This window comes from Oncorhynchus gorbuscha, linkage group LG01 (genome assembly GCF_021184085.1).
Source record: "Oncorhynchus gorbuscha isolate QuinsamMale2020 ecotype Even-year linkage group LG01, OgorEven_v1.0, whole genome shotgun sequence".
NCBI lineage: Eukaryota > Metazoa > Chordata > Actinopteri > Salmoniformes > Salmonidae > Oncorhynchus > Oncorhynchus gorbuscha.
In genome coordinates, this window is record NC_060173.1 from 98,683,449 (window position 1) to 99,260,164 (window position 576,716).

The window sequence follows — 576,716 nt, forward strand, 5'->3', positions numbered from 1 at the left end:
TGAACAAATGCAAATACAGCTACTTTGCTGTTATTCTAGCTTCCCTGTTTGCCATAGTTGGCTAGCTAGCAAGTCAGGGATAATAGCATTGCCAATCAGTGTGGCAACATAACTTTTAGAACGAACAACTGCGTCACGTCCACAGATATAGAACAAAAATATTATCTGGCAACAAAACATCAACCACCATGTGTCAGGACTAGGCCTATATTTATGTTGAGGGATGAAATAGTAGCCTATGAATACATTTATTAAAATAATGTTTTTTATTTCATTGGTAACCTATTGTAGAAAAGCAATTGTACACACGAGGTTGTGCTGATTCACGGTACTTGAATCTGCCTCAAACTTATCACCGCAGCACAGCCGTGCTAAAAAAGTAGTTTAGCACTCCCTCTGGTGTACAATTGCTTCGATCGAATCTTAAATATTCATTTGTATCCTAACTGTTATTTCTAAATGCCTTGACAGATACACTGTATCCACTGAGGAATTCCTGCACCGTCTAATGATCCAGTCCGTCTGCATGTCTGATGCCGGAGGGTACTCTGTAATCGCTGGTGCAAGCATGTCAAAGGCTCATCTCACCGTGGAGGGCAAAGATGTCTGCATTACAGAACCTGCTGAGAAGAAAATGACGGTGAATATAAATATCACACATTTTTATATATAGAAAGAAAAAAAAATTCTTATCAATTTAAACATTATTGATATGATTATTAATTTCTAGGTTGTTGAGAAACAAAGAACAACGTTCGAGTTTGAAGTCAATAAGGATGACATTGAAGGTCGCTGGCTGAGGAACGGCATTGAGCTCCAGTGTGCCGTTGAGCAGAGGTTCAGCTATATATGCATTAGAAAGCTTCATCGTCTGACCATCACTGAGACCTGTAGAAGTGATGCAGGAGAATACACCTTCATCGCTGGCAGGAACAAGAGGGTGGTGACACTTCATGTCAATAGTAAGTCAAACTTCATGATATACCTTTACCGTAGTAACTGTGCAGTTACATGTCATTGCCTGTAGAGGGCATAGCAGTGCCCTCCTACCAGAGAAGAAGCATAGCAAGTATAGACTTGATAGATACAGCATGATATTTTTTAACAGCTGGAATCAAAGTGATGATGACCAAGGATTATTCCTCAGTCTTCCATCTTTCTTCATACAATTTATTTGTAATAATTGTTTTCATTTGAATTTAGTCCCCGAGCCACCTCAGATCATTAACCACATGCAGCCCCTGTCTGTGGAGTCCGGCAAACCTGCTCGCTTCTCTGTGGAAGTGACTGGCGTCCCCCAGCCCCAGGTGTTCTGGTACAAGAACTCCCAGGCTCTCTCCCCTGGTTTCAAGTGCAAGTTCCTGCGTGATGGGAATGAACACTGTCTGCTGCTCATTGAAGTGTTCCCAGAGGACGCGGGGGTCTACAATTGTGAGGTCAAGAATGAAGGTGGTGTTGCCACCAGTTCAGCTGCACTGAATGTCGAAGGTAACCATTACATTTTTGTGTGATAATAACGGCAAGTCAAGGGAAATTATGACATAACAGAAGACCATTTGTTGTCAGCTAGTTGTAAAGGTACACCATTCATACAAATGTAATGCATTCCTTATATGATTATGTTATCGTATCAACATTTTGTAGAGGGCTAAGATTCCCATGATGTGTTTGTTTAGTCGCAGAGGATATTACCCCACAAATTAAGAACTAAAATGGTTTGCTAATTCATTTTTATTTCAGTCTCAGAAGTAGTTTCTCCTGATATTGGAGCTCCTCTGTCCCCACCTACCATGGTCTCACCAATCAGCAACACCTCAACCCCTGAGGGAGAGTCAGCCAGATTCCAGTGCAAAGTTACTGGAGAAGGTATTTTGCACATTAAATTGTTGGAATAAAATATAATTTAGTGAATTTCTGGAATTTAATTCATAATTGTAATAGTTGTAATTATAAGTATACCTTTTATTGTGTGTTCTTGTCCTTGTTGCATTAGAAGGTGAGGCACTTTATTATAAATCCATAGTTAGAGACATACCTTGATGTTTTAGTCATAGACATTCATCAGACAGAGCAAATTTGTCAGTCAGAAATTTTCAAGAATAATGTACTTTAATTCGTTTTGTATGTATATATTCACATTTGCTCACAATTATTATGAATGATTATTATTTAATCCTCTCTTCTACATTCGTAGCTCTGAAGATATCCTGGTTCTGTGGTGAGAAAGAAATGAAGCAGTCAAACTTGTTTAAGATGTCTACGTTTGATAACACCTGCCAGCTGGAGATCACCAGAGTGTACTCTGAGGTTGAGGGGGAATACACCTGTGTTGCCAGAAACCCAGCAGGAATGGTCACATGCTCTGCACATTTGAAACTTGATGGTGAGTTTGCATAACTTTCTGTAGCCACATGGTTTCCTATTATTTTGATGAAGATTCGATGTAAGCCTAGAATGTGTAGGTTGGGCACAAGTAGTCAAACGACACGTATTATCACTAGAAATACAGTGTATATTAAATATATAACATGATTATTCAGTATCCTCTTGAATTAAGATACTTGTTTTCTTTCACTAGGAATATACAACTGGGATATGTGTATCTGTGTTCATTCCATAAAAATGCTCAATTCATTGAACATGCTTCCTTTCAGGGCAAAAACAAATTATGGATATTACATCCGATTCTCAAAGGCATGTCTCAACCAGTATTTCAACACGCTTGTCAAGTGTAAAGAAGGAGCAAATTGCCCAAAGGCCTATTTTTATTCACCCAATAGAAAGCTGCGTGGTTCAGCATGGTGAAGTGGCCAGGTTTCATGCTTGTGTATCCAGCATGCCAAATCCAGAGATTAGCTGGTATCATAACCAGCAGCCAATTAAGCCTACTAAAGATATTGTTTTTCATTCTGATGAGATGACCAACACCACCACACTAATTATAGTTGCTGCTTTCTCTGAGCATGCTGGACAATACACTTGCAAAGCAACAAATAATGCTGCTGGAGAGGCGGTGTGCACAACAGCCCTTGCAGTAACCAAAGAAGAAGTTAACTTGTTATTTACCACCACCAACCAACACCTCTTATTAAACTATCCAAACAACTTCCTTCTTCTTGAAAGAACCCTATTTTCTCCATATTTCTGTTTACTAACCTCACAATGTATAACTCACAATTTAAAATAGAATAGCATAAATGTGTTAGTCACTTCTTTAGTTCTAATACCTAGATGCTTCATTCTTCTGTCACTCCTTGCTCTCCTTGCAGCTTGAGTAGGTAGTACATTCTCCTTCTGTCATTCCTTTCTCACTCCTTTCTGTCCTTGGTTGTAAAATCCCTCTCAGCGATAGCTCTGTGGACTGTGCATGTTGTAGCCTATACTATCTGGAGTTGAATCCAACTGTCAAACTGCTTTTTTTGTCTGTACCATCAAAGTGGAAACATGGTCATATGATTGTAATCAGTGAAAGAGTTTGAGTTAAAATAGTTAGCATAACCTTTGTCCAGCAGGATGTCACTTCGAGGAAATTACTTCTGAGCTAAGCATTAAGTTCAATATTGCTCCTTGAAATGAGCATTCTCAAAATGTATAGATGGATCAGTACAGTATATTTTTCTTTAATTAAAAAAAACTACATGGCTCTCATATACAGAGGATGAAATGAAGCCAAAATGGAAGGGAATTGGTACCCATCATCATCTTAGATTATTGTCTTAGCTGACAGCAACTCTTCATTTCCTTGACAGTAACCAATATGACGGAAGAGATTGAAGCAACCATTGAGCACGAAGTCAAAGGTAAGACTCATTTACTCTTTATTACTGAAATGTACTTCATCTATCCCTTAGTTGAATGACATGAACCTGAGCATATTGATAAGTGATTTCTGAATGTTCACACTGCATGCAAACAGTCAAAATGTTTTTGATGGAAAATGTTAATCTTATGTATTCTTCAACGTCCACATAATGTTAGGTCCTTGTATTATATTATTTGTTATTGTATAGCAGGCACTGATGAAAACGGCTTGGTTTTAGAGAAAAAAAATGTGGGTATATCTATCAATCTTATCCTTTAAGCATGAGGGTTCATACTGTATTGTAATGGTTCCCCAAAAAGGTACAGGATGTGTATCTTTTAAAGTTTACAGACCAGAGGAAACTATCCTTTAAAAGATATGTAAATAGCTACATCTTTTAATTGCTTCTTAAAATGTCTTGCATCTGGAACTCTCCTTCCTCCTGCAAATATTTCTTAGACTGGCTTGCAGAAAGTGGTATGTGATTAATTGTTGTTTGCTTTTTAAATAACATGATTATACCTGTAAACTATATTAGTTCGAATAAACGCCTTCTCATACAATTGTAGAGCTGCTCTTACAAGTTGTACTTTTTTGTATAATTTGAGAGCCATGTTACTCATTAAATGTTTTTGAATAATTTACCCTCATTTAAAGGATTAGAAAGGGCGTTTATTCATCTTTCTGCAAGTCAGGTAAGGAATATTTAGCTAAATCACACACTAAGTTAAGCAAAAGCAAGCGTATTTAAAAAAAACAAATCAGTTTATTTTGCAATAATTATGCTTTTTAAGAAATTTATTTTCTGAAGAAATGTCCACAGAAGAAGGAACAAAACATCCAGCAATTTTCGTGTCAGAATCTTTAAAAAAGAATCCAGTCTTGCGTTTATTCGAACAAATATGGTGAGTGAAATAGTTTTTTATGGCTTTGTGACTTGCTGCATGTAATTTAATATTTTCTTTAATATTAATTTCAACAATTTGAAAATGTTCTCTTTTTTAAACCCATTTTATTGAAATATTTTTTATTTTCTCTTTCAGAGTTATTTTATAATAAAAGGGCTGTGTTTTGGGAGAACAGAGGGCAGATGCGCGGAGCCTTTTCAGACTTGGATCAAGCCAACAATTCTTCCATCAAGCCATCTTTTCAAAAAAAGCTGAAGTTCCAGAATGTTTTAGAGGGGGAACCTGCTGTGTTTAGATGCAGATTGGTAGCTTTCCCAACCCCAACCATAATATGGTTTCATAACAATAGACAAATTCATAAAGAACGCCGTCGGAGAATACGAACAGAGAGCACTTCACACATGCATGAAACTAGTTTAGTCATTGATAGTATAAAAGACAAAGACTCCGGCAGTTACAAAGTAATGGTTATTAACACAGAGGGGTCTGCAGAGTCCATATCATCACTTCTGGTATCAATGAGTGAAGAACAAGAAGGCAATGATCTAAGCCACATTAGGCGGTCAACTAGACTTCACGGAAGCCTAGACTCGTTGGTTGATCAAAAAAAGGAGAGCAAATTCAGGGTTAACTTGAGATGTGTTGGGTCTCCATTTGATCAAAAGTTCAAACCTAGCGGCAGATCTAGATCTAAGGATGCACCGGTTCACACCTTGTACTTCAGAAGTTCATCACCAGCAAGAGGGAAAGATAAAGAAACGAATCTGAATGAAACAGCATCTGAACGCGCCCTCTCTCCACCTTCTATATTTGGTGGAGAAAGAGTTAGTAGGTCTGAAAGGTTTAACGACAGATACAGTGATATCTACTGTGACAGACACACTGGCAGATTCAGCGACAATTTCAGTGACAGGTGCAGTGATAGATTCAGTGACACAGAAAGCCTCCACAAAGAAGTAAAAGCCAAGCTTGGCCTGTTACAAAGTGCAGTCAAACGAAAAAAGAGGCTCTCTATGTCTACGCTGTCATCAGAGTTTGATTTGGAGTCAAATGTGAGTGAAACCAGCTATGCAGATTATGTTGATCAATTAAGGGCCAAGAAGCCTGGAGACTTGCAGCATGCTCAACCTTTTGAAAGAAATGTTAGAAATGATAAAGTGTCTGCCGAATTCTATGGTAGATATGACAGAATTCCCACACATTGTGCTGAGTCAACACAGCCCCATGTGAGACATTCATTTGAACCTCAGTCTCAAACTAGGGCCATTCAAATGTTAAACAATGATCTAGAAGCGACAGGAAATGAAAAATACTTTGATGAAGGAGTCTCTGAAACACATATGGATAAAATGGTCCTTACTCAAGGGGAACCTCAACATGAGTTAGGATTCGAACATAAGATAGGTAAGGATTTAGAAAATCGAGGTGCACACTACATTGGAAATCAAGGTGAGGACTATTTAGGAAAGAAGTTGTCTGAAGACTTGAAGACAAAGATGGAGGGTCCGTTTGTCTTAGCTTGTTCTGAAACAAGGAGATCTCTAAACATTGCTGAAAAGGATGATTTTTCCAGAATCAGCTCAAACAAACCACTGACGGAAATATTTTCCAGTAAGACGACTAATACACAAGAGGATACTGTGAAGAGCACTGAAGAACAATTTGAAAAACCACCCAGCTTTGCAGAAAACCGGTATGAGAACATTGAGAGTGAATGTGAAGATAAACTTTTAGCCTTGCGGATTAGAAAATGGCAAAAAGGAATGCAGATGGACCAAGAGGAACAGTTTAAGCATGAAACCGACCATTCAAAGGCAAGGGATTTGTCATACACGCAATCTGAAATATTATATGGTGAGGAGGTAGAGAGAAAAACAGACACAAAAACTGAAGAGAAATCTTGTGAAGAGCATCATCCATCCCTGGTAAAGGTCTGCTTAACCCGGGAAAATGTGTATGGAGTAAAGAGTGGAACTGAACAGAATTTGTCCCTTTCCCAAACCAAAGAGGAGAGTGCCAGTGAGAAGAAAACAGGAGAAGAGAACATTGTATCACAAGAAAAAATGTATGAATTGAATTTGTCCCTTTCTCCAAAAGAGAGGCATGTCAATATGTATGGTGAGGAGGTAGATAGAAAGTCTGCAACAGAAACTGAGGCATTAAATTTTCAACATTTGCCCAGTTCTCAGAAAAGGAGTCCTGCAGAAAGTAGTGAGGTAACATGGGAAGAGCACCATTTATCCCTGAAAAAGGTCAGTTTATCCCTTGAAAATATTACCCCTTTCCAGAATGTTTCACTTTCCCAATCAAAAGAGATGAGTGCCAATGAGAGGAAAACAGAGGAAGAGCACCATTTATCCCAGGAAAATATTTATGGATTTAAGAGTGAACCTGTACAGAATTTGTCCCTTTCCCCAAGAGAAAGGCGTGCCAGTGAGAAGAAAACACAAGAAGAGCAGTGTCTTTTATCCCGGGAAAAGACCCACAAAAGTGAAATGTTTGAGAGTGAGGAAGAGGCTCTGGGACATCGAATCATTAAATGGCAGCAAGACGTCTTGACTGAGCAGGAGATAGCTGTTGACTTGGATTCTGATTGGGTTGGTGCAGAGTACTCCCCATATATCGCTAGGAAAGTGGAGGAGTCAAAAGTGTCTGCTGAAGGCATTACTCTTGGATCAACCGCTCACTCTGAGGCAGATTCAACGAGAAGAAGAAAGCCTTCCCCAGAAAAGACAGACTATGAAAAGTTCCCGACTGAGGATGTTCCTCATGGTTTCAGAGATGAGAGAAGGTCCTCACAAGAAAAGACTGTAAAGGAACATGTCCTCACTGAGAATGATATCCCTCCTGAATACAAATATGACAGGTCTTCACCAGAAAAAACAATGAATGAAAAGTTCCTTACTGAGGATACTCCTCATGAATACAGAGATGTAAGAAGAACGTCTCATCCAGAAAAGACAACAAAAGAAATGCTTCTCCGTGATGCTAGAGCCCATGAAGGTTCAAGAAGGCCTTCTCCAGAAAAGACAACAAAGGAAAGGTTTCTGAGTGAGCATGCCCCTCATGACTACAGAGATGAAAGAAGAAGATCTTCGCCAGAAAGGACGGCAAAGGAAAAGTCCCTGAGTAAGGATGTCCATCATGATTTCAGAGATGAAAGTTTCCAATGGCCCCCTCCTCCACAAACCGTTGTAGATGAAACAAGGCTGCAGACAACAGAAAGTGGGTATTTTGTGAGCGAAGAGGAAGCTTTGGCTCAGCGCATCTTAAAATGGCAAGAAGACGTTCTCACCGAACAAGAAGAAGCTGTTGAATTAGAGTCCAACTGGGCTTTGGCTGAACATTCACAACACTCAAAGAAAAGTGATATCAGTGGACCTCAGGAAGGTTCCTCTAATGAACCTGTGAAAGAATGCTCACCTGTGAAAGAACCCTCACTTATGAGACAACATCACATTGGTCAGTATGAAAGTTCCTCTTTTGAACCAGTCTCTCATCAGAATGAGAAGTCTCGTACAATGTCTCTTGGGTCCTCGCATGTGAAAGAGCACTCTCCTGTGAAAGAATCTTCACCTATGAGACAACATCAGATTGGTGAGCATGTCTCTCAAGAGGATTGGGCTATGGCTGAACTTTCACAACACCATCGTAGGATAACTGATGTTAGTGGAGATGATGCCAATGAAGGTCCTTCTTATGAACATGTTTCTCATCATATCGAGACGTTTCATCAAATGTCATTTGGGTCTCACTCACCTGTGAAAGGGTCCTCATCAGTTAGAGAAACCTCACCTAGTAGAGAGCCCTCCCCTGGCAGAGAACGCTCTCATGACAGAGGTCAATCACCTGTGAAAGAACCTAGTAGAGAAGCCTCACTTGGTAGATGCTGTTCACATTCGAGAGAACTTCACATTGGTCAGCATGGCTCTCAAGCTGAAGATGGTGCAGAAGGGCCTTCTAATTGTGAATCTGACTTGAGACACAATGAAAAAGTGGCTATGGGGACTGCAGAGAGGAAAGAAGGACACAGAGAAATGCTATCAAAAGATGGCAAACAATCCAGCTCAAAAGAAAACCTTCACCAAATGGACATGCCTGAGAGGACAAAAGAAGTTAAGACTTCACCAAAAACTTTTGTACCTATCTTTGTGAGAGAAATCTCATCCTTGAAAGTAAAGAGGGGAGAGATGACAGACTTTAAATGTCGTTTTCAGGGTGACCCTCAACCAATTGTCACTTGGCTCAAAGATGACCAACCAATCGGTGAAAACCCAGACTTTGATGTTCTCACCAAATTGAATGAAACCACGCTAACCATCTACTATCCCACTATATACCATGAAGGGACATTTAGTTGTGTTATAACTAATACATTCGGAAAGTCAACCTCCTCTGCTACACTAGAAGTTACTGAAAGTAAGCAATTAAGAAAATTGTCATCGCCAGTGTCTTCGTATAAAGTGAAAGTGACAACAGAGTATGAAATGAGTGAAGAAGATCTTGACCAAATGATTGACGATGAACTTGAATCGTACAATGGTGTTGAAATGGATGAGAAATCTTTACTACAGGTGCCACAGGCTGTCTTGCACAGACCTCGTGCTTCAGACACTTCAAAATATTATTGTTCTCCTGTCGAGATCAGGATCACTGCTCCAACACCAGTTCCATTCGAAATGATTGGAAAAGACGCAGAGATGTCTGAGGACGATGGCAGTTCCCATCCTATGAAACACACATTCTGCTATGATGCCGCGCAGGTAGTCAGTGAATCTGAGAAGATACGTTCTTCAGAAGGCCAAACCGGAAAGGTTGAAATCAGAAATGATGTGTCCTTCCAATCTGCTGTGGCTATTGCTAGATCTTCTGAGGTAGAAGCAACCATGGCTGGTGAATGGGAACAACATATACTATCTGGAAATTCTGAAGATTTGAGGCAGTCCCCTCTGAGTGATACTGGGCATATTTCTGACCCGACATTGATGCAGACTTTGGACAAATCTGTAGGTTCCCACAACCCTAAGGATAATGTTTCAAAATTATCTAGATCAGAAGCAGACATGGCAAGTGAGAGCAAACAGCATATACTATCCAGATTTTCTAAAGATTTGAGGCATTCCCCTCTTAGCCATACTAGTGATATTACTGATCAGGCATTAATGCATGAGCTGGACAACTCTATAGGTTCCCACAGCGCTGAAGAGAATGTTTCAAACGTATCTAAACCCAAACAAAGTGTTTCAAAAGAAGCACCTACTATTACTGGGTGTGGTCTGCAATCATCTGCTGCGCTAGTCAAAGTGTCACAAATTAAGCAGGCATTTGAGGCACCTGCATTGTCAGAGGCAGCTGAATTGTTAGATACCACTTCTGTCGATGAAGTGAAAAAGTCCACAGAGTCATATTACCCTGAGGAGGATATCCCAGAAGTTGTAAGCCAACTTGATCATGATGATAAGTCATTGGCAACTAATGTTGTGGAAGAAACTCCACTGCAGTCCAAACAAGACACTATGTTAGTTGAAGGTAGTGATACACAGAATCCGAGAGCAAAGCTAATTTCAGCCAAAAGTGGGCCAGAGGTTGTGTTACTCGGTGGTGCACAGATTTCTGCCAAAGTGAAATCAGTCTCCCCCAAATGTGCCCCAGAGGGTGTCCAGACCATGTCTCATACTCTGGAGGAAGACAATGAAATCTGTATGATTTCTGGAGAAACTGTGGCGGAAGCTGACATAATTGACACCCACAGTCACTTAAAACACTGTGTTCCCCTCTCAAGTACAAGAGAGGTGCAGGTGTCACCAAAGCCTGTCAGACCTGAGGCAGTAAAGACTAGCCATTCAACAGAAATTATGGGACCTCATGTAATAGATCAAAATATGATAGAGGGCAGTCTTTGTGAGAAAGTCCCAGTGTCGGTGACCCCAGATGATGTTTCAGCGTCAGTCTGTGATGAGTCTGTAAAGCTAAAAAGATTATCTGGCTCATTTGCAACTCCAGAAATTCATAGATTGGACACTCAGTCTTCTGTTGGCAATGACATGACTGATATTAATGAAAACTTGTCTCTATCTGAACTCTCAAAGGATAGCGCATTTGTCAGGGTTTCTTGGGCACATAGTGAAATTGTTAGTGAAGAAACAGCAGAGGAAAACGAGGAACATGCTGTTGCTGAGAGTGGTGAGCCTTCAGTGGTTTCAAAATCAGTTAGCGTCAAGCTCAAAGGAGATGGGTGTACAGATTATCTTGCTGCACAAGGTTCACAACATCAAGCAGAGGCTAAACCGGAAAGTGCTGATCTAAGTATGGCAGTCAGTGAAGGTGTTTCAGGTGTGACCTCACTTGAGGAGGAGGTAGTGACCTTCAGTACTGTTTATGACTACTACCACCCACCAACTGAATGGGGCAGACCCTTATCACCAGAGTCAGAAATGTCCATAGAGTGTGGTAGCACATTTAGTGAGGAATTAACAGAAATCGAGCAGTACTATACTCCAGATTCTTCAAATGAGATGTTGCAGCTCCCTAAAACTCCAGAATCTTTCCACACTCCTGAAACTGAAACCCCGGCAGGTTATATGACCCCTAATGAGTATGCCTTCTCTCCTCTTGAACGTAAAAGACCATCCAATGACTCCAGTGAGAGGTTATTTTCTCCTGCTAAGTTCTTGAGGTCACCCGATGATGAGGAAATTGAGACAACACCCCCTGCATTTAGATTAGATGAAGGACGTTTCCTCTCAGAGCGTGCCCTTGGCCTTGGAGGACTACAGGAAAAAGTCCAGGGAATCCCTCCGGCTTTCCTCAAACCTCTCACCAAAAGGAGAGTTTTTGAACATGATTCGTTATCGTTTTATGCTGAGGTATTTGGGTTGCCTTCACCTGAAGTGAAGTGGTTTATAAACAAATCCCAGCTTGTTGCAGATGAAAGGATTAGAATGGACAGAGATGGTGACAATATCTCGCTTGTTATTCAGAACATTACGAAAGCTGATCAAGGAGAATATATTTGCGAAGCTGTTAACTATGTAGGAGAAGCAAAAAGCGTTGCACTAGTTGTAGTTATATCCAACGAGGTCAGATATATGCTCCCACCACCGTCAGTCACCCATCAGCATGTGATGGAGTTTGATGTTGAGGAAGACGATGACTCATCGAGGTCTTGCTCCCCTCAGGAAATTCTATTGGAGGTGGAGTTGGATGAAAATGAGGTTAAAGAGTTTGAGAGACAGGTGAAGATAATTACCATCCCAGAATACACCGCTGACAATAAAAGTATGATAATATCACTCAATGTTCTTCCGAGTATGTACGAGGAGAGTGGAGTTGACTTTGTAACGCAGGAAAGGGATGATTTGAAAATAGCTTTTGAAGTCACAGAAATGCCGCCTCGCTTCATCAACCCAATTTGTGATATGGAAACCCCTGAGACTACAACAGTAATGTTTGAGTGTTCTCTGATGGGAATTCCATCACCCATAGTATCATGGTTTAAAGGTAACAAAAAGATCCCTCACAATAACAATACATACTTGCACTCATCTGATGGAGACAATCATGTCCTTAAGATTAGGAACGTCAGCGCTCATGATAGTGGAATATACACCTGCCGGGCCATCAATGTGGTTGGGGAAACTCTTTGCAGGGCATCTCTTCTTGTGTTGAATCCTAAAAGCTTTATAGGAAAAACAAGAGGGAGAGAATTGACAGCTGTTTCACTTGGTAGTGCTAAAGTTCAGCCTCAAAAGTTTGACTTGGTTGTTGGGAATCAGTTTGAGGGTGAACAAGCATCAGAAATAGAGCTGGAATTTGAATTTGAGCAGGAAGCTGATGAATCACAAAAGGCTGTTAGACTTGTAGCCATGACGAACAATGAGATGAGCGAGCAGGGACAGAAATATGTCAGTATAAACTTTGGCGTTTTCGCAGAGCCCGCCAAAGATGACAAAATAGATTTCAAAGGAAAGTCATCAGAATTGTGTAGTTTCCGGTTTCAAATGACTGAAACTCCACCAAAATGCATTATTCCTTTGACAAACGTTACCACAGCAGTAGGAACTCCAGTGGTCCTCCAGTGTTTAGTGAATGGTAAACCTCATCCCACCGCTGAATGGTACAAAGATGGCGATCCAGTGAAAGACACTCGGTACATGATCCAAGAGAAAGCATCTGGACATTTTAATTTGATCATCACAAATGTCACCCAAAAGGATGCTGGAGAGTACAAGTGTCTTATCCAAAACAAATCTGGATATACTGAAACTACTGCTTTGTTGAAAGTGTTCTAATCTCTTCATGTCATTTGTTTTTTGAACTCAATTAAAATCTTTTTACTGTATGTAAGAAAAGTAGCTTTTATTCATTATAATGTGGTACTTGTGAAAAATGTTCTGAAATGAAGTGTAGATCCTATTTATTGTGTATAGTGTGTACTCACTTCACACATCAGAATGATTATATACATGTTATAATCATTTTTGGTGAAGGGGAATGTTTGCTTTTCAAAACAGTAAAAAAAATATCAAGCAATGGGTTCATTTGGAAATGGGAGTAATTGAAATACATTATTTATTTGTACAGAAATCACTTTAGTTTGTCTCTAACAGTTTTTATTTATGTATAAATAAAGGAGGTATATGCTGATGTAAATGATTGTCTGGTGTTGTCTTGATTTCACCCTTTATGCTTATGCAACAGACACACAATTGACCAGCATAACCCTTTCTTTTATGGAAACTTTATCTCAATCTAACTCATTATTTTTTACGCTGAATATTCTAGCTCGACTGTGACAACAGTGGAAGAAGAACAAGATTTCTACACTACTGACCTTAAGTTACCTCACAAAACAAAACGCTATTCTAGTACTTCAGAGAATAAAAAAGAAAAGCCTATCTTTTTGACCCAACTCTCACCAGCAGCTGTCAATGTTGGAGAGGCAGCTAGATTTATTGTCACAGTATCTGGCCTTCCAAAGCCTACTGTTTTGTGGTTTTATAACGGGAAAGTCATTACTTCTTCATCAGTTTACAAATTGGTTCATGAAAAAGATAAGTACGCTTTAATAATATCTGAGGTAAAAACAGAGTATGAAGGTGAGTACTCTTGTACAGCTAACAATAGATTTGGCCAGACAACCTGTACTACTTACCTGGAGGTGAGAAAGAGAGCTTCAACTACAGCTGCGCAATGGGTTGAAACATTTTTCAAAGCCACTGGTCAACCACCTAATTTCACTAGCCAAATCAAACCTATAAAATGCCAAGAGGGAGGTGAGGCTTACTTTAAATATAAAGTAACTGGTGAACCAATGCCAGATGTGCAGTGGTTTAAAAGTGCTCATCAAATTCAGTGTGGTAAGTCTTGCATTATAGAGAACAACCCAGATGTCTCTGGCTTCATCAACATGAAGGGCATCCAACATTAGGACAGTGGTCTCTACACATGTAAGGCTTCCAACCCATCTGGGGAGGCCTCTTGTAGTGCTGACCTAATTGTGTTTAAAGAGTCTGTCTCTGTATCTCAGTATAAGGAACACATGGTTGTTCAAAAAGATTATAAAGTATCCATGTCAGCTGAACAAGCTACAGAGTCCTGCTTGTACGAGGTCAAACTTCCTGGAGAGGCCAGGGCCAGCATTCAGGCAGGACATCAGATGGTGTACACCATTGGCACAGAGGACAGCCACGTTGTAAAAACCCTTAGAGAGTTGGATGCCTCTTCTGAGGAGAAAACCACCTTGGCGAGTGTAAGCACAGAGATATCAGGTGACAGGAATGCAGATCAAGTAAAGCCAACCTCCGAGCCAAAACATCTTGTCAATAGACATCAAGTTGAATCCCAACTGTCAATTTTAAAAGAACGATCACAAGAAATTCTCAAGCCACAGGAGGAGAAAAGTAATAAAGTCAAAGAAGGCGTTGTATTCCGCTATGTCAACTGAAAAACAGATGATTCCTGAGGGACATACAACAGATGTGCCCTCTGCTGATTCTGCCCTTTGGTCTTCAGTGACAAAAGGATTGTTCACCGAATTCTCGCCTTAGTTCCGGAGACTAAACAAGCATTATCAAAAGAGACTAAATTCCCCATGCAGAGACCGGATGCAGAGAAGGCTCTCCTTCGTAAGGATTACGTTATGAAATCTGCGCTGACAGCTGAGGAGAAGCAGATGTTACAAGCGGAACACACAGAACAAGTGCAGAGTTTAGAAAGTGCTATCTCAATATATTCTCAGGCAGAAGGTGAACAGGTACTGCATTTGGAGATAATCAGAGATCAGGATATCCTACTCTCCGAGGAACCCTTTACTTGGGAGAAACCAGCTGTAGAACAAGCAGGTGCCAGGAAAAGCCCTACTCTTTTACAAAGAGTAACCCACAATGAACGGAGATCTGTATCTTGCGAAGATACCACTGAGTTTGAGGCCAAGAGAGACACAATGACCATTCAGCCCCAAAAACAAACCCCTACCCCATTACATCTTCAATCAGTTCATCCAGAAGGTGCCTTAACCAAAGAGGGAATTATTACCATTGAAAATCCAGGCCAACAGACAGCTGCACAGATGCAGGAGAAAGATAGAAAACATGCAGCAATCTCAGAGGAAAGAAGGGACCTTAGCGCAGATTATTCCAAAGCACAGATTATTCCAAAGATCTTGATGTGTCCATGACAGGAGTTCAGTCAGAGCTTAGATCAGAATCCAGACCACAGAACATTCTTCAGGTCACTTCACAGCCCATGCAGCTACCCAAAGAAACACCATTTACTAGTGATGTCAAACAGCACCGTGCATTAATCCAAAAAGAAGATTGTTGGAACATCATACAAGTTACAAGTGTGGCAGATAGTCAAGCATTAGAGGAAGGACATACTGTGAGTTTGACAGCTGTTGACAAATGTACATGCAAAACCAAAATAGAGCCTAAAGTACCTATTGAGCCCATACAAATAGTGAAGAATGCGATCGCAACTGAGAGTAGTGCCCTTCTGGAAGCTACAGATCAAGATTTTGCCATCCTTAGACAGGAAGGACAGTCTGTTAGTCAGTCAATAACGATGGATGGAAAGTGTATGTTGATCGATAAAATGTCCCAACAAAAAAACAAATCAGAGTCGACAACAGTTAGTGTTAAAATCAGCCCAAAAGGAATGTTTTCATCTCAGAGTCTGGAGAAAGTCAAACTCTTCCAAAGGAGCTCACATTTGTTATTCGGTTTCAAAAACCAACAAGTTTGGACATCAGACATCAGTTGAAAGATGCACTTCAGTCTGCTGTAGCTCTTGATCAGCCACTTATACTAGCAGATGTTTTTGGAAGTTTGGAGGCTACTAAGGTACAGGAAGTGAAGGTACGCAAGGAACCGAAACATGCAATTTTCACTTATCTTATCACAACACCAGGTGCCCCTATGGAAATAACAATTGTTTTTGAAGGTCAATACCCCCAGACTGCAGATCTAAGGACAACTCCAGGCAGCTTTCTACTCAATTGTCTATCGCGAGCAGCATGTTCTTACATCTGACCAACCCGGCACAATGCAAATCAACAAGCCCCAAAGACTACAGGTTAGCAGTGCAGCCTCCAAAGAAATGCTGTCATCGATAGTGGAGACTGTCAAAGTAGCAGAGAGTGTAGTTGATTTCGCATCACCTAAAGCTCAGGCTGCTACACGAAAGACCGAATCTCGGGCTACACTTGAGACTGCAACTACTGAGGAACTTAGTGTGGTGCAAGAGTCCAAAATAACTGACTCCAAATTGGTTGCTCCAGCAATGAAAGTTAATACAGAATTACATGCTGAGTTTGAACAGTCAGTACAGGTGGATAGAATGACTGACTGTAACTGTATGACTGTAAATGCTTATGAAAGAGACGTAGGTATGACTGATATCTCCACTGACATGCCCATGACATCCATTCCAACTGAACAGTCTTTAGATGTACTCATCCAAAAAGAACACAGGAAGGAATTTATTTCAGAAGAGATCAGAAAATATGATCCAGGACATTGCCACAGGGGAGCATTGTAAGGTTACATAGCTTACATAGTATGTTACAAAAGTTAATTGGATTTTCAACGGACAAATAATTTAATCAGGCAAAGAGTTCAAGTGTTCCAAAGAACATGACACGTACACACTTACAATCATGACAATTGTCAATGAGAAGCACGAAGGAAAGTATTTATTTGAGGCTGTGAATGAAGCTGGAAAGACCACAACATCATCAAGACTCACAATTGATTCAAAATGTTGGATAATTGAGGATAGTTTTATTTTTACTCATCACCATACACATAAACAAACAACATTTTTCTAATGTAACATTTAAAAAAATTCTCATCTTGGCAGCAAACTCATACTTTATTTCATATATTGAAATGTATATAATTGTCAGAATGCTTTTACCATACTTTCAATCCCCACCACTAATTCACCTTAGTATTGTTTTATATCATTATTCACATGCTTATTTCTTCTATATCATGCTCAGGTATTTTCACTTTTCATGCTTATAATTGTTTTTGCGTCACTCATTAACTATTACATTTCACTCTTGGTCTTTCTCCACTGGGCACTGAAAACTTTTTGCATGTTTTCAGGTGCAAATTTGTCATGGTTTCATAAATCATGATGTGATGAAGTCACTTTCCTTCTTCCTCCTCTAACCATTCCACCATTTCTTCACAGTCACTCCTGGAATGCATCCCACCATACCATTGCATTCCACCATCAATGTTCCAGCTCTGTGCACTTGTCTACATGTTCATTTTCACATCATTATCTACCTGTGTACTAATTTACTTTTATTTTTGTGCACATTATAGTGCCACCCGTTTTCAGGTACAAAATCATTCCCCTGGAGATCAATGTTGGCAGCGGAGCCAAGTTCGAATGTGAAATTGAAGATGCACCAAATGTGAACTTCAAATGGTTCAAGTCTGGCACTTCGATCACAGAGAGTTCCAATTGCTGCATCCTCAGTCGGCAACTGACATCTTCATTGGAGCTCCTGAGCCCAACCAAAGCTGACAGTGGTGAATATACCTGCAAGGCTACAAACCAGCATGGCAGTGACACCTGTGCCGCCAAACTGACAGTAATTGGTGAGTCCTCTGTTTCCTTTAACAATATTTATGCAACTCTATGTACAGTATATTGATGTTTTCTTCTCAGGTTGAATGTTAAACAAAGAATTGTAATGTGCACCTGTTGTCTCAACCTTTGTATAGTGTATATCCATATCCTATTACCTTTTCCCTATCTTTAATTACTTTTTATAGAGATGTACCCGCTAGTATTTAGTACAATGCCTGATCCTATGACTTTATACGTGGGCAAACAAGCATCATTCCAGTGTGTAGTTACTGGCTCTTCGCCAATGACTATTGTCTGGCACAAAGACAATATTGCTGTTTCTTCTTGGGGGAACTATCAGATAGCGTCTGACAAGACCAAATACTCCCTACAAATCAAACATCTTCAGCTGATCGATCAGGGTACTTAAATTTGCAAAGCATCGAACAGCGTTGGCACTGCTACATGCAGTTCAGAGTTGAGGGTTATCAACAAACCCAGTTTCGTAAAGACCTTCGATACCTCAGTGTCTTCAGCCATTGGTAATACACTGAGGCTCGAAGGTCAAGTGGACGAGGACACTGGAGTGTCCATCACCTGGATAAAGGATGGAAAAAAGCTCCATCAAACAATGGACTGTATACAATCTTTTGAAGAAAATGTTGTTGTTCTTGAAATTACTAAGGAAAAACTGAAAGATTCAGCGAAATATGTCCATACAGCTTCAAATGATTATGGGAGTTCAACTTGTTCTATGATGTTGATGGCACAAGGTAAGGTCTTTATGTTGATATCTTGTCGTATCGCAGTGTGTGTGTGACTACAGATGCTAGTTTAGAAAATGCAACTGTTTCAATAAAAAAGGCTGATCATTTAATTATATTTTAAGCCACTAATGCTATGCAGCTACAACATATTCTTATATTATTTTTTATGTCACAGTATTCTCTTTGGTGGTTACGTATTGGTTATTGTTTGCAACACATTTACTGTTTTGCAATGCAATACTTCTTTCAGAACCCCCAACCTTTGTTAAGAAACTGGAACCAAAGCTAATGTGGAAGCACGGCATAGCTGCTCGGATGCAGTGCATAGTCAAAGGATCAGCTGAACTCAAAACTTCCTGGTCTCTGAAGGACAACGATCTCAGTGATGGAGATAAACATACAATCACTTTCAAGGCTGGTCTTGCAAATTTGGAAATAATCAATGTAAATGTGTTAGATAGCGGAAACTACACTTGCGAGGTGTAGCATCACTGAGTTATCGGTAAAAGGTTTGCCACCATTACATATTTTACTTGCTTAAAATTATTTTTCCACAAATTGCAGATAGCTGTATTATTTAATTGAATCTGATCTTTACTCTGAGATACCCCTGTCCTTTAGAAAATATTTGCAAATGGTTGAGGCAGTGACGGAAACTCCTGCCGTACTCGAATGTGAAATGAAAGGAACAGCTCTGTTGGAAATCATCTGGTTGAAGAATAAGAAACCAGTCTTCGCCACAGATCAAAAGTATAAGATCACCTATCAGGAATCCATTGCTCGTTTGGAGTTCTGCTCATTTGAAAGTGCAGACATTGGTGATTACCAATGCTGCATAGCCAATTATGTGGATAAAATCACCACTAAGACACTGGCCAAACTTAAAGGTTGGTATAGCTGGTAAATAGAAAACTCATATTGATTTGTCTAAATATGTTTTTGAAATAACATGGTTCACCGTACCAGGATCTACTGTTGCCTTGAAGTCTGCTTTCACTGGATCAGCTCCTCTTACTGTTAAGTGGTTCAGAGAGGACAAGGATATATCAAGTGGAGGCACATTTTTTATCAAGAAGGAGACCTACTCAAATGATTTGGAACTTCACTCAGTAAAACCCACAGACTTGGCTAAATACACATGCCAAGTGGCCAATGACGCTGGAACGGTGGCATGCACGGCTGTCTTGTTTGGGAAAGGTGCCCTTTCTTCATATACATTCCCAGATCAATATGCATTTGTTGTCCTTGCATCAATGTTGGTTTACTTGTCTGATAGTATACTTTCAGTTAAAATGTTCTTTGCTTTTCCACCTATAGAACTGCCATCATTTGCACAAAAGATAGAGAATATGAATTCCCTAGTTGGCAGTGAGATTTCTATGCAGTGTATTCTGAAAGGATCAGTACCTATGACTGTGTCATGGCTGAAGGATGACCATGATGTCAACGATGGTGAATGTGCTCAGATGTCCTTTGAAAACAGGACATCACTGCTGCGTATTTCAAATATTCAGACAAAACATGCTGGGAAATATATTTGTCAGGCCAAAAATGAAGCTGGCAGCCAGAAATGCTCTGTGTTATTAGTAGTCAAAGGTTGGTTGACGTTTATGAGGATAAAATTGGATTTTATACTCTGATGTTGAAAACTCATTGTTTAATCTTATATTTATCACAGAATGAGCTAAATGGCTGAAGGATGGAAGAGAGCTGACATCAGGGCAAAGATACAAAGTGCAGAGCACTGATAATAGCTATGTACAAACTATTCTCGATATAGAGAAAAGCGATAGTGGAGATTTCACCTTTGATCTTTCCAATGACGTTGGAAGCAGTACTTGTGAAGCCACAGTTTCCGTCCTAGGTCAGCTAATTTACAAATATTGTAATCAATATTTTGAGCTTTTTGTACAGGTATACCTGATTGAACAGTAATCTCATGACTTTCTTTTTTATTTATGCTAGATAAATCATGAAACAATATTTCACAAGAAAACTGAAGGAAACAGAGAGTATCAAAGGATCATTTGCCCACTTGGAATGTCTTTGTTTGGCTCTCTGCCCATATCTGTAATCTGGTACAAAGATGAGAAAGAGATCAAGACTGCTGATATTGTGAAGAGCTCAAATTCGTCTTTCAATTGTAAAGTCATTGGCACAGGTCCGTTTGAGGACCTGTGGCACAAGGATTTAAATTAAATTAAATCCAGCACAAAGCACAGCCTCTCACAAGTACAGGACATTCTGAATCTTGAAAAACAGAAATGTTATGGTGTAGATGTTGGTGAATACCAGGGTACCGTCTCAAATTAGGTTGGAAGTTGTTCTTGTAGAACTACTCTTCGTATAAAAGGTTAGTTACTTAAAATATGTACTATTGTGATAGGTTACATAACTTCCATGATGACAACACAATTACTTTAAATAATTGATCACTGCCAATAATTGTTTATTGGTTTGATTGGTTTGATGTTAGAACCACCATTTGTGAAGAAAGTCGAAAATGTCACAACTGTTTTGGGAAAATCGGCTGAATTTCAGTGTGTTGTCACTGGGTATCCAAATCTGTCTGTGCAATGGCAAATATCTGAGAACTGGATCTTGGAAGACCCTAAAATTGAAAGGATCTTTGAAGATAATGTGGCAACTCTAAGGATTCCGGTCTGTGAAGCCTATCACAGCGGGAAATATACCTGCCAGGTGGCAAATTAGGCTGGACAAAACAAGTGCTTTGAAACCCTCATAGTGCAAGGTTTGTCTTTTAAATTAGTCTGCTAGCTAGATATATTTTTTTAATTGTGTCTTTCTGTCTTTAAAATGTATGAATTTGATTAGAAAATGTATATTTATATGCATTTTAGAACCACCTCAGATTACAGAGAAACCAGAAGTGATAAAATTAACTATTGAGGATCCAGTCAGTTTAGAGTGCAAAGTGGCAGGCACTCCTGAGCTCAAAGTGAAGTGGACCAAAGACAGCAAAGAGTTCAAGTCAAATCCACAATACAAACTTAGCTTTGAGAACAACCTTAGTAGCCTTAATATGCAGACTACACAAAAGGAGGATGCAGGTGACTATCAATTTGAGGTTTCAAACCACATTGAGACATGCAGTTGCAAAATTAAGTTGATTGTACTAGGTCAGTGCAAAATCTTATATTGAAACAAATTGGTATGATAGTATACCGCTTATGACATGATATGCAATGGACACGGGTTTGACTGTTTTGTTGATGCTCTTGTGAAAACAGAACAAACTATCCCTCCAAGCTTCACCAAACCTCTGAGTGAAATACAGGAAATATTGGGAATGCTTGTTCAAATGAATTGCAAAATATCTGGATCTCTTCCTATCAGTGTGGAATGGCAGAAAGATGGGAACAGAATTGACGTTGGTGGAAAATATAAACTTGTTGGTCAAGACATTTCTATGTATTTGGAAATCGAACAGCTAGAGAGAGCTGATGCCGGCACTTACTCTTGCAAACTGACAAATAAAGCAGGAAGTGTTGAATGCAGTGGGGCAGTGAAGGTGAAAGGTCAGAATTTATCAAAATGATATACATTTTATACATTTCTCTCTCGTGTTAGGGTCAGGCCAGCTGATTATGTTACGGTTTTCTTCCGTTGAAGGAGAGTCGGACCAAAATGCAGCGTGATTAGTTCAATACATCTTTAATGAAGAAAAAAACCACGAACAATACAAAAACAACAAACGGAATGTGAAAACCTATACAGCCTATCTGGTGACTACAAACACAGAGACAGGAACAATCACCCACGACATACTCAAAGAATATGGCTGCCTAAATATGGTTCCCAATCAGAGACGATAATCACCTGACTCTGATTGAGAACCGGCTCAGGCAGCCATAGACTATGCTAGACACCCCACAAAACCACAAGACAAAAACACACCACAAAAACCATGTCACACCCTGGCCTGACCAAATAAATGAAGACAAACATACTATACTTCGACCAGGGCGTGACAGATTAACTTGGTTGCTATTGTTTCTTTAGAGCCACCAAGCTTTGTTTTGTTGCCTGAGTCTCATACAGCCCTTCCTAACTCCAACATGCGATTTAAGAGCACGTTTGAAGGAACACTTCCCTTCACAGTGAAATGGTTTAAGGATGACACTGAATTGATCACTGGACCATCATGTTTTATTGGACTGGAAGGAAAATCTTGCTTCCTATATCTTTACTCAGTTGGAGTTTTGCAGAGTGGAATTTACTCTTGTCAATTTAAATTTAAAAATGATGCTGGCATTAAAAGATGTAGTGCTGCTTTAATGGTGAAAGGTTGCAACATGCTCTTATTTAAACTCATGCATTGGCTTCCATCTCCACATCTTTCCTCAACTGGCTTCGATTATTCCGTTTGTCCTCGATTGCTTTTATCTGTGCTCTATTGCTTTGCATTTTCACAACTCCTCCACCACCTCCTTTTCACAGCTCCCTGACCAGTTCACAGGTCCCTGACCAGTTCACAGCTCCCTGACCAGTTCACAGGTCCCTGACCAGTTCACAGCTCCCTGACCAGTTCACAGCTCCCTGATCAGTTCACAGCACCTTTACCTGCTTCTCCATCACACCAACAAATGTTGTGTCACTCTTCCCATTTCCCTTGACACATTCTTCTTGCCTTTAATCCTTAACAGATGCATCAAGTCATCAAATTACATCTTTTTGCAGTTCATTGCAAGCGTCATATTCTTTCATTGTGTCAAGGTGCATGTGCTTAAATAAGCTAATTTTGCAAAATGTTGGCTTTGCAGAACCTCCTGAATTTGCGCTAAAATTGCCAGTCACAAAGATTGTGAAGAAGTGCGAGCCACTCCGTCTTGAATGCAAAGTTAAGGGTTCCCCCTCTCTGCGAATGCAGTGGTACAAAAATGACACTAAGATCACAGATGGTGACAACTATAGACAATCATTTGTTGACTCAATGGCGGTCCTTGAGCTGCGCACCACAAGATTTGATGACAATGGAGTCTACACTTGTGAAGCAACCAATGACGCGGGAAGTATAAGCTGCAGCACAACTCTTAGAGTCAAAGGTTAGCCAGTAATAAATTACATTGGATTTTAATATTTACTTATTATATTGAATATTCCATGATAATCCATTATTAGTATAGTGTCTGTTGGAGGTATTACACCGTATGTATTTGAAGCTTTGCTGCGTGTAGCAAACAGCTGCTTCTTAACATTTCTCAATATTTTGTAGATGCACCATCTTTCCTCAAAGTACTTCGGCCAATTGAAGGAATGAAAGGAAAGGATGCTAGCCTACACTGTGAGATGTTTGGCACAGCACCCTTTGAGATTACCTGGGCCAAATACAAAACGCCATTAAAGGAAAGTAGGAAATATAAGATTGTGAATGAGGATACTGCTGCCACTCTTCATATCATTGGATTGGAAGCTTCAGATTTTGGAGAATATAAGTGCAAGGCATCAAACAGTATAGGATATGAAACATGCTGTACTACAGTTCAACTCAGAGGTTAGTAGAAATGCGTCATCGGTGGGTATTTTTTGATTTTTCGATCCTGCTTCATGATGATTTATTTTTAGCCTCTCCATTTTTGTCCTCTCTCAGAACCACCAACGTTTGTGGAGAAATTGTTGAATACGACATGCACATTGGGTGAAGAAGTCACCCGGAAAGCCACTGTCAAAGGCTCTCAGCCAATGACTGCATCTTGGTTACAGGATAAGGATCACATTCTCAGAGATGGTGACATCCAGAAAATTACATTTGAAAACAACCAGCTCCCTCTTAAAGTATTTAAAGCAGACTCACTGGCAATGGGCAAATACACGTGCCAACTCCGAAACGATGCCGGAGTTGTGGAATGTTTTTCTAACATAACTGTATTAGGTTTGTACATTTCCATTTTGTCTCTAATTCCATTTTCTCCCCTAATTTGCTTAGTTTTTTTCCCCAGTCATTGCTTTTTTAAAATTCAGTTTCTGTAAGCACACCTCTGCTCGTGTTCTTTATTTTCAGAACCCGCTAAAGTTGTGGAGAGACCAGAGTCTTTCAGCGTGACTGCAGGTGATATTGCAGCTCTAGAAGTCAAAGTGTCGGGGACACCAGAGCTGAAACCAAAGTGGTTTAAGAATGGAGTCGAGCTCTCCTCTGGCCAGAAGTACAACATCTCCTTCTCAAAGATGATCTCCAGCTTGAAAGTGTTGTCTGCAGAGAGGATTGATATGGGAGAATATACATTTGAGGTCAAAAATGAGGTTGGCAGTGATCTCACCAAATTAAACCTCACTGTCCTAGGTGGGTGGCCCCTTCCTATACACAGTATGATATGACATTTTTCTAATTGTCTAATTGCCTAGTGTTTTGCCTAATGCCTGGTTACTAACCCTGTCCTCCTATAACAGATAAAACCATACCTCCAACATTCACACAGAAACTGAAGGAATCTCATCTTATTGTTGGAAAAGCTGGTGAAATGGACTGCAAAGTCTCTGGTTCTGAACCTTTCACCATTACTTGGTACCATGATGAAGAGGAGATCAAAACTGGACCAAATTATGAGATTTTATTCAGTGACAACACCTGCACACTTAAAGTGCCCACTCTTAAGTGGTCTGACTCTGGAGTGTATAAATGCAAAGCCGTAAACAAGGCCGGAACCAATGAGACCAGTTCCTCTTTCATTGTGAAAGGTCGGTAAATACACATGACTTGTTTGGGCTTCGTAATTACTATTGCTTTGTGATGTAACTGATTTAATGTCAGATGTTTGCAAGCTAAAAAGTATGTATTTTTATTTTATTTGATTTATTTTTTATTTTTTAGAACCTCCTTCTTTTGTGATGCCACCTCAGCCACTGGAAGCAATGCCTGGAACAAATGTAACTTTCTCAGCAATTGTCAAAGGAAGTGCCCCACTGAAACTGAAGTGGTTCAGAGGCACGAAGGAAATTGTGTCTGGAAAAGGCTGTGAAATTGCTCTCCGGGACAGTACAGCTACTCTGGAGCTATCGAAAATTGACAAATTCCACGCCGGAGAGTATACATGCCAGATTATTAATGATGCTGGGAAGGAAAGTTGCCCAGTTAATCTGTCTGTGAAAGGTTGGTCAATAATAGAAAATATTTATTTTTATTATATAGTTTTATTAATAGAATTAAAACTACATTTACATTTTTTTTATCAGGATGTGGACTAACAAACTTCTGTATGATTTTACTCAGAACCTGCTAGCTTTGTTAAGAAGCTGAACGACCACTCTGTTGAAAAGGGAAAATCATTGATACTTGAGTGCACATACACTGGAACCCCAAAGATATTCGTCACCTGGTATAAGGACGGCCAACAGCTATATGCCTCTTATAAGCACAACGTCACTACCACAGAGACCTCCTGCATCTTGGAGTGTTTAAACAGTGACGATAAGGATGCAAGTGGGGAATACGCTTGTGAAGTTTCCAATGACGCCGGAAAAGATACCTGCAAAGCACAAGTGTTCATTTTAGGTTAGTTTGCCTAAATTGACCTGGTAATTTATTGGGATTGTCCTATGCTGTATATATCTGATGTACATGTGCATGTTTCTGATTTAACTGTTTATATCTGTCACTTTAGAACCACCTTATTTCATTGATCATTTGGAGCCAATGGAAGTTACTGCTGGTGATGCAGTTTGTTTGAAATGCCATGTTGGAGGAACCCCTGACATTAATGTGGCTTGGTATAAGGCCGACGGAAAAGTGAGGTCTTCCCCTGATTGCAAAATAGAGTATTCCAAAGGCATTGCTTGCTTGAAATTGAGCAAAGCAGCCGAGGCTGATATTGGTGAATACACATGCAAAGCTGAAAACAGAATAGGATCAGCCTCATCCAGCTGTCGTCTGTCTGTCCAAGGTGATGCCCTTTGTCTTTTTTTAGGAATGTTCTCTTTTTAATCAGAAAATATCCAGCTTTGACTCTGCATTGGTTATGAAGATAACAACTAGTATGAATAATTTTCATATTGTTTTGCAGCTAATGTCATATTTTTTGTTAAATTATCCTATTTTCAGAGGCAAAAACGCCACCAACCTTCCCCAAGAAAATAACCAGCATTCAACAGACTGAAGGAATGGAAGTCAAATTGGAGTGCCGTGTGTCAGGCTCCTCCCCCATTGAGGTCTCTTGGCTTAAAGACAGTGAAACTGTGAAATCCAACGACTATACCATGAGTTATGATGATAACACGGCTGTCCTACAAATATCCAGAGGTGAAATGAGACACTCTGGGGAATACACTTGTGTTGCTACCAATAGTGTTGGGACTGCATCCTGCAGAGCCAAACTCACTCTTAAAGGTCGGTCGTTTGTTCCTCAAAGAGGTTGTTTTTTTACCTGCTGACTGAGAGACAGTGCATGTTCTGTATTAGTACAGTATCATATTGTACAGTATCAAAGCTTTCATTTCAAAGTATGCTGTATGTTCCACCTCTTTCCCATCATTGAACTTTTAGAGCCAAGATATCCCCCTGTCTTTGATAAAAAGCTGTCACCCATGGTGGACATTTCAGTTGGTGATAGTGTGGAATTGGAATGCCACATGACTGGATCTTTGCCATTAAAAGTCACTTGGTCAAAAGATCACAAAGATATTCGATCAGGGGGAAATTACAAGATGGCCTGTGTGGATAACACCCCACACCTCACTATATTGAAAGCAGATAAATCAGACTCTGGCCGCTACATTTGCCATGCCATTAATGACATTGGAAAGGACTCTTGTTCCACTGAAATTACTGTCAAAGGTATTTGGCCCACTGCCTCACAATTTTAGTCCCTTTCATGTTTCTTGAGAGAAACTTTTGGTATAGTACTGTTTGCTTTAGCCTCCTCTGTCACATTAAGTGAACATTGCAATCTTGTTTCGTAAACCATTAATGCTTTAACATTTATTTTCAGAGCGTCAAATCCCACCTTCATTCACCAAAAAGCCCACAGAGACCCTAGAGGAAACGGAGGGCAAGATGGTGAAGATTGAGGCACGTTTGTCTGGATCTCAGCCCATGACCATTAATTGGTATAAAGATGACAGTGAGATTCACAGCTCTGATCACTATGACATGTCTTTCAAGAGCAATGTGGCTGTGTTGTGTATCAAGAGCTCCAAAGTCTCAGACTGTGGGAGGTATACCGGCACAGCAACCAATGAAGCAGGCACTGCCTCTTGCAAATTGACAGTTACCATAACTGGTAGGTCCATATTATTATTTGTCTACTATGTTGTGTTTCTCCATAGAAAGTTAGATATAAATAATGTGTGTCTGCATTACCATATGCCATGTATGTTTTTCCATGACTCTTCCTTATTAATCCAGAACACAAGGAGCCCCCTACATTTGACCCCACTCTCAAACCTGTCACGCTGACCGAGGGAGAGAACCTGCACCTTAGCTGCCATGTCCATGGATCACCTTCTATGAAGATTCAGTGGATGAAGGACAGGAAAGACTTGAAAAACAATTCCAGCAGTAAAATAAGTTTTGCCGATGGTGTTGCTTCTTTGGAGGTCATGCGCGTATCAAAGAATGATGCAGGGGACTATCTCTGCAAGGCAACCAATGAGGCTGGTAGTGAATTCTGCAAGGCCAAAGTAACTATCAAAGGTACATGTTCTGGACCATATTTTTATTCAAATCATATCCAAACATTTGTTGAATCAGCTGTCGTGAATGAATGGTTATGGTTTTTATAACAGACTTCTTGAATTATGCTTAATGGCAGAGAAATCCAAAGCAGCACCTGAACCCGCTGCAGAGGAACCAACTGCAGCACCAGTAAAGAAACTGGACAACGTGTTCTTCATCGAGGAGCCCAAGCCTTGCCATGTAGCCGAGAGTAAGTGTGATGAAAAGAGATTTAGAAGCATTTAATTAGTATTCCATTAACAGCCTACAGTTTTTATTAATAGTTGGATATCTAAAATGTCCATAGCAAGTGATGTCTTCAATATGTTGTGTTAAATTCACAGAGGGCACTGCAACTTTCATTGCCAAAGTTGGAGGTGATCCTATTCCTAACGTGAAATGGATGAAGGGCAAGTGGAGACAGATCACTCATGGTGGTCGCATCACTATTGAGCAGAAGGGACCGGAGGCCAAGTTGGAGATCAGAGAAATAACAAGGTCTGACACCGGACAGTACAGATGTGTCGCAACTAACAAAGCTGGAGAAATAGAATGCAACACCGACATGCATGTTGAGGAAAGGAAAGAGGATGCTGGAGTTGAGGGAAACTTCAGAGCAAAACTGAAGAAGTAAGTGAATCTCTCTTTGATGATTGTGTTGCTACCGTCCACATTTCACAAGAAACTACACAAATAATATTTTCCATGCATATCTCTTCTATGTTTTTTTCTCCACAGGACTCCATCTAAACAGAAGAGTCCTCAGGAAGAGAAAGACATTGACATTGTAGAGTTGCTCAGAAATGTGGACCCTAAGGAGTATGAGAAATACGCCCGTATGTATGGAATCACTGACTACCGTGGACTTCTTCAGGCCATTGAGCAGCTGAAGAGGGAGAAAGTAGAAGAAAGTGGAAGATCGGTAAATTCATTTAACATTAAGTTGTATTCAATTGAATTTAATGGCTTTTCATTTTTTTCAGAACACAATTAAATTCAATACTGAATTTCATTGCTTTTTTAAAGACATAATGGTGATGGTCTAACAAGTTCTACTATGTCTTTTGGTGTGATTTAGGAACCGGAGAGAGAGAGAGAGTTGGATGAGGATTTGGTCGCTCTTGTGGCTGATTTGCAAAAGAGAATGGAATGTACTAAGGTAGGTTCCTCATTAGCTGTCACAATGAAATGTCTGACAATAACAACAGCAGAAATTCATCATATATTGTATGCATATTCATTTACATTAACGTCTAAGCTTATATTTCTTATTTATCTGCTTGTAGCCGGTCACCGTGAATAAGGACATAACAGATCAGTCTACAGTTACCAACAAGGTCGCTACTTTTGAGTGTGACATCAAGATCAACTTCCCTGAGATCACCCTGTCCTGGTACAAGGGAACTCAGAAGCTTCACAACAACGACAAATATGAAGTCAGCATTGTCGGTGACCGTCACATCTTGAAGATCAAGCAGTGTCAAACCAAAGACCAGGGCAACTACCGTGTTGTATGTGGCCCACATATCTCCAGCGCCAAACTGACTGTTATCGGTGGGTATCCATGGATCTGAATTTGTTTATTTTATACTTACATTAATGTTATTGATTTAAGTCATTATACTGTATCAGTAAATACTAATAGAGATGTACTTTTGTTATTTGTTTCCAAACAGAGCCTGAGGTTGAGAAACATCTGGAGGAAGTTGCGGGACAGGAGGGGCAAACATGCACTCTTTCCTGTCAGTTTTCTATCCCTAATGTCAAAACCCAATGGTTTAAGAATGGAAAGATCTTAGAAATTAAACACAGATACTCGTACGAGGTGGTCAACAACATTCAGAGGCTCTCGATTAAAGATCTCAGACCAGAAGACCAAGGACGTTATACCTGCAAATATGAAAACCTCGAATCCACAGCAGATCTCTTGGTTGAAGGTTTGTATAGATTTAACCATATAATGGGTTGATGTTGCATCTACCTTCATGTTGTGGAGTGAAGGTCATCCCAACCTGACCTATTTTTTTTCCTTCATCACATATTTTGTCACTAATATTTCAGTATTTTCACTCGTTTTCAATTTTTTAAATTTTTTTATTTGACATTTTAATTTTAGTCCTGGAGCGCTCTGATAATACATGTACACTACTGTTCAAACATTTGGGGTCACTTAGAAATTTCCTTGTTTTTGAAAGAAAATCACATTTTTGGTCCATTAAAATAACATCAAATTGATCAGAAATACAGTGTAGACATTGTTAATGTTGTAAATTACTATTGTAGCTGGAAACGGCTGATTTTTTATGGAATAGCTACACAGGCGTACAGAGGCCCATTATCAGCAACCATCACTCCTGTGTTCCAATGGCACGTTGTGTTAGCTAATCCAAGTTTATCATTTTAAAAGGCTAATTGATTATTAGAAAACCCTTTTGCAATTATGTTAACACAGCTGAAAACTGTTGTTCTGATTAAAGAAGCAATAAAACTTTCTTTCATTAGACTAGTTGAGTATCTGGAGCATCAGCATTTGTGGGTTCGATTACAGGCTCAAAATGGACTGAAACAAAGAGCTTTCGTCATTCTATTGTTGTTCTGAGAAATGAAGGCTATTCCATGCGAGAAATTGCCAAGAAACTGAAGATCTCGTACGCTGTATACTACTCCGTTCACAGAACAGCGCAAACTGTCTCTAACCAGAAAAGAAATCAAATCAAATCAAATCAAATGTATTTATATAGCCCTTCGTACATCAGCTGATATCTCAAAGTGCTGTACAGAAACCCAGCCTAAAACCCCAAACAGCAAACAATGCAGGTGTAAAAGCACGGTGGCTAGGAAAAACTCCCTAGAAAGGCCAAAACCTAGGAAGAAACCTAGAGAGGAACCGGGCTATGTGGGGTGGCCAGTCCTCTTCTGGCTGTGCCGGGTAGAGATTATAACAGAACATGACCAAGATGTTCAAATGTTCATAAATGACCAGCATGGTCAAATAATAATAAGGCAGAACAGTTGAAACTGGAGCAGCAGCACAGTCAGGTGGACTGGGGACAGCAAGGAGCCATCATGTCAGGTAGTCCTGGGGCACGGTCCTAGGGCTCAGGTCCTCCGAGAGAGAGAAAGAAAGAGAGAATTAGAGAGAGCATATGTGGGGTGGCCAGTCCTCTTCTGGCTGTGCCGGGTGGAGATTATAACAGAACGTGGCCAAGATGTTCAAATGTTCATAAATGACCAGCATGGTTGAATAATAGTAAGGCAGAACAGTTGAAACTGGAGCAGGAGCATGGCCAGGTGGACTGGGGACAGCAAGGAGTCCTCATGTCAGGTAGTCCTGGGACATGGTCCTAGGGCCAAGGCCAGTTGAAACTGGAGCAGCAGCATGGCCAGGTGGACTGGGGACAGCAAGGAGTCATCATGTCAGGTAGTCCTGGGGCATGGTCCTAGGGCTCAGGTCCTCCGAGAGAGAGAAAGAAAGAGAGAAGGAGAGAATTAGAGAATGCACACTTAGATTTACACAGGACACCGAATAGGACAGGAGAAGTACTCCAGATAAACAAACTGACCCTAGCCCCCCGACACATAAACTACTGCAGCATAAATACTGGAGGCTGAGACAGGAGGGGTCAGGAGACACTGTGGCCCCATCCGAGGACACCCCCGGACAGGGCCAAACAGGAAGGATATAACCCCACCCACTTTGCCAAAGCACAGCCCCCACACCACTAGAGGGAAATCTTCGAACACCAACTTACCATCCTGAGACAAGGCCGAGGATAGCCCACAAAGATCTCCGACACGGTACAACCCAAGGGGGGAGGAAACCCAGACAGGCCGACCACAACAGTGAATCAACCCACCCAGGTGACGCACCCCCAGGGACGGCACGAGAGAGCCCCAGCAAGCCAGTGACTCAGCCCCGTAACAGGGTTAGAGGCAGAGAATCCCAGTGGAAAAAGGGGAACCGGCCAGGCAGAGACAGCAAGGGCGGTTCGTTGCTCCAGAGCCTTTCCGTTCACCTTCCCACTCCTGGGCCAGACTACACTCAATCATATGACCCACTGAAGAGATGAGTCTTCAGTAAAGACTTAAAGGTTGAGACCGAGTTTGCGTCTCTGACATGGGTAGGCAGACCGTTCCATAAAAATGGAGCTCTATAGGAGAAAGCCCTGCCTCCAGCTGTTTGCTTAGAAATTCTAGGGACAATTAGGAGGCCTGCGTCTTGTGACCGTAGCGTACGTGTAGGTATGTACGGCAGGACCAAATCAGAGAGGTAGGTAGGAGCAAGCCCATGTAATGCTTTGTAGGTTAGCAGTAAAACCTTGAAATCAGCCCTTGCTTTGACAGGAAGCCAGTGTAGAGAGGCTAGCACTGGAGTAATATGATCAAATTGTTTGGTTCTAGTCAGGATTCTAGCAGCCGTATTTAGCACTAACTGAAGTTTATTTAGTGCTTTATCCGGGTAGCCGGAAAATAGAGCATTGCAGTAGTCTAACCTAGAAGTGACAAAAGCATGGATTAATTTTTCTGCATCATTTTTGGACAGAAAGTTTCTGATTTTTGCAATGTTACGTAGATGGAAAAAAGCTGTCCTCGAAATGGTCTGGGAAAAATGGTCTGAGGAGTGGGAGGCCCCGATGCACAACTGAGCAAGAGGACAAGTACATTAAAGTGTCTAGTTTGAGAAACAGACGCCTCACAAGTCCTCAACTGGCAGCTTCATTAAATAGTACCCGCAAACACCAGTCTCAACATCAGTAATGAAGAGGCTGGCCTTCTAGGCAGAGTTGCAAAGAAAAAGCCAAATCTCAGACTGGACAATTAAAAGAAAAGATTAAGATTTGCAAAAGAACACAGACACTGGACAGAGGAACTCTGCAAAAGGGTTTTCTAATGATCGATTAGCCTTTTAAAAGGTTGGTATAGTCATTAGCATTTCTTTTGTTTTCCAGCTGTCTGAATCTCATAGTTGTTTTTATGAAGTTTAAGTTCATATTTAATTTTCCTTTTTCACAGAAATTGAATTAGCAAGGGTACCCCATGGTAAGTATTTGATTTCTAGCTACACAAACTTTCAATTGTATCACAATTATTAATCAAAATTCCAGTCAACTTATCTTATATGACTTATATTTTATATATCTTTAATATTTAAACCAAATTCAACATCCTTTAGATGTCCCTGATTCATCAATACGAGTCCCTGATATGCCATCTTCAGTCACTCTCAAAGGTAAGAATGGGACATAAGATAAGCCATTAATTATACATTCCAGGTGGCTACCTCATGAAGCTGGTTGAGAGAATTCCAAGAGTGTGCAAAGCTGTCATCAAGGCAAAGAGTGTCTACTTTGAAGAATCTCAAATATAAAATAACACTTTTTTGGTTACTACATGATTCCATATGTGTTATTTCATAGTTGTGATGTCTTCACTACTATTCTACAAGATAGAAAATTATAAATATAAAGAAAAACCCTTGAATGAGTAGATGTTACTTTAAATATAAACTAACCTTATGAATCATATTAATAGTAACCATTATCACTATCTACATGTTTTTACTTGTTTATTCACGTTTGTATGAATAACTTAGTAACATGACCTAACTACTGTTTCTGTCAGTGATCACCACCATCAATTTAACCAACTCCATTTGAACATGTTTGTACACGTTTGTACACCTTCTAAAAAGATTCTTCAGATTTGTAACACGACCTAACCAGTATTCCAGCATTTCCTCCTGATCTCCACGATCATCTACACAACTAAACACGTTTTTCATATTCCAAAATGTTTGTAGTACAGAAAATCTCTACAACCACAGGTATCCCTTAGAATAGATGTTACCATTGGAGTTTGTCTTCTAGCAGCTAACTCAAGCGGGCAAACAGTTCATCTTTAACGTTCCACCTTGAGACACATTATGCTACTACATTGGTATTAGCATGTTTGCTGCTTAAAATACATTGTTGTCTGTCTTTGTATGTTTGAGCCACTCTTTGAAAATATCTTGGCACAGAATATATGGGCTCCTACTCTTTGTATGTGTAATCTTGCCGTAGTGCACTAGCATGCGTTTGCAACTCAGACACACATCTCAGGTCTTTCTCTCTCCTTTGTTGTCTCACAGGAGTCATTTAATTTGTGTGTTTATATTTGTGTGTGTAAACCGTAAACCTCTCTCCTTAGCCTCGTTGAAACAAAGATACGAATATATTCTCATTGTCTTATCAGCCCCGAGAGAACCTGTTGAGGAGGTGTCTGTCCAGAGTAAGAAGGTTGGAATGAGGGAGGAAATGCCACAAAAAGGTATTGGAAGAATAGCTTTTGTTTGTCTTCGATTTACAGCAATGTTATGGCAAAGTTCATTATCTTGTTAATGTGTGGCAAACATGGTCATAATCTTGTTTGTTTCGATTGGTAAACTCTTTGAGAGCTTGTTTTTGATTTAACCTTAATGTAAGTTGTTGGCAAAGTTCATAATATTTGTTCATGTGTAATTAATTAAACTCCATGTTTACAACTTTATTTTCTTTTAACTGTGTCAAAGGTGTTCCCTGTAATGTCATGCTGAATTCTTTTGCATGTCTTAGTTTAGACTTGGTTTGTACTGTCAGTATTAATGATCTTTTACTCTTTGCTCTTAAATTGATCACGCATAGTGGCTTATATGTTTGTCTGTACGTCCTTCCCCAATATTATGTGCTTTTTGGATGTCCACATTAGATAGAGCTTTGCTACATTGGGCTAACAAAATGAGTGTCTTTAAAGTTTCTGAAGATCACAAGAAACCAGAGGAGAAGGCTAAACCAGCTGAGGCAGCAGAACCACATAAAGGTATCCAAATATCTTTATTTCTAAGTTGTTTATTTCGTGTTTAATCTGGTTGATGTGTGTACATGTTGATCATTTACCTACGTTTGTCCCTCCTGTCTACTTTTGCTTGACTGTTTGTCTGCGTAAAGTAACCAACTTCCACTACTTTAAATTACATTATTAGATACATTTTATTTGTCCCAACACATTAACTCCGTGATAAATTAGCATAATAGGGAAAATTAACTTACTGTGATGATATTTCCAAGTTCCTGAAGCCAAAAAGCCAGTGGAGGAGAAGATAGCTGCAAACGTTGTCCCAGAGAAACACCCCTCTCCAAAAGGTATAGTCTTACATCAGAATTGATGCGCTTGTCTGACCATCTTGTCATGCTTGCCACGTATTCATCATTTTCTATTAACTAAAGCAGTAACTTTGTTTTTGTTCATTGTTGGTGTGGATTTTTCTTTATTTTCATCAACTTATTAATTTCCTTTAACTGTAATTATTTTGTATTTATTTTAATGACTTCTGTAAATGTAATTCTACTCTTTTATTTTGGTGTATGTAATTGCTCCCTTTCAATATCTTAGAAGAACATGAAGAAGCAAAGAAGCCTGCCCATAAGCCAGCTGAGAAACCTGAACAGGTTCCACTAAAGAAAGGTATACTGAGTTTTCCTAAGTGCTTCAGAAATGCTCCTAATGCTGCTGTAGCTCTTGAATATTTTGTCTTCTTGTCAGTTGCATACCTGTCTACACAGTTTCTAAATCTTCTATGCAGTGCTTTCTAACATTGCATATTATTATCCCAAGGGTTTGTGTGAATAAGCCTGTGTGACTAAGTTTGTTCACGTTTGTCACTTTTTGAATTGCGTTTAGAGAAGTTGTCTCAATCTTACTCTTACCATTTTATGGCTTTCACTCGCTTTTTTTGCACCCGGCTTTTCTTGATAGCCCATAGCTTATATTGTTTTTAATGTTGATGTCTGTATTACCTGAAGATGTGCCTCATGCTGCACCCCATGTTGCTGAACCAAAACCAGAGCCTGAAGTTTCACCTGCGACTAAGGTTGAACCTGAACCGAACCGTGTGCCTATAAAGAAACCAGAGAGTCCACCAACCAAAGGTATTTATATCATGTGTTGTGTGGAAGATTTATTCTCCTCTCTAATGCACCTCTCCTTTGTTTGTGGAATCGTACGTGTTTCCGTATCTAATATGTTTAAATAGCTTCTAACATAGAAGCATATCTTTCTTATGTGTCATATGTGTATGTAACATGTAAGTATTACCTTGGTTAGTGAACTCTAAATCAAAGTGCATGTTACTTGAAGTTCCTGAGGAGGCTTCAAAGCCAGAACCAGGAAAGCCGACAGCAGCTAAAAGGCCAGAGACAGCCTCTACGCGTGATCCAAAGGACCCGGAGCCTACTGCTGCTGCTGCAAAGAAGGTCCCATCACCACAAGGTATCAGTATCTCTCAAAAGAGAGGCAGCTTTCTGAGTCTTTTAAAAACATGTCTGCTCTTTATACTCTTCTGTTTGTCAGTCCATCTTTACCTGTCTTTTTCTGACTATGGCATTACAACGTTTAAGACTAGTGTACTCCTCAATTGAGGACGTGTTGCAACCACATTTATGTTTGTCTCGTGTATGTACATTTATCTCTGCTATACAACATTCTTTATTCATATTTTGAATCTGTATTTGTTGTTTTCTGTTTGTCAGTAATACGTCTGTTTTCTGTACTTTCATCGCAGCACATAGTATATTACTGATCATTTGCATGTTCTTTTGAAGTGCCAGAAGAACTAAAAAGGCAGGAGTTAACTCTGCAGCAACCAGCTACCATCCTTCAAAAAGTGGACAGAGAGGACATAGAGCCTCAAATACACTCTGTGCCAGAACAAGGTATACTCACTATAGGCTGTCAATGCTTCTTCCATTCATGTTTAATGGCTTTCTTCTAATCAACCCAAGCGTTTGAACATCTCTGTCTTGTTTTTATCTAGCTTCTGTATTTTTTCTAACTTCTACATCACAATGTTATATGAACTGTTTGACTTTTTAGGTGTTTGTGCACAGCTGAAAAGTCTTTGCACCAGATGCTTTATATTGTCTCGTCATATTCATTTTCATACAGTCTTACCACTCGACAGAGTGTGATTTGTGGAATGTCTGTGTTTGAATCTACTGTCTTGAATATCTTCATGTACTGTATATGCAGGTTTTTAACAAAGTTAAATGTTTTTTTAAGTTCACGTGGAGGAAAGAAAACCAGAATCCCCAAAGTCTGTCAGAAAGCCTGAATCACTTATTGTGCCTCCAAAGGAGAATACACCGCAAAAAGGTAGGGATTTATATACTGACTTATGTACTGTACATACTGTGTACTGTGATGTCTTAAGGGTATTCTTGAGCTCTTCTTTGTCCTATGTTTACCGTCTTCCACTGCTCAGTTTTCTCTGTTTGATAGTCTATACACAAGGGTAACACTTTACTTGAACTATCATCATGATGCTGACTTCATGGTCTTACAATATAACATCCTATTAGACTTATAGTTTATCATAAGTTGTTAAGTCTCTTTCAGACATGGGTCATGATATGTTTGTGACCATGTTGACAGCATGTAAAGTGTTGACGATCTCTTTGTCGAATTTGATGTATCTTATGTGAGAACACTTCTGTAAATCTTCTGTGTTGCCAATGTCTTTTGTGTGTTGTTTGTGTGCACTTGAAGTGATCGAGCCCAAACAGAAACCTGTACCTGTTGAGAAGGTACCTGAGAAAGTACCTACTGAAAAGGTACCTGTTGAGAAGGTACCCGAGAAAATACCTACTGAAAAGGTACCTGTTGAGAAGGTACCTGAGAAAATACCTACTGAAAAGGTACCTGTTGAGAATGTACCTGAGAAAGTACCTAATGAAAAGGTACCTGTTGAGAAGGTACATGAGAAAGTACCTACTGAAAAGGTACCTGTTGAGAAGGTAACTGAAAAAGTACCTACTGAAAAGGTACCTGTTGAGAAGGTACCTGAGAACATACCTACTGAAAAGATACCTGTTGAGAAGATACCTGAGAAAAAACCTACTGAAAAGGTACCTGTTGAGAAGATACCTGAGAAAAAACCTACTGAAAAGGTACCTGTTGAGAAGATACCTGAGAAAAACCTACTGAAAAGGTACCTGTTGAGAAGATACCTGAGAAAATACCTACTGAAAAGGTACCTGTTGAGAAGGTACCTGAGAAAATACCTACTGAAAAGGTACCTGTTGAGAAGGTACATGAGAAAATACCTACTGAAAAGGTACCTGTTGAGAAGATACCTGAGAAAATACCTACTGAAAAGGTACCTGTTGAGAAGATACCTGAGAAAATACCTACTGAAAAGGTACCTGTTGAGAAGGTACCTGAGAAAATACCTACTGAAAAGGTACCTGTTGAGAAGGTACCTGAGAAAATACCTACTGAAAAGGTACCTGTTGAGAAGGTACCTGAGAAAAAACCTACTGAAAAGGTACCTGTTGAGAAGGTACCTGAGAAAAACCTACTGAAAAGGTACCTGTTGAGAAGGTACCTGAGAAAATACCTACTGAAAAGGTACCTGTTGAGAAGGTACCTGAGAAAATACCTACTGAAAAGGTACCTGTTGAGAAGGTACCTGAGAAAAAACCTACTGAAAAGGTACCTGTTACTAAACCTAAAAAGGAGATGAAAGAAGAAAAGAAAGTTCCAACTTCAGAAATAGAAGTTATGCTACAAAGAAAAGGAAGAGGTATTCTAAGTGTTCTGTGTATTTGTGTGTTGTTCAAAATTCTAAAATCTTACTTCACTTAGATATTTAGATATTTAGAATGGCCAGTGCAGCTCTCTTTTTTCATCTGTGTTTTTTTTTACGCAACGTTTGTCTGTTAAAATGTTAAATGTTAAAATGTTTTGTCAATAATCTCTTGCAACCACCATTTAGTGTGGAACTCCATACCTTTAGAACTTCAAATGACTTCCAGTCTGCAGATGGCTGAGAAAAGGAGATCTTTGAAAACTCACAAGTTGCGGGAGGTTTCTTACACGATGGAGAGAGCTCCTCCAATAGAAGAAGTCTTTCAGCATGAAGAAGTGTGGCATGCAAATGCAGAGGTATCATACAAAGACAAAGGGGATATATTGGACAAGAGCACTACATTGATGTCACGACAGGAGATTTCAGTAAAGACAGAAGATACCGTACCAGAAAAAGTATCTGTCCAAAAATATAAAAAGTCAGATATGAAACATGAACACTCTGTTAGCGAGCTTTCCAAAAGGAAACATAGAGCGACTAAGGTTCTTACTAGGTCTGATCTAGATGCATAATTACCAGTCAAAAATAATAGATCTCTTCAGAGGGAGTCTCCTGAGTTGTCTACAAAAGCAAAAGAAACACTGCTAAGTGTTTACCCTGCAAGTATAGTTTTCAGAGAGGAAGAGGAGACATGCATCAAAACTAAGGGAACTATTTATGTTGATGTAATTGAGTTAAAGACAGAAGAGGTTACTATTGAAGATGTACCTATCCATCAAGCAGTTCAATCTATAGAAGAACATGTTGTCCAAAAAGTTGACAAAGATGATACAAAGGACAGGTTACCTATACAGAAGGATACTGGAGCTTTGAAAGTATTATCTGACAAAAAACAGGACACTGGATTTATAAAAAAAATATGAAGAAGTTACTGAAATGAAACTAGGGAGTGCTGGTATAAGTGAAGAAATATCTATGAAAAAGTCTATCCATAGACCGTCGGTAGTTGAGAGTCAAAGCAAGGTAATAGAAACAGATAAGAAAGTGAAAAGAGAGAAAGCAGACATTGTCAAGAAAAAGGAAATTACCACCAGGGTATCAGAGAAGAAGGATAAGTCAGGCAGAAGACAGGAGATCTCTGTTATGACAGACAATAGTTCCCCAAGAGAAGCTTCTACCCAGGAACATGAAGAATACACTTTGAATCAAGAGGCATCTGTTATGCATGTTTCGCAGAAAAGAAAGAGAGCCACAGATCATATTTTCCCCAAACCAACAGATAAACATGCTTCTGAAAGTAGATCTAGCCAAGAAGGTTTTTCTCAACCAGTAGAATCCATAGAACCAGTAGAATCTTCTATCAGAGTAGAATCATTAAGGCAAAACATATCAAATCTTCAAGTTGATACAGGAAAGGACAAAATTCCTTTGTCAGAAGGTTTCTCTCCCAAAAACCTGGCGTTGCCCAAAGAGAAAGGACAGGGATTAGGTTGTACGGAAGAGATAACTCATACAGTTGAGGACTTCAAAATAAAGAGACAGGTAGTTGAGGAAGACAAAACTTCCAAAGTAATTCAATCCATAGAGGAAACTTTTCAGAAGACTCTTACTACGAGAGAGGAAATCACAGAAGAGATACCTCGTACAGTGGAGGACAAGCGAACTAAGAAACAAGTAGTTGAGAAAGGCAAATCTGCCAAAGTAACTACATCCAAGGAGCAAACATTAGACAAGAGACTTACTAAGAGAAAGGAAACTCCTGAAGAGATACCTAACTTTGAATCAAAGAAACAGATACTTGAAAAAGGAAAACCTGCCAAAGTAATTGAATCCAAGGAAGGCACTGACAAGATACCTTCTATGAGAGAGGAACCCCTCGAAGAGATACCTCTTATAATTGAGGACATCCAAACTAAGAAACGGGTCACTGACAAAGGAAAACCTGTTAAAGTTATTCTATCTGAGGAGGAAACACTTGTCTCACAGAAGGAGGACAATATATCTGTGCCACTCTTGCACCTGTTTTGTGATTCTGTGTTGTTTCTGTGTATTTTTTTGTGTATCCTTTGTGTTCTCCATTTGATCACTTCTTTCTTTGGTATTTTCTTGGTGCTGGACTGCTTACCCCAATCTGTAGTATATTGATTTTGACCATGGTATAATCTTTTTCCAAGAACCAGCAATGAAGAAGGAATCACCTCCACAGACTGTTGAACCACTTACAAAGAAAGCGTCTCAGCTAGAGAAGACTGTTGTTGCTGAAGGGGTGAAAGAATCTGAACCATTTGCAAAGAAAGTGGCTAAACCAGAGTCTAAACCAGAAATCAAGCTAGAGTCCAAGCCAGAGATGAGGGTTATTGCTGAAAAGCCTGCTGAGACACTTGTAAAGAAAGTGTCAATGCCAGAGTCTAAGCCAGAGCCTAAGCCAGAGGCTAAAACAGAGCCTAAACCTAAACCAGAGGTTAAACCAGATCCTATGCCAGAGTCTAAACCAGAGGTTAGGCTAGAGGTTAAGCCAGAGAAGAAGGCTGTTATTGAAGTAGGGGTGATAAATGTACCACAGTCCACTGAGCCACAAGTGTTAAAGCCAGAGCCTAAGCCTAAACTAAAGGCTAAGCCAGACCCTAAGCCAGAGCCTAAAGCAGAGGTTAAGCAAGAGCCTAAGCCTAAACCAGAGGCTAAATCAGAGTATAAGATAGATGCTAGGCAAAAGCTTACACCAGAGAGGAAGTCTGTTACTGTAAGGGTGAAAGAATCACCTCTAAAGCCTGCTGAGACACTTGTAAAGAAAGTGACTACGCCAGAGAAGACAGTTATTGCTGATGTGGTGGATGAATCACCCCCGGGGCCTGTTGAGCCACTTGCAAAGAAAGTAGCCAAACCAGAGTCTAAGCCAGAGACCAAGACAAAGAAGATGGCTATAGGTGAAGAGGTGTCTCTGTCAATTAAAGAAGATGTTTCTCCTCAAAAAGGTATAACCAGGGGAATTCTTGAAATACAAATCTTCACTCTTAAAATCTTGCTTTTTGGTCTGTTGTTTGTCTCTATGTTTTGTGTTTTTGTGTTTGGGATATTTTCTTATTTGTGTGTTTTCTATTTGATCACATCTTTCCTTGGTACTTTGTTGGTCCTCTACTGCTTACCCCAATCTGTATTGTCTTGGTTTTAATCATAAAATGACTTTATTTTAAGTACCAGCAAACAAGAAGGAAACACTCCCACAACCCACTGAGCCGCTTGTGAAGAAAGTGCCTAAGCTAGAGTCTAAACCAGAAAAAATGAATGCTGAGAAGGTGAAAGAATCACCTCTTAAGCCGTCTGAGCCAATTCCTAAAAAAGTGCCTAAGCCAGAGACAATGGTTATTGCTGAGCTGGAATCACCACCTAAGCCTACTAAGGCACTTGTAAAGAAAGTGGCTGAGCCAGAGACTAAGCCAGAGAAGAGAGCTATTCTTGAAGAAGATGTTGTTCCCAAAAAAGGTATAACAAGAAAACCTGAAATACAAATCTTTAAAAAATCTTTATATTTTGTGTGTTATGTCTGTGTCTGTGTTATGCATGTTTTATGCTTTTCTCTGTGTGGTGTGTGCTCTATTTGATAACATCTTTCTCTGATACTTTCTTCGTGGTCCAATGCTCTGTAGTATCTTGATTATGACCATATCATTTTATTTCAAGTTCTAGCAAAGGAGATGGAATCAGCTCCAAAGCCTGCTGAGCCTCTTGCAAAGAAGGTTCCTAAGCCAGAGAAAACAGCTATTGCTGAAGAGGTGAAGGAGTCACCTTCAAAGCCTGCTGAGATACTTCTTAAGAAATTGTCTTCGCCAGAGTCTAAACCTGAACCTAAGTCTGAGCCTAAGCCAGAGAAGAAGGCTGTTGCTGAGCCTCCAAAGCCAACAGAGCCACTTCTAAAGAAAATGTCTAAGCCAGAGTCTAAACCTGAGAAGAAGGCTGTTGCTGAAGTGGTGTCTCTTTCAAGTGAAGATGATGTTGCTCCCCAGAAAGGTATAACAAAGCCAATCCTTGCTATCCTGTTTGTTATGTTTGTTTGTGTGATGTATTTGGGATATTACATATGATATATTATGTGTCTCTGTGTGTTGAAATCATGTTTCTTCTCAGTGGTTTAATGGTTACCCCCAACATGCAATGTCTTGATTTTGATCATAGTATAATTGTATTTGAAGTACCAGAAAAGGAGAAGGAAACATTTCCAAATCCCACTGAGCAACTTGCAAAGAAAGTCAGCCCTCTTGAAGGTACACTTCTGTTAAATGTTTGTCATTTATTTTCTTAAAGTTCTTTCTATACATTCGTGAATGAATGCTTCTTGGGCAAATCTAAATCTTAAACACTATTTTGAAGCACCTCGAGAGAAAAAGGCTACAGAGGAGACCAAGCCTGTCATCCAAGAGCAAGAACAAGACCATTTAAAGCCAGGTATTCAGCGAAGAATGTTCCAAATAATATGGATATAAAATCACAAACTAATATCCTATTAATATTCTGAATACCATACCATCCAAATAAAACCAAGCATGCTTTCTTCAACCTTATTCTAGGCATAGAGGGTTGAGGCTAGTGTATTTGGCTTGGGTTTTTCCAAGTCACTGAACAACAGGTTTTAGTGTTCATTTCATTCAACAAGAATGTTACCTCTTCATTTCACAAAGCATTCCTGTTTTTTTGTCTGTCCGTTCTATAATATTGTATGTGCATGTTATACTATTTAAAACAGGTAGGTGCCACCTCTAATCTCCTTCTCAGCAATACTGGGGTTTTGTATGTCATGCCATTTTGTTTGTCTTAACTACTGTATGTTCTCATCCTGAAATGTATTAATTCCAAAAATGGGAGCATGTAATATTTTCCCTCATTTATATCATCACTTGATAATATTACTTCAATTGTCCTGATCTTTGATTGGTTATGGGAGGAATATCCCTTGAAATTCCAGGATTGGTTCCTCAAGACTAATGCCCAACACCATCCAAAGAGAAATGAATCAGTCTCTTATAGAAAGTGATTGCGTTGGTTTCCTCAATCATATCTCAATGTCATAACCGTACATGATACATTGAGGCTTGTATCCCATATATCTTCAAATGTATGTTCTTAAGTGAACAATTTTTAAAAAACGTTTCTATAATTTTCCTGCTAGGTGAAGGCAAGCAGGCACCAGGACCAGCTAAGAAAGGTATGATGAATACTTGTTTTCCTCTTCATTTATAATCCCATTTCCATATTCCTTGCATAAAAATAAATATCCAGCTCAAACTTTTAAATATCTGGTACTATTGTGTACCGTGGCATTGTTGTTCTCTGTGAATTTTGTTTGTTTCTTTGTTTGTTGTGTGTTGTGTGTCTATTGTTCAATGTGTAAAACCTCAGGGCTTGAATGTTTTCTGGTGTCATGTTTTCAAAGTCATTATCTTGTTAAGTGAGCCGTTATGTGCAATGTGAAACCTTTGCTGAAGTTCTCCGACAAAAAGCTCAAATTCACATTGAGGAAGAAGAAAAACTCGTCCCGCCAACGTTGAAGAAAACAGCCAGGATTTCCAAAGACTTGGAGCAAGAACAGGATATTATATCGCTGAAGAAAGTACCTTCAGTCCCCTTTGAAGATCTGCCAGCACCACTAAAGAAACCTCCAAAAATGACAAAGCGTACAATCCATGACTTTGAAGAGAGAGTGTATGATGAAGGTGAAATAACAATATCTGAAAGATATGAGGCAGAGAAAATAAGCAAGATACCTGATAGAGCTAAAGTAAAGACACCTAAAGAAAATGAACGAGCTGAAGACAAATGGTCTCGGCAGACCATTCCCAGAGTTGAAAAAGAAGGGGACAAAATGACTTTGAAGCAAATTCTCAAGGGGGGTGAAAGAAGAGGCACCAACAGACCCAAGTTTAGCCCAAAATAAACTGTCCAGATTACCATCAGATGAAAAAGAACAAGAAACGGTGAAGTTAAAACTGTTCCAAAAATCCTCTAAAGCTGTGATCGTTGAGCCAGAGAAGGACAAAGACAAAGAATCTGTGGTTTTCAAGAGAGGTGAGAAACAACCAAGCGATGAAGACATTAAAGAACCTGTTGATCGTAAGAAAGCTGATAGAGTTCCTAGTGCTAAAGAAGAGCCACAGGCAGTCAAATTAAAACCAGTGGCCAAAGTTCCTGAAGATGAACAAGTCCAGGATTCTGACAAACCACTGACAAAGGTGAAAAGGATTCCAACACAGGAGCAAGAGAAGGAAGATGTTAAATTGAATCCATTTTCAAAGTTACCTAAAGCCGACACTGAAGCTGTGAATCCTGAGAAGGAGCCTGAGACAAATGAAGCTGGGACAAAAACTCAACATGAGTCAAGTTCTCCAAAGACAGCACCCGCAAAGAAAATGGAAAAGAGTCCTCAAGTGGAAGAGTTAAAAAAGGTTGATCGCGTTCCAAGAGAACCAGAGGACAAAGAAGACAAACCTTTGAAGCATGAAGAGACACTTAAGAAAATGGTGGAACTGAAAAAGACTCCTTCACCTAAGGTTGAAAAACCACAAGAAATAGAAAAAATTACTATGGAGAGGAATCCCAGGGCAGAAAGGACCAAAAATCTGCCCAAAGAAGTTTCACCAGAAGATTCATTTGAATGTGTTACCCTAAAAAATGTTCAATCACCACAAGAGAAAACTGAAGGAGCACCACCGAAGAAGGTGCCAGGAATGAAAGAGCTTTCCCCCAAAGCGGTACAGTTACAAAATCTCTCCACTCAGCTAGAGGAGGAAGTCTTTGAGGAGGAGCCAGAGGTTGAGGAGGAATCTGACAATGAAGGTTGGGGATGGGAACTTGTCCCTCGAGATAGTTCTGGGTCCACAGAAGACTGGGGAGAGGAAGGTGATGCACTTGAGACCCCTGGAATGCCAAGACGAGGTGAGATGAAGGCTGCAGCGAATCAACATTAATGGCTCAGAAAAAGTCCTTCACCCCAAATAATCTCCATCCATTTTCCCAAAACAATTATGTTCTACATGTAAATGTTTGTCATCATTCCGTATTGTTTCTTCACGTCGATAATTTTCATCAGAAAAAGTATTTCATCCCAAACAATCTTCATCCATTTCCATCTTATTCTATGTGATGTTTGTCATCATTGTGTGTTGTTTCTCCATGTCAGTCTCCATGTTTGTGTTATTTGTCTGTCAACCCATGTAAAAAGCACATATTTAGCATGTTGTTATTCTACATGGTATTTGACATTGTGTATTATATACCCATTTCCCATCATCCATTGTCAATTTGTTTTCATCATCACCCTTCATCTTTATTTATCTCACCTTATGCGTGTACAGTTCTGAGAAAAATATTTACAAGGGATTTGAATGTGATCTGTCTTTACGTTGTAGTCATTCTAAATAACATGAACGGACGGGAGGGATTTTACAAGGGATTTGAATGTGATCTGTCTTTACGTCATAGTCGTTCTAAACATCTTAAACAGATGGAAAGGGATTTTACAAGGGATTTGAATGTGATCTGTCTTTACGTTGTAGTCATTCTAAATATCTTAAACAGATGGAAAGCCAGCAGAAGAAGCAGGTGCAGGTAGAGGTGCAGGCAGAGGCAGAGGCCTCAAAGGTAAGACATGTGCTGCGTTAGTACACTACTCTTTTCCTGCATAGTATTTTTCAAGCTTATTCTCTTTCTTCATAGTGTTGTCACTGTAACTAAATTTGAACGGTTTACATTTTTATGACTGTTCCAACTTTAAAAACGTGCAGAAAGGTTAAACTTACATTTCTTGTCAATAGCTTTTTAATATAATTTATTCTTCTTAAAATATTAAGATTTTTGTCCTTCCCAAAACCTTAAATATTCTAAGAATGTGTATTTACACCCCTTGACTTTTTCCACATTTATGTTGTGTTACAGACTGAGATTTTGTGTCTCACACACAATAACCCATAATGATTGTGTCACACACACAATAACCCATAATGATTGTGTCACACACACAATAACCCATAATGACTGTGTCACACACACAATAACCCATAATGATTGTGTCACACACACAATAACCCACAATGATTGTGTCACACACACAATAACCCATAATGACTGTGTCACACACACAATAACCCATAATGATTGTGTCACACACAAAATAACCCATAATGATTGTGTCACACACATAATAACCCATAATGACTGTCACACACACAATAACCCATAATGACTGTGTCACACACACAATAACCCATAATGACTGTGCCACACACACAATAACCCATAATGATTGTGTCACACACACAATAACCCATAATGATTGTGTCACACACACAATAACCCATAATGATTGTGTCACACACACAATAACCCATAATGATTGTGTCTCACACACAATAACCCATAATGACTGTCACACACACAATAACCCATAATGATTGTGTCTCACACACAATAACCCATAATGATTGTGTCTCACACACAATAACCCATAATGACTGTCACACACACAATAACCCATAATGATTGTGTCTCACACACAATAACCCATAATGATTGTGTCACACACACAATAACCCATAATGATTGTGTCACACACACAATAACCCATAATGATTGTGACACACACACAATAACCCATAATGATTGTGTCTCACACACAATAACCCATAATGACTGTCACACACACAATAACCCATAATGATTGTGTCTCACACACAATAACCCATAATGATTGTGTCTCACACACAATAACCCATAATGACTGTCACACACACAATAACCCATAATGATTGTGTCTCACACACAATAACCCATAATGACTGTGTCACACACACAATAACCCATAATGATTGTGTCTCACACAAAATAACCCATAATGATTGTGTCACACACACAATAACCCATAATGATTGTGTCACACACACAATAACCCATAATGATTGTGTCACACACACAATAACCCATAATGATTGTGTCACACACACAATAACCCATAATGATTGTGTCTCACACACAATAACCCATAATGACTGTGTCACACACACAATAACCCATAATGATTGTGTCTCACACACAATAACCCATAATGACTGTGTCACACACACAATAACCCATAATGACTGTGTCACACACACAATAACCCATAATGATTGTGTCTCACACACAATAACCCATAATGACTGTGTCTCACACACAATAACCCATAATGATTGTGTCTCACACACAATAACCCATAATGACTGTGTCACACACACAATAACCCATAATGATTGTGTCTCACACACAATAACCCATAATGACTGTGTCACACACACAATAACCCATAATGATTGTGTCACACACAAAATAACCCATAATGATTGTGTCACACACACAATAACCCATAATGATTGTGTCACACACACAATAACCCATAATGATTGTGTCACACACACAATAACCCATAATGATTGTGTCACACACACAATAACCCATAATGATTGTGTCACACACACAATAACCCATAATGATTGTGTCACACACACAATAACCCATAATGATTGTGTCACACACACAATAACCCATAATGATTGTGTCTCACACACATAATAACCCATAATGATTGTGTCACACACATAATAACCCATAATGATTGTGTCTCACACACACAATAACCCATAATGACTGTGTCTCACACACAATAACCCATAATGATTGTGTCTCACACACATAATAACCCATAATGATTGTGTCACACACATAATAACCCATAATGATTGTGTCTCACACACACAATAACCCATAATGATTGTGTCTCACACACATAATAACCCATAATGATTGTGTCACACACATAATAACCCATAATGATTGTGTCTCACACACACAATAACCCATAATGATTGTGTCACACACTGGTCAAGTTCAAGTCCAGGTCTGAGTCACCAATTGTTGTGTCCAGGTCACTGGGGGGCAGTGGATGCGCATTGATAATTCAAATGGAACTGGCATTTGCCATGGATTATTGTGAATAACAAACGCCTATCAACCAATCTGCATCCATGATCCAAACCTCCATTTTAGAAAGGCTACTATCCCACTACTATTTATGATATAGTCATTAGCCTGATTCTACTACACTAGCCTATATTTTTCAACACTAGCCAGCCTCTAACAATTTAAACTATCATAAAAATAATTTTGGACAGCTGACTCACATTTTCTATTAGGAAATATCATGGTAAGTGTAAAAAATATATATTCGTTTGAAAATGTTAACACTTTTAACTGCTGTAAACACAAAACATCTAATCTGTGTAATTGTGTCTAAATTGTAGCAGGCAAAACTCCATCCCCTGGTGAAGGCAGGGGTAGAGGACTGAAACCCGGTGGTGGGGGAGGAGACAAACCCCCAGATGCTAATCCTTTTGGATTCCAGCTCAAAGCAGTTCCCCTGAAGTTTACGAAACCACTCAAAGACATAGTGTTACAAGAAGGTGATGCTGTTGGTGCATCTGCTACGTTTGAGTGTGAAGTTTCACCTTCTACTGCTGTAACTACATGGATGAAAGATGGCAGCAACCTAAGAGAGAGTCCAAAACACAAATTCACCTCTGATGGCAAAGATCGCAGACTGGCCATTATTGACGTCCAACTGGTGGACACTGGTGAATATACTTGTGTTGCCAAGCTGGGCAACAAGGAAAAGACAACAACCGCCAAACTCATTGTTGAAGGTATTTCAGATCATTTTCTTAATTGAACGAATGTGAATTATTTCTATTATATAAGAAATTACTAACAATTAATTAATGATGTATTTATAAGAATCATATTTCTGTACAAAATCATGTGAACCACTGAAAAGCTGATAACAATTCATTTTCAGGTGTTGTAGCTTAAATAATGATTGTTTACTTAATGTCAAGTTTTATATTGTCATATAAAAATGTATACCATATAACTACACAATTTGATGGAGAGTACTCCCCTTTTTGATAAAGTATTCCTTAATCTATGTAGCTTTTGTCACATTTAAGTTGTGATGATAATTTTATGTATATATTATTGATATGGGTTGATGCATTGTACCTTTATATTTTGATGCAAATAATTTGTATGCACATTGTCATGTAAATAATGACCTAATACCTACCTGTTCAGAACTGCCCGTGAAGTGGGTGAAAGAGCTGGGTGAGGAGACGTCGGTCCTGAAGGGGCAGCCTATGTACCTGACCTGTGAGTTGAACAAGGAGAGAGAAGTGACCTGGATGAAGAGTGGTAAGATCCTCAAGGTCATCGCTGGAAAGGTGGCCATCAACGTCATTGGAATGCAACAAGCCGTTACGATCCAGAACATGGGAGATGACGACGCTGGAATCTACGCATGCGAGTGTGAACTCATCAGGACTAAAACAACTGTCAAAATCATTGGTATGTAGAGCATTCCCTAAATAAACCGTTGACACTTATCAACAATATAAATATACTGAATCTGTTAGTGTACATACGAAAACTGATTACAAATAAATGTTTACAGAAATTGTCAGAGACTGGTTGGTGAAACCATTGAAAGATCAGCATGTGAAACCCAAGGCCAATGCCACTTTCAAATGCGAGCTCTTCAAAGAAACCCCCAACTGGAAGTGGTTCAAAGGCAACAATGAGATTACAAATGATCCAACTGACAAGACTGAGGTCAAGAAAGAAGGCAAAGTCCTGACTCTCACAATAAAGAATGCACAGCCCGAAGATATTGCAGAATATGCTATGGAGGTTGAAGGCCACAGATACACAGCTAACCTGACTCTTGGAGGTTGGTTGCACAATCACTCATATCTTGTATGGTGTTGAATCCATTAAGGCTACCTAGTGAATGCTTACTCTATACTTTTGATATTTTTACAGAACGTGAAGCTGAGATCTTGAAGCCTCTCTCAAGTTGCGAGGTGGTCGAGAAAGAGGATGTTACATTTGAAACGGAGATATCTGAAGACGATGTGCCTGGAGAATGGAAACATAAAGGGCAGGTCTTAACAGGATCACCGGTATGACTTGTCTTGTGATTTGACTGTAATATTTGCACGAACACTAAGCTTAACCACAATTTTTAGAAATGTTTAACAGTCTTTGATATCTGTTTTCTTTTTATTGTGCATTTTCAGACATGTGAGATCAAAATGGAGGGCAATAAACGTTTCCTCACTCTGAAAAGTGTTCCACTGGACGCGTCTGGTGAAGTGTCTTATACAGCTCTGAATGCTGTCACTAGTGCTGTGCTCACAGTCAAGGGTAAGCAGTTGTTCCAAGAGCACAGTATGTATGTATGTATGGATGTATGTATGTATTTGCATTATATATTTTTTTTAAGTATGTGGACACCCCTTCAAATTAGTGGATTTGGCAATTTCATCATCAGCTGTTGCTGACAGGTATAAAATCAAGCACACGGCCATACAATCGCCATAGACAAACATTGGCAGTAGAATGGCCTTACTGAAGAGCTCAGTGACTTTCAACGTGGCACCGTCATAGGATGCAACCTTTCCAACAAGTCAGTCCATCAAATAGAGCTGCCCCGGTCAACTGTGCTGTTATTGTAAAGTGGAAACGTCTAGGAGCAACAACGACTCAGCCGCGAAGTGGTACGCCACACAAGCTCACAGAACGGGACCGGCGAGTGTGTAGCACTTAAAAATATTCTGTCCTCGGTTGCATCGCTCACTACCGCGTTCCAAACTGCCCCTGGAAGCAACGTCGGCACAATAACTGTTCGTTGGGAGCATCATAAAATGGGTTTCAATGGCCGAGCAGCCGCACACAAGTCTAAGATCACCATGCGCAATGCCAAGCGTTGGCTGGAGTGGTGTAAAGCTCGCTGCTATTGGACTCTGAAGTAGTTGAAATGCGTTCTCTGGAGTGATGAATCAAGCTTCACCATCTGGCAGTCCGATGGACAAATCTGGGTTTGGCAGATGCCAGGACAACGCTACCTGCCCGAATGCATTGTGCCAACTGTCAAGTTTTCCGGAGGAGGAATAATTTTCTCGGGCTGGTTTTCATGGTTCGAGCTAGGTCCCTTAGTTCCAGTGAAGGGAAATCTTAACACTACAGCATACAATGACATTCTAGACGATTCTGTGATTTCAACCTTGTGGCAGTTTGGGGAAGGCCCTTTCCTGTTTCAGGAAACAACGCCCCCTTCCACAAAGCGAGGTCCATACAGAAATGGTTTGTCGAAATCGGTGTGGAAGAACTTCACTGGCCTGCGCAGAGCCCTGACCTTAACCCCATCGAACACCTTTGGCATGAATTGGAATGCCAACTGCGAGCCAGAGGTAATCGCCCAATATCAGTGACCTCACTAATGCTCTTGTGGCTGAAAGGAAGCAATGTTCCAACATCTGGTGGAAATCCTTCCCAGAAGAGTGGAGGCTGTTGTAGCAGCAAAGGGGGGATCAACTCCATATTAATGCCCATGATTCTGGAATGAGATGGTTGAAAAGCAGGTGTCCACATACTTTTGCCCATGTAATGTATGTATCGATGATGTTATGCATGTATTGACAAAGAGAGCCTTATTCGTACCTCCCAGTAATGGAAATGGACTTCACAGTCCCCTTAAAGGACGTGTCTGTACCTGAAAAGAAACAGGCTATGTTTGAATGTACTATCACAAGGGATGTGCCTGAAGTCATGTGGTTGAAGGGGTCAGACACTATTGGTACATCAGACAAAAAATATGAAATAATCAATGATGGAATAAAACATATGTTGGTCATAAACATCGGTGAGTTTGATGATGAGGGAAATTACAGTATAGAAGCCGTGGGTAAGAATTCAACCTCTACACTCACTGTGGAGGGTAAGTATGGAACCATTGTTATTAGACTTGACACCCTTTGAGTGGTTTTTGTTTGATATCATCAAAAGTTTTGATTCATTCATTATTTTGCGAGTTGAAATAATTTTCTCTTAACTAAGTCCACTATGCAATCACCTAACATAATATAAACTCAGCAAAAAAAGAAATGCCCCTTTTTCAGGACCCTGTCTTTCAAAGATAATTCGTAAAAATCCAAATAACTTCACAGATCTTCATTGTAAAGGGTTTAAACACTGTTTCCCATGCTTGTTCAATGAAACATAAACAGTTCATGAACATGCACCTGTGGAACGGTCGTTATGACACTAACAGCTTACAGACAGTAGGCAATTAAGGTCACAGTTATGAAAACTTAGGACACTAAAGAGGCCTTTCTGAAAAACACCAAAAGAAAGATGTCCAGGGTCCCTGGTCATCTGCGTGAACGTGCCTTAGGCATGCTGCATGGAGGCATGAGGACTGCAGATGTGGCCAGGGCAATAAATTGCAATGTCTGTACTTTGAGACGCCTAAGACAGCGCTACAGGGAGACAGGAGGGACAGCTGATCGTCCTCGCAATGGCAGACCACATGTAACAACACATGCACGGGATCAGTACATCCCAACATCACACCTGCTGGACAGGTACAGGATGGCAACAACAACTGCCCGAGTTACCCCAGGAACACACAATCCCTCCATCAGTGCTCAGACAGTCCGCAATAGGCTGAGAGAGGCTGGATTGAGGGCTTGTAGGCCTGTTGTTAGGCAGGTCTTCACCAGACATCACCGGCAACAACGTCGCCTATGGGCACAAACCCACCTTTGCTGAACCAGACAGGGATGGCAAAAAGTGCTCTTCACTGACGAGTCAAACCCCAAACAGCAAGCCATGCAGATGTAGAGGCACTGTGGCTACGAAAAATTCCCTTGAAAGGGCAGAACCTAGGAATAAACCTAGAAAGGAACCAGGCTCTGAGGGGTGGCCAGTCCTCTTCTGGCAGTCCCGGGTGGAGATTATAACCGGAAATGGCCAAGATGTTCAAACCTTCATAGATGACCTGCAGGGTCAGATAATAATCATCACAGTGGTTGTAGAGTGTGCAACAGATCATCACTTGAGGGTAGAAATGAGTTAGAAATCTCTGAAGATGATGTCCATGGCCAGTGGAAACTGAACTGAGAAGTCCTTACTCAATCCCCTGTATCCCCTTACTCAATCCCCAAATCATTCTAACTGTTGTTTGACCATTCTACCATTCATACCATTACATGATCATCCATTCTCATCAAATTGTCATTGAAATATTACAATAAAACAGCCCATATAATTATCTTCCTTCCTCCTTTTCCCTTTCATCTTCATCTAATGTGGACTATTTTCTATACAGATTTTGCTATAATTTATAGGACATTGAAATGATAGAGGACGGTGCAAAGCACACATGAATATTATACAACCTCAAGGCCCCCTTGTCAGGGGAGATTCTATTTACAGCTGCTAATGCTAAATGTGTTGCTAATCTGAAAGTGAAAGGTGAGATTTTTATATTTGATCATGTAAATGTGAATATTTTCAGTGGTGGTTCTCTACGCATTGCCATGATGCCACATTATCTCTGTTTCCTTCTGAACAACAGAGAGTCCAATTACATTTGTCACACCTTCGAGTGATGTACAAGTGTATGAAAAATATGAGGTCAGATTTGAGTGTGAAGTGTCCAGAGTGCCTACGGGCTTCCGTTGGCTCAAGGGATCTCATGAGTTGACAGCTTATGATAAGTTTGATATTACCCATGAGGGAAAGATATACTCTGGTGGTCAAATCTGCCGCATATGAGGATGAAGCTGAGTACATATTTGAGGCAGAGGACAAGAGAAACTCTTTCGCCACTGGCGAACTAGTTATCCAATGTAATCTGAAGAAATGTTTCTGTGCTTTCTGTTTAAGTCCTGAGTCAATTCATGACAAATTACTGAAATTGATCTTCTCACGATGACAATGATTGAATTTCTTATGAATTGAATGTCTTATCAGGAATTCACCTTGAGTTTGTGAAGCCCATTAAAGATGTCACGGTCAAGGAGCGCTAGGCAGCAGAGTTCAGTATTGAGCGCTAGACAGCAGAGTTCAGTATCACATGACAACATCCAGGTCACCTGGTACAAGAACAATGTGCGTTTGCATCCCAGCCAAGTTGTGCACATGTCAGACGATGGCAAGATGCACAAATTGACCTTCAAGGGGTGTCCATTGATGACACATCCATGATCAAAGTAGAAGCCTTGGGCAAGAGCTCTGAGGCCATGCTCACTGTTCTTGGTTAGTATATCGTTAAAACCCTTGAAACGTTCAATCAAAATAAATCTATAGAATCTGTAGATGGAAATAAGCCGTTGTCGAAACTTAAATATCACGCAACTCATCAGGGTTTCTTTTTCATAAACAGAGGGAAAGCCTTACTTCACGACAAAACTGCACGACTGCTCAGTCACTGAGAAAGATGAACTGACGATGATTTGTGAACTGAGCAAGCCCAATGCAGAGGTGAAATGGTTCAAAGGTGACCAGCAAATCACTTCCTCCAAGAACGTGGTCATCAAAGCCGATGGAAAGAGGCGTATGCTGATCATTAAGAAGACAGAGAAAGCCGACATGGGAGAATACAGCTGTGATTGTGATGCGGACAGAACCACGGCCAAGCTCAACATTGAAGGTAGCCTTTAGTGTTTTTAGCTCAGCATTTGAGGATTGCAGTTTATATTTTATTTCATTTATACAAACACTTGAGTTGTCTTTGTGTGTCTTCTACAGATCGTGACATTAAGTTTGTCAGGCCCCTGTACAGCGTGGAAGTGACAGAAACTGAAATCGCCAAGTTTGAGACTGAGATCTCTGCCGATGATGTCCATGGTTACTGGAAACTCAATGGAGAGGCCCTTCATCAGTCGCCTGTAAGAAAAATATCCACTTCATTATGACTACATACAGTAATTGGACATTCCTAGCGGTTGAGGAGACAGAGAAGTAAAAAACAAAAAAAAGATGGTATGTATAATTTGACGAGGATCACTTAGTAACTGTTAGTGTATTCTCTTTCAAGGACTGTGAGATTAAGGAGGAGGGTACAAGGCATATCCTTATCCTGTACAACGTTCGCAAGGATCAGGCCGGAGAAGTTGACTTCCAAGCTGTCAATGCTAAATCCAATGCTCAGCTTAGAGTTAAAGGTGAGAATGATTTAACACATACTCACACTTTTATTTGACAATAAGATAAGCACTTTTTTGATAAAGTTATACTCTGTAAGATATGCAAGTAGGCCACCAACAAAACGTTTGATCAGTTCATTTGTTTTTTGGTGGGCTTCAATGATACATTTCCCAACTGTTGGTTGAAGTAAAGTAAACCGCAGAGCTGTCAGATGGGGATATAGTCAGGTATTTACAGCCCCTTTTAATTAGGTGTCAAAAGTTTTAAAAGGGAGGACTAAAGCTATCTAAATAAGTGTGTCATAAAAAGTGTTGAGGTTTGGATTTCAATTCTGGCACACTTTTTATATATCTAAATATCTACTTGCTTGCAAAACACTCAAGGCATTGCTATGCAATTGCAATACTTAGCCATGATGCAACCGTTTTTGGGGTAAAAGTTGGGTAACAGCGTACCCCCAAAATTCAGAGTGGTTGATTGACAGGGACAGATATCCTAGCCGGTGGTGTGGCAGGGGGTGGGTTAAAGGCCAATCAGATGTTGTGGCTATTTTAGAAACCACATGCCTTATCTAGAGTGGGCAGTTAGTGATTGGCAGAGCTACAACATGCCTGCCTCTCAAAGTTTTTTGCTGACCATATACATCTCAAGGAAACCGGGTATGCAAATGAGGAAGGCCCCTCAATGTCAAGTCCCTCTGCGCTAGTCCTATCAGTTATCCTGGTGGTTTACAGGACTCCAGAGCAGTGGCCAGCCGTCAGGGCATCCGCAAAATGAGGATTAGCAATTAGGTTTATCTTGGGATTTGGGAGTGACTAACAATGTCTTCTCCTCAATCTAAAGCGCGGGTGATCGGCCTGCTGCGGCCTCTCAAGGATGTTACTGTTACTGCTGGGGAGACCGCCACTTTCGACTGTGAACTGTCATATGAAGGAATTGCTGTGGAATGGTTCTTAGGGGGTACAAAGTTGGAGCCAAGTGACAGAGTAAGTGTTTATACTGTAACATCTGAAATATTTGTTACCACAACACTGACACTCCCTCAAGTAATTGATATGGAAACATGCCAAGACTTTGAATTGTACTTATGAACAACAGTTTTTCCAATATGGCAGACAAATACCTGTTGTCATGGAATTTACTACCTGGATTATAACATATTCTCATATCCCAAATAGTTTTAATGTTTTAACAAGATCGAAACATTGTCCTTGGTTTTACTTAATCTTATCCCAAATTGTCTTGAATTTAAACGGATCTTAGCCAGTTTGTCATGTTGCATTATTTACATTTAGGTTTTAATGTTCTCTTGTGCAACCTACATGCTTTCTGCATATAAGGACCTGTGAGGATCAGGATTCCAGTTGGGGATTTGATCCGGGTTTTGAGATAACGCGGGAGGGCTTTTCTGCCCTGCAAGCGTTCTTCTAGTTATTTTTAACTGCTTCAAGTGTGTGTGTCCAATGGCAGGTGGCTTGAGAGTTATTTGACAGTTATCATTTTAAAATATGAAACAGGTGTTGTAATTTAATGTAGAAATTGGCTTTGAATTGCTTTGAGTTATCTGTTAGGTCCTTATATACCTATGTATAGTGTCTAGCCTAGTTATTTAATTAATTCCAGTGTGTTTGAGGTGTGAAAATGTTATATGATAGGTTGATTTACGATGTTGCATAGCCTGGTTTGTCCTTCAGTTACATACAGTTATATGGGTCCTATTACCTATTTTAATGATGATTGAATTCACATCTTTGATAATTTGATGTGTTGCCATATACAATGTTAGTGAACATTTGATTTTTTTGAGGATAACTGTGATCACTTTTGTTCCACTAAAAATCTTACATTTAGAATAATATACTCTGAATATGTAGGCTATTATTGTATTGTGGCTATGGCTGAATAGTCCAAAACATGATGATTTATGCTGTCAAATGTTGTTTGTAAAATATGATTGCATGTGGTGTCATTTGCACTGTTATAATAACAATATAAGAGTATAGTCTACCTTGCAACAGAGACAGCTAAATAACTTGTATATACTGTAACCATTTGTCAAAAGTCTGTGAATGATCTGCCATGGTCTTCATGGTTTCACATAGATGTTATGTCATTTGGCAAATCATGACTATTTGAAATGGGGGGAAAATATAGAACCTATGTTGACTGCTGTACCACTGCACCATAAGAGGTAGGCCTATATTGTTTACATTCAAGAGGAACATTTTGACTTTATGGAACACCTACTGTAAAACACTGGGGAAATGTGGTCTTAGTTAACCACCTTACCAAACCTCTGGTAAAAGGGAATAGTGTAACTGGAGTTCAAATTGAGCCTAGGGTTCCCTCAGGGAGCCTTCGGTCCCTTGTCACCAGCTGCTGATGTTCATTCACGGGAAGAAGTAAATAGCTTGACCCCGCATAGCTATCACCGTCCATCTGATTTATCAAACTGCTTGATTTGCACAGGTGGTCACCCGAGCAGAAGACAAAACTCACACGCTGACTCTCAGAGATGTCAAGATTTCAGAAGATGGAGAAATGAAACTCACTGCAAAGGATTTCCAGATTGAGGCCAGACTACATGTGAATGGTAGGTTAATCTATGTGTGTTATGTGAATGATAGGTTGCTATTACTGTTTGTGGTGTTTGGTTGCTGTTGTTGGGATTCTTGCCCCCCATGGAGACTTGGTTTCTATTACCATTCCAAATGTATAATTGTCAAGCTTCGTTCCTAATTAGTTGATTTCTTCAAATTCATTGGTGGTACGATATTGTGCATATGATTTGGTTAAACAACAATATAGTTAAAATATTTACACTATACAGCATATTGGACTGATAAATCACTATGGAAGGTGCTTTATAGACCAGCTTCATGGTAACATACTTCGCCTGCCTATGTAAATGCAAGGTAAAAATGCAAAAGCCACATAAAGTGGGATCATTGTAAGTACATTGTGTCATGGATTTAGATTTTTTTGTTGTTGATAATAGTTGTCTTCTCTATGCAAAGCATAGACAACAAGGTAAGTGGGCCAGGTGTTAATGTTCTGGGAGCCTACCCAACCAGTCTGAATTCTATGGGAATTCCATCCACGGTTGATTGCCCATCAGCAAAGAAGTATGCATTAAATATGAGTTGAGAGCCTGCGAGACACAGTCATGTATGCTTTTGTAACAGTACAAGTGTTCCTAAGAAGCACTGAAGAAGTATAAAACAGTATATGCCATCCATAATTACGATATAGCGATATCCCTTGCAATATCACAATATAATGGTGTGATCCAATTATTTTAGAAGGAAAAAAGGTGTCCCCATGATGTTAAGTTTGTTTACAAATGTATGAAAAGTGTAAATGTATAATTGTACAAACAACACACAGGTTGAAGGAATTATGTAACATAATGTGTAGCATAAACTGTAACTGTAACTACAAAGTCAAAACATAGGTTTTAGGCCACTTCATCTTAAGAAGGACTGTAACAATAAAAGTAGTTGGTGACAGTGATAGAATTCGGTAAAATTATTTTGTTGGCTTCCTAAGCTGTTACGACATGTAAAGCACGAGTCAAGTGTAATTAATGTGTGACCTCACAGAACCACCAGTTGAGTTCACCAAACCTCTGGAGGACCAGACAGTTGAGGAAGAGGCCACTGCTACATTGGAGTGTGAAGTCTCCAGGGAAAACGCTGAGGTCAGTTGGTTCCAGGACGGACAGGAGATCCTCAAAACAAAGAAATATGACCTTGTTGCCGATGGCCGCGTGAGAAAACTCATCATTCATGGCTGCACTCTTGATGATTCAAAAACATTTACCTGCGACGCCTCAGAATTCAAAACCTCTTGCTTCCTTAACGTTGAACGTAAGTAAAGTATTGAGTAAAACTTTTCATATAGTTTGTTTGTTTGTAAAGACTTTGGTGTATTTGCATTACTGGTGTAGTAACACTATGACTGTGTCCTTACAGCTCCACATGTTGAGTTCTCTAAGCCACTCCATGATGTTGAGGTCAAAGAAAAGGAATCTGCCAGATTTGAATGCGAAGTATCGCGCGAAAATGCCAAGGTATTGATTCCTGACCCTTCACCTCTCACCTCCCCCCCCCTACCACTCTACCCACACCTCACACAATACATGCACATTCAAACACACCTTCAAACACACCTTATTTTATAATAATATAATATAGTTGCATGTGGAATTACAAAATATAATATTAATGGTCATGAATAGTCAAAATCATGTTTTTCATGAAATTGTTTGGTTTATATTTGAAGGAAACCAGATCAAAGTACGAGTTCAAGGGTTTTTCTTAATTTTGACTATTTTCTACATTGTAGAATAACATCAAAACTATGAAATTACACATAACACAAAAAGTACTTTTTCAGAATGACTGTTGAGGACCTTTAAGACTGAGAGTTAGTTGTCTTTCCTGTCTTACACTGTGTTTCATTCTAGTGTGCTGTTACATTTTACTCCCTTTGTTTCCATCATAGTCTTTATCAGTACATATTAAAGGTATTATACCGTCATTGTGGTCTTGGTTTTATGACTGTTTCTGGAAACAGGTCCGTTGGTTGAAGGACAGCAGTGAAATCAGAAAGGGAAAGAAATATGAAATAATTGCCAAAGGTCGCCAACACATCCTCATCATCCACAAATCAGTGTTCGATGATGAAGCAGAATATGAATGTGATGCGAAGGTCTCCAAATCCTCCGGCATGCTTACAGTCGTCGGTGAGTCTGGCAAACTTTCTCTGTCTCAAAAGGTACATCCAAAATAGCACCTTATTCTTTATATATAGTGCACTACTTTTGACTAGGGCCTATATAGGGCTCTTGTCAAAAGTACTGCACTTATATGCCATTTGGGACTCAGAAAAATAGATTAATTTTGATGTCATATACTATAATTGACTTATCATAATATATTGCCTTGACGGTTATATTGTATTTCCTTTGCAGAGGAAGAAGCTACGTTCACCAGGAACCTGTCTAATGTGGAGGGAACAGAAGCAGACAGTGTGAAGATGATTTGTGAAGTGTCGAAGGCAGACGCTGATGTCATGTGGTATAAGGAAGACCAGGAACTTCCCGAGGGAGGAAGATACGATCAGATCGTAGACGGCAGGAAGAGGATACTTATCATCCAGGATCTCAAAACAGATGATGCTGGAGAGTACTATTGCAAACTGTCCAGCTCAAAGACAACTGGAAACCTGAAAATAAATGGTAATGGAATCAGACATACGTTCTGTTTAATTTAGTCAGCTAAAGACTGTGAGGTGTAGAAAGTGAAGTATCCTGGGTAGTGGCTACACACCAGTACCGTTATGAAAATCAAATCATGGGATGCAGGTAAAGTATTTGTGTAAATAAGAGCATATACACTAACCTGTCTTTGTTCTTCTAGAATTGGCTGCTGAGTTTATCGCCATGCCTCAGAGTCAGGAGGTGTTTGAGGGAGAAAAGGCTGAGTTTGTCTGCTCAGTCTCTAAAGACACATTCATTGTCAAATGGATGAAGGGTGATAAGGAGCTAGAAAAGGGGGACAAGTATGACATTGTCTGTGATGGCAAGAGAAGAATACTTGTTATCAAGAACTCTGAACCCAAGGATGAGGGAGCCTATGTTGCCTTCATTGGCACCACCAGAGCTACAGCTGATCTGTTTGTTCTTGGTAGGTCATCAATGTTGGTTTTCTTTTCTATTACAACCTCACCTACCTGTATGTGTATTTGTGTCTTTTGGAGGGGTTGAGATAAAGTAGATTTTCTGTTTGACCTTTGTGTACAATTGGACAGTAAAGTAATCTTCTTGTGTGGCACTACCTGAGGCAGCCTTGGCAAAATATTTAATTCCGTCTACTAACTTCCTTCATTTTGATTTCCACAGAAAAGCTCAGGATCAATACACCAATCAAAGACACAGAAGCCAAAGAGGGACAAGAGATCATCTTCAACTGTGAGGTGAACACTGAGGGAGCTAAAGCTAAGTGGCTGAAGAACGAGGAGACCATGTTTGAGAGCAGCAAGTTTGTCATGATCCAGAAAGACAACGTGTTCTCTCTGAGGATCAAGGATGCTGATAAGTCAGATGAAGGAAACTATACTATTACATTGACAAACCAACGTGGTGAACATGCCAAGAGCTCTGGCAAACTTACAGTAAAAGGTGAGCATAGTTTTGTTATCGATTCTACCAATGGCTAATTTGATGCAGTAGTATGTCTTATTTTTGTTTGAAGTTAGCTACATGACTAACTGATTTTATACATTTGATCTACAGAGGAGAGTCTGAAGATCATTGTACCTCTTGAGGACTGCGACACACAGGAGAAGAAGACTGTTAGCTTTTCTTGCAAGGTCAACAGGCAGAAGGTTACTCTGAAATGGACAAAGGCTGGTCAGGAGATCACCTTCAGCAAACGCATAATCTACAGGTTGGACCAATATAAGCACACACTGACCATCAAGGACTGTACTCTTGCTGATGAAGGTGAATACACCGCCATGGCTGGTGATGACAAGTCTACAGCTGAGCTGATCATTAGTGAAGCCCCCACTGACTTCTCCGCACAACTCAAAGACCAGACCATCCCCGAGTTTGAGAATGCTGAGTTCACCTGCAAACTCACCAAGGAGAAGGCTGAGGTGAAGTGGTACAGGAATGGACGTGAGATCAGAGAGGGACCCAGGTAGGAACACGTTTAAACTGCTATGAGGCACGGTCACTGTTGCTTTACTGTCACTGTTAAATCTTAAAAGCTACTTTGCCCCTAAGGGCCAACCTAGGAATTGAATTCAATAATAAAAGGCGTAGTGTAACATTATCCATTTTTGTTTTTTACAAGGTACGTCTTTGAAAAAGAGGGCAAGACCTGCAGGCTGCGTATCAAGGAGTGCAGACCAGATGATGAGTGTGAATATTCCTGTGGCGTAGATGAAAAGAGATCACACGCCCATCTCTTCGTTGAAGGCAAGCCTCTTGAGTTCTGTTGATTCTGTTTGTGTGAGTCCATATTTCTAACTGTTCTGTATGAATTAATGCTTCACTAATTATATTTTTTATTTGTGTGTAACGTTTATTCCAGAGAGTGCAGTTGAGATCGTCAGACCACCAAAGGATGTGTTTGAGCCTCCAGGCTCAGATGTTGTATATGAAGTTGAACTGAACAAAGACAGAGTTGAGGTAAAATGGTTGAGGAACAACATGACCATCGTCCAGGGTGACAAGTACCAGATGATGAGCGAGGGCAAGGTCCACAGACTCCAGGTGTGTGAGATCAGGCCTCGGGACCAAGGAGAGTACAGAATCATCGCCAAAGACAAGGATGCCAGAGCCAAATTGGAACTGGCTGGTAAGTTGTCATAACTGTTATATCTATCCTCTCTGATTCCACAATACATCTATCCTTTTATTATTTGATCTTATAATTGTTTATCCCTCTACAGCTAAGCCAAATATCAAGACTATGGATCAGAGCTTAGTAACAGATGCTGGAAAGCCCATCGTCATGTTCGTGCCCTACAGCGCGTATCCTAAAGCTGAAGCTGAGTGGTTCTATGATAACGTCAGCCTGCCCAAGGACAACATCCACACTGTTGGAGACAGGACAGAGTACAGGCTGAAGGACCCTAAGAAGTCCGACCAAGGACGCTACAATGTTGTCATCAAGAACAAACATGGACAGGGAGAGGCATTCATTAATCTGGATGTCATTGGTAAATTGCCTTCAACCCATTCTTGTATTTGAATAGATTTTTCTTGGGAAGGATATTTTTCTTGGAATCTGTTCTTGTTCATAGATTCCATTTATTAATGTATTGTTGTCTTCCACAGATGTCCCTGGACCTGTTAAGAGTCTTCAAGTGCTTGACACCGCCGATGGTGAGGTCAGCCTGGCCTGGGAAGAGCCAGAGAGCGACGGTGGCAGCAAGATCATTACATACGTGGTGGAGAGGCGTGACGTCAAGCGCAAGACATGGACTCTTGCTACTGACCGCTCTGATGCTCCAGAATACACTGTGACCGGACTCCAGAGGGAATCCATGTACCTATTCCGTGTTTCTGCTCGCAACAGAGTGGGCAGTGGACCAAATGTTGAGACAGAGAAACCTGGTGTTTATGCCAAGAACAAGTTTGGTAAGCAAAATATTTCATATTGTATCACCTCATACAGTACAAGTTTGTTCAAAGTAACAGTTTTCCACAATGAACTAGAAAAGTGAATTACAACCTTGTGTTATATTTCAGATGTTCCTGATACTCCTCAGGATGTGAGTGTTGGAAACGTGAGTAAGTTTGGAGCCACAGTCTCCTGGGAAAAACCAGTGTCTGATGGAGGGGCTGAGATCACATCCTACATAATTGAGTCCCGTGACAGGACCTCTGTGAAGTGGGCCGTGGCTATGATCAGTAAAGCAACAGACCGCAGTGCAATCATCAACGACGTCATTGAGAACAAGGAATACATCTTCCGTGTCAAGGCTGAAAACAAGGCTGGCATTGGAAAGCCAAGCGCTGCCACCAATCCAGTGAAGATCATGGACCCCATTGGTGAGTTATTTCAGTTAGTTTAGTTTCTGAAATGTTATTACTGAAATGTATGCACTGTTTTAACATGTTGTTTTTGTTATTCAAGAGAGGCCAAGCCCACCACAGAACCTGGTGCCCTCAGAACAGAATAAGAACTCAGTCCAGCTGACATGGGAGACCCCATTGAAAAATGGAGGCAGCATGATCACTGGCTACATCATTGAGAGATGTGAGGACGAAACAAACCATTGGCTCAGATGCAACGCCAGGCTCTGCCAGGATCTCACCTACAAGGTATTTATCCTATAAGGTGAAAAGTAGCTAAATGGTTTCTTAGAGATTTCATATCATATTGGTAATGTAATTGTCAGAGGTTTTGAGTGGTATTCTGACTTCAAAGGAAGTCTCCCATTGACATTCATGGAAGTCTGAGTTGCTCACACGTATCTCTCTTCCTTCTTTTCCTCAGATATCTGGCCTTAAATATGGCAAGAAATACAACTACAGAGTGATGTCTGAGAATGCAGCTGGAGTGTCTGACCCATCCAACACACTGGGACCCATGCTGGCTGATGATACACATGGTACATTTGGTTAACTTTGAGCTAACCTTGACGTAGTTCATCACTTTAAATGTTTTGCATTTGTCATAACAATTATCATTATTTTCTATCTTCAGTTGGCCCCACAATGGACCTGAGTGGATTCAAGGATGGCCTGGAGGTCATTGTTCCCCATCCCCTTACTATCCGTGTCCCTATCTCTGGATATCCCACACCACACGCAAAGTGGAGCTTCGCTGATAAGGAGCTCACTGCTGGTGAACGTGTTTACATGATTACAAAGAGTACCTACGTGGAACTGACCGTCACTCCAAGTGTGCGTCCAGACAGAGGTGTATACGCTCTGACCCTGGAGAATGATATTACCAGTTGCTCAGGAGAGATTGAAGTCAATGTTATCGGTAAGTGACGTGATGAGTCTTGTGGTGAAACACAACATACTGTATCTTGATATTGTCATCTGCAAGACCCTACTTTTCCCTTCATATCTCTCTTTTTCTATTTGTTCAGCATCCCCAAGTGCACCCAAAGACTTTAAGGTTGCCGAGGTGACCAGACAGCATGTGCACCTGATGTGGGAGGCACCAGAGCATGATGGAGGAAGCCCTCTGACTGGGTACCAGATTGAGAAACGTGACGTATCCCGCAAGACCTGGGTCAAGGTATGGATGAACATATGTCTTCAAACCACCCAGCAATATACATGTAATAACTTACTTATTTAGTCCTCTTTGTCCCGGTTGGGACAAACAATCTTTTGTACTCCTTCTTTGGCCACAGCTTGTACCCTGTTATACATGAAATATTATTAAGATAAACATAATAACACGTACCACCGACTGTCTTTCCCCAGGTGATCACTGGTGTTCAAGACCAGGAGTTCACTGTCACTGATGTTGTTGAGGGCAAAGAATATCTGTTCAGGGTTACTGCCTGCAACAAGTGTGGCCCAGGAGAGCCTGCCTACATCGACGAGCCAGTCAATGTGTCCTCCCCTGCCAGTAAGTATTCACTAAGTACAGTAGCAGGGACAATGCCTATGCTGTGCACACAAGTGAAGGGAACTTAATCTATTGTTTCGATGTCTCAGTCATTGACATACCTGTCATTTGAATTGTAGCTGTGCCAGACTCACCTGAGAACCTGAAATGGAGGGACAAGACAGCATCTGGCATCTTTCTGACCTGGGAACCACCCAAGTGGGACGGCGGCACCGGAATCAGGGGCTACAACATAGAAAGATGCCGGCGTGGGACAGACAACTGGGAATCCTGCGGAGATCAGGTCCCTGAGTTGAAGTAAGTGGAACTACAGAAAAAAGGCTCCACGTTGGTTGTTAAAAATAATTTTGTTCAAGTAAGACTAACATCTTACTTTCTCTTAGATTGCAAGTGACTGGTCTGATTGAGGGACAGTGGTATGCCTACCGCGTGAAGGCCTTGAACAGACTGGGTGCCAGCAAACCCTGCAAGGCTACAGATGAGATATTGGCTGTTGATCCTAAAGGTATGTTTTGTATAAATGCTCCACGTTTGTATATGTGTTGTGAGTAATCCTGCATAGTGGCGGAAATATGTTTCTGTATAATCTGTATAACACATTTTCTGTATAGACCCCCCAGAGATTCTTCTGGATGTCAAGTGTCTTGCTGGACTGACCGTCAAAGCTGGATCTAAGATCGAGCTTCCAGCTGATGTTCTTGGAAAGCCCGTACCTAAAGTGAAATGGACCAAGGGTGATGTGGTCCTGAAGGGAGACGATAGGGTCTCTATTGACGACAAGCCTGGTCACTCCGTCGTTACGATCAGCAAGACAACGAGAGAGGATACAGCAACCTACATCATTGAAGCCCACAACAGCTGTGGTCGTGCTACTGCAACCATTGACGTCAACATTCTAGGTACCCTATATTGTTATCTTTTTTTGTGAGGAGTGTCTAACCTTTTTCTGAGGAAACACTCCTTTAAAAAAACATATTTTTATGTTCTAACATTGTTTTCTATTTGTCTTGAACAGATAAGCCTGGTCCTCCAGCTGCGTTTGATATCTCTGAGATCACCAACAAGTCCTGTTTCCTGGCCTGGAACCCTCCCAGAGATGATGGAGGTGCAAAGGTCACCAACTACATAGTGGAGAGTAGAGCCGCAGACAGCGAGATCTGGCACAAGCTCTCCTCCACTGTCAAAGAGACTAACTACAAGGCCCTCAACCTTACGGCCTTCAAGGAGTACATCTTCAGAGTGTTCGCTGAGAACCAGTTTGGTATTGGTGTGCCAGCGGAACATATGCCAATTATTGCCAGATACGCCTTCGGTATGTTAAGTTTATGTTCGTATTTAGTCCAGGGTATATAATGGTATTTTCTTTCTAGTATTATTTTGTGCAGTGGGTTGTTGCTAAAATTGTCTTTAACTGTTTTTCAGATTCTCCCGGTGCACCAACCAAGCTGGAGCCTTCTGATATTGTTAAAGATGGCCTGACTCTGAATTGGTATGAGCCTGAAGAGGATGGTGGTAGTCCTATCACTGGATACTGGGTTGAGAGGTTTGAACCAGATCAGAACAGATGGATCAGATGCAACAAGATCCCAATCATAGACACCACATACAGGTAAGACGCTAGAATACATTTAGGTAATGAACACCGTAATGTTTCAATTTTGGTAATTGAAGGCAGTGATGGCCACATTGATTTAATTTCTGGTTGATGTTTTGATTTGATGGTTGGGTTGGTGATTTGATTGTTTCTGATTTGCAGAGTCAAAGGACTACCCACAAGGAAGAAGTATAAGTTCAGAGTCATGGCTGAGAATCTCGCCGGACCTGGAAAATCAAGCAAGGAAACTGACCAGATATTGGTCAAGGATCCTATTGGTAATACTTCCAACATATTTTGTTAACAGACCATTGATCTTTTATGAAATGTGATGTCATTGACCAAAACAACATGTCGTCTATTCCTTCAGATCCTCCATGGGCTCCTGGTAAGCCAACCGTAAAAGACGTGGCAAAGACCTCTGCCTTCCTGCAGTGGACCAAGCCTGAGCATGATGGTGGCGCCAAGATCGAGGGCTACATCATTGAACTCCTGAAGAGTGGAACTGAGCAATGGGTCCGTGTTTCAGAGGGAATCAATATCCTGGAGCACTCCCTGAGAGGCCTGATGGACAGACAGGAGTACTCCTTCAGGATCCTTGCTGTCAACATCGCTGGGGAGAGTGAGTCCAGCGATCCTAGCGATCCAGTTCTGTGCAAGGAGAGACTCAGTAAGTAACTGACTGTGTCCCAAATCAATCAATCAAATGTATTTATAAAGCCCTTTTTACATCAACAGATGTGACAAAGTGCTTATACAGAAACCCAGCCTAAAACACCAAACAGCAAGCAATGCAGATGTAGAAGCATAGTGGCTAGGAAAAAAACCCTAGAAAGGAAGGAAAAGGCAAGAAACCTAGAGAGGAACCAGGCTCTGAGGGGTAGCCAGTCCTCTTCTGGCTATGCCGGGTTGAGATTATTAGAGTACATGGCCATTAAGGCCAGATTGTTCATCAAGATGTTCAAACGTTCATAGATGACCGGCAGGGTCAAATAATAATCACAGTGGTTGTAGAGGTTGCAACAGGTCAGCACCTCAGAAGTAAATGTCGGGTTGGCTTTGCATTGCCAAGCAAATGGCACCCTAATCCGTTTATAATGCTATGGTCAAAAGTAGTGCACTACAGATGTAGGATCTTAATTTGAGCCAGTTTGCTACAGGAGGAAAATTATTCGGCCACAACAGGAAATGTGAATTATTATGTGGATTATAATCAATTCACATTTTTGTAGGGGTTGTTATGTTTTTTGTAAGGGAAAATCAAGTCTGACATTTCAAAGTGGAAACTTCAGAAGCCCTTTTAAACCTCAAATACATTACATGTTTTAAATGTCCTGCATTGCAGGAAAGTTCTCCTGCAACAGGGTGATCAAATTAAGATCCTACATCTGTATATAGGTAATATGGTGTCCCATTGTGACACACAGACTGAGATAGTTTCCATCTGAAGCTGTTCAGTGTATCATGGTTGGTTAGCTGAGTTAATGGTTTCTGATGACTCATGCTTGTCAATTCATTTCCAGATCCTCCTACACCCCCACGCTGGATGAATGTCATCACCATCACCAGGAACAGTGCTGAGCTGAAGTGGACAGTACCAGAGAAGGATGGTGGTTCACCCATCACCAACTACATTGTTGAGAAGAGGGATGTCAGGCGTAAGGGCTGGCAGACAGTGGACACCACTGTGAAGGAGCTGAAGTACACTGTCACTCCACTTAACGAGGGCTCTCTCTATGTGTTCCGTGTGGCTGCTGAGAACGCTGTTGGACCCAGTGAATTCTGTGAACTGGAAGACTCCATTATGGCTAAAGATACTTATAGTAAGATCATAGTTTATGCGTATAGTATTCTGTAACTGTTGTTCACTTACAACATGCATAGGTTGCTAAGTACTGTTTCCTATTTTCAGCTACCCCTGGACCACCATATAATCTCTCTGTCAATGGTGTGTCAAAGAGACATGTTGACCTTCAATGGGATGCCCCCAAGAATGATGGTGGCAGACCAGTTCTGAGGTAAAGATTGATCAACTTTAGTTTTTAGGAGTGTCATAGAGTGTCATATTGTCATATAAGCGTGTTTATAACATTTGGGAATATTGTCGTGCGTCAGATACTCCATTGAGAAGAAGGAGAAACTTGGTACCCGCTGGGTAAAGTGTGGAAAGACCTCAGGTGATGACTGCAAGTACAGAGTGACAGACGTCATTGAAGGAACCGAGGTTCAGTTCCAGGTCCGCGCTGAGAATGAGGCCGGTGCTGGACATCCTAGTGAATCAACAGAAATCATTGCTATTGAAGATCCAACAGGTGGGGTTTTATCCGTTTTTAAAGTGAAAACTGTGTTTTATGGTTACATTTGTCTGACTTGCATGAGTAATCTATTAGGTATAGTCTAGTTCCCAATGAAGCAACCCACATCTCCAAGATGATTATCATTGTCTCTGCATTGCCTTTTATAGGTGTACCCTCTCCTCCAATTGAGCTTCATATCACTGAAGCCAGCAGAGACCATTTGTGTGTTGCTTGGAGACCACCAGAGAGAACTGGTGGCAGTGCTGTAACTGGCTACCATATTGAGCTGTGTGAGGCTGGTACTGAGAAGTGGATGAGAATCAACTCTCGCCCAATCAAGGAGCTCAAATACAAAACAGAGGAAGGCATCACCCCAGAGAAACAATATGTCCTGAGAGTCCGTGCCATCAACTCTGTTGGAGTTAGTGAGCCATCTGATATCTCTGAGAAGGTCTATGCCAAGGACCCTGACTGTAAGTAAACCTTCAATAATGTATATTTCCCATTCCATAATAATAGCCTTCCCAGAAATGCATGAAATACTGATATCTGATTATATTTTTCCCTCATGAAGGCATCCCAACCCTTGAGTTTCAAACAAAGGACATTGTGATTGTTGAGGGAGAGAAGTGGCATCTCCCCATCCCATTCAGAGCAGTACCCAAGCCCAAGATAACCTGGCACAAAGACGGAAAGGAGCTGAAGGATGATGAGAGAATGAGCTTCAGACAGGAGTACCTCTCCTGTCACCTGGAGATCGAGAGCTGTCTGCATTCAGACTCTGGCCAGTACAAGGTCACCCTGGAAAACTCCCTCGGATCTAGCAGCGGAACAATTAATGTTAAAGTTGTTGGTACGTTTCAGTGTCAAAATACTATTATATTACTATACTATGATATTCCAGTCCCTAATAGCGTAATCATTACATTTTACATATTTGATCCTGAAAATATTTGAAATTTTGGTTACTAGTACAGGCATACTACAACTATCAAGATCGACTCTTCATATCCATTTTATTTTGACAGGCCTGCCCGGTCCCTGCAAAGACATTGTTGCCAGTGAAATCACCAAGAGCTCTTGCAAGGTTTCCTGGGATCCTCCCAACTATGATGGTGGTAGCCCTGTTCTCCACTATGTGCTACAGCGCAGAGAGGCAGGCCGGAGGACCTACGTCAACATGATGTCTGGAGAGAACAAGGTCAGCTGGCCTGTCAAGGATCTGATCCCCAATGGAGAGTACTACTTCCAGGTCAAAGCTGTCAACAAGATTGGTGGCGGGGAGTATCTTGAGCTCCGCAACCCTGTGATTGCAGAGGATCAGAAGCGTGAGTGAAATATTTGTTTTTTGTCCAAGGAATACATTGATTGATAACAGGTGCAACTCTTGCTCACAATTAAAGTGAATTTTATTATCCAAGCACGCCTACATTTCAAAAGAGGTGTATTGAATTTATGAAATGTTCCTTGTTCAACATTTAAGAGAGCCCTGACCCTCCATTGGATGTTGAGACCCACAACCCTACTTCCAAGACTATCACCCTCACATGGAAACCTCCTATGTATGACGGGGGCTGCAAGATTATGGGCTACGTTCTGGAGATGATGATGAAGGGTGATGAGAACTTCACAAGATGCAACGACTTCCTTGTGCCTGTGCTGTCCTACACAGTGAGGAATCTCAGGGAGGGAAAACAATACCAGTTCCGTGTACGAGCTGAGAACGCTGCCGGAGTCAGCGACCCATCACGCAGCACACCAATGGTGAAGGCTTCTGATGCTGTCGGTAAGGAAGGATACATCTTGTTCAAACCATCCCAATGCTACGATTTTTCAGACCGGTAATTTGTCATTTCTAAATGTGTTTGTTTTCTTTTCAGAAACACCCAAGGTGTTCCTCAGTGGAAGCCTGCAGTCCGGTATGAGCATCAAGAGAGGTGCTCAGATCAGACTGGGCGCCAACATCTCTGGATCCCCATACCCTCAAATCACATGGTACAGGAACGACATCGTCATTAGACCAGAAGCCATGAAGAAGAGACCAGAAAAACCCATTGTTAAAAAGAAGAAGGAGGAAAAGAAGGAAGTGAAGGAAGGAGAAAAGAAGGAAGGAGAAGTAAAGGAGGGTGAAAAGAAGCAGGTGAAAGATGAAGAAAAGAAGGAAGTCAAGGAGGGAGAGGTTGAGGTCCCAGCTACTGAGGCCCCAGCTGCAGAGCCTGCCCCTGAGGAGCCTGAGGAGGAGGAACTCCCTGACTACCCAACCCTCCAGGAACGTCTCACCATCCACGACAAGAAGAGGGGAGAATCCTCTTGCATTGTCAGGGACACCATCAGGGGTGACCACGGAGTGTACACTATCAAGGTTGAGAACGACCATGGTATTGCCTCTGCAACTTGTGAAGTCAATGTGCTAGGTGAGATATCATCTTCTTTTAACATTTATACATTTTTTATTAATTTAGTAGGGTTGTTGCCATTCATAGTTATTTTTCAACCACATTTTGGAAACCTAATATAAAACCTCATATTTTACAACTTACAGATGCGCCTGGACCTGCAATCAACTTCCGGTTTGAGGAGATCAGGAAGACCTCTGTCATCTGCAAGTGGGATCCTCCCATGGATGATGGTGGCAGTGATATCCTGAACTACACCTTGGAAAAAAAGGACAACTCCAAGGTGGAGATCGGATGGATCACCGTAACCTCAACACTCAGGGGATGTAGATACCCCGTGACCAAACTGATAGAGAAGAAGGAGTACATCTTCCGGGTCACTGCTGAGAACAAGTTTGGTCCTGGACCACCATGCATTTCTAAGCCACTTATTGCCAAGAATCCATTCGGTAAAGCATTTATTTTTAAGAGTTTTATCATGACTGATGTCAGTTCAACCAGTTTTTCTAATCTGCCTTAGTTAGATTGTACTTTGTTCTTACAACTGTGATTTTAACTTCTTATTCTAGACCCACCAGAGGGTCCTGGGAAGCCTGAGATTGATGGCATCACAGCCAACTCCATGCTGGTTAGCTGGGAGGAGCCAAATGACATGGGCAGCCCCATTCTGGGTTACTGGGTAGAGCGACGTGAGATCAACAGCACCCACTGGACCAGAGTCAACCGGGTTATTTTGGAGGATACGGAACTTAACGTGGAAGGCCTACTGGAAGGTCTGACATACATCTTCAGGGTGGCTGCTGAGAACCAAGCTGGGCCTGGGAAGTTCAGCATCCCGTCTGATCCTATGACATGCCAGGATCCAATCTGTAAGTCAACAAGATTATGATACCATACCTTTTAATGTCCATTTGCATGGAAATTCATTTTGTGAGGTTAAGCATACAAAATAGACCAAATCAATACACTATAATATAATACAACACTGATTCATTATCTAGTAATGATCAAATACAATATGTCATCGTTGATGTGTTTTTCACATAGTGCCACCTGGGCCACCGTTCCCAAGAATCACTGATACCACTGAGTCTTCCATCGACGTGGAATGGGATCCTCCTGCCTCCAACGGAGGTGGAGACATCCTGGGATACCATGTTGACAAAACCGTAGCAGGCACCAAAGACTGGTCCCGCTCCACAGAGAGACCCTGGAAGACCCGGGTCTTCACTGTGTATGGAGTCAGAGAGGGAGCCAAGTACCTGGTCCGTGTGATCGCAGTCAATGGAGCCGGTGAAGGAACTCCTGGCTTGACTGAATCAGTCTTTGTCAGAGATCCTAAAGGTAACAGTAATCAGAAAGCTTACAATGTCAACAAATGTATGCTTAATACAATACAACCACGGAGGCTTGTGTAACATTGAATTGGAGGACGGGCTCATTGTAATGGCTGGAATGGAATGAATTGAATAGTATCGAATCCTGCTGTTCCATTCATTCCATACCAGACATTACTACTAGTCGACCTCCCTTCATTAGTCTCCATGAAAATATTCAAGCGTCTTTGGGTTTTTGAAAAGCTCTATATAAGTCCCATGTATTATTATTTTTACAACTTAGCTAACGTTGATGAACGTTGATTGTGTCTACAGAGGCTCCAGTGGTAGAGCTGGATCTCACTGTGAGGAATGGCGTAATGATCAGAGCTGGGGAGCCACTGATACTGCCTGCCCTGGTCACTGGTAGACCTCCTCCAGACATCAAATGGACCAAAGATGACGGTCCACCGGACAAAAACCACGTCGAGATAGAAAATGTTGGAAAGGAAAGCATTCTCAGTATCAAGGCTGCCACAAGAAAGGATCCTGGCAAATACCAGATCAGTGCCAGGAACAACAGTGGAATCAAGTCTACATGGACAAGGGTTGAAGTCATGGGTACGTGTTTTGGATTCTGTATTAGCTATATGACATCACTAGAACATTTTGAGCATATTTCACATTTGGATGTACTTTGATGACGTGAAGCTAGGATTAGAGTTAGAGGATAGTTGGTTGAATAGTTTTTAATAGTTACTGGAACATCTATAAACCAACATAAATAAAAAGTCCAATCAAAATAATAATAATGTGTCACCTTACATGTTGTAGACTAGCACCCTGTCCAGGGGTGTTCTTCAAGCTGCCTCAGGCTCCTGCACTATGGGCCATTCTGGCTCAGACAAAGCTACGTACCAACACACATGTTGTTTTACTTGGATGTAACACTTTGACTTATCCTCTGTCAGATGTTCCCGGGCCTGTGCTGGACCTGAAGCCTGTGGTGGTAACCAGGAAGCTGATGATTCTGAACTGGTCCGATCCTGATGACGATGGCGGCAGTGATCTGACCGGCTTCATCATTGAGAGAAGGGATCCCAAGATGCACACATGGAGACAGCCCATAGAGACACCCTCATCTAAGTGTGAGATTGTGGGTATTGTTGAAGGGCAGGAGTACATCTTCCGGGTCGTAGCGAAGAACAAGTTTGGCTGTGGCCCTCCCGTTGATTTGGGCCCTATTGCTGCAGTGGATCCCAAAGGTAATGTCTATATATTGTTGCGTCATGATAATGTTTTCTGTGCAGGTCAGATCATTAATAGTCAATCACTATATTTTCATTGAAGCTCCACCAACTTCACCTGAGAGATTCCACTACACTGAAAGGACAAAGACTTCCATCAGCCTTGCCTGGAGGCCTCCCCGCAATGAAGGAGGCAGTCCAATCTTGGGCTACTTTGTCGAGAAGAAGAAGCACGATGCCCCAGCATTTGAGCCTTGTAACACAGAGATGTGCAAGGACCTCTTCATGACCGTCGAGAACCTCGAGGAGCTGTTTATGTATGAGTTCCGTGTCAAGGCTGTCAATTTAATTGGATCAAGTGAACCTGGAATTCCACTCACCATTGTCATTCAAGATGATGAACGTAAGTCCTCCTAGTTCTATGTTCTTGTTTTTTCCCCCATATACTAAAATAGTAAACACATTGAATTTAATTGAATTTAATTGGACTGAATTGAATTGAATAAACTTGTCACTGAGTTGCTCCTTCTATTTCAGTTCCTCCTACTGTGAGGATGTTAAAGACCTTCAAGGGAGATGCCATCACTGTCAAGAAGGGAGAGCCTATTGAAATCCCTGCTGAGATGACTGGTCTTCCAATGCCCAAGGTTGAATGGTTGAAGGATGAGGTGATTATTGTAGAGCCCACTGAGACTCTGTTGATGGACACCAAGGAAATCAACAGAATGCAGTGCAATACCAAGCTCAGTATCCCTGCAGCAGCAAGACTGGACAAAGGCATCTTTACAGTGATCGCCTCCAACCGTCTTGGGTCGACTAGTCACACCATCAAGGTTAAGGTGTTAGGTAAGTGATCTGATATTATGTATATTTAGTGAATCAGTATAGACGAAGCAATTAGCTCACTTTTCTGCAAGAAAAATAACATAACAATTAGCAAAAGGAAGGTATTGTAGTTGACTGACTGTTTTCTGACCTCTTTTTCATCTAATTGTTGTTCACAGACCGTCCTCTGCCACCTAGGAATGTGAATATTGGTAACATCAAGGCTGAGTCCTGCCATCTAACCTGGGACGCACCAGAGGACGATGGAGGAAGTGAGCTCACTAACTACATTGTTGAGAAGCTGGACATTCTTCCTGAGGAGGAACCTGAAGAAGAATATGAGGATTCTGAGGATGAGGAGCCTAAACCTAAGCCTGAGCCTAGACCCGTTCCTGTATGGACGGTGATCACCAACAGCATCATTGAGAAACGATTCGGGGTCAGTATATGTTTGAAAACATGAAACAGATTGATATAACATTTGGTAACATTTTAGTTCAAACCTGCCAGTATAATGCTTAATAACAGGCCTTAAGCATGTATGGTAGAGGTCTTCACTGCTCCACCTTTTCTGCTGTTTCCCTCACGCGGATTGGACCGGGTCTGGACCCGACCAGGGTCAGTTCTGGTTAGGTCTGTTCGGACCAGGTCTCTATCTTTTAAAAATGTATTTATTTAGGTAGGATCCAGGTAGGAATGCCCCAGTTCATTTTCACATTTTTGGACATGTGAATACTTTATAATGTCTTAAATGGAGGCATGTAACATGTTGTCTCAAATCGCATTTTATTTGTCACATGCGCCAAATCCAGCTAGTATACCGTGAAACGCTTGCTTACGGGCCCTTCCCAACGATGCAGAGTAAAAAAATAAATATAGTAACACAAGAAGAATAAAATAAACAAGAATAGAGCTATATATAGGGAGTACCAGTACCAGATCAATGTGCAGAGGTACAAGGTATTTGAGGTAGATATGTACAGTACATGAACGCAGGATAAAGTGACTACTGTAGTAAAGTAACCTTTTACAGTAGTGGGCTAAATCAGAGTCACACAAATCTACTTTTTCTTTGTAGTCTTAAACAAATCTACTTGTCAGATATAGAGTTGAAATGTAATTCATTTTGTGTGCCTCCCCCACAGAAGACTAAAATATAAAACATACAAAACATACAAAACCGTTATAAACATATAAACACTCGATTTTCAGTGTTTTCTTTAAAATAATGTTTTTTAATTATGAAAAATATCAAAAGCATTACACCCATGGCATCCTGGGTGGCGCAGTGGTTAAGGGTACTGCAGCGCCAGCTATGCCACCAGAGACCCTGGGTTCGCGCCCAGGCACTGTTGTAACCGGCCACGACCGGGAGGTCTGTGGGGCGACGCACAATTGGCCTAGCGTCGTCCGGGTTAGGGAGGACTTGGCCGGTAGGGATATCCTTGTCTCATCGCGCACCAGCGACTCCTGTGGCGGGCCGGGCGCAGTGTACGGGAATTGTAGCGATGAGACAAGATAGTAGCTAACAGTTGGATACCATGAATTTGGGGAGAAAAAGGGGTAAATATTCAACAACAAAAATGTAATTAAAAAAACATTACACCCATTAGGCCACTAGAGGGGGCGATTTGGTCATTTGACTTCAGGAAAGAGCGACAGAATAGAGTAGCACCAGCAAATGACGTGTGTGTAATGTGTATGTATGAACAGTACCAGTCAAAAATTTGGACACACCATTCAAGGGTTTTTCTTTATTTTTACTATTTCTACATCGTAGAATAATTGTGAAGACATCAAAACTATGCAATAACACATATGGAATCAAGTAGTAACCAAAAAAAGTGTTAAACAAACAAAATGTATTGTTTATTTGGGATTCTTCAAAGTATCCACCCTTTGCCTTGATGACAGCTTCACTATTATTCTACAATGTAGAATGGTACTGGTACTGACTGGTACTGTATGTGTGGTTGTGTGTGTGTGTGTGTGTGTGTGTGTGTGTGTGTGTGTGTGTGTGTGTGTGTGTGTGTGTGTGTGTGTGTGTGTGTGTGTGTGTGTGTGTGTGTGTGTGTGTGTGTGTGTGTGTGTGTGTGTGTGTACACTGAGTGCACAAAACATTAGGAACACCTGCTCTTTCCATTACATAGACTGACCACATAGACTGACCAGGTGAATCCAGGTAAAAGTTATGATCCCTAATTGATGTAATTTGTTAGATAAGTGTAGATGAAAGGGGAGACAGGTTAAATAATGATTTTTAAGCCTTGAGACAATTGTGTGCCATTCAGAGGATGAATGGACAAGACAAAATATCTAAGTGTCTTTGAATGGGGTATGGTAGTAGGTGCCAGGCGCACCGGTTTGTGTCAAGAACTGCAATGCTGCTGGGTTTTTCACTCAACAGTTTCCTGTGTGTATCAAGAATGGTCCACCACCCAAAGGACATCCAGCCAACTTGACATAACTGGAGGAAGCATTGAACTCAACACCAGCATCCCTGTGGAACACTTTCGAGTCCATACCCCGACGAATTGAGGCTGTTCTGAGGGGAAAAGGGGGGCTGTACCTCAATATTAGCGAGGTGTTCTTAATGTTTTGTACACTCAGTATATGTAGTGTATGTGTGTGTGTCAATGAGTGTGTATATGGTATGTACTGTATATATAGTCTAGTGAGTGTACATAGGGTCAGTGCAGGATCTAGTCAATGCAGAGAGTTTGGGTACCATTAATTGACTATTTAGCAGTCTGGCTATTTAGCAGTCTTATGGCTTGGGAGTAGAAGCTGTCTCGGAGCCTGTTGGTCTGAGAGCCGATGCTGCGGTATCGTTTGTCGGACGATAGCAGAGTGAAAAGTCTATGGCTTCATTGTCCATTTTTCAGGTCCTTCCTCTGACACCACCTGATATAGAGGTCAGTGCAGTTGCTATACAAAGCAGTGATGCAGCCAGTCAAGATGCTCTCTATGGTGCAGCTGTATAAGTTTTTGAGGATCCTATGTCAAATATTTTCAGCCTCTCTATATACTGTATATCAAAGGAAACAACAGTGACATATATTGCAATAGGTTGAGACAGTTTCATGAATGCTAAGAGTGGACTTCGTTGAATCATTTAATGATTTACTAAATGTTTCCAAATGTCTTTTCAAAGGTTTGGAATCTGGAAACAGGTAGCCAGTGCCAGTTCAGAGTGAGAGCAGAGAACAGGTATGGACAGAGTGACGCCTGCGAGACAGAGGCCACCGTCATCAAGGATCTGTACGGACTCCCTGGTACTCCAGAGAAACCACAGATCGCAGAGCACACCAGGTCCTCCATGCTTGTGACATGGGACCCTCCACGAGACAACGGTGGATCTACTATCTCTGGCTACTGGCTAGAGAAGAGGGAGAAAGGTTCGTCTTATTGGGCTCGGGTTAACAAGGCCCCGGTGACGAAGCGTGCTCCTAAGCGCTGGGAGTTCCAGGTCGTTCGTATGATCGAGGGGTCTGCGTATGAGTTCCGTGTCATGGCTGTCAATATTGCCGGTATTGGACCCCCCAGTGGACCTTCCGATCCTGCATACGCAGTGGACCCTCTTAGTAAGTATCGTTCTCCCTTTTTCTACAGCTTACAAGAACACGACCATTCTTTTAGCTGCTTTGGAAATTGTTTAGAAGAATATGTCAGTATGTGCCCTATTGACAGACACAGGGTTGCCATGTAATAACCAGAGATGGTGACCTTGATATTTTCCCTCTGCCCCACAGTGAAACCCGGCATGCCAGCACCACCAGAGGTCGCAGACAAAACCAAGCACAGTGTCAGCCTCACATGGTCTCCACCTGAGAAAGACGGGGGAAGCCCCATCAAGGGTTACATCGTTGAGATCCAGGATGAAGCCTCTTCTGTTTGGAACAGAATCACTGATCTAGAGACTCTGCATGAGACCACTGAGATCACTGTCCCAAGTCTCAAAGAGCTGAAACACTACAAATTCAGAGTCACAGCCGTCAATGACATCGGCGAGTCTGACCCAAGTCCCAAGACAGAAGTCCTAATTGAGGACATACATGGTAATTAGACCTACTTATTCATCCATTTTGTAAAAAAATAGTTTTTTTCAAGTTAGCAGTCAAGTTTTAAAGATTAACCACTTTAACCACCACTTTCAGGAAAGCAAAAACCTTCATAGATGCATCATATGATACAGAACACATGCAAAACAAATTTGACTGATGGAGAAAATACTAAAATATCGTTTTGGAGTGAAGTTTTCCTTCAACCAGTATTCACAAGTTTATTGTTGTTTGTTTTAATGATGCCTTTTTATGTCACAGTGGAGCCGAAGATCCTTATCGATTGTGTTGTGGAAGATTTGCTGTGCGTCCGGGCTGGTCATTCCTTCAGAATCCCTGCCATTATCAAAGGGCGGCCCGTTCCTAAGGTGACCTGGGAATTCACTGGACCAGCAAAGACCCACAAGAAGAATCGCCTTCATGTCCTTCCAGTTGACTCAGAGGTAAGGCATAGTACAGATACTTCCTCTCTACTTAATGTATGGTAGTTGTAACACATAACCGTTGTTATAAGTAGTGAAATAATCATGTTGTCTGACCTTGATGTATAAATAGGCAGATTTGACCTTTCTTTACCAGGAGTAATGAGTTCATTTTCCTTTGTTTAGCTTGACTCTACTGATACTACCACAACCATCACTGTGCCTGTGTGCTTGAGGACCCACTCTGGACGATACACCGTCACAGCCAAGAACAAGGCGGGACAGAAACATGTCAACGTCAGAGTCAATGTTCTCGGTCAGTGATAAAAACGAGTGGTCGAAAAGATAGACACCCTTACACTGTCAAAAACCTGGGGGAAAAGATAGACACCCTTACACTGTCAAAAACCTGGGGGGAAAAGATAGACACCCTTACACTGTCAAAAACCTGGGGGAAAAGATAGACACCCTTACACTGTCAAAAACCTGGGGGAAAAGATAGACACCCTTACACTGTCAAAAACCTGGGGGAAAAGATAGACACCCTTACACTGTCAAAAACCTGGGGGAAAATATAGACACCCTTACACTGTCAAAAACCTGGGGGAAAAGATAGACACCCTTACACTGTCAAAAACCTGGGGGGAAAAATAGACAAAGGCTCATATCCAAATGTATATGATTTATTAGGACATAAAACATGAATGAGAAACACAACACGTATCCCATATAAGATGTATTAACGTCTGTTGGACTTCTGTTTTCAGACGTGCCTGGTGCTCCTAGAGGGCTCAAAGTAACCGACATCACCAGAGCTACTATGAGGCTGATCTGGAAACTGCCTGCTAACGACGGTGGCGAGAGGATCAAGAGTTACTTCATTGAGAAGAAGAATGTGACAGGAAAGGCCTGGACCATAGTAAACCAGTGCTGTTTCAGCCAGGCCTACGTTGTGGAGGGACTGCTGGAGGGACAGGAGTATGTGTTCCGTGTGCGGGCAGAGAACCGTCTGGGAATGGGACCTTTAACTGAGACCACTGAGCCTGCTAGGGCAAGAGACCCCATCTGTAAGTTTGAAATGAATGAATAACAAATTCAAATGTAGTAATCTTCATTTGGAACAAAAACATCTGCTAAATGATATACAGTGTGTATATATATATATATATATATATATATATATATACATACATATATACATACATTACCGTTCAAAAGTTTGAGGTAAATAAATAAATCAGCCCTTTCCAGCTACTATAGTCATTTACAACATTAACAATGACTGCACTGTATTTATGATCAATTTGATGTTATTTTAATGGACAATTTAAAAAAATGTTCTTTCAAAAACAAGGACATTTCTAAGTGACCCCAAACTTTTGAACAGTAGTGTATATATAGTAATAATACGTGATATGTACACATTAAGGTTTGTGAAACGTAGGTTACACAATGTAGACCTTACTAGTAAGTTCCCATTTATATTCCCATTTTCAGACATACCTGATCCCCCAACCCACGTCAAGATCAATCTGGTCACCAAGGATACAGTGACCCTGACATGGGTGCCACCTAAGAACAACGGTGGTTCTCCTGTGAAGCACTACATCATAGAGCGCTTGAGTTGGGACACCAGCGGCCCGGAGAAGGAGACATGGAAGCAGTGTAACAAGCGCAACGTTGAGGAAACCATTTTCATCATTGAAGATCTGAAAAATGGAGGAGAGTATGAGTTCCGTGTCAAGGCTGTGAACGAGGCTGGCCCAAGCAGATCGTCGGCCACCGCTGGACCAATCATCATCAAGGACCAGACATGTAAGTAAAAAGACCGGTTAAGAAAAAGAAAGTTAAAGACAGAAAGCACACTAAATTCGTTCTGAATGATTTTATGGGTAAGCCACCAGCATTTCAGCAGTAGTGCATTCTTCAGGATGACAGCACATGTATGCTGTTGTAAATACTTCTCAATAAGACCCATTTTGTTTACAAAAAAATTGCTATGAAAATAAAAACGTTGAATGACTTGTACTGACTCCATCCTCCATTGTTTAGGTGCTCCTACCATTGAACTGAAGGAAAAGATGGAAGGGGAAGAGGGACTAGACGTCCATATTGTGGCTAGGATCCATGGCTGTCCATTCCCCTCCCTCGTATGGCAGAAGGCTCCCATTGCCAAGCCTGAAGACAAGGCTGTAGTGCAATATGATCAGCATGTCAACAAACGGATAGTTGATAACAAATGTACCCTGCTGATCCAGCAGTCCAAGAGAGACGACAGCTCCCTTTACTCTATCACTGCTAGCAACAGTCTGGGAAAAGCTTCTAAGGACATCAAACTCACTGTCCTAGGTGAGGAACCTCTCTGAATGTATTTCTTTCTTTCTGTTTGGTTAGTCCTCTTGATTGTGTTGTAATATGACACCATTTCCTCCTTTTCTTCCTCAACTCAGGACGACCTGGCGTACCAGTCGGGCCGATTGAATTCAAAGAGGTGTTTGCCGAGAGGATAACACTTGCATGGAAACCACCTAGAGATGACGGTGGCTCCAAGGTGACAAACTATGTCATTGAGAAGCGTGAGGAAAACAGAAAGTCATGGGTGCACGTTTCCAATGATCCCAAAGAAGGCCTGTATACAGTTCAGAGGCTGACTGAGGGCCATGAGTATGAGTTCCGTGTCATGGCTCAGAACAAATATGGAGTTGGCCCACCGCTGTACAGCGAACATGAGAAAGCAAGGAATCTCTTCAGTAAGTTGAATCTACTATTGTATTATAAGTCAATGTCACAGTGGATATACAGTATTTCTTCTAACCAACTTCTAAATGGTTCCTCTCAACAGCTGTCCCTGGCCAAGTTGAGAAGCCCTTAGTGGAAGACGTGACTCTTGAGTCTATGGTGATCGTCTGGGGTGAGCCAAAATACGATGGTGGATCTCCAGTTAGTGGTTACTGGCTGGAGCGTAAAGAGACCACGGCTAAGCGCTGGATCAAAGTGAACCGCGCCCCTATCAGGGTCATGCCCCTGGGTCAGGAATATGAGATCACTGGTCTGCAGGAGGGAGCAATCTACCAGTTCCGTGTGACCACAATCAACGCAGCTGGAATGGGACTTCCCAGTGTCCCATCGGATCCTGTCCTTTCAAGAGACCCTATTAGTAAGTTAACGTATATAGGCTGCGTCCCAAATGGAATCCTATTCCTTATATAGTGCAGCATAAGGCCCTGGTCAAAAGTAGTGTACTAAATAGGGAATTATGGTTACTTTTGAGGGGCAGAAATATAGTTTTTCTTACATGGGAAAGGTGTATTTTTCTATTTTCAATGTACTATATAGCAATGTTGTTTCTATTGTTTGGCCTTCTGGCATTGTAAATGTCATGTTGTTTGTGTGTAGCTCTCCCCGGTACCCCAACTCCCAAAGTAACAGACTGGACCAAGTCAACAGTGGATCTGGAGTGGATTCCACCTTTGATTGATGGTGGATCTAAGGTCACTGGTTACTTTGTTGAATACATAGAAGAGGGAAAAGAAGCAGAAATAGAAAAGCAGAAGGCAGAGGAAGCAGACAAAGTAGGAGTAGTAAAACAGAAAAAAGTGAAGAAAATCATATTTGATGAAGACGGAAATGAAATATCAGAATCAGAAGAAGAAGAAGAGGTAGTAGGGATAAAAGACGGATGGGAAAAGGTAATTATCTAATACAATTATTTCTCAAACGTATTTTTTTACAAACTATTCTGATATTAAATGCAACAACCTGGTAAATTCAAGTCTAAATATATTCAAATAATATAACATTTAGTGTGTCAATGTTTGTAAAATCTTTTTTTTTTTTTTTTTCAGGCTAAAGACAAGGAGATTAGAGGCACTAAGTTTGTTGTGTCTGGACTGAAAGAGCTGGGAAGGTACAAGTTCAGAGTGAGGGCAGTGAATGCTGCTGGCGTCGGTGAGCCCGGTCAAGTGGCCGAAGTTATTGAATGCAAGGACAGAACAAGTAAGAGACAAGACCACTATGATATGATATACCGTTTGATTATCCATTTGTTAGTTCCATGAAAGGACCTCTGTCCCAAATGGCACTCTATTCCCTGTATAGTGCACTACATAGGGAATAGGGTGGCAGTTGGGTTGTAGACATAGTGTATGCCATCTTAAACCAACACACACATATTATTTTAGTTGCCCCTGAAGTGGACTTGGATGCCTCAGTGAAGGAGAAGATTGTAGTCCATGCCGGTGGTACCATCCGCCTCCTGGCCCACGTGTCAGGCAAGCCGGCACCAGAGATCACATGGAGCAGAGATGACCAGCCTCTACCAGCAGAGGCTAAGGTTGAAACCACTTCAATCAGCTCTGCTCTGGTTATCAAAAACTGCAGACGCCATCACCAGGGTATATACACCCTGAGTGCAAAGAATGAAGGAGGGGAAAGGAAGAAGGCTGTCATTGTGGAGGTGTTGGGTAAGAAACAACTTTACTTCTTCTTCTCATTCAGTATATCTCAGGAGATATCCTGAGATACACATGTATCAAGTTTATGGGAGTAGGAGAGCTGATCCAGGATCAGCACGCCTACTCTGAGACGCTTTGTGAATACAGGCCCAAGAGTTGAATGGTATTGAAAACTTGTTTCACATGTGTTTCTCAGATGTTCCCGGCCCAGTTGGTCAGCCGTTCTCTGGTGTGAACCTCACCATTGACTCTTGCAAGTTGAACTGGTACTCCCCTGAAGACGACGGTGGCTCAGCCATCACCAACTACATAATTGAGAAGAGAGAGTCTGACCGCATGGGCTGGACAGCAGTCTCTTACACGGTCACCAGGCATAATGCTGTGGTCCAGGGTCTCATCGACGGAAAAGGATATTTCTTTAGAATCGCAGCTGAGAATATCATCGGAATGGGTCCATTTATTGAATCAGAACGACCAGTTCTCATCAAAGATCCTATTTGTGAGTTCCTGCCTAATACCCGTATGACAGCTTTCTAATTTGCTTTCTAAAATGTAACGTAAGTGTAACAAATCCAGCAATTATTTATAATATTCCATTGGGCCTGATAGGATGTTTTTGTCCTTTTTCCATGCTAGCTGTTCCTGAGCGTCCTGAGGATCTAGAAATCACAGCCATCACCAAAGACTCCATCAGTTTGGCCTGGAGACCACCTAAGTACGATGGTGGTTCTGAGGTTACATGTTATGTGCTTGAAGCTCGTCTGATTGGAAAGGATAACTTCACTAAGATCGATACTGATGACACGCTGATGGATAGGAAGTTCACAAAGGGAGGTCTCAAAGAGAATTCCACCTATGAATTCCGTGTCATTGCTGTCAACGTGATTGGTCAGGGAAAGCACTCTTTCTGCACCAAGCCAATCCAGGTCAAGGAAGAACTTGGTAAGTGTTGAATAAGGGTTAGATAGTCATTCTAAATCTTTATAAATATATTGGTGACTGTTATTTCTTTTTTAAATAAAGTTGTAAAAAATAATGGAAAACATCCCTTCTTTGTTCTGCCATCCTCAGAGCCCCCAACGATCGACTTGGACTTCCGTGACAGACTAGTTGTGCGTGTGGGAGACGTGTGCACCCTCCAAGGCCGCTTCACTGGGAAGCCAGCACCTACAATAGCATGGACAAAGAACGAGGAAGAGCTGAAAGCAGATGAGGAGGTCACAATGACCAACACTAGTAAAACACTGTGCTTGGCTATGCCCAAGGCTAAACGAGAACACAGCGGCAGATACCAGGTGGTGGTGGAGAACATTGTTGGCTTACGTAAAGGAATTTGCAGTCTCAGTGTTGTTGGTAAGTTGGTGAGGGTGTTCTTTGTTGTTCTTAATTGACAAACCTAATGTCACTTTTATTTAACCCTTATAATCAAAATATGTTTAATCATTGACTATTGATTGATCCATATCTGATAGATGATTAATGATAAAATGCTACTATTTTCTCTCAGATCGCCCCCAGCCTCCAGAGGGCCCAGTGGTCTTCAATGAGGTCTACAGGAACTACATGGTGATTTCTTGGAACCCTCCTCTGGATGATGGTGGATGTGCCATCTCCAACTACACCATTGAGAAGAGAGACACAAACAGAGACCTCTGGATGCCGGTGACAACAGCTTGCACCAGGACAACATGCAAAGTACCTAAGCTGATTGAGGGCAGAGAGTACATCATCAGAATCTGTGCTGTGAACATCCACGGCATCAGCAACCCACTGCTGTCTGCCGAGACAAAGGCTAAGGATGTCTTCAGTAAGCTATTAGATGAATACTGAGTAGATATAAGTTACGTCCATAAAATGGAACCCTATTCCTTATATAGTGCACTACTTTTGACAAGTAAGGAATAGGGTGCCATATGGGATGCAACCATACTATCTTTTGTCATGAATGCATTTTGCTTCAACTGATAAATTCTCTGTCCCATTGCAGAGGTGCCAAATGCACCCAAACAGCCCATTGTGCAGGAGATCTATAAGGATCAAGCCCTTCTGACTTGGGAACCACCTGCTGATGGTGGGAAGCCCATCACTGGCTATGTCATTGAGAGGAAGGAGACCATGACTAATAGATGGACTCGCGCATCCGGAAAAGACCGCATCTTCCCCAAAGTGGAGTACTTTGTTCCAGACCTCCTCGAGGGCTGTGAATATGAGTTCCGTGTCATGGCTGAGAACGTTGTGGGTCTCGGTGACCCCAGCCCTCCATCAAAGCCCATATTTGCCAAAGATCCAATTGGTAAGTGACTATGCAAAAATAAATTAATACTTTACAAAATTTCTATCAAATTTAATCAACTGTTTCTTCCCTCAGTGCTTCCAAGCTCCCCCGTGCTGCCAGAAGCTGTAGATTGGACAAAAGAGTCTGTCTCACTGTCTTGGCAGCCACCAAAGGACTGTGGCAGGGGCAAGATCTTCGGCTATCTCGTTGAGTTCACTAAAGCTGGAGAGGAGTGGCAGAAGGTGAATCAGACTCCTGATTCCTGCCAAGAAACCAAGTTCAAGGTCATTAACCTGGAAGAGGGAGAATATTACAGATTCAGAGTAACTGCTGTGAACTTTGCTGGTGAATCTGAACCTGCATACACCACAGATCCAGTGAAGGCAGAAGACAGACTTGGTAATTTCACATATAAATATAATTTTCATAATTTAGGTAATTCATTATCATTGAAATAAAAAAACTTAATTATAACATATCATTTTTCTACCCCCAAAAGAACATCCTGAATTGGATGTTGAACTGGGTATGCCTCGTGAGTTGAAAGCCATGGCCGGAACCCATATCAATCTAATTGCTGGAATCAAGGGAATTCCATTCCCCAAAGTCACATGGAAGAAGAACGACGAAGACGTCCCCACAAGAGTTGACATTGAGATCAATCCACTAGGATCCAAATTGGAGATGCGCTACTGTGTCCGTTCTGACTGTGGTGACTACACTCTGAACATTGAAAACTCATCTGGTTCGAAGACTGCCACATGCACAGTCCTCGTCCTGGGTAAGGGATTTTTCAATTCTGTCGGTAATAAATGAAGACAGATGTAAAGTGTTTAGCATGCTGGGTTGCTATAATTATGTTATTCTTTACTCTTTACACTATTAGACAAACCTGGTCCAATCCAGCACCTGAGGGTTTCAGAGGTGAGAAGCGATTCAGCCTATCTCTCCTGGAAAGACCCCGAGGACAATGGAGGAGCACGTCTTACCAACTTTGTTGTGGAGAAGAAAGATGTGGCAGCCGCACAGTGGGTGCCAGTGTGCTCTTCGTCTAAGAAACGAAGCATGATGGCCAAGCACTTGATGGAAGGAACATCGTATTTGTTCCGCGTTGCTGCTGAGAATCAGTTCGGCAGAAGTGAATACATTGAAACAACCAAAGCCGTCAAAGCCATGAATCCACTGTGTGAGTATCAATCAAACCAAATACATCAAGACCTATGGGTGTATTGTTATGTACGTGGTATCTTGATAACTAACTTGACATCTGTAATCTAATCGCATCCCATGTGGTCTATTTTCAGTCCCACCTGGTCCACCAAAGGACTTGCACCATGTAGATGTCGACAAGACGGAGGTCTGGCTTGTGTGGAACTGGCCTGACCGCAACGGAGGTAGTGACATCACAGGTTTCCTGGTTGAGTACCAAGAGGAAGGAGAGAGAGAGTGGGATGAATGGAACACCGTCAGCATCCCTGAGAGCCACATCACTGGCCTCGAGGAAGGAAAGACATACAGATTCCGTGTGAGAGCGGAGAACGCTATCGGACTGAGTAGACCAGACACCACTGTCCCCGTCCTCTGCCAGGAGAAGCTTGGTGAGATTTGCTATATATTTACTTAATGGTTTGGTTTCTCCAACAGAGATCCTAGTTGTATACTGAAAAGCACGTTTAATAGCGATTCTCCATTGAAAATGATTCTTATTACAGGACTAAACTTAATCTGTGTCCAGGAAACCGCCCCTATCTGTATTGATTTGTAGACAACATAATTGCCATCATCAAACAAATTATAACAATTAACCTACATCTTCTTCTCCATCTTTTCACAGTGGCTCCAATCGTTGAAGTTGAGGCCAAGCTGATCGAAGGGATCATTGTGAAATGTGGAAGCACTATCAGACTCCCCGCGATCATGAGAGGCATCCCTGCGCCTACTGCCAAATGGTCCATTGACGGAGCAGAAATTGTACCCGAAGGCGCAGTTAAGATTGAGAGTGACAACTATTCAACAGTTCTCAGCATCAATGAGTGTATGAGAACCAACAGTGGAACCTATATTCTCACAGTTTCCAACCCTGCAGGAACCAAGACTCTGGCTTTGAATGTGACCGTTCTTGATGTGCCCGCTGCTCCCATTGGACCAGTCAATGTCCTTGAGGTTACTCCTGAGTACATGCTTATTGACTGGCGTACTCCAAAGGATGATGGTGGAAGCCCTGTAACAGGTTACATTGTTGAGAAGAGAGAGGCTAAGAAGGAAACCTGGGGAGGTGTGAGCTCTGGTAGCACAGCAACAAAGCTTAAGATCCCTCGTTTGCAGAGCGGTGTTGAATATGTTGTGCGTATCCGTGCAGAGAACAAAATGGGTATCGGCGCTCCTCTTGAAAGTGCACCAACTGTCGCCCAACACACGTTTGAACCCCCTGGCCATCCAGGCAAACCAAACACATGGGACATTGCAGAAGATGCTCTCACTGTTGGGTGGACCATGCCATTGTTTGATGGAGGCAGTCAAATCACTGGATATATAGTTGAGCGTAGACACAAAGGCGGTAAATGGATCCGTGTCAACACGACACCCTGTAAGGATCTCAGAATCAGAGTACTTGGTCTCTTTGAGGGAAATGAGTATGAGTTTAGAGTTTTTGCTGAAAATATTGCTGGTTTCAGTGGACCTTCTGCCATATCAGACCCAGCAAAACCATGTCGTCAAATTAAAGCTCCTGGACCTCCAGTTAACCCCAGAATCAAGGACTACAGTAAGGAAAATGCAGACCTAGTCTGGATTAAGCCCAACAAAGATGGAGGCAGTCCAATCATGGGCTACATTATTGAAATTCAGAAAGCTGGTGGAGAATGGGAGATCATCAACAAGGATGGTCACATTAAGCAGTGTGCTTACAGAGTTAAAGGCCTTGAAGAACACTCAGAGTACAGGTTCCGCATTAGTGCTGTAAATATGATTGGAGTTGGAGAGCCTAGAGAATGCCTTGGATCGGTGGTTGCCAAAGACATCATGATACCTCCAGAGATCGAGATGGATGCTACAAGCCGTGAGCGTTTGACTGTCCGAGTTGGACATAACATCAACATCATCGGTTACGTGAATGCCAGACCCGATCCAGAGATTATCTGGAAAAAGGGTGATAATGTTTTGGAAACCGCCAAGCACACAACACTAACTCAGAACTTGCCTGTTGTTCAACTGAGAATCAAAGAGGCAACCAGAGCAGACCATGGAATATATGTTTTGAAGGCTAACAACTACAGTGGTGAAGCCGAAGCTACAATAACTGTGAATGTGTTGGATAGACCTGGACACTGTCAGAATCTGAAGGCCACCTATGTGACCAAAGACTCTTGTATGGTGTCCTGGGAGAACCCTGTAGATAACGGAGGCTCTGAGATTACAAACTACATTGTTGAGTGCCGTGAACCCAGTGTGAGGCTTTGGTCAATGATCTCATCTGACTGCACTAACCGCATGGTTAAAGCCAAACTCATGGAGGGCCACGAGTATCTCTTCCGTGTTTGTGCTGTGAACAAATGCGGCCCTGGGCCCACAGTTGAGACAAAACAACCAACCCTTGCCATCGATCCCATTAACAAGCCTGGTGAGCCAGAGAACTTCCACGTAACCGACGTGGGTAAGAACTTTGTCTTCTTGAAATGGAGGAGGCCAGACTATGATGGTGGAAGCCCCAACATTGGTTACGCTTTGGAGAGCAAAGAAGCAGGAGCGGCAGAATGGGTGCCATTACACGAGGATCTGATTACAAGTACATACTTCATGGCTGACAAGTGTGTGGAAAAACAAACCTATCAGTTCAGAGTGCAGACATGCAATGAAGGTGGAGAAAGTGACTGGGTGAAGACTGGTGATGTACTTGTTAAAGAGGAGATCCAGAAACCAGTGCTTGATATAAAGTTAGCTGGAGCCCTTGTGGTTAAAGCTGGAGAGTCTATCAGAATTGAGGCTGGACTCAGAGGAAAGCCTCAACCAGAGGTGAAGTGGGTGAAGGACAGGGCCACAGGAGATAACCCCAGAGTTAGTGTTGAAACGGGCACAGATTACTCTAAATTTCTTTTGACCAAATCCAAGCGTACAGACACCGGAAAATATGTTGTTACTGCCACAAACTCTGCTGGAACCTTCACTGGATACGCAGTTGTTAATGTCTTGGATGTCCCAGGGCCTGTGAGAGACGTGAAGGTGTCTGGAATCGGAGTAGACAAATGTAGAGTTGCATGGGATCTCCCAGAAGATGAAGGTGGATGTGAAGTTGATAGCTATATCATTGAGAAATGTGAGACAAGAAGAATGGTCTGGTCCACATACTCTGCTTCACTTGTCACCAACTATTGCAATGTTACCCGACTAGTAGAAGGAAATGAGTACATCTTCCGCATCAGAGCAGAAAACAAGATGGGGACAGGTCCCGCAGTGGAGAGCAAACCTGTCACAGCTAGGACTCAGTTCAACAGACCTGGACCACCAGAATCACCAGAGATAACCAAGATCGGCAAGGAGGAAATGACAGTCGTATGGGCCCCACCAGAGAATGATGGTGGAAAGTCTATCACTGGTTATATCCTGGAAAGGAAAGAAAAGCGTGCTGTCAAATGGGTGCCATGCACAAAGAGTACCATCTCTGAGAGACGCATGAAAGTCAGCAACTTAATTCCCAACCACGACTATCAGTTCCGTGTCAAGGCTGAAAATGAAGTTGGACTGGGAGAGCCAAGCAAACCATGCAGACCAGTAGCAGCCAAAGATCCAATTGGTACAGCATTTATGTATTTTTGAGACATTGTATTATTATTATTATTGGTTATTAATTTTCCCTGTTGGCTGTACTAACATGCAAACGTTTTGTTTTCCTTGATTCCAGAGACTCCTGGTCCTCCAGGCAGTTTCAAGGTGATTGACAGCACCAAGACGTCCATTACTCTTGGGTGGGCCAAGCCTATCTATGATGGAGGTGCTCCTATCATTGGATACATGGTTGAAATGAGAGACAAACTTGAACCTAAACCGGAAGTGATTGAAGCTGAAGCTGTTCCTGAAGATAAACCTGCAGATGAAGCTAAGCCTGAAGGTGAAGCTAAGCCTGAAGCAGCAGCAGGAGAAGGTGAGGAAAAATATGAAGAGGAAGCTGAGGATAAAGCTACTGCAGTTGCAGCTAAAGCTAAAGCTGAAGCTAAACGTAAGGAGAAAGAAGAGGGCTGGAAGAAGTGTAACACCGGTGCTGGTGTGCTGGTGCACACAGAATTCACCATTCCAAACTTGAATGAGAAGCAGATGTATGAATTCAGAGTCTCTGCACAGAACCAGGTCGGCTGGGGTCGTCCTGCTACACTCAAAGAGGCTGTCAACCCCAAGGAGGTCCTCGGTAAATAAATACTTCTTGACATAGGCCTAGATGAAAACACATCCAGTTGTTATAGAACTGTAGCTTATAGCTAATATTGTATAATGATTTCTTTATGTCTGCTGTATGTTCTCCCCCTTCTCTCACCCACTAACAGAGGCACCAGAGATTGACTTGGATGCCAGTCTAAGGAAGGGCTTCATTGTTAGAGCAGGCTGCCCCATCAGGCTCTTCGCTACTATCAGAGGAAGACCATCCCCCAAAGTCACCTGGAAGAAGCTCGGTGTTGATAACGTCGCCAGGAGAGGGCACGTAGATCAGATTGATACTATGTCCTTCCTTGTGATCCCTGAGAGCACTCGGGACGACTCCGGCAGATACTCTCTCACACTCTCCAACTCCGCTGGGGAGAAAGCTATATTTGTCCGTGTTAAAGTATTGGGTAAGTCACTGAGGTCTATCCTTTCACTTTTTATGTCAGTCTGTGGAATGACAGATTACTATTCACTGTGAAATACTTTAAACAAGAAAAAATGTATGTACATTTAATTCTTTACAATGTCAAATTAATGTTATTAGTTTGATTAAAGTATAATTGTTTGTACTGTTTGATTACTGTATAATTGTTTGTACTGTTTGATTACAGTATAATTGTTTGTACTGTTTGATTACAGTATAATTGTTTGTACTGTTTGATTACTGTATAATTGTTTGTACTGTTTGATTACTGTATAATTGTTTGTACTGTTTGATTACAGTATAATTGTTTGTACTGTTTGATTACTGTATAATTGTTTGTACTGTTTGATTACAGTATAATTGTTTATACTGTTTGATTATTAATTGTTTGTACTGTTTGATTACATGTATAATTGTTTGTACTGTTTGATTACAGTATAAACTGTTTGATTACAGTATAATTGTTTGTACTGTTGATTACAGTATAATTGTTTGTACTGTTTGATTACAGTATAATTGTTTGTACTGTTTGATTACTGTATAATTGTTTGTACTGTTTGATTACAGTATAATTGTTTATACTGTTTGATTATAAATATGTTTGATTACAGTATAATTGTTTATGTTTGATTACAGTATAATTGTTTGATGTTACATTTGTTGAACAGATACTCCTGGACCTGTGGGAGGATTTGAGGTCTGTGATGTGACAAGCACCGGTTGTCAGCTGTCTTGGCTCCCTCCGGATAACGATGGTGGCTGTCAAATCCAGAACTACATCGTTGAGAAACGTGAACTCGAAAAGAAGACTTGGTCAAATTGTATCAACGACTTGAAGAAAACAAGCTTCAGAGTCACCGGCCTCACAGCTGGCTGTGACTACTACTTTAGAGTTATGGCAGTCAATAAATATGGCATTGGTGTTCCTAAAGACTCTCCAAAAGCCTACCTGACAACTGATCCTATAAGTAAGTGCACTGTTACAGTATGACTTATATTATAATTAAATAGTGGATAGTGTAAGTGGATTTTATTGTTTTGTGTTTTGATTCACATAAATATCACATTTCTTTAAATAGGTGAACCTGATCCACCCAAGAAGATGGATGTCTTGGAAGTGACAAAGAACAGTGCCACTCTGGGATGGCTGAAACCTTTGAGGGATGGTGGAGCTAAGATCAATGGCTACATGGTTGATTACAAAGAGGATGGCGAACCTGAAGACAAATGGACACCATATTCCGTTGTTAAAGACTTAACCATTGTAGTCGTTGGACTTAAAGAGGGCACAAAGTACAAGTTCAGAGTTGCAGCAAGAAACGTGGCTGGAACCAGTCTGGCAAGAGAAGCTGAGGGAGTATTTCAGGTCAAGGAGCAGCTGAGTAAGTCGCAAATATATTTTTTTAAATCCCAGAATTACCTTGTCTGGATTTAGTTTGGTATTCAAAAAAGTTCCTGTTGCACACACCTTTTTAAGTCCTCATTTTAAGAACATGTTTTCCTCTCTTTTTTAGTGGCACCAAAGATCATCATGCCTGATAGTGTCACAGTAAAGGCAGGAGAGAAAATGAGAGTTGACGCTATTGTGGCTGGAAAACCTGCACCATTCTGCAAATGGAGGCAAGGAGCCGATGATCTGTTGACATCTGATCGTCTCATGGTGCAAAAGTCTCCAAACTGCATTTCACTCATCATGAAAGACGTCTCGAGAAAGGACAGTGGTTATTTCAGTCTTTCTGCTGAGAACAGCACCGCCAAAATAAGCCAGATCCTTAGAGTCGTAGTACAGGGTAAGTTTTATTGAGGAAACTCAAAATAGTTGACTAACACACTGCCAGAATGCATAGCCTAAATGGATGCTGTTGGTACATGTCTTCATTCACAGATAAGCCTGGGCCTCCTGATGCTCCCCTGGAGATCGCTGAGCTTGATATTGATGCCTGCACACTTCAGTGGAACCAACCCAGTGAGGATGGTGGAAGCAACATCACTAACTACGTCATTGAGAAGTGTGATGTGAGCAGAGGAGACTGGGTCATAGCTTCTGGCTCATGCACCACAACCAGCTACAGAGTTGGCAAGCTTACCCCTGGAATGGAGTATGGTTTCCGTGTCCGAGCTGAGAACAGATTTGGCATCTCGGAGCCAATCTATTCAGAGAAAATTATCGCTAGATATCCCTTCGGTGAGTTAAACAAGACAAGGTATAAGCATGGCCCCCCCCACCACCCCAAAAAAGCTTATTGTACAATGAATTATGACATTCTAAGTAATCTAGGCCTCGATTCAATCAGATCCGCTTTAGCCAACATCCACATAGTGGTTATTTTGACGGTGTCGAAAGTGGAACTGTGTTATAGCTGTCAATTTCACAAGTGGCTCCTGGCATTATACCCAAACTGGACATTGCCATTGGCTGCATCAAACCCATGCAGCCTTGTTTACAAGTTCGAACACTGGTGAGTGAGATGTAATCTACACCTCGTTGATTGAAAACCTCATTATTTTGAAATTATTTCTATATAGCCTACACCTTCTTGTTCTGAACATCTAACGCGGGTGGGGCGGGTGTGGCTTTGTGACGATGATCGCAAGAGCAGCTTCTCATTGATTTGACGGCTCCTAGGCAGTTCCGCCATCGCCAGAACATTCGTTATGCGGGTGTCTACTGTCGCCGGTTAACGTTGATCGGATTGAATCTAGGCCATATTCTGTTTGTTAATCTTGCAAACTAACTCCACATTCTAATTCCAGATGTCCCAGGCGAGCCCAGAAATCTGTGTATCATGAAAGTTAAGAGTGAAGCAGTGTCTCTGTCCTATGAGACCCCATCAACTGACGGTGGCAGTCCACTTACCGGATACTGCATTGAGCGTAAAGAGAGGAACAGCCTTCTCTGGGTAAGAGCAAATGAGTCCGTTGTCCGCGGACTTGAATACAACTGCACAGGCTTAATGGAAGGTCTGGAATATGCATTCAGGGTGTCTGCCCTCAACAAGGCCGGCCAGGGTAAACCAAGCAAACAGACTGACTGGGTCACAGCAAGAACACCCATCGGTAAGTTATGAGCATGTGATGTGCGGCTTACCGTGTCCCTCACTGGCTTTGAAATCTGCAATCTGTCAATTAAAACTGTTGTCATTTTCTTATTCTAGATCCACCTGGGAAACCTGAGGTAATGGATGTGACAAAGAGCACTGTTTCACTTGTTTGGACTCGCCCCCAAAATGATGGAGGTAGCAAGCTCATTGGATACTATGTGGAGTACATGAAGATTGGTCAAGAAGTAGAGAAATGGGTTCGCTGCAATGCCAACTGCCAGAACGTCAAAACAGAAGACTATGTTGTAACTGGCCTGGAGGAGGGAGCCCAGTATCACTTCAGAGTTTTCGCCAAGTCAGCAATCAACATCAGCTTGCCTTCTCAGATCTCAGATGCCATTCCAGTGTTTGCAGAGAATGGTAAGGCACTGCGCCGTCAGAACATTGACAAAACAAAGTTTTTGTTTTTATCCATCTAATGACTAAATGCAATTTTTTAAATCACAAAATGATTCAAAATAAATGTGGATGCATGGTCAACACAGACCTTTTACTTGATGTTATGTGTCTCTTGTTTCTCCAGTTCCCCCCAGGGTCGAGCTGGGAGTGGACATGAAGAACATGATCATAGTGAAGGCTGGAGAAAATGTCTCCTTTGATGCAGTAGTGTTTGGAAAACCACTGCCCAAGGTTACATGGAAGAGAAATGGTGTTCCATTGAAACTGGTTGATGGGATGAAGATGACACAGAAGAGACACACACACATTCTGGAATTGTTCTCTGTAGCAAGGAAGGAGTCTGGAGAGTACACTATTTTAGCTGAAAACCCCAATGGCACTAAATGTGCCAATATTAAGCTCAAGGTTCTAGGTATGCGAAATTATAATAACAGTTAAACTAAATGTGTCTTTTTATTATTGTGCACAAATTCCAAACTGATGTTGTAGCTTCATGCTAATACATTTTATTTTTGTATTTGTATATACTCAAACTCTTTATAACGGCTCGAGATATGTTAGTGTGATGTATATGAATGTGTTTGTGATGGTCTGCAAGAGAATACAGAATACAATATTCATATATTCAGAATCAACTGTTGATGTGAAATATCATCTGTGTTCTCCTTAGACAAACCCGGCCCACCAGCCGGAGTGAAAGTCACCAAGGTGTTTGCGGACCATATTAAGATGAGGTGGGAGCCACCTGTTGCAGATGGAGGCTCTGAAATCATCAACTACATCATTGACAAACGTGAAACCAGCAGAGCGAACTGGGCTCTGGTCACCTCCAATATCAATGGTCAACTGACCGATTGCACAGTAGATAAACTCATGCAGGACCATGAATACCAGTTCAGGGTCAGTGCTGAGAACCAGTATGGTATTGGAGACCCCATCCTCACTGACCCTGTCATGGTCAAGAATCCATATGGTAATATTTTAAACATGTTTGAATACACATTTCTATATTTAAAAAAAAAAATAAAAATAATATATATATATATATATATATCATATTTTAGTTTGATTGCGTTGGAAACAGTGGGACTTCTTCTGCTTGTGAAATGAATGTTTAAGTGTTTTCTTCTTCTCCTTCTCTCTCTTTCTCTCTCATTTGCAGATGTTCCTGGTCCTAGTGAGCCACCAGTTATTACCAACATTACAGCCAATTCTATGACTGTCAGCTGGAAAGCGCCTGCTGATGATGGTAAAGCTACCATTCTGGGTTACATGGTTGAGAAACGTGAAGCGTCAGAGCTCAACTGGGCTAAAGTCAACCGTAAACCAGTGATTGACAGGAGCATCAAAGCTGCCCAGCTCTCAGAGGGATCTGAGTATGAGTTTAGAGTGATTGCCATGAACAAAGCTGGATTTGGCAAACCAAGTGATGCATCCAATGCTGCCCTTGCCGTGGATCCTGTGTGTATGTATAACAACAACATTTGCTTACTTAAATCATAAAGGATTACATGTCCCAACACTTCTCGCTGACATTCTCTTATGTTCTTCCAACTTCAGATCCACCTGCACCACCTGCTTTCCCTAAAGTTGTCGACTCAACACGCAGCACCATTAGCTTGTCTTGGACCAAGCCTGCTTACGATGGTGGTTGTGAAATCTTTGGCTACCTTGTCGAGTGCAAGAGAGCTGATGCAGCAGACTGGACGAAGTGCAATGTGCCCAAAAATCTGCACGAAACCAAGTTCCTGGTTACTGGTCTCATTGATAAAACAGAATATGTGTTCCGTGTCTTTGCTGTGAACAAGATCGGATACAGCGAGCCAAGTGAAGTTCCTGGGAAACACGAGGCCAAAGACATCCTGAGTACGTCAACATTATCAGAAAACTCTCAAGTCTGTACAGAACAATTACTAATATAAGTAACCCACACAATTGTAAATAAGCATGTAATGCACTACTATCTATTCAACTAAAATACATCCATGTCTTGTCTAACTCTCTACTACTTTCTATTTTAACTTGTAGTTGCCGCTGATGCTGAGCTGGATGCTGACCTTCGCAAGGCACTGGTCCTGAGAGCCGGAGTCACAATGAGACTCTATGTGCCACTGATAGGACGTCCCCCACCCAAGGTGGTGTGGACCAAGGTCAATGCCAACCTCAAAGAACGAGCAGGAATCATGATCAAAACGACCGAATGGGACACCCTTATGTACATTGAGGATATCAACAGATATGATGCTGGAAAATACGTTTTGTCTCTTGAAAACGAGAGCGGAAAGAAGTCTTACACAATCGTCGTGAAGGTCCTAGGTAGGCTATGATTCTTGTCTTAAGATAATATTATTTTGAGAAACAAAATTTGGTTTTACCTTCTACATAATGCCATAACATAATATAATGTATTCTTTTTTCTGTAGATACTCCTGGTCCACCACTGAATCTGATTGTGAAGGAAACATCTCTGAACCATGCATCCATCGGCTGGGATCCTCCTCTGATTGATGGAGGAAGCCCAGTGAAGAGCTACATTGTTGAGAAGCGTCTTGCAGAGAGAAAAGCATGGTCCTGTGTCATAGCCGAATGCCCCAAATCTACTTTCAGGATTCCTAACTTGGAAGCTGGACAAGCCTACTGTTTCAGAGTCTTGGCTGAAAATAACTATGGTATCGGAGAAGGTTGTGAGACTGCCGGAGTTGTAAGAGCTTCAGGTATGGTTTATTGGATGTGATCATGTGTTTTTTAACTATTAGATGTTAAATGCCATTTGTTAGTTAGATTTTTAATAATCAAATGACCTTGTTATCTGATTTCAGAACTACCTGGAGCAGTTATACATTTTAAGGCACTGTCGATCACTAAAGATTCCATTCATATTGGCTGGAAAAAGCCAATCAGTGATGGTGGAAGTCACATCAGTGCTTATCTTCTGGAGCTTCAGGAAGGTGAAGAGAAGTATACGGAACTAGTGAAAGGAAAGGTCATGTCACATATGATGGTTGAACTTAAAGAAGGAAAGGAGTACTCTTACAGGGTGAAAGCAATCAATGAGTCTGGAGAGGGACCACCTTCGGAGCTCACTGTGATCGCTAAAGATCAAACCAGTAAGTCCAGTAGTCCAGTGTTAATTAGCTAGGCTATTAATCCACTTGTAAAATACACCGGAGACAAAATGCATGGCCATTTTAGATATATATATATATCTATTGGTAATCTTCAAGTTTTTTTTCAACTGTTCCTAATATTTCTAGCATAAATGTGTTCTATTTTAGCATTATGTTACTGCACTTATAATTTTATCTGGTTCATAGATTAATAAGCATTGTGTTCCTAACTTGCAGTTGCACCTGATTGTGACTTGAGTGGCATCCCAGATCTGTGTTATGTTGCCAAGGAGGGAAGCACAGTCCGTATCAACGTCCCTATTGTTGGCAAACCAGCTCCTTCAGCCATCTGGAAGAAGGGAAATGTTTCTCTGGGAGACAGTGGAAGAATGTCAGTTGAATCTACACCTACTTTGACAACTTTGCTCATCCGTGATTGCCAGAGAGGTGATGCGGAAAATTATACAATCCTGCTAAGAAACACTGCAGGAGTCAAAGAAGCAAAGATGCAGATAAAGGTGGTTGGAAAACCAGGAATCCCAACAGGACCATTCAAGTTTGACGAAATCACTGCCGATGGAATCACTCTGGAGTGGGGTCCACCAAAGGATGATGGTGGGACTGAAATATCCAACTACATTCTGGAGAAGCGGCAATCAACGGCCAACAAGTGGGCTACTGTGGCCTCCGCTATTCAGAAGAATACTATGAGAGTTACCAGGCTCCATGATGGTACTGAATACATCTTCAGAGTGTTCGCAGAAAACAAATATGGAGTTGGAGAATGCCTCAAATCTGACCCAGTGGTGGCTCAGCATCCATTCAGTGAGTTCTTGTCATACATTGAAAATATAAAATAAAATGTTTGAAAGGAAGAGTTATTAGGACTTCAGAAATCTGTATTCATCAATAGTTTGAATATGTATATATATATATATATGTACTATATGGCAATAATTTCACGAAACTGAAAACATTCTTGCTTCACCAGATGTGCCTGATGCACCTGCACCACCAGAGATTGTGAGCATTCGCCATGAGTCGGCCATTTTAAATTGGACTGAACCTAAAGAAAATGGAGGCTCACCAATCACTGGTAATTATGCAAACAGTATTTTTAGCAATCCATTGAATTTCCATGGACTGTAAGGAAAATGGACATGGACAATGAACTATTCCAGATATTATTGTTGAAAGCATTTGCTGAATGGTAAATAATAATGTATTGTTGTTATTATTATTATTATATTTGCAGGCTATCATGTCGAATTCAAAGAAAGGAACAGCTTGATGTGGAAGAGAGCCACTAAGACCCCTATTAGGGTAAAGGACTGCAGAGTGACTGGACTGATTGAAGGCCTGGAGTATGAATTCAGAGTCATGGCAATGAATGCGGCCGGTTTAGGAAGGCCAAGCAGGGCAACAGAACCAGTCATCGCCCTTGATCCAATTGGTACATTTTTTCATTGTCTTTCTCTTTCTGTCCTATTGATATCATATGAAATCCTTCAACATGTTCTCTAATCTTGCTAATCTTGCTAATTTACTGGATTTTTTTGTTCCTCCACAGATCCTCCTGGTAAGCCTGATGTCATCAATGTAACCAGAAGCACTGTAACACTTATGTGGACTGCACCCAAGTACGATGGTGGACACAAACTGACTGGCTACCTGGTTGAGAAACTGGAATTGCCAGGAAAGACATGGATGAAAGCAAATCATATCAATGTCCAAGGCCTTGCTTTTACTGTGCAAGACCTGACAGAAGGCAGCAGCATGGAATTCAGAATCAGAGCTAAGAATGCAGCTGGCGCAATCAGTGTTCCTTCAGAGCAAACTGATACCCTTATCTGCAAAGATGAGTATGGTATGTTTTTTGTTTTTTCTACTTCAAAACAAAGCCAATAGAATAGGACATGGAAAGTAGCCTAATTTCTCTTCCTCATTTGTTCACAGAACCACCAAGCATCTCTATCGATCCAGACATGAAGGAAGGTGTCTCTGTCAGAGCTGGGGACACCATTGTGGTATCTGCTTCCAAGATCCTTGGCAAACCTCCACCTACAGCTGTGTGGTCCAAGGCAGGAAGAGAATTCAAGACCTCAGATATTGTCCAAATCACAAGCACTCCAACTACTTCAACGTTGTCTATTAAATATGCCAGCAGGAAGAACACTGGAGATTACACAATTACAGCCAGCAATCCTTTCGGTATCAGAGAAGAACATGTTAAGGTCAAGGTTCTTGATATCCCTGGACCTCCAGGCCCCATTGAAGCTAGCAGTGTGTCAGCTGAGAAGTGCACATTGACATGGTTGCCACCAGAAGAGGATGGTGGCTGCGCAATCAAATCCTACACACTGGAGAAGAGAGAAACAAGCCGTCTTCTCTGGACCAAACTTGCTGAAAATATCTTTGATTGCAGATTTGTTGCAAACAAGCTTATCAAGGGCAATGAGTACATCTTCCGTGTGTCTGCAGTGAACCAGTATGGCACTGGTGATGGAACACAATCCGGCCCAGTCAAAATGGTTGACAGCTTTGGTAAGTTGCATGAATATTCAGAATATTCTATTGACGGTACTGTAATTATTTCCACATCATTGTTAATATATTTTGCTCCTCCTTTTCTCCAGGCCCACCAGGCCCACCCGGAGTCCCAGAGATTGACAATGTCAGCAGGAACGCTGTCACCATTTTCTGGAAGAGGCCAATTAAAGATGGCGGAAGTGATATTAGAGGTTATCAGGTTGAGAGGAAAGAGAGAAGAGGAATGAGATGGGTGAGAGCATCGAAGAAAACGGTCTCTGACCTACGTTACAAAGTACAAGGACTCACGGAAGGTGTTCAATATGAATTCAGAGTAACTGCAGAGAACAAAGCTGGCTTTGGGGAACCAAGTGAACCATCTGCCCATGTAATGACAAAGGATATCGTATGTAAGTAAACACAAAGGGTCATTTTCAAAACAAATTATTTATTCCAGGCCGTCATTGTAAATTAGAATGTGTTCTTAATTGACCTACCTGGTAAATAATGAAGGTTAAATAAAATGTAAATAAATACACGTGAATTGTATATAATTTATAATGGCTTCGTGATGAATGTTATTATGAAGTGAAACCCAATAGATCTATATAATAATACCAGGTGATATGTCTTCTTTTTAGATCCACCAGGACCTCCTTCCAACCCAAGAATTACTGACACCACCAAGACAACAGCCACATTCAACTGGGGTAAACCCCACTATGATGGCGGTCTGGATGTAGCGGGATACATTGTTGAGCACAAAAAGGAAGGACATGACGATTGGGTCACAGACGTCTCAAGACTGAGAATTACAGAATATGTTGTCTCAGACCTGAAGGCAGGTGGGAACTACTATTTCAGAGTCACAGCCATGAATACAGAGGGAGTTGGTGAACCAGCAGAAGTTGAAGAAATTGTTGAACTTGGGGACCGTGAGACACTTCCTGACTATGAGCTTGACGCTGAGTATAGAAAAACCCTTGTTGTCAGGGTCCGTGGATCCATTCGTATCTTCGTACCAATTAAAGGACGTCCAGTTCCTGAAGTAACCTGGATGAAAGATGCCGCCATTCTTGGTAAAGGTGGCCGTGAACACATTGATATTACAGAGTCGTATACTCTCCTGGTTATCCCTGACTGCACAAGATATGATGCCGGAAAATACATGCTGTCATTAGAAAACGTTGCAGGTAAGAGAGACGGATTCGTTAATGTCAGAGTACTGGATTCACCAGGACCACCTGTGAACCTGATACCACGTGAAATCACCAAAACAAGCATAACTATGCAGTGGGAAATCCCCATCATTGATGGTGGATCAAAGATCATTAACTATGTCATTGAGAAGCGAGAAGCCACAAGAAAAGCTTACACAGTAATCAGTACAACCTGGCAGAAATGTTCCTTCAAGTATGACAACTTGGATGAAGGCTCTGAATATTACTTCCGGGTATCCGCTGAAAATGAACTGGGCGTCGGTGAGCCAGCAGAGACACCTGAGACAATCAGAGCATCTCAAGCACCCACTGCCCCTGAAAATCTGTATGTCACTGACGTATCAGTGGACACCGCAAGCCTTGCATGGACGAAGCCAAAACATGATGGCGGCAGTAGGATTACTGGATACGTTATTGAAGCACAGAAGAAGGACACAGAGACATGGACCCATGTGAGAACTGTAAAAGCTCTTGACTACACAGCCACAGATCTCATTGAAAATATGGAGTATGTGTTCCGCATCATGGCAGTAAACAGCTCTGGCAGAAGTAATCCACGTGAAAGCAGACCTGCTATCATTAGAGAACAAACAGCAGCACCTGTGTTTGACCTGCGTGGAGTCTACCAGTCCTTGGTCATTGCTAAAGCTGGTGATAACGTGAAGGTTGAAATTCCTGTTCTGGGTCGCCCCAGGCCATCAGTTTCATGGAAGAGAGGAGAGGACACACTTAAACAGACACAGAGAATCAACACTGATACTACTGCAACTTCAACTACTCTCCACATCAATGAGATCAAAAGGACCGATGGTGGTGCATTTTCGATGACCGGCAAGAATATACTTGGAACAACGACAGAGACAATTACTGTTGAAGTCCACGATATTCCAGGACCTCCTACTGGACCAATTAAGCTTGAAGAAGTTTCATGTGACTACATTCTCATGTCATGGGAAGGTCCGGAGAATGATGGTGGCGTACCCATTAACAATTACATTGTTGAAGCTAGAGAAACCACAGGCACATCATGGGTTGAATTAGCAGCAACAGTTATCCGTACGACATTCAAAGCTGCCCGTCTCACAACAGGAATCACATATCAGTTCCGTGTTAAAGCCCAGAACAGGTATGGCATTGGACCCTGTATAGTCTCAGAACAAGTGGTTGCTGCTTATCCATTCGATGTGCCAGGACAACCAGGCCTTCCTGAAATCGTCCACTTCAACAAGGATTCCATGACTATTAGCTGGGATGAACCAGCGTCCGATGGTGGAAGCCCCATTTTGGGATATCACATTGAAAGGAAAGAGAAGAACAGTATCCTCTGGCAGAAAATCAGCAAAGCACTTGTAGCGGGGAACATGTTCAAATCAACAGGCTTGGTGGATGGAATTGCCTATGAGTACCGTGTTATTGCTGAAAACATGGCTGGTTTGAGCAGGGCAAGCAAGCATTCTGAGACTACCTTTGCTCTGGATCCAGTGGACCCACCTGGCCAACCAGTGGCATTGAATGTAACCAGACATGAGGTGACTCTTCAGTGGACAAAACCTGAAGGTGATGGAGGATTCTCAATAACTGGGTACCAAGTGGAAAAGAGAGAACTCCCAGATGGACGCTGGCTTAAGGCCAACTATAGCAACGTCCTTGAGACAACATTCACTATTAGCGGGCTCACAGAGGATGCTACTTATGAGTTCCATGTTTTGGCAAGAAACTCAGCTGGCGCTCTCAGTAAGCCATCTCTACCATCAGAGGAAATCACTTGCAGAGATGACATTGAAGAGCCCAAACTTGAAGTTGATACAATATATAATAGTACTGTGGTTGTGAAAGCAGGTGATGTTTTCAAACTTGCTGCCAACGTAACAGGCAGACCAATCCCAACACTGCTATGGACCAAAGACGGGAAGGAACTTGAAGATACGGCAAAGTTGGAAATCAAACTCTATGACTTTTCTACAACATTAGTCAACAAAGATTCGCTAAGAAGGTGCGGCGGCACATTCACTTTAACTGCCAGCAATCCTGGTGGTTTTGCAAAGCATACCTTCAATGTTAAGGTTCTTGATAGACCTGGACCTCCAGATGGTCCACTTGCTGTAACAGATGTCACTGCTGAGAAATGTATCCTGTCATGGTTGCCACCATCACATGATGGTGGTGCAAAGATTCTACACTACATCATTGAGAAACGTGAAACAAGTAGACTTGCTTGGACAAATGTAGCGTCAGACTTACAAGTGAACAGGTTTAAGGTTACCAAGTTGTTGAAGGGTAATGAGTATATCTTCAGAGTTATGGCTGTCAACATATATGGAACTGGAGAGCCCCTTGAGTCCAATCCAATGGTTTCTACAAATCCATATGTGCCAGCTGATGCTCCAACATCACCGGAGGTGACGACCATCACAAAGAACACCATGGTTGTCTGCTGGGAACGCCCTGATCACGACGGTGGAAGCAGCATTTTCAACTATGTTGTTGAAAGGAGAGACAAAACTGGTCTTCGCTGGGTTAAATGCAACAAGAGGACTGTAACTGACCTGAGGTACAAAGTATCGGGGCTCACACCAGGGCATGAATACGAATTCAGAATCATTGCAGAAAACAATGCTGGTTTAGGTACACCAAGCCCTTCAAGTGAATTCTACAAAGCAGTAGACACAATCTTCCAACCTGGACCACCTGGAAATCAAAGAGTCTTGGACACAACCAAGTCATCCATTACAGTTGCATGGAACAAACCTGTGTACGATGGTGGTTCTGATATCATTGGCTACATTGTGGAGACCTGTCTACCTGAGGAAGATGAATGGACAATTCGAACCCCTAAGAAGGGATTAGTTGGTACGTCATTTACCATCACTAACCTGGTAGAAAACCAAGATTATAAAATCAACATTTGTGCAGTTAACTGTGAAGGGGTTGGAGAGCCAGCACAAGTGCCTGGCACACCAATTGCAGAGGATAGGCTGCTTCCTCCTGAAATTGACCTTGGTGCAGAGCTTCGTAAGGTTGTCTGCGTTAGAGCTTGTGGCACATTGAGACTCTTTGTACCTATTAAAGGAAGACCAGCTCCTGAGGCCAAGTGGTCCAGAGAAAATGGAGAGCCTATTACGAGAGCAACAATTGACACCACATCATCATTTACTGCTCTTATGGTGGAAAATGTTGACAGATTTGACAGTGGAAAGTACATGTTGACAGTGGAAAATGCCTCAGGAAGCAAAACAGCATATGTGAATGTCAGAGTGCTGGACACACCTGGAGCACCACAAAGCCTCATAATCAGAGAGGTCACCAGAGACTCAGTATCACTCATGTGGGACGCGCCCCTTATTGACGGTGGCTCCAGAATTAGAAACTACGTTGTGGAGAAACGTGAATCAACAAGAAAAGCTTACTCCACAGTTTGTGCTCAATGCGTTAAATCCAGCTGGAAAATTGGTGGCCTGGAGGAAGGAAACACATATTTCTTCAGAATTCTGGCTGAGAATGAATTTGGCATTGGCCTTCCAATAGAGACTCCTGAGGCAGTCAGAATATCTGAGAAGCCACTTCCACCAGGCAAAGTAACTCTTGTTGATGTTACAGGCACCAGTGTCTCTCTGTCTTGGGAAAAACCAGATCATGATGGAGGAAGCAGAATCTCAGGATATATTGTTGAAATGCAGGGCAAAGACAGTGAAACTTGGACCCAGTGTGCAGTTGCAAAAATCACACAGGCTATTGTTCTTGGACTGACACAGGGTGAAGAATATATGTTCCGTGTGTCAGCACATAATGAAAAAGGAACCAGTGATCCTCGTCTACTTAGTGTATCTGTGGTAGCCAAAGATCTTGTCATTGTGCCAGTATTCAAGCTGCTGTTTACCACATTCAGTGTATTGGCAGGAGACGATCTCAAGATAGATTTGCCATATTCTGCTCGTCCCAAAGCAGTTCCGACCTGGCTCAAGGATGGTGTTGCACTCAAAGAAACAACCAGAGTCAATGCTGATGCCACTGATACACATTTGTATCTTGTGGTCAAGGAAGCCAGTCGGGAAGATGTGGGCAAGTACACCATCAAACTTGTAAACACAGCTGGTGAAGCAACAGTGGACATTGGGGTTGTTGTTCTTGATAAACCTGGTCCTCCGACTGGCCCAATCACTCTTGATGAAGTCACTTCTGACAGTGTGGTACTGTCCTGGAACCCACCTACATATGTTGGTGGTTGTGCCATTAACAACTATGTAGTAGAAAAGAGGGAAACTACCTCCACAAATTGGCAGATTGTGTCTGCAACAGTTGCAAGAACCACCATTAAAGCAGCTCGGTTGAAGACTGGCTGTGAATATCAGTTCAGGATTGCTGCTGAGAACAGATATGGAAAGAGTCCAGTACTTATATCAGAAAATATTGTTGCTCAATATCCATTCAATCTCCCAAGCGCTCCAGGGACCCCAGTTATACAATCATCTACAAAGGACAGCATGGTTATTGTATGGGAGAAGCCTGGTAGTGATGGTGGGAGCAAGATTTTGGGATATCACCTTGAGAGTAAGGAGAGAAACAGCCTCCTCTGGGTGAAACAAAACAAACAGCTGATCCCAGACTCAAGGTTCAAGCTTGGTGGTCTTGATGAAGGTATCGAATATGAGTACAGAGTTTATGCTGAAAATATTGTTGGGGTTGGCAAAGCTAGCAAATTTTCAGATATTCGTGTAGCAAGAGATCCCTGTGACAGTCCAGGCAAGCCTGAAGCTGTCATTGTCACAAGAGGAGCTGTCACTCTCCAATGGACTAAGCCAGAGTTAGATGGAGGTAGCAAAATCACTGGCTACGTTGTGGAGAAGAAAGAGCTGCCTGAAGGGCGCTGGATGAAGTCCAGTTTCGCCAATGTCATTGAGACCCAATTTCTTGTGACTGGCTTAGTTGAAAACCAGTGCTATGAGTTCCGTGTCATTGCAAGAAATGCAGCAGGTGTTTTTAGTCTTCCATCAGAGAGCACTGGGTCTATTACAGCAAAGGATGAAGTTGATCCTCCCAAAATAGAGATTGACTCAAAGTACTCTTCAACAGTTGTTCTGATGGCTGGTGAATCGTTCAACCTTTGTGCAGATATTTTCGGCAAACCTGTGCCCTCAGTCCATTGGATGAAGAACAACATAGAAATAAAAGATGCTGCACGCCTTGAGATAAAGAACACCGCTTTTAAAGCATCTTTGAGTGTTAAGGAGGCAATCCGTGTCGATGGAGGCCAATATATCCTACTTTTGAAAAATGTAGGCGGAGAGAAGGCAGTGAACATCAATGTCAAAGTGTTGGACAGACCTGGTCCACCAGGAGGCCCAATTTCTATCTATGGAGTCACAAGTGAAAAGGCTTGTATTGCCTGGAGACCACCAGCACAAGACGGAGGTAGTGATGTTTCTCATTACATTGTTGAAAAGAGAGAGACAAGCAGATTGGTTTGGACTCTGGTTGAACCTAAAGTGCAGACTCTAAATCTGAAGATCATAAAACTTGTTCCTGGAAATGAATATGTCTTCCGAGTGATTCCTGTAAACAAATACGGAATTGGTGAGCCTCTTGAATCCGAGCCAATGATTTCCAGAAATCAATTTGTGACACCTGATCCACCAACGGATGTGGAAGTCTCTACCATCACAAAAGATTCAATGGTGGTAACGTGGGAAAGACCTGAAAACGATGGTGGCAATGCCATTTCTGGATTTGTCATTGAGAAGCGTGACAAAGAAGGTGTACGCTGGACCAGATGCAATAAGCGTACAGTGAGTGAGCTGCGCTTCAGAGTAGCAGGTCTGCTTGAAAACCGCAGCTATGAGTTCCGAGTTTCATCTGAGAATGCTGCTGGAGTTGGTAAACCAAGTGAACCCACTATTTACTATAAAGCATTGGACGCCATCTTCACATCAGGTCCACCAAATAATCCCAAAGTGACTGACACAACAAGAACATCTGTGTCCTTGTCATGGGGCAAACCTATCTATGATGGTGGCTGTGAGATTCAAGGATACTTAGTGGAGGCCTGTGAAGGAGCAACTGATGAATGGACAATGTGCACTCCATCTGCTGGAATCATAAACACTAAATTTACAGTTACAAAACTACTAGAGAAGCACGAGTATAAATTCAGAGTCTGTGCCATAAACAAGGTTGGTGTTGGTGAGCATGCAGATGTCCCTGGATCAGTTCTTCTAGAGGAGAAATTGGAAGCACCAGATCTTGAGCTTGACTCTGACATGAGGAAGATGATTAATGTCAGAGCTGGAAGCGCTCTTAGGTTGTTCGTTCCTGTTAGGGGACGGCCAGCTCCTGAACTGAAATGGGGAAAAGCTGATGGAGAACTCAAGGAGACAGCACAGATTGACAATACAAGCAGTTACGCCTCACTTCTGATTGAAAATGTTGACAGATTTGACACTGGCAAATACACTGTTACTGCAGAGAATTCCAGTGGAGTTAAATCTGTCTTCATCAGTGTCAGAGTACTTGATTCACCTAGTATGCCTGCAAATTTCGCTATTAAGGAGATAACAAAGAACTCAGTCACCCTTACTTGGGAGCCACCTATTTTGGATGGTGGGTCTAAAATTAAGCAATATCATGTTGAAAAACGAGAAAGCACTAGGAAAGTGTATTCCCCTGTCACAACCTGTCACAAGATGTCGTGGAAGATTGAACCACTTGTGGAGGGAAGTATCTATTTCTTCAGAGTTCTTGCTGAAAACGAGTGGGGCATTGGCTTACCCGCAGAGACCCCAGAACCCCTAAAGATTTCAGAGGTACCTCAACCTCCCGGTAAAGTAACAGTACTGGATGTGACCCGTAACAGTGTCTCTCTTAAGTGGGAGAAACCAGATCATGATGGAGGCAGCAGAATAAGCCATTATGAGATTGAAATGCAATCCAAGGATAGTGACAAATGGACATTATGTGCTCAATGTAAATACCTTGAAACTACTGTTAGTAGCTTAGCCCAAGGAGAGGAGTACCAATTCAGAGTAATTGCGGTCAATAGCAAAGGAAAGAGTGACTCTAGACTTCTGGCCAATCCAGTAGTAGTAAAGGACCTTGTCATTGAACCTGACATAAGACCTAAATTGACACAGTACAGTGTACAGGTCGGCTATGATCTGAAGATTGAAGTTCCCATTGCTGGACATCCTAAACCAGTCATTACATGGACAAAGGATGGTGCTGCCCTGAAACAGACCACAAGAGTTAATGTTGTCGACAGTGCACGCAATACACATCTAACCATCAAAGAAGCAACAAAAGACAATGGGGGATTGTATAGTATTAATATTACCAATATGCATGGCTCCAAAGATGCCACCATTGAAGTAATCACACTGGATAAACCTGGCCCACCAACAGGCCCAATCAAGATGGATGACATCAGTGCTGAAAGTATGACACTTACCTGGGAACCACCCTCATACACTGGTGGTTGCCCAATTTCAAATTACGTTGTCCAGAAAAGAGATACAACCACAACCAACTGGGTAGTAGTCTCGGCCACTGTGGCGAGAAATACCCTGAAAGTGACAAATCTAAAAACAGGTGCAGAATACCAATTTAGGATCTGTGCTGAAAACAGATATGGCAAAAGTTATGCCATTGATTCTGAACCTGTCCTTGCCCAGTATCCCTTCAAGGAGCCAGGACCACCAGGAACACCTTACGTATCTTCATACACTAAGGATTACATGGTTGTGGAATGGCACAAACCAATTTCAGATGGAGGCAGTGCCATTTTTGGCTATCACATTGAGAGAAAGGAAAAGAACAGTATCCTTTGGACAAAGATCAATAAATCCCTTATTCAAGACTGTAGATTTAAATCTACTCCTTTAGAGGAAGGTATTGAATATGAATTTAAAGTGTCTGCTGAGAATATTGTTGGCATTGGCGCATGCAGCAAACTCTCTGAGGGATATGTGGCACGTGATCCTTGCGATCCTCCTGGCACCCCAGAGGCTATCATTGTAACCAGGCACTCCATGAAACTGAAGTGGACAAGACCACAGTATGATGGTGGCAGTCTGATCACAGGCTATGTGGTGGAGAAACGCAATCTCCCAGAGGGAAGGTGGATGAAGGCAAGTTTCACAAATGTCATTGAAAACGTATTCACAGTCCTTGGTCTAACTGAAGACTGCAAATATGACTTCAGAATCATAGCTAGGAATGCCGCTGGGTCTATCAGCAAGCCCTCTACGAGCACAGGATCCATCACAGCAAAGGATGAAGTTGATCCTCCAAAATGTGAAGTTGAGTCAGTGTACAATCAGGTTGTTATCATCAATGCTGGGGAAACATTTACACTTGAGGCCGCTGTACAAGGAAAGCCAATTCCCACAGTTCAATGGTTCAAGAGTGAAGCATTAGTGGAGAATTCAGCCAGGGCTGAGATTATGAATTCAGATTTCCAAGCAAAGCTTGTTGTCAAAGATGCTATCAGAGTGGATGGAGGACAATATACTTTGCTTCTAACTAATGTTGCTGGAGCTAAAACTGTAACGTTCAATGTGAGAGTACTGGACAGACCTGGGCCCTCTCAGGGACCCCTCACTGTCAGCAATGTTGCATGCGAGAAATGCTCACTGTCCTGGCTTCCTCCAAGAGCTGACGGTGGCAGCAGCATCTCCCACTACGTCATTCAGAAGAGAGAGACTAGCCGTCTTGCATGGACTGTGGTTGCTAGCGATTGTGGAGCTACAATGTTCAAAGTCACAAAGCTTCTGATGGGAAATGAGTATATTTTCCGTGTTATGGCTGTCAACAAATTTGGTACTGGTGAACCTCTTGAATCAGCCCCAGTTATAATGAGAAATCAATTTGTTACTCCTGGACCACCTCAAGAATTGGAAATAGCCAATATCGCAAGGGATTCCATGACTGTGTGCTGGACTCGCCCAGAGGTTGATGGTGGAAGTGACATTGCTGGTTACATTATTGAGAAGAGAGATAGAGCTGGAATCAGATGGACAAAATGCAACAAACGCAGAGTCACAGACCTTCGCTTCAGAGTGACAGGCCTGACAGAGGATCATGAATATGAATTCAGATTATCTGCTGAGAATGCTGCAGGAGTCGGCCAACCAACTGAACCAACTTCTTACACCAAAGCCTGTGATCCAACCTTTGAGCCTGGCCCTCCCACTAATGCACATGTGGTTGATACTTCCAAGAACTCTATTACACTCGCATGGAGCAGACCCATTTACGATGGTGGAGTCGATATCCAGGGATATGCTGTGGAGATCTGCAAAGCTGATGAGGATGAATGGACCCTATGCACTCCACCAATGGGAGTGAATGCAACTACCTTCAAAATCACCAAACTTACTGAGCATCAAGAATATAAGGTGCAAGTATGTGCCATTAATAAATTGGGTATTGGTGAACCTGCTGAAATTCTAGGAACCGTAAAACCGGTAGATGCAATGTTTGCGCCAGAGATAGAGCTGGATTCAGAGCTAAGGAAAGGAGTCGTTGTGCGTGCTGGAGGATCCATGAGGATCAATATTCCATTCAAAGGACGTCCTACTCCAGAAATAAGCTGGTCCAAGGATGAGGGTGAATTGACTAACAAAGTTCAAATTGAGAAAGGTGCCAATTTTACTCAACTGTCAGTAGATATCTGTGACAGAAATGATGCTGGAAAGTACACTCTGACCCTGGAAAACAGCAGTGGTTCCAAGTCCGCATTTGTTTCTGTCAAAGTACTTGATACACCAGGAGCACCCGTAAACTTCACAGTGAAAGATATTAAGAAAAACTCTGTCAACCTTGTTTGGGAGCCTCCACTCATTGACGGAGGCGCGAGGGTCAAGCATTACTTTGTTGAGAAGCGTGAATCCACCAGGAAAGCTTATTCCAACATTTCGAACAAGTGTACAAGGAACAGTTTCCATGTGGGAGATCTCAATGAGGGGGTAATTTATTACTTCAGAATTATGGCTGAGAATGAATATGGTGTAGGCCTGGCAGCAGAAACAGCTGAGCCAGTGAAGACATCAGAAGTCCCTCTGCCTGTAGGAAAGGTCACGTTGACTGAGGTGACTAAGACAACCGCTTCGATGGCATGGGAAAAACCAGACCATGATGGTGGAAGTAGGATAATGGGATACTACATAGAAATGCTGCCTGCAGGATTAGAAGAATGGATCCTATCCACAACCACAAAGACATGTGAGGGAACTGTAGAAGGCCTAACCACAGGTCAAGAATACCAGTTCAGAGTTTCAGCCTTTAATGACAAAGGAAAGAGTGACACAAGGGTATTAGCTGTGCCTGTCATAGCTAAAGATGTGACTATTGAACCTAGTTTTGTAATGGCATTCAACACCTTTAGTGTCCAACATAGTGAAGATCTGAAAATGGAAATACCAGTGAGAGGATGCCCAGCACCAACGGTGGTATGGACAAAAGATGGACAGGCAATCAAAGAGACAACCAGGTTGAATGTTTCAAGAACAGCATCATCAACAATCCTTGCTATAAAAGAGGCAACTAGAGTGGATTCTGGCAAGTACAAAATCACAGCTGCCAACAGTGTAGGAGAAAAAGTTGCAGAAATCAGAGTGATCATCCTCAATAAACCTGGCCCAGTCACAGGGCCTATAAAGATTGAGGAAGTGAGTTCCAATTATGTAAACCTTGCATGGGACCCACCTGCGTACACAGGAGGATGTCAAATAAACAATTACATTGTGGAAAAACGTGACACAACAACCATAGCATGGCACTGTGTGTCTGCAACTGTTGCAAGAACAACTATCAAAGTTACCAAGCTGAAAACCGGTACTGAATACCAGTTTAGGGTGTTTGCAGAAAACAGATATGGAAAGAGTCCGTCATTGGACTCAGCAGCTGTTGTTGTGCAGTATCCTTTCAGTGAACCTCTTGCACCTGGTACTCCATTTGTGTCATCAGTAACTAAGGACAACATGGTTGTTGAATGGAAAGTACCAACCAGTGATGGAGGCAGTCCAATCCTTGGTTACCACCTTGAACGCAAAGAGAAGAACAGCATTCTCTGGACTAAGTTGAACAAACTGCTCATTCCTGACTGTCGATTCAAAACAAATGAACTTGAAGAGGGCATTGAATATGAATTCAAGGTCTTTGCTGAGAACATTGCTGGCATGAGTCCACCTAGCAAGATTTCTGATGTTTGTGTTGCCAGAGACCCATGTGATCCTCCTGGTACCCCTGAAGCTATTGATATTACCAGGAACCACGTTACACTGTCATGGACAAGGCCTCATTATGATGGTGGTAGCCTGATCACAGGCTATGTTGTTGAAAGGAAGAAGCTTCCTGATGGCCGTTGGATGAAGGCTAGCTTCACAAACGTAATTGAGACTCAATTTACAATCTCAGGTCTGACAGAAGAGTGTGAGTATGAATTTAGAGTAATTGCAAAGAATGCTTCTGGTATTTTCAGTACTCCATCTGAAAGCACTGGAGCAATTACTGCTAAAGATGAAATTGAAGCACCAACAGCATCAATGGATCCCAAGTTCAAGGATTCTATTGTCGTCCATGCTGGTGAAACATTTGTTATTGAAGCTGATATTTTGGGAAAACCACTCCCTGAAATCACATGGTTGAAAGATGGAAAAGAAATTGACCAAACTACCCCAAGAATGGAGATCAAAACCACCATTCAACGCACTATTCTAACAGTCAAGGAATGTATCAGAGTAGATGGTGGACACTTTGTCCTGAGTCTTAGCAACGTTGGTGGGACAAAATCTATTCCCGTCAACGTGAAGGTTCTTGATAGACCTGGTCCACCCGAAGGTCCAATGAAGATAACTGGCGTGACTGCAGAGAAAGCCTATCTTCACTGGAGTCATCCATTGCATGATGGCGGTGCCAGCTGTTCTCATTATATCATTGAAAAGAGGGAAACCAGCAGACTGTCATGGACTGTAGTTGAACCCAAAATCCAAGCTATCAGCTACAAAGTGACTAAACTCTTGCCTGGCAATGAGTACATCTTCAGAGTTACGGCAGTGAATAAGTTTGGCATTGGTGAACCTCTTGAATCAGACCCAGTTATTGCACGTAATCCTTTCGTGACACCCAGCGCTCCCTCAACACCTGAAGCAAGTGCTATTACAAGGGACTCAATGGTCCTTACATGGGAACGTCCAGAAGATAATGGTGGCTCAGACATTGATGGCTATGTCCTGGAGAAAAGAGATAAAGAGGGAGTTAGATGGACCAAATGCAACAAGAAAAGACTTAATGACATCAGGTTCAGATGCACCGGACTCACCGAGGGACATTCCTTTGAGTTCAGAGTATCTGCTGAAAATGCTGCTGGTGTGGGAGTACCAAGTGCACCAACAGAATACATAAAAGCCTGTGATGCCACATATCCACCTGGTCCTCCTAACAACCCTAAGGTGACAGACCACTCAAGCACAACTGTGTCCCTCTCATGGGCAAGACCCATCTATGACGGTGGAGCAGCCATCAAAGGATATGTTGTTGAGATGAGAGAAGAAGGGGGTGATGAATGGATAACCTGTACACCATCAACTGGTGTCCAAGCAACACACTTCACAGTGAAAAAACTGAGGGAAAATGCAGAATACTATTTCCGCATCTGTGCAATTAACATTGAAGGAGTTGGTGAGCATGCTGATGTTCAAGGGTCTGTAGTTGCATCTGAAAGAATTGAGGCCCCTGAGATTGAACTTGATTCAGACCTTAGGAAAATGGTCCAAGTACGAGCAAGTGCAACACTGCGTTTGTTTGTCACAATCAAAGGAAGACCTGAACCTGAAGTAAAGTGGTCCAAGATGGACGGCCCTCTTACTGAGCGTGCCCAAATTGAGGTCACAAGCTCCTACACAATGCTTGTCATCGACAATGTCAACAGATTTGACACTGGCAAGTATGTGTTGACTCTTGAGAACCTTAGCGGTCAAAAATCGGCATTCATTAATGTCAGAGTGTTGGACTCACCAAGTGCCCCTGAGAACTTTGAAGTCAAGGACATTAAGAGAGATTCTGTATCACTATCCTGGGAGCCTCCTATGATTGACGGTGGAGCTAAAGTCACACATTACATTGTGGAAAAGAGAGATACTACAAGACTGGCATTTACAAGTGTTTCAAATAACTGTGTAAGAAATTCCATGAAGATTGATGACCTTACCGAGGGTGGAATTTACTATTTCCGCGTCAAAGCTGTCAATGAGCTTGGTGTGGGTTTGCCAGCAGAAACAACAGAACCAATCAAGGTATCCCAAGCCCCCTTGCCTCCAGGCAAAGTTACAGTTGTAGATGTTTCTCGTGACAGTGTGTGTCTCGCATGGGAAAAGCCTGATCATGATGGTGGTAGTAAAATCACAAGCTACACAGTAGAAATGCAAACCAAGAGTGATGAGAAATGGACTATATGCACTGAGATTAAAGCATTGGAAGCAACTATTGGTGGACTCACAACTGGAGAGGAATATGCATTTAGGATTACTGCTGTCAATGATAAAGGCAAGAGTGAACCTAAGCCACTGGCAGATCCTGTCATAGTAAAGGACATTACAATCAAACCTATCATCGATCTGATGTTCAACACATACAGTGTCAAGGCAGGAGACGATCTAAAGATTGATGTTCCATTCAGAAGCAGACCTGAACCTCAGGTTGCATGGAAAAAAGATGGAGCTGTATTAAAGCAGACAACCAGGGTGAATGTTCTAGCAGCTAAGAATTCATCGAAAATTACAATCAAAGATGCAACCAGGGAGGATTTCGGGAAGTATGAGATCACTTTAACCAATGCAGTTGGCAAGAAATCAGCCACAATATCTGTTATCATCTTGGATAAACCTGGCACACCAAGTGCAATCAAAGTAGATGAAGTAAGTGCTGACAATATTTCACTGTCTTGGGACGCTCCACTCTATGATGGAGGATGTCAAATCAACAACTATGTTGTGGAGAAGAGAGATACCACCACTACAACATGGCAGATTGTTTCAGCCACAGTTGCCAGGACATCAATTAAAGTTCCCCGCTTGACACAAGGCACTGAATATCAGTTCCGTATTGCAGCTGAAAACCGCTACGGCAAGAGCCATGCCGTGGACTCTGCGCCGATTGTTGCACAGTACCCCTTTGAGACACCTGGCCTTCCCACTTCCCTCCATGTTGCCCATGCTACAAAGTCTGGCATATTGGTTGCATGGGGTAAACCAGCCAGTGACGGTGGAAGTCCAGTCATCGGTTATCACCTGGAAATGAAAGAGCATAGCAGTATTCTCTGGACAAAGATCAACAGAGGTCTCATTGCTGAAACAGAATTCAAAGTGATTGGCATTGAGGAAGGCTTGCTGTATGAGTTCCGTGTTTATGCTCAGAATGTTGCTGGAATTGGACCTTGCACCAAAGCATCTGAGCCTGTAGCTGCAAGAGATCCTTGTGATCCACCTGTTAACCTTGAGGTCATTGACATCACAAGAACTTCAGTTTCCATTACTTGGCAGGCGCCAGAAAATGACGGTGGAGCCAAGCTGACTGGCTACATTGTTGAACACAGGGAGCTTCCAGATGGGCGTTGGCTGAAATGCAATTTTGCCAATCTCCAGGACACATACTTTGACATTACAGGCCTTACGGAGGACGTACAATATGACTTCCATGTTATTGCAAAGAATGCAGCTGGATTACTCAGTGAGCCATCACTGGGCACAGGTGCCATCACAGTCAAGGATGAGGTGGATTCACCTCGCATTGAGTTGGAAGACAGGTTTAGGCAATTAGTAGTTGTCAAAGCTGGAGATATTTTGAGAATTGATGCAGATATTTCTGGGCGCCCACGTCCAGTCATTGCATGGACAAAGGATGGTAAAGAAATTGATGCCAAGGCAAGAGTGGAGATTACTTCAACACACAGCACCACCACATTGATAGTCAGAGACACTATTAGAAGGGACACTGGCCAGTACATTGTAACTCTACAGAACGTTGCTGGTACAAGGTCATTGGCTGTAAATTGTAAGGTCCTTGACCGTCCTGGACCATCCTCTGGACCATTGGCTGTCACTGGTCTAACAGCAGAGAAGTGCACTTTGACCTGGGGACCACCTCAAGAAAATGGTGGTGCAGAAATCATGCACTACATCGTTGAGAAACGTGAAACCAGCCGTCTCGCCTGGACTTTAGTATATGGAGATATGAAGGCTACAACATGTAAAGTCACTAAACTGCTTAAAGGAAATGAATACATCTTCAGAGTAAGGGGAGTGAACAAATATGGAGACGGTGAAGCCCTGGAGAGTGAGCCCACCAGAGCCAAGAATGCATACACTGTCCCTGCAGCACCAACATATGTTGAAATCACCAGTATCACAAGTGATGCAATGACAATCTGCTGGGAAAGACCTGAATCCGATGGAGGAAGCAGCATTTATGGCTATGTTATTGAGAAACGAGAGAAAATTGGATTGCGCTGGGTACGTGTGAACAAAAAGCCTGTGTATGACCTCAGAGTCAAGGCATCCAATCTCCGTGAGGGTGCTGAATATGAGTACAGAGTTTATGCAGAAAATGCTGCAGGTTTGAGTCTCCCAAGTATTCCTACCGAATTAACAAAGGCGGAGGATCCCCAATTCCTGCCATCTCCACCACCTAAACCGAAAGTTATTGACTCAACTAAGACGACTGTTACTCTTTCATGGAATAAGCCATTGTTCGATGGTGGTGCTCCTGTGACTGGATACTGTGTTGAATATAGGAGAACAGACGAATATGATGATGACTGGTGTGTCGGTGTTTCAAACACAAAAAACACTGAATTCACCGTCGTTGGATTAACTTCTGGAGCAGAATATCTGTTTGTGGTCAAATCTATCAACAAGATTGGTCTCAGTGAGCCAAGCCCCCCTACGGATCCACAGGTGGCTAAAGAGAGAGAAGAGGAACCAGTATTTGATATCAGCAATGAAATGCGAAAGACACTCATTGTAAAGGACGGTAGTTCATTCACCCTAACTGTGCCATTCAGAGGCAAGCCTGTCCCTAATGTTATGTGGACCAAGGCTGCTGTTGATCTGAGAGTGAGGGCCAGTATTGATACCACTGACACATTCACGTCTATCACAGTGGAACAAGCAACAAGAGATGACTCCGGAAAATATATTGTGACTCTCCAAAATATAGCTGGAAAAGTCGCATGCACATTAAATGTCAGGGTTCTTGACTCTCCTGGGCCACCATCTCATGTTGGGGTCAAGGATGTCACAAAGACATCTGCAACAGTTACATGGGATACCCCAGATAATGAAGGTGGCGCTGCGGTAAAGAACTACCTTGTTGATATTCGTGAGGCAAGCAAAAAGGGATGGACCAGACTCACAGATACCTGCCCTCGTCTGACCTACAAAGTGACAGACCTGGTGGAGGGAGGAGTGTACTACTTCAGAGTCTCTGGTGAAAATGAATATGGAGTTGGCGTATCAGCTGAGACCAAAGATGGAGCAAAGATTACAGGTATACTAAAATTGAAAATCTAAAACAAAATGTTAATTTTTTTATTTTTAAGATATTTTTTAAAAATCATATGGAGTTATTAAAATCTCCATGTTTGTTGATTTCAGAAAAACCCAGTCCTCCGGCATCACTTGGAGTCAGTGATATAACCAAGGAAAGTGTTTCACTTGCATGGGGCAAGCCTGAGCAAGACGGAGGTAGCAGAATCACCAGTTACCAAATTGATGCTCTTGAGAAGGGTCAGGATAAATGGGTGAAAGTTGGTGTCACCAAGTTCACCCACTTGGTGGTCTATGGCCTGACGCAAAATGCTGAATACTTCTTCAGAGTTCGTGCTGAAAACCATGCTGGATTCAGTGACGCTAAAGACATGATTCTGCCTGTAACAGTTAAAGACCAGCATGGTAAGTTTTTCCCCAGTCCTACATTTATATATTATATTTGGGGCAGCAGGTAGCCTAGTGGTTAGAGCATTGGGCCAGTATCTGAAAGGTTGCAAGATCAAATCCCCAAGCTGACAAGGTAAAAATCTGCTGTTCTGCCCCTGAACAAGGCAGTTAACCCACTGTTCCTAGGCCATCATTGTAAATAAGAATTTGTTCTTCAAGGACTTGCCTTGTTAAATAAATAAAAAATCACAAATTAATAAGGGTAGAGAATTGCTGAGCATAATCCAAGGTATTATGTGTGTAAAGTTGGTTTAAAAAAAAACATTTTCATACAGTATTGCATTTTGATTTGATATCTTCAATGAAATAATATTATTTCCTTTGTCTTAATAATTCTTCATATTCTTTCAACAGACCCTCCTGAGATCAACATGAAGAAGTTCCCTCACAATACAGTCTACATCAGAGCAGGATCAAACCTGAAATGTGAGATCCCACTTACTGGTAGACCAATGCCAAAGGTTTCTCTTTCAAAGGACGATGTTGCACTGAAGTCAACTACGAGATTCAACTCTGAAGTAACCCCTGAATACCTCATCATTACTCTCCGTGAGAGCATTGCTATTGATTCAGGAAGGTATGACATCTGTGCCTCCAACACAAGTGGAACCACCAAGTCTTTCGTTAACATTGTGGTCCTGGATAGACCAAGCGCCCCAGTTGGTCCTATTGAAATGACTGATGTGACAGAGGACAGTGTGAGTCTGAAGTGGTCTCCTCCTCGTTATGACGGTGGAAGCGTCATTTCAAATTACATAATCCTCAAACGTGAAACAACCAACGCCAACTGGACTGAGGTCTCCTCGGCTGTCGCAAGATGCACCATGAAAATCATGAAGCTTACAACAGGACTGGTGTACCAGTTCAGAATCAGGGCTGAGAATCGCTACGGCATCAGTGAGCACATCGACTCTCCAACCGTCAGAGTGGATCTGCCCTACAGTGAGATTTATACTACTCTATTATTGAATATTTTATGATTGTATTTCTTATATAGATGTGCATATGTAAAAAAAATACAGAATATACTAAATGTTATTTTCTTTCATTTTAGCCATCCCTGTAGCTCCATCAGCTCCTATGGTTACATCTGTAACCAGAGAGAGCATCACTGTAGCCTGGAAGGAGCCAGCCTCCAACGGAGGAAGCAATGTTTTTGGATACCACCTCGAGATAAAGGATAGAAACAGCATCTGTTGGCAGAAGGTTAACAAGACTGTTATCCGTGCCACACACTACAAGGTGCCAAACATTGCTGCCGGCCTCATCTATGAGTTCAGGATCGTTGCAGAAAACGCAGCTGGATGCAGTCCACTCAGCAAGATCTCAGACGCAGTACTTGCAATTGATGCTTGCGGTAAGTCGACTTGGTTACTCTCGTTTTGTGATTGCATACCATTGTGTGACCTCTAAACTTTACAAATCAACTACTGTATCTGAACCTCCACATCTATTTTTTTGCAGAGGCTCCAACCAATGTCAGGATCACTGACATCACAAAGACTTCCATCAGCATCGCATGGCAGAAGCCCAATTATGATGGTGGTAGCAAGATCACAGGATACCTGATTGAGAAGAAAGAGGGCGAGAAAGACCGATGGACGAAGGCCAACTTGACCAACGTTTCCGAAACACATTATACTGTGACAGGACTTACTCAGGATGAGACCTATGAATTCAGAGTCATGGCAAAGAATGCAGTTGGATCAGTTAGCAATCCATCCATCATTGCAGGCCCTGCAACTTGTGTGGATACATATGGTGGGTTATGTTCCAAATATGATACATGTAGGAATTTAAGATTGAATTGAACTATGAATTAATGTAATGTCTCTTATTTGTTATCTCATAGGTGCCCCTGAGATTGAAATTCCTGATGAATATCGCGAGGTTGTGAAACACAAAGCTGGAACCACTGTCGAGCTTAGATTTGGAATCATTGCCAAACCAGCGCCTACAATTGAGTGGTACAAGGACGGAAAGGAACTTGACCCCAGGGCCCAGGCTCAGCTGGTACAGAACAACGCTGCTGATAGTTCAACTCTTATCATCAGAGATACCACACGTCTCAACTCTGGAACATATGAGATGAGATTGAAGAACTCTTTGGGCTCAGCATATGCCTACGTCAGATTACAAATTCTGGGTGTGTATTGCTCCTTATCCTTTTTATTTTGGTACCTATATTTAATAATAATAATAATACATTGAATTTATAATGTGCAGTGAATGCATTCAAATAAATAAAAACAGCACACATCTAGACAGAAACTGAAGGAGCCAGGAGTCTGAATTGACTTCAGGTGGTCTGTGAGTGCATTCCAGAGGTGGTATTGACAACCATATGGAAAATTACTCAATACAAAGTATGTCTAACGTGCGATTGAGCAAAGTGAGAAAATAAATGTCTAATGTTCTGTCATTATTAGATAAACCTGGACCACCACCTGGCGAGATTCAGCTCAAGAAGGTCACTTCTAACAGTATCACCATCATGTGGGATCCTCCTGAGGATGAGGGTGGTGCTATGGTCACCCACTACATTGTGGAGAAACGGGAGGCCAGCAGAATTCAATGGTCCATTATCTCTGAGAATTGGGCGGAATGTATCGTGAATGTCCCAAGACTGATCAAAGGCAATGAGTACATCTTCCGTGTCCGGGGAGTTAACAAATATGGAGTCGGAGACCCACTGGAATCTGAACCCGTAGAGGCAAAGAATGCATTTGGTAAGGATAAAACATACGGCATCTGTCCAGCCACCTGAACATATTGTATTGTGGTCCTAACATGCTTATATTCTTTTGCAGTTCCTCCAAGTCAACCTTCCAAGCCTCAAGTCACCATGATCACACACTCTTCAATGACGGTGGTATGGGAAAGACCTGGAATTGATGGCGGAAGTGACATAAATGGATATTACCTGGAAAAACGAGAGAAGACAAGCTTGCGTTGGTTCAAGGTTATCAAAGACACCATTCGTGACACAAGACAGAAAGTCAGCAACCTGCTCACTGGAAAGGACTATCAGTATCGTGTATGTGCCGTTAACAAGGCTGGAGCTGGTCCGTACTCCAAAGAGTCTGACCTCTTCAAAGCTGCTGACGCAGTTGGTAAGTGATTCTCCTCATTGCAATACTTACATTTGCATTTTTGTTATTGCTCTTATCCTGAGCAACTTAAAGTCAGAACATAGGTTTCATGTTTCTTCTACTACTTGTTCATTTAGTTTCTCTTACATTTGACAATTTATTCCTAATTCTAGACATACCAGGTGAACCAACCAAACTCAGAGTAGTCGACTCCACCAAAACATCCATCACCCTGGGCTGGGTGGCGCCAGTGTATGATGGTGGCAGCGAGATTACCAGCTACATTGTTGAGCAGATGAACTCTGAAGAAAGGGAATGGGTTGTCATCAGCCACAATGGAGAAGTGAGGACAACAGAGTATGTTGTGAATCACCTAAAACCAGGAACCTATTACTTCTTCCGTGTATCTGCAGTCAACTGTCTGGGACCCAGTCAACCAATCGAGATGTACCAGCCTGTTCAATCCAAGGATATTCTTGGTTCGTAATAAAACATTCACAACATTGTATTACTTAACATTGTATTTACTTAACTTACTTAACAAATCTCTTACCTATTTTTCTATCTTTCCCTATCCGTCTAACAGAGGAAGCCGATCTCAATTTGGATGTTCCCATGACAACTCAATACACTGCCAAGGCAGGAAGGGATATTGAGGTGTTTATTCCACTGAAGGGCAGACCTGCACCAAACTGTACATGGCGAAGACATGACAAGAACATGGCCAGCGATGCAAGATACACTATCACCAGCACAGAACGTACAACAGTTCTTGTCATTCCAAAGGTCACCCGCGACGACTGCGGCAAATACTACCTGGAGATTGAGAACGGTGTTGGAGAGTCCAAGTTCATCACTGTGTCTGTCAAGGTTCTTGACACCCCATCCACTTGCCAGAAACTGATCATCAAGAATGTCACCAGAGGCAAGTTGACCCTGAGCTGGGATGCTCCTCTAATCGATGGTGGTTCCCCAATCACCAACTACATTGTGGAGAAGAAAGACGCTAACAACAGAGCGTATACAGTCGTGTCATCAGAATGCCCCAACACATCATACAAGATCGACGGTCTGTCGGATGAAATCGCCTACTTCTTTAGAGTGTCTGCTGAGAATGAGCATGGTACTGGTGATACATGTGAGACTGCAGAGCCAGTCAGGGCCACTGAGACCCCCGGACCAGTCAAAGAGCTGGTCGTGACAGACGCTACTAAGACATCAGTGACTCTTCACTGGAACAAGCCCGACCATGATGGTGGTAGCTACATTTCAGACTATGTCATTGAGACAAAAACTAAAGAGGAAGAAACCTGGACTGTTGCTACAACATGCAAACGTTGCACATGTGAAGTTAAAAACCTGAAGGAAAACTCTGTTGTAGACTTCAGAGTGTTTTCTAAGAATGAGAAGGGCCTCAGTGACTTCTCTCAGATTGGGCCCATAACAGTAAAGGAGTTCATTATTCCACCTGAGGCCAACATGATAGATTATCCAAATGGCGAACTCTTTGTTCGCGTCGGTCAAAACATCCATATTGAGTTGCCATTTAAGGGTAAACCAAAACCATCCGTTGGATGGATGAAGGAAAACATTCCCTTGAAAGAAAGTGAACAGATTCGCTTCCATGAAACAGACAACAAAGTGTCTATAACAGTCAGAAGTGCAAAGAAAGAGAATGCAGGCCTGTACACATTGATTCTGGACAACAAGCTTATCAAGAACTTCTTTGATATCAATGTGATCACTCTCGGACCCCCCTCTGTGCCAGTTGGACCGGTCCGATTTGATGAGATCAAAGCACAGGGCATCATTATATCTTGGGATGAACCACAGGACAATGGAGGTGGAGACATCACTTGCTACAGTGTGGAGAAACGAGAGACGGCCCAGGCTAACTGGAAAATGGTTTGCTCTAGTGTGGTGAGGACAACGTTCAAGATACCCAACCTTGTCAAGGGCACAGAGTACCAGTTTAGAGTGCGTGCAGAGAACAAATATGGAGTGAGCAATCCTTTGAATTCACCAGACGTGATCGCCCAACACCAGTACATGCCTCCAGGTGCACCAGGAAAACCAGTCACATACAACATTACCAGTGATGGCATGACTATCCAATGGGAAGCACCCAGCTTTGATGGTGGCTCACCAATCACTGGCTACCATGTTGAAAAGAAGGACAGAAACAGCCTTCTGTGGACCAAGGTCAATTCCAGCATAATATCTGCCCGTGACTACAGAATCATTCAGCTGATTGAAGGACTGGAGTATTCCTTCAGAGTCTATGCAGAGAATAATGCTGGCCTGAGTCCTGTCAGTGAACAGAGCAAACATGCCCTTGCAATCTCCCCAGTTGGTGAGTACACAATGTTTATGACTGTCTATGACAGATGTTATAATGTAGCTGTTATAAAGGCTTTATGAATGCATACATAATAGTGGCTATAGTAAAGGGTTACCTTGTTGTTTTTTCCACAATGAACAGTGTGCTATCATGCTATCATGAATGTGAACTTTATGAGTAAACACTTTACACATTTAGCAACCTGACCTTTCACTTCCTCTTAGATCCACCTGGTACTCCTAACGTCATTGATGTCACACGAGACACCGTCACACTTAAATGGGATACACCCAAGAAAGATGGAGGCTTTAAGATTGTGGCGTACAGTGTGGAGCGACGCCAAGGCAGAGGCAAATGGTTGAGATGCAACTTCACAGACATTAGTGATTTGCAATTCACCATCACCGGACTTTCTGCTGGTGATCGCTATGAATTCAGAGTGATTGCCAGAAATGCTGTCGGCACAGTCAGTCCACCCTCGCAGTCTTCTGGCTATGTCATGACTAAAGATGAAAGTGGTAATATACATTATATTAAATATATATTCAATATATTAAACATACATGCATACAGTGGTCATACAGTGGTCCCGTGTAGCTCAGTTGGTAGAGCATGGCGCTTGTAACGCCAGGGTAGTGGGTTCGATCCCCGGGACCACCCATACGTAGAATGTATGCACACATGACTGTAAGTCGCTTTGGATAAAAGCGTCTGCTAAATGGCATATATTATTATATATTATATATTATTATTATTATATTATCTAAATTATACAACCTAAGTGTGTCTCTATGTGATTAAATGTAGCATTAATTGTATGTTTTTGTGTCTTTCTCTGTTTAGTTTCTCCCGACATTGAGTTCAGTGCTGATACTGCTCTTGTGTACAAGGCTGGTGAAAACATCAAACTGAACTGCAGTATCACTGGACGACCAGTGCCTCAGGTCATATGGTACAAGAACGGTAAAGAGGTCGACAAGAAGATGTTGATTGATATTACCACTAACATCGGCTCCAGCAGCCTTTTCATCAGAGATGCTGATCGCGACCACCGCGGAGTGTACATGGTGGAAGCCAAGAACAGCTCTGGAACTAAGACAGAGAGTGTCAACATCAGAGTCTCAGGTTGGTTTATAGATACAGTGGATTGTTACATTCTTTATTGTCTCTAAAATTGTGATGAAAATTATTTAAGTGGATGGATTCATGCTTAACCATTAGCAATGTATGCTTTCTTCAGATACCCCTGGACCACCTGAGGGACCAGTGCGTTTCACTGGTATCACTACAGAAAAGGCAACTGTCTGGTGGAACCCGCCAGAGAACGATGGATGTGCTGCAATCCTCTATTATACGGTGGAGAAGAGAGAAACATCTAGGATCTCCTGGGCAATGGTGACAAGCAAGTGTGAAGCTTGTTCATTCAACGCCACCAAGCTGATCAAGGGAAACGAGTACCAGTTCCGTATCTCTGCTGTCAACAAGTTTGGAGTTGGACGTCCACTTGACTCTGATTCATTCATTGCACAGATGCAATTCAGTAAGTTCCAACAACTTCTAAAGTGATCACTGACATGTATACTTATGTGTTATTACCTTAAATTATTATGTTTAACACAAACTAATGTTGTTTTGTTTCACAGCCGTTCCAGAAGCCCCAGGAACACCAGACGCCACAAATGTGACTGGAGACACCATCACAATAGGCTGGACAAGACCCAGATCAGATGGTGGAAATGAGATCAAGCACTACATCCTGGAGAGACGTGAGAAGAAGAGCTTGCAATGGGTGAAGGTTTCATCCAAAAGACCAATCACTGAGCTCAGACACAGAGTGACACACCTGACCGAAGGTAATGAATATGAATTCCGTGTCATGGCTGAAAATGGTGCCGGAATCGGACCAGCAAGCAGCACATCAAGACTCTTCAAGTGCAAAGAGCCAACAAGCGCACCAAGTGCTCCTTCACTGGTGAAGGTTACCGACTCCACAAAGTCATCTGTCACCCTGGAATGGATCAAGCCTGTGTTCGACGGTGGAATGGAGATAATTGGCTATATCATTGAGATGTGCAAGGCAAGCCTTAATGAATGGCACCAAGTCAATAGAACAACTTGCATCAACACCACATACACCGCTAAAGGTTTAATGGCTGGTGAGGAATATAGGTTCCGTGTGCGTGCAGTGAATGGGTCTGGAAAAGGAGAAGCATGTGCAGTTCCTAATCCAGTGGAAGCTGTTGATAGACTGACGTCACCAGAAATCACCCTTGATGCAGACTTCAAACAGACACACGTCGTGAAGAACGGTGCCACCGTCACTCTTCATATTGCCTTCTGTGGTAAACCAGCTCCGCTGGCTACATGGACCAAGGCAAGTGGAGAACTTGGTGTTATGACAGATGTCAACACAACTGACACATACAGTACCTTGACCATTGAGAGCTGTACCAGATATGACTCTGGGAAATATACCTTATCTCTTGAGAACAACGGTGGCCGCAAATCAATCACATTTACCGTAAAGGTGCTTGATACACCTGGACCTCCAGGAGCTATCAGCTTCAAGGATGTGACCAGAGGAGCTCTGACAATGCTGTGGGACGCTCCAGCCAACGACGGTGGAGCCCGCATTCAGCACTACATCGTAGAAAAGCGTGAGGCTAGTCGTCTCAGCTGGAAGTCAGTCAGCGAAAAATCCTCACGTCAAATGATCAGAATGACCAACCTAGGCATAGGTGTGCCTTACCTGTTCAGAGTCATCGCTGAAAATATGTATGGCAGGGGAGAACCCTGTGAGATGACTGAACCAATTACTGCAACTGAGGTGCCTGCTCCACCCAAGAGTCTTGACGTCATTGACACTACTAATTCCACTGCTATCTTGGCCTGGCTGAAACCTGAACACGACGGTGGCAGCCGCATCACAGGTTACATTGCTGAAGCCAAAGCAAAGGACTCTGATCACTGGGTTGTTGGCGGTCAAACCAAACTTCTGAAGTTAGTCATTGAGGGCTTGATTGAGAACACAGAATATGACTTCCGCGTCAAGGCTATCAATGAGGCTGGTATCAGTGTCCCAAGAGATGCCTTAGCATCCGTTGTCATCAAGGAGCCTAAGATTGAGCCCACAGCAGATCTCAGTGGCATAACCAACCAGCTCATCACATGCAAGACTCACGATGCATTCACCATTGATATCCCCATCAGTGGCAGACCAGCTCCAAAGGCCACCTGGAAACTGGAGGAGATGAAGCTAAAAGAGACTGATAGAGTGATCATCAAGACTACCACAGAAAAGACCACCCTGGTGGTAAAGGACAGCAAGAGAGCAGACAGTGGAAAATACTACCTCACTCTGGACAATGCCGCCGGAGCAAAGACATTTGCTGTTACTGTCAACGTTGTTGGAAGACCCACTCCACCAGTAGGACCAATTGGAATCTCTGCAGTGTCATCAGACGGCTGTTCATTGGCTTGGACAGCACCAGAGGATGACGGTGGAACGGATATAGACAACTACATCATTGAGAAACGTGAATCTGGATCTACATCCTGGCAAGTGGTGAACTCAAGTTGTAAACGCACCACGATCAAAGTCAGCCATCTGACCAAATACATGGAGTACACCTTCCGTGTCTCTGCTGAGAGCAAGTATGGCGTGAGCAAGTCCATCGAGTCCTCAGCTGTTGTCATTGAGCATCCATTCGGTAAGTTCTATGTACCTACATGTGTTAAATCAATTTATATTTGCTGTAATAGTTTGAAAAAGACACTAACGATGAATTGTTTTTATCTTATTCTCAATATCAGTTCCACCAAGTCCACCAACCCGCCCAGATGTGGTGACAGTATCTGCTACTGCTATTGGGATCAAGTGGGATCTGCCATATGCTGATGGCGGCAGCAAGGTGACTGGATACTGGATAGAGAAGAAGGAGAGAAACACCATTCTTTGGGTCAGGGAGAACAAGCTCCCATGCCTGGATACCCAATTCAAAGTCTCCAGTCTCATTGAGGGCCTGGAGTACCAGTTCAGAGTTTATGCAATGAATATTTCTGGTCTCAGCAAAGCCAGTGAGGCCTCAAGACCAGTAGTGGCTTTGAACCCAGTCGGTAAGTGCAACATTCAAAGGACATTTTTCTAAATATTTTGAGTCTCTTTGATCCATGTTGACATTTGACCTTTCTGCTGATTGTACATTCTTATTCTGTTTCCATGTAGATCCTCCTGGTAAACCAGAGGTGACTGATGTCACAAGGTCCTCAGTTACTATTGCATGGGGTATACCATTCAATGATGGTGGCAGCAAGATTGTCGGATACGTCGTGGAGCGCAAGCCATGGAGTGATGATGAGTGGGATGATGCCCACTGGTTGAAGTGTAACTACACCACCATCACAGAGACTCACTTCACAGTCAGAGGACTGGGTGAAGCAGAAATCTTTGAATTCCGTGTCATTGCCAGAAATGGAGCCGGAGTTCACAGTGCACCATCTGAAACAACAGGACCGATCACCTGCAAGGATGAATACAGTAAGTTACTGTTAGATACTGTTAAGTGACTGTTACGTTTACTCATAGATAAATGTACATTTCACCACATTTCTTTTTTATGATTTATATTTTATTTTTGTCTGTAGCTCCTCCCAAAGCTGAACTTGACAGCTCTCTTGTTGGAGAGCACATCACTGTCCGGGCTGGGTCAGACCTGGTCCTTGATGGTGTAGTTGGTGGTAAACCCGAACCCATAGTATGGTGGGCCAAGGGTGACAAGGTGCTGGAGCTGGGAGAGAAATACTCCTTGACATACACCAGTTCAAGAGCCATGGCCATCATCAAGTCATGCAACAGAAATGACACTGGAAGATATGTTCTGACCGCGAAGAACGCCAGTGGAACCAAGACAGTGGCTGTCAATGTTAAAGTACTCGGTAAGAACATGGAAACAAATTGGAGCTCAACAAAATGTCTTCTTACACTGACTATTACCAGAATAACACATTTGTATGTTTCAATCTGTATTTCCAGATACACCAGGGCCTCCTGAGGACAAGATCACAATCACCAGGGTGACAGAGGAGAAGTGCACTGTGTCTTGGAAGATCCCTCTGGAGGACGGTGGAGATCTGGTCACTCATTACATTGTTGATAGGCGTGAGACCAGCAGACTCAACTGGGTGATCATGGAGACTGAGTGCAAGACTCTGTCTTGTGTCAGCTCCAAACTGATCAAGAACAACGAGTATGTCTTCCGTGTCAGAGGAGTCAACAAGTTCGGACCTGGTGTGCCCTTGGAGTCCGAGCCTGTCATCGCCAGAAACGCATACAGTAAGTGTGCATCCAGTGGCCATCTCATTTTAGTAGATTCTAAACAATTTTAGTCTGATTCTAAGGCAAACCCTTATTAAACATGATTTTTTCCCCCTACATCATTGCAGCTATCCCATCACAACCTGGAGCACCAGAGGTCACGGCTGTAGGAAAAGAGCACGTCATCATTGAATGGATGAAACCTGAGAGTGATGGTGGAAGTGAGATCAAGAATTACCTGGTGGACAAACGTGAAAAGAGCAGCTCCAGATGGACCAGGGTCAATAAGACCTTTACCATCTACGACATCCGCCTGAAGATCTCTGGTCTGCTGGAAGGCAGTGATTACCAGTTCCGTGTTACAGCCGTGAACACAGCTGGAAACAGCCAGCCCAGTGAAGCCTCTCAGTATGCCTACTGTAGAGAGCCAACATGTAAGTTTAAAAAAACAAATCTTTATTCTACTAGGCAAGTCAGTTTAAGAACAAGTTCTTATTTTCAATGGCAGCCTAGGAACAGTGGGTTAACTGCCTGTTCAGGGGCAGAACAACAGATTTGTACCTTGTCAGCTTGGGGATTTGAACTTGCTACCTTTCGGTTACTAGTCCAACACTCTAACCACTAGGCTACCCTCCCGCCCAGTGATCAAACAGTCATTGTCTTATAATCCATCTTTATAATATTACCATTTTTGTTTCTAAAAGTTGACTTATGGTTGACTTTTGAAACACTGAAAAACTACTGCTGTTGAATAACCCATACTGTATTTTGTCTTTACCGATTCCAGACACTCCAGCCCCTCCTTCAATTCCACGTGTGATAGATTCCACCAAGCATAGCATTAGCTTGCAATGGACCAGACCAATGTATGATGGTGGTGCTGATGTTGTTGGCTACGTGGTGGAGGTGCTTGAGGAAGGAACCGAGCAGTGGTACAGGGCCACTCAGAAGACTCTGAAGACCAATTTGTTTGTTGCCGCTGGACTTCAAAGCAACAAGAAGTACAGCTTCCGCGTCGCAGGAGTCAATAGTAATGGCACTGGGGAATTCAGCGAACCAAGTGTGGAAATTGAGCCGGTTGAGAAACTTTGTAAGTTTGTTTTTATGCTTTTACTGTCAATACTTCACAATGGCAGCATTAGTAATGTAAATGGTAACTTGGTACAACTGCCGTTTATAGCAATGTCTACATTGAAGCCCAGCCACACCTTTACACTTTTACAGTTTTTATACTTATGTTGTTAACATGCTGTCATTTTGGTCCCAACAGCAATCCCTGATCTTGATCTTCCTGATGATCTGAAGAAGACTGTGTGTCTGAGAGCTGGTAACACTCTGAGGCTGTTTGTCAATGTGACTGGAAGACCTGCACCAGTATTGACCTGGAGGAAACCTGGCATTGACCTGCAGAGCCGTGGGTTCATTGATACAACTGACAGTTACACTCAACTGATTGTTGAGAAGGTCCATCGTTACGATTCTGGCAAATACACCATTGAGGCTGAAAATCCATCTGGCAAGAAATCAGCAACCATTCTCGTCAAAGTTTATGGTATGTTATGCGGTTACGTTGTCATACTTAAGATGGTTAAATGATTAAGAACTATCTGTAAACCATATAATTATTTAAAGAATAGTGAATTATATGATCTCTGTGCTGTGAACAGTCAGTTAATCCTTTCTGTATTTTCCAGACACTCCTGGACCACCCGGTTCAGTTAGAGTCAAAGACTACACAAAGGAGTCTGTTGTCATCACATGGGATGTACCAAGTATTGATGGTGGAGCCCCTGTGAACAACTACATCATTGAGAAACGTGAAGCTTCAATGAAATCCTACAAGACCGTTACAACAGAATGCAGGAAGACCTTGTTCAGAATCTCTGGCCTGGAGGAATCAGTACACTACTTCTTCAGAGTGTTACCAGAGAACATATATGGTATTGGAGAACCATGTGAAATCCCTGAATCAGTGTTGATCTGTGAAGTTCCCAGCCTTCCTCAGGATCTGCACATTGTGGATATCGGCAAGACCTCAGCAATCCTGAACTGGGAAAGACCTCTTCACGATGGTGGAAGCAGACTGACGGGCTACGTCATTGAAGCTAACATCGTTGGATCAGACAGATGGAGTGCAGTGGCCACCGTTAAACAGTCCATGTCCCAGCACACCGTCACTGGTCTGACAGAGAAGGAGACGTATCTCTTCAGAATCAGAGCTACAAACAGCAGAGGAGTCAGCGAGCCTAGGGAGATTACAGGACCTGTGGTCATTCAGGAACAACTACGTATGTTATATTCTGAATAATATCTGATATACATGGCAGTTAATCTATTTCAAATATGGGGTTTGATACATCTTCGAGATGTTCTAATTTTCAAAAACCATCTTTCCTTTTACAGTGGCACCCTATATTGATCTGACCGGCATTCCACAGAAGATTGTCCATGTGCCAGCCGGTAAACCAATCAACATCAATATTCCTATAAAAGCCCAACCTGCTCCAGTTTGCAGCTGGTCCTTCAATGGTACAAAGATGAAGGATAGTCTTGACCGGGTTAAGATTGAGTCTAATGGAAAATACACCAAACTGACTGTGCGTGAGACAAGCATTGATGACACTGGTAGCTACACTCTTCAAGTGAAGAATTCAATAGGAACTGCAACAGAGATACTCAAAGTTATCATTCTTGGTAAGTGTGTGTGTTCTTGGAAAGCTTCCATACTTGTATTTGTGCGTTCTTATGTTTTTGTTACTGCAGTCATGTATTGGAAAATTCAAAGTACTAACCGTCTGCTTATTTCTATCTAGATAAACCTGGAATACCCATTGGACCAATCACAGTTGATGCTGTTGATGCCACATCGGTAACGGTCAGCTGGGAGCCACCAGAGAAGGATGGCGGTGCCAACGTCAGTGGCTATGTTGTTGAGCAGCGTGACGCTCACCGCCCCGGATGGCTACCAGTGTCTGAATCTGTCACAAGACCCACATTCAAGTTCACCAGATTGTCTGAGGGAACTGAGTACGTGTTCCGTGTGGCTGCAACCAACCGCTTCGGCATTGGAGGATTCTTGCAGTCTGAAGTTGTTGAATGCAAGAGTCTCAAGAGTAAGTCATCATAAATCATAAAACACATTAAATTCCACCTTTTGACAATATGTATTATACACTATGATTTAAACACCAAAACAGTGAGAAAAGTGCCCAAATTTGTGGACTTAGTTTTTACCCTTTTTTCGTGATATCCAATTGGTAGTTACAGTCTTGTCCCATCTCTGCAACTCCCGTACGGACTCGGGAGAGGCGAAGTTCGAGAGCCATGCATCAACCGAAACACAACCCATCCTACGAAACACGACCACATTGCTCGTTTAACCCGGAGGCCAGCCGCACCAATCTGTCAGAGGAAACACTGTACAACTGGCGACCGAAATCAGCATGCATGTGCCCGGCCCACCACAAGGAGTCACTTTAGCACGAGGGGCATAGCAGTCACTACAGACCCTGGTGCAACCCCAAGCTATGTCACAGCCGGCCAAACCTTCCCCTAACCCGGACAATTTTGCACTGCCTCTGTGGATTGAACCCGGGTCTGTAGTGATGCCTCTAGCACTGTGATGCAGTGCTTTAGACAGCTACACCACTCGGGAGGCCCAGTTTTGATGAAGTTAAAGAAACGAGATGATGGTGGGCGTAACTGATCTAATGTGAAATCTCTAATCTCTCCACAGCCGTACCCAGTGCACCAAACAGACCTGATGTACTGGATGTGACTCATGAAGGAATGACCATCACATGGCAGTCACCAGAAGAAGATGGAGGGTCCCAGGTGTCTGGATACATAATTGAGCGCAAAGAGGTCAGATCTGAAAGGTGGATGAGCATCGTTAAGAACCCAGTCACCATGACCAGATACAGATCATCTGGTCTGTGCGAAGGCAATGAGTATGAGTTCCGCGTGATCGCCCTGAACTCAAGAGGCTCAAGCAAACCCAGTATGGCATCTAAAGCAGCTATCGCCATGGATCCCATTGGTATGTATCTGTAATCCTCTACCTTGTTTGTCATGCCCAACATTGGAATAGGCAGTAAATTAAGTAATTATTATTTTTTACTATTTTGCAATGTGTCATTCAACTCAATGATCTATGGGTCCAATTCCGCTCGAACTTAGCACCCATTTTCAAAGATGTATGCATAACCACAACTATTCTATTTGTTGTCTTTATCTAAACAGAGCCTCCTAGCACACCACAGTTCCCCATGGTTACAGACACCACCAGAACCTCTGTGTCTCTGGCTTGGAGTCCTCCTGAGGAAGAGGGTGGTTCCGTCGTCACTGGTTACCTGATTGAGATGCAGAAGGTGGACCAGGTGGAATGGACCATGTGCAACACGACACCCATAAAAATCTGTGAATACACTCTGACACACATGCCTCAGGGAGCTGAGTACAAGTTCCGTGTGATGGCCTGCAACGCTGGTGGACCCGGAGAGCCAGTCGAGATCCCAGGAATCGTCAAGGTTATAGAAATGCTCGGTAAGAGATTAAATATGTGTTTAGAGTGCCATGAAGAGCTGTATTTTGTATTTTGCTTTTGAAGCTTGTGTCAAATGTGAACTAATCTAATGATGTTTGTATGATTCATTTCAGACTATCCTGACTACGAACTGGACCCCAAATACGAGGAAGGCTATGTGGTCAGACAAGGAGGAGTCATCAGGCTGTCTGTGCCAATCAAGGGTAAACCAGTCCCTATCTGCAAGTGGACAAAGGAAGGCCGAGATGTGTCTCACCGAGCTATGATCGCCACCAATGATGATATCACTGAACTTGTGATTAAAGAAGCTCACAGAGACGACACCGGAACATATGACCTGGTGCTAGAGAATAAATGTGGCAGAAAGGCTGTCTACATCAATGTTAAAGTGATTGGACGTCCAGACGCACCGGAAGGTCCCCTTGAGTTTGATGATATCCAGGCTCGCTCCGTACGAGTCAGCTGGAGACCTCCCTCTCAAGACGGTGGCTCTGATATCCTGGGTTACATCGTTGAACGGCGTGAGGTATCAAAGGTAGCATGGTACACTGTGGACTCAAGAGTGGTGGACACAGCTCTGGTGGTCAAGGGGCTGAAGGAGAATGTTGAATACCACTTCAAGATCACTGCTGAAAACCAATTTGGTGTGAGCAGATCTCTCAAATCAGATGAATGTGTCACTCCGAAGACACCCTTGTGTGAGTATTATTTTTATATTCATAATTATTTTTCTGCAAATGTGAAATGTGTTATTGTGTTAATTATCATTCCTCACTTCTTCTATTTACAATTATGCAAATATTTGTTTGTTTACAACAGCTCCTCCAGAACCTCCAATCAACCCACCAGAAGTTATGGATGTCACAAAGAGCACTGTTTCTCTCTCTTGGGGCAGACCAAAGGATGATGGTGGCGCCCGCATTTCAGGATATTACGTTGAGAGGAGAGAGGTGTCCACAGAGAAGTGGGTGCGTCACAACAAGACACACATCACCACTACAATGTACAGTCTCACTGGACTCATCCCTGATGCTGAATACCTGTTCCGTGTCGTGGCACAAAACGACATTGGTCAGAGTGAACCTGGACCAGTATCTGAAAATGTTATATGCAAAGATCCATTTGGTAAGTATATAATAGGTCTTTATATTATACATTTAATAATATATATAAATAATACAGTACTTTAAAGATGAATGATTGCAATTTCATTGTTAACTCTCTCTTTGGATAGACAAACCCGGTCAACCAGGTGAGATTGATATCATCTCCGTTGCCAAAGACTTTATCACTATTCACTGGCTGCGGCCAGAATGTGATGGTGGCAAAGAGATCCTGGGTTACTGGATTGAATTTAGACAGGCAGGAGAAAGTGCCTGGAAGAAATGCAACAAGGAGCGTTCCAAGGACAGACAGTTCACCATGGGTGGTCTGATGGAGGCTACAGAGTACGAGTTCAGAATCCTTGCAGAAAATGAAACTGGAATGAGTAGACCTCGCAGGACTGCCATGGGCATCAAGACTAAACTGAGCTGTACGTTGGTGTAATATTTTACTTGTCAATTATTATAAGATACTGTAAGTGCCTTACATTATGAACATCAGTACAATGCATCATTGTTTTTCACTTGAAATAATGTTAATTCTCTGATTATATTTCAACAGTGGGAGAGGCTCCTAGTCTCAAGGAAGACATGGCAGATGTCATTGCAAAACTTGGTGAATCAGGAACTCTGACATGCCAGATTATTGGACGTCCCCTTCCTGAAATCAGATGGTACAGATATGGCAAAGAGCTGATCCAGAGCCGCAAGTACAAGATGAGTTCTGATGGTCGCAACCATTCACTGACAGTAGCCACAGATGAACAGGAAGATGAGGGCATGTACACTTGCAGAGCTGTCAATGAAGCCGGTGAAACAGAGTCCAGCGGCAAGCTGCGCTTGCAGGCTACACCTGCTTTCCACCCTGGATTCCCATTGAAGGATAAATATACTGCAGGGTGTGGAACAAGTCTTCGTCTCCATGTTGTCTACATTGGCCGTCCAATTCCTCAAATCATGTGGTTCTATGCAAAGAAGCCTCTCAACGCTTCTGAAAATGTGATCATTGAAAATACTGAGAGTTACACTCATCTGGTTATAAGGAATGTACAGCGCAAGACAAACGCTGGAAAATACAAGGTGCAATTGACCAACAAATTTGGAACTGTTGAAACCATACTCAAGGTTGAAATTCAAGGTAACAGTTTGTTTCCACAACTATTATTGCGATAATATCATTGGTAATTTTTATAAACTGAACCAATTTTTTTGCTTTGTTTTCAGATAAACCTACCAAACCCGAGGGGCCTATTGTTGTTGATGCTGTGTTGAAGAGTGCAGTGATCATCAGCTGGAAACCACCGAAGGATGACGGTGGATCAATGATCACCAATTACATTGTGGAGAAACGAGAAGCAAAGGAAGGCGAGCAGTGGCAACTTGTGTCATCGTCAGTCTCAGGAAACACTTGCAGGATTCCAAATCTGATTGAAAATGCTGGATACTACTTCCGTGTTTCTGCTCAGAACCAATATGGAGTCAGTGAGGCACTTGAGGTTCCAAGTGTTCTCATTATCAAGAGTCCATTCGGTAAGTATTCTTGCTGACAGTGATAAATATAGCAAGTAGATCATGTTTACTGTAACGATTAAGAGAATAAGGCACTTCTATAAGATCGATCTCATTGTTTGTTCCTCAGAAAAACCTGGAATTCCCATGCAGCCTGTTGTCACAGAAGTGACCAAGGATTCTTGTCTTGTGTTCTGGAAACCACCAAAAGACGATGGAGGTGCAAAGATAAAGAACTATTTCCTGGATAAACGAGAGAAGAAACAGAACAAATGGATCGCTTGTACATCCAATGAAATCCACGAGACACATTTCTCTGTAAAAGGCCTTCTTGAGGGCTTTGAGTATGAGTTCCGTGTGAAATGTGAAAACATGGGTGGTGAGAGTGGTTGGAGTGAGGTGTCAGAGGCCATCATTCCCAAATCAGGTCTCACAATGAAACCTCCTGTCTTCAGAGAAGAAATGAGACCAGACATGATTGTGAAGTTTAAGTCCAATGCTACATTTGTCACCAAAATTGTTGGACATCCCATCCCTGCCGTGAAATGGTACAAGAATGGCAAAGAAATTGTTTCAGATGGAATCAAAATCAAATTGCAAGAATTCAAGGGAGGCTATTACCAACTTATTATTGCTAATGCTGAGGACAGTGACACAGGTGTCTATCAAGTCAGGGCAACAAACCAAGGAGGATCTATCTCTACAACAGTGAATCTGACTGTTGAAGGTAAAAAAAATTGATAGGCTTTTGAAAAGATGAAATGTTGTGTTAAACATACATATTTTTATTTTAAAAAGTTTGAAATCCCTTACATTTCAGAACAAATGTAGGTCAGTTTGCATTTTATTTGCATTTGTTAAGAATTGATATACTCAAATAATTTATATTCTTTATCTTCTGTCTACTCCAGTTCCTGCCAAGATCCACCTACCTCTAGAACTGCAAGGCATGGGGGCAGTCCATGCTGTCAAGGGTGAAGTGGTTACCGTTAAGATTCCAATCAGTGGCAAGCCCGACCCTCAAATCCAATGGCAGAAGGGACCAGAGATCATGGGATCATCTGCCCACACTCAAGTGATTGTCACAAGGTCATTTACTTCACTCGTCTTTCCTAAAGGAGTTCAGAAGAAGGATACAGGTTACTATGTAATCACTGCCAAGAACCGATTCGGAGCTGACAAACAGACCATTGAAGTTGCCGTGGCAGATGTACCAGATCCTCCTAAGGGCATTAAAGTCAGTGAAATCACTAGAGATTCCATCACTCTAACCTGGAGTCCTCCTGAAAAAGATGGCGGAAGCCCTATCGTCAACTACATTATCCAGAAGTGCCCCACATCGGGTGACAGGTGGATCCGCGCTGGTAAAACCAACGAGCCTAAATACACCATGATCGCTCTGTTTGGCAAGACAAAGTACCAGTTCCGTGTCATTGCGGAGAACCAGTTTGGTCTAAGCGATCATTCTGAACCAACTGAGCCTGTTACAACAATAGAGGATAAATCTGTTATCAGAAACTACGATGAAGAAGTTGATGAAGCTAGAGAAATCACCAAAGAAGAGGCTCCACATTCATCAAAAATCAAGATGGTGGCTGCCCAGTACACAATATCTGAAGAGCTGGCACGTGCCGGAACATTTGGCGTTGTTCATCGCTGTGTTGAAAACAAGTCCAAGAAGACATTCATGGCCAAGTTTATCAAGATTAAAGGTACTGATCAGGAGCTGGTTGCTAGGGAAATTGAGACACTCAATCTTGCTAAACACAAAAACTTCATGTACCTACACGAGTCCTTTGACAGTTTGGAAGAAATGGTCTTGATCTACGAGTTTATCTCAGGCGTGGACATCTTTGAACGACTTGGCACAGGCAACTTTGAGCTCTCAGAACTGGAGATTGTTAGGTACCTGAGACAGGTGTGCTCAGCTCTGAAGTTCTTGCACAAACTCAACTATGCTCATTTTGAAATCAAACCTGACAACATTGTCTACACCACAAGAAAGAGCACAAACATCAAAATTATTGAAACGGGCCAGGCTAGATTACTGACTCCTGGAGAAAATATCAGAATCAATTTCACTGCACCAGAGTACTGTGCACCTGAAGTCCACTGCCATGGTCTTGTCAGCACTGCAACTGACATGTGGTCAGTTGGTGTGCTAACCTATGTGCTCCTCAGTGGACTTAACCCCTTTGCAGCAGAATCAACCACAAAAATGATTGAAAATATCTCAAATGCAGAATACATCTTTGACAGTGAGGCCTTCAAAGAGACCAGCATCGAAGGTATGGACTTCTGTGACAGACTTCTGTGTAAAGACCTGAAGAAACGTATGACTGCTCATGAAGCTTTGGAACATCCTTGGCTTAGGTTGAAGCTGGAACACCTCAGCACAAAGACTATCAAAACATTGAGACACAGAAGATACTACCAGACATTGGTGAAGAAAGACAGAGAGACAATCGTCTCAGCAGCGCGTGTTGCTTTTGGTGGTGGATTCAGGAGTTACAGAGGTTATGCAGTTGGCAAAGTCAAGATTGCGTACCCTGTAGAAGGTCTGAGAGCCGGTCCAGTCATGCATGGATCTTCAGAGGAAGGTGGGCATGTCAGATTTGTTTGCAACATTGAAAACTACGACGAAACCACAAAAGCAATTTGGTACTTTGGCACCCGCCAGTTAACAGCAAGTCACAAATATGAAATCAGCTACTTCAATGGAGTTGCTAGCATTTACGTCAAGGAAATTGAAACATCTGATGATGGTGTCTACAGATGCAAAGTTGTCAGTCAGGATGGTGAAGATAGCACCTATGGAGAACTCTTCGTTGAAACTGTGAGATGCTATCGTGAACACTTTATTGGACGCTCACTTACAAAGAAGAGAAAGCTTGATAAGCAAAGACTTATGCAAAGACCACCAGAGTTCACTCTGCCTCTGTACAACCGCGCTGCTTACATCGGTGAAGATGTTCGTTTCGGTGTAACCATAACAGTGCATCCAGAGCCAACAGTAACATGGTTGAAGGCTGGACAGAAAATCAAACGAGATGATAAGAAGTACACTTTCATTAGTGACAAGGGTCTTTATCAATTGATGATCCACAATCTTGAACTTGATGACGATGCTGAATATACTGTTATGGCCCACAACAAGTTTGGTGAAGATAGTTGCACCGCACGTCTGACTGTGACACCTCACCCTGTTAGTGAAGACACCATGAGGCCAATGTTCAAACGGCTGTTGGCTAATGTGGAGTGTGTAGAGGGCCATAGTGTCCGTTTTGACTTGAGGGTCTCTGGAACACCTGCACCAACCCTGAAGTGGGAGAAGGATGGCAGGCCATTGGAATTCAACCAACAAATCGCAGTTGTCCAAGAGGATGTAGACTATCACGTTCTGCATGTCAGAGAATCTCTTATTGAGGATTCAGGTCTTTACAAAGTTACCGCAACAAACTGTGTTGGATCAGTGTGTTGCCAGGCCACACTGAAGGTGGACCGCATTACATATAAAAGAAGAGAATATAAGAGTGAGGTGGAACAACAGAAGTATGTTCAACAACAAATTGACAAGACACTGAAAATGGCACAAAGCCTTTCCACCACTGAAGTTACTGGATTCAACCAAGTGGCTCAAGACGCTTTGAAACACGCTGCAGACATATACAAGCCAGGAGTGAGCACCAAACACTGCGAGGGTGAATTTGATATCACAGAAGAAAAACCATTCGTAAAGATTGAGGAAAGGAAACTTTGCATGCCATATAAAATTCCTGAGCCACGTGTCCATGATGCAAGTGCTCTGGATGAAGACCTGTTGATAAAACACTTTGTACCTTTGTCTGACATGAAGTGGTACAAGAAACTCAGAGACCAGTACGAAATGCCTGAGCGGATGGAGAAGATTGTACAGAAGAGACAGAAACGCATTCGTCTCTCCAGGTGGGAGCAATTCTATGTTATGCCCCTTCCTAGAATCACTGACCAGTATAGGCCTAGATGGCGTATTCCAAAGCTCACACAAGATGACTTGGAAACAGTAAGACCAGCAAGACGGTCACCTTCTCCTGGATCAGAGGCATCCTTCAGATCAAGAAGACGCTCCCTGGGTGATATGAGTGATGAAGAGCTTCTGCAGCCCATTGACGATTACCTCTCAATTAAGAAAGCTGAGGAGGAAAGGCTCCAACTTGACGAGGAGCTTGAACTTGGCTTCTCTGCCTCCCCACAAAGCAGCCCTGTCCGGTTCGAGTTATCTGCTCTGCGTCATGAAGCAAAGAAGCATGTTGCAAGAAGAGGAGTATCACAAGTAACCGAGCACAAGGTCAAGAGAACAGAAGTTTCACAGTTCATGAGGAGGAGAAGATCACTGTCTCCTACATACATTGAGCTGATGCGCCCTGTTTCTGAGCTGATAAGAGCTCCTCGCCCATGTCCTCTAGGGCCAGAGGAGATTGTGGAAAGGAGATCACCCACCCCTGAGAGGACACGTCCACACTCTCCCAGCCCCCCAGCTTCAGCTGAGAGATCCTCCCACTCATCCTCAAGATTTGAGAGGTCAGCCAGATTCGACATCATGTCCAGATACGAGTCAAGAAAGGCTGCACTGAAATCTGAGCGCAAGTACCAGACAGTGACCCAAACACCCTTCAGCCTCGACCACGCCCCACGTGTGACCGTGAGAATGCGTTCTCATCGCGTCCCATGTGGTCAGAATACAAAGTTCACTCTGAATGTCCAAGCAAAGCCTGAGGCTGAGATCCAGTGGTTCCACAATGGACAACTGATTCAACAAAGTGAGAAGTTCCGCTTCACAAACATGAGTGGAGTGCTATCTATACAGATCTGTGATTGTCAGGCAGAGGACAGTGGCACGTACCGTGTTGTTTGCTCAAACTCAAAGGGAGAAGCGTCCGACTATGGTATCCTTGATGTTTCTGAAGATGAATTCTCCACATATACATCACGTCGTAAAGATGAGGAGGCTCCACAACCATTTGTTCCTGATATCACAAAGACAGATCATTACCACATATCATCCTTCAAGGCTGCTTCCTCCTCAGCAACACACATGGAGGTGAAGGAAAGTAAATCAAAGTTAACTGAAATACGTGAAACATATGAAAGATATGATACATCTGAACGATTTGTATCTGCATCTGAAAAATATGCTGCATCCGCTAAGTATGCATCAACTGAATACTTAACATCTGCAGCATCCTTATCATCAGCATCTTCTGGAAAGTTTGAATTGACTGAAAGATACTTGTCGGGTGAAAGACATGCATCGTCTGAAAGATACGCATCATCAGACACATATGCTTCATCTGAAACAAAAATTAGGGCTATGGAGGAGTCAGAAGTTGAGCAAGTGACTGTTCATAAAGTCAAGTCGACTCTGGCAGCCAGAATAATAACTAAACCACAGTCTGTAACAGTTAATGAGGGAGAGACTGCTCGATTCACTTGCGACATTGATGGCGAACCAGCACCAACTGTTACATGGATGCATGAAGGACAAGTCATTGTATCCTCTCATCATCGTATGGTGTCAACCACGCAGTACAAGTCTACCTTTGAAATTTCCTCTGTCCAATCTTCTGATGAAGGAAGCTACACACTGGTGGTTGAGAATACTGAGGGGAGACAAGAGACTCGGTTTAGCCTGACCATTTTTAGAGCAATTGTTGAAGAGGAGTTTGTTGTCTCAGTGAAGACACCAGACCCTGGATTCAAGTCTCCTGAACGAGTAGCTTCACCTCCCAGTGTTCCCCCAACCCCTACCTCATCAATCAAGTCTCCTGAACCAATCATGTCACCCGCTAGTGGGAAGTCGCCAACCCCATCAATCAAGTCTCCTGAACCAATTACTTCGCCTCCAAGGGTGAAGTCCCCTCCCCCAGTCAAGTCTCCTGAGCCAGTCATGTCACCAAAGGGAGTGAAATCACCTCCCAGGATCAAGTCTCCTGAACCAGTTGTATCGCCTCCAAGGGTGAAGTCCCCTCCCCAGGTCAAGTCTCCTGAACCAATTACTTCGCCTCCAAGGGTGAAGTCCCCTCCCCAAGTCAAGTCTCCTGAGCCAGTCATGTCACCAAAGGGAGTGAAATCACCTCCCAGGATCAAGTCTCCTGAACCAGTTGTCTCACCTCCAAGGATGAAGTCCCCTCCCCCAGCTAAGTCTCCAGAACCAAAAGGAGTGAGGTCACCTCCCCAAGTCAAGTCTCCTGAACCAAAAGGAGTGAAGTCACCTCCCCAAGTCAAGTCTCCTGAACCAAAAGGAGTGAAGTCACCTCCCCAAGTCAAGTCTCCTGAACCAAAAGGAGTGAAGTCACCTCCCCAAGTCAAGTCTCCTGAACCAATCACTTCACCTAAGAGAATCAAATCTCCACTAACTGTGAAATCCCCAACTCCTAAAGCTCCAAAGATTGTCCAACAACTCACAGCCGAAAACTCAAAAGACAAAGTGAGAATGTCCTGTGTATCTGAAAGCAGCGTGAGAGAAGTTGTGTGGTACAGGAATGGAGTGAAACTGACACAGAGCAGTCACTATGAGTTCCACATGTCTGTGGATGGGCATTGTTCCCTCATTATCAATGACCTCTCTGAGAAGGACCAGGGAGAATACTCTTGTGAGGTTATCTCAGAAGGAGGAGTCTCTGCTAAATCTTCATTCTCATTTGTCGGCCAAGTGTTCCAATCCATCTACACTAAAGTCACAGCTTATGTGCAGCAACACATGGCCATGAAAGGTAAGTTCTGCCATAAAAAGTATTTTGATTAAACTCAATTCTGTACCAATTCTATACACGTTTGTACATGCATGTTTCAAGTGGTTTCTTGTCTCTTCGTCTATTTCAGTGAAAACCAAACAAGTAACAATGAGTCAAAAAGAGGCATCTATGGCTATGGCTTCCCATACAAGTTCAGAACAGGTCGTTAAGAAAGAAATCCACGGAGGAGCTCAGATGATGATGATGGGGGAGAGTGCTGCTCTTAGTAGCATGCAGGAAAGCTTCTCTTCCCAATCAGCCCACATGGCTTCTTCTTCTATGCACCAGGAGACCTCTTTCAGCAGCTCCAGTATGTCTAGCATGGCTGCCATGGCTGCTGAAATGCAGATGGAAACCATGTCTCTATCTAGCATGTCTTCCATGACATCTTCCCATACCATGAGCTCCAGCAGTATGACCGAAATGATGAGTCACTCTCACCTGGAGGGGTCCTCTATGAGATCCATTGCACAGGGTATGCTAGGTGAGTATCTCATACATGCGTATGGCATACAAGTCTTACAATGCATTATAGCCGCATTATAGGGCATTATACCTTCAGGCTTTAAACAAATAATGCTGCAAAGCTGCTACATACAGTTTTGGACTTGTAAATTAATGATATGTACCAATTGAATTTTGAAGAATATAACTAATAAATGCCTCATGAGCTTAGTTCAACTGTCATACCTCATCAGAATCCAAAATATAAAACTTGTTTTACTCCAATGTTTTTAAACAATGTAAGTGTAATTAAACACTATATCACTATAAAATATTGTAGAAAATATCATTTTGATATCATGGATGGTCATTCCTTGCATCCATAGTCTATTCATTTGAGAGTGGTTACATTTCTCCATCCCTCAGCTTTTTACCGAAACAGGGGAACATTTGAATTGTTTCAACTTCGGATTGCCCATTTAAGTAAAATATTAGCCATATTTGTAGTGGTGTAGTTGTCTAAGTATTTTTTTTTGTTTTCTCTTAAAGGTGCAACAGGTGCACCAAGAATTGAAGCTCTCCCAGAGGATATAACCATTGAACTTGGGAAGGTTCTCACCGTAGCCTGTGCTTTCTCCGGAGAGCCCACACCTAACATCGAATGGTCCCGCAGTGGAAAAACCCTACCTGGTGAGAAGCATGGCGGTAGGTTCCATATCGAGACCTCTGAGGACCTCACTACACTCATCATCACCAGTGTGAAAGAGGAGGATGCTGGAGTGTACACCCTCAAACTGTACAATGACTTTGGATCTGACACTGCAACAGTAACTGTAAGCATTCGATCATAAAATTTTAAAAACAGTCCAAATATTTCTATCCTCCCCTTTCCCAACTTCAATGCTTTTTATTTATTCATTTAACAAAAAATAATCTTACTTGATAAAGACCTGGATTTCTGTTATTGTAAATATGAACTATTTTTATACCAAACATGACATTAATTTATGCCAAACTAGACTAAAGTCTAAAGTTGTTATAAAATGTGCCATATTGGATAATTATGACTTAGGATTTTTGATCCATTTTTCTGTGACATGTACATAATGTATATAGCCGAATTTAACGGTTATGGAAAATGTATGAATTGTTATTTATGACAATATTAACTGAAACAAAAGGAACTAAATGTTTAACAGGAGAAAGTTTCACATGAAACGAATACCCTGAAAAACCTGAAACTAAACTCCGTGCCTCAACAAAAAGTTGAAGTCTTAAGATTTCCTCAACAGGTAGAGAGGTTCCCTGTTGAAGTTTATACTAAATCAGAGAGACGAGATGTTAGACACTGTATGTTATTACCTGCAGTGTTATTATCATACTCCTATGAATTGTAACATGATCATAAGACCCTGAGTGCTGTTTGCATAAACCCTCATGTAAGTAGCACAACTAGGTCTTGTGTTCAGACTGACTATGTCATAACCACCATTTTAATGACATGCTCAAGGTGCGAGCGGCCTGCACTTGAGCTGAAATGTTTTTTTGGGTGCTCTGTTTCTGGCAAATGACTGCTTGATTGATTTTCTGAACAACATCAACCTGGCCATTAAAAATTGAAAGTCCATCAGGCACTTTTTTTGCAGAATCAGAGCCATCTCTTGGAGGTTTGCTTGAGTGCGTTACTTTTGTGTGTTAGCTTTAGAATTTCACCTTGTCAGGTGTTAGGGCAAACATCAAGCAAGTGTACCACAGCGACAATACCTGCTGTGTTAAAATTAAAAGAAAACCAAATGTATTAACTGTTCTGCCCTGCACTTTCGTTTGATTTAAATTAGAATTGTAGAATGAAATGCAACCTCCCTTTGATTTAATAAAGCATGATATCAGCACTAAAATGTTTTATGATTTGTGTTCTTTATTGGTATCCAAGCATGTATTAATGTATGTATGTACACTATGTACTGTATGTATGTATATATACACTGAACAAAAATATAAATGCAACGTGCAACAATTTCAAATATTTTCTCGAGGTAAAGTTCATATAAGGAAATCAGTCAATTGAAATAAGTTCATTAGGAAGACCTCCTCTTTCCATGGCAAAAACTAAACAGGTTAAATCTACTTCAATCAGTATAGATGAAGGGACGGCTTTGAGACAATTGAGACATGGATTGTGTATGTGTGCCATTCAGAGGGAGAATGGGCAGGACAAAAGCGAGTGCCACTTATTATTAGGAATGTGTTCTTAATGTTTTTTACACACACTACATGACCAAAAGTACGTGCACACCTGCTCATCAAACAGTTCATTCCAAAATCATGGACATTATTATGGAGTTGGTCCCTCTGTGCTGCTATAACAGCCTCCACTCTTCTGGGAAGGCTTTTCACTAGATGTTGAAACATTGCTTCCATTCAGCCACAAGAGCATTAGTGAGGTCGTGCATTGATGTTGGCCGATTAGGCTTGGTTCGCAGTCAGCGTTCCAATTCATCCCAAAGGTGTTTGATTGGGTTGAGGTCAGGGTTCTGTGCAGGTCAGTCAAGTTCTTCCACACCGATCTCGACAAACCATTTCTGTATGGACCTCGCATTGTGCATGCTGAAAAAGAAAAGGGCCTTCCCCAAACTGTTGCCACGAAGTTGGAAGCTCAGACTCGTCTAGAATGTCATTGAATGCTGTAGCGTTAAGATTTCCCTTCACTGGAACTAATGGGCCAAGCCCGAACCATGAAAAATAGCCCCAGACCATTATTCCTCCTCCACTATACGTTGTGCATTGGGGCTGTTAACATTCTCCTGGCATCCCCCAAACCAAGATTAGTCTGTTGGACTGCCAGATGGTGAAGCGTGATTCATCACTCCAGAGAACACGTTTCCACTACTCCAGAGTCCAATGGCACAGAGCTTTACACCACTCCAGCCAATGCTTGGCTTTGCAAAAGGTGATCTTAGGCTTGTATGCGGCTACTCTGCCATGGAAACCCAGTTTATGAAGCTCCAGACGAACAATTAATGTGCTGATGTTGCTTCCAGAGGCAGTTTGAACTCGGTAGTGAGTGATGCAACTGAGGACAGACGATTTTTAAGCACTACGTGCTTCAACACTTGGCTGTCCCTACCACAATGTGGCTGAGCCACTTACAGTTGACCGGGGCAGCTCTAGCAGGGCAGAAATTTGACAAACTGACTTGCTGGAAAGGTGGCATCCTATGATGGTGCCATGTTGAAAGTCACTGAGCTCTTCATTTTGGCCATTCTACTGCCAATGTTTTGTTATGGAGATTGCATGTCTGTGTGCTCCATTTTCTACACCTGTCAGCAACGGGTGTGGCTGAAATAGTGGAATCAACTAATTTGAAGGAGTGTCCACATACTTTTGTGTTTATATACACTACCGTTCAAAGGTTTGGGGTCAGGTAGACATGTCCATGCTTTTAAAAGTGAAGCAGAGTTCCCCTGTCCAGTGTCTGTGTTCTTTTGCCCATCTTAATCTTTTATTTTTATTGGCCAGTCTGAGATATGTCTTTTTCTTTGCAACTCTGCCTAGAAGGCCAGCATCCCGGAGTCGCCTCTTCACTGTTGACGTTGAGACTGGGGTTTTGTGGGTACAATTTAATGGAGCTGCCAGTTGAGGACTTGTGAGGCATCTGTTTCTCAAACTGGACACTCTAATGTACTTGTCCTCTTGCTCAGTTGTGCACCAGGGCCTCCCACTCCTCTTTCTATTCTGGTTAGTACCCGTTTGCGCTGTTCCGTGAAGAGAGTAGTACACAGCAATGTACCAGATCTTCAGTTTCTTGGCAATTTCTCACATGGAATAGCCTTAATTTCTCAGAACAAGAATAGACATGAGTTTCAGAAGAAAGTTATTTTGTTTCTGTCCATTTTGAGCCTGTAATTGGACCCACAAATGCTGATGCTCCAGATACTCAACTACAGTGCCTTGCAAAAGTATTCACCCCATTGGTATTTTTCCGATTTTGTTGCATTACAACCTGTAATTTAAATTTATATTTATTATGGATTTCATGTAATGGACATACACAAAATAGTCAAAATTGGTGAAGTGTAATGAAAAAAATACCTTGTAACAAATAATTCAAAAGAAATTCAAACGGAAAAGTGGTGCGTGCATATGTATTCACCCCCTTTGCTATGAAGCCCCTAAATAAGATGTGGTGCAACAAATTACCTTCAGAAGTCACATAATTAATTAAATAAAGTCCACCTGTGTGCAATCTAAGTGTCACATGATCTGTTCTGAAAGGCCCCAGAGTCAGCAACACCACTAAGCAAGGGGCACCACCATGCAAGCAGCACTATGAAGACCAAGGAGCTCTCCAAACAGGTCAGGGACAATGTTGTGTAGAAGTACAGATCAGGGTTGGGTTATAAAAAAAATATCCAACATTTTGAATGTCCCACGGAGCAGCATTAAATCCATTATAAAAAAAATGGAAAGGATATGGCACCACAGAAAACCTGCCAAGAGAGGGCCACGCACCAAAACTCATGGACCAGGCAAGGAGGGCATTAATCAGAGAGGCAACAAAAATACCAAAGATACCCTGAAGAAGCTGCAAAGCTCCACAGCAGAGATTGGAGTATCTGTCCATAGGACCACTTTAAGCCGTACACTCCACAGAGCTGGGCTTTACAGAAGAGTGGCCAGAACATGTTTGGTGTTTGCCAAAAGGCACATGGAAGACTCACCAAACATATGGAAGAAGGTACTCTGGTCAGATAAGACTAAAATTTAGCTTTTTGGCCATCAATGAAAACACTATGTCTGGCGCAAACCCAACACCTCTCATTACCCCGAGAACACCATGCCTGTGGATGGTCAGGGACTGGGAAATAGGTCAGAATTTAAGGAATGATGGATGGCGCTAAATACAGGGAAATTCTTGAGGGAAACCTATTTCAGTCTTCCAGAGATTTGAGACTGGGACGGAGGTTCACCTTCCAGCAGGACAACAACCCTAAGCGTACTGCTAAAGCAACACTCGAGTGGTTTAAGGGGAAACATTTAAATGTCTTGGAATGGCCTAGTCAAAGCCCTGACCTCAATCCAGTTGAGAATCTGTGGTACGACTTAAAGATTGCTGTACACCAGCGGAACCCATCCAACTTGAAGGAGCTGGAGCAGTTTTGCCTTGAAAATTGACAACAATCCCTGTGGCTAGATGTGCCAAGCTTATAGAGACATACCCAAAGAGACTTGCAGCTGTAACTGAAGGCTCTACAAAGTAGAAGGTGACTCTACAAAGTATTGACCTTGGAGGGTGAATAGTTATGCACGCTCAAGTTTTCCATTTTTGTATCTTATTTCTTGTTTGTTTCAAAATAAAAAATATTTTGCATCTTCAAAATGGTAGGCATGTTGTGTAAATCAAATGATACAAACCCCCAAGGGGGGTGAATACTTTCGCAAGCCACTGTAGTTGAAAGAAGGCCCGTTTTATTGCTTCTTTAATCAGTACAACAGTTTTCAGCTGTGCTAACATAATTGAAAAAGGGTTTCTAATGATCAATCAGCCTTTAATAAAATGATAAACTTGGATTAGTTAACACAACGTGCCTTTGGAACACAGGAGTGATGGTTGCTGATAATGGGCCTCTGTACGCTTATGTAGATATTCCATTTAAAAAATCTGCCGTTTCCAGCTACAATAGTCAGTTACAACATTAACAATGTCTACACTGTATTTCTGATTAATTTAATGTTATTTTAACGGACAACAAATGTGATTTTCGTTTAAAAACAAGGACATTTCTAAGTGACCCCACATTTTTGAACGGTAGTGTATATATATATATATAAAACACAATACCTCATCATGTAAAAACAAAAATGACAACATATGTATAACCCATTACCTAATAGCCATGTAGAACGATGGAACTGATAACAAACGCAGCGTCTACTCAGCAATTCTAAATGAAGCCCTTTTGGATTCTGGCTGAACACACACACACAGATAGGGCCCGTATAGGCTGGACGAATGTAGCACAACGTAATATGAAGCTAAGCATGATTGCTGAAGAGAATACCTTCATGAAGGTACAAAAGTTATATATTCAAAGTCGACTCCACGCTTGATAAACTCCTATGCCAAGAAGAACATAAGAAGGACAAAAGAAGATGCCACAGTAGACACCTTCGTTGAGAGTCTTGTGGTTTCATTTGTTGTGGTAAGTGTGCACACATCCAGCAGATGGCATAAGTCTCAGACGATTCAGAGGCGAGGGAAAATTGCTTCTAATATTATGGCTGTTCCTGAAGTTTCCATCAACAGCATTTCACCCATATGGGTCTTCATCTTTGTTGTCAGCCTCTATTGACATTTTCCAGAACAATCTGGCTGAGGGCAGCCTCCTTGCAACACCTCTGAGGGAGTGTTTGATATCTCTGAAAGTCTTTCACCACCTAGAGGGGGTATTCATTGTAGCCTGTTATACCATTCAGCCACATGCTAAATCTCACAAATACCAAACAAAGGGAAGTATATCAAATTATTAGACAGGTCAACTGGAAATTGGAACATTACATGCTACATATTACATATTATTTTCCATAAGTGAAAAAATTTAACTGCATTATTCTGAAACTATTGGAAAATGCTTCACAACTTCTCTACTAAAACTACAGTCATGGCTGAACGGCTATATTTCCGTTGTAGTTTTTGGACTGTGGGGCCACTGGGATTGCTAAAATTGTCCCAAGTCTGATGCTCCACCCCTCATCTGCAGCTTCCATATTTGTCCATGTATTTGTTTGCATAATGCTTACCTAAAATAGGGGGAAATATTATGCATAAAACCCCTGTTATAAAAGAGGTGTTATGCTCTTTTTTACTCATTTGTTGAATGAATTCCAAATTAAATCAAGATGTGTACCAGTCAATTGGATTTAGGTAAAAAATGTGGTTAAAAAAATACAACAATGCGCAGAGGGATGGGTATGTTTCTCCAGGAGATGGCACTTGTGCTTTCTTTTAGAATGAATCCCAACCCTGTGGTCCCAACTGTTACAGCAGGGTTCCCCAATTGGCGGCCCACTGGCTGAATGCTGCGCGCGGGTGGTTTTATTTGGCCCCCCCAAGTTCAGAAAAAAAAAAGGAGAAAAAAAAAAAATTGCTTTTGGAAATCTGTTCCAAAGTATTCCCACACATAATAGAGAGATGTGATTGTATACAAATGATACCAATTAATAATTGATTGGATTTATATAGCACTTTTCTACTAACTGAGTTACTCAAAGCACTTTGCTTAGTGTGGGGAAACACCATTTTTGTGTCAGAAAGCTCATCACACATCAGCTATCTGGTGGAGAGGTGAGGAGTGATATATGCCAAATAGGAATGAGGGGGATGATTACTGTAGGTGGCCTGGATGGAAGGTGGCCCGGTTGGGATTTTGAATGACCACAGAGAGTCAGTAAACCAGTTTTAACGCCTCATCCAAAAGACGGCACCGGACGCAGGGCAATGTCCCCAAATGTAATCAAGGTTTGAAATGATTATACTTCAGTCAAATATTAAATCTGTTTGGGCTTATTGCTGTCAATTTCCAGTCTAAAACACTTTTTTGTTATGTTTCAGCCACATGACCATCCAATCGAGAAAAATTGACCCGTGGCTGAATGTTGCTCTGTCATAGAGTGTGTATAGGAATGACACAAACCTTGTGAATAGGTGTCTGGACAAGTAATACATGACTGTCTCCCAGAAAGAGAAATACTGGACTATAAAAAAATGTGTTCAAACATCCTTGGCGCAGACAGTAAATAGCCTATTTAAAAATATATATATATTATATCAAATTATTGTTATACATAATTTGCAATTGTTATTTGTTCTTCATTTTGGTTGATATATTATATATTGTTATACAATATATTATAGTATGTATATATATATATATGTCTAAATGTGTTATATATTGTTAAATACTGTATAATACTGCTATACCATTTTATTTTATTGCAACTTAATTTAGTATGATTTCCATGCTCTGCTGCACTTTCATATTTCAAATAATCATCATGAAATATTTGAAATACAGTATTGCATTGAAGACATTTGTGAACACATTGCCACTTGCTCGGCTGTACAGTTCTTTTACCAACACAACCAAATGAATATGCATTAGTAAACATGCTGCTGACATTCTAGCAGATCCAGCTGCTCTTTCCTTCAGCTGATGACTGGCACTATTTGGATAAGAATTGGCATCATAGGAAACGTGAAGCACAAACAATGAATAACCAGTAACTGACTTGTCCAGTGATCTGTGGTGTTAATAGTTGGGAAATCCCATGTCTGTAGTGACCATGAAGGGACTATTTGGTAGTTGATACTACAGTATATAATTTAAGGTATCTGAAAATAATTTATTGGCTGTAAATAATTGTCTTTCTTAAATGGTGATTTTTTTTGCCTCTTCACAGTTACCTCTCCTTTATTTGAAAGAGTGGCCAACCTGGCAGGTCAGGGGGGCCTTTCTGGCTTCAGCAGCTGCCTTGCATTTTTACACCATAAGCATAATGTGATGTCTTGGCAGTGAGGCACAAAAAGCATAAACCTGAAAAGACCCACACCTCCATTTTGTCTTGGTCATTTCCACTTTCTATGTTTCCTTCCATGTATAGGATACTGTTCGTTGGTGTTTTCCTATCAAAAAAACTGCCCTGTCCTGTTAGTTTTCATTAGAACAAGTTGGTGTGAGAGTTTATAGCTCACCCTAACTTGGATTTAGCGACCTGCAGCTGTCCCCGGCTGACATGTGAGCCAGGCCAGTAGGACAGAAATGGCTTGCCTGTATAAATCACATCTCCATCCCCCTGTGTTCGTTGACCAAAATAACCCAGTGTATCAGTGCCGGGGGCTGAGCGAGGCTGGGAGGGCCAGGGGACATGGAAACCCACGCCTGCTTTCTACAAATAGGACAAACTCAGTCAGGTCCTAGTTCCTCAAACCTCAACCAAACATTTGGGGCCTGGGGGCCTTTCAATACAAATGGGCTGAATCTGGAACCTTTTGCTCGTTTACAAACATTTGTATATAGGCCCATTTCGCCAAAATCCATGTGGATAGAATGCAAACAAGTTTTCTCTTTTAGTAAAAATAAATATATCCAATGATAGCTAAGATACTGCCATACATAGTGAGTTCCGATGCTGCTGTAGTTACAAGCTAAAATAAATACATTGTGCATACAAACGCTACAAATAATGTTTGCAATATTCTCATATTTGGCTGTTTTTATTCATACCATCCTGTAATGTTTGATCGAAATGTTGTTTAAAAATAAACCCAGAAATTGTGAGGTGATGGATGGTATAAATATATTAGATTAAAGTATGTACTTCATTATTCCTATAAAATGCATGGAAGAAAGAACGGGTGGTTGAGAACAACTCACACAGCCAGTGATGAAAACTGTTTCTAAATGACAGAGACTCTGGCAAAATTATTTTGACAAGATACACCAAGATTATGTAAACTTTGTGCATTACTTTTGTAAAGTGAGTTTCATTTCCACTTCCTGCCTATGCCCATCCAAGCAGTCAAGTCAAGTGAGACAAATGTAGCTTATTGTATTTTAACAGCGCCTCATGCGTGGGAAGATAACGTGATTGACTGCGAAAACAAGCTCTTCAAAGAAACTGTTTGCAGTAAGAATACAGACTGGATGAAAGCCTTACTTTGCAACAAGAACAGTACATGATTAGTGAGTCCACTCTATGAGTCCACTCCTGGCAGTGTGGTGCCAGCACAACAACCTCTCCCTCAACGTGTTGAAGATCAATGAGCTGATCGTGGACTACAGGAAAAGGAGGGCCAGGCACGCACTCATTAACATCGACAGGGCAGTGGTGGAGCAGGTCGAGAGCTTCCTTGGTGTCCACATCACGCATCAACTATCATGGTCTTAACACACCAAGACAGTCATGAAGAGGGCATGACAATGCCTATTCCCCTTCAGGAGACTGAAAAGATCTGGCATGGGTCCTCAGAGCTTCAAAAAGTTATACAGCTGCACCATCGAGAGCAACCTGACTGGTTGCATCACCGCCTGGTATGGCAACTGCTCGGCCTCCGACCACAAGGCACTACAGAGGGTAGTGTGTACAACCCAGAACATCCCTGGGGCCAAACTTCCTGCCATCCAGGACCTCTATACCAGGCGGTGTCAGAGGAAGACTCTAAAAATTATCAAAGACTCCAGCCACCCTAGTCGTAGATTGTTCTCTCTGCTACCGCATGGCAAGTGGTACCGAACCACCAAGTCTAGGTCCAACATGTAACATGTACATATTACCGCAATTACCTCGACTAACTTGTACCCCCACACATTGACTCGGTACCGGTACCCCGTGTATATAGCCTCGTTATTGTTATTTTGTTGTGTTACGTTTTTTAAACTTTAGTTTATTTAGTAAATATATTCTTAATTCTTATTTTTCTTAAAACGTAATTGTTGTTTAAGGGCTTGTAAGTAAGCATTTCACAGTGAGGTCTACACCTGTTATATTCAACTCATGTGACAAATACAATTGGATTTGATTTCAGCCTTATTTATGATACACATTTGCTAACAACTACCATAGCAAACTAACAAGTTACTCAACTAGCTAGCTAAACAAATGTTAAACATTAGCCATGATATAGCCCCCCACAAATACATTAGCATCAGACATGATTCATTCATAAGACATTTGCTTTTATACGCTATACCTTCACAGCAACTATAGCTAGTTATGAGCATATTTTGTAGTCTCAGTGTACAGTTGAAGTTTACATACACCTTAGCCAAATACATTTTATAATAATAATAATAATAATAATAATTTTAAATCAGTTTTTCACAATTCCTAACATTTAAGTAACAATTCCCTGTCTTAGGTCAGTTAGGATCACCACTTAATTTTAAAAATATGAAATGTTAGAATAATAGTAGAGAAAATTATTTATTTCATCACATTCCCAGTGGGTCAGAAGATTACATACACTCAATTAGTATTTAGTAGCATTGCCTTTAAATTGCTTAACTTGGGTTAAACGTTTTGGGTAGCCTTCCACAAGCTTCCACAATAAATTGGGTGAATTTTGGCCAATTCCTCCTGACAGAGCTGGTGTAACTGAGTCAGGTTTGTAGGCCTCCTTGCTCACACATGCTTTTTCAGTTCTGCCCACAAATTTTCTATAGGATTGAGGTCAGGGCTTTGTGACAGCCACTCCAATACCTTGACTTTGTTGTCCTTAAGCCATTTTGCCACAACTTTGGAAGTATGCTTGGGGTCATTGTCCATTTGGAAGACCCATTTGCGACCAAGATTTAACTTCAGGAAACTGATGTCTTGAGATGTTTCTTCAATATATCCACGTAATTTTCTTTCCTCATGATGCCATCTATTTTTTGAAGTACACCAGTCCCTTCTACAGCAAAGCACCCCCACAACATGATGCTGCCACCCCCGTACTTCACGGTTGGGATGTGTTCTGCAAGCCTCTCCCTTTTTCCTCCAAACATAACAATTGTCATTATGGCCAAACAGGACAATCATTGTCCCCATGTGCAGTTGCAAAACATAGACTGGCTTTTTTTATGGCGGTGTTGGAGCAGTGGCTTCTTCCTTGCTGAGCGGCCTTTCAGGTTATGTCAATATAGGACTCGTTTTACTGTGGATAGATAATTTTGTACCTGTTTCCTACAGCATCATCACAATGTCCTTTGCTGTTGTTCTGAGATCGATTTGTACTTTTTGCACCATTGTACGTTCATTTCTTGGAGACAGAACGTGTCTCCTTCCTGAGCGGTATGAAGGCTGCGTGGTCCCATTGTGTTTACACTTGCATACTATTGTTTGTACAGATGAACGTTGTACCTTCAGGCATTTGGAAATTTCTCCCAAGGATGAACCAGACCTGTGAAAGTCTTGGCTGATTTATTTTGATTTTCCCATGATGTCAAGCAAAGAGGCACTGTGTTTGAAGATAGGCCTTGAAATACATCCACAGGTACTCCTCCAATTGACTCAAATTATGTCAATTAGCCTATCACAAGCTTCTAAAGCCATAACAACATTTTCTGTAATTTTCCAAGCTGTTTAAAGGCACAGTCAACATAGTGTATGTAAACTTCTGACCCACTGTAATTGTGATACAGTGAATTATACGAAATAATCTGTCTGAACAATTGTTGGAAAAATGACTTGTGTGATACACAAAGTAGATGTCCTAACTGACTTGCCAAAACTATAGTTTGTTCACAAGAAATTTGTGGAGTGGTTGAAAAACAAGTTTTAATGACTCCAGCCTAAGTGTATGTAAACTTCCAACTTCAACTGTATATCGGTTTTATGAAAAGAATATTGCAATTGTATGAATGTTCACTTTTGTGTTCACTTCCACGGCACTGTGAAGTCCTTACAACTGCTTTCTGATTTTCCATTAGGCCAGGTGTAAATGTTCTGGGAGCCTTTACCTACCTTACCTGTCTGAATTCAGTGGGAAGTCCATCAACCATTGATGGTCCATTTGTAGGAAATTCAGTTTGCTGAGTTGAAAGCTTGTGAGAAGTTTGTTAAGAGGGTTTTGTGCATGGAGGATCAGTCATGTAGCTTTTTTACATTATAGTGTAGAATAATATTACTATATGCTTTTTCATATCTATCAAACGATATCAATAGCATATCACATGATCTATATTGGTCCCCTCCACTAGCATATAGCCACTTTTTCATTTACCACTATATCGCTGGACATCACCTTCCTGTGCCCTGCACCCACACATATCTTGGCTTTTATTGACAGTGCTTTTTAGAGTATGCCTTTTCATATGGTTTTACAATCCCAGGTCAGTTGTGGCAGGGATGAACTGTGTCACAGTGGGGCAATTTACTATATCTACAGAGTTGATTCTGCCTTTACATTACTTAGTAACGTCTTAATAATCCGGGATCTTGAAGGGTCTTGGAATAGTTTAGCAGCGATTGTTCAACCACCTGCAACTTGGGAAACCTACATTAGCTAGCTACAGTGCCTTTCAAAAGTTTTCACCCACCTTGGTGTTTTTCCTATTTTGTTTCATTACAACCTGACTTTTAAATGGGTTTTATTTGTATTTCATGTAATGGACATGACTGGTGAATTGAAATGAAAAAAATATATATATATTGTTTTAAAAAATTCAACAACAAAAAAAAGTGAAAAAGTGGTGCGTGCCTATATATATATATACACCCCCTTCGCTATGAAGCTCCTAAATAAGATCTGATGCAACAAATTACCTTCAGAAGTCACATAATTACTTAAATAAAGTCCACCTGTGTGCAATCTAAGTGTCACATGATCTGTCACATGATCTCAGTATATATACACCTGTTCTGAAAGGCCTTAGAGTCTGCAACACCACTAGGGCATTAAATTAAATCCATTATTGAAAAATGGAAAGAATATGGCACCACAAGAAACCTGCCAAGAGAGGGCTTCCCACCAAAACTAATGGACTAGGCAAGGAGGACATTAATCAGAGAGGCAACAAAGAGACCAAAGAAAACCCTGAAGGGGCTGCAAAGCTCCACAGCGGAGATTGGAGTATCTGTCCATAGGACCACTTTAAGCCGTACACTCCACAGAGCTGGGCTTTTTAGAAGAGTGGCCAGAAAAAAAAGGAATTGCTTAAAGAAGAAAATAAGCAAACACATTTGGTGTTTGCCAAAAGGCATGTGGGAGACTCCCCAAACATATGGAAGAAGGTACTCTGGTCAGATGAGTCTAAAATTTAGCTTTTTGGCCAATGAACACTTCTCATCAGCCCGAGAACACCATCCAGGGACTGGGAAATTGGTCAGAATTGAAGAAATGATGGATGGCACTAAATACAGGGAAATTCTTGAGGGAAACCTGTTTCAGTCTTCCAGAGATTCGAGACTGGAATGGAGGTTCACCTTCTAGCAGGACAATGACCCTAAGCATACTGCTAAAACAACACTAGGGTGGTTTAAGGGGAAACATTTAAATGTCTTGGAATGAGCTAGTCAAAGCTCAGACCTCAATCCAGTTGAGAATCTGTGGTATGACTTAAAGATTGCTGTACACCAGCGGAACCCATCCAACTTGAAGGAACTGGAGCAGTTTTGCCATGAAGAATGGGCAAAAATCCCAGTGGTTAGATGTGCCAAGCTTATAGAAACATACCCAAAGAGACATGCAGCTGTAATTGCTGCAAAAGGTGTCTCTGCAAAGTATTGACTTTGTGGGGGTGAATAGTTACGCTCAAGTTCTGTGGTTTTTGTTGTCTTATTTCTAGTTTGTTTCACAATAAAAAATATTTTGCATCTTCAAAGTGGTAGGTATGTTGTGTAAATCAAATGATACAAACACCCCAAAAATATATTTTCATTCCAGGTTGTAAGGCAACAAAATAGGAAAAATGCCAAGGGGGGTGAGTACTTACGCAAGTCACTGTATCTATGCAAATCAGCTACTGAATATCCCTAATATCTAGGACCCAAATATAATGCTGTATAATTATTATAACAGAGTTGGTTGTGTTGCCAATTTAGTGCAACTTTGTCACTAGGTCTAGGGGTTTGTCAGACCACCCTAGTGACTTTTTCTATGAAAGTAACAAATTCAGCGACAAATTCAGTTACTGTACTTTTTACAATTGCCCCTGGGTTTTCCCTTTGAGTTTTGATAGGCCTAAATATAGAATTTCTTTTCAGTCAGCCGAGATGAGAGTGAAAGAGAGCAGCTGCCTGACTAGGACCAGACCAGACTGTAAGAGCAGCCAACAGTGCTCTGTGCTTCTGAGCGAAAACATGAGGGGAGGGGGAAAAAGGTCACTGATCACAAGCAATGGCAATTACATTTTGTGACATCATACATTTACATTACATTTAAGTCATTTAGCAGACGCTCTTATCCAGAGCGACTTACAAATTGAATACAGTATACAATATACAGTATCAAATATTGTAAACCATATCCCAAAATAAACTAATTATAAACATAACAAAGCATTAGGCTATACAACCTTTTCAGGTGTTTCCCAACATCCGCAAAATGGCGACGTCCTGATTGCAAAAAGTACCAAATCATTTTGTTCTTCTTTTAATAATGTAGCCAAGGTGGGGCATTGAACATAAGTTGTGGTTACTGAAGATACCACGGCATCTTACAGCAAGTGTATGGCTGTTAACCCTGTTCTGAACAAATACTCAACCTGGCCATACCATCATGGCAAGCTTATTGTTCCAAGCTTCAAAAGCTCATTCACCCCTCACTTCTCCATTGCATTAGCACCCAGATTATTGAATGTTCTCTATCAATTTGCTAGTCAAATAAACAATAAAAAAGTTTAAGTACATGGTTGGGTTTAACACCAAGTTAATTCAGGAATTGTCCATTTTTTTCCAATAGGATGCTTTCAATTTACAGTATATTGTGAATGATCCCATATATTAGTCATTTTACAGTCATTTCTCAATATACCAACATTTCTAAAAGAAATAGGATGTCCAGATGTATACGTGATGTAATATGCTTGATTCAGAGGGGTTGGGTTAAATGTGGAAGACACATTGAATGCATTCAGTTTCCTTTCCTTGTTGGTTACAATCCTTTTAGTTGTTACATTTTCAATAAATTATTTCGACAAAAATATTTCACAGCTAGATATGAACATGATTGGCATACTAAACCGGTCAAGGCATTTAACGTTTCCCAGAAGAAGGATATTGAACATCTTCAAGCAATGTTGTTACCAAAGCAGGTTATAAAACCTAGAGTTATCTAACACTCACGTCTTACTAACTAACTTGGCACTAATTATCAACACATATAATCTGCACTAAGTCTACTGTACATGTTGGTACAGTACACCAACATATTGCCAACAGTTTATATTAGAATTTGTTTAAATCTATGGGATGTAACTAGCATGGTGACTAATAGTGTAAATATTGCATTTGTTCCTCTTGTAAAGGGGTTCGTCTTTAGTTTGAGTGACAGGGACAGCCACTCTCTCCTTTTGGTCACCAGCTATTTAATGAGTCAGAGTTACTTTTTTTTAAACATTAATTACAATATTTGTTTCTGAAGTGTAAAGTTGATTTAAGTTAACTCCATATTAATTATCACCTTTTATGAAAGAGTAAATATTAGTACCCAAACAAAGAGCAATGAAACGCTGATCTCCCACCAGTGTGGAGTGAGTGACAGGTGTGAGCTTGCATAAATGGCTCCTTTTCCCATGATGCCTCTGACAGGGTGGCCAATGGGGAGTGGCAGTGAAGTGATGATGCTGTTTTGTCCCCAAGTATATAAAGTTAAACAACCATATTGGTACTTCTGAGCAGTTGGAGCATTCCCAGCCTTGCCTCAGGTGTAGGGATTTGCAAGGAGAAAAACAGAACTACACAGCTAAGAAACTGTGTGGTTTTGTTTTTGGGTGGTTATTTTGGAGGCTCAACCGTTCTCACCTTGGATTTTCTGGAAACATTTCTGGATAAAGAGATAGCTGCTGAGGCTATAGCCATCTGGGCACTGTCCCATCTGTTCAAGGCACCCTTGTGGATACAAGTAAGTCATTTTTACTTGGTAATCAATGATGCAACATTTCTTATTTCCTTAATCGTTCTTTACATTGTTTGTTGCTAAACAATAGTTTTAGCAAGAATGGTTCCACAGTATGAACATTGTTATATTTGATTGTAAATATTTATAATACTTTGTCACTTACTGTTAATTGAATATCTTTACATTAAAAACGCTGTTGCTGATAACTGCTGTTTTGGATCCCTCAAGGTTACTTTATGGTGCATTTGGATTGGTGCTATGATTCAGAAAGCCAAGAATAGCCCCTGATAGCATTAGAGTGGTGTCCCAGCTGCGGAGCAATGTCTTTTTAAGGGAATCAGCAGCAGGGCTATCAGTTGCACCTCCAGTTATGTGCCACATGGTGACTGTCAATCAAGCAAGCGGGGGACAGATTATTTTTGGAGACTGCCATATCTGTCGCTCAGATTCCAATCTTGAAATATCTGAAGTTAATTCAGTTTTGTACAGGTTTTTATTGAATGCTAACGTCTGATGACATTTGACATGATGGTCCAAGTTTTTTGATGTATTGGAAAAACATGTATTTATGGTGGTCATAAACCCCCTAAAACAGGGGATTTGAGCAGGCCCTCCCATAGGAATTCATAGGAGTCAAATAGTTTTGCATTATCACTTGGATTATCCTACGTTTAAATCCATGACATTATGATACTCTCAAAGCAATTCTTATAGACTATTGTGTAAATGTAAAATAAGGAAGATATTTGTTTTTGGATAATGTTTTGATATAGGTAAAGTTCCTCCCCAGTGACAGAGTTGATTGAGATTTTGACTGACAGGGACAGTCTGGTAGTGTCACTTCAGTTATAGCAAGGCCATGGTATCGAAGTGAGTTTACAGAAGGGCTGCCTGTGATAGAAGAAATACATTGCCCTCAATTTGATGTTTAAAGAGATATTCTGTTGGAGTTTTTTGATTCATTTTATTGATGTAGTATGCAACGTCATGATCAGAAATGTGTCAGATTAATGTGGACAGGGACATTTGTGTGCACCTGGCCTTTGTCATTTGCTTGACATAAAACGTTCATTTTTCTCCAGTATGTTTTAATCCCAGGCTGATAATAGCCCATCCATTGACATTCAATTGGGATGCTTTATTAGTATATTGATGTTGACAGTTCACTGTTGCATGGAAGTAGGCCTACACGTTTCTAAAGAGGAATATTACATTTCCATTCGGATATCTGACTGCTTCTGAATAAGAGCTGATGGAGAAAGTTGTTGAGCCAGGGCAGATTTGAACTTGAGTAACTTATAAAACATACGGACTGAATTTACTAAACGTTTTGTGAATTGTGACTACGGTGAAGTAAATTGGTTTAAATGTTATAAAATGTAGCCTATGTTCTCTGTGCCATTGTAGAATAACATGGTTGCATCCTAATTTATTGTCAAACAACATAGACCTACATAGGGAGGTTTAGGTCACTAGATTCCTGACAAATAATAGTATTTTGTTATTATAATGAAAAAATGAAAGTGACAACTGAACTTTGGTCTAATTGGTTAAGTTGGATATTGATGTCTTGTAAATTGTATAATGTAGGCAGAAACTTGGTACTTGTAATGTAAGCCCAGGCCTGATTCTTCTAGAATGTAGGACTGGTGCCTGTGAATGTCATGAAATAAGCCTAGCTATTTACGTCCAATCTTGCTCATATGGTTACATGCATGGTAATGCTTTTCTGAACCTGCCCATTGCAATTCTGAACTTTTTATGATCCATTTGAAACATTCTAGTGAAATATAAGACTTCATGGATTGCAGACTTGTGTTAGTGAGAGCTCTATAATATAGGTTAACTTCCAATTGTTTGTTAATATAATAATCAATGCAAAAAGTAGGCATACATTTCTCTTGGCCATTTCTGTTGTGTAATTACATAGATTTTTTACGTTTAGAGTGGCACTGTAAATTGTCTGTAGGCCTAAGCATTGTAGGCCACATGTTAACTGCCATTGAGTTCTGCTGATGGTCAGCCTCCAGTTGTTATTGTCTTGTCTTTGGGCTGACACTACTGTGTCCCAGGGTTTGGCCAGGGTTTGGCCAGGGTTTGGCCAGGGTTTGGCCAGGGTTTGGCCAGGGTTTGGCCAGGGTTTGGCCAGGGTTTGGCCAAAGGTTTGACCAGGGTTTGGCCAGGGTTTGGCCCTAACATCCAGACCCCATGGAGCCTCTGATTTCCGGAACTGACAGACAGACAGGCTGCTTTGGGCCAGGTGGAGGGAGCATTTCTGACGAGTCCCTCAGCCTCATTTCTCTGCTGCTAAAAATATCCTGTTGTGCTGCTCTCAGATTGTTTCGGACCCTTCATATACTGTATTAAGTAAAACCATTTCACTCAGCTAGATATCAAATGGGTATTGTTGTGAGGCCAACGTATAGACTGCAGATTAAAATGTGCTGTTTAGCTAAATCGGGCACTAATACACCTCAGTATTGTCTAAATTGTTGATTATTGTGTCGGCCTAATAATATAAATATATAATATGTCCCTGTTAAATAGCCTAAATGATATAAATAAACATGTAGTCCTATTGGATGTATGCTATTTTGAATTAGTAGTTTAACTCTGTGATTTCATGTTGTGTCTTTCTTCCAGGGTGCCGTCCACAATGTCAACACAGGCGCCAACATTTACACAGCCGCTGCAGAGCGTTGTGGCACTAGAGGGTAGTGCCGCAACGTTCGAGGCGCAAGTTAGTGGTAAGACATATTTTTTTTGTTCTTGTCATGAAGTTCCAGTTGTCTGCAATTCTATTCACATCACACATGTTGACCTATCCACCGACCTTGTTTCTAGAACTTTAGCTACCAATTGATAATCTGAGTCAATTGTTAATTGATTCAAGCAAGCAACATGAATCTTAACACACGTCAGATATTCTAGATGAATACATATTAACATTTGTCAACAGTATCATTAATAAAACAAATTACAAACTTTACCTCCAGGTAATCCAGTTCCCGAGGTGAGCTGGTTCCGTGATGGCCAGGTTCTTTCCGCTGCCGCTCTGCCCGGCGCACAGATCTCGTTCAGCGATGGCCGCGCTGTTCTGATGATCCCTGCTGTGACAGCCGCGCACAGTGGAAGATTTTCTGTCAGAGCCACCAATGGTGCTGGACAAGCCACTAGCACCGCTGAACTTCTTGTTACAGGTGACACCTTGTATTTATTTGACCTGAGACCTGTTTTAATTAGGTGGTTCAGTTATTGTGTGACTCTAACTAACATAAACGTTCTCTTACAGTGGAGACCGCACCACCCAACTTTATTCAGAGACTGCAGAGTATGACCGTGAGACAAGGAAGCCAAGTGAGACTGGATGTTCGTGTTGCAGGAATCCCTACACCTGTGGTAAAGTTCTACAGAGAGGGAGCTGAGATACAGAGCTCTGCTGACTTTCAGATTGTTCAAGAAGGAGACCTTTACAGTTTGTTGATTGCCGAAGCCTTCCCAGAGGATTCTGGAACTTACTCTGTAAATGCTTCAAACAGCAGTGGACGGGCTACCTCCACTGCTGAACTACTGGTTCAAGGTAAGACTGCATTACTCCTTTTCCTTGAATCATTAATGATGGGAAACAGGAATCATGTGGGTAGATGAGCAGAGAATGAGCCAAAGCTTACTCATATTTGTATTTATGGTTAGAACTAAAATACATTAGTAAAAAATATTTAAGAAAACATGTAAACTAATGTAATTTATTATTTCTGTATTTTGAATTCATGCTGTATCAATAGATTAAATGCTCATATATATAGGTCGCAATTGTAAATGAGAACTTGTTCTCAACTTGCCTACCTGGTTAAATAAATGTGAAATAAATCAATAAATATATATATAGAGTTATATATAGAGATATATATATATATATATATATATATATATATATATATATATATATATATATAGAGTTCTACATATAATTATTTTCCAATGTCCAGGTTAAAATAGTAGCAGTATATAAGAAGAAAAGACTATTATGTCAACATCTTGTCAGATTTATGTTAATTCTACATATAATTATTTTCCAATGACCAGTGAAGATTCTAGCAGTCCTTAGTCCAAAGAAGACAAAGACTATTATGTCAACATCTTCTCAGATGACCTCATTCTCATTGAAAAGACCATAATTTCAATAAGATTTCTCCATTGTCCAAAGTCATTTCAATCAGTTTCTTAAATGAAAAACATGAACTCAGTGAGTTTCTCCATTGAAAAGACATAATTTCAATCAGTTTCTCCATTGAAAAGACATAATTTCAATCAGTTTCTCCATTGAAAAGACATAATTTCAGTCAGTTTCTCCATTGAAAAGACATAATTTTAATCAGTTTCTCCATTGAAAAGACATAATTTCAATCAGTTTCTCCATTGAAAAGACATAATTTCAATCAGTTTCTCCATTGAAAAGACATCATTTCAGTCAGTTTCTCCATTGAAAAGACATAATTTCAATCAGTTTCTCCATTGAAAAGACATCATTTCAATCAGTTTCTCCATTGAAAAGACATCATTTCAATCAGTTTCTCCATTGAAATGACATCTTTTCAACCAGTGTTGCTCACTGGGAAGTATACCTTTAACAATAGAAAATGCTATAAAAGATATGAAACCTTGCTTACTCTAACTAATGTTCTTCTCTTTCATTTCAGAGAGTGGAGTCACATTTCCAGTCCAGCTCTATGATGGAAATGCGCGTTGAAGGTGGTGTAGTGACCCAGACATTGGCACATAAGACCCCACCACGTGTGCCTCCAAAGCCAACCTCAACCTCCAAGTCCCCAACACCACCATCTCTTGCAGCCAGGGTTGCAGGTGGACGTCATCAGTCACCATCACCTGTGAGACATGTCAAGGCGCCCACTCCGGCCCCTGTCAGGTAAGACATTTGATCTTCATCCTATTGGAAAACACAGGGCTTGTTTCCTGGACTCAGATTAAGTCTACTACTGATCTACAAAAAGCATGCTCAATGGGGACTCTCCGTTCAAAGATCTTTGTAGTCCTGGACTAGGCTTAGTCTAGGTCTGGGAAACCGACTCACATTGCAATTGTAGTAGACTTCAAACTCGTACATTTGTGTCTATTCTGAAATAACGTCTGTGTGCCTGTTTTCCATTTTCAGGTCTGCCTCTCCCACTTCTGCCTCAAGACTGTCTGTGTCACCAATCAGACCAGTCAAATCCCCACTGACCACACGCAAACAAGTATCCCATAGTCCAGATGTGCCTCCACCATGGAAGCAGGGAGAGGGATTTGTGGCGGAGTCCAGCTATAGCATGACCACTGCCTCTAGTGCCAGTCATGTCCAGTCTTCTGCCACCCATGCTCACATGGAGCAGCACTGGGAGGGCTCTTATGGATTGAAAACGACTGGTGCCGCTGTATCTGGTGTCGCTGTGAGAGAGGTAAGGAGATCACCATCTGGGCCGCTCACTCTGTGGGAGTGGATCCATCTAGTGGTCTACTGCAGGGTTTCCAAACTCCCTCCTGCCCCTCCGGCTTGATGATTAGTTGATTATTTGAATCAAATGATTTGTGTCGTGCTAGGGCTAGGGCAAGAAACAAAATGTGCAAGGGGGGAGAAAAGAGCCTCAATAGATGTGAATATGGCAAGTTGAATGGTTACACACAACAGAATGTTTCAATGAGCAAATAACTACACGGATATGTTGACTTTTTGTCATCAGTGTGATGTTTTCCTTGTTCAAAGTTATTACCGTGATCCACAACAGGAGGTTTCAATAGGAGCAAATTACTACACAGATATTACTGATAGTCATACATGTGATACGTTTTCCTTTTTCAATTTTCTTATATGATGTTCATGCATTTGATTGCTTCCTAATCACACTAACAAATGGAAGCACCAGCATCATGAAACGGATGATAAAGTGATTGCTGTAGTTGCCGTGGTAGCAGCGGTGGACCAGGCACGTAGCTGCAACTCCCAGTCTGTAGATGGATCCTGCACACAGACACGCTCTGCTGCTGTGTTTATTGCACCAATACAGGAGCAGGTAGTTTAGAAATAAAACACTCTCCCCTCCATATCCACCAGAGGAAGCTGGTGGAAGGAGCTACAGCAGTACAAACTCATTGTAATGCTGGAGTGGAACAGTCAAACATGTGGTTTCCATATGATTCATGTGTTTGATACCGTTCCATCCATTCCATTCCAGCCATTACAATAAGCCTGTCCTCCTAAAGCTCCAGCCTCCTCTGATATCCACCTAGTCAAGGTTTCCCCTTCATATTTTGAGTGTCCCTACTGACTTTCCCCATCAATCTCATACTGCATAAAACAATTGCAACTCTTTGCAATTTTCTACCTTCTGTCCTTGCACAACTCCTTGTCCATATCCATCCCAGATATGCACATTTCCCCCACGCAATATGAATGCTGACGAGGAAACAAACCGTTTCAACCTTTCATTGCTGTTTGGCAACATTTAGCTTACACCAGACATCGTGAAAATAACAACAGCAACCAAGGCAATAGTGGTGGCAGCAGTTGTCAAAATGGCTAGTGAAGCAGAGGGAGAAACTGTCAGCACTGAGATCCAACATGGAGATAATATGGGAAGCTTCACTGCTTCAAGTGTGATGGTGACTACTGAGGAGCGGGTGGCTGAGGTGTGATGGTGACTACTGAGGAGCAGGTAGCTGAGGTGTGATGATGACTACTGAGGAGCAGGTAGCTGAGGTGTGATGGTGACTACTGAGGAGCAGGTAGCTGAGGTGTGATGATGACTACTGAGGAGCAGGTAGCTGAGGTGCGATGATGACTACTGAGGAGCAGGTAGCTGAGGTGTGATGATGACTACTGAGGAGCAGGTAGCTGAGGTGCGATGATGACTACTGAGGAGCAGGTAGCTGAGGTGTGATGATGACTACTGAGGAGCAGGTAGCTGAGGTGTGATGATGACTACTGAGGAGCAGGTAGCTGAGGTATGATGATGACTACTGAGGAGCAGGTAGCTGAGGTATGATGTTGACTACTGAGGATCAGGTAGCTGAGGTATGATGTTGACTACTGAGGATCAGGTAGCTAAGGTGTGATGATGACTACTGAGGAGCAGGTAGCTGAGGTGTGATGATGACTACTGAGGAGCAGGTAGCTGAGGTGTGATGGTGACTGCTGAGGAGCAGGTTGCTGAGGTGTGATGGTGACTACTGAGGAGCAGGTAGCTGAGGTGTGATGATGACTACTGAGGAGCAGGTAGCTGAGGTGTGATGGTGACTACTGAGGAGCAGGTAGCTGAGGTGTGATGGTGACTACTGAGGAACAGGTTGCTGAGGTGTGATGGTGACTACTGAGGAGCAGGTAGCTGAGGTGTGATGTTGACTCCTGAGGAGCAGGTAGCTGAGGTGTGATGGTGATTACTGAGGAGCAGGTAGCTGAGGTGTGATGGTGACTACTGAGGAGCAGGTCGCTGAGGTGTGATGGTGACTACTGAGGAGCAGGTAGCTGAGGTGTGATGGTGACTACTGAGGAGCAGGTAGCTGAGGTGTGATGGTGATTACTGAGGAGCAGGTAGCTGAGGTGTGATGATGACACACCAGTGATCACTCCCCATTTCCGCCTTTGTTTTTATTCATTACACAAAATTATCAACAACTTACATCTCTACATCAAACATGTCTAACAAAACAAAACACAGGTATAAACAAGAAAATACTAAATACATACAATATATATATATAAATAAATAACATAAATATAAATATTTCTTTCATTTTACTCTCTCACTTTCCCCATTTCTTTTGTCACATCCCTTTCTGTTTATAGTAATTATGTGACTAACCCACTTCATAATATTGCTGTGAATGCACGGTATGATGCCATGATATGTTCAATTACACAAAATGTTCTTTGTAGATGTTTTGTTACATTCATTTGTATGTTATGTTTTGTTATGTTATGTCAACTTTTTGTTGTTACTACTGCCATGGATGATGTGTATGATCTATGTGCTGTATGTGTTACATTCACTGCTTGTTGTCTCAAAGGTTGAGGGTGGGAAAAAAGCGGAGGCAAAGGCTACAGTGGTTGCTGCTGTTGACCAAGCACGTGTTCGGAAGCCAATGCATGGAGAGAAGGGTCATGCTGAAGAGGAAACCATAGATTCTGATATAAAACAGCAGTCGATGCTGTCTACCACTGAGCAACAATTCTCAACGAGGACTGAGGCTGGGCAAATGCAAACAACAATTCAAACACTTGCTCCTGAACAGAGTATTCATGTCTCCCAGGTTAGACGTGACTTTTAAGTAGACAATAGAAGAAGAAAGAAAAACCTTTAAAAATGAGTCATTTGTTATATTTTTGGGGTTGTAATCACTCAATCTGAACTCCATTGGTTATTTTAGATGCAAAGAACTACCACTCAAGTGGATACTGGCCTTGCACCATCCCCAATTCCACATTTCACAGTTTCAAAAGTTATGGTTCCTAAACCTGACCATAGCTATGAGGTAAGCATAGGTCAAATCAGGCAAGCAGTGCAACATAACAGAAACAAGAAAATAAATCAATAATTGTCTATCTTATATAGAGGTAGATATTTATACATATGTAAACGTGGTTCCTGCTTGCCTGAGATGCAACTTTCTATCTTTGTAGCAATCATTCAGATGAGAACTTAATACAAAATGTAATCTAAACAATAATGATTTGATATATTTGATTTTGGTCTTAATCACTCCCGTCCTATTACCATTAATCAATAATTATACTAATAATGTCATATTCATTTGAATAATCCTCTAACATACTGTAGTTTTATACTTTATTCAAAACCCCTCCATTCATATAGGCTTTAATCAAACTAACTTAGATTCCCCATCTTGTGGCTAAACAAAACAAACCCAAGACGTTCATAATGCTTTGTTCTGATTCGTGATGATAATGGTATTCTCCTTGGGTTGATCAGGTTTCGATAGCAGGTTCTGCTATTGCCACACTGCAGAAAGAGTTATCCTCTACCTCTTCACATGCTGCTCAAAAGATCATCAAGACAGTGAAGCCTCCATCTCATAAGATTGTGGTGGCGACAAGAGTGACGCCAGAGCCGACCCCACCTCCGTTTAAAGATATCGCAGACAGATATCAGACACATTTCGACACTCAGTCACAGCAGAAACAGATAGGCACTTCGTTTTCAGGGGGCATGGAGCAAATTTATGAGGACTGGGAACAACAGGTTTGTAACCCAGGTGTTTTTCAGATACTAGTCCTCATGTATTAGAACCTCTCCTCTCCAGTGTCTTAACAGTTCTCCTTAGTTGCTACTAATCTTAACATCAGCCTTGTATACCTCCCCTCCTACGACAACCTCTAACTAAACCAGTCCATTTGTCTTTTGTCGTCCAAGTACATTTTTGTCCACTGCAAAAAAAATACACACACACACACACACACACACACACACACACACACACACACACACACACACACACACACACACACACACACACACACACACACACACACACACACACACACACACACACACACACACACACACACGGTGCTAGAAATAGTATGACATTAACAGAGATGTGTCTATTCCCTAGGTTATTGAAACAGCAGTTGTTCCATCACCAATAGAGGAGCCAACTGTGCCACCTACTCTTGTGGCTGTAAGTATTTTAATATTTTTCATTCCTCATTCTTTAAAAAAATATATACATTTTTCATTACTTTTACCTATAGATTAGCATTTTACTGAACATGTGTGTGTTGTTTTCAGGGCTTGAACAACGTGACTGTCACTGAGGGTGAATCTGTGACTCTGGAATGTCAGATCACTGGTCACCCTGCCCCTGGCATCATGTGGTTCAGAGAGGACTACAGAATTGAGAGCTCCATTGACTTCCAGATCACTTATGAGAGTAAATGTGCCCGTCTGGTCATCCGCGAGGCCTTCGCAGAAGACAGCGGTCGCTTCACTTGCACTGCTACTAGCGAGGCTGGAACCATCAGTACATCCTGCTACCTGCTTGTCAAAGGTAAAGAGCATAAAGACAATGTTATGTATGTCTACCTATACCTTATTGGAATGATTAAACCTGACTTTGATGAAACCTGACTTTATATTGCAGTGTCAGAGGAGATTGAGAGCAGAGAGGACACTACTGTGTCTGAATATGTTGAAACTTCTGCAGAGCATCAGTGAGTAGAAAACAGCATGAACTATTAACAAATGTGTTATTTACGAGTTTGCATTGAAAGCATACAACTGGATAGTTTCTCGCTTAAGACTGTAGACAATTTCTTGCTCAAGATATTAGATAGTTAAATCATTAAACCTTCCTTTTAGGATTAGCATTGGAGCCAAGGAGGAGACCATGTCGGAGGTGAGCGCTGTTGCAGAGACTGTGGAAGCAGCTCCCTTCTTTGTCAAGAAGCCAACTGTGCAGAAGTTGGTGGAGGGCGGAAGAGTTGTCTTTGAGTGCCAGATCGGAGGCAGCCACAAGCCCAACATTATCTGGAAGAAGACTGGAGTGCCCCTTACTACAGGATACAGGTAACACATTCCTAGTCAATCACAATATTGCATTTTTGTATTTTTTATTGTGCTTTCTACATTACATTATATTTCCATCCATTAGATATAAAGTGCACTACAATAAGGAGACTGGAGTGTGTAAATTGGAGATCTCCATGACGTTTGCTGATGATGCTGGAGAGTACTCCATCTTTGTCAAGAACCCTCTTGGAGAAGAGTCTGCCTCAGCCAGTCTGCTTGAGGAAGGTCAGTCGGTTGAATTTTTATTAGAAAATGTTTGCGGGGTTGAGTTATAGCCTTACACTAAATTGGTATTTCCTATTAAAGTTGGTATATCCCTTATTACAGAGGAATATGAAGAATACATGAAGAAACATGAAGTGACATATAAGACTGAAGTGACTACAATGGTGCAGGAGTCTAGAGTGGCAGAAGTACCAACTGTTGCTGTTAGTGGCTATGAGACAGAACAGAGGATGTACATGCAAAACAGAATGGCTCAGCAGGCCCAAGCGACACGCACCTTCATCTCCGAGCAGGTATAGTGATCAGCTGAGGCACCTCACACTAAACACTACATCAACTTCACACTAAACACTACATCAACTTCACACTAAACACTACATCAACTTCACACTAAACACCACATCAACCTCACACTAAACCCTACATCAACCTCACATTGAACACTACATCAACTTCACACTAAACACAACACCAACCTCACACTAAACACTACATCAACCTCACACTAAACACTACATCAACTTCACACTAAACACCACATCAACCTCACACTAAACCCTACATCATCCTCACACTAAACCCTACATCATCCTCACACTAAACACTACATCAACCTCACACTAAACACTAAATCATCCTGACACTAAACACTACAACAACCTCACACTAAACCCTACATCATCCTCACACTAAACCCTACATCATCCTCACACTAAACCCTACATCATCCTGACACTAAACACTACATCATCCTCACACTAAACCCTACATCATCCTCACACTAAACACTACAACAACCTCACACTAAACCCTACATCATCCTCACACTAAACACTACAACAACCTCACACTAAACCCTACATCATCCTCACACTAAACCCTACATCATCCTCACACTAAACACTACAACAACCTCACACTAAACACTACATCATCCTCACACTAAACCCTACATCATCCTCACACTAAACCCTACATCATCCTCACACTAAACCCTACATCATCCTCACACTAAACACTAAAACAACCTCACACTAAACCCTACATCATCCTCACACTAAACCCTACATCATCCTCACACTAAACACTACAACAACCTCACACTAAACACTACATCATCCTCACACTAAACCCTACATCATCCTCACACTAAACACGACAACAACCTCACACTAAACATTACATCATCCTCACACTAAACACTACATCATCCTCACACTAAACCCTACATCATCCTCACACTAAACACGACAACAACCTCACACTAAACACTACATCATCCTCACACTAAACACTACAACAACCTCACACTAAACACTACATCATCCTCACACTAAACCCTACATCATCCTCACACTAAACACTACAACAACCTCACACTAAACACTACATCATCCTCACACTAAACACTACATCATCCTCACACTAAACCCTACATCAACCTCACACTAAACCCTACATCATCCTCACACTAAACACTACATCATCCTCACACTAAACACTACATCATCCTCACACTAAACCCTACATCAACCTCACACTAAACACTACATCATCCCCACACTAAACCCTACATCAACCTCACATTAATCACTACATCATCCTCACACTAAACCCTACATCATCCTCACACTAAACCCTACATCATCCTCACACTAAACACTACATCATCCTCACACTAAACCCTACATCATCCTCACACTAAACCCTACATCAACCTCACACTAAACACTACATCATCCTCACACTAAACACTACATCATCCTCACACTAAACCCTACATCATCCTCACACTAAACACTACATCATCCTCACACTAAACCCTACATCATCCTCACACTAAAAATCAACCTACATCAATCATCCTCACACTAAACCCTACATCATCCTCACACTAAACCCTACATCAACCTCACAATAAACCCTACATCATCCTCACACTAAACCCTACATCATCCTCACACTAAACCCTACATCATCCTCACACTAATCACTACATCAACCTCACACTAAACCCTACATCATCCTCACACTAAACCCTACATCAACCTCACACTAAACCCTACATCATCCTCACACTAAACCCTACATCAACCTCACACTAAACCCTACATCAACCTCACACTAAACCCTACATCAACCTCACACTAAACCCTACATCATCCTCACACTAAACCCTACATCAACCTCACACTAAACCCTACATCAACCTCACACTAAACCCTACATCATCCTCACACTAAACCCTACATCATCCTCACACTAAACCCTACATCAACCTCACACTAAACCCTACATCAACCTCACACTAAACCCTACATCAACCTCACACTAAACCCTACATCATCCTCACACTAAACCCTACATCAACCTCACACTAAACCCTACATCATCCTCACACTAAACCCTACATCAACCTCACACTAAACCCTACATCATCCTCACACTAAACCCTACATCATCCTCACACTAAACCCTACATCATCCTCACACTAAACCCTACATCATCCTCACACTAAACACTACATCATCCTCACACTAATCACTACATCATCCTCACACTAAACCCTACATCAGATGTTATTTGACATATTTTTGTTTTTGTGGCTTTTTACACTACAATGGAAATCCAATAATTCACTCAATAGCTTTACTTTTAAAAAATGTTTACAGGAACTCAAGATTACTGTCGTTGAGGAGAGGATTATCCATGAGATTGAGGTCCGCATCATGCAGATTACATACCAACAAATTGTGACTGAGGATCGGGAAGAGATGGTGACTTGTGCAGACCGTGAGGCTGTACAGTCAGCCTTTGCCACTCCAGTTAAAAACTACAGAATCATAGAAGGAATGGGGGTCACTTTCCACTGCAAAATGGCAGGAACTCCATTGCCCAAGGTAGTCAGAAAACATGTATTTTTATATTTCGTGTCCATTCTCCTTCATATAAATGTTGAGATTAAACATTTATCCATAATTTCTTATCTCTCAAAAGATCGTATGGTACAAAGATGGCAAGCGTATCCATCATGGCGGCCGTTACCAGATGGAGAGTCTTCAGGATGGTAGAGCCAGCCTACGTCTTCCTGTGGTGCTGCCAGAAGATGAAGGTGTTTACACAGCATTAGCCAGCAACATGAAGGGCAACTCTGTAAGCTCTGGGAAACTGTACGTGGTGCCCACTGCAGGAGCAGAAGCTCCACAGATGCCTGAGTCACCGGCAATGCAGAGAATGAGGTGAGATGTTATGCTATGAATCCCACATGTAAGTGATGTAGCTGCTTAATAGCCTAATCATAAAGCCATCATAAGAACTTTTCATTTCTGTGTTCATTTCTCAGGTCCACATCCCCACGCTCTACAAGCCGCTCTCCCGGTCGTTCTCCCGGACGCTCTCCTGCTCGCAGACTTGATGACACTGATGAGAGTCAGCTGGAAAGACTATACAAGCCTGTGTTTGTCTTGAAGCCACAGTCATTCAAGTGTGCTGAAGGGCAGACTGCCAGATTTGACCTGAAAGTAGTTGGTAGACCCATGCCTGACACTTTCTGGTTCCACAATGGTAAGTGATGTGAAAACATGATACATCGTCTAAGATATGTTTTATTTAAAAAAAATATTTAAACTATTATTCCTTTCTTTGTTATTTTCAGGACAACAAGTTGTCAATGATTACACCCACAAGATAGTGGTGAAGGAAGATGGAACTACGTCACTGATTGTGGTTCCAGCCATGCCCCATGACTCTGGAGAGTGGACCGTGGTCGCTCAGAACAGAGCTGGAAGGACCTCTGTCTCCATGACACTTACAGTTGACGGTAAAGGCTCCATTTGAAATATGTGACTGACTCAGGAAAAAGGGAAACATTTTGATTTGTGCTCCAGTGGATATTTCAGGACATGAATCTATTGTTTATTTGTTATTTATTTTGTATTCCATTCATTTATATGTGCTTGATCTTTGTTACATTTACAGCCAAAGAAAACTTGATCAGACCCCAGTTCATTGAGAAGCTGAAGAACATCAGTGTTAAGCAAGGCACTCTGGTTGAGTTGGCGGTCAAAGCCATCGGAAACCCCCTGCCTGATATTGTTTGGCTGAAAAACAGTGACATCGTCTCCCCAATGAAGCACCCAAATATCAAGTGAGTGTCTTGTCCATATCATGAGTTAAAATACAGTTAGTATGTTGTCCTCACATGTTGAATATTCTGAGTCTATTCAGATACATTACAGTAGCCTAGCAGTTAAGAGCATTGGGCCAGAAACCAAAAGGTCACTGCTTCGAATCCCTGAGCCGACTAGGTGAAAACGCGGTTGATTTGCCCTTGAGCAAGGCACTTAACCCTATTTGCTCTGGATAAGAGTGTCTGCTAAATGACTAAAATGTAATAGAAATGTATATATTTCAGGATTGAAGGCACCAAAGGAGAGGCCAAATTCCAGATCCCCCAAACAGTTGGCACTGATAGTGCTTGGTACACAGCCACAGCCATTAACAAAGCTGGAAGAGATACCACTCGCTGCAGGGTCAACATTGAGGTGGAAACTGCTGAACCTGCACCAGAGAGGAGACTCATTATTCCCAAGGGAACCTACAAGGCCAAGGAAATTGCAGCTCCAGAGTTGGAATCCCTGCATCTACGTTATGGCCAAGAGCAATGGGAGGAGGCTGACCTATATGACAAGGACAAGCAGCAGAAACCACAGTTCAAGAAGAAGCTGACTTCCGTCAGGCTGAAGCATTCTGGTGCTGTCCACTTTGAATGCAGACTGACCCCTATTGGTGATCCCACTATGGTTGTTGAGTGGTTACTTGATGGCAAACCCCTTGCAGCTGCTAACAGATTGCGCATGGTTAATGAATTTGGCTACTGTAGTCTTGACTTTGAAGTTGCCTATGCCAGAGACAGTGGTGTCATCACCTGCAGAGCCACTAACACGTTTGGTGCCGATCAGACCTCGGCTACACTGATTGTAAAGGAGGAGAAGAGCATGGTGGAGGAAACTCAGTTACCTGAGGGCAGGAGGGGACTACACAGAATTGATGAGATGGAGCGCATGGCTCACGAAGGAGGTCCTTCTGGAGTCACTGCAGATGAAGGGGCTGAGAAGACAAAGCCTGAAATTGTGCTTCTTCCTGAGAATGCAAATGTGCAGGAAGGTGAAATTGCAAGGTTCCGTTGCAGAGTAACTGGTTATCCTACACCTAAGGTCAACTGGTACCTCAATGGGCAGCTCATTCGCAAGAGCAAGAGAATGAGACTTCGCTATGATGGCATTTACTATCTTGAGATTATCGATATCAAGTCATACGATGCAGGAGATGTCAAAGTGTTAGCAGAGAACCCTGAGGGCACAGCTGAGCATCTGGTGAAGCTGGAGATCACACAGAAAGAGGACTTCAGATCTATTCTTCGTCGTGCACCAGAGCATAAGGCCCCAGAGCCTAGCACCATGGCTGAACATGGCAGAGTTTCCTTTGATGTGGTTAAGGTTGAAAAACCAACTGCCATCAAAGAGACCAAAGAGGTAGTGCAACTAAAGAAGACCGAAAGAGTCATCCATTCAAAAGCCACAGAGGAGACAGACGAGTTGAAGGGCAAATTTAAGCGCAGGACAGAGGAAGGATATTATGAAGCCATCACTGCTGTGGAGCTCAAGTCTCGTAAGAAGGATGAGTCCTATGAGGACATGCTTAGGAAGAGGAAGGAAGAACTGCTTCACCATCAGAAAATGTTGTCTGAGGCTGATAAGAAAAAAGAGGAGGAACGCAAGGTTCATGTTCCCTCAATTAAACCAGAGAGAGTAAAGCTCTCTCCCAGCATGGAAGCTCCAAAGATCATTGAACGCATTGCTAGTCAGACCGTGTCTCAGATGGAAGAAGTTCGCTTCAGAGTCAGAGTTACCGGTAGACCAGACCCTGAGTGCCAGTGGTTCAAGAATGGAATTCTGCTGGAGAAAACAGATCGCATTTACTCGTTCTGGCCTGAAGACCACGTATGTGAATTAGTGATCAAGAAGGTCACAGCAGAAGACTCTGCTAGCATCATGGTCAAAGCCATGAACATTGCTGGAGAGACTTCAAGCCATGCATTCTTATTGGTGCAAGGTAAAGTAATAATTTCAGTAATTTTTCTACATTGTTCATAGCATTAGTAGCCTATTGTCTGAGGTTGTGACACAAGATGCACAGTAGTAATGTTTCAGGGCCGGTCCTTGTTAGTACCAGGTGCTGTAAGCAAAAAAATAAAATAAGCTGCCATTGATCATCATTCAGTGGAAACTATTAAATTATTTCAATTTGAAACTTAGATATTAAACCTTATTTAAATCTGTGTAATTGATATTCACGGCATCCCTGATACATTATACCATCTTCATCCTTTTAGCAAAGACAGTCATCACCTTCACACAAGAGCTAGAAGAAACCAACGTGAAAGAGAAGGACACGATGGCGACCTTTGAGTGTGAGACCAATGAGCCTTTTGTTAAAGTCAAATGGCTGATGAACAATGCGGAGATTTTCTCTGGAGACAAATACAGGATGCACTCAGACAGAAAGGTTCATTTCCTCTCTGTACTGACCATCAACATGAAGGACGATGCAGAATACAGTTGTGCTGTTATTGAAGATGACCACATCAGGACCACTGCCAGACTCAATGTGGAAGGTTGGTCGTTTTTCTTACCACTGGTGTACAAGTAAAACTTTAATGACTGGGTTCTCAGATACAGATGAAGCCTCTAGTCCTAGACTAAAAAGCAGGTTCATTGGAGAAGAACTCAGTTTAATCTGTGGGAAACCTGTCCTTTTTCATCAGTAAATGTACTCTTTGTTTTCTGGAATAGATATACTAACAGTGCTCTCATTATACAGGTGCCCCACTGTCAATTGTAAAGAGGCTGGAGAACATTGAGGTGCCTGAGACCTACTCTGGGGAGTTTGAGTGTGAAGTGTCTCGAGAGGATGCCGAAGGTGTATGGCATTTTGAGAACAAGGAGCTCACTCCCAGCAGCAAGCATGCCATCTCCTCCCGCCGAGGACGCCACAGTTTATCTGTGAAAGATGTAAAGAAAGAAGACCAGGGAAAATATACATTCACCACGGGTGAATTCAAGACTAGTGCCTCCCTGAAAATGAAACGTGAGTGTTCTAAGGATGAGGATTTCTATCTAGATGAAAGACAAAAAATATATCGTTTTTTTCATGACCTATTAACATGTGTAGTTGCATGAAAAAAAGTCTTACTTCAATCTCTTCTCCTTTAGTGCGCCCTGTGACCCTGTTGCACCCCCTCTCTGATATGACAATCTGTGAGGGTGACATAAGCCAGTTTGAGGTGCGATTCTCTCAAGAAGATGTTGAGGGCACTTGGATGAAGAATGGTGTTGTCATTGAAGCTTCAGATCGCATCCACATTGTTATTGACAAGCTCATCCATAAACTTCTCATAGAGGATACAGGCAGGCTTGATGGTGGAATGTACTCCTTTGTAGTTCCTGCTCAGGACATTTCCACCACTGCAAAGCTGACTGTTCAAAGTAAGTGATTTGATTTCATACTGTCCATACTAATTTGGAGTATTTCTTTATATACTAGGCCTTATCGTGTTGTCTTTTTCTGTGTGTATTATAGCGATTAGCATCTTGGCCCCACTCAAGGATATTACATCAGTTGAGGGCACCAAGGCTGTTATGGAGGCTAAAATCTCTGCTGCAGATATTAGCTCAATTAAGTGGTTCCACAATGACAAGCTTGTGATGCCCAGTGAGAGAATCCAGATTGTTCCAAAGGGATCCAAACAGCGTTTGGTGTTCAATCGGACATTCGCCTCTGATGAAGGAACCTACAAGCTATGTGTTGGCAAAGCTGACTCTAGCTGTAAACTGATAATCCAAAGTAAGCTTTTGCACAAGTGATTAAATGCAACATAACTTCATACAATACTTTTTTGTCAGTTACAGATATTATCCAACTAAAACATACTTAACTTTTTTTAACAGAAATTTCAATTGTGAAGCAAATGGAGGATCAAGTTTGTACAGAGACACAGCACGTCACATTTAATGTGGAGGTGTCCCACCCTGGCATTGATGGTATCTGGACCTTCAAGAAACAACATCTGAAAAATGATTCCAAGTACAAGATAGTGACCAAGGGCAAGAACCACAGCCTGACTGTCATTAACACCATGAAGGATGAAGAGGGGCAATACACATTCGCTGCTGGTGAACAGACATCCAGTGCAAAGCTTACTGTGTCAGGTAAGATAACTCTTGTCCAAAAAGTGCATTACACTGTAAACATATACACGTTATGGTGTAAAAGTTCAGTTGGATATTACAACAACCATTCACCTACCAAATCTAAAAACTTTTTAGGGCAGTTACCCAATTGGAGGAAATAAATCCAAATGTATTTGTGTTCCCAGGTGGCGCTATATCCAGACCGCTGCATGACATCATTGTGGCTGACTCTCAGACAGCTGAATTTGAGTGTGAGGTGGCCAACCCAACTGCTGAGGGCAAGTGGCTGAAGGATGGACAACCTTGTGACTTTGGTGAAAATGTCAGGAGTGAGAAAAATGGAGCTGTCAGACGTCTTGTTATTGTCATCACCAGACCCACTGACATCGGTGAATACACTTACCAGGTTGCAAACTCCAAGACAACAGCCAACCTGAGAGTTGAAGGTAGGTGTCACTTCCAGAGTAGAAATGTTAACTTATTTTCAACTGGTGTTAGCATTAATATATGACTATTATATTATTACTATATGCCTGCTGTTATGTCATGTTTGTGTTTGATTTCATAGCTGTGAAAGTCAAGAAAACCCTGAAGAACCATACTGTCACTGAGACACAAGAAGCAGCATTCATTCTGGAACTCACCCATGAGAATGTGAAGGGCTCACAATGGATTAAGAATGGTGTAGAGATCCAACCTAGTGAGAAATATGAAATCACCGTTGATGGCATGGTCCACACCTTGAAGATCAAGAACTGCACCATACACGATGAATCAGTTTATGGATTCAAACTTGGAAAACTATCTGCTAATGCCAGACTGAACGTAGAGGGTAAGTTAATATTTTTATGGTCACAAATTGCAACTGTTTGTTTACTTAAGATTTTGAAAGTTTTGACTCTCAATCTTTTTTTCAGCAATTACTATAACGAAGAAGCCTAAAGATGTGACATCACTATTGGATGCCACTGCCTCTTTTGAGCTGAGCCTGTCTCATGATGACATCCCTATCAAATGGATGTTCAATAACGTTGAGCTTAAACCAAGTGAAAACATCAAAATTCTGTCTGAGAGAAAATGTCACAAGCTGATCATCCAGAATGTGGATGACCACAAGGCAGGAGAGTACACTGCTATGGTCGGACATGTGCAGTGCAGTACTCATTTATATGTTGAATGTAAGTTTTGACACGTGAACAAATAGATGACTTAACCCACACATCAAATGTATCTTCAATATATTCATTATTGTTCGTTCTCTCCAGCTCTGCGTGTCACAAAACCCATCAAGAACATTGAAGTCCCAGAGACCCAGGTGGCCACTTTTGAATGTGAAGTGTCACATTTCAATGTCCCATCCACCTGGCTGAAGAATGGAGTGGAGATAGAAATGAGTGACAAGTTCAGGATTGTGGTGCAGGGCAAACTTCACCAGCTCAAGATCATGAACACTGGCAGTGAAGACTCTGCAGAATACACCTTTGTCTGTGGAAATGACAGAGTCTCTGCAACTCTGAAAGTTAGCCGTAAGTTTTCAACTAACCTGTACTTGAAATCATTTGTATCACATAGGTATTTTTCTCTAATGACATTGTTTTTCTCCTTAGCCATTTTGATCACCTCCATGCTGGAAGACCTCAATGCACAGGAGAAAGACACCATCACATTTGAAGTGAATGTCAACTATGAGGGCATCACCTACAAGTGGCTCAAGAATGGTGTTGAGATTCGCTCCACTGACAGATGCCAGAGCCGCACCAAACACCTAACTCACTCTCTCACCATCCGAAATGTTCATTTTGGTGATGGTGCAGAGTACAAGTTTGCTGCTGGCTCTGCTGCAACTACAGCCAGCCTATATGTTGATGGTATGTTTTTTTTAACATCCAGACCCTTTCTAAATATTCATCATGAAAGTAATTTTTCTGTTGTTCATTAATATATTCGCTCTCTCACAGCACGTGTTATTGAATTCACCAAGCACATCAAAGATATCAAGATCACAGAGAAGAAGAGGGCCACATTTGAATGTGAGATCTCTGAGCCTAATGCTCAGGTGACGTGGATGAAGGATGGACAGGAGCTGGAAATGTCTGAAAGGTACGTCTCATTCATTTATTTGTATATTATTCCTGTGAGATTCCTGTGAAATGCTACATTTGAATGATTCCTCTGTATCTTAAGAGTTATTTCTAAAATGCCTTGACAGATACAAGGTCTCCACTGAGAAATTCTTGCACCGTCTAATGATCCAGTCAGTCCGCCTGTCTGATGCTGCAGAGTATTCTGTGGTCGCTGGTGCAAGCATGTCAAAGGCTCATCTCACCGTGGAGGGGCGTGACATCCACATCACAGAACCCGAAGAGAAAGAATTCATGGTGAATACGGACAACATTGAAGGAGGACAGTTTAAAACTGAATAGTTAAAAAATTATCAGTGTTAATATGAACATTTATTATTTATTATTTATTTTCAGGTTGTTGAGAAACAAAAAGCGTCGTTTGAGTTTGAAGTCAGTGAGGACGACGTTGAAGGTCGCTGGCTGAGGAACGGTGCTGAGATGCAGTTCAACCTTGACGATAGGCTCCACTACATTGCCATTAGAAAGGTCCATCGCATGACCATCTCTGAAACTTATAGAAGTGATGCAGGGGAGTACACCTTCATCGCTGGCAAGAACAGGGTCGTGGTGACTCTGCATGTCAATAGTAAGTGTTTGCTCTCTTTTAACTCCCAATAACAAAAGTCACACTGAAATAATAATGCAATTTTCAAATAATGCAAACTACCCAGTTTTCCCTAAGCTTGGTGTTCCTTCCTTTCTTCTCATCAAATGTCTTTGTTTGTTCCCATAATTTAGTCCCTGAGCCACCTCAGATAATTCGCGGCATGCAAGCCCTGTCTGTGGAGGCTGGCAAACCTGCTAGATTTTCTGTGGAAGTGACTGGCGTCCCCCAGCCCCAGGTGTTATGGTACAAGAACTCCCAGGCTCTCTCCCCTGGCTTCAAGTGCAAGTTCCTGCGTGAAGGAAATGAGCACACTCTGCTTCTCATCGAAGTGTTCCCAGAGGACGCAGCCTTGTACAACTGCGAGGCCAAGAATGACGTTGGGCTTGCCACCAGCTCAGCACCACTCAATGTGGAAGGTAAAGTGGAAAAACAATCACATATAAAGTACTAAAATAACCTCTTAGTGAAAAAAGGGGGGGAAAAAATATGTATTTTATTTCAGTTTCAGAAGTCGTTTCTCCTGACACTGGATCTCCACTGTCCAAGCCTGTGATCATAACACCAATGAACAACACCTCAGTCAATGAGGGAGAGGCTGCTAGGTTCCAGTGCAGAATCTCTGGTGAAGGTATCTATCTCGACTTCCACCACTAGGCCTATCTCTTACTTTGTTCTCTAAACTGTTCAATTAAAATAATAATAGTATTGCATTATTCATAAAAAGCAGCACTAATAATCTTGCATTATTAATACTATTGATATTAACCAAATGTTTCTCTTGCTAGATCTAAAGATCTCTTGGTACGTCCATAAGAAAGAGATCGGCCAGTCCGATGCCTTCAGGATGTCTCAGTTCGATGACACCTGCCAGCTGGAGATCACCAGAGTGTACCCCGAGGATGAGGGGGAATACACCTGTGTTGCCAGAAACTCAGCAGGAATGGTCACTTGTGCAGGATATCTGGCACTTGAAGGTGAGTAAAAGTCTTAATGAACATAGTTTGTTCTGTATGTCCAATTTAAGTGTGCTTTTGTATTGTTAAAGGTTGAGAATAGATACCATTTGTCCTAGAACTTATTTTTTCTCTATGCGTGTACTTGTATGATTCAATTGATCTTTCTCCTTATCTTCATATTGCCCTGGGGGATAATCTGTTTTCAAAGTTATTCAACTTTTCTTTACTCGTAGTATAGGTTCATTTTTCATTTAGCAGTTGATTGTTGACCAAATTACACTCTTCTAATTCTCCCAGATCAAAATATGAAATCTGTAGCTAGGCAAAGTGTGTCAAGCACTGGGGGAACAATGATCAGTCATAAAATGGAAATGTATTCAGAAGGGTACCAGTCAGTGGATGTCAGTGGATCACACAGTGTACAGACCTATGAGACTGTGTCTGAGATGTCCACAATGAGGACGTCATCTTCATCAGTAAAGATGGCTGAAGTGACCACTGTTGAGAGTTCTGAAATGAGCATCGCTAGAAGCCCTAAGTTGCTCTTGAAAATGAATGACGTCAAAGTCAAAAGTGGTGAGATGGCTCAGTTCAACTGCTCGTTCCACGGGCAGCCCTTTACTGAAATAGTGTGGGATCATAATGGAAGGAACCTCACAGACACGGAGAGGGTGAAACGTACCCAAAATGGAGGTGTGCTGTTGCTTGTCATACTCAATGTTCAGCTTGGTGACCAAGGGACATACCTCTGTACCACAAAAAATCAACACGGAGAGAACAGAACTTCGGCACAACTCACAGTTGAAGGTGGATACAGTTTCTATTTAATATTTCCACTCTCTGGTTCATTTCACCTCCATTCCGCTTGATTCTTTTGTAAAACCTTTAAAACTTTTAATATTTCCTTTAGATTGTAACCGATTGGAATATAATGTAATAACATATTTATTTTGTAAGTATAGTTTTTTTTCCCCATTCAAAGCATGCCCCTAATACCATCTCGCCATCTTACTAACTCCCAGTGTTTAGATCTAAGATAACCTCTTACTGATGTCCTCTGACTGATGTTCTTAATACCTAATAAATCTCCCTTAACTTTATTCTCACCCAGCCAAAGAAGTGAATCCCAAAGCCGAAACACCCATCCCTTCCGATTCTGTCAATAAAGACTCTAAGACAGACAGGGAGTCGTCTAAAAAGCCCTCTGACCAAGACAAGCAGGAGTCCTTAAAGAGTCTTGGACCTCTACCTCCATTCTCACAAAGAACTCAAAGGCAGATAAGCCATGAGTATTACCCTGATGTTATACCCTATGGAGAATACGAATGTGATTACATTGGTGCCACCTACCCAGAGTTCCTTGTGACACTGCCCGCAGAAATCCTTGCCAAACCTAGAGACACCGTGTCTCTCTTTTGCGTTATAAAGGGAATTCCTACTCCGTTTGTTTTCTGGCTACACAATCGGTTGATTGTCGAAGAGTCCATTTCTTACTCTCTGAAACACAAGGGGCACTTGTGCTGCTTAAATGTTATGAACGTTGGTCCTAAGCAAGGGGGCGTTTACACTTGCAAAATTGTCAATTCAGCTGGAGACGCTGAATGCAGCACAGTGATGAAAGGTTGGCAACTGCATGCTTTGGTCCTTACCACCAATATGCACTCTTGGCCGTTATTGGCCGTTCTTGTCAATTCCACATTTCACACTGTTCCAAACTATTGGCCGTTCTTGTCAACTCCACATTTCAGACTGCTTTCAACTATTGGCCGTTCTTGTCAACTCCACATTTCACACAGCTCCCATACTGCCCTATACAACAAGAAAAATAGATTATAAAATGATAGCTCATGGACAAATGTGCTAAGAAACAGGTTGTCAAGTACACTGACTTAAATGTGAAAAGCGAGAGAGATGTGCTCAATTTACAACATGCTTTCCAAGAGACGGAATTCACTGTATGATCACATCAAAACCAAAGCATGTCAGATTGTTTTCATCATTGCAAAATAGATGTTGACAATATGGATGTAACCTATGTTACCTGGTTCTAGCAGTAAGTACTATATATATATATATATATTTGATAAATCACTAATTTATAAATGTTTGTCTATTGACAGTGGTTGAAAAGGAGGTGGAGAAAAAGGAAAAGGAAGTTAAAGGTAAATATATTTTCTTTATCATTAACATGTGATTGAATGTCAGATTCCTGGACTCAGATTAAGCCTATTCCTGGACTAAAAATCACTTTCAGAGTTGGAGGTGCTTTGCAGAGTCGGCTTGATCTGGAACTGGGAAACAGGCCCTTTATCTTTTTTTTTGCACAGGCCCATATCCTCCAGATTTTTTTTTTAATGTCTGGAGCAATATGATCGTGTATAATGTCCCTTTGTAAAACTATATGTTGGGCATGTGACTATCCTGAACGGTCATAATATTTGCCTTGAATTGTAATGCAATAGGTGAAACCTACATGGCTATTATGTGAAATTAAAATAATGCATGTTTTTTGTCTTGCTGATTTCAATTCAAGAGGTGCTATCGTTAAAATGTGTTCCTTTATTTATTGCTTTATTGTTTTTTAAATCTTAATATTTATACATTATTGTAAGTGATAACATTATGTAATTATTTTACTCAGCTTTCTCTAGCTTCACTGTCTCAGCTGAAGAGGAAAAACAGGAGTCTTACTTCACTGGTCTACAATTAGGCAAAAGCAAAACACTTGAACTCAAGCCAGAGTCCAAACTTTATTCTAGTACAACAGAGAAGAAAAAAGAAAAGCCAGTTTTTGTGACCCAACTCTCACCAGTAGCTGTCACTATTGGGGACATAGCTAGATTTACTGTCACAATATCTTGTCTTCCAAAGCCTAATGTCCAGTGGTTCCACAATGGTCGGGTTATAACAAGTTCATCAGTTTACACATTTGTTCAAGAGCGAGACGAATATACCCTCGTCATTAACAAAGTAGAGAAGGAATTTGAAGGAGAATACTCATGTACTGCAAGCAACAGGTTTGGCCAATCAACCTGTACCACTTTCTTGAACATCCAAATAAGTGACACAAAGAAACCAGAGAGGCAGGTTGAGAAAATGTTCAAACCCACTGGCCAACCACCTGAATTTATTAAAACTATTGAGCCTGTACAATGCTCTGAAGGTGGTCTAGCTCTCTTCAAGTATATTGTCACTGGGAATCCTCTTCCAGAGGTTCAGTGGCTTAAAGGTAGTTATCAAATTCAGCCCAGTAAGTATTGTATTGTGGTGAACAACCCAAATGGCTCTGGCTTCATCAACATGAAGGGCATCCAACAGCAGGACAGTGGCCTCTACACTTGTAGGGCTTCCAACCCATCTGGGGAGGCCTCTTGTAGTGCTGAGCTAATCGTGTTCAGAGAGTCTGTCTCTATATCTCAGCACCAGGAACAACATGTGGTTGTTCAGAAACAAAAAGGTTATAAAGTATCCATGACTGAACAGGCTACAGAGTCACGCTTGTACATGGTCAACCTTCCTGGAGAAGCCAGGGCCAGAGATCAGATGGTGTACACCATAGGTACTGAGGAGAGACAGGTTATTTCCAGCGAGCAAGTGGACACCCTTAGAGAGTTGGATATCTCTGCTGCTACCCTTCATAGAGAGCAAGTCACCCACCAGGCTGCAGTGCTGCAGTCACATGAGGTAGAAGAGAGAGTGTCTGTGACTCCCACCAGACCACCTCCAGCCTCAGCTGCGCCTATTAAACAACTGCATATGGCCGCTTTTACATCTGCTGTCCAAGAGAGCCAAAAGCTCATAGAGCAACATTCTGATCGTATCCAAAGTCCGGAAATCTTAGAGCTTGAGCCTGCAAGGGAGCATCATTCGAACATAATGTCTGCCACATCAGAAGAGGTTATTCCTCTAATCACAGTGAGAACTGAGGTTTTAGGAGACAGAAAACCAGAACAGATTAAGTCATCTAAGGAACCAAAACAGGTTGTCAGTAGTCATCTAGTTGAAACCAGGTTACCAATTCTGAAAGAGAAATTAGGTATAACCACTAGGCCTGTGGAAGAGAGAAGCTTCAGAGTTACAGAGGGTGTTAAGATTTTATATACCGCTACATTGACTGGGCAACTGCCACTATCAGAGCGCCATTGTGATACGCTATCAACATCGGATAAACCCACTCAGTCCCTGCTAGAGAAGGAACGTCCTAACCCAGTGGTCGCACCAGTCAGTGAGACTCAACATACTTTATCCAAAGAGCAGAGATTTGAAATACACAAACGTAAACAAGAGAGCGCTTTGGTAAGTAAAGATAGGTTATTGAAATCAGCCATGAGTGCTGAAGAAAAACATCTGCTCCAGACTGAACACTCAAAAGCTATTCCAGGTTTGGAAAGCGCGATGTCTTTGCAATTTGAAAAAGAAGAAGAACAGCTCTTACATCTACAGACGATTAGTAAGCCAGATATATTACAGTCTGAAGGTAGATTTACTTGCGAGAAGCCATTGCCAGAGAGTGCAGATGCAAGAAAAAGCCCTACTCTGTTGCACACAGTCACCCACAATGAATGGAAATCTGTCACTTGTGAGAAGATATCTGAGTTTTCAGCTCAGCTGGACACAATTTCAATTGAACCCAGAAAAGAGGCCAAAGCTCCTTTACATCTTCAGTCTATTCAGTCAGAAAGTGTATTACCTAAAGAAGGTATACTTAGTCCCGAGAAGCCAGATCAGCAGACTGCAGTACAGAAACAGGAAAGAGCCCGCAAACATGCAGCAACCTCAGAGGATAAAAGGGAGTTTAGTGCAGATTATTCCAAAGATCTTGATGTGTCCGTGACAGGAGTTCAGTCAGAGCTTAGAACAGAACCCAGACCTCAGAACATTCTTCAGGTCACATCAATGCCCATGCAGATATCCAAAGAAACACCATTTACTAGTGATGTCAAACAGCAGCGTGCATTAATCCAAAAGGAGGATCGCTGGAACATTATGCACTCAGTAACTGTGGTTGACACTCAAAGTATAGAAGAGGGGCATACCATAAATTTGAAAGCAAATGATGCATTCAAACCTGTAGTGAAAATTGAACCAAAGATCCCAACAAAGCCTGTCTATATTGAAGAGAAGGCAATAGCAACTGAAGGTTGTGCCATTTTACATGCAGCTGAACAGGATTTTGCTGTTCAGATCCACGAAGGTCAGTCGGTGAGACAATCAATATTATTGGAGGAGAAACACATCATTGTTGGTGAGCAATCAAGTGAAATTGGAAAATCTGCTGGATTGGTTGTCAGTGTAAAGACTCAGCCTAAAGGGGTATCATTTGTGCACGAGTCTCAGGAGAGCCAAGTTCTTCCAAAGGAACTTACCTTTGTGATCCCAATGCCAAAACCAACAAGTTTGGGCATCAGACATCAGTTGAAAACTGCGCTTCAGTCTGCTGTGGCTTGTGACCAGCCACTTATACTAGCAGACGTTGTTGAGAGATTGGAGGCTGTTGAGGTACAGGAAGTGAAGGTAGGCAGGGAAACTAAGGGTGCAATGTTCACCTACCTTATCACAACACCGGGTGCCTCCATGGAAATAACAATTGCTTTTGAAGGAGAATACCCTCAGACTGCTGATCTGAGGACAGAACTCCAAGCAGCTTTCCATGCTATAGTTTATAGAGAGCAAGAGACCCTCATTTTGGACCAACCTGGCACAATGCAAATAGTCAAGCCTCAGAAAACAAATGTTAGCAGTGCAAAATCCAAAGAAATGCTATCATCGGTGGTGGAAACTGTCAGAGTAACAGAGAGTGCAGAGGGTTTCGAATCCCCTGTAACACAGTCTGCTGCTCAGAAGACTGAAACGATGGCTTCGTTCCAAAGCATAACAGCTCAGGATCGCACTGTGGTGCATGAATCCAGGCAGACTACTAGGCAGGAGACCAGATCTGTGACAGTAAAAAGCCATGATGAGAGAGATGTAGGTGCTGCAGATTTAACCACAGCAGTACCCTTCGCCTCTGTCCCTGTCGAACAGTCTCATGTGTTTATACAGAGAGAAACGATGGAGGAGTTTCTGTCAGAGGCAGTTATGATTAGTAAACTTCCTGAGCAATTCACTAAAGCTTATCCCATTATTGTAACTCCCCTGGAGGATATTTGTTCAGAGAACAATAGCATGGTTACTTTTAGTGTGACCATAATGTGTGTCACAAAAGTTAACTGGCTTTTCAATGGAAAGTTGGTCAAATCTGGCAAAGAATTTAAGTGTTCAAAAGACCATGACACATACACACTAGTAATCTGCGAGATTGTCAAGGAGAAGCACGAAGGAGAATATGTCTGTGAGGCTGAGAATGAAGCTGGCAAGGCTACAACAACATCAAGACTCACTGTTGTCTCGAGAGGTTGGATAATGGGGATATTTTCATATTTTCATAAAAATAGTAACTAACGCGACATAAACTTCCATTAGTGATTCCTAGCATGCATTCACTTTACTTTAAAATCACTATAAATTAACAGTAATATTTTTTGTTGATACCACCCCCATATCCTCCTGCTTTCTTGTTCCAAGGTATCTTCTTTTTACCCATATCACTCTCTTAAAAATCCACCTCTGGTCCATTCCCCGTCATCCTCTTTGACTCCACATCACTCTCGTCTTCCCCATTGAGTCCTGAAACCCTCTTTTTGCATGCCTTCTTGGACATCTCATCTTGGTCCCATTTTCTTCATTGAAGTGTTTTGATCCAAACCTAACATCATTTCCCTCCACAGTCCCTCCTGGTCAGTCCTGTTTTGCAACCTTCCATCCTAGGTTCACCATTTCACCACTTTTAACTACATCAACTAGAATCATAGCCAGTGTGCTAATTGTAATATTTTCTTCCCTTTCCCTGCACATTATAGTGCCACCAGTTTTCCGGTACAAAATCCAGCCCCTGGAGGTCAATGTTGGCAGCGGAGCCAAGTTCGAATGTGAGATTGAAGATGCACCAAATGTGCAGTTCAAGTGGTTCAAGTCTGGCACTCCTATCAAAGAGAGTTCAAATTGCAGGATCCTCAGTCGGCAACTGACATCTTCATTGGAGCTTCTGAGCCCAACCAAAGCTGACAGTGGTGAATATACCTGCAAGGCTACAAACCAGAATGGCAGTGACACCTGTGCCGCCAAACTCAACGTAACTGGTGAGTGAACTGAACTTTTGCTTAATTTAATTCAACAGGTTGTTGTACCAAAGGTTATGGTTTTAGGAATATGATGTGCTTCTTCCCTCCACAAATCTAGTTATGGTCACATCTATACTCGCTAAAAAAGCTCAAACAAATCATCTTGTGATTTGTCAGGTTATTGGATTTTGTCAGGTTTTGAAATAAATCTTAATATGTTGTTAATTATTATGTTTTATTATGTATTTTTTCCCTTTCTTATTTTCAAATTTCATAGAACTTTTCCCACCTGCCTTTATTACTAAGCCTGATCCATTGACATTGTATGTTGGGAAAAAGGCAAACATTCAGTGTGTAGTCACTGGATCTTCACCGATGACTATTGTCTGGCATAAAGACAACAATGCCATTTCTTCGGGGGGAAACTACAAAATCTCCTCAGAAAATAATAAATATATTCTTGAAATATCAAAACTTGAACTTACGGATCAAGGTGTTTACCTGTGTAAAGCGTTCAACAGTGTTGGAACTGCTGTGTGCAGCATGGAGATGAAGGTCATCAACAAACCCTATTTTGTGAAAACACTTGAATCAGTGTCAGTCGCTGTTGGAAATCCACTGCACCTTGAGTGTCAGTTGGATGAGGATACCGGAGTGTCCATCACCTGGATAAAAGATGGCAAAAAGCTCCATCAAACAATGGATTGTAAACAGTCTTTTGAAGATAAGATGGTCACTCTTGATATTCCAAAAGGAAAACTTAAAGACACTGGAAACTATGTCTGTACAGCTGCCAATGATGCTGGAAGCACAAGTTGCTCCACTTCAATAAAGGTTCAAGGTAAGCCTAATCAGTTTATTTTCAAGTTTTCTGCAGTATTTGTGGCACAATATATATGCAGTTATGGAAATTAACATCTTTGGATTATGATCAGATAGATTTATAGATTTTGCAATATCTTCACCCATCTGTATCTTTTGGCTGCATCTTCAACTGCCTTTTGACAAAATCTCTTATTTCTAACTTGTATTTGCTCCTCTTTTTCTGAGTTTTGTTCATTAGCAATGACTTCTTAAAATATTGTTTTGAATTGTTCAATTGTTCAATGCATACATCCTGCAGAACCCCCAGTCTTTGTAAAGAGACTGGAACCCAACTTGGTTTGGAAGCAAGGCATAAGTGCACGTTTGCAGTGCACAATCAAAGGGTCACCTGAACTCCATGTCACCTGGTTTCTGAATGACAAAGAGCTCTCGGCTGGCGAGAAATACAAAATCACTTTCAAGGACGGTTTTGCTACTTTGGAGATCATTGAAATTGCTTTGTTAGACAGTGGAAATTACACATGTGAAGTCCTGAATGAAGCTGGCTGTGAGAGCTGTAGCACCAAGTTAACTATAAAAGGTTTGTTGTGTCAGTTATGTAGATAATTACGATCTTTGATATTGTCTTCTGAATATTATGTTATTGTGAAATTGTATCAAATATCTCTTCTCAGAACCACCATCCTTCAAAAAGGAATTGCAAATGGTTGAAGCAGTCAGGGGCACTGTTGCTCTCTTCCAATGTGAAGTTGCAGGCACTGCCCCATTTGAATTCAATTGGTTTAGGAGTAAGAAATCACTCACTTCCGATAGGAAATACAAGATTGTTTCTCAGGACTCGATTGCTTCTTTGGAGATCTGCTCATTTGAAAGTGCAGATGTTGGGGAATATCAATGTGTTGTGTCAAATGATGTTGGTTCAATCACTGCAAAGACAATTGCCAAACAGAAAGGTTAGTTAAAACCAAACACTTTCATGGAGGATATTCTTCTTCTTCTTATTCCTCTTACCTATGTATTCCTCTAAATTATAATGACTATTATTGCTATAATTGTAATTTTTTTTAGAACCACCATCATTCGCAAAGAAGATTGAGAACACTACAGCAGTTTTGGGCAGTGCTGTTAAACTGCAGGGTACTATAAAAGGCTCTGCCCCTATTACTGTCAAGTGGATGAAGGATGCTGAATGGCTTAGGGATGATGACCCTAATATCACCATGGCATTTCAGAATAATATCGCCATTTTGACAATAGCAGCTGTTGACATTTGCCATGGTGGAAAGTATACATGCCAAGCAGAGAATGAGGCTGGTCAACAAAAATGTGAAACCTCTTTAGCAGTTCAAGGTTAGATTCAGAATATTTCACACAAGTATATTATTTTGGGCCACTGTTGATGTTTCAAATCTAAAAATGTTTGTATAATTACATTTTAGAACCCGCTAGAATCTTAGAGAAAGTCGCATCCATCAACGTGACTTCAGGGGAATCAGCAACCTTGGAATGCACAATTGCAGGAAGCCCGGATCTTAAAGTGAAATGGCTCCAAGATGGAAAGGAGATTACAGGAGGCCGAAAATATAAAATCACTCTTAAAGACAATGTAGCCATCTTAAAGATTGTTGCGGCAGAGAAAGGAGGCACATGTGAATACACGATGGAAGTGTCCAACCGCGTCGGAAAAGACCAGTGCTCTTGTTCAGTCACAGTGCTAGGTTTGTTTTGTAGTTTATGCTTTTTCCATAATTACGACTTGAGGAACCACAAGAATGTTATAATGAAACAAGTTATATTCCCCTCAACAGATCGTGTTCTTCCACCATCTTTCACAAAAAATCTTAAGAAAGTTGATGGAAATATTGGTAACAACATTACTATGGAGAGCAAAGTATCTGGATCTCAGCCCATGTCCATCTCTTGGTACAAAGACGATAAAGAAATAACGTCGGGACAGAAATATCAACTTGAAATGAAAGAAACCACGGCTTCATTGGGAATAACCCAAATAGAAAAGTGTGATGAGGGAGTATATACATGTCGGGCAACAAATTCTGCTGGATTTAAAGAGAGCAGTGGAACCTTATGTGTTAAAGGTTAGAATAACTATACTTATTAGAGTAACATAGTTTAATAGTAGTATAATAGTGTTACATTCTTTTGGCCATAATGAAGCTAAACGAACACATTCACATTTTGTCTCTTCCAAACTGATTTTAGAACCTCCAATCTTCACATTAAAACCTGACAACCAAGATGTCGTACCAGGATCTACTGTTGTCTTGAAGTCTGCTTTCACTGGATCGGCTCCTTTTACGATTAAGTGGTTCAGAGAGGACAAGGAGATAACCACTAGAGGCGCAAGTTTTATCAAGAAAGACGCTTCTTCAAGTTTCTTGGAACTTCACTCAGTGAAGCCCAGTGACTCGGCTAACTACACTTGCCAAGTGGCCAATGATGCCGGGAAGGTGGCACACTCTGCAGTCTTGTTTGTGAAAGGTGCCTTTTCTTTGATCAATTATGTATATTTTTTTGTACAGCTTTTCTTAATGTTACTGTCTTCTGAAGTAATTGTTATCATCAATTATTTCCAGAACCTCCTCAGTTTTCAATGAGGCTTGAGCCATTAAAACTGGTGAAAAATGGACAACCACTTACATTGACGTGCAAAGTCACTGGCAGTCCTGTGATCACTGTTAAGTGGCTTAAGAATGAGACTGAAATCACTTCAAATGATAAATGCAGACTGTCCTTCACTGACTCAGTTGCTTCACTGGATATTGTGAACTGCTCTGTTGATGATAGTGGAGATTATGTTTGTGTGGCATCAAGTGATGCTGGTAGTGACCACTGCAGCAGCACAGTTACAGTCAAAGGTGTGTATTCAGTATTCACTTTTACAGTTTATCTGTACTATGTCATTGTCTGTGTAGAATAATAACTTTATTTTATCTTTGTTGTAGAACCTCCCATGTTTGTGACAGCTTTTGAGTCCAAAGAAGTTGTGAAAGGGTCTGATGTTATATTCGAAGGAGTTATTTCAGGCTCAGCTCCATTTGAAATATCTTGTTATCAGGACACCAAGCAGATCAGAAATGACAAAAGGCATAAGATAAATATACAAGATGGTGTAGTCACTCTTCAGATTCTTAAATGTGAGTCTGGGGATGCTGGAAAATACCAATGTAACATAGAAAATGAAGTTGGGAAGACAACATGTGATTGCCAAATTACATTAAAAGGTTGGTTAAAATTCTACATTACATAAATATACTGTAGCAATCTGTATTTGATAGACTGTGACCTGTTGTTATTGTTGAATTATATCTTGACATGTATGGTCTTCCTTCAATAGAACCACCCTCGTTTGTACAGAAAATAGAGAACATCAGTTCTTTAGTTGGCTCAGAGATTTCTATGCAGTGCACTTTAAAGGGATCACTGCCCATGACTGTATCATGGATAAAGGAGGATCATGAAGTTAAAGAAGGCGAACATATACAGATATCTTATGAGACCAGAACGGCAGTGTTAACTTTAAGAAACACTCAGATGAAACATGGTGGAAAATATATTTGTCAGGCACAGAATGAGGCTGGAAGTCAGAAATGTCTTGCCACGCTTACAGTCAAAGGTTGGTTGGATATTTAGGTCTTTAACTTTTGCAATTTATACTTTTTATCACAGTATTGTACTATTGAATAGTGGATTGTTCATTTAATATTTTGTTTATCACAGAACCTGCAAATATTACTGAGCGAACCAAGTCTATCAGTGTAACAACAGGAGATCCAGCTACTCTTGAATGCAGGTTCTCAGGATCTAAAGTCCTCAAAGCCATGTGGCTGAAGGATGGAAGAGAGCTGACATCAGGTCAAAGATACAAAGTACAGAGCAGAGATAAGAGCTCTGTACTGAAGATACTCTCTACAGTGAAAAGTGATAGTGGTGAATACACCTTTGAGGTTTCAAATGATGTTGGACGCAGCACTTGTGAGGCTTCAATCACTGTTCTAGGTTTGTTGATCAGTGGATAATTTTTATTTGAATCAATCTTAAATGTATGTATACCCCGCCGTCTTACAGTGTACAACTACTCACCATATACTATTTACTTTTATGATAGATCAAACTATTAAACCATCTTTCACAAGAAGACTGGAGAAAATGGAGAGTATCAAAGGATCTTTTGCCCACTTGGAGTGTCTTGTGTCTGGATCCCTGCCCATATCTGTACTCTGGTACAAAGATGAGAAGGAGATCAAGAGCGATGAGAAACACAAATGCACATTCTTTGAGAACTCGGCATTTCTAGAAATTAGTCGTCTTGATAGTGCTGACAGTGGCGGCTATACCTGCATTGCTAGTAATAAGGCAGGCAAAGACCAGTGTTCTGGTGCCTTGCTTGTGAAAGGTTTGTTAGCTTTGGATTGTCTTTTGATGTTAGCTACAGTGTATATCCAGTATATTGGAAGGTAACAGCAACTTTGACAATGCACATCTTCCCCTTTAATCAACAGAACCGCCATCTATTCTAGAAAAACCTGAATCAATGGATGTTTTGCCTGGTTCAAAGGTTCAGTTTAATGTCCTTTCGTCTGGCACGCCACCCTTGACCATGAAATGGTTTAAAGACAAGAAGGAGATCTTATCAAGCTCGGATTGCTCTGTGATTAAAGATTACAACTCTACTTCACTGGAGCTCTTCTTTGCCAAAACGTCAGACTGTGGAAACTATGTCTGTGAAATACATAATGACGTCGGCTCTGATGTTTGCCAGGCAACGCTCTTTGTCAAAGGTTGGCATTGACCTTCAACTTACCTTTGTTAATATAATTGGGCATTTTTATTGACGTTATAATATGTATTTACGAATAGTTCATCTTTTTTTGCAGAACCTCCCAGTTTCCTTGAAAAACCTGACAAATTATCAGTTGTGAAACTTAGAGAAAATAAACACTTTGAATGCCATATTGGTGGCACTCCAGAAATACAAGTGCACTGGTTCAGAGATGGGAAGGAGATAAGTCGTAGTGACAAATACAAAATGTTCTTCGTTAAGTCTGTGGCGAGCTTAGAGATAATTGGTGCTGATGCCAATGACAGTGGAGTATACTTCTGTGAGGCCCGTAATGAGGCAGGCAGTGAGAGCTGCAGCATGGAGTTAGCCGTGAAAGGTTGGTTTAGCCTACTTCCAGTCTTTTGAGCCAGTAATTCAACATTTTACTCAGATGTTTATTGACACAATCCCCCCACTCATTTAAACCTGCTTCCTTATTTCAGAGCCCCCAGCATTTATTGGAGAGTTAACGCCTGTTGAAGTCGTGAAGGGCTCTATGACTGTCTTTGAATGCCAAGTGGCAGGAACTGGTCCATTTGAGGTTACATGGCACAAAGATAAAAAGCAGATCAAAACCAATAAGAAGCATGCAATTTATAAATATGGTAATGTCATGAGCCTGAAAATACAGGAATGTGATGCTTTAGATGTTGGTGGTTATCAGTGCACAGTTTCAAATGAGGTGGGAAGCTGTTCGTGTAGCACCACAATGTCAATGAAAGGTTAGTCACTTATGATGATCATTATTTCTCTAAGTCAATTTTCACATTGAAAATGTCAGCATTTTCAATTTATTATTCTGATGAAATGTTTTCTTCACATTAGTGCGACCGTCTTTTGTAAAGAAGATGGAAAATGCTTCCTCTGTTTTGGGGAGTGTCGCTACATTTCAGTGTGTTGTGATGGGATCGCCATCTCTGTCTGTACAATGGAAAAAAGATGAGAACTGGATCTTGGTAGATCCTAAAACTGAAAGGATCTTTGAAAATAATGTGGCAACTCTAAGGATTCCGATCTGTGAGGCCTGTCACAGCGGAAAATATACCTGCCAGGTTGCAAATGAGGCTGGACAGGACAAGTGCTTTGCAACCCTGATGGTGCAAGGTGTGTCTTTGCTTGATTTAAATGATGATCAAGTTTAACATTTTGAAGTTGATCGTTACGTTTGTAGCTAATCCTCATGTCTGCTTGTATTTTAGAACCACCTAAGATTATAGAAAAACCAGAGGTGATAAATGTCACTCTAGGTGATGCAGTCAGTTTGGAGTGCAAGGTCTCTGGCACCCCTGAGATCAAAGTAAAGTGGACAAAAGATGGAATAGAACTCACACCCAGCAGGCAAAATAAACTTAACTTTGAGAATAACCTCAGTAGTTTGAAGATTCAGTCTACACAACTGGAAGATGCAGGGGATTACCTGTTTGAGGCGACAAACTCTGTTGATACCTGCAGCTGCAAGGTTAAATTGATTGTCGTAGGTCAGTGCAAAATTACTGTGAATTTCTCAGTTCTAAAAACCTTTGGAATACAAAAGTTGATTTTACTCTCCATTGCTAATGGATTTTTGTTGTTGTTTTGAAACAGAACAAGTCATTGCGCCTACATTCATCAAGAAATTAATGGAGACTCAGGAGGTTTTGGGCTCTGTAGTTTATATGGAATGCAAAGTCGCTGGTTCTTTGCCAATATCAGTGCAATGGACCAAAGACGGCAGTGTCCTTGCAAGTAAAACCAAGTATCAGTTAGAGCAGAAAGACAACACTGTGTCTTTGGAAATTAAGAGTTTTGAGGAAGAGGATACAGGGGAGTACTTGTGTAAAATCACAAACAAAGCTGGAAGTAGTGATTGCAGTGGTGCATTAAAAGCAAAAGGTCAGAGTCATACTTTTAGTTTTTACTTTTACTCTTAAATCTTACTCTTACATTTCTCTAGGCACCAGTTGATGAACTCGTCTCTCATGTAATCTTTCTTCCAATGGTTTTTAGTGCCACCGAGCTTTGTATCTGAACCTGAGTCCCAGGCTGTCATTCCCAAAGCCACTGTACACTTCCAGGGTGTATTTCAAGGAACACCTCCTTTTACAGTCAAATGGTTCAAGGATGACACTGAACTGATAACTGGACCATCATGTTCAGTTGGACTGGAAGGATTATCTTGCTTCTTAGATCTTTACTCAGTTGGATTTTTGCAAAGTGGAACGTACTCTTGCCAAGTTAGCAATGACGCGGGCACTGTGAAGTGTACAACCAATTTATTGGTGACAGGTTGGATTTGACTCTTTTTTGCCACCCTTCATTTATTTCATTCTCTTTTTTTCACTTTCATCGCTCCTTCATCACTCTGCCTATAACCCATGCGTAACTATTTTTTTCCAGGGTTGTCTTTCTGTGTAATATAACACATGTATTCTCCCATCTAGCGAACCATTGGCTTCCTCCCATCATCATCCCATTCTTTGTTGCTGATAATTTTTCAATCCTTGAAGTTTTCCAAATTCTAACTTCATATTCTTGGGCTTTGCAGAACCTCCTGAATTCGTACTGAAATTGCCACATACAACGTTCGTGAAGCAGGGCGAGCCACTCCATCTTGAATGCAAAGTTACAAGTGCGCCCTCTCTGCGAATGCAGTGGTACAAAAATGACAATAAGATAACAGATGGTGACAACTGTAGAACTTCATTTGTTGACTCAATGGCAGTCCTTGAGCTGTGCTCCACAAGATCTGCTGATGATGGAGTTTACACCTGTGAGGCACAGAATGATGCTGGGGCTGTAAACTGCAGCACCATCATCACAGTGCAAGGTCAGCCACTGTAAAGGGACATTGCCTTTTGCAGTTAATTCATTCTCTATAGCATGAACCTGAATGTATGATTCCTCCTCCCTTTCACTGACAGTGACTTATTTTTGACATTGCCTTTTGCAGTTTATTGTCTGTGTTATGATGTCAGGTTTTACTTTAAAATAGTTGCAGCATGAACCTCAATGTATAATTATTCATTGACTTTCCCACCCTTTTTAAATTCCATTGATTGTGTTTAATGGTCATTACTTACACCAATCACAGTTAGCATGGACTACAAAGCATGATCCTTTGAAGCCCTCTTTTCTCTTATGATTGCCAATGTCCACTTGCTTGGGTAGATGCAACTTGTTTGCCCTGGAATCTTGAAACCTGCTTGCCCTGGAATATTTAACTTTGATGAAACTGATCGGCCAATTGTGTTGTTTTTAGATCCACCAAGTTTCATGAAAGTACCGAAACCTGTAGAGGGGATCAAAGGAAAAGATGCTATGCTATACTGTGAACTGAATGGCACAGAACCCTTTAAGATAACCTGGTACAAAGACAAAAAGCCACTTAAGGAAAGCAGGAAATATAAGATGATGAATGAGAGTAGCTCTGCCACTCTCCATATTCTTGCAGTGGACCCCTCAGATGTTGGTGAATATGAGTGTGGGGTCACAAACAAAGTAGGATATGAAACATGCCATACAACAGTTACGCTCAGAGGTCAGTAAACTATATCTTCAATGGGTATTCAACATATCTTAGTTATATTCATACATACCACATTACCAATATGATTGCTTCACCTCACCACAATCAATCCTTTCTCACTATTCAGAAGCACCTGTTTTCGTGAAGAAACTGGTAAACCAGTCAGTCAAATTGGGTGAAGAAGTCACTCTGATGGCCACCGTCAAAGGCTCTCAGCCTATAACTGTTTCTTGGGTGCAAGATAAGGATCATGTTCTTAGGGATGGAGACAACCGGAAAATCACATTTGAGAACAGCGTGGTCACCCTGAAGGTCTTTAAGGCTGACCAAACCACAGGTGGCAAATATACCTGCCAACTCAAAAATGATTCTGGAGTTGTGGAATGTGTTTCCAACATCACTGTCTTAGGTTTGTAGGACTCCATGTCCCCACTCAATGAAGATTACATTGACATACATTTGGTAAGTTTCTGCTTTCTAAATATGAAGTGTGGTCCTACTTAATTTTCAGAACCGGCTACCATTGTGGATAGTCCAGAGTCATTCAATGTCAAGGCAGGTGATTCAGCAACTCTTGAAGTCACCGTAGCCGGAACACCAGAATTGAAATCTAAGTGGTTCAAGGACGGTGTCGAGCTCTCCTCTGGCACCAAGTATAAGATAACCTTCTCAAAGAATATCTCCAGCCTGAAAGTCCTGTCGACAGAGAGAGTTGATACAGGAGAATACAAATGTGAGGTCAAAAATGAGGTTGGCAGTGTTTCCTGCAAGACAACCCTCACTGTCCTAGGTTGGTACCACTAGTATCATACCTTCCGATTAATTCAATTTGATATTTATAATCCATTGCCATTTTATTACATGTACAATCCGTCATGACTTATTATTTTTTAAACAGATAAAAAGATTCCACCCACATTCATCAGGAAACTGAGAGACACCCGTACTATTGTTGGTAAACCTGGTGAAATGGAATGCAAAGTTGCAGGTTCTCCACCTTTCACTATCTCTTGGCACCACATTGGTCAGGAGATCAAGAGTGGACCAAATCACGAGATTATTTTCAGTGACAACACCTGCAAAGTTAAACTGCCAACTCTTAAGTTGTCAGACTCTGGAAAATACACATGCAAAGCTGTTAACACAGCAGGAGCCAGTGAAACAAGTGCTTCTATGATTGTACAAGGTCAGTAGATATGTAGATTTTGTCAGCATGGATTTTTATCCTATGGAGAAAAATAAATCCAACATGAGAAGTGATGTGTTTCCGAAAGAGAATACTTACGCTATACAACATTTCTTTTTTCTTATTAAGAACCTCCATCCTTTGTGGAAAAACCTCAGGCAAAGGAAGCTCTGCCTGGTGCAAATGTAACATTTTCAGCAACAGTCCATGGAAGTGCCCCACTGAAACTTAAATGGTTCAGGGGCACCAGGGAAATTGTGTCTGGAAAGGGCTGTGAAATTGCTCTCCAGGGGAATGCAGCTACTCTGGAGCTATACAAAGTGGCCAAATCAGATGCTGGAGAGTATACATGCCAGATTATTAATGATGCTGGGAAGGAAAGTTGCCCAGTTAATCTGTTCATAAAAGGTTAGTTAACATGGTAATGAATTCTGAAATTACACATTTTTTTCATGCATATTCTAACATACCGAAACTACAGCGATGTTACTGATTTGACTATTGCTCCTCCCAGAACCAGTACAGTTTGTGAAGAAGCTGAAGGACATGTCTTCTGAAAAGGGGAAACCTTTGAAACTTGAATGCACATACAATGGAACTCCCAAAATATTTGTTACTTGGTTGAAAGATGGGAAACAGCTCTATGCCTCTTATCAGTATAACGTGTTGACCACAGAGACTTCCTGCGTCTTGGAAGTACTCAATAGCGATAGCATGACTGCAAGTGGGAAATACTCTTGCGAAGTTACCAATGGAGTCGGAACTGATATCTGCCATGCTCAAGTGACCTTATTAGGTAAAAGCATCTCAATTCATTCATATGCATTCAATCATATCCATTTGATACTTTTTTTATTTAACCATTTTTATCTGTCACTTTAGAGCGACCATTCTTTGTTGAGGAACTGGAACCAATGGAAGTCACTTCTGGTGATCCAGTTTGCTTGAAATGCCGCATTGGAGGAACCCCTGATATTAGTGTGTCCTGGTTCAAAGCTGACGGAAAGCTTTGTGCTACCAATACTTGCCAAATGGCATTTTCAAATGGCATTGCGACTTTGATACTAAGCAAACCGTCAAGGGATGATACTGGTGAATACACATGCAAAGCTGAGAACAGAATTGGATCTGCCTCAAACAGCTGCCGCTTATCAGTGAAAGGTGATGCTCGTCTTAGTTTTCTTTGCTTGCTTCATTTTCACCTTCACAAATGTTATGCATGGTAACAGATGTAAACATGCCTTCTGTTTAATTGCTCCATTCTAGATGTCAAAACACCACCTTCCTTCCCCAAGAAACTTACTAGTCTTGAACAGGCTGTAGGACAGCCAGTCATATTTGAGTGTCGTGTTGTAGGATCCTCTCCTTTAGAAGTCTCCTGGCTAAAAGACAATGGATCTTTAAAAAATGATGGAGAATACTTAATGTCTTATGATGATAACACTGCTGCCCTAAAAATTGCACGAGGTGAAATGAAACACTCTGGGGAATACACTTGTATAGCTACGAATAGTGTTGGAACTGCATCTTGTAAAGCTAAACTCGAGCTTCAAATTCAAGGTTGGTTGATTCTTTTACAGATTTCCTGTTCTTGCTAAAGTCTTTCATCGTTAAAAGTATGGCTTCGATAAGCTACAGCAAATACTACCACTGTGTTTGTATTGAAATAGTCTTTTTTTTCATGCACAAACCATCCTAATAACAGTGATGTAACATAATTTCACTATTGCTCCTCTCAGAACCAGTACACTTCATCAAGAAGCTGGCAGACATTTCAGTTGTCAAGGGCAAACATTTGAAACTCGAATGCACATACTCGGGAACGCCCAGCATATTTGTCACCTGGCTGAAGGATGGGAAACAACTCTATGCCTCTTATCAGTATACTGTGACAACCACAGACACCTACTCTATGTTGGACGTCCTTAACAGTGACAGTTTTGAGGCAGCTGGGAAATACTCTTGCGAAGTTACCAATGGAGCCGGAACTGATATCTGTCATTGTCAAGTAAAAATAGGTAAAAATCTTTACAAAATCTTCTTACATGTATTTCTTATACATGTTTCAGGTACAGTATTTGATTACTAGTTGTGCAATGTACAGTAAACACTAGTAGGCTGTATGGTTACCATTACTCATTTTTGTAATTTGTTGTATATATGGTTACCATTACTCATTTTTGTAATTTGTTGTATATATGGTTACCATTACTCATTTTTGTAATTTGTTGTATATATGGTTACCATTACACATTTTTGTAATTTGTTGTATATATGGTTACCATTACTCATTTTTGTAATTTGTTGTATATATGGTTACCATTACCTTGCAATATTTTTGTATTTCCTGTTATTTCAGTACAGTTCCAGAAAAAATATACCTGAACGCTTACAAATAATATTTGTTATCTACATCTTGCTATAGTGCACCTTATATTTTGATTCAAGGACATCATTTTCATATTGATGTATAATTTATTTTGTCACTAGAGCGCAAAATCTCCCCCAACTTCACCAAGAAGCCTGCAGAGACAATGGAAGATACAGAGGGTCATTTGGTGACCATTGAGGGTCGTTTATCTGGATCTCAACCCATTGACATCGTTTGGTCCAAGAATCACAGTGAAATTCACGCCTCTGATAAGTACGAAATGGAATTCAAGAGCAACGTGGCCATGCTGCATATCAAGAGCTCCCAACTCTCAGACAGTGGTGCTTATACCTGCACAGCTACCAATGAAGCTGGTAGTGCCTCCTACCAAGTGTCACTTAACATTTCAGGTACGTATCTTTGTGTGTATTGTGATATTATATTTGTATGCATTATCTTACATCACTAGTCAACATTTTTGTACATGCTTCTATGAAAAAAATCTTTGTTGTTCACTAAACATCACCAGAACACAAGAAGGGCCCAGTATTCGACATCCCTCTCAAACCTGTGACTGTAAACGAGGGTGAGAACCTGAAGCTTAGCTGCCATGTCCATGGAGCCCCTCCTCTGAAGATTAATTGGTTGAAGGAAAGGAAGGAGATAAAATCCTCCACAAACTGTAGAGTTGTTTTTTCTGATGGCACTGCCTCTTTGGAGGTCCTCCGCACATCGAAGACAGATGCAGGGGACTATCTCTGCAAGGCTACCAACGATGTTGGAAGTGAATTTGCAAGGTCCAGAGTGACAATTAGAGGTAACAAGGGCATATTGTGCAAAAGTATTTACTTGACATTCCTATGTTGTATACTGTTGCTGCAATTTGACATGTCATTGTGATTTTCCCTCTGGGCAGCTGCATGACTGAAATTCTGTTTGATTTCAGAAAAAGAAGTCAAACCTGAGGCCACTGCTGCAGCCCCAGCTCCAGCTCCAGCAAAGACTCCAACAAAGAGATTTGACAACTTGTTCTTTGTAGATGAGCCCCAGAGTGTCAATGTAACAGAGAGTAAGTATGATTAACTTATTCTCAATTACATCTAAACATTTACCTCAACATCCTTAGAAAATACTTTACTGTGTTTGTGCATGATGCCAACTTTGTTGTTTCTGACTCACAGAGGGCACTGCAACTTTCATTGCCAAAGTTGGAGGTGATCCTATTCCTAACGTGAAATGGATGAAGGGCAAGTGGAGACAGATCACTCATGGTGGTCGCATCACTATTGAGCAGAAAGGCCCAGATGCCAAGTTGGAGATCACAGAAATAACCAAATCTGACTCCGGACAGTACAGATGTGTCGCTACTAACAAAGCTGGAGAAATAGAATGCAGCACCGACCTGAATGTTGACGAAAGGAAAGACACCGGGGGAGTAGATGGAGACTTCAGAGCAAAACTGAAGAAGTATGTGTAGTTGTAAAGAAATATGTAATGCCACCAATAACTTTAACATCTAATGAGAGACGCTTGAAATTATTTGAACTACTATATATATCCCTCTCTTCACACACAGGACACCATCCAAACAGAAAAGTCCAAAGAAGGAGGGAGAGATTGACCTCGTGGAGATTCTTAGGGGTGTGGACCCCAAAGACTATGAAAAAGTTGTTAGAGAATACGGAATTACTGACTACCGTTGTCTTCTTCAGGCCATTGAGCAGCTGAAGAGGGAGAAAGAAGCAGAAAGTGGAAAACCGGTAAGATAATAAATAATTGAAATGGCCCATCTAGGACTAAGCATGGATCGACATTGGCACTGGCCCAGGAAAGGTTTCACCCTACAGGGAAGTAAGTCATCCAGGATAACTTGCTGCCCACCACAGCTTTTTCATAAGCTGTTCTTGGGGCAGCAAAAACTACTCTGCTTTTATGGATTTATCATAATTTTGAGCCCTGCTGTAAATAACTCTTTATTGTGAGTATGATATATTATTATAACTATACATTTTTCTGATCCAGGAAACTGAGCATGGAGGAGAATCTAAGGATACGGCCAGGTTTATGGCTGAGTTGCAATCAAGAATGCAGGCTGAGGTACTAAATGTTCCTAAAATATTAAGTGTTGGAACTATCTGAATACGTCCACTAAAATGTGTTAGGTTAGACAGAATATCCACTGATAATAATACTTTTTATCTACAGCCTGTCACTCTGGTGAGCGACATTGAAGACCAAGATACCACTCCATTAAGCACAGCAACCTTTGAGTGTGACATCAAGATCAACTACCCTGAGATCACCCTGTCCTGGTACAAGGGAACTCAGAAGCTTGACAACAACGACAAATATGAAATCAGCATTGTTGGTGACCGTCACATCTTGAAGATCAAGCAGTGTCAAACCAAAGACCAGGGCAACTACCGTGTTGTATGTGGCCCACATATCTCCAACGCCAAATTGACCGTTGGGGGTAGGTACTCATTTATGTGTTTTGAGTCCTCATGAAAGAGATGTACGGAATTGTTTATATTGGGAATTGATCTATTTCTTATTCCCATACTAATTTACAGATGGAGATCAACAAGGTAAGGGACCATAGTTTGAACAAATAGTTTGGATTTAGGATATCATTTAGTTTGCCTCCAGGATATCACTTACTAACCTCTTTGCTGCTCGTATTGTACATGTCTTTGTTTGTTAGATTGTTCTTGTTCTTTATGTTTGACTTCTTTATGTTTTACTGCATTTAACATAGATTCACTTCGATATTTAAGATCTCACTTAAGAATCACAATTATATTTGTAATAAATGATTTTAAGAAAGGGTTTAACACTTAAGATAAAAAATGTTACTCATAGTTTTAAACAAAACCAAACTGCCAACGCTAAAGAGTGATTCCCATGATCTGCTTTTAGCTGGCATAATTAACTTCACCAAACGCATCCGGAGCATTGAAGTGAATGAGAACCAATCTGCTACCTTCGAATGCGAGTTGTCCTTCGACAATGCTATCGTTACATGGTACAAAGACACTTGGGGACTTAAAGAGAGCCCAAAGTATAACTTCAGAAGTGAAGGCCGACGACACTTTATGACCATCCGCAATATAACCTCTGATGATGAAGGTGTGTAGATTTGAGTCAAGCAAATGTACTTTATAGTCGTACAAATAAAAATATAATCATGAGAAACTCAGCCATCTTCATTACTAATCCTGTAGGCGTTTACTCGGTGATTGCGCGGTTGGAACCCAACGGTGAAGCTAAAAGCACAGCTGAACTTTACCTTTCAGGCAAAGGTCTGTACATTTACTAGCTAGATATGCCTATAGGCATTTATATACATTAATTATTATTCTCGTGTTATAATACCTTTACTTCCTCCTTTCACAGAAATTGAATTAGGGAGGGTTCCTTTTGGTGAGTATTATTTTCAAATTAACCAAATGCCAAATTAACAAATGTAGGACCAAATTTCAAAAATTCCCAAAGACCCTTTAAAGTACAGTAAAACCGCACGGCAACCTTGTTTGAACCAGAGTTTATAGGTTGGTCATTGCAATAGAAAACAACTGAAAATAATCACTGTGACAAAATATTTAGTAATTTTCTGAAACCCTTTATACTAAGAGTCTTTATGACATGAATATCAACATGAAATGTAAGGTATGTTATTGGACAGGCATTGTTGGATATGTGAGGTTTTACTGCCATAGCAAATAACCACCCCAATCTAATATTCTGTAAACATTAACCATGTGTATATTGTCAGATTATAATATGTATACTTATTTATTACAACACCCTTAGATGTCCCAGATTCATCAATACAAGCATACAAAGGTAAGATTGGCACATGTTAATTGTTAAGTTGAACATTTACATAAACTAAACTGGAATCTTTTATGGTACAATTAAGAATTTCTTCCGTTTTTAACCCAAAGAAGAATCAGCTGAATACTATTATGAAGAAAGGACAGAAATGAGAGGTACAATACCTTGTGATTTATCTTAATCCCACACGCGACTTCTAATACTTACTTAAATCCTTCATCCCTAATAAATACCTCATCCCTCATCAAGACCTCATCCCTCATCAATACCTCATCCCTAATATTAAATACTTATCATCCTTTAGTTGGGCCTGTTGTTTGGGCACTTAAACTCATCACAAAAAATCCATCATCACTTCCTTATTTACATTTACATTTAAGTCATTTAGCAGACGCTCTTATCCAGAGCGACTTATTCTTTATTTCATTGTTTTTGTTTATTCATTGTAGTTTAATTGTTTTTACTGTCACTAGTAAGTTGATGTGTTTATTCTCTCATTCCTACAATGTATTATTACCATTGATTATTATCATTTGATATACTAACTAGAATTTGAGCGAGAAATGCAAGAAAGTTGGGAAATGCAAGAAGAAAAGATAGAACTTCAGTTGTCTTCATACACAGGTATAATAATAGTATTCTGGAGATAACATGTATCAGTCGATAAAATAACAATAATTACTAAATATCTGCATATGTCAAGCATATGTCTCTCTGTTTGTCAACTGTAATAGGTTCAACGGTTGTGTGTGTGTGTGTGTGTGTGTGTGTGTGTGTGTGTGTGTGTGTGTGTGTGTGTGTGTGTGTGTGTGTGTGTGTGTGTGCGTGTGCGTGTGCGTGTACTTTATGTACTGTATGTCATGTCAATGTTCCCTTGTTTTCTTGTACTGACACTTTCATTTTATCCCTCTTTTTGTGTTTCTTCAGTTGTTGTACTGTAAATACAGGATCATTGATTAATCCCTAATATCACCATTACATCTATTTAAATGCTGTATGACATTGTTGTTTCTTCCATCCTATTTGATGATCATTTTTTTTAGGATATGTTGTGTCAGTCCTACATTTGTTAATTTTAACTTCTTTAAATTCCCTTAGCTAAGTTTGTTCCTTGTTTTTCATCAGGAGAAAGGATCCCCGTTGATGAAAGTGTTTCCAAAACTCAAGTGGGAACAAGAGAAGGAGTACCTAAAGGTATTGACACATAAGACAGCTTATGGCTGTGAATTAAACTTGTAAACATGCCAAAATCTATGTTACTTTGTAACTTCTCTTGAAAAATGGCCATTGGGTCTACATGTTGTCAAGGAAAAACACTCCTTTATGTGTTCGTCCAAACAAACTCTTTTGTCTGTCCAACTACTGTACATACCTGCTGTCGTCTGTGAGTCTGCCAATGTGCGGCAATATCTATTTGCATAAATATCAATTTAAATGTAAAGTGCTTCATTAACACAGTATTAATGTAACACCAAATTACTGCAGACAAAGCTTTGCAGTAGTATTAGCCTACTTACTAAGTTACTGTGTTTTTGTCTATTGGCATGTAAGGCAGTAGAGTTTTTGCAATAGTATTAGCCTACTTACTAACTTATCCCCTTTGTGTCTACTGGCGCAAATGGCAGTAGTATTTGTGCAGTAGTTAGTATTCTAATGAAGGAATTATCTTTGAAGTTCCTGAAGCTTACAAGAAACCTGAGGAAAGGCCATCAGCTCCAGCTCCGACCAAAGGTATTCACATGACCCTGTGCTTCTAAGGTCATTCTTTCCTTTCTCTTTAATTCTATGTTGTTTGTCAACCATTCTTAATGACTGTTCATTTGTGTAAACAATGTTTGGTTTATGTCAAGTATGTTTGATGTCATCAGTTATGTAGGATGTAAGATCTACAATGTACAGCGTACTGTATGTGCAGAGAAAGACATTTAAACAGAGTCACAATGTTTTCAAGTACCTGAAGCAAGGAGGCCTCATGAAGAAAAGATCACTCCACTGGTTGAACATGAAAAGCCCTGTCCCACTCCTACAGGTACAGTAATGTTGTGTGTTTGTGTTACTTTGTCTGTCCCTCGCTCTTTTCTCTGTCTGTCCTTTGTGTCTTTGTCTGTTGATCTCTTAATGCGAATAGCACGCTGATTTGATTCTTAGCATTTTAAATGTGTTTACTTTTATCAGATAAGTCTAGTACCTTTTTCATTTATCTTAGAAGAATATGTTGAACCAAAGCGGCCCATTTCACGACCAGAACCCAGCAAAGGTATTACACCTTTTTTTATGTCAGCCAATGCATTATATAAACTGTTTTTGATTCGTCTCATTTTCTGTGCGTGTTCAATGTGTCTTTTCTATATGATTTTATTCCATATTTTTGTATGTGTCTGTGGCTTGTCATTGTTTGTGGTTTGACAGTGGTGAAACATACTCACTGTTAGTATCATCAATGCCTGTGAAGTAATTCACTTGAGAGCATTGGATCATTTCTTATTGAACTGTTTACTGTCATGTGTGTATTCTTGCTTTCTCTTAGTCTTACATCTTTTATAAGTATATTCTTTACATTTGCTAATGGTAGTGTTTCTGTATTACCTGAAAGATGTGCCTACAACCATACCTCATATGGCTACTGAGCCCAAAGTGGCCCCTGAGACAAAAATGGCACCTGCAGCTAGGGTTGAAGCTCAACCAAAGCCAAAACCCATTCCCACAAAGACACCAGAAGCTCCTCACCCCAAAGGTACTGTTATATATTGTCTGTATTGCTCTTTCCTACTCCCGTCCTTTTATGACATGTATGCATTATTTTTGTCCAAGTCAAACACAATGTCTTTATGTCTACCTGTGTTTATTGATGTTTGTAATGAGATATGTATGCATCTGTTTGTTTTGTTTGCTTCACTCTGAATTCATTATTGAGCATTAAAACAAAACAAATGTTCTTTAAAGTTCCCGAGGAATACCCCAAAGCTGAGCCCATTAGAAAGCCAGAGTCACCTCCACAAGAGGAAATTTCAAAAAAAGGTAAAGCTTCCAGTTTAGCAAAAATGTTAACTCGTTGCAATATACTTTACATCTTAAGCTGTGTTGTATGTACATGTCTTCTAAGTGTTGTGAACAAGCTATCTCTTCATTCTTATTTATGCTAACCTCTTTAGCAGTGTTTTTTTGTTCCAAATTCTCCCAAATTACAATTCTTAAATTATCATATGGATAATTAGCAAGCAATATTTGAATCCGTAGAGTCAGCAATCCAAGATTTGTTTGGTTTCCTTAGCCACAGCTTAAACAAACCCAAATATTGGATTGCTGACTCAATAGGCCCATAGAATATGTGCTTGTAATTTGTGTTTTGGGTGAATCATCCATTTACTCACAATGTTCTTAAAAAGTGCCAGAAATAATCATCAAGAAAGAAGAACCCACACCTCAACCACCTGCAGCTAAGGTTGTTCCCATAAAAGTACCAGAGATCACAAAGAAAGAAGAATCTGTGATTCCACCACCTAAACCTAAAGATGTTCCCAAAAAGACAGACACTACTCCAACAAAAGGTACTTGAAAGTCATATATCCTTGAGGGTATATGTACTCTTCTTATGCAATCCACAAATCTGATTGTTTCTTGATTTAAATAATGTGTTGTTTGCCAGTATGTTGAAGGTTTGTTTGTCAGAACTTGTTTTCTGTAAATTGTTGTCTTTTTATGGTTATTTCTTGACTTAGCATGCTCTTTGTAAATGTGCAAAGCACTCGTTAGAGTGTGATTAGCACATACTGGTTTCTCTTCTTCATCCATCGATGATTTAAGTAGCAAAAAACAACTGACGAATGTCCTTTTAAGTTATCACGGATGTTAAAACAACGGAGAGGCCAAAGACAGATGCCGATAAGAAGCTGGAAACTAGCAAGCCTAGGCCCGTTGCAGCACCAACTGCACCAACACCAACAGATGCCGATAAAAAGCTCGAAACTAGCAAGCCTAGGCCAGTTGCAGCACCAACTGCACCAACACCAACAGAGGCAGCTAAAAAAACAGCAATGAGCAAATCAGAGCCAGTTGCAGCACCAAAGGAAGAGGCAGTTAAAAAGCCACAGCAAGCAACAAGCACGGCAGAGCCAGTTGCAGCACCAAAGGAAGAGGCAGTTAAAAAGCCACAGCAAGCAACAAGCACGGCAGAGCCAGTTGCACCAAAGGAAATCCACACAGATAAAGGTATATATTTCAACGTCATTGGATATTGAAAATGCTGATATGGTTAAAAAATGGTTTCCTTTCCATTTTGAACTCTTCTTTCATCTTCAAAACTCTTGGTAGTCTTTTGAACAGAATGAATTCCTTAAGATTCTGTTTATATTGTGTTTGTGCTGTCACGCTTCTACTGTATTGCGATTTGTTTGGTAATGTCATGTGTGTCTTCAAAAAGTGAAACGGAAGGATGAGCCGCCTGTGAGAACACCAGTAACTAAACCTAAAAAGGAGGATGACGTTGCTGTCACAAAAGGTATGCTAGAAACCATGACTTCTCCTAAAGCACATGTTGGTACATACATGATTCTCAGTAACTTTGAGCTCCTTTTAGTGATTGCTTTTATTATTAACTTGTTTGAATAGAAGTCCCCCAGAAACCAGAGAAAGTTATTCCGGCTGCAAAATTAGAAGTCACACCTAAGCCCAAAGAAACCCCTGAAGTAAAAGGTATTGTACTGCATTACATGTGTTCTACAATTCTACATTCTAAAATGCAGTCATTACAGATCATTTGAAAGTCACATTTTGATATACATTGCATTCGGAAAGTATTCAGACCTCTTGACCTTTTCCAAATTTTGCTAATCTACAGGTTTAAAATTGATCATTTGTTTTTATTTATTCATCAATCTACACACAATACCCCATAATGACAAAGCAAAATCAGGTTTAGAAATCTTTGCAAATTAAAAAATAATAATAATTCACATTCACATAAATATTCAGACCCTTTATTCAGTACTTTGTTGAAGTACCTTTGGCAGCGATTACAGTCTTGAGTCTTCTTGGGTATGATGCTACAGGCTTGGCACATCTGTTTTTGGGGAGTTTCTCCCATTCTTCTCTGCAGATCCTCTCAAGCTCTGTCAGGTTGGATGGGGAGCATCGGTGCACAGATATTTTCAGGTCTCTCCAGAGATGTTAGATCGGGTTCAAGTCCGGCTTCTGACTGGGCCACTCAAGGACATTGAATGGCCACTCCTGCATTGTCTTGGTTGTGTGCTTAGGGTCATTGTCCTGTTGGAAGATGAACTTTCACCCCAGTCTGAGGTCCTGAGCGCTCTGGAGCAGGTTTTCATGAATGATCTCACTGTACTTTGCGCCGTTCATCCCCACAGCATGATGCCGCCACCCCCATGCTTCACCGTAGGGATGGTCCCGGGTTTCCTCCAGACATGATGCTGCCACCACCATGCTTCACCGTAGAGATGGTGCCGGGTTTCCTCCAGACATGATGCTGCCACCACCATGTTTCACCGTAGAGATGGTGCTGGGTTTCCTCCAGACGTGACGCTTGGCATTCAGGCCAAAGAGTTCAACCTTGGTTTCATCAGACCAGAGCATCTTGTTTCTCATGGTCTGAGAGTCCTTTAGGTGCCTTTTGGCAAACTCATAGCGGGCTGTCATGTGCCTTTTACTGAGGAGTGGCTTCCATCTGGCCACTCTAATGGTTGTCCTTCTGGAAGGTTCTCCCAACTCCACAGAGGAACTCTAGAGCTCTGTTAAAGTGACCATCGGGATCTTGGTCACCACCCTGACCAAGGCCCTTCCCCTCCGATTGCTCAGTTTAGCCGGGCGGCCAGCTCTAGGAAGGGTCTTGGTGGTTCCAAACTTCTTCCATTTAAGAATGATGAAGGCCACTGTTTTCTTGGGGACCTTCAATGCTGCAGACATTTTTTGGTACCCTTCCCCAGATCTGTGCCTCGACACAATCCTATCTCGGAGTTCTATGGACAATTCCTTCGACCTCATTGCTTGGTTTTTGCTCTGACATGCACTGTCAATTGTGGGACCTTTTATAGACAGGTGTGTGCCTTTCCAAATAATTTCCAATCAATTGAATTTACCACAGGTGGACTCCGATCAAGTTGTAGAAACATCTCAAGGATGATCAATGGAAACAGGCTGCACCTGAGCTGAATTTCCAGTGTCATAGCACAATTCAAAAAACCTGTTTTCACTTTGTCATTATGGGGTATTGTGTGTAGATTGATTTGAGAGAAAAAATATTAAATCCATTTTAGAATAAGGCTGTAACGTAACAAAATGTTGAAAAAGTCAAGGGGTCTGAATACTTTCAGAATGTTATTCAAACACATTCACATCTTCCAGGCAACCTTTTATGTAAAAGTGTCTCTGTGTTTTACTGTCATCTTCTTAGTCACCGCTGTATGGTGCAAATCTTGAATTCATATATTCTTCTTGTGCAAATCTTGAATTTGTGTTGTCTTTAAAGCCATCGCAGTTCCTTCAACAACTGAGCTAACTGTAACAACAGAGACTGAAGCAAGGAAAGATGTTTCAGTGAAGAGGGATTCAGTGACTGAACAGCTGAAAGAAGTTTCACCAAACCTTAATTCAGCTTCTGAAGTGTGGCAAGAACTTTCAGTGAAGAAGACTTCAGTAACTGAAATGAGACAAGAAGTTTCAGTTAAGAGGGATTCCGTGACTGAAACTTGGCAACAAGTTCCAGTGCAGAGGGATTCTGTGACTGAAGTGCCACAAAAAGTTTCAGTGAAGGTGGATTCAGTGGCTGAAAAGAGGCCAGAAGTTTCAGTGAAGAGAGATTCAGTGACCGAAGCACGGCAAGTAGTTGCAGTGAAGAAGGCTTCAGTAACTGAAGTAAGGCAAGACGTTTCAGTGAAGAGGGATCCTGTGACTGAAGCAGGGCAAGTTTCACAGAGAACAGGTTTCATTGAGAAAATTTCCCTGGCAGAGGAAGTTAGTTTCAGAGAAGAGGTATCATATGGAGACAAAGCTATGATATATGAGAGAGAAAAGGAATTGACTCAGATAAACGTAAGGGATGATATTTCTTTAGAAGAGGAAGATATACAACAAACTGAGATAGTAAGGCAAGAAGTTCCAATAAAGAAAATAGATGATCAACCAATTCAAGCCATTGTTGCAAAGAAAGAGGAAGATGCAACCCAAAGAGATAGTGTTAGACACATTGACCCAGCGACAGTGGTTCCACCAAAGAAATCAGCTACTCCTACCACTAAGAAAGAAGCTATCTTAAGTATAAAGGTTATTCCTCAAAGGAAAGTTGTCTCGCCTAAGGTAGAAGCCATTCCTTCTAAGAAAGCTGTCTTATCTGAGGTAGAAGCCATTCCTTCTAAGAAAGCTGTCTTATCTGAGGTAGAAGCCATTCCTTCTAAGAAAGTTGTCTCACCTAAGGTAGAAGCCATTCCTTCTAAGAAAGTTGTCTCACCTAAGGTAGAAGCCATTCCTTCTAAGAAAGTTGTCTCACCTAAGGTAGAAGCCATTCCTTCTAAGAAAGTTGTCTCACCTGAGGTAGAAGCCATTCCTTCTAAGAAAGCTGTCTTATCTGAGGTAGAAGCCATTCCTTCTAAGAAAGCTGTCTTATCTGAGGTAGAAGCCATTCCTTCTAAGAAAGTTGTCTCACCTAAGGTAGAAGCCATTCCTTCTAAGAAAGTTGTCTCACCTAAGGTAGAAGCCATTCCTTCTAAGAAAGCTGTCTTATCTGAGGTAGAAGCCATTCCTTCTAAGAAAGCTGTCTTATCTGAGGTAGAAACCATTCCTTCTAAGAAAGCTGTCTTATCTGAGGAAGAAGCCAATGCATATAAGAAAGCTGTTTCACCTAATGAAGATGACATCCCGTATAAATCTAAAATATCACAGAAGTCAATCAAACAAAAGGAAAAAGAAGAAGAAGAGAGAGTTCAGCCTCCAACACCTCACAAAGGTATTTAATCTGAGGGCCTCATTCTTATATATTGTCTGTCTTTGTGTATTCTTCTTACGTCTTTCCTTGTTGGACTGTATATTGTCATGACTAAATCTTTGTGTTGTCTAAATATTGCATAATACTTTTTCTTGTCCAGACCAAAGGGTCGCCCCTGAAGTGGTCCCTGTTTCAATTACAGATGATACCACTCGTCCACAAGGTACTAAAGGGACTCTTACGACTTCATCAAAAACTAAACTAAACTCTTACATCTTCTTCTTCTTACATCTTCTTGTTGTATTGTGTTTTCCTAAGTGTTGTCCTTAATGTTTCATGTCGCAATCTTCTTCAATCTGTTTCATTGTGTCAGTGTTTGTTTACAAATCTTAAACAAACCAAAATAGTTTTTTCTTGAATGTGACATTGGTGTACTTGTATTTAAAGAACCACCAGAGGAGAAGAAAATCTCTCCTCCAACACCAAAGCCTTCACCTGCTCCCTATGTAGAAAAAGTATCATCCCCTGAAGGTAGTGTGTTTGTGTCATGCATGTTGTTTTCCTCAAATGATAGTCTGCTCTTTCAGTGTTTCTTTAATGAGTCTTTGGCCAAAGTGGTCAGTTCTTCATTGTGACCTTGGGGTACTTGTATTTAAAGCGACACCAGACAAGAAAATCTCTGCACCGAAGCCAAAGCCTTCAGATGCCCCCCATGTGGAGAAAGCTTCTCCCCCTGAAGGTAGTCTCTTATGTTTTTGTCATTCATGTTATGTTCTGTCAATGTTTGTGTTTGTTTATCAACTCTTAGCTCAAGCTGTCAGTTCTTGAATGTGACCTTAGAATACTTGTATTTAAAGTGAAACCAGTGCAGAAGAAAGCCTCCCCACCACCTCAGATACCAAAGCCTTCACCTGCTCCTCTTGTAGAAACAGTGTCTCCTACTGAAGGTAGTGTTTTTGATGTTTGTTTCAATTGAGTTTTTTCTTAATGTCTATCTGCTCTATTAAATGTTTGTAGTTGGTGAGCAAATTTTAGCTCAAACACTCTTGATTGTCCTGATGATGACCTTTGGCATATTTGTATTTAAAATGTCACCAGCTGAAAAGAGATCCTCCCCACCGATGAAAACGCCTTCACCTGTTTCACCTAGTGCTTCACCCCCTGAAGGTAGTCTTTCTTGTTTCTGTCATTCATGGTGTGTTCTTCAAATGTCTGTTTGCTCTTATTGACAGGTTCCTAAGAGCATGTGAGCCTCACACATGCTGCACTTAAGTAGTATGAGTGAACACACCTGTATGTATACAACATGTATACTTGCATTTTACACTGGCACTTAGAAACCAAATGTTATGTTGCTTCGTTTGTCTGTCTACTCTACAGCATACTTTTAAACCTTGTTAGAGGTTTATCTGTTTGTCTTTATCTCATGATACCTACTCACTTTAAGGGTGTACTTCTAACAAAATGTGCATGCTTAGAATAAAGACACTTCTACACTCTACTAGTGTAATAACTAACAGTAGTTACCCTGTACAGGCTAGTAAGTACATGCAGTACTCTTTTCTCAGAAAATATTGGCAATAGGGGTAAGTCGCATGCAACTGCCTGTACTTACACACCTGCTACAGAGTCATTACATTTCAAAAAGTCTTCATCAATGTGAAAAGGAATACATTGCTCAAATCATCAAAATTCATCATATTGCATGACACACTTCTTCCTCTAACCCAAATATTGATACCCCTGCTTCTTGTAGTGTATATATGTACATAGTACATGTTTGATGTATGTGGCTGTAAGAGATGTGTATAATAAATATGACATGGGTAATGTCCAATGTATGTATAGTGTATATGTTGAGTGTGTAATGTACAGTGTTAATTGTATACAGCTATACTGTGTCTCAAAGTACATTTTCCCCTCTTATAAGACAGTTTATCACATCCTATCCTAGTGTTTAGCCACAAACGTATGGGTGCTTTCCCAAATCCCTTACAATATATTTTCATCCTATACCTTAACTGGACTCTTACATTCCTACATTCCTACAGACAAGGGCCCTGTAACAGCACCTGGGGGAGTTGGCAAAGGTAAGATTGCAACAATACATCAAAGGGTAGAACACAATAACAATATATCAAAGGTAGAACACAATAACAATATATCAAAGGGTAGAACACAATAACAATATATCAAAGGGTAGAACACAATAACAATATATCAAAGGATAGAACACAATAACAATATATCAAAGGGTAGAACACAATAACAATATATCAAAGGGTAGAACACAATAACAATATATCAAAGGGTAGAACACAATAACAATATATCAAAGGGTAGAACACAATAACAATATATCAAAGGGTAGAACACAATAACAATATATAAAAGGGTAGAACACAATAACAATATATCAAAGGGTAGAACACAATAACAATATATCAAAGCATTATTTTTTACCTATTAATGCAAAACATAGATAGTAAACAGATTAAGGGATCAAACATTAAAAGATAGCTTCATCATTTGGTCAATGAATTACTCATTTAAATACATGATAGATACCAATTTACTTTATTTGGGAAAATGTCTGTTTAACTTGTCTGTTTGAAAATATGTCCCGTGAACTGTCCTAAATCTTTTGTTGCCGAGTGAATGTGGAGTGTACAGTATTGCTTTAAAATGTTTAATATTGGAGTCCTGTGTTGTTTTGTGATGCAAATGAATAATTGTTGGTCGTTGCTCTCTGTCTTAAACAAAATCTTACTACTTCAGCAAAAACAACTGCGGTGTCAACGATTATAAAGAAAAAGGGTAGAATTCCTGTTCTGAAGGAAGAAAAACTTGAAATGCCAACTTTGAAGAAAGTGACCAGAATTTCAAAGGACACTGAGGAAGAGCAGGATATCATTAAGCTGAAAAGGGTGACACAGATACCCTCAAAAGAAGAGACAGTTGAACCGGAGGTTCCGACCCAGGAAGCCTCAAGGACCATAGTTGTTGAAAGTTACGAGAGAGAGGCGTATATGTTTGAAACAAAAGAAATAGCTGAGAGAACCTCAGTATACGTTAAGAAGCCAATTGAACAGGTGGAGTTTCACAAACCTAAAGAAGTTGCATCAAAAGATTCTACTGAGGAATCTTTGGTTCACCTGAAAAAATCCCAAAAGGTTCTGAAAGATGTCCAAGTTGAGGAGAAAATGGGTTTGAAGAAAACACCAAAGTTGCTGAAAGAAGAATCACCTGGCCAACCTAGTTTATCTCTGAAGAAGGTATCGAAATTGCCATCAGACGAGAAAGAGCAAGAAACTGTCAAGCTTAAACCATTTGAAAAACCTGCTAAACCGGGATCTGTTGAGCCAGAGAAAGACAAAAAAGACACTGAATCCAGAGCTGCTTATGATAGAAGTGAGAGACCACAAAGAGATGAAGCAGTTAAAGAATCCGTTTCTGCTCCTATGAAGAAATCTGAAACCATCTCAAAGGATACGAAAGAGCCACAGGCAGCCAAATTTAAACCAGTGGCCAAAGCTCCTGAAGATGAACACGTCGAAGAGTTTGACAAACCACTGACAAAGGTGAAGACAATTCCTTCGCAGGAGCAAGAGAAGGAAGAAGTTAAATTGAAGCCATTTTCTAAGTCACCAAAAGCTGAAACTGTGAAGCCTGAGAAGGAGCCTGAGAAGAAGAAAGAGGCTGAAAAACCTCTTCATCAAAAGCCAAGTCCTCCAAAACCAGTACCTGTAAAGAAAATTGAAAAGAGTCCTCAAGAGGAAAAACCAACACAGTTAAAAAAGGTGGAGCTTGTGCCTAAAGAACCAGAAGAAAAAGAAAAAGACAAACCTTTGAAGCATGAAGAGACACTTAAGAAAAAGGTGGAACTGAAAAAGACTCCTTCACCTAAGGTTGAAAAACCAAAGCCAAAAGAAATTGAAAAAATTATTATGGAGAGGAAGCCCAGTGCAGAACGCACCAAAAAGCTCCCTAGACAGGTTTCACCTAAAGATTCATTTGAAGGTGTTACCCTAAAAAAGGTTCCAAAGAAAATATCACCAGAAGAGGAAGCATCACATAAAACTGTTAAAGAGAAGGTGCCAGCAATAAAGGAACTGTCCCCTGTACAGTTACGAAAGATTTCAACTCAGTTGGAGGAGGAAGTCTTTGAGGAGGAGCCAGAGAAGGAGCTGGAATCTGACAATGAAGGTTGGGGATGGGAACTTGTCCCTCGAGATAGTTCTGGATCCACAGAAGACTGGGGAGAGGAACCTTTGGAAGGTGATGCACGTGAGACCCCTGGAATGCCAGGTGCCAGCAGAGGTGAGATTATGGCTGCTGAAACTTACCACTGGTGGCTCAGGAAGTGTCTCACCTGATCCATCCTCCATTCATCCATTAATCTATCTGTCCAGTTATCGTCGAGCTAGACATCCATCTTTCATTACCTCCATCCATGTCCATCTTTTTGTCTCACATCTTGTCCTCATTCTATGTCGACCAACCATGTCCATGTCCACACTGTGTTTTCCAACCATGTCCATCTTTTTGTCTCACGTCTTGTCCTCATTCTATGTAGACCAACCATGTCCATGTCCACACTGTGTTTTCCAACCATGTCCATCTTAATGTTTTCATCTTCTCATCTTAATGTCTACATTTTGTGCAGTCCAAGTATCAACGTCAGTCATGTTTGTCCACTGTCCAGATGTACTAATATTTGTCTCCATTGTCTTGTACACATCAATTACAGCGTGTTCAAGCTCTCCATGTCAAGTTCTGGCATTTTTTCAATTCTCTATGTCCATGCCATCTTCTCATGTCCAATAATCTTGCCCTTGGTGCTTCATTTTGTATCCATTCATCTTTCCCATCTTTCACAGTTTTCTGTGTAATGTCCAACCATTTTGCCAGTTGTAGTCATATATTTGATTTCTTAATGAGAAAGTCATACAATTGTCTTTACTCAGATGGGAAACCAAAAGAGGATGCTGCCGGTAGAGGTAGAGGTAGAGGCATTCAAGGTGAGAATAAACAAAAACATGCATGTTGGTAATATGGGTGTGATAAAGATATGGAAACTTAAAGTGCTCAGAAATATCATGACTTTAACCTATATCCTTATATGGGTTTCCCTTATAGGTGTTTGTAATCATACCTATCTTGTCTTATTTACTATGATTTATTTTAATTTTAAATGTTAAATGTGTTTGAATGTTTGAGTCCGTATATTACTTCCTTATAGTCCGTATAGTAGCGTTTTATTGTGTTGTTAACTTGCTTAATACTCTTCATCCTCTTTGGGAAATACGGTAATGCCACTTGTTTGTTGCCCTTGGCGACATGTCCAAGAGAGGTTTCTCTCTGAGGTTTTATGTTGACGTTCATGTACTGAAAAAATACAGTTCTTAAAAATGAAATAAAACAAAACGTCTTAGCAAAGGTAGTGTTGTTGAACTTATCATGCATTTACATTTTTCCGATTTCAGCTAAGCAAACCCCCTCACCTGGTGGTGGTCGGGGTAGAGGACTGAAGCCCGGTGCTGGAGGAGACAAACCCCCAGATGCTAATCCTTTTGGATTCCAGCTCAAAGCAGTTCCCCTGAAGTTTACGAGACCACTCAAAGACATAGTGTTACAGGAGGCTGAGTCAGTCGGCGCTTCTGCTACGTTTGAGTGCGAGGTTTCGCCTTCTACTGCAATTACTACATGGATGAAAGATGACGCCAACATAAGAGAGAGCCCAAAACACAAGTTCTACTCGGATGGCAAAGATCGCAAACTGCTCATCATTGATGTGCAAGTTTCTGACACTGGTGAATATACTTGTGTTGCCAAGCTGGGCAACAAAGAAAAGACAACAACTGCCAAACTAATAGTAGAAGGTACTTATTCTAAATCCATACATATTTGTTCTGTGTTACAAACTTCTTTACGTCTTTTCAACCTCTCTGATTACTTAAAGATAAGTCATATTTGATGTATGCTTTGGAATATGACTTTCTTTCCTCATAGAATTGCCTGTGAAGTGGGTAAAGACTCTGGAAGAGGATGGTATGTCGGTCCTCAAGAGTCAGCCTATGTACCTGACCTGTGAGTTGAACAAAGAGAGAGATGTGGTCTGGAAGAAGAATGGTGTCCCTCTTAAAAACATCCCTGGAAAAGTGGCTATCAATGTCATTGGAATGCAGCATGCCATTACAATCCAGGACACAGGAGATGACGACGCTGGCATTTATGCTTGCGAGTGTGATGACATCAGGACTAAAACAGATGTCAAAATCATTGGTATGTATAGGAGAATATCTATATTTGTAACTAAACAAATGCACTAATCATTTTAGGAGCAATTCATTTAACCAATCTAAATAATGCATTACTAGCCTATTCATAAGCACGGGAAAAACATTGTGTAATTGCTACATAGCTTGACATACTTGACTTCATCCTTTGTCCCCTTTGGAAGCATACAGTGGCTTGCGAAAGTATTCACCCCCTTTGCATTTTATCTATTTTGTTGCCTTACAACCTGGAATTAAAATGGATTTTTTTTCGGGGTTTGTATCATTTAATTTACACAACATGCACTTTGAGGATGGAAAATATTTTTGTTGTGAAGCAAACAAGAAATAAGACAAAAAAAGAACTTGAGTGTGGATTACTATTCACCCTCCCCCAATGTCAATACTTTATAGATCCACCTTTTGCAGCAATTACAACTACAAGTCTCTTTGGGGTATGTCTCTATAAGCTTGGCACATCTAGCCACTGGGATCTTTGCCCATTCTTCAAGGCAAAACTGCTCCAGCTCCTTCAAGTTGGATGGGATCCGCTGGTGTACAGCATCTTTTAAGTCATACCACAGATTCTCAACTGGATTGAGGTCTGTGCCTTGACTAGGCCATTCCAAGACATTTAAATGTTTCCCCTTAAACCACTCGGGTGTTGCTTTATCAGTATTCTTAGGGTTATTATTCCGCTAGAAGGTGCCATCCATCATTCCTTCAATTCTGACTAGTTTCCCAGTCCCTGAGGATGAAAAACGTACCCACAGCATGATGGTGTGGTGTTGGGGATGTTCTCGGGGTGATGAGTGGTGTTGGGTTTGCGCCAGACATAGCATTTTCCTTGATGGCCAAAAAGCTACATTTTCATCTGACCAGTGCCACCTTCCATATGTTTGGGGAATCTCCCACATGCCTTTTGGTGAACACCAAACGGTTTGCTTATATTTTTCTTTAAGCAATGGCTTTTTTTCTGGACCCTCTTCCGTAAAGCCCAGTTCTGTGGAGTGTACGGCTTAAAAGTGGTTCTATGGACAGATACTCCAATCTCCACTGCAGAGCTTTGCAGCTCCTTCGGGGTTGTCTTTGGTCTCAATGTTGCCTCTCTGATTAATGCCCTCCTTGCCTGGTCCGTGAGTTCCGGTGGGCGAACCTCTCTTGGCAGGTTTGTTGTGGTGCCATATTCTTTCCATTTTTTAATAATGGATTTAATGGTACTCCGTGGGATGTTCAAAGTTTCAGATTTGTGTTTTAATCCGACCCTGATCTGTACTTCCCCACAACTTTGTCCCTGACCTGTTTGGAGAGATCCTTGGTCTTCATGGTGCCACTTGCTTGGTGATGCCCCTTGCTTAGTGGTGTTGCAGACTCCGGGGCCTTTTATATACATGTGTATATATACTGAGATCATGTGACAGATCATATGACACTTAGATTGCACACAGGTGGACTTTATTTAAGTAATTATGTGACTTCTAAAGGTAATGTGTTCATAGCAAAGGGGGTGAATACATATGCACGGACCACTTTTCAGTTTTTTTTTTTTTTAGAATTTTTTTAAACAAGTCTAGTCCAAGTCTTGGACTATTTTGTGTATGTCCATTACACGAAATCCAAATAAAAATCTCTTTAAATTACAGGTTGTAATGCAACATTCTGTGTGAGGGCTTCTGCCTCTTGCCAGGAGACCCCCATTATACTCAGTTCCTGTGGATCGTCTCTAGTTGGTCTTCGACTTTCCCTGCTATGTTTTTGTATGTGGATTGTAGTCCTGTGCCTGTCTTCTCATGTTTGTTGTGTCTTGGCTACATGAAAAGGAGCCATTTTTTCAATATTAATTTTTATTTTATTTTACAGAAATTATCAGAGACTGGTTGCAGAAACCATTGAGAGATCAGCATGTGAAACCCAAGGCCACTGCCACTTTCAAATGTGAGCTCTTCAAAGAAACCCCCAACTGGAAGTGGTTCCATGGCGACAAGGAGATTCCTAATGATCCCACTGACAAGACTGAGGTCAAGAAAGAAGGAAAACAACTGACTCTCATAGTTAAGAAAGTATCACCTGATGATATTGGGCAATATGCCATGGAGGTTGAAGGCCGCAGATACACAGCTAACCTGACTCTTGGAGGTTGGTTGCACATTCTATGTTATGTTACTTGTATGTTATGTTACGGTCTGCAATTGCATGTTATGTTGTCCACTAACGCTATCTACATGATAGCCTTTGCCAGCAGCACACCACCCTGCATCCCACTGCTGGTTTGCTTCTGAAGCTAAGCAGGGTTGGTCCTGGATGGGAGACCAGATGCTGCTGGAAGTGGTGTTGGAGGGCCAGCAGGAGGCACCCTTTCCTCTGGTGTAAAAAAATAAATAATAATAAATCCCCCAGGGCAGTGATTGGGGAAATTGCCCTGTGTAGGGTGCTGTCTTTTGGATGGGATGTTAAACAGGTGTCCTAACTCTCTGTGGTCACTAAAGATCCCATGGCACTTATCGTAAGACTAGGGGTGTTAACCCATGTGTCCTGGCTAAATTCCCAATCTGTCCCTCATACCATCTCGGTCACCTGACCATCCCCAGTTTACAATTGGCTCATTCATCTCCCCTCCTCTCCCCTGTAATTATACCCCAGGTCGTTGCTGTAAATGAGAATGTGTTCTCAGTCAACTTACCTGGTAAAATAAGGTTTTAAATCAAATAAACATGAAGTGAATCCTTTAAAATATTTTTGATACTTTTACAGAACGTGAAGCTCAGATCTTGAAGCCTATCTCCAGTATGGAGGTTGTTGAGAAAGAGGAGGTTACGTTTGAAACTGAAATATCTGAAGAGGATGTGGCTGGAGAATGGAAACTTAAAGGGCAAGTCCTGCAAAGATCACCGGTAAGACATATCATTTGACTTTAATATATTTCTGGATTCTAACCACAATGATTGGAAATATGTACCGTACATGTTGCTTAAATGTTGATGTATTTACACTTTTGTTCAAATTGTATTTACATTTTTAGATGGTTGAAATCAAATCTGAGGGCCAGAAACGTTTCCTCACTCTGAAAAATGCTCAGCTTGACCAGTGTGGTGAAGTGTCTTATCAAGCTCTGAATGCTATCACGAGTGGGGTGCTCACAGTCACAGGTAAGAAAGTGTCAAAAATGAACAATATATACTGTCATGTGCTGTATGTGTTTGTAAAGTCTCTGTGATCCAAAGGAAGGTGGATAATGCGTCAGTCATACTTAATCATTATTCATACCTCACAGAACTGGAAATGGACTTCACAGTCCCCTTGAAGGACGTGTCTGTACCTGAAAAGAAACAGGCTATGTTTGAATGTACTATCACAAAGGATGTGCCTAAAGTCATGTGGTTAAAGGGGTCAGACATCCTGTCGACAGGCGATAAATATGACATTATTGATGATGGAAAGAAACATATATTGGTCATAAACAACAGTGAATTTGATGATGAGGGACAATACACTATTGAAGTCTTGGGCAAAAAGTCAACAGCCCAGTTGACTGTGGAGGGTAAGTACTGGCTGAAACAATTCTCAGTTAACTCTTCTGTTTTACATGGCGCTGAATCTTTGATCTGGCTTTGTGTTAGATATGAGCTGCTTTTAGTATGTTGTCATCTTAATTCTTTATTGATTCATTATCTTACTGGGCAACAAGACTGTTTATTGGGCAAAGACAGTAACACTGTTATGCACTCAACTAATATATTGTAGGTATGAGGCTCAAATTCATAACACCATTAAAGGACCAAACTGCCAAGGAAGGTCAAACAGCTCGGTTTGAGGTTGAGCTCTCTCATGAGAAGGTACCCCTGACATGGTACAAAAATGAAATCAAACTCCATGTGAGCAGGACCGTGCTCATCCATTTTGAAGGAAAGAAACACACCTTAGAAATCAAGGAGTTGACTCTAGATGATACCTGCCAGATTAAGGCAGAGGCTAAAGGAATTCCCTCAACGGCAAACTTGACGGTGCTAGGTAACCCCTACTCTGTACCTCTTTCTTTCATTCTCTTTGTCCTCTTTATGGCTCTTTGTTCATCTCCTGTTTTCTACATTGTTCTTCTATGCTATGCAACATGGAGAGATGGCATCATTCGAGAGTGTTATTGTTATTTGATCTACAGCAATTGATAAAACATTTTCCTGTTCCAGAGGGTGACGCATACTTCACAGTGAAGTTGCAGGATTACACCGCAGTCGAGAAGGACGAGGTCACTCTGGACTGTGAACTCAGCAAAGATGTCCCTGTGAGGTGGTACCATAATGAGACTGAAATTAAGGCCTCTAAGATGGTAACCATAAGGGCTGAGGGCAACAAAAGAACGTTGTCTATCAAGAAAGTGGAAGGAAAAGATAAGGGACAATACCTATGTGATTGTGATACGGACAAGACCATGGCAACCATCAGCATTGAAGGTAAGTCAATTCATTTTTACAATCATAAAATCTAATAGTAAAGATTGTTTTTGTTTTCTTGGTTCAATTAATTGCCCTCTTTCCCCTGTTCAATTGCAGCTCGTGATATCAAGGTATCTCGCCCAATGTATGGTGTTGAGCTCTTCGATGGCGAGACCGCTCGTTTTGAAGTGGAAATCTCTGAAGATGATGTCCATGGCCAGTGGAAACTGAAGGGAGAAACCCTTTCACCTTCCCCAGATGTTGAAATCATTGAGGATGGTGCCAAGCACACTTTCACATTATACAACTGCAAGGTCTCCCAGACAGGAGAGGTTGGATTCACAGCTGCCAATGCTAAGTGTACAGCCAACCTGAAAGTGAAAGGTAAGATTTCTATTTCTGATCTATTTTCACATTTCTACTCTGTATTCACCTTTTTTTCACAATTGAAATAGTAGAACGACTGATATTCAATCTACTATAATATGTTGCCTATTGGTTTTATTCCAGAACTGCCACTGACCTTTATCACACCTTTGAGTGATGTGCAAGTGTATGAGAAAGATGAGGGAAGATTTGAGGTTGAGATTTCAAGACCAACCAAGACCTTCCGTTGGCTCAAGGGATCTCAGGAGTTGGAAAATGACGACAAGTTTGAGATTATCCATGAAGGAAAGATACACACTCTGGTGGTCAAAAAGGCTGCATATGAGGATGAAGCTAAATACACATTTGAGGCTGAGGACAAGAGGACCACAGGGAAACTAGTTATCCAAGGTAATTATTGAGATCGTGGATGTTTTTGAAATAATCAAATCATAAATAAAGAAAATATTTGAGATTGTATTAATAAAATGGTGATTTCTTTTTGTGATAAGGTATACGTCTTGAGTTTGTCAAGCCCATCAAGGATGTCACAGTGAAGGAGCGTGAAACAGCAGAGTTCAGCATTGAACTGTCACATGACAAAATCTCTGTCGTCTGGTACAAGAACGACGTCCGTCTGCACCCCAGCAAGGTTGTGCACATGTCAGACAATGGGAAAATGCACACCTTGACTTTCAAGCAGGTGTCCATTGATGACACATCCATGATCAAAGTAGAAGCCTTGGGCAAGAGCTCGGAGGCCATGCTCACTGTTCTTGGTAAGCTATTGATTGAACTGTGGCGTCATTTAGTTTGAGTCATTTAATTCACATAAAGCCTGCTGTTCAAATCAAATCAAATGTATTTATATAGCCCTTCGTACATCAGCTGATATCTCAAAGTGCTGTACAGAAACCCAGCCTAAAACCCCAAACAGCAAGCAATGCAGGTGTAGAAGCACGGTGGCTAGGAAAAACTCCCTAGAAAGGCCAAAACCTAGGAAGAAACCTAGAGAGGAACCAGGCTATGTGGGGTGGCCAGTCCTCTTCTGGCTGTGCCGGGTGGAGATTATAACAGAACATGGCCAAGATGTTCAAATGTTCATAAATGACCAGCATGGTCGAATAATAACAGGGCAGAACAGTTGAAACTGGAGCAGCAGCACAGTCAGGTGAACTGGGGACAGCAAGGAGTCATCATGTCAGGTCGTCCTGGGGCACGGTCCTTGGGCTCAGGTCCTCCGAGAGAGAGAAAAAGAAAGAGAGAATTAGAGAGAGCATATGTGGGGTGGCCAGTCCTCTTCTGGCTGTGCCGGGTGGAGATTATAACAGAACATGGCCAAGATGTTCAAATGTTCATAAATTACCAGCATGGTCAAATAATAGTAAGGCAGAACAGTTGAAACTGGAGCAGCAGCATGGCCAGGTGGACTGGGGACAGCAAGGAGTCATCATGTCAGGTAGTCCTGGGGCATGGTCCTAGGGCTCAGCTCAGTTGAAACTGGAGCAGCAGCATGGCCAGGTGGACTGGGGACAGCAAGGAGTCATCATGTCAGGTAGTCCTGGAGCATGGTCCTAGGGCTCAGGTCCTCCGAGAGAGAGAAAGAAAGAAGGAGAGAATTAGAGAACGCACACTTAGATTCACACAGGACACCGAATAGGACAGGAGAAGTACTCCAGATATAACAAACTGACCCTAGCCCCCCAACACATAAACTACTGCAGCATAAATACTGGAGGCTGAGACAGGAGGGGTCAGGAGACACTGTGGCCCCATCCGAGGACACCCCCGGACAGGGCCAAACAGGAAGGATATTAAACATAACTTTACATTTCCTCACATTTCCTCATAATTTCCTCTTTGTGCTTGACAGAGGGAGAACCTTACTTTGTCACAAAACTGCAAGACTACACTGCCGTTGAGAAGGACGAAGTGATGCTGGTTTGTGAACTTAGCAAGACCTCTGCTGAGGTGAAATGGTTCAAGGACGGCCAGGAAATCATGCCTAGCAAGAATCTGATCATTAAAACCGATGGAAAGAGGCGTTTGCTGACAGTGAAGAAAGCAGAGAAGGGCAACATTGGAGAGTACACTTGCGATTGTGGTTCTGATAAAACCACAGCCAGGCTGGACATTGAGGAGCGTGACATTAAGGTTGTTCGTCCACTGTACAGCGTGGAAGTGACAGAAACTGAAATTGCCAAGTTTGAGACCGAGATCTCTGCCGATGATGTCCACGGTCACTGGAAACTCAAAGGAGAGGCCCTTCATCAGTCTCCTGTAAGTGGTATTATTTGATTTATTTGAAATAGCCCTAGTGAACAAGACCATTTATTTGGTTGTATTATGTAGTGACTGATGTTTCTGTGATCTGTGTTTTCAGGACTGTGAGATTAAGGAGGAGGGTACAAAGCATGTCCTTATCCTATACAACGTTCGCATGGATCAGGCCGGAGGTGTCGACTTCCAGGCTGCCAATGCTAAATCCAATGCTCAGCTCAGAGTTAAAGGTGAGAATCCTATGACACAACATACATACACACATTTTAATTTTGACTAAATAATATGGCTTTCCTCTGACAAGTAACTTTTTGTACGGCAAGTAGTACATTTTGGTAGTGCAAGTTGTACTCCACCATTTTGCTAGTTGACTGACGGCAAAAGATACTAAAGCTCAGCAAGGGAGAGCTGTTGTCCAATCAGGTGTTGTGGCTATTTTAGAAGCCTCATGCCTTATCTGGAGTGGGTGGTCAGTGGTTATGATTGGTGGAGCTACAACATTCACAGTGAGAAGACACTCTAAATGCAAATAACTAGGACAGTCCATGATAACCCGATTTTCCCTCCAGCCCTTAGTTGTCCTGGTAGTTTAGGGACCAAGGAGAATATGCCTGTTAAGAATTGGGATACAAAGATGTCTGGTGAAAGAAGGACTTGTTTCTTATGAGTCAGTCAACTAACCATGTCTTCTCCTCGATCTGAAGCGCGGAGTATAGGGCTTATGCGGCCTCTCAAGGATGTTACTGTTACTGCCGGGGAGACCGCCACTTTCGACTGTGAACTTACTTATGAAGGAATCGTTGTAGAATGGTTCTTGGGAAGCACCAAGATGGAGCTAGGTGAAAGGGTAAGTACTGCAGAATTTACATTCACATAAACTGCTGTATAGCCATAAGCAGATATTCTTTATGAATTGATATATGCAAATTCAACTAATAGTTTATAATTGACTTAACAAATGTCAATATTATTCAGCTCTTTGTTGGCTTTACAAATAATTTATATGACTACCTCAGTCATTACAATAACTTTAAGTAAATGTTTTCCACGTCTTTAGAGCAAAGTGATAGGGTAAGTACAGTACAACTTGCATTCACATAAACTACAGTATAAGACTTTACAATACTTAATAATTGACTTTGTACCTGCACATGTCGTGGAGGCAGCTTCCATTTCTTCCTTTAAAATGCAACTAAATACCTACCAAGCTGAAGACCAAGATAGCTTTACATTTGTATTTGCTTAATCTGCTTAATGTCTATGTTTTGCATTAGTAGGTCATGTTTTTATGTATTGTGATTGTTTATCTATATTTTAATGTATTGTTGACAGTCTTTGTTTTGTTTCTACCTTAGGCGCATTGAGTGTGGAAAATATGCTCTTCAAATTATATGTTATTATAATATAAAACATATCTTCACCACCCACATACCCCACTTACCTCAGTCATAATAATCACAAGTGAAATAAAATACATATTTTTGTCACCAACATATTTTAAACATATAAGGACATCGACACTTCAGGTCATTGTGCAGCATTATCTGTGTTGAGATAACATTTGACTGTTCATTCCTGTGAGCGTAGCTTGAGTTATTTTTAAAAGCTTCAAGTGTTGGTGAGCCACCCAAGTGTTGGTGAGCCACCCAAGGGTTGGTGAGCCACCCAAGGGTTGGTGAGCCACCCAAGTGTTGGTGAGCCACCCAAGGGTTGGTGAGCCACCCAAGTGTTGGTGAGCCACCCAAGTGTTGGTGAGTCACCCAAGGGTTGGTGAGCCACCCAAGGGTTGGTGAGTCACCCAAGGGTTGGTGAGCCACCCAAGTGTTGGTGAGCCACCCAAGTGTTGGTGAGCCACCCAAGAGTTGGTGAGCCACTCAAGTGTTGGTGAGTCACCCAAGTGTTGGTGAGCCACCCAAGAGTTGGTGAGCCACTCAAGTGTTGGTGAGTCACCCAAGTGTTGGTGAGCCACCCAAGAGTTGGTGAGCCACTCAAGTGTTGGTGAGTCACCCAAGTGTTGGTGAGCCACCCAAGAGTTGGTGAGCCACTCAAGTGTTGGTGAGTCACCCAAGTGTTGGTGAGTCACCCAAGTGTTGGTGAGTCACCCAAGTGTTGGTGAGCCACTCAAGTGTTGGTGAGTCACCCAAGTGTTGGTGAGCCACCCAAGAGTTGGTGAGCCACTCAAGTGTTGGTGAGTCACCCAAGTGTTGGTGAGCCACCCAAGAGTTGGTGAGCCACCCAAGAGTTTGTGAGCCACTCAAGTGTTGGTGAGCCACCCAAGAGTTGGTGAGCCACCCAAGTGTTGGTGAGCCACCCAAGAGTTGGTGAGCCACTCAAGTGTTGGTGAGCCACTCAAGTGTTGGTGAGCCACTCAAGTGTTGGTGAGCCACCCAAGTGTTGCACTTTTGCTGTAATATTTCATAACTGTACATTTAAAATGTCATTAACAACGCGTTACATGTTTGTAATCAAAACAATTAATCAGGCTTTATCAATCTGTTTGACTGGCGCCCAGGTGGTGTACTTAAAGCTGCTTCACTCTACAGATACAGGAGAAAGACTGCTGCCCTATGGGCCGTTCTGGCTCAGACAAGGCTTACATACATATTAAACTGTTTCATTTCCTCAGGTGGTTACCAGAGCAGAAGGCAAAGTACACAGCCTAACTATCAGAAATGTCAAGCTGACAGAGGCTGGGGAAGTCAGGCTCACTGCAAAGGACTTCAAGACCCAGGCCAAACTCATTGTCAGGGGTAGGTTATATTTGTTAAATCATTATGGAGATGATCTGACATACCACTAGAGCTCCCTGAAACTGAGAGGTCCTTGTTATTAAACAAGTTAGCACACATTTGTTTGTCTAGTTAAGCATGGCATGCAGATATTTTCAAATGGAAGAAGATCAATTACATAAGTGTGGGTGCAGTTCATTTATCTACAGTGCCTTCAGAAAGTATTCACACCCCTTGATTCTTTCAGCATTTGTTCTGTTACTGTCACGTTGGCATGAAGGATCGGGAGACAGGCACAGGAATGCGTAATAGTTTTTTTATTAAGCCCAAATTACGAAGTGCCGTATAAAGGCACGGGGGCGGAGACCAAACAAACACAGGGTTGAAACCCAAACAAAAGAGCGAGGAGTACCTCGAATAAATACACATGCGCACATGATGATTAACACACGGGACTACACATGGAATCATCTGCGCAATCCACAAGGGCACGAAGGCCCAAAACACACAGCACAGATACTCAGACACACCAACGGACATTGTAACAATAATTGACAAGACCATGGAAACCAAAGGGCACATATATACAAATACTAATCAGTGGGAATAGGGGACAGGTGTGAGTGATGATAGTTCCGGAGGGATCCGTGACAGTTACAGACTGAATTTAAAATGTTTTAAATTGAGATGTTGTGTCACTGGCCTACACACAATACACCATAATGTCAAAGTGGAATTATATTTTTTCAAAATCATTACAAATTAATTCAAAATGAAAAGCTGAAATGTCTTAAGTTAATAAGTATTCAACCCCTTTGTTATGGCTAGCCTAAATAAGTTCAGGAGTAAAAATGTGCTTAACATGTCACATAATAAGTTTTATGAACTCACTCTGTGTGCAATAATAGTGTAACATTCTTTTTTAATGACTACCGCATCTCTGTACCCCACACATACAATTATCTGTAAGGTCCCTCACTTGAGCATTGAATTTCAAACACAGATTCAATCACAAAGACCAGGGAGGTTTTCCAATGTATCGCAAAGTATCAGGAATCAGAAAGTATCAGCAATCAGGTAGCACCCAAGTGCAGACCTTGTCGAAGTTACAATGTTAATTGCAGCAAACAGAGGCAAAGGTACAAGGCGGCAGGCAGGCTCAGGGTCAGGTCAGGGAGAGTTTGGAAATCCAGATATGGGCAGAGGTACCGGACGGCAGGCACGCTCAGGGTCAGGTCAGGGAGAGTTTGGAAATCCAGATATGGGCAGAGGTACCGGACGGCAGGCACGCTCAGGGTCAGGTCAGGGAGAGTTCAGAAATCCAGATAGGGGCAGAGGTACCGGACGGCAGGCAGGCTCAGGGGCAGGCAGAGTGGTCAGGCGAGTGGGTTCAGGGTCAGGACGGGCAAGGGTCACTAACCAGGAGGGCGAGAAATAGAGATGCTGGGAAAAGACAGGAACTGACAGGACAAAACGCTGGAATGCTTGACAAACAAGACGAACTGGCACTGACAGACAGAAAACACAGGTATAAATACACAGGGGATAATGGGGAAGATGGGCGACACCTGAAGGGGGTGGAGACAAGCACAAAGACAGGTGAACCAGATCAGGGCGTGATGCATGGAAGGATACCTATTGGTAAATGGGTCAAAATAAAAAATCTGACATTGAATTACACTTTGCATGGTGTATCAATATACCCAGTCACTACACAGATACAGGCGTCCTTTCTCACTCAGTTGCCGGAGAGGAAGGAAACCGCTTATGGATTTCACCATGAGGCCAATGGTGACTTTAAAACAGAGTTTAATGGCTGTGATAGGAGAAAATTGAAGATGGATCAACAACATTGTAGTTACTCCACAATACTAACCTAAATGTCAGAATGAAAAGAAGGAATCCTGTACAGAATATAAATATTCCAAAACATGCAACAAGGCACTAAAGTAAAACTGCAAAAAATGTGGCAAAGAAATACACTTTATGTCATGAATACAACACGTTATGTTTGGGGCCGATCCAACACAACACATAACTGAGTACCACTCTTCATATTTTCAAGCATGGTGGTGGCTGCATCATGGTATGGGTATGCTTGTCATCAGCAAGGACTAGGGAGCTTTTCAGGATAAAAAGGAATAGAGCTAAGCACAGGCAAAATCCTAGAGGAAAACCTGGCTCAGTCTGCTTTCCAACAGACACTGGGAGACAAATTCACCTTTCGGCATTACAATAGACTAAAACACAAGGCCAAATATACACGGGAGTTGCTTACCAAGATGACATTGAATGTTCCTGAGTGGCCTAGTTACAGTTCTGACTTAAATTGGCTTGAAAATCTATGGTAAGACTTGAAAATGGCTGTCTACCAATAATCAACAACCAACTTGACAGAGTTTGAGGAATTTAAAAAAATAATAATGTGCAAATAGTGTACAATCGAGGTGTGCAAAGCTCTTAGAGACTTTCCCAGAAAGAAAAGCTGTAATCACGGCCAAATGTGTGAATACTTATGTAAATGAGATATTTCTGTATTTTATTTTCAATACATTTGCAAAGAATTCTAAAAACATGTTTTCACTTTGTCATAATGGGGTATTGGGTGTAGATGGGTGAGAAAAACATATTTAATCCATTTTTGAATTCAGTTTATAACACAACAATAAGTAAAGGAGTATGAATACTTTCTGAGGGCACTGTATATCTATATTGCAACTAATATAATGGTCTCCTGCTTCACAGAGCCACCAGTTGAGTTTACCAAACCTCTGGAGGACCAGACAGTTGAGGAAGAGGCCACTGCTTCATTGGAGTGTGAAGTCTCCAGGGAAAACGCTGAGGTCAGGTGGTTCAGAGACACACAGGAGATCCGCAAAACGAAGAAATATGACCTTATTGTTGATGGCCGAAAGAGAAGACTCATCATTCATGGCTGTACTCTAGATGACTCAAAGACATATACATGTGATGCTAAAGAATTCAAAACCTCTGCTTTCCTGAATGTTGAACGTAAGTAAAATAATGATTCAACAAAAATAAATATTGCAAATGAACAGAATTCGCAAGCAGAGTTTTAGAGAGTATATAATATAGATTTTTGCTTACAGCTCCACATGTTGAGTTCTCTAAGCCACTCCATGATGTTGAGGTCAAAGAAAAGGAATCTGCCAGATTTGAGTGTGAGGTGTCTCGTGAGAATGCCAAGGTAAGTGATTATAAATGAAAATACTTTAAAATAATCAGCTCTACCTAAATGAAAACAGAGGAATCAATTATCATTGGTTTACACGCACAAGAATTCTGATGATATATTGTTGTCTGTTCAAACAGGTCAAATGGTACAAGGACGGCAGCGAGATCAGAAAGGGAAAGAAATACGAGATCATTGCCAATGGTGTCAAGCGTATCCTTGTGGTCACCAAGACAGTCTTCGATGATGAAGCAGAGTACGAATGTGACGCTAAGACCTCCAAGTCCTCTGGCATGCTGACAGTTATTGGTAAGGCTTTGTTTTCATTCTCAGTTACTACGAGATTCATATCTATACCATCAACCACATATTTGACTGATTACAATATCTTCTCCTTGCAGAGGAAGAGGCTAAGTTTACCAAGAACCTGTCTAATGTGGAGGGAACAGAAACAGACAGTGTGAAGATGATTTGTGAAGTGTCGAAGGCCAGCGCTGAGGTCACCTGGTGGAAGGGAGACCAGGAACTGCCAGAAGGAGGAAGATATGAACAGGTCACGGATGGAAGGAAGAGAATCTTCATTATTCAAGATCTCAAGATGGAGGACGCTGGAGAGTTTAACTGCAGACTGCATAACGCCAAGACATCTGCAACATTAACACTGAATGGTAAAGACATCAGATATGAGCTGTAAATTGAAAACATATACATTCTTAAAAATTATATAAATGATGTGCATATGTTTGAGTGCAGGTTAATCTGCTGATACAAATTATATGCATCTCCACTCATCTTGCTTTTTTGTTCTTCTAGAACTGGCTGCGGAGTTCATTGCCAGGCCTCAGAGTCTTGAGGTGGTTGAGGGAGAAAAGGCTGAATTTGTCTGCTCAGTCTCTAAAGACACCTATGAAGTCAAATGGCTCAAGGGTGACAATGAGATTGTATCCGGAGATAAGTATGACGTTGTCTGTGATGGCAAGAGAAGAGCACTGATAGTGAAGAATTGTACACCACATGATGAAGGAGGCTATGTCGCCTTCATTGGGACTACCAAAGCCTCAGCTGACTTGTTTGTCATTGGTGGGTACTTGTACAAATACTGCATAATTTGTTTATTGCTGTCTTCTGTGTCTAATAGAAAACTATAGTTATGCTGACACTGTTTTTTTTTCTCAACAGAGAAACTCAGAATCATCACACCCATCAAGGATATGCAAGTGAAGGAAGGACAGGAGATCATTTTCAACTGTGAGGTGAACACTGAGGGAGCTAAAGCTAAGTGGCTGAAGAACGAGGAGACCATGTTTGAGAGCAGCAAGTTTGTCATGATCCAGAAAGACAACGTGTTCTCTCTGAGGATCAAGGGTGCTCAGAAGGCAGATGAAGCCACGTATACTATTACATTGACAAATCATCGTGGTGAACATGCCAAGAGCGATGCCAATGCCAAAGTACAAGGTAAATACAGTAACTTATTTAATTTTGCTGGATACAAATACTGTAGGATGTTATTGAGGAACTAACTTGTCTATCATGTGAATTCACAGAGGAGAAGCTCAAGATTATTGAGCCTCTTGAGGACTGTGAGACACAAGAGAAGAAGACCATCAGCTTCACTTGCAAGGTGAACAGACCTGATATCACCATCAAATGGATGAAGGCTGGTCAGGAGATCACCATGAGCAAACGAATCCTGTACCGTGTGGAGAAAGATAAGCACACACTGACCATCAAGGACTGTGTCATGGATGATGAGGGTGAATACACCGCCATGGCTGGTGATGACAAGTGCACTGCTGAGCTGATCCTCAACGAAGCTCCCACTGACTTCTCCACACCACTCAAAGACCAGACCATCACTGAGTTTGAGGATGCTGAGTTTTCTTGCAAGCTGTCTAAAGAGAAGGCTGTTGTTAAATGGTACAGGAATGGTCGTGAGATCAGAGAGGGACCCAGGTACAAATTTCCCATTGATTGAATGGTTGTGTGTTGATAACGTTATGAGTATTGAATAGAAAGGTCTGAAAAAGTTGTCTTGCTTGTGTTTTGACAGATACTCATTTGAGAAAGATGGCAGGATTTGCAAACTCAAGATCAAGAAGTGCAGACCAGACGATGAGTGTGAATATGCCTGTGGCGTGGAAGACAGGCGATCCAGGGCCCGCCTCTTTGTTGAAGGTAAGTTGTTCATTTTCTAATGGTTTCTAATACACAATCACGCTTTGGGAGATTCGTTATCCTGATGTATTATGTTGTTCTTTCTCACAGAGACACCAGTTGAGATCGTCAGACCACCTCAGGATGTGTTTGAGCCTCCAGGCTCAGATATTGTGTTTGAGGTGGAGCTCAACAAAGACAGAGTTGAGGTCAAATGGATGAGGAACAACATGATCATCGTCCAGGGTGACAAGTACCAGATGATGAGCGAGGGCAAGGTCCACAGACTCCAGGTGTGTGAGGTCAGGCCTCGGGACCAAGGAGAGTACAGAGTCGTTGCCAAGGAGAAGGATGCCAGAGCCAAGCTGGAACTGGCAGGTATGTCAGAGTCACCATCCTGAACTCTTGAACACTTCTCAGTATAAACGGTTGTTTTGTATTCACACTTGTCATTTTCCATCACAGCTGTGCCAAAGATCAAGACAACTGATCAAAACCTGGTCACAGACGCTGGAAAGCCTTTTGTCATGGCGATCCCCTACGATGCCTATCCTCGTGCAGAGGCTGAGTGGTTCTTCGACATAGTTAGCCTGCCTGTGCAGAACATTGACACCTCCGCAGACAAGACAGAATACAGGCTGAAGAGCCCCAAAAAGACAGATCAGGGCAGGTACAAGATTGTCATCAAGAACAAACATGGACAGGGAGAGGCATTCATCAATCTGGATGTTATTGGTAAGTCTAGGACTGTCATGGTTCTACTCTTTTTGAAAATCATCTAATGGATTACAGTAGTAAGATAGTTCAGGATGCTTGAAAAGTTGGTCATTAATGTTTTTGTGATCTCCAGATGTCCCTGGACCTGTGAAGAACCTCAAAGTGGTTGACACCGCCGACGGCGAGGTCAGCCTGGCCTGGGAAGAGCCAGAGAGTGATGGTGGCAGCAAGATCATTGCATATGTGGTGGAGAGGCGTGATATCAAGCGCAAGACATGGACCCTTGCCACTGACCGTGCTGACGCTCCAGAATACTCTGTTAGCGGTCTCCAGAGGGACAACAAGTACCTCTTCAGAGTATGTGCTCGCAACAGAGTGGGCACTGGACCCACTGTGGAGACAGACGAAGCTGTCCAGGCCAAGAATAAGTTTGGTAAGCAATACTTGACTACTGTAGAACACAAATGCATGAATTTTCCCAATACTAAGTACAACTGTACTGTGATGTCCTATGACCATTATAGCATCAAAAGCTAAACAAATAGGGCCTCCCGGGTGGTGCAGTGGTCTAAGGCACGCATGGCTCTCAACCTTCATCTCTCCTGAGCCCGTATGGGAGTTGTAGCTATGAGACAAGACAGTAACAACTAACAATTGGATACCATGAAATTGGGGAGAAAAGGGGGGTGAAAGAAAAGCAAAACAAATAATAATCTTTAAAAATCTTTCTCTCTGTTTTTACTTCAGATGTGCCAGAGGCACCTGAGGACGTTGTGGTTGGCATCGTGAACAGGTTTGGAGCCACAGTCTCCTGGGAAAAACCAAAGTCTGATGGCGGATCTGAGATCACCTCCTACATCATTGAGTTCCGTGACAGAACCTCTGTGAGCTGGGAGGTAGCTATGATCGCCAAGGCTCTGGACCGCACAGCCACTCTCACTGATGTCGTTGAGAACAAGGAATACATCTTCCGTGTCAAAGCCGAAAACAAGGCTGGCATTGGCAAACCAAGTGCTGCCACCGATCCAGTTAAGATCATGGACCCCATTGGTGAGTCAAGATAATGTTGTTTTGACCAACTGACCCCAATGTTTATGTGGCATAGACAACAGTTGAACACTTTCAAATCTATTACAGAGAAACCAAGCCCACCATTGAACTTCAACTACACTGACCAGACAAAGAACTCTGTCCAGCTGACATGGGAGACCCCTGCCAGCAATGGAGGAAGCATGATCACTGGTTATATTATTCATAAGTGTGAGGATGGAACAGACAAGTGGCTCAGATGCAATGCCAGGCTCTGTCAGGACCTTAACTACAAGGTAATTGCCACTTTCTTTTTTCAAGCAGTGAAATATGCTTGTTGCCAGTTTGTTCAATTTGTACTGTCATTTGTATTGATTCCCCTCCCTCATTACATTGTACTGATTGACTTGTGTTGTTGTCCTAGGTATCTGGACTGAAGCAGGGGATGCAGTACCACTACAGAGTGTGTGCAGAGAACGCAGCCGGAGTTTCAGATCCAGCTGATAAGCTTGGACCTCTCTTGGCAGACGATTGTCATGGTGTGTTGTTATTCAACGTTAACTTAAAACAGAGAAAATAGATACTAGAACATTTTTTTAAATATAAATACAAAATGCAAATATTTAATTTGGTTGTAAACATAATGTTGTTTTTTTTTCATTTTAGTTGGACCTTCCATGGATCTCAGTGGATTTAAGGATGGCCTGGAGGTCATTGTTCCTCATCCACTTGTTATCCGCGTCCCTCTTCTTGGATATCCCACACCCACCGCCAAGTGGAGCTGTGGTGATAAAGAGCTCACTGCTGGTGACCGTGTGTCCATGGTTACAAGGAGCACCTACACAGAACTGACAGTGGCTCCAAGTGTGCGTCCAGACAAAGGCACATACACTCTGCACCTGGAGAATGATGTGACCAGTGCCTTTGGAGAGATTGAAGTCAATGTTATTGGTAAGTTATACCCTTGTGATGAAAAAACAACTAGTCTTCATGTTACCAACTTAATTAATATGTTACAGCCCTCTCACCGTGTAGTAGTACTGGCAGTATTTGCTCATTATTTGCAATTTGTGTTTAGCATCACCAAGTGCACCCAAAGACTTCAAGGTTTCTGAGGTGACAAGACACCATGTCCACCTGATGTGGGAGGCACCAGAGCATGATGGAGGAAGCCCAGTTATTGGCTACCAAATTGAAAAGAAGGAAGTGTCCCGCAAGACCTGGGTCAAGGTATATCTTATGAGTACACTTTGAATGACAAATTCATGTTCCTATAACCATAACCGCTAAGGAATAAATGTGTCTATATGTATATGCTCCCCATTCATCCTAATACTAATTTATATTGTGATTGCTTTTCAGGTTTGCATGGGTGTACAGGACCTGGAGTTCACTGTGGCAGATGTCATTGAAGGCAAAGAGTATTTGTTCAGTGTTACTGCAATCAACAAGTGTGGCCCAGGAGAGCCTGCCTACATTGACGAGCCAGTCAATGTGTCCTCGCCTGCCAGTGAGTACTTACCCTTCTCAGAAACTGATTACAGTAACATATTTATTTGTACACTTCAACTAAATCATACACAAGTTCTACCACGATCTGAAAATGTAAACCATGTGTTTATTCCAAGCTGTGCCGGATCCACCTGAGAACCTGAAATGGAGAGACAAGTCAGGAAAGGGCATCTTCCTGTACTGGGAGCCACCCAAGTACGACGGCGGAGCTTCAATCAAGAGCTACGTTGTAGACAAATGCCAGCGTGGCACAGACAAGTGGGAGCCATGTGGAGACCCACTGCCTGAGCTGAAGTAAGATCCTAATCTCTATCATTGTTACTCTAAATTAGTGTTGTACACCGCCTGAGGTTCAATCAGATTTACATTTTTGGATAGTGGTGCATTTCCTGATAGTTTAGCATTCTTTCAGAAGTAGTATTTAATTTGCAATTGATCAAACCCCATGCTGAAACTTTTCAGTGACTAAATAATACTAAAACTGACAGTTGATCATGTTCTATTCACAATGAAAGGGAGAATAATTATTTTCTAAGTTTAACCAGATTGTTGGTTCCCTTTAGATTCCAGGTGACAGGTCTGATTGAGGGACAGTGGTATGCCTACCGTGTGAGGGCCATCAACAGGCTGGGAGCAGGCAAACCCTGCAGGGCTACAGATGAGATCCTGGCTGTTGATCCTAAAGGTAATCAAATCAAATCAAATTGTATTAGTCACATGCGCCGAATACAACAGGTGTATAGTGAAATGCTTACTTATAGTGAAATGCTTACTTACGAGCCCCTAACCAACAATGCAGTTAAAACAAAATACAGATAAGAAATCAAAGTAACAAGTAATTAAAGAGCAGAAGTAAAATAACAATAGCGAGACTATATACAGGGGGAACCGGTACAGAGTCGATGTGCGGGGGCACCGGTTATTTGAGGTAATATGTACATGTGGGTAGAGTTACTAAAGTGACTATGCATAGATGATAACAACAGAGAGTAGCAGCGCTGTAAAAGAGGGGAGTGGGGAGGGGGGACAATGCAAATAGTCTGGGTAGCCATTTGATTAGGTGTTCAGAAGCCTTATGACTTGGGGGTAGAAACTGTTTAGAAGCCTCTTGGACCTAGACTTGGCGCTCCGATAGCAGAGAGAACAGTCTATGACTAGGGTGACAGGTGTCTTTGACAATTTTAGGGCCTTCCTCTGACACCGCCTGGTATAGAGGTCCTGGATGGCAGAGAACTTTGCCAGATGTACTGGGCCATTCACACTACCCTCTGTAGTGCCTTGCCATCGGAGGCCGAGCAGTTGCCATACCAGGCAGTGATGCAACCCGTCAGGATGCTCTTGATGGTGTAGCTATAGAACCTTTTGAGGATCTGAGGACCCATGCAAAAAAATGTCAGCCTCCTGAGGGGGAATAGGTTTTGTCGTGCCCTCTTCACGACTGTCTTGGTGTGCATGGACCTTGTTGGGTGATGCGGACACCAAGGAACTTGAAGCTCTCAACCTGCTCCCGTCGATGAGAATGGGGGCGTGCCCTGTCCTCTTTTCCCTGTAGTCCACAATCATCTCCTTTGTCTTGATTACGTTATTGGAGAGGTTGTTTTCCTGGTACCACACGGCCAGGTCTCTGACCTCCTCCCTATAGGCTGTCTCGTCGTTGTCAGTGTTGTGTCATCAACAAACTTAATGATGGTGTTGGAGTCGTGCCTGGCTGTGGGTTCAGGAGTGAACAGGGAGTACAGGAGGGGGCTGATCACGAACCCCTGAGGGGCCCCTGTGTTGAGGATCAGTGTGGCGGATGTGGTGTTACCTACCCTTACTACCTGGGGGCAGCCTGTCAGGAAGTCCAGGATCCAGTTACAGAGGGAGGTGTTTAGTCCCAGGGTCCTTAGCTTATTGATGAGCTTTGAGGGCACTATGGTGTTGAACGCTGAGCTGTAGTCTATGAATAGCATTCTCACATAGGTGTTCCTTTTGTCCAGGTGGGAAAGAGCAGTGTGGAGTGCAATACAGATAGCATCATCTGTGGATCTGTTGGGGCGGTATGCAAATTGGAGTGGGTCTAGGGTTTCTGGGATAATGGTGTTAATGTATAGGTAATGTATATAATCATGATAATAATACATAGGATTTACATAGCTCTTTTCTGAATCCTAAAGACACGTGCCCTGAGTTAAACTCTCATTGGTTTGTTGCAGAAATGTCACTGTTTCCAATTGATCCCAACAGAGCCTCCAGAAATTCAACTGGACGTGAAGTTGCTGGCTGGTTTGACCGCCAGAGCCGGAACCAAGATTGAGCTTCCAGCTGATATTGTCGGAAAGCCCGAACCCAAGGTAAAATGGACCAAGGCTGACCTGGTCCTGAAGGGAGATGATCGCATCACCATCGATACCAAGACGGGAAACTCCACTTTGTCTATCGCCAAAACTGTCAGAGAAGACACATCTACCTACATCATTGAGGCAGTCAACAGCAGTGGTCGTGCTACCGCAACTGTTGATGTCAACATTCTTGGTACAATATATTTCTTACCCCTAAATGTCAATGTCAATGTCAATAAATGTCCATTAAAAACTTTGGAACAACACATTTTTCATGTTTATAACAATATTTAAATGTCACCCTACAGATAAGCCTGGTCCTCCAGCTGCGTTTGATATTTCTGAGATCACCAACCACTCCTGCTACCTGGCCTGGAACCCTCCCAGAGACGATGGAGGTTCTGTCGTCACCAACTACATTGTGGAGCTTAGACCCTTCGACAAAGAGGAGTGGACTAAACTGTCATCCACTGTGAAACAAACCACTTTCAATGCCACCAAACTCACCCCTGAAAAGGAATACGTCTTCAGAGTACAGGCTGAGAACCAGTACGGCATCGGCGCCCCTAATGAGCATGTGCCAATCATCGCCAAATACTCCTTTGGTACGTTATTTACTATCTTATATTTATGTTGTCACTGTAATATACTTTATACACTGAAACTCATTAAACATAGTCCTCTGTTCTAGTATTGCATTATATATGTGTTGCTGTTGTCTTTTAGATCCTCCTGGTGCTCCATCCAGATTGCAGCCTTCTGATATTGCTAAGGACTCTCTGACTCTGACATGGTACGAGCCTGATGAGGATGGTGGCAGTCCTATCACTGGGTACTGGATCGAGAGGTTCGACCCAGAAAATGACAAATGGATCAGATGCAACAAGCTGCCCATCAAGGACATCACCTTTAGGTACAGTTGGCCTGTTTAGGTTCTATAATTACACTATACTATAGTTAACTATTATTTTACATTTTGTCATTTTGTATGTGTATATCCACAGTCGTATCAAATATGTCTATATATTAATTTCAGGGTGAAGGGCCTGCCTACCAAGAAGAAGTACAAGTTCCGTGTCTTGGCTGAGAATCTTGCAGGACCAGGAAAACCAAGCACTGAGACTGATCCAGTCTTGGTCAAGGATCCAATTGGTATGCTGTGTTATATTGATCATTTTGTTAAATTATTTTCAGATAGCTATATCATTTAAAGAAAACAAGTATCATCAGCAAAATAACACCTGTCATAAACCTGTCATGTTACTTGTTTTCCAGATCCTCCATGGGCTCCTGGCAAACCCTTCATCAGAGAAATAGCTAAGACATCTGCCTCCCTGCAATGGACCAGGCCAGAGCACGACGGCGGTGCCAAGATCGAGGGTTACATCATTGAGTTCCTGAAGACTGGTACCGAAGCATGGATCAGAGCAGCAGAGGACGTGCCCCAGACTGAGCACTTCCTGAAGGGTTTGATGGAGAAACAGGAGTACTCATTCAGAATCAAGGCTGTCAACTGCGCAGGAGAGAGTGAGCCCAGTGACCCAAGCGATCCTGTGGTCTGCAAGGAAAGACTCTGTAAGTCATTATGCTAACTCCGACAATTAGGCTGAGAGCAGGGATCCCCAACTGGCGGCTCGCTGGCCAAATTTGATTGTGGGTGATTTTATTTGGCCCCCCAAGCTTGATGAAAAAATAAAGTTTATAAATGTTTAATATTTTTATTGTTGTACATAATAGACTGTAAAAACACCAGCAAATCAGCTCCAAGTGATTTGAATCTTGGAAATCTGTTCCAAAGTATTCCCATGCATAATATAGAGGTATATGTGATCGTATACAAATGTAAGCAAGATTTGAAATTCTTATGTTTTTGTGAAATATTATATATGTTTGGTCTTCTTGCGGTCACATTGCAGTCTACAAATGATTTGTAATTATGTTCCGGCCCCTTGACCATCTGCTCAACAAAAAATTGTCCCTCAGCTGAATCCAGTTGATGATCCCTGGCTTTGAGAGACAATACCAGTTGGATGACTATTTGGAATTGGAAATTATATGAGCTTAATTTTGCCTTTTCTATTCAACAGATCCTCCATCACCTCCTCAATGGCTTGAGGTGGCCAACATCACAAAGATCAACGCTGAGCTGAAGTGGCAGGCTCCTGACAACGACGGTGGCTCTCCAATCACCAACTACGTTGTTGAGAAGAGGGATGTCAGGCGTAAGACCTGGACTGCGGTGGACACCACTGTGAAGGAGCTGAAGTACACTGTCACTCCACTGAATGAGGGCTCTCTCTATGTGTTCCGTGTGGCTGCTGAGAACGCAGTCGGACAGAGTGATTACTGTGAACTGGAAGACTCTGTTCTAGCTAAAGATACTTTCAGTACGTTTCTATCCGCTCCTGCTTCAGTCATTCTGTTGTTAATGGAGAGTTAAAGTCAGTGGAGTAGTTCTTACAACGTATGAACTTTGCTTTCATCTTTTTCTTTCCAGCCACTCCTGGGCCACCCTATGCCTTGACTATTGTGGAGGTGTCCAAGAGACATGTTGAACTGAAATGGGAAGCTCCAAAGAGTGATGGTGGGAGACCCATTACAAAGTAAGTGAATAACAAACTTGTAATTGTCTATATGTTTGTCATGACAGTATTTGTATTAAAGTCATTTTAAACCGTTTTAAAATAATACATACCATTTGCTTTTTAGGTATGTCATTGAGAAGAAAGAGAAACTTGGAACCCGCTGGGTGAAGTCTGGAAAGACCCCTGACGCTCTGTGCACCTACAAAGTCACAGACGTGGATGAGGGATCTGAGGTTCAGTTCCAGGTCCGTGCTGAGAATGAGGCTGGTGTTGGACACCCTAGTGAACCAACAGAAGTAGTCACCATTGAGGATGCTACAAGTGAGTTGTCTGTTACATTCTCAATGTATATTCATATTATACTGTAGTATGATTATTTAATATAACTTTGTCTTGGCATGGCAAAGGCAATCAATATTAGGAAGGAAAAGGTGCAACTCTCGCTCAAACCCCACGAGACACCTCTTCTTCCATTGGTAGAGTGCCTTCCACTACTTTTCAAAGGCAACCAATGTGAATAATGTGTTTTTTCTTCTTCCCAGGTCCACCATCTCCTCCTGTTGACTTGGTCATAGTTGATGCCAGTAGAGAGCATATCAACATTACCTGGAAGGTACCATTGAAGAATGGAGGTAGCCCCATCACAGGATACCATGTTGAGCTCCGAGAGGCTAAAGCTGAGAAGTGGATGAGAATCAACACTCGCCCAGTCAAGGAGCTCAAATACAAAGCAGAGGAAAGCATCAAGCCAGAGAAACAATATGTCCTGAGAGTCCGTGCCATCAACTCTGTTGGTGTCAGCGATCCTTCTGCCATTTCTGAGAAGGTCTTTGCCAAGGATCCAGACAGTAAGCATACTTACCATAACCCAAAGTGGCAAATGGAAATAAATCTTATGCCACTTATTGAAAATAAATGGGAAGTAACATATACATCTCTTTATCCACTCTCTCAGGTATTCCTACTATGGATATGGAGGCCCTAGACATTGTGGTGGTTGAGGGTGACAAGCTGCATATCAACATCCCATACAATGCCGTCCCCAAACCAGAGATGGTCTGGAGCAAAATCATCCACACAGATACTGCCTCTGACACAAAGTTACAGAATGACGACAGACGGTTGATGACTTGTGAGCTCAACAGTGTTCACCTGGAAGTGATGAAGTGTGTGCATGATGATGCTGGAGAATACTCCGTCACTCTGGAGAATGCGATTGGAACAGCCACCAGAATCGTCAACGTTAAAGTTATTGGTAAGATTCACGTATAGTATTCACTTGAATTCTTCAGTGTGAAAATATTTGGTGTTAAGTCAAGATATTTTTTACTTCAAATGCAGAAAACAGACTGTATAGCATATTCTGCGTTATATTCACAGGTCTGCCCGGCCAATGCAAGGACATCAATGCAGATGAGATCACTAAGAACTCCTGCAAGCTGACATGGGAGGCTCCAGAGAGTGATGGTGGTACTCCAATTCTCCACTACGTTCTGGAGCGTAGAGGGGCTTCTAATAAGACTTTCAGGCCTCTGATGTCAGGAGAAAACATCCTGACCTACCAGGTCAACGATCTCAAGCTGAACGAAGAATATCACTTCCGGGTCAAGGCTGTCAACAAGGTCGGCTCTGGGCCATTCCTGGAGCTCCGCAACCCTGTCATCACTATGGAAGTGAAACGTAAGTGTTCTGGAGCACTTTCCAACTTTTCACAGTTGGTTAGAATTGCTTGATAGTTTCTTCACCACCATTTTTGAAGGAGCAGGAACACATTATATAGGATAATGTGTTGGATGTATGAACCTTTCCCTGCTCCATGGATTATGGATTGCAGAGAAATTTATTGATGTTATTTTTCCTGCTTTGTTATTTACAGAGAAACCAGATCCACCCATTGATGTTGAGGCTCATGATCCAACCGCCAACTCTATCACACTGACCTGGAAACCACCAGTGTCTGACGGTGGTTGCGCCATCACTGGCTACATCCTGGAATGCATTGAGAAGGATGGTGATAGATTCCAGAGAATCAACCCATCCCTGGTGCCTGGTTTCACCTATGTGGTGAAAGATATGACAGAAGGCAAAGAGTATCAGTTCCGTGTTCGCGCTGAGAACGCTGCTGGAGTCAGCGAGCCGTCTCGCAGCACTCCACTGACCAGGATCGCTGCTCCCGTTGGTATGGCTACTTTTTTGACATTGTTTCATTTTTGTTTGTTACTTGTTCTGTATTGTAAAATGCCTTTGGGTCCTTGAAAAGCGCTCCAAATGGACTCTGATGGCGTCTGATGTACACCAATTCGGAAGATCAAGTGCTAGATTCTATCAGATCCGTGCTAGCCGACACGCGCATGTTTTGCCGGTGTCGGAGATACAACTGTGTTAGAGCTGTGAAATCCGCAAGCAGCTCCTTGTGCTACCTTGTCGTGAAAACTGCCATTGGATGCAACGAAACCACACGCAACTTTATTTCTCACAAATCCCATGCAGCCGAGTTAGAAGTTCATGCAGCCACGTTACAAGTTTAAACACTCGAATGCGTGATGTTTTCTTGTCTACACTATTGTCTACACTTTGATTAGACTGATAGGCTATAAATCCCTCCATCCAAATTAACATGAAAACATGCATTAGCCTGTCACTATTTCTATAATCGATAGAGCTTATACGATATTGCCGTTTTGAACTTCTAACACAGTATAAGGATAATAAGGAAGGGAGTGGTTCGTGACACACGAGCAGCCGCTCACCGATTGGTCAGCTCATACCACAGCTACACCTCCAACACACTATGTGGATGTCGGCCAATGCAGTTGACGCTATATCTGATTGAATCGAGGCCGAAGTGTATGTCTAATAATAACATGTAGTTTAACCCATACAAATAGAATGAATAGAACAGGCTTGGAAGCTTTAACCCTAGCAATGTTACTGGAAAATGTATTGTACACTCGCAATGGCTGCCTGGTCTTGTGATGCAATAACTTCCATGGTGATTTGAAATGTTCGATCAACTGATGCTTGATTGCCATGGTAATGTAGAATGTTCATTGAAATGATGCAGCTCATGCAATGGAATGTATTTTTTATGTCAGTTGAGTTGACTCAACAAATCAGATTGAAGGGTACACTTCCTGCTTTTACTTCCTGGCATGGATACACTCACAATGGCTACCAGTCTTTCCATTATGCCATTATTGACTTGAATGGGGACACCTGTTATATTCATTCTATTTCTATGGTTTATTCTTTGTGTTGTAAATTCTTTCAGAAAAACCCAAGGTATCCCTCCATGCTCGTCTGCAGCACGGCCTGTGCATCAGGAAGGGTGAAGAGATCCGCCTGGACGCCTACATCTCTGGCGCTCCATACCCAACTGTCACCTGGCTCAGGAACAACGAAAACGTCAATAATGTACCAGAGAAGAAGCCAGTACTGCCTATTCTGAAGAAGAAGGGGGGCAAGGTTGAACCTGAAGAACCTGAGGTGTTTGTAACCCCTCTTCATGAGCGTCTTTCTTATGCTGTAAAGAAGGGCGAGACCTCAATCATGGTGCGAGACTCCATCAGAGCTGACCACGGTCACTTCTGCATCCAGGCCGAGAACTCTCATGGTGTTGCAACTGCATACTGTGACGTCAACGTCCTTGGTAAGCCAATGATCCTCATCACAAACTATTTTTGGTCATTTTTCAGAACTTTACTTACTTACTTAGTCATTTTACTCCTCCTGGAGCATAACCCATCAACAATAGTTTCAACATTCTCTTTTCTATGATTTGTACAGACAAGCCTGGACCTCCAGTGAACTTTGTCTTTGAGGAGATCAGGGACACCTCTGTCATCTGCAAGTTCGACCCTCCTCTTGACGATGGTGGTAGTGAGATCCTGAACTACATCCTTGAAAAGAAAGACAACAAGAATGAAGATATTGGATGGATCACGGTAACTTCAACCCTCAAGGTTTGCAACTATCCTGTTACCAAACTGATTGAAGGAAAGGAGTACATCTTCCGTATTACCGCTGAGAACAAGTTTGGCTGCGGACCTTCATGTCTCTCTGAGCCAGTCGTTGCCAAGAACCAATTCGGTAAATATCTACAATGACATTTCTGTTTTTCCTTTACTATCAGTTATAAACGTTTGTTGAAATGTGTATTTTCCCTTTACTATCACTGGTATAAGTGTTTGTTTTTGTCAATAACTGCCAATTACAACATTCTACTTTTCCCCTTCTATTCTTTCAAGATCCACCCGATGCTCCAAACACACCCAGAATTGGAGAGGTGACTGCCAACAGTGTGTTCATCTCCTGGCATGAGCCCAAGGACAACGGTAGTCCCATCCTGGGCTACTGGATAGAGAGGAAGGAAATTAACAGCAAACACTGGACTAGGGTGAACCGATTGCTGCTCAATACCCTCTCTGTGAAGATTGAGGGTCTTATGGAAGGCCTGGTATACATATTCAGAGTCTGTGCAGAGAATCTGGCTGGCCCCGGACCCTTCAGTGTCCCAACTGATCCCCAGATTGCTATGGATCCAATCTGTAAGTTTATCTGAGAATAGATACCAACACTGTAATCTATGGTGTAATCCTGAGTTTTTTTTCTTTATTACTTAGTCAAACATTGATGTCAATGGGAGCTTATGTGAAAATTTGTTATAAGTGGAAGTTAGGATTCACCCCTATATGTCTTAGTTGACCCACTATCATCAATATTATAAGCATTGACTCAATATTATAAGCATTGACTCAAGTTATCTCTTTCTGCCTCTACAGTGCCACCTGGCCCACCCACTCCAAGAGTTATCGATACCTCTGCGACAACAGTTGATATCGCCTGGGTTCCCCCCCTGTACAATGGAGGAGGAGATATACTTGGCTACCATGTTGAGAGTGTTCTGGCTGGAGAGAAGGAATGGAAACGTAATACAGAGTTCAGATGCAAGGAGCTGAAGTATACAGTGACTGGGCTGACAGAGGGCACTGACTATTACATCCGGGTTATTGCTGTCAATGATGCCGGACCGGGAGCACCTGGCATGACTGAACCAGTCACTGTGAAGGAGCCTCAAGGTATCTATAAATCAATCAATCAATCAAACAATCAAATGTATTTATAAAGCCCTTTTTATATCAGCAGTTGTCTCATAGTGCTTTACAATAACCTGGCGTTGACTCCAGAGAACAAGCCAGTTAACTCATATCGTGAAATCATTCAGCTTCACCATTTAGCTCAACCAGTCAGCTCAGATAGCGCAAATATGTCACCGAGCTAATGATATCATACTACCATATAATATTTATATATTTTTTTATTGGCCTAAAGTGTACTCATTAAACAAACATTTTTATGTCTATGTCCCCAGAGCCCCCAGTGGTTGACTTTGATGCCTCTGTGAAGAACGGAGTCATCATCAAAGCCGGCGAGGCACTGAGACTGCCAGCGTTCGCTATCGGCAGACCACAACCGGAAGTGAAATGGATGAAGGATGAGGCTGAAACTGACAAAGAGCATGTTGTGATCGAAACAGAAGGAAAGAACAGCCTTCTGTTCATCAAGTACGCCAAGAGAACTGATCACGGAAAGTACCAGATCTCTGGAACCAACAGCAGTGGAACCAAATCTGCTGTCACTAGAGTTGACGTCATGGGTGAGTGCGCAAGCAATCAATTGCTCACATAGGCCCCATCTCAGAGCAGAAGTGCTGATCTAGGATCATGTCCCCACTCTCCATATAATCTTGTTCATTATAATCTAAAAGGCTAAACTGATCCTAGATCAGCACTACTATTCTGATAAGTTTTATGAATACAGGCCATAGTTCTCCTATCATGGGTTTTCTCATCCTCTTAATTTTGACCCTTTTGTGTGGTTGTAACTAGATGTCCCTGGGCCTGTGGTTAATCTGAAGACTACTCATGTCACTAAGAAGAACATCAGCTTGAGCTGGGCAGATCCTCTAGATAACGGTGGCAGCGATGTCATCGGCTACGTAGTGGAGAAAAAGGATGCAAAAATGAAGCTATTCAGACAACCTATCGAGATTGCTTCATGCAAGTGTGACATTCAGGGTTTGCTTTCAGAGGAAGAGTACGATTTCCGTGTTTTTGCAAGGAACAAGTACGGTGATGGCGCCCCAACGGACATTGGGCCTATTCTGGCTTCGGATCCCAAAGGTATGACGAGTGAAGAAAATGGCTTTATTGGAGAAAAAAAGCTAATTCAAAGATGTTAGAATTTTACCTGGTTCTAAGATCCATTACATTGTTTGTGGAGAATCTACAATCACAATGTGCTGGAGTGTCTTTCTTTTTATATACAGATTTTAATATCTAAAAATGATTCTGAAATTGAACTCCTCTCTTCCAGCTGTTCCATCTCCACCATTGAAACTGCACTACACCGAAAGGTGGACTACTGCTATTGCTCTTGCTTGGGAGCCACCTCGCAGCGATGGAGGTAGCCCAATCACGGGTTACTATGTTGAGAAGATGAGAGCAGATGGAACTGAGTTTGACGTGGCCAATCGCAAGCTCTGCAAAGACTTACACATCAAATTGGAAAACCTATCAGAGAACCACGTGTATCAGTTCCGTGTGTTTGCCGTGACTGAGGTGGGAGAGGGCGAACGCTCCAAACCAATCAGTGCTAACATACAGGATGATGAAAGTAAGTAATGTTACACTCTTCTATAAACCCTACCATAAACAATATATTTGTCTTGGATAATAAAGCAACCACAGTAAACTGTTTTTTTTGTATTCATCTTAACGAAATGCCTTGTGTGGTCTGTTATCATAGTTCCCCCCGAAATCTCAATCTTGGAGCATTTCAAGAGAGATACAATCATTGTGAGGAAGGGAGCAGCAATTGAGATCCCTGCTGAGGTGGTGGGTCTGCCAATGCCAGAGGTCCAGTGGTCTAAGGATGACGTCGTCATCCCCATGGCTACTGAGACACTGTTGATGGAGTTCGAGGAGGTGGCCCGCACCAAATGCACCACCAAGATCAGCATCCCTGAGACTATCAGAGGAGACAAGGGAGACTACAAACTGGCTGCCACCAACTGCCATGGCAAAGCACACCGCATCATCCATGTGGAGGTTCTAGGTAAACATTTTCAGCTATCATTAACATTTTCAGCAAACAGATCTGTGATAACCATACAATTATAATATTAGTATAATTGTACGTAGGTGTGTAAGCGCTACAAAATGTCTTAATGGGGAAATCAGCAGTTGCTACATCAATTTCTGGACTTACACTCAGTTCATTAGGTATGTCCATCTAGTGCCAGGTTGGATCCCCCTTCCGGAATAGCCTGGATTCTTTGGGGGATTGATTCTACAAGGTGTGACATTCAAATGTTGCTCACTTGGCATCAAGGGAGCTAATGTGTGCCAGGAAAACATTCCTCACGCCATTACACCACCGCCAACAGCCTGTACCATTGACACAAGGCAAGATGGGGCCATGGACTACTGCTGCTTATGTCAAATCCTGACTCTGCCATCAGTATGACACAACCGGACCATTGTCGGACCAGGCAATGTTTTTCCACGCCTCAATTGTCCAGTGTTGGTGATCTCGTGCCCACTGGAGCCGCTTCTTCTTGTTTTTAGCTGATAGTAGTGAAACCCGGTGTGGTCGTCAGCTGCAATAGCCCAAGACAAGGACTGATGAGTTGTGTCTTCCGAGATGCCGTTCTGCACACCACTGTTGTACTGCGCAATTATATGCCTGTTTGCGGCCCGTCTGTTCGATTGCACGATTCTTGCCATTCTCCTTCAACCTCTCTCAGCTTATCGCCCACAGGACTGCCGCTGACTGATGTTTTTGTTGTCACACCATTCTTTATAAACCCTAGACACTGTCATGTGTAAAAATGCTGTTTCTGAGATACTGGAACCTGAACGCCTGGCACCGGCAATAATACCACGCTCAATGTCGCAAAGGTCACTAGTTTTGCCCACAATCAAACAGTAACAGAAGGCCTCAATGCCTGTCTGCCTGCTTTATATAGCAAGCCATGGCCACATGACTCACTGTCTGTAGGAGTGAACCATTTTCGTGAATGTGGTGGTGTACCTAATAAACTAAATTAGTTATACACTAAGTGTACAAAACATAAAGAGCACCTGCTCTTTCTGCGATATAGATTGACCAGGTGAATCCAGGTGAAGGCTATGATCCCTTATTGATGTCACTTGTTAAATTCACTTCAATCACTGTAGATGAAGGTGAGGAGACAGGTTAAAGAAGGATTTTTAAGCCTTGAGACAATTAAGACATGGATTGTGTATGTGTGCCATTTAGAGGGTAAATGGGCAAGACAAAATATTTAAGTACCTTTGAACGGGGTATAGTAGTAGGTGCCAGAGATACTGGTTTGTGTCAAGAACTGCAAACTGCTGGGTTTTTCATGCTCAACAGTTTCCCGTGTGTATCAAGAATGGTCCACCACCTAAAGGACATCCAACTTGACACAACTGTGGGAAGCATTGGAGTCAATATGGGCAAGCATCCCTATGGAACCCTTTCGACACCTTGTAGAGTCCATGCCCTGACAAATTGAGGCTATTTTGAGGGCAAGGGGGAATGCCACTCAATATTAGGACGGTGTTCTTAATGTTTTGTGCACTCAGTGTATGATTTTTGAAGAATTTAACTTATAAATGCCTCATGACCTTAGTTCAACTATCCTATCTCATCATAACCCAAATATAAACATGGTTTACTCCAATGTTTGTCAACAAAGTAAATGTAAACACAACATAGCCTCAAAACGTGGTTAAAACTATAATTTGAATGTCATGGATCATCAGTCCTTGCATCCATAGCTCCGTATATGAATTTGAGAGTGGTTACACTTTCTAGCCCAATCCCTTAGTTTTTTACCAAAACAGGGGTGGGGAGTTCGCTTTGTTATTGTTTCTAATGTTGATTGCTAGTTTAAAGAAACCGTGGTACTTATCTATCTATTGTCATTATAGATACTTTCAAATAAGTATTTTGAGTCTTTCAAATAAGTATTTTGAGTCTTTCAAATAAGTCAAAATGATTATTATTATTATTATTATATCGAGTATTTTTTTTAAATAGCCGCAATATTCTCATAATGCTTTGTTTGCCTTCATAGACCGCCCTCTGCCACCACGTGACATTGTGGTGTCTGACATCCAGGCTGAGTCTTGCTATCTGACTTGGGCGGTCCCAGAGGACGACGGGGGAAGTGAGATCACCAACTACATCATCGAAAGGAGGGACGCCAGCAGGAAGAAGTCTGACTTTGAGCAGCTCACCTGCAATATCATTGATAGGAGATATGGGGTTAGTCCAAACTCCTGTTAAAGGTCAAAACTAGTCAAATACTGCTTTAATGTGGGGTCTGGGGTTAAGTTTCACCTTGGTACAGAGCAACATCCCCTCCCCCAATCCTAACCTTAACCATTAGCTAGTGGGGAAAAGTGCAAAACTGGCCCAAGATCAGTATCTAGGGTCAACTTAATTTTACACCTTCAATAGGATGGTTAGTTAACTTATAATAATATGATGGTGATGATTACTAATGCATTGATATCACTCCTTCTAGGTGTACAAAATGGACAGAATGGGCCAGTACCAATTCAAAATCAAAGCAGAGAACAAGTTCGGAATCAGTGACGGTTGTGAATCCGAGAAGGTCGTTCTCAAGGATCCATTCGGTCTTCCTGGTCCACCTCGCAAACCAAAGGTCATCGCAGCAACTTCCACTACTATGACGATCACCTGGGAGCCTCCACTGCAGAACGGTGGCTCCTCCATTCAGGGATACTGGCTGGAGAAAAGAGAGAGAGGAGCTGGGATCTGGGGTCGTGTGAACAGAGCTCCAGTCACCAAGCCTGCAGTGAAGGGTTTGGAATACACAGTCCTCCGCCTTAATGAAGGGGCTGAGTACCAGTTCAGAATTAGGGCTCAGAATGCTGCTGGAATCGGACCTCCCAGTGAAGCATCTCCATGTCAATTCGCTGTTGATCCACGCAGTAAGTACAGTACTCTTTCTTTGATGTTGTAGAATAGCTACAGTGCACTCGGAAAGTATTCAGACCCCTTCCCTTTTTCCACATTTTGTTACATTACAGCCTTGTTCGAAAATGGATTCAATAAAAACATTTCCTCATCAATCTACACACAATACCTCATAATGACAAAGCGAAAACGTGTTTTTAGAATTTCTTACACATTTATTCAAAATAAAAACCGAAACATTATTTACATAAGTATTCAGAACCTTTGCTATGAGACTCAAAATTGAGCCATTGATCATCCTTGAGATGTTTCTACAACTTGAAGTCCACCTGTGGTAAATTCAATTGAATGGACATGATTTGGAAAGACACACACCTGCCTATATAAAGTCCCACAGTTGACAGTACCAAGCCATGAGGTCGAAGGTAATTGTCCGTAGAGATCCTAGACAGGATTGTGTCGAGGCACAGATCTGGGGAAGGGTACCAACAAATCTCTGCAGCATTGAAGTTCCTCAAGAACACAGTGGCCCGGCCAAAGTGAGCAATCAGGGGAGAAGGGCCTTGGTCAGGACCAAGAACCCGATGGTCCCTCTGACAGAGCTCCAGAGTTCCTCTGTGGAGATGGGAGAACCTTCCAGGAGGACAATCATCTCTGCAGCACTCTAACAATTAGGCCTTTATGGTTGTGGCCAGACGGAAGCCACTCCTCAGTAAAAGGCACAAGACAGTCCGCATAGAGTTTGCCAAAAGGCACCTAAAGGACTCTCAGACTATGAGTAACAAGATTCTCTGGCCTGAATACCAAGCGTCACGTCAGGAGGAAACCTGGCACTATCCCTACGGTGAAGCGTGATGATGGCAGCATCACGCTGTGGGATATTTTTCAGTGGCAGGGACTGGGAGACTAGTCAGGATTGAGGGAAAGATGCACGGAGCAGTACAGAGAGATCCTTAATGAAAACCTGCTCTAGAGTGCTCATGATTGGGCCGAAGGTTCACCTTCCAACAGGACAACAACCCTAAGCACACAGACAAGACAATGCAGGAGTGGCTTCGGGAGAGGTGTCTGAATGTCCTTGAGTGGCCCAACCAGAGCCCGGACTTGATCCCGATCGAACATCTCTGGAGAGCCCTGAAAATATCTGCGCAGCGGCGCTCCCCATCCAACCTGACAGAGCTTGAGAGGATCTGCAGAGTGCCAAGCTTGTAGCGTCATACCCAAGAAGAATCGAGGCTGTAAATGCTGCCAAATGTGATATTTGTAAAATTTGCAAAGATTTTTAAACCTGTTTTTGCTGTGTCATTACAAGGTATTGTGTGTAGATTGAAGAAGGGAAAAAACAATTTAATCCATTTTAGAATAAAGCTGTAACGTAACAAAATGTGGAAAAAGTCAAGAGGTATGATGACTTTCGGAATGCACTGTATGTCAAGAAGACTATATCATAATTCATTATTATGGCAGATTCCCCTTTGGAAAGATCTTCTGACCTCAATGGGACTTTCTGTTTGAATAAGGATTAAATACATGCATAATTACATTTGAGTAAAACTTGCATTGACTTTTTTTCAGATCCCCCTAGTGCACCAGGAATGCCAGTTGTTAAGGACAAGACTAAGACCAGTGTCACTCTCACCTGGACCCCGCCAGAGAAAGATGGCGGCAGCCCAGTCAAGGGCTACATCGTTGAGGTTCAGGACACAGACTCCCTGGATTGGAAGAGAGTCAGTGACCCTGAGAAGCTGCACCCTACCACTGAGATCACTGTTCCAGACCTGAAAGAAGGCCAGAAGATCAGATTCAGAGTCACTGCTGTCAACGCTGCTGGCAAATCTGAACCAAGCGCACGTTCTGCTGACATCACTGTCCAGGACATCTTAAGTAAGTCTCAGCTCTGTTGCCATTCCAACTTCTATGCCATTGTCACACCATAAACTAAACTGCCACTATAAAAAGCATCTAGACATATCTCACATTTTTGTAGACTAAAATTTAGTTTTCAACAGAGGAGATTTGGATAAACCTTGCTGTTTGTCTCTCCGACATTTGAAACATTGTTTCAATATCAAATTTGATCCCCAGCTGTCCCATAGTAATGAACGAGTCTGGACCAGACGGACAGACAGGTAGCGTTTCTCAGACAGTCGAAAATCATGAATCAGTTGGCATCATTTTTATGGATATATACAAAGAATAGACCATTAGAAAAACGTCAAACAAAACACAGTGCAGCTAGTTTGCAGTCTTTCCAGCTTCAGTGTGAAGCGATTGTATTAGCTGTGTTGTTGGCTAGCTCCTCTGAACAACAGTGTCCTGACAAGTGAGCACATTTTCATTAGCTCATCATTATGGATGTATCTAAATAAATGTCACTAGAAAACAGCTTTAACAAATGAATATTCAGCTACTTTGCTGTTATTCTGGCTGCACCTTTTCGACTTGATTGTAAGTTAGCCATATTTGGCTAGTTAGCAAGCCAGCCAGTATGGCAATGGAACACTTAGAATGAACGATTAGGTCGCGTCCATAGATACAGAACAAAAAGACTGAATGACTGGGTCGTGGCTCTGGCAATCAAACCGATAGAACGAACAACCAGCTGGCTTGGGTAGCAACCCCAGATTTGTGTCGGGACTATATCTTGTAGAAGGATGAAATAGTATGAATAAATTCTTAAAAATAATGTTTTTAATTAAAATATATGAATCATTATTTGAATATGTTGGTAACCCGTTGTATAAAGGTGATAATGCCCTCGAAGCCGGTGTTTGGAGGACATTTTTTCCACGGTTTACCAGCACGAGACTCGTGCCAATATATCCACCAAACACCAGCTTCTCTGGCATTATCACTTAATTATGTGTGAGTTTGGCTTGTTGATTTGAGTTTTACTGGTGTACTATACTATGCTTTTTACTATACTAATGTACTTTTTAATTTCACAGCTGAACCAAACATTACTCTGGAGGTCAGCGCCCATGAGCTGTTGTCCTGCAGAGCTGGAACTACCATTAAAATACCAGCTCTCATCACCGGCCGTCCCACTCCTAAAGTTACATGGGAGTTCAAGGATGGAACAGCAGAGACCGAAAAGAAGAATGACATCCATATCCTTCCAATCGATTCAAAGGCAATGAATCTATATAAATACAATAGAGAAATCTATAGAAATCCAAGCTTTGTTCTTTTTTAAAGGGATAGTTATTTTCTACTTTTGTACGATCCAAACCATTTTTTATGTTTTCAAGTCTCATGTAATAATCGTTGTGTATTTTGTAAATGTCTCTACTCAGATCGTGTCAACTGATACAACATCAGTCATTACCATCCCTGAGAGCCACCTCAAACATGCCGGACGTTACATCATCACAGCGGAAAATGCAGCTGGACACAAGAACATGAAAGTCAGAGTAAATGTCCTTGGTAAGTAAAAACAAAATAACACAGGTGGATAAACAAATGGGACAAGTCTTTTACAAGATTCCTAATCATTGGCAAAACCTTATTTTCAGATCTTCCTGGCCCACCCAAAGACCTCAAAGTCACAGATATCACAAGAGGCACATGTAGACTTACATGGAAGGCTCCAGATAGTGACGGTGGTGAGAGGATCAAGAGTTACTTCATTGAGAAGAAGACTGTGGAAGGAAAAGCTTGGACCAAGTGCAACCCAGCCTGTGCCGCCCAGTCCTTTATTGTGCCCGACCTCATTGAGGGACAGGATTACCTGTTCCGTATCCGGGCGGAGAACCGCTTTGGATTTGGACCACTAGTTGAGACCATTGAATGTTCAAAGGCTAGAGATCCTATCCGTAAGTGAACAACATTCACTTCATTCACAGAACCAACCTGTTCTATAGAACACACACCTGTTCTATAGAACACACACCTGTTCTATAGAACACACACCTGTTCTATTGTGCCAGCAGTTTCTAATCAGTCCTTGTATTATTTTTGTTCAGATCCTCCTGATGCTCCCACAAGGGTAAAGATTCAAGAAGTGACTAAGGGCACAGCCACCCTGACTTGGAAGCCACCCAGGAATGACGGTGGAGCTCCAGTGACACACTACACTGTTGAACGTCTGTGCTGGGACAGTAGTGGATCTCAGAAGCAGTCCTGGAGACAGTGCAACAGACGTGATATTGAAGACCTCACCTTCAAGGTTGAGGATCTGACTGAAGGAGAAGAGTATGAGTTCCGTGTCAAGGCCGTGAACGAAGCCGGCCCCAGCAGACCATCATCTACTGTTGGACCAGTTGTCATCCAAGACCAGACACGTCAGTTGATATAAAGATGTATAGATGGTTGCTTCATTTAAACAAATGCGTTGTTCTATGGTGTTAAAGTGTTAAGTGTTAGGCAGGAGCGTTATGCTGATCCAGAGTGGGGTGGTCCAGAGGGGGGCTAGGCCCCATCCGTGAATTGGAGAATTTAGCATTTTTCAAACATAATAATTATGGATAATTCTATGTGAAAAATATATAAGTATTTTCCTGCATATCTAAGCATACCTCTTGACCTGTCTATATCCTCCTGACTGGGGGTTACTTTCTTGAAATAAATATGCTTCTCTGCATATCTGCTGAAATCTGGGTAAAATTGAAAGGAATGAGTTTTATTCAGTACATTTAGTTATTGCTTGCATTTCTAAAATCTACCAACCTTGCCAGCAGGCATGCCAGCTAAGATAGTTAGACAAGCTATCTACTCTAACTTGATCGATTACCTGAAATCGCTTCTTGGTAGCTAGTTACGAATTTGGGAACTTATTTGGGATAGCTAAAGCCAACTTCATAAAATTACTAGGTGGCTAGTAGTATTACAGAATTAGAGAAAAATACATATACAGTATATATATATATATATTTTTTAAGAGGACAAATCTGAAGGATGACGCCTCTGGAGTTAGGGGTTAAAAGGTGTTTAGTGTCTAAAAGAAAATAAGTGATTTTCTAAATTGGTTGCCATTGTTTGTCTCTCAGGTGCTCCTGCTATTGACCTGGAGGAGTTCATGGAGGTTGAACAAGGGGCTGATATCAGCATCAAGGCAAAGATCAGGGGCTGTCCATTCCCCACTCTCACCTGGCTCAAGGCTCCAGCCCACAAGGGTGACGACAAGGTTGAGGTTGCATATGACGAGCACATCAACAAGATTGTGTCTGATGATAGCTGTGTACTGCTGATCCAGCAGGGAAAGCGCTCAGATACAGGCCTCTACACTATCACAGCCAGTAACAGCCTAGGAAAGGCCTCCAAGGAGATGAGACTCAACGTCTTGGGTAAACTTCTTTACATTTTAGTAATTTAGCAAATGCTCTTATCTAGGCTGACTTACATATCAACGTTGAAATTCAACATGCTTTATTGTCATATTTTCACAGCCAAGAAAATCAACAAATTACATTATTAAAAGTTTTCTTTTCACTTAACAAATGGTACTGCTTCCTTTCTTCAGGACGTCCTGGACCACCATCCGGTCCTGTGAAGTTTGAGGAGGTCGACGCTGAGAAGATCACCCTGTCATGGCTGCCACCTAAGGATGACGGTGGCTCCAAAGTGACCAACTACGTCATTGAGAGGCGTGTAGCCAACAGGAAGACATGGATCCCTGTGACCAATGAACCCAAGGAGCGTATCTGGACGGTGGAGGGCCTGATGGAAGGGCATGAGTATGTGTTCCGAATTTGTGCTCAGAACAAATATGGAGTTGGAGAGCCTCTGGACAGTGAACCTGAAGAAGCCAGGAAACTCTATGGTGAGCGTAGAGAGCAAAATATCATGTTTTCATGAAAGGATTTGCATCAATCAATCAGATGTATGTAGAAAGCACTTTTTTCATTCATAGTTGTCATAAAGTGCTTTACAGTGACCATTCACATCATAATACACAAGTCTGATGAAAAACCTGAGAATGTTGAAGTCAAGATTAACAGAATTCATGTTTGTTTGTTTTTTATAAAGCTGTTCCCGGCCAATGTGAAAAGCCAACCATTTCAGCTGTTGACCATGATTCCATGATGGTCAACTGGGAAGAGCCAGAAGACGATGGAGGCAGTCCAGTGACTGGCTATTGGCTGGAGCGTAAGGAAACCACCTCTAAGCGCTGGAACAGGGTGACGCGCGACCCCATCCGGGCCATTGCTTTCGGGGTGTCCCATAATGTGACTGGACTCATTGAGGGGTCACAGTACCTCTTCCGGGTCACAGCTATCAACGCAGCAGGATGTGGACCTCCTAGCGCGTGCACCGACCCCATCTTTGCCAGAGATCCTATCTGTAAGTATTGTATGATACTTGATTTTACTCCTGCCCTTGGCTGTTTAAAATAGCACAGGCCCTTGACGAATGTCCTCCATCTCTCTTGGCTTAAGGCAAGTTTATAAAGGTTGCACCGATTGACAGTACGATACTTAAGTATGGCATTGGTTGAAGCTTAATGTTAAATATAAATCTCTCAACCATCATATCTTAGTGAATATGACACTAATGTCGATGAAAATTCTCAAATTCACTTAGAGGTACACAACACACTCCCTGCTGCTCGTCATGACCCGTCCGGCTGAGAACCACAAACTGAAATGATAACAGGATCGTTAGGGATTGAGTTTACATAGCATTTTCTGCAAACACCTAGTTTAAAACGAAACTATAGCATCAATAAAGTGACTTAAAAGTGACTATAGCATCAATAAAGTGACTTAAAAGTGACTATAGCATCCATGAAGTGACTATAGCATCCATGAAGTGACTATAGCATCCATGAAGTGACTATAGCATCCATAAAGTGACTATAGCATCCATAAAGTGATTATAGCATCCATAAAGTGATTATAGCATCCATAAAGTGACTATAGCATCCATTGGAAATATAGCATCCATAAAGTGATTATAGCATCCATAAAGTGACTATAGCATCCATTGGAAATATAGCATCCATAAAGTGATTATAGCATCCATAAAGTGACTATAGCATCCATAAAGTGATTATAGCATCAATAAAGTGACTATAGCATCCATAAAGTGATTATAGCATCCATAATGTGACTATAGCATCCATAAAGTGATTATAGCATCCATAAAGTGACTATAGCATCCATTAGACTTATAGCATCCATAAAGTGACAACAGCATCCATAAAGTGACTATAGCATCCATTGGACATATAGCATCCATAAAGTGACTATAGCATCCATAAAGTGACTATAGCATCCATAAAGTGACTATAGCATCCATAAAGTGACTATAGCATCCATAAAGTGACTATAGCATCCATAAAGTGACTATAGCATCCATAAGGTGACTATAGCATCCATTGGACATATAGCATCCATAAAGTGACTATAGCATCCATAAAGTGACTATAGCATCCATTGGACTTATAGCATCCATAAAGTGACTATAGCATCCATAAAGTGACTATAGCATCCATAAAGTGACTATAGCATCCATAAAGTGACTATAGCATCCATTGAACATATAGCATCCATAAAGTGACTATAGCATCCATAAAGTGACTATAGCATCCATTGGACTTATAGCATCCATAAAGTGACTATAGCATCCATAAAGTGACTATAGCATCCATAAAGTGACTATAGCATCCATAAAGTGACTAAAGTGACTATAGCATCCATAAAGTGACTATAGCATCCATAAAGTGACTATAGCATCCATAAAGTGACTATAGAATCCATAAAGTGACTATAGCATACATTGGATTTATAGCATCCATAAAGTGACTATAGCATCCATAAAGTGACTATAGCATACATTGGATTTATAGCATCCATAAAGTGACTATAGTATACATTGGATTGACTAAATTTGTGGGTGCAACAATTTATTGCTCTCACGTGCCCATTTCTGTCCATTAAGAACCAATGATATGCTACCTTTTTGTAGCATTTCTTGACAATGTTAACATCTTTTTCAGCTGAAGCTCAGAGTTCTAGCACCGGGTCAAACAACTCAGTTGCTTGGCATCGATGCACACTCGACATCCCAACTGCCACCAATATTCCACATTAGAAAATGTATTTGTGCACATTCTCCTGGGAGCGGTCTTGTAGTAGCTAGCATGACGTGCTATGACAACAGAGTTGTAAAAAGAAAATTACATCTCTCTACTTCCGCACAGAATATGTGCAAGTCTATTGGTCGCCAGTGATTGCATCAGCTGATTTGGCTTGTTGTAGACTGCCTGCTGCTAGCTAGCCGTGGTTAGCTGCAATTTCATATGAAGTGGCTGGCTCATGCTAAGCTAGCTAGATAACTTGTCCATTAGCTAGCTAGCTTTCATGTACATTATGAAACGTTAGAAATTACCACCCCTTCAAGCACTACAGTCCTTTGCTAGATGTGCGACTAAGACGAGCTCTGCAAATATTTTAGATGTTTTAAGATTTATTGATTTATGTTGACTTATTCAGATTATTTTTGAAATGTATTTGTTTGTAAGTCGCTCTGGATAAGAGCGTCTGCTAAATGACTTAAATGTAAATGTAAATGTTGTACTTGATCGTGAACGCGCATATCAAGTGATCGAGTGTTCGCACTGGGCACACTGGTTGAATCAAACTTGTTTCCACGTCATTTCAATGAAATTACGTTGAACCAACATAGAATATCCATTAAATTGTGCTCTCAGCACTGCGTCTCAGTGCAAGAGGTGTCACTTCAGTCCCTGGTTCAAATCCAGGCTGGATCACGTCCAGTTGTGACTGGGAGTCCCATAGGGCGGTGCACAATTGGCCTGGGGTAGGCTGTCATTGTAAATAATAATTTGTTCTTAACTGACTTGCCTAGTTAAATAAAGTTAATATATAAAAATAAAATAATTCTGTGCCCAGTGGGTTTGAAGTGTTCGGTTTGAGATTCAGACATTATTTGAATAGACCAATATATCTACTGTAGTAGTTCAAAGCTGTGTGCTGGAAGGCATGGGTGGAGTAGTCATTGTGGTGCTCATGTGAATTTACTTTCTTTTTCGGCTTCAGACCAATGCCTACTTGTAGTTTTTTGTTTTTAATAGCTTATTGCACAAATTTTTCAACCATATTTCAGTGTTTTAAACATGGTTTGAATTTGATTGTGTAGCTGTCCCTGGACCTCCAACACCAAAGGTCACAGACTGGACCAAGTCATCAGTGGATCTAGTCTGGATCCCACCTCTGAAGGATGGTGGATCTAAGATCACGGGATACATTGTTGAATACTCAGAGGATGGAACAGACAAATGGGTTAAAGTAAGTATAATGATTGTTTTTGTAATTTGAATGTTTTTTTCCCAATAAGGTAACCTGTATGAGCACAAGTTTTACATAACATATGTTTTTGTTTCAGGCTAAAGACAAGGAGCACAGAAGCACCAAGTTGGTCATTACTGGATTGAAGACCGGTGGATTCTACAAGTTTAGAGTGACAGCGTTGAATGCTGCAGGCCCCAGCGAACCCGGTGAAGTCCCAGACGCTATTAAGGTTGAAGACAGGACAAGTGAGTTAACTTCTTAAATTTCTCCTTCTTGAAATTATTATCTCTTGTTTTAGGAGAAATAGATTGATTAATAAATTAATCATTATCCTTGATTCATACTTCATTGGAATGTACCTACCGACAAACCAATGTCCTAATTTTCTTGACTTTTCCTGCTTTTCATTATTGACCTGTATACATCCGCATATGATAATATCATGATTTTAAATTCTTCATCTGCTCCCTGAAATTGTGATCTAGTTGATCTGTTTGGGATAAGTGGAATGATAATATTATGTTTTTATGCCTATCACAGTTGCTCCTGAGGTTGACCTTGATGCCACAGTGAAGGAAAGGATGGTGGTCCATGCCGGTGGTGTGATCCGCATCCTGGCCTTTGTGTCTGGCCAGCCTGCTCCAAAGATCACATGGAGCCGTGATGACGGTGCTCTACCACCAGAAAGTGCAGTTGAGACCACCGCCATCAGCTCATCGCTGGTCATCAAGCCCTGCACCAGAAGACACCAAGGAGTCTATACTCTGACTGCTGCTAACTCAGGAGGAGAAAAGAAGAGATCTATCATTGTTGATGTCCTGGGTAAGTGTGTAGAAATTACAGGAAATAATCAATAAATAAGATAGGAACTCATACACATGCAGAACCAGGACGACACTTAAAGAAGTGTGTGTGATACTCAAGTTGAGATACTCTAATTAGATTGTAATGTGGAAAAACAATCTTGTGTCCACAAGTTATTATCTCTTGTACACAATTTATTTATATTTTTTATCCGCTGTCCCTGTAGCAGCTCAATAACAACCATGCATGTTACCACAAATAGAACAGAGGTCTCACAATCTTTCATGTTCTTCCTCAGATGTCCCTGGTCCAGTTGGCGTACCCTTCACCTCAGAGAACCTCACTAGCGACTCCTGCAAGCTGAACTGGTTTTGTCCTGAGGATGATGGTGGTTCTGCCATCACCAACTACATCATTGAGAAGCGCGATGCGGAGAGGAAGGCCTGGACTGCCCTGTCCTACACAGTCACCAGACACACTGCTGTGGCCCACGGACTGCAGAATGGAAAAGCTTACTTCTTTAGAATCGCAGCTGAGAACTCCATTGGAGTTGGACCTTTTGTTAACACCGCATGTGAAATCATCATAAAGGATCCCATCAGTAAGTCTGGTCTACATACATAACTATATCGAGATTACTTTTTCTTGGCCTGGGGTGGTCAAGCGGTATAACCCACTGCCTCTCAAGCACATGTACAGTACATTGTACCACTGCCCGTATGGGTTCTTTCAGCACTCTCTCCTAACTGCCCCACTGCTTTAAAAAAATAAAAATGTTATTTCTTATTATGACATTTAAAAAATGTGATGTGATGAGTAATCTATTGTGTTGTGTTACCCAGCCGTTCCAGACCGCCCAGAGGACCTTGAGGTAACAGCAGTTCATAAAGACTATATCAGCTTAACATGGAAACCTCCTGTGTCTGACGGAGGGTCAGAGGTCACCAAGTACATCCTGGAGGCCCGTATGATCGGCAAGGACAAGTTCACACGTCTGACAAAGGAGAAACTGATGGAGAGGAGATTCACCTACGACGGTCTGAGAGATGGGGACACCTATGAGTTCAGAGTTAGCGCTGTGAATGAAATTGGGCCCAGCAAGCCATCGTTCTGCACCAAACCAATCACCTGCAAAGATGAACTTGGTGAGATGGTCGCCGTTTTCTACTTTTATTCTACCAAATCACTTTGATTGAACTTGATTGTAGAATACCGAAAACAGAGGATGTTTTGAATTGAAATCTTATCTTGAAATATAGTAATGATGTTGAATGTCCTTTTTCAGAACCACCAACCATTGAGCTTGACTTCCGTGACAAGATCATCATCCATGTTGGGGAGAGCATGGCTCTCCAGGGTCGCTACACCGGAAAGCCCTCTCCATCTATCATGTGGTACAGAGATGACGAAGAGCTGAAAGCAGATCAGCACATCAAGTTCAAAAACTCACTGACCACCATGACTTTAGGCCTTATGAAAGCCAAGCGCGAGCACAGCGGCAGATACTGCGTGCTGGTTGAAAACAGCACCGGCTCTCGAAAGGGCATTTGCAATGTGACTGTTGTAGGTAAGTTGTTATTCAGTCAAGCTGAAAATCTCACATCAATGGCCTCTAATATTATTTGTTTAATTGATGTAAAAAAAACACTTTAAAAAACATAGATGAACCAAAGTTAAAGTTTTGAACCAAAGTGACCAAACCATTATCATAAATTATGAACCAAAGTGACCAACACATTGTGGTTTTCTATCCAGATCGCCCAACACCACCAGTGGGTCCAGTCATCTTTGATGAAGTTCACAGAGAGTTTATGGTGATCTCTTGGAAACCTCCTATTGATTCTGGCGGAGTGGACGTGTCCAACTACATCATTGACCAGAGAGACGTCAATAGTGACATCTGGAGGAATGTAACATCTGCTTCGACGAAGTTGACGTGCAAAATCCCCAGGTTGATTGAGGGAAGAGAGTACATCATGAGAATCTGTGCTGAGAACATGTATGGAATCAGTGACCCACTGGATTCAGAGGAGATGAGAGCCAAAGATCTCTTCAGTACGTAATCACTGCAATAGATTGAAATTATTTAGGTTGTGTCTCAAATGGCACCTTATTCCCTATATAGTGCACTACTTTTGACCAGAGCCCTATGGGCCTTGGCTAAACGTAATGCACTATACAGGGAATAGGTTGCCATTTGGGATAAAACCATTATTTACTTATTTTTTGTCCACTTGAGTGCCGTTGTTGCTGTTCCTAATGTGACTTGTTATCCTGTGTTTTACAGGAGTGCCTGAGGCACCAGAGATGCCCAACGTGAGGGAGGTGTATGCTGACAACTGCCTTGTGCTTTGGAGCAGACCTCGTGATGGCGGCAAGCCCATCACTAACTACATATTGGAGAAGAAGGAGCCAGCTGCAAAGAGATGGTCTCGTGCCACCAGAGAACCCCTCTACCCAACTACTCAGTTCAGGGTGCTTGACCTTATTGAAGGCTGTCAATATCAATTCCGGGTTATGGCAGAGAATGAAATCGGCACTGGTGACCCTAGTCCCCCATCAAACACAATTCTTGCCAAAGATCCAATTGGTAAGTCTATTAACTATTTTAAAAAGCCCAATAAGCTATTTAGTCTATTGTAAATTATTGATATGAAGTTAGGATTGGTAACTGATGCATTTTCTCTCTGTATAGTTCCTCCCAGCCCCCCTGTACTGCCAGAGGCAATCGACAAGACCAAGGATACCGTAAGCCTGAAATGGCAGCTACCTCGCCATGATGGCAAAGGCAAAATCTTTGGTTACCTTGTTGAGTACCAGAAGGTTGGTGCAGTAGAATGGTCACAGGGCAATGAGACTCCTGAAGAGTGCCCAGAATGCAACTATGTTCTAAAGGGCCTGGAAGACGGAGCAGAGTACAACATCAGGGTCTTCACTGTGAATGCTGCTGGACGCTCTGAGCCTGCCCCTTGTAAACAAACAGTGAAAGTACATGACAGACTGGGTAAGTAGTTCATTTTTTATTTATTATTGACTTTATATCAATGTGGAAATGATCATCAATAATTCTATGTACAACTTGTACAATAATATATTTTTGTTGTATCCCTATACAGAGAAACCAGAGTTGCTGCTTGATGCCAATATGTCCCGTGACCATCTTGCGATGGTAGGAACTAATATTACTCTCAGTTCAGTGATCAAGGGCATGCCACCTCCCACTGTAGCATGGCAGAAGAATGGAGAAGAGGTTCCCGCAGATCGTTGTACCATTGCTGCCACTGCCAATGGCAGCAAACTTGTTATGCTCAACTGTGTCCGCTCAGACAGCGGCAACTACACACTCACTATTGAAAATGCAGCTGGAAAGAAGTCCGCTACATGCACAGTGCTCACCTTAGGTATGTCACATTTAACTGAGAACAATTAATAAGAAGTTTGTTTATTTGAGAAAAATCCCAACAAATATTTGCTCTAATTATGCATAGTTAACACAAAATGCAATGTACTGTATGCTGTTTATTTTCGGCTTGTTTGTTGGGACATATCATTTATTTAAGTAAAAAAGGAACGTGTTGATTAATTCATTAATATTTGCGTGTTTATCTAGATAAACCCGGACCTCCTCGGGATCTGAAAATCTCTGAGATCACCAGTGAGTCAGCCTACCTGACCTGGAAGGTTCCTGAGGATGATGGAGGGGCTGTCATCTCTCACTACGTTGTGGAAAAGAAAGACGTGGCGGCTGAGAAATGGGTGCCCGTCGCTGCAGCAAACAAGAAGCCTAGTCTGATGGCTCTGTATCTTATGGAAGGAGTCCAGTATCTGTTCCGTGTTGCTGCTGAGAACCAGTTTGGCAGAGGTTCCTACATCATGACTAAGACGCCGATCAAGGCTGTTGATCCTCTTTGTGAGTACTGATGATAACAAGAATGGAATAGAATGGAATACCCTTACGGAAGTGTTCCAAAAACACTTGTTTTCACATGATTTCACATGAGAAATTTGATTTTCCACATGTGAAATCATGTGTTTTTCTGTAAGGGATAAAATCGCTTAGAATGTTATTGCCCATCGGAGGACGGTAGAAAAATATTTGCCATCCTCAGATGGATAATAAAGTTATATTCTATATGTTTTTGAACATTTCGGTGACAATTTCCCAAATGTTTACCAACCATCTATTACGATTCATCATTTGATTTTCAAAATTGAATGACTTTCAGATCCACCCGGTCCACCAAAGAATCTACACCACATCGACGTAGATAAGACTGAAGTCTGGCTCCAATGGGATTGGCCAGACCGCGACGGAGGAAGTGAGATCACTGGATTCATCGTTGAGCACCAGGAGGGAGAGGGAAAAGACTGGGTCACCTTCAAGACTGTCACCAATCCTCATAGCCATGTCACTGGACTGGAGGAGGGAAAGACATACAGGTTCCGTGTGAAGTCCCAGAATGCTGTTGGCGTGAGCCGTCCTGACACCAGTGTCCCTGTAACCTGCCAGGAGAAACTCTGTAAGACTTCTTTGATCAACAATAAGAATAAATAACAGCCCACATGCCTCAGAGTCTAACATTGATGTTTCTTTTTTCAGTGCCACCAACTATTTCAGTGGATGTGAAGCTTATTGAGGGTTTGATTGTCAAGGCTGGAAGCACTATCGTACTCCCAGCAGTCATGAAAGGAATTCCTACTCCCACAGCCAAGTGGGTGAGTGACGGAAAGGAACTGGAAACAAAGGGCAACGTCAAGATTGACACTGAGGGCATGAACACATCTCTCACCATCACTGGATGTGTCAGAGGTGACACTGGAGAGTATCTCCTCACCGTGGCAAACCCTGCTGGAAGCAAGACTGTTGCTCTGCACGTCACTGTGCTCGATGTCCCAGGTGCCCCCATTGGCCCGATCAACATCCTTGAAGTTACCCCTGACCACATGGTCATCAACTGGAGACCACCTAAAGATGATGGTGGCACTCCTTTGACGTGTTACATTGTTGAAAAGAAGGATACCAAAAAGGCATGGGAACCATGGTCAGTTGTGTGCTCAGGATGCACTGGTACAAAGGCTAAAATTTCTCGATTGGAGAAAGGTCGTGAATATATTCTGCGTGTCCGTGCAGAAAACAAGGTGGGCATTGGTGCTGGACTTGAGAGTCCTCCCACTATTGCCAAACATATGTTTGATCCACCTGGCCCTCCAGGCCAGCCAACCTGCTCTGATATCACAGAGAATGCTGTGACCATAGAATGGACTCTGCCTGAATTTGATGGTGGCAGTCCAGTCAGTGGCTATGTAGTAGAGCGCAGAGAAATGACAGGGAAATGGATCCGCGTCAACAAGACACCTGTATTGGATCTCCGATACAGAGCATCAGGTCTGTTTGAGAACAACAGCTACGAGTTCAGAATCTTTGCTGAGAACATTGCTGGCGTCAGCGAGCCCTCTCCTGTATCAGATCCAGTGAAGTGCACCCGTCCTATTACTAAGCCAGGACCCCCATTAAACCCTAAGCTGAGGGACTGGAGCAAGTCATATGCTGACTTGGTGTGGACCAAGCCAACAAGAGATGGAGGCAGCCCCATCTTAGGTTATATAGTTGAATGTCAGAAATCAGCCAGCGCCAAATGGGAGAAAGTTCATAAGGATCTCATCCCGATGTGCGCATTTAGAGCAATGGGACTTACTGAGGGCTTGGAATACAGGTTCCGCATTAGCGCTTCCAATATTATTGGAGATGGAAAACCTACAGAGCTCTCAGAAACAGTCCTTGCCAAGGACATTCTGGTTCCCCCAGAGCTGACAGTTGATGTTGCTTGCCGTGACCTTCTCACAGTTAGGGTGGGACAGAGTATCAATCTTGTTACTAGAGTTAAAGGTAGACCAGATCCTGATATCACTTGGTCTAAGGATGCCAAGATTCTAGGCATAGACAGGCGTACTGAGATGAACAACAACTTCCCTCTGGTTGAGCTGGTGATTTCAGATGCAGTAAGGCAAGATTATGGAAAGTATGCTATCCTTGCTAAAAACAGCAGTGGTCAAGCACAGGCTACCATTATTGTGAATGTGCTTGACACTCCAGGCGTCTGTCAGAATCTGAAGACCACTTACGTGACAAAAGAATCCTGCATGGTTTCCTGGGAGAACCCAGAGGATAATGGAGGAACTGAAATAACACAGTACATTATTGAGAGCCGTCAACCTAGTCAAAGGAATTGGACAGTGGTATCAAATGATTGCACCAAACGCCTTATGAAGGCACCACTCCATGAGGGTTGTGAATACTTCTTCCGTGTGAGTGCAGAGAACAAAATTGGTGCTGGACCTTCAACAGAGACCAAAACAGCCATCCTTGCTGTTGATCCCATTGAGAAGCCTGGTGACCCTATTGACTTCATTATCTCTGAGATCGGCAAGACATTCGTCTTCCTGAAATGGAAGAGACCAGACTATGATGGTGGCAGCCGTAACCTGGGCTACCATGTTGAAAAGAAACCTAAAGTGGCAGAGGAATGGGAGAGACTGCACAAGGGTGCGATTAAGGAAACTTACTTCATGGCAGACAAGTGCATTGAAAACGAAATTTACCAGTTCAGGGTACAGACAAAGAATGAAGGAGGTGAGAGCAACTGGGTGACAACTGCTGAGGTTGAGGTTAAAGAACAGTTAGTGGTGCCAGAGATCAAGATGAAGTTGCAATGGACTCTAGTGGTTAATGCCGGTGACGCCATTCCAATTGAAGCTGATGTCAAGGGAAAACCAGCTCCGGAAGTAAAGTGGACAAAGGATAAAGACACAGGGGACATCACCAAGAGCCCAAGGCTGCAAATAGAAGCTGGTGTAGAATTCTCTAAATTCCTGTTGACAAACTCAAGACGTGGAGATACTGGAAAATATAACATCACTGCTACCAATAGTGCTGGAACAGCCACTGGATGGGCGAATGTGTGTGTGCTTGATAGACCTGGTCCTATCAGCAACCTAGTTGTAAATGGTGTTACAGTGGATAGGTGCATGTTGACATGGGATATGCCAGATGATGATGGTGGATGTGAAATTTATAACTACATCATAGAAAAGTGTGAGAAGAAGAGAATGGTGTGGTCCATACATTCTTCTGCTGTGATCACCAACTCTGCTAAAGTAACCCGCCTTGTAGAAGGAAATGAATATATATTCAGGGTGCGTGCAGAAAACAAGATGGGGGCAGGTCCTGCAGTGGAGAGCGCACCTATTGTGGCAAGGACCGAATTCAGTAAACCTGGCATTCCAGAAGCACCAGAAGTTATCAAGATCTCCAAGGAGGAGATGACCGTTACATGGAACCCTCCTGAGAATAACGGTGGAAAGGAAATCTCTGGTTACATTCTGGAGAAAAAGGAAGAATTCGGAGTACGATGGTCTCCTTGCACAAAGTATTCCATTGATTCGACCCAACTGACTGTCACTGGTTTGCTGCGTGATCATGAATATCAGTTCCGCGTCAGGGCTGAGAATGAAATAGGACTTGGTGAACCAAGCAAACCCTCAAGATCACTCGCCGCCAGGGATTCTCTTGGTATGTAATAGTACAGCAGTTCTAAATATGATGAAATCATACATTCACAATGGTTTTGCTTTAGCCTTTGTATATCCAAAGTATCTGTGTTAATATGCAGTTTGTTTATTTCGTTTTGATATATTCAGATGTCCCAGCCCCTCCAACAAATCTGAAGGTTGGTGACAGTACAAGTACCTCTGTAGCACTGAAGTGGACAAAGCCTGTTTCTGATGGTGGAGCTCCTATCATTGGTTATGTGGTGGAAATGAGGATCAAGGGAAACAAGGATGCGGCATGGAAGAGGTGTAATGTCGCAGCCCAGCTAATTGTATGTGAATTCACTGTCTCCAGTCTGGATGATCATGAATGGTATGAATTCCGCGTTTCTGCTCAAAATCAATGCGGTATGAGCTTAACGGCGGATCTTACGATGCCCGTGCAACCCAAGGATATCCTTGGTGAGTCCTAAAATACATTTACATTTTACATTCACATTTTTGTAATTTAGCAGATGGGCTCATCCCGATTGACTTAGTCAGTGAATAGTAAATAGTACTAGAGTTTGTTTAATGTGGCATATTTCAGTGTATCATCACACTAATACATCTATCTACACCTTCTTCGACCAACAGAGGCACCTGAAATTGACATGGATGCTAGTCTGAAGGACGGTCTGACAGTCAGGGCCGGATGTCCCATCCGACTGGTGGCAACCATCAAGGGAAGACCAGCTCCCAAAGTCTGCTGGAGAAGAATGGGTGTCGATAACGTTGTCAGGAAGGGCCATGTGGACATCATTGACACAATGACCTTCCTGGTTATCCCTGAAAGTACACGGGATGATTCAGGCAAATACTCCCTGACCCTGTCCAGCCCAGCTGGGGAGAAGGCAGTGTTTGTCAATGTCAAAGTACTGGGTAAGTAGTGTGTTTTCGCTCATCTCAGAACTGCTGCATTGCTCTATTGCTGCTTGCAGTTTTAATATCTGCCCATAATCTTATAATATGTTGTACTACATAAACATGTCAATGTGACTACATGTTTTTCCGCTCAACAGATACCCCAGGGCCTGTAGTGGGTCTGGATGCCACAGATATTAAACAGACGTCCGCCAAACTGGCATGGTCACCCCCTGAGAACGATGGTGGCAGTGCAGTCACTCATTACATTATTGAGAAGCGTGAAATCGATCGCAAGACCTGGGGACCAGTCGCAAACAATATTGAACAGACTGAAACCAACGTCAAGAAACTTGTTTCAGGCACAGAGTATTTCTTTAGAGTCACTGCTGTGAATGAATATGGTCCTGGAGTTGCGAAGGTCTCGCCAAAGTCCTACATGGCATCTGATCCTGTCAGTAAGTACCCTTTTGGTTGACCGTTTCATTAATGATCTAAGGACCATTCATTAAATGCATTAGAAGTCTAGCCTTCAATTATTTAAGTCTGAAGTTTGACAACATTTTGCTGGTTTTCTTCTCCTCAGGCAAACCTGAACCATGCCCGAAGATTGATGTATTGGAAATTACAAAGAACAGTGCACTTCTGGGATGGCTGAAACCATTGGGTGATGGAGGAGCTAAGATAGATGGTTATATAGTTGAATATATGGGGCTCATCCCACCCAAACCAGAACCAGAACCAGCAGAACCAGTAGAAGGAGAGGAAGCTGCTCATCCTCCGGAACCTGTACCTGCACCTGTGGTTGTGGAAGAACCAGCGGAAGAGAAGCCAGAACCACAATGGATGGCATACACAACTGTTAAAAATTTAACCCTTTCAGTTAGCGGACTCAAGGAGGGTATGAAGTATAAATTCCGGGTGGCCGCAAGAAATATCATGGGTCGCAGTTCGTACACTGAAACTAGGGACGCTTATGAGATCAAGGAACAGATGCGTAAGTTTTCTTTTTTTTGCAACCAATGTTATTCACAACATATCCACACATAATAGAATTGTGATTTTTGTGTGTGATGAGGGATTATTTTTCATCAAATTAAGTTAACAAAAAAATCATTTTTATTTGGTTTTCAGTGGAACCCAAGATTATGATGGCGGAGGCTGTGTCTGCCAAAGCAGGAGCTAAACTCAGAGTGGAAGCTCTTGTGTCTGGAAAGCCAGCACCAACCTGCACATGGATGCGAGGAGATGACAATGTTGTTTCCTCTAGTCGTCTTGCTGTGCACAAATCTGCAAACATGTGTGTGCTCATCATCAAAGACGTGTCCAGAACTGACAGTGGAATATACAGTTTGGTTGCTGAGAACAGCTGTGCTAAAGTAGATCAGCATATTAAAATCATCATCAGAGGTTTGTATCTTAATTGCATAAAATAATTAGTCGGTTCTATTTTCAAACTATTCGAATGAAAATTGTGTTAGATATGAATGCTGATAATGACTGTATGTTAATGTTTCAGATATCCCCGGAGCGCCTGAGCCTCCATTTGAGATCAGTGACATTGACGCTGATGCCTGCACACTCTCTTGGAAAGCACCAATTGAAGATGGCGGAAGCCAGATTACAAACTACGTAGTGGAGAAGTGTGACGTGATCAGAGGCGACTGGGTAAACGCTGTATCGTCCTGTGGCAAGACTGGCTGCAGACTGGGAAAGCTCATCCCTGGAAAGGAATACATCTTCCGTGTCCGTTCTGAGAATCGCTATGGAATCTCAGACCCCCTAACATCTGACAGGATGATTGCCAAATTCCCCTTCGGTGGGTTTCACACAAAAAATCTACTAAACTCTGTTATATTGGTGTATCGTTCACTTAATCTAAAACTTGTTTTTATTTGATGTATTTTATCAATAGATGTGCCCAGTGAGCCTTTAAACTGCCACATCACCAAGGTCAACAAGGACTGTATGTTTGTAGCCTGGGACAGACCTGAGAGTGATGGTGGCAGCCCTATTACTGGCTTCTACATTGAACGCAAAGAGAGGAACAGTCTCCTTTGGGTCAAAGCTAACGACTCAGTTGTCAGATCAATGGAATATCCCTGTGCAGGCCTTATTGAGGGCTTGGAATACAACTTCAGAGTATCTGCCATCAATCGTGCTGGACAGAGTAAGCCAAGCAAGAAGTCTGACTTCGTCACAGCAAGGACACCAGTTGGTATGTGTATTTTTTATTCCTTTTTTCCTATTATGATACATAAATCGCACGACTTCTTCCTCAAACATTGTGTACTTGATTTATTCCTGCACAGACACACCAGGCAAACCAGAGGTTCTTGATGTTACCAAGAATGCAGTCACCTTGGTCTGGACTAGACCAAAGAATGATGGTGGAAGCAAGATAATTGGATATTATGTTGAGGCCCTGAGGCTCCCTGGAGACAAATGGGTCCGTTGCAACACCAGCAGTCAGAATGTACCCAGAGAAGAGTACACTGCAACTGGACTGGAGGAAGACATGGAGTACCAGTTCAGAGTCATCGCAAAGACCGCTGTCAACATGAGCCGGGCATCAGACATCACAGACCCAGTTCTGGTCTCTGCAGAGAAGGGTAGGAATAGTGCATTGACATTTGTTTCTTCTAAATTAAGTACATATATGTATATACCATGGATTTGATTGGATTTTAGTGCATTTCTGACCATGTCTCAATGATCATTTCAGTGCCACCAAGAGTAGAAATTGGAATCCCAATGAAGAGGCTTAAGCCAGTGAAGGCTGGGGCAAATGTACTTCTTGAGGCAGAAGTGTTTGGAAAACCGATGCCCAAGGTTACATGGAAGAGGGGAGAGGAAGTATTGAGAGCTTCTGAGATGTTGAAGATGTCCCAGTTGAGACATCTCTTCAGCATAGAGCTTCTTGGAGTAACAAAGGAACACACAGGAGAGTATACTATTTTGGCAGAAAATGCAAGTGGATCCAAAACTGGAGAAATTAAGTTAACTGTTTTCGGTAAGTATAAAGACAGACAAAGATATATTTCAAGATATTTGTTTTTTTCAACTAGAAACATATTACATTTATTATAATCAAGAAACATAAACATATTCTTCTTCTTAGATGTCCCCGGTCCACCAGTCTCTGTCAAGTTTGGTGACGTGTTTGCCAATAGTGTCCAGATTAGTTGGGAGGCGCCTCTTGCCGATGGAGGCTCAGACATCACAAACTACATTGTTGACAAACGTGAGACCAGTAGAGCTGAATGGGCTCAGGTCGCAGCCCATATTCAGGGTGATGTGTTTGAACTCACCACAAAGAAACTGATTGAGGGACGAGAGTACCAGTTCCGCGTCCGCGCAGAGAATAGATTTGGGGTTGGAGAAGCCATCGTGACTGATCCCGTCTATGCCAGGAATCCATTCAGTAAGATTTCTATTTACTTTTTTCATGTACTTTAATGCAGTAGTTTTAATACAGTAATAATTTAACAGACTGTTGGTTTAATACTTGAATCATTATTTTTAGCTGTCCCTGGGGCATGTGAGGCACCAGTCATCACAAACATCACCAAAGAGCACATGACCGTTAGCTGGAAGGAACCTGCCGATGATGGCAAGTCAACCATTTTAGGATACATAGTGGAGAAGAAGGGAACCAAGGAAGTCAACTGGACTAAACTGAACAGGAAAGCCTTGATAGAGAGAACACTGGAAGTTGCTGGTCTGTCAGAGGGAGCAGAGTATGAATTCAGAGTAATTGCCCTGAACAACGCTGGCCTTGGCAAACCCAGTGAGCCATCCACTGTGGCTTCAGCCCACGATCCTATCAGTAAGTATCCAAACTTATTAAAACAATTTACCCAACATCATTCTGGATGACAATCATTCTGGATGACAATGCACCTATAATATGCAGCTTGATTTCTACCTATAATATGTCTCAACTAGCCTACCTGGTTAAATAAAGGTGAAATAAATAAAAAATGTACATTTATATTTACTTTTAATATAAAAATGTATACTTGATATTTATTTAATATACTTTTAATATATTCACTGAGTGTACAAAACATTAAGAACTCTTTCCATGACATAGACTGACCAGATTAATCCAGGTGAAAGCTATGGTCCCTTATTGATGTCACTTGTTAAATCCACTTCAATCAGTGTAGATGAATGGGAGGAAACAGGTTAAATAAAGAAGCCTTGAGATAATGAAGACATGGATGATGTATGTGTGTCAATCAGAGGGTTAATGGGCAAGACAAAAATGTAAGTGTCTTTGAACGGGGTATGGTAGTAGGTGCCAGGTGCAAAGGTTTGTATTAAGATCTGCAACGCTGCTGGGGTTTTCACGCTCAACAGTTTCCTGTGTGTATTAAGAATGGTCTACCACCCCATCCAGCCAATTTGACACAACTGTGGGAAGCATTGGAGTCAACATGGGCCAGCATCCCTGTGGAACGCTTTCGACTCCTTGTAGAGTCCATGCCCCAATGAATTAAGGCTGTTCTGAGGGCAAAAAGGGGTGCAACTCAATATTAGGAAAGCTTTCTTAAAGTACACCCAGTGTATATACATTAAATACATTTTTATACTTAATTTTAATGGTCCTTTGTAGCTCAATTGGTTGAGCATGGCAATTTTAACGCCAGAGTAGTGGGTTCAATTCCCAGGACCACCCATATGTAAAATATGTGCACACATGACTGTAAGTCACTTTAGATAAAGGCTTCTGTTAAATGGCTTATATAATATGTACCTTTTACAGTAATGTTGCCCTCTGTAGATTTTATATTATGTTCAAATATATATTTATTTATAATGACCTTTTATATAACATAAATGTGCTCCTCAATAGATCCTCCTGGACCCCCTGTGAACCCGATGGTCACTGACGTCAGCCGCAGCACGATTAGCCTGACCTGGACTAAACCAGCCAATAACGGAGGCAGTGACATCCTGGGATACCTTGTTGAATGCAAGAGAACAGACGCAACAGACTGGATCAGATGCAACGTGCCCAAGAACCTCCAAGACACATTCTACCTTGTTCAGAACCTCATTGATAAATCTGAATATCAACTGCGTGTGTCTGCCGTGAACAAAGTGGGCTTCAGTGAAACATGCGAAGTGCCAGACAAACATATAGCAAAGGACATTTTGGGTATGCTAACATTTGAATATTAACCCGATTGAATGAGTATACTGTAGGCTAACTTTAGGATCATATGTAAGAATAATAATAATAATAGTAATTGATTTGGATTTATACATAGCCTTTCTGGTGCGCAAAATGCTTTACAAGGTAAGGGAGGAAAGTCACCTCTATCACCATGTAGATTTATTAACTTTGTTTTTCAAGTATTCAAGTTTATAATGAGCTTACAATTAAGTCTATGTACACACCCAACATTGTGTAGAGTGAAACAAGTTTTCTTGCTTTGATTTCAGTTGCTCCTGAGGCAGAACTCAGTGCTGACCTGAAGGAGGTTCTGGAGCTCCGTGCTGGGTCCCAAATGAGACTTTTCGCCACAATAAAGGGTCGTCCCACGCCCAAGGTGATCTGGGCAAAAATGAACAGCAACATCAAGGAAAGACAAGGCATCGTTATCAAGAGCACCGACACTGACACTGTGGTGTTAGTCCAGAGTTGCAACAGATATGATGCGGGAAAATATATCCTGAGTCTTGAAAGTCGCAGCGGAATGAAGATGTATACAATTGTTGTCAAGGTTTACGGTAAGCAGAAATTATTGTATTTAAGACTCGATTCATGAGATCTTAAATAAATATGCCTTAATCTGTAATCCTTAATGTATTTATCTATCTGACATACAGATACCCCTGGGCCACCAGTCAATCTCATGGTAAAGGGGACAACAAAGGACAGTGCAAAGATCCTTTGGGATACTCCTCTTATTGATGGTGGAAGCGAAGTGACCAGTTACATTATTGAAAAGCGTGATGCAGAGAGAAAAGCTTGGTCTCTAGTTAAAGATAACTATGCCAAAAACACTCTCAAGATCCCTGATTTGGAGGCTGGTAGATCTTACTGTTTTAGAGTCAAGGCTGTGAATGAATATGGTGTTGGCGAGGCATGTGAAACCGCAGATTCAGTTAGAGCGTCTGGTGAGTGATCATGCATTATATCTAATATAATCTACATTGTTTTGTGTGGAGAGAATGTTCTTCTAATCTCATTTGATATTACAGAGGAACCTGGGCCGGTCATGGACTTCAAGGCCTTGTTGATCACAAAGCAAGGATGCACCCTTGGATGGAAGAAACCTCTCAGTGATGGCGGTAGCCGCATCATTGTGTATGTGCTTGAGGTTATGAATGGAGATGATAACTGGAAGGAGCTAATGAGTTCCAAGAACATGCAGTACAGTGCCAAGGATCTGGTGGAAGGACAAGAATATAAGTACAGAGTCAAAGCAGTAAATGACTCTGGTGACAGTCCGTACAAGGAGCTGGATGTGGTGGCTAAAGACCAGATCAGTAAGTCTTTATCTGCATCCCAAATGGCACCCCTTTCCCTATATAGTGCGCTACTTTTGACCAGGGCCCATAAGGAATTCCTACTCATGAACTATCTGTGATTTATCTCACTACCATTGTTTTTCACCGGCAGATATTAACCCTATTCTTGTCCTCTGTCTTTTCTAGTTCATCCTGGAGTTGACTTGCGGGGCATTCCCAATCTGTGCTACATTGCAAAGGAGGGAAGTATAGTCCGCATCAAGCTCCCACTCTACGGCAAACCTACTCCTAAATGCTCCTGGAAGAAGGGCGAGGATGAGGATTTGACCGATACTGGAAGAGTGTGTGCAGAATCCACAGCAGTCAACACTACCCTCCTGATCCGTGACTGCCAGAGGAGCGATGCCTCTAAGTACACAGTCACACTGAAAAACATTTCTGGAGTAAAGGAATCCACCATCTTCATTAGGGTGGTTGGAAAACCAGGAATGCCTGTCGCACCAATGAAGTTTAAGGATGTCACTGCAGATGGGTGCACCCTGAGATGGACTGCACCTAAGGATGATGGTGGATCAGAGATAACCAACTATACTCTTGAGAAGAGGGATTCTGTAACCAACATGTGGGTTAGCATTGCTACCGATATTGAAGCAGTTTCCAATACTACCACCTTCAGAGTGACAGGTCTTCATGAGGAGACGGAATACATCTTCAGAGTCTGTGCACAGAACAAGCATGGTGCTAGTGAAGGACTCAAATCCGAGCCTATTGTTGCCAAGCATCCATTCAGTAAGTTAAGTTTTCTTCTAAATTGTATAGATCATTTTTTGTCATTAGATGTAATTTGGATATTCTTGACTGATTGTAATGTTATCGCTCCTTTCCAGATGTACCTGAGGCACCACCTGCACCTGTGATCATGAGTATGCGTCATGATTCATCATTCTTGGCCTGGTCTGACCCAAGGAAGACCGGAGGCTCTCCAATTACTGGTAGAGTACAAGTGTCTTTTTTAGCATACAGTAGCAACTCTGTTTTCTGAGTTGATGCTTGTGGGAGTTATCAAGTGAATGATTTTGTGTATATTTGTCTAAATTCTGTCAGTGTGTTCAGTTAATTGAAAGGGGACGTCAGAACAACATCACCAGGTCATATTCCTGGTACATGTACTTGGCGAATAAAAATTATTCTGATTAACAATCATAACAATCTATGAACCCTTGTGACTTCAGGCTACCATGTTGAGTTCAAGGAGAGGAACAGCATGCTGTGGAAGAGGTCAGGGGGAGCCATTAAGATGAAGGAACACAAGGTCACTGGCTTAACTGAAGGACTGGAATATGAATTCAGAGTCATGGCCACGAATCTGGCCGGTGTTGGCAGAGCAAGTCCACCAACTGAGGCGCATGTTGCCTTGGATCCAATTGGTAAGTGGAATATTCTTTCAAGGTTCATTGTTCATTCAGGTGTCCCATGGCATCCATAGGCCAGATTGGATTGTGTCTTGTTTGTCCCCTTGGCAATTGGTTTTTGTAATATTTTCACTGGAATAATCATGAGACCAGAAAACGGTGAACAATTACATAAATGTGGGAGGTTTTGTCTTACAATCACATTGAGCATCCTTGTTGTTTGTATTTCAGATGCCCCTGGAAAACCTGATGTGATCAGCATCACAAGAAGTACTGTAACACTTCAGTGGACTGAGCCCAAGTACGATGGTGGACACAGACTGACAGGCTACATCGTGGAAAAACGTGATTTGCCTTCCAAGATCTGGCAAAAGGCTAACAATGTGAATGTTGTGGACACAGCATACACTGTGAAAGAGCTGCAAGAGGGATGCAAGTTTGAGTTCAGAATCAGGGCAAAAAATGCCGCTGGAGCATTGAGCCCTCCCTCTGAACAAACAGATACACTTGTGTGCAAGGATGAATACGGTAAGATATATATTTATATTGATGATTGTATTATTAATCATGAAATGAAGTAACAGAATGTGGTGTGTTTACTACCATGAAGGTAATTACTATATTGATTTATTCAACAGAGGCACCAACCATCACTATTGATTCCACTGTAAAGGAGGGACTCACAGTCAGAGCGGGTGACCACATCGTCATAACTGCAACAAGTATTGTAGGCAAACCCCCACCAACATCCGTGTGGTCTAAGGGTGGAAAATACTTCAAGCCTTCAGATATCTGCCAGATTGAGTCCACTGCAACGTCCTCGACATTGACGGTCAAATACGCCGGGAGATCGGATTCTGGAGAATACACAATTACAGCCAGCAATCCATTTGGTGTCACAGAAGAAGTTGTGAAAGTGAAGGTTTTGGATGTACCCGCAGCTCCGGGTCCTATTGAGGTCAGTGGAGTTTCGTCTGAGAAGGTCACACTGACATGGACACCACCAGCTGAAGATGGTGGATGTCCAGTTAAATATTACACCCTGGAGAAGAGAGAAACAAGCCGCCTCCTTTGGACCATTCTGTCAGAAAAAGTACTTGACTGCCACTATATTGCCAAGAAGCTAATCCAGGGAAATGAATACATCTTCCGTGTGAAGGCAGTTAATCACTATGGTCCTGGAGAAGCAGCAGTGTCTGGACCAGCTAAGATGGTGGACCAATTTGGTATGTAAAACTGACTTGTTTCATTTAGTTGGATTGAATAATGGTTATGTAAATGTTCACTAATGCATCCTAAATACTGTGATATACTTTGTTTGCAGGTCCCCCTGGTCCTCCATCAAAACCAGAGATTGAAGAGATTGGAGGACACCATGTCAAAATCATCTGGAAAAGACCGATTGATGATGGTGGTAGCGACATCACAGGCTACATGGTTGAAAAGAAAGAAAGAAAGGGCATGAGATGGGTTAGGGCAGCAAAGAAGTCCATTGCTGAACTCTCATATGAAGTAACAGGACTCACAGAGAAAGTCGAATATGAATTCAGGGTGGTTGCAGAAAACAAAGCAGGCTTCGGAGAGCCAAGTGAACCATCATTGTCTGTTACGACCAAAACTGTTAAATGTGAGTTAAAAAATCTGCATCTATCCATATACGTTGATTTTATGTAGTCATATTTACGTAGTCATTCCACTTTACCTCCCTCACTTTTAGATATCTAATCTCTGTCATTGTTGTAATATTGAATCATTATATATAGGGATTTGCCTTAATGTTATCTTTGAATCATATACTGATCACTTCTATTACTATTTTAGATGCACCTGGACCTCCAATCAACCCAAGAATTACAGATACAACAAAGACTTCTGCAACATTCTTCTGGGGGAAACCACTTGAAGATGGTGGGCTTGAAGTCACAGGGTACTTTGTTGAGCATAAAAAAGATGGAGAAGAGGAATGGTTCAAGGACACACCAACTGCTCCACTGAGAATTACAGAATTTGTTGTTCCTAACTTGAAAGTGGGAGCAAAATACCACTTCAGAGTCAGTGCAATGAATGCAGAGGGAGTTGGTGAACCAGCTCAAACTGAAGAACTGGTTGAAATTATTGAACGTGAAGAAGAGCCAGACCTTGAACTGGATGTTGAGCTGAGAAGAACACTTGTTGTCAGGGCTGGATGTTCCATCCGCATATTTGTGCCCATTAAAGGTCGCCCAGCTCCTGAAGTAGCTTGGACAAAGGGTGAAGACACACCACTCAAAGGACGTGCTAACATTGACAGCACAGAGTCATACACTATGCTTGTCATCCCTGACTGCACAAGAAATGATGCAGGAAGATACAACTTGATCCTTACGAACGCTGCAGGAGAGAAGACTGCTCATGTCAATGTGAGAGTTCTGGATTCACCTGGACCACCAATTAATCTGAAGCCAAAGCACATTGACAAAGAGAGCATCACTCTTCAATGGGAACTGCCGCTTATCGATGGTGGTTCAAAGATAACAAACTATATAATTGAAAAGAGAGAGTCAACACGCAAAGCATATTCCACCATAATATCAGTGTGTCCAAATAGCACAGTTAGAATTCCTGATCTAGCAGAAGGGTCAGAATATTACTTCAGAGTGTCGGCTGAAAATGAGTACGGAATTGGCGAGTCGGTTGAGACTACAGATCCAATTCGAGCATCTCAAGCACCAACACCCCCAGAGAGCGTTTATGCTACAGATGTCACCAAGACCTCTGTCAGTCTTGCATGGACAAAGCCAAAACATGACGGCGGTAGTAGAGTTACTGGATATGTCCTTGAAGCTCAAAAGAAGGGAGGAGACCAGTGGTCCCATGTGACAACTGTCAAGACAATGGACTTCATAGTGAAGAACCTGAATGAAAATGAACAGTATATATTCCGTGTCATGGCTGTAAACCACTCTGGAAGAAGTGGTCCTTGTGACAGCAAGCCTGTTACTATCAAGGAAACAATAACAATGCCAGAATTTGACCTGCGTGGAATATGCCAGAAAATTGTCATTGCCAGGGCAGGAGATGAGATTAAGGTTGAGATACCAGTTATGGGACGTCCAAAACCAACTGTTTCATGGACGAAAGATGGTCAGCACCTCAAGATAACCCCAAGAATAATCACTGAACGTACTGCAACCACAAGTATCCTGAATATAACAGAATGCATAAGGAGTGACACAGGACATTATGGCATGACAGGGAAGAACATAGTTGGCTCAGTGACAGATACCATCATAGTAAAAGTGCACGATGTCCCTGGACCTCCAAAGGGACCAATAAAAATAGATGAAATCTCCCGTACCTATGCTGTCATCTCTTGGGGAACGCCTGAGAATGATGGAGGTGTACCAATCAACAATTACATTGTTGAATTAAGGGAAACTACAGGAACGTCATGGATAGAATTGACATCATCGGTAATCCGTACAATATTTAAAGCTACTCGTCTGAAGACTGGTGCGGAATACCAGTTCAGAGTCAAAGCTAAAAACAGATATGGTGCTGGTCAACCAATCATCTCAGAGTCAGTGGTTGCTGCATATCCATTCAAACCCCCTGGGCCACCTAGTACTCCAAAGGTTGTGGCCTTTACCAAAGACACAATGACAATTGGCTGGAATGAACCTGTTTATGATGGTGGAAGTGAAGTCATTGGATATCACATTGAGAGGAAAGAGAGAAGCAGCATCCTTTGGCAAAAGATCAGCAAATCCACGGTGAAAGATAATCAATTCAAATCAAGTGGACTGGAAGATGGAGTTGCATATGAATTCCGCGTCACTGCTGAAAACATGGCGGGAATTGGTAAACCAAGCAAGGCATCAGAAGCAATGCTAGCCCTTGATCCAGTGGATCCACCAGGTCAACCAGAGCCAATCTTTGTTTCCAAGAATATAGTAACAATTCAATGGACAAAGCCTGAATATGATGGTGGGTTCAAGATTACTGGCTACGTAGTGGAAAAGAGAGACTTACCAGCTGGTCGTTGGATGAGGGCCAACTTCACAAACATCATTGAGACCACTTTCACTGTAAGTGGGTTAACTCAGAATGAGGCCTATGAATTCCGTGTACTTGCCAAAAATGCAGCTGGTTCAGTAAGTGAACCATCTGAGCCATCGGATCCCATCACCTGCACAGATGACATTGTGGAACCACGAATCATGGTTGATGCCAAATTCAAGGATGTGATTCTACTGAAAGCAGGGGAAAACTTCAAACTTGATGCAGATGTTGCAGGCCAACCACTACCATCCATGGTGTGGACCAAGGGTGGAAAGGACATTGAAAATACGATGAAATTGACAATTAAAATGACTGACTTAACAACAACTCTGATTAACAAAGACTCGTTAAGAAGAGATGGAGGTGAATTTGTTCTGACTGCCACAAATGTTGGAGGGTTTGCCAAGCATATCTTTAATGTCAAAGTCCTTGACAGACCAGGTCCACCTGGAGGACCCCTGGTGGTGTCAGATATCACATCTGACAACTGTATTTTGGAATGGGCTCCACCCGCAGATGATGGTGGTGCAGAGATTGACCATTACGTGATTGAAAAGCGTGAATCAAGCAGGCTTGCATGGACAAATTCGGCCTCAGGCTTAACTGATACCCAATTTAAGGTGAACAAGTTACTCAAAGGAAATGAGTACATATTCAGAGTAATGGCAGTCAACAAATATGGAGTCGGAGAGCCTCTGGAATCTGCTCCAACTATTGCAAACAATCCATGGGTGCCAGCAGATCCTCCAAAGGATCCTGAAGTAACAATAATCACTAAGGATTCAATGATTCTTATGTGGAAGGCTCCTGAGTATGATGGTGGAACTCCAATCACAAACTATAATATTGAAAGGAAAGACAAGATTGGTCTTCGCTGGGTAAAATGCAACAAGAAGAAAGTAAAAGACTTGCAGTTCAAGGTAACTGGGCTTCTAGTAACACATGAATATGAATTCAGAATTCTTGCAGAGAATGCAGCTGGATTAAGCTTACCAAGCAATTCAAGTCCTTTCTACAAGGCTACTGACACCCTCTACGAACCAGGCCCTCCAGGCAACCCAAGAGTCGTGGACACAAACAAGTCGTCCATTACGATTGCATGGAACAAGCCAAATTATGATGGTGGTTCTGAAATCACAGGATACATTGTGGAGACCTGCATTCCTGGGGAGGAGGAATGGACAATTGTTACTCCGCCAGGAGGACTAATGGGTACATCGTTTACCCTTATGAACTTAGAGGAGGACAAAGAGTACATGATTCAAGTTTCTGCCGTAAACAGTGAGGGTATTGGAGAGGAAGCAACTATTCCTGGCACACCGAGAGCTCAAGACAGGCTGCTTCCACCGGAATTTGACCTGGATGCTGAGCTAAAGAAGGTTGTGAATATCAGAGCCTGTAACACATTGAGACTTTTTGTACCTATCAGAGGAAGACCATCACCCGAGGCAAAATGGGCCAAAGAAGATGGTGAACCTATTACGAGAGCAACCATTGAAAGCACAACTTCTTACACATCACTGGTGGTGGAAAATGTCAACCGATTTGACAGTGGCAAGTACGTGCTCACAATAGAAAACAGTTCTGGATCCAATACAGCTGCTGTGAATGTCAGAGTGCTAGATACCCCAGGTGCCCCGCAAAATCTCAAGATCAACAGCGTCACTAAAGAATCTGTCACTCTTATCTGGGATGCTCCAGTAAATGACGGTGGAGCAAAGATTAAGAACTACATTGTTGAAAAACGTGAATCAACAAGGAAAGCATATGCCACTGTAAATTCTAACTGTCATAAGAACACCTGGAAAGTTGACCAGCTGCAGGAGGGGTGTAACTACTACTTCAGAGTTTTAGCTGAAAATGAATATGGAATTGGCCTACCAATTGAAACCCGTGAATCAGTTAAAGTTTCTGAAAAACCACAGCCTCCTGCCAAAATCACCCTCGCCGATGTTACCAAGACTAGTGCCACCCTGTCTTGGGAGAAACCAGAGCATGACGGAGGAAGTAGAGTGGTATGCTATGTTATTGAGATGCTGAGCAAAGGTGCCGAGAAATGGGTCCAGTCTTCTATTGTCAAAACATTAGAAGCAGTTGTCCCTGGACTGACACCAGGTGAAGAGTACATGTTCCGTGTAGCAGCAAGAAATGAAAAAGGAACAAGTGATCCACGTCAAATTGGTGTGCCAGTGATTGCTAAAGATCTTGTGATTGTACCATCAGCTAAAATGTTGTTCAACACATTCAGTGTTCTAGCAGGAGAGGATTTGACAGTACAGATTCCGTTTATTGCTCGTCCCCGAGCAACTATTTCATTCATAAAGGACAATCTACCTATGAAGCGTACCAGCAGAGTTAACTTTGGAGGATCAGATAAACTGATCAATCTTCAAATCAAAGAGGCATGCAGAGAAGATGTTGGTCAGTACCGAATCATACTTGCAAACACCGCTGGGGATACATCTTTATACATCTCAGTAGTTGTTCTTGACAAACCTGGTCCACCAAAGGGCCCAATTAAAGTTGAGGCTGTTACTACTGACAGTGTGCTTTTCTCCTGGACTCCTCCAGAGTATGATGGTGGTGCAACAATCAACAGCTACCTTGTAGAAAAGAGAGATACGTCCACACAAACTTGGTTGGTCGTGTCTCCAAATCATGCAAGAACAGCGATTAAAGCTTCGAGGCTGAAAAACGGTTCAGAGTACCAGTTCAGGGTGACAGCTCAGAACAGGTATGGAAAGGGCCCATCTCTGACCTCAGGGTCTGTTGTTGCTGAGTATCCATTCAAATTACCAGGCCCTCCAGGAACACCATCTGTACAGTCTTCCACAAAGGATAGCATGGTAGTTGTGTGGAATGAGCCTGTTAATGATGGTGGAAGCACTGTGCTGGGATATCATCTTGAGCGCAAAGAGAGAAACAGTATTCTCTGGGTGAAGCTCAATAAGTCTCTCATCCAGGATACATCTTACAAGACCACTGGTCTGGAACCAGGACAGGAATATGAATTCAGAGTTTATGCTGAAAACATTGTGGGAATTGGAAAAGTTAGCAAACTTTCCGAAGGTCACATTTCTAGGGATCCTTGCGATCCCCCCGGAGATCCTGAGGCTACTAAGATAACAAAGGATTCTGTAACAATCACATGGACAAAGCCAGAGTATGATGGTGGTGCCAATGTCACCGGCTATATTGTAGAGAAGAAAGAGTTGCCAGAGGGCCGCTGGAACAAAACCAACTTCACAAATATCATTGAAACCGAGTATGTGGCAACCAGCCTTGTGGAGAACCAGAAATATGAGTTCCGTGTTATTGCAAGAAACGCAGCAGGTGTTTTCAGCCCTCCCTCATACAGCACTGGACCAATTACTGCTAAAGATGAAATCGACCCTCCTCGTATTAGCATTGACCCACAGTTCACACAAACTGTTTATGTTAATGCTGGAGATGGCTTCAAAATCGATGCCGATGTTCATGGTAGTCCAATACCCGAAATCCTCTGGATGAAGAGTGGCCACGAGGCACCCCTTGCAAACACTATCACCAGAGACATAAAAAATACAGACAGCACCACTTTGTTGACTGTCAAAGAGGCTAAACTTGAAGATGGAGGCAAGTACACTTTACTTCTAAAAAATCCAGGAGGCGAGAAGTCAGTGAAGATCAATGTGGTTGTTCTGGATAAACCTGGGGCACCACAAGGTCCTATCTCTGTCACTGGCATCACAAATGATCAATGTTGCCTTGCTTGGAAATCCCCACTCTATGATGGCGGCAGTAAAATCACTCATTACATTGTAGAGAGAAGGGAGACAAGCAGATTAATTTGGACTGTTGTTGATAATAAGTGTGAGTCAAATTATCTGAAGGTTACAAAACTCTTGGAGGGAAATGAGTACATTTTCAAAGTCCAGGCAGTAAACAAATTTGGACTTAGTATGGGTCTGGAATCAATTGCTGTGACTGTCAAAGACCCATTCGTTCCCCCAGATTCACCAAGTAGGTTGGAGGTTTCCGATGTCAAAAAGGATTCAATGGTGATTACCTGGGAGGCTCCTGGATATGATGGTGGCAGTAATATTATTGGATACATTATTGAGAAACACGATAAGGAGGGTGTGAGATGGACCAGATGCAATAGGAAGACAGTTACTGACTTAACCTACAAAGTCACTGGACTTATGGAAAGTCATATTTATGAATTTAGAGTTCTGGCTGAGAACGTCTCTGGAGTTGGAGAGCCGAGCTCCCCAACAGTTTTCTACAAGGCTTTGGATCCAATATTCAGACCAGGTGCACCAATTAATCCTAAAGTAACTGACATAAGCAAAACTTCAGTTTTCCTGTCATGGGGCAAACCTATATATGACGGAGGATGTGAGATTCAAGGATACATTGTGGAGAAATGTGAAGTGCCATCTCCTGCATCACTCACTAAGCAATCCATTGTTGTGGAACCGGCCACTAAGGCACCAGCTGCTGAGGGAGAGGAAGCACCCGCTGAAAAAGGAGCAACTGAGGCAACACCTGCTGAGGCAACACCCGCCGAAGCAGCACCTGCACCTGCAGACGCAGCACCTTCCAAGGCAGAACCCGCAGAAAAAGGAAGTGCAGAAGGAGCTACAGAGGAAGAACCTGCTGAGGTGTGGACAATCTGTACTCCACCAAGTGGCATCAAACAAACAAGATTTGAAGTTAGAAAATTGGAGGAAATGCATTTGTACAAGTTCAGAGTCTGTGCTGTCAACAAGCTTGGTGTTGGAGACCATTCAGATGTCTCTGGAATCATTCTTGTCGAGGAGAGGATTGAGGAACCAGATCTGGACATTGACCCAGACCTGAGAAAGGTTGTGAACATTAAGGCTGGATGTTCCCTCAGACTGTTCATTCCTATCAGAGGGCGACCTCAACCTGAAGTCAAATGGGGAAAGGATGAAGGTCCTATTAAGGAGAATGCACAAGTTGAAGTGACAAGTAGTTACACGTCCCTTGTGATTGATAATGTCAACAGATTTGACAGTGGAAAATACACTGTTTCTGCAGAGAATGCCAGTGGTGAAAAATCTGCTTTAATTACCGTTAGAGTTCTTGACACACCTAGTGCCCCAGTCAACCTCAAAGTGAAAGATATCACTGGTGAATCAGTGACACTTACATGGGATGCCCCTGTGTTGGATGGGGGAGCTAAAATCAGAAACTATATTGTTGAGAAGCGGGAAAGCACCAGGAAAGCCTATGCAGCTGTGGTGACAAACTGCCACAAATTATCATACAAGGTTGAGAACCTTCAAGAGGGTTGCAATTATTATTTCAGAGTCCTTGCTGAAAACGAACATGGTGTTGGCTTGCCTACAGCAACCATTGATCCCATCAAAGCCTCAGAAGTACCTCAAATCCCACGAAAACTGAGTGTTGTTGACCAAACCAAGACAAGCATCTCTCTTGCCTGGGAGAAGCCTGAGCATGATGGTGGAAGTAGAATCATTCATTACCTGCTAGAGATACAAGTTAAAGGCTCTGAGAAATGGTCAGGTGTTGCAACTGTCAGAGCAATGGAGTCTGTTGTCAACAATCTAAATCCGGGTGAAGAATATCTGTTCAGAGTGTTTGCTATCAATGACAAAGGAAAGAGTGACCCAAGAGAACTTGCACTTCCAGTGACAGCAAAGGACCTTGTTATCGAGCCTGATGTTAGACCTGCATTTAGCAATTACAGTGTTCGGGTTGGTAAAGACTTCAAGGTTGAAATCCCGATCGCAGGACGTCCTAAACCAGCAGTTAAATGGACAAAGGATGGATCAATCCTACTCCACACCTCAAGGGTTAAAATCACTAACACACCAGATAGCACAACTCTAAGTATCACAGAGGCTACAGGAGAAGATGGCGGAATGTATGGCATTAATGTTACTAATGTAGTTGGGGAAAAGAACGCAACAATTGAAATCATTGCTCTTGATAAACCTGGCCCACCAAGTGGACCTGTAAAGTTTGATGAAGTTACTATTAACACTGCAACTATTTCTTGGGGTCCTCCAAAGCATTCTGGTGGCTGCCAGATTTCAAATTACATTGTTCAGAAAAGAGACACAACCACCACAACTTGGGAGAATGTTGCTGCCTCCGTGGCAAGAACTACGCTCAAGGTGCAAAGGCTGAAAACCGGGGCTGAATATCAATTCAGAATCATTGCTCAAAATCGATATGGCAAGAGTTACGGTTTGGACTCACATCCTTTGACTATAAAGTACCCTTACAAAGAACCTGGCCCACCCGGCACTCCATTCATTGCATCTCTCTCCAAGGAATATATGGTTGTGGAGTGGCATGAACCAGTCGCAGATGGAGGTAGTTCTGTTCTAGGCTATCACCTTGAAAGGAAAGAGAGAAACAGCATCCTCTGGACTAAGCTTAACAAATCACTCGTTAAAGACACCATTTACAAAACCGGTCCCTTAGAGGAGGCTGTTGAATATGAATTCAGAGTTTATGCTGAAAACATTGTTGGTATTGGCAGGTGCAGCAAAATCTCAGAGGGTTGTGTTGCACGTGATCCTTGTGATCCTCCTGGCACCCCAGAGGCTATCATTGTAAACAAAGAGTCCATCACCATTGAATGGACAAAGCCTGAATATGATGGAGGAAGTGTGATTACTGGTTATGTTGTTGAGAAACGTGACCTTCCAGAGGGACGCTGGATGAAGGCAAACTTTACCAACGTTATTGAGACCAGGTTTACTGCTACTGGACTAACTGCTGATGCACAGTATGACTTCAGAGTCATTGCTAAGAATGCAGTTGGAACATTCAGCAAGCCATCTTATAACAGTGGACCTATAACAGCAAACGATGAGGTGGAAGCGCCAAGATATTCTATTGATCCTGCATTCACCAAAACGATCATTATCAATGCAGGAGACACATTCAAACTTGATGCTGATGTACATGGAAAGCCAGTACCCACAATCCAGTGGTTCAAGGATGATGTGGAAATTGAAAAGAATACAATGAGATTGGAGGTCAAAAATACAGAAAGCGTCGCAATGATAGTTGTGAAGGATTCTGTCAGAGTTGACGGTGGAAATTACAAACTTGTCCTGACAAATGTTGCTGGATCAGAGTCAGTTCCATTCAAGGTGAATGTACTAGACAGACCAGGACCACCTGTAGGTTCCCTCCATGTCACTGGAGTCGCTTGTGACAAATGTACTCTGTCATGGCGTGCTCCACTACATGATGGAGGCAGCAACATCACACACTACCTCATTGAGAGGCGTGAAACCAGTCGTCTTGCTTGGACTATGGTTTCTAACAGCTGTGAGACCACAGTGTATAAAGTAACTAGTCTCCTGGAGGGCAATGAGTATATTTTCCGTGTCATGGCTATCAACAGTTATGGCATTGGTGAACATGTGGAGTCTTCAGCAGTAATAATGAAAAATCCATTTGTTGTCCCTGGTGCACCACATGTTAATGATGTAACGAACATTGCACGGGATTCCATGACTGTCTGCTATTCTGCACCAGAGACTGATGGGGGAAGTAACATTACTACTTACATCATTGAGAAGAAAGACAGAGCTGGAGTTAAATGGACCAAATGCAACAGGCAAAAGGTCACAGACCTATCTTTCAGAGTAACAGGTCTGACATCAGATCATGAATATGAGTTTAGAGTATCTGCTGAAAATGCAGCTGGTGTTGGTGAGCCAAGTCTACCAACATCATACTTTAAGGCCAGTGATCCCAAGTACAAACCTGGGGCACCCACACATGCACATGTGATTGATACCACAAAGAGCTCAATCACAGTCGCATGGGGAAAGCCTCTCAATGATGGTGGCAGTCCTATCCAGGGATACATTGTAGAGATTTGCAAAGCTGAGGAGGAGGAATGGACAATGTGCACACCACCAACAGGCCTGCGGGTCAATAAATTTGAAATCACAAAACTTACTGAGGGTCAGGAATATCAGATCCAGGTCTGTGCTATCAATAAACTGGGTGTTGGTGAACTAGCTGCTGTATCTGGAACATCTAAACCAGAGGAGAAGGTAGAGGATCCAGAAATTCAACTGGACTCGGAATTGAGGAAAGGAATTGTGGTGCGTGCTGGAGGATCTGTGAGAATCAATGTACCATTCAAAGGCAGACCAACGCCAGAGATTAAGTGGTGTAAGCTGAAGAAGGTTGAAGAAGTGGAAGAAGAACAAGAATTGCAAGAGAAAGCAGTGGTTGATAAAGGTCTCAACTATACTCAGCTTTCCATTGACTCTTGTGACAGAAGTGATTCTGGAAAGTACAATGTGACTGTGAAGAACAGCAGTGGTACCGTTTCTGAATTTGTAACTGTGAAAGTGCTAGATACACCAGGTGCCCCTCTGAATCTCAAACTGACAGAGATCAAGAAAGACTCCATAACTCTTGTTTGGGATGCCCCTCTTACTGATGGCGGAGCGAAAATCAAGAATTATGTTGTTGACAAACGTGAATCAATCAGGAAAGCTTTTGCAAATGTAACAACCAAGGTCAACAAAACAACCTACAAGGTTGAAAACCTTGTTGAGGGGGCTATGTATTACTTCAGAGTTATGGCTGAGAACGAATATGGAGTTGGATCGTCGACTGAAACAAAGCTTGCAACAAAGGCCTCTGAGGTGCCTCTTCCAGTCGGAAAGATATTCTTGACTGATGTTACTAAAGCCAGCGCATCATTCAGATGGGAAAAACCAGAGCATGATGGTGGAAGCAGAATTACTGGTTACCTAGTTGAGATGCAGCAAAAGGGAGGGGACAAATGGGGTGTTGCAACTTCCACAAAGGGTGATTGTCATGGCACAGTCACTGGACTTACTGCTGGACAGGAGTATCTGATCCGTATCGTAGCTTACAATGAGAAGGGAAAGAGTGAGCCTAAAGCACTGGCTATGCCAGTTGTTGCTAATGACATGACTATTGAACCAAGCTTAAAACTCATGTTCAACACCTACACCGTCAAAGCTGGTGACGATCTGATAGTAGAAATCCCAGTGTTTGGTAGGCCGAAACCCCAAATTGTTTGGAAGAAAGAGGGTCTGCCATTGAAAATGACAACAAGAGTGAATGTGATAAACACAGCAACAACTGCTACCATTAAAATTACTGAGGCATGTAAGGACGACTTTGGAAAGTATACCATTATGGCAACTAACACAGCTGGCTTATTCTCTGAAGACATAGGAATCACAATCCTTGACAAACCTGGTCCTCCAACCGGACCCATTAAAGTCCTTGAAGTAAGCAATAACTCTGTCAGTCTTTCATGGGGAGCCCCGGAGTACACAGGCGGATGTCAAGTAAAGCATTACAATGTGGAAAGACGAGATACAACACAAACAGCATGGCAAAGTGTGAATGCACAGCTAGCTAGAACAGCTATCAAAATAACCAAGCTGAAAACTGGCGCAGAGTACTGTTTCAGAATCTGTGCTGAGAATAGATATGGAAAGGGCGCTCCTTTGGACACAAAATCAATTGTGGTGCAATATCCATACAAATCACCAGGACCACCTGGAACTCCATACATCAAATCTGCAACAAAGGATCAAATGATAATTGAATGGAATGAGCCAGTCAATGATGGTGGTAGTACGGTTATTGGATACCATCTTGAATCTAAAGAAAGAACCAGCATTATGTGGATGAAACTCAACAAAGCCCTCATCGCTGATACCTCTTTCAAGATATGTAATCTTGAGGAGGACATTGGATATGAATACAGGGTCTATGCTGAAAACATTGTTGGCATTGGCAGAGCATCCAAAATATCAGAATCATTCGTTGCTCGAGATCCAGTTGATCTACCAGGTACCCCTGAGGCTACTGTTATCTCCAAGAATCACATTGTGATTCAATGGACCAAGCCACTGTATGATGGAGGCAGTAAAATCACTGGATATATTGTGGAGCGGAGAGATCTAGCCAACATTGAGGGTCGCTGGATGAGAGCCAACTTCACAAATGTCATTGAGACAGAATTTGCCATCTCTGGCTTGACAGAAAATGAAAAATATGAGTTCAGAGTGATTGCAAGAAATGCCGCTGGTATTTTCAGTGAGCCTTCTGACAGCACTGGACCCATTACTGCCACAGATGAGATTGAAGCACCAAGAGCCTCAATGGATCCTAAATACAAGGATGTCATTGTTGTTAATGCTGGGGACAACTTAGTTTTGGATGCTGACATCTATGGCAAACCCGCTCCTGAGGTCTTATGGTTGAAGGAAGGAAAGCAAATGGACAAAGCTCTTCGAATTGAAGTGAAAACTACACAGAAACGTGCAGCAATGCATATCAAGGACTGCACAAGGTTAGATAGTGGAAACTATGACCTCAGTCTCACCAATATCGGTGGGGTAAAGACAATCCCAATCACTGTGAAGGTCCTTGATAAACCAGGTGCACCCACTGGACCACTGAGAGTCACTGGACTGACTGCCGACAGATGCTTCCTATCTTGGACTGATCCTTCTCTGGATGGTGGTGCAGCTATAAGTCACTATATTCTGGAAAAGAGAGAGACCAGTCGGTTATCCTGGACTGTGGTTAACGCAAATATTCAAGCTACAAATTTCAAAGTGATCAACCTACTGGAATTGAATGAATATATCTTCAGGGTTAGGGCTGTGAACAAATATGGCATTGGTGATCCTTTGGAGTGTGAGGCAGTAACTGCACGCAATCCATACAAGCCTCCAAGTGCACCCGGAACACCTGAAGCAAGTAAAATAACAAAGGATTCTATGGTCCTATCATGGTCAAAGCCAGAAAACAATGGTGGAGCAGAAATCGACTGCTACCATCTTGAGAAACGTGACAAGGATGGTGTAAGGTGGACCAAATGCAACCGGCAGCCATTGACTGATCTACACTTCAAAGTCACTGGGCTTTTGGATGGTCACTTCTATGAATATCGTGTTTCTGCAGAGAATGAAGCTGGAGTGGGAGATCTGAGCGAACTCTCCCTGTTCTACAGAGCATGCAATGCTACAACAGCACCTGGACCACCACACCATCCTAAGGTGACAGATCACACCAGCTCGACTGTGTCCTTGACTTGGGGCAAACCCGCTTCTGACGGTGGAGCATACATCAAAGGGTACATTGTTGAAATGAGAGAGGTGACAGAAGAGGAGAGGAAAGCAATGGAAGAGGAAAAGAAAAGGAAAGAAGCAGCAGCAGCAGAAGAAGAGTATTTGGAAGAAGATGAGGAAGTGGAAACAGCAGCAGTAGAAGAGGTGAAAGAACCTCCTAAGGAGTATGAATGGACCATTTGTACACCTCCAACTGGCATCCAGGCGACACACCTCACTATTAAGGACTTGAAGGCAGGACTAGAATACAAATTCCGTGTCTGTGCTATCAATTCAGAGGGAGTTGGTGAGCCTGCAGATATACATGGCACTGTGATTGCTGCAGAAAGAGTTGAGGCACCAGAGATTGAACTGGATGCCAACCTCAGGAAGGTTGTCTCTGTCCGTGCAGGTGGATCTCTGCGTCTGTTTGTCACAATCAGAGGAAGACCTGAACCTGAAGTTAAATGGGCAAAGTTGGACGGCGAGCTGACAGAACGTGTCATGATAGAATCCACAAGCTCATATACTATGCTTGTAATTGACAATGTAAACCGATTCGACAGTGGCAAATACACATTGAACCTTGAGAATAACACTGGTGAAAAATCTGCACTTATCAACGTCAGAGTGTTGGACACACCAAGTGCTCCACAGGCCTTTGCAGTCAAAGATATCAAAAAAGATTCTGTAAATCTTGTTTGGGAAACACCACTCACAGACGGTGGATCAAAAATAACCAATTACATTGTGGAGAAGCGAGAATCCACCAGAAAGGCTTACACTGCCGTGACAACTAACTGCTTATCTAATACCTTCAAGATTGATGAGTTGCCAGAGGGATGCATTTTCTACTTCCGTGTATGTGCTGTAAATGAGTATGGCATTGGGTTGATGGCTGAAACCAAAAACCCAATTAAAGTTTCTGAAGTGCCTATGCCACCACGAAATGTCAGAGTTACAGATCTCACGAAAAACAGTGTATCACTTGCCTGGGAAAAGCCAGCTCATGATGGTGGAAGCAAAGTAATGTGCTACAACGTTGAGGTGCAAGGTAAGGATGACAAGGGTACCCAGAAGTGGAATACTTCATGCACAGTCAAAATCCTGGAAACAACTATTGCAAACCTAGTAGCAGGTGACGCATATTCATTCAGAGTCATTGCAATCAACGAGAAGGGAAAGAGTGTACCAAAGGAACTTGGTCTACCTGTGACAACAAAAGATATTGCTATTGAACCCTCAATTGAGGTGTTATTCAATACTTACAGTGTGAAGGCTGGAGGTGATCTTACAGTTGAAATCCCAGTTAGGGGCCGACCTAAACCTGTTATTGCATGGAAACATCATGGCCTTCCTTTGAAGCAAACAAGCTCATTGACAATTCTGAATACCAAGACCTCATCCAAAATTATTATAAAGGAGGCGGGCAGAGAACATGTCGGAAAATATGAAATTACTGCCGCAAACCCAGGTGGATTGAAAATAGCAGAGATTGGAATTATTGTCCTTGACAAACCTGGTCCACCAACTACTATCAAACCAACTGCTGTAACTTCAGACAGTATTTCATTGTCATGGGCTCCACCAGAGTATGATGGTGGTTGCTGCATCAACAACTACATTGTAGAGAAGAGAGATACAAACGCAACAGATTGGCAAATGGTCTCAGCAAATGTTGCAACAACAGCAATTAAAGCCTCCCGACTGACAAAGGGTGCTGAATACCAGTTCCGTATCTATGCTGTAAATCGTTATGGAAAGAGTCAACATACAGATTCCCGTGGAATTACAGCCCAGTATAACTTCAAGCTACCTGGCCCACCATCGACTCCTAAAGTGGTACATGCAACCAAGATTTACATGCTTGTCACATGGAATGAGCCAGTCAACGATGGAGGCAGCACAGTTCTTGGATATCATTTGGAGCGAAAGGAGAGAACCAGCATCATCTGGAACAAGATGAACAGAGGTCTCATCAAAGATACAGAATACAAAGTGACTGGCATTGAAGAGGGCATGGGGTATGAATACCGCATTTACGCTGAAAACATTGCTGGAATTGGAAAATGCAGCAAAGCTAGTGAGGCTGTTTCTGCAAGAGATCCATGCGATCCCCCTGGCGAGCCAACAGTGACAGGTATCACAAGAACATCGGTATCCCTCGCTTGGACGAAGCCAGAGTACGATGGTGGAGCCAAGGTTACTGGTTACATTATTGAACGCAGAGATCTCCCAGAAGGCCGCTGGATGCGGTGTAACTTCACCAACGTGGTGGAAACCTACTATGACGTCACAGGCCTTACCAAGGACCAGCAGTATGACTTCCGTGTCATTGCAAAGAATGCTGCTGGATGCTTCAGTGACCCATCTGATTCCACTGGTTCAATCACAGTCAAGGATGATGTGGATCCACCACGTATCATGATGGACGTGAAGTACAGAGCTGTTGTAGTTGTGAAAGCCGGAGATGTTCTTAAAATCAATGCAGATGTCGCTGGTCGTCCACTGCCAGTAGCATCATGGAAAAAAGATGGCAAAGAGATAGAGCTCAGGGCCAGAATTCAGATTCTTGCAACAGATACCAGCACCTCAGTAATTGTGAAGGACTGCATTAGGCGTGATTCTGGACAATATACTTTGACTCTGCAAAATGTTGCCGGAACAGTATCTACACCAGTGGATGTTGTGATCCTGGATAAGCCAGGACCTCCCGCTGGCCCCCTGGCGACTACAGGCATTACAGCAGAAGATGTCACCTTAGCATGGGGTCCTCCTCAAGAAGCAGGCGGCGCAGATATCACACACTATGTTGTTGAGAAACGTGAAACAAGCCGTCTTGCTTGGACAGTGGTGAATGCAGATCTGAACAAGACACATTTCAAGGTCACAAATCTCCTCAAGGGTAATGAATACATCTTCAGGGTCATGGCCGTCAATAAGTATGGACTTGGCGAAACCCTTGAGAGTGAGGTCGTCAAAGTGGCTGATCCATTCACAAAACCATCTGCTCCCACAAATTGTGAGATCACGGAGGTATCCAGTGAGGAGATGAAGCTTGTCTGGCAGAAACCTGTTTCAGATGGAGGCAGTGAAATTACTGGATATGTAATTGAAAGGCGCGACACGGCAGGTATACTCTGGGTCCGTGTGAACAGAGAGCTTGTGACTGAATTGACAACCATAGCAACTAAACTACGAAAAGGATATGAATATGTGTTCCGCGTGTTTGCTGAAAACGCTGCTGGTTTGAGTCCTCCAAGTGAAGCATGCCCATCGTTTAGGGCTGAAGATGAACAGGTCGAGCCAGACCCACCAAGTAAACCAAAGGTTGTTGATTCAACCAAGAGTTCAATCTCCATCATTTGGAACAAGCCACTAGAAGATGGTGGAGCTCCAATCCTTGGATACTGTGTGGAGTATAAGAAACTTAAGGACGAGGAATGGACAGTGGCCATTCAGAACCTAAAGAGCATGGAGTTCACCGTCTCTGGACTTACAGCAGATGAAGAATATGAGTTTGCTGTTAAGGCAATAAACAAGATTGGTGAAAGCGAGCAAAGTCCAATTTCTGAGCCTATCGCAGCAATGGATAGAACTGTGGAGCCTATGTTTGATGTTGACATAGAAATGCGCAAGACATTGATTGTCAAGCATGGCAACGCATTCACTCTGACTGTACCTTATAAGGGAAAACCTGCACCATCAGTAGAATGGAGCAAGGAGGAAGTAGACCTCAAGGCAAGAGCAACCATTGAAACAAATCACAGCTGCACTTCACTAACAATTGAAACAGCAACAAGAAATGACTCTGGACAGTACAATGTAACATTAGAGAATGGCATTGGAGACCCAATAACATTACCAATAGTTGTAAAGGTTCTTGACTCTCCTGGACCACCACTTAATGTAGTTGTTAAGGATGTCACCAAAGACACTGCTACCATTACATGGGCAGCTCCAGAAAATGATGGAGGTGATGCTGTGAAGGCCTACCATGTTGAGAAACGTGAAGCCAGCAAAAAGGCATGGGTGGGTGTGACCAACAACTGCCACGCGTTGTCCTACAAAGTGGAAGATTTACAAGAGGGAGCCTTCTATTACTTCAGAGTCATGGGAGAAAACGAATTTGGAGTGGGTGTTGCTGCTATCCCCAAGAATGGAACAAAGATTACAGGTTTGACATTTCTTTACTTTGTATGTTATTTTGCTATTTGATACTTGCATGAAGAAATTACCCCATATAATCTTGTTTGTTTATAACTTTTGTTCTTAATATTTGCAGAAAAACCAAGTCCACCTCAAAAGCTTGGGGCTATTGCAGTAACCAAGGACAGTGTTACAATCGGATGGATTAGACCAGAACACGATGGTGGAAGCAGAGTAACTCAGTACTTCATTGAAGCACTTGAGAAAGGACAACCCAAATGGTCGAAGGTTACTCTTGTGAACACAACTTCCTTCCAAATCAAAAACTTGAAGGAAAATGCTGAATACTTCTTTAGAGTTAGTGCTCAGAATCATGCTGGACTCGGCGAACCCAAAGAGATGATTGTTCCTGTTGTAGTGAAAGATCAACTGGGTAGGTTTTCAACTCACCTCTTCTAATTTAGAATTTTTCATTATATAAATATTGTCAGCATATCTGTCATGGCTAATCGTGTATGTTAAATGATAATTAGCTAAATCATATATGCTGTGACTGTTTGTTTTACAGAGGCCCCAGATTTTGACATGAAAAACTACCCCAGCAATACTGTCTATGTGAGATCAGGATCAAATCTGACCTTTGAGCTTCCTATGACCAGCAAACCTTTGGCAAAGGTTATTCTGTCAAGAAACACTGTTATTCTGAAACCGTCCAAGAGATTGGTCACTCAAGTTACTGCTGAAAGCCTGATCATCAAACTAAATGAGAGCATTGCAAGTGATGCTGGCAGATATGACATCAGCGCCTCCAATACAAGTGGCATCACCAAGATGTTCATCAACATCGTTGTGTTGGATAGACCTGGTCCTCCAACTGGTCCTATTGAGGTTGGCGAAGTGACTGAATCCACAGTGGCTCTCAAATGGGCTCCTCCTGTGTATGATGGTGGCAGCCCAGTTACCAACTACGTTGTACTGAGACGTGAAACAAGCACACCTGCTTGGACTGAAGTGTCTTCTCAGGTTGCGAGAAGTGCCATAAAGGCCGGCAAGCTTACCAAAGGAGAGGAATATCAGTTCAGAATCAAGGCAGAGAATCGCTTTGGTATCAGTGACCACATTGACACCCCACCAATCACAGTGAAACTTCCATACAGTAAGTGTCTCTATCATTTATTTGTATACCATCCATTCCCACTACCTTAATAACTATCTAAATTTGTCTTTGAATTAGACTGAAATTTACAGGATTACATTGTTTATTCTAGCATTCCCTGGTCCTCCATCAACACCATGGGTAACCATGGTTTCAAGAGAGAGCATTACAGTCAATTGGAACGAGCCTGTCACAGATGGAGGAAACACTGTCACGGGCTACCACCTGCAGATGAAAGAGAGAAGCAGTATTCTGTGGCAAAAGGTCAACAAAGTAGCAATCATTGGAACACAGCTGAGAGTAACAAACATCTGCCCTGGCCTCATCTACGAATTCAAGGTGATAGCAGAAAATGCAGCTGGTATCGGAAAAATCAGCAAAACATCAGAAGAGGTGCTCGCCATTGATAACTGCGGTAAATGTCTTATGGATTATTTTTGTTTTTTTGGTCACTGAATTTGTTGTGGATGGTGTTGGTATTTTTCATCAACTGTTCTTGATCTTGTTGATTTTGTATTTCAGAGCCCCCGGCAGCTGTAAGAGTCTCCGAGATCACAAAGAACTCCATCAGTCTGGCCTGGGTTAGGCCGCCTTATGATGGTGGCAGCAAGATCATTGGATACATGGTGGAGAGGAAGGACTGCCCAGATGGCAGATGGACAAGGGCAAACTTCACTAACGTGATTGAGATGAACTTCACAATGTCAGGCTTGACCCAGAATGAATCCTATGAGTTCAGAGTTTACGCAAAGAACGCAATCGGTTCTATCAGCAATCCATCTGATGTCGTCGGTCCAATCACTTGTGTCGATTCATGTGGTGAGTTGAGCTCATTTTACTTTTCAGTGGTTAAAGAAACTGTCATTTGCTTGATATTTGATTTATTATTTTGTTGCTAATATTTTGTTTTTCTCGTGTTCAGGTGCCCCTGCGATCGATCTTCCTCCAGAGTATTTAGATGTTGTGAAATATAAAGCCGGATCCATGGTTAAGATCAGAGTGGGGATTCTTGCTAAGCCTCTGCCAACAATTGAGTGGTACAAGGATGGAAAAGAAATGGTGTCAAGCACTACACTCTCAATCGAGAGCACTACTGATTCCTCTAGTCTTCTCATCAAGGACGCAACTCGTAGCCACACTGGCACATATGAAATAAAGATCAAAAACGCTCTGGGTTCGGCATCTGCCACCATCAGGATAGAAGTTCTAGGTAAAAAAAATAGTAATTTAGCTTATGTCATGTAATTGTGTCATACATTAATTTGCAACAGACATGTTGCTATGAGTTAAATAATGTATTAATGCACTCAATGTTTTCTCCTTTTCACCAGACAAACCTGGACCACCTCCTGGCTTGATTCAGTTTATGCTAGTCACAGCAGACAAGATCATTCTTAAGTGGGAGCCAATCACTGATGAGGGTGGTGCTAAGGTCAGCCATTACGTTGTGGAGAAACGTGAAACCAGCAGAGTGGTATGGTCTACCGTGTCTGAGAGACTAGAAGAGTGCTACATAGGTGTCATGAAGTTGGTACGAGGAAATGAGTACATTTTCCGTGTAAGGGGTGTCAACAAGTTCGGAAATGGAGAGCCCTTGGACTCTGAGCCTGTTGTTGCCAAAAATTTATTTGGTAAGTATAAAACAAAACAGGACATAACATTGTATCATACAAAGTAAAAAACACTATTTTGAAACACACAAACGGAAGTTGTATCTGATGGAATATAAAGCAGACATTCCCCAAAATGATCAACTTGACTTGCATATTAAGTCTTCTATTATAAAAGACATAAAAGATAGTTACCCCTCTGTTTTTGGATTTATTTTTAGAACTTAACCTACTCTTTATATTAATTCTACAGTTACCCCAGGACAGCCTGCCACACCAGAGGTAACAACTACAACCAAATCAACAATGGTAGTTGTATGGGACAAACCAGGTGTGGATGGCGGTAGTCAAGTAACTGGCTACTACCTTGAGAGGCGTGACAAGAAGAGCCTTCGCTGGATAAAGGTCTTGAAAGATCCGATTAACAACAACACTACGACTATCTTTAACCTAACAGAAGGCAATGAATATCAATACCGTGTGTGTGCGATCAACAAAGCCGGAGAGGGCCCCTTCTCAGATGTGTCTGACTACTACAAAGCAGCTGATCCAGTTGGTAAGCAAAAAACTTTAACATCCATCTAACTTATGTAATAAGTAAAAGTCATATCCTCTACTTCTCTATGAAAACTATATCTACATTATGTGAATTATCTTTATTAGAACCACCATATGAACCTACCAAGCTCAAAGTGGTTGACTCAACCAAGACATCTATCACCCTTGGATGGGCCAAGCCAGAGTGGGACGGAGGCAGTGAGATCCTCAGCTACGTTGTTGAACAGCTGACAGACCTGGAGGGTCTACGACGCAAACCACCCAAAGAAGAATCATCTGAATCAGAAGGAGAAGAAGAGGAGGAGGAAGAAGAAGCAGACAATGGAGAATGGGTTGTAATCAGCCAGAAGGGAGAAGTGAGGACAGCAGAGTACGTTGTGTCCGGCCTAACACCAGATGTTGACTACTACTTCCGTGTATCTGCAGTCAACATCGCAGGGCGTGGAGAGGCCATTAAGATGAAAGAGCCTGTTCATGCTAAGGACATTCTGGGTAAGTTAACACACCTCATGGTTTCATTGCATATACATTGACATTTTGTTTCATATGATTTTGTCCCTTTTCCTAGTATTGAAAAGTCAGTAAATAAAGTATGTATCTTTGAATGATTTTTACAGAGGAAGCTATCTTCGATCCAGATGTTGCCATGAGAACACACTACATCGTAAAAGCCAAGCAGGATGTGGAGATCACAGTGCCCCTCAAGGGCAGACCTGCACCTAGTGCTACTTGGATGTTCGGAGACGAGAACATCGACAATAATAAAAAATATGAAATCCACCACACAGATACTACATCAACCCTTGTTATTCCAGAAGTCAGCCGTAATGACACTGGTAGGTACACTGTGAAGATTGAAAACGGTGTAGGAGAGCCAAAGTCAATGACACTGTCTGTGAAGGTTCAAGACTCACCAGCTGTCTGCACGAACCTGGTATTGAAGGACGTCACTCGTGGTAAAGTAACCATGTGCTGGGAAGAACCTGAACTTGATGGTGGTGCTGATATTACCAATTACATCATTGAAAAGAGAGACTCATCCAAGAGATCCTACTCTAGTGTGACAACCAAATGCACAGAACAATTTTATACCATTGAAGATCTCTCAGAGAAAACATCCTTCTTCTTCCGTGTATCAGCAGAGAATGAATTTGGAATAAGTGATCCTTGCAGCACAGTTGAACCAAGTAAAAGCTACAGAAACTCCTGGTCCAGTCAAAGAAGTTGCTATGAAGGATGCCTCAAAGACCTCTGTAACACTGCAGTGGGTGAAGCCTGATTATGATGGTGGAAGCATCATATCTGACTACGTCATTGAGAAGAGACTCAAGGATGAAGAGGACTGGGCAGCTGCCGGCTGCAGCAAACAATGTGAACACGAAGTACCAAAACTCAAAGAAACCTCACAAATGAATTTCAGAATTGCCGCCAGAAATGAAAAGGGGAAGGGTGACTTCACTGAAATTGGACCAATTGAAGTGAAGGACTTTGTCATCCCACCAGAGGCCAACCTGGATGAGTATCCAGGTGGGGAAATCAGTGTCCGTGTGGGCCATAATGTACACATTGAGTTACCCTATAAGGGTAAACCCAAACCTGCCACGTATTGGCTTAAGGACAATATGCCACTGAAGGAGAGCGAACTAGTACGCTTCAGGAAAACAGACAACAAAGTTGTTCTCATGATCAAGAACGTGAAACCAGAGCATGGTGGGAAATACACACTTACTCTTGATAACAGGGTGTACAGGAAATCCTTCAACGTTTTTGTCATAACTCGCGGACCACCATCAAAGCCTGTCGCACCCATCAACTTTGATGAGGTCAGAGCAGACAGTGTCACAATATCCTGGGAGGAGCCAAATGATTACGGAGGTGGAGAAATCACTTGCTACTCTGTAGAGAAGCGCGACACATCTCAGAATGACTGGAAGATGGCATGCTCTAGTGTCACTGACACAACATTCAAGGTGCCCAACTTGATCAAGGGAATAGGGTACCAGTTCAGAGTGCGTGCTGAGAACATATATGGAGTCAGTGAGCCACTGGTGTCACCAAGCGTTGTCGCTAAACATCAGTTCAGGCCTGCAGGTCCACCAGGAAAGCCTGTTGTGTACAACGTCACCAACGACGGAATGACCATTCAGTGGGAGCTGCCCGTCTTCAATGGTGGCTGTCCAGTCAAGGGCTACCATGTTGAGAAGAAGGAGAAGAACAGTGTCATGTGGCAGAAGGTCAACACTGTGGCTATCCCTGGAACAGACTATAGAATCATTGGCCTTATTGAAGGACTGGAATATCAATTCAGAGTCTACGCTCAGAATGATGCCGGATTCAGCCGCAAGAGTGACGAAAGCAACACCACCATGGCAGTTTCTCCAGTTGGTAAGTCCTTATTCAAATGGAAACCAATCATGGTTTTCTGTTAATAATGGTATACTGTTATTAATCCCAAGGCTGAACAAGGCAGTGAGTTTCAGGTCAGCAATGGGTGCAGCATACCTTTTCATTAAAGTGGCAATCAGCAGTAGAAACAATAACAAAGTGAACACCCGCCCCTGGTTTTGTAAAAAAGCTGAGGGATGGGGCTGGAGAAATGTAACCACAATCAAATTCATAGACAGAGCTATGGATGAATAGACTGATTATCCATGATATCAAAATTATATGTTGAACCATGTTTTGAGTATAATTAGTGTTTGTTAACATTTTATTTGTTTACAAACATTGGATTAAAACAAGCTTATATTTTAGGTTCTGGTGGGGAACCTCATGAGGCATGTATGTTATATGAATATGTTATATTCTTCAAGAATCAATAGGTACAAATCTTTAATTTATAAGTCCAAAAATGAATGTAGCAACTGCTGATTGCGACTTTAACGTACAGATTCTTATAATCAATACAATCATGGTATGAAATCCAATGCCTTTGAAAGTGCAAGTACCATGAATATCTTATGTAATAGGGAAGTATAAACCAAGTGATATAAGCACGTTCCCAGACTTAGTCCATGTGTGATTCAAACATGGGAAAGTGAATGATAAAAAATGCGTTCCTTTTTTAGATCCACCTGGTCAACCTGACTACACTGATGTGACCAGCAATTCTGTTGCACTGAAATGGGATGCACCCAAACGTGATGGAGGCAGCAAGATTGTGGCTTACAATGTTGAAAAACGCCAAGGACAGGGCCGCTGGCTGAAGAGCAACTTCACTGATGTCCACGACACCCAGTTTACTGTCACTGGTCTTGCTTGCAATGAACGCTATGAGTTCAGAATTATTGCAAGAAATGCTATTGGCGTAGTGAGTCCCCCATCTAACTCATCTGGACACATCGTGGTCAGAGATGAAAGTGGTAAGGGTGCATAATATATTGAAATAATAATAATATGTTTGACATGATAATATGAATATTCAATATGTTTTGCTTTTTAATATACAAAACACTAATGATGTACATGTTCACCTTTTGTCTTTCCAGCTTCTCCAAACATTGAGTTTGGCCCGGAGTATTTTGAGGGACTCACAATCAAGGCAGGAGACAACATGAGACTAAAGGTATCGATCACTGGACGACCACAGCCCAAGGTTGTGTGGTTCAGAGACGGCGTGCAAATCACCAAGTCGATGATGGACACCACCACAGTTGCTGGATCAAGCATGCTCTTTGTACGTGATGCTGACCGCAGTCACAAAGGAACTTACACAGTGGAAGCCACCAATAGCCAAGGAACCAAGAAGGAGGACATCATTGTCCAAGTCCATGGTTGGTTTCATTTTATTCTCACAACATTTAAAGAACTGTGATTTATCTTGTCTGACATCATTGTAGATGGTGGATCGGTCTTGTACTGTACATGTCAAATGTTAATGATCCTCTATTCTAATCTAGATACTCCTGGAGAGCCGATGGGACCTATCATTTTCAGTGATATCTCTGAAGGAAAAGTGACCATCACATGGAATCCACCGGAGAACGACGGCTGCTCTGACATCTCTCACTACATTGTTGAGAAGCGTGAGACCTCTAAGATCTCATGGGCACTTGTCTCGGATTGCTGTAAAGAAACAGTATACCACGCCACCAAGCTGATGAAGACCAATGAGTACCAGTTCCGTGTTTCTGCTGTCAACAGGTTTGGTACCGGCCGACCATTGGATTCAAGTCCCATCATTGCACAAATGCAATACAGTAAGTCCAAGGGCTCAATAGCTTCAATAGCATTCACACTGATATAGGGGCTAGGCCTAATGTAAATTGCATTATGGCTGAGCATGGACATGCCAAACATTGTCAATAAGCAAGATTAAATTAATTATTGAAAAGGCCTAAAAAGAGAACAAATAATTATAATAAAATTCTAAATAAAACAAAACAACAACTTGTTTTAAATACGCTATGTCACACTTACAGCCACCATAATTTCTCCTCGTGGGCATAAAATATTAAAACAAAGCACATTCCAACTTTTCACAGTAGCTGGACAAAGATCCAATGTAATTAGAAAGGGAGAATGTCCACTCATCCTTATACTGCTCCCAAATAGGCCTATATTTTGTGAACATAATCAGACCCATCTTACAGATCAGATCGCATTCACACATCTCAAGAAGTTGCTTTGCAAGTGTGCCAAGGACGTTTTTACCATAAAACCAGGAAGATGAATAAATTTGGTTGTAATAAAATGTAACAAAAATAAATGTAATTATATCATATAACCGCCAGAATAAAAAAGACACGCATTGCTGTTGAACCAGCCTTAGTTATAGTAGGCCTAAGTGAGTTTTGAACATACAGGGTATAAAACGAAAAAATAAGCCATTTTTACAGATTACAGGTAACTTCTAAATATGAGGTTCACCAGTATTCACAGAGGCTCTCATCTCTCATTTCATGATGGGCATGGACACGTAGCCTACATCATGGAGCCGGTTTTAAGCACGCCCAAAATAATGTGGGCCTGCCTACAATGCATAGATAAAAAGGGAATGTCAGCTCACTGTTTAACTCCTCTCAAACATTATATTTCAATAAAGCTTTGGTGATTAAGATTTATTTCCAAGCGGTATCAGGCACCAAGCCCTTTATTCACAGTCTTGACTACTTCATTCTTGCATTGGGCAGATAAAAAAGCATTAATTGAGAGAATAAGACAAAATGGGAAAAAATTATGTTTCTAAATACAAAGTATACAGGCACCAAAAGCACATTAGGCTACTCTTGTTCCATGCGCATATGGGCAGTGTGCGTCATGGCTGGATAGGCTGTTTCCGCTGTCAAAATTCATGCCATAACCAACTGCATTACTGCTAAAATAAGCTTTTGGTTGTCTTTAAATAGCCTTATCAGTGCTGCCTGAAATTATCACTTTGATTCATGTTTTTAAGGACACACCTCTGATATTTTCAGCCGGCCCCTCTGAGCGCAAGGGAGCTGATATAAAACAGGTCAATTGCTGAACCTGGTGTTAGGCTTGGAAAATGCCAGTGCGGCAGTTTTTACATGACAAAATTGCAAACTAACATGCGTTTGATACTAGCGCCGCTTCAATGCCAGCTGAAAATAGAGCCCCAAGTTTGAATATGATTTTAGAATTTAACATTTAACATTTCACACCTACAGCTACTCCTGATGCACCTGGCACACCTGATTCCACTGCAGTTTCTGGAGACAGTATCACACTGGCATGGGAAGCATCCACATCTGATGGAGGCAATCCTATTCAGTACTACATTGTTGAAAAACGTGAGAAGAAGACTGTCCGCTGGGACAAGGTGAGGTCAAAGAAGCCCATTGTGGAGCCTGCTCACCGGGTGGATCATCTCACTGAAGATATGGAGTATGAGTTCCGTGTGATGGCAGTAAACAACGCCGGTATTGGAGCACCCAGTAACATCTCAATGGCCATTAAAGCCAGTGAGCCAAAAGATATTGCATGCGCTTCATCTGTGGTTCATGTAACCGACTCTACAGATACAACTATCAGTTTGGAATGGACAAAGCCTAAAGACGATGGTGGCAGTTCCATCCATGGATACGTCATTGAGTTGCACAAGGTATCTAAGGAAGAACTAAAAGAAATACTAGCTAAACCTAAGAAGGTGGTAGACAGCTCAGAAGAGGAGGAGGAGGAGGAGGAGGAGGAAGAGAAAGAAGAGGATACCAGAGAATGGATCAGAATCAATGAGGATCTGGTCAATGATACAAAATACATTGCAACTGGTTTGGAAACTGGTTCATACTACCTGCTTCGTGTTTCTGCCCAGAATAGTATTGGAAAGGGAGAGGAGCAAGAGATTCCTGAGCCAGTACAGGCTGTGGACAGACATGTAAAACCTGACGTTGATATTGACGCTACCTTCAAACATACACACATTGTGAAGAAGGGAGGCACCGTCTGTCTCCGTATCGCCTACAAAGGAAAACCAATTCCTTCAGTTAAATGGAGTAAAGAAGATGAAGAAGAACTTGGTGTCATGACAGATATTACGACTACAGAGACCTACACTGCTCTGACGATAGAAAAATGTACCAGATACGATTCTGGAAGATACACTCTTACTCTGGAGAACAGCAGTGGTGTAAGGGAAGTTGATTTCATTGTAAAGGTGTTGGATACACCTGGACCTCCAGGACCTATTGCCTTTGCAGAAGTGTCCAGAGGAGCACTGACACTGGTTTGGGAACCTCCAGCAAATGAAGGTGGAGCTCACGTTCAACATTACATTGTAGAGAGGCGTGAGGCAAGTCGCCGTACCTGGAACCAATCCGGTGGCAAGGTCACTGCGCTATCCTTACATATCCAGGATCTTCTGGAAGGTGTTCCCTACTTTTTCAGAGTTTCAGGAGAGAACCAGTACGGTATTGGTGAACCTTTTGAGACGATAGATCCCATTATTGCTACTGCAGAGCCTTCTTCACCAATGAGATTGGATGTTGTGGACGTCACAGACACTACAGCAACACTCTCCTGGGTCAAACCCGAGCATGACGGTGGTAGTCGTATCACAGGCTACATCATTGAGCATAAGGCAAAGACCACAGATAAATGGGTCGTTGGTGGTGAGACCAAGAACGAGAGCATCACTCTAGAATTATGTAGGACTGCAGAGTATGAGTTCCGCGTTAAGGCAAAGAACGATGCAGGCAACAGCTTACCAAGAGAAGCACTATCCTCAGTGTTAATCAAAGAGCCACAGATAGAACCAACTGCAGATCTCAGTGAAATATCTAACCAGGAGGTCATCTGTAAAGTGGGTAATACCTTTGCCATCGATGTTCCCATCACTGGTAGACCAGCACCGAAGGTAATCTGGAAACTGGAGGAGATGAGGCTGAAGGACAGTGAAAGGGTTGCAATCAAGACTGTCAAAAACAGGACAACTCTGTCTATCAGAGACGCCATGAGGGGCGATGGTGGCAGATACTTCCTCAGTCTTGAAAATTCTGCTGGATCCAAGACGTTCTTCGTTACTGTCAATGTCATTGGAAGACCTGGTCCCCCCCTTGGACCCGTTGAAGTTTCATCCATAACATCAGAATCATGTGAGATTGCTTGGGAAGCACCAGAGGATGACGGTGGAACAGATATCACCAACTACATCGTTGAGAAGCGTGAATCTGGCTCCACTGCCTGGACACTCATCAACTCCAGTGTGAAACGCACCAACCTCAGTGTGGGACATCTGACAAAGTACATGCAATACACCTTTCGCGTCAGTGCTGAGAACAGATTTGGCACAAGCAAATCAACTGAATCTGAGACCATTGTCGCTGAGAATCCATTCGGTGAGTATAAGTTAAGAGAAATCTATGTTTTACATGTTTCGTTTTTTCACACGTTAATTGTTAAGAGTGAAAAGTATCAACTGAAATTGAGTGATATTGTTTGTGTTGATAATAGGTCCTTCTGGTGCACCAACCAGACCTTCTGTATACAACGTGGCTTCCACCACCTGCCACATTCGCTGGGAGGAGCCATACCACGATGGCGGCAGCAAGGTGACTGGATACTGGATTGAAAAGAAAGAACGAAACAACATCCTTTGGGTGAGGGAGAACAAGATCCCATGCTTTGAATGTGACTACAGAGTGGAGGGACTTATTGAAGGCCTTTCGTACCAGTTCCGTGTCTTTGCAATGAACAGCGGTGGCCTCGGCAAAGCTAGCGAGGCATCCAAGCCTATGGTGGCTCAAAATCCAGTTGGTGAGTACTGATTTCCCCAAAAAACTTTGGGATACTATTACAGGTCTATAATACATGTGTTTAATTAAGGAAAGCATACTCCTGATTCCCATTAATCTTGTGTCTAGATCCTCCTGGTAGACCAGAAGTAACTGAGGTAGGCAGATCTACAGTGTCCATCAAATGGTCTACACCACTTGACGATGGTGGCTTCCCAATTGTGGGTTACATTGTTGAGCGCAAGCCATACACCATCACTGGCGAAGGTCGCTGGCTGAAGTGTAACTACACCAATGTCACAGAAAATAACTTCTCAATCACTGCACTTGGTGAAGGAGAGGTCTACGAGTTCCGAGTCATTGCCAAGAACTCCAACCAAGTTTTCAGTATGCCTTCAGAGTCAACCGGCGCAGTCACATGCAAAGCAGAATACAGTAAGATATATACTTTTAAATATATTGACTTTAAGTTATATTATCATTTATTAAGTCGGATTTTCACTCTCTTTTTTTCATTCGTAGCTCCTCCAAAGGCAGACCTTGACAGCAAACTTCTGGTTGACACGGTTACAATCAGAGCCGGCTCAGACCTTGTTCTGGATGCTGCTGTTGGTGGTAAACCTGACCCCAAAGTGTTCTGGGCCAAGGGAGATAAGGAACTGGAGCTGTGTGAAAAGTACTCCCTGCAGTACACCAGCACACGTGCCATGGCCATTATCAAATTCTGTGACAGAGATGATACCGGGAAGTACGTTCTCACTGTTAAGAACGCCAGTGGCATCAAGTCAGCCGAAGTTAACGTGCAAGTACTTGGTAAGTGTAAAAAAAAGTAAATAAAGAAATTAAATGACAAAGTTTGAAACAAATGGGGCTTACCTTGATCTCATACCATAAATGAATGTGTTCCTTTCAGATACACCTGGTGCTCCTGACGGCAAAATCACCATCAGCCATATTTCTGAAGAGAAATGCACTGTGTCTTGGAAACCCTCTCTGGAGAGTGGTGGTGACCCGGTGACACATTACATTGTTGAGAGACGCGACACCAACAGACTCAACTGGGTGATCATGGAAGCTGAGTGCAAGGAACACACCTGTGAGATCACCAGACTGTTCAAAAACACTGAGTACCTCTTCCGCGTGAGAGGTGTCAACAAGTATGGATCTGGCGTTCCACTGCAATCTGGTCCTATCATCGCCAGAAACATGTTCAGTAAGGAGAACATATTCCATATTATCTTGCAACATGATGTTTAATTGCTTTCTATGATCTACTCAAGTGTCATTTGGAAAATAGTGTTGTAATCTCAATATGCTCTCCTGAATAAATAAAGGATAAATAAATACAAATAAATGATTGATATTGAGATGATAATCTAACAATAAATGATTATGTCATATTACAGCTGTCCCATCTGCTCCTGGCACACCAGAGATTCTTGCTGTAGGAAAAGATTTTGCTAGTATTGAATGGTTAAAACCAGAGAGCGACGGTGGCAGTCCTATAACTGGATATCTGATTGAGAAACATGAAAAGAAGAGTGCCAGATGGATCAAGGTGAACAGAGATGCCACACTTATGGACACAAGCTTCAAGATAACTGGCCTCGTGGAGGGCAACATCTACCAGTTCCGTGTATCAGCTGTCAACAAGGCTGGTGAGAGTGAACCCAGTGAGCTGTCTCTCTATGCTGTCTGCAGAACGCCAACAAGTAAGTGTCCTACAATTCATATATTGCACAATATTCTATGTTACCAGTACACTGTTAAATAAGTTAAACTAAGTTAATTTAATATTGTTACGTTACTGACTGTTGTTCTGTTTCTTGTTCTTGTCTTTTTCTTTCGCTTTTTCTTTTTGTTGGTCATTGGCACATCGGGTGGGTGGTTGTTTGGTTGGGCTGGACTGGCTCCGAAGGGGTGGAGATTGGGGGGTCTCGGATGGTTGAGGGGCGGTTTCCGAGAGGGGGTAGGGGGTGAGCTCTTGGATGGTTGGGGTCGGCAGGTGTCCTGGCAGTTAGGAGTATTGGGCCGCTGGCCGAGAGATCGCTGGTTTGGGTCCCAGAGTGGGCTGGGTGGGGGATCTGTCAATGTGCCCTTGAGCAGGGCGCTTGACCCTGATTGCGCTTGTGGGTCTCTCTGGATAGGAGAGTTTGTTAAATGACTGGAATGTCATGTAAATGTTGAGTGGCTTTACAACAGGTGGATTGTATGTTAAAAAAAGTTAAGTTACTGACTGTTAATATTGTATTTCCCTCAGGTACTCCTCCACCTCCCACAATTCCACGTATTATTGATACTACCAAGGACAGTGTCAGCCTTGCTTGGACCAGACCCTTGGAGGACGGAGGTTCTGATATCATTGGATACGTTCTGGAGAAGCAAGAACAGGAGGAGGGAGCTGAGAAGCCGCCTGAGCCAAAACCTGAGAAGGTACCTGAGAAAGTCGTTTCGAAGGGAACCAGTCTAGGAGCCAAGAAAACAGTTGTGTTTGTGGAGGAAGAGTCGTCGGAGGAGGAAGGCGATGAGGAAGAAGAGGATGAGGAGGAAGAGGAAGGTACAGGTGTGTGGGTTAAGGCCCATGAGAAGAACCTGAGACTCACAGAACACATTGTGACTGGCCTTACAACTGGAAAGATGTACCGATTCAGAGTGGCTGCAGTTAACTTCAATGGAGTCGGTGAATTTAGTAGAGCCTGCGCAGCAGTCGAGGCTACCGAGAAAATTGGTGAGTTAGGATCACTAGCCTAGCCTAAGAAATAGGAATGATTCAGCATTACCACTGTACCACTGTTTAAAAATTCCTCCCACAAACAAACAAATAAAATTGTAGCCTACACATTGTGATTTTTCCTTCATTCATTTTGATTCAGTTTGATAGTTTCCCATGATATTAATAATTACCTATCTTTTAACACAGAAACTCCTGATATTGAGCTTCATGATGATATGACCAAGACCATCTGCCTGAGAGCCGGAGGTTCTCTTCGTCTCTTTGCCACAGTCATTGGACGACCAATCCCTGCAGTTACCTGGAGCAAACCTGGTGTCGACCTCAACAACCGTGGCTTCATTGAAGTCACTAAAACTTCCACACAAATCATTATTGACAAAGTGCACCGCTATGATGCTGGCAAATATACCATTGAGGCAAAGAATGAATCTGGCGAAAAACTGCTACCATTATTGTCAAGGTCTATGGTAAGATTTGATGATGTTATGTACATTTTTGCTTATAAGTCTTTACCCAGTTGTTATAGAATGCTGTCATAGGTATATATGTTTTTAACCTTAAATGTACTTTTCAGATACTCCTGGTCCAACTGGCCCAATTAAGGTCAAGGAACTTGAGAAGGACTCCATTACCATTGCATGGGATCCTCCTACTGTTGATGGTGGAGCACCAGTGAATAATTACATCATTGAGAGACGCGAAGCATCAATGAGAGCTTACAAAACTGTGACATCCAAATGCAGCAAGACATCATACAAAATCGACGGACTCTTCGAGGGAATGCTGTATTACTTCAGAGTCCTCCCAGAAAACCTGTACGGTGTGGGAGAGCCATGTGAAACCCCTGATGTCATTTTGGTGTGCGAGGTGCCTTTGCCCCCTGCGACACTGGAGGTTCTGGATATCACCAAGACCACAGTAACACTTGGATGGGAGAAACCAGAGCATGACGGTGGAAGCAGACTCACAGGCTACATCATTGAAGCTTGTAAATGTGGCACAGACAAATGGATGAAGGTGACAACAGTGAAGACGACTGACTTTGAGTTCACCATGACTTCTTTGACTGAGAAAGATCAGTTTATGTTCAGAGTCAGAGCTGTTAACAGCAGGGGAGCCAGTGTACCAAAGGAGCTTGTTGCAGCCGTAACAGTCCAAGAACAAAGAGGTTTGAAATGTGTAAACTTCATAAATGCTTCATATATATATATATATATATATATATATATATATATATATATATATATATATATATATATATATATATATATATATATATATATATAATCTATATATCCAATTTAACTAACCTATCAACTATTCAAGCACATTTTTACATAACATTTCTTTATGTTTTACAGTTCTGCCAAAGGTTGATCTGTCTAGCATCCCACAGAAGTTTGTCAATGTGTTGGCTGGTAAACCACTTGAGCTGCACTTGCCAATAGTCGGTAGACCCCCACCAGTTTGCTCATGGTACTTCAGTGGTCAGAAGCTGAAGATCACTGAGCGTACGAAGATTCAGACCACTGGAAAGTTCTCTAAGCTAACTGTGCTTGATACTTCCATCGATGACAGCGGTAACTACACTCTTGAAGTGAAGAACGTCACAGGAGAGACATCTGAGATCATTAAAGTGATCATTCTTGGTATGTAACTTCTATCATAACACAAACTGAGGTCTTCACGTACAGTAAGTTATGAATATAAGACAATGACAGTACCATTCCTTTGTTTTTTTTCTTCAGACAAACCTGATGAGCCTAAAGGACCGGCCAGGTTTGATGGGGTTGATGCCACTTCAGTGACCATCAGCTGGGATCCTCCAGAGAGAAACGGAGGTGCCCCTGTCAGCGGCTATGTTGTTGAGCAGCGTGAAGCCCACCGTCCTGGATGGCTGCCAGTATCTGAGTCTGTCAGTAGACCAACATTCACCTTCGTCAAACTGACAGAAGGAGATGAATACATGTTCCGTGTCGCAGCAGTCAATCGCTACGGTGTTGGTAACTGGCTGCAGTCTGAAGTTGTGATGTGCAAGAGCGCAACGAGTAAGACATGTTTTTATACTATATCATGTAGCATACTTGAGTCGTTGCTCTTTATTTAACTAGGCAAGTCAGTTAAGAACACATTCTTATTTACAATGACGGCCAAACCCGGACCACACTGGGCCAATTGTGCGCAGCCCTATGGGATTCCCAATTACAGCCGGTTGTGATACAGCCTGTTTGGTATGTCCATGCTCAGCCAAAACGCACCATGGAGCAAGTTCTGATTGGCCAGTGAGGGGCCTAGCCTCGACACACCCACAACTTGTTTATTCATCAAAACCTAGCCCTCTCACGCCAACGCCAATAAGTGTGTCGATAATTGTGATAGTGAAAATAGAAAACATATTTCTGACACACCCCTGAACCTATAGCTCGACCGCCTGCGCTTAAATTGACCATTGCTTTAGGTTTGTTAAAATAGAGTCCAGGATATTCATTCCTGTTTACTTCTGTTTTTTAAATAAAGGTTCAAATAAAATAAAAATACAACGGCAAGATATAAAAAAAGACTCATTGCTGTTGAACCAGCCTTCGTTATAGTAGGCCTGAACCAGCCTTCGTTATAGTAGGCCTGAACCAGCCGTTATAGTAGGCCTGAACCAGCCGTTATAGTAGGCCTGAACCAGACGTTATAGTAGGCCTGAACCAGCCGTTATAGTAGGCCTGAACCAGCCGTTATAGTAGGCCTGAACCAGCCGTTATAGTAGGCCTGAACCAGCCGTTATAGTAGGCCTGAACCAGCCGTTATAGTAGACCATGGGTTTTGAGTACATTAAATGGAAAACAAGCAATTTTCACTGATAACTTCTAAATACATTGGTATTCACAGATCTCATCTCTCGTTTCATGGTGGGCATGGACACGTAGCCTACATCATGGAGGGGTTTTACGCATGTCCAAAACAGGACTTGCATGGATAAAATAATGTGCACCTGCCTACAATGCATAGAAGAAAAGAGAATGTCAGCTGTTTTACTCCTCTCAAACCTGACATTTTAATAAAGCTTTGGTGATTAAAGATGTATTTCTAAGCAGGAGCTAAAAAAATCATCTCAGGAGCGAAAACCTTTATCAATAGGCTTGACTACTTTTGCATTGGGCAGACAAAAAAAGGGGAGGCTATGCTTGATTTTTTAATGAAATAAAATAAAGTGGAAAAAAACATTTTATTATACCTTTATTTCAACAAGGAACACAGACTGAGACCAAGGTCTCTTTTATAGCTGGGCCCTTCGTATACATGTGTACACATACAGTTTAGGTACAATGATTAAGGAACTACACAAGACAAACAAAACCATCACAAATAACATAAAATAATACAGCAGCAGATTGTTACATTTGCACACAGGTTATTCCCCTAACAGGTTATTCCCCTAACAGGTTATTCCCCTAACAGCACAAGAACTTGCATTACCCGAAACAGTTACAAGCAATACAGAAATAAAAATCCTCCAATAAATATTTAAAATGGGCAACAGGGGGACAAGAGTCTGAAGTTGAAGTTTAGTCTGCAGGCTATTCCAGAGGCAAGGAGCGTAACAGGAAAAGACAGCCATAACCAACTCTGTGGAAATCACATGGGCCTCAAGTGTAATCCATGCTTGAGACCTGGTTTTGGGAATTCTAATTCTAATATTGATGAGTGATGATAAATAAGAAGGTCAATAAGAAGATAAATTCAGAAGTGCTTTATAGACAAACACGAGAGCATGTTGTTCTCGTCTCATGGACAGCGAAGTCCAACCCACATTTTGATATAAAACACAGTGGTGAGTTCTGTACCTAGCACCCGTAATAAACCTAAGTGCGCAATGATAAGTAGCATCCAGTGGTTTAAGTGTTGATGCCGTAGCATGCATGTAGATAATATCCCCATAATCTATAACAGACATAAAAGTAGCTTGCACAATTTGTCTTCTATTTGTAGAGGACAGACATGTCCTGTTTCTATAGAAGAAGCCTAGCTTGATTATTAGCAGTTCACAAAGTTCATCAATATGCATTTTAAAAGACAGTTTATCATCCAACCATATCAACCATACCAAGTATGTATATGCAGAGACCTGATTAATTCGAGAACCATCTAAGCTCGTAAGTGCAAGTGTATTTTCAACCAACTTTTTGAACCTATTAAAAATCATAAAATGTGTTTCCTTTGCATTTAAAACAAGTTTCAGCTGTATTTGTAATATCTTCAAATCTGTCTCCAATAGTGATAATGCCTGGTCAGCCGTTGAAGTGATAGAGTACATTACAGTGTCATCGACATTTTAATGAATTTGACACTTTCTTATCTCATCACCGATATTGTTTATGTAGAGAGTGAACAGTAATGGACCGAGTATAGAGCCTTGTGGGACGCCTTTAACCAACTCCAATGGCTCCGACTGGATGCCGTCGACTCTAACAGTCTGACTTCTATCCTTTAGATAGTCATGAAACCAACGACAGGCATCCAATCCCAGCCCTTTTGACGACAGCTTACCCAAAAGTATTGCATGGTCTACATGTTTTTTATGTTTCTAAATACAAAATATACAGGCACCAAAAGCACATCAGGCTACTCTTGTTCCGTTTCCACTGCCAAAATTCATATCATAGCGAACTATGTTACCGCTAAAACCAGCTTTTGGTTGATCTTAAATATCCTTATCAGCACTGCCTGAAATGAGCACATTGGATCATGTTTTTAAGGACACACCTCTAATATTGCCACCCTATCCATCTGAGCACAAGCGAGCTGATATAAGACAGATAAATTGCCGAAATTGGGGTTATGGCTGGAAAATGCCAGTGTGCCATTTTTTACATTGCGAAATTGCAAACTAACGTGCGTTTGACACTATCGCCGCCTTAACGCCAGCCGAAAATAGAGCCCCCTATGTATCTTGTTTTTTTTTGTTTACAGACATCCCTGGACCTCCAGGCAGACCAGCAGTATTTGACATGTCTCGTGATGGCATGACCATTGCATGGCTGGAACCAGAGGATGATGGTGGATCTGAGGTGTCTGGATACATAATTGAGCGCAAGGAGGTCAGATCTGACAGATGGGTGCGTTCTAACAAGAACCCAGTCACCATGACCAGATACAGATCAACAGGTCTGATAGAAGGCCTTGAGTATGAACATAGAGTAACGGCAATCAACGCTAGAGGTGTTGGCAAACCAAGTGTTGTCTCCTTAACAGCAGTGGCAACTGATCCCGTTGGTAAGTACTCTTTTTTGGATTTAATTCCATTAAATCACTGTTTGTATCATTTATTGAATTTAATTGCATATACTTATAATATACTTATAATAATAAATATTAGATAAAGACATTAAATACACTCAGTATACAAAACATTAAGAACACCTGCTCTTTCCATGACATAGACTGATCAGGTGAATACAGGTGAAAGCTATTACCCCTTATTGATGTCACTTGTTAAATCCACTTCAATCAGTGTAGATGAAGGGGAGGAGACAAGTTAAAGAATGATTTTTAAACCTTGAGACAATTGAGACATGGATTGTGTATGTGTGCCATTTAGAGGGTGAAAGGCCAAGACAAAAGATTTAAGTGCCTTTGAACGAGGTATGGTAGTAGGTGCCAGGGATACTGGTTTGTGTCAAGAACTGCAACGCTGCTGGGTTTTTCACACTCAACAGTTTTCCGTGTGTATCAAGAATGGTCCACCACCAAAAGGACATCCAGCCAACTTGACACAATTGTGGGCAGCATTGGAGTCGACATTGGTCAGCATCCCTCTGAAGCATTTTAGAGTACATGCCCTGACGAATTGTCATAGTTATATGGTTGCAACTCATTTTAGGAAGGTGTTCCTAATGTTCGATATACTCAGTATATTTTACATAATTGGAGATTGAGATAGATAGAGACAAGGATATTAATTTATTGGTTCACCCTCACAGATCCACCTGGCTCACCCCAGAACCCAAGAGTCACAGACACCACAAAATCATCCGTGTCCCTGGCCTGGAGTCCTCCTGATGAGGAAGGTGGATGTAAGGTCTCAGGTTATCTGATTGAGATGCAGAAAGCAGGCTCAGTCACCTGGATCAAATGTAACACAACACCTTCTCTGATCTGTGAATACACACTCACCAAAATGCCCCAAGGAGAGGAGTTCAAGTTCCGTGTGATGGCTTGCAACGCCGGTGGACCCGGAGAACCCGCTGAGGTCCCTGGAACAGTCACTGTGAAGGAAATGCTTGGTAAAGTCGTCTGCAAAAACACTGCCATTTCCAAAGCTTACTTTCTGGTTCCGTGACAAAGAATTTATTGCATTTCTAACCATTTCACCATTCTTAATTTCAGAAAAACCTGATCATGAGCTGGAAGCCAAGTACAAGGACATCTTTGTCGTCAGATATGGCAGTGTTGTCAAACTCTCAGTGCCCATCAAGGGTAAACCAGTTCCTACATGCAAGTGGACAAAGGAAGGCGCTGATGTGCCTGAGAGAGCAATGATCGCTTCCAATGACGACTGCACTGAACTGGTAATCAAGGGTGCAGAAAGAGTCGACTCTGGCACTTATGACCTACTGCTTGAGAACAAGTGTGGCAAGAAGAACGTTCACATCAAGGTGAAGGTTATTGGCCGTCCAACTGCTCCAGAGGGACCACTTGGATTCGAAGACGTCCAGGCACAATCTGTTAAGTTGACATGGAAGGCTCCTTCAGATGATGGTGGCTCTGAAATCCTTGGATACATTGTTGAGAGACAGCAGGTTCCAAAGACAGCCTGGTACACTGTAGAAACCAGGGTGGTGGACACATCTTTCATTGTGAAGGGACTCGAGGAGGGACAAGAGTATCACTTCAAGGTGACAGCTGAAAATACATTCGGTATCAGTGGATCGCTGAAGTCAACAGAACCCCTCATACCGAAGACTCCTCTCTGTAAGTATTACTTTATTGATTCCTCTTTGAACTTAGTCATTACATGAGTCTGCAAAGTGTAAATATATTCTAGTCTAAAACATGCTTTTTCTCTTATTAAAACAGGTCCCCCAGAGACATCAAGCATCCCACCAGAGGTTATGGATGTGACTAAGAGCTCTGCCTCTCTGTCTTGGTCAAGACCTAAGGATGACGGTGGCTCTGCCATTACCGGATATTATGTTGAGTACAAAGCAGTATCCTCTGAGACATGGGTTCGTCATGAGAAGAAGGTCGTTTCAACCCAGTTTACCATCCCTGGACTCACTGCTGATGCTGAATACCAGTTCCGTGTCATTGCTCAAAATTATATTGGAGACAGCGAACCAGGACCTGCATCCGAACCAGTCACATGCAAAGATCCATTCGGTGAGTTAGGAATTTAGATAACCATGTCTAATGTTACGTCATGATTGATGACATGGATATACATTGAACTACTACGTTTTTACATTTGCCCTGCTCTGTCTCCCAGACAAACCAAGCCAACCAGGCGAGATTGACACAGTAACTGTCACAAAGGACGCAGTCGCCATCAAGTGGGCGGCGCCAGAATGCGATGGTGGAAAGGAGGTCCTTGGTTACTGGGTTGAATACAGGAAGTCTGCAGAGGCTACCTGGAAGAAATGCAACAAGACACGCACCAAGGAGAAAAAGTTCACCATAACTGGTCTGGCCGAAGCCACTGAGTATGAGTTCAGAGTGATGGCTGAGAATGAGACCGGAATCAGCAGACCACGCAGAACAGCCACATGCATCAAGACCAAACTGAGCAGTAAGTGACTGAAGCAATTAATTATTTCATAATTGTATGGATGAACACTACATTGCCTTTAATTATTACTTGTTTATAATACCTTGCGAAAGTAAGGTGATACAATTCAAATAATGATTTAACTGTTGTTTTTCCAACAGCTGGAACTCAACCAAGCCTGAGGAAAGAAATGGATGAAGTTACGACTAAATTATACCAACCAGGAATTATGAAATGCCAGATTATTGGTAGACCTCTTCCCGATATCAAATGGTATAAATCTGGCAAGGAGATAATCGAGTCTCGTAAATATGAGATGAGCTCTGATGGCCGTAACCATTCACTGACCATTATGACAGACCAACAAGAGGATGAAGGAGAATACACATGCAAGGCTATCAATGATGCAGGTGAAGCAGAGACCAGTGGCATTCTCGTTTTGGAAACTGCTCCACAGTTCAATCCTGACTTCCCATTGAAGAATACCTACTATGCTGAAAGCGGCACTACTCTGCGTCTACATGTTGCCTACATTGGACGCCCTGAGCCTAAGATCATGTGGCTTTATGGAGCTACAACTGTGGTGGCTTCTGAGAATATCAGCATTGAAAACACAGAGCATTACACTCACCTGGTGATCAAGAATGTGCAACGCAGGGTACATGGAGGAAAATACAGAGTCAGACTGCACAATCACTTTGGCAGAGCTGATACTCTCATCAACGTTGAAATCCAAGGTGCTTTAACATTGAATTAGCACAAATCTACCAATTGTTTATCATCTACAATGTTTTTTACAATGTGACTACAAACTAATTGTAACTAATTTACCTCTTGTTTTCAGATAAACCTGCAATGCCTGAAGGTCCCATTGTACTTGATGCCCTGTTGAAGAACTCTGTGATTATTAGCTGGAAACCACCAAAGGATGATGGTGGATCAATGATCACAAACTACATCGTGGAGAAGCGTGAAGACAAGGAGGTTGATGACTGGACACTCGTGTCCTCGTCCATCACAGGCACAAACTGCCGCATTGCCAACCTCGTAGTAAACGCTGGGTACTTCTTCCGTGTGTATGCTCAAAATCGTTATGGCAACAGTGAGCCACTGGAGATCCCTACTCCCATCCTTATCAAGAGTTCAATGGGTAAGTTGTATCTCACAATATAGTTACATGATCATATATTTGTACAAATATGAGATGTTCAAGGCTTTGGATCCTTACTAACGTTATTCTGTTATATTTACAGATAAACCTTCACCACCACTGATGCCAGTGGTTTCTGGTGTGACTAACGTTTCCTGTGTGTTGTCCTGGAAACCTCCACTCATTGATGGTGGCTCCAAGATCAAGAGCTACTGCCTTGAGAAGAAGGAGAAGAAGGGCGAATGGACACCTGTCACTACTGATGAAATCAAATCCACAGTCTTTTCTGTCAAACGCCTCACTGAAGGATGTGAATATATCTTCAGAGTGAACTGTGAAAACCTTGGGGGAGTGAGTGATTGGAGTGTGGAATCTGAACCAGTTGTTCCAAAGACGCCTGTTGATGTCCGTGCTCCCGCCTTCAAAGAAGAACTGAGGAATATGAGTGTCAAATATAAGAGCAACGCCACCTTTGTTTGCAAGATCACAGGACAACCCAAGCCTGTAATTAAATGGTTCAGACGTGGCAAGGAGATCCAATCTGACGGAAAGAAACTGAAGATTCAAGAGTTCAAGGGAGGCTATCACCAACTGGTTATCTCCGCTGCTGATGAGGAAGACTCTACTGTCTACCAGATCAGAGCAACCAACCAGGGTGGATCCATCTGCACCACTGTCTCTCTGGATGTTGAAGGTAAGATCACAAATGTGTATGCAATAATACTTACATAGTATGAATACAATTCCATGTATTTGTTCCACATATCAAGAACATTATTAGTACATTCCTAATAGTTATTTGTTTATACTAATGATGTTAAAAAAAACAATTTTCTATCTAGTCCCTGCCAAGATTAACCTGCCCAAGAATCTGAAGGACAAAGAGGCTATCCCTGCCCTCCGTGGAGAGATTGTGAATATCAAGATTCCATTCAGTGGCAAACCTGATCCTGTCATCACCTGGCAGAAGGGACAAGACCTCATTGATAACAACGGATACTACCAAGTCATCGTCACAAGGTCATTCACATCGCTCGTGTTCCCCAACGGAGTTGATAGGAAGGATGCCGGTTTCTACATCGTTTGTGCCAAGAACAGATTTGGTATTGACCAACAGACAGTTGAACTGGATGTTGCCGATGTACCCGACCCACCACGTGGTATCAAAGCAAGTGATGTTTCTAGAGACTCAGTCACTCTGAGTTGGCAAGTACCTGCTAATGATGGTGGAAGCAGAGTAGCCAGCTATGTTGTGGAGAAGTGTCCCACAACATCTGACAGATGGGAACGTGTTGCCCAGTCTCGTGATACTCGCTATACCATCATCAACCTGTTCGGAGGAACCAGCTACCAGTTCAGAGTCATAGCCGAGAACAAATTCGGTCAAAGTCAACCATGTGAACCAAGTAGTCCCGTTACAACAAAGGAGGACAAATCAAGAGTCCTTGGCTATGACAGCGAGGTTAGTGACAGAGATGTTCCCAAGCAAAAGGCTCCACATTCATGTGCCAAGAATGTGCATACCAAGTACATGATTGCTGAGGAGCTGGGCCGTGGCCAGTTTGGTATCGTTCACCGTTGTGTTGAGACCAGCTCTAAGAGGACATACATGGCCAAATTTGTCAAGGTGAGGGGTGCAGATCAAGCATTCATCAAGAAAGAAATTGCTACACTTAACCTGGCCAGACACAACAACTTCTTGTGTCTTCATGAGTCCTTCGACAGCACTGAGGAATTAGTCATTATCTATGACTTCGTCTCAGGTCAAGACATCTTTGAACGCCTCGGCACAGCCGACTTTGAGCTGAATGAGCGTGAAATCGTCAACTACATCAGACAAGTATGTGAAGCTCTTGAGTTCTTACACGACAAGATTTATGGCCACTTTGACATCAGGCCTGAAAACATTGTGTACACCACAAGAAAGGGCAGTAAAGTCAAGATCATTGAGCTAGGACAGGCAAGACACCTGACTCCTGGCGACCAGATCAAGGTTCAGTATACTACAGCTGAGTACGCTGCTCCTGAGATCCACCAGAATGACATGGTCAGCAGTGTTACTGACATGTGGCCAGTAGGTGTTCTAGTCTATGTCCTTCTCAGTGGACTCAATCCATTTACTGCCGAGACTCATCAGCAGATGATTGACAACATATCAAATGCTGAATACAGTTACGATGACGAAACCTTCAAAGTACCTACTGTTGAAGCCTTAGACTTTATCAACCGCCTTCTCACCAAGGAGCGCAAGCACCGTATGACTGCTGCCCAAGCTTTAGAACATCCTTGGCTAAAGATGCAAGCAGAAGTACTCAGTGCCACAGCAATAATAACCACAAGGCATAAGAGATACTACCAGGCCATGGCAAAGAAAGAATGGGCCACTGTCGTTGCAGGAGCAAGAGTTGCTAGTGGCGGTGCAATCAGAGCCCAGAGAGGTGTCACAGTTGCCAAAGTAAAGATCGCACCATTTGAACATGGCCCAGTCGGTGGTCAAATCATTCATACAGTGGTGGATGTGGGAGCAGATGTCAAATTTGCTTGCAACATTGAAAACTATGACAGCGCCACAGAGGTAACATGGTACTGCGGTGTGCGTCAACTAGAGGCAAGTGACAAGTATGAAATCGACTATGAGGATGGTCTAGCTGTTATATGTATCAAGGGAGTCACGAAAGCAGATGACGGCACCTATAGATGCAAGATCATCAACGATTATGGTGAGGACAGTGCCTACGGAGAGCTCTTTGTAAACGGAGTCAGATCATACCGTGAGTACTTCACAGCCCGTGTGGTGAGGAAAGTGAAACGTAGAGTGGACACAGCAAGACTGCTCCAGAAACCACCAGAGTTCACCCTGCCCTTGTTCAACCATGCAGCTTACATCGGAGAAGATGTTCGATTCGGTGTGACTATCACTGTGCATCCTGAGCCTCGTGTTACATGGTACAAATCTGGCCAGAAGATTGTTCCTGGTGATGATGAGAAAAAGTACACGTTCATAACCGACAAGGGTCTTTATCAATTGGTGATTCACTGTGTTGATGCTGATGACGATGCGGAGTACTCAGTTGTGGCCCGTAATAGATTTGGTGATGACAGCTGTAAGGCAAAACTGGCTGTGACACCTCGCCCAGCACCAGCAGACAATACCTTGAGGCCCATGTTCAAACGTCTCCTGGCAAACGTGGAGTGTAGGGAAGGCCAGAATGCACGCTTTGAAATCAGAGTGTCAGGACTCCCAACTCTGAAGTGGGAGAAAGATGGCATGCCATTGGCATTTGGTCCACAAATTGAAGTGGTCCATGAAGGCCTGGATTACTTTGTCCTGCATGTGAAAGATACTCTACTTAACGATTCTGGCTGTTACAGAGTTACCGCAACCAACTCAGCTGGATCTGCCAGTTGTCAAGCCATTCTCAAGGTGGATCGCATCACCCATGTGAAAAAGGTTTACGAGAGTGAAAGAGACAAAAAGAAACAAGCAGAGAAAGAACAAATTGAGAAGAAGGTCAGATTATCTCAAATCATGTCTGGAACTGATGTCATGCCACTTCCTACTTTGGCACAACAAGCTTTGAGAGAAGCGACATTGTTGTGCCAACCAGTAGAGGCAACCAAAAAGGACAAGACTGAAGCCGAAGATAAGAAACGGGCAGAAGAAAGGAAAAAGAGAGCAGAGGAGAAGAGACTGCGTATGCCTTATGATGTTCCCCAACCTCGTGAACGTGGCCCAACTGCTCTTTTGGAAGATATGGAAATCAAACACTACAAACCTTGCTCTGACATGAAATGGTACAAGAAACTCCGCGATCAATATGAGTTCCCTGAACCAATGGACAGGATTTCACAGAAGAGACTGAAACGCATCCGTCTCTCCAGGTGGGATCAGTTCTACGAAGTCCCTCTGCCAAGAATCAAGGAATCTTACAAGCCAAAGTGGCGTATTCCACAAGTTTCACAGGATGATTTGGAGACTGTCAGACCTTCAAGGCAGCGCACTCCATCTCCTGAAATAGAAGCATATCACAGAATCAGAAGAAGGTCTCTTGGTGATCTCTCAGACGAGGAGCTTCTCCTGCCAATTAATGAATATCTGGCAATGAAGAGAACTGAGGAGGAGAGACTTCAACTTGAGGAAGAACTAGAACTTGGCTACTCTGCATCCCCACTAAGCCTTAGCCCTGTACGCTTTGAATTAGGTGCACTGCGCCACACATCACCAAGACGCACAGTCTATGAAGGTGTGGGTGAGGGTGAAGAGGTTCCATTATATGAAAACTATCGTATTCCTTCTAAGTATGAGGCTGGTCCAAGCTATGTTGACCTTCGCCTGCGCCATGACAAGGCTACATTCCGACCGCCAAGACAAAACCAGAGAGTGTTGGAGGAGAGGGAGGATCGAGAGATGCTGAGAAATGTGAAAACGACTCAAAGAATAACCGGTTACAAGAGTGAACTGAAACACATGGAGTTTGAAGAAAAAACTAGAACCGTGAAGAAAGACAGAACTACAACTTCCCATGTGTCAACATATATAGCAACTAAAACTGAGGGGAGAAGGTCACCCACCCCCGAAAGAACCCGTCCGCGTTCCCCTAGTCCTCTTGCTACTGTCAGATCAGCCTCCAGATCCAAGGTGGAGACTGTACAGTTGGCAAAAGTTGACCACCTGGCAAGATATGAGTCAAGAAAAGCCGTTCTGAGATCCGAGCGGACATCAGTAGAAAGGAAGGAGGTTGTAAGTATGCAGCCCTTCAGCCTCGACCATACCCCACGAGTCACTGTGAGGATGCGTTCCCATCGTGTGCCATACGGTCAGCACACCAAATTTACACTGAACGTCCAATCAAAGCCAACCGCTGAGGTGAAGTGGTACCATAACGGACAACTGATAACCGAGAGCAGGAGGTACCGTATATCCAACCTGAGCGGAGTTCTGTATCTTCAAATTCTTGACTGCACCACAGAGGACAGTGGCACTTACCGTGTTGTCTGTACTAATGCAGTGGGAGAATGCTCAGACTATGCCACTCTGGATGTCGCAGGCATGGGAGAGTATTCTAGCTATATGGCACCTCGCGAAGACGAGGAACCCCCAGCTCTTCCTGTGGCAACCAAGATAGGTGCTTACCAAATATCCTCCAAGACGGTGAAGACTGTTGAAACACACGAAACACACATGGAGGAGTCCAGCACATTTAAAGGAAAGAAGACTACTCTACCCGCATCTATCCTAACAAAACCACAGTCCCTCACCTTAAATGAGGGAGAGACTGCAAGATTTGCATGTGATGTTGACGGTGAACCAGTGGCAACTGTAACCTGGATGCGTGAGGGACAAATTATCGGATCTTCTGTTCGCCACCATGTCACTACAGAACAGTACAAGTCTACTTTTGAAATCACCTCTGTTGAGATGTCAGACGAAGGCAGCTACTCAATCATGGTGGAAAACTCTGAGGGAAGCCAAGAGGCGCACTTCAGTCTAACCATCCGCCGATCGGAAGCCAAAGAGGAGGTCTCTTCTACAGTGACATACTCATACGAAGAGCCTCCAATGCATTCCCCTAGTCCAGTCACGTCTCCACCAAGGATGAAGTCTCCTGAATCAATCAGCTCTCCAAAGAGAGTTAAGTCCCCTACCAGCCCTACACCTAAGTCACCCACTGAGAAAGTCACCCTCAAAACCAAGCCCTCCATCTCATCTGGTCTTCAGGACATGACCGCATCTGCAGATTCCATCGTCAAGCTGACAGTGAAAATGACTAGAGATCCTAAAGCTGAGATCTCATGGATGAAGGATGGAAAGGTATTTAGTCACATTTGATTTAATATTCACACTTGAATAGACATTTCAAAGGTATTAAATATAGGTTGAAATATATGCTTTTTTACTTTCTTTCTTTCTTTTTCATTTGCAGACTCTCATTCACGGTGGAAAATATGAAATTCATGAAGAGCATGATTCGGCACACCTTGAAATCTATGAATCTGAGGCCTCTGACAGTGGAGTTTACAAATGCACAGTCACCAATAGTGCTGGGTCATCATCCACAAGCTGCATTGTCTCTATTCAAGGTATGCATACTCTATACTATACTATATATATACACATATATAAATAAATGTTTTATTGTCACATACACTGGATAGGTGCAGTGCAATGTGTTGTTTTACAGGGTCGGTCATAGTAGTACAGCGCTCCTGGAGTAAATTAGGTTTAAGTGCCTGGCTTAAGGGCACATTGACAGATTTATTACCTTGTCGGCTTCGGTATTTGAAACATTTCGGTAACTGGCCTAATGCTCTAACCGCTAAGTTATCTGCCAATGTAGGAATTATTTATCATAATTAAGGCCCGGTTCTGGTGATATTGTTATGTTTATATTATTTATTCAATCAACTTATCTCTTGATAAGTCCAGTATCTATAAACCTTATAATTCTGCATATGGCCTAATATCTAATCAATGTATCTCTTTTTCTCTGTCTTAGCCTCAAACAAATCCAAAGCACTTGCAACAAAAACAGAAATTTCAGAGCAAGTTATTAAAAAGGAAATTGTCTACGGAGAGGTAGAGTCTTACACAGAAATCAAGGCATCCCATACTCAGATGGCCATGACTGAAGGTCAGTCTCTCACCCTGAGAGCCAACATCCCCAGAGCTTCAGATATCAGATGGATCCTGAACGGAATGGAACTGGCCAACTCAGAGGACTACAGATATGGTGTGTCTGGAAACAACCATACCATGACCATCAAAAAGGTCAGCCAATACGAGCAGGGGGTCATCACATGTGAAGCCAAAACCGAACATGGCCTTGTCAAGTGCCAGTTCAACACTACTGTCACTGAAGCACGATCAGATGCACCATCATTCCTTGTGCAGCCACGCTCTCAGAATGTCAATGAAGGACAGAACGTCAAGTTCACATGTGAGATTGCAGGAGAGCCTGCCCCTGAAATCGAGTGGTTTAAGGACAACATAATGGTGAGTAGGCTACCAATGATTTTGTAAATAATGTTTGATTTGATTTCTTCAATTAAATTACATTTAATACGATAGAACTGTATTCATCCAATCCGGGGCAATCAGACAAAGCAAGTCAGGTTACAAACATCACTTGAATAGGTACTTGATTAATACAAAACAGAAACGAATATGTTATTATTTTGGCTCTCTCGGTACAGGTATCTATGACCTCAAACACAAAACTGAGCCGTTCCAAAAATGTATACACTCTGGAGATTATTGAGGCCACAGTTGCAGACAGTGGCAAATACACCATCAAAGCCGAAAACAAATATGGACAGTGCTCTGCAACATCATCTCTCAGCGTTATCAGTAAGTTGTCATTGCTTCATCAATCCATTGTTTAATTAACAGCTTACAGTACAGTGTGATAATGCAAAGCTTCCCAAGTTTTTTGAAAAATGAAACTTGAGTCTCAAAATTTTACTAATAGCTTAAATTAAAGACTAATCTTTAATTTTCCTTACCAGTATTTTCCATAGAATATTAACAAAATGGACACGCCATTTTGTTTATATTCATATAGAAATATACACAGATGGATTTGAGTATCTCCATCGAGAAATGACCATTTAGCCATGTACCTCATCATTTGCGTTATTCTCACAGCTCTTGTTGAAGAACCTGCCAAAATGGTTATAATGGAGCAAAGAGCTGCTGCTGCCAGCTTGCACAGTGACAGTTTCTCAGCCACATCAGTCCATATGGCTGGAGCATCAATGACACATGAAGGTTCTTTCCAAAGACAATTTGAAAGCATGTCTGCTGCTAGCATGTCCGCCATGACATCTGAATCAATGGTATCCATGAGCTCCAGCAGTATGATGAAAATGTCAAGTGAAATAACGTCAAGTCATGCTAGTTCAATGTCAACTCATGGATCCTCAATGACTGCTCTTACTCATGGTGTTGGTAAAGGTGAGATGAATTACCATTACCTATACATCTAGTAGTGGTATTAGTAGTATAGTCTGAGTGACTATCGTATGTTGTTCCTCTGCTTTCAATAAGAAGTTGACACCTTAATTAATTCCTATTTATTTTTTTCTCGTTGCCCTGTAGCTCCCAAAATCGAATTTCTCCCAGAGGATGTCAGCATTGAGCCAGGAAGGCCTTTGAGCGTGTCCTGTGCTTTCTCTGGAGACCCAACACCTGAGATTGAGTGGACCCGCACAGGGAAACAGTGTGATGAAGACAGTGACCGGTTCCACATCGAGACCACGGAGGACCTCACCACCCTTGTAATCCCCTGTGTGAAGGAAGACGATGCCGGAGCGTACACCCTCAAACTGTCCAACAAGCTTGGATCTACCATGGCAACTGTCAACATTCATATTCGATCCATGTAAAAAACAACAACACGTAAACATATCATTTCTATCCCCCATTTTCCCTCCTCCAGTACCTTTTTATTTATTGAATTAGCAAAAATAATCTTTACTTGATAAAGACCTGGATTTCTGTTCTTGTAAATATGAACTATTTTTATACCAAACTTGACATAAATTTATGCCAAACTAGACTAAAGTCTAAAGTTGTTATAAAATGTGCCATATTGGATAATTATGACTAGGATTTTTGAACCACTTTTCTGTGACATGTACATAATGTATATAGCCGAATTTAACGGTTATGGAAAATGTATGAATTGTTATTTATGACAATATTAACTGAAACAAAAGGAACTAAATGTTTAACAGGAGAAAGTTTCACATGAAACGAATACCCTGAAAAACCTGAAACTAAACTCCGTGCCTCAACAAAAAGTTGAAGTCTTAAGATTTCCTCAACAGGTAGAGAGGTTCCCTGTTGAAGTTTATACTAAATCAGAGAAAGACAATGTTATGCACCGTGCATCTGTGCGTGCAATATTACAAATACTCATATGAATTGTAACATGATCATAAGACCCTGAGTGCTGTTTGCATAAACCCTCATGTAAGTAGCACAACTAGGTCTTGTGTTCAGACTGACTATGTCATACCACCATTTTAATGACATGCTCAAGGTGCGAGCGGCCTGCACTTTGAGCTCTATTTTTATGTGCTCTGTTTCCGGCAATGGACAGTTGAATTGGCTTTTTAAAACGTAACATCACCTGGCCATTAAAAAACATTAAAAGTCAATTCAAGTACTTCGTTGCAGAAACAGTGCCACCTCTTGGAGGATTGTTAGGTAATATTTTGTGTGTGTGAGTGTGTTTTAGTTTTAGAATTTCACCTTGCCAGTAGTCAGGGTAACCATCAAGTGAATGTACCATGGTGAGACCATCTACCGTGAAACAAAGAAAGCAAAAAGCATGAATAATAATGCCCTGCACTTTGATTTAACTGAGTCTATTGATGTAGAATTACTACTATATTCATCCTCCTTGAGTTTTATTTGACTGATTTAATAAAGCATGATTTCAGCACTAGTGAACAACTCTGTTTCTTTATTAATCTCAAGAACCTTGTATTGATGTTCAGTTTCCTTTCCTTCTCAATGATTCCTTCACTTTCACATGCAACACATAGCCTGCAACACGTGCTTTTACACCTGCATTGTTTGCTGTTTGGGGTTTTAGGCTGGGTTTCTGTACAGCACTTTGAGATATCAGCTGATGTACGAAGGGCTATATAAATAAATTTGATTTGATTTGATTTGATAGCCACTAATGTAGAGGGGAAAATAAGAACTAAATGGATACCACAGTCACAAGTCACAATTTGATTATACAGAATATTACAGAACAGTACAGAATATTAACCTGTTTAGGTAGCTCATTTCGGGAGAGCTTAGGCTGGAGTACATATTGTCCCACGCTTTGTCAAAGTTATATAGCTTAGGCTGTTTGTTATTTTGAAAGTCTATAACAGGGTTCATCAATGTTTTGTAGGCCTACATACACTATATGACCAAAAGTATGTCAACCATCTCATTCCAAAATCATGGGCATTAATATGGAGTTGGTCCCCCCTTTGCTACTATAACAGCCTCTACTCTTCTGGGAAGGCTTTCTACTAGATGTTGGAACATTGCTGCAGGGACTTGCTTTCATTCAACCACAAGAGCATTAGTGAGGTCAGGCACTGATGTTGGATGATTAGGCCTGGCACACAGTCGGTGTTCCAAATCATCTCAAAGGTGCTCGATGGGGTTGAGGTCAGAGCTCTGTGCAGGTCTGTCCTGTTCTTCCACAATGATCTCAACAAACCATTTATTTATTTAGCTTTTCATGTTTGATCCCTTTTTCTCCTCAATTTCGTGGTATCCAATTGGTCGTTACAGTCTTGTCCCATCGCTGCAAGAGGCGAAGGTCGAGAGCTGTGCGTCCTCCGAAACACGACCCAGCCAAGCCGCACTGCTTCTTGACACAATTCCTGCTCAACACGGAAGTCAGCCGCACCAATGAGTCGGAGGAAACACCGTACACCTGGCGACCGTGTCAGTGTGCATGCGCCAGGCCCAGAATCACTAGAGCGCGATGGGACAAGGAAATCCCGGCCTGCCAAGCCCTCCCCTAACCCGGACGACGCTGGGCCAACCCAGATTTGTCCGTCAGACTGCCAGATGGTGAAGAGTGATTCATCCCTCCAGAGAACCCATTTCCACTGCTCCAAAGTCCAATGGAGGTGAGATTTACACCACTCCAGTCGACACTTGGCATTGTGCATTAAGCTTGTGTGTGGCTGCCTGGCCCATTTCATGAAGCTCCCGAAACAGTTCTTGTGCTAACGTTGCTTCCAGAGGCTAGCCAGACACTGATGAAACTGGGTTTGCACAACCAAAGAAGCTGAAAATGTCCCAGTTCGTCCAAGGCCTGTATACTCACCAGATATGTCAAGCATTGAGCATGTTTGGGATGCGCTGGATTGACATGTACGACAGCGTGTTCCAGTTTCCACCAATATTCAACAATTTCGAACACAGCCATTGAAGAGGAGTGGGACAACATTCCATAGACCACAATCAACAGCCTGATAAACTCTATGCAAAGGAGATACAGACTAATTTCCTGATCCACGGTATCTGTGACCAACAGATGCACATCTGTATTCCCAGTCATGTGAAATCCATAAATTAAGGTCTAATGAATTTATTCACAGACCCAGTTTAAATCAAACCAGGTGTAGGTCTAACTCTGGTCTATAAACCAAGAACTAAGAATTAAAAACCTTTCAATTATGCGTTCTCCACTGACATTGCTTTATCTTGAAAATTTGATTGCTGACATGAATTATTTGGAGGGATTGTATTAACAGTGGACTAATGGATAAAATACTTAATGGTAGTTTTTAGTTGCAGTATTCCTTCAACACAGCATGACATGACATCTAAAGGTAGCCAGGTGTAAAGGTCAATATCATATACAACTGTGATTGATTGTGTCATACATACACAACTTCAGTGACCTTACAGCCTGCTGGGCTTTGAGCCAAATATCAGCTACACTCTGTCTGAACACAGACGGACCAATACCCAGGTTAAAGGGGCAATCCACAATTCAAATAATAACAAAGCGGGCACGCCACCACTTTTTTGGGGTTAATAGCTGTTACCACTCTCAAATTCATAAACAAGAGCTACAGTATGGATGCAAGGACTGACCATCTATGAGATCAAAATTATAGTTTTAACCATGTTTTGAAATACATTGTATGTTTATGTTGCCATTGTTTACAAACATTGGAGTAAAATAAGCTTGTATTTTGGGTTCTGATGGGGTATGACAGATGAACTAAACTCACAAGACATGTATAAGTTCTATTCTTCAAGAATCAATGGCTATATATATTTAATTTAACAGTCAAAATGGATGTAGGAACTGCAGATTGCATATGCAGACAATGCAGATGCAGGAATAGTATCTACTATAAGAGATGTCGTTTTTTTAAAGAAAAAGTTAATAAAAAAATCATAAATTACAATTGTTCCACCATATCAACACATGTAGCAAATGCATCAACCTGACACATTTTGAGATTCTGAGAATTTAGCCCGGTGAACTGAAGGCTAAAAAACTGCATCTCTTTGGCACTGCAACAGTATTACTCATTATTTAATTATTTTTACTCAACTACTGCCAGAGTTGCACTTCCATTCTTATTGAGATAAGTGGATATATGGTGCAAGCTTGCAATTTGAGATCCAACTACGGTACTGGCCCCTGCAATCAGGACTATCAGAGAAGCAACAGTATTGCTACGGCGGGAACAGAGCTTACAGTGAGGTAAGACATTCAGTAGATGTTATTTTTTTAAATGTATGGAAATATTTACATTTGAAAGTAGTTATAAGATATAAATCTTAGGCTATGTTGATGATGTAGGGGGGTTTCGCAGTCTTTGGCAGTACTCCTGTGTTGATGCTCTGAATAGCTGGCTAATGGCTATGCTACAAGTTATTGGAGGCTAGATATCAGGAAAACTAGCCTTATTAAGGTTGGGCTTTGCCCCACAGTATATGATATACAGTAGTCATATTGACGAGTTGACTTGCAACTAACTGGCAAGTGTTTGCTTTCAGATCTTGAGGTAACATGCCAAAGCAATATGCTTTTATACTCCATCTTTTCATTGGCTGTACTGTCATAGTCACAGAAGCTACACCATCCTTCCGATCAGGTTTGTAGTGATTGTTGGTAGTGTTTTCAATTTAAAAAGACGATAAAAATATGCTGAACTGAGACAAATAAGGAACTATGAGATGAATAACTTTTTTAAAAGAGAGAAAATAAAAAAGGTGCTTACCTTGTTCACTTGATTATTTTTCTCACCTTATTCACTTATTCAGGTAAGAAGAATATCTGGTTGGTTCCGAAATGCAAAACATTTCTGTCTCCTCCTCCTCCTCCTCCTCCTCCGTTTCCTCCATCGACACGGACATCTGCCCTACTGGTAATGGACATAGCAAACAGCACATAAACAATTCAGACTATGTTGGTTTACAGTGTAAGATGCAAGTTAGATGTCTGTCATATGTTCTTGCTGACTGTTGTTTCAGGTTGATATAACGGAATATCTCAGGGGACCAAAGGGTGAAAAGGTAGTACTCGCTTGATTTCTATATACTGTAACTGATAATAATAATTATCATTTTTATTAAGTTATTATTTATGCAGTTCATTTTCACGGTTTCTCTTTAAAGGGCTGCAAAGGACCAAAGGGTCAGATGGTATGAATATATACATTATAATAAAAAATAATACATAGGATTTATATGAGACTTTTTATAATGACACTGGAACGCATCAGAAAGACACACTCAGTAGTGGGACAGTTATGTGACTGGACATTGTCTTGCAGGGTCGACGCGGTCAAAAGGGAGAAGAGGGAACCCATGGTTCCCCTGGTGTGATAGGACTCATAGGCCAAAAGGTCAGTGACACAATCTCAAAAGCAATTGGGCTCCCTTTCTGGTATATAAGCTGTAGTTTGAATAATGGATAGGTATAGAGAGTGCTACATCCATAATAAGTTTTAGTCTGTCTTTACTCATCGCTAGGGAGAGAAGGGGGATAGAGGCTGGCGTGGTTTATTCGGTGACATTGGCAGACCTGGAACACATGAGGTAAATTATCCACATAATAACTAATGCTGTGTTCTACCGGTATATTTCACGCTGCTTTTACAACAAATGTACATTTGTGTTTTTACAGGGTCCTCAAGGACGCACTGGTTCAAAAGTAAGCTTTTACTGCTTTAATAATTCATAGTTTCACAACTAATATACTTAACACAATAATAGTGTATGTCTAGCACCAAGTAAACTAAAATTACACGTGAAAATGTGATGTTTATGATATAAACAGGGCGAGAAGGGACTGAAAGGTGACCCGGGACAAAAAGGTGGAAAGGTAAATTGTCAATCAAGTTTCATTCCCAATTGGAACGTCACATGTACTTTTACTCAACCCTCAACTTGTGTGTTATTTAACAGGGTTCCACTGGAAAACCTGGTCTCCATGGACAGAAGGTGAATGAATAGCCAGCATTCTCTTACATTAAAGGCTAAAGATGCTGAAACAAACCCCTTAGCCAGCAAACCTGGATTTGGAGAAATGCTAATGAACAGCAATCATTGAAAATGTAATATAATAATAATAATATATGCCATTTAGCAGACGCTTTTATCCAAAGCGACTTACATTCTACGTATGGGTGGTCCCGGGGATCGAACCCACTACCCTGGCGTTACAAGCGCCATGCTCTACCAACTGAGCTACACAGGACCATTGAATGTCTAATTGAAGAAGCATTTTGTGGCCAAAATATTTCAATTTTAATGGTTACATTTTTGATTATATAGTTGTATGCTTAATGGTTTAGGGTGACCGAGGACTAAAAGCATACACTGGATTACGAGGACTGGATGGACCTAGGGGAAGCCCCGGGCATAGAGGGACAATGGTAAAGTGTCTCTGCTGTCTCTGCTGTCTCTGTAGCCTACAGTTTTTCTGAAAATAATTAATTTTGCAATAATGATTAACTATCTTTCATTTTCAAAAGGTTAGACTAAACAAACTTCCTTTGATGTTGTTCTGCACTACTCCATATTGTATTTAGGGAATAAAAGGTCATCGTGGACCGCATGGGTTAACTGGATATCATGGAGTTGTGGGCAAACAGGGCACAACAGGAAAAACTGGTGCTCCAGGGGAAGGTTAAGTATATTATTGATATCATGTATCGTATGTATGCTGAATGTACAAAACATTAAGAACACTGGTTCTTTCCCGTGACAGAGACTGCAACTCAATATTAGGAAGGTGTTCCAAATGTTTGGTATACTCAGTGTATATCTATACATTATTATGTAGGCCTACAGTGCCGTGAAAAGCATTTGCCCCCTTTCTGATTTTCTCTATTTTTGCATATTTTTCTATATTTGAATGTTATCAGATCTTCAACCAAAACCTAATATTAGATAAAGGGAACCTGAGTTTAAAATTACCCCAAATATATACTTATTTTATATATTTAATTAGCAAAGTTATGCAACACCCAATTCCCCTATGTGAAAAATCAATTTCCCCCTTACACTCAATGACTAGTTGTGTCACCAAATGCTTCCTGTAGTTGTTGATCAGTCTCTCACATCGCTGTGGAGGAATTTTGGCCCCTATTGCATGTAGAACTGCTTTAACTCAGCGACATTTGTGGGTTTTCAAGCATCAACTGTTAGTTTCAAGTCCTGCCACAACATCTCAATTGAGATTAGGTCGGGACTTTAACCATTCCAAAATGTCAAATTTGCTGCTTTTTAGCCTTTTTCATGTAGACTTGATTGTGTATTTTAGATCATTGTCTAGCTGCATGACCCAGCTGCACCTCAACTTCAGCTCACAGACGGATGACCTGACATTCTCCTGTAGAATTCTCTGATACAGAGCAGAATTCATGGTTCCTTCTATTAAGGCAAGTCGTCCAGGTCCTGAGGCAGCAAAGCATCCTCAAACCATCACACTACCACCATCATGCTTGACCGTTGGTATGAGGTTCTTACTGTGGAATGCAGTGTTTGGACCCATGTTGTCTAAAAAGTTGACTCAAGTTTGCCAAAAAGCACCTGGAAGCACCTGGATGATCATCAAGACTTTTGGAAGAATGTTATATGGACATATTATTTAAAAGTATAACTTTTTGGATGACATGGGTCCCAGTTACTGGGAGTAAGGGGGCAATAACTTTTTCACACAGGGGCATTGGGTGTTGCATAACTTTGTTTATGAAATAAATGAAATAAGTATGTAATTGTTGAGCTATTTGTTAACTCAGGTTCCCTTTATCCAATATTAGATTTTGGTTAAAGATCTGATAACATTCAGTATAAAAAAATATGCAAAAGCAGAGAAAATTTGAAATGGGGCAAATACTTTACACGGCACTATATATACATTATTCTGAGTATAAATTATGTATTACGATATATTATACAAACAGCTATTGATTTGATTAAAAAAACGTTCTTGTGTTTTCTTCTAGTATATGTTATTCAAGGACACAGAGGGGAGAAAGGCCATAAAGGACCTTCTGCCTTTTGTAATTGTTCTTCAGCAAATTCCTTCATGCCAATCCCTGGCACTGGAAGATATAATGCTGATAAGGCAGTATCTGTAAGTGTATAATAAGAATCGTTCTATGCTTGAATAACATCATGATGTTTGGGTGATATCAAACATCTTAATCATTTAGTCATTTGATCCATTTTTTAACCTCTTTGAACCGTCCATTGAATACATTTTTTTAACCTTTTTATCAATTGAACAATAGATTTACATTGTGAATGGTGAGAGCGAGATGTCGGAGTTAAGATCTGAAAATGTTATGGTCCTGAGGAGAGATACTCGCATGCTGTTCGTCTACAGTGGCTCTGAATGGATTGATGTTATGGCTCAGGTAAACATGCACTGATGTTTTAGTACGTCTGACATTCTTAGGCTACATTTGGAAAAGTGTCCATGACTGCATCCCAAATGTTACCCTATTTCCTATAGTGTACTACGTTTTGATCAGGGTCCCTAGGTGTTGTGACACTAGAACTACTGCCCCATAGGGCTCTAGTCAAAAGTAGTGCAGTATTGGGAATCTGGTGCCATTTGAGCTACACCCCTGTTTTTTCACAATGTTTTGTCTAATCTGATTGTTTTCCTATTCAATTCCATGAACACACTCTTGGTGTTGTGGACAGAACAAACATCCCACTGCATCTGCTCTGTGACTACCCTCCTGCAAGAAGCACCCCCATGTAGTATGTGGTTCTGTCCTTGAGCTGTTGTCTGTTGTCAGGTTCTGTAATATGTCATGTTTCATGTTTTGTGTGGACCCCAGGAAGAGTAGCTGCTGCTTTTGCAATGGGGATCCCAATAGAACACCAAAAAATACTCGAAACAAATGAAGAAGCCCTGTCTGTCACTATAGGCTACTGTGGAATAAAATTAAATAAAATTCACATCCTAATTTCTATTATGTCTGTCTGACTCAGTGCACTGAATGTCCACACTACGTAAAATGTCAATGAAAAGTTAATAAAATATATACAATTTCATTTTTGTTCCATTTTTACACATGACATGGACATTCTTGGATACATTACCGGTGTGGTTATAAATATTGTTTACCATTTAGCATGCAGCCCTTGTATTGCTCAGATAGAAGACCTTTGTTGTGAAGCTTTTTTACAGAAAAATCTGACGACCCGGAAGTGGCGATGTAAGCAGGGTCACAGATAGAACAGTGATCTTTGGCTAAACTAAAGGCTAAAGCTAGCAAGTAACACACGAGTAAAGTGGGTTTCACCGTCCCAATGAGGAGTAATAAGATACATACCTATCAATAACATAGTGGTGGAGCGGCATAGATATCTATGTGAGTTGTGATTATGTAGATAGCGATGAATGAAATAGGATTTGAAGCACGACTGTCGCTGGACATATGATGGCGACGGAGCTGAGACGCTTTTGGAAGCTGTTTGGGTCACTGAGACGTATTTTCACCTTCTCACTTCTATTTTTGTTTGTGCATTGTCATACGTGTAAACATCAAGTCCCATCTCTGTCGGAGGTAAGTGTCGTTTATCGCAATTTTGTCGTAAGGAATCAATTATCCAAGGAGGGCGCTCGAGCAATGTCAATAGGGGCGTTCCGTGTCGATTATTTTAAAATTTTAGCTATTTCCTCTCAAATTATTAAACGTTTCATTTAATGCATGCACTTAAATGGATTCTTTACATGAAAAAAACGATGCTAATCATGTGGTTCACTCATCTCAAGGTGTTTCTACATGATAATCAGTACCCAATTGTCATAAAAGTAGATACTAAACCTTGAGAAAAAATAACTGAAGAAATTACTGAAGTAAAAGTGAATGTCAACCAGTAAAATGCTACTTGAGTAAAAGTGTAAAAGTATTTGGTTTTAAATATAATTTAGTATTAAAAGTAAAAGTATACATTTCAAATTCCATATAAAGCAAACCAGACGGCATCATTTAAGAACGTTTTTTTTATTTACGGATAGCCAGGGGCATGCTCCAACACTCCGACATCATTTACAAAGCATGTGTTTGGTGAGTCTGCCAGATGAGGGGCAGTAAGGACGACCAGGGATGTTCTCTTGATAAGTGTGTGAATTAAGCAATTTTCCTGTCCTGCTAAGCATTCAAAATGTAACGAGTACGAGTACAGATACCCCCAAAAACGACTTGTATTTTTTACTTTAGTACTTTACACCACTGATGATAATACAGTAGCTGTTTTGCTTTCAACAATGCTTCTTCTTGTAGGTTGTCCATAAAGTATATCTGAAGTCGGAAAGATTAACCAAAAGAAGCTCTGATCAACAATTAAAGATAAAAATTATTTATGATTCAAGTGTGGACAAGTAAGTTTATTTCTGTCCTACTATTCTCAAAGTTTATAAGTGTGTTCCTGGCCTTACCGTAATGTTATTGTATACATGTTATGTCTTCTTCCAAAGGTTAACCTCAGATAAAAGAAGACTTGTGAAGGTATGTTGGTGTGAATTAAGTCCGAGCTCTTTCCTGTTGACATGCAGGTGTGTGTGTGTAGTTTAAGTCGGAAGTTTACATACACCTTAGCCAAAAGCATTTCAACTCAGTTTTTCACAATTAAGACATTTAATCCTAGTAAAAATTCCCTGTCTTAGGTCAGTTAGGATAATCACTTTATTTTAAGAATGTGAAATGTCGGAATGATTTATTTCAGGTTTTATTTATTTCGTCACATTCCCAGTGGGTCAAAAGTTTAAATACACTCAATTTTACTTGGTAGCATTGCCTTTAAATGTTTAACTTGGGTCAAACGTTTTGGGTAGCCTTCCACAAGCTTCCCACAATAAGTTGGGTGAATTTTGAGAGAGCTGGTGTAACTGAGTTAGGTTTGTAGGCCTCCTTGTTCGTACACGCTTTTTCAGTTCTGCCCACAAATCTTCTATGGGATTGAGGTCAGGGCTTTGTGATGTCCTCTCCGATACCTTGACTTTATTGTCCTTAAGCCATTTTTCCACAACTTTGGAAGTGTGCTTGGGGTCATTGTCCATTTGGAAGAGCCATTTGTGACCAAGCTTTAACTTCCTGACTGATGTCTTGAGATGTTGCTTCAATATATCCACATCATTTTCCTCCCTCATGCCGTCATTTATGTTGTGAAGTGCACCAGTCCCTCCTGCAGCAAAGCATCCCCACAACATGATGCTGCCACCCCCATGCTTCACAGTTGGGATGGTGTTCTTCAGCTTGCAAGCCTCCCCCTTTTTCCTCCATAACAATGGTCATTATGGCCAAACAGTTATATTTTTGTTTCATCAGACCAGAGGAAATTTCTCCAAAAAGTATGATCTTTGTCCCCATGTGCAGTTGCAAACCGTAGTATGGCTTTTCTTAATGGCGGTTTTGGAGCAGTGGCTTCTTGCTTGCTGAGCGGCCTTTCAAGTTATGTCGATATAGGACTCGTTTTACTGTGGATATAGATACTTTTGTACCTGTTTCCTCCAGCATCTTCACAAGGTCCTTTGCTGCTGTTCTGGGATTGATTTGCACTTTTTGTACCAAATTACATTAATCTCTAGGAAGCAAAGCGCGCCTCCTTCCGGAGCGGTATGAAGGCTGCGTGGTCCCATGGTGTTTATACTTACGTACTATTGTTTGTACAGATGAACGTGGTACCTTCAGGCGTTTGGAAATTGCTCCCAAGGATGAACCAGACTTGTGGAGGTCTACAATTTTTTTTTTTAGGTCTTGGCTGATTTCGTTTGATTTTCCCATGATGTCAAGCAAAGAGGCACTTAGTTTGAAGGTAGGCCTTGAAATACATCCACAGGTACACCTCCAATTGACTGTCAATTAGCCTATCGGAAGCTTCTAAAGCCATGCCAATTTTCTGGAATTTTCCAAGCTGTTTAAAGGCACAGTCAACATAGTGTATGTAAACTACTGACCCACTGGAATTGTGATACAGTGAATTATAAGTGAAATAATCTGTCTGTTGTTAACAATTGTTGGAAAAATGACTTGTGTCATGCACAAAGTAGATGTCTTAACCAACTTGCCAAAACTTCATCATTTGTTAAAAAGACATTTGTGGTGTGGTTGAAAAACACATTTTAATGACTCCAACCTAAGTGTATGTAAACTTCCGACTTCAACTGTGTGTGTGTGTATATGTGTGTCATGTTTATCACATCTACATGATAATCTTACCTTTAAGTTTGAAGTTTTGTTGCACCAGGCTAATATTATGTTTTGTGTATCCTAGCTGGCTGCTGGTATCATAGGTACTCCCTTTTTGTTTTCTACAGGATACACTTTTTCCACAAGCAATTGATTATTTACAGAAGGTTTTTCAGGTTCGCCGGAAATCAGGGCCTATACTACTCAGCAGGTAGAGAGCTCACCTCCCATCACCCTCCAACACAGTCCAATAACATGTTCTAATCTCAAGAAGAAAATACTATATTTTCACGTTTGTAATTCAATTGGGGTGTGTAACATTTTAAGATGTTCAAGATAATCTATTTTATTGAATAGACCTTAAATAAGGCTCGTTCAGAGGGTCAGTATCTATCTTGCATTATAAAATTGTCTGTTCCTGTTCAGACAATGTGTGACCAATCAGTATCTGAGGAAGAAAGATGACCCTCACCGCTACTGCCAGGGATCATGTGCAGACATCACAAAGTGTGGACCCGTCATTGTTCCTGAGCATCATCTGCAGGTCTGTCTACGCCACTGAGGTGTAGTGACCAGGTAGGTTGGTTGATAGAGTAGGTATTACTAATAACTAGTCTATCAACCAACCTATTTAGTCAGTGTTGGTTACTGTTATTGGTCACCGTTATTACCTTGTGATTTCTGGTGGTGAATTATTATTGATGAAAATGGACAACTCATACGCACATAAAATAAAAAAGGTTTTTACCAGATATTGTTCATCCTGATCAGACAGGTTTTTTACATGGACAATATATTGGAGATAATATACGACAATTACTTGAAACAATTGAACATTGTGAAACATCAAAGATGCCAGGCATGGTTTTCATAGCAGATTTAGAAAAGGCGTTTGATAAAGTGCGACTAGAATTTATATATAAATGCCTGGACTACTTTAATTTCGGTGAATCTCGTACAATGGGTTAAAGTTATGTACAGCAACCCCAGGTGTAAAATAGTAAATAATGGTTACTTCTCAGAAAGTATTGAGCTGTTAAGAGGAGTAAAACAGGGCGGTTCGGTGTCTCCATATCTATTTATTATGGCCATCGAAATGTTAGCTATTAAGAGTCAGATCCAACAAGAACATCAAAGGGTTAGAATTCCGGGAGTTAAAATCAAAGGTGTTAATCTATGCCGATGACTCGTTTTTTCATAAGACCACAATCAGGATCCCTGCATGGTCTCATTGAAGATCCTGATCACTTTTCTAGCCTTTCAGGACTAAGACCCAATTATGACAAGAGTACCATGTTATGTATTGGATCGTTTAAAATACATAATGTTTACACTGCTTTGTAGTTTACCAATAACATGGAAGGATGGTAAAGTAGACATACTTGGTATTCATGTCTGAAAAAAAATACATTAACTTAACACAACCAGTTTGAAAAAGAAATAGATACGATTCTGCAACCATGGAGAGGTAAATACTTCTCTATTAATGGAATAATCACATTCATTAACTCTTTGGTCCTATCACAGTTTACCCTTTTACTAATGGTACTGCCTACTCCAGACGATTTGTTTTTTAAATCATATGAGCAAAACGCTAAGCCAGAAAAAATTCAAAGCAGAAAAAAATGTTACATGCCTATTTATATAATGAATATGAGTTTGGGGGTTTGGGGGTTAAAATTATTTAAATATTAAAACATTAAACCTCTCACTAAAAGCATCACTCATACATAAGTTATACTTAAACGTGGTTCTCCAGTAGATTATTAAGAAAGGCTCATCCTTTGTTCAAAAATTGCTATGTCACACATTCGTTCCAAAATAAATGGGAAGAGATTTTTGATGTACCGATTCCATGGCACATGGTATATGAACTGATACAAAAAACGACACTTGATTTTTCAATGTATTATTATACAAAATTCTTGACACTATCAGAATGCTATCCAGACAGACAGACAGACAGACAGACAGACAGACAGACAGACAGACAGACAGACAGACAGACAGACAGACAGACAGACAGACAGACAGACAGACAGACAGACAGACAGACAGACAGACAGTGGGGCAAAAACGTATTTAGTCATCCACCAATTGTGCAAGTTCTCCCACTTAAAATGAAGAGAAATGCCTGTAATTTTCATCAGACTTCAACTATGACAGACAAAACGAGAAGGAAAAAAATCCAGAAAATCACATTGTAGGATATTTTATGAATTTATTTGCAAATTATGGTGGAAAATAAGTATTTGGTCACCTACAAACAAGCAAGATTTCTGGCTTTCACAGACCTGTAACTTCATCTTTAAGAGGATCCTCTGTCCTCCACTCGTTACCTGTATTAATGGTACCTGTTTGAACTTGTTATCAGTATAAAATACACCTGTCCACAACCTCAAACAGTCGCACTCCAAACTCAACTATGGCCAAGACCAAAGAGCTGTCAAAGAACACCAGAAACAAAATTGTAGACCTGCACCAGGCTGGGAAGACTGAATCTGCAATAGGTGAGCAGCTTGGTTTGAAGAAATCAATTGTGGGAGCAATTATTAGGAAATGGAAGACATACAAGACCACTGATAATCTCCCTCGATCTGGGGCTCCATGCAAGATCTCACCCGTGGGGTCAGAATGATCCCAGAACCACACAGGGGGACCCAGTGAATGACCTGCAGAGAGCTGGGACCAAAGTAACAAAGCCTACCATCAGTAACATACTACGCCGCCAGGGACTCATCCTGCAGTGCCAGACGTGTCCCCCTGCTTAAGCCAGTACATGTCCAGGCCCGTCTGAAGTTTGCTAGAAAGCATTTGGATGATCCAGAAGAAGATTGGGAGAATGTCATATGGTCAGATGAAACCAAAATATAACTTTTTGGTAAAAACTCAACTTGTTGTGTTTGGAGGACAAAGAATGCTGAGTTGCATCCAAAGAACACCATACCTACTGTGAAGCATGGGGGTGGAAACATCATGCTTTTTGTTTTTCTGCAAAGGGACCAGGACGACTGATCCGTGTAAAGGAAAGAATGAATGGGGCCATGTATCATGAGATTTTGATTGAAAACCTCCTTCCATCAGCAAGGGCATTGAAGATGAAACATGGCTAGGTCTTTCAGCATGACAATGATCCCAAACACACCGCCCGGGCAACGAAGTAGTGGCTTCGTAAGAAGCATTTCAAAGTCTCCAGATCTCAACCCCATACAAAATCTTTGGAGGGAGTTGAAAGTCTGTGTTGCCCAGCAACAGCCCCAAAACATCACTGCTCTAGAGGAGATCTGCATGGAGGAATGGGCCAAAATACCAGCAACAGTGTGTGAAAACCTTGTGAAGACTTACAGAAAATGTTTGACCTCTGTCATTGCCAACAAAGGGTATATAACAAAGTATTGAGATAAACTTTTGTTATTGACCAAATACTTATTTTCCACCATAATTAACAATCCTACAATGTGATTTTATGGATTTCTTTTCCCTCATTTTGTCATTCATAGTTGAAGTGTACCTATGATGAAAATTACAGGCCTCATCTTTTTAAGTGGGAGAACTTGCACAATTGGTGGCTGACTAAATACTTTTTTGCCCCACTGTACACACACACACATGCATACACAGTGAGGGGGGGGGGAGTATTTGATCCCTGCTGATTTTGTATATTTGCCCACTGACAAAGAAATTATCAGTCTATAATTTTAGTGGTAGGTTTATTTGAACAGTGAGAGACAGAACCACAACAAAATCTAGAAAAACGCATGGAAAAATGTATTTGCATTTTAATGGGGGAAATAAGTTTTTGACCCCTCTGCAAAACATGACTCAGTACTTGGTGGCAAAACCCTTGTTGGCAATCAGAGGTCAGACTTTTCTTGTAGTTGGCCACCAGGTTTGCACACATCGCAGGAGGGATTTTGTCCCTCTGCTCTTTGCAGATCTTCTCCAAGTCATTAATGTTTCGAGGCTGACGTTTGGCAACTTGAACCTTTCAGCTCCCTCCACAGATTTTCTATGCAATTAAAGTCTGGAGACTGGCTAGGCCACTCCAGGACCTTAATGTGCTTCTTCTTGAGCCAAGGAGGGAAGGAGGTTCTCACCCAAGATTTGACGGTACATGGCCCAGTCTATCGTCCCTTTGATGTGGTGAAGTTGTCCTGTCCCCTTAGCAGAAAAACACCCAAAGCATAATGTTTTCACCTCGATGTTTGATGGTGTTCTTGGTCATAGGCAGCATTCCTCCTTCTCCAAACACGGCGAGTTTAGTTGATGCCAAAGAGCTCCATTTTGGTCTTATCTGACCACAACACTTTCACCCAGTTGTCCTTTGAATCATTCAGATATTCATTGGCAAACTTCAGACGGGCATGTATATGTGCTTTATTGAGCAGGGGGACCTTGCAGGCGCTGCAGGATTTCAGTTCTTCACAGCGTAGTGTGTTACCAATTATTTTCTTGGTGACTATGGTCCCAGCTGCCTTGAGATCATTGACAAGATCCTCCCGTGTAGTTCTGGGTTGATTCCTCACCGTTCTCATGATCACAGCAACTCCACGAGGTGAGATCTTGCATGGAGCCCCAGGCCGAGGGAGATTGACAGTTCTTTTCTGTTTCTAATGTAAAATATATTCACTTAAACATGGACTTAAAATTAACCTTAAAAATAACAGTGTTGGGTGATTTTGGAAAGCCATAGTCAGTCAATCAATAATATAATAATAATACTCAGACATTTTTTTTCATCTTTAGCTCACATTCTGTGGATACTGTGATTTTAAGAAGGTTCCAAATTAATGTAGAAATTAACAGCATAATTTAAAAATATATGGCACATGGAAACCAAATGAGGGAGGTCTACGGTGATAGGTGGGATGGGCTGAGAGTGGCTGAGGGGTAGGAATAAAGAGCTCATATTCGGGAATGTATTATTATAATATGATTGCTGTATGGAAAAGTATGTCAAATGTACAGTATATGTAAAGTGTGATATGTACAATTGATGTATATGTTGCAAAAAAGCTGTACCAACAAATATATGTCTTCCCCAAAGAGGGTGGGTGGGTTAATAAAAAATACATTTAAAAAATAACTCATACGTTGTCCACCAGGGCACCCCTGGACCATTCTGGAGTTATGGGATTAGCTAATGCATCCTACGCCAGTTCAGCTAAATATGGATTATGATACGGCTTAGATCGGAGTGCGTACTCACCGACCTGACAGCCTCAAACATGATTAGCCCTTCCGAGTCAAGGGTCATTTGAGGCACACATTTATTTAAACCGCTCTCCAGGAGCTTTTGTCTTAACTCGTATAATATACAATAGCAAGAAAAAGTATGTGAACCCTTTGGAATTACCTGGACTTCTGCATAAATGCCGCAGCATCTCAATCGGGTTGAGGTCAGGACTCCAGGCGTATTTTCTTCTGTTGAAGCCATTCTGTTGATTTATTTCTGTGTTTTGGGTCACTGTCCTGTTGCATCACCCAACTTCTGTTGAGCTTCAATTGGCGGACAGATAGCCTTACATTCTCCTGCTAAATGTCTTGATAAACTAGGGAATTAATTTTTCCGTTGATGATAGCAAGCTGTCCAGGCCCTGAGGCAGCAAAGCAGCCCCAAACCATGATGTTCCCTTCACTATACTTTACAGTTGGGATGAGGTTTTGATGTTGGTGTGCTGTGCCTTTTTTTTCTCCACACACAGTGTTGTGTGTTCCTTCCAAACAACTCAATTTTAGTTTAATCTGTCCACAGAATACTTTGTCAGTAGCGCTGTGGAACATCCAGGTGCACTTTTGCGAACTTCAGATGTGCCTGCAGTGTTTTCTTTGGACGGCAGTGGCTTCGTTCATGGACTTCGTCCATGGTGTCCTCCCATGAACACCATTCTTGCTTAGTGTTTTTTATTTAAACTCAGCAAAAAAAGAAACATCTTCTCACTGTCAACTGGTTATTTTCAGCAAACTTAACATGTGTAAATATTTGTATGAACATGACAAGATTCAACAACTGAGACAAACTGAACAAGTTCCACAGACATGTGACTAACATAAATGGAATAATGTGGCCCTGAACAAAGAGGTCAAAATCAAAAGTAACAGTCAGTATCGGGTGTGGCCACCAGCTGCATTAAGTACTACAGTGAATCTCCTCATGGACTGCACAAGATTTGCCAGTTCTTGCTGTGAGAAGTTACCCCACTCTTCCACCAAAGCACCTGCAAGTTTCCAGGCATTTCTGGGGGGAATGGCCCTAGCCCTCACCCTCTGATCCAACAGACGTACTCAATGGGATTGAGATCCAGGCTCTTTGCTGGCCATGGCAGAATACTGACATTCCTGTCTTGCAGGAAATCACACACAAAACGAGCAGTGTGGCTGGTGGCATTTTCATGCTGGAGGGTCATGTCAGGATGAGCCTGCAGGAAGAGTACCACATGAGGGAGGAGGATGTCTTCCCTGTAACACACTGCGTTGAGATTCCCTGCAATGACAACAAGCTCAGTCCAATGATGCTGTGACCCTCCACCTCCAAATCAATCCCGCTCCAGAGTAGAGATCTCTGTGTAACGCTCATTCCTTCAATGATAAACACGAATCCAACCATCACCCCTGCTGATACAAAACCGTGACTCGTCATTGAAGAGCACTTTTTGCCAGTCCTGTCTGGTCCAGTTATGGTGGGTTTGTGCCCATAGGTGACGTTGTTGCAGGTGATGTCTGGTGAGGACCTGCCTTACAACAAGCCTACAAGCCCTCAGTCCAGCCTCTCTCAGCCTATTGCGGACAGTCTGAGCACTGATGGAGGGATTGTGTGTTCCTGGTGTAACTCGGGCAGTTGTTGTTGCCATCCTGTACCTGTCCCGCAGGTGTGGTGTTCGGATGTACCGATCCTGTGCAGGTGTTGTAACACATGGTCTGCTACGGCGAGGGTGATCAGATGTCTGGCTTGTCACCCTGTAGCGTTGTCTTAGGCGTCTCATATTACGGACATTGCATTTTATTGCCCTGGCCACATACATCTGCAGTCCTCATGCCTCTTGCAGCATGCCCAAGGCACGTTCACACAGATGAGCAGGGACCCTGGGCATCTTTCTTTTGGTGTTTTTCTGAGTCTGTAGAAAAGGCCTTTTTAGTGTCCTAAGTTTTCATAACTGTGGCCTTAATTGCCTACCGTCTGTAAGCTGTTAGTGTCGTAACGACCGTTTCACAGGTGCATGTTCATTAATTGTTTATGATTCATTGAACAAGCATGTGAAACAGTGTCTAAACCCTTTACATCGAAGATCTGTTAAGTTATTTGGAATTTTACAAATTATCTTTGAAAGACAGGGTCTTGAAAAAGGAACATTAATTTTTTTGCTGAATATAGTAGATTCGTCAACAGAGATGTTAGCATGTTCCAGAGATTTCTTTGTCTTTAGCTGACACTGTAAAATTCTTCTTTACCTTGAGCATTCTGCGTTGTGCTCTTGCAGTCATCTTTGCAGGACGGCCACTCCTAGAGAGAGTTGCAACAGTGCTGAACTTTCTTCATTTATAGACCATTTGTCTTAACGTGGACTGATGAACATCCAGGCTTTTAGGGATACTTTTGTAACCCTTTCCAGCTTTATGCAAGTCAACAATTCTTAATCTTTTTAAACTGATTTTTATAGAGCAGGGCAGCTCTAGCCAACATCTCCAATCTTGTCTCAATGATTGTACTCCCGGTTACCTGACTCCAATTAGCTTTTGGAGAGGTCATTAGCCTTTGGGTTCACATACTTTTTCCAACCTACACTGTGAATGTTTAAATGATGTATTCAATATAGACAAGAAAAATACATGAATTTGTGTGTTATTAGTTTAAGCAGACTGGGTTTGTCTGTTGTATCTTAGATGAAGATCAAATGTAATTTTATGACCAACTTATGTGTAAATCCAGGTATTTCTGAAGGGTTCACATACTTTTTATTGCCACTATTTATTTTAGTAGTCACTTTTATCCAAAGCGACTTAGTCGTGTGCTTACATTTTATGTATGGGTGGTCCCGGGAATCGAACCCACTACCCTGGCGTTACAAGGGCCATTCTCTTCCAACTGAGCACAAAGTTACGACCTCTATTGCTTGTTACTCACCTTTTAAGCTTGGCCTTTTTAACCAGTGACATTGTTCTTTTAGACATACAGTACATTTAATCACTTTAAATACAGTTTTATTTGACTTGGCCTGAAGAAATGAATAGTTAACCTATGCTTACATGCTCAACTGGGTTTCCTCTACAGGATATCTTCTCACCTGACTTGCTATTATTGCGTTCTGCTGCTATGTTGAACAGGTCTTTCTTCAAAAGACATTATCTCAATGAGACTAACCAAGAGACCTGGGTCACAATGTGACTTTCCTGTTTAAATAAAGGTTAAATAACTAAAATTAAATAAAAATGGTATTCTGTGTATCGGATTTCCAGCAATGCAAGGTGTGCAGCGAGACCGGGAGGTCGTGTGGCTCGGCAGGAGCTCCGGACGGGGAAGGGGTGGAAGGGGCTGATTTTGTCCTCTACGTCAGCGGGGTGACTACAGAACGCTGTGGACAGGAGAACATTGTGGCCTATGCTGCATACTGTCAGCTGGAGTCTGAGCTGGACAGGTAAGCCTGCAACCCTATACACCTTTTATTAGGGGTGTAACGGTACATCTTTATTAGGAATGTCAAATCAAATTTTATTGGCCACATACACATGGTTAGCAGATGTTATTGCGAGTGTAGCGAAATGCTTATGTATGTAACGGTACACGTATTCGTTCCCCAACTGTTCGGTACAGGGACCTCAGTTCGGTCCACAATGTGAACCTGAATAAATACATTAACTCAAGGCTGCAGAAATCTAATTAGCATAATAAAAATCCCCATAACAATCTGTCAGTTTAAACTAGAGATATCAGCTTTTTTGCATCCACCTTTGAAAGAGCAGTGTTTGTCAGATCATGAGACATCCCAAATATCGTCTGTAGCGTCCGAACGGTTTGGTCTACAAACTATTATGACCCCTCTATGGAAAGATGACTCTCACGAACACGTTTTGCTCTACAACCCCACAAGTGTCTTGGGACTCGTCTGAAGTCGCTGCAGCCGATCTGTCAACTTCTGTGAGTGGTGTGCCAACAGTTTGGGCTACACACTAGTATGACCCCTCTGTGTAAAGGTGAGACTCTTGCTTTGCTCTAGGACGCTCACAAGACTTGTCTGAAGGTCCCCCGATACCAGTCAAAAAAATATATGGAATTATTAATAGACTGTTTTAGTGACAAAAAATAAGGGGTTAAATACATGTCAAATATGTTTTCTAGATCTTTCTGATATCTCTCACATATACAGTGCCTTCGGAAAGTATTCAGACCCATTGACTTGTTCCACATTCTGTTACGCCTTATTCTAAAATGTATTAAATATTCACAATACGCAATAATGACAAAGCAAAAACTGGTCTAGAGGTCCTCTGTGGAGATGGGAGAGCCTTCCTGAAGGACAACTATCTCAGCAGCACTCCACCAATCAGGCCTTTATGGTAGAGTGGCCAGACAGAAGCCACTCCTCAGCAAAAAGCATGAAAGACAACCCGCTTGGAGTTTACCTAAATGACTCTGACTATGTGAAACTAGATTCTCTGGTCTGATGAAACCAAGATTGAACTGTTTGGCTTGAATGCCAAGTGTCATGTCTGGAGGAAACCTGGCACCATCCCTACGGTGAAGCATGGTGGTGGCGGCATCATGCTACGGAGATTTTTCTTTCAGGAGCAGGGACTGTGAGACTAGTCAGGATCGAGGGAAAAATGAACCAAGCAAAGTACAGAGATCCTTGATGAAAATCTTCTCTGCTTGTTCAATGAAGATGCTAAACTATAGGACTGTTTTGCACCACATCAGTCACTGGCTTTATCAATAAGTGCATCGAGGACGTCGTTCCCACAGTGACTGTATGTACATACCCCAACCAGAAGCCATGGATTACAGGCAACATTCACACTGAGCTAAAGGGTAGATCTGCCGTTTCAAGGTGTGGGACTCGGACGCTTACAAGAAATCCCGCTATGCCCTGCGACGAACTATCAAACAGGCAAAGCGTCAATACAGGGCTAAGATTGAATCATACTACACCAGCTCTCACGCTCGTCGGATGTGGCAGGGCTTGCAAACTATTACAGACTACAAAGGGAAGCACAGCTGTAAGCTGCCCAGTGACACGAGCTTACCAGACAAGCTAAATCACTTCTATGCTCGCTTCGAAGCAAGCAACACTGAGGCTCTCCATAGCCGACGTGAGTAAGACCTTTAAATAGGTCAACATACACAAGGCTGTGGGGCCAGACGGATTACGAGGACGTGTGCTCCGGGCATGTGCTGACAAACTGGCAGGTCTTCACTGACATTTTCAACATGTCCCTGATTGAGTCTGTAATACCAACATGTTTCAAGCAGACCACCATAGTCCCTGTGCCCAAAAACACAAAGGCAACCTGCCTAAATGACTACAGACCCCTAGCACTCATGTCCGTAGCCATGAAGGGCTTTGAAAGGCTGGTAATGGCTCACATCAATACCATTATCCCAAAAACCCTAGACTCACTCCAATTTGCATACCGCCCAAACAGATCCACAGATGATGCAAACTCTATTGCACTCCACACTGCCCTTTCCCACCTGGACAAAAGGAACACCTATGTGAGAATGCTATTCATTAACTACAGCTCAGCGTTCAACACCATAGTACCCTCAAAGCTCATCACTAAGCTAAGGAACTTGGGACTATACACCTCCCTCTGCAACTGGATCCTGGATTTCCTGACGGGTCGTCGGGTGGTAAGGATAGGTTAGGTAGCAACACATCTGCCACGCTGATCCTCAACACTGGAGCTCCCCAGGGGTGCGTGCTCAGTCCCCTCCTGTACTACCTGTTCAACCCCGACTGCATGGCCAGGCACGTCTCCAACACCATCATTAAGTTTGCAGACGACACTACAGTGGTAGGCCTGATCACCGACAAAGACGAGACAGCCTATAGGGAGGTCAGAGACCTGGCTGGGTGGTGCCAGAATAACAACCTGTCCCTCAACGTAACCAAGGCTAAGGAGATGATTGTGGACTACAGGAAAAGGAGCACCGAGCACGCCCCCATTCTCATCGACTGGGCTGTAGTGGAGCAGGTTGAGAGCTTCAATTTCCTTGGTGTCTACATCAACAACAAACTATAATGGTCCAAACCCATCAAGACAGTCATGAAGAGGGCACGACAAAGCCTATTTCCCCTTAGGAAACTAAAAAGATTTGGCATAGGTCCTGAGATCCTCAAAAGGTTCTACAGTTGCAACATCGAGCGCATCCTGACCGGTTGCATCAACCTGGTACGGCAATTGCTCGGCCTCCGACCGCAAGGTACTTCAGAGGGTAGTGCGTATGGCCCAGTACATCACTGGGGCAAAGCTGCCTGCCATCCAGGAACTCTACACCAGGCGGTGTCAGAGGAAGGCCCTAACAATTGTCAAATACCCCAGCCACCCCAGTCATATAGACTGTTCTCTCTACTACCGCATGGCAAGCAGTACCAGACTGCCAAGTCTAGGACAAAAAGGCTTCTCAACAGTTTTTACCTCCAAGCCATAAGGCTCCCGGACTATTTGCATTGTGTCCCCCCCTACTCTCTGTTTATCATATATGTATAGTCAATTTAACTATACATTCATGTACATACTACCTCAATTGGCCCAACCAACCTGTGCTCCCGCACATTGGCTTACCGGGCTATCTGCGTTGTGTCCCACCACCCGCCAACCCCTCTTTTTACACTACTGCTACTCTCTGTTCATAATGTATGCATAGTTACTTTAACCATACCTACATGTATATACTACCTCAATAAGCCTGACAAACCAGTGTCTGTATATAGTCTTGCTACTGTTATTTTAATGTCTTTTTACTGTTGTTTTATTTCTTTACTTACCTACACACACACATACCTTTTTTCACACTATTGGTTAGAGCCTGTAAGTAAACATTTCACTGTAAGGTCTACCTTCACCTGTTGTATTCGGCACACGTGACAAATACACTTTGATTTGAATTACTGAACATGCACCTGTGGAATGTTCGTTAAGACACTAACAGCTTACAGACGGTAGGCATTTAAGGTCACAGTTATGAAAACTTAGGACACTAATGAGGCCTTTCTACTGACTCTGTAAAATAACACCAAAAGAAAGATGCCCAGGGTCCCTGCTCATCTGCGTGAACATGCTGCAAGGAGGCATGCAGATGTGGCCAGGGCAATAAATGGCAATGTCCATACTGTGAGACTCCTAAGACAGCACTACAGGGACACAGGATGGACAGCTGTTCATCCTCACAGTAGCAGACCACGTGTAACAACACCTGCACAGGATCGGTACATCCAAATATCACACCTGGACAGGTACAGGATGGCAACAACAACTGCCTGAGTTACTCCAGGAACACACAATCCCTCCATCAGTGTGCAGACTGTCTGCAATAGGCTGAGAGAGGCTGGACTGACGGCTTGTTGTAAGGCAGCTCCTCACCAGACATCACCGGCAACTACGTCGCCTATGGGCACAAACTCACCATCTCTGGACCAGACAGGACTGGCAAAAAGTGCTCTTCACTGACGAGTCACGGTTTTCTCACACCAGTGGTGATGGTCGGATTCGCATTCATCGTTGAAGGAATAAGCGTTACACCGAGGCCTGTACTCCATAGCGGGATCAATTTGGAGGTGGAGGGTCCGTATGGTCTGGGCCGGTGTGTCACAGCATCATCGGACTGAGCTTGTGGTCATTGCAGGCAATCTCAACTCTGTGCGTTACAGGGAAGACATCCTCCTCCCTCATGTGGTACCCCTCATGTGGTACCTTTCCTGCAGGCTCATCCTGACATGACCCTCCAGCATGACAATGCCACCAGCCATACTGCTCGTTCCTGCAAGACAGGAATATCAGTGTTCTGCCATGGCCAGCGAAGAGCCCGGATCTCAATCCCATTGAGCACGTCTGGGACCTGTTCGATCGGAGGGTGAGGGCTAGGGCCATTCCCCCCCAGAAATGTCCGGGAACTTGCAGGTGCCTTTGTGGAAGAGTGGGATAACATCTCAAAGCAAGAACTGGCAAATCTGGTGCAGTCCATGAGGAGATGCACTGCAGTACTTAATGCAGCTGATGGCCACACAGGATACTGACTGTTACTTTTGATTTTGTGTCTCCCCCCTCTTTTTTTCAGGGACACGTTATTCAATTTCTGCTCGTCACATGTCTGGAACTTGTTCATGTCTGTTGAATCTTATGTTCATACAAGTATTTACACATGTTAAGTTTGCTGAAAATAAAAGCAGTTGACATGGACGGGATGTTTCTTTTATGCTGATTTTAAATGCAGTACCAGTCAAAAGTTTGTACACACCTACTCATTCAAGAGTTTTTATTTATTTTTACCACTGTATACGTTGCGGAATAACAGTGAAGACATCAGAACTTGAAATAACACATGGAAATACAGTTGAAGTCGGAAGTTTACATACACCTTAGCCAAATGCATTTAAACTCAGTTTATCACAATTTCTGTTATTTAATCCTACTTAAAATGCCCTGTCTTAGGTCAGCTAGGATCACCACTTTATGGTGTCAGAATAATAGTAGAGAATGATTGCTTTATTTCAGCTTTTATTTCTTTCAGCACATTCCCAGTGGGTCAGAAGTTTACATACACTCAATTAGTATTTGGTAGCATTACCTTTTAAATTCTTTAACTTGGGTCAAACGTTTCGGGTAGCCTTCCACAAGCTTCCCACAATAAGTTGAGTGAATTTTGGCACATTCCTCCTGACAGAGCTGGTGTAACTGAATCAGGTTTGTAGGCCTCCTACGCTTTTTCAGTTCTGCCCACACGTTTTCTATAGGCGTGAGGTCAGGGCTATGTGATGGCCACTCCAATACCTTGACTTTGTTGTCCTTAAGCTATTTTGCCACAACTTTGGAAGTATGCTTGGAGTCATTGTCCATTTGGAAGAGCCATTTGCGACCAAGCTTTAACTTTTTGACTGATGTCTTGAGATGTTGCTTCAATATATCCACATAATTTTCCTCCCTCATGCCGCCATCTATTTTGTGAAGTGCACCAGTCCCTCCTGGAGCAAAGCATCCCCACAACATGATGATACCCCTGTGCTTCACAGTTGGGATGGTGTTCTTTGGCTTGCAAGCGTTCCCCTTTTCCTCCAAATATAACAATGGTCATTATGGCCCAACAGTTTTATTTTTGTTTCGTCAGACCAGAGGACATTTCTCCAAAAAATACGATCTTTGTCCCCATGTGCAGTTGCAAACTGTAGTCTGGCTTTTTTTTAATGGTGGTTTTGGAGCAGGAGCTTCTTCCTTGCTGAGCAGCCTTTCAGGTTATGTCGCTATAGGACTTGTTTTTACTGTGGATATATATTCTTTTGTATCTGTTTCCAACAGCATCTTCACAAGGACCTTTGCTGTTGTTCTGGGATTGATTTGCACTTTTTGCACCAAATTACGTTCATCTCTAGGAGACAGAAGGCGTCTCCTTCCTGAGCGGTATGATTGCTGCATGGTCCCATGGTGTTTATACTTGCGTACTATTGTTTGTATAGATGAACATGGTACCTTCAGGTGTTTAAAAATTCCTTCCAAGGATGAACCAGACTTGTGGGGGTCTACAATTCTTTTTCTGAGGTCTTGTCTGAATTCTTTTGATATTCCATAATGTCAAGCAAAGAGGCACTGCGTTTGAAGGTAGGCCTTTATAGTACATTCACATGTACACTTGACTCAAATTATGTCAATTAGCCTATCAGAAGCTTCTAAAGCCATGACGTCATTTTCTGGAATTTTCCAAGCTGTTTAAAGACACAGTCAATTTAGTGTATGTAAACTTCTGACCCACTGGAATTGTGATACAGTGAAATAATCTGTAAACAATTGTTGGAAAAATGACTTGTGTCATGCACAAAGTAGATGTCCTAACCGACTTGCCAAAACTATAACAGTCTCTGCAGAGGTAACGCTGGGTCTTCCCTTCCTGAGGCGGTCCTCATGAGAGCTAGATTCATCATAGCGCTTGATGGTTTTTGCGACTGCACTTGAAGAATTCTTGACTTTTTCCGGATTGACTGACCTTCATGTCTTAAAGTAATGATGGACGGTTGTTTCTCTTTGCTTATTTAAGCTGTTCTTGACGTAATATTGACTTGGTCTTTTACGAAATAGGGCTAACTTATGTGTACGACCCCTACACATCACTGTCATGACTCTCTAGCTTGGCGAGGATCAAAGGCGCCAGATCAGCTTGGCACAGAGTGCCAGACCCCCCCTTCTCTCCCACTAGAGAGGAAGGGGGGAGTTGGGATGGTTTTATGACTTAACCCCGGTCGTAAAGTGTCTCTCTCTTGCCTTGCAGTATTGAACAGAGGAATGTGCTGTGTCTTGAGATTCTTGCCCAAACTTCAACATTAACGAACAGACACTGGGACAATATGTTTCAACATTCAAATGTTGGGGATGACGAGGGATGGAATATTGAAAATTAATGTATATTTTGTGATGTCGTTAGAATTATCAGAAAGACTATGTAACAAGATAACTGTGACTCTGAACGTGTACACGTGCTATTTATCATGTTTTACATCTAAATGTTGTATAAAATAAATTATTAAGAATACTTTTCAAAAGATACAAATGTGATTTTAGCCTTCTTAATGAGATGGTTTTTCATATAAACCTGGGCCCAGTTAGTAACTACAACAACGTGAACACAGACATTGTGTCAACAGGACGGAACGCCGTCCAAGGCCAGAGTGCTTAAAAGGACTTTAAATACTGACCAGAGAATGTGAGGACATGATCCACACGTTGAAATGGTTAAATCTCCAAGACCAGAAAATGGTAAGAGCCTCTGAAACTCTCGACGAGTGAAGAAGATGGACTAGACCAAAACATGCACCGTCTGCAGCTCTGCATGTAAAGTATTCTAGGACAATTGACCAAAGACTGGGGAGAAGAATAGATCCCCATCACCACCGGGTGGTACACCTCTGATGTACCTATTCTAACGAACACTCCAAGACAAAGTAGCATACAACTAAGGACATTGTGACTTCTGGTGGACATCCAGAAACTTACATCAAACTACTCGCCATAGACTGATTGAGTGGTTTCAAAAGAGAGACATCTATGCTTAAAATTTGTTGCATTTCAAATCTGAATGAGTGGTTGTTATGGGGCTAAATATTCTGACTACTGTGAGCGTTGTTTCCAAACCGTGTATGTGTTTTTATGTATTTAGTTATTAAAGAAAATATTTAAGCCAATTAGTGTATCGCTGATTCATCACTTAAGTTAGCGTTTGTGCAGATTTACATGGTCAACGACGTTCAGAATAAGACTGATATGAGGAAATAATAATTGACTTATTGATGAAAGAAGAGCTATTTTGCTAATCTTTAGAGTTTAAGTCGGGAGATAGTAACTCTGTAAACAACTTTTCCCATGGGGTCCCAAATTCCAAGTTAATTGTTTCCTGATTTAATTGAGGATCATTAATGTGATTACTGCTGTTTATCGAATAATTACCTCCTACGTTTAATTAGTCATCCACGACATCATAATTGATTGGCTCAAACGCATTAATTCCCCAAATTCACTTTTTAACCTCTGCGCACCGAACCCGTTAGCAGAATGAAATTCGACAACATACTGCGATCGCTACATAAATAGTCATATTAAACATTCCTAAAAATACAAGTGTCTCACATGTTTCGAAAGACTAGAATCTTGCTAATCCAACTGCTTTGTCAGATTTTTAAAAGGATCTACTGTGAAAGAATATAATGTGATTATCTGAGGATAGAGCACCATAAAAAACAACTATTTCAACCAGCACAGGCGTAACAAAATCACAAACTGCAATAAAATAAATTGTTTACCTTTGACGAGCTTCCTCTGTTTGCAATCCCAATGGTCATTGTTACACAATGAATGGTCTTTTTGTTTGATAAAATCCATTTTTATAGCCTAACACGAAACATTTTGTGAACCGCTTGTGTCGTGAATTCCATCTCATTCCATTTTCGACGACACATTCGATGTAAATACACACACTAAGCGTGACTTTTCCAGTCATGTTTGGTTTCATTGCAATCAACATGTTTGGTTTCATTGCAACACAACCAAACCTGATGGGTAATTTCGCGGGACGTATTGACTGAAAGAAACCGATTTGAAGACAAGTAATGACATCATTGTGCACCAATGATATGACCTCTGTTTCGTTGATAATTTTCGTTGTAATTTTAACCTAATGACCACTGATCATCTTGAAATCTAGCTGGGTGAGCCAATGAGCTGAGGTAAATGGCCATATGTAATGTTTATGTGTTGAACCCATGTAGTAAACTCCCGCGTAAAGAGGATCATTCGCCATTGAAGATTCATACCGGAAGGAGCCATGCATGTTACGCACAGTGTTGTTTTGGTAAAGCGAATCTTCAGCTGTTTATATATCAATCAGTATGGCGACTAAGTCAGGGAAAGCTAAATCTAAGTCTAGATATACAGATGTACACACAATTTTAGAAGAAATTGATCGGGAAAGTGAGACAGAGATTGTTGGAGGACGATTCATTTAGCGATACCCAAATGGAGGAATATTTTGTGAACGGAGAGGACATCGTTTTGGACTGGTAAGTTCTTCTCATGCGAATGCCTTTATTTGAAATTATTCATCTAAAATATGATTTGTGATTTTTTTTAAATTTTATTTTAGTAGCAATATATAAAAAATAATGTAATGTAATGTGAGATGCGTGTGTCTGCCGCCCCACACCACCCCCACATGAAATAGCCTATTTGAGTCTGTTGAGGGGAGAGCAGGCCCACAACAATGGCCAAAGTGAAATGGAGACGGTAGATACAGCTGGTCTGTTGTAATATAATAAAGACTGTAGATCTAGCTGGTCTGTCATAATATAAAAAATATAAAAATGTAATATTTATTTTACTAGTCAGTCAGTTAAGAACAAATTCTTATTTTCAATGACGGCCTAGGAACAGTGGGTTAACTGCCTGTTCAGGGGCAGAACGACAGATTTTGTACCTCGTCAGCTCGGGGATTTGAACTTGCAACCTTTCGGTTACTAGTCCAATGCTCTAACCACTAGGCTACCCTGCCGCCCCGATGAGACTGTAGATGTAGCAGGTCTATAATAATATATTCAACTTTGTTCCCTGTACTCTATATATATCTGTTCATTATACCTGTTGATACAGGGCTCATATGTGAAACTATTCTAACTGAACATTTTCTTTCACAGTTCCACTGACTCTGAATGGGAGCCCCCAGTGCCAAGTTGTCCATCCCCCACTGAAGCTGGTTCATCCAGCTCCTGCCACAAGTGGTGTTCATCTCCCCAAATGTATTTCTGCAGGCATGGATGTGCCTCAGGGCCAAAAGGGCACAGCACGGAGGCGTCGCTGTGTTCTTTGCAAAATGAAGTCCCCCATCACCTGCACCACATGCTTGGTGACCCTCTGCTTCACAGCAGAAAGAAACTGCTATGGCACCTGGCATCAGCAGCACAATATTGTGTAGAGGACTGAGGGTCTTCCAAATATTGAAAGTGTTATTTTGTAAATGTATATATTTTTTTCATGTTTTTTCTCAAAAAAATTTTTTGGGGGGGGGGTGTTAGAATACCATTTTGGTATTTTGTATATTGTTATTCCATTCAAAATGTATAACTTCATCAATTTGGCCACTTGGGTACATTTGGGCTACTTGTGTGGGACACCTGGGTGACTTCATGATAAATGTCATGTAGCACACTCATTTTGGAAGTTACCATTCTGAAACTTTGCACACGTACTGTTGCCCTCTTATGCTTTTCACTGAAATTGTCCCCATCATCCTATCTCAATGTTTGTTTTGTCTTGTTCATTTTAAAGATACAATAAAAATGAAAAAACGTATGGTTTTTTTCATTGTATTATCTAAACCAGATCTATTGTGTTATTCTCCTACATTCAATTCACATTTACACAAACTTAAGTGTTTTCTTTAAAATGAAACCAAGAATATGCATGTCCTGGGCCTGAGCTATAGGCAGTTAGATTTGTCTTCAGGTGAAAATGGAAAAAACGTAGGGGGTAGCTGTAAGAGGTTTAACAAGGCACACCTGTTACTTGAAATGCATTCCAAGTGACTGCCTCATGAAGCTGGTTGGTTACTACATGATTCCATATGTGTTATTTCATTGTTTTGTCCTCACTATTGTTCTACAATGTAGCAAACAGTAAAAATAAAGAGAACCCTTGAATGAGGTGTGTCCAAACTTTTGACTGGTACTGTATATGTTTTTGATGCGTCAAGGGGTCTTAAAATTCAAAATCAAATAGCTAAATTATCCTTGACCTTAACCTTATTAAAGCAATTCCGTGTAGTTTAGTTGTCCTCCATGTATATCTCCAGTTTTGAAACATTTTTGCTTCCAAGTAGATTACAACGGCGATGGACAGAGTTGTGGATAACATGTTAGCAGTATGTCCCAACTCTAAACGACAACAGCATATGCAGCTGCCAACACCTCTATGTTGACACATTTTTTGCCGACATCACCCCAGTATACCGGAGCAAGATGGTAACGCAAAGAAACAACAACACGTAGTCTCCCCTGCATTCAAGCAGCACTTGGCAGCTGATTCTGACCAGGCCAAAGACAATACAAGAGCGGTAGGTAGGCCATGTTAATATTTTTGTCGCGGATCTACGCCCATTCTCGGTAGTTGGGAATAAGGGGTTTCTTTCAGCACCTCGTGAAAGTGCTCGAGCCACATTACGATCTTCCCTCTTGCACCCATTTCAGAACACGGGTAGTAACCGCTTTATGTAAGCCAACCAAAGCTGAAGTTTTCAATTAATTGGCCAATCACATTACCCCGGAGTGGAAGCCGTACCACGCTACAAACACGCCCCCGTTTATAAGTGCGCATCTGGCACTGAAAGAGGCAGTGTCATGGTGCGTTCGTAGCCTAGTGGGAATTTACCACATACAACTGGGAAAATCCACTTGAACGGCCCTCAAACTGGTAATTACTAGTGGAAAACTCACCCTAAGCACCCACTTCTCCCAATATGGTAACCTCTGACGTCACCTACTAAGGAAATGGCCTCGTAACAGCATTTTCAGCCGTTACTGTAAATGCAACAATAAAGCATTATTTAAAAGAAGAAATCTATTAATGTTGTTTTTTAACTCTATAATTTGTTTTATATGTATGATAGCTGTACTTTTAGTTTTTGGTTGCCACAGCTTGTTGGCCATTAGCCAATCAGCGTTTCTCAACGAGTTCAAATCACGCAAATGAATCCAAGTAGTATTTACGAATTCATAACTGGTCAATTCCCACCTTCCACATGGTTACAAACGCAGCATCACAATTTGGTCACAACAGACAATGCAAGGAACATTGTGAATGCTGAACATTGTAAAAAGCATTTAATGTTCCTGCTGTACAGAAACTGAACAGTGGGTTTGGGGAACCATTGCACCCCTACTGTTTATACACACCTAGTTATATACACCCTTAGAATATACTTTAGAATGGCAGCATTTTAGGATATTTCAGATTGCCGTAGATAGTGATTGGGTCTGGTAGGTGACATGGTAGTTATTGGCCCCTGAATAGGTATTTTAACCCAATGATATCATATGAATGTCAGTTTCACTCTCTTTACCTTTTCAGGCCCATTGCTGGATATGCCAACTTGTGCCCCAATATGATATCCACCCAACCTCAGGAGTTTGAGAGCATGCTGTCAACCGTCAAACATGAAATCATACATGCCTTGGTGGGTGCATTGGAATCTACTTTATATTCCTATTGGGGCAGAGCATGTCATGAATTACTTAAATAAATACGATAATCTATCGAACCTGTCCACCACAGATTTCATTATTGATTGAATAATGTAATCTTTACGTATCTGTCCAAAAGGGTTTTTCAGCAGGGCTGTTTGCGTTTTATCATGATTATAATGGCAAGCCATTGACACCTCGGTTTGCAAGTGGACTACCAGCATTCAACGAGAGGTATGTATACTTGATCATTTTCCTCTGCTGTCAGACTTTGTTTTTATAATCGTGCTGTTTGTAATAACCAGTAGGCTTAGATGATATTGTAATTGTTTTTCTGTTGTGCATTGTATTTTCTCATTCATTTTGTTAACATTTAAGACTATTTTTGCTTTGTATTATAGTTTAGGCCTGTATCAATGGAGTGATGCAGTGATACGTAGAGTGACTCGATTATGGGACATCCGTGGTGGAGTGATGGTCCGTCACGAAGTGCATCTTCTAGTGACGCCGCGTGTTGTGGTAAGAATCCTCGTTTTAACCTCATCATTTAATTATGTATTTACATGCATTTGTCATGGGTAGATACAGTATGTCCCTTTTGTAGAGGCTATGCTGGGCTGTTCTGTGTGGTGTTGTGCTATTTTGTTATGTTGTGCTGCGCTGCCCTGTACTGTCCTGTAATGTGGTTAATGTTTATGTCCTGTATCCCTGCATGTGATGGCAGGAGGAAGCGAGGAGACACTTTGGTTGTCCCATTCTGGAGGGTATGGAGCTGGAGAACCAGGGAGGGATGGGTACTGAGCTGAACCACTGGGAGAAGAGGCTACTAGAGGTAAAAGGAGGGCTGAAGATTGGTGGCATTGTACTGTGCTTAGTTTTTATTGTTATCTGAAATGATTCCTTTCTGTACAATATGTGTAGCCTACGTTTGTGGTGTATCTTTACTCAGCCTAGTAGAACTGATGTCTGTAATGGAATATAGACCTAACCACACCATACCCTTTCACTCAGTTTCATAGTCTGTATAGCTATTGTGAATTCTGTATTTCTTATTTATCTATAGTTCATTACTCATCGTCAGCATTTATATGCTCATATAGGTTCATTATTAATCTATATATGATACTTTGATGATTCTCCTGTTTGTATTGATAACAGAACGAAGCAATGACTGGATCGCACACACAAAACAGAGTGTTTTCTAGGATCACCTTGGCCATCATGGAAGACACAGGGTAAGGTTGCTGACTGTTTCCAGAAAATATATGGAATACAAGAAAATAATGACTTTTACATTTTATGTCATTTCAAGATCTTTGACTATTAAACAACTTGGCTCTTTTTTCTTGAGCATTGGCGTGATTGAACGTTTTTGACTTTGACACATGATTTGTATTGAAGTTCAAGAGTTTACCTGACTTGGTGTACAATGTGTTCGGGTCATCTTTGTCTCCTATGTAGTTGGTACCGAGCCAACTACAGCATGGCAGAGAGGCTGGACTGGGGCAAGGGTCTGGGCTGTGACTTTGTGATGAAAAGCTGTAAGTTCTGGATTGAAAGGCAACGTCAGAGGTAAGAAGGTGTCTAATCAGAGTTAAGGTTTCTTATTGTACACAACAGGCTGAAACATCTAAATGTCTAGGCACATGGCATGCCCCTAAACAAATTTAAAGTAGCACCAGACAATGCACCCTGTCTCATATGTCAACATTTCTGTCAACACAAACATCAAGCCTTAGAAACTCTATTAGAAATTGCAACAAACTGTTTTTTATTCATTTTTTAAACACAATAAAAACATTTAAATGACAAACTGGCTCTACCTGATCCAACCCTCGGTGTGTTACTGTTTTTCAGTCGTAAAGTGGTGACCCCTTACTGTGACACGGTGCGTGCCACACCCCTCCAGCTGACCTGCAGGCAGGACCAGCTGGCTGTGGCTGTCTGCAACCTGCAGAAGTACCCTCAGGACATACCCCTGGACTACCAGGTAAAATACTAGTCTCACAATGCCATCCTTCAAAGTCACAAACTCTAGAAATCGAGGCTATGAGAATACACCCAGTGATAACCACATGATGCTAGCAAGAGTCTGTGTCAGAAACCTATTGGACCACTACAGAGGATTAGAAGACAAACATAAATATTGCAAGTGTATGACACTCAACGATTTACTTAACACTTGCACCCAAGCAAAGTTTGTACCTATAAGACAAAAAAAGGCAACAAAACCAAACAAAACACACATTTAAAATGGTCTTTATTTAAGATGTTGTTGACCACTTGTGACCTGCATAGTACACCCCATATAGTAAATCTTGTCCACTTCCCCTCCTGCAGTACTTTGACCATATCCCTGATGTCTCTGTGAGGGACATTGCCTCCTACGGTGGAGCTGTGGAGATCGCTGACTACTGTCCCTTCAGCCAGGAATTCAGCTGGCACCTGAGTGGAGAGTACCAACGCAACTCCTACTGCAGGGTCCAGGAGAACCAACCCGGTAATATCCATTTCCTTCTTGCATTGTTCTTGCCTCTTGGTGCCTCAGACCCGGCTGGGCCTTGGACAATGTACTGTGAGACTGTTCACTAACTAGAAGGTCTGCAAAATTCCGGAAACATTCACAACATTCCCAGTTTTTCCAGAAATCCCAGCTGGAGGATTCCCAGTTGGACGATTCCCTGTTGGAGTGTTCCATTTTCCCTCTCTGCTTATTCCCTCCTAATTCTGGGAATCTTCCAACTGGGATTTATGGAAAACCTGAAAATTGTGTTTCTGGGAAATGTTCCCTCATTTTGCAACCCTACTTACGAGTAGGTTACCTGACACTGCTTCCAGATTGGTGGAGGAACTATGGCGCTGAGCAGTATGGTCCAGACTCTGTGTGTTTGTACCAGAAGACATCCTTCATCATGGAGCAGTGTACCAGGCGCATGACCTACCCTGACTGGGGAAGTGGCTGTTATAAGGTAATGCAGAATAAGTAAAAAATTAAATAGATATCTCCATTTCAGCATCTCTGCAATCTATGTTTAGTCACTTTTCCATATTTTGCAAGCTATGTACTAAGCTATGTACTGTGGGAGTCTTCTTAATAATGTTTACCACCTTTAAGTCTCATCCTTTTACCATATGATCTTACAGAATCACAAATTCTCAGTCTAATTTATGTGTTTTGGGTTAACAAATAGGTAACCCTGTTATAAATCTGTGACAGGCAGATATTTAAAGTGACCCATACAAAACCCAAATAATTCAATGTTATATTGTGGTTGTTTCCAGATGTCTTGCTCTACCCAGGGTCTGACAGTATGGGTGCAGGATACTGAGTTTCAGTGTGTGCATACCGGTCAGCTGCTGAGAGTTAGTGTGCGTGTTAATGACTGGGTCTACAACGGGGTTCTCGTCTGTCCTGCCTGCTCAGACTTCTGTAGCGCCTGCCCTCTACCACAACAGCTGCCTCCCATCAATAGTACCAGGAGAGTTCCTATTGGTGAGTTCCCCTGCCTGTCTTTCCTACCTTCCATATTCATGCACACACATATATACTTTATATAACTAGATACCTTATATAAACCTTTTGGTATTAAGGAAGTGTTTTGCCTCTCTTCCAGACCCGTGCTCCAGTTCCTCCAGCTTAGTGGTAACTCTGTGGCTTCTATTGTTAAACCTCATCCCTCTGCTAGCCGGATTTATCCTGTGTGTGCGGAACTGACTGACTGACTGTGTGACTGACTGACTGGTTGGGTGACTGACTTACTGACTGCAAGGTTCTGTGCCTGGGGCAGTGGACCAGATGACACCCTATTCCCTACATAGTGCATTACTTTTGATGGGCTGGGCGGGTGGCTGGGCGGGCGGGTGGGTGGGTGGCTGGCTGGCTGGCTGGCTGACTGAATGAAAGGTTCTTTGCCTGAGGCTGAGGCCCAGATGACACCCTATTCACTACATGGTGCACTACTTGTGATGGACCTATTGACTGGTTGGGTGGGTGGATGACTGACTGACTGGCTGGGTAGGTGGGTGGGTGGCAGACTGACTGACTGGCTGGGTAGGTGGGTGGCTGACTGACTGACTGAAAGGTTCTCTGCCTGGGGCTGTGTATCAACCCAGGCCAAAAGTAGTGCTCTATAGGGAATAGGATTTGATCCTTGGAAAATCATCAAGGAAAAGTCAGGACTGTTGTTTAGGAAACAATCACATTAGCCCCATCAAAGTCAGGGAAATGTGTGATACTTTTGAACAAATGTTATGTTGATTCTTAAAACAAAATGCAGTGAAAAATGTCTATGTATTATAAATGCCTGAAAGAAGGATTTGAACCACAATACCTTATCTGTCTAGTTTAAACACATTTCTACAACCTAGAAATTCTTTTAATGTTAGTTTTGAAACAGACAAGACAGTGGCCCATTGTCAATGACTGTTCATGAAATTGCTAGATATAATCAATGAAAACAATACTAACCTTTGTCCTTTGAATGTCTGAGGATAGGAAAGGCATTGAAATTACAGTTGGAAAGTCTTAATGTTCTCTATACGTTTTTTTTCTCTCCTCTCTCTGAACAGTCTCCAATCCCAGTCATGGCACGGTTTGTGGCACATTAAGACAGTCCCAAATGGCATCCTATTTAAAGGGAATAGGGTGCCAATAGTGCACTATAAAGGGAATAGGGTGCCATTTGGGATGCACAAAAGGGAGAACTCAAGAGTTTAGGTTCTCAATGTCCTCCTGACACACTACTTTGCCCTTTTAGGGCCGCTGTATGCCAGACAGTATCATCAGAATACTGGAAAGGTGTGTGCCAAGTAAGGCTACTATCAGAAAAGGGGAAAATAAGCCATTGATTGCACTTTTTCTTTATCGAATTAATGAAGGAGATGCCAGTAAGCTGTAAGCAAAATCAATAGAAGCCATACCTCAAGAGTAGCTAGCTGATCATGGTGAGGTGCCAGTGCTTCTTTATGAATTACCACCCACCGTAATTTCCGGACTATAAGCCGCTACTTTATTCCCACACTTTGAACCTCGCGGTTTATACAATGACGCGGCTAATTTATGGATTTTTCCCGCTTTCGCAAGATTCATGCCGCCGCCAAAAAACTGAGCACCGCCACATAATGTGACGTAAATCGAGCGCGCTCAAACTTCCCATCATTCTTATTACGGTGGTAATTTTGTCACCCTCATCATGACAAAGACACGGAGAAATGCTTATGATGCAGCTTTCAAGTTGAAGGCGATCGATCTGGCTGTTGGAAAAGGAAATAGAGCTGCTGCACGGGAGCTTGGCCTTAATGAGTCGATTATAAGACTTTGTAAACAGCAGCGTGAGGAACTGACTCAGTGCAAAAAGACCACAAACCTTTCAGAGGGAAGAAAAGCAGATGGCCCAAAGTATGTGCAGCCACTCGACATCAGTGTAAATCGTGCATTTAAGGTGGCGCTCCGTGTTCAGTGGGAGGCTTGGATGACAAGTGGGGAGAAATCCTTCACTAAAACGGGCCGCATGTGAAGAGCAACTTATGGTCAAGTCTGCCAGTGGGTCCTGACAGCGTGGAGCATTGTCAAAAAATCCACTATCATCAACGGGTTTGGAAAGGCTGGACTGCTGCGTGTTGAAGGGGCAGCATGAGCTCAGCGGGGTATTTGCCTCCGGATGAAAGTGACGAGAGCGACAATGAAAACGATCCAACATCGGATGAAGCAATTCTGAGGCTATTCAACTCCGACACCGAAGGAGATGGCTTCAGTGGTTTCAGTGCACAGGAGGATGAAGATGGTGACCAATGACTTTCTTGGTCGGCTACTGTTTTAATTTTTGTTACAAGCCGTGTTTCGTTAAAGCCTATTTATTTTTGTTACAAGCCGTGTTTCGTTAAAGCCTATTTATTTTTGTTACAAGCCGTGTTTCGTTAAAGCCTATTTATTTTTGTTACAAGCCGTGTTTCGTTTAAAGGCTGTGTAAAGTTCATTAGTTTCAATGTACCGGTAGGCACCTGCGGCTTATAGACATGTGCGGCTTATTTATGTACAAAATACATATTTTTTAATAATTCAGTGGGTGCGGTTTATAGTCAGGTGCGCTTAATAGTCCAGCAATTACGGTATTCTAAATGGAATACTTTATTCCCCTCACCGGAACTGTAGAATGAGGATGTTCAGTTTCCTAGTGTTGTCGTGCAAGGTTTGCAACATTCTCAGACCTTACAGTATATGAATCAACTAAATTTTAATCAAGCCCTTTTTCAGTTAACATTTTATGACATGTCCAGTGATTCAACACTATTCAATGTAACAATGCAGTATTTCAATTCATTTTTACAGCAGATTGTTGTTAACGTGTAGTTCTTTCCTGGTGAAAGCTCCATATCTAGTGGGATTTTTAAGTTTTATTTTATTTAACTAGGCAAGTCAGTTAAGAACATATTCTTATTTATAATGACGGCCTACGAAAAGGCAAAAGGCCTCCTGCGGGGACGGGGGCTGGGATTCATTAAAAAAAAATATATATATATATATATATAGGACAAAACACACATCACGACAAGAGAGACAACACTACATAAAGAGAGACCTTAGACAACAACATAGCAAGGCAGCAACACATGACAAAACAGCATGGTAGCGACACATGACAACAACACGGTAGCAACACAAATTGGTAGCAGCACAAAACATGGTACAAACATTATTGGGCACAGACAGCAGCACAAAGGGCAAGAACGTAGAGACCACAATAAATCACGCAAAGCAGCCACAACTGTCAGTAAGAGTGTTCATGATTGAGTTTTTAAATTTAGAGATTGAGATAAAGCTGTCCAGTTTGAGTGTTTGTTGCAGCTCGTTCCAGTAGCTAGCTGCAGCAAACTGAAAAGACGAGCGACCCAGGGATGTGTGTGCTTTTGGGACGTTTAACAGAATGTAACTGGCAGAACGGATGTTGTATATGGAGGATGAGGGCTGCAGTAGATATCTCAGATAGAGGGAGTGAGGCCTAAAATGGTTTTATAAATAAGCATCAACCAGTGGGTCTTGCGATGGGTATACAGAGATGACCAGTTTACAGAGGAGTATAGAGTGCAGCGATGTGTCTTATAAGGAGCATTGTTGGCAAATCTGAGGGCCGAATGGTAAAGAACATCTAGCCACTCAAGAGCACCCTTAGCTGCCGATCTATAAATTATTTCTCCGTAATCTAGCATGGGTAGGATGGTCATCTGAATCAGGGTTAGTTTGGCAGCTGGGGTGAAAGAGGAGAGGAAACCAAGTCTAGATTTAACTTTAGCCTGCAGCTTTGAAATGTGCTGAGAGAAGGACAGTGTATTGTCTAGCCATACTCCCAAATATTTTTATGAGGTGACTACCTCAAGCTCTAAACCCTCAGGGGTAGGAATCACACCTGTGTGGAGAGGGGCATACTTCTTACCAAACCACATGACCTTTGTTTTGAAGGTGTTCAGAACAAGGTTAACGGTAGAGAAAGCTTGTTGGACACTAAGAAAGCTTTGTTGTAGAGCATTTAACACAAAATCTAGGAAGGGGCCAGCTTAGTATAAGGCTGTATCATCTGCGTATAAATGGATGAGAGAGCTTCCTACTGCCTGAGCTATGTTGTTGATGTAAATTGAGAAGAGCGTGGGGCTTTGGATTGAGCCTTGGGCTACTCCCTTGGTGACAGGCAGTGGCTGAGACCGCAGATTTTCTGACTTTATACATCTCACTCTAAGGTAGTTAACAAATTAGGCCAGAGACACCGATACTCCTTATCCGGCCCACAAGAATGGAATGGTCTACCGTATCAAAAGCTTTGTCCAAGTCAATAAAAATAGCAGCACAACATTGCTTAGAGTCGAGCGCAATAGTGACATCATTAAAGACCTTTTAAGGGTGCAGTGACACATCAATAACCTGAGCGGAAACCAGATTGCATACCTGAGAGAATACTATAGACGTCAAGAAAGGTAGTCCATTGGTTATTGACACGTTTTTCCAACATTTTCTATAAACAAAGCAAAATAGAAATAGGCCTATAACAGTTAGGATCAGCTTGATCTCCCCCTTTAAGTAAAGGACGAACCTTGGATGCCTTCCAAGCAATGGGAACCTCCCCAGAAAGGAGAAACAGGCTTGGCGATGACATGGGCAGAAACCTTAAAGAAAAAAGGGTCTAAACCATCTGACCCAGATGTTTTTTTGGGGTCAAGTTTCAGGAGCTCCTTTAGCACCTCGGACTCAATGACTGCCTGCAGGGAGAAACTCTGTTGCGGGGCAGGGGGAAAAGAGGGAGAAGCATCGGGGATAGTCGCATTAGAAGGGGTGGGAGATGAGGAAATGTTGGACGGGCAAGGAGGCATGGCTGAGGCTAATAGGAATCCTGACTTAAAGTGGTGGTTAAAGAGCTCAGCCATGTGCTTCTTGTCAGTAACAACCACATCATCAAATTTAAGGGACATGGGCAGCTGTGAGGAGGAGTGTTTATTCTCCAGGTCTTTAACCATTTTCCAGAACTTCTTGGCGTTAGACCCATAGAGAGAGAACTGCTCCTTGAAGTAACTAACTTTGGCCTTCCAGATAGCTTGAGTGCACTTCTTTCTCATTTGCCTGAACCAGAGCCGGTCAGCCTGAGTATGCGTGTGTTGAGCCTTTCTCCAAATGCAATTCTTGAGGTGGAGTAACTCGAACCAGGGGCTGAACCTGTTTTTAATTGTAATTTTCTTTATGGGGGTCTGTTTAACAATACCACTGAAAATATAAAAAAAGATTAAAGCGTCTTTGACAGAGGGGATCAAGCTGATTATATACCATTTTACAGAGGCCAGTTCATGAAGGAAGGCTTGCCCATTCAAGTTTTTTATCAAGCGTCTATGACAGATCAGGACAGGTCGTTTCACTGAGCAGCCATTACGAACACAGGCTGTAAAACAGTGATCACTAAGTTAATTTAAGAAAACACTAGACTGATACCTATCAGGATTATTTGTGAGGATAACATCAAGGTGCTCTAAAAAAATTTGCCTCAGTCAGGACATAAATTTTGTATTTTTTTTGGGGGGGGGGTATTAGATGTTGATGATTTTGTAGATGCGATGTGACTGAAATGAAGATGCCTCTAAGACTATTTCACAGTACAGTAAAGTGACAGGAAGTCTAGTAGTGACAATGCTTGATGTAGATTGTAGTTAACTTCTATGATGATTTTCATAATTATGTATTTTAGTAAGGACTAATATATTATCTAAAAAATAACATCTTACTGGTGATGGAGGGAACAAGATTGATTGTCTCAGTGAATATGAATATTTAAAGTAAAGATATGTTTTTGTTCAATTTATTATGACGTTTAATGCCTTTAAATCCCCTGTGACGAGCTAGAGATTATGTTGAATTCCCCTTGATCTCTACTGTAAATGTTGTGTGTCTGTCCATGTGGAAAAAATAATTGTGAACAGCCATAATGAAGACCTGCTGAAGTGAATAGGGACTTCTCAGTTTCAGATACTCTCTTAGGTTCAAAGTTGGTCAGGGCATTATTCCATAGTAACTATAATGGAATAGATTTAGTAATGCAGTCATATAGTACTCACATGCCGTTATACAATATTACGTACAGTTGTATATTCAATTTAAAGTTAAAGGGATAACAAACAAGTACTATATGATGGTATTATACCTGTAGCATTTCATTGCCTCTGGTGTAAGCCCAATGTAATGACTCGAGTGGCTGTTATTTTTCATGTTTGTTTTGTCTTATTTCAGTTGATATGGTATACTATTACCAAATGTTAATGTTCCTCTATTCCTTAATTGCACTGGACAATACAACATATCTTGATTAGTAAAGTGAAGTAACATCAGTTCATTTCGCTTTTTAACTTGATTCTTGTAAGTTTTATGCTGCATGGTATGGCTTTTATAAATACAGCACAATTAGAAGCTTTCAATTGTCCCTCTTCTCTAAGCACTATACAGAATAATGACTAATTCATTTGGGCATATATTTGGTATGAAACAATTTGGCAATCTTACATTTTTGGTTTATTTTATGTGCCAGAGGCTGGATTTTTACATACAGTACATTGAAAATGGTATCAAAACAATCACAAAAGATTACAAGATGACAGGACAAACAAATCCTTGCCATGTCTATCATAGGTGTAGTTTAACATAGCCTAAAAGCAACAAACAGTAATCAGTACAGTCTACACAGGAGTATGAACTAAATACCTTATTGCACTACAGTTAAAGAAATGCCACTGACATGCTGTTTTATATTGTATATGGTCCTATGTACACTGTAAAGCCCAATATGCTGTCATTACTTCAAATCTTTTGAGGAAACCTCTTGCACTTAATATATCCAAGTACAGTTACTTAGTGATTTTGTAGTCATTACTCAAACACTGTGATCCTGTAGGGTGTCCAGACTTGAGTTGTATCAGCTTGAAAATGTTAAGTAACGTCCCGAAAAAAACCTTGCCTCCAATATTATTTTCCAGTGTTTCTTGTATTTTCGAGTGAATTGTGGCGTTACCACCCATGACTAGATTTGTTAGTGACAGAGACATGGTTGTTGAATTCGTTCATTTTCAGTCCTGTGGCCTTCACCAAGTGAGTTAATAGGCGCATGTTATCATTATAATTCAACTCTATGACAATGCATTACATATCTCATAAGGCCTTATTTTCCCCCAAAACTCCTGGTTGAAGGATTTTCACGAGTCTTCCAACCGGGATTTCTGGAAAAAAATTGAAATTTACCAGAATTTTGCAACCCTACCTGCAAGTAACCTCATGCTGGCTTGCAAAGAGAGGTGTAATTCCTATTTGATATCCAACAATTACATTATTCACCCATTCATAATGACTGCCAGGGTTAGGAACAGTGAGAGGAGAATACCTAAGCCATTTAAACTAGAACAACTATTTTAGTAAAGGGTGCAATAAATCTAACTAAATTATTTGGATTCGTTTAGAAAATGTGTTATTTATCTTTGTGTAGCAAAAGATTAATCAATCATTCAATGTACATGCAAAGATCGATATTAAAAACAATTCCAAAAAAACAACCTCCAGTTGAGCATGCTGGGGGGGAAAAAAGGTTTTCTGTATGGTTGCAAACAGGGCCTACATCAATTCTGGGAACATTTGTATTTTCTCGTGATAAGGAACAAAAGTAATGTGTTGATGAGGTGGATTGGTTAAGAGTGGGGATGTTGGTCTACCTGTTAATTGAGGTGACTACTAAAATGCTGCCTAAGGGGATAGTTTAATATTTTTTAGGGAAAAGACCCTATTCCGTTTTTGTTGTTTGTACCCATGCAATTGTCTGCATTAGAATGTCTCGTTTGTTTTTGTTTTCTGTCCTTTAGTTGTTTGTTACATTCAAGAGCGAAGTGAAGGACGACAGTGCTTTTATTTATGATCATGTTTAGCCTTGTACGAGAGTCAATTGTATAATATGTGTGTAGAAAATGTGTTGTTTTTTCGCAAGCTGTAAAAAAGATGGGTGTGTTTTACAGCTCACTTGGTGGCAGTTTTCTGATGGTCAGTGTGAGCGAATTTGAAAAAAATGACATTTATATGATATTTAATTTTTAATTTGCACATACCTGAAATCTTTGCTTAATTTACAGTGACCAAAGATATTTCTATCCAGAAATGTAAGGTTTTCTATTGTACATAAATTAAAAGATTGCAAAAAAAAATCCTGTTAACTTAACTCATCAAATATATTTTATGTTTTATTACTGTAGTGTTTTATTTCTCACTAAAAGGGCTGCTTTGTCAATTGAATCAACAAAACTAAAACAATCAGAAGAAATGATGACTGAAACTTTTATGTATTCGTACATCTGTTCATGTCATTAGTTCTTGATACACCATACAGCCTACTATTGCTGCTCTCTGGGGCCAGGATTCAATCTGATCACACTTTGTCAGCAATGCACCTTTTAAAGGCAATGTTCCCTGGTTCGCATTCACGATTAATGCTGCATATGTTGGTTCTATCGGCCTTTAAATGGTGCATAGCTGACCAAGCTCAATTGGGATTGCATCCTGGCCTTATACTGCGCACCTTGCTGAAATATTGTGACACGTGTACAATGTCAACCTCTTAAAATAAGGGATCCGGAACAACAAACCAATAAAGCCGCTTGACAGTGGAATGTTTGTTCTTGTTCATGTGTGTTTTTATGACAGTTTAGTGTTGTTTTTTTAATCACAAATGGGAAGAAAATAAAAGATTGATACAAACTATTTTACAAGACAAATAGGCGACATGTTAGATAGTGGAACCAGTTCACAATCATTTGGTATTTATCTGTGGTCATTTATCAGAAGTCAAATAACATCTTCTGCATAAGATCATTAATGTTAGACACATTAAGCCATATAGTTAAGGCCTTGTTCTTACTCTGTGCATCCCCAAACTTGACCATTCCGAGGGGAAGAGGGTTAAACTGGGTTGTGTTCATTAAGTCACACCGTAGCAAAACATTTTTGAACGGAAAGCAAAAACAAGCCCTTCTTATTGGACAAGTCTAAGATAGTATTTCCACATTTCAATCCATTTTCTTCCATTTTGTACCTATTGAACACGACCCAGCTCATGATTTGAAGAGGACGTCCGTGTCATGCCTCACAATAAGAGAGCTGCTTTCCCAAACATTTGCTTCTCAGAGGAAAGTCTTTTGATCTTAATGGCTTAATAGAATCTACACCAACTCCTGTTTATTGAGTCCGCATGGTTAGTGTGATGGACGACTTTAATGTAACCTTTGAAGCAAGAGAGTCATTGAATGATTGAATTGGTGTAGATCTGAGAATCTCATACCAGGCTGTCTGGGACAGCAGTCCCTCTCACTGTGAGTTCAATGTTGTACATTAAAATAGGTCATACCCTCCTTATTAATGGTCAGACATAGGATTTGACTGAAACAAATACAATTTTATCTTAGTAAATGGATGAAGGCAGCAACTACTTCACATAAAAAACATCTTGACAATCAATGCAGTTGTATGCAATAGCTTTAAATTACATACATACATACATACATACATACATACATACATACATACATACATACATACATACATACATACATACATACATACATACATACATACATACACACACACACACACACACACACACACACACACACACACACACACACACACACACACACACACACACACACACACACACACACACACACACACACACACACACACACACACACACACACACACACTTCCGTTGAAGGTTTGGGGTCACTTAGAAATGTCCTTGTTTTTGAAAGAAAAGCTATTTTCTTTTGTCCATTAAATTAGTTTGAGAAACAGACACCTCACAAGTCCTCAATTGGCAGTTTCATTAAATAGTACCCCGGTGACTCCGGGATTCTGGCTTTCTAGGCAGAGATGCAAAGAAAACGCCATATCTCAGACTAGCCAATAAAAAGAAAAGATTAAGACAGAGCAACTCTGCTTAGAAAGCCAGCATCCCGGAGTTGGCTCTTCACTGTTGACGTTGAGACTGGTGTTTTGCGGGTACTATTTAATGACGCTGCCATTTGAGGACTTGTGAGGCATCTGTTTCTCAAACTAGACACTCCAACATACTTGTTCTCTTGCTCAGTTGTGCACCGGGGCCTCCCACTCCTCTTTCTATGCTGGTTTGAGACCGTTTGTGCTGTTCTGTGAAGGGAGTAATACACAGCGTTATACGAGATCTTCAGTTTCTTGGCAATTTCTCGCATAGAATAGCCTTCATTTCTCAGAACAAGAATAGACTGATGAATTTCAGAATAAAGTATGTTGTTCCTGGACATTTTGAGCCTGTAATCGAACCCACAAATGCTGATGCTCCAGATACTCAACTAGTCTAAAGAAGGCCCGTTTTATTGCTTTTTTAAAGAGCACACCCTTTTTCAGCTGTGCTAACATGATTGCAAAAGAGTTTTCGAATGATCAATTAGCCTTTTAAAATGATAAACTTGGATTAGCTAACATAAACGTGCATTGGAACACAGGAGTGATGGTTGCTGATAATGGGCCTCTGTACGCCTATGTAGATATTACATTTAAAATCAGCCGTTTCCAGCTACAATAATAATTTACAACATTACCAACGTCTACACTGTAATTCTGATCAATTTAATGTAATTTTAATGTACAAAAAATTGCTTTTCTTTCAAAAACAAGGACATTTCTAAGTGACCCAAACGTGTGTATGTGTGCAGCTATTAGTTCAAAGGAATCATTAAATGCTCTTTGGCTTTCTTTCATCTTAAAAAGGACATTTCTCCATGCTAGTTTGTGTGTTGTGGTCCCTATTCTATATAACATTCACCATTCACAGTCGCAGCAACTTGTGGTTAAGAAAAATGCAAACCCCTCAGCTCTGAGATAACTCTAGTGCTGCATCACAAATGGCACCCTAATCCCTATATAGTGCACTACTTTTGACCAGAGCCTATAGTGGCATTTGGGACACATACTGGCCGGACGAGGACCACACTGCTCTTTAGCCACTTCATACCTGGTTTTAACATGCGCCCTTTGTCCTAATCGTGACTCATTTTGATTGTTCCCACATTTTTAGACATGTGTAGATTATTAAAAGACTCGTTGTTTACTGATTTTGATCAGATCTTGTAAGTGTAAACTGGCAAGACTGGAGAAGATCAGGACGAAGAACGCATGTAAGCGGCAGGTATACATAGGGCTTTTGAGGCTACACACTGAGAAGGCAATGGAGCAGTTCATTTGAGAAGAAGAAAAAATGTGGTAGGGAATCATTCTTGTAAGGTAAATTCTCTCCAATAGGAAAGAGGACCAATTTAAATAGCTGGAACACCAATGGAGATTGTCACAAAATATAGTGCTGTCTGTACTGTAGCAAATAACAACCATTGTTGCCTCCCAAACAGCGCCTTAGTCCCTGTATACATCAGAGCAATAGGGCTCTGGTCAACAGTAGTAAGGAACAGGGTGCCATTAGTGACGCATACATGTCAGCATTCACTACAGGATTTATGTACTTCAGATATGGAAACTGATCTGCTTTTTTAGTTATTGGTCAAATGTACACGTTAAATTGGGATGATAATTAGTGGTATGCCAGTTTGCTCTCTTCCCTGAATCCTGTGCACAAAACTTTCCATGGAGCAGAAATAACTCTTCAGTGTCACAAGTTCATAAGTGCATTCGTAAGACACTTCATAAAGGCTATATTATACAAATCAAACAGGAGACCAGCTCCTTCAAATAAAACAATATATCATACAAAAATGTGTCCCTTTTCTTTTGTTGTTAGGGTAGAATGCCATCAATCTATCATACAGAAATGTCTCTTTCTGGTGATCCTTATATTATCTTGGTCAGTGGCCCAGGGATGAGGGTCCCTCTGTGTCTGTTTCAGGGGTCAAAGGGTCCACGTCACAGTCAGGGAAGATGCCAGAGGGAGGACCCTGATGGTTGTTCTGGCTGTTGATAGTGTCTAACCCCTTCTGCTCCATCTCCTCTTCTAGACTTCCAAAGCGCTCCACCACACAGTGGGCTGTGAGCCTGGCCTCTGGGTCGTGGTCCCAACACTCATTGATGGTGGCGCACAGAAGATCCATACCCTAGAGTAGGGAAGAGTAGGACCAGGAAGGTTTGATTCATTGACTATTTAGTCAATACAGAAAGTAAAAAAATATATATATATACACAACCTTTCAAAAGTTTGTTTTCCCAAAGAAATGTCCTTGTTTTTGAAGGAAAAGGAAATTTGTCCATTAAAATAACATCAAATTGATCAGAAATACAGTGTAGACACTGTTTAATGTTGTAAATGACTATTGTAGCTGGAAACGGCTGATTTTGAATGGAATATCTACATAGGTGTACAGAGGCCCATTATCGGCAACCATCAGTCCTGTGTTCTAATTGCACGTTGTGTTAGCTAATCCAAGTTTATCATTTTAATAGACAAATGAATCATTAGAAAATCCTTTTGCAGTTATGTTAGCACAGCTGAAAACTGTTGTTCTGAATAAAACTGGTCTTTAGACTAGTTAAGTATCTGGAGCATCAGCATTTGTGGGTTCGATTACATGCTCAAAATGGCGAGAAACAAGAACTTTCTTCTGAAACTCTTCAGTCTTGTTCTGAGAAATAAAGGTTATTCCATGAGAGAAATTGCCAAGAAACTGAAGATCTCGTACAACGCTGTGTAATACTCCCTTCACAGAACAGTGTAAACTGGCTCTAACCAGAATAGGAAGAGGAGTGGGAGGCCTCGTGGCACAACTGCGCAAGAGGAAAAGTACATTTGAGTGTCTAGTTTGAGAAACAGATGCCTCACAAGTCCTCAACTGCCAGCTTCATTAAATAGTACCCATCAAAACACCAGTCTCAACATCAACAGTGAAGAGGCGACTCTGGGATGCTGGCCATCTAGGCAGAGTTCCTCTGTCCAGTGTCTGTTCTTTTGCCCATCTTAATCTTTTTATTGGCCAGTCTGAGATATGGCTTTTTTTTGCAACTCTGCCTAGAAGGCCAGCATCCTGCAGTCGCCTCTTTACTGATGTTGAGACTGGTGTTTTTGCTGACGAGTTTCAGAAGAAAGTGCTTTGTTTCTGGCCATTTTGAGCCTGTAATTGAACCCACAAATGCTAATGCTCCAGATACTCAACAAGTCTAAAGAAGGACAGTTTTATTGCTTCTTTAATCAGCACAACAGATTTCAGCTGTGTTATTAACATAATTGCAAAAGGGTTTTCTAATGATCAATTAGATTAGCTAACACAACGTGCCATTGGAACACCAGAGTAATGGTTGCTGATAATGGGCCTATGTAGATATTCCATTAGAAATCAGCCGTTTCCAGCTACAATGGTCATTTACAGCATTAGTAATGTGGACACTGTATTTCTGAGCAATTTGATGTTATTTTAATGGACAAAAAATAGCTTTTCTTTCAAAAACAAGGACATTTCTAAGTGACCCCAAACTTTTGAACGGTAGTATATATATATATATATATATATATATATATATATATATATATATATATACTACTGAGTAGTACACAGCGTTCTACTACCGTTCAAAAGTTTGGGGTCACTTAGAAATGTCCTTGTTTTTGAAAGAAAAGCTATTTTTTGTCCATTAAAATAACATCAAATTGCTCAGAAATGTGTATATATACACATAGCAACCATCACTCCGGTGTTCCAATGGCACGTTGTGTTAGCTAATCCAAATGTATAATTTTCCAATTGAAAGATTAAGATGGTCAAAAGAACACAGACACTGGACAGAGGAACTCTGCCTAGATGGCCAGCATCCCGGAGTCGCCTCTTCACTGTTGATGTTGAGACTGGTGTTTTGATGGGTACTATACAGGAAGTAAACTGATGGAAGTAATATATTCCATCAGTTTACTTCCTGTATTGGGTGAATTGGAATATAATTTACCCCAAACCTGTTGACAACCAATGTGAATTATAGTTGATGTGATTGTAAACTGTTATCATAGGTTATCATGCAGACCGGGATTCAATTGGAAACCTCGCTATAGGACGCTTCATATTTAAACGTAATTTCCAATTTAGCCGACATCTGCAGATCAATTGGAAACACGGTAACATTTCCTTCAACAGCCGCATTATCGACGAGAGCGCTCGTATTTAATACCGGCCTCAATGGGCAGAGGAGTACTGACTTCCCAGTTCCCTCACCATGCACACACAACACAGTGTACCTGATGTGTTGTCCAGCTGGTGGGTATCTCAGGTCTGCCCCTGTCCCTCAGGACCAGGTCCCTCATGCTGTCCACACACGGCTGGTCACACACCTTAGAGCCAAAGGGCGGCTCATAACTCTTCACCTCTATGAAAATACAGGAAACACACTGTAAACGCTTTGTTATTTATCAAATATTCTACACAGTCTATGTTACTTTAATCAAAGTCTGAGTTACAAACGTTTACCCCGAATCACCGTAGCAGAATAGCTTAATGTACCCCCTATGACTTCACAGCGGGACACCATTTCCCAGAGGACCAGGGCCATGGAGTAGACATCCATCTGTTTAAAGGCCTCCAGATCCTCCAGATTCACCCTAGACTCCAACACCTCAGGGGCCATGTAGCGAGCTGTCCCCACCTGGACAACAAGCGACAGGGACATTACAGATGTAGATATAAATTTGATCACCCTGTTGCAGGAGAACTGTCCTACAATGCAGGACATTTTAAACTTGTAGTTTATTTGAGGTTTAAAAATGCTTCTAAAGTTTGTAATTTCCTCTGTGAAATTTCAGACTTGATTTTCCCATTTGAAAAATGTATCAATCCCAACAGAAATGTCCATTATTTATAATCCACATAATAGTTCAAATGTCCTGTTGCTACAGCATTATTATCCTGTTGTAACAAATTGGCTTACTTTAAGATCCTACATCTGTACATTAAACATCATTTTGGTTTTAGCACCGCGTTATAATACAATTTCATTCATATAGCATAGTTTTTATTTAAGGTGGCATTCAACCAGGACTCTACAATTTAATATATTGTTATTTTCTGTAAGAATTTTCACAGATACCGTAGTTGTGTCAGAAGGCAGCATGCAGGCCTACTTTATAGTTGCTGTATCTAGAGTAGAACACTGATACCTTGTTCCCCCTTAGCGACTACATTGAACATTAAACCTCTTCCACCTTACCTGGCCACTGTTGGCAAAATCATCCACTGTGAGGGAGAGGTCCAGCCTCAGAGCCAGACCAAAGTCACAGAGGGCACACTCTCTTCTGCTCTTCACCACGATGTTGCTGCTCTTCAGATCGCGGTGGGCCACAGGCACCTTGGGGATCCCACAGGGGGTGGTATCACTATGAAGGTGGGCCAATCCTTGAGCCACCGACCCAGCCATAGCACAAAGCTCAGCCCAGCTCAACACGTGGCCCCCCAGGAAGTCCTGAAATGAATAGATGGATGAATAAATTAAATCTATTTTTGTGTCAAGTCGCCCTTTAGCCTTTTAAAGGCAATTTCTCCAACGTTCACAGAGATCACATTCATGGCAAACGCTGCGGATATCGGCTTAAGCGTAAATTACTTTTAGAAGTCAAATGCAATACGCTTGTTGACCACGTCACTTCGATTGGATCCTGGCCTCAATCAACTAAGCAATAACCAAAACAAAGGCCAGTGGTGGAAGAAGTACCCAATTGTCAAACTTGAGTAAAAGTAAAGATACCTTAATAGAAAATGATTCAAGTAAAACTGAAAGTCACCCAGTAAAATCCTACTTGAGTAAAAGTCTAAAAGTATTTGGTTTTAAATCTACTTAAGTATCAAAAGTACATGTAATTGCTCAAATATAAGTATCAAAATTAAAAGTATAAAGGATTTGAAATTCCTTATATTAAACAAACCAGTGTAGTGGAAATGTCACTACTGATAGAGACTTGGACAATTATTCAAACAATCATATTTATTCAACACCGATTAATTATTGCAATAATGAAACCGTTGACCGCACACTAAGTTGTGTTGCCAAGAGCTTAACTGATAATGAAAAAACAGAGATCTTACTGAATGCTCAGTCAGTCATTTCTACCGTTCCCATAAGCCACCTTGGTCCACTTCCAGGTTATCTGCACAGGATGTTGTTTTACTTCCAACAAGGCTTAGTTTCACAAATGCCAGGAAGATGAGACAATGAGGCATCATTCTAAACTCTTCCAGGCTCTCTCTATCTTGGGTCACACACACCACATATTGTCTATAGAATGCCAGCTTTTAGATTTTTTATCACCAACTTATTGTGAGCTAATGCTATCCCTAGTAAAACCCATTTCCTTAACCAGACGCCCAGACTAACTGCAGGAAGCTAGAATAGACACCATAAAACTCAGTATTAGCAGGCCAGTCTTATTCTTAATTAAAAATATAACCGTTTACTATTAATATCCAACAAATCGGGTAAGTATGTCATTTTTCCCTTACAGCAGACAGCATGATTTTCTTGTTTTTTTACATTTACGGCTAGCCAGGGGCACACTCCAACACTCACACATAATTTACAAACTAAGCATTTGTGTTTAGTGAGTCCGCCAGATCAGAGGCATGACCAGGGATGTTCTCTTGATAAGTGTGAGAAATTGACAATTTTTCTGTCCTGCTAAGCATTCAATTTGTAACCAGTACTTTTGGGTGTCAGGGGAAATGTATGGTACATGATATTCTTTAGGAATGTAGTGGAGTAAAGTAAAAAATATCTAAAATATATGTACGCCCTATAAAAAATAGTAAAGTAATGTACAGATACCCTAAAAAACAACTTAAGTAGTAGTGTAAGGTATTTTTACTTAAGGAATTTACACCACTGACAAAGATAAACATACCTGCAGGTTCCCAAGGCTGTGATAGGCCATGACCAGCCAGTACTGCCTCTGAGGGGAGCCGGAGGGCCCTCGCTCCTCTGCTGTCAGGAATTTAACCACATTGTCGTGCTCCAGGTTGGCGTCAGAGAAGATGGCCCTCTCCTTACTCCAGGACACGTACTCCACAGATGGGAAGATCTTCAAATCAAATATCAAATCAAAACGTATTCAAAGTCTTATATCACATCAATAAAGACATCACACACCCTCTGAACGACCAATATAAAATGGTACAGTCCAGCCAACACTCAAAACCCCACTCTGCAGAACAAACCGGGAACGCAAATGATTTATTCCAAACAGCATCAGATTCCTAAACACAGACGGACTATAAAGCAAACCCACACTTACAGTATTCATCTACAGTGTATGTCTGTCTGAAGTTTGTCTTTTGATATGAGTTGCACATAAGTGAAGTGTTGTATGTCTTGTGTTTTTGTGTATAGACAAATTTCCCCTAAATGGACAATAAGGTATTCATTCATCCAGAACACTTTAAAGAATAGTATTTTTTTTAATGGGAGAGGGAAAACAAATGTGTACCTAATTACAACCTACTTCCTACACAGTGTACTACTTTTGACCAGAGCCCAATGGGCCCTGGTCAAAAGCAGTGCGTTACATAGGGAATATGGTGCCATTTAGGGAGAAGGAAAACAAAACAGGGGAGAAGTAAGAACCCTCACCTTCACTGCCACTGTCTCGTACAGAGAACCCACGGCCTGGTGGTGGAGCTTGGCCCGCCACACCTCAGCGAAGCGACCCTTCCCCACCAAGGCTTCCAGCTGGATAGGCAGCTGCTCCATGTTGTGGTTGAAGTTATAGGCCCGGACAGGACACATGTCAGAGGTGGTGTCGCCATTGATGGCTGACCGTTTGCCATGGCAGTCCTCACCACTGGTGATGACGTCCCCACTAAGTCCCTCCGGGATGTCTAAGGCCTGGTGAATGAATGAATTAACTATATTTGTAGTTATGTATCAAGTCGCCTTTAGCAACCCATCCAATAGGGGATTTTAGTTGACAGCTTTTTATAAATTGCTTCCAGTTGGTTATGGTTGTGTCCCAAATAGCATCCTATTCCCTATATAGTGCACTACTTTTGACCAGGGACCTATGGGCTCTGGTCAAAAGGAGTGCACTATGTTGTTGGGTGCCAGTTGGGACACACAATAACCAATTGGAAGCTATTATATTTTTCAGTGTTCCACCCACCTTGTAGTGTGTGCGTTTGGGAGCCCAGTCTTTGGGCTGCTTGCTGGGCTGTTTGGTACGGTACAGGTAGAAAGCCATGGAAGCAATGATAGCCACTAAGAAGGGAGGGACCAGGCTGATCACTACCACTGGAATCACATCTTTACTCTTGAGCTTGGAAAAACCTGAGGACACAGTTAAAAACACAGTGAAGACAACATGGAATCTGATCATAGGTAAGTATACAACATTACTACTACTACTACATTTTGTAGTATTTAAAGTGCCTTCAGAAAGTATTCATACCCCTTGACTTATTCCACATCTTGTTGTTTAACAGCCTGAATTCAAAATTGATTTTTTTGTTTTTAATTCTCTCACCCATCTACACACAATATCCTATAATGACGAAGCGAAAACATGTTTGTTTTTTAATTGTTCAAATTTATTGAAAATTAAATGCAGAAATATCTCATTTACATAAGTATTCACACCACTTTGCTATGACACTCAAAATTGAGCTCAGGTGCATCCAATTTCCTTTGATCTTCCTTGAGATGTCACTACAACTTGATTGGAGTCCACCTGTGGCCAATTAAATTGTTTGGACAAGATTTAGAAAAGAACACACCTGTCTATTTAGGGTCCCACAGTTGACAGTGTATGTCAAAGCAGAAATTATACCATGAAGTCCAAGGAACAGTCCGTAGATCTCCGAGTTAGGATTGTGATGAGGCATATATCTGGGGGAGGGTATAAAACAAGTTTAATAATAGTGAAGTTTCCAAAAGCACAATGGTCTCCATCACTGGGAAATGGAAAAAAATATATAACTACCCACTCTGCATAGAGCTGGCCGTCTGACCAAACTGAGCAACCAGGCAAGAAGGACCTTGGTCAAGGAGGTGACCAAGAACCCAATGACTACTCTGACAGAACGACAGAGTTCCTTAGCTGATATGACAGAACCTGCCAGAAGGACAAATGTCTCTAGAGCACTTCACCAATCTTGGCTTTATGGGAGAGTGGCCAAATAGAATCCAATCCTGAGAAAAAGGCACATGACAGTATGCCTGGAGTTTGCAAAAAGGCACGTGAAAGTCTCAGAGCAAAATATTCTGTGGTCTGATGAGACAAATGTAACTCTTTGGCCTGAATGAGGAGCTAAGTCTGGAGAAAGCCAGACACAGCTCATCACCTGTCTAACGCCATCCCTACCGTGAAGCATGGTTGTGGCAGTATCATGCTATGGGGATGCTTTTCAGCGGCAGGAACACAGGTAAGGATGAGGGAACAATGAATGGCGCCAAATACAGGCAACTCCTTGATGAGAACCTGCTTCAGAATGAAAACGACCTTAGACTGGACCCCAAGCATACAGCAAAAGCAATGCTGGAATGGCTTTGGAACAATAATGTGAAAGTCCATGATGGTCCAGCCAAAGCCCAAACTTGAATCCCATTGAAAATCTGTGGAAATACTTGAAGATTGCTGTTCACCGCCGCTCCCCATCTAATTTAACAGAGCTCCAGAAAATCTTCAAGGAAGATTGGGAGAAAATCCTCAAATCCAGATGTGCAAAGCTGATACATAAGATGGCTCAAAGCTGTATTCACCACCAAAGTGCTTCTACATTGTATTGACTCAGGGGTGTGCATACTTACAGTACCAGTCAAAAGTTTGGACACACTTAGTCATTCAAGGGTTTCTCTTTATTTTGACTATTTTCTAGTGAAGCCATCAAAACCATGAACTAAAACATATGGAATCATGTAGTGACCAAAAAAGTGTTAGACAAATCAAAATATATTTTAGATTTTAGATTCTTTAAAAAAAGCCACATTTGGCCTTGATGACAGCTTTGCACACTCTTGGCATTCTCTCAACCAGTTTCATGAGGTAGTCACCTGGAATGCATTTCAATTAACAGGTGTGCCTTTTTAAACGTTAATTTGTGGGTCATTGTTCTGTTGAAAAACAAATTATAGTCCCACTAAGCGCAAACCACAAGGGGTGGCATATCGCTGCAGAATGCTGTGATAGCCATGCTGGTTAAGTGTGCCTTAAATTCTAAATAAATCATAGACAGTGTCACCAGCAAGGCACCCCCACACCATCACACTTCCTCCTCCATGCTTCATAGTGGGAACCACACATGCGGAGATCATCCGTTCACCTACTTTGCATCTCGCAAAGACATAGCGGTTGGAACCAAAAATCTCAAATTTGGACTCAAACCAAGGGACAGATTTACAGTGGTCTAATGTCCCTTGCTCATGTTACTTGGCCCAAGCAAGTCTCTTCTTATTATTGGTGTCCTCTAGAAGTGGTTTCTTTGCAGCAAATAGACCAAAAATAACTGATTCACGCAGTCTCTTCTGAACAGTTGATGTTGAGATGTGTCTGTAACTTGAACTCTCTGAAGCAATTATTTGGGCTTCAATTTCTGAGGCTTGTAACTCTAATAAATGTATCCTCTGCAGCAGAGGTAACTCTGTGGTCTTCCTTTCCTGTGGCGGTCCTCACAAGAGCCAGTTTCATCATAGTGCTTGTTGGTTTTTGCGATTGTGCCTGAAGAAACATTCCAGATTTCTTGACATTTTCCGGATGGACTGACCTTCATGTCTTAAAGTAATGATGGACTGTCAGTTCTCTTTGCTTGTTTGAGCTGTTCTTGCCATAATATTGTCTTTGTCTCTGTGATTATTGTCTTCTTATTTCACAGTAGAGCCCCTAGCCTTCCCCAATATGCCTTAGATAGACCTTTTGTTCCACCCCCCCATACATGCGGTCACCTCACCTGGCTAAACTGGTGCCTCTATTCTTTCATCTATTCTTCCACACCCAGAAATCTGCTCCTTTTACTCTCTGTTCCGAACGCACAAGACGACCAGTTTTTATAGCCTTTAGCCATACCCTTATTCTCCTCCTCCTCTGTTCCTCTGGTGATGTAGAGTCTAACCCAGGCCCTCTAGCCCCCATCACCACTCCCATTCCCCAGGCGTTCTCATTTGTTGACTTCTGTAACCGTAAAAGCCATGGTTTCATGCATGTTAACATTAGAAGCCTCCTCCCGAAGTTTGTTTTATTCACTGCTTTAGCACACTCTGCCAACCTGGATGTCCTAGCCATGTCTGAATCCTGGCTTTGGAAGGCCACCAAAAATCCAGAAATTTCCATCCCTAACTATAACATTTTCCGACATGACAGAACTGCCAAAGGGGGAGGAGTTGCAATCTACTGCAGAGATAGCCTGCAGAGTTCTGTCATACTATCCAAAATGATTCCAGCTTCTACTTTTAAAAATCCACATTTCCAGAAACAAGTATCTCACTGTTGCTGCTTGTTATAGACCCCCTTCAGCCCCTAGCTGTGCCCTGGACACCATATGTGAATTGATTGCCCCCCATCTATCTTCAGAGTTCGTACTGTTAGGTGACCTAAATTGGGACATGATTAATTAACACCACAATCTAAACTAGATGCCCTCAATCTCACACAAATGATCAAGGAACCTACCAGGTACAACCCTAAATCCATAACCTAAATCCATAACCACCCTCATAGATATCATGACCAACTTGCCCTCTAAATACACCTCTGCTGTCTTCAACCAGCAGAGGGGGCAAACTACCTGCCCTCCAGGACACCTACACCACCCGATGTCACAGGAAGGCCATAAAGATCATCAAGGACAACAACCACCCGAGCCACTGCCTGTTCACCCCGCTATCATCCAGAAGGCGAGGTCAGTACAGGTGCATCAAAGCAGGTACCGAGAGACTGAAAAACAGCTTCTATCTCAAGGCCATCAGACTGTTAAACAGCCACCACTAACATCGAGTGGCTGCTGCCAACACACTGACTCAACTCCGGCCACTTTAATAATGAAAATTGATGGAAATTGATGTAAAAAATATATCACTAGCCACTTTAAACAATGCTACTTAATATAATGTTTACATACCCTACATTACTCATCTCATATGTATATGTATATACTGTACTCTATATAATCTACTGCATCTTTATGTAATACATGTATCACTAGCCACTTTAAACTATGCCACTTTGTCTACATTACTCATCTCATATGTATATACTGTACTCTATACCATCTACTCCATCTTGCCTATGCCGTTCTGTACCATCACTCATTCATATATCTTTATGTACATATTCTTTATCCCTTTACACTTGTGTGTATAAGGTATTCATTTTGGAATTGTTAGGTTACTCGTTGGTTATTACTGCATTGTCGGAACTAGAAGCACAAGCATTTCGCTACACTCGCATTAACATCTGCTAACCATGTGTCAGTGACAAATACATTTGATTTGATTTGATTTGATTTGATCTCAGCAATAACTGCCTCATTGCCTGCGTGTGTAATGGGTACGCGATCAAACGACCACCCCTCATCACTATCAAATGCTCCCTAAAACACTTCAGCGTGCAGGCCTTTCTAATCAACCTGCCCCGGGTAGGATATTGACCTCATCCCGTCAGTAGAGGATGCCTGGTTGCTCTTTAAAAATGCTTTCCTCACCATCTTAAATAAGCATGCCCCGTTCCAAAAAAAATGTAGAACTAAGAACAGACACTGTAAAGTCCATGGAGAATAAGAGCACCTCCACTCAGCTACCCACTGCACTGAGGCTAGGTAACACTGTCACCACCGATAAATCCCCCCCCCCCCGCTTCTCCTTCACCCAAATCCAGACAGCCGATGTTCTGAAAGAGCTGCAAAATTTGGATCCCTACATATCAGCTGGGATAGACAATCTGGACCCTCTCTTTTTAAAATGATCCGCCAAAATTGTTGCAACCCCCAAAAGATCCCCAAAAATTGGAAAGCTGCCGCGGTCATCCCCCTCTTCAAAGGGGGAGACACTCTAGACCCAAACTGTTATAGACCTATATCCATCCTACCCTGTCTTTCTAAAATCGTCGAACGCCAAGTTAACAAAGAGATCACCGACCATTTCGAATCACACCGTACCTTCTCCACTATGCAATCTGGTTTCCGAGCTGGTCATGGGTGCACCTCAGCCATGCTGATATCATAACCACCATCGATAAAAGACAGTACTGTGCAGCCGTCTTCATCGACCTGGCCAAGGCCTTCGACTCTGTCAATCACCTCATTCTTATCGGCAGACTCAATAGCCTTGGCTTCTCAAATGACTGCCTCACCTGGTTCACCAACTACTTCTCAGATATAGTTCAGTGTGTCAAATCGGAGGGCATGTTGTCCGGACCTCTGGCAGTCTCTATGGGGTGCCTTCTTTGGACAACAACCCTCCAAACGAGCTTCAATGCCATACAACTCTACTTCCGTGGCCTCCAACTGCTTTTAAATGCTAGTAAAACTAAATGCATGCTCTTTAACCGATTGCTGCCCCCACCCGCCTCGGGACGGTTCTGACTCAGAATATGTGGACAACTACAAATACCTAGGTGTCTGGTTAGACTGTAAACTCTCCTTCTAGAATCACATTAAGAATCTCCAATCCAAAATTAAATCTAAAATCGGCTTCCTATTTCGCAGCAAAGCCTCCTTCACTCATGCTTCCAAACATACCCTCGTAAAACTGACTATCCTACCTATCCTCAACTTCAGCGATGTCATTTACAAAATAGCCTCCAACACTCTACTCAGCTAACTGGATGTAGTCTATCACAGTGCCATCTGTTTTGTCACCAAAGCCCCATATACTACCCACCACTGCGACCTGTATGCTCTCGTTGGCTGGCCCTCACTACATATTCGTCGCCAAACCCACTGGCTCCAGGTCATCTATAAGTCTTTGCTAGGCAAAGCCCCGCCTTATCTCAGCTCACAGGTCACCATAGCAACACCCACCCGTTGCCCGCGCTCCAGCAGGTATATTTCACTGTTCATCCCCAAAGCCAACACTTCCTTTGGTCACCTTTCCTTCTAGTTCTCTGCTGCCAATGACTGTAACGAATTGCAAAAATCACTGAAGCTGGAGTCTTTTATCTCCCTCTCTAACTTTAAGCATCAGCTGTCAGAGCAGCTTACCGATCACTGTACCTGTACACAGCCAATCTGTAAATAGCTCACCCTGCTATCTCATCCCCATATTGTTATTTATCCTCTTGCTGTTTGCCACCCCAGTATCTCTACTTGCACATCATCATCTGCACATCTATCACTCCAGTGTTAATGCTAAATTGTAATTATTTCACCTCCATGGCCTACGTATTGCCTTACCTCCCTACTCTTCTACATTTGCACACAACTGTACATAGATTTTTCTATTGTGTTATTGACTGTGCGTTTGTTTATGTGTAACTCTGTGTTGTTGCTTTTGTCGCACTGTTTGCTTTATCTAGGCCAGGTCGCAGTTGTAAATGAGAACTTGTTCTCAACTGGCCTACCTGGTGAAATAAATCAAATAAATACAAAATATGGACTTGGTCTTTTACCAAATAGGACTATATTCTGTATACCACCCCTACTTTGTCACCACACAACTGATTGTCTCAAAAACATTAAGGAGGAAAGAAATTCCACAAAATAACGTTTAACCAGGCACACCTGTTAAGTGAAATGCAATCCAGGTGACTACTTCATGAATCTGGTTGGGAGAATGCCAAGAGTGTGCACAGCTGTCATCAAGGCAGAGGGTGGCTACTTTGAAAAATCTCAAATCTCAAATATATTTTGATTTGTTTAACACTTTTTTGGTTACTACATTATTCCATATGTGTTAGTTCATAGTTTTGATGTCTTTGCTATTATTCTACAATGTACAAAATAGAGAAAATGAACAAAAACCCTTGAATGAGTAGGTGTCATTCGTGAATAAGATATTTCTGTATTTCATTTTCAACAAATTTGCAAACATTTCTAAAAACATGTTTTCACTTTGTCATTATGGGGAATTGTGTGTAGATGGGTGAAAACATTATCATATTTAATCCATCTTGAATTCAGGCTGTAACAAAATGTGGAATAAGTCAAGGGGTATGAACACTTTCTGAAGGCACTGTACATTATACATATTTAGACTAAATTGTAAATAATCCGAATTAATCGTCAAATACTTAAATAATCATAATAAAATACTTCTCAATGTAAGAAATGTCTGGTTGCACCATGTACACCACGCCTGGTTCCAGGGTTAAAAAAAATTGCTTCTTACCATTGGAGCCCTTGTCGAATATGAGCTTATCGTTGCACTCGTGTTCTCCCAGGCAGCCACAGACGAACAGGACCCCGTCCTCAGAGGGATGAGGAGTCATCACACACTCGTTGGAGGAGTAGTTAGACAACATGATGTTCTCCAGGGGCTGCTGAGGCTGGTGGCATAACGTCTTCACACTCATACTCTGGTTGTCCTTCCGCCTGGGTCACATGGAAACCCACAAACACAGGCAAGCAGACAGGCAGAGAGGCAGGCAGGCGAGCAGGCAAACGGACACACATGTGTGCAGGCCCACACACACACACACACACACACACACACACACACACACACACACACACACACACACACACACACACACACACACACACACACACACACACACACACACACACACACACACACACACACACACACAAAAGTTATTTATCAAACTAGTAAACGGAAATGGCTGAACTATTTTAGAATAGGAAAATGAGTCTGGAAGTTGCCTTTTTACTTTTGTGGTTTTGTGAGGAATTGTTATGCATGATTTGTTTGAGTGGACTAGAAGTTTTTATTTTACAAATGGTCAATCCAATCTGCTTTGTATCCTGCCTGCCAGCAACACCAGTCTCAATAACACCAATCTCTTTCAATCCGTATGCATCCCAAATGGCACCATATTCTCTATGTAGTGCACCACTGTTGACCAGTGACCATAGGGTGCCATTGGAGCAGCCAATAGACTTTACAGAAACAACCACCCTGGGCTAGGAGGGGCTATGAGGGCAGGAACTAAGACCAAGTATGCATACCCTAAAACATGAACTACTTTTGACCAGGGCCCATAGGAAACTATTTATTTATTACTGTAGAGGTTTGACCACCAGGTTCCAGCATACCAGACTGAGAGTAGCAATCAAATAGAGACACAATTGACTTTGTCCGCTTCATTGCAAACATAGGAAAGCAAACTGGGTGGTTCGAGTCCTGAATGTTGATTGGCTGACAGCCGTGGTATATCAGACCGTATATCACAGGTTTGACAAAAAAAATATTTTTACTGCTCCAATTACGTTGGTAACCATTTACAAAAGCAATAAGGCACCTCGGGTGATTGTGGTATCTGACCAATATACCACTGCTAAGGGCTGTATGTAGGCACTCCACGTTGCATAAGAACAGCCCTTAGCTGTGGTATATTGTCCATATACAGGCCTCTCTCATCTTTTTAAGTGGGAGAACTTGCACAATTGGTGGCTGACTACATACTTTTTTGCCCCACTGTATATGTTTTTTCTAAATTTAACTAGGCAAGCTAGTTAAGAACAAATTCTTATTTACAATGACAGCCTACCAGGGAACAGTGGGTTAACTGCCATGTTCAGGGGGAGAACAAATCAAATCAAATCTAATTTTATTTGTCACATACACATGGTTAGCAGATGTTAATGCGAGTGTAGCGAAATGCTTGTGCTTCTAGTTCCGACAATGCAGTGATAACCAACAAGTAATCTAACTAACAATTCCAAAACTACTGTCTTATACACAGTGTAAGGGGATAAGGAACATGTACATAAGGATATATGAATGAGTGATGGTACAGAGCAGCATACAGTAGATGGTATCGAGTACAGTATATACATATGAGATGAGTGTGTAGACAAAGTAAACAAAGTGGCATAGTTAAAGTGGCTAGTGATACATGTGTTACATAAGGATGCAGTCGATGATGTAGAGTACAGTATATACATATGCATATGAGATGAATAATGTAGGGTAAGTAACATTATATAAGGTAGCATTGTTTAAAGTGGCTAGTGATATATTATGAAACATTTACCTTGTCAGCTCAGGGATGCGACCCAGCAACCTTTCGGTTACTGGCCCAACACTCTAACCACTAGGCTACCTGCCGCCCTTATAAGCTAAACCAGATCAACATTACTAGTTGTTGTATGTATATCTGTATGTATTTGTCCATAACGTTCTTGCTGCTTTTAATTGGAGAGGCTCATTCTTTATATAGCCTATTTCAAATAAACTTGAATTTAGGAAACCTGCACACTTACCATATAGCAACGCAGATCTCTTCACTCAGATTACAGAAGGAGGAGAGGGAACAGTTGGTGTAACACACACTGTCCTCACAGATAGGGCTGGAGTAGTCACACCACTTACACAGGCTGGTCTTGATGTGTGTGAAGGAGAGGATGGGAAGGCCTGTGGAATACACACACATGCACACATGTAAGTGAATACACATGCGCAGGCAAGCACATACACACACGCACAATAATCAGAGGAAAGCAGTTCTGGCTCCAGATAGAATTGCTGGCACAAAACAGAACCAAAGGGTCAGGCTATACAACTTTACATGGCTCTGTGACTATAAACCAAGGCTAAACAGGTTTTCACAACATTCTTCAGAAGACAAAGTTAACTTTCAAATCAAGTTTTGATATATCTCCAAAACCATATTGTTATCACACCGATCTGCCAAATGTTCTGCATTTTAGAGCACACACTTTTTATTGTGACAAGCCACATCAGATAGGTTGCAGGCACAGCCCTAAGGGTGCATCCCAAATGACACCCTATTCTCTGGAGAATGCACTACTTTTGACCACAGCCCTATGGGTTCTGATCAAAACCTGACAAAAGTAGTTCACTATAAATGGAATAGGATTCCATTTGGGACGCACCCCTGGTTTATCTAGATAAGCAAAGGGCTGGGATAGGATATCCATAATGTGTGAAGGTCTGCAGACATTGGCCCAATTTGACTCTGTGCCTCATACTGTAGGCGTTTGAGGGTGCTTCCAAACCGAATTGCATGACACTGAAATGCATGATTTATTCCCCGCCAGCAGTGGGTCTAACATGAACAGCCAGAGTAGAGCATTCCCATTCCTCTGCCATAACGGTCCAGACCTCTTGGTAGAGACAATTGACATACAGGGAAGCTTTACTAGTAACTGGTTCTTATTAAAAATATTTATGTTTTATTATACATTTTTGCTTATGTACAAAGTATATAATAGATTCCAAGTTTTTGATTGTAAATGAAACACAGTGAATATGTATTTGGCTCAGGCCTGGTTTGGCTGTGGTGCTGTGGTTTGACACAGGCTCTAGAAGAGGCATAGTGACTGTTCCTTCCCACATATCTTATCTGCCGTTCCCTCCCTGCTTGTGTTTCCACATAACAACAATATTAATGGCTGATTCAAGCCAGATGAGGGATTTTTATTACTCCGGGAGGGATGGTGATCTAACAAAACTATGCAAACATTAAAAGAGGCTGTACACATATTACACAAAGGCTTCCAGATGTTGGCCAATGCCAACCATCAAAATACACACACACACACACACACACACACACACACACACACACACACACACACACACACACACACACACACACACACACACACACACACACACACACACACACACACACACACACACACACACACACACACACACACACACACACAAAGACTAAGGAAGAGAGGGGGGAGAAAATAGAGAAAAAAATACAACTAAAAAGGCTGGGTAAGCAACAAGAAAAAGCACCCTCCACAAACGTTCAACTAATTAAAATCAGCAGTGACTGCTCCAGAAATAAATTGAAGCCAGAAGTTTCGCCTGAGCCAAGTTTGAAGCTCGGTCCCTTTGTGTCTTATGGGAAATCCAACCACTCTGCTGCATGCTTACAACCGGGAGGCCCAGGGATGTTGGCTGCATTTATTTGGTTTTCAGTTTCAGCCTCAAGTCTCAATACAAGTTGGTCTGAAATGGGTAGATCGTAATTGGTAGGATCTGTGATTTTATTTTTATAACTACACTGACTATATTCACCACACAAAAAAACACCAACACAGTGGAAGAGCTGAAAGGTTAATGTTTCTAAAAAGATCAGGTCCATACTGTAATACATGTATATTTACCCTCTCAAATAATGTGGGTTTTAAGGAAAAATCTAAGAAAGTAGCGAGGTCTTTAAATCGAATCAGTTCTGTAAAAATGTAATGTAGTCTAAGCTCAGTAGGTTCAAATGTTTATTGAATTCTGTCTGGATCTTGTTTTTAGAAGATATGTTCAAGACATCACCAGAACATGCAACATCCTCTACATTATGTGTTGATGGTGATGTTGCTATTGTTCAAGTTAGTTCGCCTAATATGGGTAAATAAAACAAGAAAACTCCCACATCTCTTATTTTTCTCATCTGCACTCTCATTCCTTTTGTCCTTTTGGACAGAGAACTGTCCTCGTGTCGTTGTAAAGTGCATGTTTGTGCAAAGTTAGCTATACATTAGAAAAATCTTAGTTCAAACAGTAAACTCTTTATTTATCCCTTATTTTACCAGGTAAATTGACTGAGAACACTTTCTCATTTGCAGCAACGACCTGGGAGAGGAGGGGGATTGATGAGCCAATTGTAAACTGGGGATTATTAAGTGACCATGATGGTTTGAGGGTCAGATTGGGAATTTAGCCAGGACACCGGGGTTAACACCACTACTCTTACAATAAGTGCCATGGGATCTTTAATGACCTCAGAGAGTCAGGACACCCGTTTAACATCCCATCCAAAAGACGGCACCCTACACAGGGCAGTGTCCCCAATCACTGCCCTGTGGAATTGGGATATTTTTTTTAGACCAGAGGAAAGAGTGCCTCCTACTGGCCCTCCAACACCACTTCTAGCAGCATCTGGTCTCCCAACCAGGAACTGGCCAGAACCAATCCTGCTTAGCTTCAGAAGCAAGCCAGCAGTGGTATGCAGGGTGGTATGCTGCTGGTTTTACTGTATAAGTGACAGACTTGCTGAGCCCCACATCGAGCAAAGTAACCAAACCAGGCCATTAGTTGGCCCGTTCCACACCAACCAATCTCCCCATTATTAATGCAGCATGCTGAAATCCCACTCCACAGGACTCAAAAGGAAAGCATTTCCTGATTAAATAGACAATAGCACAATTACATTACCCAGGACTACTGCACATATATCCCTTTGAGCGATCCTGCCTCGTCTTAAACAATAAATAGGGTTTCCTCTATCGTAATCGCTCCTCTTTCACCCCAGCTGCCAAACTAACTCTGATTCAGATGACCATCCTACCCACGCTAGATTACAGAGACATCATTTATAGATTGGTACGTAAGGGTGCTCTCGAGCAGCTAGATGTTCTTTACCATTCGGCCATCAGATTTGCCACCAATGCTCCTTAAAGGACACATCGCTGCACTCTATACTCCTCTGTAAACTGGTCATCTCTGTATATCTGTCGCAAGACCCACTGATTGATGCTTATTTATAAAACCCTTTTAGGCCTCACTCCCCCCTATCTGAGATCTCTACTGCAGCCCTCATCCTCCACACACAACACCCGTTCTGCCAGTCACACTCTGTTAAAGGTCCCAAAAGCACACAAATCTCTGGGTCGATCCTGTTTCCAATTTGCTGCAGCTAGCGACTGGAACAAGCTGCAACAAACACTCAAACTGGACAGTTTAATCTCAATCTCTTAAATTAAAGACTCAATCATGGACACAGCTGTGGCTGCTTTGTGTGATGTATTGTTGTCTCTACCGTCTTGCCCTTTGTGCTGTTGTTTGTGCCTAATAATGTTTGTACCATGTTTTGTGCTGCTACCATGTTGTTGTTATGTTGCGTTGTTACCATGCTGTGTTGTCATGTGTTGCTGCCTTGCTATGTTGTTGTCTTAGGTCCCTCTTTATGAAGTGTTGTGTTGTCTCTCTTGTTGTGATGTGTGTTTTGTCCTATATTTATATTGTATTTATTTAGTATTTTTAATCCCAAGCCCTCGTCCCCACAGGAGGCCTTTGACTTTTGGTAGGCCATCATTGTATATAAAAATGTGTTCTTAACTGACTTGCCTAGTTAAATAAAGGTTAAATAAATAAAACATCTAGTGGTTAAGAGCTTTGGGCCAGTAATCGAAAGGTCGTTGGTTTGAATCCCCAAGCCAACTAGGTGAAAAATCTGTTGACGTGCCTTTGAGTAAGATACTTAACCCTAATTGCTCCTGTAAGGCGCTCTGGATGAGAGCGTCTACTAAATGACAAAAGACATTTTTTAACAAATGTAAATAAACTTTACACAACCAGATATTAGTTCTAACAATCAAATGATGTGATTTAGTCCAGTCTTAAAGCTGGACCTCAAGCATAACACAATCAATGTATCAATATTCAATGCATTAAAACAACATGAGATATGAATATTGCATTAGATACAGTGCATTCAGAAAGTATTCAGAACTCTTGATTTTTCCACATTTTGTTACATTACAGCCTTATTCTAAAATGTATAACATATTTTTTTCCCTAATCAATCTACACACAATACCCCCATAATAAAAAAGCAATAACACGTTTTTAGACATTTTTGCGAATGTAATAAAAAACAACAGAAATAACTTATTTACATAAGCATTCAGACCCTTTGCTTTGAGACTCAAAATTGAGCTCAGGTGCATCCTGTTTCCATTGATCATACTTGAGCTGTTTCTACAACTTGATTGGAGTCCACTGTGCTAAATTCAATTGATTGGACATGATTTGGAAAGGCACACACCTGTCTATATGAGGTCCCACAGTTGACAGTGCATCACTCTTAAATGGAAGAAGTTTGGAACCACCAAGACTCTTCCTAGAGCTGGCCCCCCGGCCAACATGAGCAATTGGAGGAGAAGGGCCTTTGGCCAGGGAAGTGACTCTGATAGAGCTCCAGAGTTCCTTTGTGGAGGTGGAAGAACCTTCAAAAAGGACAACCATCTCTGCAGCACTCCACCAATCAGGTCTTTATGGTAGAGTGGCCAGACGGAAGCCACTCCTCAATAAAAGGCACATGACAGCCCGCTTGGAGTTTGCCAAAAGGCACCTAATGGACTCTCAGACCATGAGAAACACGATTCTCTGGTCTAACAAAACCAAGATTGAACTCTTTGGCCTGAATGCCCAGAATCACGTCTGGAGGAAACCTGGCACCATCTCTACGGTGAAGCATGGTGGTGGCAGCATCATGTTGAGCAGATGTTTTTTAGCGGCAGGAACTAGGAGACTAGTCAGGATTGAGGGAAAGATAAATGACGCAAAGTACAGAGAGATCCTTGATGAAAACCTTCTCCAGAGTGCTCAGGACCTCAGATTGGGGCAAACGTTCAACTTCCAAAAGGACAACGACCCTAAGCACACAGCCAATACAATGCAGGAGTGGCTTCGGAATAAGTCTTTGAATGTCCTTGAGTGGCTCAGCCAGAGCCCGGACTTGCACCTGATCGAACATCATCGAACATCCAACCTGACAGAGCTTGGGAGGATTTTCAGAGAAGAATGGGAGAAGCTCCCCAGTTGTGCCAAGCTTGTAGCATCATACCCAAGACGACTCAAGGCTGTAATAACTGCCAAAGGTGCTTCAACAAAGTACTGTGTAAAGGATCTGAATACTTATGTAAAAAATATACACAACCATTCAAAAGTTTGTGGTCACTTAGAAATGTCCTTGTTTTTGAAAGAAAAGCACATTTTGTTGTCCATTAAAATAATATCTAATTGATCAGAAATACAGTGTAGACATTGTTAATGTTGTTAATGACTATTGTAGCTGGAACCGGCTGATTATTAATTTTTAATGGAATATCTACATAGGTGTGCAGAGGCCCATTATCAGCAATCATCACTCCTATGTTCCAATGCACGTTGTGTTAGCTAATCCAAGTTTATCATTTTAAAAGGCTAATTTATAATTAGAAAACCATTTTGCAATTATGTTAGCACAGCTGAAAACTGTTGATCTGATTAAAGAAGCAATAAAACGGGCCTTCTTTAGACTAGTTGAGTATCTGGAGCATCAGCATTTATGGGTTTGATTACAGGCTCAAAATGGCCAGAAACAAAGCACTTTATTCTGAAACTCGTCAGTCTAATCTTGTTCTGAGAAATGAAGGCTATTCCATGAGAGAAATATCCAGGAAACTGAAGATCTCGTACAGCGATGTGTACTACTCCCTTCACAGAACAGCGCAAACGGTCTCTAACCAGAATAGAAAGAGGAGTGGGAGGCCCTAGTGCACAAATGAGCAAGAGGACAAGTATATTAGGATGTCTAGTTTGAGAAACAGACACCTCACAAGTCCTGGTAGCTTCATGAAATATTACCCGCAAAACACCAGTCTCAATGTCAACAGTGAAGAGGCAGGATGCTGGTCTTCTAGGCAGAGTTGCAAAGAAAAATCCATATCTCAGACTGGCCAATAAAAAGAAAAGATTAAGATGGACAAAAGAACACTGGATAGAGGAACTCTGCCTAGAAGGCCAGAATAAGGCTATAACGTAACAAAAAAGTAAAGGTGTCTGAATACTTTCAGAGTGCATTGTACATAAGATGATTACAAGTGAATCATCTTATTGTAACCTAAAGGTTAGTCAAAGGATGATAATAAGACACTAAATTAAGAGGAGTGGCCAGAGGTAAAATTGAGGGCATAGTATTCTCTCTTGTTATAGCTACAGGCTATTTTCTCATACTCAACAATGAAAAGCCACTGTATCTGTTGTGAATCGGTTGAATCGTTCTTTGCTCCTCCATGAGTGCAATGCCACCCTTGGCAAAGTAGAAAAATATTTTTGTCCTAAATGACACCCTATGCACTGCTTTTGAACAGGGTGTATGGCGCTCTGGTCAAATGTTGTGCACTCTATACGGAATAGGGTGCCATTTGGGACACATATGGGTTAACAGAACACACAGGGGTCCGTTTGTGTCCCCAGTGGCCATCGCAAGCTGGGCACATAGAGAAGGAGGAGGGGGTAGGAGGAGAAGAAGGGGCATTTTCCATCTTATTTTTGCCTGCTTATGTCATCACAATCTTGTCATTGTGGGCTGATGTGGGATAATGGAAGGTCAGGCTAGAGAACACAACACAAAGCTCATCATGTCATGGCACTCATTGTGCTCTGTGTCACTTTGCTCCCTCCATATCACCGAATATCACTTGTAAGTAGTAAGTATGCAACTTATGTCCCCAAGAAGGAAAACCCTGAAAATAGGTCATGTGAGAAGTTACATCATTCACAAGAAGACTTGCTCAACTCTTACTAAGTTCTGTATCATGAATATCAATGAGTTTTAAGTTGCTTCTTTTGCTCAGGAGTAATCTTCATAAGATGTGAGTAGAACACCATTACCTCTATAGTACTTACAGTAGGCTACATGACCTCCGAACACCTCCTCAACATCTTGTCCCTTTGATTTCTCATTATCACTTGTAAGATGTAAGTGTGCAACTTTTTGAGTCCTCAAAAGGACACACTGAAAATAGGTCAAGTGAGGAGTTTCCCCACTTCTTCTACAGTAACAATGCCTACAGAGTGTACTTGAGCTACAAACTCCTCCTCAATCTATATCAGTGCTTCCAATCTTGTATTCCTTGAGGAGAAGTGCCCCTATTTGCATGCAGCAGGGATAATTGAGTCTCAGAATCAATTTCCTGTTTGGAAATTTTCATTACAGTTGGCAGCAGTAACATTTTTTGATGTGGTCACATCACATCACAGTTCTATTGTATTTTTTCACTATCACAACTACTGAGACCGGGTCTAATAAACTTGTCACAGTTACATTGATGTCATGATCAAGCCAGGGTTGTTTATTTTTATGTCCTTAAATAAAATAACCCTAATGTTTGTGAGTTGTTGTTATAGCTTATTGACTTCATATTCAAATAAAATCTGAAATTATTGCGGGAAATTATTTGAGACAAAAGTTAGTTAGTTTAGTTTACTTCAGATTCTGTTAATATTGGCAAACCTTTGAACATCGAAGTAAACAATACATGATTTCAAGTGAAATTCTATTAAACATTCAAAGTCTGCTGATAATAATTCAAACAGGCATAGCTAAAGGACTGTCAAAGTGTCATAAATGTTTTTCACCAGATTGGATGACTTGGATCACGGTTTTACAATGCAGTCATTTCAATTTGATTATGTGCCTCCAGAGGTTTCCGAGGACTATTCCTATTGATTTAGTTTAGTTGACTGCCAGGAAATCCTTTAGTTGGACAGTAACTGCTAAGGCACATACAAATGTTGTAAAACTACTGGTTTAATGAATCGCATAGCTAAGGTAAATACAAAAATAGATTTAAACAAATTAACAAAGGGAAAGGAAGAAATAATATATAACGTGACAGTTTATTATCATTAAATCCGCTTTTCCATCACATATCTGATATTGAGAAAATAACACCTAGGTCACTTTTCCACTGAAGAAACGTATTCTTGTCATATTTCAGAAATAGAGTAATTTTGAGAGTCTGTTTTACACGGCCAGATCCTCCTTTGAATAAACATTTGATCCTCCTCCCCCTTCACAACTTCACGGAATTGAAGAAACAATGGACACTGAACACTTAAAAGTGAATACGGAGTGAGTAACGAATAAAAAAATACTTACAGAAAGACAGAAGAACAATATTCACTGCCGAGAATCTCCAGCACCCCATAATCTTAACATAAAAATGTAAACCCGGTCAAAACGTCGTGGTCGAACTGTATCTTTCTATGTATTTGAGAATGTGAGTAGTGAGTTTATTGAAGCTGTATTCAGTGAAACAACTGGTTGGGCTTGGGGCTTTTGGCTGGAGTTCCGTGTAGGCAGATCCAGATGTTTTTCATCCAGCTGTGTTAAGGGACCCGCCCAGGAATTGAACTTGATAAATATCGGATCCAAAATCTGTAGAATGTGGGGTGACAGGGTGAACTGGGATGTGTAGTAGGATAATAGAAATAGTAATCCTAATACTAATAATAACAATAACAATAATAGCTCAGAACCGATCATTCTTGAAAATTGAGGGTGCAATTGTCTTTGTGTTTAGATGTTGTAGGCTTTAGTCTTGTCTTTATATCTGCCATGTGTGTTTTGATGTGTTTCATTTATTGTGCAACGTTAGGCTATTTATTGTCTCACAGCCGAAGACTATTCCGGGAAAAGTTATTATATTCTATTCACTTTGAGCTAGCAATAACAGCCTAATTTACACGTTCACTGTGCATTATGATGCAACATATTGTTATTTTGCTAACACCTTACACAACGGGGTTTTAGCTTATATATCATTCTGCAATAAACCGATATAATAACACAATGTTTTGTGATTGTTATTTTGGTTGTTGTCAAATATTGACATCACTGTTATAATGCCAGTATTTCCAGTTGATGATGTATTTTGCTAAGGACACGGGACAAGGCGGACAGCAGCTGATGTTTCTCGTGACACTCAGGTGAGTTGAGGCAGAGAGGAAGCAATGAAGCGAGAGGATTCACTTTCGCCAAAATCTGTCCAAAATCTGGTCTTAATTTGGACCAAAGCGTGTCGCCTGCCTTCCCACCGTTGGCGCAACGACTCCCATAGTTAGGGTGGGTACATTAGCATCTCGTCACAGATCTCTGGTTGAGGTTGGGGAAATAAAAGGGTTAAAAGTGCGCATGCGAGGTTATGTCTGGCTGCTATACCCCTGACAACAACAACACACAACTCAGGAAGATATGATGGCAGACTCCGGACCCAAGGAAGTAGCGGTGATCGGGAACACCGAGCTCACCTCGGCAGAACTAGATAACAACATTAAAAACACGGTATAGCTTCAAACGTATTCGTATTGTCAAAAAGCGAGGCATTTGGACGTAGCAAAGTTGTTAGGGAGCCTGTTTGAATGAGTTGGGTTTTCTAGGCCTAATTAATCCACGGAGTTTCGCAGAGAGCTCCACTGAGCCAGCAGCAGCTGTAGGTAGCTGCATGTGCAGGAAATGACCGCTAAAAGTTCAACAACTCATTGTGATGTCCTCGTCGACATAAAGTAAAGTTAGCTAGATCGTTCTTATTAACATGGTTAGCTTAACCATTACCAGGAACTAGCTAGCTTGCTAGCCAACAACTTTTTTTCTGTTGCAAATTTGACAGGAGGGGCCAGCGGTTTAAAAGGACTTGGCTTATGTTACAAGTACTAGAACCAGTTTGACCAATTATTGATGCCCATGATTGCAAAACATACATCAAATTATATTGCATTATTATTGTTACCATGTTATGATGTGCATTGGCCTATTCTAGATGGTTGAGATTGAAAAAGGGACGAATCTTCTACGAAAGATGGAGATCAGCGTTGCAGAGGCAGAGAAAAGGACTGGGAAGAATACAGTCAACATGCAGGAGATGTACACTGTTTATCTAATTGAGACACGGTAATTATGCCTTATCTGTGTGAATTCTCTCAAACTATTTGTGATGGCCTACATCTTCCAGGCCAGTACTAACATTTTGTGACACTGCCATGAACAGCTACTTCCACAATCACACCTATACCACCTTGTCTGCTCATAATTCCACACTGTCATTACAGGTGATCTGGACATGATGATGATTCAAACATCTGACTCTTTTAGAATTATGTGGGCGGCAGGTAGCCTAGTGGTTAGTGTTGGGCCAGTAACCCAAAGGTTGCTAGATCCAATCCTCGAGCTGACAAGGAACACATCTGTTTTTCTGGCCCTGAACAATGCAGTTAACCCACGGTTCCTAGGCCGTCATTATGAATTTGTTCTTAACAGACTTGCCTAATTAAAGGTAAAACATTTGAAATTAGACACTCCATTCATTGAGAATGTGTTATATAAGTTTGGTTTGTTCAAGAACTGCACATCACACCAGCTTTCTTACTTTTATCTAGCTAGCTATCTATTTACTGGTTTCATTTCATGCAATCACACAATAAACGTGCACACATGGAAATCATGTAAGCACACAAGCTATACATACTGTACACACACTGGGCCTTTGTTTACCAGTGGGCCATTGAGAAGGGAGTGTATTGGAGGAGTGTATTGGAGCCAGTGCAGTTAGACTGGAGATTACCACCCAGCTACTTATTTTCCTGTGTTTAACTCTTTCCCTGCTCCTTTCCCTTTCTCCCTAGTCCTTGCTGCTGGATCCACACATACTTCTAAAGTTGAAGTCTCCCTTCTTCCCCGTTCTCTCTCTTTCTCTGTCAGTAGTGTTTCTCTCTCTTGCTTTATGTCAGTGTTGGCATCAAGAATTCATAGAATGTTGGATAATACTGTACTTGGTACCTTGAAAGATGGCTTAGATACTGTAATATGTATCAAATGTTTAGGTGGTACTCTTAGTCAAGGCCAGTTGTATGACTTAAATCCTTCCCTCTCTTCTGACAGGCCGGTTGATGCTCTGACAGAAGGTATAACCCCAGACTCCTTATGGCGAAGATACAGCGAGTTTGAGCTTCTCAGAAACTACCTGTTGGTCACCTATCCCTTTGTCGTTGTTGCCCCATTACCTGAGAAGAGGGTACGTGAGAACAAGGAGGATGCCTTGGATTAAATTAATGCAGTGTAGTTTAGGAAGTGATATTTGTAGCATGATGTACTTACTACATACCTGTAATGCTCTGTACAACATCCAGTTTTATGTTGAAGACTTTCTTGAAGCTAATGTTTTGTCTCCTTGTCAATATAGTAGTAATTATTTGTCGGTTTCTCACAGGCAGAGATTGTGTGGCACAAGCTGTCGGCGGACAACATGGACCCAGACTTTGTGGAGAGGAGAAGGGTTGGACTGGAGAACTTCCTGCACCGAGTCGCCTCCCACCCAGTTCTCTGCAATGACAATATCTTCTATATCTTCCTCACTGAGGTCAGTTACAGATGTAGTATCTGTATTTGACCAGTATTGTCGCAGCAAACTAATCCTGCAGCAGCAGTATTTGAACAATTCTTCCATTCACACTTTTCCGCCGATGTAATGTTGCTTGATCGGTAGTTGGGCTATTAGCTCTAAGGGTTGAGAGTTTTGTAAATAATGTCTTATGAAGTAGGCCTTAAGCTAAACTCTTTACTGTGCTGCTGTAGTCGTTCTGTCATGGAGAGTTGATAGGATCACCTTTGACCTTTGAGTTGATGGTGTGACAGTGTGCCCCCAGTGCCCCATGCATCAGGCTCTCCTATCTCTAATGGTCTTTGTCAAAGTCACACAGCATCCTCTCTCTGTCCAGCAGGATAAAGATTGGAAGGAAATGGTGTACGAGACAGGATTTCAAGCAAAGGTACTCACTCCATCAGCACTTTATGGTCTTTTCGTAGTTTCATTGTCCTGTCAACTTTCTTTGATAATACCTTACCAGGCGACCTCATGTGACTTTGCAAACCATAGCGGTATATTGTAAAGGTTGTAATCTGTGTACATATATATTTTTAATACTTATTCTGATACATCATATTTTATGTCTCAAAGTTAGTGTTGTCTAAAATTATTCAAGTCATCAATAGCAACTTCTGAACTAACAAACATAGGAAACCATTTGATATTTAATTTGTCTTTTTTTTTATACAGGCTGATTCCAGGTTGAAAGCTGTGAATGCAGCATTCAGGGTGAAGAATCCAGATGGGTAGGTCATAGAAATGTTCTGTCCCAAATGACACCCTAAAGGGTAAACTGTATGATAGGGCTGTCACGATACCAGTATTGCAATATTTTTTTCCTTGGCAAAAAGGGCAACACGAAGCAGACCATACTCTTTGGTCCTTTAAGAACCTGCTGTATGTACAATATTGTGTGCCATAATGTTTGTCCAACATTAGGGCTGTTTTCCTGAAGTTAAATCTTCTTTGTGTTTTTTTTGTTTTACCTTTCCACAATACTAATGAGTATTGTGATACTGGTATCGTCCTGGCCCTGGTGTATATAGTGCTCTGGACTCTGGTAAAAAGTAGTGTACTTTATAGGGAGAATAGGGTGCCATTTAGGATCCATCCATTGTTTTCTTGTCAGTTTTCTTTTGTGTGGAGCCAAAAATGCACTTCTATCTCCATGTGTTGTAACATTAATAATTTGGACTCTGTCTCTACTATTCATCTCATTCCTCTTTTATTTGATGTACTGCCATAATTTGTTCTGGGACTGTGTGGGAAGTACAGTAGGAGCAGGTCAATGTCAGTTCCAACATTGCCTATTGTCTTGTTTATCTGCCTTGCTGGGGAAAGTGTTGATTCTTGTTCTTCTCTGGCCCTGGCGTCTGCAGAAGGTTTACAGAGTTGAAACACTACAGTGACGAGCTACAGACTGTACTCTCCCAGCTGCTGAGAGTGCGGGCGGTAAGTACAGGCAGCTGTCGGCATATTCACACGTCTTACTGACAACCAGACCTGGGTTCAACTATTATTTGATCTTTCAAAAACTTTGAATGTTTGGTCTAGCTTGACTGTAATGCCAGATGGGTGAGGTTTGGAGTTTTGGAACTATTTAATTGTTCCATTGAGCCAGGGAAGCTGAATTGAGCAAAGACAAAATTATTTTAAGTGATTTCAAATAGTATTTGAACCCAGGTCTGTTTACTATACTGCCACCTGTAACATACATTTTACTGACGAGACTAGACATACAACTAGCGTTAAAACACATGAGCTGGGCTGGAAGTTGACATGCATCAGAAGGATAAATCGCACAGCTGGTCTGTCTGATAAAATTGGATTGGCTGCTGTAACACACAACTTAGTGACTAGACATACTGCCAGCCGGTTGTAACACACACATAAAAGGGTCACAATTAGGACTACACCATCCAGCATACTGCAAGTTGTAACATGCAACCTAGGTTTGTGTCCCAAATGTCACGCTATAACCTCCAGTGTGGAAATTCACATACATTACACAGATAGACCAGCTGTATGTTTTATCTGATAGAAGTGGATTTCTACTTGTTTTGAGAAAACAGTAACACATACTGCTTCACCATAACTGAACAAGGGGGCTATGATGCATTCAACTTACGGTAGCTAAGTACGGTGATCCCAAGTCCATAGTAAGTAGAACACTCTTCAATAAAGTGGCTGTCTGCGACACTACCTCACTATTGTCTCTGTTTCATAACACCATATGTAACAACATGGAAGTAGCAGTATGAAAGAAATTGCGAAATTTAACCTAGAACTTGACCTTCTTCATCCACTCAGAGGGTAGCAGATCGACTGTATGGGGTGTACAAAGTGCATGGAAACTATGGACGAGTCTTCAGGTAAGAGTTGTGTGTTTGGATGAAAGGGTGTGTGTGTATAAAGCTGTTGCATTATGTACTATGTAATGTTTTAAGTGTATGTCAAATGCATACTTGTGTTTTTTTGTGAAGTATGTTCTCTATGCATGTGTTGGACAGTGAGTGGAGTGCCATAGAGAAAGAGATGGGAGATGGACTACAAAGTGCTGGCCATCACATGGATGCGTAAGTGTTTTCAATAACCACGTTTCCTTCCACAGTTTTTATGCGAGTAAAGTCATATCGTCCAAAACAAAATCATGACAGCTGTGATGGAAACGGGAAGTTTCAGTGTAATTTTATAAATGCTGACAGATCATTTGTTCGTTTGACATGGTGAGATCTTTTTGTATCCGTAAAATTAATTATGCTGAAAATGTTATTGGAAATGCCTTTAGGTGCAAAAATTGATATAATAACCAGCATGTCGAAGTAAATTTGTCATGTGATGATATATGGTGTGTGGTTCTCCCACACAATTGACGGTAGAGTTGAAAATGCGATGGAAAACTTCAGCGAAAAAGTATATATTTTTTTGTGCACTACTGTACTTCATCACACATTTTTATCTGGAACAAGTCCATTTGGTGGACGCATTCCACTACTGGGAAAATGTGTATTTGTTTTATGCGGTTACTGGAATATTTGCATGAAAATCTCTTACCAATTGGTTAGAAACCTACCTAGTGATACACGAACACACTGAGTTGTAGGTAAGTAGCCTTGCAAAAGTTTGGCTTATACAAGCTGTTTCTGTAGCTTAAGGCAGCATGATGTACAAGTACACCTCCTGGACAGGAAGCTAGTCTATTGCAGGGCCTTACCACCAATCTGTCCACTCAATGCTTTGTCTTATCCCGTGTAAATAGTCAGGTTTTCTTTCGTATATATTTTAATTTCACTTTCTATATACGAACTAATATACTTTCCTGCAAACTGCCTGACCCAATATGGTACAGATCTGTGAATTTTATTCCTTATAACTGGAACCTCCTTCAGGAGCTAGCCAGCTAACTAGCTACCAGTCTTCGTTAGCCACGGCTAGCAGTCTTAATCTTTTAGCTCCGACACCAGCCAGCTTTAGCTCGGATAATACCTACCAGTCTGCACAGCGCGATATCAACCCAGAGCATATCGTACTGCTTCTCTACCACATCACCGGATTCCTGCCGCAAGCTCTGGACCATTACACCGGATCATCGCCGCTAGCTAGCTGCAATTGAGTGGCTACTGTTAGCTAACAACTCTGTCCCGAAGCAAGCACTGGTTAGCCTTGAGCTAGCGTCGCACAAGGACAATATACCAGCTAACTTCTTGGGCTACAATACCACTTTTGCCAATTGGCCTGGACCCTTTATTGTCGACACAGAGCCCCGCCTGTCCAACACAACTGGTCTGCCAACGTAATCGTCCGTTGTGGTTTCAACAGGCTTTTCCGTTGCGCTGTCGCCGAAGACCCATCCGCTAGCTTTCTGAACGCCGTTGTCTCTGGCTCGCCTAACATAGTAGCGACTACCGAATGGCTCCTGACTCGCCTATAGCTGCTCTTTGGACCCTATGATCACTCGGCTACAAAGCTGATGCCTGCTGGACTGTTCAATAACGCGGTACCTCTTTTTGTTTACCTGTCGGCCTCAAACTCGGGTCATGTGCATACCTAACTGACCCTCTCTGCCCATTCATCGCCGTTTACCTATTGTCTTAGCTCTCCCGATCAACACCCTTGATTGCTTTATGCCTCTCTCTAATGTCAATATGCCTTGTCTACTGCTGTCTCGGTTAGTACTTATGGTTTTATTTCACTGTAGATCCCCCAGTCTCAACATGCCTCAGATGGCTCTTTTGTCCCACCCCTGACACATGTAGAGACCTCACCTGGCTTAACTGGTGCCTCCAGAGGTACAATCTCTCATCGTCAACTCCACTGTACTCACATCCTACCATACCCTTGTCTGTACATTATGCCCTGAATCTATTCTACCACGCCCAGAAATCTGCTCCTTTTACTCTCTGTTCCCAAAGCACTAGACGACCAGTTCTTACAGCCTTTAGCTGTACCCTTATCCTACTCCTCCTCTGTTCCTCTGGTGATGTAGAGGTTAACCTAGGCCCTGTAGCACACCTTTTCCCCAGGCGCTCTCAGTTGTTGACTTCTGTAACCGTGAAAGACTTGGTTTCATGCATGTTAACATCAGAAGCCTCCTCCCTAAGTTTGTTTTATTCACTGCTTTCGCACACTCTGCCAACCCTGTCTTAACCTTGTCTGAAATCCTAAATTTTCAAGATAGAACTGCCAAAGGGGGCGGAGTTAGCCTGCAGAGTTCTGTCATACTATCCAGGTCTGTGCCCCAACAGTTTGAGCTTCTACTAGAAATCCACCTTACCAGAAACTAGTCTCTCACTGTTGCTGCTTGTTATAGGCCCCCAGCTGCGCCCTGCACACCATAGGTGAATTGACTGCCCCCCCATTTATCCTCAGAGTTCGTACTGTTAGGTGACCTAAACTGGGATATGCTTAACACCCCGGCCATCCTACAATCTAAGCTAGATGCCCTCAATCTCACACAAATTATCAAGGAACCTACCAGGTACAACCCTAAATCTGTAAACGGGGGCACCCTAATAGATATCATCCTGACCAACCTGCCCTCAAAATACACCTCTGCTGTCTTCAACCAGGATCTCAGCGATCACTGCCTCATTGCCTGTGTGTGTAATGGGTCCGCAGTCAAATGACCATCCATCACTGTCAAACGCTCCCTAAAACACTTCAGCGAGCAGGCCTTTCTAATCGACCTGGCCCATGTATCCTTGAAGTATATTGACTGAAATTTGCACCCTATAGCACAAATTCCCCCCCCCCCAAAAAAATAAGAAAATGTTTGCCCACTGCACTGAGGCTAGGAAACACTGTCACCACCGATTAAATCGAATTTCAATAAGCATTTTTCTACGGCTGGCCATGCTTCCCACCTGGCTACCCCAGCCAACAGCTCAGCTCAACTAAATGCATGCTCTTCAACCGATCGCTGCCCGCACCTGCCCGCCCGACTAGCATCACTACTTTGGACTGTTCTGACAGAATGTGGACAACTGCAAATACCTAGGTGTCTGGTTAGACTAAACTCTCCTTCCAGACTCACATTAAGCATCTCCAATCCAAAATGAAATCTAGAATCATCTGCTTCCTATTTCGCAACAAAGCCTCCTTCACTCATGCTGCTAAACATACCCTCATAAAATGTACTATCCTAGACTTCAACAATCTCATTTAGAAAATAGCCTCCAACACTCTACTCAGTAAATTGGATGTAGTCTATCACAGTGCCATCTGTTACCAAAGCCCCATATACTACCCACCACTACGACCTGTATGCTCCCGTTGGCCGGCCCTCGCTTCATATTCGTCGCCAAACCCACTGGCTCCAGGTCATCTATAAGGTGTTGCTAGGTAAAACCCTGCCTTATCTCAGCTCATTGGTCACCATAGTAACACCCATCCGTAGCACGCGCTCCAGCAGGTATATTTCACTAGTCACCTCCTATTGCCGCCTTTCCTTCCAGTTCTCTGCTGCCAATGACTGTAATGATTTGCAAAAATCACTGAAGCTGGAGACTCGTATCTCCCTCACTAACTTAACGCATCAGCTGTCAGAGCATCTTACCGATCATTGCACCTGTAAATAGCCCATCCAACTACCTCATCCCCATATTTATTTTTTTGCTCTTTTGCACCCCAGTATCCCTACTTGCACATTATCATCTGCACATCTATCACTCCAGTGGTAATGCTAAATTGTAATTATTTTGCCACCTATGGCCTATTTATTGCCTTACCTCCCTAATCATACTACATTTGCACACACTGTATATTGATTTTTCTATTGTGTTTTTGGCTGTACATTTGTCTATCCCATGTGCAACTCTGTTGTTTTTGTCAAACTGCTTTGCTTTATCTTGTTTTCAACTAGACTACCTGGTTTAAATTACAGTAAAATAAGTCTCAAGCAGAGACTCATCTGGTTCCAGTTATGCAGTCTTTGGTATGATTCGACCGGGGATCGAACTCCCAATCTCAGGTTAAACACTAACACTAAGGCAATTTAGTTTTAACCATGCAATAATCTACCATATTAATCATAACAATTTTATTGGATTACAACAGAATGGTATGTCAAACAATTATGCAATATGTAGTGAAAATGTTGCCATTTCAGACATAGCCAACCTCTTTCCTTACCCTCTGTGACCTCCTACAGACTCACTAAAGTAGGTGATATGTTGAGGTGTTGCACAATGCCATTTCCCCCCCAGCATCGCTGTACATATTACATGGTTCCAAGTTAAGCTATACAACACGTTTACCGTGTTTTGATTTGAAAACATTTCATATTTGAAGCATAGTCTGCTGTAGCAGGTAGCTGACCATGAGGACTGGGGTGACTTGAGTTGTGAAGGTTCTGGGTTCAAACTGAGAACTGGCTGGCAAATAGCCAGAGGCTTTTACTTTCAACTTGGGTGCTGTGTATAGTTCTCTTTGAGTGACATGAGTGGTCTTGGGCCCTGTCCTTGGAGTAGTAACATGCAGCCACACCTCGGAGTAATAACATGATTAGCCCCTACCCCGTCACTGATGGTTACTAGATTGTAGGACTCAATTCTAGAGGTCTGGGGTCACAGCGATTGGCCACTGAGGCGTATCAAGTAAGGCAGCATTTCTGTCAACGTTTGAGTCCAAATGGGGACTGGTCAAAGGTAGTCCACTATGTAGGGTGCCATTTGGGATACAGGTACCTATAGCTTTTAAAGGGATACCTCAGGATTTTTGTCAATGAGGCCCGTTAACTACTTCCCCAGAGTCAGATGAGCTCATGGATACCAGTCTCTGTGTCCATTATGAAGGGAGTTGGTGTTAGTTTCGTGAGCCAATGCTAACTAGCATTAGTGCAATGACTGAATCTGATGTCTACTAGCATTTGTGTTAGTTAGCCACTTCCTTCAAACTGCATGCAGAGATCTAAAAATGGTATCCATGAGTTCATCTGACTCTGGGGGAGTAAAGCATATGTAGTTCCCATCCCTCTGTTAAAGGTGTGATTGTTGGAAAGCAAATGTATTCATATGGACTCCCGTCTTGTCTACAGGTATGCTGCTTCTGTAGATGATATTCTGGAGGAGGAGGAGCACTATGCTGATCAGCTGAAGGAGTACCTGTTCTATACTGATGCACTAAGGTATTTACTACACTGGGACTGCTTCTGTAGGCCAAGTACATATCACTATATAAACCAGGGGTGTCAAACATATGACCCGCGATTGGTCCAATCTGGCCCACGGGTGGTTTGAGTTAAAACAAAATATATATTTTTTTATTTTTTGGGGGGGGCAAACTCAATATTTACTAATGACTAAAATCAAATTGAGAAGGTGTAGAAATTATATTTTCTTGTCTGTCCATCTTGCTAATAATCACTGTCCTGAAAGCAGGTAGGGAGCATCGACATTTAAATAATTATGGATAGAGGACTATTTTTAGCAAATTGTCAACAAGGCAGTACATCCAATTTTGATGCGGCCCTCCAGGCCTCATTGAAGATGGCCCCCATTGCAAAATAGGTTTGACACCCCTGAAGATCATCATGCCAAATCGCTAGTCAGTGTGCCCTAGGTTGTATGTGTTATGTAGGTAGCTTCACATCCTCACATTACCTTGACGAAGACCTGTGTGGACAAAATTCCCAAGGCATATAGTGTACTCACTGAGCCCCCCTCATTGAATCTATAGAACAGCCGTCTGTGTGTGTGTGTGTGTGTGTGTGTATAATGATCATACATGTACAGTAGCAACCATAATAAGCAGCTAGGCTTCAGTACATCCAGTAGCAGCCATGATGATCAGCAAAGGCCTCTGTTTCTGCAGGGCGGTATGCAGAAAGCATGAGTTGACACAGTTTGAGCTGGAGATGGTTGCACTGGACCTAGCCTATAAGAAACAGCAGAAGGAGGAACTGGTCACTGGGGTGAGTTGTTATATACAGTACCAGTCAAAAGTTTGGACACCTACTCATTCAAGGGTTTTTCTTTCTCTTTTTTTCTACATTGTAGAATAATAGTGAAGACACCACTATGAAATGACACACATGGAATCATGTAGTAACCAAAAAAGTGTTAAACAAATCTAAATATATTTTAGATTCTTCAAAGTAGCCACCCCATGCCTTGACAGCTTTGCACACTCTTGGCATTCGCTCAACCAGCTTCATGAGGTAGTCACCTCAAATGCATTTCAATTAACAGGTGTGCTTTGTTAAACGTTTATTTGTGGAAATTCTTAATGCGTTTGAGCTAATCAGTTTTGTTGTGACAAAGTAGGGTTGGTATACAGACGATGGCTCTATTTGGTAAAATACCAAGTCCATATTATTGCAAGAACCGCTCAAATAAGCAAAGGGAAATGACAGTCCATCATTGACTGACATTCATGTGTTGATGGACTGTAATCTGGAAAATGTACTTTTAACAAGACACACCTGTTAATTGAAATGCATTCCAGGTGACTACCTCATGAAGTTGGTTGAGAGGATGCCAAGAGTGTGCAAAGCTGTCATCAAGGCAAAGGGTGGCTACTTTTTTGGTTACTACATGATTCCATATGTGTTATTTCAGTTTTGATGTCTTAACTATTATTCTACAATGTAGAACATAGTAAAAATTAAAGAAACCCTTGAATGAGTAGGTGTCCAAACTTTTGACTGCTACTGTAAGTTTTCAGTCCCTTTACTCTTCAGTACTTTGTTGAAGCACATTTGGCAGTGATTACAGCCACAAGTCTTCTTGGGTATGAAGCTTGGCACACCTGTATTTGGGGAGTTTCTCCCTTCTCTGCAGATCCTCTCAAGCTCTGTCAGGTTGGATGGGGGAGCGTCATTGCACAACTATTCTCAGGTCTCTTCAGAGATGTTCAAGTCCGGACTCTGGCTGGGCCACTCAAGGACATTCAGAAACTTGTCCCGAAGCCACTGCTGTGTTGTCTTTGCTGTATTCTTGGGTTTGGGGTCCTGTTAGACTGGGGCGACGGTACACCTTCCGAGGTCCTGAGCACTCTGGAGCAGGTTTTCATCAAGGATCTCTCTGTGCTTTGCACCGTTCATCTTTCCCTCGATCCTGACTAGTCTCTCAGTCCCTGCCGCTGAAAAACATCCCCCATAGCGTGATGCTGCCACCACCATGCTTCACCGTAGGGATGGTTCCAGGTTTCATCCAGATGTCACTATTGGCACTCAGGCCAAAGAGTTTATTTTGCTTTCATCAAACCAGAGAATTTTGTTTCATGTTGAGTCTAGGTGCCTTTTGGCAAACTCCAAGCGGGCTTTCATGTGCCTTTTACTGAGGAGTGGCTTCAGTCTGGCCACACTACCATAAAGGCCTGATTGGTGGAATGCTGCAGAGATGTTTGTCCTTCTGGAAGTTTCTCCACAGAGGAACTCTGGAGCACTGTCAGAGTGACCATCGGTTTCTTGGTCACCTCCCTGACCAAAGCCCTGACCAAAGCACAATCCTGTCTCTGAGGTCTATGGACAATTCCTTTGACCTCATGGCTTGGTTTTTGCTCTGATGTGCACTGTCAACTGTGGGACTTTATATAGACAGGTGTTTGCCTTTACAAATCATGTCCAAACAATTGAATTTACCACATGTGGACTCCAAACAAGTTGTAGAAACATTTTGTTTGTAGACTGAGGGGGGGGAATGTATTTAATCCATTTTAGAAAAAGGCTGTAACATAACAAAATGTGGAAAAAGGGCAAGGGGTCTGAAGTGTGTGTGAAGCTCTCATCAAGGCAAAGGGTGGCTACTTTGAAGAATCTCAAATATTGTACAATATAGTGAAACATTTTTAAAAATAAAGAGAAACCCTGGAATAAGTAGGGTTGTCTAAACTTTTTGACGTGTGCGGGACTACTCGACTAAAACAATCTCGGTCGACCAATAGCCTAAGACCAAACAATCGACCAGTCAACTAATTGGGGTCAGCCCAAATACGAAGTGTACTGTAGGGTGTAGTTTGCCATTTGGGAATAAACCCAGTTTCTAAAGAGCCATGGAACTCACCAGAAGATACTGACACAATAGATCACATATAGTAGCAAGCACAGAAATGCGTACATTGAATTTGATCAAAGTTAAGCTTATCCAAACCCGACTGGCCAGATGGAATGTTTCTTTCCCTCCCTGTGTTCAGACTGTGCGGACGTTCTCACTGAAGGGGATGACCAGTAAGCTGTTTGGCCAGGAGACTGCAGAGCAGAGGGAGGCTAAGTTACAAGTGTTAGAACAGCAGCTAAAGGAGGGAGAGGAGGCTGTTAAAGAGAAGAACACAGAGAGCGAGTGAGAAACCCTCCATTCTCTTCTCTCTGTCTCCATCTTTTTCGCTCTGTCTCTGTCAGTCGATTTGTCTAGCATGTTATAATTGAATCACTAAATTTGCTGCTCTAATCAGCTGATTTGAAAGTTTGACCAGCTGACCATATTTTTTCATTTAAATGATTTGAGAAGGTTCTAAAGCAAGTCTGTCTCCCCAGTGAGTTTGTGAAGACTGCCTGGGTAGACATTGAACGCTTTAAGGACCAGAAGGACCGGGACCTGAAGGAGGCCCTAATTAGCTATGCGGTCATGCAGATCAGCATGTGCAAAAAGGTAGGGGACACCTCCCCACAGATACTTCAAACATATTGTAAAAGAAATGTTTATTTTGTCATTTTATCAATGCCAAATATGTTAAATACTTATTTTTCTGTCTCTCTCTCTCTCTCTCTCTCAGGGAATACAAGTGTGGACCAACGCAAAGGAGTGTTTCAACAAGATGTGATCGTCAAGGCCAAAGCAGACCCTTCAAAAAAACTGCCAGAACAGGCTTATTTTCAGGGGACTCCTCCTGGAGCTTGCATCCCAAATGGCACTCTTTTCCCTATATATTGCACCACTTTTGACCAGAGCTCTGTGGAGTCTATGCACTATATATAGGGAATACGGGTTGTTTTTGGGACTCATTCCTGGACATTCATTCTGCTGAAGTAGCCATGGCAGCATACTGAGGGATTTTTGATCAGTTATCAGTTAATCAGTTTATTCCTTTTCTATGTCTTTATCATGTCTGATTGCTGGCTGCTTAGATTTGTCCACTTGCAATTGCAGTTTTTCGTCAAATGTATGCGTTTTTTCGTACACATTTAATTTTGCTGAAACGTGGATTTTTGTAAGGAAAATCACTAAGCACTTTCACTGTTTATAGCGATGGCAAGAAATGTGGACTGAAGCTAATTTTCCAATGCTGCCTTTTACACAATGTTTAAAAATAAGGTAATGAGATTTGTTCTATAAGAACAATATTCTTTACTTTTTTTGTTATTTTCATGCATACTTTACTGATTCTGCTTTTGTAAATGTTTTACTCTCTTGAGTGGACCATGTGGTTGGTATATTGACGGTTCTGTTTTCTCTACTCTCTCATTGCATTGTCCCAGTGTACTAAATAAGTGGTTGAACCTTTTCGGATGTTTTTGTATATTTAAAGGCCTTTCTGTACTTTGCCATTCAAGGTTGTAATCTGGCACTGGGTCTTAAGTAGCCACTATGATGAATAGCAGTGTTGTCATTTCTGAAGAGTGGGTGGTTCAGTGTTTTTGATAAATCTAGCCAAAGGAATAGGAAGGTCACAGGAAAAACAGGATGTGATAATTTGCCTTATGTTGGTGCTTTATGTGTACTGGGGATGCGGTCCAAATGGCTCCCTATTCCCTATGTAGTGTACACTTTTCAAATGTAGTCCACTATATATAGGGATGGGTGCAATTTGAGACAACCCCAGGCCTCTTGTGTTTTAGTTCACTCTAAGGGCCAGGGGAGGAGGTGTAATGTTAATCATTCATTTGGGATGAGATCAGAGCACCGGCAGGAAATGTATACTGTTTATGCGGTTGTAAGGTTGTAATCATTGTGCCAAAAATACACTAATAAATATGAAGTCTAGTTGTCAGTCCTTAAATCATGTTTTTACTCATGAGACAAAATACACTACCAGTCAAGTTTGGAAACACCTACTCATTCCAGGGTTTTTCTTTAATTTTACTATTGTAGAATAATAGTGGAGACATCTAAACTATGAATAACACAAGGAATCACGTAGTAACCAAATAATTGTTAAACAAATCTACAGTTTAAGTCGGAAGTTTACATACACTTATGTTGGAGTCATTAACTCTTTTTTTAAATTTTATTTTCTAAAAAAAAATTTTTTCTCCAACCACTCCACAAATGTATTGTTTACAAACTAGTTTTGGCAAGTCGGTAAGGACATCTACATTGTGCATGACACGAGCAATTTTTTTTTTCCCAACAATTGTTTACAGACAGCTTATTTAACTTCTAATTCTGTTTCACAAAAGTTTACATACACTAGGTTGACTGTGCCTTTTTAACAGCTTGGAAAATTCCAGAAAGTTATGTCATGGCTTTTGATGCTTCTGATAGGCTAATTGACATTTGAGTCAATTGGAGGTGTACCTGTGGATGTATTTCAAGGGCTACCTTCAAACTCTGTCTCTTTGCTTGACATTATGGGAAAGTCTCTAAATAAATCAGCCAAGATATCAGAAAAAAAAATTGTAGACCTCCGGTCTGGTTCATCCTTGACCCATTTCCAAATGCCTGAAGGTACCACGTTCATCTCTAACAATAGTACGCAAGTATAAACACCATCGGACCACGCAGCCATCATACCGCTCAGGAAGGAGAGGCGTTCTGTCTCTTAGAGATGAATGTACTTTGGTGCAAAATGTGCAAATCAATCCCAGAACAACAGTGAACAACCTTGTGAAGATGCTGGAAGAAACGGGTACAAAATTATCTATATCCACAGTAAAACGAGTCCTACCTGAAAGGCCACTCAGCAAGGAAGAAGCCACTGCTCCAAAACTGTCATATAAAAGACAGACTATGGTTTGCAACTGCACATTGGGACAAATATCATACTTTTTGTATAAATGTCCTCTGGTCTGATGAAACAAAAATAGAATTGTTTGGCCATAATGACCATGTTTGGAGGAAAAAGGGGAAGGCTTGCAAGCCGAAGAACACCATCCCAACTGTGAAGCACGGGGGTGGCAGCATGTTGTGGGGGTGCTTTGCTGCAGGAGGGACTGGTGCACTTCACAAACTAGATGGCATGAGGGAGGAAAATGTTGTGGATATATTGAAGCAACATCTCAAGACATCAGACAGGAAGTTAAAGCTTGGTCACAAATGGCTCTTCCAAATGGACAATGACCCCAAGCATACTTCAGAAGTTGTGACAAAATGGCTTAAGGACAACAAAGTCAAGGTATTGGAATGACCAGCACAAAGCCATTTCACATTCTTAAAATAAAGTGGTGATCCTAATTGACCTAAGACAGGGACATTTTTACTAGGATAAAATTTCAGGAATTGTGAAAAACTGAGTTTAAATGTATTTGGCTAAGGTGTATGTAAACTTCCGACTTCAACTGTATATATATTTTATATTCTTCAATGTAGCCACCCTTTGATTACAGCTTTTCTTTCACTCTACAATCCAAATATGAAGGCCAGATTCACACAGTCTCTTCTCAACAGTTGATGTTGAGATGTGTCTGTTACTTGAACTCTGAAACATTTATTTGGGCTACAATGTCTGAGGCTGGTAACTCTAATTTACTTATCCTCTGCAGCAGAGGTAACTCTGGGTCTTCCTTTCCTGTGGCGGACCCTCATGAGAGGCAGTTTCATCACAGCGCTTTGTTTTTGCGACTGCACTTGAACATTTGTTGAATTGAGATTGACTGAACTTCATGTCTTAAAGTAATAAAAAAGTAATCTATTTGCTTATTTGAGCTGTTCTTGACATACAATGGTTTTGGTCTTTTACCAAATAGGGCTATCTTCTTTATAACATTCCTACCTTGTCACAACCTAAATAATTGGCTGAAATGCATTAAGAAGGAAGGAAATGCCACAAATGTCCTTTTAACAAGACACGCCTGTTAATTGAAATGTATTCCAGGTGACTACCTCATGAAGCTGGATGAGAGAATGCCAAGAAATGTACAAAGCTGTCATCAAGGCAAAGGGTGGCGAATTTGAAGAATCTCAAATATATTTGTATAACACTTTTTTGGTTACTACATTATTCTATGTGTTATGTCATAGTGTTGATGTCTTCACTATTATTCTACAATGTAGGAAATAGTAAAAATAAATAAAAACTCTGGAATGAGTAGGTGTGTCCAAACTTTTGACTGGTATTGTAAATATTTCTATGGGAAAGGAAAGGAGGCTGACTGAAAGATACAAATGGTTCCATTATGAGTTTATGAGTTTATCAGACAGAAGCAATCACAACCTAAATAATTGGCTGGTTCACCAATTACTTTGCAGACAGAGTTCAGTGTGTCAAATCGGAGGGCATGTTGTCCGGTCCTCTGGCAGTCTCTATGGGGGTGCCACAGGGTTCAATTCTCGGGCCGACTCTTTTCTCTGTATATATCAATGATGTTGCTCTTGCTGCGGGCGATTCCCTGATCCACCTCTACGCAGACGACACCATTCTATACACTTTCGGCCCGTCATTGGACACTGTGCTATCTAACCTCCAATCGAGCTTCAATGCCATACAACACTCCTTCCGTGGCCTCCAACTGCTCTTAAACGCTAGTAAAACCAAATGCATGCTTTTCAACCGATCACTGCCTGCACCCGCATGCCCAACTAGCATCACCACACTGGATGGTTCCGACCTTGAATATGTGGACATCTATAAGTACCTAGGTGTCTGGCTAGACTGCAAACTCTCCTTCCAGACCCATATCAATCATCTCCAATCGAAAATTAAATCAAGAGTCGGCTTTCTATTCCGCAACAAAGCCTCCTTCACTCACGCTGCCAAGCTTACCCTAGTAAAACTGACTATCCTACCGATCCTGGACTTCGGCGATGTCATCTACAAAATTGCTTCCAACACTCTTCTCAGCAAACTGGATGCAGTTTATCACAGTGCCATCCGTTTTGTCACTAAAGCACCTTATACTACCCACCACTGCGACTTGTATGCTCTAGTCGGCTGGCCCTCGCTACATACTCGTTGCCAGACCCACTGGCTCCAGGTCATCTACAAGGCCATGCTAGGCAAAGCTCCACCTTATCTCAGCTCACTGGTCACGATGGCAACACCCATCTGTAGCACGCGCTCCAGCAGGTGTAACTGTTCGCTGCTCTGGCCCCCCAATGGTGGAACAAACTCCCTCATGACGCCAGGACAGCGGAGTCAATCACCACCTTCCGGAGACACCTGAAACCCCACCTCTTTAAGGAATACCTAGGATAGGATAAGTAATCCCCCCCCCCTTTAAGATCTAGATGCACTATTGTAAAGTGACTGTTCCACTCGATGTCATAAGGTGAATGCACCAATTTGTAAGTCGCTCTGGATAAGAGCGTCTGCTAAATGACTTAAATGATGTAAATGTATCTCACTGATCATCCCTAAAGCCAACACCTCATTCGGCCGCCTTTCGTTCCAAGTACTCTGCTGCCTGTGACTGGAATGAATTGCAAAAATCGCTGAAGCTGGAGACTTTCATCTCCCTCACCAACTTCAAACATCAGCTATCTGAGCAGCTAACCGATCGCTGCAGCTGTACATAATCTATTGGTAAATAGCCCACCCATTTTCACCTACCTCATCCCCACAGTTTTTATTTATTTACTTTTCTGCTCTTTTGCACACCAATATCTCTACCTGTACATGATCATCTGATCATTTATCACTCCAGTGTTAATCTGCAATATTGTAATTATTTGCCTACCTCCTCATGCCTTTTGCACACATTGTATATGGGCTCCCCTTTTTTTCTCTACTGTGTTATTGACTTGTTAATTGTTTACTCCACGTGTAACTCTGTGTTGTCTGTTCACACTGCTATGCTTTATCTTGGTCAGGTCGCAGTTGCAAATGAGAACCTGTTCTCAACTAGCCTACCTGGTTAAATAAAGGTGAAATAAAATAAAATAAAAATGTTCAGTGAATGCTGCCATCTGTTGTTAACTTAAAATAGTGTTTTGGTAATAATGCACTAGAATCAATTTACATTTTTAGGCCCCGTTTTTTTTAGGCCCCTGCGATTTATGTGATACAGTTGTGCTCTAATCAGATTAATGTAGTAGCTATAAGTTAATTGGTGTACTAGTTAATTGATTTAATAGTAAGTTCTTTAACAAATCTTTGTTTTATTTTTTGTTAATAAGGAAGTTTTGATATGACTATCTGTCAAACAGTATTATGTTTCTTGAATGCATTAAACATCGTGTTTTGGGAACAAGCGTAGTCATATTCTAGTTCTGCGTGCGAGCGCGCTAAAGATATGTAGAAAAGGTCTGCTGAACACACACTGTAAGTGCTTGCTCCACGAGTCACTACAGGCACAGATAGAAAAATGAGACAGATATTTCACTGGATGTATAAATGTGAAAGCATCCGCTTGGCATTTCCACTCACTACTAAATATGGTAGTAAGCGAAAACCTGAAGGCGGGTAGTGAGAGAAAATGGAACGAGATGGATTTTGGGCGACATTCTTCAAATTTTGTCATTGACAAAGCCCACAGTGTTCTGTTCCCCAAACGAATTTATGTTATGAAAAGAGTGGACTAAGATTTGTAGACTTTGCCATTTGCAAACGATTTTTAAAATCACGTTGTTTAGAAGGTTTAGAAGACCAATTGAGTTATTGCACTCGCGCACTGTAGGCGTTCCCTAATGGACATATGCAGATTTGTGCTAGAACACGCCAATAGGATCTCGCTAGCTCAAGCTTGGCTCTGCCCATCTTCTTTGCTTGTTCTGCCCACTATGACTCATTTGTTCCCATTGGAATCGACACGTTGTGGTCTATCTTGGTTTACTTACAAAATGTTTGCTACAGGTAAACGACATCACAACGCAAACTAGATAGTATAAACGTACATTCCCCATGCACTGCAGTTGGGCCAAATGCGGTGACGTTTCTTTCTCTCGCGGCATATATCACACAGCGGATACACTTTTGCAGATTAACCATGACTGCTAAACGACCTTATTAGACTCCAAAGTAGGTAAGCAGTCTAAATACGTTACGTTAGCTATCTTAGCTAATGCTAACGTTAGTAATACATATATTTGGTTAGAAACGTTATCTAGACAGCGAGCTAGTTGTGAACAGTTTTCTGCCGTGCATTAGCTACTTCTCGATTTCACTTGAGTGAAGCTAACCTAAATCTTGACTTGAGTTCTTACCAGATCTTCTGGGTTGTTGTTTCTGATCAGGCCTCGCTAGCTAACGTTTGCTATTCACAGCTAACCAAGTTAGCAAGCTAGCTAACAGGCTACTGCTAGTTAGCTAACGTTGCCTGTCAACACTGATAGCTATCTAACGTTAGCTGGCTAGTTGTGTTGCTTGTTTAGGTACAGTTGTTTAGCTAGCTAAAGCTACAAATCATCTTAACATCTAACGTCTAAATGTAGTTAATTTAGCTAGCTAGTTAGCTAGTTGACCGCTCAATTTATTTTATAGCGACATATTATGTTGTTAGCCTAGCTACTACTATGTACAATAGCCGTAGTACTAAAACTAGCTAACGTTAGTAGGCTAACGCTCGCTGTGTTCTTTTGATTTAACGGGATTGTTGATGGCTACAGTAATTATTCAGTTGGCTGACAAACAAGGTTTTGTTTGTTAGTTATTCAGCTAGGTAACTGTCAGCTAAACCCGAGATTACTCAATGATGACCCCTCTTAAATGTAGCTAAATGTTTTCGTTGTCTTTAACTAAGTTACAGTAACTCGTTAGCTAGCTAATACTTCTGTCCTCATTTGACCCCACAGACACGTAGGTCCCTCTAACTTAAGATGAACATTGATGACAAGCTGGAGGGGATGCTGCTGAAGTGTGGTGGGGGAGTGGATGAGAGTGTGGGTTTAGGGGGTGGAGGTCCAGTCGTCATGACCCTGGGCGAGCGGGGGTTAGATCACCACCCCCTGTTAGCAGACGATGATGAAGAGGATGATGATGACCTGACAGGGGTTTCAATGGTGTCCCATGACCTGATCCCAACTGATGAGATGGTGGTACATGAGGAGACTGTGAATGGCAGGGAATGGGGAATGAATCAGAGACTCTCACACAAGCTGCCTGTGAGTCCATGTCATGCATACATTCTTATTGCCAGTCTTCTTGCCATACATGCTGTAAATCGTGACACTGGGTGAATCTCAAGACTTTCCTCATTCCTTACTTCCTCTCTTCTCCCGGTCTTCATTTGGAAGACTTTTGAGATTCACCCATTGATCGAAGAATCATTCTGATTTTAAGCAGTGAAATTCAAACATGAAACAATGTTTTGTAGGTAAGCATCAAACAAGAGTTGAAGCTGACTTCTGATCAACTAATGCTGGGGAAGAAAGAAAGAAAGCCCAGAGATCTCACAGAGTGTCACAAGAAGAAGAAGCGAAAGCAGCGCTCTCCTGCCAAGGTGCAAATGTATAATACATTTTGCATTTAAATCAGGTTATAACCACATGGTCTGTGCAGATTACATATTTATTTTAGGACTTGACAAATTCTGTTGCCAAAACTAGCAACATGAAAACCATTATTATTTTGTGAAGGCTCACCCAGCTTCAGTTGTAAATAAATTGTGAATTGACACATTTCCTGTCCTTGTCTTTCCATGTATCTTTGTTTAGATTCTCACCATCAATGAGGATGGGTCATTGGGTCTCCAGAGTCCAAAGTGTCATGTGTGTGTGCACTGCAACGCAGCCTTCCGAACCAACTACCATCTACAAAGACATGTATTCATCCACACTGGTATGTCTTATGACAGTCAAGCCTCTTGCTTTACATTAAATTAACAAAACTATGATCTAGGCCCTATGCTGTAAGCCTACTTATTATGCAGAAATTGTAACTAACACAATTTCCCATTGAATATAAGCAAGAAAAATATGGTTTAACTGACCAACTTGTTTGGTTTCAGGTGAGAAGCCATTTCAGTGCAGCCAGTGTGATATGCGCTTCATACAGAAGTACCTTCTCCAGAGACATGAGAAAATCCACACTGGTAAGAGAATGCCCCACGAAGCTATGATTTAACTATGTTAGCCAATGGTTAGTCAAAGATCCCACCTGTTGAATGTTGATGTTACTAGCCCACAGAATGAGCTGTCCCTTTGACTTTGTCAGGTGAGAAGCCCTTCCGCTGTGAGGAGTGTGGCATGAGGTTCATTCAGAAATACCACATGGAGAGGCACAGAAGGACCCACAGTGGAGAGAAGCCCTATCAATGTGACTACTGCCACCAGGTTGGTTATTTATGTTATCAAAGCACATCTTAATGGCCTGGTCCCATATCTGTTTGTGCTGTATAGCCAACTCCTATGGTTTTCCATGATAGACAATGACCTTAGGAGTTACCAAGATGGCACTAGTTTAAAACTGGTTTATATAGCATGCAGACGTTTCTTTAAAAACGTTTATTCTACTACTATCCATGTATGCCACAAACCCATTCGGTTTGTTTTCCACAGTACTTCTCCAGAACTGACCGGGTTCTAAAGCACAGGCGCATGTGCCATGAGATGAAGGAGAGGAAAGCCCACAAGGCTGCAGCAGCGGGGAAAGATGGAGGACTCCTGCGCAACACAGATTCTCTGGGCTTTTCCTTCTCTGCCAAAGAGTGCTCGCTGCCCAAGAAAAAACGCTTGAAGACTTCAGACAAGTCTCAATGCTCAGCTGCTGTCACTGAAGACATTGCCACAGTCGCTTCTCTTGGCACCATGGCTAAGGAGGTGGAGCAAAGACCGAACAAAATCGAATGTCTACCTCTCTATGCAGTTACCTCCAAGGCGGTCAAAGATGAGTATGTGGTGGCAGATTATTCTGTGGAGCTTCCAGACTCGTCCCGCGAGCAGCATTTGGGGCTGGGTGGGGAGAATCTCTCCTCTGAGGAGATTCATCCTCCCAAGCTGGTCCTTAAGAAGGTCCCCAAGAGGAGTTTGAAGCAACCAACTGAACCCGAACCACCTGTGAGTCTGTCCCCTTTGTCCTCTTTTGAAGATGGCAAAATCACCAGGTACACGTTTGAGATCGTGGACAAACAAGGTCTTCTGGATGTGGATGTGACCAATTCTGACCTGGAGCCAGTAGATGCTCTCCAAGGAGGGCAGACGAAACCAGCATCCAGCAGCACAAACTACGATGATGCAGTGCAGTTCCTGAAGAAGAAGAGGTATCTCCAGCAGGCCACTTTGTCCAACAACCGCAATTATGCCCTGAATGTAAGCAGCATCACGTCCCAGCCTTCCATTAGACAAGCCGCAGTGGCCAATGTCATCGACGAAACTGTTCCCGCCACCATCTTGGAACCCCAGCCGTTGAGCGTCGAGATCAAGTCCAACCACGACAAGAATGTTCTCCCGGATGAGGTTCTCCAGACTCTCCTGGACCACTACTCAAACAAGGCCAATGGGCAACCTGATATCTCTTTCAGTGTGGCTGACACGGAGGTGACCTCCAGCATCTCCATCAACTCCTCAGATGTGTCTGAGGCCAGCCCGGTAGAGAGCCTGGGAGGTAACCCTCAAGCCCCACCAGCAGAGAAGTCTAGCCTCCTGCATGAGTACTCAAAGTTCCTTCAGCAAGCACTGGAGAGGACCAGCCAGAACGATAGCTACTTGAGCAGCCAGAGTCTTACGTTTGTCACCGAGAGCCCCAGTCTCTCCAACCAGCCTCTTTTCTCCACAGAGAAACAGAACCCTTCCCCCAGCAGGTTTACCACTGGTAGGTCAGGGATGAACTCTCCACTACGCTCTACCTTGGAGAAACCCCATTTTGGACTACTTGTAGGGGATTCCCAGCACTCTTTCTCATTTTCAGGGGACGAAACGACCCCCTCAGCTGTGTCGCCAACCGAAGACTTTCTGGAGGAAGTTGCATCCTCGAAAAAGACTGATGCTCAAGGGTTGCATCAGACTTTTCAAATCAGCACCTTCGATCAGAACTTCCGGTCACAGTTCCAGGCCTCGTCACGTTCTGGAATCACCTCCCAATTTACTATTGCCAATGGACAAGTCAGTCTGCGAAGTCATGGAACAGACTTCTCTGAATTCTCCCTTGAGACGAGGTCTCAATTGAACTCTTCCCCTGATGCTACAACAAGGAGTCAAACGTTTGGTTGAGGATATTTTTATTTATTTCTGCGATAATTTTGGAAGGCACTTTCATATACCCATCCTCTGTTCTGCCAAAATAGGTTTCACTGCAAAGGTGGCTGTTGCTCAAAGCATTTGTGATTTTAAAAAAGAAAATATATATAATATATATATATATATATATATATATATATATATATATATATATATATATATATATATATATATACTTTTCTGTTAGATTAAAATGGTCAATTTTGGTAATCATTAAAATAGGGGGGGATATCTGTATGAGAAGCACTTCCCCATATGTAATTGGGTTACGGGGGGAAAAGCACTCATGGGGTTTATTAGATTGTAAATTAAGGAATGTAAGCTACAAAGATATAATGAAAAAGAATTTGGTTGCATAGTAATAACTCTTACATTATAATTATTTCTCTGTTTTCATTTTCTAATCGACTTTAATCATGGTTCTTCCACCTTTTTCTTGCTTTAACTCTCACCAGATATCTGGGTTTGTATTTATAAAGCATCTCGGAGTAGTAGTGCTGATCTAGGATCAGCTTTTCCTTTTAGATCATAATGAATAAGACTTTATGGATGGGGGGGTTGCCTGGCTAACAATCAACATCGCTTGCCTCCCCCAATGATTTGTAGAATGCAAGCACATTCTGACCTATCTAATTCGTCCCAGAAACCAATTAGTTGTTCTAGGGCCAGCCAACGTGACGTTATCAACTGTGATACTCAGATTAGATTTGTTAGATGACCCAATTGCCATTGAATTTGTTTTGTACAACTCCCCTCATTTTGAAGTCGCACAAACAACTTCTAGGATTGTAGGTTTCAGATAGAATGTATGTAGCGATCGATAGGGCAGCGGAAATACATTTGGGGTGAGTCGTTAAGCAAGGTGGCTGATCCTAGATCAGCACTCTTACTCTGAGGCCCTATGAATACGGGGCCTGTTACCGTAGGCCATGTCAATATAACAGTTCTGAGATTCTTCTAAAGTCATGCTATATAACTGCTGAATGTAGTGTTGTCCACTTGTTGATAATGTACAGTATACCTGCTGTAAGACCTTTTCGTTTCAGTTTATCTGAACAGAATTCATTTCAAATTCATGTAAATAATTTTTTCTTCAGTTGCTTGCTAAATTCCCTTTTCAAGGTGTGTAGCCTGAAATGTGATTTTATGAATGAAGTACACTACATAACCAAAAGTATGTGGACACTGGCTCATCAAACATCTAATTCCAAAATCCTGTGCATTAATATGGAATTTATCCCCCCTTTGCTGCTATAACAGCCTTATGGGAAGGCTTTCTACTAAATGCTGGAACATTGCTGCAGGGACTTGGTTCCATTCAGCCACGACTATCAGTGAGGTTGGGCGCTGATGTTGGGCGATTAGGCCCTACTCGCAGTTGGGTTTCCAATTCATCCCAAAGGTGTGCGATGGGGTTGAGGTCAGGGCTCTGCAGGCCAGTCAAGTTCTTCCACAACGATCTTGACAAACCATTTATGTATGGACCTCGCTTTGTGCACGGGGGTATTGTTATGCTAAAACAGGAAAGGGCTTTCCCCAAACTGTTGCCACAAAGTTGGAAGTACAGAATTGTCTAGAATGTCATTGTATGCTGTAGTCTTAAGTTTTCCCTACAGTAAAGGACCTAGTCTGAACCATGAAAAACAGACTGGGATCATTATTCCTCCATCAAACTTTACATTTGGCATTATGCATTGGGGCCGGTAGCGTACTCCTGGTATCAGCCAAACCCAGATTTGTCCGTCGGACTGCCATATGGTAAAACGTGATTCATCACTCCAGAGAACGCATTTTCACTGCCCGAGAGTCCAATGGCGGCTAGCTTTACACCACTCCAGCCAACGCTTGGCATTGCGTATGGTGTTCTAAGGCTTGTGTGCGGCTGCTTGGCCATGGAAAAGTATTTCATGACGCTCCTGACAAACAAACCATTTTTGTGCTGATGTTTCTTCCAGAGGCAGTTTGGAACTCGGTAGTGAGTGTCAATGTTTTCCTGTAGAGATTCCATGGCTGTGTGCTAGATTTTATACACTTGTCCGCAACATGTGTGGCTGAAATAGCCCAATCCACCAATTTGAAGGGGTGTCCACATACTTTTGTGTGTGTGTATATAGTGTATGTCATTCTTCATCCAAATCAATAGTATTTGATAGAAATAGGTTGTTCTTGACCATTCTAAATAATCTAAAGATACTAAAGAAATGTAGTTTGTCTGAATATTAAATTCTGTTTGCACAGTGTACCTTAAGTGAGGTTAATTGTTGATATTTTTAGGGTTTAGATCATGGTTCAAATGAGAACCTAAATGCTTTATTGGTCATCAAAATGTAATACAGTTATGTTGCATGCAGTTATTGGGTAACAAATCATGGTTCATTACAGATGTATCAATCTAAGCAGTCATTGGAGACTTAAGTCTCTCTAGAAGGTGTTGGTAGTCTTACGGCTGTTTTCCCAGTAGCAAGTGAAGACCTCAAGGGGAAAAATCCATGAGTAGAGTGGGAAATCACCCTTTAAAGTTATATCAAATAATCATTGTGTTCTGTACACACTTTATTACGGGTGAATGTATGTCAGCGTAAGTAGGTTTCCATCCAGTTGGTGACAGATTTTCATGCGAATATTCTGAACTCTGCATTAAAAACAATATGCACATTTTCCCACCAGAGATGTTTACAACTAATTAACTTGTTGTGGATAAAAGGCTGTGCGTGATGACGTCGTCCCCATAACTTTTGAGATTAAATTAAAAATCGCGTTTTCAACTCTACTGTTTGTTTTGTCCCACACAAATTGTATTATATAGGGAATGTTCCAACTCTGGTCTTTGCATGAGTTTTCTATAGCCAACAGCTCGCAGACACATCTACATGATGAAATTATGGATAAGAGCGAGAATATTTGTTAAATGGCGGCCAAGCATAGATCATCATGTCACTAGAATAAGACACTCAATATATTTATTGGAAAACAACGTCAAGCTTGCACTTTCACCATCCTGTTAAGTTCATAACTTATTTCATCTGTAGCCTAATAAACTGCATGCTTTCCCGACGCGTCGAAGTGGGAGGACCACACACCATATCATCCCATGACTCCCAAGTTTACTTCAAAATGATGGTTCTTATATCAATATTTGCACGTAAGGGCATTTCCACTGCCATTTCTTGCCTAATATATTTTACCAACACAATAAGATCCATGTTGAATGAACATTATCTGTGGGCATTAATAGAATTGTACTGAAACTTCTGCTTTCCATCACAACTATCGTGATTATTTTATACGTTTTGACTTTACTCACATAAAAACTGTTGCTGGAAACGTGATTTGTTTTTGTAAGAGAATTGCCCATTCCGCAGTACTTTATATCCTACATTGCACATATAGTTGTAAGAGATTCAAGTTTGTCTTTCATTTAGACTCCTGTCCTGGAAAATATCTTTATTAGTTGTCATCAGTGCCTTTTTAAAAATATTTCCAGCCATCCCCATATGTTTCATAGTCATTTTTGGTGACTGTCAATGAAATATACTAGCCCCATCTGCACTTTCTGAAACAAACCCAATTCAATGTTATTTACAATGAAAGTGGAACTTTCTGCTCTTTAAAAGGACGTCCTTTTCAAACATTTTACCCCTCTGGCTATTACAGCAAAGACTGACCACTGACATCTCCTCCGATTTTCTATCTTTTGTAGCACAGATATGATAAAACATTTATCTACCGGTAATCTATTGTTAGGGTGTTTTATCTGTGCTCTCACATTAGCAAAAGTGGTAGGATGGCTTTTAGTGGCCAAGAAAGTTCTGAAAATTAAGATTTGAATTGCACGATGACATGTTAAGTGAATGGTTATTTCTTTATAGCTATTACTGTATTACACACTGCCTAACTTTCTGAATAGTTGTGCATATTTGGCAGAGGTTACAGAAAAGGTTTGAGATATATTTTGTTGAGTCTCTCTTGCATTGTTGGGTTTCTATGGTATTTGTTGTAACAGATTGATATAATTGTTGCATGTGAAGCGAAACACAATAACAGCCACTTTTGAAAGTTACCTTGACAAAATGAAATGGTTTGAAAATATTTTTCTTGTTATATTGCCCAAGTCATTTCGGACTTGCTATTTTGTCTTGCATTATGTCTTTCTTTTTGTGCTTTGTTGTTCATTTCTTTTAAAGTTAAATTGGTTTGCTTATAGAATTGATAGCTGCCGTCATGTTAGTTATATTATGTCAACATAGTGTTTTACATCAAATGCTAGCTCTCACTTGTTACATTTCTACTGACAATCAGGGACAAATAATACCCTCGTTCTGGATTCAACAGCTACTAAACTTTACTCTGTAAACATTCCCTCTGTAGAATGTATAGATAGTTGGTATCTCTGCTGTAAATAAGTAGAATATCTTTGGCTGGTGTATTTTCAGTTTTGGACAACCTGGTGGTTGTAGCTACAGTGAGGACTGGTGTACAATGTTTTATGGAGCCACTTTTCATTAGATTTTCAATGCAGTTTAATGTTTGTCACTTCATATTCTGTGAGACCATAGGTTTTTTCCACCTATTTTTTAATTTTATTTCCCTCATTAGTGATTTGACCAGCTATGATTTGACTCGCAGTAATTAAAGTCCGCCCATCCTTACATGAAATAATAGTTCCAGTATTGTAGTGTGGACTGGACTGTCAGTTTGAAGAATACCTGGGGCATCATCCTCGTAAATTCATCAACAATTGATTATTCAATGTTGTGGCATATAACTGAAATGTTGACCTGTAGTCAGTCATGAGATGTGAAAAATGTTTTCTTTTTATTTTTTTTCATTTCATTTTTGGCTCCGTTATCTGATTGTATTGGTTTAAGTTTTCAACTAAACCTACTGTACACCGGTGAAAGAAAGCACTTTCAAAAGCACGGTGTATAGTTGTATGTGTATTTTTCCACGACTATCTTAGATTTTAACTTACAGTATAAGTTTGAGACCCAAAATGTTCCTTCTTCAACTGCATACCGAGGGAACTGAAAAGATTCCTCATGGTTGTGAAAAAGCAACCCATTTTTGGGACAGTTCCACCACGTACAGTAACCCCCTATCCATAAACTGACCATAAGTGTCCTTGTATAAGCTGGGAAAAAATGAAACTTGTTTCATCAGATTGGGGGGAAAAGTATAAATGTTAAACTTTTTGATAGATGCTTTCTTCTATTTTTGAAAAATATGTTGCTTGTAAAAAGGCTCTGAAGTATGTATGTCATATAGTCATTATTGCAGACAGTCCCCAGTTAATATTTTGGATATGTTGAGCTTCTTTGGCAGTTGTGGACAAGAGCTTCTTCCTTTGAGACGGAGTTATTTTGACTCAGATCTTCTATCATTGAGCTACAGAAGGAAGGATAGTAAACTCATTGTTAGTCAAGTTATGATGAATTATTATATTTCACAGATGGTTGATCAAAAGCAAGATGTTGATTTGCATGGTCTTTTAGTTGTCGATTCGATTGAACTGGATATTATATGTAATGTACTGCTTTAATTGTAGCTTATTTTATTTCAGTAAAGTTCTATTAGATTTATGCAATATATTATATGGACTTGTGAAAAATCTGATTCTTCAATTGTTGGTTTTTGATTCTTTATCATGTCCTTCCAAATAAAAATAATTATCCATACAGTAGGCCTACTGGTTTCTTGGAAGTATAATAATTATATAATTGTTCTTTATAGGTATATATTAATATTATTTATTGAAGAAATGCTTTGATATTCATTCGGTTGTTTTCCATCATGAGGCATATAAAATACACAAATTACACTTCTAAATTTGTTATTAAAACCCAGTTGCTGACAACTGCCCATTTGAAGGTTAGTTAAAACTAACAAAGGACTTTAATATGATTAAATAATACTAACAAAGGACTTTAGCCTAGCTGTATCTTTTTGGAACAGAGCAACACACCTTTAAATTGTCATTGGTCAAAACCAAAATGTACAGTGCATTTGGAAAGTATTTTTTTGGAAAGTAGTTTGTTATGTTAGTCTTATTTTAAAATTGATTAAATAAAAAATGCATCACTATACACACACTACACACAATGCCTTATTTACATAACTACATAACTATTCAGACCCTTTGTCATGAGACTTGAAATTGAGCTCAGGTGCATCCTGTTTCCAGTGATCATCTTTGAGATGTCTCAACAACTTGATTGGAGTCTACCTGTGGTAAATTCAGCACACCATCCTGCATCCCACTGCTGGCTTGTTTCTGAAGCTAAGCAGTGTAGTCCCTCGATGGGAAACCAGATGCTGCTGGAGGTCCAGTAGGAGGCACCCTTTCCTCTTGTTAAAAGAGGGCAGTGATTGGGGACATTGCCCTATGTAGTGTGCCATCATTTTGATGGTAAATTAAACTGTTGTCCTGACTCTCTGTGGTCACTAAAGATTCCTTGGCACTTATCGTAAGAGTAGGGGTGTTAACCCCGATGTCCTGGCTAATTCACAATCTGGCCTTCATACCATCATGTCCACCTAATCATCCCCAGTTTACAATTGACTCATTCATCCCCCTCATCTCCCCTGTAATCTCCCCTGTAACTATTCCCCAGGCCGTTGCTGTAAATGAGAATGTGTTCTCAGTCAATTTACCTGTAAAGTAAAAAAACATATACAAATCACCAATACCAGGGGAGATTAGCATTTTGATCAGAAACATTCTATTCCTATTTATAATAAAAGTATACAGTACACATGATTTACCATTAATTTATATTGGGCACAACATAATGCGAAACACAACCAAAACAAACTGCAAATGCATCCAACAAGCTTGATGTAGTCATTGCGTGCCAGGAATATGTGACCAAATACTAAACTTTTAACTAAATTTTATTGAATTTGTCCAAATACTTATGATCCCTTTAAATGGGGGGACTAGATATTTACTGTTAAAGTGCTTTCACTGTTTTCTGTCCCTCCCAAAAGATAGATTTTGTAGATAATTGTCTCTCTTTCTGGGACTCACCCACAAATAGGACCAAGCCTGGCCTGTTGAGGAGTGACGGACTCCATCCTAGCTGAAGGGGTGCTCTCTTCTTATCTACGTACATAGACTGGGCTCTAACCCCTAGCTCCACAATGAGATAGGGTGCAGGCCAGGAAGCAGGCTGTTAGCCAGCCTGCCAGTTTAGTGGAGTCTGCCACTAGCACAGTCAGTGTAGTCAGCTCAGCTATCCCCATTGAGTCCGTGTCTGTGCCTCGACCTAGGTTAGGCACAACTAAACATGGCAGTGTTCGCCTTAGGTTGCAGGGATGTTGAAGACATACACTCCCCTGCCTATTTATTTGGACAGTGAAGCTAAAACGTTTATTTTGGCTCTATACTCCATAATTTTGGATTTGAGATTAAATATTTTATATGAGGCGGCAGTACAGAATGTCACCTTTTATTAGAGGGAATTTTCATACATATCTGTGTTACCGTTTAGAAATCAAATCAAATCCAATCTATTTATACATCTGGCTGTGCCGGGTGGAGATTATAACAGAACATGGCCAAGATGTTCAATGTTAGATGACCAGCAGGGTCAAATAATAATAATCACAGTGGTTGTCGAGGGTGCAACAGGTCAGCACCTCAGCAGTAAATGTCAGTTGGCTTTTCATAGCCGATCATTCAGAGTATCTCTACCACTCCTGCTGTCTCTAGAGTGTTGAAAACAGCAGGTCTGGGACAGGTAGCACGTCCGGTGAACAGGTCAGGGTTCCACCGCAGGCAGAACAGTTGAAACTGGAGCAGCAGCACGGCCAGGTGGACTGGGGACAGCAAGGAGTCATCAGGCCAGGTAGTCCTGAGGTATGGTCCTGGGGCTTAGGTCCTCCGAGAGAGAGAGAGAGAAAGAAAAAAAAGAAAGAATGAAAGAAAGAAAGAAAGAATTAGAGAGCATACTTAAATTCACACAGGACACTGGATAAGACAGGAGAAATACTCCAGATATACAGTAACAGACTGAACCTAGCCCCCTGACACATAAACTACTGGAACATAAATATTGGAGGCTGAGACAGGAGGGGTCGGGAGACACTGTGGCCCCATTCGAAGATACCCCCGGACAGGGCCAAACAGGCAGGATATAACCCCACCCTCTTTGCCAAAGCACAGCCCGCACACCGCAAGAGGGATATCTTCAACCACCAACTTACCATCCAGAGACAAGGCCGAGTATAGCCCACAAAGATCTCCGCCACGGCACAACCCAAGGGGGGGTCCCAACCCAGACAGGACGATCACGCCAGTGACTCAACCCACTCAAGTGACGCACCCTTCCTAGGGACGGCATGGAAGAGCACCAGTAAGCCAGTGACTCAGCACCTGTAATAGGGTTAGAGGCAGAGAATCCCTGTGGAGAGAGGGGAACCGCCAGGCAGAGACAGCAATGGCGGTTAGTTGCTCCAGTGCCTTTCCATTCACCTTCACACTCCCGGGCCAGACTGCACACAATCGTAGGACCTACTGAAGAGATGAGTCTTCAATAAAGACGTAAAGGTTGAGACCGAGTCTGCGTCTCTCACATGGGTAGGCAGGCCATTCCATTAAAATGGAGCTCTATAGGAGAAAGCCCTGCCTCCAGCTGTTTGCTTAGAAAATCTAGGGACAGTTAGGAGGTAGGAGCAAGCCCATGTAATGCTTTGTAGGTTAGCAGTAAAACATTGAAATCAGCCCTTTCCTTAACAGGAAATAATATGATCAAATTTTGGGGTTCTAGTCAAGATTCTAGCAGCCGTGTTCAGCACTAACTGAAGTTTGGTTAGTGCTTTATCCAGGAAGCTGGAAAGTAGAGCATTGTAGTAGTCTAATCAAGAAGTGACAAAAGCATGGATACATTTTTCTGCATCCTTTTTGGTCAGAAAGTTTCTGATTTTTGCAATGTTACGTAGATGGAAAAAAGCTGTCCATGAAACAGTATTGATATGTTCGTCGAAAGAGAGATCAGGGTCCAGGGTAACGCCGAGGTCCTTCACAGTTTTATTTGAGACGACTGTACAACCATCAAGATTAATTATCAGATTCAACTGAAGATCTCTTTGTTTCTTGGGACCTAGAACAAGCATCTCTGTTTTGTCAGAGTTTAAAAGTAGAACATTTGCAGCCATCCACTTCCTTATGTCGGAAACACAGGCTTCCAGCGAGGGCAATTTTGGGGCTTCACCATGTTTCATCGAAATGTAGGGCTGTGTGTCATCCGCATAGCAGTGAAAGTTAACATTATGTTTCTGAATGACATCACCAAGAGGTAAAATATATAGTGAAAACAATAGTGGTCCTAAAACTGAACCTTGAGGAACACCAACATTTACAGTTGATTTGTCAGAAGACAAACCATCCACAGAGACAAACTGATAACTTTCCGACAGATAAGATCTAAGCCAGGCCAGAACTTTTCCGTGTAGACCAATTTGGGTTTCCAATCTCTCTAAAAGAATGTGGTGATCGATGGTATCAAAAGCAGCACTAAGGTCTAGGAGCACGAGGACAGATGCAGAGCCTTGGTCTGATGCCATTAAAAGGTCATTTACCACCTTCATAAGTGCAGTATCAGTGCTACGATGGGGTCTAAAACCAGACTGAAGCATTTCGTATACATTGTTTGTCTTCAGGAAGGCAGTGAGTTGCTGCGCAACAGCATTTTCGAAAATTTTCGAGAGGAATGGTAGATTTGAAATAGGCCGATAGTTTCTTATATTTTCTGGGTCAAGGTTTTGACTTTTTCAAGAGAGGCTTTATTACTGCCACTTTTAGTGAGTTTGATACACATCCGATGGATTGAGAGACGTTTATTATGTTCAACATAGGAGGGCCAAGCACAGGAAGCAGCTCTTTAGTTGGAATAGGGTCCAGAATAGGGTCCAGTATTCAGCTTCAAGGTTTAGAGGCCTTGATTATTTTCATCATTGTGTCAAGAGATATAGTACTAAAACACTTGAGTGTCTCCCTTGATCCTAGGTCCTGGCAGAGTTGTGCAGACTCGGGACAACTGAGCTTTGGAGGAATACGCAGATTTAAAGAGGAGTCCATTATTTGCTTTCTAATGATCATTATCTTTTCCTCAAAGAAGTTCATGAATTTATCACTGCTGAAGTGAAAGCAATCCTCTCTTGGGGAATGCTGCTTTTTAGTTATCTTTGTGACAGTATAAAAAATACATGTAGGATTGTTCTTATTTTCTTAAATTAAGTTGGAAAATAGCGTGATCGAGCAGCAGTGAGGGCTCTTTGATACGGCACAGTACTGTCTTTCCAAGCTAGTCATAAGACTTCCAGTTTGGTATGGCGCCATTTCCGTTCCAATTTTCTGGAAGAATGCTTCAGAGCTCGGGTATTTTCTGTATACCAGGGAGCTAGTTTCTTATGACAAATGTTTTTGGTTTTTAGGGGTGCGACTGCATCAAAGCTATTGTGCAAGGTTAACTTGAGTTCCTCAGCTAGGTGATTAACTGATTTTTGTACTCTGACGTCCTTGGGTAGGCGGAGGGAGTCTGGAAGGGCATCTAGGAATCTTTGGGTTGTCTGAGAATTTATAGCACGGCATTTGATGATCCTTGGTTGGGGTCTGAGCAGATTATTTGTTGCGATTGCAAACGTATTAAAATGGTGGTCCGATAGTTCAGGATTATGAGGAAAAACATTAGGATCCACAGCATTTATTCCACGGGATAAAACTAGGTCCAGAGTATGACTGTGGCAGTGAGTAGGTCCAGAGACATGTTGGACAAAACCCACTGAGTCGATGATGGCTCCGAAAGCCTTTTGGAGTGGGTCTGTGGAATTTTTCATGTGAATATTAAAGTCACCAAAAATTTGAAGATTATCTGCCATGAGTACAAGGTACGATAGGAATTCAGGGAACTCAGTGAGGAACGCTGTATATGGCCCAGGAGGCCTGTAAACAGTAGCTATAAAAAAGTGATTGAGTAGGCTGCATAGATTTCATGACTAGAAGCTCAAAAGATGAAAACGTCAGGTTTTATTTTGTAAATTGAAATTTGCTATCATGAATGTTAGCAACACATCAGCCTTTGCAGGATGCACGGGGGATATGGTCACTAGTGTAACCAGGAGGTGAGGACTCAGTAAATTCATCAGGCTTAAGCCATGTTTCAGTCAGGCCAATCACATCAAGATTATGATCAGTGATTAGTTCATTGACTATAACTGCCTTGGAAGTGAGGGATCTAACATTAAGTAGCCCTGTTTTGAGATGTGAGTTATCACAATCTCTTTCAATAATGGCAGGAACGGAGGAGCTTTTTATTACAGTGAGAATGCATTCTCAGTCAACTCACCTTTAAGCTAAATAAATAAAAAGATAAATCAATATGTTTACATTCAAAGGTCTTATACATGTCTTCTGTGAGTGTTCTGATTTCAACAGTGTGTGGCTGGAACTATTAGAGGGATGTCTGTGGCTGTCCTGCTCTGTCTTCTTGGTTGCATCAGACTTTCAGCACCTTCAATCAGAACTTCCAGTCGCAGTTCCAGGCCTCGTCACCTTCTGGAATCACCTCCCAATTTACTATTGCCAATGGGCAAGTCAGTTTGCAAAGTCATGGAACAGACTTCTCTAAATTCTCCCTTGAGACGAGGTCTCAATTGAACTCTTCCCCTGATGCTACAAGGAGTCAAACGTTTGGTAGAGGATATTTTATTTATTTCTGCGATCACTTTTATATACATATCCTCTTTTCTGTCAAAATAGGTTACACTGCAAAACTGGCTGTTGCTCAAAGCATTTGTGATTTACAAATATACGTATATACTTTTCTGTTAGATTAAAATGGTCAATTTTGGAAATCATGAAAATAGAAAAATATATATAGGAAGCACTTTCCCATATGTAATTGGGTTGCGGGGGGAAAAGCACTCATGGGGTTTATTAGATTGTAAATTAAGAAATGTAAGCCACAAAGGTGTAATGAAAAGGATTTGGTTGCATAGTAACTCTTACATTATAATTATTTCTCTGTTTTCATTTTCTAATCGACTTTAATCATGGTTCTTCCACCTTTTTCTTGCTTTAACTCTCACCAGATATCTGGGTTTGTATTTATAAAGCATCTCGGAGTAGTAGTGCTGATCTAGGATCAGCTTTTCCTTTTAGATCATGATGAATAAGACTGTATGGACAGGGGGAGGGGCTGGTTGCCTGGCTACCCATCAACATTGCTCTGGCCAACTGACGTTTGTTCTCCCTAATGAGTATGGATTTGTCTGCTTCCCCCAATGATTTGTAGAACTCAAACACATTCTGACCATTCTGATTTGTCCCAGAAACCAATGGGTTGTTTAGTTTAATTTATTAATTTGACCATTTAAAAAAAACAAGCACACATAAAACTTGAATAAGCCATACATGTGCATGAGTAAAATCATGGAGGATAACACACAATAAAGTCTGAGACTTATTTCCATTGTGGTCCTGTTGAAACAAGGTGCTAGACGAAATCGAACATGGTTGAACACAGTTGACAGCGAGATAATAAAACAAACAACAAAGAAGAAGAACATCAATCTCATCATTGCAGTTTCATCCTAGGGGTTGTTCATATGTGTTATGCAGGTGAATGAGGACCCAAAAGCAACTTGGCGAAAACAGAGTCTTTAATCCAGTAAAGTAAATCTACAATCATAAAGCATAATTCCACTCGTAATGACGAGAACAGACTGGAGACTCGATCATGAACTGCAGGTTGCCTCGGGAAGGCACTTGAACGTAGCAAACTCAGACACCTGCTCACCACGCAGCATCTGAGGGAAACACGACACGACAGGGCGATACACAGACACAGCACGGTGAACAATAGACAAGGATCCGACAGGGCAGAAACGGAAAACAAGGGGAGAAATAGGGACTCTAATCAGGGGGAAAGATAGGGAACAGGTGTGGGAAGACTAAATGATTGATTAGGGGAATAGGAACAGCTGGGAGCAGGAACGGAGCGATAGAGAGAAGAGAGAGAGGGAGGAAGAGAGAAAGAGGGGAACGAACCTAAAAAGACCAGCAGGGGGAAAACGAACAGAGGGAAAAGCAAAATGACAAGACAAAATAAGACAAAACATGACAATATGGGCACAGAAGACATCAAACAGTGTTTTACTTTATTTTTAAAGCTGTCCAGAGAGGATGTTATTTTTATGGCCAGAGGCAAGACATTCCATTCTGAGACTCCGGTATACAAGAAAGTACCTGTCCCAGCATTACTCCTGGACCTGTATTAGCACACGTTAGCAACACCTGATCTGGTGATGTGATTATGTGCATCCCTAACACGGGGAAAGTAATCAGTTAGATATCTGGGCGCAGAAACATAAATACTCCTTTAAACCAAACCCAGTCTAATCTGGGACACCCTAGAACTCAACAGACAGTCACTTGAGTTCCTGAAAGCAGCTCCTGTATATGTGAGTACGTGGACTCACCTTCAATACCACCCTGATCAGCTTATTCTGGGCTATCTGGAGCTTCTCCTTCATAAGCTTAGATAAGCCCCCAAACTAGTAAGTACTAGCTTAGGCAAAATAACATTGAAAGAGGGCAGTGGCTAGCACTTTCATGGAGTCCTTATCAAGCAGCTTGGACTTTCTAGTCCTACCATTAACCTTCCCTATCACTTAAGTGGCCATGCTCACACCTCCCAAGCTTCCATCAAGGATACATCCCAGGTACCTAACAGAGGTTTTAGTAGTCAGCACCTCACCCCCTAACTCCAGTCTGATTTCAGAGGTCCTACTCAATTTAGATCTGGGCCCAAAAATAATTGCCTCAGTTTTACCTAAGTGCGGAGATAGCTTATTATCTCCAAGCTATTTGCTAATGTTAGTAAGCTCTGTGCTAAGTATGCCGCTACTACTTTTTTTATTTTATTTATTTGACCCCTTTTTCTCCCCAATTTTGTGGTATCCAATTGTTTAGTAGCTACTATCTTGTCTCATCGCTACAACTCCCGTACGGGCTCGGGAGAGACGAAGGTTGAAAGTCATGCGTCCTCCGATACACAACCCAACCAAGCCGCACTGCTTGTTAACACAGCGCCATCCAACCCGGGAGCCAGTCGCACCAATGTGTCGGAGGAAACACCGTGCACCTGGCAACCTTTGGTTAGTTGCTGTTGTGCGATGAAACAAGGATTTCCCTACCGGCCAAACCCTCCCTAACCCGGTCGCGGCCGGTTACGACAGAGCTCGGGCGCGCCTCAGAGTAAGAGGCTGATCTAGGACCAGCCACCTTGCCTGACGACCCACCCTGAATGGCACAGCTGACGCTGCAGTACAGCGCCCTTAGCCACTGCGCCACCCGGGAGGCCTTGCTTCTACTACTTGCTCCTTCCTTGATAAATAGGACTTTACCCAGCCTAGAGGGATACTGCTTAACCACAGTGCCTCCAGTTTGGAGATTAGGAGACAGTGGTTAACTGTATCAAAGGCCTTCTGTAGGTCATGCAGTACCATTCCACACAGATTTCCCTCATCAATCTCTTTCCTGATGAAGTCAGTCAAGTCAAGTAGACATGAATCAGTGGAGTATGTTTTTCTAAACCCTGACTGAAAATCATAAATTAGACTTTGTTTATTGCCATATTCATAAATTTGCTCATGTAGAACTCTCTCCAGGATCTTTGATGTTACACTGAGGATAGATACAGGCCTATAATTCCCAGGGTCAGACTTTGTCCCGTTATTATATAGAGGTAGAACTGTAGTGTGTTTCATGTCCATGGGAAAGATGCCTTGTTCAAGAGAGAGAGATTAACGATATGTGTAATACTAATGGCAATTTGCTCAGCAGAATCTACAAGAAACCTTGCAGGAATATTATACAGGCCTGTGGCTTTGGATCATTTAAGCTCTGCGAGCATACTGGAAATGTTGGCTGTTGCTACCTTTGCAAGTGAAAAATAGTTTGGCTGAACCACTAACTCAGCATAATCCTTCTGTAGCTCAGTTGGTAGAGCATGGCGCTTGTAACGCCAGGGTAGTGGGTTCGATCCCCGGGACCACCCATACGTAGAATGTATGCACACATGACTGTAAGTCGCTTTGGATAAAAGCGTCTGCTAAATGGCATATATTATTATTATATTATAATACTTCTTGACTTGGTCATTTCCAAATAGGATGGGCTAGTGCCAGCCTACACGACAACGTTATCAACTTTGATTTTCTGATTGATTTGATTTGTTAGACGACCCAATCGCTGATGAATTTGTTATCTACGCCCCTCATTTTGAAGACAGAAAAGACTTCTAGGATGGCAGTTTCAGCCAGAATGTATGTAACAATATCAAGGCACAAGGCAAGACCCAAATGCAGATGGTTGGAGTCTTACAATGTTTATTAATCCAAAGGGACAAGCAAAAAGGTCAAACCCAGATCAGAGTACAGGAGGTACATAGTGACAGACGGGCTCATGGTCAGGCAGTCGGGTACAAAGTCCAGAAACAGGCAAGGGTCATTACCGGGAGGACTAGAAAAAGGACCATGCAAAAAGCAGGAGAACGGGAAAACCACTGGTTGACTTGGAAACATACAAGACGAACTGTCACAGAGAGACAGAAAACACAGGGATAAATACACTAGGGAAAACAAGCGACACCTGGAGGGGGTGGAGACAATAACGAGGACAGGTGAAACTGATTAGGGTGTGACAGCGCTCGATAGAGCAGCGGAAATAAATTCAGGGTGGGCCGTCAGGCAAGGTGGCTGGTCCTAGATCAGCCTCTTACTCTGATGCCCTATGAATATGGGGCCTGTTACCGTAGGCCATGTCAACATAACAGTTCTGAGATTCTTCTGAAGTCATGCTATATAACTGCTGAATGTAGTGTTGTCCACTTGTTGATAATATACAGTATACCTTCTGTAAGGCCACTTAATTTCAGTTTATCTGAACAGAATTATTTCAATAATGAATTTATGTCAGTGGCTATCCTGCTCTGCTTTCTGGGTATTAACCTCGCCGGGGGTAAATGGATCATCCGTCTCCAGCTGATACTACTGGCGTGTACGTGACATAGGCGTGTACGTGACATAGGCGTGTACGTGACATAGGCGTGTACGTGACATAGTACACAAAATCACATGTAGCTCTTGTTTGCCTGTAGATCTGACAGATTAGAGTTGAGTGCCAGGAGTAGCACAGTGGTGGAATTGTTGTTGTGTAGCCTAGATTACAGGATCTATTAACTGTTTTCTCCAGTAGGTGTCATTGTGGCATAATATAGCCTGTGGTAATCCTCCAGGCTTTGTATTTACTGACTTCACAGTTCATAAACCGTCTCTCAGCCCTCTAGCTTTGTTGCAAATATTCTGCACCTCTTACATCATGCTCTTATGCAGTAGCGGTAGCTTATAAGCATACCTAGTTCTTCCCCTTGGTCAAATAGAATCACCTTGTAGAGAGCCTTGTTTAGTCCCCATTACAGTTTGAAGTTTCCAGACTATTTGTGTGTGTGAACATGTTTAACTATACTTGCGGGGACCAGAAATCTCCACAGGAATAGTAAACAATCAAAAATTAGAACAACTGGGGACATTTTGCCAGTCCCCACAAGGAAAAAGTTTATTTCTAGGGGGGTTAGAGTTAGGGTTAAAAGTTAGGGTTAGGTTAAGGGTTATGAAAAATTGGATTTTGAATGGGAATCAAGGTTATTAAAACAAAACTGTGTGTGTGTTTGTGCATGCCTGTGTAGTAGCTTATGAGCAAAGATAATGCATGGAGCGCAATCAGCCCTGAGGTAAGTTTAATTGACTTGGGCAGCACTAAATCTTGTGTAATGTTTACCCAGAAGGTTTTTCATGATGAGGAAGGGGTGGGTGTGCTTTTAGACGGTATGTATTCTTTCCCCAGCATTCAACAGGAAGTTGATCCCTGCTCTTCCTGTTCTCACTGATTATCCACTTCCTGTCCAGGCCAGGGGTAAAGCACAGTATGCATCTCAAATGGCACCCTACTCCCTATGTAGTGCACTACTTTTGACCTGAGCCCATGGTTGAAAGTAGTGCACTGATTAGGAAATAGGGTTCTATTTGGGATGCAAAAACACTGTTTACCTGAAGGGCCTGGGATTTAAAAAAATGTTCTATTTTATTTACAAACCACAAGGACTAGAGTCAATGGAGGTGGTGGGAGTTGGTTTAGTTCAGGAACCTGAAACCTTAAACCTTACCCCAGCCTTTTGCCCACCATGTCTCTCCTCTCCAGTTCAAACCTTTCATTCCTAATGATCCTCTCCCCATTCTCAGTTAGAACCCAGAGTCCAGGTCTGAGTCCCAAATTAATCCATTTTCCCTGCATAGTGCACTACTTTTGACCAGAGTCCCTAAGGGAATAGGGTGCCATTTGGGACACACACCAGAGCTGGCATATGGACCACATCTCGTGGTTGTGGCCTAGTGAAACTGAGGCAGTGGATTGCCAAGGTTTTTCCAATTAAGTTGCTGCTGTGTTTTTAAGTGACCTCATGCTTTGGCACGGAGCCACTGGGTCCTCCAGTGTAGGAGACTAGGACTGTGTCTGAAACGACACACTATTCTCTATATAGTGCACTACTTTTTACCAGGGCCAATAGCGCTCTGGTCAAAAGTAGTGCACTATATAAGGGAAAGGGTGCCATATTGGATACACACTTGGCTGAGCGCTGCATGGCCTGGTTTGGCTGGTTACCTGCCAGTGGCTGGAAAAATGAGCTGCCATGCAGATGTGTTTATAGTTTGATAACACTTTTAATCAGACTGGTAATTTGAGAAGCTGGCCTAGTCGGCATAGGGTCAGGGTAGTCTCAACGGTTAATGCTGTCTTTTCTGGCAAGATTGATGTGTTTCTGGTCATGGATAATGTAGATGAAATTGTTGTCTATGTTACAGAAATGTTGTAGTAAAGGTTTAGTTATTGCTTACTACGCTAATAACAGCTATATGGTTGCAGTTTTCTATACCCCACCAACCTGCTTCTATAGTGCTTTACTGACTATGACTGTACCTTGATGTCAGACAACCTGAGAAGGTATAGAGATCTGAGAGGGAATAAAGGAAGGATGAACTAACAGTTCCTCGTGGGAGAATTCAGAAGCCAGTGGCATAACTTTGTAGTGAAATATGAATAGGTTTTGAAACCTCTTCTAAATCTCTCTTTAACATTCCTGCATCGTTATCCTGCCACGCTGATCTGTGTTCTGTGTGGAAAACTCATTATGAGTCAAATGGGAATACGCCTAACCCTTTAAACTAGAGACGCTTTGATTTCTGAAGTGATCTTAACTTCCTTTCCCAGTTCATGTAGCTATTTAATGATGTAGACTGACAAGTCATTCCTGGCTGCAGTAGTGTAGTCTGACTCTCAGGTAAAATAAAAATGCATAGCCCACTACTGAGACTAACAAAAACCAGTGTTGTAGTGCAGTGGGATAAAGATTTGTTTTACAATGGACGTTTATGTGAACTGGACAATAAAGTAATCTTCTTCATAACGAATACGAGGAATAACCTCTGTCCTCACATGGTAGAGCATTTGCATCATACATGCATGGGTTCATTTATTTTACCAGTGGGATTTTATGGTCTAATTCCTGTAACCAAAACGAGTCTATTGGTTCATATTTATAATGCTGGAGACAGTGTCACTTCATCACAAAACACAATCTCTCCTTTTTTCTCTCTCCATTTCCCTCTCGTTCTCTCTTCCTCTTATCTTTCTCTCTCGTCTCTCCTGATATTCATTTAAACCCTTTACCAGATCGAACAGACATGAAGTTCCATAATGTGTTTCATGGTTTAGGTTGTAGGGTGTTAACCGGGCTCACCCACATTTTTGAACAATGACACAAAGAGAGAGTGCTTGAGACCAAGCACCACATCATCCCTTTCTGTTGTACTGTGAAGGGTCCTCCAATCAGAAAATCAGGGTCTCCTCCTAATGTACAAGGTCCTGGCTGTGGTGACTCTGCTCAGTGCTCGGAGAGGCATGTTATCAAGGGTCATAAACACAGAAATATATATAAAAGTGAATCATAGGATAGGATCTATATGGTCTCCAGTCAGCATGCATGCACTCACGCACAAGGTTGATTTACTTTTGGTCAGTGTGGATGAATGAGAGGAGTGGGAAGAGCTGTGCCAGGTGAACTTGGTCAGTCTGAACACCATTAGAGTGGAGCTCATGGACACTGGGCTTGTGTCCCAAATGGCACCCTATTCCCTATATAGTGCACAACTTTTGACCAGAGCTGGGGCTATAGGGAATAGGGTGTCCTTTGGGACACAACCTGCCTGGGCCTGTCTCTGTTCACTTGTACTTCAGTGACCTTATCTTTGTTTGGATAGAGGGAGGTCTCAGTGGGTCATGGAATGTACAAGGATTTTGTGGCCATTGTTGCTGGAGAGCAAGAAAGCTGTTTCCTTTAGTTACCACAGCCACAAAGTCAAAATTCACTATATCGTAAAAATGTATGAAAACAAATGTGCTTTTTGGTCTTAATTTAAGGTTAAGCATCAGGTTAGCAGTGTGGTTAAGGTTAGGTAGAATAAATTAAATCAAACTTGATTTGCCACATACACCGAATACAACAAGACTTTACTGTGCTTACTTACAAGCACTTAACCAACAGTGCAGTTCAAGAAGAAGAACATATTTACCAAGTAAACTAAAATAAAAAGTAATAATAAAAAGTGACACAATAAGAATAACAATAACGAGGCTATATACAGGGGGCACTGGTACCGAGTCAGTGTGCAGAGGTACAGGCTTGTTGAGGTAATATGTAAATGTAGGTGGAGGCGAAGTGACTATGCATAGGTAAAAAAACAAACAGCGAGTAGTAGCAGTGTACAAGAGGGAGAGAGAGGGGGGCGATTTTACAAATGTAAATTGTCCGGTGGCGATTTTTATGAACTGTTCAGCAGTCTAATGTCTTGGGGGTAGAAGCTGTTGAGGAGCCTTTTGGTCCTAGACTTGGTGCTCCTGTACCGCTTGCCGTGAGGTAGCAGGGAAACACTCTATAACTTGGGTGACTGGAGTCTCTGACAATTTCATGGGCTTTCCTCTGACACCGCCTGTTATATAGGTCCTGGATGGCAGGAAGCTTGGCCCCAGTGATGTACTGGGCAGTTCGCACTACCCGCCTTACGGTCAGATGCTGAGCAGTTACCATACCAGGCGGTGATGCAACCAGTTAGGATGCTCTCGATGGTGCAGCTGTAGAACCTTTTGAGGATCTGGGGACACATGCCAAATCTTTTCAGTCTCCTGAGGGGGAAAAGGTTTTGTCGTGCCCTCTTCACGACTGTCTTGGTATGTTTGGACCATGATAGTTCGTTGGTGATGTGGACATTAAGGAACTTGAAACTCTTGACCCGCTCCACTACAGCCCTGTCGATGATAATGGGGGCCTGTTGGCCTGCCTTTTCCTGTAGTCCACAATCCGCTCATTTGTCTTGCTCACAATGAGGGAGAGGCTGTTGTCCTTGCACCACACTACCAGTTCTCTGACCTCCTCCCTATAGGCTGTCTCATCGTTGTCGGTGATCAGGCCTACCACTGTTGTGTCGCAGCAAACTTAATGATGGTGGTGGAGTCGTGTTTGGCCACGCAGTCGTGGGTGAACAGGGAAAACAGGAGGGGACTAAGTACACACCCCTGAGGGGCCCCAGTGTTAAGGATCTCCAGTGTTAAGGATCAGCGTGGCAGATGTGTTGTTGCCTACTCTTACCACCTGGGGGTGGCCCATCAGGAAGTCCAGGATCCAGTTGCAGAGGGAGGTGTTTAGTTCCATAGTCCTTAGCTTAGTGATGAGCTTCATGGGCTCTATGGTGTTGAACCCTGAGCTGTAGTTGATGAACAGCATTCTCACATAGGAGTTCCTTTTGTCCAGGTGAGAAAGGACAGCGTGGAGTGTGATTGAGATTGCATCATCTGTGGATCTGTTGGGGCGGTATGTGAATTGGAGTGGGTCTAGGGTGTCCGGGAGGATGCTGTTGATGTGAGCCATAACCAGCCTTTCAAAGCACTTCATGGCTACCGACGTGAGTGCTCTGGGGCGGTAATCGTTCAGGCAGGTTACCTTCGCTTCCTTGGGCACAGGGACTATTGTGGTCTGCTTGAAACATGTAGGTATTACAGAGTCAGGAAGAGGTTGAAAATGTCAGTGAAGACTCTTGAGAGTTGGTCCGCGCATGCTTTGAGTACACATCCTGGTAATCCATCTGGCCCAGTGGCTTTGTGAATGTTGACCTGTTTAAAGGTTTTGTTCACACCCATAGGCAGGGTTAATGACTTTGTGGCTGTGGTAACTAGTGACGAACCAAGAGAGCTTAGTTTTTACCTTTGTCCCTGTTATTATAGTTGCCAAAAGCGAGGTTGGTGTTTGGTTCATTCTGTGGTGTTGCTGCAGAGCTAAAATGAGAGTACACTAGGTGCCGTTCTCTCTGTTTCTGTCCCTGTTTCTCTTGCCCTCCCTGTTTCTCTCTTCCTCTCACTCTTTAGCTCTCTCTCTCTCTCTCTCTCTCTCTCTCTCTCTCTCTCTCTCTCTCTCTCTCTCTCTCTCTCTCTCTCTCTCTCTCTCTCTCTCTCTCTCTGTTTCTCTCTTTCTCTCTCTCTCTCTCTGTCTGTGTTTCTTTCTCTTGGACTTGGAACCAGCAGGGCTTCTGAAAAGGGTGGCGACTTCCTTTTGGATAAACATGTCATTAATCTGAGAGAACACATTCTTTCCCATCGCAAGATAACCAAGAGGGAAATGGTTCATGATCGTAACATAGGCGGGTCCTTCAGATTTGACCCTCTGGATTAAACCTTTTAACCGCACAAGAACATAGGCTACGTCCTAAATGGCACCCTATTCCCTATATAGTGCACTACATTGCACCCTATGTGCCCTGGTCAAAGGTAGTGCACTATATAGGGAATGGGATGCTATTTGGGGCACAGACTTTACAGTACCTCAACCTCAGGAAGAACCACATGAACCATGTACAAAGACTACAGGAATAGTTTCTTGCAAATGAGGAGCTCTTTTATTCATGGTCAGGACTTTATATTTTCCTGTGTTTTTTAAAATTGCTTGTAGGGTATTGTTTGTGTAGGCTGACCATATACTCCACAGTTATATATAGTTGCAAATAGATATAGTTGCAAATGTTCGTCCAGCGCTTGTGTTTGTGAGTGAGCAAATCCAGCTCAGCTCTTTCACTCTCTCTCGCTCTCTGTCTGTTTGTATGTCTGTCCCGCTCTCTCTCTCTCGACCCCTCTATAAACCCTCTCTCTCTCTCTCTCTCTCTCTCTCTCTCTCTCTCTCTCTCTCTCTCTCTCTCTCTCTCTCTCTCTCTCTCTCTCTCTCTCTCTCTCTCTCTCTCTCTCTCTCTCTCTCTCTCTCTCTCTGTGTCAGAACCACTGTGCTGTTACAGCTAGCCTGCTAGTGCTATTGAACTTGGCATGTGTTACTGTGAACTAGGATCTGGCCCCCTGATTGCTAGCATCTAGGCGGGGCTCCATTTGGTTCTTCTCCTTCTGGATAGTTACTTATGGGGCTGGGTTATGTTTAGAGTTGTAAAGGTCTGGGGTTGTCTGTCGGGATCAGAGCAGTTACCTCTGGCTTGGTCCCGGGGGTTCTGGTCCAGATGTTCTGGCAGTTCCGGGAATCCAGTCTTACTTAACATCTGCAGAAATTATGCTTTAAAAGTTGTTATAAGCATGTATGAGCCATAATAATGCATCTAGGGGGCTTTGGCTGTCAGGATAAGAGCAGACAATACTGACTTGATCCCTGCGGGTCAGAGTTAGGATTAGTCCAGTCCGAAATCCAGCCTTGGTCTTCCGGACAATGGAAAAAATACTAGGGTAACACCTAACTTGCAGTAAGGATGCTTTATAACTTGTTATGAGAATTTATTAGCCTTAATAATAATCTAATGGCTTTCACACATTTTCTACCAGGAGTTATGGAACCAATCACGGAGTTAGGCAGGAGTTAAAATGCTTGAGTGCGTTATGAAAACATAATGAATGTAAAGATTCCATCCCTATATCCACACAAATTAGACATAATTTGATGCTGAATATTTCTGTTAAACCTAAATCTTGGTGGATGTTTTGTGGTTTCAGAACATGGTTTCATAGGGTATTTAGAGGAGCTGATTCGTAAGACCACTCTACCAGACTATAAGACAGGAGAAGGATTCTTCACTGTGTTTGGAGTGTTCTTCCCAGCTGTTACAGGTGAATTACAACTACTGCAGTTGTATGATCTTAATTTGAGCCAGTTTGATACAACAGGAAATGTGAATTATTTAGTATATTATAGTTTATGGACATATTTGGGTTGATACATTTTTCACAAGGGAAAATCAAGTCAGACATTTCTAAGTGGAAATGACAAACTTCAGAAGCCTTTTGAAACCTCAAATAAAATAATCCTGCAATATGGTGATCAATTTATGATCTTACATTAGTATAGCCGTATTTACAGCTGCTTAAATTTTTACTAAGGCTGTCAAACAATAAAAAAAAATGGAATTGTGTTAATCACAGGATGTTGTGTGATTAATCGCGATTAATAGCAAATTCAGAAATCACTCAATTTAAGCTGTAATTTACCATTTTTCATACAAAAACATTACAAGACTATTGACCTTTTGATTTTGTCTAAAGTAACAGTTGGCAAAATTTGGTAAATTAAGAACACACTTTAACCTTAATTTCAACTTATTTTTACATTGCATTGTTGTTTTTAAGATATATAGATTGTGTATTTTTTTTTTTCAGTGTATTTTGTACACTTTCAGACAATGCAATTAATCACGATAAAAAAAGTGTGCACTAAAATAAAAAGTTAAATGGAGTAAACTGATTAACTCTGACAGCAGTCATTTTGACATTTTGTAATTTAGCAGACACTCTTAGCCAGTCCGTCAGTGAATTCATTGACACTTGTAACATTATAGTTGTTGAAAGGACCAACTATAAGCCGTAAGCCATACTGTAAAGGCACAATCTCTAAGGTGTCCTGCTGTAAATGGGTTATTTCAATGAACACATTGCCTTCATGGTACGTGTGAGCTTCCACAGTGTTTGAATACCTGTGATTTATGTCATTATAACAGTACTCCTGTCCCTGGTGTGTAGGTGTGATGGCTGGCTTCAACAGGAGCTCTGATTTGCAGACACCTGAACACAACATCTCTGGCTGCCGTCTCTGCCTCGTACGTTGTTTATTGTTGTTACTTCCTTGTGTTTATATATATATATATATATATATATATATTCCCCTAACCCTTCCACTCCTCCCCTAATTGGAGTAAACTAATGGACAACGATACTTAGGCTTCTACCTCCAGCTTATACATACTATATACATTTTATGGACACAGTATATTTTATATGCGTTATCTTTTTTAATGTGTTTTTCCCCTAACCCTTCCACTCCTCCCCTAATTGGAGTAAACTAATGGACAACGATACTTAGGCTTCTACCTCCAGCTTATACATACTATATACATTTTATGGACACAGTATATTTTACATGCGTTATCTTTTTTAATGTGTTTTTATCCCAACCTTCAGCTACCCTCAGCCCCTCACATCTATCTCTGAAAAGCATCCAGTCCCACCCTTCAGCTACCCTCAGCCCCTCCCATCTATCTCTGAAAAGCATCCAGTCCCACCCTTCAGCTACCCTCAGCCCCTCCCATCTATCTCTGAAAAGCATCCAGTCCCACCCTTCAGCTACCCTCAGCCCCTCCCATCTATCTCTGAAAAGCATCCAGTCCCACCCTTCAGCTACCCTCAGCCACTCCCATCTATCTCTGAAAAGCATCCAGTATTGATATTTTTTTAATTGTAAATTCTGAATCTTTCTATTCTCAGTTTCTACAGATTGTAAAATAAAGATGAACATTTTTACTAAGAGTATTGTTATATTATTTATCGATTGACTATGGCTTTTCAAGTCACCCAGCAGTGCTATTTGCAGAGTTGGCTCCAGGTAAATGTTGCAATTCTTCAGCCATTCCTGATCTGCTACCAAAAACAAGCTACATATGGGCAGTAACAAAACAAGTGATCTGATGATTCTGTCTCTTCGCCATTCCACTTATTGGTCTTTAATGTAGAGCCAACAGTCAAGTTCCTTACCTTCTCCCCCTTCCACTTATTGGTCTTTAATGTAGAGCCAACAGTCAAGTTCTTTACCTTCTCCCCCTTCCACTTATTGGTCTTTAATGTAGAGCCAACAGTCAAGTTCCTTACCTTCTCCCCCTTCCACTTATTGGTCTTTATGATGTATAGCCAACAGTCAAGTTCCTTACCTTCTCCCCCTTCCAATTGGTCTTTAATGTAGAGCCAACAGTCAAGTTCTTTACCTTCTCCCCTTCCACTTATTGGTCTTTATGATGTATAGCCAACAGTCAAGTTCCTTACCTTCTCCCCCTTCCACTTATTGGTCTTTATGATGTAGAGCCAACAGTCAAGTTCCTTACCTTCTCCCCCTTCCACTTATTGGTCTTTAATGTAGAGCCAACAGTCAAGTTCCTTACCTTCTCCCCTTCCACTTATTGGTCTTTAATGTAGAGCCAACAGTCAAGTTCCTTACCTTCTCCCCTTCCACTTATTGGTCTTTAATGTAGAGCCAACAGTCAAGTTCCTTACCTTCTCCCCTTCCACTTATTGGTCTTTATGATGTAGAGCCAACAGTCAAGTTCCTTACCTTCTCCCCTTCCACTTATTGGTCTTTAATGTAGAGCCAACAGTCAAGTTCCTTACCTTCTCCCCTTCCACTTATTGGTCTTTAATGTAGAGCCAACAGTCAAGTTCCTTACCTTCTCCCCTTCCACTTATTGGTCTTTAATGTAGAGCCAACAGTCAAGTTCCTTACCTTCTCCCCCTTCCACTTATTGGTCTTTAATGTAGAGCCAACAGTCAAGTTCCTTACACTTATTGGTCTTTTCTAGAGCCAACCCCTTCCACTTATTGGTCTTTAATGTAGAGCCAACAGTCAAGTTCCTTACCTTCTCCCCTTCCACTTATTGGTCTTTATGATGTAGAGCCAACAGTCAAGTTCCTTACCTTCTCCCCTTCCCCTTCCACTTATTGGTCTTTATAATGTAGAGCCAACAGTCAAGTTCCTTACCTTCTCCCCTTCCACTTATTGGTCTTTAATGTAGAGCCAACAGTCAAGTTCCTTACCTTCTCCCCTTCCACTTATTGGTCTTTAATGTAGAGCCAACAGTCAAGTTCCTTACCTTCTCCCCCTTCCACTTATTGGTCTTTAATGTAGAGCCAACAGTCAAGTTCCTTACCTTCTCCCCTTCCACTTATTGGTCTTTAATGTAGAGCCAACAGTCAAGTTCCTTACCTTCTCCCCCTTCCACTTATTGGTCTTTAATGTAGAGCCAACAGTCAAGTTCCTTACCTTCTCCCCCTTCCACTTATTGGTCTTTAATGTAGAGCCAACAGTCAAGTTCCTTACCTTCTCCCCTTCCACTTATTGGTCTTTAATGTAGAGCCAACAGTCAAGTTCCTTACCTTCTCCCCCTTCCACTTATTGGTCTTTATGATGTAGAGCCAACAGTCAAGTTCCTTACCTTCTCCCCCTTCCACTTATTGGTCTTTAATGTAGAGCCAACAGTCAAGTTCCTTACCTTCTCCCCCTTCCACTTATTGGTCTTTATGATGTAGAGCCAACAGTCAAGTTCCTTACCTTCTCCCCCTTCCACTTATTGGTCTTTAATGTAGAGCCAACAGTCAAGTTCCTTACCTTCTCCCCCTTCCACTTATTGGTCTTTAATGTAGAGCCAACAGTCAAGTTCCTTACCTTCTCCCCCTTCCACTTATTGGTCTTTAATGTAGAGCCAACAGTCAAGTTCCTTACCTTCTCCCCCTTCCACTTATTGGTCTTTATAATGTAGAGCCAACAGTCAAGTTCCTTACCTTCTCCCCCTTCCACTTATTGGTCTTTAATGTAGAGCCAACAGTCAAGTTCCTTACCTTCTCCCCTTCCACTTATTGGTCTTTAATGTAGAGCCAACAGTCAAGTTCCTTACCTTCTCCCCTTCCACTTATTGGTCTTTAATGTAGAGCCAACAGTCAAGTTCCTTACCTTCTCCCCTTCCACTTATTGGTCTTTAATGTAGAGCCAACAGTCAAGTTCCTTACCTTCTCCCCCTTCCACTTATTGGTCTTTAATGTAGAGCCAACAGTCAAGTTCCTTACCTTCTCCCCTTCCACTTATTGGTCTTTAATGTAGAGCCAACAGTCAAGTTCCTTACCTTCTCCCCTTCCACTTATTGGTCTTTAATGTAGAGCCAACAGTCAAGTTCCTTACCTTCTCCCCTTCCACTTATTGGTCTTTAATGTAGAGCCAACAGTCAAGTTCCTTACCTTCTCCCCCTTCCACTTATTGGTCTTTAATGTAGAGCCAACAGTCAAGTTCCTTACCTTCTCCCCCTTCCACTTATTGGTCTTTATAATGTAGAGCCAACAGTCAAGTTCCTTACCTTCTCCCCCTTCCACTTATTGGTCTTTAATGTAGAGCCAACAGTCAAGTTCCTTACCTTCTCCCCCTTCCACTTATTGGTCTTTAATGTAGAGCCAACAGTCAAGTTCCTTACCTTCTCCCCCTTCCACTTATTGGTCTTTAATGTAGAGCCAACAGTCAAGTTCCTTACCTTCTCCCCCTTCCACTTTTTGCGGTAATTTTTGTATAATTCCATTTAATAATTCCATTTTTTGCAGTCATGCTGCAATCAGTTGGTTGTAATGTTGGATAGAGCAGACGTTTCCATACATATTTTTTAGCTGCATTGTGTGACATAACTCCACCAGTCCTATTTATGATATCATTAACAATGATTATGCTGTTCTTTAGCATTTCTTCCAAAAATATACATATATTTTTCATCAATTAGTGTATTTTTGTTTAACCACAATATTTGTTGTAATATTTGTTCTGTCTTTTCTGGTGGATTAAACTGAAATTGCAACCAGCTTTCTATGGCTTGTTTAAAACAAATGTTTTGATTCAAATAACGAAAAGGCCATTTATTTTTAAACAAGGTGAGACAGTTTTACTAATCTGATGGAAACCAGTTCAGATTGAAGTACAACTTTGACTGAAGCCTTTAGTGACAGGTTCAGTGCTTTAATATTTAAGAATTTCAGCCATCTGAATTCATATCCATTCTATAAATATGTTACATAATCCTCTATTTATAGTGTGATGTGTGTGATCTTCCATCTAACTGATAATAAACCGCTATTGGTATTGTTGGCCACTACAGGTGGTTCCTGTATCTGATCTTTGTGTTCCTTCTGGGAGTCATCTGCACCAGAGAGGCACTGCGCTATGACTTCTTAATAGCGGAAAAGATAAACTCTCTCCGTCTATCCTCCCTTCCTCCATACAAAAGGGCTACCCCCTTTTTACAAGGGGCTTTCCTCATGTTAAACATAGTGACTATTTCCTTTAGAAGAGGGTACTCTCTTTCCTATGGTTGAAAAAAGTTCAGAAGTATTCATATCCAGTGTAGGTCATACTTCCTACACATTCTTCAAATATAGAAAATATACACAGACATAGGCTACACAAGAAGTGTCTGTGTATGCTTCCTTATACCCTAACTGTGTGATGGGCATAATGGGAATTCATCTGTAACTAGAAAAGTACATTTTCTGAAGAAAATCTGGTGTGCTTGCTAGCTTGTTTGAAAGTATTTATGGTTGTGAAATATGATATTTTTCTTATTAATACATTTTTATTTAATTTTTTTCTCTCCTAATCTCAAAAAAATCGGCCACCAAACTAGCTAATTAAAAAAATAAAAATAAATCTTGGAAAATTCTCTCTCCCCTGCGCGAACTGCACTCATCCTCCTGCTGTTAAACTACCGCTGAAGCAAAAGCAGACGCTACCGGCGCTTAGCGGTAGTATGAGTAGTGGCACACTGGATATCTTTCATTTGTGTCATCTCTCACGGTCAGAGACAGGGAAGGGTTCAATTCAACTGTTTTTAAATGGGCATGCAATGCAGATCGTGCAGCAGAACAAACTCCAATCACAGTTAAACAGTTTAAATTGTTACAACAGCATAGCTTGCAGTTATTTAGCTTATTTACAGTTAGCTTATTTCCATAGTCTACATTCACTATGATCATCTGATAGCCCTCATCTATTTGCCGTCCCAGTGAGCAATAAACTAGCTAGGTAGCTTTGACGCAACAAATGGGAGTCTGTTGGGACATTGGGCTGACATTGGGACTCCTGCGTCTCACTAGGTAGCTTGCTTACAGTGGGATGAGTGTTTTTGCAGGAAATAAATGCTAAACAAATATGTTGGATTTTTACAAATTTACTGAGCACCTGCCCCTGCAAAGGTCTGTGCACAGCCCTGCTGTACAGCTAAGGGTCAATACCCTCACATCCACAGCCTCACACTATCCTCAGTCACAGCTGTCCGTACATCAGATACAGCAGGGGATAGTAGGGGGTGTGGGCGCTCTGGGGTTGATCCACTAAACAGGGAGTGATAGCTCAGCTGTTTGTGGTAAGGTTGGGGGTTGGATTAGTAGGTGGTAGTGTAGTGTGGGGGGGTGGATTAGTGGGTGATAGTGTAGTGGGGGGTCCGATTAGTGGGTGGTAGTGTAGTGGGTGTCGGATTAGTGGGTGGTAGTGTAGTGGGGGTCGGATTAGTGGGTGGTAGTGTAGTGGGGGTTGGATTAGTGGGTGGTAGTGTAGTGTGGGGGGGGGTGGATTCGTGGGTGATAGTGTAGTGGGGGTCTGATTAGTGGGTGGTAGTGTAGTGGGGGTCGGATTAGTGGGTGGTAGTGTAGTGGGGGGTTGGATTAGTGGGTGGTAGTGTAGTGGGGGTTGGATTAGTGGGTGGTAGTGTAGTGGGGGTTGGATTAGTGGGTGGTAGTGTAGTGGGGGTCGGATTAGTGGGTGGTAGTGTAGATGGGGGTTGGATTAGTGGGTGGTAGTGTAGTGGGGGTCGGATTAGTGGGTGGTAGTGTAGTGGGGGGTTGGATTAGTGGGTGGTAGTGTAGTGGGGGGTCGGATTAGTGGGTGGTAGTGTAGTGGGGGTTGGATTAGTGTGTGGTAGTGTAGTGGGGGTTGGATTAGTGGGTGGTAGTGTAGTGGGGGTCGGATTAGTGGGTGGTAGTGTAGTGGGTGGTTGTGTAGCGGGGGTTGGATTAGTGGGTGGTAGTGTAGTGGGGGGTTGGATTAGTGGGTGGTAGTGTAGTGGGGGGTTGGATTAGTGGGTGGTAGTGTAGTGGGGGGTCGGATTAGTGGGTGGTAGTGTAGTGGGGGGTTGGATTAGTGGGTGGTAGTGTTATCTACAGCAGACATAATACGGAGCTCAGCACAAATATACATCACACATTCTGTACACCAAGGTGTTTGCAAGCATGTTTCTTTTTGTGTTAAAAAAACTATAAAATTCATGGTGACACTTTATTTAATGCCTGCAAGTAATGTGTTACCAAATTAATATATGAAGTTGTTCTAATTTTCAAAATGCCTACATTGTTCTGCTTTCATAAGGGGTTGGTTGAGCAGAACTGAGCTGGGAAAAGTTTACTAATCTCTTTCCCGGTTTTGTTCCAACTTCCCAGGTCTCCTTGGTGGATTTCCTGTTTTTGCTGGGCCTCTACATCTCCTCGCTGGCCTCTTGCATGGGTGGTCTACAGGGCACCCAGGATCCTCCAGGTCATCGCCAAGGAGAGGGTCATCCCAGCCCTGACCTTCCTTGGACCAGAGTTGGATAAGCCTGGCAGGCTGGTTGGATGATCCATGAATCACTAAATATTAAGATAAACGGATCAGGTGCTTTACTTTTCAAGCGTCTCAGAGTAGGAGAGCTGATCTAGGATCAGTTTAGCATTTTAGATCATAGTGAATAAAGTGAAATAGATAGAGGGACCTGATCCTATATCAGCACTCCTACTCTGAGGCAGTTGATACATAAAGCTCCTGATAGTAATTCTTATATGAACAGAAATAACAGCCCTCTTAAACCACATGTCAGCAGCCTACTCACAGTACTCTCCAGCACTTCAATAAATAACTAACATAAGTGCAAAAACACATTTTGCTGCAAACAGTTTTCCGTCACATAACTTAAACTGAAGTTTTTCTCTTTGGCTATAAATCAGAACCATCAAACACAATATAGTCTGTCTCGAGTGGGAGGGTGTGGTACCAGTACGATGGGTGGGTTCCACGGGAAACGGTGAGAGAATGGCCTAATTTTAGAGTGGTCAGTAGAGTAAACTAACCTCACAGAGAGAGTGAAGTGAGGGAACTGAGGGGGCAATCCAAATGGCACCCAATATAGTGCACTACTTTTGGCCAGAGCCCTACGGAGATGCTATAGGCTCTGGTCAAATGTAGTGCACTACGAAGGAATAGGGTGCCATTTGGGATGCAGGTTGAGTGTAGCGTAACGGTCTAAAGGTTGGTCGTGTCTTATGAAACGCAGCACACTGACCCCCCTGACTCCCCACTTCCTCTCCTCGGCCCCCACGCCCCTCAGTAGTGTGTGTGTGTGTGTGTGTGTGTGTGTGTGTGTGTGTGTGTGTGTGTGTGTGTGTGTGTGTGTGTGTGTGTGTGTGTGTGTGTGTGTGTGTGTGTGTGTGTGTGTGTGTGTGTGTGTGTGTGTGTGTGTGTGTTTTCGTGCTGGAACCAGGCCCTAGACATCTCGCCCTGAATCAAAGCCTTAGAACAAATGCAGGAAGGGAGATGAAGGGAGACGGATGGGGCTGGCCCAGGTTGCCCTGGAACACCGCCAGAGAGCACCAGTGGTGGTTAAGGTAGGATGGTTGAAGTGTACAGAGCATTCGGAAAGTATTCATACTCCTTAACTTTTTCCACATTTTGTTACGTTACAGCCTTATTCTAAAATGGATTAAATAAATAAAAATCCTCAGCAATCTACACACAATACCCCATAATGACAAAGCAAAAACAGGTTTTTAGAAATGTTTGCAAATTTACAAACAAATAAAACAGAAATACCTGTCTTACATAAATATTCAGACCCTTTGCTATGAGACTCGAAATTGAGCTCAGGTGTTTCCTGTTTCAATTGATTATCCTTGAGATCTTTCCAAAACTTGACTGGAGTCAACCTGTGGTAAATTCAATTGATTGGGCATTATTTGGAAAGGCACACACCTGTCTATATGAGTTCCCACAGTTGACAGTGTATGTCAGAGCAAGAACCAAGCCATGAGGTCAAAGGACTTGTCCGTAGAGCGGAGACAGGATTGTGTCGATGCACAGATCTGGGAAAAGGTACCAAAACATTCTGCATTATCAAAAGTCCCCAGGAACACAATGGCCTACGTCATTCTTAAATCAAAGAAGTTTGGAACCACCAAGAATCGGGGAAGAAGGGCCTTGGTCAGGGAGGTGACCAAGAGGAGTCCCTCCATGGAGATGGGAGAACCTTCCAGAAGGACAACCATCTCTGCAGCACTCCACCAATTAGGCCTTTATGGTAGAGTGGCCAGACGGAAGCCACTCCTCGGTAAAAGGCACATGACCTCTCGCTTGAAGTTGGCCAAAAGGTACCTAAAGACTCTCAGATCATGAGAAACAAGATTCTCTGGTCTGATGAAACCAAGATTGAACTCTTTGGCCTGAATGCCAAGTGTCACGTCTGGAGGAAACCTGGCACCATCCCTACGGTGAAGCATGGTGGCAGCAGCATCATGCTGTGGGGATGTTTTCAGCGGCAGGGACTGGGAGACTAGTCAGGATCGAGGGAAAGAGGAATGGAGCAAATTACAGAAAGATCCTTGATGAAAACCTGCTCCAGAGCGCACAGGACCTCAGACTGGGGCAAAGGTTCACCTTCCAACATGACAATGACCCTAAGCACACACAGCCAAGACAATGCAGGAGTGGCTTTGGGACAAGTCTATGAATGTCCTTGAGTGGCCCAGCCAGAGCCTGGACTTGAACCCGATCGAGCATCTCTGGAGAGATCTGAAAATAGCTGTGCAGCAATGCTCCCCATCCACCCTGACAAAACTTGAGGGGATCTGCACAGAAGAATGGGAGAAACTCCCCGAATACAGGTGTGACAAGCTGGTAGCGTCATACCCAAGAAGACTTGAGACTGTAATCGCTGCCAAAGGTGCTTAAACAAAGTACTGACTAAAGGGTCTAATACTTGATATATCAGTTTTATATTTTAAAACCTGTTTTTGCTTTGTCTTTAGTTTAGTTTTTTTATTTTTACAGGGACAGTGCACATTAATCAACGTTTCAGTAAAAGTGCCGGTTTTAGCCAGCCGGCTAATTTTCAACCGCAGTCCCTGGGCAGGTTATTAAAAACAATTACAATATAGACAATGTGGTCCTTCTGTAGCTCAGTTGGTAGAGCATGGCGCTTGTAACGCCAGGGTAGTGGGTTCGATCCCCGGGACCACCCATACGTAGAATGTATGCACACATGACTGTAAGTCGCTTTGGATAAAAGCGTCTGCTAAATGGCATATATTATTATATATTACAATAGCACCATAGACATAGCAACATAGCAACATAGGACAAGCAAGACATAGCATACAGACAGAGCAACATAGAACAAAAAGCAGCAAGACAAAATTCATAAAAGCAACAAAGTGTTTCCATACCTCACAAGCTACAGACAACATGGAAAGCGGCAGCACACAGCTAGGGACCATGTTCACAGATCTGATTGACCTTTAGCCAAGTCTTCAAGCATTTGTGAAAGTGTGATATGTGGTGCAGTTATGTGTGTCTGATGGCAGTGTATTCCAGACATGGGAAGCTCTCACAGAGAATGCAGATTTACTAAAGGTGCTTTTCCTTAGGGGAACTATACAGTCACCTCTCATGGCAGACCTTGTGGATCTGCTGCCATATGTCTGGGTTTTCTGTTTAACAAAAATATTGAGTGGAGGGGGAGCCAGGCCATTAAGGATCTTGAATACAAGACATGCGTCGGTGTATTGCACAAGATTTTCCCAACTCAAGAGCTCATGTTTTCTAAGGATGTGACAATGATGATGGCTATTGGGCTTCCTATCAAGCACTTTGAGAGCCTGTTTGTAGACAGACTGAATAGGTTTTATTGTTGTACAGCAAGCTTGGGCCCAACTAGTCAAGCAGTATGTTAAGTGGGGGAGTATCATAGATTTGAAGTACAGTTTTGCTACCTCTGTAGTCAAACAATTTCGTATAAATCGGAAATGAGCTAGATTGAATTTAGTTATTTGAATTACCTTTTTCACATGCTTTTTAAAAGAGAGGTTGGAATCAAGTATGATGCCAAGGTACTTAAAATCGGATACCACCTGGAGCTTCTCCCCTGACACATAGACATCTGGCTCAGTAGCATCTGTTGCCCTCTTTGTGAAGAACATGCAAACAGTTTTTTTCACATTGAGATGCAAACACGAGTCACTGAGCCACTTTGTAACCTGGACCATTACAGTAGTGAGTTCTTGTGCAGCTTGTTGTTTGCTCTTTGCATGCACATATATCACTGTATCATCTGCATACATTTGAACTTCAGACCCAGTACAGTCAGAAGGCAGATCATTAATGTACAGGCTGAACAGGAGGGGCCCCAGTATTGACCCTTGGGGCACGCCCACATCATAGCTACGAGTGGGCGACAGCTCATTGCTCACTCTGACACACTGAGTTCTGCCTTCAAGGTATGATTTCATCCATCTCAAGGCATCAGGGGAAAAGTTGAACTTGGACAATTTTGTGATGAGAATCTCATGGTTAACAGTATCAAAAGCATTCCTTAGGTCCAGAAACACAGCCCCAACAGCACCCCCTTTGTCCATCTTGGACTTCTTGCACATTTTCCAGAAGAAAGCAGTTGGCCGTTTCTGTGGAGTGTTTCGCTCTGAAGCCAAACTGCATGGAGTGTAATGTGAAGGGGCTGTTGTTGAGGTGGGCAATCAATTGTTCTGCTACACACTTTTCAACAACCTTTGACACCACAGGTAGTATACTAATGGGCCTGTAGTTACTCACGTCAGCAGGGTCGCCTGATTTAAAGATGGCCGTTATTATGGCCGACTTCCATACCCTTGGAAACACACCGAGACCAATAGATGTGTTGGTGACCTTAGTAATGGGGCCAATGAGTGACTCTTTGTAGTTTTTAAGAAAGGTAGAGTCCATCCCAAACACATCTTTGGCTTTAGAGTTCTTTAGTGAGCTAATCACCTTGTTCACCTTTGACTCAGAAACCTCCCTTATGATGAAGACAGGTTGAGTGTCATTCACTAGCACTGAGCCCAAGAAATCAGTGGAGGGGTTCTGTGTCAGTAACCTGACAGAGTCAATAAAGTAGGAATTGAAGGCTGTTGCTTTTTCAACTGCATCCTGTGTTAGATTGTTATTCACCATGATTTCTAGTCTTTTTGCAGTGTTACTATGGTCTTTCCCTGTTAACTTTTTTAGGTTCTCCCATATAAATTTAGAATTTCCCTTTGCTTCACCAATTATGTTAATAAAAAAGTTTGCCTTGGCCTGTCTGATTTCTTTTATCACCTTATTTCTCAACATGGTAAACCTACGTCTGTCATGCTCTAATTTAGATTTTAGGGCTATTTTTAGAGCATAATCTCGTTCTTTCATCAATTTCCAGATTTCTCCATTTAGCCAAGGAAGAGTGCTCTCTTTTGGCCAGGTTTGGATTAGATTTTCTTTAGGAAGCCATTTATTGTAGTCTGGATTGTGGATAGAAAAACCTGACTATCAGCTTCCACGTCTGTATAGGACAAGAGATCATTCCAGTTTATTCCCTTAAATGCTTTTTCAAAATAGTTTAATTCACTCTTAGGTATTCTGGGGTAGATTGATGAGGGAAAAAAACGATTTACTCAATTTTAGAATAAGGATGTAACTTAACAAAAGGTGGAAAACGTCAAGTGGTCTGAATACCTTGCGAAGGAATTCAGACCCCCCGCGTTTCTCTCACTCTATCTCCAACCGATGTCTGATTCTTTCTATGCCAAATTCTGCAACCACTAGATTGCACTGATTGGTGTAAACCAGTTGAACATGTAGTATCACACCTCTGCCCTTTTGTATCTAGATGTATTTTCTTGATTTACTCATGTTTTCCCTTCTGTCCAGGCATTATGTTCCATCCTGATCCATCCTGATGTTTGTCATTCAGTGGGTCTATGCACGCCAAAGGCCAACCTTCGGCATGGCCTAGCGTTTGGCCGTAGCAAGGATTCTGGGTCGCCAGGCAAACAATGCCCTGCTTACTTCCCTATCTCAAGACTGTGACAGAGGCATACTGTAGATCACACATGGGCACCGCTTGTACCACAGGTATCATGGGTAGTGAGATGGTTTTCATATTTTACAGGTCACACAAAGATCTCCTACTGTATATCAGAGGAGTCGATTTTTATTCTGGAGTGGCAAAGAGTGACACATCTTAACTCAAGTTTAGTGTTGAAATGTATGGTTTATAATCATTTTAAATATAGTAATATATTAAATGACAGTATGTTTTGTGAATCTACCTACAGGAGCTGCAGCTGGTTTAAGCTTATTCAGATGGGTTAAGACCACCTTGAGTAGCTTGGGAAGGTATAAAGCTTCACTCCAAATCTTGTAATCTCATGTATTCAGCTTTCTAACTGTATGATATTCATTCATGACGTCTTGAAGACCAAGTATGTAGATCATTGCTATATGCAATCATGTATGAAATAGAGCAGACTGAAGCAGTGAAATCAACGTCTTTGTAACCAAGTTCAGGAAATGTTCAGGAACTCAGGAAATGCTCGTACAATATCAGCTCTGAGCAGCGAAAACAACCAAAAGCCCTGAAGCAACAGTATCTTTCCCTGCACAAGGTCAGGTCAGCTGCTTGCTTGTGATACAGTACTCACTGCAGTAGCCTTTGGAGCTGTTTTACCACTGGTTCTGGGTTCAGAGTAGGGAGTTACTGACATTGGTTGCATCTCAAATGACACTCTATTCCCTATATAGAGCACTACTTTTGACCAGGACCTGTAGGGCTATGGTCAAAAGTACTGTACTGTATAGGGAATAGGGTGCCATTTAGGATACATCCATATTGTAGTGCAGTATGTTTGTAGAAGCGTCATAGGCCTGCCATTTATGTTGAGCTGGTCATGAGTAGAAAGAACCAATACATTATAAAGTAGTAATAAAGCATCACACCTGCAAGCTTTAAGTAGACTGTTTGTATCATGAGTACCTAGCACAATTGCCTACATTACAAACACTCATAATCTATGCTTAGAACAAATAATAAAGCATCATAGCCTACTAGAAGACTTACATTAACGTGTTACTGATGTATTTAACCGGATTAATCAGATGGCTTTCTAACTCTATTCTATTCTAATGTCCTTTCCTTCAGGGGCGAGCTTCCTCAGGACCAGATTTTCGTGACACTCTCTATGTCAGGAGTCGGCATGGAAACTAGGCAGCTGACGGGAATACACCTGGACTTTGGCTCTCGGGACCGCTACCACCAGTCTTCTATTATTGAACCAGACAAGATGGCACACCTACAACTCAACTGATCATCAAACCTCTGGTTGGCTGGTCCCATCACAGACCATAGTAGCCTGGTCCAAGATCTGTTGGGTTGTCTTAACAACTTGTGACAATGACCATAGGAGTTGGCAAAACAGCACTTGACAGATCTGGGACGAGGCTAAGGTAATGTCTCATTCTAGGCCTTATAGACAGATTATAAACAGTCAGGCTGAATGATGAAAAAATTATACTCTACTGTCATCTAGGGAGTTTTTCCTAGCCACCGTGCTTCTACATCTGCATTGCTTGCTGTTTGGGGTTTTAGGCTGGGTTTCTGTGTAGAACTTTGTAAAAAGGGTTTTCTAAATAAATATGATTGATATGGATTTTTACAGGTCTCTGTGACTGAGTGAAGCAATCCATGGAATGTTTACTTCCAATCTGTTTGACCTCATTAGAATGTCTTTCTTCATCTGCTTGTACATAGCCTGTACGTTGGGGATGTCCCCATTGCAAGCAACTGTAACCATTTGGAACTTTGTTCACTAGCAACAATGTAACATCAAATCGATATTTCATCTGAGAGGTTTGCACTCCACACTTGTGGGCATGCATGTAAAGTCAACTATAGTATCTTACACTGAAGAAATCACAGCAAAATACCAGATTCAGAGATTCTTGATATTCTGAAGTCTAGTTGAGTGTAACAATAGCCCACATCCCGCGGAACCTCAGCCTACTAGGGCGGAATTGGGTGGAAACCACTATCGCTGATGTGTGTGGGAGGAGCTTGGCGCCTATGATGTGATAACAGGCTTCTGTTTCCAGCACCACTGCACCACTTCACGGTCTGCAAAACGTATTAAAATTAATCGGATCAACTGATGTTTAGGGTCTCCGAAGGTATTTAAAATTATACATTTTTGAAAAATATAGTTTCTAATGGTGGCTGTGGGCACTTCGCTGCTACTTGTTTGGAATATACGCCTACCCGCCGCCGTTTTCGGGACGTTATGATTATGGAAACCTGCTATTTGAGTCACGTAGTCCTAACCCGTCTTTCTCTGTTGGTCCTCTTGGTCGTTCTGAGACCCCTCAATGCGTGGATTTACTCCTCCAGCAGCAACGATATGGATAGGGCACTGGTAACGGGAGTATACTTCTCTCCCCGGGTTACTAACTCGGAAGAAATAACTGCCATAACTGCCTTACCAAAATACTTGTTTACTACTCCGGCAACTTCTACGGACTTTAGGGAGGTATCATCACCATCACCTGGAACAGAACTCCACCACAGAGTCAGGCATTCCGAGGAGAGTGAGACACGGGCGTTGAGTGAAGACAAATTAGGTAAGGTGCAGTATGGTACAGACATATGGAAGAGTGCACCCTTGGGCTTCGAAAACGGGACAAGAGTTCTACACACTGTCCCATCCCGTTATGTGGCAAGGGTCGCGCAGAGTGACAATATTTAAACCTCAGTCATGATTTGATCATTGTATGTAGAAGCTATAACGGATGGTTTATTACATGTTTACATGATTCTTGATCAACATTCCTTGGGTCCACTTGGACTAATTTAAAATGACGGCATTTAGGCTGATAACCCCAGAACAAAATAAGAAAGAACATGGATACATTTAATATATGGATACAATGATTGCGTAATATGCTGACAGTCAGAAACCAACATTTTACTTACTAAATGACTAGGTTATATAAGGCCATATCTGTGGGCTATCAGAATTGTACTTGGAATTCCCCACCTGAACCTGGTGGTTTTTCCACACTGACACAAGCTTCTAACCATGTTTCTCCCTCCTGTTTGATGGTTTTGTTGGGTTATTTTCTTGTAATCTAGTGCAGGCATCCCCTCAAAGAAAATCAACTGGCCTCGTCCCCTGTCACTCATTTATTTATATGCCTATGGACATTTGATGTAGCCTTATTTAAGTCATAATAAGGTCTTCTTATAATAGTGTAATTCATCATAGTGATCATTTGAGTCAGTATACTAAAATATCATAGGCAGCTGATAAAGTAGATTAGAATTATACACCTTGTATTGAACAACTTCCAAGGTTCAAACCAATCAATGTATTTGTTGTCTCGTGTTTCAGGACTTCTTATGAGGTATTGCCAGTGACTACATGTGGAGAAAGTGTTAACTCTTTCGGTGAATAATTGTTCATTAGTTATTATAGCTTCCTTGTAAGCGTACTACGGCCACTGCCAAGATGTCTGAACCTTTATGGCACAGGGGGCAGTGTGCTTGCCTATTACCTGCAGGGTTGCTGGCTCAAGTCCAGTTCTCGTTGTCCCTTCTCAATCACTACATCGGTGGCAACAGCTGGGATAACCACAATGTCTCGCAGGCCTTTACTGGAAGAATGCCTTAGTCTGCATTGGAGTTTGTGAGAGAGGTACATTTTCCGCTTTTCCAGAAGGTGAAGAGTGTCATCTCTCCATATAGAAGTGTAACAGAGTGCATTCTCTTCTGTGGCGAACAGGGCGCAAACCAGCAATCATCTGCACAAAAACATGCACTAAGCCTACAGAACTCAAAGCCAACCGTTTTAGCCAGCAGAGCAAGAGCCACTCCGTGAGTGACAGTTGGCTTTAGATCAGGGAAGGTGTGATGTCACAGATGTACTCCAGCCAACATACTATAGGCAACTATCACATCCACTTTATAAGTCACTGTCAAGAGCTCTGAGTCTGGACCTTTATGGCTTGCCCTGAAACCCTGGTCAAAAGTAGTGCACTATGTAGGGAATGGGACCAGGGAATAGGACCAGAGCCCGGTCAGAAGTTATGATGCATTTCCATACAGGATTTACCCCAGTGTTTTACCCAGAAGGCTCAGAATTTTCTGTTTCCATCTACGGGGGCCGGCACCTCTGTTTCACTGGGCCATGGCTCCGGCAGACCTGCTTTCACCTGGGGCCAAAGCCAGGCCACTGATACTTTTCAGCCAGCATTTACATTACACTGACTGACTGTGACCTTTAACACCTTCTCACAAAGCATCTGTTTTGATTATGCAGAGGTTGTTGATTCTGCATGCATCAGTTCAGCTGGGCCTCTACAAATCTCGGCGAGCCGAACCGAAAGAGTGTGCTCACATACTCCCTTAAAAGATCTTCACCTGAAACATTTGAAAAAAGTGGCAATAATACTGTTTGTCACTTTTGAGACGTCGTAGCTGGTATACACTTCCTCAAAATAGTCAGAATTAATCTAAGATAACTCAAGAAATCTGTCATGAATTTTTGCAGAGAAGATTTTAATCGCGCAATGTTTGGCGCAGTATTACGCAATGAAAAAAAATGTGCATGAAAATGAGTCATACCTCATTGAATGACAACAAAGACTATTGAAGAATCCCTGCTGTTGACCAATTACCTACGAAGGGACGTAGACTTCGGCTCCAAACTTCGGCTTGCCTTCTAGAAAAAAATGTGTCTGCACGAACAGCCGAAAAAACCCTCACTGAAGTCCAAAACGAACAGAAATGTCACAAAATGTCATCATAATATATGCAGAAACTTTTCCAAACCGTTTTCGGCTGGGAAGCATGTGGACGCCTTTACAGTCAGCCCTAGCTATGGAAACACAATTACACTAGAGTTTGTATTAGCATTAAACACTGGCAACTCACTGGTGTGGCGGTAAGTCTCCATGGAAATGCGGTATAAATGCACTATAAAGAGAATAGGGTGCCATTTGGGACAGAAGCCATTTCATCATCATCATGAACTGGGAGCCACAGAAGTAAAAAAATAAAAATAACTAAACACACAAAAGCTAACTTCTTGGTCCTGCCAGCACCAATAGTGCTCCATTCCAGTCTGCTTTTGATTACAGTGTACTGAATGCAGGGCTACGCCAGCCAGTTAGGCCAGTGGACTCCATCCAGAGAGCTTTAGTTTAGAGGAAAATGGCCTAATTCTCTAAGAGTGTGTCACAAATGAAACCATATTCCCTATATATTGCACTACTTTTGACCAGGGTCCATACAGTGCCTTCAGAAAGTATTCACACCCCTTGACCTTTTCCACATTGTGTTGTGTTACAGCCTGAATTTGAAATGGATTCAATTGAGATTTTTGCGTTACTGGCCAAGTGTCACGACTTCCGCTGAAGTTGGTCCCTCTCCTTGTTCGGGCGGCGCTCGGCAGTCGACGTCACCGGTTTTCTCGTCACCACCGATCCATGTTTAATTTTCGATTTGTTTTGTCTTCATTATACACACCTGGTTTCCATTCCATAATCATTGTTCCCTATTTAACCCTCTGGTTTTCCCCCTTGGTTTTGTGCGTGTTTGTTATTGTCAAGTTGTGTCATTTTGTGACCTGGATTATTTTGTGTCCTTTATGGAATATTGTTTTTGAGTAAAGTAACGGTTATTACTCATCTCTGTGTCCTGCGCCTGACTCCGCCTTACCCGCATCACCTAGACATTTGACACCTAGACACAATACCCCATAATGTCAAAGTGAAATTATGTTTTTAGAAATGTTTACAAATTAATTAAAAATGAAAAGCTGAAATGTCTTGAGTCAATAAGTACTCAACCCCTTTATTATAACAATCTTAAATAATTTCAGGAGTAAAAACTTGCTTAACAGGTCACATAATAAGTTGCATGAACACACTGTGTGCAATAATAGTATTTAACATGATTTTTGAATTAATACCTCATCTCTGTACCCCACACCTACAATTATTTGTAAGGTCCCTCAGCCGAGCAGTGAATTTCAAATGGAAATTCAACCACAAAGACCAGGTAGGTTTTCCAGATCCTCGGAAAGAAGGGAACCTATTGGTTGATGGGTAAACATTTAAAAAGCAGACATCTAATATCCCTTTGAGCATGGTGAAGTTATTCATTCCACTTTGTATGGTGTATCAGTACACACAGTCACTACAAAAATACAGGCGTCCTTCCTAACTCAGCTGCCAGAGAGGAAGGAAACCGCTCAGGGATTTCACCATGAGGCCAATGATGACTTTAAAACAGTTACAGAGTTTAATGGCTGTGATAGGAGAAATCTGAGGATGGATCAACAACATTGTAGTTACTCCACAAAACTAAACTAATTGACAGAGTGAAAAGAAGGAAGCCTCTACAGAATAAAATATTCCAAAACATGCATCATGTTTGCGACAAGGCACTAAAGTAATACCGTAACATAAATGTTTCAAAGCAATTCACTTTTTGTCCTGAATACAAAGTGTTATGTTTGGGGAAAGTCCAATACAACACATTATTGAGCAATGTTATGGGTATGCTTGTAATCATTAGGGACTGGGGAGTTTTTCAGGATAAAAAATAAACTTAAAGGCAAAATCGTAGATTTCCACAAGACACTAGGAGATTAATAAACCTTTCAGCGGGACAATAACTAAAACAAGAAGACAGTGAATGTTCCTGAGTGGCCGAGTTATAGTTTTGACTTAAATCTGCTTGAAAATCTATGGCAAGACTTGAAAACGTTTTTCTAGCAATGATCAACAACCCATTTGACAGAGCTTGAAGAATTTTGAAAATAATATTAATTTAATGTATTTAACCTTTATTTTATGGGCAAATATTCTACAATCCAGGTGTGCAAAGGTCTTAGAGACTTACCCAGAAAGACAGCTGGTATTGCTGCCCAAGGTGATTCTAACATGTTTTGACTCAGGGGTGTGAATTGTTTATTTCTAAAAACGTGTTTTAATTTGGTCATTATGGGGTATTGTGTGTAGATGTGTGATAAAATATATTTAATGACTTTTGAATTCAGGCTATATGTAACACAACAATATGTGGAATAAGTCCAGGGCTATGAATACTTTCTGATGGTACTGTACGTCTCTGGTCAAAAGGAGTGCACTATATAGGGAATACGGTGCCATTTGGGACGCATCCTAGGTCTCTCTGTAGAATGACTATACCGTTGCTGTACTCTTCTTCCCGCTATCTGCATACTGTCTGACATCCTGACTGTTTGACTGTGTCATTGCTATGTGTTACATTCAGGATGTTATCTAGCACAGACAGCGCTCTTCCTTGGCAGTGGCAGTAGGTTATTGTTCCAAAGCTCCCCAGCAGCAGTGTTGAGTTAGTGGAGAAGTGCCAGGCTGACAGACAGGCAGACAAACAGGCAGGCTGCCACAGAGTAGAGGGGTGGAGATTTCAGGCCCCAGACCATCTATAAACCCAGCTTTAGCCCTAGGTGGAGTTTGTAGGCCCTAGTAGTAGTGGTGGTGATACGGACAGGAACACACCACACCACATCTGTTTTGTTCTCATACCATGAAATAGCCTACATGTGTCATCTTCACGTGGAGGCCAAGAACTACTGCCCTATCTTAGTAGTATGAGGCCTAGAACCGCCATATTTTAGTAATAGGAGGCCTAGAACCGCCATATTTTAGTAATAGGAGGCCTAGAACTGCCATATCTTAGTAGTAGTAGGCCTAGAACTGCCATATCTTAGTAGTGGGAGGCATAGAACTGACATATCTTAGTAGTAGTAGGCCTAGAACTGACATATCTTAGTAGTAGTAGGCCTAGAACTGCCATATCTTAGTAGTAGGAGACCTAGTCATGTATCTTTACAAACGGAAACTTAATTGGAAAAAAATAAAGCAATGAACATACCAATTAATTGTTAGATTTAAATGAGATTTGTATACTTTTTAGCCTTTAGTCCCCAAAACCTGTGTACTACGTCACAAATGTGTATATATGTGACCGACCGGCTTGATTCGGTCTTATGTTTTACATTGGATAAAAGTAGAGACAGAGCTAGAAAATTGCATATCATACACTACAGTTGAGGAACAATGGGAAAGTAATTCTGCTTTGAAAGTTGATAAACCTGTAACCTCACTTTTGAGAAAATGGCCCTTGAATATACTGGAGAGCTCTTCTTTGTCTACACCCATTTTGCATCGTTTTTACCCTCTTAAGCCTTAGCCCCGCCCATCTCTTTAAGGATTCACATGTGAGGCCATGTAATAATCAACCAAAGATTTCAAGACTAAAGGCTGGTTTATACTACAGGTGTATTAATTAATTAAATCTGGAGTGCCAGAGTGCACCCTGGGTGTTCATAACCTCAGAGCATTGTCACAGATCATACACGTAACGTTAGCTAGCGAGCCATACAGCTGATGTTAGCTAGCTACCTAACAGTATGCTTTAACTTGAAATGAAAATTATTTTCTGACAAAATTTGAAATGTGTAATATCTGAAAATGTAGCTAGCTAGACTCTCTTACCTGTATACATGTATGGACGTTTCTCCCTCTCTGTCGCGGATGCCATGGTTGCCCATAGTTTGAAGATGTAATCCGGAGACAGGTGTTTTATACAGCTTTCTTTGTTCTCTTTTCGACTCCCACTGCATATTTGCAATCAAAGACCAGAATTTTCTCCATCTTCTTAGCTATCATACTCTAATTCCACTGGGCCTTCCACTGATTTCAAAACTCGGTCATCCAGAAAGTGGAGAGCAACACTTTGATATCTTTAAAAAAAGCAGTGTTAGAAAGGTTTATCTACAAATACTGACCAGCTCATGTTATAGACAGAAGCAGGCTACATGGCAGACCATTCCGAACCCATCTGCCGGCATGTCCAGCCCATCCATTATCTCTGCCAATCATGGCTAGCGGGAAGGTTCCTTCCTTTTTCCATGGCTAAACCAACTAGGCTCATAATTTAACCATTTTATTCGTTTACAGATGGCATACAAGTTTGTTATTAAGGCACATGAAAGTTCACATGTTCCAGAAGGCATTTCTGCCAAAACACACATTTTGATAAATAAATAATAGTTTACGTTCAAATGGCTCTCCTGTCAATTAGTGACTCTCGACATACGCCCAGTTTCCTGAAATGAGTCACATACAGTATGTACACCCTGTCATTGCTCTCTCTCTCTCGCTCTACTGTGTGTGCGTCTTGCTAGCTGTCACTTAAATGGCGAAGGGCTGAAGCTCATTGGCTGAAACTCAAATTGCTAGAGGGCTGTCCAAATAGGGGTACATGTAGGCAAGATGGCAGTGCACATCTTCCAAAAAACGGTCACTTTCAAACTAGGGATTTCGTGGCTAATTGAGGTAAAACCGTAATTCTGCTTATAGATTATGCATGTATGAACTACACATTGACACATCCATCACAAAGCGGGAGGTTTAAAAAATACTAGCGGAGCATGTCTTTATCTGACTGTTTTCAAAAAGCCCCCAAAAACTGTGAGCCAGAGAGCAAACTCTGCTTCAATATGAACCCAAACAACGTCTGCAGTTTGACAGTATTATAACATCTATGGCTTCTGCTATGTCAGCTTAAGGAAGGAAATGGCAAAGTCCCAAAGGCCAGAGTCACCTCCATATTTAGGGCCCAGGCTTTTGTTAGGGTAGACAGGCCTGGCTGCCAATTGTTCTCCACCCAAAATCAGAACAGCTGCAGGCAGCAACTCCTGACATCTTCCCATTTAGAGTTTGAAGCAAGATACAACCTCTCTGGGGCCATCTGGTGGTCCAGACATTTAGGTTTTTGTTTTGGGTGTCTTTCTTCCCAACTTTTTATGTAGGCCTATGTTTCACATAGCTTTCCTTGAATACAGAAAACACATACCTGTCATCCTTTTTGAATTGTATTTATATATTTATTCTTCAGCCACTGAACAAAACATACGTCTCTCCTCGGGCTCAACCAGTTGGACATCAGAAGGAACCCTTGGTTTGTCGACGGAGCAGAGGAGCTCTACCATTGTAGTGTCTACAGAGGCTACCACACAGTGGGAGGACAAGACCAGACTAACACCAGACCACCTACCAGAGGCCTACTCTGGGCTCCCAGCACAGCTCAGGGCTTTGACTGAAACAAAACGCTCAGTAGAACTTAAGTCTGTGTCTGGTACGGAAGCCAGACCACCTCAGGACAGCCCTGATGCTGACAGCAGTCTCAGAGGGGACCAGTCCACAAACCGAGGTACTGTGGATCTCAGAGAAGACCAATCCACAACCCAAGGCACAGTGGGTCTCAGCGAGAACCAGTCCACGAACCAAGGCATTGAGGGCCTCAGAGAGGACCAGTCCACAAACCGGGGCACCTTGGGACTCAGCGAGGACCAGTCCACAAACCAAGGCACTGTGGGCCTCAGAGGGGACCAGGCCACAAACCAAGCTACCATGGGGCTCAGAGAGAACCAGTCCAATATCCGAGGCACCATGGGTCTCAGTGAGGACCAGTCCACAAACCGGGGCACCTTGGGACTCAGCGAGGACCAGTCCAATATCCGAGGCACCATGGGTCTCAGTGAGGACCAGTCCACAAACCGGGGCACCTTGGGACTCAGCGAGGACCAGTCCAATATCCGAGGCACCATGAGTCTCAGTGAGGACCAGTCCACAAACCAAGGCACTGTGGGCCTCAGAGGGGACCAGTCCACAAACCAAGCTACTGTGGGGCTCAGAGAGAACCAGTCCAATATCCGAGGCACCATGGGTCTCAGTGAGGACCAGTCCACAAACCAAGGCACTGAGGGCCTCAGAGAGGACCAGTCCACAAACCGAGGTACTGTGGGTCTCAGAGAGGACCAGTCCACAAACCGAGGCACCGTGGGTCTCAGAGAGGACCAGTCCACAAACCAAGGCACTGAGGGCCTCAGAGAGTACCAGTCCACAAACCGAGGCACCGTGGGTCTTAGCGAGGACCAGCCCACAACCCGAGGCACCATGGATCTCAGAGAGGACCAGTCCACAAACCGAGGTACTGTGGATCTCAGAGAGGACCAATCCACAACCCAAAGCACCATGGGTCTCAGCGTGGACCAGTCCACAAACCAAGGCACTGTGGGCCTCAGAGAGGAACAGTCCACAAACCGAGGCACCGTGGGTCGCAGCGAGGACCAGTCCACAATCCGTGGCACCATGGGTCTCAGAGAGTACCACTCCACAAACCAAGGCACCGTGGGTCTCGGCCAAGGACAGTCAACAGATACTCTCAGGCAGGAACAGTGGACCGACCTAGGAACCATGGCTCTCCCCATCCCTGTCCACACCGACCGCACCTACATCTCCTCCACTATGAGTCGAGCGGGAGAGAGGACCTTACTGTCTGTGAGCTCCAACAGCACCTCCATGTACCCTAAGGACTCCACCTTGGGCCTCCCGACCAGCCGCACCGGTGCCGGGGCTGGGGATGTCACCGACAGGATACCCTCCACTGGACCTGACCATGGGCATGACGCTACGTCTGGGTCTGACTCTCACCCCCACTCCAACACCAACTCTTCACAAGGTAAACAACCTTCTGAAATTCCCTCTTTGTGTATATGTATATACAGTATGTATATGTCTACCGGGGAGAATGGGATATGCAAAATACTCATTTCCATTTCTCATGTTTTAAATGGACAAAAAGTAATCTTCTTCTCCCTCTTCCTCTTCTACTTATTCTAAACAGAGATGCCTGGTGGTTTGTCCTCCAAAGGGACCAACCCGCTGACTGAACCCCCCAATGTGACCCAACAGCAGGACCTAACCTCTCTGATTTCGGAGGGAACCCCCTCCTCCACCCCCCCTCTCAGCGTGGCTGATAACCACAGCAGACAGGACACAGACACAACAGACTCCAGTCAGCCTTCCAGAGGCAGGACGTCCCAGACAGAAGATGGGGTCCCTGATTCTTCACAGCCCCCCTTCCTGTTTTCAGAAGGACCCAGTCATCCCAGCACCAACACCTCTCAGGGAGGAGATAGAGATACTCCCTCCATCATGGTCACCGGGTCTGGCACTTCCACAGAGTCCTCCACAGGTGCCCTCAGCACCCAGGGGGGCCAGGGTGGGACAGAAGGAGTCACATCACTCCACACAGAGGACACACCTACCATCATAGGTCTGGCTCTAACTACTGCTCACCCGACGCTACGAGAAAGTGCCACCGCCCTGGAAGACTCCCTGTCCCGGTTCATCTCAAGCCAGCCTCCCTTTGTCCCCAAGACAGAGCAGCCATCGCCGGAGGTGACCACAGAGGTCCTGATGTCCACCACATCCGTTACCATTACGATGACGTCACAGGTCACTGAGGAGGAGACCTACAGATTTACTACGGCAACCAGCACCACACTGACACCCCCTCTGGTTACGACAAGGATGGTTCAGCTTAGCACCACCTCCGTTGAAGCCCAGACTCAACCCACCACCATCCCTACCACCATTACCACTGAGACCACTCTGGGTCTCCAGACCTCGGCTTCAACCCCCCTGCGCCCAGCTACACTTCAGACCCAGACCCAGGAGCCCTCAACAGGGGTGAGCTTCACCGACGTCACCAGCTTCACCAATGTAACCACCTTGCCCCTGGAGACCAGCACGGCCACACCGGGGAACACCACGCCCCACAGCGGCCAGGACATCACCACCAACACTACTACAGCCTCCTCTTCCTACAGCCAAAGCACCACCACCAGGAGCACAGTGGAACTGCACACTACAGGGAAACACACTGACAGGGGGACCACTGAGGTAGAAGTGACCGCAGCTCCAATGGACATCAGATCTACATCTCAGACACCAGGTTTGTCAACAATATATCTTTTAAAACTTTTATTCTGCTAAAGTTAGTTTTTCCCTGAATTTAGCTGGAAACGTGGAATTAAGATGTGTGTATTCCCAAAGCCTAATGACTGTTGTTTGGAACAATGAAGAAAATCTATGAACTGCATTGATATGAGATGCAGTACATCAGTCTGAATCCATCTCTCTTCTTTAGGTAGTGCCTGTGAATCCAACCCCTGTCTGAACGGAGGTGAGTGTGGAGAGACCTATGGAGGGAGGGAATTCACCTGTTACTGTCTGTCAGCATGGACAGGACCTAGCTGCAATGAGGGTGAGTTCAAACCTATTATTCCCAGCCTTCTAGGCAGAGTTCACCTGTCCAGTGTTTGTGTTCTTTTGCCCATCTTAATCTTTTATTTTTATTGGCCAGTCTGAGATATGACTTTTTCTTTGCAACTCTGCTTAGAAGGCCAGCATCCTGGAGTCGCCTCTTCCCTGTTGACGTTGAGACTGGTGTTTTGCGGGTACTATTTCACGAAGCTGCCAGTTGAGGACTTGTGAGGCGTCTGTTTCTCAAAATAGACACTCTAATGTACTTGTCCTCTTGCTCAGTTGTGCACCGGGGCCTCCCACTCCTCTTTCTATGGCAGCAGCACAACATGGTAGCAGCACAAAATATGGTACAAACATTATTGGGCACAGACAATAGCACAAAGGGCAAGAAGGTAGAGACAACAATACATCACGCAAAGCAACCACAACTATCATTAAGTGTGTCCATGATTGAGTCTAGGTGACCCTAGCAACCTGGACCGAGTAACAGAGGTGTGAACAACCTGTATACAACCCATAGGGAGATGGATGCCTAATGCAGCAGCTATAGAGCCCCAAGTCTCTTGGCCCAGGACCCCAGAGAGTTTTAGTGAGGGTTTAATGATTCAAGTTTTGTGCAGTTTTGTGTAACTGATCTCTGTCATCTGTGTCCTCTGTCCTTGTCCTCTGTCTATGTTGCTTTGTTTGTCCAGATGTGAAAATGCCTTTATATTGCTGATTGTATTCACTATAGTCATCTTGTCCTCTATGTTCACACTGCCCTCTCTGTCCTCTGTCTCTGCTGTGTCCAGATGTGGATGAGTGTGAGATTGGCCCCGGCCCCTCGGGCCCATGTCCCAGTGACTCTACGTGTGTTAACACCAGGGGCTCCTTCAGCTGCGAGTGTCCCCTGGGCCTTGACATTGAGAACGGACGAGACTGCACGCGAGGTACGGCTTAACAAACAGTACATACATCCTTTGTTTACGGTCTCATATGACGATAAAAATATAAACAATATTTATCTCTTTATTTTTGGGGTGATGTTAAAGTAAGCCAGTTGCACTACACACAACTAAACATACATGCTTTATTTACAGGTCTCATATCACATGAGAATATAAACAATACGTAGTCCTTGTTTAGGTTATTTTAGATCAAATCTAATCTAATTTGATTGGTCACATACACATATTTAGCAGATGCAAATGTGGGTGTAGCGAAATGCGTGTGTTCTTAGCTCCAACAGTGCAGTAGTATATAACAATTCATAACAATACGCACACGTCTAAAAGAATGGAATTAATAAATATATGAATATTAGGTCGAGCAACGTCTGAGTGGCAATGACTAAAATACAGTAGAATAGAATACAGTATATACATACAGTATGAGATGAATAAAGCAGTATGTAAACATTATTTAAACATTATTAAAGTGACTATTGTTCCATTATTAAAGTGGCCAGTGATTCCAAGTCTATGTATATGGGGCAGCAGCCTCTTAAGGTGCAGGGTTGAGTAACCGGGTGGTAGCCAGCTAGTGATGGCTATTGAACAGTCTGATGGCCTTGAGATAGAAGCTGTTTTTCAGTCTGTCGGTCCCAGCTTTGATCCTTCTGGATGATAGCGAGGTGAACAGGCCGTGGCTTGTGTGGTTGATCAGGTTATGTTATATGTTATGTCAGCCATCAACAACTAGATTGTAGATTTTTTTTCATAACAAGATGATTGGGGGGTGGAACATAATTACAAATAATTTGTAGACTGCAAATTGACTGCTATTAGCCCAAACAGATATAATATTTTACTAAAACATGATTTCCAACCTTGCTTACATTTGTATACGATCACGTTTCTCTCTATTATGCGTCAGAATACTTTGGAACAAATAATTAAAACACCCGCGGGGCAAATTCGATGCAGGGGTTGCCAGTTGGGGGACCCTGGGAACATTATGTTATTAGGTAATGATAAGATAAGACACTACTAATCTTAGTGATGTATTCATTCTCAATAAAGGGTTAGCTATATTTCATTAGTTGAAAGAAATGACTGTAAACTTTAGAGACAGTCTTGAACCTTAGTTAACCACAGTGTCTGTTTACCTCTACAGCAAAAACCTTCTTGGGGACGTTCAGTGTCAACAACTCTCACTATGACCCACTGCTCTCCAGGAGCGCCACACTGCATGAGATCCAGAGAGAGATCAACCAGCTGGTAAGGACAGGGACAGGCTGGGAATTGCAGAAGGAGGGAATATTCCCATAATACCTTCCTGAATATTCCCTGTATACATCCCTGAATATTCCCTGTATACCTTCCTGAATATTCCCTGTATACATCCCTGAATATTCCCTGTAGACCTCCCTGAATATTCCCTGTATACATCCCATAATATTCCCTGTATACATCCCTGAATATTCCCTGTATACCTCCCTGAATATTCCCTGTATACCTTCCTGAATATTCCCTGTATACATCCCATAATATTATCTGTATACATCCCTGACTATTCCCTGTATACATCCCAGAATTTTCCCTGTATACATCCCAGAATATTCCCTGCATACCTTCCTGAATATTCCCTGTATACATCCCAGAATATTCCCTGTATACATCCCAGAATATTCCCTGCATACCTTCCAGAATATTCCCTGTATACATCCCTGAATATTCCCTGTATACATCCCTGAATATTCCCTGTATACATCCCAGAACATTCCCTGTATACATCCCAGAATATTCCCTGTTTACATCCCTGAATATTCCCTGTATACATCCCATAATATTCTCTGTATACATCCCTGAATATTCCCTGTATACATCCCTGAATATTCCCTGTATACATCCCTGAATATTCCCTGTATACATCCCTGAATATATCCCCTGTATACCTTCCTGAATATTCCCTGTATACATCCCTGAATATTCCCTGTATACCTTCCTGAATATTCCCTGTATACATCCCATAATATTCCCTGTATACATCCCTGAATATTCCCTGTATACCTCCCTGAATATTCCCTGTATACCTTCCTGAATATTCCCTGTATACATCCCATAATATTATCTGTATACATCCCTGAATATTCCCTGTATACATCCCAGAATATTCCCTGTATACATCCCAGAATATCCCCTGCATACCTTCCTGAATATTCCCTGTATACATCCCTGAATATTCCCTGTATACATCCCTGAATATTCCCTGTATACATCCCAGAATATTCCCTGTATACATCCCAGAATATTCCCTGCATACCTTCCTTAATATTCCCTGTATACATCCCTGAAGATTCCCTGTATACATCCCATAATATTCTCTGTATACATCCCTGAATATTCCCTGTATACATCCCTGAATATTCCCTGTATACCTCCCTGAATATTCCCTGTATACCTTCCTGAATATTCCCTGTATACATCCCATAATATTCCCTGTATACATCACTGAATATTACCTGTATACCTTCCTGAATATTCCCTGTATACATCCCTGAATATTCCCTGTATATCTTCCTGAATATTCCCTGTATACATCCCATAATATTCCCTGTATACATCCCTGAATATTCCCTGTATACCTCCCAGAATATTCCCTGTATACATCCCAGAATATTCCCTGTATACATCCCAGAATATTCCATGTATACATCCCAGAATATTCCCTGTATACATCCCAGAATATTCCCTGTATACATCCCAGAATATTCCCTGTATACATCCCTGAATATTCCCTGTATGCATCCCTGAATATTCCCTATATGCATCCCTGAATATTCCCTGTATACGTCCCAGAATATTCCCTGTATACATCCCAGAATATTCCCTGTATACATCCCAGAATATTCCCTGTATACATCCCACAATATTCCCTGTATACATCCCAGAATATTCCCTGTATACATCCCTGAATATTCACTGTATACATCCCAGAATATTCCCTGTATACATCCCAGAATATTCCCTGTATGCATCCCTGAATACTCCCTGTATACATCCCAGAATATTCCCTGTATATATCCCTGAATATTCCCTGTATGCATCCCTGAATATTCCCTATATGCCTCCCTGAATATTCCCTGCATACATCCCTTAATATTCCCTAGATACATCCCTGAATATTCCCTGTATACATCCCTGAATTTCCCTGTATACATCCCAGAATATTCCCTGTATACATCCCTGAATATTCCCTGTATACATCCCAGAATATTCCCTGTATACATCCCTGAATATTCCCTGTATACATCCCTGAATATTCCCTGTATACATCCCTGAATATTCCCTGTATACATCCCTGAATATTCCCTGTATACATCCCTGAAGATTCCCTGTATACATCCCATAATATTCTCTGTATTCATCCCTGAATATTCCCTGTATACCTCCCTGAATATTCCCTGTATATCTTCCTGAATATTCCCTGTATACATCCCATAATATTCCCTGTATACATCACTGAATATTACCTGTATACCTTCCTGAATATTCCCTGTATACATCCCTGAATATTCCCTGTATACCTTCCTGAATATTCCCTGTATACATCCCATAATATTCCCTGTATACATCCCATAATATTCCCTGTATACCTCCCAGAATATTCCCTGTATACCTCCCAGAATATTCCCTGTATACATCCCAGAATATTCCATGTATACATCCCAGAATATTCCATGTATACATCCCAGAATATTTCCTGTATACATCCCTGAATTTTCCCTGTATACATCCCAGAATATTCCCTGTATACATCCCTGAATATTCCCTGTATACATCCCAGAATATTCCCTGTATGCATCCCAGAATATTCCCTGTATGCATCCCTGAATATTCCCTGTATACATCCCTGAATATTCCCTGTATACATCCCAGAATATTCCCTGTATGCATCCCAGAATATTCCCTGTATGCATCCCAGAATATTCCCTGTATACATCCCAGAATATTCCCTGTATGCATCCCAGAATATTCCCTGTATACATCCCAGAATATTCCCTGTATGCATCCCAGAATATTCCCTGTATGCATCCCTGAATATTCCCTGTATGCATCCCAGAATATTCCCTGTATACATCCCAGAATATTCCCTGTATGCATCCCAGAATGTTGCCTGTATGCATCCCAGAATATTCCCTGTATACATCCCAGAATATTCCCTGTATGCATCCCTGAATATTCCCTGTATGCATCCCAGAATATTCCCTGTATGCATCCCTGAATATTCCCTGTATGCATCCCAGAATATTCCCTGTATACATCCCAGAATATTGCCTGTATGCATCCCAGAATATTCCCTGTATGCATCCCTGAATATTCCCTGTATACATCCCTTAATATTCCCTGTATACATCCCAGAATATTCCCTGTATGCATCCCAGAATATTCCCTGTATGCATCCCAGAATATTCCCTGTATACATCCCAGAATATTCCCTGTATGCATCCCTGAATATTCCTGTATACATCCCAGAATATTCCCTGTATACATCCCAGAATATTCCCCTGTATGCATCCCTGAATATTCCCTGTATACATCCCAGAATATTCCCTGTATACATCCCAGAATATTCCCTGTATGCATCCCAGAATATTCCCTGTATGCATCCCTGAATATTCCCTGTATACATCCCTTAATATTCCCTGTATACATCCCTGAATATTCCCTGTATACATCCCTGAATATTCCTGTATACATCCCAGAATATTCCCTGTATACATCCCTGAATATTCCCTGTATACATCCCAGAATATTCCCTGTATGCATCCCTGAATATTCCCTGTATACATCCCTGAATATTCCCTGTATACATCCCAGAATATTCCCTGTATACCATCCCTGAATATTCCCTGTATACATCCCTGAATATTCCCTGTATACATCCCATAATATTCTCTGTATTCATCCCTGAATATTCCCTGTATACCTCCCAGAATATTCCCTGTATATCATCCCAGAATATTCCCTGTATACATCCCATAATATTCCCTGTATACATCCCTGAATATTACCTGTATACCTTCCTGAATATTCCCTGTATACATCCCTGAATATTCCCTGTATACCTTCCTGAATATTCCCTGTATACATCCCAGAATATTCCCTGTATACATCCCATAATATTCCCTGTATACATCCCAGAATATTCCCTGTATACCTCCCAGAATATTCCCTGTATACATCCCAGAATATTCCCTGTATACATCCCAGAATATTCCCTGTATACATCCCAGAATATTTCCTGTATACATCCCTGAATATTCCCTGTATACATCCCAGAATATTCCCTGTATACATCCCAGAATATTCCCTGTATACATCCCAGAATATTCCCTGTATGCATCCCAGAATATTCCCTGTATGCATCCCAGAATATTCCCTGTATACATCCCAGAATATTCCCTGTATGCATCCCAGAATATTCCCTGTATGCATCCCAGAATATTCCCTGTATGCATCCCAGAATATTCCCTGTATACATCCCAGAATATTCCCTGTATGCATCCCAGAATATTCCCTGTATACATCCCAGAATATTCCCTGTATACATCCCAGAATATTCCCTGTATACATCCCAGAATATTCCCTGTATGCATCCCTGAATATTCCTGTATGCATCCCAGAATATTCCCTGTATACATCCCAGAATATTCCCTGTATGCATCCCAGAATATTCCCAGTATGCATCCCAGAATATTCCCTGTATACATCCCAGAATATTCCTGTATGCATCCCTGAATATTCCCTGTATGCATCCCAGAATATTCCCTGTATGCATCCCAGAATATTCCCTGTATGCATCCCAGAATATTCCCTGTATACATCCCAGAATATGCCTGTATGCATCCCAGAATATTCCCTGTATGCATCCCTGAATATTCCCTGTATGCATCCCTTAATATTCCCTGTATACATCCCAGAATATTCCCTGTATGCATCCCAGAATACTCCCTGTATGCATCCCAGAATATTCCCTGTATACATCCCAGAATATTCCCTGTATGCATCCCAGAATACTCCCTGTATGCAACCCAGAATATTCCCTGTATGCATCCCTGAATATTCCCTGTATAAATCCCAGAATATTCCCTGTATACCTTCCTGAATATTCCCTGTATGCATCCCTGAATATTCCCTGTATACATCCCAGAATATTCCCTGTATGCATCCCAGAATATTCCCTGTATGCATCCCTGAATATTCCCTGTATACATCCCATAATATTCCCTGTATACATCACTGAATATTACCTGTATACCTTCCTGAATATTCCCTGTATACATCCCTGAATATTCCCTGTATACCTTCCTGAATATTCCCTGTATACATCCCATAATATTCCCTGTATACATCCCATAATATTCCCTGTATACCTCCCAGAATATTCCCTGTATACCTCCCAGAATATTCCCTGTATACATCCCAGAATATTCCATGTATACATCCCAGAATATTCCATGTATACATCCCAGAATATTTCCTGTATACATCCCTGAATTTTCCCTGTATACATCCCAGAATATTCCCTGTATACATCCCTGAATATTCCCTGTATACATCCCAGAATATTCCCTGTATGCATCCCAGAATATTCCCTGTATGCATCCCTGAATATTCCCTGTATACATCCCTGAATATTCCCTGTATACATCCCAGAATATTCCCTGTATGCATCCCAGAATATTCCCTGTATGCATCCCAGAATATTCCCTGTATACATCCCAGAATATTCCCATCCCAGAATATTCCCTGTATACATCCCAGAATATTCCCTGTATGCATCCCAGAATATTCCCTGTATGCATCCCTGAATATTCCCTGTATGCATCCCAGAATATTCCCTGTATACATCCCAGAATATTCCCTGTATGCATCCCAGAATATTCCCTGTATACATCCCAGAATATTCCCTGTATGCATCCCAGAATGTTGCCTGTATGCATCCCAGAATATTCCCTGTATACATCCCAGAATATTCCCTGTATGCATCCCAGAATATTCCCTGTATACATCCCAGAATATTCCCTGTATGCATCCCAGAATATTCCCTGTATGCATCCCAGAATATGCATCCCAGAATATTCCCTGTATACATCCCAGAATATTCCCTGTATGCATCCCAGAATATTCCCTGTATGCATCCCTGAATATTCCCTGTATGCATCCCAGAATATTCCCTGTATGCATCCCTGAATATTCCCTGTATGCATCCCAGAATATTCCCTGTATGCATCCCATGAATATTCCCTGAATATCCCTGAATATACATCCCAGAATATTCCCTGTATGCATCCCAGAATATTCCCTGTATGCATCCCTGAATATTCCCTGTATACATCCCTGAATATTCCCTGTATACATCCCAGAATATTCCTGTATGCATCCCAGAATATTCCCTGTATGCATCCCAGAATATTCCCTGTATACATCCCAGAATATTCCCTGTATGCATCCCAGAATATTCCCTGTATGCATCCCAGAATATTCCCTGTATGCATCCCTGAATATTCCCTGTATGCATCCCAGAATATTCCCTGTATGCATCCCTGAATATTCCCTGTATGCATCCCAGAATATTCCCTGTATACATCCCAGAATATTGCCTGTATGCATCCCAGAATATTCCCTGTATGCATCCCTGAATATTCCCTGTATACATCCCTTAATATTCCCTGTATACATCCCAGAATATTCCCTGTATGCATCCCAGAATACTCCCTGTATGCATCCCAGAATATTCCCTGTATACATCCCAGAATATTCCCTGTATACATCCCAGAATATTCCCTGTATACATCCCTGAATATTCCCTGTATACATCCCAGAATATTCCCTGTATACCTTCCTGAATATTCCCTGTATGCATCCCTGAATATTCCCTGTATACATCCCAGAATATTCCCTGTATACATCCCAGAATATTCCCTGTATGCATCCCAGAATACTCCCTGTATGCATCCCAGAATATTCCCTGTATGCATCCCTGAATATTCCCTGTATAAATCCCAGAATATTCCCTGTATGCATCCCAGAATATTCCCTGTATGCATCCCTGAATATTCCCTGTATAAATCCCAGAATATTCCCTGTATGCATCCCAGAATATTCCCTGTATGCATCCCTGAATATTCCCTGTATACATCCCAGAATATTCCTTGTATGCATCCCAGAATATTCCCTGTATGCATCCCTGAATATTCCCTGTATGCATCCCTGAATATTCCCTGTATACATCCCTGAATATTCCCTGTATGCATCCCTGAATATTCCCTGTATGCATCCCTGAATATTCCCTGCATACATCCCAGAATATTCCCTGTATACATCCCTGAATATTCCCTATATGCATCCCTGAATATTCCCTGCATACATCCCAGAATATTCCCTGTATGCATCCCTGAATATTCCCTGTATACATCCCAGAACATTCCCTGTATACATCCCAGAATATTCCCTGTTTACATCCTTGAATATTCCCTGTATACATCCCATAATATTCTCTGTATACATCCCTGAATATTCCCTGTATACATCCCTGAATATTCCCTGTATACCTTCCTGAATATTCCCTGTATACATCCCTGAATATATCCCCTGTATACCTTCCTGAATATTCCCTGTATACCTTCCTGAATATTCCCTGTATGCATCCCTGAATATTCCCTGTATACATCCCTTAATATTCCCTGTATACATCCCAGAATATTCCCTGTATGCATCCCAGAATACTCCCTGTATGCAACCCAGAATATTCCCTGTATGCATCCCTGAATATTCCCTGTATAAATCCCAGAATATTCCCTGTATGCATCCCTGAATATTCCCTGTATGCATCCCAGAATATTCCCTGCATACATCCCAGAATATTCCCTGTATACATCCCAGAATATTCCCTGTATGCATCCCTGAATATTCCCTGTATGCATCCCAGAATATTCCCTGTATACATCCCAGAATATTCCCTGTATGCATCCCAGAATATTCCCTGTATGCATCCCTGATTACTGTAACCAGTAATTTTGGAATCTCTCAAGAATGTTGGTATGTTTGCTAGATTACCGGGAGTTTTGCAACCCTAGTGTGGAGAGAGGAATGACTATCACTGACATTGTGTATTGTGTATTTGTTGTAATGATGCAGCAAGCCTGTTCAATCAATTTGATAGATGTATTAGGAATGTAAGGAAGACATAGTTAATGTATTATAAATAATTCAATGTGATCATGCCCAACTAATAATATTTAGACCCCCCTCATTTTTCACTCTTTTTTAATTTATTTTTTACAGCTCAATGCCTCATTATCAATTCTGCATGGTTACCGGCGCTCTACTTTGAGTAAAAAGTGAGTTTCTTCTCCCCCCATAAGATTGTCTTTGCACAACATGCATGACAACATTGCATGTAAAGTGTAATAAAAATTCAAGCAATACCAATACACTCTTGATACATTTAAAATGACTTTATTGTAATGGATGTTCAATAGAACAACAACTTTACAACTCTGATGCTTTTTGGGATTTAAATGGACTTTAAATCAAGTTTGCTGTCATGTGTGTGTTCCAGAGGGGAAGACGGAGTTCATATCTCTGCTGTCAACATGTTCTCCCTCTCTGCTGACGTGACCAGCTCTGAGGTCTACGACAGCATACAGATGTCTCTGAACAACTGTAACAGCACTGCTGGACACTGCAGAGTGGTGGTCACTCACCAGCTCTCCTATCAAGGTACAGCACTCTCTACATCCCTCTGTCATGTGCTCTCATTTATTTTTTTTGTCATTTAGCAGATGCTTTTATCCAGAGCGACCTACAGTTGGGGTTAAGTGCCATGCTCATGGGCACATCAGTTTATTTTTTTATCTAGTCAACTCAGGGATTTGAACCAGTGACCTTTCAGCACTCTTAACCACTAGGCTACCTGCCGCCCCGCTCGTCTTCCTCCATTCATCATCCTCAGTCCTCCTCCCTCGTCTTCATGACCAATCCTCTCCTCTTTACTCTAACCCAAACTCTTACCCTGAATGACTATAACGGCGACAGCATACAGATGTCTCTGAACAACTGTAACAGCACTGCTGGACACAGCAGAGTGGTGGTCACTCACCAGTGCTCATATCACGGTAACAGCACTCTCTTACCTCCATCTTCCTCTCTCAACTTCCTCCATCCACCGTCTTCCCTTCTTTCACCTCAGCTTCATGACCCATCCTCATCTCTTTCCCCTAATCCCAGTCTTAAAGGATTAGTTCATCCTAATTTCAAAATGACATATTTGTTTTGTTACCTTCTAAGCAGCCTGTGGGGACAAAGGCAGAATTCAATCCATGCATTGGATTTGTGTACGCCGTCACTGCCACCATCTGCTAACTTTAGCATTTTCTAGCCCAAAAAACGATGAACGTCAAACATTAGCATGTTTTACATTTCATACCTGACCCTGCTACAGCCATCCTAATCTACCCCTCTCCTATCTCTGCCCCTCAGTTGAGAGTCTGTGTCTGGCCCAGAACACCCAGTGTCACCAAGAGCGTTCCTTCTGTGTCGACTCCAATGGGACTGCCTACTGCCAGTGTCAACCAGGGTACTTCAAACTCAACCCTGAGGACCAGTCCTGCCTAGGTGAGGCCTGAAACGAGGATAAGGTGGAGGGTAGTCCTACATCTTGCCTAGGTGAGGCCTGAAACGAGGATCAGGTGGAGGGTAGTCTTCCGTCTTGTCTAGCTGAGGCCTGAAACGAGGATAAGGTGGAGGGTAGTTCTACATCTTGCCTAGGTGAGGCCTGGAACGAGGATAAGGTGGAGGGTAGTCCTACATCTTGCCTAGGTGAGGCCTGAAATGAGGATAAGGTGGAGGGTAGTCCTACATCTTGCCTAGGTGAGGCCTGAAACGAGGATAAGGTGGAGGTGGAGGGTAGTCCTACATCTTGCCTAGGTGAGGCCTGAAACGAGGATCAGGTGGAGGGTAGTCTTCCGTCTTGTCTAGCTGAGGCCTGAAACGAGGATAAGGTGGAGGGTAGTTCTACATCTTGCCTAGGTGAGGCCTGGAACGAGGATAAGGTGGAGGGTAGTCCTACATCTTGCCTAGGTGAGGCCTGAAATGAGGATAAGGTGGAGGGTAGTCCTACATCTTGCCTAGGTGAGGCCTGAAACGAGGATAAGGTGGAGGTGGAGGGTAGTCCTACATCTTGCCTAGGTGAGGCCTGAAATGAGGATAAGGTGGAGGGTAGTCCTACATCTTGCCTAGCTGAGGCCTGAAACGAGGATAAGGTGGAGGGTAGTCCTACATCTTGCCTAGGTGAGGCCTGAAATGAGGATAAGGTGGAGGGTAGTCTTCCATCTTGTCTAGCTGAGGCCTGAAACGAGGATAAGGTGGAGGGTAGTTCTACATCTTGCCTAGGTGAGGCCTGGAACGAGGTTAAGGTGGAGGGTAGTCCTACATCTCGCCTAGGTGAGGCCTGAAACGAGGATAAGGTGGAGGTGGAGGGTAGTCCTACATCTTGCCTAGGTGAGGCCTGAAATGAGGATAAGGTGGAGGGTAGTCCTACATCTTGCCTAGGTGAGGCCTGAAATGAGGATAAGGTGGAGGGTATTCTTCCATCTTGTCTAACTGAGGCCTGAAATGAGGATAAGGTGGAGGGTAGTCTTCCATCTTGTCTAGCTGAGGCCTGAAACGAGGATAAGGTGGAGGGTAGTCTTCCGTCTTGTCTAGCTGAGGCCTGAAACGAGGATAAGGTGGAGGGTAGTTCTACATCTTGCCTATGTGAGGCCTGGAACGAGGATAAGGTGGAGGGTAGTCCTACATCTTGCCTAGGTGAGGCCTGAAACGAGGATCAGGTGGAGGGTAGTCTTCTGTCTTGTCTAGCTGAGGCCTGAAACGAGGATAAGGTGGAGGGTAGTCCTACATCTTGCCTAGGTGAGGCCTGAAACGAGGATAAGGTGGAGGTGGAGGGTAGTCTTCCGTCTTGCCTAGGTGAGGCCTGAAATGAGGATAAGGTGGAGGGTAGTCCTACATCTTGCCTAGGTGAGGCCTGAAACGAGGATAAGGTGGAGGGTAGTCCTACATCTGCCTAGGTGAGGCCTGAAACAAGGATAAGGTGAAGGGTAAGTCCTACATCTTGCCTAGGTGAGGCCTGAAACAAGGATAAGGTGGAGGATAGTCTTCCATCTTGCTAAGGTGAGGCCTGAAACAAGGATAAGGTGGAGGGCAGTCTTCCATCTTGTCTAGGTGAGGCCTGAAACAAGGATAGGGTGGAGGGTAGTCCTACATCTTGTCTAGGTGAGGCCTGAAACGAGGATAAGGTGGAGGGTAGTCTTCCATCTTGTCTAGGTGAGGCCTGGAAGGGTGGAGCAAGCAGACGTTAAAGCATACCATAGCAAAACGTTTTGCAATGCAAAACAAAACACACGTAGTCCCTGCGGGGTTTCAGTGCGTTTTCTTCGTTTTGGTGCCTCGTGAATATGACCCAGCCTCGGTCAAACATATCTTACATCAAATTTACTTTATTTATTTTCATTTCATTTTAGCAGGCATCTTTTTGAAAATAAAATGTATTATAAAACAAAAATGTTTTTGCTTTGAAATGATTGTAAAATTACATTTTACAGAATGCGGTGATGGTCTGAAATGGGTCAATGGAACCTGTATCAGGTAAGCAGTGACAACTCTAATCATCTAATCCACTGGACCATTCCATTAATACATGTTATTAATGATTTTTTTGGTCTTATATTTGGTTGTTTATATCTTTCAGGTGCACATTTGGATTTGGAGGATTCAACTGTGGAAATTGTAAGTAGGAGACTTTAATGACTTAAATGATAATTTAAAAAGTGTGAGAAAAATATATAATGGAGAATCAAGACAACATTTGAATCACTTAACTCATTAGTTGTTGTCATGGTTATCCTTTCTGCACTCACAGTCACAGCGTAGACCTCCAGTTTAATCATAACATTTTGTCTTCTAGTCTACAAGCTGATAGCTGTGGTGGTATCGCCAGTAGGGGGTGCCCTACTCCTTGTTCTCATCATCGCTCTCATTGTCACCTGCTGCAAGTAAGATTCCATGACACTATTGCTGTAGTTATAACCATTTAATAACACAGTAGTAAGAGGACAACCACTAATTCCTTATTCTCAGTCCATGTTGTGCCATATTAGAAAAATGTAATTGACCACACAATTTGTAATAACTGTTATAAGTGTTTATAAAATAATTGAGTGAACTTATAATATTTTTTTTACAGGAAAGACAAGAATGACATCAACAAGATCATTTTCAAAAGTGGCGATTATCAAATGTCGCCGTATGCAGAGTTCCCAAAGAGTAACCGTGTTTCTATGGAGTGGGGGAGAGAGGCCATCGAGATGCAGGAGAACGGTAGCACCAAGAACCTGCTACAAATGACAGACATCTACTACTCTGTATGTATAGACACTACTACACTGTACATATAGAAACTAGTACTCTGTATGTATAGATACTACTACTCTGTACATATAGAAACTACTACACTGTACATATAGAATCTACTACTCTGTACGTATAGAAACTATACTCTGTACATATAGAAACTACTACACTGTACATATAGAATCTACTACTCTGTACGTATAGAAACTATACTCTGTACATATAGAAACTACTACACTGTACATATAGAATCTACTACTCTGTACGTATAGAAACTATACTCTGTACATATAGAAACTACTACACTGTACATATAGAATCTACTACTCTGTACGTATAGAAACTATACTCTGTACATATAGAAACTACTACACTGTACGTATAGAAACTACTACTCTGTACATATAGAAACTATACTCTGTACATATAGAAACTACTACACTGTACATATAGAAACTATACTCTGTACATATAGAAACTACTACACTGTACATATAGAATCTACTACTCTGTACGTATAGAAACTACTACTCTGTACATATAGAAACTACTATGTACATAAAGAAACTACTACTCTGTACGTATAGAAACTACTACTCTGTACATATAGAAACTACTATGTACATAAAGAAACTACTACTCTGTATATATAGAAACTATACTCTGTACATATAGAAACTACTACACTGTACATATAGAATCTACTACTCTGTACGTATAGAAACTACTACTCTGTACATATAGAAACTACTATGTACATAAAGAAACTACTACTCTGTATATATAGAAACTATACTCTGTACATATAGAAACTACTACACTGTACATATAGAATCTACTACTCTGTATATATAGAAACTATACTCTGTACATATAGAAACTACTACTCTGTACGTATAGAAACTACTACTCTGTACATATAGAATCTACTACTCTGTACGTATAGAAACTACTACACTGTACATATAGAATCTACTACTCTGTACGTATAGAAACTACTACACTGTACATATAGAATCTACTACACTGTACGTATAGAAACTACTACTCTGTACATATAGAATCTACTACTCTGAACATAGAGAAACTAGTACTCTGTACGTATAGAAACTACTACTCTGTACATATAGAATCTACTACACTGTACATATAGAAACTACTACTCTGTACATATAGAAACTACTACTCTGTATATATAGAAACTACTACTCTGTACATACATTATACGTCTATGTACTCTATGTATAAACATGTATTCTCTATAAGCACAGACATCTAGCGGTACATAAAGAAACAAAACACAATGTTAACACATAAACATAGCAATTCTCTAGGAGACAATCGACAAACCAATTAGACAGAAGGGCCACTATGTTTGTTATTTTTGGTCCACCATAGCAGGTAAGGATTAGCCTACACCGCTGTCTTTCTCTCTCACTCCCCCCGTTGATACTGACCACCCCATATCTGTGTTGCAGCCTGCGTTACGTAACTCTGACCTAGAGCGTAACGGCCTCTACCCGTTCTCTGGCCTGCCAGGCTCCCGTCACTCCTGTATCTATCCCGCCCAATGGAACCCTTCGTTCATTAACGACGACTCACGACGTCGGGACTACTTCTGACGCCCAGCTACCCCGCCTCTGGTCCTGCCTAGCCAGCCAACCCCACCTCTGGCCGTGTCTTGCCAGCCAACTCCGCCTCAGGCCCTGCTTTGCCAGCCAACTCCACCTCTGGCCCTGCCAAGCCAGCCAACTCCGCCTCTGGCCCTGCCTAGCCAGCCAAATTTGCATCTGGCCCTGCCTCACCAGCCAACCCCACCTCTGACCCTGCCTAGCCAGCCAACTCCACCTCTGGCCCTGCCTCACCAGCCAACCCCACCTCTGGCCCTGCCTACCCAGCCAACCCCACCTCTGGCCCTGCCTCACCAGCCAACCCCACCTCTGGCCCTGCCTACCCAGCCAACTCCACCTCTGGCCCTGCCTACCCAGCCAACTCCACCTCTGGCCCTGCCTACCCAGCCAACTCCACCTCTGGCCCTGCCTACCCAGCCAACCCCACCTCTGGCCCTGCCTAGCCAGCCAACTCCACCTCTGGCCCTGCCTACCCAGCCAACTCCACCTCTGGCCCTGCCTACCCAGCCAACTCCACCTCTGGCCCTGCCTACCCAGCCAACTCCACCTCTGGCCCTGCCTACCCAGCCAACTCCACCTCTGGCCCTGCCTACCCAGCCAACTCCACCTCTGGCCCTGCCTACCCAGCCAACTCCACCTCTGGCCCTGCCTCACCAGCCAACTCCGCCTCTTGCCCTGCCTCACCAGCCATCTCCGCCTCTTGCCCTGCCTAGCCAGCCAACTCCACCTCTTGCCCTGCCTAGCCAGCCAACTCCACCACTGCCATAAGCCTAAATTACACACCTTCTACTTCACTTCAACGTCCACACAAGGTCCGCATCTGCGCACCTCCTTGGCAAAGTGTTGGAACGGACAGGAGTGGACATTCGATTTTGCATAATTTTGTTTGAGTGGACCAAGCGGACAGCTCAGAAGTGGAAGGTGTAAATTAGGCTTTAGCCTGGTCCCAGATTGGTTTGTGCTCTTGCATACTCCATTGCTGTCCTTGTCAAGCCAAACATTGCAATGAGTGATAAGGAGTTAGCATGGTAGCATAAACACAATGGCACGCAGGCTATCACTGCCTGGTCTCCAGTCAACCACATCCATGATTAAGTGCACCAAAAACACTTCACACTGATTTGATCAGTGCAAATTTGATCATATGATTTGATCGTATGTCAAAAGCAATAATAAAAGCAATCCATAAATGATAAAAGTTACGGTGTATACCATGCATTCATAATATGTGGATGCGTGTCTGTCTGTTCTGCAAAGTGTGTGTGTCTGTGTGTATGTGTGTGTGTGTGTGTGTGTGTGTGTGTGTGTGTGTGTGTGTGTGTGTGTGTGTGTGTGTGTGTGTGTGTGTGTGTGTGTGTGTGTGTGTGTGTGTGTGTGTGTGTGTGTGTGTGTGTGTGTGTGTGTGTGTGTGTGTGTGTGTGTGTGTGTGTGCCTGTGTCTGTGTGTCTGTGTGTCTGTGTGTCTGTGTGTCTGTGTGTGTGTGTACTGAAAAAGCAGGTTGAAAAGAGAATGCTGCAAAAAACTTGTTTTGTGTGTGTCAAGTATTGTTACATTGTGTAAAGATATTTAACGGCATGTCAGATGGAAAATCAATGTACTGTATTTGTCAGATGAAGAATAGATGCACCAAAGTGGTTTCCTAGGACACATTGAATGATGGTCAAGCTGCTGTCTGTCGATCGGAACAGTACAACAGTTTTTGTAATTTATTGAATGTATTTCAACAGTTAAAAATGTATGAAGACATTTTCAACATGTTGCATTGTCAGAGGGACTCATACCCCACCCTGTTCTGTAGGGACAAACATCTGAAGTTTGGAACACAAAAGGCTGTGTGTGTGTGTGTGTGTGTGTGTGTGTGAGTGGACGCGTGTGTGGATGTGTGGATGTGTTTAACTATACTTGTGGGAACTCCCAACAAGGTCAAATGCTATTTCAAGGGGGTTTAGGGTTAAGGTTAGAATTAGTGTTAGGGTCAGAATTAGGTTTAGAGTTAGGATTAGGAGCTAAGGGTTAGGTTTAAGGTTTGATTTTCAGGTCAGGGTTAAGATTAGGGTACGGGTTAGGGTTAGGGAGAATAGGATTTTGAATGGGACTGAATTGTGTGTCCTCACATGGTTCGTTGTACAAGACTGTGTGTATGTGTGTGAATCTTGGAAGAATTCAGTTCAATAAACACGCTAAGTGTCAGCTCTCATTTATGGTTTGCATAGAGATGTACTATATTTGTAGATAGAGTACCCTTTCATATCTTTGTTGTTTTCCTTCTAATATGAATGGTCTATTACCTCTGGCGTTTTAGTCAGACATGCATATTTAATAAATAAAAGAACATTCTGTACAATTGCCTGTCTGTTGACTCTTTACATGTGATCATTGGGGGAAGTTATGTTTGCATGTTCACATTCAAGCTCAGGGCCCATGTTTGTAAAGCATCTGAGAGTAGGAGGGCTGATCTAGGATCAGTTCTGCCTTTTAGATTATAATGAATATATATATATATATATATATATATATATATATATATATATATATTATATATATATATATATATATATAAGCAATCCTATTCTGAGTCAAGTCGGTTTATGAATACAGACTTCATGTGTTCATCTCATAGTGATGTGGGCTATGTCTTGATTTGATTTGATTTGGTATAAGAAATATGGTGTAAAAATTCCCACCAGCCCATGCCTCTGCCAATCCACTACACAGTCAGATGAGGGTCATCACAGGGAATCCCGCAGGGATTTCTTGACTTCCTTTGTGCTCTGTGGAACGTCATTGATTTCTTGAGCTACCAATTATCCTCCGTAGCCTTGGCTATTATTATAGCCTGTCCATAATTATTGGCACTCATGATAAAAATGAGCAAAAAAGACTGTATAAAATATGTAATGCAAATACTGAGCTTATATTGTTTGCTCAACAAAATTGGGAAATGATAGTATTTTATGCCAATACAATTGTTCAGAGAAAGAGATTTTGTTTATGAAGTAATAAAACAAATCTAAAAAAAGACAAGAGGTCAAAACTCTAGCACCCTCCCCTTGCAAGGATAAGGACACAGCCTTTTCTCAAATGTTGTATGAGATTGGGAGGGATCTTAGACCATTCCTCCATGCAGAATCTTTACAGATCCTTGATATCCTTCATCTGTGTTTATGGACGGCCCTCTTCAATTCACACCACAATGGGGTTCAAGTCAGGAGACCGAGATGACCATTACAAAATGTTGATTCTGTGGTCAATTAACAATTTCTTTGTGGATTTTGATTAGTGCTAGGTATTATTGTCTTGCTGGAAGACACTCTTTGGACCAAGTGTCAGCCTCCTGACAGAGGAAACCAGGTTTTTGACTAAAATGTCCTGGCACTTGGTTAAGTTCATGATGCTGATGTCCTTAACAAGGGCCCCAGGACCAGTGCAAGTAAAATAGCCCCATAACATCAAAGATCCACGACCATATTTTCCTGTAGGCATGAAGTACTTTTCTGCATACACTTCCGTCTTTCAACACCAAACCGATCACAGGTGTGCATGGCCAAAGAGCTGTATTTTCATGTAATCTGAGCATAGCACTGGGTTCAATCCAAGTGCCAATGCCTGATATGGCAGGTCACATGAAAATAGAGCTATTTCATACAGTACCTACGGAAAGTTGTTTTTCTCAACAATGGCTCTAGAAATAACAATAACTGAAACAACCAGAAATGACAGCACTAACAGCACACCCATAGCCACGGGATGTAGGGGTGTTGAGGGTGCTGTTGAGGGTGCTGTTGAGGGTGCTACAACACCCCCAGATAAATCACAATAAAATAAATATGAATCATTATTATTTATTTGTATTGAAAAAAATACAATTTCCACAACATTATTGAACTAGGCCTTTATTACACTTGTCTTGTATGAGCCCCCCAGTGGACATCACCCCCAACCCAAAACGTCTTCCCGTGGCCATGCTTACACCTCAACTAATGGCACTGCTTCTGGCTCAAATGGACTGTATTACAGTGGTTTCTGCGGCATGATGGGGTCGAGCTGGGCCACAGACACATGAAGAGCATGAAAGAGAGTGGCAGCCCCTTCTCCCCTCTCCGTCTGCACGGTCAGATGATGGTCACCATCCCTTTTCAGCTTCCTTTGTGCGATGTGGCTCTTCACTGTCTTCTTCAGCCAGGAATGTTCACCTGATAAAAACCTTGACAATAATGCCAGTATTATCTACACACTCATCTCTCTCTACTGTAAACCTTGGTATTGGTCTGTTTGTTTTCAGATAGAGGGCAGCTGATATTTGGCACAAAGCCCCCAGCAGGCTGTAAGGACATTGACGTTGTCTGGATGAAGGACGAAACAATCACAGTTGTATATGACATGAACCCTTGTACATTGTTACAATTAGACGTAATGCCATGCTGTGTTAAAGTGGCAATCATTAGTTGAAATAATAACATTACATTACATTACATTTACATTTAAGTCATTTAGCAGATGCTCTTATCCAGAGCGACTTACAAATTGGTGCATTCACCTTATGACATCCAGTGGAACAGCCACTTTACAATAGTACAATAGTGTACTCCCCATCCCCCCCGCACCTGTTTCGATAAAAAGCAATAGGAGCGGGAGAATTTTAAATTCATAGACAGAGCTATGGATGCAAGGACCATCCACGATATCAAAATTATAGTGTTAGCCATGTTTTGAGGCTATATACTGTTGGTTTACATTTGCTTTGTTTACAAATATTGGAGTAAAACAAGCTTATATTTGGGGTTCGGATGGGGTACGACAGTCGAACTAAGCTCATGAGGCATATAAGTTCTATTCTTCAAGACTCAATGTGTAGATTTAATGAATTTACAAGTCCAATACTGTATGTAGCAACTGCAGATTGCCCCTCTACACCCCAAAAACTATATTTGAGTATTTTATCCATTAGTCCACCGTTAATACGTCCCAAAAATGTGTTCATGTCAGCAGTCAAGTTTTCAATACAAAGCACTGTCAGTAGAACCAAATGGTTCTATTACGCATCATATGATGCAAAACACACAACTGAAAGTTATTTGTATTTATTATGGATCCCCATTAGTCGCTGCCAAGGCAGCAGCTACTCTTCCTGGGGTCCAGCAGAATGAAAGCAGCTATACAATTTTAAAAACACTACAATAAATTCACAACAAATTTAACAACACATTAAGTGTGTGCCCTCAGGCCCCTACTCTACTACCACATATCTACAACACAAAATCCATGTGTACGTGTGTATGTTATCGTGTGTTTGTATGCATGTGTCTGTGCTGCTTCACAGTCCCCATCATGGAAGTTGTGTGGATGTTGTGTGGATACAACAATAAATCACAGTTGTATATTGACCCTTATACAATGTTCCATGAAGATGTCATGTCATGCTCTGTTCAGATAAATAGGGAGTTAAAGAGACGTACACATACTGTAAGTCCATCTATCCCAGGACTCAAATCAAATCAAATGTTATTAGTAGTCACATGTGCCAAATACACCTTACAGTGAAATTCTTACTTCCAAGCCCCTAAACGACAGTTCATTTTCAAAGAATATGGAGAAAAATAAGAGAGAAAAGTAACAAGTAATTAAAGAGGAGCAGTAAAAAAAGACAATATATACAGGGGGGTACCGGTACAGAGTCAATGTGTGGGGGCACCGGTTAGTTTAGGTAGTATGTACATGTAGGTAGAGTTAATTAAAGTGACTATGCATAGATGACAACAGAGAGTGGCAGTGGTGTGGAGAGGGGAGGGGGGCAATGTGAACAGTCTGGGTAGCCATTTGACTAGATGTTCAGGAGACTTATGGCTTGGAGGTAGAAACTGTTTAGAAGCCTCTTGGACCTAGACTTGGCGCTCGGGTACCGCTTGCCGTGCGGTAGTAGAGAGAACAGTCATTGACCATTTTTAGGGCCTTCCTCTGACACCGCATGGTATACAGGAAGCTTGGCCCCAGTGATGTACTGGGCCGTTCACATTGCCCTCTGTAGTGCCTTGCGGTCGGAGGCTGAGCAGTTGCATTACCAGAAAGTAATATAATAATAATAATAATAATATATGCCATTTAGCGGACGCTTTTATCCAAAGCGACTTACAGTCATGTGTGCATACATTCTACGTATGGGTGGTCCTGGGAATCGAACCCACTACCCGTGATGCAACACGTCAGGATGCTCTCGATGGTGCAGGTGTAGAACCTTTAGAGGATCATAGAACCCATGCCAAATCTTTTCAGTCTCCTGAGGGGGAATAGGTTTTGTCGTGCCCTCTTCACGACTGTCTTGGTGTGCTTGTACCATGTTAGTTTGTTAGGGGATGTGGACACCAAGGAACTTGAAGCTCTCAACCTGCTCCACTGCAGCCTCGTCGATGAGAATGGGGGCGTGCTTGGTCCTCTTTTTCCTCTATTCCACCATTATCTCATTTGTCTTGATCACGTTGAGGGAGAGGTTGTTGTCCTGGCACCACACGGCCAGGTCTCTGACCTTCTCCCTATAGGCTGTCTTGTCGTTGATCAGGCCTACCACTGTTGTGTCATAGGCAAACTTAATGATGGTGTTGGAGTCGTGCTTGGCCGTGACTGAGCACGCACCCCTGAGGGGCCCCTGTGTTGAGGATCAGCATGGCGGATGTGTTGTTACCTACCCTTACCACCTGGCGACGGCCCGTCAGGAAGTCCAGGATCCAGTTGCAGAGGGACGTGTTTAGTCCCTCTGCAACTTAGCTTATTGATGAGCTTTGAGGGCGCCATGGTGTTGAACGCTGAGCTGTAGTCAATGAATAGCATTCACACATAGGTGTTCCTTTTGTCCAGGAGGGAAAGGGCAGTGTGGAGTGGCATAGATATTGCATCATCGGTGGATCTGTTGGGGTGATATGCAAATTTCTATGAAGTCAATTTATCATCATATTATTCATTGGATTGAATGAATACTATGATGATAATTTGACCTCATAGAACATTGTCCTGTACCTGGACTAGGGTTAATAATCTTAATCTGAGAATATTAAATTACAGTCTGGGTCTGTGAAACTGGTCCATTAAGTGGACTTTAATGTGAAAATGATTCTTTGAGTCATCATAGAACTATATAAATATTTATTTTAGCAAATATATAATTGGATTGTTTTTCGTTCATGTTTCTGAATTCTGATGTTCATCTACATGTATAGCCTATCTGAGATGCAAACAGGTTACAGTGCATTCGGAAAGTATTCAGACGGCACTCAGTTTTTCCACATTTTCTTACGTTACAGCCTTATTCTGATTTTTTTTTTTTAAGAATTCCTCATCAATATACACACAATACCGCATGAAAAAGCAAAAACATTGTTTTTTTTGCAAATGTATAAAAATTAAAAACAGAAATACCCTATTTACATAAGTATTCAGACCCTTTTCTATGAGACTCGAAATTGAGCTCAGGTGCATCCTGTTCCCATTCGTCATCCTTCTACAACTTGATTGGAGTCCACCTGTGGTAAATTCAATTGATTGGACATGATTTGGAAAGGCAGATACCTGTCGAGATATTGTCCCACAGTTCAGTGCATGTCAGAGCAAAAACCAAGCTATTAGGTTGAAGGAATTATCTGTAGAACTCAGAGACAGGATTGTGTCGAGACACAGTTCTGGGGAAGGGTACCAAAAAATGTCCACAGCATTGAAGGTCCCCAAGAACACAGTGGCCTCCATAGTTCTTAAATGAAAGAAGTTTGGAACCACCAAGACTCTTCCTTGAGCTGGCCTCTCAGCCAAACTGAGCAATCGGGGGAGAAGGGCCTTGGTCAGGGAGGTGACCAAGAACCTGATGGTCACTCTGACAGAGCTCCAGAGTTCCTCTGTAGAGATGGGAGAACCTTCCAGAAGGACAACCATCTCTGCAACATTCCACCAATCAAAGCTTTATGGTAGAGTGGCCAGACGTAAAATACTCCTCAGTAAAAGCACAACAGCCCGCTTGGAGTTTGCCAAAAGGCACCTAAAGGACTCATCCCATGAGAAACAAGATTCTCTGGTCTGATGGAACCATGATTTAACTTTTTGGTCTGAATGTCAATCATCACATCTGGAGGAAACCTGGCACCATCCCTACGGTGAAGCATAGGGGTGGCAGCATCATGCTGTGGGTATGTTTTTCAGGGACTGGGAGACTAGTCAGGATCGAGGTAAATATGAACGGAGCAAAGTACAGAGGGATCCTTGATGAACACCTGCTCCAGAGCACTCAGGACCTCAGACTGGGGCGAAGGTTCACTCTCCAACAGGACAACGACCCTAAGCACACAGCCGAGACAACGCAGGAGTGGCGTTGGGACAAGACTCCGAATGCCCTTGAGTGGCCCAGCCAGAGCCCAGACTTGAACCCAATTCAACATCTCTGGAGAAACCTGAAAATAGCTGTGCAGCAACGCTCTCTGAATACTTATGTAATTGTGAGATTTTTTTAAAAAGTGGGTGGGTGGGGGGGATTTAATCATTTTTGGAATAAGGCTGTAATATGGAAAAAGTCAAGGGGTCTGAATACTTTGAGTGCACTGTATCTACCTTGAACATGTTTTCATACCTCAGACCTGTGATATTCCTTTTAGTTTTCTCATCTTTCTCGTTCTTCTGTGGTATCAGTTTAAGGTAAGACCCAGATGCAGACTGTGTCGAAGTAACAATGTTTATTACAGCAGAGGCATAGGTACAGGACGGCAGGCAGGCTCAGGGTTAGGCAGAGTGGTTAGGTGAGTGGGTTCAGGGTCAGGACAGGACAGGACAGGCAAGGGTCAAAAACCAGGAGGGCGAGAAAAAGAGAGGCTGGGAAAAGACATGAGCTGACAGGACAAACGCTGGTTCGCTTGACAAACAAGACGAACTGGCAACAGACAAACAGAAAACACAGGTATAAGTACACAGGGGATAATGGGGAAGATGGGTGACACCTGGAGGGGGTGGAGACAAGCACAAGGACAGGTGAAACAGATTAGGGTGTGTGACATGTGGACTATGATATGAGCATAGATTTTAATTAAACAAATATAATCTGTTTAGCAATTATGAAGATAACCATGCATTTTCATGCTGTAAATTGACCTATATATTCATATATTATACATGATTGTGTGTTTCATTACAAATGTTAACTTGTTAAGAAATACTTGAATTTGTGTGACTTTTATTGTGGGAAATGTGCTTTTGGTTCATTTGTAACAAATATATAATGTAAAAAAAAACTTGTTTGAAATGTGTGACTTTTATTTTTTGAAATTCTTCTTTTGGTTCATTTGTAACAAATATATTAAAAAACTTTGTGAAAAGAAGTATGACTTGTGCTCAATAAATAAATAATATAGAAGAGAGCTATGTTGCCAGGGGTGTAATCATTAGTCCGAACAGTTTCAAAACGGAACATTTTGCAACTAAAACGAGAGTAATCTATTGGACGAATTCAGGTAGGTCACTAGGTCCCTCCCCGTTTCATTCCGTTTGCTTCCGTTTAAGAAACGTTTCGAAAAACAGAATCAGTGTAATGAATACACACCCCTGTATTTTCATTTTGGGCTGATGGAGACTTCAGGCAAACAATTGATTTTCGTGACATGGAGAACTATACACTAGGTCTATTTGCTTCTGTGTTAAACAGCACATAAATGCTTTTCCACCGCCATTTCTCGCAAAATTGATTTAACTACAAAAAAAGATCCCACCATGTCAAACAAACAAATTATCTGTCTGCATTTCCTATTTCGTCATGATTTTTTTCACATGGTATGATTTTAAAACTGTGGATGATTAGAGCATGGTTTTTTTCTGAATCGGAAAGGGGCCTAGGTGGGGCGACAGGGTAGCCTAGTGGTTAGAGTGTTGGACTAGTAACCTAGTAACCGAAAGGTTGCAAGTTCAAATCCCCAAGCTGACAAGGTACACATCTGTTGTTCTGACCCTGAACAGGCAGTTAACCCACTGTTCCTAGGACATCATTGAAAATAAGAATTTGTTCTTAACTGACTTGCCTAGTTAAATAAAGGTTAAAAAAAAATAGGTGGTGGGCTTGACACAGGGCTTGGCAATGGGCTGACTTTTCTCTGCACAATTCTGTCATGGCCCCGGGCAAGAAAATTTGAGGCCCTCTAGAAAATGTTGCAGTTTTAATGCCAATTTCCAGCAATTCTGCACATTTGCAATGGTTTTGAGAGAGAACTATTACACTCAACTGAACGACTTGATTAGTTTAGTGTTAGCTAGCTACATAGCTGTCTTTGCTGTCTTCGTATCATCGTATCCAAGATAATTGTGTTGTTTAGGTTTAGAGTGTGTAGTCTTAGAGTGATTATCTTAATTTACCGAGGTTAGCTAGCCAGCTATTTGTCGTCCTTAACGTAGGTGACTCTGCTAGCTAGCCAACGCTAGCCAACGTCTTCTGTATAGAACTCAACTACCCGGTCGCATTCACAGGTAGTATCACATTTTCACTTCATTTCATTACAGTACAACGGTTTGATTTGTTTGATCGTAGCTAGCTACTTAGCTAGCTACATAGCCGTCTTTGTATCAAAGATAATTGTGTAGTCTAGAGCGATTTTCTAGGTTAGCTAGCCATCTATTGTCGTTCTTTTAACGCAACGTAACGTAAACAACACTGCTAGCTAGCCTGCTAGCCCCCGAATAGCAACACTGCAGAAACTATTACACTCAACGGAACGACTTGATTAGTGTAGTGTCAACAACGCACCCACTGCCAGCTGGCCTACTTCAGCAGTACTGTATCATTTTAGTCATTATGATTCTTGCTACGTAGCTTAACTTTCTGAACATTCGAGACGTGTAGTCCACTTGTCATTCCAATCTCCTTTGCATTAGCGTAGCCTCTTCTGTAGCCTGTCAACTATGTGTCTGTTTATCCCTGTTCTCTCCTCTCTGCACAGACCATACAAACGCTCCTCACCGCGTGGCCGCGGCCACCCTACTCTGGTGGTCCCAGCGCGCACGACCCACGTGGAGTTCCAGGTCTCCGGTAGCCTCTGGAACTGCCAATCTGCGGTCAACAAGGCAGAGTTCATCTCAGCCTATGCCTCCCTCCAGTCCCTCGACTTCTTGGCACTGACGGAAACATGGATCACCACAGACAACACTGCTACTCCTACTGCTCTCTCTTCGTCCGCCCACGTGTTCTCGCACACCCCGAGAGCGTCTGGTCAGCGGGGTGGTGGCACCGGGATCCTCATCTCTCCCAAGTGGTCATTCTCTCTTTCTCCCCTTACCCATCTGTCTATCGCCTCCTTTGAATTCCATGCTGTCACAGTTACTAGCCCTTTCAAGCTTAACATCCTTATCATTTATCGCCCTCCAGGTTCCCTCGGAGAGTTCATCAATGAGCTTGATGCCTTGATAAGCTCCTTTCCTGAGGACGGCTCACCTCTCACAGTTCTGGGCGACTTTAACCTCCCCACGTCTACCTTTGACTCTTTCCTCTCTGCCTCCTTCTTTCCACTCCTCTCCTCTTTTGACCTCACCCTCTCACCTTCCCCCTACTCACAAGGCAGGCAATACGCTCGACCTCATCTTTACTAGATGCTGTTCTTCCACTAACCTCATTGCAACTCCCCTCCAAGTCTCCGACCACTGCCTTGTATCCTTTTCCCTCTCGCTCTCATCCAACACCTCCCACACTGCCCCTACTCGGATGGTATCGCGCCGTCCCAACCTTTGCTCTCTCTCCCCCGCTACTCTCTCCTCTTCCATCCTATCATCTCTTCCCTCCGCTCAAACCTTCTCCCACCTATCTCCTGATTCTGCCTCCTCAACCCTCCTCTCCTCCCTCTCTGCATCCCTTGACTCTCTATGTCCCCTATCCTCCAGGCCGGCTCGGTCCTCCCCTCCCGCTCCGTGGCTCGATGACTCATTGCGAGCTCACAGAACAGGGCTCCGGGCAGCCGAGCGGAAATGGAGGAAAACTCGCCTCCCTGCGGACCTGGCATCCTTTCACTCCCTCCTCTCTACATTTTCCTCCTCTGTCTCTGCTGCTAAAGCCACTTTCTACCACGCTAAATTCCAAGCATCTGCCTCTAACCCTAGGAAGCTCTTTGCCTCCTTCTCCTCCCTCCTGAATCCTCCGCCCCCCTCCCCCCTCCTCCCTCTCTGCAGATGACTTCGTCAACCATTTTGAAAAGAAAGTCGACGACATCCGATCCTCGTTTGCTAAGTCAAACGACACCGCTGGTTCTGCTCACACTGCCCTACCCTGTGCTCTGACCTCTTTCTCCGCTCTCTCTCCAGATGAAATCTCGCATCTTGTGACGGCCGGCCGCCCAACACCCTGCCCGCTTGACCCTATCCCCTCCTCTCTTCTCCAGACCATTTCCGGAGACCTTCTCCCTTACCTCACCTCGCTCATCAACTCATCCCTGACCGCTGGCTACGTCCCTTCCGTCTTCAAGAGAGCGAGAGTTGCACCCCTTCTGAAAAAACCTACACTCGATCCCTCCGATGTCAACAATTACAGACCAGTATCCCTTCTTTCTTTTCTCTCCAAAACTCTTGAACGTGCCGTCCTTGGCCAGCTCTCCCGCTATCTCTCTCTGAATGACCTTCTTGATCCAAATCAGTCAGGTTTCAAGACTAGTCATTCAACTGAGACTGCTCTCCTCTGTATCACGGAGGCGCTGCGCACTGCTAAAGCTAACTCTCTCTCCTCTGCTCTCATCCTTCTAGATCTATCGGCTGCCTTCGATACTGTGAACCATCAGATCCTCCTCTCCACCCTCTCCGAGTTGGGCATCTCCGGCGCGGCCCACACTTGGATTGCGTCCTACCTGACAGGTCGCTCCTACCAGGTGGCGTGGCGAGAATCTGTCTCCTCACCACGCGCTCTCACCACTGGTGTCCCCCAGGGCTCTGTTCTTGGCCCTCTCCTATTCTCGCTATACACCAAGTCACTTGGCTCTGTCATAACCTCACATGGTCTCTCTTATCATTGCTATGCAGACGACACACAATTAATCTTCTCCTTTCCCCCTTCTGATGACCAGGTGGCGAATCGCATCTCTGCATGTCTGGCAGACATATCAGTGTGGATGACGGATCACCACCTCAAGCTGAACCTCGGCAAGACGGAGCTGCTCTTCCTCCCGGGGAAGGACTGCCCGTTCCATGATCTCGCCATCACGGTTGACAACTCCATTGTGTCCTCCTCCCAGAGCGCCAAGAACCTTGGCGTGATCCTGGACAACACCCTGTCGTTCTCAACCAACATCAAGGCGGTGGCCCGTTCCTGTAGGTTCATGCTCTACAACATCCGCAGAGTACGACCCTGCCTCACACAGGAAGCGGCGCAGGTCCTAATCCAGGCACTTGTCATCTCCCGTCTGGATTACTGCAACTCGCTGTTGGCTGGGCTCCCTGCCTGTGCCATTAAACCCCTTCAACTCATCCAGAACGCCGCAGCCCGTCTGGTGTTCAACCTTCCCAAGTTCTCTCACGTCACCCCGCTCCTCCGTTCTCTCCACTGGCTTCCAGTTGAAGCTCGCATCCGCTACAAGACCATGGTGCTTGCCTACGGAGCTGTGAGGGGAACGGCACCTCAGTACCTCCAGGCTCTGATCAGGCCCTACACCCAAACAAGGGCACTGCGTTCATCCACCTCTGGCCTGCTCGCCTCCCTACCACTGAGGAAGTACAGCTCCCGCTCAGCCCAGTCAAAACTGTTCACTGCCCTGGCCCCCCAATGGTGGAACAAACTCCCTCACGACGCCAGGACAGCGGAGTCAATCACCACCTTCCGGAGACACCTGAAACCCCACCTCTTTAAGGAATACCTAGGATAGGATAAGTAATCCCTCTCACCCCACCCCCCCTAAGTTTTAGATGCACTATTGTTAAGTGACTGTCCCACTGGATGTCATAAGGTGAATGCACCAATTTGTAAGTCGCTCTGGATAAGAGTGTCTGCTAAATGACTTAAATGTAAATGTAAATGTAGAATTTTGGCATTTTTCACTTTAATTTTCCCCAATTCTACAGATTTTGACATGGCTAATGAGATGTTCTTATGCTCAAGCATAACACAATCATTGGGGGCTTGATTGTCTAGCTTTTATTTTGGTGATTTTAATATCTCTTATTTTTATAAGCTATTATTTAAACAATATATAGGACCATTATATTTTCTACACTCAAAAGAATTCACCCCGTGACCCACCTGGACCCCTGCAACGACTCACAAGTGTATCATGACCCACAGTTTGGAAACCACTGGGCTAGCCTATAAAATAATTGAGGATTTGAGGAGAAATTGTGATTATTGATTCTAGTTTTCTAGAAAGTAAAAACTGTTTTAAACGTTCTCATATGACTGAATATTATTGGTCCTGAATGGAAATACGTTTTCAACGACTTGCCCCCACGTAGGAATCCACGCCCCCCAACACTCACTCAAAGCTCCTGAACGCGAACAGTCATTGCGTCAAACGCAGAGCAGCAGCAGCAGTCGTCGCCGTCGTTCCATGGCAGTTGGAAATAAATAGGACCACGGAGAAGAGACTGTCAACCCGAAAGATCTTCTGATAAACTGTCTTGCCAGACTTTCGCGGTTAACATGTCAAATGAGGGAAAGGCTTAGCTTTTCACGACATAAATCAAGGCTTCAAGAATATTATTTTCGTGGACCCTGTCAATTTTCATTCAAGGTGAATAGCAAAAAGATGGTCGATACGTTATTTTCAACTTGACGTTCCGTGCCCGTTTTTGTGTTCCAGGAAGCTTTCAAGCTGATTAAGGTGTTTGATTTATTCTTGCAAACGGTCTTGTTAGTAAGTCGAGTACGTTTGATGTCTCTGACTGCAGTTCGACAATTATAAATATCAGCACAGTTCCCACCTCGTCAGTTCATTGACTTGTTTGAGCCATCCATGATGATCGCTAGCTAACGTTAATGGTTTCTTTCTGTCTTCATCTTTATCACTATAGCTAAGCTAATGTACCTAGCTGCCTAGCTACTGTCTGGATGTTTTCCTACCCAGAATTTGCAGTTTTTAGTATTTCCAGTTTATTTTCAGCTTGGTGGATGAAGTACTGACAGGGTTTTATTTTTTGGTCAAGGGAAAAGGGAAAGTCTGAGGCAGATCTGGCATCCTCTGGTGTGACAGAGAACAGCAGTGACATCATTGGTTGGAGGGAATGGCCCCAGCCCTGACCAAGCTCTCCAAAGACGTCCACGGAATGCACCTGGCGTCCAGCAACATGGATGCAGATGGGGCAATGCTCAACATCGAGTGTGATCCTCAGTTGAAACTGATGGAGGACAGCTATGCTCAGAGGGTGTGGCTCAACCTCGCCTCTCTGCCCTTTCTGGACACTTGTTGCTCAAGCAAGAGTCCCCTTGACTTTGCCGATTCGCTCCTGTCCCCTCTGCTACAGGCCTCGGCTGGCCAGTACAAAACAGTGCTTCTCTCCAGCCCTGGTTCCCTGCTCAGCTTCCTGTCTCTCAACAAAAACCTGAAGCAATCACTGGCTGCCCGTCCAGGTGCACAAGACATGTATTTGGTTCCTGTCCCTGAACACAATAGCCAAGTTGTGGCTCAGCAGCAACAGCAGTGTCAACACAGTGGCCATGGACCAGATGGCTATGATATCTCCCAGTCCCCTTCAAAATACTGCCAGGGTGACCTCATGTCCCAGTATAACCCTGCTGTCCCCACACCCCTCATTGAGAGGCAGGAGGAGGGGGGCTCCAGCAGCACAGACACATCTCCAACACAGCTGTGGGTCAGGGGAGCTAGGGGCCAGAGCCTGGAGCAGCCTGTGACTGCATTGGTAGAGGAGGCATTGAGAGAGCAGACCCACTGGCATCTCTCCCAACAAACGTCTCAGTTAGGACGGGCTGGGCGGCTCCAGAGGAGACTTCAAGCTCTACTAGGGGACCACGCCTCTCGCCACTGCAGCCTCCAGCTGGAGGGTCTGAAGGGGAGTCAGGGCAGGGAGACCCCAGGTCACCCCTCACCCCCTGCAAATACCAAGCCCTTTGATCCAGCCACGGGGCAGAGACCGACAGGTACACTGAGCCGCAGGACCCAGGGCCGTGCCCTACTGCAGACCTCCTTACCGCCATCCCCCTCCACAGACATCCAGGAGTTTACGCGCTATGCCCAGGCCGTGCTGCGCGGGGTTCAGGAGGCTGTAGACTCTGATGCCACAGAGAGCAGCTCAGATGAAGATTTGGAGCCTGAGCAGAAATGGGGGACCATGTCTCAACCAGTGTGAGTACAGACATTCTGGTAATGTGCTGTAATTATGTTGTAGACCTGTTAATTACTTATGAGAAACAGGAAGTCTGTTCAGTTGAATAAGAATGGTAGAGAAATGTATTTCATGCTTAACTAGGATGCAAAAACATTGTAGTCCTAACTGTGCAACAGGAAAACAGCATTTTCAGAGTTAACTGTTTCTGGATGGGTTTTGTTAAAAGATGTGAGCTGAACCTGTAGCTTTGTTTGAGCTTGGGTCTGTTTCTCATATTTCAGGCATATTTTAAAGAGCTGTGGTGTTTTCCTGGATACCACAGTGGGTTATTACAGCTAAATAAACAGGGTTAAGGGCAGAGGTAGGCTATGAGAAACACATGCCATATGTGTGGTAGTGAGTGAATTATACATGGAAAAACACAGACCTTACACTTGAAATTACATTTCACTTGACCGCATTCAATGCACAAAACCGGTTGTTAACATCATATAACCTCTTTAGTTTGTGGCAGAGGCAGCAGATTCCTCCACTATTCACCTGACCCTTTACTACAGTACGAACAGAACAGACCCTCTCCTCTTCTAACCCACATCCAGGCCAGGTACAGAAACAGACTTTGTAAGGCCATATATCCACCCCCACACACTGCTTCGGTGGAAGAGCCCTTTGAGTCCTCCTCTGAAGTCTGTGACCCAGATCATGTGATGAGGAAAGTGTTTAGGGCTAAATTAAGAGGATGTAATAATGGTTCTGCTATGGTGTCTCTCTGCCTAGGTAGGAGTAACAGCTCTCTGAGACTCAAACACTGTGATCACACCAGGTTTCTTAGCATTTGAATCATCCAGCATTTAGGAAGGTTTCATGTTTCTCATTATAGTTTGTTGGGAGGTTTGAGCTTTTAAGTAAGTGGCAAAGATGAGCCGGTTTGTCTTTAAGTTCCAGGCCGGGAGCACATCGCCAGGTAACCTGCTCTCCCTGTCTGGAATGTAGTGACTGAGGAAGGAGACAGGGTTTGCGTGGGGCAGAAAGACCAAAGGGAAATGTGGAGGGGATGCCTTTGTGATTCCCTGTCTAATAAACGGGGGGGTGAGAAAGAGTTACAGTTTTATGAGCTCAGGGGAGAAGAGGTGGAAGGGGGGGGGGGGTGATTTTGTTTGACAGGGTGGAGGGGTGGTTTGGGTCTGGCATCATCCTGGCAGCAGCAGTCTTGTCTTTGTTGGAGCCCCTGTCTCCTGCTGGGTAGAACAAAGAATGGTTCCTATTCTATTCATTCTATTTCTATGGGGTAGGATGGTCTGTCTCTGTGGCCTTTCATTAGCTCCTTCATGGGGAGAGGTTATGGCATGCACCTCCCCTGGGAATATCTCCTCTTCTGAGACTGGATGGGCCATTTCTGGCCCCTCTTCCTGCAAAATGTGATAACAATGGTTACAAGGATAAAATTGGGAAGTCAAACTCTTGATTTCTGTCCTCTTTCAGTTCCACTCATATATGTTCATAATTTGATGTGGGAGTTACTGTGGCAGACTAGGATAAATATTTGAAAGTGAAATGAGGGGTACACCTTGTAACCAGGTATGGGCAACTTTGATGGGAGTGGGGGCCACAAAAATCTGAACTCCTCATGCCCGCAGTGGCTTGTGGGTTTATGTATCCACACGCAAACATGCAGTCAGAGCTGGCCCTAGCCTTTTGGGGTCCCTAAGCAACATTTTCTGCAATTCTAAAAAATAAATCTATAGGGTGGCGAGAAATGCTTGCAGTCACTCTCTGAGTGAGAGTGACTAACAAAATCAATGGTGGCCAACCCGGTCAATAATTGGAACATGATTACTGTACGTTTAGGTAGCTGCCCTCTAGAGCAGAAATAATTTAAAAAATGTTATTAATGACAATTTACGGGTATTATTTAATGAAGCTGCTAGTTGAGGACTTGTGAGGCATCTGTTTCTCCCACTCCTTTCTATTCTGGTTAATGCCAGTTTGTGCTGTTCTGTGAAGTCGAGTAGTACACGGCGTTGTATGAGATTTTCAGTTTCTTGGCAATTTCTCTCATGGAATAGCCTTCATTTCTCAGAACAAGAATAGACTGACGAGTTTCAGAAGAAAGGGCTTTGTTCCTGGCCATTTTGAGCCTGTAATCGAACAGATGCTGATGCTCCAGATACTCAACTAGTCTAAAGAAGGACAGTTTTATTGCTTCTTTAATCAGAACAACCGTTTTCAGCTGGGTTATTAACATCATTGAAAAAATGTTTTCTAATGATTAATTTGTCTTTTAAAGTGATAAACTTGGATTAGTTAACACAACGTGCCATTGGAACACAGGAGTGATGGTTGCTGATAATGGGCCTCTGTTCGCCTATGTAGCTATTCCATTCAAAACCAGCCGTTTCCAGCTACAATAGTCATTTACAACATGAACAATGTCTACACTGTATTTCTGATCAATTTGATGTTATTTTAATGGACATTTCTAAGTGACCCCAAACTTTTAAATGGAAGTGTATATTATTTCAAATAGTAAATTTGGGGGGTTTGATACATGGGCCATCCCAGCTGTAAGCTTTACTTTATGCCCAGACATACAACTAGAGAAATAAGTGTTTAAGAAAGCAGAGCTTAGTTAATACAGACAGGCTGGCTTTTTCCTCAGTTGGAATCAGGGCGGAAAACAACCTGTGTGTAACTGCAAGAGTAAAGAAATGCACCAGCAGTATAGAACCGCTCCAGTGCCGCTGTGTATTTATCTTTGTTGAGCTGGCCTGGCAGAGAGTGGCTGGGGGTGGTGTTCCATTGGGCGGCAGCAGTGTCTCTGGAGAATGGAGATAATGCCCAGATCCTGTGGGCTGTTTGTTTATGTTGCAACCCGAGAGGGAGGGAGGAAGTGCCTCTCCTCTCCCCGGAGACGGCTTGACTGGGAATGGGGGTGGCAGCTTTTTACACTTTTACGGTGTGGATACGTTCCACCACCTAGCCTACAAATCAGGATGTCAAAAGTCATTTTGTCACTTTCCTTACTGTAAAATGAAACCAAACTTGAAGTGTTCTTAGTTTGAGAGGCTACAGTGTTACAGCATTGGGCCTGTGTTTTGTTCGCGTGGGGGTCTATTTATGTCTATGCCGCACCAGTCACCAGCCGACCCAGCCTGTCTGATGAAAAATGTTCCCTTTTAGTTGTCCACTCTAAGTGGCTTACTCCTGGCATTCCCAGGGTCGCTACATAGAGCCATGGTAACGAACCTAACTGCCTGCCAGAAACCAACCTCTAACCTTGCACTACAGTAATAGTGGAACGCAGTCAGAAGCTCCATGGAAACCTACACAGTTTTCTAATGATTTATTTGTGGCCTAGATATACTTTATACTCAACAGAATAAGAATAAAGCCCCCTCATCTGCCATATCATAAGAAAAAGCTGATATGCAAAAGTAGCATTTTCATCTAGTGCTTTATAATGTAGGTCATAGTGTTTGCTATTTGTTGACGGTACTGTGTAAATATGAACCATATGTCCTCAGCCTCTATACTCTTGTTGTGCTGGGCTATTTATGTTATAAAGGTCAGTAAACCTACGAACACTCCAGCCGTTCAACCTGTTTCAAGGAAAAGGTTGTCTTTTCAATAGATGGGGGGGGGGGAATAAGAAAAAAAGGATACAAAACCTACAAATATTATGAATCTAGAAAAATATGGAATTGATTGTCTGATCATATGCTCTTTCTACCTCTCTCTTTGTGTATGTCTGTCTCCCTCTCCAATAGGTGTGAGTGGAGGTGGCAAAGGGAGAGGGCTGAGGTGGGCAGCGGGTGGACCTGGCTACAGCTGCATGTGGCAGAGCTTGAGGGACGCATCCAACAACTGGGGGACCTGCACAAACAGATCACCTCCACCAAGGTAAGGCCCAGTTCTATAGGCCCCTAGTGAACCCTGGCACACACACACACACACACACACACACACACACACACACACACACACACACACACACACACACACACACACACACACACACACACACACACACACACACACACACACACACAGAGAGAGGACTCAATCCCCTAGGCTCTAGACCAGGCAGGGGGGGTGTGGTTGTCATACGCCTGTCTGTCACTTGACTTTGTTTTCTATCTCCTGTACAAAGCCTTCTGAGGTTTGACTAGTTAATTAAAGGTTGTGTTTTAGATAAGGAGGTGCAGCATTCCTCCTCTAGTCAGCCTCTGCCCTTTTATAATTAGATGCGCCTGTGTGTGTGTGACATCACAGTGAGGACCTGTTCTTGTAAAGTGCCTGTGGTGTTTTTAATCTCTCATTAGTTTTCCCAGATCTAATTCACTCATTGTCAATCAGCTCTCATCAGCAGTCATGACAGCCCCCTCCTCCTGCTGTCTCCAGACAGCTGTAATCACCACGACCTCCCTCACGACCTGTCCTATGATCATGTGTGAATTAGTGGGGGCCGGTGGCACTTCATCGGCTTATAGTAATGGCTGGAATGCTGTCAAGCACATGGTTTGCGTAAGCCATATGAGCCGTCCTCGCCTCAGCAGCTTCATTTGGTGTGTGAATATGCCCTTGTGGCGTTGATAGTAGTGTGTTTGTGGTCTCAGGGGGGTGTGGTCTTGGCGGATTCCCAGCCGTTGACAGACGGGCAGATTCAGCAGACGTTCCTAACGGAGACGGCAGGGCTGCCGTTCACATCGAGGGGCAGAGACCCTCCCTCCGACACGGAGAACGAACCCAGCAGCCCCACACGCCTCCTCAGGAACATACAGAGACAGGTACATTTTTACTTTTTATTTAACCTTTACTTCGACAGTAACATTGAGACCTAAACTCAGCAAAAAAAGAAACGTCCTCTCACTATCAACTGCATTTATTTTCAGCAAACTTAACATGTGTAAGTATTTGTATGAACATAACAAGATTCAACAACTGAGACATAAACTGAACAAGTTCCACAGACATGTGACTGACAGAAATGGAATAATGTGGTCCTGAACAAAGGGCGGTCAAAATCAAAAGTAACAGTATCTGGTGTGGCCACCAGCTGCATTAAGTACCGCAGTGCATCTCCTCATGGACTGCACCAGATTTGCCCATTCTTGCTGTGAGATGTTACCCCACTCTTCCACCAAAGCACCTGCAAGTTCCCGGACATTTCTGGGGGGAATTGCCCTAGCCCTCACCCTCTGATCCAACAGACGTGCTCAATGGGATTGAGATCCAGGCTCTTCGCTGGCCATGGCAGAACACTGACATTCCTGTCTTGCAGGAAATCACGCACAGAAAGAGCAGTATAGCTGATGGCATTGTCATGCTGGAGGGTCATGTCATGATGAGCCTGCGGGAACGGTTACCACAAGAGGGAGGAGGATGTCTTCCCTGTAACGCACAGCGTTGAGATTGCCTGCAATGACAACCAGCTCATTCCGAAGATGCTGTGACACACCATCCCAGACCATGACGGACCCTCCAAATCGATCCCGCTCCAGAGTACAGGCCTCGATGTAACGCTCATACCTTCTACGATTAACGCAAATCCGACCATCACCCCTGGTGAGAGAGAACCGCGTCTTGTCAGTGAAAAGCACGTTTTGTCAGTCCTGTCTGATCCAGCGACAGTGGGCTTGTGCCCATAGGTGATGTTGTTGCCGGTGATGTCTGGTGAGGACCTGCCTTACAACAGGACGACAAGCCCTCAGTACAGTGTCTCTCAGCCTATTGCGGACAGTCTGAGCACTGATGAAGGGATTGTGCGTTCCTGGTGTAACTCGGGCAGTTGTTGCCATCCTGTACCTGTCCTGCAGGTGTGAAGTTAGGATGTACCGATCCTGTGCAGGTGTTGTTACACATGGTCTGCCACTACGAGGATGATCAGCTGTCCATCCTGTCTTCCTGTAGCGCTGTCTTAGGTGTCTCACAGTACAGACATTGCAATTTATTGCCCTGGCCACATCTGCAGTCCTCATGCCTCCTTGCAGCATGCCTAAGGCACGTTCATGCAGATGAGCAGGGACCCTGGGCATCTTTCTTTTTGTGTTTTTCAGAGTCAGTAGAAAGGCCTCTCTAGTGTCCTATGTTTTCATAACCGTGACCTTAGTTTCCTACCGTCTGTAAGCTCTTAGTGTCTGAACGACCGTTCCACAGGTGCTGCATGTTCATTCATTGTTTATGGTTCATTGGACAAGCAATTTATTTTAAACTCTTTACAATGAAGATCTGTGAAGTTATTTGGATTTTTCCGAATTATCTTGAAAGACAAGGTCCTGAAAAAGGCACGTTTCTTTTTTTGCTGCGTTTTAAGTCTCTTTTTCAAATGAGTCCTGTAAGGGTCCAATGAAATATGTAATGATTTAGCATTAGTTATGTCACAGAGATTGGAGGGCTTTTTAACCCAGCAAATCATCAAATCAAAAATGTTGATTAGTCAAAAGGACCAAAGCAGCCGTTACTGCTGTTTCCTGGTTTAGTGGTTAATCACGCACTGCAATCTGTGAGAGTCTAGCCCTGCTGCTGTTGATAGGACAGCTCCACTCCAAGTACATCTCTGGTTTTTATGTAGGGGGAAGTCTGGTTGTAGTGCTGCTGGCCTTTGTCTTCTTGACTCTAAGGGGTTGTGACAGGACATTCTCCAACCAGAAAGCCTCACTTCACATTAGATTACAGGTCTGGGGAGTCGGGACATATCTACCATACTGCTTAGCAGGTGGGGGGCTATTTAGATCTATAGGCCTATATGTTTCAGTTCAGTAGATACTGTATTTCGAGGATGATCTGTTGTCCTTGTCCCCACAGAGTGCCCAGCTGAGCCAAATCGTGAACAGCCTGATGCCTCCTCTGAACCTCTCTCCTTCCTCCTCTCCCATCTCCTGCAGGTGGAAAGGACAGAACAAGAGAGTCTTCAGCAGGTAGACCCAATGAGCCCTACCAGCCCACATTGTCATTTCCTGCGCAGTTTAGTTTATTAGGATCCCCATTAGTTGTTGCTCATGCAGCAGCTACTCTTCCTGGGTTCCAGCACCTATGGTAGTTGCGCAGCCAGTACAGTACAGCTCGGTTTGGCCCGGTAGTGTGAAAAAGGTAACCTTGACCCAGGATCATGTCAAAAAAACGATATTCCAACAGTTTTCTGTAATTAGTCCGCTACACTTTGCTAACGACAGTGCAATACTGTGCAGCTGTATTCATCGACCTGACCAAGGCTTTCGACTCTGTCAATCACCACATTCTTATCGGCAGACTCAACAACCTTGGTTTCTCAAATGACTGCCTCGCCTTGTTCACCAACTACTTCTCTGATAGAGTTCAGTGTGTCAAATCGGAGGGCCTTTTGTCCGGACCTCTGGCAGTCTCTATGGTGGTGCCACAGGGTTCAATCCTCGGGCAGACTCTTTTCTCTGTATACATCAATGATGTCGCTCTAGCTGCTGGTGATGCTATGAACCACCTCTACGCAGACGACACCATTCTGTATACTTCTGGCCCTTCTTTGGATACTGTGTTAACTAACCTCCAGATGAGCTTCAATGCCATACAACTCTCCTTCTGTGGCCTCCAACTGCTCTCAAATGCAAGTAAAACTAAATGCATGCTCTTCAACTAATCGCTGCCTGCCCATCCAGCATCACTACTCTGGACGGTTCTGACTTAGAATATGTGGACAACTACAAATACTTAGGTGTCTGGTTAGACTGTAAACTCTCATTCCAGACTCACATTAAGCATCTCCAATCCAAAATGAAATCTAGAATCGTCATCCTATTTCACAACAAAGCATCCTTCACTCATTCTGCCAAACATACCCTTGTAAAACTGACTATCCTACCGATCCTAGACTTTGGCGACGTAATTGACAAAATAGCCTCCAACACTCTACTCAGACTGCATCCAATTTGCTATCACAGTGCCATCCGTTTCATCACCAAAGCACCATATACTTCCCACCACTGCGGCATGTATGCTCTCGTCCGCTGGCCCTCGCTTCATATTCGTCTCCAAACCCACTGGCTCCAGGTCATCTATAAGTCTTTGCTAGGTAAAACCCTGCCTTATCTCAGCTCACTGGTCACCATAGCAGCACCCACCTGTAGCACGCGCTCCAGCAGGTATATTTCACTGGTCATCCCCAAAGTGAATTCCTCCTTTTCACACCTTTCCTTCCAGTTCTCTGCTGCCAATGACTGGAACGAACTGCAAAAATCACTGAAGCTGGAGACTCGTATCTCCCTCACTAACTTAACGCATCAGCTGTCAGAGCAGCTCACAGATCACTGTACCTGTACATAGCTCATCTGTAAATAGCCCATCCAACTACCTCATCCCCCCTCATACTGTTATTTATTTTTGCTCCTTTGCCACCACAGTATCTCTACTTGCACACTCATCTTCTGCACATCCATCACTCCTGTGTTTAATTGCTATATTGTAATTATTTCACCACTATGGCCTATTTATTGCCTTACCTCCCTTGTCCTACCTCATTTGCACACTTTGTATATAGTCAATAATACAATAGAAAAAGTTTATGCCATGTGTAACTCTGTGTTCTGTGTCGCACTGCTTTGCTTTATCTTGGCCGGGTCGCAGTTGTAAATGAGAACTTGTTCTCAACTAGCCTACCTGGTTAAATGAAATAAAAATAAGTCTTTCTCCTGTAATAATTATAACTACTGCTACCAGTTCCACTGTTGCTTACCACGTCAGAGGGTCAAAGAAAATAGAAATCAGGCATAAGCTGTCAATCAAAAGCCAGATCAAATGATTTTCTATAAAGAATAGAAGGACTTTGTGGAATGTCAATCACTGTTCTGTGGATTACTGAGATGCCAGAAACTAGATCCTGTAGGCAGGGCTGTTTTTATTTGAATTTAAATGAGAGTGACATTATGGTTCCTGGACAGCCCTGTTTTTAGGCACAACCACTCCCTCTAACAGGCTAGGGTTGTGGAGTTCTTTGGATGGTACCAACTACCCTCAAGGGTGCTGTACTGTAGGACTTCACAGAGCTGCTGTTTTTATTTCTGTCACAGGCAGCACAGCATAGTATGTTTATCTAGTTTTTATCTAAGAAATGTAAAGCCTGATTCAGAGGACAGGGAGGTGGGGTCTAGGAGGGCCAAGGAGGTTACTGTGATCTGGCAGGATAATGAACAAAATCATTTCACTTCCTGTAACCTTTGCAAGCCTGTCCCACCAGAGCTGGAAATAACAGGCCCCCAGTGAGTGTTGGACTAGCAGTGTTCTAAAGCCAGTATCTGCTAGTCTAGGTACCAAAAATGGAACCCTATTCCCTACTTTTGACCAGGGCCAATAAGGTATGAAATATATAGGGTGCCATTTGTGCTGAAGCCCTACTCTACAGCCCAGAGAGGACCTCAGATCTCCTATCCATCACTAATGATATTAAACATGCTCTAGCTATCCTTAAAATAACCCTTGGAAAAGTTTTACAATGTCCAGCTGTGATTTGGATCAGTCATTAAGCTCAGGTTCCTACTTCCTCTTGCCCCCTTTTTACTCTCAATAAAAAGTCTTCACCTCCCCTGATCTGATCTGACTCCCACGCTGCCATGGATGTCATGGAATACGGATCATATCTGACTGGGACACTGGGTTGGATTGTTTTGTGTTTTGAGTTGTTTAAGGGCATCTGGGCAGCTCTCTATCAATAGAACTGTTGCATTTGTGTGTTGCGTGAATAAAGTGCTGTGTGTTTAGTGACTTCGGTTGAGTTTCAAATGGCACCCTATTCCTTATAGTGCACTACTTTTGACCAGAGCCTCTGGGTGCCATGCCATTTGGCCCATATACTAAGTGTCCCCTCTGTTGTTCCCTGCAGTGGCCTGGTCCCGGGAGGATATGACGCCTTCTCCCAGAAGGCACCCAAGAGGAGGAGAGTGAACCGCAGAAGACAACACCTCCTCCAAGTGGACGCCACCTGTGTCTCAGCCCGCACCCGACCCCTGGTGATCTATCACAAACCACCACTCTTCATCAACACTACCCACACCAGCCACAGACAGCAGGTAGCATCCCTCAACACCATGCGTGCACACACACACACCACACACACACACACCACACACACACACACCACACACACATACCACACACACACCTGCTGCCAATAATGAAATGTCAGATGATTGACATATACTCAATTTAAAGAAGGATAAGAGAGTAAATCAAGCTGTCCTTATTTGTTTATGCAGAGGGACTCATCTTGACATTGGAGAATGAGTTATAGAAACTCTTGCATATTATTTTTTTTGTCATGTATGTAGAAGTAAAAACAGGGATGATAACTCTTTGAGAACAAAGGTTTACTAACCTTTACTAACTGCTGGCTTATTTAAAGTGGATTATTAATTGTAGCTGTAGTCTTTGGAAAGGGACCATGTGCTATGTGTCTGAGATGTTATCGTCTCATCATGATGCTGTGAAGAGCTCTCTCCAGCAGTTTAACAAAACACAGATTGGAGCAGTTCATTTTAATGTGACACCCTCCATGACTGCTATTCCAAACCCTTGATTTAGTCTGTTCTGACTTCTAAATATCAACTTGCTCCAGAGTAGAGCTTCAACCTGCAACACACAGCCTATAAGGCTCTGTTCAAATGTAGTGCACTATATAGGGAGTAGGGTGCCAATTTGGAACACAGCCAGTCAGTGTATCCATCTCTCCAGTCCTGCTACTAATCCTCCAGTTTCTCCCCACCAGGCCACAAAGCGAGCCAGCCAGGGACACCTCACTCTAGCTGATGTTATTACAGAGGAAGGCAATGTGCCAAGCCTACTGAGATTTTAATGGAGGAAAGAGAAGAAAGCTGTTCACGACTTTAACTAGTTTCATTAGTGTGATTTAGCCGAGCGGCTGGCTGCTCATCCAGGTCACAGTGACTCACAGCTGAATGTTAGCAGAGCTGAGAAACCAGCTGAGGGGGGCCTAAGTCACGTCTGTATGTTTAAACATATACACACATTCCCCTGGGTCATTTCTTTGCTAATGAGTTTGGTGGTCATTGGTAACTCTCTGATAGCAATAGGCTACTATCTTCAAGAGCCACAGGTGGTTTGAGTTCATAAAAATGTCCTGCATTAAATCAGTGGTATCCACACCTGGGCTTGGGGTGTAAGTTATTCTAGAACTTTTCTCTCTCCTGTAGGACCCAGCCTCCCTCTGTCTCACCTGTGCCTCCTGTGATCCCCTGGCACTGTGTTCTGACCCAGCCTGCTCCTCCAGCAGCTCCCTGACCTCCAGGACCAGTCACACTACACTACACCCTGCTCTCTGTCTCACCCCAGGTAGGCACATCTCTCATTGTGCTGGACAGACATTATGATACTGTATGTGTTATTGTGTTAAGATAACTTTACTGTACCACACCCTGTTCTCTCTCCCCTCCGGTAGGCGCATCTCTCCTAAAACAGCATAGCTATGGAAATGTCTGCTTGGGTTAACTGATGCAAGTGATTACTGTTGTGTTATAATTACTGTTGAGCTGTATGCTTCAACTCTTTTGTCTGGAAATGGCTGTACTATTCTGATGGTAGGTAGATGAGGGTGAACGGTACCATACAATACTTTACTTCATTGTTCATTTACATTGACCAAGATAGGTGTGAAAATAGAATACAGAACAGTGTATTCTGAGAAATGATTTAACAGTAATTCTCTTTGGCATCTTACTGGGGTACTTTCACAGCAGCATGCTCTGAGTCAGCCAGTCTAATCATTAATCTACTGTTGCTCCTCGCTGCTTGCTCTGTTGGCTATTCCCTGCAGGGAGGTTAATGATCCTAAACAATCCCAATGATCCTCGCTGGGCAGAAGGGAGGGGTTCTGAGGCAGTGAGCCGTGGCTCGAGCTATGGGCTGGCTAGAGGGGTTGTGGGCACTGGGCTGTGACTGATGAGGAGAGCACTGTCTTAGAGCCGTAACTCACACAGCTCCAGTCGATTTCCTGTCAACCTGAATATCACCCCACGGACATTGATTGAGCTAAAAACAAACAACACAAACACCATAAGGAATATTCTACTGACAATAATTATGTGGAAGATCGCCATTTCTCTTTTTGCCAGTCTCTGTGGGTTTGGGTTTCTTTAGCAGTAGGTGGGAAGGGGGAGATGTTGTGAGAGAGGGAGATGTGTGTGTGAGTGAGATAGATGAGCGCTTCAGGTTTTGTCCTGCTAATCTTGCCCTGACGGGCAGGAAGCACAGTGGTGGAAGTTTGACGTTTGCCTTAGGATTCAGCACCACTTGTCCTGTTCAGCCTGTATTACTATAGCATCTATGTAATTATCAGCCCCCCAGCATGTTTGTTCTCCTAACAATGAAACAGGGCCATGACATAGACGTTGATTGTCTGTAGAGCTGGTGAGAGAGCATTGAGAAGGAATACATTTAACCTAATGGGACTGATAGTTAAACATTATGCTGGCTTGTTGTTATAGGCAACTCTCTAACCAAGCCTTTTAATCTTATGGGGGGTTTGACGGATGGCTTCAGACGAGGGGAATCCCTCGCTGTTGAGTTAAAGTGGAACTGACAGCATTTGAACTAGTTTGCAGATATGAAACAGACAATCATAGTATCAGTCAAAAAGATACAATCCCCAGTTTATGCTACAAAACCAACTTTTTATAAGAGGTTTTAAAAATAGGTTGTATTTGACTCAACATTCCATGACGTACACGAAGGCGTTGTTGCAGGATAGATTGGTATAATTGAATGCTATCAGGTTGTAAATCATAACTGTCCTGGTACATTTTTTGCGGCCCCCATCCAGGATGCACTTGTTCAGTTTCAATGACTAAAAAAGACAAATGTATCTAAGGCTGGGAGAATGTCAATACAATCAAACTTGCAAGGGCAATGATTACAAGTCAGTCATAACGTGGCTAATAGACTAGCATATCTATTTATGTAGCAAGCTAAAAAAACGGATCCCAACGTTAGCTAAATCGCTAGCTGCTAGGAGGATGTCATGTCATTGGAGGAGTGAGTGAGTGACTGACAGACTATTTCCCCTCGTTTTCCGGTGGCTATACACAGCTCCAGCTAACTGGTATCATTTGGTTAGCTAGCAAGAATAACTAACTGGATAACAGTTATTCACAGAGTGAATTTGCGAACGAAGAGATATGCTATCTAATCCGGTTTTAGAGTACTCTCGTCTGAGTGCCAGAGCGCAGAATAACTGATGAATTTATAAACGCACAACACCTGCTGAATATGACCTGTCAGTAAACGTTGGCAAAAAAAAGTTATAGTTAGTCACGAACGCTCTAGATATCATGTAAACAGCCTAGCTAACCAGCTCTGCTAATAAAATGGTCAGAGTGAGGTGTTCTCTCATTTGTGTCTGGAAGTAGCTAGCCAACTTTAGCCAGTTAGCTTGGGTGCTTGGTTTGAGAGAGAAATTGATTTTGTCTGCGTAGACTCTTGTCATTGGAAGAGACAGATGTTTTTATTAGGTTTTATTTGCTGCAGTGTCTGTTAATTGTCCAAACGCACACCCGCTTTCCCACTCTATATTGCTATAGAATTTTCACAAATGCCTCAGGATATTTGGGAATTACGTATACTATGAATTTATGAAAACGTGAAAATGACCATATCTGATTTGTCATAAAATGTTTTTAAAAAATGATAATACAAAAAAAAAGTAATTCTTCCCTCTGTTGTATTTTAACAGATTTGAATGAGATTTCATGTTGCTAGAATGCTGTCAGTTCCACTTTAACATGGGTGCTGTGTGCTTCCAGGTTGCCGCCACAAGCAGCATGGGAGGCACCTGTGGGGAGGGGCCAGGGCTGTCTCAAATATCAGATGGGTGGGCTCTGCTCAGACCCCACACAGGGGAGCCTATCGCGGGGGGAGGAAGAGGAGACATCCCCACAGGACCATGGAAGGTATGCATGATCCCTGGAATGGGATTTTTACTCAGTAATCAGGAATGCCTGCTGTTTTGAGATCTATCCAACATTAATTTTGATTAGAAAAAGACCTAACCTCGAGCCAAATCCTGATTTCCTATGTTGTCCTACACATATCCAACTAGTTATTACATACATGTAGCCTGCGAGTGTGGTCATTACATGTATGCTATGTAGCTTGTTACAGAGCGACCCATGGCGTTAACAGTTAGATGTTGTTGGTCTCTAGATGAGGAGGACTTCCTGTCTCAGCTGTCAGACCCTGAGGACAGTCCAGAGGATAGCCTGGAGGATGCCGTTACACCCCAGACCCCACACACACGCAAACGGGTACCATACACACGTTATGATCTTCTATCCTCGCTGGGACCTAAAATGGATTTCCATTCAAAATCTTATTTTCCCTATAACCCTTACCATTAACTTTAACCCATAACCATAACTCCTCAACCTTACCCTAATTATATCCCTAATTTTCACCCTATACCTAACCCTTCAATTTAAAATAGTCTTTGTCCTCATGGGGATGTTGGAAATAAAAGGATAGATAAACCAACTAATATCTTGACAATTGCCTTGTAATGAATACTGACATCTAGTGGAGAAGTTTAGAACAAACGGTGTGCATTATAGGCATTATAGGCATGTAGCCCGCTTGTTGATAAGTGAGCTATGCTACAGTATTTTTTTTTTAATGCTATTCTATTCTCAGGGCCCAATCCGCAGACGTCAGGGAGAGAGTGTTTACAACATTGACAACATCATCATCCCTATGTCCCTGGCTGCCACTACCAAGGTGGAGAGACTTCAGTACAGAGATATTATAACGCCCAGGTATGGCTTCTGGTGCTTGTTCTTTGGCTTGAGTTACTTCTCAACAAAAGCTAAAGCCACCAGTTTTTGCTTAACTGTATTTTGAGTTTGATCAAACCTCCCAAGAAATGAGTGTTCTTTGATGTCCTATGATCTGTCTGAGGACACCCCATCAAATGAGTGTTCTTTAATGTCCTATGATCTGTCTGAGGACACCCCATCAAATGAGTGTTCTTTGATGTCCTATGATCTGTCTGAGGACATCCCATCAAATGAGTGTTCTTTGATGTCCTATGATCTGTCTGAGGACATCCCATCAAATGAGTGTTCTTTGATGTCCTATGATCTGTCTGAGGACATCCCATCAAATGAGTGTTCTTTGATGTCCTATGATCTGTCTGAGGACATCCCATCAAATGAGTGTTCTTTGATGTCCTATGATCTGTCTGAGGACACCCCATCAAATGAGTGGATTCAACGATTTCAGCCACACCCGTTGCTGACAGATGTATAAAATTGAGCACACAGCCATGCAATCGCCATAGTAAAACATTGGCAGTAGAATGGTCAGTACTGAAGAGTTCAGTGACTTTCAACGTGGCACCGTCATAGGATGCCACCTTTCCACCAAGTTGGTCAAATTTCTGCCCTGCTAGAGCTGCCCCCGTCAACTGTTATTGTGAAATGGAAATGTCTAGGAGCAACAGCAGCTCAGCCGCGAAGTGGTAGGACACACAGAATGAGACCACTGAGTGCTGAAGCGCGTAGTGTGTAAAAATAGTCTGTACTCGGTTGCAACACTCACTACCAAGTTCCAAACTGCCTCTGGAAGCAACATCGGCACAATAAATGTTCGACGGGAGCTTCACAAAATGGGTTTCCATGGCCGAACAGCCGCACACAAGTCTAAGATAACCATGAGCAATGCCATGCGTCGGCTGGAGTGGTGTAAGGCTTGCCGCCATTGGACTCTGGACAGTGGAAACACTTGAGTGATGAATCACGCTTCTCCATCTGAGGGACACATCTGGGTTTTGTGGATGCCAGGAGAAAGCTACTTGCCCGAATGCATATAGTGCCAACTGTAGTTTGGTGGAGGAGGAATAATTGTTTGTGGCTGTTTTTCATGGTTCTGGCTATTCCTCTTAGTCCTAGTGACGGGAAATCTTAACGCTACAGCATACAATTACATTCTAGATGATTCTGTGCTTTCAACTTTGACAAGTTTGGGGAAGGCCCTTTCCTGTTTCAGGTCCATACAGAAATGGTTTGTCGATCGGTGTGGAAGAATTAGACTGGCCCGTACAGAGCCCTGACCTCAATTCCATCGACAATGGTGGAAAAAGTACCCAATTGCCTGGCTTGAGTAAAAGTAAAGATACCTTTTAATAGAAAATGAATAAAATGAAAGTCACCCAGTAAAATACTACTTGAGTAAAAGTATTTAGTTTTAATTATACTTAAGTGTCAAAAGTAAAAGTATAAATCATTTCAAATTGCTAATATTAAGCAAACCAGATCACACACACTTATTTTTTATTTTATTTAGCGATGGCCAGGGGCACAGTACAACATGCAGACATAATTTACAAACAAAGCATTTGTGTTTAGTGAGTCCACCAGATCAGAGGCAGTAGGGATGACCAGGGATGTTCTCTTGATAAGTGTGTGAGTTGGACCATGTTCCTGTCCTGCTAAGCTTTCACAATGTAACAAATATTTTTGGGTGGCAGGGAAAATGTATGGAGTAAAAGGTACATTATTTTCTTTAGGAATGTAGTAAAGTAAAAGTTCTCAAATATAAATAGTAAAGTACAGATACCCCCAAAAACTACTTAAGTAGTACTTTAAAGTATTTTTACTTAAGTACTTTACACCACTGCCCATCGAACACCTTTGGGATGAATTGGAACACCGACTGCGAGCCAGGCCTAATCGTCCAACATCAGTGCCCGACCTCACTAATGTTCTTGTGGCTGAATGGAAGCAAGTCCCCGCAGCAATGTTCCAACATCTAGAGGAAAGCCTTCCCAGAAGAGTGGAGGCTGTTAAGGCAGCAAAGGGGGACCAACTCCATATTAATGCCCATGATTTTGGAATGAGAAGTCAGACGAGCAGGTGTCCACATATATTTGGCCATGTAGTGTATTCCGTCACCTTACACATTGCTCTGCTCCTTCCCTGTAGCTGGAGAGTGGTTGATAACCCACCCCTGGAGGAGAGGGAGGAGGAGGAAGGGGAGCTGCTGTGTGACAAGACATTTTCCCAGAGGCACCTGGAGTGTGAGCAGAGGGAGAAACTCCGCTGGACCTCCTGGGACAAGACCAGACACTATAGACGCACCACCAGGTGGGGACTGGGCACACCACACATCACCTTGCTGATGGATCCTGCAGTAAATCTTCTTACCTCACTGGGTCTCAATTCAATACACAGTGTCTGTTTTTTTTCCTTTGAGAATGAAGTCTGGCATTGTCTTGCTCTGTTGCAGTATTTTTTAAAAATAAATAAATGAATCGCCTCTCTCTGTAGGTCTGGCAGTAGAAACGATGGAGCAGGTGTTTCTGTATGGGACTGTGCTGTCAGGGGTGACACCGGAGGTGACGTGAGCACTCACGTGGACTGGAGCCATCTGGACACGGACGGAGCCTTAGAGGAGTGGGTGGTAAGAAAGGACATTCACCGTCTAGTCTCTACCAACCTAAAGTCTGGATCCCGGTTCAGCTCTTTGTTACATTCTGAGTAGGAAGTCTTGGTATTACCATCTATTAACCCTGCTGCTAACTGAGGAACATTCTAATCAATAAGCTATTAAGTATAATGCAGAGGTGTTGCTAGCAGAAACAATGCTAGTTTGTTATTCACAAGTCTTCTAATGATCAAGCTGAATTAGAGGTTTTACTTTAAAATATGACTCGCTGACTTTCCTGATCAAATCAAACTTTATTTGCCACTTGCTCCAAATACAACAGGTGTAGACTTTACTGTGAAATGCTTACTTACAAGCCCAAGTAGGTTAAAATAAAATGTAAATTGTCTGGTGGTGATTTTAATGAATGGTTCAGCAGTCTAATGGCTTAGCAGTCTAATGGCTTAGCAGTCTAATGGCTTGGCAGTCTAATGGCTTAGCAGTCTAATGGCTTGGCAGTCGAATGGCTTGGCAGTCGAATGGCTTGGCAGTCTAATGGCTTGGCAGTCTAATGGCTTGGCAGTCTAATGGCTTGGCAGTCTAATGGCTTGGCAGTCTAATGGCTTGGGGGTAGAAGCTGTTGAGGAGCCTTTTGGTCTTAGACTTGGCGCTCTGGTACCGCTTGCCGTGCGGTAGCAGAGAGAACCGTCTATAACTTGGGTGAGATATGGAGATTGGGCATTTTATGTAAGAGATTGATTTATCCTACAATGTTAGCGTTTACATAGCTGGTCATAAATGGATGTTGCATTTTATGTAGACTTCTTCTAACCCATTGGTTTCTACCACAGTTAATAATCTGATTTAAGCTATTAATTACATACAAAATCAGTGTGACAGATTTCCAGTCATTCCATTTAATTTAATACCCCTTGATCTTCAAGACTAGGACTTGGTAATATACAGTAGATTAGCCTAATTAGTTTACCAGAGCATAACTCAAGTGTAAGGACATATTTAGCCTACTATTCTTTATGATTTTTGTTGTCATGGACTGATCGGGTCATTGATTCGAGTTGAGAAATAAATGCTGCACTCATGGAATAGCATGCTTTGAGCACTACTGAAAAAGGCTATTTGCATGTGAAAAATGTATGCCATATGCTGCATTTGCTATAGGCCTATTGTCGCTCTGGATAAGAGCGTCTGCTAAATGACTTAAATGTAAATGTAAATGTTTTCAGTGCGTTCGGAAAGTATTCAGACCCCTTTCCCCTTTTCCACATTTTGTTACGTTACAGCCTTATTCTAAAATTGATTAAGTAAATAAAAAATCCTCATCTACACACAATACCCCATAATGACAAAGTGAAAACAGGTTTTTAGACATTTTTGCTTATAAAAAATGTATGAAGTATTCAGACCCTTTGCTATGAAATTGAGCTCTGATGCATCCTGTTTCCATTGATTATCCGTGAGATGTTTCTACAACTTGATTGGAGTCCACCTGTGGTAAATTCAATTGATTGGACATGATTTGGAAAGGCACACACCTGTCTGTCTATATAAGGTCCCACAGTTGACAGTGCGTGTCCGAGCAAAAACCAAGCCATGAGGTTGCAGGGATTGTCCGTAGAGCTCTGAGACAGGATTGTGTCGAGGCACAGATCTGGGAAAGGGGACCAAAAAATGTATGCAGCATTGAAGGTCCCCAAGAACACAGCGGTCTCCATCATTCTTAAATGGAAGAAGTTGGGAGCCACCAAGACTCTTCCTAGAGCTGCCCGCCCGGCCAAACTGAGCAATCGGGGGAGAAGGACCTTGGTCAGGGAGGTGACCAAGATGCTGATGGTCACTCTGACAAAGCTCCAGAGATGTGAGAACCTTCCAGAAGGACAGCCATCTCTGCAGCACTCCACCAATCAGGCCTTTATGGTAGAGTGGTCAGACGGAAGCCACTCCTCAGTAAAAGGCACATGACGGCCTGCTTGGAGTGCCAAAAGGCACATGACGGCCTGCTTGGAGTGCCAAAAGGCACATGGCGGCCTGCTTGGAGTGCCAAAAGGCACATGGCGGCCTGCTTGGAGTGCCAAAAGGCACATGGCGGCCTGCTTGGAGTGCCAAAAGGCACATGGCGGCCTGCTTGGAGTGCCAAAAGGCACATGGCGGCCTGCTTGGAGTGCCAAAAGGCACATGGCGGCCTGCTTGGAGTGCCAAAAGGCACATGGCGGCCTGCTTGGAGTGCCAAAAGGCACATGGCGGCCTGCTTGGAGTGCCAAAAGGCACATGGCGGCCTGCTTGGAGTGCCAAAAGGCACATGGCGGCCTGCTTGGAGTGCCAAAAGGCACATGGCGGCCTGCTTGGAGTGCCAAAAGGCACATGGCGGCCTGCTTGGAGTGCCAAAAGGCACATGGCGGCCTGCTTGGAGTGCCAAAAGGCACATGGCGGCCTGCTTGGAGTGCCAAAAGGCACATGGCGGACTCGGACCATTTTTATTTTATTTTTATTAAACCTTTATTTAACTAGGCAAGTCAGTTAAGAACAAATTCTTGTTTACAATGACGGCCTACCTAAAGGGGATGGGGGCTGGGATTAAAAATAAAATACAAATATAGGACAAGACACCACAACACTACATAAAGAGAGACTTAAGACGACAAAATAGTATGGCAGGAAAACATCACAACACAGCATGGTAGCAACACAACGTTACGACAACATCATGGTAGCAACACAACGTTACGACAACATCATGGTAGCAACACATGGTAGCAGCACAAAACAGGGTGCAAACATTGTTGGGCACAGACAACATCACAAAGGGCAAGAAAATAGAGACAACAATGCATCACGCAAGCAGCCACAAGTGTCAGAAAGAGTGTCTTTGAAGAGATTCAGATTAAACTGTCCCGTTTGAGTGTTTGTTTCAGCTCGTTCCAGTGGCTAGTTGCAGCAAACTGAAAAGACGAGTAACCTAGGGATGTGTGTGCTTTGGGACCTTTGGCAGAATGTGACTGGCAGAACAGGTGTTATGTGGAGGATGAGGGCTGCAGTAGTGATCTCAGATAGGGGGGAGTGAGGCCTAAGAGGGTTTTATTTTTTAAATGTAATTTATTTCACCTTTGTTTAACCAGGTAGGCCAGTTGAGAACAAGTTCTCATTTACAACTGTGACCTGGCCAAGATAAAGCAAAGCATTGTGACAACAACAGAGTTACACATAAACATATAGTCAATAACACAAAATAAAAGGAAAAATAGAAAGATCTATGTACAGTGTGCGCAAATGCAGGGAGGTATGGCAATAAATAGGCCATAGAGGCGAAAGTAATTACAATTCAGCATTAATACTGGAGTGATAGATGTGCAGATGATGATGTGCAAGTAGAAATACTGGGGTGCAAAAGAGCAAGAGGGTAAGTAATAATATGGGGATGAGGTAGTATAAATAAGCATCAACCACTGGGTCTTGCGACGGGTACACAGAAATGACCAGTTTACAGAGGAGTATAGAGTGATGTGTCCTATAAGGAGCATTGGTGGCTAATCTGATGGCCGAATGGTAAAGAACATCTAGCTGCTCGATAGCACCCTTAGCTGCCGATCTATAAATTATGTCTCTGTAATCTAGCGTGGGTAGGATGGTCATCTGAATCAGAGTTAGTTTGTCAGTTTGAGTGAAAGAGGAACGATTACGATAAAGGAAACCAAGTCTAGATTTAACTTTAGCCTGCAGCTTTGATATGTGCTGAGAGAAGGACAGTGCACCATCTAGCTGTACTCCCAAGTACTTGTATGAGGTGACTACCTCAAGCTCTAAACCCTCAGAGGTAGTAATCACACCTGTGGGGAGAGGGGCATTCTAACCAAACTACATTACGTTTGTTTTGGAGACGTTCAGAACAAGGTTAAGGGCAGAGAAAGCTTGTTGGACACTAAGAACATTGTTGTAGAGCATTTAACACAGAATCTGGGGAGGTGCCATTTGAGTATGAGACTGTATCATCTGCATATAAATGGATGAGAGAGCTGCCTACTGAAACAAGATTCTCTGGTTAGATGAAACCAAGATTGAACTCTTTGGCCTAAATACCAATAGTCATGTCTGGAAGAAACCTGGCACCATCCCTCCGGTGAAGCATGGTAGTGGCAGCATCGTATTGTGGGGATGTTTTCAGCGGCAGGGACTGGAAGACTAATCAGGATCGAGGGGAAAAATGAATGGAGCAAAGTACAGAGAAATCCTTGATGAAAACTTGCACCAGAGTGCTCAGGCCTTCAGACTGGGTGGAAGGTTCACCGCCCAACAGGACAACAACCCTAAGCACACAGCCAAGACAACGCAGGAATGGCTTCGGGATAAGTCTCAATGTCCTTGAGTGGCCCAGCCAGAGCCCAGACTTGAACCTGATCTAACATCTCTAGATAGACATGAAAATAGTTGTGACGCTTCCCATCCAACCTGACAGAGCTTGAGAGGATCTGCAGAGAAGAATGGGAGAAACTCCCCAAATACAGGTGTGTCAAGCTTGTAGCGACATACCCAAGAAGACTCGGTTGTAATCGCTGCCAATTGTGCTTCAACAAAGTACTGATTTAAAGGGTCTGAATACTTCTGTAAATGTGATATTTTGTTTTCTTTGTTTTTATACATTTGCAAAAATTTCTAAACAGTTTTTGCTTTGCTATTATGGGTTATTGTATGTAGATAATACTTTAAAAAATCCATGTTAGAATAAGGCTATGACGTAACAAAATGTGGAAAAAGGGAAGAGCTCTGAATACTTTCTGAATGCTCTGTATGTTTTAATTGTAGACACTTTATCTCAATAATTTTCAGCTGTTCAAGTCTATCAAAGTCATGTGACCGTTAGGCTGGATATATATATTTTTTTTAGCAGCATGAATTAGATTGAGCAATGAAAGCCCCACTCGTGGTCTTCCTAATTTTAACTTGTTTTTGACAGTATGGAGCACAATACCATGGAGGAGTTTGGAAGGGAGGAACGGCCTCAAACTTTCATTCCATAGATTGGGATCTGCACTATGCAGCTGCTCCAAGATCACATTTTTCACTGGCTGTCCACTGGTAGCAAAATCAATGATTGATAGGCAGTTTAAACTTCTTCAATTCAACCATTACGGTTAAACCACAACCACAATCTGTAAGGTACAAATAGCTAAATGAGAGAGCAGCAGTGTGATTCACATCGTTGCACTATGTAGACATCAATAATAGGTGATATCTGTAGAGCCTGTGAACTACACCACTGCTGTCATCCTTACCTCCAAGCGTTTATTCAAGTTGGATAATCTTTGGATGCCGACAGCAGTCTCACCATTGGAAGACAGCTTGAACTGTAGCCTACAAAAACCTATTCCTGATCTTTTCCCCGTGACCCATCAAACACATTCGGTGTGTCATCATAGTGGTCTCTGACTTGTGGTCAGACTCGCTCAGGTGGAACAAACTTAAACTTGCGCCTTTTTTTCAATGCTGATTTGAATGTCATTGACAAAACAAAGGTGCCATATTTTTTAAAAATTGAATTTAAGTAATCTTAGAAGTAATCATCTAGTTTTTCAATATCTAATCCGATTACACTATTTTTGCTGGTAATGAATGGATTAGTTACATGTTATCCGTTACTCCCCGACCCTGCTAGTAATGATAGATTAGTTGTGGTGTCTGTCAGGAGGTAGGGAGAGTGCCCACTCTCACACATTGAGGGAACGCTGCAGGCTCCCTGATGCGCAGGATGTGGGTGTGAAGGTCACAGGGACCATACTCGCCTTGCATTAATTTTGGTTTTAAATCTAACCCTTTATCACGGGAGAATGATGTACTGTGTGTGTTTATACTAGCTCAATCTAATTTTTGACATTCAGTTGCCCATGCTGTGTTACCCACAGATGAAAGTGATAAATGTAATGTATGTTGCCCTCATTATTCCTTCCTCCCCTCCCCAGCCCTGTTTCCCGTGGGAGACTCGTGTGTTCCCGCTGTGTGAGGATGAGGATGCGGCTCTGAGGTGTGATGAAGAGGAGCAGGAGGAGAGAGCGATGGCAGAGCCCACCAGCAGCACAGACGAGAACAGTGTATCTGTTCAGTCACACCCATTCTCAACCCTGTCTAGTACAACACCACCACCTGCTGTAGATGACGGGAACAACAGTCTTACAGCAGACAGCAGAGTCACCTGAGGTGGCTTGGATTTACCACTGCACAGCACAGGTAGCATGTACAGTTACTTATAGAAGTGTGTATTTTAGATTGGCTGACACATGCATTCAACAGTCTATTGATGTGGGCTGGGTATGTCATAAAGCAGTAGTGTTATGGAGAGCACAGCCACGCCTAACTACCTTTCACTGATCCATTGCTTAATGGTTTATTTATGGTTAAATGGAAAGTGTGTTCCACACGCCCTTTTTAAGTGCCTGTTTTCTGTCTTCAACAGGTCTCCACAGAAGATTAGGAGACCTGAGGGACAAAGATACAAGAGGAGGCATGATCTAACTGGAGATGTCACACCTAATGTTTGCTACATTTCCTGAATACAGTGATATTTTAATTTTTGTAAAAAAAAAAAAAAATAGGAGAGTGTTTATATTTACTTAAATTTCTCTTCTCTATTGTAAGATATTGGTGTGGACTGTGTTGGATATTCAACATTTTAAATATGTACCCTGACCTGCATTCTTATTTAAGATCTGTGTACTAGTGCACAACCGATCGTAGCCACTGTATGTACGTAGTTGTTGTTTGATATTTATTTATGTTTCAAGACGTGTCTGAAAATGCAACGTCTATATGTGTGTATGTAGGTATTTTTACATATTCACCAGTTTTACTCGTGGTTAACAGATTGTATTTTTCCATAAGTGATCATTTTTATACAGAGAAAAAACAGGGGATGTATTTTCATTGTTTTTTTTTAGTTGGTGTACTTCTCGTCTGACGGTGTAATCTCTGTTGAACACAAGTCATTAAAATCATTCAGGCCACTGTCTGACTGTCACATTATTGTGGTCCTTCTGTAGCTCAGTTGGTAGAGCATGGCGCTTGTAACGCCAGGGTAGTGGGTTCGATCCCCGGGACCACCCATACGTAGAATGTATGCACACATGACTGTAAGTCGCTTTGGATAAAAGCGTCTGCTAAATGGCATTTATTATATTATATTATTATTAAGGACAAACCAGACTGTGCCGATAAATGGTTAAAGGTAACGGGATGGTCGTTCTATTGCCTCTGACCACATAACACCGGCCCAATGATTCCACATGTTGAATCCCTACTGTTCGTCATTCATGTGTCTTGTTCTTTTATTATAGTATTGAGTGGTCAAACCAGTTACTTCGTAATCACTGCAAAAACACCCATCACCTGGCCAGACTGAATGGCCCACGCTCTACACAGTGTGGCGCTGTTGTCCTTTATTTGCAAATAAGAATTTAGTGAGACATATACTTGTAGGTAAGAGGACCTAAAAATGTGGTATGAATGCATGCCAAGGCCTGAGAGAGTCCTAAGCATTTAGTTATGCTTCTTAAATAGGCCTAGCCTCTGATAGGGTGATTATTCCACTCTACATATAATTACTATTTTTCTTGCTGTCATTGTCAAACTTATCTTTCACACTCTGAGCTTAGTTTCCTAAACCCACTAGTCCAGTCAGTTCTTTAACTGTTCAACTTTGATCTTCTCCTCAGTGTTGAGCTGCTCTGTCCATCAGCAGCACAGACTCAAAGATACAGGCCCATTTTATCCTTCAGTTACATCATCAGGGTTTCCATCCCAAATGGCACCCTATTCCCTATATAGTGCGCTGGTCAAAAGTAGTCCACTATTAGGGAATAGGGTGCCATTTGGAAGGCTAAATGCAGGCAAGTAGCGGTCAAGATGATCAGGTCCATCTGAAGCAGGCTTGGAGAACAAGGGGGATGGAGAAGCCACCCCTAGACTCTAGGAGCCATTCCCCTTGTACTTCCCTTCAAGTGTGTTTAAACCTTCAATGAGCAGACATCACAGAAAGAGGCAAGGCCAAGGAATGGTGTGTGTGAAAGGGTCACTGTGAAGTAGCATCTGTTTTGCAGTTTATTATATGTACAATGGTTTAAATTGTTGCAACAATAGGCCTACTAAGTATGATCAGCAAAAAAATACATCAACATGACCTAACCAGCCCGGTGGACTAGGTCTGTGGCCCAAGTGGCATCCTACTCACTTTTTGCACACTGGAGGTTTGTCAAATGTAGTGCACTATATAGGGAAATGGGTGCCATTTGGGACAAAGCCCAGGTTCCTAATTATTGTATGTTGTAGTAGGTGACCCTGACTCTCCTTTCACTGTGTGGATGTGTTGCTGTTTGAGGGTTGACCTGAAACATTGTTGGGGTATTGATCTGTCATAATGTGAAAAGCTGTCAGCTCCAATGTACTGTATTTCAGTGAGTCATAACGAACATCATAGTTGTATTCCAAAGGGCACCCTGTTCCCTATATAGCCCTATGGCCCAATTAGTTTGTTTTATTTACTTGGGCCCTGGTCAAAAGTAGTGCACTGTAAAGGAGCATACGTTTACATTTACGTCATTTAGCAGACGCTCTTATCCAGAGCAGCATACTACCCTGCATACCACTGCTGGCGTACTTCTGAAGCTAAACAGGGTTGGTTCTAGTCAGTCCCAGGATGGGAGACCAGATGCTGCTGGAAGTGGTGTTGAGACACTTTCCTATGGTCTATAAAAAATACATCCCAATGCCCCAGGGCAGTGATTGGGGACACTGCCCTGTGTAGGGTGCTTTCTTTCCTCTGGTCAAATAAAAAATATATCCCAATGACCCAGGGCAGTGATTGGGGACACTGTGTAGGGTGCCGTCTTTCAGATGGGACGTTAAATGGGTGTCCTGACTCTGAGGTCATTAAAGATCCCATGGCACTTATTGTAAGAGTAGGGGTGTTAACCCCGGTGTCCTGACTACATTCCAAATCCGGCCCTCAAATCATCACGGTCACTTGATAATCCACAGTTTACAATTGGCTCATTCATCCCCCTCCTCTCCCCTGTAACTATTTCCCAGGTCGTTGCTGTAAATAATAATGGTAATAAATAAAAAAGGGAATAAGATGCCATTTGGGACAAAACTGATACTCCACTCTGTCCTCATATTATTTTCAAGTGTTGAGTGTTATTTTGAATGTCTAGCACCTATTATTTTGAATGTCTAGCATCTGTCTAGCACCTTAATAACTAAATAATCGCCTAACCAACTGCCATTGTGATTAATTTGCTTTTTATAATCATTTGCTTTTTTAAAGTCAATTAATGAGGGTTAGAATGGTTTATGAAATATTAATGGACTTGTTATCATTGAGTGTGAATTCTGTAGCGCCCCTGTTGAAATACTTACGGTAGTCAGGGAGTAGCGGGAGGGGCTAAATGGGCCCAGGATTCCTCTGCCAGTCTGCGCTCCGGCAGAGCGAGTTCTACTGCTAAGCCAGACACTGCACCGAACAGGTAAAGATGACATATCTATTTATATTGATTGAAAACAGAATGTAGACGAAGTGAAAATGGTCCGGTGTTTTTGCCGGTATCTTCTAGTATTTTATTAATTCACATCACCGTGTTGGTTTTATGAAGTTTTCTAATTGTGTGCATCAGTGCATGAGCAGAAATAATGTGAGCTACCCCAATGAATCGATCAAGAGAAAGGATTCATTGTTCATTTCCACTGTTGGAACTACTAAATAGTGCAGGGCAGCTAGACATATTTTGCGGTCACTTCCAACGCCACCTACATCTTAGCATTTTGTTTCATTTAAAAGGTCACACTTGAAGATGGGGACTCGCAAACCTTGCCCATAATGGATCACCTAGAACTGTTTATTGGTAGTTTGTTGGCGGCTGTAAGCATATTGAACCAACCATTCAATCATCTTATCTTGGTAGGCTACACGAAATAAAATATTGCTGATAGAATTTGTATGCTGTTATAGCCTATTTATGTGAATTGCTGATCTGCGGTGAACGGTCGGTCGATGTCACAACCAGCGGGTCTGCAGAACGCCGGTGCATTTGACGCGCTGCTTCTATTAGGTCCAGCACGAAAGGTGCTGAAACATCCGCGGTCCTGGTTAACTCATAACCGAATCTGTAAGCTATCAAATCCTTATCCCCGGTTTCGTTCAAAAAGCCTACAGGAGATGTTTTGAATTGGTTAAGCCTAACTGTTACTTGTTTCTATTGTTAAGACAAAGGGGCCTCTTGTTTGATTTAGACAGATATCATCTTCATTATCTATGGATAGGCTACAATTTTTGGATCGTTTTAGACTAGGAGAGCTATAGTTGAGCTTAGCAGGTAGGCTATCGCCGATCTATGATTCGTGACGGTGGAAGCAATAGAAGGTTCTTGAGGCTAGGCGAGATTGGTATTTCCCCCCCTCTCTTTGTCTGTCTATATTTCTGTCGTCTTGTCCGTCTGACTGTTTCTCTCCCTCACTCCCCCCGCTCTCTCTCACACACACACGATGCTGAGTCACAAGATTTTATTGGTTCATTATCATGGTAATTCTTCAATAACCTACCTTACTTCATATGTAGGAGCTTTATTGTTTTCCTCCATGGAGGTCTTCACTATGGATCAGTCAAATGCATGTTATTATCACGTTATCATTATGTTACAGTGGGATTACATATTGGCCAATGTTACCTAGTAACATTACTAGTGTTGATTCAGGTGTTACATTAACTCTGTAAGTGTTCAATGTAACACTCTGTGTTGATTTAACACTGGATCATTGAATGTGTACAATCTCTTGTAGAAAACAATGTTCAAATGAATCCCCCTTGACAACAGAGGATGAATATTGTGACATATGATGTCATCTATTTCTTACCTTGTCATACAGCCTTTACAATACAGTAGCGTGAGCAGAGGAGAGCTCTTATGAGTTACCCTGCATGCCAGTCTGTTTCTGCTTTCTTGCCAACTCCTCATGGAAATAAGGTATGACAGTAGCAATGAGAGACAAGGAGTTGGCAAGAGAGCAGAAACAGACTGGCATCCAGGCTAGCTATGAATGTGCTTCCACTGCCTCTGCAACACAGCTACAGTACTGGGAGTGTAGTGTCCTTTGCGTTCATCTCGAAAGCCTTTATTGAGAGAGAATTAGAGCACTGCTGACTAATACTGTGGGGCTCTTTAGATGCTGAAGTGGCCATCGTCCATTTTAGAGGCCTGTACTGTGTGTGTACTGTATGTGACAACAAGATATCAGGCTGAAGGTAAACCCTTGATACTTTATTTTAATACTAAACAGATATTGATTGGAATGTAGATACTCTCCAGTTTAATCAGATTGACATGATATTAAAGCTATATTGATTTATTTCCTCCATGGTGGTTATGGTCTTGTCTGTATGTCCAGGTACTAATGGCCTGAATCTTCCAGGATTAGAATGGAGTCTCTCCGGGTCTCTCTCTCTGTTTATCTCTCTGTCTCTCGTCTCTGGGGAGTAGTGGTGGTTGGTGGTCAGTCAGACTTTGTTATTGTCAGGTCCTGTCTCTGTCATGAGACCTCTTGAAGACTCTAGATGTTATAGTCTTCCAGCTGGTTTCCTCTGCCTGAGCTCTCTACTGACTGATAGCCTCAAATCCCAGATAAGAGATGTCTGTCTGCCTTTGGTCTGTGTGAACATCTCTCTGTTACTGGCCAGCCATGGCAAGACATGGAAGTATTTACTTCTCCCTTTGGTACATGAGGAGAAATGGGACTGAAGTGAAGCATCGTGTTGCACACTTGTGGATTATATATAGCTGCATAGACCTAGTTTGACGTGCATGCTTATGTAAATCATGTGTGTGTGTGTGTGTCTTATGCGTTCTGCCCACAAGGACTGTGTACTTAGTGAACCAGGTCACTAGGGTTAATGGTATCTGCTTTGGAGGGTCCTGTGTGGCTCAGTTGGTAGAGCATGGTGCTTGCAACACCAGGGTTGTGGGTTCAATTCCCACGTAGGATAAGAACGTCTGCTAAATGGCTAAGTTGTGTAAAATAAAAGAGGTATTACAGTAATGTCTGTTATATGGTTTACATAGTTAAATATGCAAAGGCTATGTTGCAATGAAAAACCCACAGGTGAATTCCAGCTCTTTTAAATGTCTAGCAAGTGCTGCGGAGGAGCTGGCCCCGTTCTGGTCACTGTTCTCTGTTCTGGCTGTCTGTTAAAAGCAGGTCACTTCTGGACCAGTGTGTGTGTTTGCACGTTGTTCAGTAGGAGGACAAACTGAAGGTTCCCTATGGGAAGGTCGCAATTGTAAATGAGAACTTGTTCTCAACTTGCCTACCTGGTTAAATAAAGGTAAAATAAAAAAATGGGCTCTGGTCAAAACTAGTGCACTGCAGTGTTGGGGTCAATTATAATGACATTTTAATTGAATTGGAATAATACTTTTTGAATTGGAAATGTAAAAACATTTCTTCTTTAGAATTTAATTGAATTTAAATATTTTTACATTTCCCAGTGTCACAGTTGTGTGTGTGTGTGTGTGTATAGGTGGCAGGGAAGGCAGGGACAGGAGAATCAAAACTTGGTGGAATGGATTATTTTAATAATTTAACTCCAAAACCATGAGATACAATGCAACAAAGTGGGTACGAGGACCCGTCTCGCACCAAATACAAAACATAAAACAATCTCTGACAGAGACATGAGGGAAAACAGAGGGTTAAATACACAACAGGTAATGAATTGGATTGAAACCAGGTGTGTAGGAAGACCAGACAAAACCAATGAAAAATGGATCAATGATGGCTAGAAGACCGGTGACATCGACCGCCGAGCACCGCCCGAACAAGGAGAGGCTTTGATTTCGGCAGAAGTCGTGACACCCAGTTAATGGGATGAATGCACATAGTATACAAAAATGACTGTAGGATTTGTTTTGAATCATTTCAACCTGTATTTCTATATAGCTGGGGCTAGGCTGTCAGAACTGTGACATGATCAGACTGAGGGAATTGAATTGGAATTGGAAATTGGTGAATTGTTGAGGATAATATTAAATTGGGAATTTAATTATTAGAATGTACCGATCATTGGAATTTAATTGAATTAAATGGAATTTACAGGGAGAGAGAATTTAAATATAATTGAATTTGTGGAATTGACCCCAAGCCTGGTGCACTAAAAAGTTGTTTATACATAGATATATATATATAGTGCCGTCAAAGTATTCACAACCCTTGACTTTTTCCACATTTTGTTGTGTTACAGCCTGAATTTAAATGGATTAAATAGAGATTTTGTGTCACTGTAGAATTGTGTTTTTAGACATTTTTACAAATGAATACAAAATTAAAAGCTGGAATGTCTTGAGTCAATAAGTTTTCAACCCGTTTGTTATGGCAAGTCTAAATAAGTTCAGGAGTAAAAATGTGCTTAATTTAAAGACCGCTTTTCACTCTTCATTTATCTCCTTTGATTGGTCTACTTTGATATTTTCAGTAGATTAATTTGTGCAGACTACTACCCTACTATGTTTGTTTGTAGTCAATGTATGCATTTACCATGGTAAATGTTCATGCTTTCAATGATAGCATTTTTAGAGCCTGCGTAACAGCAGAACTGTTTTTATTGGAGAATAACTTGCATAGAAATGCTCTCATATAATTTGTATGACCATTGACGGTGATAGTTCATTGTAATACATAAAGTAACCTCAGAAAGTATTCACACCCCTTGGCTTATTCCACATTTTGTTGTGTTACAAAGGGGAATTCAAATGGATTTAATTGTAATTTTTTGGTCAAAGATCTACACAAAAAATTCAAAGATTTTGTAAAAAATGTATGAAAAATAAAACACATTGATTATATAAGTATTCAATACATGTTAGAATCACCTTTGGCAGTGTTTGCAGCTGTGAGTCTTACTGGGTAAGTCTCTAAGGTCTTTGCACACCTGGATTGTACAAAACAATTCTTCAAGCTGTCAAGTTGGTTGTTGAGTATTGCTAGACAGCCATAGGTTTTCAAGCCGATTTAAGTGAAAACTGTAACTAGGCCACTCAGGAACCTTCAATGCTGTCTTGGTAAGCAACTCCAGTATATATTTGGCCTTGTTTTTTAGGTTATTGTCCTGCTGAAATGTGAATTTGCCTCGCAGTGTCTGCTGGAAAGCAGACTGAACCAGATTGTCCTCTATTTTGACTGTGATTAGCTCTATTCCATTTATTTTGATCCCCCACAAAAAAAACTCCCTAGTCCTTGCGGATGACAAGCATACCCATAACATGATGCTGCCACCAACATTCTTGTGGTATGAAGAGTGATAGTCGTGTTGGATTTGCCCCGAAGTGATGTGTTGTGTTGGAATTGCCCCAAACATAACGCTTTGTATTCTGGGCAGGGAGTTCATTTCTTTGCAATTTTTTGGTATGTTTCACTTTAGTCCCTTATTGCAAATAGAATGCAGGTTTTGGAATATTTTTATTCCCTACAGACTTCCTTCTTTTCACTCTGTTATTTAGGTTAGTATTGTGGAGTAACTACAAAGTTATTGATCCCTCCTCAGTTTTCTCCTATCACAGCCACTAATCTCTGTAAATGTTTTAAACTCACCATTGGCCATGGTGAAATCCCTGAGCTGTTTCCTTCCTCTGAGGCAACTGAGTTAGGAAGGATGCATTTATCTTTGTAGTAACTGAGTGTATTGATACACCATCCAAAGTGTAATTAATAACTTCACCATGCTCAAAGGGTTATTCAATGCCCTTCTTTGTGAGGCTAAGGGCTAAACCTCCCTTGTCTTTGTGGTTGAATCTGTGTCAAATTCACTGCTCGACTGAGGGACGTTACAATTATCTGTATGTGTGGGGTACGGAGATGAGGTAGTCAAAAATCACTATTATTGCACACAGAGTAAGTCCATGCAACTTATTATGTGACTTGTGTTAAGCAAGTTTTTACTACTGAACTTATTTAAGTTTGCCATAACAAAGTGGTTGTATACTTAGTGGCTTAAGACATTTCAGATTTTCATTTTGAAGACATTTGTAAAATGTTCTAAAAACACAATTCCAATTTGACATTATGGGGTATTATGTGTAGGCCAGTGACCTCTACAGTCTAAGCCAAGCTATATGGAATTGTTTTAGGAAAGTCATACCTAGGATCATTTAGCTGTTTAATCAAGACACCTTGATATATAAAAAAAGTAACTGTGCATTGTGTTTGGTGCATCTATACCTGAGAGTCAATGTTTAACTACCTTAGTTGTAGCACTGACTGTAAATCAATCTGTATAAGAGTGTCAGCTAAATGACCAATGTACCGTATAGGTGAAAATGAACATACCAAAATGAACTGCAAAGCACACTGGGTATTATTATTGGCCTTGTTTCAGGGTCATGTCTAGATGGGATATAGCTTAACCTAATTATCCTAACCTGCTGCTTAAATTCTCCTAAACGTCCTACAAAAAAGCAATTTTGACAAAAGTTGTATCCCTTCTAGACAAAACCTTGTTTCGGGGCGAAGGTTGTTAGAATAATGCTCTGCATGCTTTGCAATTGTCTATTTTGACATTTATATTTAGTTCCTTTAGCAGACGCTCTTATCACACAGTAGTGTTATTAGACTTCTGATACCAATGCAGGGGGAAAGAGGGCCACAAAATGGGGAACTGCTATAAAAAAATTGTATAGAAAGTATTTAGAACATACAAAATACAGCTCTCGAAAGTATCTTGTTTCAAAATACATTTTAGTGTAGTTCAGCTCAGTGTAATACAAATGAGAAAATACTCAGAAGTAAATGAAATGCATAAATACTGCCCAGCTTTTAAAGACTTTGGTCCCCATAAGGAAAGAACACACACACACACACACACACACACACACACACACACACACACACACACACACACACACACACACACACACACACACACACACACACACACACACACACACACACACACACACACACACACACACACACACACACACACACACACACACACACACACACACACACAAAGTAGGCCCCTGAGAGATTTCCAACGGACCACAGATAGACTTCTGTTTCGTTAAAAGTGAAAAGGTCTTGATCACTCTCTTGCCTACTGTGATTGATAATGGTGCCAGAGGGGATGCCTGCCCTTTTATGGGCTCTTAACCAACCGTGCTATTTTGTTAGTTTTTTCGCATTGTTTGTAGCTTACTTTGTACATAATGTTGCTCCCACTGTCTCTTATGACATACAAATTACAGCATACCACCCTGCATACCACTGCTGGCTTGCTTCTGAAGCTAAGCAGGGTAGGTCCTGGTCAGGCCCTGGATGGGAGACCAAATGCTGCTGGAAGTGGTGTTGGAGGGCCAGTAGGTGGCACTCTTTCTTCTGGTCTAAAAAAATATCCCAATACCCCAGGGCAGTGAATGGGGATTCTGCCCTGTGTAGAGTGCTGTCTTTTGCATGGGATGTTAAATGGGTGTCCTGACTCTCTGAGGTCATTAAAGATCCCATGGAACTTATCGTAAGAGTAGGGGTGTTAACCCCGGTGTCCTGGCTAAATTCCCAATCTGACCCTCAAACCATCATGGTCACCTAATAATCCCCAGTTTACAATTGGCTCATTCATCCCCCTCCTCTCCCCTGTAACTATTCCCCAGGTCGTTGCTGCAAATGAGAACGTGTTCTCAGTCAACTTACCTGGTAAAATAACGGATACAAAATGACCAAAAAGAGCTTCTGGACATCAGAACAGTGATTACTCACCTTGAAATGAACAAAGAACTTTACTTTAATGAGTCGGACGAGAGGGATTAACTCCAGACACGGAGATCGGGGTGCCTTGTAAGGATCTGGCGACGAATGGCTAATCTGCCTTTGCCATCGGTACTATTGTCCAACACACAATCACTGGATAATAAAGTGGATGAACTAAAAGCACGTATATCCTACCAACGGGACATTAAAAACTGTAATATCTTATGTTTCACTGAGTCGTGACTGGACGACGACATGAATAACAAACAGCTGGCGGGTTATACACTGTATCAGCAGGATAGAACAGCAGCCTCTGGTAAGGCAAGGGGTGGTGGTCTATGTATATTTGTAAACAGCTGGTGCACGATATCTAAGGAAGTGTTGAGGTTTTGCTCACCTGAGGTAGAGTATCTCACGATAAGCTGTAAACCACACTATCTACCTAAAGAGTTTTCATCTATATTCTTCGTAGCTGTCTATTTACCACCACATACCAAGGCTGGCACTAAGACCGCACTCAATGAGCGATATATGGCCATAAGCAAACAAGAAACTCGTCCAGGCGGCGCTCCTAGTAGCCAGGAAATTTAATGCAGGGAAACTTAAATCCGTTTTACGTAATTTCGACCAGCTTGTTAAATGTGCAACCAGAGGGAAAAAAACTCTAGACCACCTTTACTCCACACACAGAGACGCGTGCAAAGCTCTCCCTCGCCCTCCATTTGGCAAATCTGACCATAATTCTATCCTCCTGATTCCTGCTTACAAGCTAAAATTAAATCAGGAAGCACCAGTGATTTGGTCAATAAAAAAAGTGGTCAGATGAAGCAAATGCTCAGCTACAGGACTGTTTTGCTAGCACAGACTGGAATATGTTCCGGGATTCTTCCAATGGCATTGAGGAGTACACCACATCAGTCACTGGCCTCATCAATAAGTGCATCAATGGCGTCGTCCTCACAGTGACTGTACGTGCATACCCCTACCAGAAGCCATGGATTACAGGCAACATTCGCACTGAGCTAAAGGTTAGAGCTGCCACTGTCAAGGAGTGTGACTCCAACCCGGAAGCTTATACGAAGCCCCGCTATGCCCTCCGACGAACCATCAAACAGGCAAAGCGTCAATACAGCAACTAAGATTGAATCGTACTACACGCTCGTCAGATGTGGCAGGGCTTGCAAACTATTAGACTACAAAGGGAAGCACAGCCGAGAGCTGCCCAGTGACACGAGCCTACCAGATGAGCTAAATTACTTCTTTGCTCACTTCGAGGCAAGTAACACTGAAACATGCATGAGAGCACCAGCTGTGTGATCACGCTCTCCGCAGCCGATGTAAGTAAGACCTTTAAACAGGTCAACATTCACAAGGGCGCAGGGCCAGACAGATTACCAGGATGTGTACTCCAAGCATGCGATGACAAACTGGCAAGTGTCTTCACTGACATTTTCAACCTCTCCATGTCTGTGTCTGTTTCAAGCAGACCACCATAGTCCCTGTGCCCAAGAACATGAAGGTAACTTGCCTAAATGATTACCGACCCATAGAATTCACGTCTGTAGCCATGAAGTGCTGTGAAAGGCAGGTCATGGCTCACATCAATACCATTATCCCAGAAACCCTAGACCCACTCCAATTTGCATACCACTCCAACAGATCCACAGATGATGCAATCTCTATTGCACTCCACACTGCCCTTTCACACCTAGACAAAAGGAACACCTATGTGAGAATGCTATTCATTGACTACAGCTCAGCGTTCAAAACCATAGTGCCCTCAACTCATCACTAAGCTAAGGACCCTGTGGCTAAACACCTCCCTCTGCAACTGGATCCTTGACTTCCTGACGGGCCACCCCCAGGTAGTAAGGGTAGGTAACAACACATCCGCCACGCTGATCCTCAACACGGGGGCCCCTCAAGGGTGCGTGCTCAGTCCTGTACTCCCTGTTCATTCATGACTGCACGGCCAGGCACGACTCCAACACCATCATTAAGTATGCCGATGACACAACAGTGGTAGGCCTGATCAATGACATGACAGCCTATATGGAGGAGGTCAGAGACCTGACAGTGTGGAGCAAGGACAACAACCTCTCCCTCAACGTGGTCAAGACAAAGGAGATGATTGTGGATTCCAGGAAAACGAGGACTGAGCACTCCCCCATTCTCATCGACAGGGTTGTAGTGGAGCAGGTTGAGAGCTTCAAGTTCCTTGGCGTCCACATCTTCAACAAACTATCATGGTCCTAACATACTAAGACAGTCGTGAAGAAGGCATGACAAAACCTTTTCCCCCTCGGGAGACTGAAAAGATTTGGCATGGGTCCCCAGATCAAGAGGATCCTGACTGGTTGCATCACCACCTGCTATTGCAACTGCTCGGCATCTGTCCGTAAGGCGCTACAGAGGGTAGCACGAACGGCCCAGTACATCACTGGGGCCAAACTTCCTGCCATCCAGATCCAATATAATAGGCGGAGTCAGAGGAAAGCCCATAAAATTGTCAGCGACTCCAGTCACCCAAGTTATAGACTGTTTTCTATGCTACCGCACGGTAAGCAGTACCGGAGCACCAAGTCTAGGTCCAAGAGGCTTCTAAACCGCTTCTAACCCCAAGCCATAAAATTCCTGAAAATCTATTCAAATGGCTACCCAGACTATTTGCATTGCCCCTATTTTATGCTGCTGCTACTCTCTGTTATTATCTATGCATTGTCACTTCAATAACTCTACCTACATGTAGATATTACCTCGACTAACCGGTGCCCCTGCACATTGACTCTGTACCGGTACCCCCTGTATTTATGTTCGCAATTGTTATTTTACTGCTGCTCTTTAATGATTTGCTTCTTTTATTATTTATTTTATTTTATTAATATTGCATTGTTGGTTAAGGGCTTGTAAGTAAGCATTTCACTTTAAGGTCTGTAGTATTTGGCGCATGTGACAAATACAATTTTATTTTATTTGTATTCCTGAGATAATATGTTTGAATCTGTACTACTTTGCTACTGATTTGCCTGAAGGAGAGAGTTGTTTTTATGAATGAAAAGTTCTGTGTAGTCCATGTTTATTTAGACACTGTCTAGTGTGAAGCTGGGCTGGTGTCAGGTTAGGTAATGCCTAATCTCTAGTGACAGAGAGAGGTCCCTAGCATACATGCTGGCTAACTAGCGCACACAACATTTTGACTGCTTCCCAAATGGCACCCCGTTCCCTATGTAGTGCACTACTTTTGACCAGTGGTTTGTACAAAATGGCACCCTATTTCCCAAATAGTGCAAATAGTGAGATGAGGTAATGCCAGGCTGCAGGTTGTCAGATAGATAGTGGTGCAGCAGCAGTTTTACATTACCTGTCTGTCTGCCTGTCTGTCTGTAACAGTGCTGCTGCAGCCAGCCATAATCTGCTCTCTCTCTCTGTCTCTCTCTGTCTCTCTCTGTCTCTCTCTGTCTCTCTCTGTCTCTCTCTGTCTCTCTCTGTCTCTGTGTGTGTGAATCCCATCAGCATCCTCTCACAGAGCAGCTGCCACAGGCTAGTACTCTCCACTCACTATGGCCAAAGCCTGACGTAATGCCCTGTGTGTGTGTGAGAGATGGCCCATGCGTGTTCCAGGTCTTATTTCGGGAAGCCGAGTCTTAAAGCTCAGATCCAGAATAGAGTGGACTAAGAGGCTCTACTGCAGGGAGAAGAGGAACTACATCACCAGACTAGTAGCACCACCATACAGAACACAGAGCTTTACAGTGGGACCAGCTACCAGCAGACCTCCATGGCATCTACATCATTGGCCTCTTAGTTTGGTCCTATACTCATACATGTACTTCTCTTTACAGTACACAACTCTCCCTCTCTCTCTCTCTCTCTCTCTCTCTCTCTCTCTCTCTCTCTCCCCCATCAAGCTGACTGGATGTTTGTTTGTCAAACCATTCTCAGTAAACCCTTGAGTCTAGGGCTCTCCATGCCTGTTCCTAGAGAGCTATCCTCCTGTATGTTTTCACTCCAACTGCAGTTGTAACTAACTTGATTCAGCTGATTAACCAATTGGCTAATGGCCAACAAGCTGCGTTAACCATAAACTAAAAGTACAGCTATCATGCTTGTAAACAAATTATAGAGTAGAAAAACCATATTAATAGATTACTTTTAATAAATAATGTTTTGTTACATTTAAATGGTTAAAATGCTGTTATCGAGGTCATGTCCTTTTGTAGGTGACTTTAGAGGTCAGCATGTGGGAGAAGTCGGAGCTCAGGAATGATGGAGGCGTTTCCCACTAGTTGTTAACCACTAGTAATTACACTCACTACTTTACAACAAGTAACTACCAGTTGGAGGTCTGTTCAAGTGGATTTTTGCAGTCATATGTGGTAAATATCCATTCCCCACTTGGTTACGAGCACAGATTTAGTTACAATCATTTGCACTCTGAAATGTAGGTGGGGCAAATTTGCTGGCCAGGCTCATTAGCATATTTGGGTCATGGTTTAAAATATGATGTATTTGTGCCAACTGTTAGTGGAAGTGTTATACCAGTTTAACTGGTTTCATCATTAGGTAGATGGAAGTTGAGCATGTCTAAAATGGTCAGTGCTGCAATCTGTGTAAGAATGTGTGTCGATCAAGAGCTGCACTGTTAAGTTACTGTACATTTTCCAGTAGCTTAATGGCAGTTGGTTCACAGGAAGTTAATGTTTAATTTTCATTAACTTACTGTCAACTAGTAACAAGTGGGTTATTGTGAAATTCACAGTAATTTATAGACGCTAATCCATTACACCCACTGACCTTATGGTCAGGTAGGAAAGTGAGTATTACAATTAAATATCTTATGGTTCTTTGGTATCACATGCACTTATGTCAGCCTTCAACCCAATTAATCCCACCTTAAAGCCGGCACGATTTGGACTTTATACCCTTTTAAACATTGTGTGCTACAGGCTTCTTGGTTGTACCATTGGATTTGTCTATTTATTCTGCATCCGAAGATAACAACCATTCGTCTGTGTGATTAGGGCTGAGCTTGAACAGTTTTTGTGAGACAAGGGCGGATCCCAAACTCTCACGAACATGTGACAAAGCTCACAAGCTACACAGGAGTCGTTAGAAGGAAAGGGGTTCTTCTACATAGAAGATCATAGGAAATCCCAGGACATTGTGTCCATTATACTGTAGTAAGCTCACATATCTGCTGTCACAAACTTCAGACGCCACACAGTTGTCACTGACTAGTTGGATATTCATGTCCCACCGAGGAAACAATTTCTGTACTTACAAGGATTCATATAAATACTTTTTTAAATTAGTTTTTATTTTGGCAGATCTTAGTTTTTATAGACATTTGTAAATTAAAGTCTAATGCAACAATTTATGCCAAATAGTTTATGTTCCACTTGTAGCCCTGGTTGACATTAAAAGGAAATGGCGAAATACTTAATTGTGAGGCTAAATATAAGGGCTGAACATGTAGATAAATGGTCAGATAAACAAAAAGCCAATTTCATCTAGGGTCTCAGAACTGACAGGGTTAACAGGGCTGCATAACTGACAGTGTCCAAGCCTAATATTTATGAACCAGATTAACCAGATTAGACCAGATTAACTGGAATGACTTTCCCTCTTATGGGAGATCAAAAAGAGCTAGCTGAAAGCCACGCCTCGAATAAGCCACGCCTGCAATCTTCTGATAGGCTGCTGCTGTTACAGTATGCTGCCAATCAGCAAGTGATGTGTATGTTGTCAACAGAAGAGTCAGTGAAGGCACAGTAGGTTCCTGGCAACATTTTGCCAGATAGTTAGTGACTTTTACAAAAATATACAAATTCAAAGCAACTTCTGGCAACAATAACCTTCAGTGTAGCTCATTACTGACACATTCTCTTGCAAAGTTGGGAGAACAAATAGCAATGGCAAAGGTGTCTAGCAAGACTGTAACCTCTCCTTCCAGACTCATATGAAGCTTCTCCAATCCAAAATTAAATCTAGAATTGGCTTCCTATTTTGCAACAAGCCTCATTCACTCACGCTGCCAAACATAACCTCGTAAAACTGACTATCCTACTGATTCTCGACATCGCCAATGTCATTTACAAAATAGCCTCCAACACTTTACTCAGCAAACTGGATGCAGTCTATCACAGTGCCATCCGTTTTGTCACCAAAGCCCCAAATACCACCCACCACTGTGACCTGTATGCTCTCGTCAGCTGGCCCTCGCTACATATTTGTCGCTAGACCCACTGGCTCCAAGACATCTATATGTCTTTGTTAGGTAAAGCTCCACCTTATCTCAGCTCACTGGTCACCATAACAACACCCACCCATAGCACACGCTCCAGCAGGTACAGTTGAAGTTGGAAGTTTACATACACTTAGGTTGGAGTCATTAAAACTTGTTTTTCAACCACTCCACAAATTTCTTGTTAACTTCTTGGAGACAGGGGCAGTATTTTCATGTCCGGATGAAATGCATGCCCAAATTCAACTGCCTGCTACTCATCCCCAGAAGATAAGACATGCATTATTATTAGTAGATCCGGATAGAAAACACTCTGAAGTTTCTAAAACTGTTTGAATCATGTCTGTGAGTATAACAGAACTTATATAGCAGGCGAAACCCAGAGGAAAAACTATTCCGATTTTTTTTTGAGGCCACTCTCTTTTCAATGGATTTTCATTGGGAATCCAGATTTCTAAGGAATCTTCATGCAGTTCCCACCGCTTCCACTGGATGTCACCAGTCTTTAGAAATTGGTTGACGTTTTTGCTTTGTGTAATGAAGAAGTAGCCCTGTTCAAAACGAGGGTCACTTCAAGTGTACTGTTTGTTAGAGGCGCATGACCAGAAAGGTAGCGTCAGTTTTTTTCTTCCTGTATTGAACACAGATCATCCCGTGTTCAATTTTATCGATTATTTACATAAAAAATACCTAAAGTTGTATTACAAAAGTAGTTTGAAATGTTTTGGCAAAGTTTACAGGTAACTTTTGAGATATTTTGTAGTCACGTTGTGCAAGTTGGAACCGGTGTTTTTCTGGATCAAACGTGCCAAATAAATGGACATTTTGGCTATAAATCGACGGCATTAATCGAACAAAAGGACCATTTGTGATGTTTATGGGACATATTGGAGTGCCAACAGAAGAAGCTCGTCAAAGGTAAGGCATGATTTATATTTTTATTTCTGCGTTTTGTGTCGCGCCTGCAGGGTTGAAATATGCTTCTCTCTCTCTGTTTACGGAGGTGCTATCCTCAGATAATAGCATCGTTTGCTTTCGCCGAAAAGCCTTTTGGAAATCTGACATGTTGGCTGGATTCACAACACGTGTAGCTTTAATTTGCTATCTTACATGTGTGATTTCACGAAAGTTTGATTTCTCATCGTAATTTATTTGAATTTGGCGACTGCATTTTCTCTGGCTTTTGGCCAGGTGGGATGCTAGCGTCCCACATATCCCAGAGAGGATAACAAACTGTAGTTTTGGCAAGTCAGTTAGGACATCTACTTTGTGCATGACACAAGTATTTTTTCCAAACAATTGTTTAAAGAAAGATAATTTCACTTATAATTCACTGTATCACAATTCCAGTGGGTCAGAAGTTTACATACACTAAGTTGACTGTGCCTTTAAACAGCATGGAAAACTCCAGAAAATAATGTCATGGCGTTAGAAGCTTCTGATAGGCTAATTGACATCTTTTGAGTCAATTGGAAGTGTACATGTGGATTAGAGGTCGACCGATTAATCGGAATGGATGATTAATTAGGGCCGATTTCAAGTTTTTTGGGGCGCAGATTTGCCGATTAAAAAAAAAAAAAAAAAACCTTTTTTTAAAAAATATATATATATTTGTAGAATTTTTTAAATTTGATTTATTATTATGTTTTTTATACCTTTATTTAACTAGGCAAGTCACTTAAGAACACATTCTTATTTTCAATGACAGCCTAGGAATGGTGCGTTAACTGCCTCGTTCAGGGGCAGAACGACAGATTTTCATCTTGTCAGCTCGGGGGATCCAACCTTGCAACCGTAGTTATCTAGTCCAATGCAATAACGACCTGCCTCTCTCTCGTTGCACTGCACAAGGAGACTGCCTGTTACGCAAATGCAGTAAGCCAAGGTAAGTTGCTAGCTAGCATTAAACTTATCTTAGAAAAACAATCAATCATAATCACTAGCTTTTATTTCTTTCATCACATTCCCAGTGGGACAGAAGTTTACATACACTCAATTCGTTTTTCATAGTACTGCCTTTAAATTGTTTAACTTGGATCAAACGTTTTGGGTAGCCTTCCACAATAAGTTGGTTAAATTGTGGCCCATTCCTCCTGACAGAGCTGGTGTTACTGAGTCAGGTTTGTAGGCCTCCTTGTTCGTACACCCTTTTTCAGTTCTGCCCACATCTTTTCTATGGGATTGAGGTCAGGGCTATGTGATGGCCACTCCAATACCTTGACTTTGTTGTCCTTAAGCCATTTTGCCACAACTTTGAAAGTATGCTTGGGGTCATTGTCCATTTGGAAGACCCATTTGTGACCAAGCTTTAAATTCCTGACTTATGTCTTGAGATGCTGCTTCAATATATCCATGTAATTTTCTCCCTCATGTTGCCCTCTATTTTGTGGAGTGCACCACTCCCTCCTGCAGCAAAGCACCCCCACAACATGATGCTGCCACCTCGTGCGTCACAGTTGCGATGGTGTTCTTTGGCTTGCAAGCCTCCCCCTTTTTCCTCCAAACATAACGATGGTCATTATGGCCAAACAGTTCTATTTTTGTTTAATCAGACCAGAGGACATTTCTCCAAGAAGTACAATCTTTGTCCCCATGTGCAGTTGAAAACTGTAGTCTGTCTTTTTTTATGCTAGTTTTGGAGCAGTGGCTTCTTCCTTGCTGAGCGGCCTTTCAGGTTATGTTGATATAGGACTCGTTTTACTGTGGATAGAGATACCTTTGTACCTGTTTTCCTGCAGCATCTTCATTTTACATTACATTTAAGTCATTTAGCAGACGCTCTTATCCAGAGCGACTTACAAATTGGTGCATTCACCTTATGACATCCAGTGGAACAGTCACTTTACAATAGTGCATCTAAATCTTAAAGGGGGGGGGGGGGGTGAGAAGGATTACTTTATCCTATCCTAGGTATTCCTTAAAGAGGTGGGGTTTCAGGTGTCTCCGGAAGGTGGTGATTGACTCCGCTGTCCTGGCGTCGTGAGGGAGTTTGTTCCACCATTGGGGTGCCAGGTCCTTTGCTGTTGTTCTGGGATTGACTTTCACTTTTCGCACCCAGATATGTTCATCTCTAGGAGACAGAATGCATCTCCTTCCTGAGCGGTATGACGTCTGCGTGGTCCCATGGTGTTTATACTTGTGTACTATTGTTTGTACAGATGAACGTGGTACCTTCAGGCGTTTGGAAATTGACTCAAATGACATCAATTAGCCTATCAGAAGCTTCTAAAGCCATGACATAATTTTCTGGAATTTTCCAAGCTGCTTAAAGGCACAGTCAACTTAGTTCTGACCCACTGGAATTGTGATACAGTGAATTATAAGTGAAATAATCTGTCTGTAAACAATTGTTGGAAAAATGACTTGTGTCATGTACAAAGTAGATGTCCTATCGAACTTGCCAAAACTATAGTTTGTTAACAAGACATTTGTGGAGTGGTTGAAAAACAAGATTCAATGACTCCAACCTAAGTGTATGTAAACTTCCGTCTTCAACTGTACAAATACATTATACAGTAAATATCATCCTTACTGGATTAAACAAGAACAGTTTGGTTATAACACGATAGATTCAGAGAGGAAAGGTGGAGGGGGGTGGAGGAAGACAATGGAACATGGATCTCTATCGGACAAGCATTTTTCTACGGCTGGCCATGCTCTATCGGACATAACGGAAGATATTCTTGCATAAATATGAATACATATGCACTTTAACAATCGCTCTTTCGGATAAAGGAATGTAATCAGTATTTACGATTGAGCTGGTGATGTGAGGCTCTGGTTTGCCCAGTCGAGGTCGCCATTGTCCTTTGTAGATTCTTCCGGGTCGTCGTGGAGTGAGATGTTGTGGTTTTCTGCATCGGTCAATGTTCTTACTAGATTTGTGCATATGTTCAGCTGAAGTCTATAGTCTATGCACTTCTTCTTTAGGTGATCAATAGTTCAGAGTTCATACCATTTAACATGTGGAGCAAACTCTCACGTTTCCTGGTCTATGGAGTTTAAATTAGCCCTTTTCAACGTGGAGGAAAAAGTTGACTTTTCGTCACGGAGACTTTTATTCAAGAGTGGAAAAGGTGTTGGTTCATCATTTCCAACCAATGTCTATTCACTTGGGCGTGGCTACTGACTTAGTTCAACTTTACAATGCAATTCTTTCATTTTGAAGGTTAACATCACATTACATAATTTTACATATAGTTTAATCTTTACTCATTCATTTTATACAATAATTAGATGCAAGCCTCATAACTGAGGAACCTGTATAAACAGGGTTAGGGTAATGTGGCTGTATTGTTTTTAATCCAAACGGATCGTTGCTGGCTTCCCCACTGACCTTTTACCCATTCTCCATAATCGGAATATTGTTCAATTCTCAAATTCTGGGATGTAGTAGAATTTTTGCGGGAGAGTTCCTTTGTTCTACTGTGACCCTCTCTCTCCCATACTGCACGGTCAGGGAGACAAGAGCCTCTGCAAGGAATTTACGATGTGGTTGTAAAGTTGTAAAACTGCCCCCCCTCCTAACAGGAGAGGGGGTTCTATTCACATCTCTGCTAGCCAATTTACTGAAAGGGCTAGCATCATGACAACCTGCAGGGGACCATGACTGTTTAAATGTAGTAAAGGCCAATTATGCCTTTCAAGGTAAAATATTGTAAATTACATATAAAATGTGCGTTTTCCCATGTGCTCAAATGTTGTCTCATGTGTAGTGTCATGGTATCACATGTTTAAATTTTGCATCCCCATGTTGTTGCATTTATTTCTCTCTCTCTCTCTCTCTCACACACACACACACACACACACACACACACACACACACACACACACACACACACACACACACACACACACACACACACACACACACACACACACACACACACACACACACAAGCTCCTCATCTCTCTGTTTTGCCTCCCTTCTCCTCCTTAGTGGGATCATCAGTGTCTTTGATTTGTCTGAGGATAGGGGGATGGAGAGATGGTTGGAGGTGACACATTTATTACATTACATTTAAGTCATTTAGCAGACGCTCTTATCCAGAGAGACTTACAAATTGGTGCATTCACCTTATGACATCCAGTGGGACAGTCACTTAACAATAGTGCATCTAAAACTTAGGGGGGTGGGGTGAGAGGGATTACTTAATCTATCCTAGGTATTCCTTAAAGAGGTGGGGTTTCAGGTGTCTCCGGAAGGTGGTGATTGACTCCGCTGTCCTGGCGTCGTGAGGGAGTTTGTTCCACCATTGGGGGGCCAGGGCAGCGAACAGTTTTGACTGGGCTGAGCGGGAGCTGTACTTCCTCAGTGGTAGGGAGGCGAGCAGGCCAGAGGTGGATGAACGCAGTGCCCTTGTTTGGGTGTAGGGCCTGATCAGAGCCTGGAGGTACTGAGGTGCCGTTCCCCTCACAGCTCCGTAGGCAAGCACCATGGTCTTGTAGCGGATGCGAGCTTCAACTGGAAGCCAGTGGAGAGAACGGAGGAGCGGGGTGACGTGAGAGAACTTGGGAAGGTTGAACACCAGACGGGCTGCGGCGTTCTGGATGAGTTGAAGGGGTTTAATGGCACAGGCAGGGAGCCCAGCCAACAGCGAGTTGCAGTAATCCAGACGGGAGATGACAAGTGCCTGGATTAGGACCTGCGCCGCTTCCTGTGTGAGGCAGGGTCGTACTCTGCGGATGTTGTAGAGCATGAACCTACAGGAACGGGCCACCGCCTTGATGTTAGTTGAGAACGACAGGGTGTTGTCCAGGATCACGCCAAGGTTCTTGGCGCTCTGGGAGGAGGACACAATGGAGTTGTCAACCGTGATGGCGAGATCATGGAACGGGCAGTCCTTCCCCGGGAGAAAGAGCAGCTCCGTCTTGCCGAGGTTCAGCTGAGGTGGTGATCCGTCATCCACACTGATATGTCTGCCAGACATGCAGAGATGCGATTCGCCACCTGGTCATCAGAAGGGGGAAAGGAGAAGATTAATTGTGTGTCGTCTGCATAGCAATGATAAGAGAGACCATGTGAGGTTATGACAGAGCCAAGTGACTTGGTGTATAGCGAGAATAGGAGAGGGCCAAGAACAGAGCCCTGGGGGACACCAGTGGTGATAGCGCGTGGTGAGGAGACAGATTCTCGCCACGCCACCTGGTAGGAGCGACCTGTCAGGTAGGACGCAATCCAAGCGTGGGCCGCGCCGGAGATGCCCAACTCGGAGAGGGTGGAGAGGAGGATCTGATGGTTCACAGTATCGAAGGCAGCCGATAGATCTAGAAGGATGAGAGCAGAGGAGAGAGAGTTAGCTTTAGCAGTGCGGAGCGCCTCCGTGATACAGAGGAGAGCAGTCTCAGTTGAATGACTAGTCTTGAAACCTGACTGATTTGGATCAAGAAGGTCATTCAGAGAGAGATAGCGGGAGAGCTGGCCAAGGACGGCACGTTCAAGAGTTTTGGAGAGAAAAGAAAGAAGGGATACTGGTCTGTAATTGTTGACATCGGAGGGATCGAGTGTAGGTTTTTTCAGAAGGGGTGCAACTCTCGCTCTCTTGAAGACGGAAGGGACGTAGCCAACGGTCAGGGATGAGTTGATGAGCGAGGTGAGGTAAGGGAGAAGGTCTCCGGAAATGGTCTGGAGAAGAGAGGAGGGGATAGGGTCAAGCGGGCAGGTTGTTGGGCGGCCGGCCGTCACAAGACGCGAGATTTCATCTGGAGAGAGGGGAGAAAGAGGTCAGAGCACAGGGTAGGGCAGTGTGAGCAGAACCAGCGGTGTCGTTTGACTTAGCAAACGAGGATCGGATGTCGTCGACCTTCTTTTCAAAATGGTTGACGAAGTCATCTGCAGAGAGGGAGGAGGGGGGGGGGGGGCGGAGGATTCAGGAGGGAGGAGAAGGTGGCAAAGAGCTTCCTAGGGTTAGAGGCAGATGCTTGGAATTTAGCGTGGTAGAAAGTGGCTTTAGCAGCAGAGACAGAGGAGGAAAATGTAGAGAGGAGGGAGTGAAAGGATGCCAGGTCCGCAGGGAGGCGAGTTTTCCTCCATTTCCGCTCGGCTGCCCGGAGCCCTGTTCTGTGTGCTCGCAATGAGTCATCGAGCCACGGAGCGGGAGGGGAGGACCGAGCCGGCCTGGAGGATAGGGGACATAGAGAGTCAAGGGATGCAGAGAGAGAGGAGAGGAGGGTTGAGGAGGCAGAATCAGGAGATAGGTGGGAGAAGGTTTGAGCGGAGGGAAGAGATGATAGGATGGAAGAGGAGAGAGTAGCGGGGGAGAGAGAGCGAAGGTTGGGACGGTGCGATACCATCCGAGTAGGGGCAGTGTGGGAGGTGTTGGATGAGAGCGAGAGGGAAAAGGATACAAGGCAGTGGTCGGAGACTTGGAGGGGAGTTGCAATGAGGTTAGTGGAAGAACAGCATCTAGTAAAGATGAGGTCGAGCGTATTGCCTGCCTTGTGAGTAGGGGGGAAGGTGAGAGGGTGAGGTCAAAAGAGGAGAGGAGTGGAAAGAAGGAGGCAGAGAGGAAAGAGTCAAAGGTAGACGTGGGGAGGTTAAAGTCGCCCAGAACTGTGAGAGGTGAGCCGTCCTCAGGAAAGGAGCTTATCAAGGCATCAAGCTCATTGATGAACTCTCCGAGGGAACCTGGAGGGCGATAAATGATAAGGATGTTAAGCTTGAAAGGGCTGGTAACTGTGACAGCATGGAATTCAAAGGAGGCGATAGACAGATGGGTAAGGGGAGAAAGAGAGAATGACCACTTGGGAGAGATGAGGATCCCGGTGCCACCACCCCGCTGACCAGACGCTCTCGGGGTGTGCGAGAACACGTGGGCGGACGAAGAGAGAGCAGTAGGAGTAGCAGTGTTGTCTGTGGTGATCCATGTTTCCGTCAGTGCCAAGAAGTCGAGGGACTGGAGGGAGGCATAGGCTGAGATGAACTCTGCCTTGTTGACCGCAGATTGGCAGTTCCAGAGGCTACCGGAGACCTGGAACTCCACGTGGGTCGTGCGCGCTGGGACCACCAGAGTAGGGTGGCCGCGGCCACGCGGTGAGGAGCGTTTGTATGGTCTGTGCAGAGAGGAGAGAACAGGGATAAACAGACACATAGTTGACAGGCTACAGAAGAGGCTACGCTAATGCAAAGGAGATTGGAATGACAAGTGGACTACACGTCTCGAATGTTCAGAAAGTTAAGCTACGTAGCAAGAATCTTATTGACTAAAATGATTAAAATGATACAGTACTGCTGAAGTAGGCCAGCTGGCAGTGGGTGCGTTGTTGACACTACACTAATCAAGTCGTTCCGTTGAGTGTAATAGTTTCTGCAGTGTTGCTATTCGGGGGCTAGCAGGCTAGCTAGCAGTGTTGTTTACGTTACGTTGCGTTAAAAGAACGACAATAGATGGCTAGCGAACCTAGAAAATCGCTCTAGACTACACAATTATCTTTGATACAAAGACGGATATGTAGCTAGCTAAGTAGCTAGCTACGATCAAACAAATCAAACCGTTGTACTGTAATGAAATGAAGTGAAAATGTGATACTACCTGTGAGTGCGACCGGGTAGTTGAGTTCTATACAGAAGACGTTGGCTAGCGTTGGCTAGCTGTTGGCTAGCTAGCAGAGTCACCTACGTTAAGGACGACAAATAGCTGGCTAGCTAACCTCGGTAAATTAAGATAATCACTCTAAGACTACACACTCTAAACCTAAACAACACAATTATCTTGGATACGATGATACGAAGACAGCAAAGACAGCTATGTAGCTAGCTAACACTAAACTAATCAAGTCGTTCAGTTGAGTGTGATAGTTTCTCCAGTGCAGCTAATCAGTGGACGTTAGCTAGCTGGCTAGTGAAGACTACGTTAGGACGGCGAAATACGATAATTACGCATTTATCTTTGATACAAAGACGGCTATGTAGCTAGCTGAGAAGAATTTGCTAAGATAAGACAAATCAAACCGTTGTGATATAATGAAATATAATGAAAAAGTTATACTACCCGTTGGAGCGACGTGCAGATGCGACCACTCGCTCCAACCGGAACCGGAAGTTCCCACACAACAGTCTTGTGGGTGCTGACTGCCTGTATGTATCATTAAGAGCGTGTCATCACAGAGCCAGAGGGCCCCTGAGATGGTGCCTCACTCTCCTACAGGGAAGGATGGATCCCAGCCACCCACGGTGATACACACATGGGACAGATGCCATGGTGATGATGGGTATCAGTCACCTTATACCCAAAACATCTTATTCACTATATTGTGCACTACTTTGACCCGCACCAACAGGGCTCTGGTCAAACATAATGCACTATACAGTGCCTTGCGAAAGTATTCGGCCCCCTTGAACTTTGCGACCTTTTGCCACATTTCAGGCTTCAAACATAAAGATATAAAACTGTATTTTTTTGTGAAGAATCAACAACAAGTGGGACACGATCATGAAGTGGAACGACTTTTTTAACAAATCAAAAACTGAAAAATTGGGCGTGCAAAATTATTCAGCCGCTTTACTTTCAGTGCAGCAAACTCTCTCCAGAAGTTCAGTGAGGATCTCTGAATGATCCAATGTTGACCTAAATGACTAATGATGATAAATACAATCCACCTGTGTGTAATCAAGTCTCCGTATAAATGCACCTGCACTGTGATAGTCTCAGAGGTCCGTTAAAATCTCAGAGAGCATCATGAAGAACAAAGAACACACCAGGCAGGTCCGAGATACTGTTGTGAAGAAGTTTAAAGCTGGATTTGGATACAAAAAGATTTCCCAAGCTTTAAACATCCCAAGGAGCACTGTGCAAGCGATAATATTGAAATGGAAGGAGTATCAGACCACTGCAAATCTACCAAGATCTGGCCGTCCCTCTAAACTTTCAGCTCATACAAGGAGAAGACTGATCAGAGATGCAGCCAAGAGGCCCATGATCACTCTGGATGAACTGCAAAAATCTACAGCTGAGGTGGGAGACTATGTCCATAGGACAACAATCAGTCGTATATTGCACAAATCTGGCCTTTATGGAAGAGTGGCAAGAAGAAAGCCATTTCTTAAAGATATCCATAAAAAGTGTCATTTAAAGTTTGCCATAAGCCACCTGGGAGACACACCAAACATGTGGAAGAAGGTGCTCTGGTCAGATGAAACCAAAATTGAATTTTTTTGGCAACAATGCAAAACGTTATGTTTGGCGTAAAAGCAACACAGCGCATCACCCTGAACACACCATCCCCACTGTCAAACATGGTGGTGGCAGCATCATGGTTTGGGCCTGCTTTTCTTCAGCAGGGACAGGGAAGATGGTTAAAATTGATGGAAAGATGGATGGAGCCAAATACAGGACCATTCTGGAAGAAAACCTGATGGAGTCTGCAAAAGACCTGAGACTGGGACGGAGATTTGTCTTCCAACAAGACAATGATCCAAAACATAAAGCAAAATCTACAATGGAATGGTCAAAAATAAACATATCCAGGTGTTAGAATGGCCAAGTCAAAGTCCAGACCTGAATCCAATTGAGAATCTGTGGAAAGAACTGAAAACTGCTGTTCACAAATGCTCTCCATCCAAACTAACTGAGCTCGAGCTGTTTTGCAAGGAGGAATGGGAAAACATTTCAGTCTCTTGATGTGCAAAACTGATAGAGACATACCCAAAGCGACTTACAGCTGTAATCGCAGCAAAAGGTGGCGCTACAAAGTATTAACTTAAGGGGGCTGAATAATTTTGCACGCCCAATTTTTCAGTTTTTGATTTGTTAAAAAAGTTTGAAATATTCAATAAATGTCCTTCCACTTCATGATTGTGTCCCACTTGTTGTTGATTCTTCACAAAAAATACAGTTTTATAACTTTATGTTTGAAGCCTGAAATGTGGCAAAAGGTCGCAAAGTTCAAGGGGGCCGAATACTTTCGCAAGGCACTGTAAAGGGAAAAGCGTGCCATTTGGGATTTGAAGGGAGGTAGCAGATCTTGACTCCCTTAGTTAGTTTTACTATGATGTATTATTTTATTCCAGTTCAAACCCCAGAAAGAGTTAGCTGGTGTCTTCTCAGCAGCAAATGAGGATCCTAATAAATAATAATTATGCATTCAATGTAGTACTAAAAGTTGTTTTGGATAAAAGCATCAGCTAGTGGCAAGCAGAAATTTGCTTCCTGCAACACAAACTCCAAAAAGTTCTGGGACACTGTAAAGTCCATGGAGAATAAGAACACCTCCTCCCAGCTGCCCACTGCACTGAAGATAGTAAACACTGTCATCACCGATAAATCCACTATAATTGCTCTGGATAAGAGCGTCTGCTAAATGACTTAAATGTAAATGTAAATAATTGAGAATTTCAATAAGCATTTTTCTACGGCTGGCCATGCTTTCCAACTGGCTACCCCTACCCCGGTCAACAGCACTGCACCCCCTACAGAAACTCGCCCAAGCCTTCCCCATTTCTCCTTCTCCCAAATCCAGTCAGCTGATGTTCTGAAAGAGCTGCAAAATCTGGACCCCTACAAATCAGCCGGGCTAGACAATCTGGACCCTTTCTTTCTAAAATTATCTGCCAAAATTGTTGCCACCCCTATGTCTGAGATTCCCAAAGATTGGAAAGCAGCTGCGGTCATCCCCCTCTTCAAAGGGGGGGACACTCTTGACCCAAACTGCTACAGACCTATATCTATCCTACCCTGCCTTTCTAAGGTCTTCGAAAGCCAAGTCAACAAACAGATTACCCACCATTTAGAATCCCACCATACCTTCTCAATCTGGTTTCAGAGCTGGTCATGGGTGCACCTCAGCCACGCTCAAGGTCCTAAACGAGATCTTAACCGCCATCAATAAGAAACAATACTGTGCAGCCGTATTCATTCACCTGGCCAAGGCTTTTGACACTGTCAATCAATACCTCCTTATCGACAGACTCGACAGCCTTGGTTTCTCAAATGATTGCCTCGCCTGGTTCACCAACTACTTCTCTGATAGAGTTCAGTGTGTCAAATCGGAGGGTCTGTTGTCCGGACCTCTGGCAGTCTCACAGGGTTCAATTCTTGGACCGACTCTCTTCTCTGTATACATCAATGTGGTCGCTCTTGCTGCTGGTGAGTCTCTGATCCACCTCTACACAGACGACACCATTCTGTATACTTCCTACCCTTTTTTGGACGCTGTGTTAACAACCCTCCAGGCGAGCTTCAATGCCATACAACTCTCCTTCCTTGGTCTCCAATTGCTCTTAAATACAAGAAAAACTAAATGCATGCTCTTCAACCGATTGCTGCCTGCACCTGCCCGCCTGTCCAACATCACTACTCTGGACGGCTCTGACTTAGAATACGTGGACAACTACAAATTCGTAGGTGTCTGGTTAGACTGTAAACCGTCCTTCCAGACTCACATCAAACATCTCCAATCCAAAGTTAAATATAAAATCGGCTTCCTATTTCGCAACAAAGCATCCTTCACTCATTCTGCCAAACATACCCTTGTAAAACTGACCATCATACCAATCCTCGACATCGGCGATGTCATTTACAAAATAGCCTCCAATACCCTACTCAATAAATTGGATGCAGTCTATCACAGTGCAATCCGTTTTGTCACCAAAGCCCCATATAGTACCCACCATTGCGACCTGTACGCTTTGTTGGCTGGCCCTCGCTTCATACTCGTCGCCAAACCCACTGGCTCCAGGTCATCTACAAGTCCCTGCTAGGTAAAGTCCCCCCTTATCTCAGCTCGCTGGTCACCATAGCAGCACCCACCTGTAGCACGCGCTCCAGCAGGTATATTTCTCTGGTCTCCTCCAAAACCAATTCTTCCTTTGGCCGCATCTCCATCCAGTTCTCTGCTGCCAATGACTGGAACGAACTACAAAAATCTCTGAAACTGGAAACACTTCTCTCCCTCACTAGCTTCAAGCACCAGCTGTCAGAGCAGCTCACAGAGCAGCTCACAGATTACTGCACCTGTACATAGCCCATCTATAATTTAGCCCAAACAACTACCTCTTTCCCTACTGTGTTTCTTTCTTTCTTTAGCTCCTTTGCACCCCATTATTTCTATCTCTACTTTGCACATTCTTCCACTGCAAATCAACCATTCCAGTGTTTTACTTGCTATATTGTATTTACTTCACCACCATGGCCTTTTTTTGCCTTTACTTCCCTTATCTCACCTCACTTGCTCACATTGTATATAGACTTATTTATCTACTGTATTATTGACTGTATGTTTGTTTTACTCCATGTGTAAGTAACTCTGTGTTGTTGTATGTGTCAAACTGCTTTGCTTTATCTTGGCCAGGTCGCAATTGTAAATGAGAACTTGTTCTCAACTTGCCTACCTGGTTAAATAAAGGTGTTCTCAACTTGCCTACCTGGTTAAATAAAGGTGTTCTCAACTTGCCTACCTGGTTAAATAAACGTGTTCTCAACTTGCCTACCTGGTTAAATAAAGGTGAAATAAAATATTGAAATAAGTAAATGTTTTATACTGTATATTATGAACAGTGGTTTCTAAAAACATATTGTGACTATCTCTCTGTGAAACAACGCTTTAAATGTAAGTGTTTTTGTTGAAGATGTCTAGAGTACATATAGTTTAATTCAAAAGAGTTAAAAACCCTCTGGTATTTAATTGGTCACACTAAACTAAGACTGTCAGTGTTCTTTCTGTTTCACAGTTCTTTCTGTTTTCACAGATTTACCTGCCATTTGAAAAATTTACCGGACCCATACCTATTAGGGCATCCATCCACGGTGCTCAGGATGACAGAAATCATTTTTAGATTATGGTAATTCATTGTAGCCTTTTTGCTGCAGTCAAATGACCTAGTGGCCTCATTGGTGGAATGTTATTCATATTTTTCACAATTCCATAATTAAGAAACTGTTTTCTAGTGCTGAAAATGCGGCGTTTCTTTGTCAAACGGTTTTGTTATATTTCAGTCTTCTGTGATGTATATAAAGTGTAATATTGGGATACAAACTGAAAATGTAATACATTTGAACTCTATATCTGACATGGAAAAGGTGTATTTTTTTATAAACCCATAACCATCTGGGTGAGGTGTATACTTTTGTTTCAGAGTAGATTTGTTTAAGACTACCAACAAACACTCTGTGCGACCCTGATTTAGCCCACTGCAGTAAAAGGTTAACTCCAGCAATAAAGCAGCCAATAATACATTTACCAAAATGTAATTTGCTGCAAAACACCATTCTAACCAGCGCACCTGATGCGAGCAGTATACGACAGAGATGAAAATCTCAGTTAGAAAACGTATAACGAGGATGAATCTAAAGACGTAACAACTAGGATGGGTTGCTAATATGACTAATATGAAAATCAATCAATTAAATGTATTTAAAAAGCCCTTCTTACATCAGCTGATGTCACGAAGTGCTGTACAGAAGCTTAGCCTGAAACCCCAAACAGCAAGCAATGCAGGTGTAGAAGCACAGTGGCTAGGAAAAACTCCCTAGAAAGGCCAGAACCTAGGAAGAAACCTAGAGAGGAACCCGGCTATGAGGGGTGGCCTGTCCTCTTCTGGCTGTGCCGGGTAGAGATAACAGAACATGGCCAAGATGTTCAAATGTTCATAGATGACCAGCAGGGTCAAATAATAATAATCACAGTGATTTTTGAGGGTAAACATTGAGTAAATGTCAGTTGGCTTTTCATAGCCGATCATTCAGATTATCTCTATCGCTCCTGCTGTCTCTAGAGAGTTAAAAACAGCATGTCTGGAACAGTTAGCACGTCTGGTGAACAGGTCAGGTTTCCATAGCCACAGACAGAACAGTTGAAACTGGAGCAGCAGCACGGCCAGGTGGACTGGGGACAGCAAGGAATCATCAGGCCAGGTAGTCCTGAGGCATGGTCCTAGGGCTCAGGTCCTCCGAGAGAGAGAGAGAATAGAGAGAATAATTAAATTCACACAGGACATCGGATAAGACAGGAGAAATACTCCAGATATAACAGACTGACCATAGCCCCCCGACACAAACTACTGCAGCATAAATACTGGAGGCGGAGACAGGAGGGGTCGGGAGACACGTGGCCACGTCCGACGATACTCCCGGACAGGGCCAAACAAGCAGCATATAACCCCACCCACTTTGCCAAAGCACAGTCCCCACTGCTAGAGGGATATCTTCAACCACCAACTTACCATCCAGAGACAAGGCTGAGTATAGCCCACAAAGATCTCCGCCACGGCACAACCCAAGGGGGGGCGCCAACCCGGACAGGAAAGTCACGTCAGTGACTCAACCCACTCAAGTGACGCACCCCTCCTAGGGACGGCATGGAAGAGCACCAGTCAGCCAGTGACTCAACCCCTGAAATAGGGTTAGAGGCAGAGAATCCCAGTGGAGAGAGAAGAACCAGCCAGGCAGAGACAGCAAGGGTGGTTCGTTGCTCCAGTGCCTTTCTATTCACCTTCACACTCCTGGGCCAGACTACACTCAAACATTGGACCAACTGAAGAGCTGAGTCTTCAATAAAGACTTAAAGGTTGAGACCGAGTATGTGTCTCTCACATGGTTAGGCAGACCATTCCATAAAAATGGAGCTCTATAAGAGAAAGCCCTGCCTCCAGCTGTTTGCTTAGAAATTCTAGGGACAGTAAGGAGGCCATCGCATGTGACCGTAGTGTACGTGTAGGTATGTACGGCAGGACCAAATCAGAAGGATAGGTAGGAGCAAGCCCATGTAATGCTTTGTAGGTTAGCAGTAAAACCTTGATATCAGACCTTGCCTTGACAGGGAGCCAGTGTAGAGAGGCTGGCACTGGAGTAATATCATACATTTTTTTGGTTCTAGTCAAGATTCTAGCAGCCGTGTTAAGCACCAAATGAAGTTTATTTAGTGCTTTATCTGGGTAGCCGGAAAGTAGAGCAGTGCAGTAGTCCAACCTGGAAGTGACAAAAGCATGGAGGAATTTTTATGCATCATTTTTGGATAGAAAGTTTCAGATTTTTGCAATGTTACATAGATGGAAAAAAGCTGTCCTTTGAAAAAGTCTTGATAAGTTTGTCAAAAGAGAAATCAGTGTCCAGAGTAACGCCGAGGTCCTTCACAATTTTATTTTACTTCTTATGGCTAGCGGCACCCCTCGACAACATTCCTCTGAAAAGGCAGCGCGCGAAATTCAAAAAGATTTTTCCGAAAAATGTAACTTTCACACATTAACCTCTTTCAGCTAGGGAGCACTACTTTTATGTTTAGAAAAATAATGTTCCCAAAGTAAATGGCCTATTTCCGGTCCCTATGCTATAATATGCATATAATTGACAGATTAGGATAGAAAACACTCTAAAGTTTCCAAAACTGTCAAAATATTTTCTGTGAGTATAACAGAACTGACATTGCAGGTGAAAACGTGAGGAAAATCAAACCAGGAAGTTGCTTCTATTTTGAAAGCTCCATGTTCCATAGCCTGCCTTCGCTCCATTTAAAGGGATATCAACCAGATTCCTTTTCCTATCGCTTCCTCAAGGTGTCAACAGTCTTTAGAGAGAGTTTCCCTTACATAGTGTACTTTTCAGCTGAGGAGCAGAACAGAGCAGTACCAAAGGGAGGGAGGAAAAATCCTTGAGAAAGAAAGAAAAGAAAACAAGTGTCTGTATCCTGCCAGCTAGCTGCTTATATATAGTCAATGGCAGTGCTGACAATGCATACTGGGGATAGCCCTGGAAATGCAACGCAACCACAAAGCTGCAAAGCACTGGATCAGAGGGAGGGATCTCTGTGTGTGTGTGCATGTGCATGTGCGTGTTTTTCTGCTGGCTCACAAGAACCTTCTTTCATGACTCTGTACCATTCACCCTTACCTTTTAATCAAGCCCCCCCACCTCCACCCCCCCCACCCCACCTCCCCGGTCTCTCTGGGCTCTATAGCCAAGCCAATCACAACTGTGGTAGTGTCTCAATGGTTTACCATTGGACGCTTCTTCGCTTCTAGAATGTCACAGAATTCTGATTCAGATACCCAACAAAGGCATTAAGAGGAACTAGTAAGACGTTGGACATCCACACATTGTGTGAAGCCAGCCTTCCTTCCTGTCTCTACCTCTTCTTGTGTTCCAACCAGAGCTTTTTCAAACAGCTGCTGTGACAAAGCAGGTGTAAAGTTACGCTTGGTGCTGGAGTGTCAGGATGGGATTAGAGCCATGCCCTGGTGATGAGAAGAAAGCAGAGGAAAGCTTGTTTCGATCTGGAGGGCTGCGGTGGGAACCATGATGACCTGGTGAGAAGAGACTCCCTTTAGAGGGGTTTCCTTTCCCAGAGACCGTGTGTACTCGTTTCCTCTTCCTTGAAGAACAATACACATTTTATTGTTGTGCTGGGCTTTTAAGAGCATCTAAAGAAAGCCAACTCCCAGACCTAAATTAATGATTTACCCATGGGGACTCCTGATCGAAATGAACCCCTTTGGTTCTGTCGTGGTCAAGACATTATGTATTGTTCTGATGGATTGGCTGTCGTGTGTGTGTGTTTTACTGTGTTGAGCTGTGGTTATTTCATCTTGCTGGTTGAGGGTACTGACATGAGTCTTCCACAGAGTGAGAGAGGAGAGTGCTACTCTGGCCTCCAAATGGCTGCAGAGATGCTTTTATTCCTTGGAGTGCAGTTTCTTTCACTCTCTTTCTCACTGCTGTTATCTTTCTCTCTGTAAGAGTATTTGGATGCATCCCAAATGGCCCTACGGGGCCTGGTCAAAAGGGTGCTATTGGGGATGCTGCCCTAGGCTCTCTGTTCTCATCCCTAAAGTCTTTCCTTCTTCCTCTTATTGCTTTTCAGTAGGTTATAGGGTGCAATTTAGACCTCAGCCATGGTGTTTAGGCCTCAGCCATCTATGTACTCCTCTGTAAACCATATGATGATGTCACCCAGGAGAATTATAGCTCTGCATGCACCAAAACCAACAGCAGTTCTTCTATCAGCCATTTTTTTTACAGCATATTTCCATCTGCTCTATAAAGCCCTTCTACCGCTATAATGCTGGCTGTTATTGGTTGCCATGGAGACTGACTGAGTCTTGGTGTTGTCATGGAAATATAGTTTTTAGCTGTGGCGGGCGGCTTCTCTATTCGCCGCCCACGACCGTCCATTACAGCCAGGCTTTTTACTGAGGCAGGCAAATAGCAGCAGGCAGTTTAACATGTGAAGGTCCTGGACAGAACCACACACTGTAGAGAGAGATGGTCTAAACCTACGTTGGAGTGGACCCATAGACAAGCAGACAGATCGACATGTGAAGGTCCTGGACAGAACCACACACTGTAGAGAGAGATGGTCTAAACCTACATTGGAGTGGACCCATAGACAAGCAGACAGATCGACATGTGAAGGTCCTGGACAGAACCACACACTGTAGAGAGAGATGGTCTAAACCTACATTGGAGTGGACCCATAGACAAGCAGACAGATCGACATGCCAGCAGGCATGCAGACCGACAGGCACAGAAAGACATTTTAGTCTTACATTCTCCCCCACAGACCTAGCTCTTTATTAATTCATCAGGAGCAAATCGCTTTGTGCAGTGGTTGTCGTTCTGTGTTTTTACTGCTCCCTTGGTATGTGGATATGTGATACTGTTAGCTGTGCCACACAAACACAAACACACACACTGACACCCCCCCCGAAGGCCGGCTGCCCACTCAACCCTCTGTACTGTGCTTTGGTAAAGTACATTCCCACTCATAGTACAATACCAGAGTGGGTTTACTCTTTGTATCTAGTGAAAATTACCTACCTTGAGAACAATGATTTACACACACCACGTGGGATTTACAATGGCCCTCACTAATGAGAGGTTCTGCTCTCAGGGCTGCTATAGCCTGAGATTGATTGACAGTGAATCGGCCAGGTCATAAACATGTGTCCGGCCTATTCACTGAGTGTGTGTGTGTGTGTGTTTGTGTGTTTGTGTGTGTGGAGAGGGAGTTGTGAGGTCATTAACTCGGCAGGGTGTAGTAATTGAGCTGTCGTTGGTTGTTTACGCCCGACTCCCACACAGACAATCTTGTAAAAAGCTATGAAATATCCTGCATCGCCGTATAGAGCAGCACACACCCCTATGTTTGACGTCTCCAAGCCCAAAGTTTATTGTCCCAAATGGCACTTTATTCCCTATTTAGTGGAATATTTTTGACCAGGGCCCATAGGTCAAAAGCAGTCCACTATATAGAGAATAGGCTGTCATTTGGGGTGGAGGCCAGGCGGTGGCTAGAGACCCTTTGATATCCTCCACAGCAAGCTGCTGTGATGTTTTTTGCTAGGTAGGAGGAGGGGGATACATTGGTACTAGAACCTCAGAGATATTTTCTACTAAAGCAAAGTGCCACACAATAAGCTGCTGTGCAACCCTGCGGCGGTCATAAACATGACTGGGAGACCGAGTGGGAGAGAGAGTGAACGTATCCTGAGTGGAGAGGGAGATGAATGGCTTCCCAATTGTCTTTTGAGACGGTCACTACGGATGTGAACTGCCTGCAGCCTCAGCTCTAGAGGAGGGTTGTGAGAGGAGCTGCTGCCTTGAAGTGCTTATTTTGTTTTTGTGGTGTTGTTTCTGACTGCCGGCTCTTGAGTGAGGGAATGAGAGCGAGAGTGAGAGAGAGCGAGAGTGAGAGAGAGCGAGAGTGAGAGAGAGCGAGAGAGCGAGAGAGTGAGGGAGCGAGAGAATGGGTAGAGGTAGAGCGAGAGAAAGGAGCAGGAGAGAATAGAGAATGAGCAAAGACACTCACAGAGGGAGTGGAAGAGAGAGAGAGAGTGGGAGATGGAAAGAGAAGGCACAGAGTGAAAGAAACTGAGGGAGTGAGAGAGATGGAACCGAGAGTGAGAGGAAGAGAATAGAGAGAGCGAGCTACACCCACACAACTCTATTGAAGAGTCAGCCCAGCTCTGGGGCCTATTCAAGTTCTGACTCACTCCATGCAGCCAACAGTACTCATATGATGTTGAGCTTCTTACCTTCAGACTGCAATACATACACATGTGAACCATATATCTTAGCTGAGCAGATCTATAAGTTTAGTTTAGTTATTATGACCTTTGTTGTCATGTAGAGTTCAAATAGTTTTACCAGTCCATTTGTATGCCCATGTACACTAAATGGCATATATTATTATTATTATTACAGTAGGGATGAACACTTACACATGGTTCAGTCAGAGCCAAAATGTCATATTCAGAAAGATGTGTATGGCTCTGGGTATAGTAGCCCAGTCATTCAGAGAAGCAACAAAACAGAGTGTTTAGTCTTGTTTTTCTGAAATCTCATTTCCCCTTGACTGCTCCAGTCTTCCCTGTACAATGATATGGGATGTCAGAATGATGGTGTGGGATGATGCGTCATAACTGGCATGGTACGCAGATTAACACAAGAATGTTCTGTTAAACTAGAAGCGGCAGAGGTGAAATACAGTAATTCCGGGGCAGAGGAGAAATGGAAGCAGAAGGGTACAGAGAGAATGAGAGAGGAAGAGATTGGAGGGAGGGAGACCAAATTACCATACAACAGACCAGGTATTCTCCCTCCACACCCTAACTGACAAACAAACAAACCAAAATAAAGGCAAAGTCTTCTCATGCTTTGTTGATTTAAAAAAAGCTTTTGACTCAATTTGGCATGAGGGTCTGCTATACAAATTGATGGTTGTTAGGGGAAAAACATACAACATTATGAAATACATGTACACAAACTACTACTGTGTGGTTAAAATTGGCTAAAAACACACACATTTCTTTCCACAAGGCCATGGGGTGAGACAGGGATGCAGCTTGAGCCCTATCCTTTTCAACATATACAGTGCATTAAAAATATTCAGACCCCTTGACTTTTTCACATTTTTGTTACGTTACTGCATTATTCTAAAATGGATGAAATATTTTTTTTCTAATCAATCTACACACACTACCCCATAATGGCAAAGCAAAAACAGGTTTTTATACATTTTTGCAAATGGATAAAAAATAAACTGATATACCTTATTTACCTAAGTATTCAGATCATTTGCTATGAGACTCGAAATTGAGCTCAGGTGAATCCTGTTTCCATTGATCACCCTTGAGATGTTTCTAGAACTTGATTGGAGTCCGCCTGTGGTAAATTCAATTGTTCTGTTGATTTGGAAAGGCACTGACCTGTCTATGTAAGGTCCCACAGTTGACAGGGCATGTCAATGCAAAAAACAAGCCGTGAGGTGGAAGGAATTGTCCATAGAGTGCCGAGACAGGATTTTGTCGAGACATAGATCTGGGGAAGGGTAACAAAACATTTGTGCAGCCTTGAAGGTCCCCAAGAACACAGTGGCCTCCATCATTCTTAAATGGAAAACGTTTGGAAACACCAATACTCTTCCTAGAGCTGGCTGCCCAGCCAAACTGAGCAATGGGGGCAAGTGTCTTGTCTGGAGGAAACCCGGCACCACCTCTACGATGTAGTGTGATGGTGGCAGCAACATGCTGTGGGGATGTTTTTCATGCAGCAGGGACTGGGAGACTAGTCAGAATTGAGGGAAAGATGAACGGAGCAATGTACAGAGAGGTCCTTGATGAAAACCTGCTCTAGAAAGCTCAGGGTCTCAGACTGGGGAGGACAACAGGACAATGACCGTAAGCACATAGCCAAGATAATGCAGGAGTTGCTTCGGGACAAGTCTCTGAATGTCCTTGAGTGGCCCAGCCAGAGCCCAGACTTGAACCTGATCGAACATATCTAGAGAAACCTGAAAAGAGCTGTGCAGCAGCGCTCCCCATCCAACCTGACAGAGCTTGAGAGGATCTGCAGACAAGAATGGGAGAAACTCCCCAAATACAAGTTGCCAAGCTTGTAGCGTCATACCCAAGAAGACTCAAATCTGTAATCTCTGCCAAAGGTGCTTCAACAAAGTACTGAGTAAAGGGTCTGAATACTTATGTAAATGTGATATTTAACTTTTTATCTTTTAATAAATTTGCAAACATTTCTAAAAACCTGTTTTTGCTTTGTCATTATGGGGCATTGTGTGTAGATTGATTAGGAGAAAAAACATTTAAAAAAAAAAACATTTTAGAATAAGGCTGTGGAAAAAGTCAAGGGGTCTGAATATTTTCAGAATGCTCTGTATATCAACAATTTGGTGAGTGCACTAGAACAGTCTGCAGCACTTCTGTCCCCAACCAAGGAGGCCCTACAGCAGCTCCTAGATCTTCTGCACAGATTCTGTCAGACCTGGGCCCTGACAGGAAATCTCAGTGAGACAAAAATAATGGTGTTCCAAAAAAGGTCCAGTTCCCAGGACCACAAATACAAATTCCATCTAGACTCCGTTGTCCTGGAGCACAGAAAAAAAACACATCTACCTCAGCCTAAACATCAGCACTACAGGTTACTTCCACAAACCTGTGAACGTTCTGAGAGACAAGGCAAGAAGGGCCTTCTATACCATCAAATGGAACATAAAATCCGACATCCCAATTCAAAAGTTTGGGGTCACTTAGAAATGTCCATTAAAATAACATCAAATTGATCAGAAATGTAGACATTGTTAATGTTGTAAATGACCATTGTAGCTGGAAATGGCAGATTCTTTATGGAATAGCTACACAGGCATACAGAGGCCCATTATCAGCAACCATCACTCCTGTGTTCCAATGGCACATTGTGTTTGCTAATTCAAGTTTATCATTTTAAAAGGCTAATAGATCATTAGAAAACACGTTGTAATTATGTTAGCACAGCTAAAAACTGTTGTCCTGATTAAAAAAGCAATACAGCTGTCCTTCTTTAGATTAGTTGAGTATCTGGAGCATCAGCATTTGTGGGTTTGATTATGGTGTGAGTGTAATGTTAACTGTTGACTGATTATTTCACTTGCTTTGGTAATGTAAACATATGTTTCCCATGCCGATAAAGCCCTTTGAATTGAATTGAGAGGGAAGGAAGGAGAGAGGGGAGGATAGGGAGGGAAAGGGAGAGAGAAGGAAGGAGTGAGGGAGAGAGGTAGAGAGAGAAGTTTGATGGTGGTAGGGGAAGCAGCCTCTTAAGCTGTAAACTGTGTTTATGAGGGGAAAATACCTCCTTCTGAAAGACCCCTTGTCTTCTGAGTCTGCTACTGACTAGATGTGAAATATTGTATACACTAATGTACAGTACCAGTCAAAAGTTTGGACACACCTACTCATTAAAGGGTTTTTCTTTATTTGTACTGTTTTTTCTACATTGTAGAATAATAGTGAAGACATCAAAACTATGAAATAACACATATGGAACCAAAAAAATGTAGTAACCAAAAAAGTGTTAAACAAATCAAAATATAGGTCATATTTTCTAATCAAAGTAGTCACCCTTTGCCTTGATGACAGCTTTACACACTCTTAGCATTCTCTCAAACAGCTTCATTAGGAATGCTTTTCGAACCGTCTTGAAGGATTTGCCACATATGCTGAGCATTTGTTAGCTGCTTTTCTTTCACTTTGCGGTCCAAATCATCCCAAACCATCTCAATTAGGTTGAGGTCAGGTGATTGTGGAGGCCAGGTCATCTGATGGATCACTCCATCACTCTCCTTGGTCAAATAACCCTTACACAGCCTGGAGGTGTGTTGGGTCATTGTCCTGTTGAAAAACAAATGATAGTCCCACTAATCGCAAACCAGATGGGATGGTGTATCGCTACAGAATGCTGTGGTAGCGATGCTGTTTAAGTGTGCCTTGAATTCTAAATAAATCACTGACAGTGTCAACAGCAAAGCCATCACACACCATCACACCTCCTCCTCCATGCTTCATGGTGGGAACCACACATGCAGAGATCATCCATTCACCTACACTACGTCTCACAAAGACATGGCGGTTGGAACCAAAAATGTAAAATTTCCACCAGTCTATTGTCCATTGCTCGTGTTTCTTGGCCCAAGCAAGTCTCTTCTTCTTATTGGTGTCCTTTAGTAGTGGTTTCTTTGCAGCAATTCGACCATGAAGGTCTGATTCTTGCAGTCTCCTCTGAGCAGTTGTTGTTGAGATGTGTCTTCTACTTGAACTCTGAAGCATTTATTTGGGCTGCAATCTGAGGTGCAGTTAACTCTAATGAACTTATCCTCTGCAGCAGAGGCAACTCTGGGTCTTCCTTTTCTGTGGAGGTCCTCATGAGAGCCAGTTTCGTCATAGTGCTTGGTGGTTTTTGCGACTGCACTTGAAGAAACTTTCAAAGTTCTTTCCGTATTGACTGACCTTCATGTCTAAAAGTAATGATGGACTGTTGGTTCACTTTGCCTATTTAAGCTGTTATTTTCATAATGTAGACTTGGTCTTTTGTAAAATACCACCTCTACCTTGTCACAACACAACTGATTGGCTCAAATGCATTAAGAAGGATTTAAATTCCAGAAAATTCACTTTAAAAAAAAGGCACACCTGGTGCCTAATGAATCTGGTTGAGAGAATGCCAAGAGTGTGCAAAGCTGTCATTAAGGCAAAGGGTGAATTCTCATAAGGATGAGAGACTGGCGCAGG

The 576,716-nt window shown here is 42.2% G+C and overlaps 10 protein-coding genes and 1 non-coding gene across 24 annotated transcripts in view; 10 read left to right on the forward strand and 1 right to left on the reverse strand.

Annotated features, from left to right (window-relative positions):
• The window catches only part of LOC123990012 (titin-like), a 181,279-nt gene extending 34,192 nt beyond the window's left edge, over window positions 1-147,087 (forward strand). The window contains 186 exon segments of the mRNA XM_046290750.1: window positions 472-640; window positions 731-962; window positions 1,204-1,488; window positions 1,741-1,866; window positions 2,195-2,383; window positions 3,750-3,799; window positions 13,484-14,480; window positions 17,547-17,825; window positions 20,650-20,916; window positions 21,040-21,315; window positions 21,425-21,703; window positions 21,815-22,102; window positions 22,587-22,871; window positions 23,348-23,629; window positions 23,800-24,078; window positions 24,175-24,456; window positions 24,586-24,864; window positions 24,972-25,259; window positions 25,393-25,671; window positions 25,792-26,073; window positions 26,183-26,461; window positions 26,620-26,904; window positions 27,061-27,351; window positions 27,506-27,796; window positions 27,922-28,209; window positions 28,328-28,441; window positions 28,575-28,860; window positions 28,969-29,152; window positions 29,309-29,389; window positions 29,517-29,784; window positions 29,907-30,167; window positions 33,244-33,270; window positions 33,404-33,460; window positions 34,465-34,539; window positions 35,002-35,067; window positions 35,316-35,390; window positions 35,641-35,712; window positions 36,051-36,176; window positions 36,385-36,516; window positions 36,849-36,959; window positions 37,306-37,398; window positions 37,792-38,604; window positions 38,606-38,827; window positions 41,008-41,805; window positions 42,026-42,313; window positions 42,512-42,838; window positions 43,021-43,092; window positions 43,199-43,273; window positions 43,995-44,030; window positions 46,400-46,462; window positions 49,153-49,551; window positions 49,979-50,248; window positions 50,355-50,630; window positions 50,723-50,862; window positions 50,980-51,106; window positions 52,410-52,679; window positions 53,297-53,325; window positions 54,091-54,217; window positions 54,321-54,483; window positions 54,485-54,594; window positions 54,719-54,795; window positions 54,797-54,923; window positions 54,926-55,003; window positions 55,131-55,397; window positions 55,496-55,635; window positions 55,785-55,911; window positions 56,738-56,880; window positions 58,364-58,487; window positions 59,497-59,763; window positions 59,869-59,966; window positions 60,473-60,641; window positions 60,870-61,136; window positions 61,318-61,584; window positions 61,800-62,078; window positions 62,193-62,601; window positions 62,758-62,882; window positions 62,998-63,264; window positions 63,359-63,628; window positions 63,747-64,049; window positions 64,161-64,463; window positions 64,549-64,736; window positions 64,912-65,026; window positions 65,122-65,406; window positions 65,516-65,667; window positions 65,859-66,006; window positions 66,126-66,303; window positions 66,390-66,511; window positions 66,618-66,905; window positions 67,022-67,318; window positions 67,429-67,615; window positions 67,763-67,878; window positions 67,971-68,270; window positions 69,124-69,423; window positions 69,513-69,618; window positions 69,716-69,912; window positions 70,065-70,370; window positions 70,472-70,750; window positions 70,926-71,225; window positions 71,381-71,683; window positions 71,778-72,311; window positions 72,440-72,742; window positions 72,863-73,162; window positions 73,341-73,637; window positions 73,946-74,230; window positions 74,581-74,874; window positions 74,960-75,259; window positions 75,394-75,702; window positions 75,861-76,120; window positions 78,836-79,265; window positions 79,434-79,739; window positions 80,004-80,185; window positions 80,351-80,480; window positions 80,932-81,231; window positions 81,662-81,979; window positions 82,217-82,513; window positions 82,615-82,914; window positions 83,007-83,321; window positions 83,561-83,853; window positions 84,010-84,160; window positions 84,346-84,627; window positions 84,815-85,117; window positions 85,255-85,560; window positions 85,690-85,971; window positions 86,126-86,425; window positions 86,606-86,911; window positions 86,987-87,292; window positions 87,393-87,674; window positions 87,780-88,079; window positions 88,198-88,491; window positions 88,728-91,682; window positions 91,791-92,291; window positions 92,428-92,712; window positions 93,398-93,697; window positions 93,809-94,111; window positions 94,244-94,519; window positions 94,615-94,914; window positions 95,484-95,786; window positions 95,885-96,190; window positions 96,354-96,641; window positions 96,900-97,202; window positions 97,392-97,694; window positions 97,790-98,095; window positions 98,258-98,545; window positions 98,653-98,943; window positions 99,049-99,336; window positions 99,574-100,161; window positions 100,328-100,432; window positions 100,592-100,789; window positions 100,907-101,203; window positions 101,293-101,880; window positions 101,973-102,275; window positions 102,507-119,618; window positions 119,726-120,022; window positions 120,422-121,009; window positions 121,122-121,424; window positions 121,532-121,828; window positions 121,920-122,213; window positions 122,497-122,796; window positions 122,878-123,180; window positions 123,333-123,638; window positions 123,746-125,512; window positions 125,725-126,018; window positions 126,344-126,625; window positions 126,741-127,040; window positions 127,144-129,210; window positions 129,314-129,616; window positions 129,726-130,037; window positions 130,145-130,435; window positions 130,533-130,832; window positions 130,943-131,248; window positions 131,602-131,904; window positions 132,085-132,366; window positions 132,509-133,102; window positions 133,218-133,508; window positions 133,628-133,927; window positions 134,551-134,853; window positions 135,057-135,359; window positions 135,474-136,058; window positions 136,180-136,485; window positions 136,595-136,894; window positions 137,026-137,601; window positions 137,688-137,993; window positions 138,103-138,699; window positions 138,884-144,724; window positions 144,834-145,229; window positions 145,739-147,087. Coding sequence (XP_046146706.1) covers window positions 472-640; window positions 731-962; window positions 1,204-1,488; window positions 1,741-1,866; window positions 2,195-2,383; window positions 3,750-3,799; window positions 13,484-14,480; window positions 17,547-17,825; window positions 20,650-20,916; window positions 21,040-21,315; window positions 21,425-21,703; window positions 21,815-22,102; window positions 22,587-22,871; window positions 23,348-23,629; window positions 23,800-24,078; window positions 24,175-24,456; window positions 24,586-24,864; window positions 24,972-25,259; window positions 25,393-25,671; window positions 25,792-26,073; window positions 26,183-26,461; window positions 26,620-26,904; window positions 27,061-27,351; window positions 27,506-27,796; window positions 27,922-28,209; window positions 28,328-28,441; window positions 28,575-28,860; window positions 28,969-29,152; window positions 29,309-29,389; window positions 29,517-29,784; window positions 29,907-30,167; window positions 33,244-33,270; window positions 33,404-33,460; window positions 34,465-34,539; window positions 35,002-35,067; window positions 35,316-35,390; window positions 35,641-35,712; window positions 36,051-36,176; window positions 36,385-36,516; window positions 36,849-36,959; window positions 37,306-37,398; window positions 37,792-38,604; window positions 38,606-38,827; window positions 41,008-41,805; window positions 42,026-42,313; window positions 42,512-42,838; window positions 43,021-43,092; window positions 43,199-43,273; window positions 43,995-44,030; window positions 46,400-46,462; window positions 49,153-49,551; window positions 49,979-50,248; window positions 50,355-50,630; window positions 50,723-50,862; window positions 50,980-51,106; window positions 52,410-52,679; window positions 53,297-53,325; window positions 54,091-54,217; window positions 54,321-54,483; window positions 54,485-54,594; window positions 54,719-54,795; window positions 54,797-54,923; window positions 54,926-55,003; window positions 55,131-55,397; window positions 55,496-55,635; window positions 55,785-55,911; window positions 56,738-56,880; window positions 58,364-58,487; window positions 59,497-59,763; window positions 59,869-59,966; window positions 60,473-60,641; window positions 60,870-61,136; window positions 61,318-61,584; window positions 61,800-62,078; window positions 62,193-62,601; window positions 62,758-62,882; window positions 62,998-63,264; window positions 63,359-63,628; window positions 63,747-64,049; window positions 64,161-64,463; window positions 64,549-64,736; window positions 64,912-65,026; window positions 65,122-65,406; window positions 65,516-65,667; window positions 65,859-66,006; window positions 66,126-66,303; window positions 66,390-66,511; window positions 66,618-66,905; window positions 67,022-67,318; window positions 67,429-67,615; window positions 67,763-67,878; window positions 67,971-68,270; window positions 69,124-69,423; window positions 69,513-69,618; window positions 69,716-69,912; window positions 70,065-70,370; window positions 70,472-70,750; window positions 70,926-71,225; window positions 71,381-71,683; window positions 71,778-72,311; window positions 72,440-72,742; window positions 72,863-73,162; window positions 73,341-73,637; window positions 73,946-74,230; window positions 74,581-74,874; window positions 74,960-75,259; window positions 75,394-75,702; window positions 75,861-76,120; window positions 78,836-79,265; window positions 79,434-79,739; window positions 80,004-80,185; window positions 80,351-80,480; window positions 80,932-81,231; window positions 81,662-81,979; window positions 82,217-82,513; window positions 82,615-82,914; window positions 83,007-83,321; window positions 83,561-83,853; window positions 84,010-84,160; window positions 84,346-84,627; window positions 84,815-85,117; window positions 85,255-85,560; window positions 85,690-85,971; window positions 86,126-86,425; window positions 86,606-86,911; window positions 86,987-87,292; window positions 87,393-87,674; window positions 87,780-88,079; window positions 88,198-88,491; window positions 88,728-91,682; window positions 91,791-92,291; window positions 92,428-92,712; window positions 93,398-93,697; window positions 93,809-94,111; window positions 94,244-94,519; window positions 94,615-94,914; window positions 95,484-95,786; window positions 95,885-96,190; window positions 96,354-96,641; window positions 96,900-97,202; window positions 97,392-97,694; window positions 97,790-98,095; window positions 98,258-98,545; window positions 98,653-98,943; window positions 99,049-99,336; window positions 99,574-100,161; window positions 100,328-100,432; window positions 100,592-100,789; window positions 100,907-101,203; window positions 101,293-101,880; window positions 101,973-102,275; window positions 102,507-119,618; window positions 119,726-120,022; window positions 120,422-121,009; window positions 121,122-121,424; window positions 121,532-121,828; window positions 121,920-122,213; window positions 122,497-122,796; window positions 122,878-123,180; window positions 123,333-123,638; window positions 123,746-125,512; window positions 125,725-126,018; window positions 126,344-126,625; window positions 126,741-127,040; window positions 127,144-129,210; window positions 129,314-129,616; window positions 129,726-130,037; window positions 130,145-130,435; window positions 130,533-130,832; window positions 130,943-131,248; window positions 131,602-131,904; window positions 132,085-132,366; window positions 132,509-133,102; window positions 133,218-133,508; window positions 133,628-133,927; window positions 134,551-134,853; window positions 135,057-135,359; window positions 135,474-136,058; window positions 136,180-136,485; window positions 136,595-136,894; window positions 137,026-137,601; window positions 137,688-137,993; window positions 138,103-138,699; window positions 138,884-144,724; window positions 144,834-145,229; window positions 145,739-146,040 — 78,181 coding nt within the window. The 3' untranslated portion in view covers window positions 146,041-147,087.
• Window positions 147,088-161,588: 14,501 nt separating this feature from the next.
• Window positions 161,589-334,123, forward strand: LOC123990170 (titin-like). Its single transcript, XM_046290780.1, is given in 239 exon segments — window positions 161,589-161,792; window positions 164,433-164,536; window positions 164,786-164,989; window positions 165,082-165,311; window positions 166,490-166,716; window positions 166,963-167,311; window positions 169,698-170,093; window positions 170,211-170,315; window positions 170,774-171,043; window positions 171,417-171,482; window positions 171,593-171,851; window positions 171,945-172,014; window positions 172,163-172,369; window positions 172,455-172,597; window positions 172,700-172,890; window positions 175,271-175,498; window positions 175,596-175,837; window positions 175,942-176,162; window positions 176,254-176,418; window positions 176,577-176,745; window positions 177,013-178,712; window positions 178,993-179,274; window positions 179,481-179,747; window positions 179,873-180,145; window positions 180,240-180,503; window positions 180,608-180,868; window positions 181,036-181,296; window positions 181,419-181,682; window positions 181,768-182,028; window positions 182,116-182,376; window positions 182,458-182,718; window positions 182,809-182,950; window positions 183,060-183,228; window positions 183,328-183,559; window positions 183,712-183,996; window positions 184,083-184,208; window positions 184,366-184,554; window positions 186,657-186,698; window positions 187,178-190,930; window positions 191,436-191,714; window positions 191,974-192,537; window positions 192,820-193,101; window positions 193,196-193,474; window positions 193,590-193,871; window positions 193,961-194,239; window positions 194,742-195,020; window positions 195,116-195,397; window positions 195,485-195,763; window positions 195,877-196,155; window positions 196,260-196,538; window positions 196,648-196,935; window positions 197,042-197,320; window positions 197,417-197,698; window positions 197,805-198,083; window positions 198,187-198,465; window positions 198,561-198,839; window positions 198,946-199,233; window positions 199,348-199,590; window positions 199,886-200,167; window positions 200,600-200,878; window positions 200,994-201,275; window positions 201,378-201,656; window positions 201,765-202,052; window positions 202,182-202,460; window positions 202,567-202,848; window positions 202,935-203,213; window positions 203,319-203,612; window positions 203,792-204,070; window positions 204,543-204,833; window positions 204,953-205,240; window positions 205,370-205,492; window positions 205,605-205,890; window positions 206,000-206,183; window positions 206,446-206,520; window positions 206,629-206,896; window positions 206,997-207,011; window positions 207,343-207,552; window positions 207,648-207,725; window positions 207,820-207,846; window positions 208,237-208,269; window positions 208,371-208,415; window positions 208,810-208,884; window positions 209,386-209,454; window positions 209,935-209,991; window positions 210,212-210,289; window positions 210,467-210,517; window positions 210,854-210,994; window positions 211,204-211,278; window positions 211,647-211,808; window positions 212,098-212,469; window positions 212,681-212,758; window positions 212,869-212,952; window positions 214,742-216,214; window positions 216,354-216,416; window positions 216,641-216,724; window positions 216,852-216,932; window positions 217,051-217,140; window positions 217,292-217,360; window positions 218,245-218,283; window positions 218,972-220,513; window positions 221,161-221,214; window positions 221,680-222,075; window positions 222,206-222,478; window positions 224,332-224,607; window positions 225,223-225,362; window positions 225,491-225,617; window positions 225,743-226,009; window positions 226,213-226,479; window positions 226,656-226,919; window positions 227,019-227,285; window positions 227,412-227,678; window positions 227,780-228,046; window positions 229,141-229,547; window positions 229,651-229,777; window positions 230,252-230,394; window positions 232,174-232,297; window positions 235,022-235,288; window positions 235,387-235,484; window positions 235,610-235,778; window positions 235,871-236,137; window positions 236,283-236,549; window positions 236,649-236,927; window positions 237,017-237,425; window positions 237,523-237,647; window positions 237,738-238,004; window positions 238,092-238,361; window positions 238,477-238,776; window positions 239,091-239,393; window positions 239,481-239,668; window positions 239,797-239,911; window positions 240,039-240,323; window positions 240,451-240,602; window positions 240,735-240,882; window positions 241,001-241,178; window positions 241,448-241,569; window positions 243,111-243,398; window positions 243,514-243,810; window positions 243,932-244,118; window positions 244,242-244,357; window positions 244,481-244,780; window positions 245,293-245,592; window positions 245,703-245,808; window positions 245,915-246,111; window positions 246,333-246,638; window positions 246,746-247,045; window positions 247,171-247,470; window positions 247,667-247,969; window positions 249,062-249,439; window positions 249,577-249,879; window positions 250,038-250,337; window positions 250,572-250,868; window positions 251,162-251,446; window positions 251,679-251,972; window positions 252,166-252,465; window positions 252,598-252,906; window positions 254,936-255,126; window positions 255,389-255,818; window positions 257,380-257,688; window positions 258,753-258,937; window positions 259,101-259,230; window positions 259,320-259,619; window positions 259,770-260,087; window positions 260,793-261,089; window positions 261,266-261,565; window positions 261,772-262,086; window positions 264,907-265,055; window positions 265,153-265,303; window positions 265,599-265,880; window positions 266,161-266,463; window positions 266,705-267,007; window positions 267,148-267,429; window positions 267,618-267,917; window positions 268,150-268,452; window positions 268,558-268,866; window positions 268,979-269,263; window positions 269,473-269,772; window positions 270,089-270,382; window positions 270,463-273,432; window positions 273,561-273,872; window positions 274,047-274,331; window positions 274,472-274,771; window positions 274,900-275,310; window positions 275,448-275,723; window positions 275,833-276,132; window positions 276,229-276,531; window positions 276,626-276,925; window positions 277,039-277,326; window positions 277,435-277,737; window positions 277,840-278,142; window positions 279,175-279,480; window positions 279,768-280,055; window positions 280,155-280,445; window positions 280,530-280,817; window positions 280,986-281,588; window positions 281,687-281,791; window positions 282,032-282,226; window positions 282,443-282,739; window positions 282,850-283,437; window positions 283,536-283,838; window positions 284,033-301,543; window positions 301,652-301,948; window positions 302,084-302,671; window positions 302,784-303,086; window positions 303,194-303,490; window positions 303,594-303,881; window positions 304,003-304,302; window positions 304,535-304,837; window positions 304,945-305,331; window positions 305,457-306,025; window positions 306,027-307,224; window positions 307,908-308,201; window positions 308,328-308,612; window positions 308,739-309,038; window positions 310,470-312,635; window positions 312,751-313,053; window positions 313,161-313,466; window positions 313,554-313,844; window positions 313,945-314,244; window positions 314,438-314,743; window positions 315,292-315,759; window positions 315,952-316,197; window positions 316,200-316,232; window positions 316,340-316,933; window positions 317,127-317,414; window positions 317,514-317,813; window positions 320,728-321,030; window positions 321,738-322,040; window positions 322,144-322,728; window positions 322,834-323,136; window positions 323,243-323,542; window positions 323,683-324,258; window positions 324,366-324,671; window positions 324,775-325,365; window positions 325,514-330,483; window positions 330,596-330,752; window positions 331,169-331,665; window positions 331,866-332,019; window positions 332,317-332,625; window positions 332,770-334,123. Coding segments are annotated over 238 exon segments (95,289 nt in total). The 5' UTR covers window positions 161,589-161,792; window positions 164,433-164,445; the 3' UTR covers window positions 333,057-334,123.
• Window positions 334,124-336,858: 2,735 nt separating this feature from the next.
• On the forward strand, window positions 336,859-341,587 carry LOC124028181 (acetylcholinesterase collagenic tail peptide-like). Its single transcript, XM_046340326.1, has 15 exons — window positions 336,859-336,919; window positions 337,216-337,313; window positions 337,483-337,586; window positions 337,693-337,734; window positions 337,837-337,863; window positions 337,995-338,066; window positions 338,194-338,259; window positions 338,348-338,374; window positions 338,501-338,545; window positions 338,629-338,664; window positions 339,018-339,098; window positions 339,255-339,351; window positions 340,674-340,804; window positions 340,962-341,087; window positions 341,380-341,587. Exons 2-15 carry the CDS (start codon window positions 337,229-337,231, stop codon window positions 341,407-341,409), a joined length of 969 nt encoding a protein of 322 aa, XP_046196282.1. The 5' UTR covers window positions 336,859-336,919; window positions 337,216-337,228; the 3' UTR covers window positions 341,410-341,587.
• Window positions 341,588-341,900: 313 nt separating this feature from the next.
• Window positions 341,901-369,632, forward strand: LOC124047124 (leishmanolysin-like peptidase). Its single transcript, XM_046367775.1, has 17 exons — window positions 341,901-342,251; window positions 342,972-343,069; window positions 343,166-343,196; window positions 345,005-345,087; window positions 345,303-345,420; window positions 353,331-353,509; window positions 365,688-365,793; window positions 365,940-366,034; window positions 366,202-366,319; window positions 366,525-366,632; window positions 366,959-367,035; window positions 367,262-367,372; window positions 367,658-367,790; window positions 368,141-368,300; window positions 368,639-368,769; window positions 369,083-369,293; window positions 369,415-369,632. The coding sequence occupies exons 1-17, from the start codon at window positions 342,123-342,125 to the stop codon at window positions 369,513-369,515; spliced, it is 1,989 nt and encodes a 662-aa protein (XP_046223731.1). The 5' UTR covers window positions 341,901-342,122; the 3' UTR covers window positions 369,516-369,632.
• Window positions 369,633-379,450: 9,818 nt separating this feature from the next.
• LOC124047140 (TGF-beta receptor type-2-like) lies at window positions 379,451-405,292 on the reverse strand. Of its 4 annotated transcripts, none has more exons than XM_046367778.1 (10): window positions 405,094-405,292; window positions 396,671-396,821; window positions 394,614-394,816; window positions 387,463-387,626; window positions 386,934-387,188; window positions 386,209-386,385; window positions 384,525-384,776; window positions 383,789-383,963; window positions 383,560-383,687; window positions 379,451-379,505 (listed from the first exon to the last, which is right to left on the reverse strand). In XM_046367778.1, the coding sequence occupies exons 1-10, from the start codon at window positions 405,140-405,142 to the stop codon at window positions 379,476-379,478; spliced, it is 1,584 nt and encodes a 527-aa protein (XP_046223734.1). In that variant the 5' UTR covers window positions 405,143-405,292; the 3' UTR covers window positions 379,451-379,475. The 4 variants fall into 4 exon arrangements, with proteins under 4 accessions (XP_046223734.1, XP_046223735.1, XP_046223733.1 ...); XM_046367779.1 differs by having other exon boundaries at window positions 383,822-383,963; window positions 405,094-405,291; XM_046367777.1 differs by lacking the exon at window positions 379,451-379,505 and adding an exon at window positions 379,795-381,436 and having other exon boundaries at window positions 383,822-383,963; window positions 405,094-405,291.
• An 829-nt stretch (window positions 405,293-406,121) lies between these two features.
• Window positions 406,122-420,774, forward strand: LOC124047186 (sorting nexin-4-like). Of its 2 annotated transcripts, none has more exons than XM_046367780.1 (14): window positions 406,122-406,278; window positions 406,754-406,884; window positions 407,872-408,004; window positions 408,200-408,349; window positions 408,708-408,758; window positions 409,046-409,101; window positions 409,735-409,807; window positions 410,666-410,727; window positions 410,866-410,931; window positions 415,890-415,979; window positions 416,666-416,765; window positions 418,988-419,133; window positions 419,328-419,442; window positions 419,567-420,774. In XM_046367780.1, the coding sequence occupies exons 1-14, from the start codon at window positions 406,189-406,191 to the stop codon at window positions 419,612-419,614; spliced, it is 1,311 nt and encodes a 436-aa protein (XP_046223736.1). In that variant the 5' UTR covers window positions 406,122-406,188; the 3' UTR covers window positions 419,615-420,774. The 2 variants fall into 2 exon arrangements, with proteins under 2 accessions (XP_046223736.1, XP_046223737.1); XM_046367781.1 differs by having other exon boundaries at window positions 408,711-408,758.
• Window positions 420,775-425,704: 4,930 nt separating this feature from the next.
• On the forward strand, window positions 425,705-430,177 carry LOC124028278 (zinc finger protein 148-like). Of its 2 annotated transcripts, none has more exons than XM_046340415.1 (7): window positions 425,705-425,909; window positions 426,679-426,987; window positions 427,200-427,325; window positions 427,540-427,663; window positions 427,833-427,916; window positions 428,039-428,157; window positions 428,383-430,177. In XM_046340415.1, exons 2-7 carry the CDS (start codon window positions 426,703-426,705, stop codon window positions 430,030-430,032), a joined length of 2,388 nt encoding a protein of 795 aa, XP_046196371.1. In that variant the 5' UTR covers window positions 425,705-425,909; window positions 426,679-426,702; the 3' UTR covers window positions 430,033-430,177. The 2 variants fall into 2 exon arrangements, with proteins under 2 accessions (XP_046196371.1, XP_046196412.1); XM_046340456.1 differs by having other exon boundaries at window positions 425,705-425,905.
• Window positions 430,178-468,435: 38,258 nt separating this feature from the next.
• Window positions 468,436-496,229, forward strand: LOC124047212 (protein HEG-like). Its single transcript, XM_046367782.1, has 14 exons — window positions 468,436-468,974; window positions 476,305-477,930; window positions 478,096-479,208; window positions 479,404-479,520; window positions 480,314-480,451; window positions 481,617-481,720; window positions 489,794-489,849; window positions 490,071-490,231; window positions 490,991-491,125; window positions 493,111-493,153; window positions 493,257-493,294; window positions 493,473-493,560; window positions 493,752-493,929; window positions 495,397-496,229. Exons 1-14 carry the CDS (start codon window positions 468,638-468,640, stop codon window positions 495,538-495,540), a joined length of 4,278 nt encoding a protein of 1,425 aa, XP_046223738.1. The 5' UTR covers window positions 468,436-468,637; the 3' UTR covers window positions 495,541-496,229.
• A 13,812-nt stretch (window positions 496,230-510,041) lies between these two features.
• Window positions 510,042-536,212, forward strand: LOC124047228 (KAT8 regulatory NSL complex subunit 1-like protein). 2 transcript variants are annotated; one of them, XM_046367783.1, is made up of 14 exons: window positions 510,042-510,347; window positions 510,670-511,826; window positions 515,577-515,709; window positions 516,426-516,596; window positions 518,614-518,726; window positions 521,657-521,843; window positions 522,984-523,122; window positions 525,588-525,734; window positions 525,988-526,088; window positions 526,471-526,592; window positions 528,759-528,920; window positions 529,104-529,236; window positions 535,170-535,434; window positions 535,661-536,212. In XM_046367783.1, exons 2-13 carry the CDS (start codon window positions 510,748-510,750, stop codon window positions 535,401-535,403), a joined length of 2,721 nt encoding a protein of 906 aa, XP_046223739.1. In that variant the 5' UTR covers window positions 510,042-510,347; window positions 510,670-510,747; the 3' UTR covers window positions 535,404-535,434; window positions 535,661-536,212. The 2 variants fall into 2 exon arrangements, with proteins under 2 accessions (XP_046223739.1, XP_046223740.1); XM_046367784.1 differs by having other exon boundaries at window positions 510,042-510,257.
• A 2,472-nt stretch (window positions 536,213-538,684) lies between these two features.
• The window catches only part of LOC124047254 (microtubule-associated protein 2-like), a 169,913-nt gene continuing 131,881 nt past the window's right edge, over window positions 538,685-576,716 (forward strand). For all 8 annotated transcript variants that reach the window (XM_046367785.1, XM_046367786.1, XM_046367787.1 and 5 more), the window contains exon 1: window positions 538,685-538,724. The gene's annotated coding sequence lies outside the window, so the exon portion shown is untranslated. The remainder of the gene's footprint in view (window positions 538,725-576,716) is intronic.
• On the forward strand, window positions 541,161-541,234 carry trnaa-ugc. The gene has a single exon. It is a non-coding gene; the product is annotated as a tRNA-Ala (tRNA).

What these genes read in the sequence shown, in the direction of transcription:
- LOC124028181 (XM_046340326.1), top strand. Translation starts at nt 337,229, where the DNA reads ATGCCAAAGCAATATGCTTTTATACTCCATCTTTTCATTGGCTGTACT. An exon ending in TAGGACTCATAGGCCAAAAG is followed by an intron (nt 338,067 to 338,193) that starts GTCAGTGACACA and finishes ACTCATCGCTAG; the next exon opens with GGAGAGAAGGGGGATAGAGG. An exon ending in GCAGACCTGGAACACATGAG is followed by an intron (nt 338,260 to 338,347) that starts GTAAATTATCCA and finishes GTGTTTTTACAG; the next exon opens with GGTCCTCAAGGACGCACTGG.
- LOC124047124 (XM_046367775.1), top strand. Translation starts at nt 342,123, where the DNA reads ATGATGGCGACGGAGCTGAGACGCTTTTGGAAGCTGTTTGGGTCACTG. An exon ending in ATAAAAGAAGACTTGTGAAG is followed by an intron (nt 343,197 to 345,004) that starts GTATGTTGGTGT and finishes TGTTTTCTACAG; the next exon opens with GATACACTTTTTCCACAAGC. An exon ending in GCCATCATGGAAGACACAGG is followed by an intron (nt 367,036 to 367,261) that starts GTAAGGTTGCTG and finishes TCTCCTATGTAG; the next exon opens with TTGGTACCGAGCCAACTACA.
- LOC124047140 (XM_046367776.1), bottom strand. Translation starts at nt 405,142, where the DNA reads ATGGGGTGCTGGAGATTCTCGGCAGTGAATATTGTTCTTCTGTCTTTC. An exon ending in ATTTTGCCAACAGTGGCCAG is followed by an intron (nt 383,964 to 384,524) that starts GTAAGGTGGAAG and finishes CTTGTTGTCCAG; the next exon opens with GTGGGGACAGCTCGCTACAT. An exon ending in TTCTGCTACGGTGATTCGGG is followed by an intron (nt 383,688 to 383,788) that starts GTAAACGTTTGT and finishes GTATTTTCATAG; the next exon opens with AGGTGAAGAGTTATGAGCCG.
- LOC124047186 (XM_046367780.1), top strand. Translation starts at nt 406,189, where the DNA reads ATGATGGCAGACTCCGGACCCAAGGAAGTAGCGGTGATCGGGAACACC. An exon ending in AGACAGGATTTCAAGCAAAG is followed by an intron (nt 408,759 to 409,045) that starts GTACTCACTCCA and finishes TTTTTTATACAG; the next exon opens with GCTGATTCCAGGTTGAAAGC. An exon ending in AGGGTGAAGAATCCAGATGG is followed by an intron (nt 409,102 to 409,734) that starts GTAGGTCATAGA and finishes TGGCGTCTGCAG; the next exon opens with AAGGTTTACAGAGTTGAAAC.
- LOC124028278 (XM_046340415.1), top strand. Translation starts at nt 426,703, where the DNA reads ATGAACATTGATGACAAGCTGGAGGGGATGCTGCTGAAGTGTGGTGGG. An exon ending in AGCAGCGCTCTCCTGCCAAG is followed by an intron (nt 427,326 to 427,539) that starts GTGCAAATGTAT and finishes ATCTTTGTTTAG; the next exon opens with ATTCTCACCATCAATGAGGA. An exon ending in AATGTGACTACTGCCACCAG is followed by an intron (nt 428,158 to 428,382) that starts GTTGGTTATTTA and finishes TGTTTTCCACAG; the next exon opens with TACTTCTCCAGAACTGACCG.
- LOC124047212 (XM_046367782.1), top strand. Translation starts at nt 468,638, where the DNA reads ATGATTATGGAAACCTGCTATTTGAGTCACGTAGTCCTAACCCGTCTT. An exon ending in TCACCAGCTCTCCTATCAAG is followed by an intron (nt 490,232 to 490,990) that starts GTACAGCACTCT and finishes TCTGCCCCTCAG; the next exon opens with TTGAGAGTCTGTGTCTGGCC. An exon ending in AGGATTCAACTGTGGAAATT is followed by an intron (nt 493,295 to 493,472) that starts GTAAGTAGGAGA and finishes TTTGTCTTCTAG; the next exon opens with TCTACAAGCTGATAGCTGTG.
- LOC124047228 (XM_046367783.1), top strand. Translation starts at nt 510,748, where the DNA reads ATGGCCCCAGCCCTGACCAAGCTCTCCAAAGACGTCCACGGAATGCAC. An exon ending in AACAGATCACCTCCACCAAG is followed by an intron (nt 515,710 to 516,425) that starts GTAAGGCCCAGT and finishes TTGTGGTCTCAG; the next exon opens with GGGGGTGTGGTCTTGGCGGA. An exon ending in TCCCCACAGGACCATGGAAG is followed by an intron (nt 525,735 to 525,987) that starts GTATGCATGATC and finishes GTTGGTCTCTAG; the next exon opens with ATGAGGAGGACTTCCTGTCT.